The 576716-nt window shown below is 47.1% G+C and overlaps 1 protein-coding gene across 1 annotated transcript; it reads right to left on the reverse strand.

Moving 5' to 3' along the window:
• Window positions 1-69430: 69430 nt before the first annotated feature.
• EPHB1 (EPH receptor B1) lies at window positions 69431-486889 on the reverse strand. The gene is made up of 16 exons (XM_082715150.1): window positions 486438-486889; window positions 354299-354363; window positions 329856-330537; window positions 204586-204741; window positions 183395-183730; window positions 161566-161690; window positions 154739-154901; window positions 150785-150893; window positions 149894-149958; window positions 137455-137577; window positions 125051-125298; window positions 117106-117321; window positions 82655-82804; window positions 76205-76398; window positions 74191-74346; window positions 69431-70893 (listed from the first exon to the last, which is right to left on the reverse strand). Exons 1-16 carry the CDS (start codon window positions 486493-486495, stop codon window positions 70785-70787), a joined length of 2955 nt encoding a protein of 984 aa, XP_082571276.1. The 5' UTR covers window positions 486496-486889; the 3' UTR covers window positions 69431-70784.
• Window positions 486890-576716: the final 89827 nt, after the last annotated feature.

Here is a 576716-nt window from a genome sequence, read left to right on the forward strand (position 1 = left end):
GGCTGACTTTTCACATTCATGAGTGGAAGACAAGCCCTTTTGGTATGGAGGGCACACAAAGGCCCTTTTGCACTGTGCAAGACCTCGTGGGGAGTGCTGATGTTGAACTTGGGCAGACACACAGGTTCACAATTCCCACCACTGCCTAGATACACTAGCCTTGACCCTGGTCACAGCACTGTTTTACTCTTGAGTGGCGTAGCCCCCATCTCTGTTTCCTGGTCTGCTGAGGAGGATGGGAGATGCACAGTCTCTCCTGACCATTGTCTCCGACACCCACACTGGGCTCAGGGCCAGCCAGGCACAGAAGCTGCAGCCCACCCCTCTGTGACCCAGGGAGGCACTGGGCCACCCACCCCAGAGGCTAACAACAACCCAGTGAGTGCCAGGCGTGCTCTCCTGGAGAGTTATGTGACATCAATCCGTTAGGTGGGCAGAGAAAAGCTTAGCACTTTTACTGACATGAATTTATCTAAAGTATGAAAGGCAGTAAGGCTTCCTAACTTTAGCATATGGATTGTCATTCTTGAAGTGAGAATAGGAATTCCTAATCCACTTGTTTGCTTGTTTGATTGTCTTGTGCTGAATTGCAGTTTGTATCTTCTTGGCTAAGGAGATTTATGGATAAAACATTCCATTTAAAAAAATGTAATCCTTGCAAAATGGTTAAGTGATTAAAAATTCCGGCATAAAAAATGTGAATCAAAGAGAATTTAAAAATGCCAACACTAGTAAACAACCGGAGAATCGCAAAGCCGATACTTCTAACTTTCATTCACTGTATTATGTGATGAAAATAATGATGACTTCATGAGCTCTGATGGGGATAGGCTCCCTAAAATTCAGAACTATCATGAAGACTATTTGGAAGATAATGTCTCACTCATGATATTTAACAATTAATCTCACTTAAATATACATTATGCAGAAGTATTTGCTAATGAGCATATTGTAGATATATAATTTATAGATAAATTTATATTAATTGTGGATGTGTGCTTATTATTTTCTTTTTAATGACAAGAGCATGTGACTCAAAACAATTTGGAAACCACAGCTGTAGGTAGTCCTAGTAGTCCTCCAACTAGTGATTCTGATTATCATTCCACAGCCAAACTCATGCTGGGAGACCCTCTGGGGCTCCCCTGGGAAGCAGCTCTAGCGGGGCTGCTAGAGCCTTCTCCCTCATGGTTCTGAGGGCAATGATTCAGTCACATCTGTGTTCTATTGTCCATGAATTTTTTATCGTTTCTGATCCATTGATGACACTCTTCCTTACATTTAAGGGGCTGCCATGGATTTATGCTTTTTGCCAAGTGTCACTGACACTTTTGTGTGATCCTGCAGGGGGACACGATAATGCATATGCATAGGCCACCATCCCAAATCGAAAGCCAAAAGGTTGCTATTGAACTTGGAGAACAAGCAATACCCCATTGAAATGTCTTCTCTGCAAACCATATTTTCCTTTTATTTGCTGTTGGTCTTTATTAAACCAGAAGTGAAAACAAACAAAAACAGCCTGACTCAGGAATCGGAGGATAGAGCAGGCAAGCTGGGAGTTTGTAATGCAGTGGCGGACTTCTGGGGCCTGACGTGGCTTGTTCAAGGGGAAGGCAGGATTGGTGGAGGGAAGGGCAAGTTGTTATTGTCACTGCGTGGTGTTATTTGGGGGAAAATTCAGGAAGGACTATTTATTTCCACCTAGAAAAATCTCCCCACCAGCATGGAGCTAGCATCAGAATTAGAATCAAGCATCCTCTACCCAACCCTGCAGCCACCACCCTGAGGCCCCTCCTGGAGCCCTTCCCTGTTCTGGTCCTTGGAGAGTCCTGGGTTCGCTTTTAATGAGGGAGGCTGTTTCTTTACAGCAAGGCCCTCCCACTGCCTCACTTTATGATGCACACACTCCCTCCTAAATATGTTATGTAGCACATTCAACACAAAAATGAATTTAAATTAATTGGGTTTGAGATTCCTTTTTGGAGAATTTCATGAGGCCCTTTGAAATAACAAAAATGTCACAAACAAGGGTTGGGAAGCAGACACCGGGTACAAAGAGTGTGCTGGAGGAAGATACAGTTGTCAAAAAGGTATTTTTCCCCCTGCCGTGACAGGTAGTTCTGACAGCTCTGGTTTGTCAGCAGGCAGACACATGAGGATGAGGGGATCAGAAATGAAAGATGCCAGTGAAAATAATTCCTTCCATGGCTGTGAAGTGATCATGACATTGCTGTATCATAACACAGCACTGAAGACAGGATCAAAATGAAATCTCTCAACCTGCAGAAGAAGTTTTTGCCTGGTAATGACCTCTCTCCAGCCCTTTCTATATTTTTATATTCCCTTGAGGGTGAACGGGAAGCGACAAGACGGAGGGGGTGGCCCGTCCATGCCCATGGCTTTCTGGAGGCTGGCGGCTGCTTCAGACCCTGTGGTTTTCTGGCTTGTGTTCCTGAAAGAATGGTCCCTGGGAGGCTGGGTGCCCAAAGCCCCTAGGAGGGTGAGGTAGGCTGTAGTGCTCAGGGTCTGGCCACCAGGGGGAGACCTACCTTCTGAACCAGGAGGCTCAGACACCTCTGTGTGATGTTGGTCCATTTGTACCAAGGCCCTTCTCCATCTTCTGGGCTTTGCAGATCATGGGAAGGGTGTTGGCTTTCTTATTAAAGGAGGTCTTAGAGAAAGACTTTCTCAAAGATTTGGGAAACAGCTGATAACTATTTCAGTTACTTTCCTGAGTGAACTATTTATTTAGCTATAGTACTTAATTACTTAGCTATAGCTGAGGGCTATAGCTAAGAACATAGCTAGCCAGAGTTCTTTACCTAGACACTGGGATGCTCCTTCTATCAGCCAGCCAAAACAATGGAAAAGCAACTTTCTGCTGGGTGGGTCTGAGTTGAGTGGCTGTGGCCAGGAGCCAGAGATGGGCTCTTGGGATATTAAGCTCAGAATGTGGATGAGGGCAGAAGTCAAGAGCTAGAGTGGAGAAAGATGGTCACCTAATGGGTCTGAAATACCTGCTCCTTATGTCATCTACTACAGCTCCATTTTCTTGTGCGTGTGTGTGTTTTCTGAACATTTGAAAAAACAACTGCGTGTAAATAAATAGCCTGTACCAATTCTTGTAACAATAAGTTTCCTAAGCTTACCATCTGTCGTGGGGAGAGGTTCTTCTTTTTACACCTTCAAATTTAAGGCCTACCCTCCTAGCCTACTGCTTTGGAGATGGGGAAAAGGTTTATATTCATCCTAGCCCTGCATATTTTGGAAAACCTGGCAACTCTGCATGTTTGCTGTCCATTGGTAACAGTGAGCTACCAGTTCTAGCCTTCGGTATCAAGCCATCATTTTATCTGTCTATTGAAAAAATATAAGGGTCTTCTCCAAAACGCTACTAAAATGATATTTAAAAAAATAAAAGGCATAAATCTTCAAGGACAAAGAAACTATGAGAAGAGCAGCAAAAACAATAATTTTGAAAGCCGGATTGTTGATGTGCAAGTCATATGTAATGTAGCATAAAGCAAGTGAATCTAAAGACTACAGTCAGGACAGCTGAAAAGTGAACCGGTTTCTAACCACAAGCTCTCAAAAGGCTCAGGACATGCTTTTTTCGGTATCCTTCGAGTGGAAATGAAAACAGACTTAAAATCAGGATAAAATGTGATTCTCTAGCTCCCACCCACTGCAAGAAGGTGGACAACTGCTCTTTCTTTACCCTTCCAGAATACTGGAGGCTTCTGTTCTGGAGAGAAGAGAAGAGGTCTCTGTCTGGACGCCTCGGGCCCATGTGAGGCAAGGTCTCTATAAGAGAAAGAGAGGGATTACATGCAAGCTCATGTACTGGATTTGAGGCTGCCAGTCCCCTCTTCCCTAGTAGCCCTCGGGACTCTGGTAGCCGGACTTGACCTTCTAGGAAGGAGATCAGAAAAACCTTCTTTGAGGAGCCTGACAAGTCAAGGATAATAGACTGCAAGTTAATGAAATTGAAGTTTTCCAAAGAAAAGTTCAGCCAGCACTTCACAATGTGACATTCATGATAGGGACATTCTAACCACTTGCACAGAGCTCCTCCTGATCAGACTTTCAGTTTCCTCATCTTAAACATAAGGGGACAATCAAACATAACCAGAAAACAGAAAAAGTCCTCAAATTTAAAACATAGGATCGAACCAAATGGGAGAAAAAACAACTTGGGGGAAATGCAAGAAGAAAACAGTAACAACAGCAGCAACAACAAAACTCTATCAATAATGTTTTCTGATACTAGTAGGAAAGATCTCCATGAAACAAAAGAAGAGGAGGCTATCAACGTTAACATTTAGGGAGCAAAGACACAATCTTGAAAATTAAAAATCTTATTATAAAAATGTGATTGATGAAAGGCTCAATGGAAAGATGGGAAGATAAAATTAAAGATACCTCCTAGAATGTAGAAATAAGAAGAAAAAAAAATAAAAGGGATATAGTCTAGGAGAAATCACAGAACACTTTGAGAAAGTCCCAGACATCCAGAATCTAAATAATAGGAATTCCTAAAAGAAAGAAAAGAGAAAATGGAAGGGAGGCATTCATCCATGAAGAAATTAAGGAAACCTCTGAATTGAAGGTCATGTCTTTCCAGGCTAAAAAGACCAACTGAGTTTCCAGTAAAAAATAGAGCTTCTTCCCCGTTCTCCTCCTCATCCATGTAAGTGAACACATACTTATGATTGTTTACAGCACTGGACAATAGGTAGAGCAGAACTATAATCCTTGGGAGAAGGGAAACTCAACATAAGCCGACCCCAGGTTCACCTCCATTTCTGTCTGGGGACACTTCTCCTACCCTAGAGCAGAGAGGAAGAGCATCATCTCATTGAACTGAGGAGGTAGGTACTGGGGTTTGAAACTGCTGTATCAGCTTAGAGGGATGGCTTGAACACCCAGAGGAAGGACCTATAAAGTCCTCAGGGAGCAGATTCTGCAGGATCAAGGCTGAACAGAAGTACCCAATGGCTTACAGTGTTGGGAGATATTAAAATTTGGACCAAGTCAGTAAGAAGAGTTCTTATGAACTTCTGAAATATTCTAGGGATCCCCAGAGCACCACATCTTAGCTACAAAGGTCATGTGATTTATAAGAAGGAAAAAAAAATGGACATTAACACAGGCAGAACATCCTTATCAAAATACTAGTAAGTTGGATCAAGCACTATACGAGAACAGCAATACCTTTTGGTTAACTGAGATTTATCCCAGGAATGGAAGTTGGCTTAATATTTCAAAAAATAATGTAATTTACTACATTAATAAGATAAATGGAAAATGTGATTATTTTAATAGATATAGAAAAATGTTTGACAAAATTCAACAACTATTCATGATAAAAATTCTCAGATACTAGGAATAGAATGAAATTTCCTCAAAGCAATGAGAAGCACCTATCAAAAAAATCCTCTAGCTAAATATTGAACTTAATGATGAAGTATTCAACACTTTTCAGCAAAGATTGGTATCAAGGCAAAGAAAGTCACTCTCATCACTTCTGTTCAACTTTGCATTGGAGGTTCTAACTATTATAATACGGCAAGATATAGAAATAGTTACAAAGATGTGAACAAAGAAGTAAAATTGTCTTTATTCACAGATGACATTATTGTGTATGTAGAAACCTTAAGGAATCTACCACACACCAAAAAACCCTACAAAATCTAATTTGTGAAACTGGCAAAGTACAAAATATGCAGTCAATACAGAATACAAATGAATATCTGTTAAATAGCAGCAAACAATGGGAAAATGAAGTCACAGCCCAGTACACATACTTTAATTCAAAATTCATGGTATGATAGATGATGGATAGATAGATAATAGATAATATAGATAGATAAAAAGTATTCCAGGGTAAGGAAAAAAGTAGATCACAAGAATGTATATGAACATTTCCTCCATGAACAGAACAATATCTGTTCCATTCTGGTTTTTGTCATCATAATAAATGGTACTTCTGTCTACCCAGTTTGCTCAAGCCAGCAACCTAGAAGTCATTCCTGACCATACCCCCCTCTCAAACACCACAGCCAAACAATCACCAAATTCTGGTAATTCTTCCTTCAAAGACAGCTTTAATCTGCCCACTTCTCTCCGTCTGAGTTACAATCACCCTAGTCCAAGCCATTATCATTTCTCACTGGGACAGCCTCCTAAATCCTTTCCCAAATCTAACACATTTTCTCCAAAACAATTATTGTGATCTTTAGAAAAAGTAAAATTGATGGTGTCCTTGCTCTGTTTAACATGCTTCAAATGCTTCCAATTGCCCTGAAAGCTATCCAAACTACAGGAGAGTGTATGTGAGCAGAGAGAAATGTGGACCCCTCCCCAACCCCACTGCACTTCCCTTCCTCCTGCTCTCTAACACACTATCAGTGCCTCCCACTGGGTGAGCCTGATCAGATGCAGTGGCTAAGGGGCCATGGGAAACATTACCTGCAGGGGTCTGTCTCCCTCTGCCCCCACCTCCAAGATGCAAAATTTCAGAGGAAAGATATGGAATGGACCTGGAGGTACATAGGTGTAGGATCTACTTTATCTGGATAGGTCAGGGAGTCCTCTCAGGAGGTGACTTTAAGCTCAGCCTTGAAGGAGAGAAAGAGAGACTATTTGAAGAATGGGGAACCACAGGCTCTAGGCACAGGTAAACACTCACAAGTGGAATGGAGAAATTGTGCTGTGATTGAGGAACTGAGAGAAAGACAGCATGGTGAGTGAGAGGCAGAGAGACTTGAGAAGAGCTAAAGGGAAGGATATGGGGCTGAGGATGCAGGGCCCTAAAGACTGCGGTGAAGCACCTGAACTGGATTGTAGGTGGCATGGTCTGGGGAACACCCATTATCGAGAAGATTCTTTCTGGCTGCTATGTGGAGAATGGGTTGGCCCAGGTCATGTGAGGAGACAGGGAGCTCAGGAGAGGATGTTGCAGCCATGCAGATCAGGAGTCAGTAGAGGGGGTGAAGAGTACTGGGCAGAGTGTGGGGGTATTTCCTTTACCAGTTGGCTTAGTGAGAGCAGGAGGGGGCCCAACGCTCCTAGGGCTTCCTCTCAGTCTAAAGACAACTTCTCATGGGGTCCTGTTCCTTAATCACTGAGCTTCCTTTGTACTCACCCAGAGACCTGCTGGACTAGAGCTGGGGTAGCTTCCGACCCCAAAACCTTGCTGATTCAGTCTTTCTTCCTTGGAGCTTCCTGATTGTCTGGACCTTTTCCTCCAGACACTGGGGCAGAATTCTCCTGGGCCACAGGCCACTCACACTGACTGTGTATAAAATCAGTGGATTTAGGTGAGGGAAAGAGAATGTATCTGACAAGGGCTGGGACTCTCCCACCCTAGGCCTTGATTTACTCCTTTCCTTAAATTCCTTTCTAAACTGCCTGTTTTCCAGCCCATTTCTTCTTCTCTCTGAAGAACTGCTTAGACGTAATGGTCCCCTTCCAGCTCATCTCCCTGTGAGTGTAACTCACAGTCCAGTATCTGTGATGACAGTCCTTCCTGCGTGGAGCATCACCTCCGTGCAGGAAGATTTCATCCACTTAGCATTTGTAGCCCCCAAATGACCACAAACAATCTACTTACCAGCCCACTAGCCCATTTCTTGGGCTCAGTCATGTCTGCTCTGTTTCTAGCCTACAGCTCCTTCTCTGGGTTTGAAGAGCTTTCACTGGGTTTTAAGAGAAGTAATTTCCATAGTCAGGAGGATGCTCCAAGCGCATCAGGGGGACTTGGGACAGAGCTGGGCTACATCTGAGGCATCAGGCCAGGTTGGAGCTCACAACTGGCTTTTGACCAATTACCTTTTCAACTCATTTGCATATTATGCACATTTATTGGGCACTATCTTTTGTGCCTATCCCTGTTCTAAGTACTATAGTGAATAAAAATTAATCTCACCTTTACACATTAACCAGTGGAATAAACCCCTTATTCATTCAGGCAATAGTAGTCTTTCCTGCCTAGAAATGGACCCTGTCCCCTCTCTACCCCAGTGAAATCTTAATTTTTGGTGGCTCTATAACAGTAGGGATTCAAGGAGCCCCAGGGGGTTGCCAGGTAAGGTTGTCTTGGACTGGTGAGTGAAGAGGCAAATCTTTGTCAGCCCCAAATTTGAATCCTGTCCTAATCAGATAGAATTTTTTCATAAGACTTTCCTTACAACCTTCCCAAGAAATGGCTGGCCAAGCACCCCCAGCTCTCCCACCTGCAACTTCAGGTTTGCTGTATACTAGCCTTACTCACTCTGAGCCTGGGCAGCTGCATTATGAAGTTCTGTCCTATGTTGAGCATCAACCTGCCTTCTTGTACTGTGATTGTTCTGTCTTTCCAATGACTCGGAAAAAGGCATCCTGACTTCTACATGAAGTCCTGAAGTGAAGGTTGCTCTCATGTGCCTTCTGAATGTTTTCTGGGCTCAACCACCCACTTTCCCCATCCTTTCTCCTAAGGCTTAGTGTTTCTTCCCCTTACGATCTTGGGGGCTACCTATGGACATACTCCCTATGATGAGGTCTGAGCCCAGAACCAAAACTAGCACTCCAGGTTGGAGAAAGGTTCTTACCTGAGTTTGTTGGAGTTATCAACCCATCCATCCATAGGGCACTTGGCTTCTCTTATTTCACCTATCTGTATCTCACTTTCCTTATCCATCAAAGGAGGATAAAAATAGTACTTGCCTCACAAGGTTGCCTCAGGGTCAAAGCAATAATGTATGTAAAGCACTTAACAAATGACTAAACATGGTTAATCGACTTAGCATGGGTCATGTCTGGAATGTGAGACAAAGAATTTTGATGTAGACAAGAAATTTATTTTGATAAGAGAGGGCAAGGAATGGAAATGGGGGGCTGGGAGGTCCATATACCAGTCCTAGGAAGAGGGAAACAGGAAGGAGAGAAGACCAATACATGTTATGTTCTTGAGTTGGTTAACACTGATGTCAGCTGGGGCTCAGTCCTTCTGGGATCCTCTGCAAAACAGTGTATCTTAGAATTGTCCACCTGAGAATGGAAGAGGAGCCCATTTATTGTTACCCATTGGCCAAAGATGGCCTTACTTGGTGTAAACTCCCTCACACTTTCTGGTTCCCCAAATGTCTCGTAACTGAGGAATCTGAGTCTCAAAATTAAGAGTGACAAGGTACAGCTGAAGCAAGGTACCATCAAGCTATACTTGCATAAAACTGGTTGTTCCAGCAAAAGCTGCAGTAAAACATGGACTAAAAAGATGTGAAAGATGACCTAAGAGGTGCCCAATACATAGTGCTTGACCAATTTTTGTTATTTCTCTTCTTATCATCATCAAAATTAATGTAAGCCCAAGGTCACATTCACTCTTTGTCAAGTACATACTGGTCCTGGTTGGTTGGCATAGAACCAGGTTCCCCCATAACTTCAGAGCCACACATAGTGACCTTTACTGTCTATCAGCACCAACTTCAAACAAACTGTACACTAAGAAAAACATTCTGGTCCCCCTCTGCCATAGACTCTCTTTGTGACATTAAGGTGTCCTAGGCTTACTGAATCGGAATTTCCCAGTCTACAAATGGATGGCGAGGGGTAGGAGGAGGGTGGCATCACAAAGCCCTTCTTCAAGTTGGAGGGAAGAGCTTTTCAAAGTCACCTATAAGCAGGAACTGTGGAATGGTCTGCTCAAAAAGAAGATGGGGCACCCTACATTTGCCAGGGGTCCCCAGAAGATGCAGAAGTGACCTCAGACAGTCTCTGTGGAGCACGGAGAAAATGATTAAGTAGCATCAGCTCTATTGCTGTACAGGAGGGCACCAAGGGAGAGGGTAACAGTCTCAGGAAGGGTGACATGACACTAACTGCTGGCTGACATACCCCATAGGCAGGTCACGCTGTCCTCAATGCAGGAGAAGTATGGGGGTAATAAGACAGAAGAGACCCTCTCCTCCCTATTTCACATCCCCTTGGCCAAAGCCTGGTCTATGATGAGAGAGGACAAGTTGTAATCTAGACTGGAATTGGCTGGAAACGCCTGGAATTTTCCAAGCTTTACTTGAAAGATGGGAAGAGATTTAATAAAGCACAATTGAAGGCAGAGATTGGAGGGAAACGTCTTCATATGTGTGCCCTGCAGAGTTCAGACAGTTCAATTAACCAGTTACATCTGTAGAGCTGAGTGCCAGAGTGGACCACTGCAGGGCGGGATCACAGCATACCTCCATCTCTGACTTACTGTCCTGCAAAGCAGTTCATGGAGTAGAAAGGTTCAGGGACAGCCTTCCTGCCCAAATCAGGACGTCATGCTTGATTGTCTTCATTCCTTCCCTGGGAATGATGCTGAATAAGAATCAGATGGAGCTGCTGTCTCCTACTTTTCTGTAATTTCACCCGGGAAGGCGAGTGGCCAGGGCGGGGTAATTACCCCTGGCCTTCCCATCTGTGCTGGAGATGAAGCCTGGCACTCAGCCACGGGTGCTCTGATCTGTGCTCCAGGCAGAGGAGCTCCTGACAAGCAAACTGACACTTCCATTGCTCTCACGCCAGCGCAAGGCACAACTTTAATTAAATGGAGTTGCTTAAAACTGCGGCAGAAGAGCTGGGGCTCAGACAGCCTCTTCTCCTATGACATCACCCTGCTTGCGGGTGTTCTTTCTCCTTTCCTCTGGACTAATCTTCCCTTGGCAGCTGCCGTTCTCTGACTTCAGACCACTGAGATTTCTTTAACTTCTGCCTTCAAAGCTCTTTGCAAAAATAAACTGGGAGGCAGATCTGGTGGGGAGTGGCGGCAGAAAGAGCTTCCTCTCTATGGGTTGTCCCTTTGGAAAGAGTGAATTCTTTTCTGTACTTTCTCCTGCTCACCCTCTAGTCTTGCCTAGTTGTATATGTTTAATAAAAGTAGAAAATGTGACCGTCCGGTTGAGCATTGCATATTGTCTCAGAAGTACCTAATTTGATTATATTCTACAGGTAGGGGTACACGCCCTGTCTCTCAGTAACCACATTGCTGTGATGTGCACACGGGCCCAGAGAGTCCCTCCAGGGCAGAATTGAGGGGAATGGTTGATTCCTCAGGACCTTGAGGACCTCAGTCCCAGGCCTCTTCCTCAGCACAACACTGGAAGTAGAAGGGGGTGGGGGACTGGGAGGAGGGCACGGTCACATTTCCATATGGGTCTGGCTACATTCCAGTTGGCTGACCTCCCGGCCATCATGGCCAGGCACTCCTTTTGCTCGCGGGGACCAAGACCAAGACCAGGGACTTCGTTTATTTTTGTGTGGAGTCGTTTGAAAAGGGGGTTCTCTCTTTGCGTGGAGGTGGGGATATCTTTTCCCTTTAAGTGGGATATTAAGTGGGATAAGAAGTTCTGGCTTCTTGAAATCGATCTTTCATAGGCTGCCATATTTAAAGGAAGGAGAAAGAAAAACCGAATAAATAATCTCACTGTGCTTGATAGCTAGGTGTCAGAGATGGATAGGGGAAGAGAAGGGCCTATTCCTGGTGACTTATTCTTGGTATGAAATTTATCAGGACAGAGAGGAAAGCCTTGGAGAGAATGCTTAATCAGAGGAGACGATGGACGATGGACAGACCCATTACATCCCCACCTTCTACAGTGTGATCCTAAGGAACGGGGAAAACAGTGCCTTTGTCTGCCTCCTCTTAACGGTTTTTAATTTTTAAAGGCATTAAAATTCTTTTTGAATAAGTGAGGAGTTCTGAAGGATTTTTAATAACTCTGACTTGACTAAAAGTTGGATTGAGGACGTCATTTTTTTTTTTCTGGAAATTTTCCCCAGCCTTTGAAGTACTCCCAACTATATTCTCCCTTCAGAGAGAAAATGGTTGTTTTGAAAGTTGCCTTTTAAGCAGCAACGCTGTTTTTTCTCTGCTGAGAGCTGCTCTTGTGCACTTCAAAAGCAGAGCGTGTCAGCCTTCTCCACCCTGTTTCTCCCCTTTGAAGTAAGTGTGGGAGCATCGCTGTCTCTTATTCACACTCTCTGGCATTTCCACGGCACTTTACAGTTTTCAAAGCTCTCCTGCAGCCATTATCTTATTTGATCCTCATGACAACCTCTGAGGTAGGAAGGGCAGGTATCTTCATCCCCATTTTCCAGATGAGAAATCTGGGTCGCAGAGTGATAGAGCTTTGTCCTGGCACAGGCCCCCCAAACCAAAGGAGACTGGAGTGCTGTCGAGCCTCTGATGGCGGTCTCAGGGCTCTTCCTACCAAAGTGCATCGCTTTGCCCAACTGGCATTTGGGGGACCAGGACTGTGAAGCTCGTGCGACCAAAAGACTCACTGTTGGCTCGGTCCAGTGTCTGTGACCTGTGTGCCCTCTGAGGCTTTCTGTGGGCACTTCTGGGAACTTCTAGGGATAGATCCACATGGACAATGCCCCTGCGACAACAAGCAAAATAAAATCAGGAATACAGCTCAGCATTGATAGGTGTTACTCCCTGCTTCCATGTTCCATACGTTCCCACAGCTGGGATGACTTCTCCCACCTCTGGACTCTCCCAGACCTGCCCGTCCCCCCCCCACCCCGCCCAGAGCAGGAACATCCGATGCTCTGTTCCTTAGGCCCTTAGATCAGAGTCGCTCATGGGGATATTGCCTTCCAGTGCCTCAACTCCAGCTCATTTGGAACTCACACCAGTACATCATTAATTTCCATCCACAGCTTCATCCCCATGCCTCAGGCAGAATTTTTTTTTTAAGATTTTATTTATTTATTTGACAGACAGAGACCACAAGTAGGCAGAAAGGCAGGCAGAGAGAGGTAGGGAAGCAGGCTCCCTGCTGAGCAGAGAGCCCGATGTGGGGCTCGATCCCAGGAATCTGGGATCATGACCTGAGCTGAAGGCAGAGGCTTTAACCCACTGAGCCACCCAGGTGCCCCCCTCAGGCAGAATTTAACTCAGAATCCAAGCATCCACAACCAGCATCATCTCTTTTACCTGGAACGTCCAAATATTTCATGCTCGAGACATTTCATTTATGCACGGCGTTGCCTGCCAGCACCTTATACATCCAGCAAGCACCTCCACAGAGTGACTGCCCTGGGAGGTTGGCCGAGAAATGACGGAGTCCAGTGTAAAATCTGGTTAACAACGCTTTGGTGTGGGAGTGCCAGGGCGGGGATGCGCGCCAGTACTGTGGCCATCTCAGTCCAGAAGTGGGAGTCAGAGGAGGCGTCCCAGGGAAGGCAAGACCCGATATGGCTCCTGAAATGTGAGTGGCTGCAAGCCAAGCAAAGATGGCTTGAGAAGGGTCCAGGGAGGGAGAAGTGAGAGAGAGGGCATTCTTGGAGGAAGAAGCGGCACAGAGAAATGTCAGGAGGTGAGGGGAGGGTGCAACGGTCCTAAAAGTAGCTCAGTGTGACTAGAGCACAGAATTTGGGGATGAGAGGGGTGATACATGAGTCCGGAGTGTGAGGGCTTAGTCATAAAGGAACACATTAAGAGTCTTGGACTTTATCCAGGCCATGTGCAGCTTTAATAAGGGTTTTTTAAAGCAGGATAATGTCATGCTCGGATTTGCATTTTAGAAAGATCATTCTAGTTGCAGTCTAGAGAAGCCAGCAGCAGTATGCAGAAACCCATCCCATCCCACAGGCCTGCCCAAGACACAGGCAATTTGAAAGAGATTCAGAACACCAGGCTGGTTCCTCACTTCCCCAGATCCTCCAAGCTCTGTACCCTTATTTAATAAAGTCGTCAGAAACCAAAAGCCTGGCCTGCGCTGTTTTAGGTCCCCTACAGACAGGCCATTGTGGAATTAGAATTTAATGATATTTCATTACATAGAAGAACCAACCCTCTGAAAAGATGCTCTTTGTTTTTGTCAAACTAAAGGGTGATGTCCATCAAATAGCCAATATCCCTGGCTTGAGGACTACCATTTTTTAGCACCAAGAAACACAGCCAACATGGCTTTCCCACGTGTTATGTCGGGTCATGTGATGACCTCTCTGAGCTGTTGGGAAGGTCCACTGTGACCACATATGTGAGGATTCTTGCATTCTCTTGTACTAAGTGAGCATCTACTAACTTCTTGTGGTTCGTATGCAGCTTTAATGCTAGGAGGTGATGGATGGATCCGGGCATGACTCTACCATGTGCCGTAACTGACTTTGTTGGCTAGGTATTTCATTTCTATAAATCTCTGCCTTCTTATTTGTAAGTCTCAGAGAGTAACACTTCACCTTCTTACTCAGAGGAGTGAATGAAATACATGGAAGGTGCTTGCCACATAGTAGGTGCTGATGAATATTGATGGCTTCTTCTTTCCACAAACAAACCCGGGGGCTTCATCTCATCAGAATGCTAGGGTTAGAGAAATCAGCTTGTTTCATTTCCTCCTTGCTGTCAGGAAACTCAGAGCTAATGTAGGGCTGAACTACAGGTCCTCCAGCATCTCTTCTGTGTTCATTTTTCTGAGCTCTGTTTGGTTTCATTTGGCCTCATTCTACATTGCCTACGTTAATGTTTTATAAACCACCGCAAATATGCTTTTGAAGCTGGTAGATTTAAGTTCATGATAGATTTATTGTAAATTTATTTGGTTAGCAGCATCACATTAGTAAGATCTGGTAGCTCTCAGTATTCAGTTCTCTATAGATATATATATATCTATAGAGAACTGAATATACATGTAAAGGTAGGAGAAATGGTGGATGGTCTCTTATAGAAAAGGCCATTCATCTTGTAACAGATCCTACTATTCAGTGCTATTCTCCAGAGAAATGTGTTGAGTAGATACCAAAAGCAATGGGGCACACTGGCCCAGCAAAAAGGGAGCATAGTCTATACATGGAAATGTTCTGGGATAATGATGCTGTTTTTAAGCAAAGGTTGATTGGAACTCATACAATGTCATTAGGACCTGGATTGTCTCTGCCTCAATTCTCCTATCTCTCATATATTGACTTTATGCTTAGATTCAAGTTCCGGCAAGAGTGGTAGTAGCTCAGATCTACAAATTTCAGGATCCACCTTAAGCTTCTTCTGCCCTTATCCCAGAATTCTTAGGAAAGTCTTGTTGCATCTCATTCATTTTGATTGGTCTGTGTTACACTGTCTCTTCATTCTTTCTGACCAGTGTGATGTGATGCTCTGGTTGATTTAAACCCGTCTAAGACTCACCTCTGGAGCAGCAGGTCTGACATTTTACCTAATTTTCATGGGCTGGGAATGAGAAAATGGTGGTTTCCAAAAAAGTTCAATAGTATTGCTTTTTCCCAGAGAAGGTGAATGGATGCTGTGCAGCAAAATAAATAAATAAATGAAACAATGCTAGGGCCATACCAGGACCAGTAACTCACGCACTACCTCTCACCTTCCAGACTGCTCTTTAATACTTTGTTCTGTGATGCTGGTGCTGAGACTCTCCAGATGTGACTTCCCAGACTCTCTTGTCAGCTGGCTTCCTATTAAGCTATGCCAATGACTAGAGGAAGATGAGAGAAATGAAGAGGGGAAAGGAGCAATTTCTTTTGGTTTTCCAGTTTCCTTCATTTTCCCTCCAATAATAGCAGAAAGTTGGCTCCAGCCCCAGCTTCTTTTGGTCCTCCCAGCATCATCCCTGCCTGAGCCATCACCTCTAATTCTTCATCCTTATGGTTTCTGCACATATATCTAGCTTTAGTTTACATGTTCCAGAAGACAGTTGCAAAGTCTATCCCAGAGGGAAATAACTGATATATAAACAAAACAAAAGAAAACAACAAAAACAAACAAACAAACAAAAAACCTGCAAGATTTTCTAATTTACATAAGCAGAGACCTGGGAAATAGTTTGGGGATGATTTATAAGGTAATAGAGCAAGAAGGGTCCTCCATAGCAGTGAATCAGTCTGAATTTATCCATATGATTCCGGGTTAGTTGAATGAATCCTGAGCTCAGTAATGCTGAGATATTCAAACTTCCCTCACATAATACAGAGGAAAAAATCAAAATGCTTAAAAACATAAGGATTTATAGGGGTGCCTGGGTGGCTCAGTGGGTTAAGCCTCTGCCTTCAGCTCAGGTCATGATCTCAGGGTCCTGGGATCGAGCCCCACATCAAGCTCTCTGTTCAGTGGGGATCCTGCTTCCCCTGCTCTCTCTGCCTGCCTCTCTGCCTACTTGTGATCTCTCTATCTGTCAAATAAATAAAATCTTAAAAAAAAAAAAAAAGAACATAGCATTTATCTCATGCAGCCTTCACACTCACTAACAGCCCCACTAAATCCATGGAAATGGTCCAGTTTGTACTTTCCTGATTAAGATATTGAGAAGAGCACCAGTGAGAGAACCCCCAAAAATCTAGAATAGTTCGGTTGTGGTCATCTATAGGCTGGAAGGTGATACCGCTAAGATGGCTTCCTGATTTTGCTGAGATTGATAGAATTCTGAAGTAGCAGAAACCAAGTGGTAACACCAAAATGCCAGAGACTAGGTGAACAAAATTACCATAACGAGCATCAAGGATGAACTCATAATCATCATATGCACAGTTTTAACCTGCAGAGATTTTTGGCAGCGCCTCGTTGATCACGATGTCCCTAGGAATGAAATGTATGGGCAGCCTACTAAAATGCTACTTAATTTCTTAGCAGGAAAATCTACAAAGTATTGATCAGAAACCTATAGAGAGATGCCACAATGGAGAATCCTGGAGGTCCCAACCAGTTTCAAAGCCTAAGTCACTTCACAGACCCACAGCTTCTGGGTTGCAGAGAAGACTGAGTTCTCTTGAGATAAACCCCTTCATGTATGCCTCCACAAATTCTCCAAAGGGATATGAAGCCATTTATGTAAATGATTGTACACAGACTAATGGGTAATATTGAGATCTTTCAGGACTTACCTAGACATTGGCTTGGATTTAATGTTAATCCTCAAGGATCCAAATGCCACCATTGTCCACTTGCAGAGTGGAGTTTATGGAGGGCTTATGATAAATCAGGTCCAATTCTGTCTCATAGTAAGTAAGGTAATGGTCTATAGATTTTCCTTATGTTTGTTTTCCTGTTTTAAACATATAATTAGAATAGACATACTCAACCACTAGTAGAACACCCACATTTGCTCTCTGATCCAAGAAACTAGGACTCTTATGGTCAGAAAGGCCAAACAGAAGCCTCTGGAACTTGCCCACCCATGACTCAGATAATAAAGCCAAAAGTCAAACCACATCTCAGGGTAAACTTACCATTAAAGATTTAAAAAATGCAGAGGTGGTAATTCTGCTCAGATCCCACTGAATTTGGTCCACTGGTTTGTGCAGAAGGTACACGGATCTTGGAGAATGATTAGAATGGTGAAAATTGGATCATGTGCTAATTAATAGCAGTTATAGTTGTTCCAGGTATGGAATCTCTCCTGGAACAGGTCGAAACAACTCCTGGACCCCATTGCATAGCTGTTTATATAGAATATGCTTTTAGCACTGTATCAGTTTACAAGGTGTACAAGAAGGTTCTCTTTCACCTGGCAAGGCACTCAGTACACCTTCATTGTTTCCTGCAGGCTATGCCAACTCTCCTATTCTTTGCTATAATCTAACCCAGAGATATTAATCATTTTGACAGTCCACAAAATATCACACTGGTCACTGCTGGTCTTGGAAATTGGAAAGTATTAAGTAACTTAGAAGTTTTACTGAGATATATTAGTGCCAGAGGATTGGAGACAGATCCCATAAGATTTCAAGGACCTACAACTTCAGAGACATGTCTGGAATTCCTATGATCTAGATCATATGGGATGTGCCCTTCAAGGTGAAAGATAAGTGCCTGTACCCTGTATCATTTACCACTAAAGATAATGGAACAACATTTTTGAGGGGGGAGTGAAGGAGAGGGAGGTGGACTTCTTCACATTTTAGAGGCAACATATGATGTTTAGACCCATTTATCAAGCTAACCGAAATTTCTGAGTGGGTCTCAGAGAAGAAGAACCTGCAGAAGGTCCAGGCTTTAGAGCAAGCTCCTCTACTGCTTGATCCCTATGACCTATAAGATCTCACACCACACAAAAGTTTTGAAGTTTTATGTGTCTTCTGGCAAGAATCACTGTGGAGAGCCTTCAGATTTTGGAGAAAACTCATCTCTCTTCTATAGAAAATATTGCTTGGACAAATAGCTTCTTGGTTGCTATGTGCCCCTGGTACCTCCTGAATGTCTGACCAAGGTCCTCCATGTGATCTGAGCTACTCATCATGAATTGAGTGTCACTGGACCCTTCAGGTCGTAAGGTTAGATATGCAGAGACACAATTCATTATCAAGTGGAAATATACATGACACAAATCTAATGATGAAGCTCACACAGGTGCTACAGGAGGCTCAAGTAAGTTAAATTTGCAGGTAACTCAGACTCCTATGGCACCAAGTCCAGCTGCATTCACCCATCTCCCTCCAGATACATCTATGGCATCATGAAAAATTTCTTATGGACAATTGACCCCCTCAGCCCAACAAAAATGAGGGTCTAGTTTACAGATAGTTCTCATAATAAGCTGCATCCACAGGAAGTAGACTACTACAATTTTAATGTCTGGATAGTTTATATTCCTGTTCTACTAAATATGCTGGCTCATATCTCCACCATGTCCCTCACGTGAGGGGTCAGGCAGTGTGTGCCCTTTCTGTTTTCCCTCCTCCCCATCCTTAGCAGGCTGACTTACAGCATAGAGAGGTGCTCTTCCAGACATCATTCATAGTCAACGCAGGAAGACACAAAAAGGAGATGCCAGCTAGTTCTCCCACTAATCAACAAAACAACCTTCTAGAAAACTTCTGCTAAAATCCCCTTGACCATAACTGGTCCAACTAGGACCACCTCTAGCTGTGGTGGAGAATGGGAATGTATTTAACTCTTCATATTCTCATAGTCAAAAGTGGCAGGGGAGAAGGGCATTGGGAAAGGCTGCTGGGTCGGCCACAGGCATAATTAGTCATTAGCTGTTCTTAGTGACAGAAACTACTTCATGATGAAGCTCACACAGGTGCTACAGGAAGCTCAAGTAAGTTAAATTTGCAGGTAACTCAGACTCCTGGGAATGCTACCTCATCTTTAGACAACAAATGATGACCATCTTTCTTTGCTTCAGCAGATGAAAAATAAACTTGAATCATCTAAAAACCATCAAAATTGGAATAGGGCACAGGTATTTTTCATGTCATTGGTAATTTTGTAAAATATAAGAGCATGTTTTGTAGTCTGAGTCTTTCACTAAAGTCTTTGAAAGAGAGTTAAATAAGCTTGGGTCAATAATGAGACTCTATGGCTTGGGTCAGGTTTGATTTCTGTCCATGGTATAACTGGTTGATGACAAGATCAATACATGTTTCCAGGCCTTAGGTTATCTTTACTTGCATTTCCAATTAGGGGAAATGAACCTCACACAGTATTTCAGATTAAGGGGCCCAGGCTTATAGTTTGTCTAAAACCAAGCCAACAGCAGCTCTCAATGGGCTGATGTACCTAAAATCTGGGGGAGCAGGGGGTTATTCTCCTTAAATTCATTAAGTAGACTTGAGACCAAACCTGCCCAATCACGTGGAGTAAAGTGTTTTGCCAGAATCAGAGTCTACAACCCAGAGCAGGTGTAAGAGAATCCTGGAATTAGAATTCATCCCAAAGCCGCCTTCCTTGGCTCCAGGCAGCTAATTAGATATTTCATCATCACTGGGAAAATGCTGTATTCATCTAGCACGACATGGGTATTGTACTGTCACAGATCTAGGAACTGTGTTTCACCTGGGTACCCTACATGATCTCTCTTTCAGAGGTCTTGCCAGAAGCCATCTGTGTGTGTGTGTGTGTGTGTGTGTGTGTGTGGTAACAGTTTAGTAATTTTTAAAATTTTGAGTATAGGGGCGCCTGGGTGGCTCAGTGGGTTAAAGCCTCTGCCTTCAGCTCAGGTCATGATCCCAGGGTCCTGGGATCGAGCCCCACATCAGGCTCTCTGCTCTGCAGGGAGCCTGCTTCCTCCTCTCTCTCTCTGCCTGCCTCTCTGCCTACTTGTGATCTCTGTCTGTCAAATAAATAAATAAAATCTTTAAAAAATAAATAAATAAAAATTTAAGTATAACATACATATAGAAAAAAATCACAAAAAATAATGTCTGGTTTGCTGAGGTTTCATTACCTGGACCCATGCGTGTAACCTGTACCCAGCTCAAGAAGCAGAACATTACTCAAACCCCGTTAAGAGACCCTCTTACTGTCAATATTTCCCCTTTGGAACATGACTGTTCTCTTGACCTTTTTTCCAGTTTTATTGAGATAAAATTGGTGTATATAGCATTATCTAAGTTTAAAGTATAGACATAATGATTTGATATATGTATATATTGTGAAATGATCACCATAATAAGTCCAGGTAACACCCATCACCTCCCATAGTCACAAGTATCTTTTCCTTATGAAGAGAACTGTTAACATCTGCTCTCAGCAATGTTCCAGCAGTCCATAGGGTATTGTTAACTATAGTCCCCATGCTGCACGTTACATCCCAGGACTTACTTATCTTATACCTGGAGTTTGTACCTTTCAGCTATGCTCCCCACATTCCTCCACAGACCCTATCCCCTGCCTCCGGCAACCAGAAATCTGATCTGTTTACATGAACTTGGTTTTTGTTTTTGTTTTTTTAGATTTCATTTGTGAGACCACATGGTATTTGTCTTTCTCTGTCTGACTTACTTCACTTAGCATCATCCCCTTTAGGTCCACCCATGTTGTCACAAATGGTAGAACTTCCTTCTTTTTAATGGCCGAATCCTATTCCTGCGTGTGTGTGTGTGTGTGTGTGTGTGTGTGTGTGTATGTTACTTTTTCTTGATCCATATACTCTCATGACTTTTAACAGCATCTATGTGGTTCACCTGCTTTTGAAATTTATGTAAATAGAGGCATAGAACACATAGTCTTTTGTGCCTGGTTTCTTTCACTCAGTGTTATGATAGTGGGATCCATCCCACAACCACACATGTGGTTGTAGTTCATTCATTCTCACTGATGTGCAGTTTTCCATTGGGTGAATACACTGCTGTTAGTTTCCCATCCTTCTGTTAATGGTCATTTGGATACTTTCAAGTGCTGGACTCTCATGTACAGTGTTGCTATGAATAACCTCATACATGATTTTTGACAAATTTATGAATGTGTTGGATGAAATTGCTGTCTCATGAAGTATGCATGTATGTTCAGCTTTATGTGACACAAGACATTTCCTCCCCAGAATCAACAGTACCTGTTGCCCTCGGGCCGTCGGACTAGGCCTTCCTCGGAAAGCTGTATAAGGTCTCTGGCTTTTGCTGGGGAGAAAGAGCTTCCGATAGCAAAGTGTAATGAGCTCATGGTATCTTCTCATAAGTTCCTCCTAAGATTCCATGTTGCTGACTTTCCTAGGTTTTGTGGATGTTCTCATTTAGCCAGTCTCGTGACTGCTTACATTTGGGACAGTCACCTGCTTATTATGTGTCAGGCACTACTGGGTACTTAACCTATTTTACTCCATTCAACTTCCCAGCAAGCTTTGAGGAAGGATTGTTTCTTGTACAGTTGGAAAAACCCGCGATTAAGAAGGGAAGTAGCGGAGCCAGCAAGGAGACACGGGCCAGGCTGCTCCTCTCTCTCTGTCATCCCACACTGCTTCCCAGCTCACTCTGCTACCTGGCTTTCCCAAACCTGGAATTTACTACAAACGGAAAGATGCATTTCAGAACCCTCCTCCCAACTCACTGTTCTGTCACCAAGATGGTGTGAGGCAATGACTGGTAAAAAGCCAAAGCTTCTAAATGATCTGAAAACCCACAAAGTGGCAGCAAGGGAAGGGAGCCGGGAATGTGGGTCCAGTTGTACAGAGCATGGGGCCCCTGCCCTGGGTCCTGCCTCACAGTGTTGTCCAGGGGACACAGGGTATGGGCTGTTCCACCCATTCACTAAATGTACCCATTCACTAAATAAATAAATAAATGCTTGAGTGACTTTTATGTCAAGCACTGGGCTGGACTTTCAGATCAGCATTTACCCTGGAGGGGCTCTCAGTATATTGGAGAAGGCAGACACTTAAGTGAATCATTGCCAAAAATGCTAACTTGCTCTTAGAAATAGGGGATAGGCTGGGGCACAGAAAAGTAGCCACTTCTCCTGAGGAGAGGAGCTGGTGATGTTGTTAGGAGGGATAGGAAGGGGATGACCTGGAAAGATAAATAGTGGAGGGCATGGGAGTGAAGTGGGAAGGGGAGAAGGAAGTTCAGGTGTAGACAGGGAACAGGCAAGGAGGCAGTGGGAGACAGTATGGGCTTTGGCAAGGAGGGGCAGCTCAGATATTTAGTTAGCTCGTGCCATGAAGGAGATGCCTTGCTGCAGATTCCTGGAGAGCCCGTTTCCTGTCAGCATTCCTTCTGGAAGGTAACGATAACACTGGCATGGGGCTGGGTTGGTGTGAGGACCAGGCACTGGGCTGTGGGGAGATAGGCATTTGGTCACGATGGGGCAGACCCTCTGGTTACACAAACAGATCTCCGGAAACACACAAGACTGTTGGCCATGGATTGTTGCCAGTTCTCTGTCAGGCTGGGATATGGAGCCTTATGGGTGTTTCTCCTCCAAAGTGTAGTGTTCCCTGGAGCCCAGTCCTCCTATGTTGTGTCTGAGGGGATGCATATTGTCAGTGAAGTGAGCTTTCACACTTCCAGAGAGGAAATTTGATGCTGTCGGTAGACTCAAATGGGTTCAGTCCTCCCAAGAGAGGCTGTTGCTGGTTAAGTGTTGAGTTTCCTGAGTAAAGCCCGCCTTCTTGCCAAGTGTGTTAAGGGGGTTCATTCACCTGTTAATCAGTGGAAATAGAGAATGTTATTTTTCCTGACTATGATCCCCTAGCAGGGCTGGAAGTGAGAGAGCCCAGATATCAGGCTATCATCTAGGAGAAGAATTCCCTCTGGTCTGTTACCCTTCTCCAGGCTCCTGCAATGCTTGGGAAACCTGTTCTGTAAGTGAAGGCAGGAGAATCTGGGAGCCGGTGGAGAGAGGCTCAGAGGAATTCCTTGTGGGCAGGGCCAGAAAGAGTGATCCATGGGCCCCCTTGTCTAGCGTCTCAGGGATGCAAACCTCTTCTCCAGACAAAGGGCCCACTTACTGCCAGGCATCCTCGTTCCCCTACTCCCAGATCCCCAGCTGGGTGGGAAGAAGAATGTTCAGGAGAGGGAGGCTATGCAGCCTGGGGCCAGGTGAAGTTGTTGAGGTTTTCCTCCCTTGGTCACCCATTTTTTCCCCTTCTACTGGTAACAGATTATGACTCTTCCCATGACACAGAACACATCCAGGTTAGACCAATATCATATCCCATCCTGGGAAGTGTAACTGTAGGACAAAGGAAGAAGGGTTGGTGTGTGTCTAAGAAGGCCTCCTGGTTCCCGCTGCTGTTGAGATGCATAGAACAGCCCTATCCCTAAGACCCGAGATCCAAGGCCGGCTTTTCATTCCTCAGTTCTGTGAGCTGCCTCAGAATCCTTCTAATTAATCATTCACACACACACACACACACACACACACACATACACTCCTCTCTTTCCTTATGATTGTTGTTGTTTGTTTTTATTTTTTACCTCTGCTTCAGTCAGTCAGAATTGGTTTCTGTTGTTGCAGAAGAATCTTGGCTGACAGAGAAATTGGTTCCAGAAATTAGTTGTAGGGAGTGGGCCCTTGGGATGTGTGGAATTGGTCCTAGGCCCAAATGGAATGTGTAAGTATAGAGAGAGGGAGCAACTTCTCAGTTACCTGTTGTGCTCACCTGAGATGACCACAAACCCAGTGATGGCCCAGCCCTAGAGACCAGTAACCCCTGCCACAGAGCAAGGAAGGGAGTGAAACATGAGGATAATGGGTCCTCAGGAGAGCATCTGATAGCCAAGGCAAGAGTCCTAATCTGAGCTCAAACATCAAAAATCTCTCCTTATAGTAAATAGTCTCTCCTTCCTTGTGGCTGTTGGGTGATAAGCTCTTAAAAACTTCAAGGAGTGAATCTTCTGGCTTCTGAATGACAACACTAGTTAATTCACAACCTCACAAACCAGGGGTGCTGGTGGGTGGACTCATGATCCTGGGATGGGGACATCTGTGAGCTGGAGGACTTGGGAACCCCTCTGTAGAAGTACTCCTATGCCTCTCTTGCCTATGGAAACGTCTGACACTCTGCCTCACCTCATGATGGCTTCCTGAATAAGCAAGAGTTGGACTCAACATGGCCTGGAAGGGGAAACGAATGAGCAGGATACAAAAGAGAAAGTTGTGCCTAGAAGTAATTGTAAGTCCATCATCTGGAGTAACTGGGGTAACACATTTTGAAAATGCTTAACTAATGAGACTGAAACATCATTTTAAATGAGGCAGACTCTATTGTCATAGGTGAGCCCATAAGACATTTTACCTGCTGTGTGCCTGCTTGGACAGTCAGCTGGATTCCAACAATTGGATGCTCTTATTAATAAAAATTTCTACTGGAGACTGGTCCATACTAGGTGAAACCAAAAGGTCAGAAAGCTCTGCAGTGACACAGAGAAGGGAATTCATAGACCCACCCTTTTGCTTCTATCCATTGACAGGGCTCACACGTCTCTTCTCTCTCCCTTGCCTTGAGGAAAAGATGGTAAGAGAAATGCCAGAAATCTTTTTTACATGCTCTATTGATACTACCTACTGGGCCAAGAATTCTGTAGAAGGGGCTCACTCAAAATGAGCACTGGGATCCTTGGGGATGGAAGAATCTTAGAGTGATATTGCCCAGGGCATAACAGTTTTGGTTTTCATCATGGGTGGTTTTGTAAGGTGTTGTTTGGGACTCAGTGAATGGTCTTACATGCAGCTATTGTAATGAGCCATGATCAGTCAGTCGATCAGATGATCCCAGAGACTGTGACCGTCTCAGCATCTGTATCTGTCAGGTCCTGCTAGGTTATGCTGCAGTAACAAACAAGTCCTGAGATTTCAGTGACTTAAACCAACAAAGATCTAAATCTCAATTACTCTCTGCCATCTTCCACTGAAGGTTAGTCAGGGGAGGGTTCCAGAAGGGGCTTTGTTCTTCATAGTTATGCAGGGGCCCAAGCTGATGAAGCCTTAACCATGTCAAATGATGCCAGTTACACCCAGAAGGAAAGGGTAACCTGGAGGTTCTTGCACCAGCAATTAAATCCTCAGCCTCCAAGGAGGGATGCATGATTTCCCACTGGGTAGGAGACACAGAGTCCTACCCAACCCACAGGAGGCCAGAAAATATAGGCTACTGTGTCTTTAAAAGTGGAGAACTGAAAATACTTGGGAAACAAAACTCATTCCTGGGTACCACATTGCCCTGTGTATCACACAATACCTCTGACCCTGTGGGGAAGTCCTCTGTGGCCTTTTAAATGACATTGGGAAAACTTAGGAGTTTGGCTTTCAGATAGTTCCAGCAACACCTTCCAGTACCACCAACAAGAAATGCTTGGGAGTTACACCTCTCCACTCAGAAGTAACCTGAAGCATTCCTGGGCAGGGGAAGCCCTCCTAGTTGGCCTATTCTGCCTGGAAGGAGAGAGGAGCTGAGGTTAGAATCCATATAGTCCCAATACCAATGGATTGGATGGGTGGTTAAAATCTTAGAAGGAGCAGGACCAGAAGGTTGTGGGATAAACTTCAGATAGGTCCAGAGCCTGAAAATATCCAGGCCCTTACTATCACACACCATAAGGTCCTGGATTATGTCCTCCAGCCATAAACCAGAAGTACGAAAGAAGCAGGAAGACTCCTTTGCAGGCACCAGCTGGGACATGACACCCTGTAAGAAGTGGGCACTATCCGGCAAGATGTGGTCCATATGCTAGTTCTCTTAGATTCAGATACACAGGCCCAGGAAGCAAGAGGATGGCACAGCTTAAAATCCCCCTAGATTTGCTTCTCATCTTTGTGATTCAAGGCTGTTATATTTTTAATTTTTTGCATACCATAAAACTCAACTCTTTGAGATTTAGCATTCTACAAGTTTTGACAAATGCATAGGGTCATTTATCAACTTCCATGGTCGTTGTACAGAATAGCCTCATCCCTTTCTCAAATTTCCCTCCTGCAGCCCTTTTGTTCTGCTCCATGTTTTATTGTTCAAAGGCCGGGCATTTCCACTGGAGCTGGGAGTTGGGCGTGGGATGGGATTCTCCCAGTGGCTCATCCACAATTATCCTCTCTCAGGGGCTGGTGTGAAGGGCCTTGACAATGGAAAGTAATATAGGAGTGGGATCCAGGTATCTGGGGTGGGAATGGAGGAAAGACAAAGGGACTGGCCATGTCTCCTGTCAAGGGCAGGACAGGCCTGGAACTCAAAACTGAACTTGATCTTCCTTTGAGAGGCCAGCAGAGCTTCAGGCCAGGATACAAGTCTGCAGGCTGCTGAACACAGACTCATTCTGCTCAAACCTAGTCAGGACTGGGCTGTGGGAAAGGACTTGTCCTCCTTTCCAGACTGCCAAGTGCTGGTCCACCCTGGCTGGTGTATGGGATCTGTGACCACCAGGATCTCAATGGTACTGCCTTCCCTGAGCTATACACAGAGCTAGAGAGGCCAGGCTGTGTAGATTGCTCCCCTGCCCCCGTACCACCCATAGGAAGCCCCATCACTTTAGCGCCCCGTAGGCTGTCATGTTATTGTGTGGTCTGCAGTGTTGGGGAACAACAAATAGCAAAATGAATGGGTTTCAGGATGAACAATTAACCTTGTCTGCCATCCACAAGCCACCACCAATCCTGGCCCAAATGATAATGAAGAGCCTCATTCTAGTGGCATCTGAAGACACAGAAATGACAGAGGAGAGAAGAGGGAGGCCTAATGTTGGGGTGAGTGGAATTAAGGATGATGCGAGTGGCTCTGTGTGTGTGTGTGTGTGTGTGTGTGTAGTGCATTGAGGTGGTTGGAAAGAAGGAGGAGGAGGAGGAGGAACCAAGATGAAGGTACAGGAGCAAAAGCCTCACATTGACCTCTGGAAGGAGAGAAGAGGCTTCAAGTCCTGACAGAGTTCTCTTGTTGGGTGATCAAAGAGTGGGACATAAATCCCTGATTGATTCATGATTTGGTAATCGTGTCTTATAGACACCTGCCTTTCTCTCATCAGGACACAGTCATAGTCTAGGAAGGTCTGGGTCCTGGCAGAAAAAACAGCAACAACAACAAAACAACTCTCTTCCCCTGGACACATCTTCTCAGCAACACCTTTCATGGAAAAGGATAACTTCCATTCATGTGTTTCTTCATTCCTTCACTCAGTCATTACTTCATTTCTCGGCCTACCCAATGCTAGACCCACACTCTACTTAGATGACTATGGAAGACCTTGCCTTCCAGAATCTCACATTCTTCTGGGTTGTAGTGGCAAGGCCCAGCTCCTGGGGAAGGGACAAATAGAAATAAGGCCCATATCCAGGCCAGGGTAGGGGGCTTCTCTGTCTCTAGGATGGTGAGGTTGGGATTAGCCCAGAGCCAAATAGGGCAGAAGAGAGCAGCCTCAGGACCAGTGCTGGGGGTTCAGCCTTCAGTTTCCTGACCAGAGGATGCGGAGCCATTAGAGACCCTTAAGGAAGGAGCAGAAGTTTCTAGATTGGTGGCTTGACCTCTAATGGCCAAGTGCTGGCTTGCTTCCTCTTGGTGGTGAAGTAACTGTCCTATGAGCCTGCTGAGGACACTGGCATGACATGGCATGGCTTCCGACCTAAAGGTTTCCTTGGTAAATCTCAGATGGCTATCAGACAACACACACTACTAAAACCACTCTGGCTCCAGAGAGAAGAGCCTGGCACAGTAAAAGTGGAGCCCAGGCATCTGTGGGAAGGTCATGACATTGCGATGTGTGTTGTCAACCAGGTCCTGAGTGGCACCTGCTTAGGATGAGAAGCAGAAACGGCTGGTCTGGGTCAATTGGAGATTGATTTACTTGACATTTCCATGTTATATGCCTATTGGATTTCCACAGCTGGCTGATCGTCAGTTGATATTGCACCGGACAGAAGAAGAGTGATAAGATGGGCTTTCTGCTCAGCTCCTGGCTTCTGCAGCCCTCCCCCATAGCTGGACTATTTAACCCCTACCAGTAAGCTCAGCCCACCCAAGATCAGGGCTCATATCCCACTCTAGGCAGGGACTCTGGAAGGAGTCACATATCTGTGTGGCTTGTTGACTTGGGATTCTATCAGTCTTGTGGTCCCATCTCAAGGGTCCTGGATTTTGAACTATTCACCCCCTTTCTTAAATCAGTATCTCACATTATTTTCACTTGACCTTGTAGACACCTGCTTCGTCTTCTATGGTGAAATCCCATCTCTGGTCTTCAGCTCCTCCTGACTTGTGGCAGACCCTGGTAGATGTCAAGCCTTCCAGAGATTTCTTTTAACCATGAGTCTGTGTCTGGGATCATGACATCTCTGAGATTTTGTCTCCAACCTGTGTGTTCTGTCTCATCACTAAACCTATACATTTGTATACCTGAATGCTGTGTACACCTAACAGGGGCTTTTTGCTCCCAACTTGAGCACCTGTCCCCATCCTCATGTTAAATATCTTCTCAGGCTACATCTTGGAATGCCGTGCTCACTGGTCATGCACTTACCTCCCTGACCTCATGGTCTAAGCTCCCAACTCCTAGCTGGTGGGTTTAGTGCTACCTCCTGTCTTCCTCCCACTGTCCTGTGTGCTGGGAAATACTGGAAAGACTTCCTCCCACTCACTGCTGCCTGCACTAATTACCCCACCACCTACTGGGCTTGTGTGGTGCCCTCTGTCTGTGGGCTGGTCCTAAAGGGTGAGACCATCCCTCTGGACAGTCCCATAGATGCCAGCTGGAGACATAACATCACTGGCTTCTCTAGAAATATCAGAGGGATCATATTTTATGCTAAGAGAGCTACACATATGCTCCTGGGTTGTAAGGGGTGCTCTGATGCTGCCCACCAAAAGGGTGCAGACTAGTCAGTAGGAAGAGCTAGAGCAATGAAGTCTCAAAATTGTTTTGTTATTGATTACTACTTAATGCCATGCTAGAAACATTTGTAGAGCACCCACTACAATAAAGACCACCCTCACTGCAGGGAGGGTGTGGTGGGTACCTGAATAGCCGGTAAAGTCTTATCCCAATCTTATGGTCTGGTTTTAGCTATAAGAGGTTGGATTCAGGGTTTCTACTTGGGCTGAAATGTGAAAGGAAGTCAGAGCACCTGAAACCACCAGGCAAAGGTGGATTGGGCCCTCAGTGAGCTCCCAAGGGGAAGCAGAGCCTGGCGGGGCAAGAGGCTGAGAAGACTGTTTCTACCTCCCCTCTGGCTTGGAGGCTTATGGTGCTGGAGTGGCTTCAAGCATGGGCTTTGAACGCAGATGGACTCGGGTCACAGACTCGCCTCTGTCACATACTAGGTTTAAGATCTCAGACAGTTTACCTAATCTCTCTATTCCTCAGTTTTTTCACTTATAAAGTAAAAACCCTAATATTTATATCACAGAAGTATTATAGTACTTAATTGAGATAATGTATAATAAACAGCACAGTGCCTGGAACATAGTGAATTCTCAATAAGTAGTATCTGTTAAATTTAATCTATTTCCCCACTTGGGTGACTGGGGTTTCTTTTTATTCAGGAAAGAGGCACTCTTCTTTTACTGTTCTGTTTGGTCAATTTTCTGTTACCTGATGCTTGGACCTGGTCCGATCTCTGGGTCCTGCCAATGCATTGTTTGGCCCTCCCCTGCCCCGCTGGACCCCAGCTCTAGAAGATAGAGAGAAGATACAGAGAACATTGCAAAATTCCCATTCAAGACAATGAAAACATAACATGAATGTGCAGGCGGACCAAAGAGCAAAGTCCCTGGAAAACAGTGGGAAAGTCCGGCTACCACCCATCACCCTCCCCGTTTCAACAAAGAGTGTGATTCTCCAGCTGCAGCTTTCCTCTCTTTGTGCATCTGAGCTGGGCCTCTGCAATCTGTCCCACTTGATACTAATCAGATGTGCGTGTGAACTATCACTTTCACACCCTCTCTTCTTTTACCCAAATTAAGCATTTAATTGTCTAATAAGTATGTTTGTAAGAGACTCAAGGGGAGGGAGATCTGTGTAAGGGCTGGAGGAGGGCCGGAACCTACAATAAGTGGGGACATGCGATGGGGTGCTGGCAAGCCCTTCCACCCCGTCAGTGTGTATCCACCACCAGGAGTCAAGCCAGAGTTCTGCCTGGCCAGAAGCCCAACACGTGAGGTCAGCACTAAATTGCTTGAGGCTGAATTAGGTATTAACTGGGGATCCCTCCTTTCTTATCTCTCTTCTTCTCATGGTCTAAGCTCTTTTTTTTTTACCCCTGTTGGAAATATACTGAATACAAGGCTTTATGCTAAGTCCCATTATTATTCGTGCTTCCCACTCATTCATTAAATGAAGATTCTTCAGAAGCCATCTCAAGGCTATTGGTCATGTCAAGCTGAGTCATTCTGAGATGAGGGTTGTGTATAGTTTGGCCAAATTGAGCACGTGGAGGAATACAGTATGTGCTCAAGGAGTACCTTCAGTGGATTTACTCACTGTTCCTGTGCTTTGGCCTTGAGAGAAATGGCACCCATTTCTCAGATGGTAATGAAAAAGAAGGGTCACCTAATGATGTGGTCCACTATTACGGGGGGTGGACACTTACCCTGTGCCAGAGCCTGTGCTAGATTTTTCCACACTGCTATTTTCCTATCTCCATCTTGGCCCTTCCCTTTGATTCAGATTTAGTCATTCAACAAGGTTTTACTGAGAACCAGCTCTGCATGGGGCTCAGATCCATGCACTGGGGATACAAGACAAATAGAGCACAACTCTCGGAGTCTGAGTCTGCTCTCAGAGACTCACCACCAGAAGATACACATATGAAAGACCACCCACCTGACTAGTATCAAGTGGGACAAGACAGAATGGTGTGTGAGTGCTTCCTGCTCTCCCGATGTCTCTCACGGCCATGTCTGTGAACCACCAGTAGGGTGGCCTTCTGCTTTCCTGATACTCTTCTCATTTTAGTGCCTCAGACAGCACAAAGAAGGACAGGAGTCCTGAGTTTTAATTCTGCAGTGTCTCTCTAACCTTGTACCCAGTTTGTCTCGTTGCAAAAATGACCAGCAGGAAAAAAAAAGGTTCCGCTTGGTAGGTTTTGGGCTGGGTTGAGAAGGAGAGAGATTGTTCTGGAACTGGAGAGAGAGCTGTCTCTCAGGACAAAAGTGGTCCTGCTGTATGGGATTACTGAGAGGGTCTCTCCTGTGACAACCCCCCTCTGCCCAGGCCAGACTCTATGAGACTAGAACAGATATTCTCCCACTGGCTTTGTGGGCTCTGCTCCATTCAGACAGTATGCTGTCCTTGAAGGCCCCCAACTCACTCCTGGCACGCTTCCCCTCTTTCCCTGGTTCTTCAAAAGCTGCCTTAGGACCGTAATGGTACTCAGCTTCCAAGCAGACAGGGGACAGGAAGCTGTGCTCTTCTTTCCGCTCAAATGCACAGGTGCTCCTGCCCGGTGTGGGGAGAACCAGACCTGCCACTTCAGGACAGAAGTCAGGTGCCACTGGCTCCTGCCAGCAGGAGGATGAGATGTCTACATCCCACTGAAGGACATGCCCAGATCCTTCCTGGCCACGTGGTGAGCAAAAATCTGTCACTGAAGTCTGCTGCCTTGGCAGTCTGCAGGCTGCAAGTTCACTGGGACCAAGAGCCAGGAAATGAATTAGAAAGCAGCATGGCTGTAGGCAGACCAGAGGAGTCTGGCCCCGGAAGAACTCAGGGACAGAAGGATCCAGCCACAAGACAAGGTCTCAGACACTTGCTCAGGGCAATAGAAGGCCCAGTGAGACCGCAGAGGGGCGTGATGTGTAGGGTGGGGACTCCAGGGCTCCTCCTTGATGACACCCAGAAGGGTTGTTCCGATGTGCTCTCTTGGAAGGTGCCCTTCAGGCTGCCACTGCTCTGGGGACGTACATCCCTGCACCCCGCCTTGCTTTGCTGAATGGTGTCAGCTTTGTTGCTGTGGTAACTGGCTGAGCCAATGATGTTAGTGCACAGACCCCTGAGCTGTGGCAGTAAAGGGGACTGTGAGAAAGTCCTTCCTTGTATTGATGGAAACATTTCCTCCCTGCACTTCCTACCTGTTAGTGGGAATTCTGCAGCTCCAAAAATCAGGCCTCTCTTTGTGTGACAGTCTTCCAAGTCTTTGAAGGCACTCACGAGTCACAGTATCCATCTTATCTGGGCAAATCACCCTTTGTTTCTCCAATAACTGTTTCTAAACTCTTTTTCTTCCTATTCTCGCTAGATATTTATAGCAGTGGGGCACAGAGGCTCTGGAATTAAACTGCTTGGACTCTGGCGGTGTGATCACAGGCAAGTTACTCACCCTCTCTGGGGCTTTTAAATCAATTTTAAAATGGGAATAACAGTGTTAGCTACCTTTAAGGTGATGCTGATGATTCTAGGAGGTAATCACTAATGCTTTGAATACAGCCCAAGGTGTTGTCAGCACTCTCTTTCAACGGTGAGTGTTAGCACTAGCAAGCAAACCCTCAGGTTTCTTTGATGCTCAAAGTGCAGCCTGAAGACCAACAATATTAGCATCCCCTGAGAGCTTGCTAGAAAGGCAGAATCTCAGGTCCCATCACAGAGTTTGGAACTGCATTTTTGCAGGCTTCTTATATGACTTATACACACATTAAGTTTGAGAATTACTGGTCAATGGCATCTTCATAGCAACATGAGCCCCTGCTTATATGTAACCTCTATACCAAACAATGGATGATTTATTAATTGCAACATATTAAGCCTATGAGATATTATGCATCATGCATAGAAACTACTAGAAACATGAACTAACACTGAAAGAGAGTACTGACTGTACCCCAGGCTCTATTTAAAGCATATTAGTAATTATCTCCTTGAATCATCACAATCACCCCAGTTATTCCCATTTTTAAAGTGGCAAAAGGCCCAGAGAGGGTGAGTAACTTGCCCATGGTCACACAGCCAGAGCCCAGGCCGTTTCAGAGCTTCTGTGCCTGCCCCCTGCTAAAGTCAAATGATAAAGCCACAGTAACAGAACTGTGTGTAAGCCATGACTGCAGCTATAAGGAGATGTAGCGAGTACTCTCTAATGCTGCCACATTGTGTTATTGTGATAAAAATAATAGGAAAGAACTCCTCTGAAACTGAACCCAGCTTTGACCAGCCCCAATAGTATTTCTATCACCTCTCTTAGATTTTCTTTCAATTTAAATGATGTTTACAATGCGGAAATAATATAGTCATGGTTAAAAACAACAACAAAAAAAATCCATCCACACAAACAGCTGTAAAATGAAAAGTAAAGTATTCCCTCCCCCGTAGCCTTCCTCCACCTTGTGATAACCGCTGTTAGCAGTCTTACATAGGTTTCCAAAAGTGCGTTCTGCATTTAGAATCATGCATACGCACACACACAGATATAATGCACGCACGATCCACTCTTAGCCTGGATACATCTTTTAAGGTGGCTTTGTGATTGGCTGCTGTTGTATTTATGACAAACTGGAACACCCAGATCTTTCGCACAGGAAATCTTATCAAGTTTTCATCTCTCCATCTTGTACAGTTTCTTTTTTTTTTTTCCTCACCTAAATGTAGGATATTTTATGTCTTCTTACTGAGTTTCATGTCGCTGGTTCTGGCATTCCAGGGAGTTAAAGTTTTTTCACTCCTGACTCTAAAGCATGGGAGCACTCCCCTCCATGAGTCTAGTGAGTGCACCCTGGCTTCCAGGCCTAAGCAGAGGACTGCAGGGCTGGAGGACCGGGAGCACAGATGGTTTAGGAGGGCCACTATTAACAAAGAGTGGAACTAAAAATGTGCCAAAATGCGAGCAGCCGTGGTTTTATTTTTACTTCTTACTTTTCTGTATTTTCAAAAGGTTGACCCATGAGCCTGGGTTCATTGTGTCATTAATAAAAAAGAAATAAAAGCCGAAGTGTTATAGGTTGGATATTGTTTTTGCCTCTTCACTGTCTTTCTGAAAGAGACAACACACCCACTCCCTTTGCTGGAAGACTGCAGTGGCCCGCAGTGGACCTAGTGCTGTATACTTGCCTGACCCATTGATACGGGCTTTGACAATGGGACTTGCTATGACAACATGATGTTAACTGATGCGATCTGAGCAGGGGTTTGAACCTGCCTGTGTGGTGTGGTCTGGTCACTCATGTTCCTGCAGTGCACCCCAACCATGAGGAAAGCATGGCCTGGGTAACAGTTGGTCCCAGAACTGAGAGCCCTTGGAGCAGGTGTGAACCAGATCCGTAGCCTGAGGCAGGGATCCCCATTCCCCTAGCAACCCCCAGAATCCTGAGTGAGAAAAATTCATGTAATTTAGGAAGTTTTGTTTTATTTTGCTTTGACAGCGCAATTACAGTAATGAGCCTGGAAGGGAGAGCCGGCCCCGCCCGTGCTGACTGATGTGTTCTGACAGCACAGTAGTCCCTCTTCTCCACATCCTGCTTGCCTTGTTTCCGTGACCTGCCGTCAATCGCTGTCAAAAACGAGACAATCCTCCTTCTGATGTACCATCCGGAGGTTGGTGGTAGCCAAACACCGTGTCACGGTGCGTATGACCTTCCCCTCCCCCCATCTCATCCCGTAGACATTCTATCATCTTGCATCATCCCAAGAAGGGTGAGTGCCACACAATAAGATACTGTGAGGGTGAAAAACCACATTATCATAACTTTTATTAAAATATATTGCTGTAATTGTTCTATTTTACTCTTAGTTATTGTTGCTAATCTCTTACGGTGCTTAATTTGTAAGTTAAACTTTATCATAGGTCTGTATATATGGGGAAAAACAGTATGTGTAGGATTCGGTACTGTCAGTTTTGGGACGCAGCCCCCGTGGATAAGGGGGAGAGGTATACATTCTCCTCCAGCTGTTACAGTGCCCTCCCCTGGCTTTGTGCTTCACCCACCAGCCCCTCAAGCTATGCTGTGCTGCCATTCCTGCCCTTAAGTGACCTGCCTCTTACCATCGCCTACGTCACAGGTAATGAAGAGGAAAAGCCATGCTTTCTGGCTGGTCCCAATGCTCTTTTTTGAAAAGTTCCTGTGTTGGAGGATAGGCAGTGCTTTGGCCTCCGCCTTAGTTGTGAGTTGTTCTGACCTGAATTATGTCCTTTCAAAAATCATATGTTGACATCCTAACTGCCAGGACCTCAGAAGATGTCGTTATGCAGAACAAGGGTGACGGCAGATGTAATTAGTTAAGACGAGGTCATAGGACAGTTGGGTGGGCCCTGGTCCAATGACTGGTGTCCTTCTAGAAAGGAGAAATTTAGACACAGACAGATTTGTGCACAGGGAGGACGCCACAAGAACATGAAGGCAGAGATTGGGGCGTTGTTTCTAGGAGCTAAGGAATGACAGCCATGGCCAGCAAAACACCAGAAGCCCGGAGAGAAGCCTGGAATAGACTTGCTCTCAACTTCAGAGGCAGCAGCCCTGCTGACCAGAGTCTTGATCTCCAACTTCCAGCCTCCAGAAGTCAGAGACAATCCATTTCCATTGTTAAAGCCCCCCAGTTTGAGGTACCTTCTTGTGGCAGTTCCAGCACACAGATCTGAGCCCACCTCAGATCCTGCACCCGATTACCATAGGTGGATACTTCCCCCCACATCAAGCCCTTCCCTGATGCCAGCTGGGTAGCCTACAGTTGCACTCATCTCAGATAGGACCTGCCTGAAGATGGTGCCAGATTTCATGGGTAAGAGCTCACTTCTGCAAGGCTGTCCCTGCCCCACCTCCCCGAACTTTAGACTTTACTCATAAATCCAGGTTGTCACCAGTGCTTCTGAACAACAGAGGTTCTAAGGACCCCCTCCTTGGTTAGGACTAACTTGCTAGAGCAGCTCACAGGACTCAGAGAAACATTTTACTTACTACATTGCCAGTTTATGACGGAAGGACATGTCTCTAGGAACAGAGGGATGGGACTGTGGGGTATGGGGAAAGAGCAGGGAGCTTCTGTGCTTCCACGCTCCCCCAGATCCCTATGTGCTCCCCAACCCAGAAGCTCTCCAAACCCCACCCTTTCAGGTTTCTCTGGAGACTTCACTACTTAGATGTGATTGACTAAAACATTGGCCAGTGGTGAATGAGTCAACCTTCAGGCCCTCTCTGCTCTCCAGGAGGCACGGAGGATGGGACTGAAAGTTCTAACTCTCTAATCAGAGGCTGGTGACCTCCTAGGGGTTTTCAAAAGTCACCTCATTAGCATGACAAAAGTTACCTTTATCAACCTCATCACAGGAGATTCCAAGAGTTTTAGGAGCTCTGTGCCAGGAATGGGGATGAAGACCAAATATACATTTCTTACTATAAATCCCAGTATCACGGCATGGCCACGCCTCAGTTCTTCTCAGTGCTCCTAGAGATGACAGCTCTGTCACTACTACCCCCTGCCCCCAGCAGCTGGGTCCAGTTGACCTTGAGGGTGAGTGAGCAGGTGAGATTTGCTCTCTCCTTACCTTCTCCTCCTTTAGAATCAGTTCTTTCCCTATACAGGATGCTGTTGAAAAGTCGCCCTCCCACCCCACTCCTCCCCTTCTGGAACTCCTTTCTGGATTCTGGGGTCTACTCCCTGAAAACTCCTTCATACTTCTAGCAACTTCAGAGAAAAAAATGAAACCTAAGTACTTTTCTGCAGGTCCCATGCAGATGCACTGAAAACCCTGTCCATAAAGATGGAGCTCAGGACCTCCCATGGGAGCTCTCTCCTTTCCATGTTGCCCGAAGCCCGTGACCCTAGCCACTGGAAGTGCCTGCCTTCCAGCCCGGGGTTCCGCCTTGCCCCGTGTGGAACCGTGAAAGACCAGCCAAAGACAAATGCCCTCTTAGCACAAAAATGCAAGTATCTTTGGGAGAACCTTACCTGCCAACATAGTGATTTTATAAAATGTGAGATATATGAATTTCAAATTAGAATATTAGAAAGTGAGAGCTGAAAAGAACCTAGAGATTGTCAGGTTCAAGCTGCCTTTGTACCAATAAGGAACCTGAGGTCCCAGAGAGGAAAGGGCTAGGCCCAAGTGGGTTCATGGCAAAGCCAGGACTGCGATACAGACTTTCCTTTCCACTTCAGTTCTCCTCAGACCACATTAGGAGATTTTTTTTTTTTTAAGATTTTATTTATTTACTTGAGAGAGAGACAGTGAGAGAGAGCATTAATGAGGAGAAGGTCAGGGAGAGAAGCAGACTCCCCATGGAGCTGGGAGACTGATGCAGGACTCGATCCCCGGACTCCAGGATCATGACCCGAGCCGAAGGCAGTCGTCCAACCAACTGAGCCACCCAGGCGTCCCAGGAGATTTTTTTTTTTTTTAGCTGAGATGGCTGTAATTGATCACTTATTTATTTTCATTCCCTGATCATTGGTTTAATAATCTATGTGGCCTTATTTTTTCTTATTATAAAAGCAAACATGCACAGTTAAATAATTTAAAATTGTACAGTAGAGCCTCCTATAGAAAGTAATAACCCCAGGGCGCCTGGGTGACTCAGTCAGTTAAGCATCTGACTCTTGATTTCAGTTCAGGTCATGTTCTCAGGGTTGTGAGATCCAGCCCTGCTTCAGGTTCCACACTCAGCATGGAGTCTACTTGAGAGTCTCTCTCCCTCTCCCTCTGCCCCATCCCCATTCATGCATGCGTATGTACTCTCTCTCTCTCAAATAAAAAAGTAAATCTTTAAAAAGAAAAAGTGATAACCCTAGTTGTCTCCCTTCACCCCAAACATACAATCCCCTCCCTGGGTTGGACACATGTAACCTTTCTTGCCTTTAGCATTTCTGATGGTTATCACGGCATCACTAAATAACATGCTTATCGCCTTTAAATTGTTCGAACTTAACATATTGAGAATCAGTTTCTAAAATTGCTACCTTTATTAACAACATAATAAACCATCTATTTTTAATTTCTTAACTTTATACCTTATCTACTGCCCACACGTATGAAGAAGAAATGAACGTTCATGTCTCTCCCGTGGGCCTTTGACATGGTCAAAGTCTGTAATGGTTGTTTTCATTCTCAAATATTATTTAGTTCTCTTGGCACTTATCCTATTCCCAAAATAAATATATATCATTCAAAATATTATGAACATGGAAATAGTGTTCATGGCCAACCAGTACTGCACTTCCCTCCACCAAAGATGATAGATAGATAGATAGATATCCCTCATCATTAAGAAAGAGGGCTCAGAAAGTAAAAGCCAAATGCTTTATCTTTACTAGCCTCTCTTTCAGCTCATAACCTTGCCTCATTCTAATTTGCTTTTGAAGACAAGACCATGTTTTTGTTTCATTTGTTTCTTTCATTTTTCCTCTTTTCATTTTTTGTTTCGTTTCATTCATTTTCCCTAGTATCCTAATAGATTCTTTTCACATTTGATGAATCTTTAAAGTATCCTCCTAGTCATGCTGTCGATTGAATGGAATCCCCCTTTTATTTCCCTCCAAAACATTCTTCGTGGAAGTCCTCGTGCTTCTGTTTTTGGGTGGCTGGTTAGGTTCTGAGATGGCTAGACAGCAGTTACTTCATGAGGGGGTCCATGTGTCCCTCTTTCCTGTGCTGCCTTTTGGGTATTCTGGAATATATCCCCAAGCATTTTTTAAAAATTGATTTTAATTAATTAATTAATTAATTAAATTAGAAAGATTGAGAGAGCACAAGTACAGGGAGCAGCAGAGGCAGAGGGAGAAGCAAGCTCCTCTCTGAGCAAGGAGCCCAATGTGGGACTTGATCCCAGGAATCTGGGATCATGACCTGAGCTAAAGGCAGAGGCTTAACTAAGCCACCCAGGTGCCCCCATTCCTGAGCATTTTTGTTTCAGAAAATATATGTGAATGGAATTTAAACTTTATGAATTCTTGAATGCCTGAAATGTCTTTATTTCACTCTCACATTTGGCTGATCATTTAGATTGGCAAGGAATTCTGGATTCAAACCATTTCCCTCAGAACTTTGAAGGCATTTCTCCTTTGTCTTCTAGAATCCGCTGTTGCATATGAGAAGTCTGGACCAGATTAATTTTTCTTCTTCTAAGTAATCTCTTTTTTGCTTTCAAGGAAGTTTCAGGATTTTCTGTTACTATTTGGAATTCAGTAATGTCACTACGATTTCTCTCAATGTGAGCTTTTTGCATTAATCCCTACGGGGATTTGGTTGGTATCTTTCAAAATTAGAAGAATGCCTTCTTTCTTTAGCTCCAGAACATTTTCTTCCTATATTTCCTTGATAATTTGCTATTATCTCTCCTCACCCCCTGCCAGTTTTCTCTTTTAAACCTCTTTTGTATAAATGTTAGAGCTGCTACACCTGTCCTATAGTACCTTACCTTGCAATTAAATTCTTCATTTTACTCTATGTTTTGAGACATTACCATAAGTTTATTTGCCAGAGGACCAATTTTGTCTTTAGCTGTGTGCTTATTATTCAGAATGCAATTTAATTTTCTATTTTTGCAATCATTTGATTACTGAGAACACTTTTTGTTTTCTGATTGCACTTTTTAAATAATCTAATTTTTCTTTTGGGGGTATAATTTCTCTTAAACTGTTGTTATATATACTAATAAGACTTATTTTTAGGCATACAATATTCTGAATTTTGTTTTTCTTCACCTGACATTTTATCTTGGCATTTGTTGGATGTCAGCACCTATAGGGTTAATTAAATTCTTTTTAATAGCTACATTGTATTTCATTTTCTTTTTTACATCTGTGTAACTCTTTAACAAGTTCCTTATTGGTGACCTGGCTTTTAAAAAAAATTGATATCATACAAACAACTTTACAATTATTCTCCTTGTATGAATATCTTGTGTATATAGGTTATTACTTCAAGAGAATAAATTCCTGATTGTAAAAAGTGATGATGTTTAGCATGTCCACATGGTGACTATAGTTAAGAGTACATGTTACATATTCAAAAGTAGCTAGGAGAGCGTATCTCAAAAGTTCTTATCACAAGAAAAAAATTTGTAATGATGTATGGTAATGGATATTAACTGGACTTATTGTGGTCACCATTTTGGAATATGTACAAATAGTAAATTGTTACATTGTACACCTGAAACTAATATAATGTTATGTCAGTTACATCTCATTTGAAAAAAATAGCCCCTCGACAATTAAAGATAAAAAGAATGAGCACCTGGGCACCTGGGTGGCTCAGTGGGGTAAGCCTCTGCTTCGGCTCAGGTCATGATTTCAGGGTCCTGGGATCGAGTCCCACATCAGGCTCTCTGCTTGGCAGGGAGCCTGCTTCCTCCTCTCTCTCTCTACCTGCCTCTCTGCCTACTTGTGATCTCACTCTAGCAAATAAATAAATAAAATCTTAAAAAAAAAAAAAAAGAATGAGTACCTAAACAGTATAGTAAGCAGTTGCCAAATCTCTACCCATTGAGTTTCTATTAACAATTCCCACAAATAGTGAAGAGAGTTCTGTGAACTCCCTCTTCCCCAACAAAACGTACTATTGGGCTTGACGAGTCTCATCAGTGAAAAATGGTGTCTCACTGTCATTTAATTACATTTTCCTATTATGAGTGATCCTTAAATTCAAAAGTCTTTTGTGATTCTATTTTTGTTAACTACTTTGCTGAACTGGGGCCACATTTCTATTAAGTTACTGATATTTTAAAAGTTTTATAGGAATTCTTTATGTATTAAAAAATTAATCTTTTGCTGATGCATGGGTGACTCAGTTGGTTAAGCATCTGCCTTCCGCCCAGAGTCCTGGGATCGAGTCCCACAACAGGTTCCTTACTCAGTGGGGAGCCTGCTTGTCCCTCTGCTTGCCACTTCCTCTGCTTGTGAGCTCTCTCTCTTTCTGACAAATAAATAAATAAAATCTTAAAAAAAAAGAAATTAATATAGTCTTTTGCTATCATGTGAGTTGAAAGCATTTCTTTAGATACTATTAATGGAGTTTTTGCCATCCTAAATTTCCAAGGTACTTTTCAAATTTAGAATAGTTTTGGATTTTTTAAAAAATCGTGAAGACAGTAGAGTTTCTGTCCACCCTACCCTAGCCAACCCTATTATTAACATCTTAGATGAATATGACTCAATTGTAATAATTAATGAATCAATATTAACACATCATTATTAACTAAAGTCCATACTTTATTATTCAGATTTCCTCAGCTTTTGTCTTTTTGTCCTTTCTCTGTGCCAGGATCCTATCACATTGTATTCAACTACCATGTGTCTTCAGATTCCTCTTGGCTGTCACATTTCCTCAGACTTTCTTAGTTTCTGATAACCTTGACAGTTTTTTTTTATTATTATTTTGTATTTATTTTCAGCATAACAGTATTCATTGTTTTGTACCACACCCAGTGCTCCATGCAATCCGTGCCCTTTATAATACCTACTACCTGGTACCCCGACCTCCCACCCCCAGCCCCTTCAAAACCCTTAGATTGTTTTTCAGAGTGAGGAATACCAGTCAGGTATTTTGTCAAATGTCCCTCAGTTAGGATTGGTGTGATGTTGTTCTCCTGGTTAGACTGGGAGGAAGCCACAGAGATAAAGTACCATTCTCATCACTTCCTGTAAAGTGAACCTACCATAACCACGACTCACCACCATTCATGTTAATCTTGATCACCTGGCTGAGGTGGTTAGGTTCCCCCACTGTGAAGTCACTCTTTCCATATGAGACTCTGGCAGGAAGTCTCTATGTGCAGTTCACACCTAGGGAGTGGGGACTTAGACTTCATCTTCTTGAAACAGAGTATCTTCATAAATTATTGGGAATTCTACCTGGCATATATGTTCTCCCCTCATTTATGATTTATGTAGCTATGTACATATTTGTTTGTTTATTTATTTATTCAGTGGTTTATTTATGTCAGTATGGATTCATGAATATTTATTATATTCTTCGGTTTATAATTGAATACTACTTTATTTGGTGGCTCACATTGTTCTGCTTTGGCCACTGGAGGAGTTCTTTCAGTCTGCTCCTATCCCTTTAACATACTCCTGTCTTTGTTGCTGTGGTTTTTAGCACTTCCTTACTGCAAGATGCCCCAGGCTCTCAGCTTGTACATATCCTGACCCAGTGCTAGAATCAATCATTTCTCAAAGGAGTCCTTTTCCTTTCAATGAATAAGAGTATCAAAACTAAGGTTCTAGGTGTGCTCATTTTTATTGGAGTGTCCTTGCTTGTAGGCCCTCTCAGCTGACAGAGCAAGGAAATGTATGTGTGTACGCTAACTCATATATATGCACATATCTATAAATATTTCTCTGTGTAACATCTGAATCTATATTAAGCCAAACATGAGTTCATATTGATGCCTTCAAACTCTAAGCCAGTACCACATGGCTCTTTCTAGCTTCCTCCCTTGCCTAGCTGTAAAATCCACTCTAACAGTGAGAAACCTCGCCCCTACGCTGTTATCCATTTACTTAGTTGTCTATACGTGTATCTGTGTATAGTGTTTTCAGCATTGTTAACCTGTACCCCCATGGGAGAAACCTTAACATCCAGAGTATAATGTTTAAGTACAGGTCCTTTTGCTTTTAGTCTTACAGATTCTACTCATTTCCAAATTGGCTTAGATCAGCACCTTTCCCCTCACCCTCTTTAGTGAGATTGTTTCATGCATTTCTAATACAGTTAGATTGTTCTGTCACACTCTGCTTCCCAACTTAGCACCCCCAATATCTTAGGTAAGTTTTTAAAATTTGCACATATTAAGGTTTACTCTTTGTGCTGAAAAGTCTGTGGGTTAAGGTTTACTTTTTGTGCCATAAAGCTCTGTGTGTTTTGTCAATTTAATGTAATCCAGCCACCATTACAGTAGCATGCAGAACAATTTCACCAACCTACAAATTTCTGTGCTTCCCCAATTCAGCCCTCTTTCCCTGAACTGAATCATTAATTAGCAGCCACTGATCCATTTAGCATCTCTATAGTTTTTCTCTTTTCAGAATCTCATGTAAATGCAAATGCAGTATGTAGTCTTTTCCCACTGGCTTCTTTCACTCAGCATTATGCATTTAAGATTCATCCATGTTTTTGCATGGCATGGGAGCCCATTCTTTTTAATCACTGAATAGTAGGCCTTTGTATGGATGTACCACAACTGGTTTATCCATTCACCTATCAGAGAACATCTTGGTCACTCCTAGTGTTGGAAAATTATGAATAAAATTGTTATAGATAAGCATGCACTGGTGTGTGTGTGTGTGTGTGTGTGTGTGTGTGTGTGTGTGTGTGTATAACTTTTCAGATCAGGTGGGGAAATACCTAGGAGTGGGACAGCTGGATCAAATAATAAGCACATTTAGCTTTGTGAGAAACAGCTGATGTCCTCCATTTTAAATCTCCATCAGTGATCAATGAGAGTTCCTGTTCCTCTATACCCTTGTCAAAAATTAGTATTGTCATGTCTTTGGAATTTCAGTCATTCTAATAGGTATGTAGTATATCTAAGTCACACTTCCCTAATGATCCATAATGGTAAGCATCTTTTCACTTGTGTATTTGTTGTCTCTATGTCTTCTTTGATGAGATGTCTCTTCAGATATTTGGCCCATTTTAAATTGGGTTGGGCATTTTCTTATTTTTGGATTTTAAGAGTTCTTTTAATATCTTGGACTCTATATTTTATGAGATATTGTTTGGAAATACTTTCTCCCAGTTTATGACTTTTCATTTTTATTCTCTTAATAGGACCTTTAACAGAGCAGACATTTTTAATTTTAATAAAATCCAATATGTCAACTTTTCTTTCACAGAATGTGGTTTTGGTGTTGTATCTAAAAACTCATCACAAAGCCCAAGGTCATATAGATTTTACCCTATATTTTCTTTTTCTTTTTCTTTTTAGATTTTATTTATTTATTTGAGAAAGAGAGAAAGCACAAGCAAAGAAAGCAGCAAAGGGAGAGGGAGAAGCAAGGCTCCCCACTGAGCAGCAAGTCAGACTAGGGGCTCAACCCCAGGACCCTGGGATTGTGACCTGAGCCAAAGGCAGACATTTAACCAATTGAGCCACCCATGTGCCCCAATTTTATCCTGTATTTTCTTATAGAACTTTTATAATTTTGTATTTTACATTAGGTCTAGGATCCACTTTGCATTATTTTTTGTGAAAGACATAAGGTTTGTGTCTATTTTTTTCTTTTTCTTTGCTTTTTTGCACATGGAAGTCTATTTCCTCCTGCCCTGTTTGTTGCAGAGAATATATTCCCTCCATTGAATTGCTTGTGTGCTTTGTCAAAGATCAGTGGACTATATTTTTGTCCTAATTTCTTTAATGTTTTCAGAATTATCAATTTTCTTAAACCTTCTGGTTTTATGTTGTGCATATAAAGGCCTTAACTTTCCAAGATTATTTAAAAAATTCTCTCATATCTTTGCTCAGTACTCTTATGTCTTTGGTTGTATTTTGTGTTTTAAATTTTTGATTCAAATGTAATTTACATAAATGTAAAGTGTGAAGAAGAGATTCACATTTATTTTCTTCTGAGTGCTTCTGAGTTGTCTGAACACCATGTATTGAAGAATCCATCTTTTCCACACTGATACACTTTTCTCATATACAAAATTTTTGCATGAATATTCAATGAATATCTATTTCTCCATTCCCTCTTCTGCTCCTTTCAGAGATTTTTTCCAGTCATTTCAATAGCACAATATTTAATTACTATACATTTATAAAATATTTTGATACTTGTAAGACCAATTTTTCCACATTATTTTTACTTTTCAGAATTTTCTTAAAGATTCTTACATGTTTATTTTTCCTTATCAACATATGATTCAACTTATGCACTTCAAAAATAATCTGCTGCTTTTATGGGGATCAAATTAAATTTAGATATTAAGTTAGGAATTACTAAAGTCTTATAATACTGATATTTTGGTATCCAATAATTCAGTGGCCTTTCAATTATTAAAAACTTATTTTGTGTCTCTCAATAATATTTTAGAGTTACTTTCATAACAATGTTATTCAATAAGCACTTTATATACAAATAGTCTAATTTTAGTATATGTGCTGCCGAAGCAAGCACTATATACAAATAGTCTAATCACTTTAATTATTAAACAGAATTATCAGTTGGACAAAAAATAAAGCCCAACTATTGCTACCTATAAAAAATGCACTTTAAGTATAAAGTCATATTTACAAGTGAAAGGATGGAGAACAATACAGCATGCTAACATTAATCAAAATAAAGAATATTACCAGAGATAAAGAAGGTCGTTTCATGATAATAAAGCCATCAGTGTATCAAGAGAACATAACAACTCTAAATGTTTATATGCCATGTAACAGAACTTCAAAGTATACAGGCAAAAACTGACAAACTGAAAAAAGAAATAGATTAATGAAACAATAATTGTTGGAAATTCCAGCACTTCTCTCTTAATAGTTCGTAGAACAAGTAAATAGAACATTAGTGAAGAAGTGGAACACTTACACATTATCAGCCAACTTGACCTAATTGACATTTTTAGAACACTCCCCATCAGCAGTGTAATACATTTTTTTCCAAGTATACATGGAATATTTGAGACAGACCATATTATGGACCATAAAATAAGTTATCAATACATTTAAATAGATTGTGATGATAAAACTTTTGTTCTTTGACCTAAATGGAATTATACTAGAAATCAATAGAAGAACAATATCTTAAAAATTCCCAAATATTTGTACATGAATAATACACTTTCAACAAAAACTCATGGGTCAAGGAAAAAAATCAGAAGGCAAATTAGAAGATATTTGGAACTAAAATATCTAAAACACCACATATCAAAATTTGAGATTATAGGTAAAGCAGTAATTAGGAGAAAATTTATAGCACTAAACACCTAGAAAAGAAAAGAAAAAAGGAAAGATCTCAAATCAATGAGCTCAGCTTCAAGAAAAGAAAAGGAAACTAAATTCAGGTAAGTAGAAGAAAGAAAACAATAAAGACCAAGGAGGAAATCAATGAAAGAGAAAACAGAGAAACAGATAAAATCAATGAAAACAAAAGCTGTGTTTTTGAAAGGATCAAAAGAATGCATGGACCTTTAACCAGATTATGGAAAAGAGAGGGAAGACACTAATGATCAATATTGGGTAGGAGATATGCAGCAATACAGATACTAGAGCTATCAAAAGATTTTAAGAAAACATTATAGACAATTTCACTCCAACAAATTTTTAAAAGCTTAGATGAAATAGTAAATTTTCTTGAAATACACGAACTAGCAAATTTTATAAGTAGATAACATGAGTAGCCCTATATTATTTAAGAAATTGAATCTGTAGTTAAAATGCTTCCTACAAAGAAATCCGGCCTGGTTCACATCAGTGGGGTTTTCCACCAAACATTTAAGGAAGAAAATACCAACTCTGCATAGACTTTTTTTGAAATTTTAAGAAGAAATATTTTCTAATGTTGACCATAACTCTATGTGGGTAAGATTACACTAATAACCAAAATCAGTTGAAGAGAATACAAGAAAAGCAAACAACAGGCTAATATCCCTCATGGACATGGATGCAAAGATTCTTAACAAAACTTTAGCCACCTGAATATATTATAAAGGGTAATGCATCATAACCAAACTGGATTTATGTCAGGAATGTGAGGCTGGTTTAACATTAGAATATCAATTGACAAAATTTGCTATATTATAACCTGAAAAAGAGAAAAATGTGATCATCTCAACAGATGCAGAAAAAACATTTGACAAAATTCAATATCCATTCAAGATAAAAAAAAGTCTCATCAAAACTAGGAAAAGAAGTGAACTCCCTCAATCTAATAAAAGGCATAGGAAAAAAAAACCCTACAGCTAACACCATACTTAGTGTGAAAGACTGAATGCTTCTCCCCTAAGATCAGGAACAAGGCAAGGATGTCTATTCTCATCTCATCACATTTTGTGGAAGGTCTGAGTGTTGCCAGGGCAGTGAGGAAAAAGAAAGAAGAAAAAAAAAAATAGAAAAAAAACAAAAAAAAAAGGAAAGGAAGAAAAGAAGAAAGGGAAGGGAGGAAAAAAGGCATCCAGACTGAAAAGGAAGGAATAAAACTATGCGCAGATAATGTGAGTCTCTAAGTGGAAGTCCTAGAGGGTTTTAGCTTTTTTTTTTTTTTTTTAAACAAAAAAGCTCCTAGGATTAATAAGTGAATTTAGCAATGTCAATATAGAAAAATTAATTGTATTTCTGTGTACTAGAGATGACCACTAAGAAATATAAATTTAAAAGATCCACTTACAATAACATCATAAATGCAAAATATTAACAAACTATGTCTCAATATTTGTATTCTGAAACTATAAAACATTAATGAAAGCTATCAAAGATGAACTAAATAAATAGAGAGTTATACCTACAAATCTAGAAATTTTGAGCTAAATAAATAGAGAGTTATACCTATAAATCTAGAAATTTAAAACAATCCCATTAAAACAGCAGCAGGCCACTTTGTAGAAATTAGAAAGCTGACTCTAAAATCTATATGGCAAAGTAAACGAAATGTAATAGCCAAAACAATTTTAAGAAGGACAAAAGGACACCTACTCCCTCATTTCAACACTTACTGTACAGCTACAATAATTAAAACAGTGTACCAGTGATGAGAGGTAAGATACAGAGATAAATGGAACAGAAGAAAGAAAGCAGAGCTAGATTCAAGCATATATGTTCAATTGATTTTAAATGAAAGTCCCAGTGTAATTTACTAGATCAAAGAGCTATTCTTCTCAGCAAATATTGATAGAATGTTTGAATACCCACATGCAAAAAACCAAAAAAATCAAATAGCAACCAAAAAATTCTCTCAAACAGTTTCAACCTGTACATTTTATCATATATAGAAACAAGTCCAAAAGGAGTATAAGCCTAAATATAGAACGTGAAACTGTAAAACATAACAAAGAAAACATAAAAGAAAATTTTTATGAAGATTTTATTTATATATTTTTAGAGAGAGAGAGAGAGCAGGGGAAAAGGCAGAGGAAGAGAAACTCAGACTCCCCACTAAACATGGAGTCCAATGTGCGGTCCTATCTAATGACCCTGAGATCATGACCTGAGCCAAAATCAAGAGTTCAGCGCCTACCTGACTGAGCCACCCAAAAGACACAAAAGAAAATATTTTTTACTTCTGGTTAGGCAAAAATTTATTAGATAGGACACAAAAGCGCAAGCAATAAATTTTTTAAAAAAGATAAGTTAAATTTAATTAAAATTTAAAACTTAAGCTCTTTGAATGTTAATAAAACAAAAAGCCATAAACTGGAAGAAAATTTATCAGGGTGGGGAAAGAAAGTCTGATAAAAGAAATTTACCTAGAATATGTAAAGAATTCTCAAAACTCAATAAGAAAAAGACAACCCATTAAAAAGCAGTGACTTGCACAGATGCTTCATCAAATGAGACATTTGAAATGATAAATAAGCACATGAAAAGAGGCTTGACATTATTAACCATCAGGGAAATGCAATGAGAAACATGATGGGATTTCACCAAACACCTAGTAGAATGACCAGAATTAAAAACAAAAACAAGGGGCGCCTGGGTGGCTCAGTGGGTTAAGCCGCTGCCTTCGGCTCAGGTCATGATCTCAGGGTCCTGGGATCGAGTCCCACGTCGGGCTCTCTGCTTGGCAGGGAGCCTGCTTCTCTCTCTCTCTCTCTCTGCCTGCCTCTCTGCCTACTTGTGGTCTCTGTCTGTCAAATAAACAAATAAAATCTTTAAAAAAAAAAAACAAAAACAACTCCAAAACACATCATATCAAGTGTGAGGATAGGAAGTCACATTCTTTCATCCATTGCTACTAGGAATGAAAAATGTATAATCACTTCGGAAAACAATAGTCAGGTTTTTTGTAAGGTTAAACATGAACTTACAATATGGCCCAAGAATCTACTCCAAACTACTCAGGAGACGTGAAAACATATGTTCCCACAAACACCTGTACATGGGTGTTTATAGCATGTTTATTTCTAAGCGTAAAAACCCATAAGCTTTCTAAATGTCCATCAACTCACAAATGGATAAAGAAATCATATATACATACCATGAAATACTACACAGCAATAAAAATAAGTGAACTACTGATGCATGTAACTAACCCCAAGGATTCATTTCAAAATTATTGTGCTTAATGAAAGAAGCCAAACACAAATAGGTATGTTTCTGATTATTTCATTTATATAACACTTTGGAAGGGGCAAATCTCTAGAGACCAAAGTTTGATCAGTGGCTTAAAAATCATATCGAACTTCTGGGGTTGATGAACAAATTTATATATTGCTTGTGGTGGTGATTATATGACTGATTTTCAAAACTAGGAATGTACCACTTAAAAAAAAAAGTGTAACACTTATGTAAATTATACTCATTGAGAGGCAGTTCTCTATGGAGTTCTTGCATGTCTTATGAGGAGACAACGATGGTCCTTTTATCTGGCCTATCTTTTCAGGAATGTTTGCATAGTGAATAGCCTTGGTAGACACTGATAGTGTCACTCTCTAGAGTAAAATGCAGGCGTGCTTACTGTCCAGTATAATAAAGCTAATGTCTTCCTCTGGAACGAAAGGCAAACTTACTGCTGAGTAGGTTTGGGTTCCTCTTCTGCCATGCAACACACTGTATGAGCTGTTCCCTCTGGCCCATGTCATGTCATCATATGGGAACTGGGGCTCAGGAACTGGTCCAAAAGTTCTGGTACTCTGTTTACCTCTTCTTGTAGAACAGTACCCATGAAACAGTGCTGGGGTGACTTGTTAGTTTGCAAGTAGAATAAAATATTTGACCCTCCACAGTTTGGACACTTTTAGCAAGCATGACCAAATGTATGTTCAACCAGGCAATAAATTGTTCTCTGCTATGTTGCCTGTTAATGAGAAGGAGCTGGGGAGACATTGCAGGGCAAGTACTAGGAAGCAGGTTTCAAAACAGCTGCATGGACTGGGCCTTGTATGATGCAGCTCCACTCTGGTGAGGGGACTTCTTTGCCCATCTGGTGGTCAGTTCAGCTTCAAGTTCACTATATCATAAAGACTAATACTTAGATGTCTCCTGGGGGCAGGAGGTTGAAAGGAGGAGGTTTATGATCACTGTGTACAGAAACTGCGAGTCTAAGATCCTTCGCTGGTTCACTTGAGAGATGAATGAGGTGGGATATATAATGCCTTTTTTTTTTAAGGTATTATTTATTTATTTAAGAGAGAAAGAGAGAGAGTATGGGGAGGGGCAAGGGTAAAGAGAGGGAGGGACAGAGGGGGAGAGAGAGAGAGGGAGAAGGAGACTCCACAGTGAGTGTGGAGCCCCACTTGTGGCTCTATCCCGCCATCCCGAGATCACGCCCCTGACATCACAACCCAAGAAGAAACCAAGAGTCAGACACTTAACTGACTGAGCCACCTGGGCACACTGCATAGTGCTTTGTTAAGAAAGAATGGGAATAGCTGGATCATCTTATGGCTCAGCCGTATCTGCAGTCTATCATGTCAACTGTGGAGCTGTTTGGATACAGCAGTAAAAGGTTCAGATTTTTTTTTTTTTTTTTTTTTTGCAGTGCATTCTGGCTGCTTTAAGAGAGTCTTGCCTAAAATGGACCTACTCCCCTGGGAAACCATAAATGAGTCATTAACTAGTATTCAGGTTCTCACTGCCCCGAATTGGGTTTATAATAATGATGGAAGTGACCCACTGTGGAATGAGAAACTGACCCAAAGAAATTTAGATAAATGCTCACTGTCAGTCCTGCCACCCTGGAAAATTTCCCTAGCCCTTGCATGGAAATCAAATGAGTACTTAGGAGATGTTATTTTAGTAATGGGAAATGATGCCTCAGATTAATGTGGACTCCTCGAAGAAGTTGCCACTGCCGTGTGAGCTAAGCCCAAGCCAGCCAGGGGACACGAGCCCCACAGCCCCAGTTGGAATTCCCTGAGGCTGTGGCTGTCGAGTCTAGAGTTCCTGAGGATGAAACACAGGACCTCACCATTCCCTATAGAACTGGGTAGGCTGAAAACAGTGAGAACTCCTTCGGTTGAGCTGAGAGTAGCTGCTGCACTGCTCATAATAGAAAGTGGATATGCATTGCTTCCTGGTGTGGAGCCCCTCTCTGTCCAGTCCCCTTGATTCATCTGTGCCCTTCTACCTCAGCTGCATTAGTGAAAAAGACGATTAGTCATGTGGCCAAGATCGCCTCTTGCCCCCAGGATAACTGAAGGTAATATGCACCTCTCTGAGCACACTAGGGATCTGCTCGGATCTTTTTGGCTCTGTTGAACACAGATGCCCAGTTCACCATCATACCCATTGCCAGGATTTAGCTAATGAGGTGTGGGCAAGTTTCAGAGTGGGGAAGGGAAGTTAAAATGATTTTGTGGGTGGGACCCTTTGGGCCAATTAAATATACTATTGTGGCTTTTGCTGCTGGATGTATAGTTGATACTGATATTTTACATGCATGTATTTTGAATGTTCATAAAGTCCAGAGGAGAGTCTTCTGATCAGAAGAGAAATGTTCAAGAAACCTTTAGTATTTTCCCCACAGATGCCCAAACTGTGCTGTAATTTACCACCAGTGAATGAGTTAGGTTTCAACATGACTATCTCTACTCCCTGATGTCCAAAGCCTTCACTGTATAAATGATACCCTGTTGGTTGGTAACTCAGAAGTCTGAGTCTCAATGGTTCTGTGGTATAATCACACCTCTGACAGCAGGGGTGCTCACAACCTTGACAAAATTTAAGCTCTGCTCTCTGTGAAAGTTTCTTGGGACTATGTGAGTCTATTCACTCTGCTCAAGTACCCCCCTTTTGAAAAGCATCTATTAGCTTGTTTTGTGGAAAGTAAGCAACTGATTCATAAAGTCCTTGGGATTCAGACAATGATTAACAAATTTGGAAGTCCCTTACAGTAAGCTGACTTGTCAAATGGAAATAGCATATTCCCAGTACTCAACCAGGTTGGCCCAGCCGCATCTTGGGTTTATATGAAAAAGTGACAGCTATGGAGACACTTTGGAAAACTGTTTGAAGGCACCTGTTAAAACAGTACACACAGATACCCTTTGGCCCAGCAATTTCACTTCTATGTATATATTAACAGAAATGCATAAATATGTATACTGAAGGTCATGTACACCAAAAGACATGTGAGAATATTCTTAATACAATTATAATAATAAAAAACTGGAGATGGCTCAAATGTGTAACAATAGAGTAAATTGTGGTTATATTCATACAAAGAAATATTGTACAGCTATTAAAATGAATGAATTAAACTTATAAGAACACGAATGAATTTCACAGATATGATCTGAGCAAAGCAAATCAGATAGTAAGTAAGAACATTTTATATTATTCTAAACCAATTTATGGTTTAGAACATGTTTACTTTTACAAACTGGGGCATAGTCACTGAGAAGAACCTTGATGCTAGTAGTCTTCTTATTTCCTGATCTGGGTGGTGGTTATATGGATGAATTTGCTTTTTGAAAGTTTATCAAGCTGTTGAGCAATAATTTGGATAATTTTTCCTCTTTATTGTACTTTAATAAATGTGATTATTAAATAATCAGGGCCATTGATAATAAAATGTTGAAAAAGCTAGCACAAATACACAAACAAGAAAACTACACACTAATCACATTTCTTAATACAGAAGTAAAATTGTAATTTGTCAGATTCACCAGTAAATTAGAAGCAAACGTGCCATGATGAAGTAAAGTTTATTTCAAGAATTTATGTCTGGTTCAATATATCATCTCTTCTAGAGATGCTCAAATGCATTTGAAAAAATAAAATACTCATTTAAAATAATAATTCTTAGTACAACAAAGATAGAAACTCCTTTATCTGCATATCTATACAGAGCAGCAACCAATATCACACTTGATTATGAAACAACAATAAAGACCTTTCCAGTAAATAAGCAAAAGATAACTATGTGTGTCACTACTATTATTGAATATTTCTCTAGAAGTCCCAGACAATGCAATAAGGCAGGAAAACAAATTAAATTTAAAGTACTGCCAACTTGGAATTAATACTATTTTTTATTATAAACTATATTACATGCCTGAATAAAAATAACAACCAAGTGAAATAATAAATTCCATTGAATAAATATTTAATGATATTAATGCTTAACATGTTGGATAATGATAAAAAATACATCAAAATCAAGAAGATTCTTGATTCTCTTAACTATAGCAAAATGAAAAAGAAGATTCTCTTAACTATAACAAAATATAAATTATAGGAATTTTTAGGAAGAAATATATAACATCTATAAGAAAAGTATAAAATTTTGCCAAGGGTTATAAAAGATTAATTGCTGAAATACAGAGAAATGCCATATTTGTAAATAGGAAATATATCTAGTAAAGGTTGCTACTCTCCCATATTAATTTAATACTTAGAGCTATACTAATAAAAATACCACTATTTTGGAAATGTACAAAATCATCTCAAAATTCAATTAGAAAACATGCAGGTGAAAATAGTTATGAGAATTATGAGAGTGAATAAGGATGGATGACTCATGTTACACAACATTAAAGTGTGCAATGAGGCTGCAATAATTAAGATAGTGCTATCCTGGAATAAGAGTTGGCAGGCTAATGAAGCATCTCAGATATCCAGAAATAGGTATATATAGACATGTATGACTCTAGATGCAAAGCTGCAAGTGAAATAAATGGGAAATGGGTAGATTATCCCTACTATTTCCAACCACAGGCATCCATTCTATCATGCTCAATGCAGATACTCTGGTGATACATGTTCTTGTAAAATAGATGTTGTCATATTATCCATCCTTCCTAGTTCTTGCTTTGCCCACTCAGCCCTCTGATCTTAAAACCCATATGGGCTGCTGTGTGAAAATCTAGTCGTCTCTTAATGAAACACAAGCACTCAGTGGTTTGTGTCTAGGACATTTTGGCTATTGGTTTTTTTGGACAATGGGCACCCAAATTGCCTCAACTTTTCACCATCAGACAACTTTTAATACAGTCCTGTAATATTGGTGATCTGGGCTGAAATATTGGAAATCACTTAGAATGTCTGGCCTTCTCCTTGACTATTTTATTGCCATTTAAGACTTGCATTTTCTCTTGGCCATGAGTTTTACCCTTTCTAGTATGAGACCCTTCCCCTTGGCAGAGAGGCATCCACCCTTTCTGAAAATTGGGTCAGAGTTGTTGGGAATGACCTTGCCATAAAGCATGTGCCTCCTGGCTGTGGTGTCTCCCTTTGTCTGCAAGGCTGGGCTCTGTGTCCCACTCATTGTCAACACCCTAAGATCCACCTTGACTCATCTGGAGGTAAGGCAGATTTTAGAAAACAATGTGTGTTTTAGGATCAGTCCAGTAAGGATTGGAATCCCAGTTATGCAAACCACTATCTAAACAGCCTTAACCAAATCATGAAGACTTCCAAAGCCTCAGGTTTTAAATCAGTAAAATGCTACTAATAATACCGGATACATTAGAAGATAGTGAGGCTTAAATTAGGTAGCATATGGAAAATCTACCTGCTGTTATTTGAATATACCACCCTGTTTTTAGAACATACCTGGCTGCAGTTACCGTTTGCTTGTAGACTCTTCTATTCTGGCTCACTTCCTTATCTCCTTTAAATATTTGCTCAAATGCCACCTTCTCCCGGAGTTCTGTCCTGATTGCCCTATTGAAAATTGCAAACTACTCTTCTATTGCTCTCCAGTTTTCTTTTGGCCATAGCACTTTCACATTCAAAGGTTTTGGATAATTGATTTATGTTTATTGTTAGTTGTCTTTCTCCCTTTGCTGGCTCCTGTTGGAAGACCCAGATCTGTGCTTTGTTTACTGATGTATTCCAAGCACTTGGAAGTAATGCTTGTTTCCAGGTGGCTTAGAGTTCTTACTAAATAAACATTTCTTAAATGAATAGTTATATTTATCATTGCTAAAATCAGAAGGTCCTGGGAGCCCAAGGTGTTTTGAGGGTGCCAGGGTGGGTGCTTGAGGAAGTCAGTCTTTGCAGAAGGCAAAATCATGATGAGGTCTGGGTTGGGGTGGAGGACTCTAGAAGGAGTCCTTATTTTTAGTTACCATCTATGAGATCAGAGGCCCCTGGGGGGATAGGGGTGGTGGGGTGGATCAGTTAGGCTGAGTTATCTCTGCATGGGGTAGACACTTAATCAAAGTCTATTGGCTGGATTGGAGACAAATTGGCATGTGTTCGTCAACTTTAAATGAAGAAGCAACTATGCCTAGACACCAAGAAATCCAAGATCAAATGGGAAATATCCTTGTTTTTTGTCCATCAGCCTGACAATTTGGAAAAGAGCTCAACTTTTTTTTTTTTAAGATTTTATTAATTTATTCAACAGAGAGAGAGACAGCAACAGAGGGAACACAAGCAGGGGGAGTGGGAGAGGGAGAAGCAGTTTTCCCAGTGAGCAGGGAGCAGGCAAGGGGGTTCCATCTCAGGACCCTGGAATCATGACCTGAGTTGAAGGCAGACACCCAATGACTGGGCCATCCAGGTACCCCAAGAGCTCAATTTTTTTTTTTAAAGATTTTATTTGTTTATTTATTTAATTGTCAGAGAGAGAGAGAGCGAGAGCGCACAGGCAGGCAGAGAGGCAGGCAGAGAGGCAGGCAGAGGCACAGAGAGAAGCGGGCTCCCCACCAAGCAAGGAGCCCAATGTGGGACTTGATCCCTGGATGCCGGGATCATGACCTGAGCCAAAAGCAGCCACTCAACCAACTGAGCCACCCAGGTGTTCCCAAGAGCTCAACTTTTATCTAAAATCGAGCATGGAGACTGATCCTTCTAGTAGTTCAAGTAAAAATGAAGTGTCCATCGGAAAGGGTGGCTCGGGCGACCGTATGAGCAAAGGAGGAAACCCATCCTCAGTTTTCAGGTCAGCAAAATGACACGGCATCTTCTCCCAAGGTCAGGGGAAGCCTGATACAGCTGTGAGTCACTGGTGACTTGGAGGTCAGCTCCATGCAGGAAGTCACTGGCAAAGACTGGGAGCTCAGGTCTGTGGGGCTGGTGGAGTGGAAGCCTGTTAGCTGGCTGATTGAGCATGTCATGGAGCATGGGAGTGGAGCAGGAGGTCCGGGGTCCTGCAGACTCCTTCCACATTTCTTGTCTCTTGTGCTTCCCCTCCTCCACCCCCTTTGACACTGTCTCTTCCACCTTCTCACTTTCTTCACCGAGCTCCCCTTTTTTTTCCTCTGATCTAAATCAGAGCTCCTCATGCCTGGTTAAGTCTCAGAATCCCTTGGTAGGGGGGGACTTATAAAAACACAGACTGTGAGGACCATCCCTTAGATTCTCTGATCCCTCACTTCTGGGCAAAGGCCTGAGAAGTTACATTTCTAGCAAGTTCGCAGGGGATGCTGCTGTTGCTGGTCTGGGGTTCACACTTTGAGAAACACTGCTCTATTGCCAGCTTGCCACCCACTGCTCGACTTCTCCCTGTGTTTCCCCATCCACCTCTGCCTGTCTGTCTCCTCTCATTGTCTTGTGTCTCTATTTCCTCACTAATCTCCCCATCTCTCCATCTGCTGCCCTAACATCTCCAATTTCTCTTTTTTTTGCGACTTGAAATCAGAAGCAGGATGGACAAGGAAATCCCAAGTCCTGTTACCCAGCATCTTGCGTCTTGGAATGGCATTCTCTTCTCTCTGAGGTTCTTGGATGATCTTTGCCAGCCCTGGTGCTGAAGCCTCCCCGCGTGTGACAGTGACACCCTGAGAGCCAAGGTGGGGACTAAAACCCAGGTCTACCATATGGCAGGCCTTGTGTCTCTGCTCCTCTCTCCCACAGAGAATGCCTGGGAAACTTCAAAGACCACAGAAGTGGGGGGAGAGATGAGAGAAAAGTGAATCCATTAAAAGGCGTAAAAGCTGACAGTTTCAAAAATAATGATCTGGGTTTCCTCTTATTTAAAACTACCCAGCTGCCCCGCTGCTTTCATTGCCGCTGCAACTGACACTCAGCTACGTTTGGAATTAAAAATACATAAGCGCTTTCGGAAAGAGCTGCTAATTTGAAGGTCATTAGCAGCCAAAAACATATTTCTTTTATTTATAAAAAAGGCATGTAATAAAGCTATTAATATTTACTCTCCTCCCTGAGCTCTGGCACGCTTCCTTGCTGCCATATAAGCTGCTGTCTTGCCTTGGCCCCCACCAGCGTGCCCTCCTGGTGGCCTTCACTTGCTTGCACCTGCCTTATCCCTGACACCTGTCCAAGCCCTCCAGCCCACACAGGAACCTGTGACTCGAAGTGGACCGGGATGGATGGAAGTTTGCTATTAGAGTCGGTGAAATGACCCCGTCTTCCAGAGAGAGGGCATTTCCGCAGTTCAGCGCTACCGGGTTCAGAGGCACTTGCCTCAGTAATGAGGGCATTTGGGATAATTTCCCCTGTGGGCTACAGCTGGTGCCGTTGCTCCCTCTGGTCTGCCACAGCAGCCAGGCCAGCATGCCTCCCTGGGGCCACGGTGACGGCCCACAGTCATGCTAGCACTTAGCCCACCGTCCCTGCACATCTGGAGGGAGCCTTCCACACCTTGCCTGGTGCCCCAGGCTAGGACCGCCTGGACTTCACACTTCACTGCGTCAACGCCGTGCCCCAGGACTCTGCATGTGCACCACTCTCGGTTTCCCTGTCCCCTTGTGGAGCCGGCCCTACTACACAACCCCACCTCTCTACTCCCTCTCCTCAGCTGTTTGTTTTATGAGGAAAATTACTAGAAGACCAGTCTGTCAGCAGCTTCCCTGCAAATCCTACTTGCAAAAGGCAGGCGGGGGGAGGTGGAGAGGAGGAAGGAAAAAGCAATGAGGCTGGGGGTTGCGGTTGCCATAGAAATATAGAAATGGAGCTGACAACTGAGAAGCATTCCACGAGCACAGGGGATGGAGAGTGAGAGGTGCATGAGGGGTGATAAACGCCATGAGAGGGGCTGCTGATCACCAGGCAGTTACACCAAATATGCCCGGAGGAGACCATGCTGAGATGCGGTCCTGTCCTTGGAGCGCAGAGCCTGCCACAAGGCAGGGCTGAGATCATGCAATCACGGGGCAGGAACCGCCCATCCAAGTAGCAGAGGCACTCCAGAAAGGCAGCAAAGCACATGGAGACCAGGTCCCGTCCACCCTCACCCTGAGCAATGGAGTCCCCAACTTTCCGGTCTGGGTCAGGCAAGGCCCTTGGTTGGCTTTGTGACTGTGTGATTCCTCCTGAAAACCTGACTGATGTGTGGCAGAAGAAAACATATTGATGCACTCCAGCTTAATGTAGTTTCTTTCCCCTGAGATTTATTCCTTTATTATTAAAGAAAAAAAAAAAGTCATCTTTGGCTTTCTTAACCAATTTTCCCTCACTACTCTTATTTCTTCTAATTACATGTGTGAGGCAGTCCATCCCGCTTGCTGCTCCTCTCGCGCTGGAGAAGGGACGGACTCCTCGTGGAAGGTGAAGGGCGGTAAATCTTACCAAGCTCTCAAGACACCTCTGGGGGCTCGGAGGTCACAGAGGTAGGCTGATGGCTCTGAGGGCCTGGGCAAGGGGGGCAGACAGCACGTGGATCCACGGGGTCATTTCATCGAGGCCGGTGACAGAGGTCCCCTGTGAGGGAGGGTGCTGGCAGCCGTGGGTCCTGCTTCTCTAGCCAACCTCTCCCTGGGCGGATTGTGCACAGTGAGGGGCTGTCTGGAAATGGCCATCGGATTCCACCAGATCCCTCACCCCGGATGCCGACCCTTCACACACCTTCATGGCAGCCCTTCTCACCTCATTCTGTCTCTCCTCCCTTGTGAGACTGTGGTGCCATTAGAGCAAGGACTGGGCCTGGCATTTACAGGAGTTGGTATTGATCTGTGAATGAATAACGCATGGGCAAATAGATATTTGGTACCTCTTAGAGACTCTCTTTGAGTCTTTCACTGCCACTACCTTCTCCCAAGTCACCTGCTTGCATGTATCTCCTTTCCCGTGATCCCATCGGAGAAGGTCCTCAAGTACCCTTATCAGCCAAGGAGACAGAGTCCATGGTGGCAGACTGTTCCCTTTCCAGATGCTTTAGTCCAGGACCATGATCATTTTCACACTGGTAGTGAGCCATCACCTACTTTTCACTTCATAGGTACATCCTGAGGAACTTCCTTTGTTTCTAGTTTTCCATATTAAGGGTGGTTACAATCCAGTTACAGTACAATGCGATTCTCATGAAACCGCTTTCACAAATGACTGTGAGAGTCCACTGGTAAGGACTGTCTGACAAGGCTGATCGGCCAGTCCCAGGATTGACATTCAGTTGGTAAGTCTTCTGCAAATATTTTGGGTTCCTGAACTTTGTCACAGTCTCCCTGACTCAAGCCACTGTCTCTCTAGTCTCCCTTAGGCAAGGTGTGTCCAGGTTGATCTGACTCAAGAGCAGGGGCTTCTAACCACCATTTGGACCAGGCTTGGCACACGAAGACCCATGTACCATATGCAGCCTGCCACCTGTCTTTGTAAATAAAGTTTTATTGGAACACAGCCACATCCATTCATCTACATATCATCTACAACTGCTTTCACACTACAATGGTGGAGTTGAATAGTTGTGACAGACACCAGATGGCCCACAAGTCTAAAATATTTACTCACTGGCCCTTTACAGAAGTTCTACCATCCCCTGGATTAGATCTGTTGCATGAGGGTCTAGAAGAGATGCTCTGGATTTTTTTTTTTTTTTTTTTTTTTTTTTTGCTCTCTGGCTAGTCACATGACTCAGAACCACAAATGGTTAACTGAGCCCTATCACCACGTGACAGTTTGCAAATAAGACCAAAGGAATGATGATCATGCTGATGAAATCAGCTGTACAGTTATGCCCCCCTGGGCCAGACAAGTTAATGCTTGGCAAACTGCCCTCTCTGTGAAACATCCTAGCAGGAGAAGAACCCCGTGGTGGGAAAAAACAATAAAAAAATTGTTAATTGTCAAAGTGGATGTCAGAGAGAATATCTTTCAAAGTTGCAGTGGACCCTTTGTGGTTGGAAAATATCAGATTGTGAGTAAGACAAGAGGTCACCACTGAGCCAAGCAACCCCCCCCCCCCCGAGTGGGGTGGACGCAAGGCTTGGTGCCATCTGCTCTGTTCTGCAGGGAGACCTGTCACCAGGTGCCCTGCTCAGTTGCTGCATTTTCCTTGAGTGAAAGCACAAATAAAACCAAGTGAGCAGGTGGTGTAAACATGATTCCAAAGACTTGTAGGAGAAGTGGCCCAACCTTGAGCCTGGGGTGAGGTAAAATTCAAGAAGAATCATTGTAATCCATATGTATTTTGGGGCCTTTGCTTTCCCTGTTGGAGGCGACTGATGGCAAAGGGGCATGGATTCAGTTATTAGTTCATTTATTGAACAGATCGACTGTGTGAGGGCTGAGCACCAGGCCTGCAGATTCAGCCATAAGGAAGGTATGCTCCCCGGCTTGGAGAAGTTCCCAGTCTGGGATGGTGGGATTACAGATGCGTCAACAGAGCATCATAATACAGACAGCTGACACCATGATGGTGAGAAGCACAGGGCACTCAGGGCCTTGAGGACAAGCAGCAGACCCACGTGGGGGACCTCAGGATGCCCTTGAATGGAGCTGGGGCTTGAAGAGTGTCCAGGAGGCCACCAGATGAGAGAAGAGACAGGTCAGGGGTTGCTCCGGCCAAAATTCTAGGACAATTGGCAGGGCAATGGGTGTTGTGGGAGGTGTATGTGTGTGTGGGGGTGTGAGAAATGCAAAGAGAAGTGAGAAGGATTCAGAGGTCTCTTAGCCTCTGCTTTTCAATCCTCTCCTTCATGATTAGTTTTTTTGCCATATCCACTATTAATTGTACTATCATTTAATTGCTACTTTTTTCTTAAAACCAAGATACTGTTTTACTTGAATAAATTTATTTTGAAAGGAAACATCATAATACATGAATACATGTGAAAAATGCATGTATTTTATGTGATATATTTTTTCCGTTGTGCACATTAAAACATATGTATAACTATTATTTGAAGAATTTGGACATGTATGTCCTAAAGCCCACTTGCCTGCCATTGGTACATTCAGCACTCTTTTGGAAACCCAGCAGGTTGGCCTCTGGGTTTCTGGTTATCAAAAAAAAAAAAAAGATCTCTGAAAAGTTATGAGTGGAAGAAACCTCCCCTATTGACTGATAGGCCCCAATACTGGACTTTAATACAAAGAAGAGATTTGGTTTAGTGTCAGGAAGACAGGCCCCTGGCCCATGAGAATAAGAAAGTAAGTGCCTATGCAACATATTGGAGAAGCTTCCAGAACCCAACCATTGGTCCAATATGACAGGCAGCCTGGAAATCCACCCAGGAGCAAGGCAAAGCTCGATTCCAATCTCTGTAAACATGCAAGGTGAAGGGCAGAAATGATTAAGATGACAGATACATGCAACTTTGAAGCTTTAAAAAAAAAAAAAAACACCAAATCCACAGAGGTTAAAGATTGACCTTTATCAGAAAGCAAGAAGACTTTTTACAACAAACCTCAGGCACTAATTCATTTTCTATTTTTAGGTCATGGTCCCAAATCCCCAAAAGTAAAATAAACTAACTGAAAGCTACTATTTATTGAGTACTTCTAAAGAACCGAGAACTAGAGCAAGTGATTTATATGTGGCCCCTCATCTCACCCTTGCAAAAACCTTGTGGAGTAGATAATATTACCCCCATTTTACAGACGCAGAGCCTCAGAGTATAAACAAGTCACCTCTGCTATGTGCCAGGACGGGGGGTGACCAGGAGAAATTCCCAGATGTCTCGGCAGCAGAATGATGAATGATTCAGAGAACACACTCCAGGTAAATAAAGTAGGTTCAAATCCTGGATCTTCAGTGTGATCTAGAACAAGCAGCTGGAACTTCTCTGAGCCTTTTTAGTTAACTACTTTTTCAAATGGGCATAATAATACCAGCTGTATAAATACCGAGTGTTCCTGTTTCATAGCAAACACTCAAAAAAAAAAAAAAAAGCAGAAATTTCTATTACCAATTACATAATTAAATTTATGATTATTATTTTTGAGAACTTCTCAAGTGGCCATCATTCCAGCCCCTACCCCAGGAGCACCTCCTTTAATTAGCTGATGAAAAGATTCACTATAGATTCTAAATGTAGAACACTCCCAGCTCTTACTGCCAGACTGAAATCTGGTATGGGAGCCCTAATCAGCTTATCTGCTTCTGAAAATCTCCTTATTGTGGTCAAAGATCCCAGAGATGTCTGTGATCAAACAGTGGAAGCCCAGCTGACATGCCAAAGCCCACAGGCCTTGAACACCAGGCACCTGCATGCTCTGTGTCCTGGGTCCGGACCTTTCATGGTGCATGCTGGGGGAGCAGAGCTGGGCTCTCACCAAGCCTATTGTTTCAACATGGGGCCAGGGCTGGGGTGGGGGTGGGGGGTCTCAGAAGGTTAATAAGGAACCACAACAATCCAGCAAGAGGTGGGCTGACTGCTCAGATTTGGAAGCAGTGTGTTTGGTTTGTACAGCTTAGATGTGGGATACCTTCTGAAGTCTTTATTTCTCGCCCGTGCTCCTGATGAGAGCAGTTAGGGTCCCCAGCTCATGTGTAGCTGCCCATCCGCTCATTCAACACTTGCCCCAGCAGCTGAACAAGTCAAAATTGCTGTGTACACTCAGGACCACTCAGGACTGTGACCTGCAGCAGCGAGATCCTTCAAGAACAAACCACATCTCCACCTGGTTTAGTTGGGTCTGTCCCACGTGAGTGCTGAGGAAGCAGCGGCTGAAGAGGCTGGTGAACTGCCCAAGCATACACCAAGCTTGAGCAGAAAAGCTGAGGGTCCTCCCTGAACCATCGGACCTGCCTTCCTGGCCCTGTAGCAGTCTCACACATGTTGGGTGAACGAAAGTGTGGAGTTCTGCTTTGCTATTAACAGTCTCTGCTCCCCATCCCACTACTGTATTTCCTGGGAATCTGGGATCCTGACCCTGGGCTCTGCCCTATGGCTAAGACCTAACCTTGAAGCACAGATATCCCAATCCCACTGTCCGCCTGGTTGGTCCTGTCATCAGGCCCTTCCATGTATTAGGATGTCCATGAACTTGTCCTGGTTCCCATCCCATGGTGACCAGCTGTGGCCTCTCACTACCATCCTAGCCCAGCCTCTTTCTCTGGGTACACCTTCACCAGACCCATGACACCTGAGCTGGGGCCTGATGGGCTTAAAGGCTTGGGTAGGGGGAGGGGAGAGTCAGGGGTGTCCCCAGAACAGGAATAGCTGTGAGTACAGTTGGAAAGACCCTGGACAGACAGCAGGTGTCTGCTGGTGGGCAGTCTGGTTGGAGAGGGGATGGGCCTCCCTTTCGTGGTCAGGACTTTGAACTTTGTCCTGTTGGTGAGGGGTCAAAGTCCCATTGGTGGGGGATAGCCCCAGAGGGATTCTGAGCAAGAAAGGGGACTGGGATGCTGCCTATTCATTTCTTAGTCAACCCTGACACTGTCTGTGCATCCCCTTCATCAGAAACAGGAATGCCTGTTGTCATGCTAGGTTGTGATGGCAAGGCCCATGGGTCCAACCTTGGCTCTTCCACGGTCTGCACAAGAGGCTGTGGGAACTAAGTAATGAGGAGACTGTGAGGAAGCTGGACAGTGAGCCGGAGTTCTGCTAGGAGCTCATGCCATCCTCCTTTTCGTTCATTCTCCAATTCCAACTGGACGGGCTGTGCCATCTAAGCTACTCCTCCCCCTGTGGCTCTCCCTGCCTTCCCGGCCCACTCTCCCGGTGACCCTCCTCTCTCTCTCTTCATGGATTCTGTTTCAGTAGCTTTCAAACATACTCAAGTTTTTCCCACTAAAAAAACCCACAAAATAACAATCACCAAAAGGGGAGGAAGTCCAGCTACCTCCTGATTTTCTTCTCCCCTTTGAAGTCAAGCTTCTTGAAAGGTTGTGATGTCCCGTCTTTCCTCAATCCAGCTACTGTCTTCTGCTGCAGCTGCCCTACGAAGGGCACCCATGACTTCTGGCAGCTAAATCCGTGGACGCTTTTCAACCTCTACCTTGTATTGGCTCTCCTTGGCAGGGCTGGGCCCTGGGGCTACTGTCTCCCCTGAAAGGTTTTCCTTTGTCTCCACGGACCTTGCCCACTCCTGGCCTTCCCTCCTTCTCTGCAGTGGCTCCATTCTGATGCCTCTGTGAGCCTCCCTTTGCCCAGATATCTTTTAAATCTGGCTGTTTCTCAGGGTTCCATGGGGGCCCACTTCTCTCCTCACTCTTACATTCTCATGCAGTAAAAACTTCCACTCCCACAGCTTTAATGGCCATCTGGATAAAGGATGACTCCCAAATCTGCGTCATCAGCCCAGATCGCTCTGCTGAATTATAGACCCCTGTATCCAATGGCCCATGGGCAATTCAAATTCATATTGTTCTCCCCCACCCTCAAATTCTTCCTCCTGCGTATCCCTTATCTTAGTGAATGGTATACAAAGGCACTCAGTGGCCCAAACCAGAAACTTGTGATGTCATCTTTGACTCTGCCCTTCCTCTCCACTGACAGCCAATCCTCTTTCATCTTCTATTGATCTTACCTTCTTCATGTTTCTTAAATCAGCCCATCCCCACTGCTACTTCACTCATTCACCCGGGCTACCATCACCCTTTGCCTACGTTATCACATCACTCTCCTATTTAGCCTCCCAGAACTGAGTCTAGTACCCCACCCCCACTCCATTTTCCATTTTGTAACCCGAGTGATTTATATAAAATACACTTCCCTTGCTCTAACCCACTTTCCACCAACGGCATTCAGAAAAATATCCAGATTCCTTATGCCATATAAAATCCTTCATGATCTAGCCCCTGCCTCCCCCTCCAGGCACACACGTTCAGCACTCTAATCTCCAGCCTTGTTCAACAGCCTATCATCCCACAAACACGCCACCTTCTTTGTGGCTTTGGAACTTTTGTCCATTCTGTTCCCTCCACCTACAAGACCAGTTCTACCACTCCCATCTCCTTTCTCCAGTTGGTAAGTGCTTCACTCTGCTTGCAGTTTAGCAGACCCGCCTTCAGGGATGCTAGGACAATGGCAGCAGAGTTCTTTGTGCTCCCAAAGCTCTGTCTATTTCTCTGTTGAAGTCATGTACAAAGTTGAGTCCTGCTAAAATGACTGTAACTGGAATTTGTCACCTATTCTGGGTCAGAAAGCCATTTCCAGAGCTCTCGTTTATCTTAATGTACATGCAAATCTGAATTTAAATAGCAGAAAAGAAAACTAGAGAGAAGAGAATCTTTATATTTTAAAAGAACAAAATAGCATGGGCTTAGTATCTCAGTACCTTGGAAGTGGTTTGTCTGTCCGTAATTTTAGTTCCTTAATTCAATTGTTCCCCCCTCTGGGGAAAAGGTGACTACAGGAATCTTGGAGGAAGAGTAGATATTGAAAGGCAAAACAACTCTTGGAAGAAAGTCCCGCCATCCTTTCTGCCCAGCCAGATATCAGCCTTGCAAGACAGGAACCCTGGTTCTACTTTCAGAAGGATGGGCTGCCCTCCATTGATCCTCTTATTTGCCTCTGTTGTACCGAGGACAGGGCTGTGTGCATTGCTGTACCCAGTGACTGACACTCGGTGGACTGCTGCTTTCCCCGGCCAGTCCTCTGGGGAAGACTGTGACATCGTGTGAAAGATGCGGACAGTGTTGAAGAGGAGTGTGTTAAACTTTGCAAAACTAAAATTAGAATAGCTTACAATTGACAGCTGCTAAGAATAAGTGAGAAAGATTGCAACTAAATACCTAGGGATTAATTTTTTTAAAAGGATGCTGCTTGAGGTCATGGACTTCTGTAGGTAAAATAATGATATGTAAAACTTTCTCAACTCAAATTTACTTAAGCCACCAAATACATATTGAGCACCCGCCATGTGTTAGGCAATGTGTTGCGTGCCGGGTATAGAGGTGACTAGGACATGACCTGAGTCTATAGTCTACTCTCACTCTGGGGATTGCCAGAAGTTTCTGGAAGAGAATGAATGCTGTGTGCCAAGTCATGACTCCTAGCAATAGCAAGGGCCTGCAATAGCAAGGTTAGCCCAGGAGAGATGCAGGGGTGAGGGGAAAGAAACAGAGAGCTCTCCTTTTCTCCCAGTTGTGTCATGGAGGTCCATCCACCTCTGCTTAAAGTGGTCCCACCCTTCAGCGGGATCTGTAGAACACATCAAGCCCCACCTGCCCCCCACTAGGCTGGCACTCTCTCAGAGGGACTGAGAGTTGGTTCTCAGAGCCCGGTGAGCAGTTCTCATTTGGGAGATCTCTAGTCTTAAGGGATTCCCTGGTGGTGAACAAAGTTGCCATCTGACCTTGATCAACTTGAATAACCTTTTGGTGTGATCCAGCCACCCTGTCCCCCCTTTGGATGACCCTTCTGTGGCTTCAGTGAGCCCCCTCTCCCATGACCAACCCCCAGCCATACTGATGTCTTAGACCGTACAAAAACCTCTGGCTACTCTTGAAAATGACCCAGAAACTTCTATATGGACAACAAGGCATCTCAATGAGTGCAGAACTCCCTGTGACGTGGAACTTAAGCATGCTTTGAACCTTCTTGCTGGCAGAGAAACCTGGCTTCTTCCCGTTTGCTGCTAGTTCTCCATCATGCCCATGCTTCTTCTTGCTTCACTTGCCAGGGACCTAATCATACTCTTACTCAGTTGGGGTCAAGGTCATTATTATTTCTGAAATGGTAATGAGGTTCCCAGGCTAGCTCACAAAGGTCTTCTTAGAACAAAATCTAGCTGTTAGAATCCTGTGTTTTTAATTGCACATTGTAGATTCTCACCCTCTTGCCTGATGTCTCACTCCTCCTGCCCTGACTATTCCTGGCGTTCTAGTTCTCAAACCTCACTGGTTTCTGTTCTATTCACAAAAGCATGGCCAAGGGTAACTTCTGTCCTTACTCGATTTGCATTCTAGTTGGGAACCTCAGCAATTTCAATGATCCTAGGGGACCTACCTCACTGGCCCAGCTCCACACATAACTTTGTGGGGGGTGGGGGCATGGAGAGGTGGTAGGTGAGAGCGGACATGTGATTTCGGTGGTATAGGTACCTGTTTGACATCTCTGAGCTTCAGTGATCTCCAGAGGATAAAATAAACACCTGCTCTGTAGATTTATCTACTTGCTACAACCCTGCCTTCCGTTATTTGAGGAGGCCAGGGAGATAGCGCAGAGAGCTGGGTCATAGTCTCTAAGGATTTCCCGTAAATCACCTCCCTTCCCATAACCCCTGGGCCAGGAGCACGAGGGAAACATTGGCCACTGTTTTTTGTGCAGTCTTCACCCACATGACCCTTGGGGGCTGTGGATGTCCCTGGCAGAGAAGCCCCCTCTGTCAGCCATATCCTGGGCTACCAGCATGGCCATAGTTTCTGTCTTTTTAGCTTGGCTCAGAGGGCCACAGGCCACCACCACTGGGCAAAGTGCTTTTTAAAGAAACCATCTGAATTGGAGTTCATCTTCTGCCAGACGCAAAAGTAGCAGATCTAACCGAAATTCAGAAGCCTGGGATCTCACTACCAGTGAGCACTCTCCCCAAGGAGCTCTTCTGAGGGTGTGAGTAAAGTTTCCTGGCTCCAAATTGTCAACAGGCCAGATACCTCTGTGCAGGAGACCAGCCTCTCCCTTCGCTTTGTGCCCAAGAGGAGGGCGAGGGTTCATTCCTCTCTTTCTGGGTAGCTCGAGAGCTTTAACAGCTATCACTGCCAGGGTCAAGAACTTTACATTGATTACTAATTCCAGTGAGTAGAATGCCAAGATTCCCAAAGTGTGGTCTCTGGACCAGCAGCAGCAGCACCACCAGGCAATTTCTGCTGAGTCATAAACTCACTGGTTGGGCCCAGTGGTACGTGTTTTGACACATCCTCCAGGCGATGCCAATGCATGTTCAAGCTCGAGACCCAGTAGGATCGTGATGAGAACAAGAGCCCAGTTGCCTGAGTCAAAATCCCTACTCCACCATTGTGTAATGCCGGAAGGTTCTTATCTCTGTTCCTTCATCTGAAAATTGGGGGTGGACAGTTACCAGCTACCACTTTACAAGATGCTTGTGGGGAAGAGAGTTAGTAGATGTGAAGTACTTTCACCGCACTTGGCAGACAGAACCTGCTTAGGAGTGTTAGGCCCCATCAAAGGCTGATACTACTATCGGATTAGAAACAAGAGGCAACAGAGGCTCAGAGAGGTTAAGGACGGACCCCGTGCTACAGAACTCCCCCCTGCCCCTCACTCTCTGTCTCCTTGGTGGGATCTTACAATGAAACTAAACCCACGGGTGTGGCACGACCTTCACCTTGACCTTGCTTTGTGGACGGTCAGAAGGTGGGCTGGCATTGGTGGAGGCACAGTGAGAATTTTTGGGTTAAAGATGCTGCGTGAGGAATTGGGTGGTAAGTTAAAATTCACTCCTGTGGAAAATTAAGAGTAGATTAGCCAAACTGCCTAGTCTTGTAAGACACTTCATGGATTGAGGTCTTTGGGGTAATTAGCAAATTGTGCATGGAATTGGCAAGCTATTAATAAGAGGAAGTTTTCTCTTCTACTTGTTACATGGCTGGGTTGGGGCCCTTTGCAACCATAGACAAATCCTCTAAGACAGTTCTGTCCATCTCCTCTTGGCCTCCAGGGGATAAGCACAAGAGTTATGCATTGAGATGGGGCCCCCTGGCATCAGAGCTGTACTCCTAGGTCCAGGAACCTCTCTGAAGGGTCTTCAGAAGGTATGACCTCCCCCTGTACAATGTTTCCTAAGACTGGGGGAAAAGGCTCATCTCACCTTAAATTTGCATTCAGTAAGCTGCAGGGGAAATGTGGCTCCTTTTACTGGCTCAAGCCCCTCCCCCCAGACCCAACTGCGTGTTCACAGACATAGCACAAGCAAGCCGTCTAAAATAGGCTTCAGTGGTTTTTACAGAATCGGCCTGGATATGAACTTTCCAAATGCAGTATGCAAACTGAAATCAGGGCTGATGGTCTATTACTGGTGATTGTTTATATCTATCTGCCAGTGGCTTCGTAAGCTGCATATCTGAGGCTTCAAAACTTCATATTTTATTCAGCTCTCCCTTTGGGTTCCATCAGTGAGAGAGAGTCTAATATATTCTGCTTCTTGGGAATCACAAGGTACAGAAGGTATTCCTTCGCTCCCCTTTGTGGGGAAGAAGGACACCTGTTAAGGATTCTCCTAGAACTTGGGGATGGACCCACTGGGGTCTGAGAACACACACTCTGACACCATTCTATGTAAACCCAGACATGCTTCTGCTCATTTTAATTAGACAGATAAAATTAGCAAGGAGATTAAGAGAAAAGGAGAAATTAAAAATATTTAAATGTTAGGTGGAATTTACAAAAGCGAATTGAACAATGAGGTACAAGAAGGAATGCAGAGAAACACAGACACATTTGAAACATTCCTCGGATGCCACACGGCTTACGCCAGTCCACAGATCAGGTAAGAAGAATTCTCCCTTGCCATCTCTTGAATTGCAGATTTCAGGGATGTGGAAGAACATTCTCCAGAAACACTTTCCTTCTCCTTCTCTTCAGATGTTACCAAGAACAACTAATCAGTCAGTATCATTCTAGAATGGCCCACACTGCCTCCAATTCAAACCACTCACCTGTTTCTTGTCTGAATTTGCAAGCTCCTGAGAGTTTTTTTTTCCCCTTTCATTTTATTTTTCTCCCTGCCCTCTCTCCCCATTGAGCCCATGGGCCAACTGGGCCAGTCAGAACACCAAACCAACAACACTTTCCAGCCCCTTGGGATTTTCCGGGGGCAAAGACTTCCCGGTTCTTCTTTCTTGTTTGCATCTGTTACGAACAAGCACAGTCATTTTAGAAGACAGACATACATGTGTGTGCTCCTGCACACAGAAACAGGTTTTTCTTTTTTTTTTCCCCAATTTGTGGTTTCTTTTTCCTTTTTGCAGAAAATGCAAACAAAAGAGAAACAAGGTTTTCAATTGAAGGTACATCTCTTCTTCAATATGAAGACATTAATTGAATTGGTTGGATCCCCCATGCAGTGGTCAGCAAGGTCCTTTGGCAACTGACAGAACGACATCTGGAGACTCAGGAGCTGGGGTTTGCTTGAAGGAACTTCCCTACATGAGTCATGAGCAAAGGGAAATGGATGTGGGAGAAGGGAGAGGGCTCGTGGGGAGGAGTACAAAAGGAGAAAAGAAAAGAATGTCATTGGTGAGGAAGAAAATGGAAAACTGCCTGTTTCTTCCCTCTACCTCCTTCCCTTTCTTCCTGTGGATGGGTGACTCCAGACCCCCGAGGGGGGAGCGAGTTTACTCTTGGTTCCCCTGATGCATATTGTTTTGTCTTCACTTTCGTTGAACGTCACCTTTTCGTGCTTTTATGATCACAGATTGGGTTTCCCACGGCATCTGAAACATGCTCTGTCACTGAGAAGTGAAGGTTGCCCATTAAGAACAGGTCCAATTTCTTCTTCACTGATGTAATGCATTTCTCAGTCAAGAAGCCCATCTTTCCAGAACATTCCACAGTGGTAAACCTCTGGTGTCCTCTTGAGCCTGGTCCTTTTCCTTCCTCTCCTCCCCCCAGAAAATGAGAGTTCTCATGCCATTGCCGTTGGTGACTGACTCATCTGGACCCTCATAGAATGAATGCTGTTCAGGATTTTCTTCTGATGACCTGCCAAGGTGACCCCTATTCTCAGGAGGTCTCTGGGAGGGAGAAAGCCACACACAAAAAAGGCACTTTAGTGTTAGGGCAACATTTCACAGATCAAAGCTCGTCACAGAAGGCAAGTTCTTGAAATAGTTGAACAGACTAAATAAAAGTGTTTAAAATCCAACACTCAAGTTTACCCAAGTCTTTGGCAAGCGCCTACCTAGATATTTTCTTGCTTAATCTCACTTGCTTTATGCAGTGGCCCTCATCCCCAATGGCCTCTCCCACTTGGACAATCCTCGAAGTGTTGTGCCCTGTTCTTCACCTCTGGGTTCTGAAGCAGCCCCTTCCTTGTGTCCCTGACCCTACGTGGACTGGAACTTTCCTCTGTTGCTTTTATGAATACACCAAGCATACACTATATGGGGCTTTAGTTATGCTGTGGAGCTTTCTGCCTAAATTAGTGATCACCCACTGAGATCGGAAAGATGTGGGGTTTGCTGGGTTTTCTGATGTTTTTCCCCTGAGTTTCCATTTTCTGCCTCTGTTTGAATTTTAATGTCATGAATTTTTAAGAAGGGTGATCTCAAAATAACTTTCAAATATCTGCCCAAGCAGGAATCCAAGTAATGTGTTTAGAATAGGGGTTTGGATTGGCTTCATCTTTAAGCTGTGAGTCTTAATAGGATCAAGTTCATGGCTTATATTTAATTTTGGGGAGATCCATGCACCTTTCCCTAGTAAATAAATATTTAGTTAGTAAATAAAATAATAATAATATAGCATTGTTCGAGCACTTCTCATGTGCTGTATACTATCTCATTTATACCTAATGAAGCATTTCATGAATATTGACAAACCACTCAAAGTCCATAATAGTTTAAGCAGTAATTGTTTCTCATGTGCATCCTGTAGGCAGGCAATAGGCCAAATGCTTTGCTTGCACTAGTCCATTAACCTCTCACCACAAACCAATGAGATGGGTACTATTACTGTTTGCTCATTTGTGAACAAGGCAAGTAGGGCTCAGAGAAGTTAAGTAACAAGCTCAAGATCACACAACAGACAATTGGCAGTCACGCTGGGTTAGAACTCAGGACTACCTGGTTCTTAGCCACGCTTATAGAGCTGCTCTTAAAACTCTTCTTAGCTCCTACCTCTAGGTGCCTATGCTTCCCTCAACCCCTCCTTTCAGCTGGTGGTCAAGCACCTCCGGGCAGCAGCTGGCTCAGCTTGTCGAACTGTCCATGTCTTTTCAGCAAACACTTCTGAGAGGCATGCTTGAATTTGGAATTCACAAATTGTCCTGTAATCTATTTTATTTAGTTGCTCATGTACTTTTTCCATTTTTATCTCTCAAGAAACCAACTACATTGCTCCAATAGTGTGCCGGCATTTTTTACTTTGAACTAAATCCCTTAATTTTTCCTTTTCTGGACCAAAGGAAAGTACTACATTTGATTCCTTTAGTTGAGGAGGATTAGGGGGTGATGGCCTCACACTCAGCCATATCACAGTGAGGAAGCATGAGCAGCCCACCAGCATGGGCACCAACTTCTGCCCCTGATTCCAGGCTTTCCAATCCTCTAGGACATCCACTTTATCTCTGCAAGATGGGGAACCTGGTTTGCCACTGGTAAGTTCTTCTTCTCTTTTTGTGTGTTATTTGTTTGTTTGTTTGTTTGTTTGTTTTTGGTGGTGCCTGACAATAATTTATGGTGACAGGGAGTGCCTTGTTTAGGCATCAACAGAAAAATGAACCTACATTTAAAAAATGAATTCTGCTGTTTTGTGGATCGTGGGCTAGATGCATGCTCAAGCCATCTTGTTGGAGAAAGTGGAGGTTCCATCATTTCTGGCAAGAATCGACCTCAGAGAGGTAGAGCAGGACTCAGGGAAGACTGACTGCAAAGCTGTTCCCCAGGACAGAAGCTGCTCCTCTGGGGTTCAGCTCCTGGGGCTGGATGGGACCACCCCTCTCCCCTGGGACCCAGTAGCTGGCCCACCACAGGAGGAAATCTCAGCACTTAGCATGGTGTCTGGGATATAACAGGGGACCCGTAAGTGTTTGCCAATTGCCTGGAGGATTTACCGATCCTCTAACCTGGGAAATGTGTGTCACAGGCCACCAAGCCTCATATTGTCCATACACATTATGGACCAGGTGGCCAGTGAGGCCCCCTCTAGCCGGGTGCGTGTATTCAAAATTTAAACCTTGCCAACTTCAGTCCAGTGCTTCCCAGCCTTGGCTGCACAAGAGTCACGTGGGGAGTTTTAAACATCCCGATGCCCAGAGCTCAGCTTATACCAATTAAACCAGAAAATCTAGCAGTGGAAGTCAGGCATCCATATATATATTTTTTAAAGATTCCCAGGTCATTTCAGGATGCCACAAAGTTTGGGCATGATGTGCCGCCAGGGCAAACTGGTAGGAGGAGAAGGAAGTGGCCTTCAGGAGAGAAGGCTGTAGCTCCTGCTTTGCCACTCGTGAGCACTGAAGCTTCGGGTGCTAACTCACCTCCTTTCTGAATCTGCTGAGTGCAAGGGGGGAGCTAAGTAATTATTTCCCAAACTACCACACCACGAAACCCTGCCCATCCAAAAGATGGTTCAACAGTATTTAATAATTTTAAATAGGTTTCTTTTTTTCAGGATTTCTCATGGCCTTTACAATGCTAATATGTGTAGCGAATCTCCAAAAGAGTGATAAAGTGTTCAGTATTTCCCAAATTTATTTGACCGGGGGACCTTTTTTTCCAAGGAGAACCTATTAACATTTCCCAGAACAGGTGCTGCTCAGAACATTCTTGGGGAAGTGATAGACTAATGGATGTTAAAGACCCTTTCTGGTTCTCATCGTATTTGAATAATTTTAGTTTCCGTATTCCTCCACCCTCCTGTGGGAGCTGCAGACTGGTAAATAATTGGTGGGGGATGGAAACATCTGCTCATTCACGAGCGCTATCTAAGTACGGATCTGAGCTCCCCACACGTCTGGAATTGTTGCTGAATCAGTGCAGTACCCCTTCCTGCAATGTTGCTGAAGGTGCTGGCTGGCTGTGTTCTCTCCATCTGGATGTTCTTTTTGTTGGAGGAGAGACCCTTGATGATGAGACAAATGACCTATGGCTGTGACTTAGAAGAACTCCCCTTTGGGACCAGGATCGATCTCAGCCTCGCCACTCGAGCCCTCCATCTTTCCAGGGCCTTTCCCCACCAGGCCTGGTTCTAAACAGAAGTGGAGCTCTGGGGGTGAGGCCAGAGAGCAGAACTGGTCCCCTGAGCCACAGCACGGAAGGAGACTTGGTCCCCGCCCACAGGTGGCACAGAGGTGAACGCCCATCACTTACTCTGATGTCATCTGGGTGACCAGCTGGAGGGAGGTGAAGCCAGCGGTGAGGAAGCTGTCCCTATACTGGACCATTTTGATGGCACTGAGCCAGTCATCCACGGTGGTGAAGGCCGTGAAGTCTGGAATGGAGCGGTCTAGCAGGGGCTGGGAAGGCCTGTGACAGAGAGACAGAAAGAGACAGACAGACAAGGAAGAAGTGAGCCCACAACTTCAAAGGTGTGTGGACAGAGCCACACTCTGGGCAGACAGCAGACTTCATGCAGGTTGAGAGTACCTTGCTGACAGGATGCGGATTACTGGGGAGACCTGCACTGACCCTTCTTTCCTTCAGAATTCTGGTGGTGAGGTGGCCCCTCCCCTGCCTGTGGGCCCTGCTACACTTCAGCTGGGCCAGACAGATAGATTGAGGCAGCATGCAGTCTGGAGGAAGAGAAGGCCTGTTCCTCCTTTGCAAACTGGGATTGAGGAGCTTCACCATCCAAGAATATGGTTCTTTTAAAAATATATGAAGTTTACTATAACCTTCCCAAATCTATAGGTAACATTTAGGTATAGGTAACATTTTTTTTTTTTTTCCTGGTTCTGTCCTCAGCTAATTAAAATCAATGGAACAGAACAGCCCTCTCTGGCACATTCTCAAAGCAAACACCCCACAAATCAACCCACAAGGCAGGGTTCCACCTTGACATATCCGTCAACCCCCAAGACCCATGCCCAGTCCTTCACCAAGAATTAAAGATGTGACCTCCAAAATCTCTTGAACACATCCATCTCTTTCTGCACCATTACTCCAACTTAGGACCCTATCTTCTCCATCATTATTGCTGCAATATTCTCCTGCCCATCTTCTTCACACATGTTCCTTCTTCTCGACATAAGGTCTACACTGTAGGTGGGCGTTCTTTGAAAAATGCAGGTGCATCATGTGCATAACCCTCACCCTGATCCCGAGCCATGTCAAACCTTTCAATGGGTGCTCGCTGCTCTGAAAATCCAGCCCAGAAGCCTTCACAGGGCCTACAAACTCTGAGTGTCTGGCCCTTGCCCACCTCGCCAGCCTTAGCCCTGACCCAGTCCCCTCATAGACTGGACTCTGAACACACTGACCCTGTCCTTCCCATCCTTGAGGCTCTGCATATGCTGTTCCTTGGCTGGGAACACCTGTTCCTCTCCTCAAATCTTCCTTTCATTTGGTTCATGCATTCCCTCCCTTCAGCACTCAACTGGAAGAACGCTCATCAGGGATGTGTCCCTGATACCAGGTAAGGTATGTGTCTATGCTATCCAACACCATGCACCTCCCTGTCATAGTGGCTATCAAGGCCTCAAGTCTGCATTCCTTTAAGTGATCCTCTGGGTTTGGCACTCCTAAATGATTCTAAGCTCCAATAGGGCAGGAATCAGGTCTATCTTGTTCATTCGATACTGCTGGCAATGGGCACAGAGCTTAGCATGTAAGTGCCCAGTAAACTATGGTTGAAAAGATCAGCTAATCAGCCAGCTAACACTGCAGTGTTAGAGAGTAATGTAGAGCTGACTGTTGCTGACAGGAGCCCAAAGTCATTCTGTGCATTCTCTCCTAACAATCCAAAGGCTTTGTCTATGCCCCACAGCAATCAGAGCTTTTACTTGCCAATAAGTTGGCCAAGGTTCCAAGTCTGCAGCTCTACCTGGTGTGGTTAACAGAAAGGATGCCTTCTGGAAATAGGATCTCCCAGAAGTGGGGCCTCATTACCACTCCTCAATCATTACAGAGCCAGCAGAAGGTGGAAACCCAGATGGGTATCTTGATATCTGCCCATAGCCCATGCTGGGAGTGGGAAATACTTTAGAGAGGTGAGGAAAAAAAAAAAAAAAGGAAAAATGTCTTGGAGTTTCTTCCATTGGTGGATAAACTTAAGCACCTCACCCTTACTGTTAACATATCTAAAGGCTAGCAGCCTTGCTATTGGGCCTGCCCCCAACAGTGCGACCACCCACACCCAGGAACCATGCCATTCTGTGAAACTCACACGGCGGTGATGGTTGCCACAGTCTTGAGACTTGCCGGGTTCCGGATCATCTTGTCCAGGGTGTTGACAATCTCCGCGAAGCGGGGCCGACTGTTGCGGTCCTTCTGCCAACAGTCCAGCATGAGCTGGTGCAGAGCAGCTGGACAGTCCATGGGTGGAGGCAGCCGGTAGTCCTGCTCAATGGCATTGATGACCTGCAGTGACGCACATGGGGACAGGTATGATGGGGTGAAGAGACACCAGCAGACATAAATTCATAAATTAGCCCTTAAGGATGGAGCTTCCCTGAATCAGGGGCTCTCCTTCCATGCTCAGGTACCTCTCACCATAATGGGCTGTATATGTACTTAGCCTTTTGCCCTAGACTGTGGGCTCCTGGAAAGTAGGGACCATGTCTCACTGTTCCTTCGTGTCCTCAGCATGTGCAGCAAGGCCTGACATACTGAATCTCTGTCAATGCTTCCTGAAGGATGAGCTGGTGAATGGCTTGAACTTCTCTCTGTATCGGGACATCAGGCACCATTCTGCCTTGTTGGCAGCTGGTGGCACGGGGCAGTGGTGGAGCAATGGCACTTGGGAAACCTAGTGAGTCTGTTAGTTCTAAAGGATACCCTGCGAAGCCTGCAGTGGCCTGGTCCTCACACTGCTAAGGGAGGGAAGGGATCAGCATTTGATAGAGAGCCTACTTTGTGTCAGGGCCCTTCTCGAAGCTTCCCGTGCTCTGTTTGCCTTCTTCTCCACGATGCAGCACCATGCATTGGGTTGAAGATAATTTGGCTACGTAAACTGGTTAAGTACAGTGACAGCGGTCAAAATAACACGGCGAGTGAGCTAAAATGAACCTTCCCGATCAGGTTTAGGTAATTTGCGCAGTCTCTGGGGGACAATTTTGTTCAGATTTCCAGATCTTTAAGTACTTCTTCCTACTTTTCATATGTTGTAAGAGTTTTTTATTTTTTAACACCTTACTTCTTAATTTCCAATTCATTTAAATCAATTATGCTTCTTCTATTTTTTTTTTTTCCATCATCGTGAAGATAATTGTAAACGACCCAGTGCTAAACATGTGAATTTATTATGGTTCCCTCCTACCACAATGGAAGGCCTGGAATACAATGAGCGCCTTGGAGTGATGTTGCAAAAATGTACCTATTGAAATGGAAATGTACTCACATTGTAATATTAGGTAAAAGAGCAGGCGGCATAACTGCAGGTTTAGTATAATCTTGCTTTTGGAAAAAAAAAACCCCAAAATCAAAACAAAACAAGAAACAGTAATTACACCCATGCATACAAAAGACCTTGGAAAGATACATACCATGGTGTTAATGACGGTTGCCTCTGGGCAGGTAGACCCAGGAGTGCTCTTTATGTTTCTCTTTTTGCTTGTGTTTTTATTTTCTATAATAATTATACATTGATTTTATATTAAAATAAACAGCTCAAGCACCTTAAACAACAAAGGAAATAATTTGGAGTTCAGGGATTTTCAGGTGTTTTTGCCTCTACTTTAAAAAAATGTCACATTCATTTCATTCTTCTTCTTTTTTTTTTTTAACCTTGTAGATCTGTCAGAAATTAAGCATTTTCAATCAGTTTATATTTTTACAAATTCTATGCCCAGTATATAGGACATAAAGTGGGGCATGAAATAATACGACCTGAAGTCATTAGAGATAATCAAGGTGTATTATTCCTTCTCTTCTAGGTGGTGGGAAAGCCAACAAGCATACAAACCATACCGATATTAGCACTATCCAGAAACTGGGGACTGGAAACATTCACTTTATGTTATGCCGCTGACAGACTTTTAGCCAAACTCCTGCCAATCAAATCACCTTCTCTCCTTTTAGGAGGGCATTACAGCCCCACTTCTCCAGGAGGAAACAGAGGCACACAGTGCAAATAACCTGCCTGGGGAACCACAGTTAGGAAACGGTAGGACTGAGAAGACATTGCAGGAGGGTCTGATTTTAAGTCTGGAGTATCCTGAAGCCCTCGTTCCCTAGGCCTCTGTTGGGCTGCCACTGTAATCAGCCTGGAGAACAGTCCAGAAATTGATGTCTTCAGGGCAGCAAGCAGGGGTATGGAGCTCAACCAAGTCATCCATGAGGAAGGGTGGCCGGGGAGCCTTTCCATCAGCCTGGCTCATAAATTGGCACCTTTTTCCAGTTCCTTCTAGGCAGCCAGACTGAGGGGCCCTGTCACAAAGTCCCTAGTCACTGTGGAGACAAGTGGGATTATCCATTGAATGGCTCTTCTTGGATTCCCTAAGGACAAGCTATGTAGGGCTAGCGGGAGGGTCTAGTGTCTATTCTCAAACCCTCATCAGGCTAGGGGCCCCCAAAGTCTTCCAGTGTAGGGCAGCTCACGTTCCTCTAAACTGCTGGCATCTCTGCTCAAATTATTTGATGCTAGAGCCCCAAATAGTATGTATTCCCACTGGCAAGCTTCTCTCCCATCTGCCCGTAACCAGAGGGAGCACCAGAGTCAGGGCCCTTCAGCAGGAGGCCCAGCTCTATGGTATGACCCACTGACCCAAGCTTTCCTGGGCAGAGTGCCACGAACGAACCTGGGGGACCCGTGCACACAGTGGATCATCTCTCTGTAATCTATGGATCAAATGCAACCGAGCTATGCTTCCCATGTCTCCTCTGCACGCCCCCTCATTGGACATGTTGAAGACTGTCCTGCCATTTGCTTTTGTGTTTCCTCTGTTAGCTTGGTAGACCCTCTTTCTTTTCAAGAGGACATCAGAACCACTGATCCCTCCTCCCCACAGGTCAGCCAGGAGGCAGACCCACACACAGTGCTGGGGACGGTATAGCATCATAGCTAAGGACAAAGACATTGGTGGCCTGGGTTCGAATCCAAGTTTCACTTCTTATTTGCTTGAGAACCTTGGGAGAGTCACTTGACTTCTGGAAATTTCACAGATGAGGTTAGTAAAAAGATTAGATGACATGACGAGGCGATGTCCAGCACCATACACGTGAACAGCAGAAGGCATCATTTCATCAGATGGGGGCTGTCATTCCTACCACGTGTAACACAGTAGCTGTCTTGGCAAAGGGGGTTACTGTTGCACTTCTGGTCACTTGAAGGCCTAGAAGGTAGTGTTTGAGAAGCACCAAGCACATGGTGGGGGAGCTAATGAATACCAGAACCTTATTTCTCACCTTCCAAGATAGAGGATACTCACACTTGTGTTTACAAAATGGAACTTCATGCCATTTGCTATTTCTGTTAGATCATTTTGTTGTTACTACTTGAATTGATATTCTGGAAGCCATGGATGTCTCTTGTACATTGAAAAAAAAAAAAAGCCTTTATTCTTCACCCCAAAGAAAAAATTATTTTGGTCATTAATTGATTTATCTGCTGCTTAAGTCTTTCATTGAAATGCTGTGACTTTGGAGAATTTGACTCTTTTTAAGGATCTGGGTATTTTCCAAATTTTCTGAGTATATAACTTAAAATCAAATTAAAACATCATCATTTGAAAAAAAGAACTGTGGTCCTCTAGTGGGGTTTGGGGACCATTCTTGGTCACGCCTGCCTTGCTAACAGATGTGGAAAACAGGGAGGAGACAGGGAGAAGCCCCTTCCATCTGGCCAGCCAAGGGCTGTAAACACCTGCTACCATGTTTGAACTGTGTGAAAAGATACAGACCAAGCTTGGGGGCATAGAGTGGTCATCTGAGCAGACTCTTGGAATTCATCAGAGTGAGTCCTGGGTCCCTTTCCTTGGTCTGTAGCAGGTTGGGATAAATGGCTGTTGAAAACACTGGAGATTAGAACGAGATCAGATGGCATCTCCAGAGAGAAGGGAGAGCGAGGGTGTGGGAGTAAGAGAACCACATGAGGCAACTGTCACTCGGGCAGAATAGGTGGCTGGCTCCCTTGGAATGGTCTGCAGCAACCTTTGGGCCTGAAGGCCAGCACAAGCCAGCACCCTAGGAGGCTGGGGCAGGGAGGGGGGAGGGGCCGCCTTTGTTCCCCTAGACCTGGAGAAGGCAGGGGCTGGGAGGGGACAGGGGCTGTTGGTGTGACCCCAGTGCCTCAGAGAAAGTGACTGGAGCTTCTTGGGAGAGGAGCGGGGCCCCTCCCCGGGTCCTCCCATCCTCTGTGGGCTACCAGTAGCGCCCAGACAGGTCTTTCTCATTAGCGAGTCCGGCGGCACCTGCTCCACCTTCCGCAGGGGAGACCGAAGTGGAGAAGCTCAGTGTCGTGGAGGAACCAGGGCAGAGGGGGTTAAGTCGAGCTCTGATGTTTCAGTAAAACCGCAGCTCCTCTCCACAGACACTGCCACTCTCATTATCTCTGTCAATCAGATCCAAGCAGCAGAACTTCCAAGTTCTCTCTCTGGCTGACAAACTCTCTGTACATGTTCAAAGACCTTCCTGGGCTCCGGAAGCCCAATTACCAGCACTCCGACTTGCCTCTGCAATTCCCTTTCTTAAAGCCTTTCAATTGTCATCTGTAGAATCCTCTACTGCCACCACCTCCTGGTTTCTGACGAGTGGGGCTGCAGCCCGGGGCAGCCGCGGCCCCTCCTGGCTGTCTCTCAGGCCAGGCCTTTTCCGAGGGGGCGAAAGGCACCTCCTTCCATCCAGAGAAGAACTGCCCTCAGGGCCATGTTGAGGGGACTTGTCTGGGAGAAATACCACAAAACTGGAATAAACTGCTACTTTGCATATATTCCTCTTCCCTTTGAGACGCAGCTCGAGAGTCAAATATCTGGAAAGCCCTCCTGACCTCCTCCTTCTAAGTGTTCCCACCACCCAGTGTACGTGCCCCCGGACTGTGGACACCCAGGGACAGAAGCGGCAAGCACCATGCCCAGCAGTGATGAGTGTTTGCTGAATGACTGATCTGGGAATTCTGGAAGTCTGCTATCGGAAATTCCATTTGTTTTCATTCTAGGTGAATTTATCTGCTGAGAATATCTTGAATGTCAAATCTCGCCTGGCAGAAGGTTTCAGAATCCATTCTTTGTGTGCTGAATTGTTCTTAATGGGATTAAAGTCTCAGGGAAGGGCCTCCATGGTTCTGGATCCCATCTATTACTCTAACAGTCTGTATGGGACCGGGAGGCCACTGATTTCGTGAACGCAGCCTCGGCATCAATTCTGACACTTTCTGTTTTGACATGTTCCAGGGGCAGAGGTGAGGCATGGATAATCAGAGATGAGAGGGGACCCAGAGGCCTCACATGGTCCTGAGACCTAGTTAACCTGCAACCCTTTTACCAGCACCCCTGGAGGCTGGGAGGAGCCCGTCCCGTCCCCACACTCCCCCTGGGAAAGCTTTCCCGAGCTCCTACACAGCCACCTCTCTTGATCCTCTGAGCACCTGCTGTGGCTCTATACCTCAGGTGGGACAGAGGGCTTGCCGAGGCCAGATTTCTCAAGTCGGCCATACCTCAGAGCCACGGAAGCAGGGAGGTGTGGATAGTCACGCTGGTTGGAGAAGAAGTGTGCTGGGGATGGCCCTGCCCCTCCAGCTGCTAGGTTGGGAAATGCAATAACCGGCCCCAAGGGGATGGGCGGAGTAAGCGGAATGGAGGAATGCAGGTTTAGCAATCTGCTCCGCTCCCAAGGAAGGGCAGGTATTGAAAATACAGAAGCGGAATGGTCTGGAGGAACAGCCCAGGACCAAACGCAGTGTGGAAATCCAGATATGACTTTAAATTGGGGCTTTAGCAAAGCAAATCATCCTCAGAAGTCTTCCTCACCTTGCAGTGGTTATGAAGCAAAGGATCCCATCTGGAACACCTCTGCTTAAAGCATTCCAGATGACTCTTCCCCTTCCTTGCCCACCTCTGTCCTTGGAGGGAAACCTGGAGCGGTGCTCAGATAACACTGCTCCTGTGGGCCATCTGAATGTGACCAGCTTTGGGAAGCCCCATCAGCTCCTCCTTCACTGAGAGGTGACAGAGCAACCCCCCCCCCCCACCAAAGAGTAGATTTTCAGCAAAGAAGGGTCCTTTAGGATTCCTGTCTTTAAAGCAGAGAGGTGTGAATGACGGAGAAACTGCAACCTGCTCAAGGCATCACATCTGTTAGAACAGACAGCTCCGCTTCCCCTCTGTCACCCATGGCAGGACAGCACACAGCCTGGGCGCTTTGAAGAAGGGCCAGAACTCCTGCCATTGGGCCTGTCCTAGATCATGGTCCACAGTCATTCAGAACCAGCTCCTGGGGCTTCTGGGTTGGCCCAGGCACCTTTACGGGTGCCTGTGGGGCTATTGGCGTTACCACATCTCCATGCCGGACTCTTGGATTAGCCCAAACACTGGTGTCAAGGGGTTCCTTGTACCCCTGCCCGGACACCTCAGGTTCAGATTGTAAGGCCCTGAGCTGACACCAGATAGGAGGGCTGGCTTGCCACTGCCAATGAGAACCCTTGGCTGGGGATTCATGGCAATCGGTTACCGCCGATACTCACATCTTGGTTGGACATATCCCAGTAGGGTCTCTCTCCAAATGACATGACTTCCCACATGACAATGCCATAGCTCCAGACATCGCTGGCAGACGTGAACTTGCGGTAGGCGATGGCCTCTGGAGCTGTCCATCTCACGGGGATCTTCCCTCCCTGGAAGACAGAGAAGTTGGTCAGCCCAACGGTCAGGTTTCTAGTTGAAGGCAGGAGAAAATGAACTCGGTCTGTATGTACTTTGCACTCCCCTCGGGCCTCCTACACCTTGTGAATTACGGTAGCCAGAAGAGCCCACCCCGTATGGCTAGCTTTCATTCTGCACCCACGTACAGGGGTTGGGTAGTGGTGGGGGATTTGTGTGGCCCGTGCTAGTCTGACACCGTATCTGGGCACACCTGTGGGGTGGTTGCTGTGCTGGGGTTTTGTTGGTCCCCAATTCCCTGCACGCTGATCCTAATGTTGAGTCAGGGGGAAGCAAAACAAACACAAAAAGGAAGAACATGGCAGGCAGTCCTTCCTGGGGGCCTTCTACTACAAGGTCGCACCCTGCTGCCCCCTACCCCATTTTATTTGTGTTCCACCTGTCGGGGTTGGTGGGGGGGTTCCTCACCCTGCAGCTTGAGGACAGCCCTGGGCTGCACTGGGTTGAGCGGCCCAGTGCCAGGTCTCTGTAGGCGCTGGCCACCTTCCCTGCCTTTCGGTGGAGGTTGATATTTGGAGGCTGGAGATAGACTTTTCACTCCTATGTCTGCTTCTCCTTCTTGCCCTCCGAACCCACACTGGATGTTTCCAGCTTGGCTCTCTGCTTGGCCCTTAGCTTGTCTGCCAGACCTTGGCCTGTTTTGAGTACCTAAAGGATGGCTATCCTCCATTTTTTCCGTCAATGTTAGGCAGTGAGCTCTACTTCGTGCCAGGTCCTTTTTGAGGAGCTGGTGTTCCAGACATGAGCCAGGCATGGTCCCTGCCCTCAGGCTGCACAGGGAGTGGGGAAGGAAGACAAGAAAACAGACACAGAAAATGTGTCGTTCGCAAGACAGAAAGTGAGGAGGGTGAGGCCGAGGCAGAGACAGGGTGTCTGAGGGCCAGAGTAGACGCCCTAAAGTAATAGACAGTGGGTGGCGAAGGTGGCCACGAAGCCACAGGACCAGTGTCCTGAGGGTTTAAGAGCAAGCACCTGGAGCCTTTGCATGGGTCTGGAAACCAGTACAGCCCCATTCAAACTATGTGACCTTGGGCAAGTTACCTAACCTCTGTGTGCAACTCCTTCTCATCAGCAAAATGGGGGGGGACAGTCTCACCTATGTCATCTGATTGCTGGGGGGATTATGTGAGTTCCTATCCACACAGTGCTTGGGACAGGGCCTGGCATGCCCCATGCATGAGAACTGTTACTCCACTCTATCTTCAGTCCCAGGGGACAAGCAGCAGAAGTTCACCAAAGACGGGGGAGGAGGGAAGCCCACGCAGGGAGGAGTGTGTGCAGGTGCCAGGATGAGAACGGGGATGCTAACCAGCTGCAAGGGGGAGCTGGACATGGCTGGAGCTTGGCCACCCCTAGGGGGAGGGAGGGGCAGGGGCAGAGAACAGGGGATGCCCTCGGCTCCTCGAGGTGAAGTGGGGGCACTTGCCAGCACTGCTCTCCGCAGCTCATCCCTCTCTAGAACAAATACGATCCTCATTCTCATGTCTTCCTGCCAAGGGGCAGGCTTTCCCTCCCCAGCCTTTCCCCCTGCCTGGACTCTGCCTGCACAATACACAGACTCCCTCCCTCCCCTCCACAGCGGACTCAAGCCTCCACCCGAAAGAGGCTATATTTATACTGACCGCTCCGGATCTGTTCCAGTCACCAAAGATGCATGTTGGACTTGGGCACAAATACCTCTAAAATGTGTAAGTGGTTAATCTGAGGGCGAGCAACAGAGAAAGGAGCAAGAGGCAGAGTGTATTTATATCTGGTTTCCTGACCGGGTCTGGGAGGAGTAGGGACCCCTACCCGGCCAGGACCTCCCCAGGTACACATCCAGCTTCCTGCAAAGGAGCCAGCCCTGATTTCCCCTGAGGACGACAGCAGGCCTTTGCTGTGGGAGATAGCCTCTGCTCAAATGCCAGCGTGACAAATGCCTAGAGGGAAGGCCTGGGCCTCTGCTGCACTCAGCTGCTTTGTTCTCGCTGGCCCCAGAATAGCAGTGGGTTCACCGGCTTTATCTACCAGGCACCCAAGTCTGGGAAGAGAGGGGCGAAAATTCAGCCAGTGAACCAGGAGTCATCGAATGCCTGGAGGCCAGGGTCCGCCAAGGGAGTGGACTCCGCACCCGGAGAAGGCTTGGGCCCAGGGGAGGGGTTTCTGTTCTCTCAGAATACCTGGGTTAAGTGAGGCAGGAGAGAGCAGGAGTTTAATTAATGTGACTGTGTGTGTGTGTGTGAGAGAGAGAGAGAATGTGACTGTGTGCGCGCGCGTGCACGAGAGAGAGAGAGAGAGAGAGAGAGAGAGAGAGAACAGGGCTCTGTGACTGAGTACTTATCAGTATGTGTGAGAGCAGAGTGGGCGATGGAGAGAAAGCTTGGCTGTGTAGGTCTGTGGGTAAGAGTTCGGGCTTATCTTCTGTGTGTCTGTGTGTGTCAGAGAGGGGGAGGGGCGTGAAGTGGCTCTTCTGAATTTCAAAGAGGTGGTTTGGGAGTCTGAAGGTGTCCTCTCTGCCAAGTCTGGAGCGGACCCCAGGGGCTGCCGGTGACAGCTGTTGAGTTGCTCCCTCTCGCATGTAAAGTGGCGGAGCGGGGCCCGCTGGGCCTGCTGGCAAAGCGCCTCGGCCCTCCCGCCACCTTGCGCTGCCGGGCCTCACTGAGCACTGAGTTTGGCCTGTCACGGCCACCGCCCCCCACCAATCCCAGTAGGGAGCAGAGCCTTCCAGAAGAGCTGCCCTGGACAGACAGGTGACAGCTTGTCATACCAGCTCTCTCACTTAGCCGAGAGAGCAGGTCCATGCTGACCTCCAAGGCAAACAAGAGGAAGGGAAAGCGGGTGGGCGGCGAGGTGCAGCACAGGGATGGCTGCTTTCCTTCCTGGGAATTTTAAACTTCTCTCAGCCTTTCAAACATCACATCATCAGTGTTGCCTTCTGATGCTCAGAGGTAATTATGGTGAGGATTATCTAACTTGTCTTTGGTTATGTGAAAGGAAAACTATTAATTTAGGTGTAGTGACCAGCCCCACGGAGGGAGACTGGAAGAAAAGTTAATGGAATGGTGTTACAGCAGGCAGGGGTCTGCTAGAGAGGACAGTCCTCCTGCTGGGAGAGAAGTCTGAGCCAGAAGGCCCAGGGCCAATGTACTCATATGATTGCAAAGTGCTCTAGGAGTCACTGGCTCTCACCAAAGCAGGCATGAGAGCACAGAGAATGTGTGATTTGGGAAGGAGCAGGAGGGAAGAATTCTCAGGGGTTGAGGAACAGCTGAGGCTCATTGGGAAGGAAACTGTGTCCACATGGGCAAAGAAAGGGTGACAGTGGTCTTCAAGGGTGTGCTGTCCCCAGCACAGGGTTTCTTTCTCCAAGACACCAGATGACTGCTATTGCCAGGGACGCGAAGACAGTCTGCATTCTGCAGGGACCCAGTTTCCCCAGAGCTGCCACGGGGCCACTGCTGGGATGTGTGGGAGGAAGAAGAGAAGAAAAGGAGGAGCATCTCACCCCTATCTCCCCAACAAGACTTCAGACCCTGACCTTCCACATGAAGCTTTACACTGAGTGGTTGTGCTGCTGAGAAATTCTTCAAAAGTTTGAAATCCACTGCTTTAGAATAATCATGCTTTCATCCTGGTATAAGGCAAACTCTAAAGTGTGTGTGCGTGTGTGTAATTCGATGAACTAAGAGAAGATACTCAGCAGGGGATTAATTCGGCAGTGGGTTATACGCAGCTAACCCACACCTGCATGGGACCACCAGGTCGAAGGTCTCCGCATAGAGATCCATCAGTCCCTCAGCCGCAGCCAGCCTTGCAAAAGCATTGAGGTGGGACCCACGCTGCCCAGCACCCTGGCGGAGAGGAGGCAGTCCGTGGTGAGACTCAGCTCCACTCTCAATGATCAGTGGATAGCCCCAGTGCTCCCCAGCCAGCTCACTCTCTTGTCACAGTGAGATTAAACATAACAGCTCATAGCTTTGGTTCTAAAACTCAGTCAATTGTGGAGCTTTGGAAGCCAAAGTCTGAGCATAACACCCATTCCCCTTGCTGACAACTTATCCCAGTGATGCCCATAAAAGTAACACTTGCGTGGGCGAGAGGCATTGCTACAGTGCTTTTCTCTGCCATCTTGTGTGAGATGAAGTCTCAGTGGGCATGTAGCAGGAATCAAGACACTCATGAATACTGAGTGTGGTGATAAAAGACTTGTCCGTCAAATACTGGGACCATGCTGCATGAGGAATCCCCGGGAAGTCTGGAAGCGATAGGTTTATGACCAAGAGCATCATGCAATATCTCTGAATTCCACAATAAACAACTCTCCAAAAGGTTTACAGCATATAAAACATATTGGGGTTGTTGGGAAGATCCAGCATGATATATGTGTGAACCACTCAGTGTATTATTGTTACCATTAAACAAGATTTATTGGGTTGTGTTTGTTGGATTGTATCCCACTCAGCCCCCATTCCCCAAAGGAATATGTTCAAGTTCTAACCTCCTGTACCAGTGAATGTGACCTTATCTGGAAACTGGGTATTTCAAAATGTAACTAAGTAAAATGAGATCATACTGGATAAAGAGGTGGACCCAGCAGCCAAAGACTGGTATCCGAAGAGGGTCCTGTGAATACACAGAGACAGATAGGAGGGAACAATGCAGGAAGATGGAGGCAGAGATTGGAATGATGTACCTGTGAGCCAAGGAAGGCCGAGGATTGACAGCAACAGCCAGAAACTAAGAGAAGGGCATGGAACAAATTGTTCCCTAAAGCCTTGGGAGGGAGCGCTATCCAGCCAGCACCTTGGTTTTAGACTTCTAGCTTCCAGAACAGCAAGAGAAAAAATTGGGGTGGTTGAAAGCACTCAGTTTGTGCTACTTTGTAACAGCAGTCACAGGAAACTAACACATTGAGTATATAAATGTTTCTCAGGCCCTAGCTTAGAAGCACTGTAGCTGAATTCCCAGGTAGCTCTGCCACCTCCTGCCGCCCTTAGGAGGCAGTGGGATTTGGGAGTGAGAGGCACTTCTACCATTTAGACTGAAGGCCAGCAGAGAAGCCCCGGGGCCCTCCGCGACATTGCCTCCGTGCTGGTGATTGGACCCAGCCTGGTATACACGTTCCCTTTGTTCAGCCACGTGAGCATTGCGTGGTGAGTATGTCAAGAGGCAGCTCCATGGCACTTCCCCCACTGTGGTAATGAGGACAAGTGTCAGAAGGCAGCCTTGACCATGACTTTCCTCCTACTCACTGGGGAGTCATGGCACTCCCGTGGGAGAGTCCACCCGCACTTTACCAGAGGGTCCGAAGACCCAGCTGGCTGCTCCAGGCCTAGGGAGCCACACCTGAGCTGTAGAGCTAGAGTTCAAGGCAGCATCGATACCCTTATTCCTGTCAGACTCAGAAAACCCAAACTGGTGGTTCTCCAACTTGGCTGACCATTGGAATCACCCTGGAGAAGGCTGGTTTTTTCGCTTTTTTTTGTTTGTTTTTTGTATTTCCTTTCTTTCTTTTTTTTTAAATGCCAGTGGGTATTCTAATTTATTTAGAATCTCTGGTTGTGGTGAAGCCTAAGCACTGGTAGGTTTTAACATTTTAACATGCTTCAGGTGGCTCTAATGTGCAGTCATTAGTCACAGCCACTGGCCTGGAACAGTGGTTCTTAAATCTCAGTGTACATAAGAATCTGGAAGTCTTGTTAAAACACACATCACAGAACTCTAATCCAGACTTTCGAATTTACCAGTTCTGGGGTGGGGAGAGGGGAGCAGGGTTGAGAATTTACATTTCTAACAAATTCCCAGTGTGGTGCCCACACTTTGAGAACCACTGTCATAGACCAGCCCAGCATAAATCAGGGACTGAGTGAGGTTTCTTGATTACGGGCTCTGGGCATTGTTAGTGTCTCAGTTGAGAAGGATTCTGAGACTTCATCTGAGCTCAGCAAGGAAGAGGGCCATGGCTGATGAGCGATATCTGCCACGGGAGAGGGAATGAATGGTTATATATATGGTGAGTGTTTGGCAACACTGCACTAAGCCTTGAAAGATCTCAAAATGATGGGGGAGAAAAAGTTAGCAAGCTGGTTTCACCAAAGTTTCCATCAAGTATAGTTGTGACCTAAGGGAAATGCAGGGCTTATTGAAGTGAAGTTTCCATTGCACAGAAAGTGTCCCTCCGGAGTGGCCTTTGGACACTCACTGTGCAGCAGTGACCATCCTGACCTGTGCAGCTGGTCAGCCTGGGTAAGACATCTACCATGAACTGTCAAACAGTCCAGACACTGATGGTCCTGTCCTCAGGGTGCATCCGTGGGTTACGCCTTCCTCTGGTTCCCCAGTCACTGGCCACTGCCCGGGACCAAGGGGGTCCAACCATTAAATTAAGAAATTATATTAGAATGAATGTCTCTATTTAACAGCGCTTGGAAAGTACACTGACCCGTTTCCCCCAACCTAATCAGCAAAGTGATTTTTCCAGATAAGACCGGTATCAGCCAGGAAGGAAAAGCAGGTTCTGCCTAAAAGGTTATCTTTCTTGAGTGTTACCAGCTCTTACAGCCAGTGGAAATGGCTTCTGGCTGCAGAAATGCAATTGAGTCTATATAATAAAGAGGCTGTTCCTGGTTCCCCAGGAAGCCAGGAATTTGCATGAAAACAGTCTCTCCATCTTCTGAGAGAGTTCATCTGGCCCTGCTGCTTATTTCTTTCCAGAAGCCACAATCTTGATGGTGACACTGTAATTTATTACCGTGCTAAGGATTATGATGCAACATACAGAGAATTAGAACTTGAGGTGGGAAACAGGCTGCAGGAACAGGTGAGCTTTTGGAGAGGATGGTCTTATTTGTCATGCAAATGACACAAATAACAGAGAAAAGACAACCCAAAAAGACACACTGCATTGGCTTCAGACAAAATTGTTTCTAAATAGAATGTTTTTCAAAGCTTTTCTTGAAGCATTAGTTGCTCCTCCAAAATGAATGACACAATGTATTTCATACTAGTAATAAAATATGTGATTTGAATAACTACAAATGGAGAGATTTACAGTCGGTGGGGTCCTTGCTACCTCTCCCCTGAGCTTTGTGAGTGCTGAAACCCTTCTGTGAGCTGCTGCAAAAGGTAATTGCAGCCCAAACATCATTTTCCAGCAGCTAGAGAAAGGCCTATTTGGACATAAATTAACTAAAAATATGCGGATGATAGTGTGTGTTTCATGTGTGAAGAACAGAAAGGCCACTCGGTGACGTTTCCCAGCTGGAAAAAAAAATTCTGTTCAACCAACCAGAAGCTGTCTCTCTGTACTATAGCAGCCGGGCAAACAGCTGTCTTTTACTACTCGCCCTCAAAATAGTCCCTGATGGCTGAGATGTGGGCAGACATTCTTCTTCTTATTATTTTTGTCATATAGCACTTCTTGAGTTTATAATTAAAAAAAAAAAAAAGTGTGGAGGGCCCCAGATAAATAATTCACGGGCTGCCTTCATTCACTTGACCATGGGTACCTTCTCTGGTCCAAGCCAGGGAACAATACCACTTCTGCCCTGAAGAGGGCACTCTCCAGAGAATCTGGAAATGGTCATAGGCTCTGACCGGGCTCTGATCGGCTCTGACATGGCGCCTGACTGGGTCTCTCCTGGTGCAATCCCAGAAACCTGGGCCTTGCTCTCAATGATCCTGAAAAGCCGGCCTCTCGAGTGAGTAGTTGGATTAAGTGGCCCAGAGGGCTGTGGCTTCTCTGCTCTTGACCTTCCCAGAGGCTGGACTGATGGTAACTAGGGAGGGAGCCAGTGCTCAGCAAGAAGGAATCTGCCATGCCACTGAGAGGAAAACAGCCCAGCTCCCAAGGTGGGGTGGGGACGGCAGGCCTCTGGGACCTTTGGCTGACAAGGTTGTTGGGGAGGATCAGGGAACAGGAGAGGGGCAGGACTGAGGAAGGGGCTAGGCAACCACGCTGCTATCTCTCTACCTTCCCTTTCCTGTGCCATGTCCAGTACATACCCAAGGCTTCTCTGAAAAATACAAGAACGGTGCTTTTTCTTGGAGCCCCACTCCCACCCCCACTGCTTCACTGCTGCCTACTCCCAGCCCCAAGACCACCCTAACCAGTTACAGTTCTCTGCACTGACGACCCCTGGGCTTTCCCACTTGTCCCCACGTCTCTGTGGCTCCTGTCTCTGTCAATTACTTGTGAGGGCCATCCCACCTTTGCCCCTGTGTCTCCCCCATGAGCTCAGGCACCACACTCTTCTTGCATTGCACTCCTGCCCTACGCATGAGGGCACTCGGGCTTCCTGGACTGGGCCTGCCCCTCCCATGACAATGTGGCCTCTGCTGGCACAGCTCAGGGACCTCTGTCCAGTCATGTGGGAAGCCTATGGGGTTTATTCCATCATCCTCACTGAGTTGACTATCACCCTTTAATTTTTTCCTCCTCTTCACCTGATGTAAGCATCTGACAGATTATCCATGGCAACCGTTTTAATAGATATGCTGGGTATGTTCCTTATTCACAGTATAATTTTTGGTGCCTGACCAATGCCCACTAGCTACACTTGTAGTCTCTCTTCCTGTCCCCACCCTCCAATAGCTATTTGAAAATAATCAGTCACATTAAATAGCTTATGTTCTTCTGGCCTTCTGAACCACACTCCCTTCTTGGCATGGCTTTGCTCTCAAACAATCCCAGCAGTTATAACCAAGTCACTTAACCACTCTGTCTTACTGTCTCCACCTGCCAATAGGGATAATAATGCTTAATTATCTCAGAGGGGTGTATGAGGAGCTGCTAGCTGACGCTGGCAGAGTGTGAGATGTGCGGCAAGGCTGCTCTGCCTGCCTCCAGCCGTGAGCCCTATTCTCTGGGCCACATGTCCTCCTCTGGTGGGCACGAGGGGTGGCCAAGGAGGGCAGAACCAGCCCCAAAGACCCTTCAGGGAGGCCCGCTCCTTTCCATGTACCTTGCACATTGCTCATGTGAGTCAGTTTTCTAAAGTTCCTTATACAAGCACTGGGAGCTGGTGAGGAGAGAAGTGCAGCCTGTATCCTTGCCCCATCAAGGGTGGGGAGGGCACTTGAACCTGGGTCTTCCCATTCCAAATCCTGCACTGCCTTCTCCTCAGAGCGGTAATGGTATAAATGGGGGAATGTGTCCCTTATGTGGAGGGCAGGTGGCAACTTTTCTCTGACAAATGGGGGAAAAAAGGATTGGCTTCTGTTTAACTTTCACAGAACATGGAGCCCTGGACTCTCAGCCAGGTGTCCTGTCCCACCTGTGCTGTTCCAACCCAGACTGCCCAAGACCAAGTAAGCTTTGGGACACAAAAAGCCAGAGTGTACTGCACTTTCGGTATTTGGGAAACATTTGCTGAGATACAAGAATATTAAAGTGTATCTCCAACTGAAATGCGAAAAAAAAAAACATTCAATTGCTTTCTTTTTAAAATAAAGCATTCACAAGAGGGTAAGTTGTACAGGTCAGGAATAAGAAGCCTGATGGGACTCAGTGTGAGCGAGGGAACAGGGACATGGGCAAACTCTCACCAGCTGTGGCGGGAGTTAAATCGGCAAAATATTTTGGGAAATAAACTATTCTCTACCCAAATTTAAAATATGCAATTCTTAACATCACCACGAGGGGCAGATGAGCAACAAGGACACACCACTAGTTAAATAATATAGGATGCGTAACCTGGGTCTAATCTGACAAACATAGAAAAAGGGAGGTTTTATTTTATTTTTTTTTAAAGATTATTATTTAAAAATGCCAATCTCATAAAAAACAAAGGAAGGCTGTGAAAATACCCCAGGTTAAAAAACTCTAAATGAACATGACACAAAATACAATATCTGATCTGAGAGTAGAAGCTGCACTAGGAAGAAAAGGTGCTACAAATGACATTTTGGGGTCAGTTAACAAAACTACAATACAGACAGTAAAGTATTCTTTATTGTAAAATAAATACTTTGATCCACATCAAATGACTGAAGTTGATAGCTGTACTGTAGTTATATAAGAAAATGTCCCTATTCTCAGGAAACGCAGAAGGTTGCACTCAAATATATGAAGATGCAGAACCATGAGGTAGCCAACATTTCTTCCAAGAATTTAGAAAAAAAAAAAAAACAACTTCTATTTTTTGGGAGGCAGTGGGGAAGCAGACAAATGATAAAGAAATGGAGGTGAAGTGTTAATAATAGTGTTAATAATAGGTAAAGAATCTGGAAAAAAAGTTATGAGTGTATCATTCTTATTCTTGGCATTTTTATTTAAGCTTGAAAGTGTTTAAAATATGTAAAATGTGCAAATTCTTCAGCCCAGGGATTTCTGTCCTTGGAATTTATTGTACAGAGATATCTATACGGGTGTGCAGAGACATCCATGTAAGAACATTCACTGAAACTCTGTTTGAAATGATACAAGCTACCAGGATGGCCATCCAGAGACAGCTAGTTAGTTTCCAAAGTTTCTTCATACAAAGGATGCCTGAGACATTGACAAGGACAGCAGAGAAAAGTCTCCAAAGGCATGAACTAAGGTACTAAGAGAGTAAAAGTTCACAGTCATGACATGTTCTTAAGTAACACAGCAAGAGGTGGTTTGTATAAGATGGGACCATTTTGAGGACCCTCGAGAGATATACACACCCACACCAAACTATTGCTGACAGTGACTTCCAGGAATTGAGAAGGGAAAGTCTGTTTCCCTTTATGCTTTAAACACACTTTGATTTTTTAATGTTTTTAAGCATAGCTTTTATACATAAAACCATAACATTAAAAAAAAATAAGGCATTCGAGAAACTTCTCTCTTCAGATGGGCTGACCTTCCAAGTTGGACTATAAGCTCCTTTTTCTCTGGCTGCTCTGAGATCAGTCCTCTCCAGGTGTGGGTGGAAGGAGAGGGGTTATGAGAGCCAAAAATCTGATGAGGGGGCTGGTGATAATGGCCACTAAGAAAAGGCTCAAGTCCAGGGTTGGTGGAGCAGAGACCAAAAGGTCTCTTTCCATTGTGAAGAGCTCAGCAGCCTGTACAGCCATATTGCTCCCTGGGTACACCATTTTCCTACTTGGTATCTCAGATTACCAGAGACATACTGTCACTCATTAATTAATTTCTTAATTCAGTTCCCAAACAGTAACTGAGCAGTACATGCAAGCCTGGGGATACTGTGATAAAAGAGGAAGGCAGGCCAGTAGACGGGAGAGAAGAATGCAGAGCTGGCTCGAATATGAAGAGTGTGGCAGAGGCTTAGGAGGGTAACTGAGCAGTTGTGAGTAGGGTGAGTAGTGACATGCAGCCAGGTGCAGGTTGGTAGAACAGCGCAGAGAGCACAGAAGAGGCTGGACCTTGGGCCTGAGAGTGCATGGTTGTTCTCAATCTCTCTCACCCTTTGGCCTCAGATGCAGCTGTCATGTGTAGGTCTGCTCGACAGAACCTTTGGTTGGGGTGCACTCAGGTCTCCAGCTTGATTTAGACTTTGGCCAATGTTGCCAGGATCTCATGTGTCCTTTCACTGATGACTGATCTATTTTTGATATGCTTTAGGATTTATACTACATTTCCCCATTCCTTAGAAAACCAACAATGGAGTTGTTTCTACAGTCCCAGACCTAATTTCCCCAATCTGGTGGGTCTAGACCCCTGGTCTTCACCTCCCCGCCCATGAACAAATTTACCATATGGCTGTCCTAAAGGCAGATGGGTTCTTCACAGTGGGAAGAGAGACCCCTCACTTGAGCCTTTCCTGTGGCTCTTGGTGGCTGTCACCACCAGCTCCATTCACTGGACTTGGGGCCTTCCTAATCTTGCCTCAGACTTGAAGCTCTGCCTAGGACTGCGGGGTCTCAGTTCCAGAATTTTCTGTAATTATGAGAGTCATGGCAGCACCTCCTGCTCAAGTCCAAAACACCCAATTTTTAGAGGGTTAAGATTCCATTTTATCTGGAGGCTGGTAAACTGTGAACCACCACCACCCCAAAAAACCCCAGTTACTATTTCCACTAGATTCATGGTCTCTCAAGGCCTTGAACCCATACTCACAATTTTGTGGGAGCCTAAAAGGTTCAGGAGATAATCTTCAACCACAAGTCACGAGAAGTCCTGGAAAGTACCCAAGATCTATGGCTTGTGCATGTGATTAAGATGATTAAGAAAAGCCTTCTCATCTGGTCTTGTTGAAGAACCTCCTAGAGGTTCTACAACCTGTAGGAATATTTCAATATTTCCCAAGGCCTTTAAGACTTTCACATTTTTTGCGGCCTTTCAGGGCTGTGTTTTTTTCCTGTGGCAAAGGATGGGTGGGATTATGACAGGTGAAGGACAGGACATTCCAGGTCTGAAGCAGAGCAGGTATGAAGGCGGAGAAGTAGGAATTAATAAGCCAGCTTAACTGTGGGCAGAGAAGAGCTTGTCTGTTTCCCCCTTCTTCTGCCCCCCAACCCTGCAAGTAAATCAGACTGTTTACATCAAAAGTGTGAGCAGAGTGGATAGCGATGGAATAAGACCAGGTCTGCAAAGCAACAGTCTAAAACAAGAATTGGGAACAGATGAGAATCTTAATGTTTTTAGCCAAAGGTCATTCCAAAACTTTCCCAGACAAAAATCAAAGAGAATATGATCTTCAGAATGTTATTGGGCTGACTTTCCAAGTAGAATGAAGGAACATTGAATCAGATTATAGAACTACCATCCAAAATATCAGTGACAAGTGTGACATGGCGGCTGGTATTGGAAAATATTCATTCTGCAGCCATAATAAAAAAAATTAGTTCAGATCAGAATCATCAATGGATGCTAAAAGGGGGGGGGCAGAATTTCCACGAAGAGCAGGATGTTTGCACAGCCTGTCTTCCCATGGATTGCTTATCAGTTACCAGAGGAAAACAATGTAATGTCTACTGAGTGCAAATATATAGTGGAGAAGTTGGACAAAACTTTGACCAGGTGATTAAAATGATGAAGGGCACATGGATCTCACATGTCTTGAGGTATAATAACCTAGGAAGTACACAATATCACTCATGCAGGATTATAGCCAAGAATGTAGAACCCGAAGCTAATTATGAGGAATACCAGAAAAGCCCCAAGGAAGATTGTTCTATTAATGAAAAAAAAAGTGACCGTGTTCCTTAACAACAACAACAAAAAAGTCAGTGTCACGAAAGACAAAGAAAGACGGTGGAATTGTTCCAGAATGAAGGAGATTGATTGAACAGACACAATAACTAAATCTGAGACCTGACCCTGGGCTGCAGGAGCTGGAGGGAATTCCCTTCCAGGAGAGAATGGTTTTGATAAACTGAAATCATATCTATTTTTTGGAAATCTTATTCAAATAAAGTTTGAAAAAAATCTCCTCTCAGTTGATTGGGTATCTAAAGGAGTTCTCTGACCAATGCGTGGCATTTCCTTTGAAGCTTTTCTTACAGGGAAGCCATAGAAGAGAACCTCAAGACATTTATATCATGGTTTCAATGCAGACAGTAGAAGAAAAAAAAAAATGGAATATGGACAGCATCCTAGCTTGGAAGCTCCCAAAAATGTAATACAATTTCTCTGGGATCTTCTTTAAAGACCAATATTTGGCTTGGTTTGTAGACTCTTGTGCAGGTCTGGAACAAGTATGATTAGGGACAGAAATAGTGACCACAAAAAATAACCTATTCTCATCACAACGATTGCCTATGGTTTCCAAATACTACTTGTAGAGGCAGAATCCATTTGAAAGGAAAGCTTGGTAAAAGCTCAATATCTAAATTTGATGAAACAGAGACTGCTGTGGTTAAAGCAGAGCAGTGGTCTGGAGCCCGGCTCTGTCTCCCTATCACCCAGCAGAGCTCCTGACCACCCTTGAAAAATCACCTCCTGTGAAGTCCTACGCACTGAACTGTCAATGGAAATTTTAGACTGAGTAATGCTACATCATTTGAAATGTGATGAGAATATAGAAAAATTCCTATTAATCTGGGACTTGGAGAGAAGATCATGGGCCACATAGGCAGAGAGGCATTCTGGAGACTCATATGCAAGAGGTGACACCACATTTTTTTCTTTCCTTTAATGCACAGATACGAACATAACTGTTTTCATTTTGGTCTTATTAATGACCTAAACATTTTCCCTGCCTCAAGTGGCTAGGCCTGTTGATGGTTCAAGTATTGATTATGCCTAAATGGAGTGCATGTTTCCTGAAAGTGACTAAACGGACTCTAATCTCCTAATCCAGGCTTTTCTGTATAATGTCATATAGACATTTTGAAAAAACCTCATATTCTGCCAAATGGCACAATAAAATAACAGCCTATGAGAAAAAATTACATCTGGAGAAGACCATTTAAAATGTAACAAAAACAGGACACTCCTAATAAAAATGCCATATGTACTCCAGTGTTTATAGCAGCAATGGCCACAATCGCCAAACTGTGGAAAGAGCCAAGATGCCCTTCAACGGACGAATGGATAAGGAAGATGTGGTCCATAAATATAATGGAGTATTATGCCTCCATCAAAAAGGATGAATACCCAACTTTTGTATCAACATGGACAGGACTGGAAGAGATTATACTGGGTGAAATAAGTAAAGCAGAGAAAGTCAATTATCATATGGTTTGACTTACTTGCGGAGCATAAGGAATAACATGGAGGACTTTGGGAGATGGAAAGGAGAAGTGAGTTGGGGGAAATCCGAGGGGGAGACGATCCATGAGGGACTGTGGACTCTGAGAAACAAACAGGGTTTTGGACAGGATTGGGGTGGGGTGTCGGGTGAGCCTGGTGGTGGGTATTAAGGAGGGGACTTATTGCATGGAGCACTGGGTGTGGTGCATAAACAGTGGATCTTGAAAACTGAAAAAATAAAATAAAATAAAATAAAACCCCCCAAAACCTATCTGCTTTTGTAAAAACAAACAAACAAATGGCAACATGGGTAAATTACAACCTGCATTTGCACCAGCCTGTCTGTCCTTGCTTCTGTAGCCTAAGCCCTGGATTTTGTTTTTCCATTTAAGAGACACAGGTCTGGGGGAGTGGGGGAGGGGCAGCCACAGCTTATAGAGATCAGTTTCATCAAAATTACGAATCCGATCTGGTGGGTGGACTTCTTTGCTCCCAAATTAAAATTTAACACGAAAGAAAATGCTTCCACAGTTTCCACACCTCCAGATGCACCAGGTCACAGAGTGGAAAATACAACCGTTCTAGAAATGCCTAAACTAACTCCTATTTGTGTAAAAGAAAGGTCTTTCAGCCAATGTTCAACTTTTTTCTTAAGGTGTTCTCCTTATAAAAAGGTTTTCTCTTTCATTGTAAGAAACATTGTCCCTGATTGCTTCAAGACGTAAATAGTCTGGGATACCTGTTTGGCTTAGGTCAAGATCTCAGGGTCCTGAGATCAAGCTCCATGCAGGGCTCTGCCCTAGGGTGGAGTCTGCTGAAGATTTTCTCTCTCTTTCCCTGTACCCCTCCCCCTGCTTGCTCACTAGCTCACGCTCTCTCTCTCAAATAAATAAAATCTTAAAAAGAAAAAAAAAAGATGTAAGTATCTGGAGAAAAAGCATATGAAACCATAGGGCTCCCACATGATGCTGACATCGTGCCCCCCATTTACCAATTACTGACTGAATGAGTTTGCATCGAGGGAACAGAACAGGCTCTCTCCACTCCCGTTTTTTAAAAAAAAATTTTTATTTACTTATTTAAGAGAGAGAGCACAAGCAGGGGGAAGGGAAGAGGGAGAAGCAGGATCCCCTCAGAATTTTGAGCCATGGTAGGGAGCCTGATGTGGGGCTCAATCCCAAAACCTGGGGATCATGACCTGAGCCGCCCATGTGCCCCTCTCCACTCCCATTTCTCTGAGGCAGCTCAGAGTTGGTGAGAGCACATGGACCTTTGTCAAGTATCCACTGGGCACCAGCTGCCCTGCTGGGCACTTAACGTATTTAATATCATCCAACTGTCACAGTCATACTGAGAGGTAGGTTTTTATCCCCATTTTACAGGTTAGAAAGTTGAGGCTCCTGAAGTAAATACTTCACACAGGTTACACAGTGTATTAGCAGCCTAGCCAGAGGGTTTCAGTCCCATTGCTCTCCAAGTTTCTCTTCTTTATATCACATTGGTTAGACTTTAGATTAATATCCTACCACTTGAGTTATTAACTAGTTTAATGGAACTAGTTCATGCACTGCTAATTATATTTGTCATGTGTTGTTGGAACAGATTCCTCTTCTCCACCCCACCACCCTAGCCCCAAATTTGGAAAAAATGAGTTTTACTGAGATCGAGAATAATATATTCTATTTCATCAGCTTTTATTTTGTTACATTTTTATAGGACTTTAGAAATGTATTAAGTCGCATTCAACATAATATTTTTCCTTCGATCTTTACCATAATGTGATATAGACCAAGTATAATATACTCTTCTCATTTGACAAATAATGGAATGGAGCCTTGGAGAGGCTTACCCCAAGTTAACAACTGGCGGAGCCAGGACCCAAACCATGTTTTCTGGCTCAAAATTCATCCTTGTCTTTATAAGGGGACATTCTGAGGGGACCACCCTTCAGAATTACCTACCGTGAAGTCCTGTGCATTGAAATTGTCATTAGAGCTACTGGACTGAGTTATGCTATGTGACTTGAAATTCAATGAAAACATTGAAAAATAAAACAAGGAAAGAATGACTTTAGTGTGTTGGTATTGAAGATAATGATTACTGGTAGGATAATGGGTATCAAAAGCCAATACAAACAAACAACCAAAATCCCCTGAATAATGGATTTTATTTTATTTTTTAAATAGGTATTTTTTAAAGATTTTATTTATTTACTTGACAGACAGAGATCACAAGTAGGCTGAGAGGCAGGCAGAGAGAGAGGAGGAAGCAGGCTCCTCATGGAGCAGAGAGCGATGTGGGGCTCAATCCCAGGACCCTGAGATCATGACCTGAGCTGAAGGCAGAGGCTTTAATCCAGTGAGCCACCCAGGAACCCCGAATAATGGATTTTAAATGATAGTGTTTTATTTACTTACTAAAATAATTTTTAATACTGAGAATTACTTAGAATACTAATCATCATTTAAAGAAAATAGAATCATATTGTTTAATAGGAAAAAGTAATTTAGGGGGCATACTGGGGCTTCCCCCCACCCCCTACTTCTACCCCCACTTACCCCTTTTACCCCAGCATTTCCTGACCAAACCTTTGCCCTTTTAATTGCTCTAGGTCAAATATCTAACTACAAAGCCACTTAATACCATTTTATTGGTGACATTGGTTTAAAAGCACATGAACTCGCACTGCTTGGCAATTTGGGGTAGAGTCTCCCTAGATTTCCTGCCATCTGCTAGGATCCCTGGGACAGGCCAAATTTCTTCCCAAAGGAGAAGTTTCAAAAAATTCTGGAGCCTAAAGTCAGGGCCCCATGGCCACTCCCGGCTAAGTCACAGGTCAGAGCCCTGGACTGTGTGCCCAAAATATGCAACTGTGATAGACATGAAGTATGAAAATGTGCGTGAATGAGGCAGGCCCTCTTGACCCATCAGGCGTGGAGCAGCAAGATGGGAGGCTGTGGGTCCAGCCCCAGGCAAAACCAGGCTGAGGCTTTGCATTTTCGTGGAGAATTCTCACATGATCAATGACTAGAAGGTCAGGCCTCTCTGGTCCCCCGTGTCCCCTCGCCTCCCCTCTCCCCACTGCTCAGCTCCTCCACCACAAGAGAATAAAGGAATGAAGCCCTGAGAGGTCACTCTGAAAAGGAAGCCAATGCTGACCCAGAAAAGAACTCTCCACCTCCAACAAAGCCAAGAGCTGGCCACGGAGGAGAGGAGAACAGCTTGCAACTCACCAGCCGCATCCACGGCTTTGGACTCGTCTTTCTTTTTCATTTTCTCGAACACCCAGATGGCATGTCTTCTCTAACTGAGCAATATTAGTGGAGGTCCACGTGCATCTTTTCAAAGAGAATCTTCTTTTCCTCTTTCTTATTCTCTCACTTTCTCCCAGGGAAAGGGTTTACTTGAACGCTTTTGTGGGAGGATTAAAATAAATTCTTCACCTCTACAATCCTCCTGGCCCGCTCCCCTGCAGCTAGACTGTATTTGGAGTGAGTTAGCGAGTGGCCTTTGATCAGGAGTCCTCCTACTCTTCCCTCTTCACTCTGCTCTCTCTTCTCTCTCCCTTAGACTCCCACTCTGACTCTATCTTTTACCTCTGGTCCTGTAAACTGCACTGGATGAGAGTGTCTTGGCTGCCTTTAGATTTCAAATTTGGGTTTCTCAGAGGAAGTGTAATATGCTCGCCTTTGAGAGTGCTAGTTTCGAGCTACTGGGGTCTTTTGAAAATCATTCTTGTTTCTGTGTGCTCTCGAAGGGCTGGGTTGAAGGGCCTGGTTTCCCTTTCCAGGATAAACACCTTGCTGTGGAAAGATTTGCTAGACCCACAGGCCTCTTTTAGTGAGGCGGCTCTGTTCCGCAAAGGGCTCATAGGCCAAGCCCTATTAGAAGGCCCTATGAGGCTGAGGGGCACAGGATAGGCATCTCCATCCTTCAAATCAACTTTTCTAACAATGATAGGACTCCTGAAGAACTAGAGGGAGGTTTGCAAAGACTCTTCGAATCTCATGGTTGGTCAGGGGTTTTGAAATTTGAGCAGTTCCTGTTAAGAGTACTTAACCCTTAGGACCACAGGTCTTTGAAGGCAGTGCTCCTGCAAAAAAACCCTACTACCCAGTGAACTCAACAAACAAGGATTCTAATGTGCTTATTTATTTATTATTTACTTATTTTTTACCTTTTGCTTAATTGTCATACTCCTGAATCTGGGTAAATTCCAGATGTATATCCAAGACCCTTCATGTCATGTCCTACATTCCATCCTTTCTAGTCCAATTGTGCACCTGTCCAGTGATAAGGGTAGAGTTGGTCTCTTAGGACTTGAAGAAGCTTACTAGAGCTGCCGTAGCGCAGTACCATAAACTGGGTGGCTTAAAACAATAGAAATGTATTCTCTCCCAGTTTTGTGGGCTGGAAGTCTGAAATCAAGGCGTTGATGTTGATGGGGCCAGTCTCCCTCTGAAATCCGTATGGGGGAATCCTTCCCTGCCTTTTCTAGCTCGCGGTGTCTGCTGGCAATCCTTGCCCTACACTCTCCTTCTCAGTCATTACATGGCCATCTCTTCCTTGTGTGCTTCTGTTTAAATCTCCCCCATCTTATAAGAATACTGGTGATTGGTTATAAGGTCCACCTTTATCTGGTATGATCTTGTCTTAACTGGGTTACATCTGCAAAGACCTTATTTCCAAAAAAGGGTCACAGTCACCAGTATGGGGGGAGGTTAGGGCTCCAGTGTATCTTTTTTGGGAGAATACAGTTCATCTGATGACAGGGCCCTTCTAAGACTAATATAGCATGATTTTACTGGCCAGCACACCCTCTTCCCAACACCAGACAAATCAGCCTGTTCAGTGAGCACACCAGCTACTTTCTTACCTCTTCAGTTCTGATCAGGCTATTATTTCTTTCTAGAAAACCCTCAACATCTAAGCCCTCATAATAATCTTATTCATTTATCCATCCATCCATCCATCCATCCATCCTATAAACAATCACTCAGTATCTTTTATGTGCCCAGTTTTACTGCTTAGCTCCTATCTAACCCATCTGGAAGTCTACTCCATCCCCCTCTCATCTCAGCTGAAAGCCAGCTCTTTCCTCTAAGCCTGTGGCTCAACACTCTTATTTACTAAGCATTGAATCAGGAAAATAAGCCTACATCTTAGTGAATGATTTACAGACACTACTGCCAATCAACATATTAAAAATAAGTAAAGTTTATTTCCTTCTCTAGCAGAGGTCCTTGCCTCTTGCCAGAAATCAATGATCCCTGATTGATTGGCTCATTGACTTCTTAACTGACTCTCCTTGGAACCTCTGTTGAGAAGGTGAAACCTGGCTCACTACCCTCTGCTGGGAGCACATCATGTCAGGCACTCTTCAATGACGCATTTCTTCACAGGGTTCCCCAGACCAGTCCATGAAGACTGGTGTGTGGGTCTTATTTCTGGTTCTTCTTCTCTTTCTAGAACCCCAGAGTTCTGGGCCCAAAACTACTGTGGGCCCACCTGGGCAGCTCACGCAGTCCCAGCTCCTCGGTGCTGACTCACCCTGGCTTGCCATTTCCCCCAACAACCCACGACTGTTCCTACAGTTGCCCTGGGCTTGAACACAATCTTGGCCAACAGCCTCCTCTCCTCCCACTCTGTCTTTGCTGTGACCCATTTGGGGACAGTCCCTATGAGGCACTGGCCATACTGTCCCCCAAATTCTCTCCTCGCTATCCTTGGGTTTCAGCCCAGGGGTTATTTCCTTGGGGTCCAGTAATACATACTTTATACATACTTCCCCACAATACGTGATTATAATTACATAGCTAATTGCTTAATTAGTTGTTTCATGTCCTTTTTTTTTTTTTTGGCCAGGAAAGAACAGCAAGGAGCTCACGAGCCATCTGTGTGTTAACTGCTGTACTTTGCACATACTAAGTGCTTCATAAAAATATGGTGGCTGGGAGAACAGCTAGTGGAGGCTTTCATGGGCCTACACCAGGCGACCGGCCCCTCCTCTGTGATGACAGGCATAATGACAGGCACAGAGGGAAGAGGGCTGGGCCTGCCTGGCCCTGCACACCAAGCTCCAAGCAGAGAGATGCGCTCCTGAGAAACCTAACTCGTACCTCACTCTAGCCCCCAAGGGCTCTGAAATCCCATCCTGATCTCACTTGTGCTAATAATATACTGGCCTTACTAATAATAATTATGCTGAGTCTTTTTTAAAAGGGCATTTCAGTCAGGGCCGGATATCCCTAACCGAGCATCTGGTGACAAAGTGACCCGGGAGAGATATCAGAATGAGGAGGAGGCAGGACTGCCGGAAGAAGAATGATCTGAGCTGTGGAGCACGGGGTAGAGTGGCATTTGAATGATTCCTCCTTCAGCTTAATTAATGCTACAGTGAATTTCCAGGGGACCAGGACTCGGTTTTATTCTGCCTGCAATTAAAGGGTCTTCCCTCCTCTTCTTGCTTGTCTTCATTCCTCTCCACTTTCCATCCACCCAAGAGATAGCCTGCTACCCAAGCTCGATGATTGAAAGAAGAGTGAAGAATCATAATTTGAAAACGGCCTCGTGAGGGAAGCTGTGAATCAGACAGGGAGGAAAATCGTGATTTAAATGTAAAAACCGCCAGGAACTATGCGGGGGCGGAGAGGGGGGGAGGCGGTGGTGAGCAGAGCAGGACGTGGGGTCACTGGTCTGAAAGCCAGCAAACCTTTTCAGAAGGTTGAAGGTCCCAGCCTGCGCTGAAACCTGTCAGACAGACGGACACCTGCTTAGGAGCAGCTTCTTCTTCAAGTTGGAGCTGCTAAGTGCAGACAGAGGTGCTTTCTGCTGAAGCCCCAAAGGAAGGATTATCGTCGAGATAATTTTCTGCTTTCTTTGCACCTTTTAAGCATTAGCTACACTGTAAAAAAAACAATCTAGAACAGCACTATAGCATTGAGCCCACTCTTCAGCAGTAAGGAAAGGAACACGCCCAACTACCTATCGCCCTGCACCAGCTTAGGTTTGTGTCTGTGTATGTCTGCCTCTGGGTAGTCGAGGGTTTGTACGCACATTGCTCACTGTGTCTCTGTGCTTTTATGCTTCTCTGTGCGTATACTATACTACCTGTGGGTGGATGGGTGTGTGCGCATGCGTGCCTACGTGTGCGTGGATGCGTGTCTATGCGCATGCGTGCCTCCCTGTGCGTGGACACATGTTTGAGCATGCGCTCGCCCTGAGCGCCTTCCCTGGGTGTGTTGTTGGTGGGAGCCACTTACTCCAGGCTTTAGAAAAACACAGAGAGACTTCTGGCCCTCACCACAGAATTACCTAGCTAGTCTGTCCCCCGGGAGGGCTGTGAATGACACTGGTGGCACCTGGTGGAGCAGGGGGTCTTGGCAGCCTGGGCAAGGAAAGGCCTGTGCTCCCAGCTCTGCCCTGGGTCCCCTGCTGTTTCAGGGAACTGTGAGGCAGGTCCGCCACTCCTCTGGCCTGTGTTAAAGAGAAGGGGGCTCAGACTATTTACAGCACCACTTCTGAGCATGTCAGCCTGGAGGAGGCTGAGGCTTCGATTCCCTCCATCTTTTCTCTGTGGATCCCTCCTTTAAAAGATTCCCAAGCCTGTGCCCTAGAGAGGTCAGAACTCTCCATCCCAGACTTGGGTGATCCCCCAGGCGCCCAGAACTATTTTCCTTCCTTAAGCACTTACTTATAACAGGCGGGGGCCAAACAAACACAATGCAAGAAAACCCTCTCTGGATTCAGCCCCACTCGTTGGGCAGCCTTATCACTGATGACCGGAACAACGAGTATGACTGAGCTGTTCATTTATATGATTTTTATTCTATGGAACGGAAGACTCTCCATACTGAGGGTAATCATAGAGATTCGCTCCCAAGAAACCGAACATGTACCTCACTCCAGCCCCCAGGGATCTCTAGGCCTGATTTAATTAAATCTTTTGTTTTGTTTTGTGTTCCTTCCAAAGCAGCTGATGAATGGGAGGGGGGTTCAGGCTCTGGAAACTGAGTTATTAGGGGAGCCAAGTGGCAGGATCAGAGAGGGTCTTGATCCCTGGAAGCAGGTGCTGGCGTGGGGTTTTGTGGTGGGGACCTCTGCCAGGACCGTGCCTTCCCCGCCTCCTCAGACAAAGGTGAAACTGGGCCAGAGGAACACAGGCTCCAGACTAGGCAGAGAGGAGGCGTCTACTTGTGGCCTCAGGGCCTTCACACTCTGCTGGGATTGCGGAGGGAGGAAGACTTCCAAGATGATGGAAAATACATTTCCTTTTCCAGTCTGACAAAATGAGGACTCTGTCAGACTTGCTTTGCTTTTTGAAAAATAATTGACATTTCCTGCAATGCAAGTATATGAAGTAAAATGTATGCTCCCTAAAATATCCTCAATGCAGTGGTCCTCCAAGCACGGTTCCAGAGTACTGGTATCAGCATCGCCTGGGTGCTCCACAGTTCCCAGGCCCCACCTCAGACCTGCAGATCTGAGACCCTGAGGTGGGGCCCAGAAATCTGTGCTTTCCCAAGCTCTCCAGGGATTCTGGTGCATAGTGAGGTGTGGACACCGCTGTGGGAAGGCATGCAGTAACTCGGCTGCCTTTCTTCCCCCTCTGTCCTGAGAAGTTTTCTTCAAAATCCTTCCATGGTGATCCTATCTCAAGGGCCCTTAATTGTTTTGGTGAGTATCATTTTTTCCCTGGGATCTGGAGGCCCTCCGCTTTATTGTTTTCTCTTTTGGAGTGACTGAGAATAGGGAAAGTTAGAGGATTTTTTTTTTTTTTAACCAGTTATCGTGTATGTCCATCTGTGTATGTCTTACATGAGGTACGGGTCCTGAGAGCATGAAAAGCACTCATGGCAGCATCTACAAGGGTCACATAAACTATGAACAGAGCAGTACCTGGACTGGGGGTTGTTTCCGGTTTAACATATGGGGTCTTACGATTATCACAAATTCTCACACCTCCCATCTGATGAATGAGGAGACCTAAGGCCAGATTTCCAGAGCACAGAGCCAGTTTCCAGAGCACACACAAGTCCTATCATGCCCAAGAACTATCCTGCCATGCCAGAGAGCAAGAAAGTTCTAGAGAGGATCTTTTTTCCCCTTTTGCAGTTGACATTGCTGAAGGTAAGTCTCAGAGGGCAGCACAATATCGTAGAATAAAGGTAAAATTTTCTGTGAAAGCAAAGGCCCTACAGATTTCAGCACAGAATGGATCATGATTGGAACAGGTCCTATCCCCCAGAAACACAGTGAGGATGGAGGCTGCAGCCTACATGTGATTCCTGGGAATAATGGGGGAGGAGGGACAAGGTCCTGCCTCCATCATGATCTGGGATTACTGAAATTCATCACGGGAACAAGGGCCTCTGCAGAGCACAGGAGAGATGGGACTGGTCTTCCCCAACAGGTTCAGGATGAGCCATGGGGCTAGCTGCTCACAGGGATCACCTTCCAGGAGAGGCTGTCCCTTGTCCCATGGTGAGGATGAGCCATCCAAGCCCAGGGCCCAGAGCAGTGCCAGAGATGAATCTGACACAGATGGGGCAGATTCGAGAGGAAGTGCAACAGCTGAGCCGTCCCCAAGTCAGTCAAGGCAGTCAATGCGGGGAATGAGGGGCATGACAAACAGCACGGCAGGTATGAAAGATCCGGCAAGGGGACAACCATCATGGAAGGACAAAGGTGCAGGTGACAAATCATCTGAGATGCTTCTGCCTCCTGCCAGGAGGGGCAGACGCCCAAGGAACAGCTCTGTTTGAGGTTCACAGAGGAGGCCGAGGGGGCTGAGAATGCCAGCAGACATTATAAGAGAGAAAACAAGGAGAAGGAGGGACTGGCAGGCATGGACAGCAGAAAGCATCAGAAGCTGCAGAAACACAGGGTGTGGGAGGAGCCTGGGCCCGAGACAAGAGGATGGAGCAGCAGGAGGAGCAAAGGGGAAGGGGCTGAGAGAGATCAGAGGCGCCTTGAAGATGGAGCGCAGTTCATGATGAAACAGGGAGGCCTGCCGGGAGCAGGGCCAAGGGAAGGCACAGCGCAAGGCTGGAGACTTCTCAGACAGACAGCCTGGGGCTCTGAAGGATGGGAGAGTTGACACTACTTTGGCAGAAGGAACCTGGCTGAATACTAAGAAGGGAAGATTTTTCTCACAAAGGGACTGGATGGGGCCTTCTCCTCCTGAGGAGAAGAGAAGCAAGCCCTCATGGAGGATAACTTTTGACTTAATCAACAGAAAGTCAGCACACAGAGAAGATCTGTGGGATCCTGTTGGGGCTCTGTCCACCAGTGTGAACTGAGAATGGGTGAAGATTGGGTTTGTGAGTGCACAGGAGCCCCCAATACAAAGAGTTAATCAAAGATGTGGCACCTGGGGCACCTGGGTGGCTCAGTGGGTTAAAACCTCTGCCTTCGGCTCAGGTCATGATCTCAGGGTCCTGGGATCAAGTCCCACATCGGGCTCTCTGCTCAGCAGGGAGCCTGCTTCCCCCTCTCTCTCTGCCTGCCTCTCTGCCTACTTGTGATCTCTGTCTGTCAAATAAATAAATAAAATCTTAAAAAAAAAAAAAAAAGATGTGGCACCTTCCCAGGTACGTGTGTGTGTGCCTTTTTTCCCTCTTGATAACGGAAGATAGGACCAGTAATAACCAGAATGAGGCCTCTGAAGTCAAACCTTAAGAACTGGTCTATAACACAAGCATGGTGTTCTGGACTGTGGGCTCGTTTCCTCCCCAAATGTATGTGCTAAAGCCCTAACTGCTGATGTGATGCTATTTGGAGGTAGAGCCTTGGGGAGGTGATTAGGTTTAGATGAGGTCACAAGGACAGGATCCCTATGATGGACTCAGTGTCCTCAGATGCAGAAGAAGGGAGATCAGACTTCTGGCTTTTTCTGCCATGTGAGGATTTAGGGAGAAGGTGACTTCTGCAAGCCAGTAAGAGGACACTCCTACCAGGAACCAAATCTTCCAGAACCTTGATCTTGGACTGTCCCAGGCTCCAGAAGAACTGTGAGAATACGGGTCAGTGGTTCAAGCCCTCTAGTCCATGGTATGTGGTTAGGACTGCCTGAGCAAACCAAGACATGTGGGGCTATAAATCTGAACACCCTTCACAGGGTTCAGAAATGTTCTATAAGTCATACTAGTATTAGAAAGTATTAGAGTCCAGACCAGCTCACGTATCTGTTCCTCTTAAAGGGCAGGAATGTTACCTGCAGTAACTCAGAACCCCTCCTTAGTTTAGCGGGTTTATTCCAACTATAAGAAAGCACAAAGGAACAAATTCTATCTGTTCATTATTCCAGGAGCCTGGTGGGAAAGAAATGATCCTGGGGCTAGAAATAGCAATTTAGAGAAGGAAGACCTGGGGAAAAGTATGGTGGAGAATTAAGACAGAATGAGAGATGAAAGCTGAGGGCCAAGTAGGGAAAACTAGAAAACTTTAATAGCTATTAATGAGGTCTTCACTTATAAAGTAAAGCAAGATGTATTAGAAGATGATGATGTTAAAAAGGTCTTGAAAGAACTGCATGAAATAGGGGAATTAAGATGGAATACAGAGGTCTTAAGAACTGTTTTACAGTATTGCTGATTCAAGGTAACAAATGGAAGGTTTCACTTTTGGTGTGTTTGGGGGGGCGACGGCTACACTTCCAACAACCAGACTCTCCAGCAAGTAACAACAAAACAGAAGAGAAAAGAAAGGGAAATAAGAGGACAAATGTAAAGGAAAACTGTCTGAGCTTTCCAGCAACTGAACAGCACAAGGTGTGTTTCAACTTTTGCAATTTTAGTCTGAGGATGGTCTGCCCTGTGGCTAAAACTCCATTTGAAAATCCCACACCCTTTTTGGGTGGAAGAATGAAGGGAAGGAGTCCAGGATAATCAGGGTAGCTGGAGTTGGCGGCTGGGCAGGGGACTCCCTGGAAATAAAGCCAGGAAGAGGGAATCTCAAATTCTGCATATGAACTTTTCTTGTCTCCTTGGCTGACCCCTGAATCTTGCATGTATGAGACAGACTGAAAACCACAGGAACTGAGATCTGAGCTGTTGCCTGCTGCAGACATGACAGTTTGCAGGTGGAATCTCACCGAGTTAATTTCCTGTTAAATCAGAGGCAGCAATACCCTTTGGATCAATGTAACAGCACCTAGAGTCTCTACATCATAACATTCATAATGTATGTAATCCAAAACTACTAGACATACAAAGAGCCAAGGAAATGCAACCCATTTTCATGGGAAAGAAAGATGCCAACCTCAGGATGATCTCAGCTTTAAAACAGCTGTTTTAGCTATGCTCAGTGAGGTAAGGAAAATAGGCTTATGATGCATCAAAAGATAAAACACCCCAGTTGAAAACTGGAAACTATGAAAGAGAGATTAGTAAGAAATCGTAAGGCTAAAAAAGAGGGTATCAGAAAAAAAAATCACTAGTGGAACTTTCTTTTACCAAATGTAGATGGCAAAGGAAAGAATCAATGAACTTAAAGAGAGTTATAAGGAATAGAGAGGAAAAATTGGGGAAAATAATGAGCAGAGCCTCAGGAACCTGTGGAAGAGTTTCACAAGTGCTATATACAGGTGCTTGTATTGTACATGGTGTCATTGCTTTGAGGCACTCTACACCTTCATTTTTTCCCTCTGCCTCTTTATATATTAAAAATCGGAAGTTCACACCAATGCCTTCAATTCCAGTTCAACACCACATAATTCATTCTAGTTTTGATGTTTTCCAGATTTGTACCTCCTTTTCCAGCAGCCATTATCTCCAACATCTTTCTCAGTTTCCTTGTAAATAGTTATTTTCCCAACCTTGCTGAGCTGCCAGCTCCCTCATGGGTGGGTCTAGGTACCTGCTAGGGATGCCTCCCTTATTCAAGACATCTATCTTCCCTGGACCTGCCAAGTGGCTTTTGGTTAAATATTAAAGGAAGGAAGTCAATAAAGAATTTCATTTTGTTTTGAAAGAAAGGAAAAGAAGAGATTGGAAGGAAAAGGCAAGAGAAATACCAGGTTATTATTTTTTTTAATACAAATTCATCATCTTTGTGTCATGTGTATCTCTCTATGTATGCACACACATACAAACATACACAGCCCTGCAATGACTTCCCGTTGCCCTAAGGCCCTCAATTCCATTACAAGGAACCAAGAGGCTGCCACTGATCTTCTTGGCCAGTTTCTTCCTCTTTTTCCAAATTCCAGGCATAGGGGTCCTAAAGCTCCTCTAATGTTCCATTTTCTCTCTTGCCATAGGGCTTTTGTATGTGCTATTTATATCCCTCAGGGTTCTAACCTACTCCTTTCATTTGGGCGAAAGCCCTCCTTAACTCTGCTAGGTATGGTCAGATTATATTGTTATTTATTGTTTTATTCAGGTTCTCACAGAATGTAATAGCTCTTATCTGAACTCATAATTATGCACTTATTTGCATATGTGTCTGACTAAAATCTCCTTTCCTCAGTAACCTATGAGTGATGTGAGAGTGGTAACGATGTCTCTTTTTGATCATGATTCTGTCCCTAGCTTGTGAGCAATACTGGCACATAGTAGATGCTGAATAAATATTTTCCACATAAATAAATTCTTTGTATTTCTAGAAACACAAATTGTTTGAATAGCAAACATGTTATTTGTTTCTATTTTGGATAAAAAGCAAAGCCTGGAGAAATAATATGATAAATATAGTGAGGCAGGTGAACATAATGGCTGAGAAGAATCCTGAGAGCTCTTACGTCTTAGAGTTGGTAAGCTTCATCATTTAGAAGAAAAATGAAAACCACAACAAATGATCTAACTAATGTATACAAGAAAATCAGGTGGGGAAACCTTTACCTAAAACACTTTTTTAAATATAAGGCATGTACAGATGTTTGGTTCACATCATTATTTAGATGATTCACAGTTATTAAAATGTCAATCTTTTCAAAAGTAGAATGAAGGTCCATTCAAACTCCAAATGTCAGTGTATGTGTGTGTGTGTGCATGTTTTAGAATTGGAAAAAGTGATTTTAAATTATATATGAAAGAAAAGTATTTGAGAACAGCCAACAAAGATTTTTTTAAGGAATAATGAAGGATAACTTACTTTATCTGAACAGTAAAACTTTTGCTAAAGTTATTATAATCAAAATAATACAGATAGTAAAACTTGCACCAAAGTTATCACAATCAGAACGATATGGTTCGGCATAGAATAAAGAAATAGATTGATGGAATAGAATTGAGAATCAAAACATAGTTCACCCAGTGCTCATGCAACTGATGAATCACTGAACTCTACATCTGAAACAAATGATGTCCTACATGTTGGCGAATTGAATTTAAATTAAAAAAAAAACATAGTTCATATATTTCACACATGGTATTGACATAATTATCTATTTACCTGTATGAAAACAGGGTAAAAATATATATCTTAATACATTTTCAAAAACAAGTTTGAGAATAGCCCACGTGCCTGTCAACAAAAGAATAGATACATACACAATGAATCACTACAATAAATAGGAACAAACTACTGCTGGACACAACAATATGTATGAATCTCACAGACTGCAGCCAGACAAGAGCTTATGCTCTCTGATTCTACTTATGTGAAGTTCTAGAACAGGCAACACAAACCTATGGTTGAGAAAAGAATCAGAATAGTGGTTGCCTGTGGGCATGGGTAGGGTTGAAATGGAATGGGAAGGCTTACAAGGGAACTTTCTAGTGGCATGGCCATGTTCTGTATCTTGACAGGAGTTTGGGTCATACTGTCATATGCATTCGTTAAAACTCTATAGACGTACACTTAAGATTTCTTCATTTCTTACCAAAAATCTCTGGGATGCAGCACAAGTGGTTCTAAGAGGGAATTTCGCAGCAATACAGGCCTAAATTCAGAAATAAGAGAAATCTCAAAAAACAATTTAACATTACACCTAAAGGAAATAGGAAAGAGCCAATGAAACCCATTGCTAGTAGAAGGAAGGAAATAATAAAGATCAGAGCATAAAGAAATGAAATAGAGATTGAAAATACAACAGAAAATATCAATGAAACTAAAACCAGATTCTTTGAAAAGCATAACTGACAAATCTTTCGCTAGACTTACCAAGAAAAAAAGGGAGAGATCTCAAATAAGTTAAATCAGAAACTAAAGAGAAGAAGTTATAACTCATAACTCAGAAAACAAAAAGTCGTAAGAAAGTGCTATGAATAATTAGCAAAAATTGGACAAACCTAGTAAAAATAATAAATAGACTTTACCATCTTCTGAGACTGAATCATGAAGAAACAGCAAATCTGAATAGACTGATTACTAGTAAGGAGATTGTATCAGTAATCAAAACTTCCCAACAAAGATAAATGCTGGACTAGATGGTTGCACTGGTGAATTCTACCAATCATTCAAAGAAGATGTAATACCCATCCTTCTAAAACTCTCAATAAATTTCAAGGAACACTTCTAAGCTCAATTTATGACACTGGCATTACACTTGTACAAAACCCAGACAAAGACACCACTAAAAAAAAAAAAAAGAAAGAAAGAAAACATTACAAACCAATATTCCCAATTATTTTTAATTAAATATTTTATTTATTTATTTGACACAGAGAGAGATAGACAGAACAAGCAGATAGAGTGTCAGGCAGAGAGAGAGAGAGGTCCCATTGAGCAGAAAGCCTGATGTGGGGCTTGATCCTAGGACACTGGGATCATGACCTGAGTTGAAGGCAGATGCTTAACCAGTTTAGTCACCCAGGTGCCCCTTCCCTGATGAATGCAAAAATCTTCAACAAGATATTAGCAAACTAAATTCAATAATACATTGAAAGAATCATATACTATGATCAAGTAAGATTTATTCCAGAGATGCAAGGATGGTTCAACATCTACAGGTCAATCAACATCATACACAGCATTAACAAAATGAAGGGTAAAATCATTTCATCATCTCAGTAGATACAGGGAAAGCATTTGACAAAAGTCAACAACTATAACCATTTATGATGAAAACTCTCAACAAATTGGGTATAGAGGGAATGTACTTCACCATAATAAAGGCCATATGTGGACAAGCCCATGGCTAATATCATATCCAGTAGTGAAAAGCTGAAAACTTTTTGTAGAAGAAAATTAGACAAGGATGCCCACTCTTCTCATTTTTATTCAACATAGTTTTGGAAGTCCTAGCTGATGGAATTAGGCAAAAAAAAAAAAAAAAAAAAAAAAAGGAATAAGAGGCATCCAAATTGGAAAGGAAGAAGTAAAACTGTATTTGCCGATGACATGATACTTTATATAGAAAACCCTAAATGTTCCACCAAAAAGCTGTTAAAACTAATAAATGAATTCAGTAAAGTTGTAAGATTCAAAATTAATGTACAAAAATATGTTGTATTTTTATACACTAATAACAAACTGTCAGAAAGAAAAATCATGAAAACAATCCCATTTACAATCACATCAAAAAGAGTAAAATACTTAGGAATAAATTTAACCAAAGAAGTGAAGGACCTGTACAATGAAAATTATAAGAGATTGACGAAGAAACCAAAGATGTGACAAATACGTGGAAAACTATTCCATGCTCATAGGTCAGAAGATTTAATATTGTTAAAATGCCCATACTACCCAAAGCAGTCTACAGATTCAGTGCAATCCCTATAAAAATTCCAATGGCATTTTTTACAGAGCTAGACCAAATTATTCTAAAATTTATATAGAACCACACAGACACACACAAAGCCTCAGAGAGCTAAAACAATCTTGAGGAAGAAAATAGTCTTTGATTACCAACTACACTGCAAACCTAAAGCAATCAAACTGTGCTGTACTTGCATTAAAAAACATAAAAACAGAAACAGAATAGGGAGCCCCGAAAAAAACCCATGCCTACCTGGTAAGTAATTTATAACAAAGGAGCAAAGACTATACAATGAAAAAAGGACAGTCTCTTCAATAAAGGGTGTTGGGAAAACTATATGTAAAAGAATGAAATTGAACCATTATCTTATACCATATATAAAAAAATCCACTCCAAATGGATTAAAGAGTTCAATGTAATACCTAGAACTATAGAACTCCTAGAAGAAAACTAATGGTAAACTCCTTAACATTAATCTTACCAATGTTATGTATTGCACCTGGTGTCAAAAGCAGGGGACACAAAAACACAAATAAACAAATGGGACCACATCAAACTTTTGCACAGCAAAAGACACTATCAACAAAATGAAAAAACAGGCTATAGAATGGGAGAAGATATTTGCAAATCATATATCCAATAAGGGGTTAATATCCAAAATATATAAAGAACTAATGTAATTCAATAACAACAACAAACAACCTGATTTTAAAAAATGGCTAAAGGATCTGAATAGACATTTTTCCAAAAAAGACAGACATAATGATGGCCAACAGTAGCATGAAATCTGGAAATGCATCAACAAGACAGGATGGAATGAAGAATGGACAGAGGGACAGATCAGATTGATAGTTATATAATAAATCAGACCCAGCAAGATACTAATTCTAAAACCCAGGTGGTGGGTCAATGACTACCCTCTGTAAATTCTATCAAACTCTTCAAAATAAGACCTTGAGAAAAAAAAATTTCAGGTGTATTTAATATTTAAATAATAGAGCAAAACCTCCAGTAAGAGAATACAGAAAACTTTAAGAAGCGCTTTATAACCCTGCAGTAGAGAGAAATTTTTAAATAAACCAGAAAACCCAAGAAGACATAGAAAAGATGCATTTTATTGACTATATGAATATTAACTACTTTTGGAAACCAAAGGATATCATCAACAATAGCAAAAGAACAACAGATGGGGGGGAACTAATTGTATCATATGTGGAGACAAAGGGTTAACATCCCTAATATAAAAAGACAACCTGGTGATTCACAGACCTGTACCCTGGGGATAAAAATATATGTTTATAAAAAATAAAAAATTAAAAGTAAAAAGACTTCCTATAAATTTCTAAGAAACTGACAAACAACCCAATAGAAAAATAGGTAAAAACGTGTACAGGTAATTAACAGAAGAGGAAACATGTATCCTAGCAACTGTGTGAAAAGATAGTAAAGTAGTATCCCTAGCACCAGTTGAAAATGCAAACCTGATCCTGGTGGTTGGTATTAAGGAGGGCACGTATTGCATGGAACCCTGGGTATGGTGCATAAACAATGAATTTTGGAACACTGAAAAGAAATTTTAAAAGTAAGTAAATAATTTAAAAAAGAAAATGCAAACTTACACATGATGAAGTATAATTTTTCATCTTTGGGAAGTTTTTAAAGATTGATCACCTTTGCTGCTGGTAAGGATGGGCACCATACATTCCTGGCAGAGTGTAAACGTTCACAGACTTTTAGAAAAGCAGCTGGGCAGGAAGGATGCCCATCAGACATGCAGGACAGAATAATGAGCTTAGTATGATCCCATTTTCACAAAATAAAAATTTTCACATTTTGAACAATGAGAGAAGTGTGAGAGGAGATGCACCTAGTTATTAAAATTGATGCTTTGGGACATGGGTTGGTAAACTCTGGTCTGGTCACCTGAATTTTTGTAGCCCATGAGCTAAGAATGGTATTTATACCTTATACCTTTTTAAAGGGTTACATTTTAAATGGTTATATATTTATCTATGTAATACCCTCTGTGTTGCCTCTTGGCCAACAAACCCTAAAATTCTTACTATCTGGCCTTGAAGGAAAAGTTTACTGACCCTGCTTCAGGGCAATTGTGATTTCTTGGTTACTTTTCCCCCCTTTACTTCTCTGCATTGTTTTTATTTTTATAATATATTGGGAGTGGACATAAAGAGAAGAGAGGAAACCGGGGAGACCAGTTAGGAAGCTACTAGAAGGGACCAGGTGAAAGGGACCAGGTGAAAGAGACCAGTGCTTTGGAATAGGGTGGGGACTGTAGCAAAGGAAAAAAAGGAGCAGATTTTATTTAAGCCTATGGGAGTTGTGGCGGGATTGGATGTGGATGGCAAGGCAGAGAGCAATTGAGGCTGTTTCCCAAATTTCAGTCAAGAGATGAGTTGGTGCAACCACAGAGATGCAGAGACTGGGGAGGGAAAATGGAATAAACCAGGAGCTTGGCTTTGGACCTGTTACAGTTTCTGACTGGAACTGTGTGAACTAGGTGCTGGCCGTAAGTGACTAGAGCTGCTTGGGCTATGGAGGGGGAAGCTGGGCAGGAAGCACAAATGTGAAAGGAACCATCATGTAGATGTCTTTCTTCAAACTGTCTGGAAGCAGTAGGGTTGGAGAAGAGGAGGGCACCAAAGATCTGCCTGGTAACACAGAACCCAACCCCACCAGCAACCACTTCTGCTGATGGATGTCTCTGATGCCACCATCCAATGCCTGGATCCCCCCACATCACCTGTTCCAGAATGTTCTTTTCCCATTGGCCAAGGAACACTCTGACCCCTCCTTATAGCCTATGCCCAGATGCTTGCCTCACAACCAGCTGCAGCTGTTTTCTCCATCTGGCACCCACCTCCCTCAGTGGAGAGAAAAGTTCAGGTCCCAGCCCCTCCTAGTGTGCCCTGCCACAGGTCACTAGCCCAGCCATGGGCAGCCACTTTTTATTCATGCCACGTTTTTACCAGAGAATACCAGGAAGGACTCACCAAGGAGCTGGTGTAGGTGGGGTCTGAGGTGTCATCCTGGAGGTAGCGGGAAAGGCCAAAGTCGGATACCTTGCACACCAGGTTACTGTTGACCAGGATGTTCCTAGCAGCCAGGTCCCGATGCACATAGTTCATCTCGGCCAGGTATTTCATGCCTGCGGCAATACCCCTGAGCATCCCCACCAGTTGAATCACCGTGAACTGTCCATCGTTTTGCTGTAACAAGACGCAAAGGGCACTGGCATCAAGATGGGCCAGTGGTTAAGCAGAAGCTGAAGTACCATAGCCCTGCTGTTTGTTAGCCTCTGTCTGAGACCAGCCATGCTGCTCACTGTGCCCTTCTCCCTCCCCCACTCCCTCCCACTCCCACCCGCATTCCTCTCCTTGAACTCTCTGCTTTCTCCTCCTTGCCAAGCCCTGTCGATTCCATCTCCAAATTACATCTCAAAGCCATCCATGCCTCTCCATCTCCACTGCCTCCCTTCTAACCAAGTCACCGTCATCCATCACCTGTAACAGCCTCCCCGCACCTGCCCCCCTCCCAATCCATTCTCTACACAGTGGCTAGAGCCATCTTTGCAAGACATAAATCAGACCATGCCACTCCCTGGCTTCGAGCTCTCTAATAGCTTCCCATTGCATTAAGGAAAAGCTCCAAATTCCCTCGCAGGGCCCATGGGACCCCGAGGGATCAGCCACTGTCTCACCTGCCAGCCACAGTGACTAGTGACCTCTCAGTCTTTTTCTAAGCCAAGCTCTTCCGGCCTTAGGTCCCCTACACATGCCATCCCTGCTGCTCTTCCCCACAATCAACACTTACCTGCCTTCATGTCTCCCTTTAAGTGTCCCTTTTTCAGAGACAATGTCTCCTTAACTATTCCCTTGCTCCAAATATAACTAGCACTTTCTATTTCACTGTCTGTAGTGCATTTTATTTCTTTTCTTTTTTTTTTTTTTTTTTAAGATTTATCTATTTGAGGGAGGAGTGGCAGAGGGAGAAAGGGAGAGAGAAAAAATCTCAAGCAGACTCCCTGCTGAGCACAGAGCCCGACACAGAGCTGGAGCTCATGACCCTGAGATCATGACCTGAGCTGAAATCAAGAGTTGGATGTTTATCTGACTGAGACACCCAGGCACCCCAGGGCATGCTTTTATTTTTCTTCTTAGCATACGTCACAAGTTTTGGGGTGTGTGTGTGTGCACACCTGCCTGTGTCTGTCGCTTGACTCTAAGCTCTTTGAAGACAAGACCCTCTCTATTGTGGGCACCAGAGTGCTCCCAGGGCTAAGAACTTTAATGTAAATAGAAAAAGTTCAATAAATATATGCTCAATTTATGACTGCTCTATCTCACCGTTTCCAGAATTAAATGCTTAAGGCCTCTTCCTTGGGTCCTACCAGAGCTGTCAACCTTGACATTGGGATAACCACAGCCACCGCAAAGGGGTCAGTGGCAAGAGAAGCACAGACACAGTGTCTGGCATGTGGACCCTCTTAGTGAATGGGAGCTAGGGCTTCTCCTCAGGCCAACCAGCAGTGCTGCTCTCTCTCCCATCATTGGTGGGCTCACAGTCTCCTTCATGGTTCGATGACACACCTCAGTGAATGAATCATCCTTCCTCCTGCCTCCCCAAAGTCCCTGAGTCTTGGTTTCTGCACCCACTGGTAATATCACTGGTCCCCATGCTGTCAACAACACATTTTCTCCTCTTGTCCAGGCCCAGCTGTTCTTCCGAAGGGCTCTAAGTTGTATTCTGTAAGCAAAGCATGGCCCAGGCACTGAGATGCTTTGACTGGGGGAGGGGTGGGAGCAGATGGAACGCCCTGGGTCTGCTCTAGGTATGGCTGGACACAGGGCAAGGCAGCCACTCTCCAGTGCTCTCAAGTGAAACACAGAAAGCAGAGATGGTGGGCACAGCTCCCATTTAGGGAGCACCTGCTTCCTGTGAGTTGGTACACAAGGCACTCGCACACACTACATCACTTAAATATGCATGCGCTTCTACAAAAGCATTTTCTATGCAACAATCAATAAGGGAAAAGGGAAGATTGCAAAGATACCCTGGTTATTAGAGAAAACCCCAGCCATCAAAAAGTCTAGCCACCATAGTACAAATGTTGAAGACTTCCTCCTGCAAGATTGTAAGCCTGGGTTTGTGTCCCAGGGTCCCGCCACCGGATCTGCTGGAGCGAGCCACCTGACCCCCCTTCCACTTCTTCCCAAAACACCCACAAGAGGAGAAGCCTCCAGCACACCAGGATCAACACATCCCAGGTTCTAGGCTGCTTTTAACTCAAACCTTAACCCCCTCCCAGCCTGCCTGGAAAGCTCTCTCTGCAATATTTTCTTCTAACCAACTCCAAAAGGAAGTGCAGATCTGCTTTTTTGGAAAGTCTGCCTGGTGTTCGGCACATGGTGCCCATCTGCGAGAGCTGGATGGGCCGTGAGCGGTGCGAATCCTCCTTCTCACTAATGAACTTCAATCAACACCTCCTCGAGAACTTAGCCAGGCTCTTGCTAGCACCATTCATTTTCTCTAAGTAGATCTCTGGGGACCCGCTCCCCAGAAAGTTGTCATGCAACTTCCATATATTAGAAAATGTATCTCAGCTGAGAGTCACAAGGGTCATATTTTTCCAATTCAGTTTGTTACTTCCTCTCTGTAAGTGTAGACAACAATGTGGTTAAAAATGAATGTCTCCCAAAAGAAGCCAACTTGTAGATAGATTTTGGGGAGGGGACTGGTGGTGATTGTAAACAACGCTGGGAAAAGAAATGTTGAAAGGATGTGCGGCAATATGTCTGTTTCTACTTTAAATCATTTAAGCGACATGGAACAGCTTTACTATCTGATTTGTTTTAATATTTAGATCAGTCACCCTTAGAGTTTCTGAGGTTGACAAAGGCGGAGAAGTGGTGAAAAGTCCAGGCTTTGGAGACAGACAGACCCAGCCTATGGTCCAGGCTCTGCTGCTCATTGGCTGGATGCCCTTGGGCAAGTCACTTAACTTCCAGAGCCGTCATTCCTACACCTGTAAAACAAGTACACGGTGTCCATTCTTCATAGGATTTTGGTGAAGTTAAGTGGGACAATACATGTAAAAGGGCTTGGCTCGGTGCCAGTAAATCCTAAGCCAGCAGCAAGGATTGCTGGTATTATCAGCCAGGCCAGAATATCTCACAAACCAGCTGGCCCAGGTGCTCAGACAGCTGGTGAGAGGAATGGAGGACACCTGGGGCCAATACTCCAGGTTCCCACAGCTCCCTGGTGTGTTTTGGAGACATACTAGGACATCACCATAGGAGAACCTTGCCTGCAGTGCATTCTGAGCTCAATGGGTTGGCATCTGTAGTAGACCTCCCCCCAATAGTCCACACCCTAACTGTAATAGTGGACGACTGGGGCCTCATGATGCAGGCTGGACATTTGGGTCAGTTAATGAACAAACACGATGTCTTCCATTTCTTGACATTTGAAAGGCAAGTCACACTTAATGGAATACATTTTGATCCTCCTTTGTGCGAGGCAGGGGATAGTCTATTGCTTTTCAGAGGAGATAAAGGAAGTCCAGAAAGTGTAACTGATCAGACTTAAATCACTCTATGTAGCTTTGACTTAAAACAAGTCCAGAATAGAAAATTACTTCTCCACTGGCTTTCCATCTCTGATGGTAACGGCTTCCTCAAATGTGTGGAGAAGAAAGCTGCATATAAGCTTTGTAGCAAAAAGTGACATGATTGATTATTGATGTCTGCCATGGTCACAGAAATAGAAAGTAGAGGCATGTATGCCTCAAATATGCTACTCTGATTGGAATCTTTTAACTCCCATCTGGGGTCTTTTCCATGGAATATGCTGACTTTGCAAGAGCTACACATTTCCTTTAGAAACTGCAGAGGAATCACATATCACGATAAGACAGGATGGTGCCTGTTGAGTTCATGATTTCGGCAAAACTTAAAAATATAAACACATGAAGATCGCCTGCCGTGTTCAACTGTTTTATGTTCAGTTCATGGGTGTAACTCCCCAAGAAGAATTTTGAAAGTTAGGAACACCAGCGTCCAAAGAGATACAAGACCATGTTTTCTTGATGACTTTGGAAGGGGATCAGCCTCCACGCTGATCACATGGTAAAAACACCATATAGAGAGAAAAAAAAAATACAGGCCTGGGTGAAGTCATTTAAACTTTCTTTCCTTCGTGAAGTGCTTTCTGCTGAAATTGCTTTCCAGCAAATTCACTGAAGCCACTTGCTGGTCCTTTTATTAGGCTGGAAGGATTTAGGTATTTCAACTTTCATTGACAAATCCACTTCAGGAAATGAAACCCTTATTTGATTTGTTTGAAGAGAATGAGTCATAGATTTTTTTTTTTTTTCTTCTTCAACTGTAAGAGACCTACCTCTCAAGATCAGCCAGCTCAAAGCATTTGGTTTATAGACTGGGAAATTGAGTTAACAGATTTGCTCAAGGCCACCAGGTGACTCACAATGGATCCCTAAGCAGAACTGAGGTCTTGGGGCATCCAATCTGGTATTCTCTTCCTGACCTCTGGCTTATAGTCATCTAGCTCCAGCCTATGAATGAGCCTCCGTGATAAGAAATGTCCACATTTGACATTGCGCAGTAGCTTCCAAGAGTTTCCTAGTTATGACCATCTGTGGATGAACCAGCAGTGACCACAATGCCAAGCAAGGCTATGACATGGGAAGGACACTGATGAGGGCCACAGGGGGTGCTCCTATGACCATATAGGAGCCACCACATTGAATCCTCTAAGTTTGGGGGCCAAGAAGGAAATGTTTAATTGTGGACTTGCATGTTACATAATCCATGGTGCAGATACTTTCAAAAATGGACAATAAAGAACCTACTGAACATGCAGTTAAAAAATAATAATGCTTCTAATCCTTCCAGAAAGTAAGGATTCTATGTCTTGCAATGAGAGAGGGGCAGTGCGTGGTTGGTGAGAAGCCATGTCCAATGTGCTCACTGGATCCCCCATACTTACAGCCTCTCAGACACTGACCTGGAGCCAGAGCTGCAGCCACTCTCCAAACCTGCCATGTCCAGTGTAAAGCACCACGACCAGTTTGGTTGGCCGGGGGGCGGGGGGCAGTCAGTTGCACAAACTCTTCTCCTTTCTTCTCTGAATGGTGATCCTAAAATTATACTGCTTCCCAGAAGATGGGCCCTGCAGAACTGCACTGATGACCTACTTTTCAATTTTACCAAGCAGCAGATACATCAATTAATGTTGCTATGCTCCAGGGTTTGGTAGTAAGGCTGAAATTAGATTTATAGATTACCTGCCTCCATGCCGTGCGAGGAGTCAGAAACGCTTCATTTCCCCTCTCCTCCTGGCACTGCCTGCTCTGGCCGTTCCTTCCTCGTCATCCCTTACCCTCCATTTCCCGCATTCCTCACTTGCCCCTGGCTCTTCTCCACCACCTGGGCTTCATCATCATGAAAAATCCTGGTGTCCCACATGCCCGCATGTCCTGGGCCCCACCCGGAAGGAGTCCTGTGCAGAGCGTCTGTGCGGGGTTTTGATTTTCTGCAGCCTTCTAGGATCGAATCTCCTCATTCCCCTGTACATTCCAGGGAGAGAGTCTGATCACAGTCCTCAAGTCATGTTGTGACTCGGTGAAGTACAGTCAGGTGACTCGTAGGAAATAAATGGCTCCTAAAAAGGTCTGGAGGCTGGTTCTAGAAAATACTTTTTCTCCCAACATTGTCTGCTATTCACTTTTATTTGGCTGTCTTCATGAGATCTCTGATTACGAATTAATGCCCCCAGGAAAGTATGGTCTATACCCCACTCTGACATGAGGGGTCTGGCTATAAGAACGAGAGACCACGTACACTCAGGAAGATTCCATTTTTCCTGCCATTCCCAAACGCTCTGGTGCCAGAAATGGCTTTTCATGTTTTTCACTCAACCAGCATTTACCAGGTGCTTCCTGGGTTAGGTACTCAGAGGGAAAGGGGGGTGTTCAGAATAAAGGGCGTTAAGCCGTACCCTCAAGGAGGCCATACTAGGCAATGTACATAGGCGCCACCTGTTGTCATCCCATGTCCCCCACCAGAAATAAGCCACTACTGCCTAAGCACCCAGAGGAGGCAAAAGTGCGTGCTTGCCCTGCTCAAGTAGCTTCAGTCTGGGCAAATGCAGCTTCCAGACAAGCTCCTCCATGCTGCAGACCCGCGGCCCTGAGTCACTACAGAGCTAGGCCGTGCTGGCTCTGGCCTTTGAACATACTGCTCAGTTGTTCCATTGTACCTGCTTGCTTCCTCTCCCCTCAGTCTTCAGTATCAGTTAATTCTCCGTCCTCTTTAATGCTTTTCCTGCCTCCTGCAGGAAGATTTCCATTCTTCTTGGCTCATGATACCTCTTCACACCACACACAGAAAGATAAAGAATCCGGGCAGATGACTGCTGGACGCCTGGGGCACTAGGGTCCTCAGAGAAAGGACCGCTGGGGCATGCTGTAGTCTCTAAGATGGGGACAACAGGACCTCCCATCTCTTATGTGTAAGATGACATCATGTTATTGTCCTCATCAAAATGTGGGGCCCGTTTCCGCCCACCCCGAATCTGGGCATCCTGTCACAGTGGTGGAAGGGTACCGTGGGATTTGAAGCTAAGTTACAAAAGTGGTAACTGCCTTCTTCTCATGGAACATTCGTTCTTGGGGCGCAGCTCACTGTAAGGAAGCGCAAGCCGCCCACCTGGAGAGACGTCAGCAGACAGCCAGCATCAGCTGCCAGACAGATGAGTGAGCGAGACTTTGGATGATTCCAGGTCCCGGATCTTGAACTGCCCCAGCTGATACCCCATGGAACAGAGGTGTCCTCAACGAGCCCAGATTGCAGATTCATGAACAAAATAAATTGTGGTGAGCCACTGAAATCTTGGGTGACTTGTTAGTTAGCATCAGAGCAATGTCCCTTTCATTCTATAGGCCCAGAACCCAGGAGAGGGCGTGACCGTAGTCACCCCATGAATATTTCAAGACCAAGTGTCTGAATGATCCTTTGATCTACAGCCACAGCCACTGTTCAGTAGCTTTGGTGACAAACATAGCCTGCCGCTTGGTATTATCCTCACAAGTCCTTGCTCAGTAGACCCTGCTCTATTGAGATGCTGCCCATGCACCCTCTGCTCGCAGTCTCCCCCTAGTCCCCAGCTGAGGCTTTGGTCCAAGGCAGGACTTGCTGGCTGACCTCTGTTCCACCAGCTGCCACTCCCCAGACACCGGCATTGTGGCTGTCCTTACCACCCCCGCTGAGTCACTCTGCTGTCCCACAGAAAGGCAAGCGGTTCCAGCGTGGTTCCATGTGAGCATGACTGACAATGACCATTTACACATCTCCCAGCCATAAGCCTTGAGGACCCCCACACCTCTGCTGCAGGCTGATTTGGAGTCAAGCCCAGAGAAGACCTGTGAAAGCTTGCGACAGTCTCTTCCTCTCCCACCCAGGAACGCCACCTTTGAGGGTGGGTGGCCCAGCCATCGGAAAGGGCAGCCTGTTTTATCTCTGAGCTGCAAATGAAGGGAACAGGCTGATAGGACAGTGCTGGGGAAAGGCAGTGATGGCCACTGGTGTCTGCCGGAGTCACACAGTTGCATCACAGGTGCTGAGAGTCTCCTCAATCTCTGTGATTCATGCAGGTGCCCATGGCCATCCTTCACCCGCCTCTATTCACTCATACTCATCCAACAAGCATTTATCAAGGCCCTACTCCATGCTATCCTCCTACTGAGGGTTCCACAGGCTCCTCTTGTTCTATGCTTTTAGGAACAAATCCGTCAACCCCGCTACTATTTCCAACGCCCACCCACATTTCATCGGGCGATTCCTAAGCGGCAGGCTGTCCTCATGCAGACACCCCCTCCCTGCATCCAACATGCCGTCCATGCCCCCGAGCTGCTCTTACCCTGAGGAAAGAATCCAAAGCACCGTTCTCCATGAACTCGGTGATGATCATGACCGGCCGACTCTTGGTGACCACGCCTTCTAGGCGGATGATGTTGGGATGGTCAAACTGACCCATGATGCTGGCCTCACTCAGAAAGTCCCGACGCTGCTTCTCTGAGTACCCAGCCTTCAGTGTCTTGATGGCCACGTAGATTTCCCTCTTGCCCGGGAGTTTCAGACGCCCCTTGTATACCTCTCCAAACTCCCCTGCAACAAGAATGCAATCATTATCCATCTCCTTCTCAGTCTGCGAAACCACAAGGGCACAACAGTGGTGGGCACAGTGGCGCTCAGAGTGGAATTGTGATGGAAGCGATAGGGATGGAAACAGAGTTCTCCCATTTTAACTACGGTATCCTGGCCCTCATCAGTTCACGGCAAACACAGAGGTTACACTAATATAAGTTCCTTGCCTCAGTTCTTCAAAATAGTTCGGGTAACTAAAATGAAATTTCAGAGTCTATGTGAGTTTGTTTTTTCCTCGCATTTGGTTTTTCATTTGTGTCCCAGCTGAATAATTGAAATGAAATGGTCAGTTTCACTTTGGCAGACCATAATTCATTTTTAGCAGAGCCCGGCGCAAGAACATCCAGGGGCCAGGGGATATGTTCAGGTTCTTTAGTGCTCTGAATGAGATGGATAGCATTTATGTTCCTACACTGCCCTGAAAGCTTCTGCGTCTACTGGGTCGCCCAGAAAGCAGACCCTGAGAAGTCAGGAAGGGAAGTTAGCAGACACCGTGCAGGATCGAAGAGGAGGGAACAGGACTGGTCAGACTCCCAAACTATGAGGCAAACCTGACCTTATGAAAAGAAAGGAGGAAGCGGGCATGGATAAGGAGATCTCCAGATCGCCATGCCACCCTGGCTGCTGTGGGACTGTCCGTTTCCTCCACCCGTGGGCCACTCCAGAGTACAGAGCACCCATGTCAGGAAGGCCCAGGCTCTGGCCTCCCACCAAGCTCAGTCACTGCCCGAGGCTGCCAGGAAGAGCTGGCCTCTGCAGGGAAACCTGAGGCAGGTCCTGAAGCCAGGGAAGCTGGAAGCCAATGGCTCTCTACACCCCCGGCAGCTGGACAGGTCATGGTTTCTCTGAGCGAACGTGAGCGGCACACCTCCACGCGTGCCACACCATTTCAACATTTGTGTGGGACCATGACCCAGAGTAAAAACAATTCCGGTGGCTGGTGTTTCATAGCTGCTTTACAAAATCTGTTGAATCTTCTTCTTTTTTTTTTTTTTTTTAAGATTTTATTTATTTATCAGAGAGAGAGGGGGGAGAGAGCAAGCACAGGCAGACAGAATGGCAGGCAGAGGCAGAGGGAGAAGCAGGCTCCCTGCCGAGCAAGGAGCCCGATATGGGACTCGATCCCAGGACGCCGGGATCATGACCTGAGCCGAAGGCAGCTGCTTAACCAACTGAGCCAACCAGGCGTCCCTGTTGAATCTTCTTAAATGGGCTTTCAAGAGCCGTTCTGTGATCTCCCCAGCACTGACATGTGTGGCAAAGGCCTGGCGGGAGATGGGGCACGACAGCTTTCTGCTGGGGGGACCTTCTTCTCTTTCACCTTCAGCTTCCGGAGGAAAATGATGGCACAAACCGGGGGCAGATCAATGACAGGCCAAATTAGAAAAGCAAGGTAACACCCCCTCTGTGATTTGGTTGGGAGTTCCCTTTGTTTTCTGCTGTGGAAGTCACTGGAAGGGAGCTGCAGGAAAGGGTTTCTTGCGTGAAACTGCTCCAGAGTCTGTGAGATGGATCAGAAGCTAGGGCCGGAGCAGAGGTTGACACAAGCACCATGAGGATGAGTTCAACGTGGACCTGAGGACACAGACCATGTGTGACACTGGTTTCGACAGGAATCAAATGCTGCTTTGCCAAACTGCTTGAAGTCAGATGGAGTCTCGTTCATGTTCCTAGCTTGTAGTGCCCACTGTGGTCCCTGGCATGGGGAGGTGTGTCTATCAAAGTGGGGAGAGCATATTTACTGTTCCCTGTTTGCTTCTGCTTTGTCTGCTCTAGGGTTATGACCTGCTGGAGACTCCTCTAACCAAAAAAGTAGAAGTACCAGTATTTAAAAGACTATTCACTTCAGCATCTCTTTCTACAGCGAAATATTTTAGCCCCACAGCCAGGGAATGGCTGGAAAATGACACATCTGTCCTGTGGAATACCAGGAGCTACGGAAAACTAGTAGATGAGTCACACGCACTGACTTCAAAAGATGTCCACACTGTCTTGCTCAATGAAGAAAAAAAGGGAAAAAAGCTATAGAATGTGAGCGCAGTATGTACCCAAATGCAGTGTGTGTGTGTGTGTGTGTGTGTGTGTGTGTGTGTGTGTAGAAGAAAAACAACGGGGAGGGCACACCTGGGTGGCTCAGTCATTAAGCTTCTGCCTTCGGCTCAGGTCATGATCCCAGGGTCCTGGGATGAAGTCCAAAGCGGGGAGCCTGATCCTCCCTCTGCCTCTGTGCTCTCTTGCTCTTTCTCAAATAACTAATTAAAATCTTAAAAAAAAAAAAAAAAAGGAACACAACGGGAAAAACCCACATAAAATTTATTTTTAACTTCAGATTCTTTGTAAAAATGGTTGCGCTACAAGGTTGGGAATAAGAGTGGGGAAATAAAGCCAATCAACTTAATCTAATTCCGTTTATGTTATTTGAATGGTTACAATGAGCATTATTTTTTGTTGTTCAACTGAGTAAAAATTTCTTTAAAGGTACTTCACAGCAGGAAACCTGTCAGACATGTGTGTGTATGTGCTTGTGTATAGTATGTGTGTATACACATGTGTATATATTTGCATGCACATGTCTACATGTATGCATATGTATGTGTATACACGCGATCTATAATATGAGTGTGCATCTATAAAATCCATCCTTCTGACACCTTGACCTAGCGAGTATTCAGTAACCACGAGCTGAATGAATACAGATACAGACTGCACATTTGATAAATGTACCAACTGAAGACTATCGGTTAGTATTTCCTCCTTGTTGCTATAATAACAAGTTACATTTTCTTTTAGTAAGAAGACAGTGGTTGAAGGGAAAGATACGGTAATATTTCTTCTTGGAGGAGACCGGACAATGAGATCTATTGACCTACCATGTGCCAGGAAATGTGCTAGGCTCTCTGCATATCTTATCTCATTTAATCCTCAGGGCACCCTCGTGAGTTGGGTGTCATTATGCTCACTTTACTGGTAAGGAAACTGGGCCACAAAGAAAACATACCCCGGACCCTTCAGCTGTGATCAGAGCCAGGATTGCTGTCGATGCCCAGCCCTTTTCCCACCAGTGCCCCTCAGCAGGCATGCTCAGCAGTTGCCTATAGTCACCATCCAGGGACCACCATGCCCCAGCTGTGCTGTCACTGTCACAGCAACGCTTATGTGGGGAACCGCAAACGCAGTGGGCCTAGCTCATAGACAGATCTCACATTCATGGAGACTTCCTGTCTGGGAGTCAGATGGGGTCAGAATTTTTAGGAATTAGGATCTTCGTCAACATCTACATCAATGTGTGGAGTTGGGGACAATGCCCCAGGTGATTCTGATGTTCCCTGCGACACACACAGGAATGCCCTGGTTTACAACTTCTCTTCTAAATCAGTGGTTCCTGAAGTTGGCCACCCACCACAGAACCCTGGAGAGCAGGTATACTCTGAGCAAAGTTAAGAGACCTGGATCCCACCTCTAGGAATTCTGATTCACTTGTCTGGGTGCTCCCTGAGCCTAGACATACTTCAAAGCTACGCACAGGATCAGTTACGTAATTTGTGGGTCAGAACCAGGTGCAAAATGAAACTGCAGGGCTTGTTCAAAAATTATGAAGGCTTTATATACCTGAGTAGAAAGAAAGAACAAGAGGCAAGAGACCGGTGAAAGTGTGGCTTTGGCAAGTCCTATCTGCCTAGACTGGTGTGGCTCACGCTCCTTTCTGAAGTGACAACTGCTATTTCACTATTTAACCCTGTGGTTGGCTGGTTTCCAAGTGCGGCACTCCTACTCCCGAGCTTGAAGTTGTATGCTCTGCTGGCGTTGTATCATATAGGTTTTTAAAATGATTAAGTGGAAATGGACTCTCCAGAGAGGATTTTCAGGGCGGTGAATCCTCTCTGCCTGCAACTGTCACAGTGCCACGTGTCATTAGACCATTGTCCCAGTCCATACAGTATGCGACCCCGAGAGTGTACACTCCTGTAAAGCATGGACTTGGGATAATAATGATGCATCACGGTAGGTTTATCCCCCAAGGTACCACTCCGGTGAGGCCTGCAGAGTGGAGGACACCGTGCGTGTGCAGAGCAAGGGGTATGTGGGCGATCTCTGTACCTTCCCCTTGATTTTGCTGCAAACCTAAAACTGCTCTAAAAAAAAAAAATACAGATGTTCAAAGCATGTGGTCTCCTTGAGTAGGGAGAGCCAGGCTTAGTCGTCAGTCACTACGGTGGGAGCAGTGTTACTGCCAGCATGGGAAGCAGAGGCTTCATACTGATTCTGTAGAGATAGCTCCTTTCTCTACAGAAATCAAAGAAATCACTTCATATTCTCCAAGCCCAGAGGTTTTCGAAGGACCTACCGCAAAGCAAAGAAAGCTACTTAGCCCACCGTCCTCACTAGGAGGCTGTGCTCCATCCTGTCATTACGTGGCCCCAATACTGGAAGAGGGACTAGGGCAGGGAGGGATTGGAGGGAGCAGCTCGTGTGGGCGCCAGCCTGGCCACCCGACTCGGGGCACATCAACTCCCCAGGCTCGGCTTTCTCAGCCCGACACAATAAAAAGAAAGGAAGGACCACCGGGGCTTCCTAAGGGCGTGATGAGTGTTGGAGAAGGTGTTTTGTAGACTACACATTGTGGAGAGCACATGTGGGTGGCGATTTAAGACACCCACATGTGTGGGGGTGTGGGGGCTGGTACGTAGGGGGTGGACTCTGGAAGGAGGAGCAGGTTTCTGCAAACTAGTGGGACCAATGACAAAGCAGGGCTTTATGCTGGAGGTGATGGGGAAGTCCGGCTGCCAGGTATCAGGGTTTGGAAGGTGTCCCTAGCTCTGCCTCAGGAGCTAAAGTGTGGGGACTCTGGTCCTCCAGCACTGCCAAGGCTCCTAGGGAGTGGGGGTCGGTGGGCATACTGCCATCATTAGTAACAGAAAACCAAGGCCTTATGTGGCTTACAACCTAAGAGGCTCTGTCCCCTTGCTCTTCGACATCGGGTTCAAACACCATTCTCAAGAAATTATTTTTGCTTCCTGACACCTTGCCTGTCTTTGTTGTTGCTGTTATTGTTCATACAGTCTTTTATTTATTTTTTATTTTTTTATTTTTTATTTATATATATATATATATATATTTTTTTAAAGATTTTATTTATTTATTCGACAGTCAGAGATCACAAGTAGGCAGAGAGGCAGGCAGAGAGAGAGGAGGAAGCAGGCTCCCTGCTGAGCAGAGAGCCCGATGTGGGGCTCGATCCCAGGACCCTGAGATCATGACCTGAGCTGAAGGCAGAGGCTTCACCCAGGCGCCCCATATTTTTTTATATTTTATTTTTTCCCTTTGCCTGTCATTAAGGCCAGAGCTTGCTGTCCAGGATGCTTTGATTTTCCAGGATCTGAACTCTTAAGAGCTTCCTTTTCCATGAGCTCCAAAGCACAGCCATACACTTTGCAGTTTTCGATAAAAGTTCATAATACCTAAAAATATTCTCCACAAATCACGCATTAACATTATATTTAAAGTAGATACTTATAGGAGATGACTGGGTAGTGGTTAGGGTTGATCATTTCTACCCTGATCCTTCACTGACTGATTGCAGCCAGCCTAATTTTGGTCTGGCTGGACTTCAGTTGGCATGCATCTTTGCAGCTGACCTTGGAGCCTCTCCTACCACCAGACCTCCCTTTGGCTAGGTCCTCCCTCTGGCTTCAGGCCAGTCTGGGGGCCAGGGGATCTCAGCAGTGGTTCTCCGGGTGTGGTTTCCACCCAACAGCAGCAGCATTGCCAGGGAACTTGCTAGAAAATGCAGATTCTCCGACTCAATCTGGATCTTCTGGTTCAAAAGCTCAATAGGTGGGGTCCTGTGACATGAGTTTTAATAGGTCTCGAAGAGGATTCTGACATTGGGCTCCAGTTTGAGAACCACAGCCCTCCAGGTTGTTCTCTGAGGGTAAGTTAGCCAGTTCCTACTTCTGTCCTCCGGACGGCTCCTGAAATTATCCCCTACAAGTTTTCAGCTCCTTGCCAGTTCCTCTTTCCTCCTTCCCTTGACAAAACGAGGAAGAAAGAAGTGGTTCAGCAGCATTAAGTGCCTCAACTATTATACATAAAATCAAAAGAGAAGAATTTTCAATTTTTGAAAATGAAACATATAACCTGCTAGCAGGTACTTAGACCGGTGGCTGTTGGCTATGTGCAGTGCAAATCTACACACATTTGCACTTTTTTTTCTTTTTCTTTCTTTCTTTTTTTTTTAGCAGCAGCATTTTGAAGTCACAAACTGCCTTGGGGGAAGAAAGAAAAGCAGAGCTTCTAGTTACTAATTCAAGCTTCCACCAGAAAAGGAACTTCTAAAGAATAAATTTAAACTAGGTTTTAAAGTAGGATTTCCAGCCAGTTTTATCACACTAGCCTGGGCAAGGTAAGTAGGTTATGGCTAAACCAAGGAGAGTAAAACCATGGCAGGCAATCTGCCACCTCCGAGCCCCGCACCTGGGACAGACATTCCTTATTGATCACAGCGCTATTCCTCCTTTTGGCGGGGCTCCCCAGGCCCCATTACTGGGCGGACAAGATGGAATGTGCTTGATGGCCATGGTGTGCATGATACTTAATACCTACACGGTGACAGTGAACTGATTATCTCTCTTCTTAGGGTTGGCAATGGTCAGGCGACAACTGCCCACCTATAGATGACATTATTTCATAACGTAAGCAAGCACATATGACTGAAAATGCTGCCTATCTTGGTTCTCATTGCTATCCTTAGGTAGGTAGCTGATTATACTGGAAGAAGATGACTGGAGGACGGAAGAATGTGTTCTCTCCAGGAAATGAGGGGCACCTACCCCACAGGCATACTGAATTCTAGGACGAATTGTCACTACCAGTAAGGAAGCTCACATATCCCAAACCCCCAGGCAGAAGTAACATCCCTGTATACTTCACTGCTCTTTCCCAGAACAGTGCCCAAAGTGGCAGCTATGTAGGGGGTTACATTCACCAGATTTGGTTGACTGTGTCTGGGTTTCAATTCTTGCTCTATTATTCACTCAGTTGGCGACATAATCTTTGGCAAGCTATCCTCTGAATGTCAATTTCCTCATCAGTTTAAACACACACACACACACACACACACACACACACACACACACACCCTATCTCACATTAAGGGAGTGAAGTAAGGCAATGTTTGAAAAGTATGTCCACAGTGAGTGTTCAATACATTCTAGTTATTTTAATTATAAGTATTCAAGACATCTACTTGGTATTCTCTTCTTGAAGCCTTTCCTATTGTGACTCTTATCTAGTATTGAGGCCACCCTCACTTTGATTAAGCCTGGGAAAATCAGACTGGAAGGTGGATTTTCTACCAAAACACCCCCAAGAACCCATCTTCTTCTTCAAAGGAGAGAACCAGGGAGCCTTGTTGGTCCATTCCCAATCAGTGCATATCACAGATCCCCAACATCCAACCCTCTCCCCATAAGCCTGCCTCTCTCTCAAAAAAGTTTTCTGTAAAAATGCTGAATTGGCAGCTACTGGAGTCAGGAGAGAAGATTTGTTACTAAAATACAATTGCCATATCTTCCTTTGGAAGCCTCCCTCTAGTGTCACTTCTACCTACATTTCCATGCACTTGACAGTCATGATCGGGGCTGCTGTGTACAGCTACATAGGTTGCACACTGCACAACCCAGACTGCCATTCATGCTGGAGGGCCCAATTATAGATAGCAGCCTGTTTGATGCTCTGGGTGAATCTGTGGATTGAACTGATCAGAATTAACCAATGCATTGGAGTTGATCTATGGGAGGGCTCCAATGAGTCAGATTCATGGTCATGAAGAGCTGATATTTGCCAGACGCCAGAAGGCCTGTGGCCCTCATTGAAGAGACCAGTGATATCCATTATCTGCTGTGGGGGATGAAGGCCAGCCTTCATCTCACTGAGCCACTTCTGGAGCGCCAAGTGAATCAGGACTCTTCACCTTCTTCTAGGTTTTCTCCATTCTCCTAAGCTCTGCCTAGTCGCCCCCAATTTTCCTCCCTGCTCTACTCGCCCCACCAAGGATCTACTTTCCTTCAACCATATGCAACAAACAGTTGATGGAGCTCCTGAGTGCCACACCAGGCCTGGCGTGGGACGAACAAAAACTCTGAGAATGCATCCCCTTCATGGAACTTGGAGGGCGATGTTGAGAAACAGGGTCAGATGTTGAGAAAACCCACAGTTGCCACAACTCTTCAGCTTCAATACCTAGACTTGACTCTACTGCCTTTACTCACATGCATGACCACCAACGCCTACCCCTGGGGCCTGGCAGGGTTCCCTCCCTCTAACGGGTTTAATCCTGCGCCCCACATTTCTGGCCACAACCTTCATGTTGCCCCCCCCCCCCAATCAGTTCCATTCACCATGTTTGGATCCACTCCAGTTGAAGGCTACTTGAGCTACCCTACCACCCAACCATCCTCTCCACATTTCCAAGCAAAGTCCCGTAACTTGTCTTCATGCCTCCGAGGCCTCACCCACTCTTCCCCATCATCTCCTTCTGGTCCAATCCAGACACAGCCTCTATCCAGTTTGTGTCCCTAGAGCCTCATTCCTGTCACCCAGCCTGTTTAGATGCCTACCTAAAACTCACCATCCTCCATGGGATAAAATCCATACCCATGCCTCTGGAATGCCGAATCTCAGCCTGACTCCCCAGACTCAGTACTTGATGCTTACTGTCAGGAAACACCTACCTGTCAGCCTTCTCTCTTCCTTGTTCTCAGGATGTGTCATGTGGAGAGTCAGCCCATCCAAAGCCTTCACATCCTCAAGGGCCCTTAACGTCTCTCTTCCCTGGACTCTCTCCTGCCCTCAAGTCTCTCTTCCCATCTCCAGGCCCATGTGTTCCCTGGGGCCCTCTTTTCAGCTGTCAGTGGCCCACTGTTCTCTCGTGGACCAGCATGGTGTATGAGTTAGACTATCGCCCCACAGGGCAGGGGTTGACAGGCATTGTGCATTTCCCAGAATCTACCACAGTTCAGGCACAGGGTCAGTGTTTAATGAACGAGGATCTTCTTGAACTCTAAACAGAACCCCTTCAGCCACAATCGCAACCCATTTCTCGGGCCCCACACTCAACAGGTATGGGTGGGGTCCTCTGCATCCTTTGAAATAACCTTGCATGGTCTGCGAAGCTGGAGTGTGCTAGTAAGTGTTCACTGGGGAGCTCTCCAGAAAGCAAAGAAACGAAGATCTCCCATTTGTAGCATTTGCCAATTCCCACCATGTAAACACCCCTACTGGGGCTGATGTGGTCCCAGCCACAGGTGTCACTGAACACGGGGCTAGAAAGAGACATACACTATTAGCTCTTGGGAACTGGTGCCAGCTGTCTCTGGCAGCCTGCTGCTGGAAGGTCATGTTCATTTCTCTCCTTAAGTCATGCAATTTTCCTCTTCTGTCATTGTCTCATTCTCTAATGAGTTTCACAAAAATCTTGTTCTTTCTACCAGTTTTCATCTTTGAAAGCTTAGGGCAAAGGTCATCTCCTTGTGAAGCCTTCCTGATGCCCCTGCTCATTCCCAGAGCAAGGGACTGAATGCTGCTCTGGCTTGGCCCCACAGTGAACATATGACTGGCCGATATCCCACTAAGATTGTCAGAGCTCTGGGGAGGGGAGAGGATTTCTGTTTGTCTATCTCGGGAGCCCCACGTCCAACATGCAAGAAGTATTCAATAAGAGTTTGTTGGGGGGGGGTACCCAAGCAGAGAAAGGACGAATGACTTCCGAGCCTTCTTTTCCTGTGTTGTTAGGATCTGCAGCCCCCTTTTTGCACCCTGCTCCCAGTCAGTCGGGAGGTTGAGAGCGGCAATGCCAACAACACTGTCTAAACATTACCTTACAAAATGCTTTTCTTTTTAACTTGACCTTCACACCAGCTCTTTTAGCACAAAGTAAAGTCAGTCTCGGTGAGGCGGGGTGTGCAGAAGCAAGAGTGGGGAGACAGGAGAAAAAGAACTGGAGAGTGGGGACTGATTCCAGCTAGAAGCGTCTTCTGGTAAAACTGCATCGAGTTATACATAGTGAATTAATATCCACAGGGATTAGCCCTGGAATTTCTGGATCGTGAGGAGGTGAGCGTCTGGTAGAGGGCGGTCGGCAGCGACCAGGCACAGGTCTTTACCTCGCACTGCTGGGTGTCTCCTGAAATGCTGGACGTATGCATCCCTCCCCACTCCCCCGTGAGCCTCAGAGAGGGCTGACCATCTCTGAGGAAGATGTACCAGCAGTGGCGGCCCAGGCTACACGAAAAGGGAAAATAAAGGATGGAGCTGGGCCGTCGATTATCCCTTTATAGGCGGCCAGCAGTGGGTGAGCTCACCCCCAATCGTCACTCCATGGCAGGGTCATAAAGTGAAAAGCCTCTTTACTCTTCCCCTGACACAGGCGGAAGGGGGCCGATGTGTGCTCTCTGGGGTGACATGCAGTCCAGAACATATCGCTTGAAGCACATGACATAAAAAACAACATTAAAATCACTAGCACCATTACCACATGACATAACAACAATTAATAACGTGAGGAAACAGGGCACAGGACTGAAAGCACGCCTCCCCGACACTCTTTCAAGTTCACTGCAGAAATCTGAGCCCCTAGGAGTAATCCAATTTATCTGGTATCCAGCCTTCCAAGGCATGATCCTTAAATATGTCAGCATCTAAGGAGGAAGAGAAAATTATCTGCACAGAAGTGGAAGTCGTGGTTCGGTAACATATTTAATGAAAGTCCATGCGAAACACGGATAGACTCATGTGGATCAGATTACGGCCAGCGGGCTGGGACTCAGAGGGGCTGGTGGGAGGGGAGAGGTATGTCCCAACAGGGACAGTCCCAGCAGCCCCCAGAGATGCCATGAGGGCGGAGCTCTTTAAGAGAGAAGCCAGAGCATGAAAATGGTGGCCTAATGGGGCAAGCTTTCAAATGTGACTTCCAATTTCACAGATGGCTTTGTGACCCCTCAGTGCATTAAGAGAAGCAGTGAATGGAAGGATAGTGACTTTCCTCCTAAAGATAATACATGAAGTGGCTGTCTGTAAGACTTTGACTGAGTGTATTTTATCAAGTTAAAATGTTACAGGAAGAGGCAACACCATGGCTCTCCAAATATTCGTATGAATAAAGCACTTCTAAACGTAGGAACTAAAAAGACGACAACAGCATTATGCACGAAGAGAGCTTGAATAACGGCTAACAAGAACTGGAGAAGAAGAAAAGACAAACAATGTTGTAGAAGAAAATAAAAGTAGGAAAGAGGACACAAAGCAGACACCGTTTTAAGAAGATTCAAAACAGGCAGCAGAGAAGACATAAAGAGGTTACTTATAAAGTGATGATATTTGGGGTTATTTTACTTGTTCACTTTTTAATGTGAGTCCATTGCCAAATTGACTCAACTACTGATCCATTAAGGAAAGATGAAAAATCTAGGTCAGTTTTTAGGTAGGATCTCCTGAGAACAGCTTGGGCAGCTAGTCCTCTGCTGGGCTGAGTTTCTCTTCCAACATAGTAAGATGGTTGCATGCACACGCGTTTCTTGGAAGTGAAATCTGTCTTGGGTTACCATCCTTATCATAGATCTTTTGTAGAAAATACACTTAGGGGGAGGTTTTTCTCCTAGAAACCGCGGTCCCTCTTCATTTTATCATGATCTCTCTCCAAATGCATTTGGGAAGGAATCTTGATCCAGAGCCCTGGAGATATTATCAGTGAGTGAGACACTATGTCCAGCTTCTAAAAATTACTGTTTCTTTCAGTCTTTTCCACTGTGTACCCTAGATCTCTCTCTCTGTCTGTCCACATTCAGTAGTCCATTTCCAGAGCTATGTCTGAGTCTTTTGAAACTGCAGCTGACTTCTCCGCAACACCAGTCAAGCTTGACCACCGTGATCAAGACCCCCCCCCCCCAAAGATCCCTAGACACATGTTGCAGATGAGTCAGACTCATCTTCTAGGAGAAAGATGTTAGAAGCTCCTTCTCAGTGGGATGACTTTTTATGCTGAAAGAGAACACCTAGGACATTGGGAAGAAGATGCTTGGATACCAAGAGAACAGAAATGAGGGGAGGGGAGAGCCATACCTGCTCCGATGACCTCTTCGATTTTCACAAAAGATACATCAATCTCCTTGGCAAACTCCCGGACAGCTTCGTTGGGGTCCTCGTAAGTGAAGGGGTCAATGTAGATCTTCATCCCTGGGGAGCCTTATTAGAGGAGATAAGCAGGGTTAACATCCCAAAGAGGATATGGTGGTAAGTCCTGGCTGCTGTCCCCAGCAGCAAGGGTATGGCTGGGCAGGTTCCCCCCTAGACAGACTGCCTCTCTGTGCCTGGCCAGGCCTTCCCATCTCCCTTCCCTATGGGCCACACTAGCTTGGTTCTCTGTCCTCTACTTCTCCTCCATATTTTCTTCTCTTTTTGAGCTCTTGATGAAATGTGGAGCAGATTACTTATAAGTGACAGATCGGGACCAGTTCCCACACTGAGCACTCACAGAAGGCAAAGAAACTGATTGATGCCAACCAAACGCATTAGCAGAAAAGTGGTGGTAAAATGGTAGGGTAGATATCAATATTTATCAACTTGACAACTTCTCTGAGTGGAGGCCACCGTTAAGGTTATAACTGACGGCTGTGGCCGAGGCTGCAAGAGGGAGAAGGAGGGATTAAAAAAAAGAGAGAGAAGGAGAAATTGCTATTAGAAAAATCTCAAGTTAGAAGTGTCAAGACAGAACACCAGAAGAGAAAACATGAAGAGAAAAGCTTAGAAAATGCTGATAGAGAAAAGAGCAAAGTCTACAGAGGGAAAAAAAAAAAAATGAGGTGGAATTAAAGAAAAATGGTAATGAACGTCCATGCCCTCAGACACCCTGAAGTATGAAAAATGAATAAAATGGTGAATGAGAAATACAAAAAGGAATATACACTTTGTCACTAATGTTTACAGTGGCAAGATAAATAGGTGTGCATGGGGACAAAAGAGAGAATTGTCACTGCAGAAAAAACACATTCAGAAAGCGGAGAAGAGGGGACAAAAAAGGAAATGGAAGCCAAGAAACAAATGGATTCACTCACAATGTAATTTTCAACATGTCTGATGTGTCATTAGGCAAAAACTAGACACTGTTCACTTGGTGGTGGTGTGGTGGGCAGGAGAGGACTTTGAAAGCGGAACTACATGGTCTAGCCTGGCATCCTTGTGAAGGGGAGGCAGTTTGCCTGTCCTCTGTAGCTGTCTGGTAGGTGGAAGAGTCAGGTCAGCAGAGTAGGCAGAAAGGCACAGGTGCCGACCGCCCCTGGTCGGGACCCAAGTCTGAGGCAGTCCCCCAGGTTCCCTGAGCACCATCTGCCCATCCCCACTGCACCTCATCTAGCTGACTCCCAGCCTTATATGCAGAGGCTAGTTCTGACATTTTTCATCCAAAAAACTCTGAGGACTCTATAGCTCCCCCAAGTTTGTGTTGCTTTGGTCATCCTTCAGGTAAGGATTCGAAGTGCTAGAGCACAGTCCAGAGGGAGAAGAAAGATACAGCAAAGAAGTGAAGGGGGATTTTTTTTTTTTTTTTTAAGTCAGAGAGAGCCAGGTTCCCTGCCCAGAAGACCGACTCTTTCTGAAAGATGGTTCATTCCAAGTCATTAAATAAAATCACTCCTAGCATGCTAGGCTGCTTGCTTCAAGTTGGTCAAGACCATGGTAGAACGCTCCTTGGGAACCTGGGAATGACAACATTGACTATGGCATCTGTCAACTGAGATTTGGATAAAGAGTCAGAGAGATCCTCACCTTTATGTGGAATGTTCTAATCTGTGGGGAATGTGGTGGGAGGGGAAAGAGTGAGAGAGAGAGAGGCAGGTGTTCTCCTTTGCTAACAGTGGACTAGGAGGAAAGTAGGGATGGGGTTCATCTCATTCTCATTTGGAATGAAGAACAACTGAAGAGCACGAACCATTGAAACCAGACTGAAGTGCCTAATGAAAGCAGATAAGCACCAGGCAGCCAAACTTGGGGTTCCACCAGAAGCAACCCCTGGGACAAGTTTCTGAGAGCCCAGTGGCTTATGTGAAAGATGCTCCAACAGCAGTCGGGGCAGGTGGTAGGGAAGTAAGATCAGGCAAGGCAGTCAGCCTAGAAAAAGTGTGTTTTCAAGCCACTTCCTCCCAAAGCAGGCTGAAGCCCCCAGAGAAGTTGGAGGAGCTGGTGTGGGTGACTACATGCTCCAGGGCTGGCCCACCCTGGACGGAGGGAGCTGTGCTGTTACCGCCCAGGTTCCCATCAGCCTTCGGGGATGGCCGATCAGCCGCCATGCAGGTAAGCAGGGAGAGAGCTTTTTGGGGAAGAAACAGATGCAGCAGGTGGAAGGTGGCCAGCATGAGCTGAAGGGGTGAGGGCAGGAGGTAAGGCAACCACATACCCACTCAAAATGCCAAGCAGACAGCAGGTCAGTGTCACAACCTGTGACTTTGCCCAAGTTCTGTGCTGTGCAGAGATGAGAGGAGGGTGAGAGCCAGATGCTGGGGCTGTTAGGCAAGGACAGGATCCCAAAGCCTCTTATTAGCCTGGCATAATGCAGCAAAGCCCCACCCTTCTCTCAGAACAGGTCTCTCTTCCGCTGGTGGCAAAGCTGGCACCTCTATCCCATGGTGACTCTGATATTACAGAACATATTGCCAGTGACATACCCAGCCAAGCGCCTGATGTACACAGGGAGGGCTTGCACATGGACGTACTCATGGTGATTATCAGTAAACGGTTCTAGGAAGTGTTTGGGGAGGTAGGAAGAGGAAGCAAGGTGAGGTGGTCAGTGGAGGATGTCAGACACTTAGAGTTTATTAGTTACCTTAAAAATAACTACCTTGTTATTTTAGATCAAGGGCTTTTAAACGATGTATGCTAAGCTGTCCTACAGGAACTCTTCCGCAAAGTCTAATTAAACAATCTAGAATGTGCGGTAATGAATGGTTTGCAAGCACAGACACATATAAGGATGAAGGAGAAAGGATTCTGAGTTAATGAGCTTTATGGATATTAGCCCCCATCCATTCTGGGAAGGACCTGTTCCCAGAGGACAACAGCTCATCTGATGGGGCTGGCATTCTTCCAGGCCAGGAACAGGCCACCAAGTGCACCAAGATGTTAGCAAGTCCACACTTCAATGATGGGTGCAGTTTACTAACACGGAGAGGTTTGCTACTTTGCTGGCTTACAGAAATGGGGGTGGGGGAGCAATGTCATAGCTTATTTAGGTTGGGGCTCCTGACTGTCAGTAAAGCCCTTCCCAAGCAGCTGAGGGGGCCACACGGAGGAGCCTAGGAAGAGAGATGCAAAGTGCCTGTGAAATTCCACATCTGGGCGACGGTAAAAATCAGGACTTGTTTTCCCGGAAACTGAAGACCCCATTGTCACACTGAGGAAGGTAAGCTGAAATCAGAGGTCTACCAAATGGCTGAGATGTGGGCACTTTTCCCCTGATGAAGATCTGAGAGGGCTGCCCTAGCGGAGGGTCCTGGCCTGACTCCGGCTGGGGACAGAGATCCAGCTCTCGAAATCGGGAGAGTGATGTGACCAAGCAAGTGCCCATCACGGCTTCCCGGCATCTACCTCATCCTGGAATAACACAGCTCTCCAGACCTCTCTCCTGCATTACCGCTAGGCTTTCTCAAGTCCCTGAAGATGATGAGAAAAAAAAAAAAAAGGCACAAAAAAAAAAAAAAGAAAAAAAAGCCTTTAGCTAGGCAGAACAGGTCATTTGTCTTTTGGCTCATTTTGTGTTTCTGCATAAATCCTGCATCAGCCTGTTCCTGCTCCCACTTGCCAGTGAGCAGTTTTTAATTATCAGGAAAATGGTATTTAGTGCAATGAATCACCAGACAGTGAACAAGGAATTCAAGTCAGCTGCGGAGTCAGGCACAGCCAAACATTTGGAGACCAGGCTCAGAAATTGTTCTCAGATTATGAGTGTTGGGGAAATATTATCAGTGGTAGTAATAACAATATCAGATGCAATACAGCTCATAAGATAAGGCATTTTATAATGCTCCGGACGGTGTTTCACATTATTATTGTTGTTAATATTGTATATTTATACTATTTTACAGTTATCGACTTTTTTTCCTTATGTCTAACATAGGTTACATACCTTTGGCACAAAGGCAGTGTGTATGGATCTAAACTTCTGATTGCTAGTGCCTTGAGAGACAGAAAAATTCTTCATTTTTATGCTCTTCTAATTCACTAATTTCTATGAAAAAAGGTGATTTGTAGGTATGTTTGTTCTTTGACCTCAAAACCCACCTATGCTATGGCTAGGGGTGCAGCCTGGACTGCCTCCAGCTTTAAAAGATCATAGTCTGAGGAAATTGGCCAAATCTTACCCATCAACCCCTGCTTTTGGGATAGAAGTCTGGGGACAAATGATTTAGCCACTATCCAGAGCCTTCTTGTGTGGTACAGAGCACTCCTGGAAGGAGAAGAAACTCCTGGCCGTTGTTAGTGACCCTACATCACTCCATAAGAGGGCATTCAAAAATGAAGCAGTGGGGACAAATGCTGGGGATGCTGGCAGATATGTGGGGTGTATCTAAAATGTCAGTTAGAGCCACTTGCAAGTGTCAGGGTCTCAGGGCTGAGCAGAAGCAGGCTGGGAAAGGGCCATAGGAGTGGCCATAGTGGGTGACATAGGAGTACTGAGAGCTGAAGAAGAAGATGGAGTGCTCCTCTTCAGCCCTCTTGTGCACTCAGAAAGGACAAAATCAGTGCCACAGATATCTTGGAGGTTCCATGGAGAGCAGACAGCCTGGGAGGCTTCAAGAGTGCCAGGAACAACCTGATGCCCCTCTGTAGGCTGAGGATTCCTAGAACCCTACAGTATGGCTCCAGAGAGGTAGTGACTTGGCTTATCCTCAGTCACTGATAACTTGTGTCCCAGCAGGTTTGATGGAGCCATGGGAAAGAGCAAAGGGTGCTTCCTCAGATGCCATTCTGGATCCAAGGCAGACTTTGTCACCTTTGCGACTCACCTAAACATAGTCCAGATATCTAAGCACAAGAGGGAAGCAGTTTAGGGATCAACACATAAAATCTGGTCCCTGGGAGGGACTTCATCCAATGCTCGGCCGCGGTACATTGATTACCCCCTCATTAGCCTCAACGTTGACAGGATGCTGTTCTAGGGATTATGGGAGCTATAGAAAAAGCAGAGCTCATGAGGTTCTTCTGATGATGAAGTCCGGCAGTACTGGGGAGTAGTGCCGGAGAGTCTAGAATCAGGAGCCCACACCAGGCCATGAGCTATAAATGCAGCAGAAACCAGAGAAGACAGAGGGCCGTGGATGCCAGTGTTCCAGGTCACTATTCTAGAAGGACATGTCCCACGGTCATGCACTGAGGAGGAAGAAGCCTGGAGCATCTCGGGCAAAGCCAGAGAGAAGCCCACCATGGCATGAATGAGGAGAACGTGGCCAGCTTCAGTGTGGCAGAAGGGGGGACCGAGCAGGCAAAGCACTTACGGACCAGCACAGGAGGGCCTTGACCGTGAAACCAAAGGCATAGAAGTCTGGGGACAAATGATTTAGCCACTATCCAGAGCCTTCTTGTGTGGTACAAAGCACTCCTGGAAGGAGAAGAAACTCCTGGCCGTTGTTAGTGACCCTACATCACTCCATAAGGGGGCATTCAAAAATGAAGCAGCGGGGACAAATGCTGGGGATGCTAGAATCAATGCCATCGGACACACAGAGCTGACAACTCTTCCATCTGCAAGGAAGGGATGCACTGAGCACAAGGCATTGGGGAATGCCTTTGACCGGCAGGCTGCTGCGTTCACCTGGATGCTGGGGGAAGGGGCTGGAGGCAGACAAAACAGCTGTGGGGTTGTTGTAGTCGTTAAAGCACAAGATACAGGGTTTTCCACCAGAGTGCTGCAGTAAGGACAAATGAAGAGGCAAGAGAAATTTCAAAGGGAGGATTGGTAGCACTTGCTAAGCATTTAAAGATGGGGGATTAAAGAGGGACAAGAAGCAGCCAAATCAATGCCAAGACGTGTGGAATAAAGTGGCACTGTTCACCACGTAAGGGACTTTGGGCCAGAAACCCCATTGTCAGGGAAGTCTGCACGCGTGCTTTTGCTCTTTGAACATGCAGATGAAATACGCGAGTGCCCGGAAGTCTGTCATAACGCTCAGAAAGGAAACAGAGCCAGAAGTCTAAATCTGAAGTTACGGATTGAGGAGGAACACGGGTGGTGGTTGAAGCTGTTGATGTGATGGGCAGTTTCTTGGAATAAACCTACCAGGAAAGCTTGGTGGGAACTAGACACAGTCTGTTCCGCCTGCTTCTGAGGGCCAAGAAGAGTGCAATAGGTAGTTGGGGTTTTTTGTTTGTTTTTTTTTTGTTTGTTTGTTTGTTTGTTTTTGTTTCCAGGAAGGAGCAGAGTTCTTGGGTGCCCAGCCAGGATTTGGGGAAGAATCCAAGAGGGGAGCCCCAAGGGAGGCAAAGGGCCTCAGTGGAAAAGCAGGGATCCGAGGAGGATCTTCCTCCCTCCTTGTATTTGGAAGTTTCACCCATTTTAGTTTGTTCTTAAAACCACAGTAATTGCCTCAGACGAGTCTCCAGGAGAAGGAAAGCAGGCCACAGGCTACTTGCTATTGCACAAAGTACTTCAGGAAACAGAGTGTAACCTCTCCCTGCTTCTTGGCATCAATGACCAGCATAGACAGGTCTTTCCAGGCAAGGCCCGCTGGTTCTAAGCCATCGAAGTCTTGGGAACCCAAAGGCAATAACCAACCAAGGCATTGCTCATAAATTTCCTTGACATTTAATAAGCACCCACTGAAAATCCTGCCACTTTTTGCCCCTGGGGGCCTTTCCTCTACTCCTCGTAGGCCCTCATTTACTCACAACCAGTTACCAACGTTCCTGTTACCCCCAGAAGAGGTAGCCAAAGTATCCTCTTTATCCAAAGTAGTCTGCCTCCTCCTCCAACAGGCTCCCCCTGACCTTTACCCCGGTGCCCAAGGTGATTTCCAGCGGGCTGGCTGCTGGTCCTCTACAGTTTTGAAATACATCTACCACCCAGAGTCAGGAAGGATGGGCATGGAATCTTGGCGAAGATGTGTTTCTGGGTCTAATCTAGGCCAGTCTCCCACCTAGAGCAGCAGTCGGCAATCTAGCCTGTCCTTGAATGCTTCCAGGAACAGAGAGCTTACCTCCCCACAAAGCAGCCTGTCTCTGAGTTGGATAGCTCCAGTTGTGGTGGGGGTGCTCCCTACTGAATCAAACCTCTGCCTACTCTGATCTTTCCCTCGATGGTTCTATATAACTTCATGAAGGATGACAACATTTTCTCCTTTCCTTTGCCATAAAGGTATCATGCTTGATCCCTGCCCATGTTTCTCCAGCACCGAATGGGTGTTTCCAAGTCTCTAAGGTAAGAGATCAGAACTTGCCACCTTCCACGGGCAGGATGCTTGGACAAAAATACTCTTCTCGTAATGGAGATCACTGTAGATGTACTCTTACTAGCACAGAGGATAGTGTGTCTGTGTATCGCCTCCTCTGACCTGGGGGACCACAGAGTCAGACAGACCTGAGTTTAAAACCTTGTTTTGCAATGAATTCCAAGATTCTGGACAGGATACCTGTCCTCTCTGAGGTTGTTTTTTCACATGCAAAATCTACTTCATGGGACAGTTATGAGGCTTAAATGAGTTAACAGAAGTAAAGTGTTTAACACAGTAAGTACTCAAAACTGGATATTATTTTTACTATTATTTTACATCAATAACAGTGCTTGGCTCTTCACTTGGCTCTATATCACTCATATTAAACATGTGGTAAATTAAATACCTACACATTTTCACACAAACGAATAGCAAGTCAGGTCTCCTCATTTCTGTGTTGCTTTATTTTTGTTTTAACCTAAACATTAGATTCTACATTTATCCCTCTAACATATCATCTTGCAGATTTCAAATTAGCATTCAAAGCTGTTGGATAGTTCTGAATTCTGATTGTTTTATACAGTGTTAGTTATGCTCTCCAACTGTTACCTACAAGCTTGATAAGCATCCCTCGGCTTGCTTGCACCTGACTCATGAATTTAAAAAACAATCAAATGAACAAGAGTTTGAATTGGACAAGGACTAGAATAAAGCTAGTGACTTCCTACCTGGCTGACAGAATCACTAACCCACTTTCTTTGGGTCTGAACACAAGCTCCGTACTCATTTTACACTGCTTTCCCGTAGGAGATCATCATATATTCTTGCCAAAATAAAAACTCACTACATCTGCAATTCCTCTTGAAATCACTAAATGTATAACTCTAGTAAATGAGACGAGGTCCCCATTCTTTTTTCTTACTGATCATCTGTGTTTCCTCAGGATCACCAAATTCAGGTTGTAAATGCCCAGGACCCACATGCTTTGGTCTCTACAAGCATTTTGCAGGGATCAAGCTCACACTCCTGTTCTGTCATCTCAGTACTCTGTCCTCTTGCCCGAGGTGGAAATTAGAGCTTTCACTAGTCCCTGGTCACATACCCTGTTTGGTTTTGCTTTTCTCGAGGCTTGACAACAGCTCCGTGATTATTAGCTACAATTGCCTGCAACCCGGAGATGGTTGTATTAGAGTTCCTTCCTGAAAGGCAAGGGCTTTCCAAACTCTTTCCTTCCCAAACTCTTTCTTTTCTCTCCCCCTGCCCCTCCCCAGTTCAGCCAACTCAGAAATCAGGGAGGCACCAGCTGCTATTGGGTGTGTAGTTGTACAACCTCCATAAATACCAGTAGTATTTCCCAAATGCAGAATCCACTGGAAATTTTCTAAGACAGATTCCCTGGCATACTATTCACTGGTCATCCTGTTCAGGCAGTTTTTAGGCTGCCGGCAAGCACCTTCTGATATCTGGTTCCCCGAAATCATGAGAATACACAACCATCCGTCTGCCTCTCCTTGGACACTGGAAAAGCACGAACCCACCCACCCTTGAACATGAACCACAGGCTTCCAGGCTCTTCAGCCAAGCATCCAACACCGCATCCAATAGATTCTCTTCCCAACTTGCCTTCCCTCTAATCTCTCTCTCACCCAAATCCAGCCTCCCATTGACACGCTTATTCACGTGCTGCAGGCTCAGAGGAGGGCCATGAACCGGTGTCCGAGACAGCACACTGCTCTCAAAGTGAACAGCTCTACCATGTCTGGACGGGCTAGAAAAGGTATTCCATCTTCAAAGGTTCCTTCAGCCTTTGCATCAGCTTGAAAGGAGGGCCTGGGAGGGCAGGGACCACTGGCCTCTAAGGCACCCTGTGCCCTGCCTAAGGGAAAGAGGGGCGGGACTCTGATGAATGCAGTCGGGAAGCTGTTGTATGTTTCCTGTCATTCCCTGGGCAGGAGGTCCTCAGAACTGCAGCTGCTAGCCACACCTCACCATGAGGGGCATGTATGTGGGCGGTCCAGGTAGAGTCTGTAATCCACAGGCTCACATGTAGATTAGACATAATTGACCTTTCCGCCTCCTACAGTGGGACCAGAGGAGGGGGAACCAACAAACTACTAGCCAGGTAGTTAGTCCTCCTAGGACTAGGGTTAGTCCCCACTCGGTTCTCACCTGCTGCTGATTGCCGGGCAGATTGAGCTTCTGCCACATGGAAAGAGCATGGACTCCATAGCCAGACTTAGTGTGCCATCAACCTCTGCCGCCTAGGAGCTGTGTGACCAGGGTAAGTCACTTAACCTTCCTGCATTAGTGCTTGCCTCCCAAGGTGTTGTCAGGGTGGGATGAGTCGAAGGGAGCTTCCAGAACAAAGATCCCACCTTGAGGCACAAAATAGGCTTTTCTGTGGCTAAATATTCCTACTCCTTCCCCATCCTGGGCCAGACATGTCCTCCGTCTGAGTTGGGAGTTTTCTCCTCTGTTCCAAGTGTGTTGAGCTTGACCCCAGCTCAACAGCCTTTCAGCTGTGATTCTCCAACAGTAAGAGCCTGGATCAGAGCGAGGGATGTGCACAGCAGAAAAAGCACGAATGCAGTTCAAGGCACGCAACTGTGAGTTTAGGGAAGCAGGTGGCAAGGAGGAGCCAGGGTTAGGGGACAAGATAAAAAGAACAGTCATGAACAGGGGCAAGGACGCTTACAAAAGGTGAGCGGAATGGAAAAGAAGACAGCCTTCTAAGGCAGCCACGGGAGCAAACTCTGGCTCTGCCAGGGTCAGCAACCACGCAGCTCATCACAGGGGGTGCCATGGGCTCAGCCCCGCTTGCTGGCCGCAGCAGGCACCATTACTGCAGACAGAGGACTGGTTTCTCTGTGCATCCTAACGACTAGGGAGGCCTCCTTCTGTTGGCCTCAGAGGTCACAGAGTCCCCCCAAAGGGGCTCCGGCTGTTGTGGAAGCATACCTCTGTGCATATGGCAGGCCTAGCCCACCCCTCCAGAGCAGGAGAATGGCCAGATTTCAGGTTGAAGTGGCCCAATGGGCACCAAGCTACACTTGGACTCCATGCCTGGGGACTCTCTGTATACCCTGCCCAAAGAGTGACAAGGCTTAGCTTGCTTGTCTATTTCAAAGGGGAGCTCCTTCTTAGGGTACCCCATTCTCACCCTAGGTCACCTCTAGGCTCCAAAATGGCATTCCTCCTCTTGAACCCGATGTGGCATCCTCCGCAATCAGGTGGACACGGCCATCTCTAAATGTGACATCAAAAGAGCTCAGAGGATGCCAAATTGGAACTGGACTTCACAGTGGCTCTTAGTATGGCCAGAAGTTAGCCCAGAGCAGGGGGTGGTTGGGAGTGATGTCAGAATCCCGAGGCAGAGGTGGGGAAGCAGGGGGGTAGAGAAAGGCCTTCAGGTAATTCTGATGCTCAGTAGGGGGAGGGGTGTGGAACCCTTCCTTGAGAATCAGAGATGGTCCAAGTCTGTGTTATTCAGCTGAGGAAGCTAAGGCCTTGGCTGGAAGGGCAAATGCACATGTTAAAATAGGTAAACGCATCTGTAGATTTTGCAGTGAGGCTCAGAGTCAGGATGTAGGAAAAGATTGAGAACACAGCCCTGGAAAACCAGTTACAACTGGTTAAAATGAAGGACAGAGTGGCCAGGACAGGGAAAGAAGGAAGGTAGATGGGATTCTGAGTGTTGCAGGAACTTTGCTGGTAATCTTAGACGGGGGCCCCTTCTCCTAGTCCCGCACCATTTGTGCTGCTGCTTGGTCCCCTGTGGGAGAGTCTCAACGCCCCAGAGCCTCCAGGGAGCCCCCACCTCCCTCCCAGTAACAAGTGCCTGGGAACAGCAGCCAGCCCCCGGGGCTCCGTCCTCTACAGACCCGTGGCCGTTTCTTGGTCTTGGATTGAAAGCCTCCCAGAGAGCAAAGCCGATTTTCCAGAATAGCCTTTGTACCGCCCCAGCCGGCACTGGCTCCTCTGAGGTGGGGCTGCTGGGTGATGGTCCCAGCCTCACCTTCCTGCCTTGTTGAACCCTTGGAGAAGGGAAGAGTGTGGTCTGGGAGAAATTTTACCATTGAGCCCGTATTTGCTCCAGGAGCTGCCCACGAAAGGCAGGCTGAGGGTGCATGTGTGTGTGTGTGTGTGTGTGTGTCCACGAGGTCTGTCTTCCATGCTCACTGCTGAGCGAACAGGAAGAAAGGGCGGGGGGTGGGGCATTGCACTGAGCAGGGAGGAGTTTAGGTGAAACGCAGCTTCCAGAAGGAGCCTGTGACAGAGCACAGTGCAAAGGGCTAGCATGGATTTCTGGGGGCATCAATGATCCCCATCATCGGGGAATTCAAAGGGAGTTATTTAGAATGAGAACATGGCCTGGGGAGCTAAGTTTTCTGGAAGTGGGGAGGTGGCCCAGCTGACCTAGGGGGACCTTGTTCAGATCCTGCAATGTTGTAATGACACAGATAAAAGAATCATTTTGACATAGGACTTTATACTGTACATTGGTGACAAGGAATTTTAGTTAGAAAAATATTACACATAGTTTTAAAAAGAGAGAGAGATGGGTAGGATAATGAGTGAGAAAAACTTTTAAAGGTACTGCTTAAAAGAAAACACTTGGGAGATACGCCAACACGCTGGCCTCTTGGGCTCTGCTATCTTTTTAATTCCCTGCATTCATGTTCTCTGGCTTATCTGTGAATTTGGCTAACACATTCCCCAGCCGCTCAATTGGATAAGATAAGGCAGAAGATGTTAATGGAGAACCCTCCATCCTTTGCCACTGAGTCTGATTTCAGGATTCATTGACTTGCTAAACCCAATCTTCTCCCTGCATTCTGTGTCCTATATGGGCTTATCAAGGTGGAAGATAATCTACCCAATGGGCACCCAATGAGTGCCCACCACGGGCAGACAGCAGAAGGGGCGGGCAGTTTGTGGCTCTGGGGAACCTGCAGAGAGAGGCGTCTGCTGGGGCTCTGGGGGCTGGAAGGGGTTCTGCGGTCCGGACCAGCAAGTCTGGCTATAGGGAGCAGTCCAAGCGCTCACCTCCTGTACCCTGCGGTGGGTATGTTCTTTCTACTCACCTCGGCCGGTGCTATAATGCTGGAGCTTATCGCTGTACACAGCCTCTTTGCTGTAAGCCCGTTTCCTGCGGAGGCAAGCAAGAGGAGCTCTTTCAGCTGGTGCCCAGGCTCGCTGCCCTGCTCCGGTGTCCGCCCAGCTCCCCTGCCCCCGTGGGAGGCTCACTCAGGCATCTCCCGGGGTTGGGAGCGGGAGCTCTCTCACTTGAACATTTAGCTCCCATCCTGTTTCCTGGCCTGACCACCACCGTGAGCACTCGGATCAGCTTTCCAGTCAAGGTCTTTCAGAGGCCAGGCGGGGCCGTGGGTCCCCCATCAGTCGGGGGCAGACATGCTGAGGACAGCCATCAGCTCGCCGGAACAGCTCCGGGGAAGCCAGCTCCACCGCTTTCCGCAGCAGCTGAATCTGGGCTAAGCCCTGAAGGCAGGAGCAACTGTATGAAAAATTCACAAGGCATCAGGGCCCGCCCTTCCGCAGAGCTCAGAGTTCCCATTTTCCTCCATGGCTCCCCTCTTGCCCGCCTGCCTTGTGCCCTCTGCCGGGGGCCTCCGCTCTCTAACCAGAGGATGGGCTGCCGTGTGGGGTGCGATGCTCAGGTGGGTCAAATGTAATTTGGGAACTGTCACTCTGACACGCAGGGGGAGTGAAAGGACCTTGGAAGACAGATGCTGTTGACTCACAGCCTCGCCCAGCTCTTCGGCACAGAGCAAACACATAATCTGGCGGATTCTAGACTGCCCACGGAGTGAGACGGAGGGATGACCATGAGATGGACGGCATGTCTGCAGACCGTTAGGCCCCATCTGGTCTGTGTGGCCCAGGAGGGGCCTGCATGTGGCAAGGGGCCTCCTGGATCCGAGGCGAGCTGGCGGGCATGGAAGCGGAAGGCCTACCTGCTGCAGACGATGGAGATGGCCACCAGTGACACTACGAACACCACCCCGGCGGCCGCTGAGCCAGCAATCAAGGGCAGCTGCTCCCTCAGCTCGGACTTGTAGTCATCTAGGGGAGAAAGAGGCATTTAAGTCCTTCCCACATGCCCTTCCCATACCACTGGGACTCAGCACAGGACACCAAAGACTTGATAAATAGACAGCTGCATGTACATGTAGAGTACAGCTTCTCTGCTTCAGAGCCAGAAGCCCAATGGAAGCAAAGAGTGATCTCCAATCACAAACAGGTAATAACAACTAAAACCAAATGACAGCCACCAAAAAAATGAAACAGCAGCGACAGAGAGAAGCTGAGAACTAAATGCTGATGACATTTGTCCCCACAGCAGAGGTGACACCAGTCCACATCCCCTCATCTGGAAGGTCTCTCCAAGACTGGTCAGTCACACTAAGAGGAAGACTGAAAAACCCCTGCGGGAGTATCTCTAAAACAGAAAGGTGTTGAAACGCAGCAGAGCGCACAGACTCATGGAGCAGATTATTTCCAGAATATCTGCGGCCAGGCAGCCCTGCACCAGGTGCAAAGGAACGGCCAGAAATGACCCAGCGCTCCACAGTTCCCATTCAAGAACAGAATCAAGGCCTCTGCCAAGGTCAGAACCATGCTGTATGACGCAGGGGGAAGGGAAGTCCCTGAGTCACAGAGGTCGACAGAGCTCGCCCAATGCCTGGCTTTCCTGCATGAAAGCCCTATGCTCTTGCACAAAATCTTTAGTCCCTCTGACCACAGACTCTTTTCTGCTAACAAACAAACAAACAAACAAAAATTAAAATGATCAAATTATGTGAGGCATATTTCACATCTACATTATCACAGGTGCCCCCAATACTAATACTTTTTGCCCTAATCTGTACAGGCTGGTACAATAATAATTGTGGTCATTCTTTCACCTGGTGCTCAGGACGGAGGCACATGGAGATCAATATTATATGTTCTATTACAATGAGGGTTGCCAGATACACTAAACAAAAACACGGACCCACCATTTAAATTTGAATTTCAGATACACGATGAATAATGTTGTAGTCTAAGTATGCCCCAAACATTGTGCGGGAGATACTCGGACCTAAATATTGCTGACTCTTTGTCTGAAATTCTAATTTATTTGGCCATCCTATATTTTACCCGGCAACCCTAACGGCAGCAGTTCTCTTGAAGCAAAGCTCCCTGTGCCCTGCATCAGAATCACCTGAGCCCGATGATTAAATATGATTATTTCTGGGCCTCTCCTCAGATCTGCTGAATCAGAACCTCTGAGTGGAGAACAGAACATCTCCATATGTACCAAATACTCCAGGCGCTTCTCAGAGTTTAAGAACCACTCTTCAACACCGTGGGTGGAGAAAGCCTTCCAAAGACAAGGATGTGGTTCTTGAGGCCAACCACTCCATAGACAACAATTTTAAAGACTGAGGGTAGAGTCAATTTTCCTCAGCTGAGAGCGTTCTGGAACATATATGTTTAACAAAAAATAATTTGGCACCAAAAAAAAAAAAAAAAAAAGGAAATTCAAGGAATCACAGTGAAGAGTCCATAAAAAACATCTTTATAACTTAAAAACTTCATAAAGCAATGTGACCTTCAGTCTTTAAAACTGATTTCTAAAGAATGAGAAGCTTCAAGAACCGACATCCTTATCTGTAGAAGGGTCTTTTTCCGCTCAAGGAATTGAAGAATGACTCTCAAACACCAGGGAGCCTAAGAATCTCCTGGACTGTTTGATAAACATGCAAATACCATACTTTATGAGTGGGTTAAAAAAAAAAAAAAAAAAGACAGCTAAGCCAAAAGTAGGCACACTGTTGCTAACAGCAGCCCAGGGCCATGATGTCTTCGCCGGCATGTGGTGGTCCCCTGCCCCCCAAAGTGTGGTCTTTGACCCTGGGCAGAATCCCATGGGTCCTCCCTGCTCCAACGACCCTACCATTGATCACCCTTCAGACTCACCTTCGTGCTGAAGACAGGGCCTGAAGCCTCCGTGAACTTAATTACTACCGATGTGTGAACCTCAGTCATTAAGATAAATACTCCTGAATTTGGCCACTTACCAAAACTCTCTTACATCTAGCCCCTCTTGGGTTTATAAAACTTAACTGCCAAATGTAAAAGGAATAGTCTTCTTGGGAGAAATTTGTTACTTCTTGATTTGTCTAGCAGAACTGCCAAGGGCTCAGAGCATTCTGAGTTTTGGGTTTTTAACCCTGTGTACTTCCTGATGCCAAAGTACCCATAAATCGAGATGGTAAGTGAGGTGCAAAGAGAGGACAGAGTCCTTCGGGAACAGGAGACGACGGCCTGCGCTCTTTTCACACCGGCAGCGTCACTCATCTGAGCAAACTGACTGGCCTTTCCACCCCATCTCACCATCCTCAAATTATGAGTGAAGAGTCCCCTAAAAAATAAAAAACACCCTCAAAATGGGTTGCAAAGACCAAACCTATAGGAGCCAGCTCACGTGAAAGCTCATGTGAAAGCAGCCGGGTACAAATCACTGGGAAGGCGCAGGACCGCCACAGGGGCAGCCCCCGCCCAGCTGGGGTGCAGAGCCCTCATGCTACAAGGCCCACCAGATATTGGCTTCTTTGTAATTTTTCCCAAGAATAAGCACACTATGGTTCTCATGTGAAATAATCTGATCTTTAAAATATTTCTGTTGGGGGCACCTGGGTGGCTCAGTGGGTTAAGCCTCTGCCTTCGGCTCAGGTCATGGTCCCGGGGTCCTGGGATCTAGCCCCACATCGGGCTCTCTGCTGAGCAGGGAGCCTGCTTCCCCCCCTCTCTCTCTGCCTGCCTCCCAGCCTACTTGTGATCTCTGTCTGTTAAATTGAAAAAAAAAATAAAAAATTAAAAAATATTTCTGTTGGATTTTTAAATTATTAAAAATTATAATGGGAGTAAATTAAAAAAAAAAAAAAAAACCTTAAGTCCTATCACGTGCCTAGTCTGAGAATTGCTGGCCTAAAGTAAAATGTTCTGGAAGGGCAGACTATTTTGTACACAGTGTAAGTAATACATAAAAAATGAAAGGCTTTCAGTTGAAGAGGGTGAGGATAGACTGATATTTGGAAAACTATCAGGCAACAGCTCATAAACGAATAAATAAAATAGATAGATAGTAAGTAGATAAATAAAAGCACGCACCATGGTAAATGGCTGGTGAAGGGAGTGAGTGAGCCCAAGAAGGTAGCCAGCCCATGCTCAGAGCTCAGGCTTCAGGGAAATCAGATTTCCATGACCTTTCAAAAGGGTGATCTCAGAAGACTGGGACAGATAGTTATAATAGGGAACTAACAAAGCCCAAAGGTGGAAGTATTTTGGGGGACAGACTTTCTGGCCTTGGGGATGGTTGGGAAGACAGTGTCTGTTATCTCTGGTGACACAGAACCTACTGGAGTCCCATCTGAAGCTGCTTCAGATAAGCTGAGCTGCTGGGTACAAGGGACTGCTGGGTCCCCATTCTTGCCCCTTCCTGGGCACCTTAGCAATTAGGCTCGGGTGCTCGCTTCGGCAGCACATATACTAAAAATAGCAATTAGGCTTGGCTCCCAGTGCCCCAGAAGAGGAGATGAAGTGGGAGTGAGGATAAAATAGAGGAGGCACCAGGCCCTGAGCACATGGCCCCCAAGATTCGTGTGGGGGCCTATGACCTTCTGCTCATGGAGCAAAGACCCTTCGAAGGCCAACTCCTGAGATGCCAGCAGAGAAACAAGCCAGACTTCAGGCAGATGCCCTGCCTTGTGAATCACGAAAGTGTGCACAGCCCCTCCAGAGGCAAGGGAGCGGTACCAGAATGCAGTTGGTACTGGGGCTGCAAGGCAGCCTCTCAGTGCTCCCCCTGTCTCCCCCTGCCCCCAAGTGCTGGCCCTGTACTAGTTCACTGGCCCGCCTCTTACCATCCGTCAGCGTCTGGAAGCACATCTTGCCGCTGAACTTGCCGTAGCCGGCCACTGTGCGGGCTCGCACTTGGACCACGTATACCATGCCGGGCCGTAGGCCGTCAATCCGTGCCGTATTGGTCTGACTCCTGGCCATTGAGGAGTTAAACTCATTGTGCTCCTGAAATAATGAGCAAGAACAGTTTGTAGCCGGCTCCTGAGAGCCCCATCCCCCGCTGCTCTGCCCTGGAACCCCCAGGCCCCATGAGTGGGATGCTGCCAGCAGCCACAGGCCCTCCCTCTGAATGGGGGACAGTCTGGCCTGGACCAAGGGCATGAAGAATCAGCTGTGTTTCGTGTCGGGGGGGGGGGGTTGCTCTCCAAAGGAAATCTCTGAGCAAACAGCTGGGCTCTCCAGGCCTGGCTGGGGGACTCACTGTCATTCTCTGCTCCTTTCCCTGCCAGGGTTCATGGACAGAATAACAGAACACATGCAGCTTTGCAAAACCCTGTGGTGTCTCAGGTCAGTAGAAGCAAACTGGACAACATCTGCCCTTTTTCTTGCTCCTACTGAGGCCTCGTCTTTTCTCTCCTCACTCAAGATCTCCCGGTTGGTCACTCCTCACCGTGGCTGTTCTAGACCACCCTTTAAGCCCCCACAAGTCCTAGTCCTTAGCTGAGTGACTTGGCGTCCACTCTGCAACAGAGCCTGAGGCCATTCTGGATAGTCCCTGCTACCCGCAGAGACTTTGCTTCTGCTTCTCACCCTTCCGACTCCTCTACCTATCAGGGTCCCCTTCTAGGGTGCTTCCTCTTTGCTGCGGATCTTATGGAATCTTTCATTTCTGCCTACACGTTTGTAGCCTCCCATTTCTTCTGCTACTCTTGCCCCACCAAATCCCAACTTCTTTTCTAAAAAAAGATCTCTGACCTTCCCTAAAACTATGACCTAATAAAAACAAAATTCCTAAATCTACGTTGACAGGCCTGTCACGAGGAAGCAATTCTAATCTCACATCCCCCAAATTGCTACTTTGCTGTCCCTCCAGGAACCACACCCCCAGACCCACGGCCTTTGCTTAGGCTGTTTTCCCTGTCTGAAATGCCTCTCTCCAGTGCTCCGTGGCATGCTGCCGGTTCCCAGTGCCCACACTTCTAGGGCCTCCTCTTCCAGGAAGGCTTCCCATGGGCTGTTTTCATTGCTTCTCTTTATCGTTATATCCTACTCTCAGCTCCCTCGTAGATACCAGCCTGGCCTCTGGTCGTTTCCATGTGCACATCCTAGGGATTGCGGGTTATCTCCAAGTGTGCAGGAACAAAGGTTTCGAATCTGGGCCTGCCCCTGTTTGCACCATCAATCTTGGAGCAGAATGGGGAGCATTGGTGAAACTGAAGAGCTTGGGTCACGGAGAGGAAAGCTCCCAAGCCCTGTGTGCACATCTGGGGCTCCCTGATGAGTTCTCGGCACAACGGTTTGAGAGGCATGGCGACAAATGCAGGGAAAGCTGATGGTAAGAGGTACGTAAGCTATATGCTCAGACAAGCCACAGACGTTTGGGAAATTGACCCAGGACAAAAGAATATAGTGTGATGATTTTTTTTAAATGCCATTGTTTTAAAAATATAAAGACGAGGGTGACCTCATGTGTATTCACTCAATCTTCGGGCCAGGTAGCTGCATTCATGATATACTACCATGTGCGGGGAACTACACACAGGCTGCGGAGACTGAGGCACAGCCCCTTTCCTTGGGGCAAATGAGCAGATGCCGACAGTAGTAGTGACAGAGTGACTTGGCAGAAGGCGGCTTGGGGAACTTTGGGGGAACAGCAGAGGGTCACCCATCAGGCTGATAAGGAGGCTGACAGCGATCTGGCAGAAAGAAGGCCGTCCTCTACAGAAGGAATAGCATCCAGAGCTCTGGTCATTACTATCTCAACACACTGGAGATCTGTGACCCGAAGTTACAAAAAGCACCTTACCACCTTGCAAATTAGGATAAAATACCATCGTTACAAAATCCGGGTAGCAGGCAGCTGTCTGGATTCTCTGGTTTTGCTGGAATCTGTGGAATTAGACGCCGCTTGAAAGAATCAAAACACTGACCAGTCCACTCTTTTCCTGAAAACTGCTTCTTGGTGTATTTGTCTTAGGATTGTGAGGACAAAAACATTACCCCATAATCACTTTATAGCCCACACATTCTTCAAGAAGTTCAGTGATTAAAATGAGTTGTTGTCCTTGTTCCCTCCAACACCATTAATCAACCTTAGACAAATGAGTGAGAGTGAAGAGCACGGTTGCTTGCCTTTTTATTTTTATTTTTTAATATGGTGTCATGATTGATTTTGTAAGCATGTACGAGGAGGAGACTAGCTGTTGAGGGCACAGACCATGGCGCCCGTCCCCGACACGCAGGACAGGGCTGACGCCAAACTGCCAGAGTGCTCAAGGATTCTGTGCTAAATGAATGAATAAACACCATACTTCACACCGGTTATTGGGACCCATCGATCGAGCACAAGATATTGCCAAGATCTGAAAGGGCTTCTAGGAGAAAATGATCCAAAAATATGAAGGGCAGAAAGTCCCAAGGCCTCACCCAACCCATTCCAGCCCAGACAGTTATTATGAAGAGCAAGTAAACATCTGAGCGCTTAATCACGGAGACAGCTGAGAGCAGGTGTGGCTGCCCCTCCCATGGTTTGCCTACAAGCGCTGACACCAGGAGTGAAAAGTGCTACAAGACAGTAAACAAGAGAGAATGATGAATGGGAGCATATTAAAATGGTAAGGAGATGAGCATGGAGAGGCTCTGGGAGTGTCATCAGCTCGACGGCATCTGAGCTCTCTATTAATGAGCTGTTGGAGGAGGCCAAAGCCTCATTGATTCTATTCATAGAGTTGAAATGGAGAGGTGTGCCAAGCACAGATCGAGAGGGTGGCGTGAGGTAGGAGACCCAGGGAGGGTTTTCAGGGCTTGGAACACTATGGTCCATGGCCAGCTCCTGGTTTTTGTAAATAAAGTTTTATTGGAACCCAGCCGTGTCTGCCTTCTGATCTATTGTGTACGGCTATTTTTCTTCTATGAAGGCAAGTTGAGTAGTCGGGACAGAGACTGTGTGGCCACCAACTTAAATATTTCTTCTCTGGTCCTTTACGCAAAAACTCTGCTGACTCCTGGCTTAGTAGAAGCTGCACAGAATGGAGGCATAGTGGTTTTGTTTCTTTGGATTGAACCCAGGATGTCTACCAGACTGAGTTCTCCTGTGTTTGCATCTTCTAAGACAGAATTCGCTGGCCTCATGGGGCATGGAGGCAGATCATTCTGCTTAGAAGTATCTGCATTTAAAATGAAGATGCGCTCTCATATTTCAGAGGCCACGTTCATTTTGAGATCCTCGGCATCAGCAGAATTATTATCCAGTTCAACACTGAGCTCAGAAGTTTGCGCCACCGGAATATAATAAGAATGTCCGTAGTTCTGGTTCTTTGTGGTGGTGGGCAAGTCATTGGACCTTCCTGGGACTTAGTGCCATCATCTATAAATTGGTTATACCTGGCTTGCAAGCATCTTTCTTTTATTTCTTTTAGGGCTCAGAGTTCATGGATCTGTGTATATCTGGCACATAATAGGTACTCAAAGTATGGTGAATTGTGATCACTGTGGTTATTTCAAAATACCCTCGTAGGACAGTGTCTTTTTCTTTCTTTGCATTAGAAATGGTCTAGGCAATGGAACAGATCTTACAGTCCAGCACTTTGTAAGTGAAGTCTAGAGTTCCATAGAAACATACTGAACAGTAACCAATGCTTGGCCAAAGAATCTTCCGCATTCCCAAGGAAAGCATTGCATCCTCTGGAGTGAGGACTATAATACGCTTCACTGAGGTGTGGAAGGTGCCTCAGGCATGGAGCTGCTGTGCCCGTGTGTCTGTTAATGATTAGTATAAATTACTGAGAAGTAGGGACGTGGTCTGAAATGGGAGACTAAGCTTCCTTCATAGCATCAGAAGTTGAAGTTAATTACAGTGTTTCAAAAGAGGAAGTGTGCATGTAAAGGGAAAAGTAGCTGAGGAGCTGGGGTGTGGGCTGGGGAGCGAGGAGCCCCAGGACCCAAGCAGGCACCTGTTGCAAAGTCCACCTCCATCCTGGGGTGGATGCCCTTGGCCGGTGGACAAGGTGGAGGGCAGGTGGCTCCCATGTATTCAGCCCCTCTCCAGCCCCGCCACTTGCCACACCTGGCTCTAGGCTCACTTCCTACCTGTGTCTTTGACAGCAAGTTTTGTTTTGCTTTGAACTTCTTTGTGCAGTGGTTCCTTTCCCCATAACAATGATACAAATATTTACCACACTGGGTAGTGAGGAGAAAAGTAGGTAATGTTTACAAAGCTTCTGGTACCAGATAGGGGCAGACTAGGGAGAAATTCCTGTGATTTTTCTGAGATGATCTTCTAAGGCTCCAGTTCAAGTGTGTGTGGGAAGTCGGCCGTTGGCATCTTGTTGGTGATTCTGACATTGCATCATATATTGGTCACACGAGATCCCCTACTGAACTCTTAGGTCGACTTTGATGATGAAATGAGACTGTGTGGACAATTGGTCCAAACAGATTGGTCCAAAATCTTGTGGAAACCCAACATGTACTTTAGTAAATGATAGAAGATACCTAGCAAACGAGGGCCCCAAGTTCAAAGCTGCTTACGAATCCAGATGGTTTAGATTACCCCCGATTCACTGAATTATCTGAATCTACTGTCTAGAAACCCCGATGTTCTCTAAATGGAACAGAATGCTCCCTAATTCTCACCTTGCTCATAGGTTCTGCTGAAAGGGCCAAAGGGCGTATCTCCTTACAGACTAGATTAGAGATCCATCTGGCCCTCCACTTTTGGGGACGTAAACTGCTCCCATTTTATGGATGTGAAAACTGTGACCTAGTGTGTCTTAGTAATTGAAGCATGGCTGCATGGCTGGTTAGCTACGGAGGGCACCGGAAACTAGGGTCCTGTTTCCCAAGGCAGTCATGTTCCATTGTTCAACACAACCTCCATGCCAGAGGGCTGCCGGTCTCCATCCCTGATTGTCTTCCGATTTCCACTGTCCCCTGGGTGATTCTGCCAGCCTTGGGGCTTTCATACCGTTTATGTGCTGACACATAAATTCCAGATGGATTTGCCCAAGCTGGTCCTCTCTCCTGGACTGAAAACATGGACCTCTAGCTTCCTGTTCCCCTCTCAGAGGTGTTTTAGACATCGAGTTAAGTTTCTGTCCCTTCCTTTACCTCAATCATGCTCTACCACAGCAAGTCCCCTTTTAGGTAAATGATCAAGGACATCTTCCTATCAGGCCGGGCACAAACCTTCCCAAGTCTGAACTCCAACCTGCTAGAAATCCAGCTGCTCTGTCTTTGGTTTCTGTATCTGAAATTTACTGTTTCCCTGGTCCTCTCTTCCCATCCCAGTGGATCCTCGTTCCACCCCATCATCCTTGTTCTAGCTGATTGTAATCTAGCAGGTTGGTTTTTAATGGGATGGCTGAATGATCCTCTTAAAATATAAGTCAGATTTTGTCTGTCCTCAGCCCCTAACCCTGCTACAGAGTCCATCTCAGCGGGAGAGCTGAAGTTCTAAGGTCCCACATGGTCACCTCCTTTGGTTATCTCTCTCACCTGTCTGCTACTTTCCCATCGCTTGTACCACTCCAGTCATGCTGGTCTTCTTCCTGCTCCTAGAGTCACTAGTCATGACCTTGCCTCAGGGCCTTTGCATAGGCATCTGCCCCTCTCTCCCCCATTTCACAATAACCTCACCTCTTTCAAGTCTTTACTTGAAACCTACCTGCTCTAAAAGGCCTCCCTTTACCATTCTATTTAATTCTACAACCTGCTCCTCCCCCAATCCTGACCCTCTTGATCACATTTGCGGTTCTCTGCTTTTTCTATTTTCCTTTGCATGGCTCATTTTCTAACATACCCTATGATATCCTTATTTATTGTGTTCATTTTCTGTCTCCTTCCATCAGAAAGTAAGCCCCAAGAGGGCAGGAATCTTTGTTTAGATCATTAATATATCACAAATGGTACATGCCAAATAGCAGGCACTCGATAAATGCTTGCAGAACAAGGAAATAAATCTGGTGTTTTCAGAAACAGTGTGTTGGGTCAGTGTTTTCCTGGGATTTTGCAAATGGTACAGTTTAACATGGTGCCTCCCCCACAGAGACCAAGGGGGCCTGCTCCACAGGGCACCATTTTCCTCCTCTTGGCAGTGTGTACCCTGCTGTGGGTCCCAGGGACAGCTGCTAAAGAACAGTCAGTAGATAACACAGAAATTTCTATTTCTAATAATTTCTAGCTCATCCTTTTACATTTCTGTTTACATGTTTTAATCTCTATAAATATACTAGTACGGCGTTACAAGCATTTATAAATAAACAAACTTATATCGGAAGAACACGGTCCAACACTTTGGAAAACACTGGTCTGCAAAATTACAAAATCTTGGGAAGTTTCGGGGACACGTGGCAGTGTTGTGGCATCTGTGTCAGTACAGCAAACACACGCCTGGGAAAATGGAGTTAGTTCTGGCCCTACCAGCCCACTGAGCCATTTAGATAGTAGGGTAGACTGCAGCCATTTAGACAGCAGAAGATTCTCTCCTGAGAGAATGGCACAGACAGTGTCTAGACTTTGGGGAGTTTTGCCAAGGAAGACCCAACAAACCCTCCCAAGGAGCTTCTGGCCTGCATCAGCAGAATCCTCCTTCCCTCAGGACTTGCTCTATCTAGCCTGCCCACCTGTGCCCTACGCGGACCACCCTCCACTGAATGGCAGCAGGCCTCACCTTCTCATAGTACCGGATCTCATAGTCCAGGATGATGCCGTTGGGCTGCTCTGGCTGTGGCCATGACAAGGTGATGCTCCTCATGGTGGCACTGACTTGGTGCATGATGGGAACAGTGGAAGGGGCTGTGGAGAGAGGAGAAGACAGGGCAGGTGAACAGACCCTCAGTTAGATGACAAGTGTGGTCTTTCAGAGATAAATGAGGAAAGAAGTACCTCCCCTTTCTTTCTCACCAGCTGAGCTCCCTGTGGGTTTTGCCTAACAGAGTACGGATAACAAAGGAGAGAAAAGGTGATACTTTAGGACTGGGAGCATACATGGGGGCGGGGCTGGAACGGACACAGTATTTTTTGTGCAGGGAGGAGAAAGGCTTGACCCAAAGGAGATGGCTAGAGGAATCCCATGAAAACAGTGTGGCCTGGGGAAGCTGGAGCCATTTAGGGAGGGGCTGAAAACCAGGGCAATTCTAGGCTTCCGACAGTGGGACAAGAGGGACAAGGGAAAGTTTCTGAACAGAAGGTGGAGAAGGAATCTTAATTTCCTGTTAACGGGAAGAGCTATTGTAGAGAGGAGAACCTGGAGACAGGGATGTTAATGAGAGAAGAACTGGTCACTGCAGAACTACTGCAATGGAAAGGAATGTTCTAGCAAATACCTCTTTCCCAAACTGCATGCAAGATTTTGCTGCACTTCAAAATACAGGGAGGAGGCATCTCTCAATGAGACATGAACACAGACAAACAGCCGAATTCATTCAGACTTCTGTCAGAGTTTTCCAAATGAGGGCATTTGCAACAGAGAGCTCACAAATATAAATGAAGAAATAATACACAAACCAAACATTTGGAAACAGGATAATAATTCCAAAATCTGTGAAGTGATTCCAAAACCTCTGTTCGGAAAAAAATATTATTTATTTCCCAATTCGACACTTTTCACACGCTGTAAGTAAAATGAAAACAGTCTGGAAATAACAAATGAGGGTTGTCTTTCTAGGGGAAGAGGCGGGTAATGGATGAGGCTTCCAACTGCGCTCTGCTCAGGGGCTGTTCCGTTTAGTCCTGGCACTTCTGCAGCGATAGGAAGGTCGTATCCTCACGCAAACCCCACTTCACACGGGTTTCTCAGGGGACTGTGGCGGAGCGACACTTACTAGCCTCACTTTAAGTGAAGGGATCCCCATCTAGAGCATGGCTACGGGTCTGGGCGTGGGAGTCACTTTGCTCTCTGCTCTCGGCTTGCTGGGCTCTCAGGAAGTACCGAGGACATGCTGGCCCCCAGGCCAGGGGTGGGGATGCTGAGTTCTTGTCACGAAGATGCTCACAGTCCTGGAAGCCCCAGGAGAGCACAGGGTGATACGTGGTGTTAGGAGGGCTTAGAATAATGGAGTCCACCCAGGACCCTGCACAGTTCCCATTAAGGGCCCCCAAAACACACTTGCAAGAGCTCCCACCCTTGGGAGCATAGCCGACTCATGGCCCCGGCTGCTGCCCTCGGAAGCCACTTAGAGCCCCACCCTCCATAGGCTGCTTCCAGCCATTGACTGAGAGCAGTGAGGATGCTTCCAAAGACCAATTCCTAACCCTTCTGTTGGGCAGCTTTCCCCCAAAGACTCCCCATCGGACTCACCGATACTTCTTTATACAGCGTGGTGGTCAAAGTCTTCCCATCCAGTCCTCTTTCCTGCCCTCTCTCCTTCATTGTGATCTGATGGCTCTCCTGGCTTCCTCTGGCCTCCCCTCCCATTTCCCCAATCTCTGGCACCTCAAATCCCATCTTGATGTCTGCTTCATGGAGGACCTGATTTTATGCAGTCCTGAATCCCCCTATTAAGGATTCTCTGCTGGGCCCTGCTGTGTCTCCAGAGACGGGTTGCTCACTGCCTCTGGGAGCTGTGGCTTCATACTTGGGTAGCTCTCACCAATTTGTGTGTCTTCCTATCCTTATCTCAAATTCGTCTTCTTCTCAACGGTCTCAGTTCCACTGACTAAAGTAATAGTGAATGCTCCTTCTTCCACGGAATGGCTTGTCAAATAGCTAAAGAAACTAGTTAGGTCTCCCCTGAGTTTTTCCTGCTGAAAAGAATGGCCAGATACTGTGAACATTTCTCCCATGACGTGTAGTTACCCGAGGTGGCTCTTGTCCAAATGGGGCTCATATTGTCTTTTTAGGCATGTGGCCCAGAGGTAAATTCAATTCTCCCACTGCTGTTTAAGCAGCAAAGATTATTAGGGCAAACCTACCATCTCCCATAATCTGTGTATTATACATCTGTTAATGGGACCATCAAGTTGTTTTGTTTTGTTTTGTTTTTTTGTTGTTGTTTTTTGCATCAAAAACATGTTACTCAAACCATAAAAGACTCAATCTCAAAAAACAGACTGAGGGTTGCTGGGGGGAGGGGGGACGGGAGAGGGTGGTGGGGATATGGACACTGGGGAAAGTTTGTGCTATGGTGAGTGCTGTGAAATGTGTAAACCTGACGATTCACGGACCTGTACCCCTGGGGATAAAAATACATTATATATTTATTTAAAAATTTAAAAGTTAAATAAAAAAATTTTTTAAAATGCCCCTGCCATTTGATTCTGAAATTACTGTCAAATCTAAGCTTTAGGTTTCCTCATGGTGCATTCCTCTTCTTTTGTTTGTAGAGTAAGCTTCTGGCTCTGACTACAGGGATCTACATGTATGTTTTTACCTTTATGGGGCTATATTTGGCCTATGAATCTGGTAAACTGAAACAATTTTTGATCCTGATTCAACCATCAAAGGCACCTTCTCTTCCTCCTAACTTAGCATCATGATCCAGATCCATTAATGAACTCATTAAACAAATGTTCACGGAGCATCTGCCATGCGCCAGGCGCCGTTCTGGGTTCTAGAGATTCCACAGTGAATGAAAAAAAAATTCCCTGCCCTCATGGAGTTTATTTTCTAGTGGAGAGATTCAGAGGCCAGATGGAATTGACCAATCACAAGGGATTTTAAAATAGTAACAAGGGAACCAGTGGAGCAGGGGAGAAGGTTACAGAGAATGCCAGAGTATAGGAGGCCAGCTGGGAGAAGGCTGTAGTTCCAAACCACTGGGTCAGCAAGGCCTTGCCTGAGAAGTCGATGTGGAAGCATGGGGTGGGAGGAGGGGGGCAGACACGCACACACCTGGGAGAAGAGCCTGTGAGAGGGAAAGGCCAGGGTCACAGTTCTAACCTGGGAGTAGCCCAGTGTTCCAGATGAGCAGCCAAGAGCCAGTGGGACTAGAGCAGAGATGAGGCTGCAGACAATGGCTCCTACCCCGAGTGAGATGGAGGGCCACGGGAGGGTGGTGGGCCAAGGAGTGACACCATCTGACCTGTGCGTTAACAGCCTCACCCTGGGCTGCACTGCAAATAGAATGCAGGGGCCGTGCCAAGGCTGAAAGCTCTAGCTTCACACAATTGCAATGATCCAGCTGCAAGCCTGTGGCTACTCAGACCAGGTTCGGAGCGGTGGAGGGGGTGAGAATGGGGGTGGTCAGATTCTGAATAGATTTAGCACCTCTCACTGGATGTGGGGTGGGGAAGAAATGGAAGAGCCCAGATGACTCCAAGGTGTTCAGCCTGAGTAACTGGAAGAGTGGGGCTGCCGTGAACTGAGATGTGGCAAGACAGAGTAGAAGCTTCTGGGCAAGGGCGCCTGGGTGGCTCAGTGGGTTGGGCCTCTGCCTTCGGCTCAGGTCATGATCTCAGGTTCTTGGGATCAAGCCCTGCATCAGGCTTTCTGCTCAGCAGGGAGCCTGCTTCCTCCTCTCTCTCTGCCTGCCTCTCTGCCTATTTGTGATCTCTCTCTCTCTCTGTCAAATAAATAAATAAAAATCTAAAAAAAAAAAAAAAAGAAGCTTCTGCGTAGGCAGATGCACAGATAGGAGGTCCAGACTGGAGACAGTGGTGTTAAGCCATCAGTATTTCAGAGATGCCGAAAGCTGCAGGATAGACAGAGGCCCTCGCGGGAATGAGAAGAGAATATATGATCTACGATTCAGGAGAGGAGGAGAAATAGCCGAGGACCCGGAGTAGGCAAAGCCAATGAGATGGCAGGAAGCAGGGGAGTGTGATTACCTAGAAGTCAAGTGGCAAGGAGTGTCCTCAGGAGGAGGGAACGTGTGAAATGCTACCGCGAAGTTATGTAAAAGGAAACCAGGAACTGAGCTTGGAGTTAACAACAGGCTGGATGCTTAAGTGGGGATGGCTCATGACTGGCATTCCTGACCTCAAGGGCACTGGGCAGAGCTAGGGAGAGGAGGAGTTGCCACAGTGTCTGGAGTCAGGCCAGATCACAAGGGGATCCTGGTGGGGCATCAACACAGGCGGTTTGGGGACACCCGCTTCCTCCACCCCTGCCACACTTGCTGCCCAGCTCCATGCTGCCCACAGCCCACGTGGACACACGATTTAATGTGTTGCCAATCACATCAATGCCATATAGGTATCCTCCTCTGCCTTGAGAGCTAAAGCACCATAGATTAGAAATTGGAAAGATTAACCTAATGGCCTGAGGATTTGATGGACTTGGTTCTTTCCTTGGCCTCTAATCCCTGGAAAACCACCATTCAAGACTCAACATATTTGCCAACCACTGTGCCAGGCCCCACTCTAGTCACTGGGGACAGAAGGATGAGTTAAAAAAAAAAAAAAAAGTCACAGCCCTGTCCTGAAGATCCCTGGCATCTAGCTGTGGTTAGGTGGTAAAGAGGTAATCATGGGGCAGGTGATCCAGAAGCAATCCAGAGCCAAATCCGAGAAGAAAGTCCCCGTTCCACGGATGGCAAAGACCTCCGCAGCCAGTCGGTATGTGGACCAGGAAGAAGCTACCAGAGGGTAAGGGTCACCACTGCCCACACTGCTCAGATTTATGGTGATGACAATGTTCCCAGACCCCCTTGCGGGCTGTTTATCCTCACACAGGTCACTCTAAATGTCTTATGTTTTCATTGAGATGGGATTTAACACGTGGGAGGGTAACGGGAGAGTATTCCTCTTCCTCCCTGAAAACCAAGGGCAGCCTACATTTGGGTCATCACCAATCTGGTTTTTTGAGGTGACAAATATGGATTTATTTTCCTTCTCCAAGTGCAAATGCCATCTCTAAATCTGGTGTTTTACATGTTATGAAACATTCTTACAAAACAAAAAATAAAAAATGAGTTCAGATATCCATACAAACACCACCTTCTTCTGGCAAAATTAGGCAGACGAAAGAGGATTGGGAAGATAAACTCAAAGCAGCAGCCCCACGAACCCTGAATATGCTGGTTTCAACAGGAAGTCTTGGCCTGTTGTCTTTTCTCCATAAACTTGCCTCCTCAGATGAAGAAATGGTTTTACTGAATGCTTGAAAGAGTCTCTCCCTCACAAGAGCACTTTTGACTAAATTGAACATTCTACGGAGAGAAGAAAATGAAAATAAAGAGCTCATGAAGCTATTAAAATTTAGCAAAGAAATAAATATGGAACTTCTTTTAGAATTAATAAGAATTAGCTTAGGGGTTATTTGGGGGAAAAGGGCACTGAAGGCTCGAGAAGGTTCCTAAAGAGGAGATGCTCCAAAGCCCCAAATATGATCAAAATTGCCCTGTACTCCTTCTTAGCACAATACAGAGGCTGGACCTGATAAGAAATCAGGATGCAAAAAGAAGAGGGGAAGGCAATGCACAGTGTCGTGTCAAGCACCCAGACAAAATTAGCTGGGTTCAAAAAAGAACCGGCACCAGGAGTGCCTGATAAGGGAAGCTACTGCCAGTAATAAGAGGCCCTTTAGATGTGTCAGAAGCAGCAAGAGACTTAACCTCCACTGGTCAAGGGGCTCAGGGAAGGAGAAAATGCAAAGACAGGCTGAGTCAGTGAGTCACTGTCTCTTTTTCGCCAAGGAAGACTTTGGGGAGATCATACTCCCAAATTGCTTTTGAAGCAGGCAGATCCAAGATAGCATATCACATACAGCAGAGAAAGTGTGCAGAATGTTCTCGCCTGAGCTGACAAATGAGATGTGGATAAATTGCCGAGACAGGACGGCCTCGACTGCAAGTTATGAAAGAACTCACAGGTGACACAGGGCAAACAGGGGCCCACACTGGTCACAGGTCATCGCTGCCCGTGGCCTTGGCCAGCCCTCCATTTGTAAGGAAGGCTTCAAAGGAGATCGTAGTGTTTGTGGTCTGGGAGGGGGGGCGTGTATCTATCCCAGAGTCAACCCAGAATCCAAACCTTGAGTCTTTGTGTGTGGAACCATTGCTGTCCTTCCTCTGGTTCACCTGGACCATGTATTTTATGTTTGTGACCTTCCAAGACCCTTTCATTTAGTTACTGACTCAGTCATATCCAAAGTCTTCCTCTCATTCATTTTGTTTTCCTTATTTAATAAAGGCATTTCCACCCCTCCCCCCAAAATTAAGCACCTCAAATCCCAAAATATGAGAATGAGTTGATGCTTTTTTTCTAGGACAATTACTGACTTCTAATGCATTATCTTTGCTTATTAAAAATTGCTTCCTAATGTCTTAATTGATCTTTGTGTCAAAATAATTCTTTCAAACAACTTTAACCATAATCCATTTGGGGATATAATAAATGATGTAACAGTTTACTGTATTAAATTATTTTATTTAAGATATCAAAGGTACTTAAAGCAGTTTTAAAAAAACAATAGCAACACACACATACATTCAAAATTAAGTGGATCTATCGGAGAAAAATGCCTGAAGAGTTTATAGAAAATATGAAACTTGGGGTGCCTGGGTGGCTCAGTGGGTTAAAGCCTCTGCCTTCGGCTCAGGTCATGATCCCAGGGTCCTGGGATCGAGCCCCACATCTGGGTCTCTGCTCGGTGGGGAGCCTGCTTCCCTTCTTCTCTCTCTGCCTGCCTCTCTGCCTACTTGTGATCTCTGTCTGTCAAATAAACAAAATCTTTAAAAAAAAATATGAAACTTGGGTTTCAAGTTTTGGCAGATTTCATCTTAAGGGAAAACAGTGATGCTTCTGCAGGTATAAAGCAGACCAGGAACAGTCTTGCTCTGAGGCCACTTCTCACCTGCCTTAGGAGCTGGGGTGAGGGTCACGGCTGAGTCGCCTTCCCCTTGGCTCAGGTGACAGCCCTTGTAAGTCTCCTGGAAGATAAATGACCTCTCTATTTAGGGGGACCTTCATAAGTGAATTTTCCAAGGAGGCCCATAGAAAGAGCCCATCTGCATTGCTCACGATAATCCATGCTGGGCAGGTGGGGGAAGTATTTCCTGGCCCTTCTGCGTGGTACGTGGCAGAGGGAAGGTCGTCACAGCGACCTCTCAGAGAGATGCTGCTATCCCACACCAAACAGTGTGCTCTGAGGCTTAGGAATCTCTTCTACCTTCCTGGGCATATGCTTTTGCTGGGAGGAATATCCCTCAGCTGACGGACATTTGGCTTGTTTACACATTTTGGCTGTTGGGAATAAGGCTGCTAAGGAACATTCATGTACAAGTTTCTGTGCTGACCTAGGTTTGCATTTCTCTTGGGTTTATATCTCATTGTAAAATGGCTGGATCACATGGTAATGCTAACTTCTTCTATTCTTTCTAGAATAGCATTTTCCAGCCAAATTATTCTTGGACTAACCACCCACAATCTGTATACCACAGACCCCAGCTATGAGGAAAACTAGGCAGGGTGAGGAATAGTCAGGATCCTAGAGCGCAGCCCAGGGCAGTAGGAATTGGCAGAAAGAGAGAAGAACTTTGGCCCCTACAGATGCCATAGAGACACGTGTGTTCCTATTCTGCCGTCTGCTTCCTGTGCGATCTTGGACTAAGTTCACTTAACATCTCTGGGCCTCAACTTCATCAACTATAAAACAGGAGTATTGATCCTTGTGTTACAGATTTTTTGAATGTTCTGTGGATATGCCCTGTACTGCCTCTTGCTCTTTCTACCTAAATCTAGTCTGCTAGGCTATGGGATCTCAGCAACCACCTCACAGTCTCCTTCTGGGTCCACTCCTCTTTACATATGCAAAGCAATGCCTGGGCATAGCTCCTGATGTAAATGTGAAAGCACAACCCAGCGACAGTCCTGGGCATTTATCTGATAAATATCTTTGTGGGGATAAATGAACATGTCTACCCAGTCAAGATGGACATGAAGGAGAAGAATGAGCTTGGAGAAGGGGAAGGTTCACAGCAGCGTTCCCTAGAGGTTGGAATGATGGATGCTCCAGAAGACAGATTGTTTCCTGTGACATCTCACGATGACCTAAAGTTTTTCTGGGAAGTAATCTAGGATGTAAACAATAGGTTCCTGTCCTTGAGGACAGGGGGACCTTGTGACTCTGTGAGGGGATGAGCCACGGCCTACCCATCTGATAGTGTGACTCAAACCCAGGTGTCATGGATGCTTTCTTTGCTCTGTCCCTGCCTTTCTCATGGTCTTGTCACCTGTATCTCCTTACTCCTAACATCCTGTCCCACCTCCCTTGTACACTCCTGGGCCTCTTCATGTCACATTATACAGCAGCCAGATTACTCTTTCCAAAGCTTGATTCACGTATGTTATTCTGATGCTCAAAAACCTTCAGTGGGGGGTGCCTGGGTGACTCAGTCATTTAAGGGTCTGACCCATGATTTTGGCTCAGGTTATGATCTCAGCATTCTGAGATAAAGTCCCTAGTCAGGCTCTGTGCTCAGCAGGGAGTCTGCTTAAGATTCTCTCTCTCCTCTGCCTAACCCTATAAGGTGCTTGTGCTCATTCTCCCTCTAAAATAAATAGATCTTTAAAAAAATATTCAATGGCTTCCCATTGGAAAAAGTCCCAATGTCCCTTCTAACATTTAACAGCATGGCAGCCCCTGACCAGTCCAGGCTGCCCCCCCATTTCCCCCAGAGGAGCCCATTGCTTTCTTTTAACTGCTCCACACACCCTGTCCCAGTAGAACCCAGCTTTGGAGGATCTCTGAAACATCTCTTCATGACCCAGTAGCCTTCAGAGTCACAGATCAGGCCACATGCTGCCCTGCCTTAGTCCCGCTTGACCACGCCCACCAGGGCACCTTGTCCCCCCCCCCCCCCAATTCAAAGCCCTTATTTTAGTGACTCTCATCGGTTGTAATTTCCACCTTGGGACAGTGCACTGTGATCTAACTTTCCAGGTGCTCATCTCTGCTCTCCATCACTGGAATGAACTCTTTAGGGCATAAGTCATGTCTTTAGCCTCTTCCCACCGTGTTAGCACATAATAGATGTTCATAAAAGTGTGCCCTTACTGTAATGATTGCAGGCTCTTCTCTAACGACACTGAAAGTAAAAGGGTCAGAAAATCATGTACCAATACCTAACATGGATAGTGGCCCTTCGGGGAGGAAGGTGGGGTGGGGTGGGGAGGGGAGGCAAGGGTGTGAACTGCCTTCTACAGAGCACGCGGAGGACAGCATTGAGGAGGCTGCTCCCAGGGAGGAATACAGAGGGGGGCTGAATATAGCAGTTCTGGGAGCCCGGGGACAGGGGTGCCTTTACACGGCATAGAGCCAGAAGCTGAGAGGCTAGGGCTATCCTCACTTCACTGAAAGCTTTCAGCTGAAATGCTACCCTAACGTTAGTAGCCTTCTAATTTTTCTTCTCTTTTAGGTGCTGTGGAATCCTTTCTCCCAACCAAATTTTCCTTGAAGCCTTAAAGGAGAAACAGAGCAATTCAGAGCTGCTCTGGGTGAATCAGAAGCAGGAGTCCCAGAGCCCTGAAGCCAGTCCTATTTCCTACGTCCCCAGCCCAGACTCCGAACAGCTCACCGAGAGATCCAAAAATTCTGGAAAGCCTCCAAAAGCCCCCTTGAGGCCTCAGATTAAATTATGGGTGCTCCTAAAAGGCATGGGTGACAAGAGTGGGAGTGAGGGGTTGGAGCTGGTGGGTCACCTTTTCCTTACATGAAACACATTCTTCAGAAAAAACTAAAATCTCAATTTATTTTTTTTAAAGAGTATTTGGTTTGGTTTTGTTTTAAAGATTTTATTTATTTATTTGACAGAGAGAGATCACAAGTAGGCAGAGAGGCAGGCAGAAAGAGAGAGGGGGGAAGCAGGCTCCCTGCTGAGCAGAGAGCCCGATGCGGGGCTCGATCCCAGAACCCTGGGATCACGACCCGAGCCGAAGGCAGAGGCTTTAACCCACTGAGCCACCCAGGCGCCCCTAAAATCTCAATTTAAATGTCAGCTAAAGACTTCAGGCCCACCAGTACGGAAGACAAAGAAAAAGAGTTTGCACATCGATGAATTGTGCAAACGACGAATTGTGTTTCCTCTGACATTTCTATTCTGGGAGATAACTTCAGGAAGGTGCTGCTCACATAACGGGTTCTCCCTCTGATGATGAAAACTCATTTCATTGCACAAATATGCTTGAATTTTACATTAGGAAGCCTGACTCATTAAATATTTTTGGTGCAGTAACACTTCTGGCCAAAGTAGATTAAACAAACAAGCAATTAGTTTGCAGACTGGATATGAATACAAAAGCAGAATTAATTATTTTTCTAATTATTTTCCTCTATTGTGGACATTGGCTTCTTGACTTCTGCTCCGGGCTTGCCTTGAGATGACCCTGACACGCCCTTCCAATCTTCCTCTTTACCTTGGAGTCAGCTAAGGACAGAGGACTGCTTTGAGGGGATGGCATCATTTTGATTCTGTTGTAGAATATTGGCTGAATCTCCCCCTGGGCTCAAAAAAGCAGGAGTGGGAGAGAAAGTGGGGGTCTTAGGCCCAGGTGGCTGAGTCAGCCCTATATCCCTGACTGGGGCTTCCTTCCTGGGTCCATCCACAAAGGTCCTGATTCCAAGCCAAAGGCAGGGGTAAGACAGCTGAGGGTAGGAGCTGGAGGCTGCTCTGGAGATGCAGGTATATAGCAGAGGGTGATATTAACTCTGATGTGGAGGCGTTTCTGTGGTGGGAACATCCAATTGATCCTGCTAGTTCTCAAAACGGGATCCTTGATCAGCATCACCTGGGAACTGGTGAGACATCCAGAATCTCGAGCCCCACTCCAGGCTACTGGATCAGAAACTCGGGGGTGGGGGAAGGGCTCAGCAATCTGTGTTTTAACAAGCCCTTCAAGGGATTCTGATGTACATTTCAATTTGAGAACTATTTGTCTAGAAATCTAGAAATTGGAATATAAAATTTTGAAAGGACATCTGAGGTTATTCAGTTTTCTACTAATTCTTCCAATTTATGGGTTTAGAGCACTGACGGTGAGAGAGGAAGTGACTTCCCTAAGCCCTTAGCAGGTGAGAGCAGTGACAGAAATGATGGTGCTGGCCATCTCTGCTCTCCTCCTACACTCAGGCTTCTAGCCCGGGGGATGCCCGGCACGGGGGAGGGCAGTGCCTCAGGGAGATTAGGGGAATCCAGACAGGTGGAAATGGGTGGAGCCCTGGGCCAGAGGAAGGAAGCATCCAGCTCATGGGGTCCTGGGTGGCCTCCTATCCCCACAACTGTATGGGTCTCCCTTCTCTTGACTCTGATGCCTGGGGACACCTGTGCCCTGCAGCCCTCTGAAATGTGGCAGTGGACAGTTTCATGCCTAGCACAACTCAAGGTCAGGAAGTGGGCTATGCCCTCCTTATTCCCAGTCACCATCTCCACACTGTGGCTCACCCTCTCTGGCACCCTCTGTTAAAATGTCACTGGGCAGAGCTGCCGCTCTTCACGTTGGGAGCACTGTGTACTCACTCTTACCACCATTCCTGACTCACTGAAGACCTGGGTTTCTGTCTGCTCCATCCCAGGACTTGCCCTTTGGTGGATGACTTCCATGTCCAACCACTTCCTGTTCCCCGACCCCCACCACTCTTCCACATCTACCCATTCTCATGGCACACCTGGATTCAGTTTCACCTGAAGTGGCTCCATTTTCAAAGCCACAAACTCAGGTCTTCTCCTTCCCCCCAGCAACCTCTGACAAGCCCCTGCAACTCTGGCTGGCTCAACCAGCCCTCTCGGCCTTGACTTCCACCCCACACGTCAGCCCTCTTCCTTAGGTGCGTCCCTCATTATCCAGCCCAGTTCCATCTTTGTAATAACCTAACTGGCAATAATCCCTTAACCCTCAGGCATGAGTCGCCTTTATCTTTTCCGAGGACACAGCCAGCAAAACTCATCTCAAGAGAGATCCATGATTAACTTCCTGCAGGGTCAGCCATGCACTGCTGAGAAGGTCACGTAACAGGGCAGGTGGATGGCTTCGTAAACACGTGATCCCCAGCTTCCAAGGAGCCCTCAGCGCTTCCTGGAAATGAGGGATTTCTCTCCTCAATCCCATCCCCCACTCTCTGCAACGGCCCTGCCAAACTTGCCATGCTCTTTGAACCGTCGACCCCAGTACTTCGTGCACCCTCCGCAACCAAGCTCATCTCCCACGTTGTGGAGAAAATACCCAAATGCAGAAGTCATACCTGGACTCCGGAACTCCAAATGTCCACAAATCACACATGCACAGAACTGAATCCCCCCCTCCCCTTGCCACTGTCCCCGAACACTTACGGGGCCCCTGGCATGTCTCCAATGTATTTGCAAACCAACCGCTCATCCTCCTGCTTTGTTTTCTCTCTTCTCCATGTCAGCTGTCTGTGAGACGCCCCCTAGAAAAGCTGTTCCCTAAGCCGCCTTTCCAGTCCCCTCTCTGAGGACCTGTGGCCACGTTCAGCCCAACACCCACAACCCCCGACAGCCTTTCCTCCCTTCCAAATTGTGGCACCTCATCACCATGCCTCAAGGCTGCTTGTTGTGCTCAAACTTCACCCTGTTCCTGTGGCACAGCTGTCTCCCTTGTCCTTACAGTCCTTGTCCTGGGCCCTCACTCTCTCCCAGGTTATCACATAAGCCAACAGACACCGGGAGGTCCTGTCCCCAGCCAGTGCCCTGCACACCCACCCCCTTCCAAGCTTCCTCCACCACAAGCAAACATGCACCTACAAACAAGAGACAGCCGGCTGGTTTATGAGGCACCACAAGACCATGAATGTTAAGTAAGGCCAGAACAGAGGACACTGTGCTGACGTACAGGGGTTAGTGGAGGAGTGAGACCTGGTCTTTTCCCCTGGGAGCCATAAAGTCTATCAGGACAAGTACAGCCTATGTGCATGAAAAACTAATGCACGTGCAAGAACTCATTGTATCATCCTTGTAACTAGTACAGTTCAGAGACCAATAAGGATTTTGTATGGGGCAGATAGGCTCCCAGGGGGTCTTGTGCCCTTGAGCTCTTCTGGACAGACAAAGCATTTGCTCTGTTCTGAAAGGAAAGGAAAGAAGAGAAGAGAGGAGAAGAGAAGGGAAGAGAGGAGGGGACAGGAGGGAGGGGTGAGGATGGGAGAGAGGGGCGGAGAGGAGAGGGGAGGAAAGAGGGAAAGAAAGGCACACACATTTTAAGATCCTAGGGCTCCATTCTTTCGCCGATGTCCTGCAGCTGGGGCCTCAGAAGGAAACTGATCCCAAGGCCTGAGGGTTGGCCAAGAGTCTCCTTTGAACTGGAATACATTTGTGGTCTGGTGTTGCCTTTATTTACCCAGAACATTTAATGCGCCTCTTTTTCTCCCTCTTTCACATCCGCTCAGAGAAGATGTTAATTTTCTGAAATTAAACACTTAGCTTGATTACTGTTTTGTTAATTGCGGCATTCAAAAACCCCTGGTGCTCCCGCCTGTTTAACATGGCTGGCGCTGTGAAAATGACAGGCACGGAGCTGGCACGCCGGTGGACAGACAGCACGTCAGTACGCCGTCCCAACCGCCCCCAGCTATGCATTCACTCCAGTAGCTGGGGCTTGCCCACAGGGGAGCCGCAGCCCGGCTCATAGCACAGGGTCTCTCTGAGGGCCATGTTTTGGGAGGACAGTGCCACCAGGAAGTTCCAGGTCTCAGCCACATCTGGAAGAATGTTGGGGCTTAACTCCAAACCCAGCACCCGCCCAGAGATGTGTGATGAAGGGAAGACCATAGAGAGGGCTCAAGCTGTTCCACATGCAGACGCCTGAGCTGAGTCTAAGAAAGACGGAGGCTCTCATTCATACATTTGCTTGATAATTTATTAATCCCTCAGTAAACATTTATTGACTTCTGTTATTTCCGGCATCTAGCTAGACACTGGGGAACAAGAGCCAATAAGACGGGTACAGGCACACTGTCCTGAAGATTACGGTTGTGGCTCACGGAGCTGACATTTGCGGGAGGAGCGCGGGGCAGACACATCACCAGAACCCCTCCTCCCTCCCACCTCCTTTGCCAAGGCCATGGGGCGAACAGCAACTAGCTCATGATCCAACTAGAAGTTCTCTCCGTGAGGTTCCCTCTAGGAGGAGGGTTATTGCAATGTCATTTGGACTTGGGACAGGGTAAGAAACATACTACAATCTCACTACCAGCAGCCTGTCCCATTTGCACTCAACAAAGCACGGACTTGCAGTGCCTGGCCCAAGCTGGAGTACAGTGAGCAAATGAGCCCCAGGCCGCATGGGGCCTTGCAGTCATCCTGGCCGGGAGGCAGGGCAAGGCATTCTCAGCTGTTCCCCAGCTGTCAGCAGCATCACCAGGCATTGCCCAGGACCGGAAACATGGAGAATACCCACACACGAGCATTGCATGGTCCTGCAGGTGATATCTGTCCATAAGAAGCCCAAACTGGTCAGTTACTGAGTCGTAAAATAGACCACCCAACACTGTCAGTGTTCAGCCTAGTCGCTATAGACTGAGATGTTCTCTCTCAATGTGGCCACCTTCTAACTTTTGGAAAGTGAAGGTTGGCACCACAGCAGGCTGTGGGACCAAGAGCCCAGCTGACGGGCCCCTAGTGTTGCTTCCCAGCTAGTTGTCTGCTCCCTTGTGACTTGTCTGGGCCTGTGACCCCAGTCCCAGTGAGTGCTGTGGACCAGAATGTGAGCTCCGCAAGGCACAGATTTGTGTCTGTGTTGTTTGCTCCTGTGTTCCTGGTGCTTCGAGCAGCGCATGACGCACAGAAAGCCTCAATAAATATTTGTAGAGAAAGAGAACAGACGGGAGCCCCTAGAAGCAGGAACCCATGAGTCAGGCTGTGGAAAGCAGTCACAAAGACTGTGTTAGATGAATGAATACATTCCCAAAGTTAGAGTGCTTAACTAAATAAATAAACCCCTTTGAGTACGGCTGAATCTCACTGTGCTCCTCTGAGTGGATTGGGGCTGCTGGCATTGTCCAAAGATTGTTCCCTTCAGTTTTCCTTTCAGTTTTTGTTTTGTTCTGTTTTTTTCTTTTCAGTTTTTCCTTTTAGGGGAGGGAGATACCTGGTCGGCCAGCTATCACCACCCCAGAGAAACATCTCTGTACTAACTCCGATGTAGGGACTGAAGGATCCTGGCAAGTACTTCTCAAGGTTCCCTGTGCCTAGCATGGTGTGGTCCCTCCCTCCTGAAGCTGGGGTAAGTGAGAAAGGCTGATTTCCCCTAGAGCTCACCATCTCGTGGAGAGCCCCAAGGTTGAGGAGGGTGGAAGCCAGGACTTTGATTAAGTACAGTGTCACCTGCTGACCTACTCAGCTCAACACACAACACACCGCGGTTGGCAAATATGGTCCGGACCTTTCTGAGACCACTTAAAATTTCCTTTTCAGTGTCAGGGCTTAAGAAACAATAAAAACAACCTTTTTAGAATTAACAATGGGAAGAAAGCAATGAAATTAACTATGAAATTGAATTAAGGACAGTGAAAATTTCATTTACTTAAGGTTTTTAAACTCTTTTTTATTAATTTGAATGAAAGTTTTCTTAAAGTCATTCCAGTCTTTTTAAAGTTCTGACTCAATCTTTTCTCTACTTCGGAGCAAATTTCGCCTGCTAATTTCCAATGAGACCAGCCCCTAAAAATGAACTGGTTTCAGCATATGGATCTTAACACTCCAAATTTCTACAGGCAGCACTGTAATATTGTTTTAATATTTAATTTTGAGATTTACATAATATCTTTCCTCCAAAGAGCTCGATATATTGCAATATCATAAAATTCCTTTTCATATTCAAAGATTATTCTTTATGCATGCAAATACTATATTTAACCAAGGAATAATGCAAATTAGGTGATGTGTTCAAAAGAATTGGTGGTCTAGGTAATTCTTTTGTAGGAAAAGTAGCATCTCTGAGTGACTTTAATTGTCTAGGAGCTTCAATAACACCTTAAAAATGGACAAACTATAGGGGCTTATGACCATTAATGGAAGTAATGCAGTATCTTTGAAACAAAATTAAGTTATGGATTGTGTCTGTGGGCACAGTAAATATGTTAACATCCCACATGCAGTAGGCACAGCGGGTCACACGTGGACCGGGGGTAATATACATGTCAGATATAAGTAAGGCTGATGTGTTCATAAAAGTAAGAGGGCAAGTGCTGCTTCTCTAGACACACGAGGAGGAAAGACGGACGGGCTCCTCTGAGCGGCAAGGTCAGCCTGGCACAGGTCCATAGCTCTGGTTCCAGTGCCCTCATCAACTCCCTGGGACTTTGCCGCTAGCCCTTCTGGTACCCACTCCTCCCTTGGAGAATGGACAAACCAATCCCTGTCATTTATCTGATGGGGATGACATCAGTCCCAAACAAAGTGATGGAGGGGCCTTGGAAGGAAACAGCTTTGGAAGAGAGTACAGCAAACTGCTGTCTGGCTCAGAAATGAGGCTCATCCCTTTGTCCGTAGCCTGGTTCACAAAGGGACTTTTTGTCCCATCTCATTTGCTTGTCACAACAGCTCTAGGAAGAAGGGTTCATTACTCCCATGTGACAGTTGAGATAGAAGGGATCATGGCAGTTCAGTGAACTTGCACGAGTCCTGTGAAGAGCAGAGAGGGGGTCCAACAGCAGGGTCCCTCACTCTACCTCTGCTGCACTGGACCCAAGTGGTGAGCAAGGTGGGGCGCCTGAGTGGCTCAGTCAGAGAAGCATCTGTCTTCAGCTCAGGTCATGATCCCAGGGTCCTGGGATAGAGTCCGGCACGGGGCTCCCTGCTCAGCAGGGAGCCTGCTTCTCCCTCTGCCCCTCCCCCCTGCTCATGCTCTCCCTTGCTTTCTCTCTCTCAAATAAATAAATAATTTTTAAAACAGAAAAAAAGAAAAAAGAGGTGAGAAACGTGACTGCCCCACAGTGGAATAAGGCTAGACCAACACAGCACTCTTGCCATTCAGGCTTGGGTAAATCAGATTAGCCTTCTGAATCGGAGGTTACAAACCACAGCTCATAGGGCAAATCCAGTCTTGGGTGTATTTGGCTTTCAAGTGCTTTAAAATTTCCTAATTAGTTGTCAACATTTTATTATGTATTCATTTATTCCTTAAAGATTTTATTTATTTATTTGTCAGAAAGAGAGAAGGAACAAGCAAGGGGAGCGGGAGGCAGAGGGAGAAGCAGACTCCCCATTGAGCAGGGAGCCTGACACAGGACTCTCTCCCAGGACCCCGAGATCATGACCTGAGCTGAGGGCAGAGGCTTCACTGACCGAGCCACCCAGGCATCCCTAGTCGTCAACATTTTAAATCTAGGTTTTCAGCTTATAGGTTCTGGCAGTGCGGAGCATAACACCACTTGCCAGAGCAGAGCAGAGGCTGGCCTGTCCACGGTTCTCTGCGGCCCTCACCACTCTACTGCCTGACGCTTGGCCCTGCTTTGCTCCTCTCCACTGCCTGCCTGGCCTCTTGGGCCTTTGACTGTGTTCTCTCTGGCTCAGATGGTCCCAAATTCACTGACTCTATTTTATTTTGTGGCAAGTTGATTTTTTAGATGTTCTGGTCTGATTTGTCTTATTTATTTTCCCCAAGATTTCCTCTGAGGTCCCCTTCCCCAACTCTGACATTCTGAATCTAGTTGGCAGGAAAAAGAAGTAAAGTTTGTCATTCACTTTAATTCTCTCTGACAGCCAGATGATCTGGCCATCAGTCTGAATCTGGGGCCAGGTGCCAGAGAGTGGCTGGAGGAGTCAGTGGTGATAACAGCTCTGTGCAGATCGCTTGGCCACTGGAACAGAGCGTGTTCCACCTGATCTGGTCTATTTTAAACTCCAAGCAGCTGTATGCAGTGCAAGGCTGCATCCCCGAAGACCTCACGTAAATCTGAGCTTGCATAATTCATGACCAGCCCCAACCAAAGATGATGGACATTTTTTTTGACAGCTGAAGTAGCCCAGCTATGTGGCAATAGCTTAGAGAGAGCTTATAACTTCCCTGGCTCACCATAATGCGATTTTTGATCAGTCGGAGAATAAAATGGCCACGAATCTGAGTTTGAAACCTAGAAACATCAGTGCCGGTGGTGAGATGTTGAGCAGATTCTGAAAGCACTCTGGCCCGTTTCTTCCTCTGATCCACCTCAATTAGCCATGGGCTTGGCACACTGGAGGTGCTTAAAATGGTAATAAGGAACTCAGCATGGACTAGGCACAGTAGAGGTGCTCAAAATGGCAGTTTTCTGCCACTGCCTATGGGCTGGGTGAGGATTTGATCCTGTTACTCTCCAAGTGACACAATATCTTTGCGTAGTCAAGACTATAGACATGACTGGGGCAGTCACAGGAGACGGAAGCCCTCTGCCCCTCTCAGGACCCAAGAGATCCCTCAGTGTCCCCCCAGGGATGCTTGTCTCCGTGTGCCCTATGGATCAAAAGATGATTACAAAATCTCCCACACTCTCGTGTTAGATCAGCCCTTAGGGCCAAGAAAAGCCTCTTGGTAACTCCCTCTGGTGGACTGATGCCAACCATAACCTTTTTACTGGATACCTCAGTCAGCTCAATGAGCTGCCTGCTTCCACTGGGCGGGCCTCACGAGAACGGTGGGAGGCAGCATCAGTGTGGTGTGTCTGGGCAGCCCTGAGAAAGAAGGAGCATGACAATCTCGGATCTGCTGGACAGTTAGAGCTGCATAACCAGCTGCAGACATGGTCTGTAGCTTCTGGCCAAAGGAAGAGCCAGCCCAGAGTAGCAAGCCAGCCTGCCAGGATCGAGTCTGCTATTCATGAACATCAGGCTTCTGATCAAGTCCAAGACCACTTAGCAACCAACTTTGCCAAGCCCTTCTTTCATGTGACCCTCACTGACAACCATGGTCAAGCTCCAAATCACCTCCGGGATCACTTAACAGACACACAGTCATCTCTGTCTCGATTCAGGGGCAGAGAAGTCTTCTAGGGTTCCGTGTCACAGAGACGTGGCATGACTTATGGACTTACATGGGTCCATCTACCTTGGCCCTTCATGTAGCAGAGTGATATGGCTTTCACGATGCCTGCTACTTAGTCTCTCTTTCACCTCTTATAAAACTTGTCACTTAGGGGCGTCTGGGGGGCTCAGTCAGTTAAGCATTTGACTCTTGATTTCGGCTCAGATCATGATCTCAGGATCATGGCATCGAGCCTGGCATCAGGCTCTGCGATGGGCATGGAGCCAGCTTAAGATTTCCCCCTCTCCCTCTTCTCCTCTCCCTGCCTGCCCCCCAAAAGTGTCATTTCCCTTTGTGTTTCTCAACTTTTCTTGGACAGTACAGGCCCAAGTGTTTATTTTGGGGGATCTCCTCCTTTAAAGGAATGATCTGATGGTTAAAAAGTTTGCATTCCCACACAGCTCTGCCCCCAAGCATTGTGAAAGCACCACACTCCTCAGAGCCCCACAGCCCACCAATCAGGACCCGTGTGTCACCTTGTCATTTGTCTTGTTAGAACCACATGCCACCAAGAAGCACCCTTCTCTCATTGATTGTAAACTTTCTGACACCGGAATTCCAGATTCCCAAAAAGAAATCCCACACTAGAAGATTTCGATGGGGCTGGGACTCCAAAATCAGGGAAAGTTAAGAGAAAAGGGACTGTCAGAAGAGGAACAAAGGGCACGAGAAATCCACTCCTGGAGAAGCAAGTGAGTGAGGATGACGACAGCTATCTTGAATGCTGGCGATGCCGGGCCCCTTGCAGGAGACCCGATCCCTCGGCGTCTCTGCAGCCTGGGAAGGTGCAGATGGCAAGATAAGCAGATGGGCAGGTTCGGGAATAGCAGGGTAAGGAAAGGGAGGGGCAGGAATCAAAGCAAACCGCTATAAGTGGCAGGTTTGTTCGCACATTCTTAGAGAGAGAGAGCAGACAGCCAAGCCCAGCATGACATGACAGGCTGGCAGGATTATTAGTCCCAGAAGCTGGGACACTAAAATATTTCAGCCAGTTTTCCGCCTTAAACTCTCCAAGGGGAACACTGCTAACAAAAGCTGCCCGTGTTCCATGCTCCACGTGATCCAGAAATTACCATCGCCTTTTCTTGGGGTAAGACAGAGACTGTCACAACCTTTGTCTCCATGGTGCTGGGGCTGTGGTCACCAGCTGGAGGCTTCCACACTTCCACGCCTGTTTTCTCACTGCACACGCATGCATGCAAACACGTGACCAAACGCATGCATACAAACACGCACTCACGAACACACACTTGCTCACGGCAACAACGCAGCCATCTGGACAGCCACGCTCTCCTGCAACACCTTTTTTTCTCCTGAGTTCTGACAGCTTAAACCCAAGAATCATCTGCCATCAGAGCCGCCTGGTAATGAAAGAGGCAGAAGGAACCCGAGAATGGGGAGGTGAGGAGCAGACGAGGACAGAGTAGGGAAGAGGAGGTTAAGAAGGGGGAGCTACAGGGAGGGAGAGAGAGAGAGAAAAGGGATGTGCTTGGCTCCAGCTATTCCACTAACAAGCTGTCCTTCTAGCATCTGTTGATTGAGAAAAATCCATAATTCCAAATAAGATCACAGTCCACTGCCCACGACCCCCACTGCCTATAGACTTTCCCTCTGCATTCTTGCGCCGTCACCCCAGGAGGGGAGATTGCTCATTTCTGTCTAACTCCCTTGGTATTTACCGCACATGCACGGTACACACGCCTCAAACGCACCCTGCTGCAGATCTGGATTGCGTGTCTACATCCTGCAAATTGTGCAGTTAATGAGTTTTCTGGGAGGAACCGTGGTCTCCAGGTCTCACTGTATCCCTCACGGTGTCTAACCCACAGTTTGGCACACACATCAGAGGCTAACAAACTCTCCCTTAATAAGGAGGGAGTAATAAGGAAGGGAGTGAGTGCATGAATGGACTGGTTAGATGGATATAAAAAGAAATGGGTTGTTGCAAGAGGTGTAAAAAGTAATAAAGAGAAAAGGTCAGAAGAGTAAGAGATACAGAAATAAAGAGGAGAGAAGCAAATGTGTTTTGAGCTCTGCGTGCAACAGGGATGTATGGGCTCTCGGCAGTGATCTATTGCCAATGATGTGAGGTCTCTATCGCAGTGTAGCATTCATCTCGGCAAGCTACACAGGAGGACACACTCTTGGATTACATGGTTTAATTGAAAAGTAACTCTATCACATGATTTCTGAGATGTTTCTTTCATTGGGTTTTCTGATACAGTAGCACTGGGGTTCTTAATACTGTGCAGGGCTTCTGCCCATTCACCTACCCAACCCCCCACCCCTCTGTCTGTCCATCTATCTTTCCAACGGCATTTGTTGAGCCCCAGCTGAATGCAGACTACTGGGTTCTACTCAGACTTGGATAGACGCCTCTGCTTTTGTCCTGAGCTGGAGAAGATCCCTCAGAATCCAGCTCACCCTCAGGGATGAAATGCTACACCTGTTTCCTCCATGGCCATCAATGCCCGTGGCCTGACCCTTTCTCTCCTGTGAGGAGACCAGAAGGCAGAATGGGTGTGGCCACAGCTTTGTTCCTTCAGAGAGAGGGACAGGGAGCCAGTCACACAGACAGACAGAAGGAGCACAGATGTCTTCAGACTTACCAGCTTGGTTTGTGGTGATGTTGACGGAGACATGCTGTGGGGGGAAGGGGCTCTTGCTGGACACTCCGTTGACGGCCTGGATGTCGAAGGTGTAAGGGGTGTGGGCCCACAGGCTGCTGATGGACACTCGGCACTCGGTCAGGCCCAGCTGCCGGGGCACAAACTCCACGTTGTCGTCGCAGCGGGAGCAGCTCCGACGGTCCGCGCGGCACTTCCTACAGATGATGTTGTAGGTCACATCATCACGCCCACCTGTCTCCCTGGGCGGGTGCCACTCCAGAATGATGGACGTCTCATTGACGATGGAGATGACATTGCGGGGGCCTGACGGGACACCTGTAGGAGACAAAGAGAGGCCCAGTGAGGTTGGACAGAAGCCTCCTCCTCCAGCCTCTCTCTGTCTTTGGTGTGTTCCCACCACACCATCGTCTTGCACGCATCGTCTCCTGCCCCTCAGTCCCAAATTTCCACACGCCAATCCATCCCGAGAAAATTGGTGGACAGAGATGAGAACCTGCCCCAAACTCCCCTGGGACAACTTCTTTCAGTCATGTGTGCCAAAGGAGAGGAGATGCAAGGACCTGGCTTCAGGCGCTTTTGTTCTCAAGACTATGCCACTTCTCCTAGCCAACCTGAGTGTATAGTATGTATAGTATATTATAGTATACTATAGAATATATTATGTATGTGTATTAGACACTTACTGGATTCCTGTAGAATTCAAGAGTTGAGGGACACAAGTGGCCCATCAAAAGCCCAAACAGATCCTGCACAGATCCAACAGGCATCCTGCACAAAACCCCACACAACTTGGGGTCTGTGTGGTGTATACATCTTGGGCTGTTTCTCTGGAGGACAGGCTGCTGGACCACCTGCACAGATGAATATTCACAGCGCCCAGCTTTGGTGCTTGAGGACAAGACGCAAAGTTGGGTGGGAGCTTCATACAAGCCACCGTTTTTGATCCCACAACATAAGAAGAGCATAGGGGTTTGTTCCAGATACTCTACTGGCTGCTTTATACACATTTACATGGGAAGATACAATAATTAATTCAATTGTATAGAAAGGGAAACTAAAGCTGGCTATAGATCACGTGGTCTATAAGAACTGAAGCCAGTATGCAGACCCATGTCCCCCTGACTCCATAGCTCAGACGCTCCATGACAGCCCTATGCTGCCTGCTAATGAAACCAGCTATCTTTCCCTACTAAGAAAAAAGCCGTCTTCCAGTCTGGCCTTCCACCGGTATGGTACTCTAAAGGTTGATGGTCAGAACTGTTCTTAAATAACAGGAGATTTGAACAGACTCTCTCTCCTACAAACCAGCCAGGCTCACTGGGAGTCAAGGAGAGCAGCCCTTTCCCTGTGGACAGCTCTGTCTAAGGCTCCCCTTCATCCGGTGGCAAAGGTGGAAAAGCCTTGTTAAATATGAAATTCTGGAAAGCCTGGTCCTTGGTGGAAAGGCAACCTATTTCTGAATTACTGGCCACATTGCTGGACATTTGATGAAGTCAGAGAATCTGCCCCAAAACAGAACAGATCACAGCCCCTACGCAGCTGAGCGCTGCCTATCCTCGATGCACCGCGATGCATATCACGGTGAAAACGAATCTTACCCAGAAGCCCCCCTTCTGAATGGTGGGTCTGCTGGAGCAGCCGCCCTGGATAGTAATGCATTCAGAATTCACGCACGTGACTGTCGCCAGCTGAACGAAGACATGTGTAAAATGGTTCATGCTGAAGACAGGAATCAAATGCCAACAAACAAAATGAGGGAATAACAACAAGGTCGGGGGGCACCAGGGAAGGATTCTGTGTTGAATCAGTCAGCAGCAAGCAGCTAGAGCAGAAAGCAAATATTAAATCGGATTCTATTAAAATGTGAAAGAAAATCAGTATGGTACTATATAAAGCCCATTAGACCTGAGCTAAAGCCCAACATTCCTGCACGCTTGTGACAGGGCAGGATTCATGAAGCATTTCTACTGGAGTCTTGCAAATAGCGTTCGAGAATACCCCACCCATCTGCCCAGGGATAAACATCCATCACCTCTCTGGAATCAGCGCGCAGCCCGGCTGGGAGGGTGGTGGGCGCGGCGGTGGGCGGAGTCTTACTGGGTTGGCCGGCTCCACCCCACGCTGCGCTATTCATTCACGTGCATACTGGCCAGTGCCTGGCTTGGACACGTCTATTTGCTCAGACAGATGAGATTCGGACCTCAAGTTCCCAGTGGTCCGCGCCACCGCTCCCGGGCTCCGCAGAGAGCCCAGCCTCTGCCACAGGCCACCATCTCTCATACTCATGATAGGTATGTTCCTCGAGGGCTCGCTTTCTGCAGGGCGCGGGGCGAATCCCCTAACACCGTTGTCTTAAAGCGTCCTTGGGACATGGTAAGGCTCTCACTGGAGGGCAGCCTTGGGCGGTGGCGCAGGGACCTGTACTGCCTGGGAGATCACCTGTGTGCCTTCTACTCCAGTCTGAGAGGCCCTGCTGTGCGGCAGGGGGAGGATACAGATGTGGTAGCAGTGAGGACCCCTGCTTGTGGTCCTGAGTGGTGGAAGCTTTAGTGAGATAAAGGCAGCAAGGGAGGAGCTGCTGGGAGAGGCTTTCCCTGTCCCTTATCCAGTGGAGTCCCTAGCAGCTGGGAAAACCCCAGTCAGTGCTGTCCCATGTCTGCTCCCCACTTAGGAAGAAAAGCGGTGCATTTCCAGGAAGGTTATTTTCATATTTATTTAGAAATAGCCTTCATATAAAGCAACTATGGTCCCATTCTCATTCACGGCTGCATTCCAGAGAAGGACATCTGCGGGGGTGTGAATGGGGACCTATAAGTCCCACAGTTACTGAGTCCAGAACGGCATAGAGTGAATCTTTTCCTTTCGAAGAGCTCTGGGAGAACCCAATATGTTTTGCTGTGTGTCTGCAACCGTAGAGGTGTGTCTTGTTATCTCTGAGCCCAGCACAGTGCCTAGACTCACAGTGCAGGTGGCCCAACACTGGCTGTGATCCTATTCCTCACTCATTCATTCCTTTAACAAATATGCCAGTGTGGTTCTGGGCTCTCAGGGGTTAGGAAAAAGCTGAACAGAAACCTTGAGATAAGTGAGATAACTCAGGTAAGAATAAGGGTTCTGAGATAAAATAGGTTAAGATTGCCTCCCAACAATGCTTAGCTCCTGCTCCCTTTCTCAGAAGATCGGCTCCAGGCAGAGCAAGCTAGGGTCCAGTGTCTGGGTGCCTAAAACACCAATGGTCCCTGGTCTCTGCTCCATTGGCCTAATGCTAAGAGCCATGTATCTCCTGTGCTTGGAGAGTCTAACCAGAGCAGGTTCAGCTCTTAAATAAACCTCCTTAGGGGGAGGTGCTGGGCCATCCTTCCCCATCCAAACTGCACTCCCTGGGCTTGAGGCCTTACCCCTGCAGGGAGCATTTGTCCTGCACCAGAGCTCCCAGCAACATCCCCAGGAATGAGGCCAAATGAGACAACCACACAAAAATGCTAAAAAAGGGGGAGTAAAGAGGGAAGTCAGAGGGAGAAGAAAATCTGTCATCTCCGTCAGCAAAAGCCCTCAGTGCGTGCAGTGGCAAGGCTGGGAGCCACAGTCTCCTTGTCTAAACTCCCTGCTCTTGCGTCCATGTCCTCGTTTTTCTTAATTACATACAGACAGGCTTTTTGAAGCTTCTCTGATCTGTTGCCACGGTTACTACTGATGAAAGCTTCCTGTGAAAAGGGCTAAAGAGACTCAGTCCTTTTAAAAGATGGGAAAACCACTGAGCTGGTTGAAGTGGGAGGGGCATAGTAGGTCCTGGGTTATGAGGTTGGGGCTCTGTATCTTCCAGAATGTGCCTGAGAGGTTGGCTCAGCCTGCATGAGTACAGTTGGTATTGGGACCCCAAAGAGTTAAACAGAAAACATCCTTCCGGAGACACAGGATTGGCTCAAGTGTTGCCATATTGAGAGAGAATCTCCTGCTTCTTAATGTGATTTAGGCCAGATGATTTTTTTTTTTTTTAGAAGAATGGAAAGACAGGGTGGGTGGGAGAGAGTGGGTGAGTGTATTTGTAGGCATTAAGCTGGAAATAAGAGCCCTCCTGAGTAATCAAAGGGAAAATCTGCTGAAGATAGGTAAGCCCTGAAAGCCAATTCCTTTTTCAGGAATCTTAATAAGGGCTGTTTCCTGGTCTCGGAATTTAGATGTGAACTTTAGCCTGGTTCAAGGTGCCAACTAGGCAGGGTGCAGGCAGCTGTATATTGCCACAGCCAGGGTCTACAGCCTTGCATCCCTTCCCCTGGGGACCTGGTAGATGACAATGGTGATGTGGTAAAGCTTTCCTGGGCGCCCCCATGTGCAGGCTGGGATCATGTTGCTCTGTGTCTAGCCAGAGACGGTCTTTTCCACATTGTGTGCACAACCCCTTGAAGAATCTAATGAAAGCAATGAAGATTTTCCCAGAAAAATGGACAAATTCTTGAACACATGTGATTTTTTAGAGGCTCCCAGGGATTCATAGCTCCTTGTAACTAACCAGTGAATGCCCTTGATGTTCACAGCAACCAGATTCACAAATATTCTCTTGCTGGTGAACCTTGAGAAGACAATCTTCTAAGTCTTAATAGTTTCATCTGAAAAAAGTGGTAGTTTTGAGGATGTAATGAGATATTATACCCAAAGAGTTTAGCTGCGTGACAGGTACACAGAAGACCTCCATAAATATCATCTTCTATTATTAAAAGTATTGTCATTATTAGGTGATTTGGAGCCCCAAACTGCTCATCCAGTTAAGACTGATCTTATGCAGGCCCTCATTCCTTGAACAGAGACCGCATGTCCAGAACTGTGCTGGGCCCTGTGAAAGCCATGAAGATATGGCAGTTACAGCCCATGATGCTGGGAAACCCAGATGCTTTCTAGGGAGGTGAACCCCCTTACCCATGGTGTACTGGGACCTGTGGACACATACAGGTAAGGATCAATGTAAGCAATGCAAACACAAAGAGTTACAGATGTCTGAGAAAAGGTTAGATCAACGTGGAACAAATACTCAGGGATGGTATCTGGGCGTCTTGTCTACAGGTTGGAGCTATAGGAGGAGAACACCTTGGAGGCTATGTGCTCCAGTGTATATACTTTAGGTCCCCTAACACCTGTAAGCACATCCAGGAAGGGGGAGAACCCCAATCGTGGACATGGGGCTATATCTCCAGAATGGGTCCTGCTCTTTTTAACCTCTTTGTGCATCTTTATATCTGTTCCCTGACCGCCCAAGAAGTAGTCTGGCTTTGACATGGTATCTGGGCTTCCTTGTTCTCCTTTACCCTGTGGGCAGGGAAGGCCCTCTTTTACTCCCACAGCAAACTATGTCCTCTACTCAATCTTCCTTTAGGAGAAAGGGTTGAGATAGGGTCTGGGAAGGAACCAAGAAGGAGAGTTGATACTCAAGACTCTTAAATTTTGTAAGTCAAAAGAATGTAGAGAAATGTTCTTGTGACTGAGAAGAGTCAAGATGATAGTTTGGGAAACTGATTGGATACTTTATGTGGGCTAAGGGTTAAGAAGCAAAAAGAAGGAGATTGGAAAATGACACTGGGAAAAGGATGGTGTAAAAGGTATGGTGTGAGGGCCTAGGTAGTCCCAGACTGGTTATCAAAAATGGCAGTACTATTGGGACAACTCTTTACTTACTGCTCACCATGACATAGTTACATAAGGAACCATGTCTGAATAATTGGGAGGCCTCCTGGAGAAAGGGTGAAATCCTTTGAGATTTTATGGAAAGATAGACAGGAGTCAAGGACAGAGACGGAGCTGGAAATGGGGCTGTAGATGTATGATGAGGTCCTGTATGGAGGCAAAATGTGCAGAAAACTAGGTCAGGCTGGTTGTTATACCTTTGCCCTTAATATAGCACACAGGGCTGAATGCAGGATGAGTTGGAAGGTAACGTAAGCCAAACGAGAGAAATTTTGCAGAAAAATGGTAGAATTATTGAATAAACATGAAGTCAGTTTCATGATCAGTTGTGGTTCTTTCTTTGGTAACTTGTTGTTGGAAAACAATACCAAACAAACACACACAAAAAAACCCCTCTATTCTTTAAGCGCCATGTGTGACTATGATACTTCCCAGGCAAAGTTCAGCTCTCTCTCTCTCTTTCCCTCCTGAGACACCAATTTCTCTTCCATTGTTCTTGCACGAGGTGTAGAATTCCTGGGAGAGAATGAGCACTGTCCTAGAGGAAAAGGTTGTAATGGGGTGCTTCATGCTGATTCAGAACCTTGGAGAGGGGCATATGCCTGCAGGCTCCCAGTCCCCTTCACAGAGGCGCCCTGGATGGCGGTGGGGCAGTTCCTAAGACTCTATGTCAGGCACCACAGTAACAGGAGTCAGTGGCAGCAGGAGTTGTCAGCTCTTCTCACTGGGGGATGTGGGGCAGCTGTTCGAGGCCATATCAGAAAACCACAAATAATTTATCAGAGACCTGGTGCAAAGTGGGGGCATCGAAATGGATTAGTGATGTATCCTCTATTCAATAGTAACAGCTAAGAGAGGCTTGGGATCCTTACAGAAAGGCAGACCAAGGACTGTCTATAGTTTGTGAGTGAGAGTTCCAGCCATTTGGAACACCATTTGCTTACTATGAAGATAGTAGTGTGTAAAGTTCTGAGGTGTTCCTTCCAAAGAGTCATGCTGGAGGCCTGAGGCAGCAGGGCTAGAAAGCTGAGGGGTGGGGCAGGCACCCTGGTTGTTCCCTCAAAATGTAGGCTGTCCTGCTGGGGTAAGGAGGGGAGGTTGATGAAACCTGGGGAAATCATTGCTTCTCTTTTCCAAACACCTCTGGATCCTGATATTCTCAGAGACAATTTTATGCCACCTTTGGAAACAGTTTCAAATGAACCCAGGGACATAGGCTTCCTGTGGACAGACACCTGTGCCATCTGCATAGACATCAGAACAAGACACTGATTGGTGGAAGTCACTCGCAGCGTACCCCTAAGTGAGTGATTAATGGCGGCTGGTTTCCTAGAGCAGATTTCTGCAAGGGCCTCTGAAAGAGCAGAGATTTGGTTTCCATTTGGTGGTGCTCTGTATGGAATTCTGAGTTTTGTTTTAATAACAGACCCTGTAGGCAAAGTATGATCTTAGGTATTTGGGTATGTTCTTTGATAAAATCCCATCTTCCCAACATTTGATGTGGTAGAAACTATTACCCCCATTTTACACCTGAGGAAACTGCTGCTTGGAGACATTAAGGAGCTTGCCCAAGTCATGTGGCTGGTGAGTGGTGGAACCAAGACTTGAAGACAGGCCCGGCCAGTCCAAAGCTCATCCTTAGCAACTCTTTTACCCCGGGCAAGGGCACCTGAGGGCATAAGGTGTAGGACGGATGCCCATGAAGGCGGGTGCTGGGATGGGGGATGGGTCTCTCAGGGTGCCAGGAAGCTCTTGTTCCCGAAGCATTTCAGGGGCTTCCCTGGAGACACAGAGCCACGGCAGTTCCAGCATTGCGCTGAGCAAGTCTGCACGTGTTGCTCATTAGGGTCTTGGAAACACTGGGCCTGTACTCAGGCAATTCTCCTAATCATAACAGTTACTAATAAGAAGAAATGATTAGTCAAAACAAGGAGGGACCCTGCTGAGAGGGATTTCGGGAGCATCAGAGAACCCAGTGTTATACATTTCACCAAACACCAATGTTGGTAGAAAGTACTCCTTGTTTCTCCTGCTTCAACAGAGCTAATTGTCTGAGAGAGAGGGGGTGGATTTCACTTTCTGGGAAACAAGACAGGGCCTCTAGCTGGTCTAAGCTGGAGCCCAAGTATCTAGTTGCTACAAGGCTGTAGAAGCCCTCAGGGAAGATAGCTGAGCTCCCTGGACCTAGAGAGACAGCTCATTTGAGTAGGATTGTCCCCCACCACTGCCTATGTGGGGGGAGGGACACAAGACTAAACTTCTATTCATGGTCAGAGGTGAGGCCAGAGAGAGGGAAGCTTTGACATGACTCCCTTGGGAACGCTTCAAGGCAATGAAAGCTACAGGTTATGTCATCCTAAAGACACGGACTTCCAGACCTCTTTCCTAGCCCTGAAATGAGGCTCAGAGGCCTTGTGGAGTCGTGAAAGTAGCACATAGAGAAGATCAGGGCTGAGGGCCAGCTTTGCCACAGTGTGACCTTAGGCAGGTCACTTACATTCTCTGAGCCTAATCTTTCATTGACGTGTGACTGGTCAATCTGACACATTTAAGGAGACCACAATGTGCTATGCCCTGTATATAAGATTATGCTGTTCATAAATTCACAGATACCTGCCCTGAGGAGTTCAAAGTCTCCAGGGGAGGTGGGCACCTCTACAACAGCCCCACTAACTGACAAGGCTGGTCGAGATGCACCCCTAGAAGCATGGATTATTCATTCAATTTTCCTTGGGAATATACTGAAGGGCCTTCCAGCCATTGTCCCTTTCAGTTCCTAAAGAAACTTGTGCTGTTCCTCTCCACATATACAGGAAAGATCCGGGTTCTAAAGACAACAATCCAAGGTTAAGGGAACAAGAAAGGAAACTGAGAAAGTAGATATTCCTCCCAGAAAATTATAGGTCATCCAAAATCAAGTCCTCATTCTGAGAATTCATAGACCTAGTTATTCTCAGAACAGGGAGAAACCTGGTAGATCACTGTGTGTCCCTAGTGGTGAATGCCCTCTACAGTCCCTATGTGCTTGGCCAGCCTCTGTTTGATCCCTCCAGTGATGGGGAACTCACTACTCCCACCACTAAGGAGCCATCTCTTAATGATAACCATAACCTATTTAAAAATATATAATGAAGGGAAAGTACCTACTTGCAATAGCCACAAAACCCATAAAATACCTAAGATTAAATCTCACAAGGCCTGTGTAATAATACCCGCATGAGGACAACTATAAGACTTTACTCAAGGGCACAAAAATAGACCTGGATACCATGCTCCTAGATGGAGAGGCATATCATAAAAATCATAAAAATGACAGACCTTCCCAGGGCAGTCCATACATTCAGTGCAATCCCAGTCTCAATTTAATAAGATTGTTAATGAAAGGCGCCAAGCTGATTTCAAAGTTCATCTTGAAGAAAAAAATGCTTGAGAATGGGCAAGACACTTTTGGCAAATGGATAATATGTAGGGGTTTGATTTATAAGTTATCGACATGTTTATAAAGCTATCATCTTTACAACAGTTTAGAAATGATGCCAGAACAGAACATTCTTTCAATGGGAAAAAAATAAAGATAAGTATATACAGGCATTTAGTAGATAATAAAAAAGGCATCTCACTAACATGTGGACAATTCAGGTGGAGCTGATGGGATGTTATTTTAATAAGATATAAGAGCACTAGTATCCCATCTTAGACAAAAATAAATGCCAGATGGAGGAAGGTGCTAAACATAAACACTATATAAAGAATTGAAAGAAAATATAAGAGATTGTTTTTATACCTTAGAGTGGAAGGACAAACACAAAACCCAAGCAAAAAGTCAATACACAAATCCCCCAAATCAGAAAGAAAAAGATGGTCAGATCTGAGTTTAAACATTAAAAAGATCAATATGACAAAACAAAACAAAACAAAAAATACCCATAAATAGAGTTAAACATCAGCGGAGGCCTGGGGTGGGGGTGTGGGGGCGGACAGATATCACATATAATTAATGGGCACCTAGAAATCACATTTTTTTTTAGTAGAAAAGGGACAAGGGTAATAAACAGTTAATTCTCAGAAGACAAAATAAACTGGTCAAGAAATGTATGAAAAATACACGCTGATTTACAATTAGGGCAATGGTAGTCAACATTACTAGGAGATCAGTCAAATTGGCAAAAAGTAAAAGCTGGCCTGTGTGTGGAGAAGCAAGATGGAAACACTCGCGAGAGGTGTAGATGGGTTGAGTGTATGCGCCCACCAACACAGCCACTCTATTTCTAGGTGAATTTCTTCCACGAACACCAGCGTGTCTGAGCATTTGTGCAGTAGGGTTGTTTCTATTAGGGAACCGATGGAGTCAGCACAAATACTCACCCAGGGGGCCCTTCTAACACAGCAGAGGGCACTGGTGCCTGCACCACCCGATTCTCTCTGCCCCACCCTCACAGAGGACGGACACCAGCATGCAGATCACGTGATGAGTCTTAGCCAAGGAAATGCCATCCTGTGCTGTTTCAAGCGGGGTGTCATTAGCTTAGGGCCATGCCACCTCAGAGACAGAGATCCTCCTTCCTGAGGGAAGCAGCCTCACCCTGAGGGGAGAAAGCCCTGAAGCCAGGCGGTGAGGCCTGGGCAAAAATTGGGCCCAGCCACTCACTCACTTACTTACGTGCAAACTCTTTTGGGCTCCGGTTCTTTCCCCTGTTAATGGGGGATAACAGTAGCACCTAGCTTACATTCTGTGAGACTAATTGAGGAGATCTCCCATGTCAGGGACTCAGCATGGCCTCCCATGTGGAGAGACCTCAGTCCGCACTGGCTATTATGTCCCTCTTGTTAGGCACGTACATTCCCGATCTCATCAGTCATCGTGGAGCGCTGGAGCACATAGCACCTGGCGTCCACTCAGAAGAGGTCTTAGTCCCGGAGCAGGGGCTACAGGTAGGCGCACAGCTACCCTCATCGGAGCTCAGCACAGATCTTTCCACTGGGCACGGGCATGGACACTGCCCTTTGCTCACAAGGAGAGTAAATTCTCACCTCACACACGGTTCCCCCTTTGCTGGCCAGCAGACAGTGTGCTCTTTGTGGAAACTGAGCAGCCCCTCTATCTGTGCTCACTGAGCACTGTCAGGGCTTGGCAGTGACCACAGCATCCCACTGCCCACGGCCCACTTGCCCCTGTCAAATCACCCACCTTCTGCATACGTCTGGCCCAGCACAGCCGGCCTGTACCAAGCTTCATCTCACTACACAGATGCCATGAAGGCCTCATTCCAGATGGCACAATTGAACATCCTTTGTCCCCATTTCCAAGGTGACCAGAGCTCAGAGGTGACCCAGAGGAACTGTTCAAAAGGCTGTCTTGGGTGTCTCTTGCAAGTCTCAGAGGGCAGAAGTCCACTACCACCCTGATTCTGACCTTCCCTCTACAGAATAGGGTGGGAAGACAGAGGGACCTTTGTGTCCAGTTAGCCTTTGGCTCTCTGCCCCTTATCCTCAAAGACAAACCATTCTTCTTGATGTGACTTCAGAGTCAGAGCACCCTTGATCGAGTGGCATGGCTTCTGGCACAGGCTGCAGGGGAATCCTGGTCCTTCCACGGGCTGACTTCAGACTGTAGCCTTCTCATTCTCTGCAGAGTCATCTGTGATCGTTTCTGGGGAGTCCAGCCTTTAAGCCCATAGCCAATCCCATTTCATAATAGTTCTCAGGTGTCTGGCTCTGATGGGGCACTTCCTAGCCAACTGTGTGGTAAGTTTCTCAGAAGATGAGACACACAGTTTCAAAATAAATCACTACAAAATGCCTGCAATCCCCATCCTATGCCACACATAATTCAGAGAGCCTGGGCATACCCAAACTGAATATGAGACCCATTTTGTTCACTTGGCCCACCTTCCCACAGAATTCAGAAGCCCTCGGAGCAGGCATCACAAGCCTCTCGTTTGTAACTTGCAGTTAGGGGGTGATCTCTAATTACTCAGGGGGCTTTTGTTCTCTGGACAATATTTGTATGCCTTCACACTAAGTTGAAATTGGCTTCCTTCTAAATCTTTGATGACAGGCCAAGACAACTGGTGTCCTGGTCTTTGTCACACACAACTGAAGCTACGGTGATATATGTGGGTCTCTGGTTCAGGCTTCTTTGCCATATTCACTTTGCCAAATTTAGAAGGTCACAGTTCCGGTTTGGGAAAGGACTGGCTGATAGCAGGTTTCTAACAGAGCAACTGGAGGGCCAAGGAATGAAAGATGGGGTAGAGCAAGGGACCACACCCCCCGTTGCCCATTATGGAGTTGAGGATTGATTCCGAACCTGACTCTCAGACAGGGTCAGTGGTCAGTAGCAAGGGGGTTGGGTGGGGCGATATGGGATTCAGAGCTGACAGTGGTGACCTTGAAAGGTGACCATAAAGACAACAATGGCCAGAAGTCTAATAAGGAGATACATCCAGAACCCACTATGAAACTTGTGCTTGGCTCTGACTTGGGTGTCAGAAGTGGATCAGGGTCTGATACTGATCTACATGGATGGAAGGGAGGAAACTGGAGGAAATCAGGAGGCCATCCGGAAAGCACCCGTGAGGATCTGGGGACCAAGGTGGTCTGCACAAATGATACAAAGATTTGTGATCACATTAAGATGGGGGTGGAGATGGGGAGGGATGCTGTCACAATACAGCCAACCAAGAATGGCTCTCCAGCAGTATTGCTCTAAAATGCCCACCCCCCCCCCACTTCTAGTCTCTTCTTATTTTGGTCTATTCAATTTCAACGTGACCCAGGCTCCCCTCTTGCCCTTATTCACAGCAACCAAAACAAGGACAGTCCTTTACTGAGCACTTACCACATGTTTGACACTGAGTTAGGTATTTTCCATACATTATCACAGTGGGGACAATAACATACAATATCTTCATTTGATGGAAAAGAAATGGAGGTTCAGAGAGTTTCGGTAATCTCCCCAAGAGCACACTGCCAGGGAAGGGTGGCACCGAGAGTCAACCCCGGTCGATCTGCTTCCACCAGCCGGGCTCTTACCACTTGACCATGTGGGGCACCTACTGTGTTGGAGAGGATCCAAACAATCAGACCAGCATGTCCAGTAGATGGAGAGAGAGCCCTATACCCGAATAGGACTAACCAGTGTAGAATATTCAAGAATATGCAAAAGCAAGGCATCTTCCTTCCTTCTTGGGGATGAGTTAAGATGGGGGCAGAGGACCAAGGATTCAGAGATCCTTATTTCTGATTGTCTGCAGGGAAGATTTAGGAACCAGGAGCTGCAGCTCCCATCAAATTCCAGCATGCCTCCCGGACCAGCCCCATCTGGAGCCAGAACTGGCAAATTTGGCATCGGAGCCATCGCCCCAAGACCGCCAAGGAGTGTCCATGCCACCACAGGGACCTAGAAACCCAATGCAGGCAGTTTCCTTCCACATTTTCAAACAAGAGAAGAGAGCAGATTAAATGAATATATTTTACCACAATCCCCTCCTCTTTCTGAAACTGCACAGTAAAAGCAGTGCTTTATGGGCCTCCTGCCAAGAGGGACAAGAACCGGCATGTGTCTCTAAGTGTAAGTCAGGCCAAATGACATTGTTTCTTTTTCCAAATGTTTATGAGTCTGCAGAGAACAAGGGTATATAGAGAGTAAGACTAGGTTTCAGCAACAATAACTGAAAAAGGTAAACAAATCCTCATGTACCAAAGGAGGAAATGTTCGCTAAATGGGAATGCTACTGCTTGGGTTTTAGCTCAAAGTAGGGTAAGTGACTCTAGTAATAGTCATAAAATAAAATAGTTTCTTTCCACTGGGTGCTTCCTGTATGCCGGACCATGTCCTAAATAGTATTATGATATGTAATAGAGCCTTGACAACACAGGAAGGCAGACACCCATACCCACTGTATGAATGAGAAAAGGAAGACACAGAGATGCCGTGTCACTTGCCCCACATCATGCAGCTGGCAAATAGCAAAGCAGGATTTGAACCCAGGCACAGACTCTAGAGCCCACACTCCTAACCATCATGCTAACACTTCTCATTTGAAAGATGACAAAAATCGGTATTCAAAATAAGCTAGACTTGAAAGAGCCCTATGCATAGGTCCACAAGACAAAATTTCTGAAGTCACATTCATCAGGGCAGAAAAAAAAAAAAAAGACCCAAATGGGGAGTATTTCCTGAAGGAACAAATGGGATCATTGGATATGTGGTGGCCCAGTGTCTGGTGGGAACTAGGGCATGAGGATTGCACCCCAGTAAACAGTCAACAATATCCCAGGCACAGGAGAAGACCCATCACATTTCCACCAAACCACGCTCTCGGATGAGGGTCGCATGGTTCTTTCTGGCTACCACACCACATCTCAAGAATGTTCTTGATCAATGTGAGAGACTCAGGAAAGGCCAGCTAGGCCGGTACAGTTCGGGACCTCATGTGTCATGGGGAACAAAGGACCTAACAGGCGTTTAGTCTAGAGAAGGTGATTCAGGAAGGATGAGGAAGTTGTCCTTAAACACTGCATCTGCTGGCCCAGGGAACATCGGTCCTCAGTGGTGGACCCACGCTGAGGAGGGGAGGAAGGCAGGCCCCAACCCAGGGGCCAGAAGGCTCCCCAGTGAGGGATGACAGCTGCCTGGTCATGGAGCTGAGCTGTCTTGCAAAATCTACCAGCTGTCTGTCATCGCAACATTCAGGTTGTTGGAGAGAGAGGTCGACACTGAGGACGGATTTGGGTGGCAGGACCTCGAAGGCGGCTCCGAATGTTAACAATTTGGGACTCCAAACGTCCTCGTGATGAAAAGCCCACAACAGAAACGGAGCGTGTCCCTGGCTGTCAGCTTAAAACTTTGAGCTCGCCAATGTCTCCTGAGGGTTAGACCCACTCGGGTCAACAACTGTGAAAGGAAACTGGAGATGATAGAAGTGTAGAAGTGTGTTTACGCAGGCAGCGCTGACCCTTCTGGAGATGGCAGCGACAGTTATAAATAGCTTTCAGCTGGCTGTCACCGTCCCTCAAGCTGCACCCAGGTGGACGAACCAGCCAAATCCAGGCAGCTGGCAGGGCGGGGCGCCCTCCAACTCTTGTTCAGCTATGACCCTTGTTGGAATTTTTCTTCAAGGAAAACATAGTCTGCCTCCCCTATGAAAACATAAATGATGTATTTTCTTCGTGGGCAGCATGCATCATGCATCAGAGTAAAATCAAGCAGCTCTTTACCTCCAGAATGGGAAACATGGGGTATGGCTTCCTAAAGCCCTGGTCAGCAAGAAGTAAAGCAACCCTCCCTCAATACATGGCAGTCCTGGTCAGCAAGAAGTAAAGCAACCCTCCCTCAATACATGGCAGTTCCAAGATTTACAGGGGTAGACACTTTTGAAGATCGGCCCTGAAGTACGTAGGCAGACGAACCAGCAGTCCCCAGCTGACAAAACTGGACCCCTGTCTCAGGAGGTCTGTCTGTGATCCTGGGGGAGGGGGTGTCTCCCTGACCTGTTGGTTTTCAGTTTGGCACCCCCAAAGGTTTCCTCTTGGCTGAGCTCTTGCTGGCTGGGGTGGAAGCCCAGCTGAGTAATGAGCCCATCAGCCCTTTATATCATTTCCCTGCGCAACCCTCTGAGCTCAAGTGAATGATCCCCACCATTCACTTTCCTTTTGCCTCAGTTTCTCTCTCAGCCCTCTCTGAGCCTGCTCTAATCAGGCCATGCTCCCTCTTCTGTTTCCCATCATTGCCCACAGCCCCAGCTAATGCTGTGTCCTGGAGTCTCTATACCACCCAAAGTGAAAAGGAGGCAGACACCGAGCTGGGACGGCCGGGGGTGTTCTGAGAATGAGTGGGACCCTCCCCGGAAGCACACAACCACGGATGCACACTCACACTCACACCCATCTCCCAGCCCACCCCCGCTCTTCCACATGCAAGTGTTGCAGTCTCTGTCTCTCTCCAGCCTGATACACGGGCGCTAAGGGGAGGGGCAGGCACTGTGGTTCCTGTCTGCAGAAATTCACCTGATGGCCCTTCTCCCCCAGGAGCCATAAAGCAGAGGGCAGAGGAACTCAACCTAATTCTAAAGCAATGTTCTCAAAATTCAGCATGTTTCAGAATCACCTAGAAGGCTTGTTAAAACTAAGATCACCACCTCCCCTCCCCCACTTGCTGAGTTTCTCATTTGGCAGGTCTAGGGATGGGCTGAGAATGCATATCCCCAACCAGTTCCCAGGTGAGGTTGAGGCTGCTTGCCCAAGGACTGTATTTAAACACCGCTGCAGGAAAAAAAAAACAGAAACAAAAACCATCACAGGCGATCTTGGGGAGCATGGCCCAGGAGGACTCAAGACTGGTGGGAGAAGGTTTATAAGCCTCTGTCCTTAGAGACTTTTCACAATGCCCCGAAGGCCATGAGGCCTGGCTGCAGAGGACTTCCTTGTTTTCCTGCCATCCCAAAGCCCTTCCCACCCTCCGGGGCCTGGTGTCCTCCTCCAATCCACCCAGCCTGCTGGGGAAGATCAGGGTCTGGGCAGCACCACACCCCTGACGCAGTCCATTCAGAAGGCATAACCCCTGCATTGTCGCAGGGACCAACCTTCTGCCCGGGACAGTTGGGATGAAAGAGGGGAGTATGTGAAAAAATGAAGCAGGAGCGGTAGGAGAGGGAAAGTGGAGTGTGCAGAGATTGGGGAAGGAAGAATGGATTCCTGTCCTTCTCTGGGGGTGGTCAATTCTAGAGTGAAAGCAAATCACCACCATTGCCATGGCTATTGGCAACAACCTCCTAAGAGCTACCAAATTTTAGCTCTCACATGTGAGTTCATGGCCTCAGAGGCAGACAGACCTGAGCCTTCACCCCTGGGCTTCACTGACATCTGTCATGTAATTCTCACAAGCTCCTGATGGAAGTTCCGTCCTGCTCACACCGGCTGTGCTGGCAGGGCACAATGCCAGGATTCATACCCAGAGCCCCTGCTTTACCACTCAGCCTCCCAGCTTCTCTGTGTGAGTCAGCAGGGGGGTCAGGGGGTCCCCGGGGTACCCCAGAGGGCTCACATGAGGGGATGGCAGAAAGTTCCAGAGGACAAGACAATAATCTCTGAAGCCCCTTCCTCATCACATTTCTATGATCAAAACTGCAGTGGGAGATCCACTGCATTTGAAGAAGAAATAAAGAAACAAGACAAGCACTAGCTTGTCTCTGTGATCCATCAAAGTTTCTTCCATGTGGGTGACAGAAAAAGGGTTTTGTGGTCAGAAATGTAACAAAGAAATTATTTTTACACCACTCCTTCTGCATAGTTTTTCACAGACAGCAATTTTATAAGGGATAATTATCTATTTTCACCTGCCTCATAAATTCCTCCTTTCCATTTCGTCCCCCAGTAAACTAGAAATTATTTAAAACTGAAGATGTGCATTTTGGTGCTTGGCTTCACACGGCTATGCCCTTCTCCACCACTGCCCCCCTCACCGCCCGTGCTACTGGCAGTTCCCTTTCTCCACTGACCCTGTCACATATGCCCCATGCTGTCATACCCTCCTGTGAAAAGAAGGATCCTGAGGAGGGGAACAAGCTCCTGCTCTCCAAGGACTGAAAGCCAGTCTTGCTGGCCACCGCTCCTGCCTGGCTTCCTGGCCCCTGGGGAGCAGCTGGAGTCTGGAATGCTCAGGCTGTACCTCCTTCCTCGTTCCACCGTGCATCTGGTCCCAGTGACTACCCCCTCTTTGTTTCCATCAGTCCAAGGTGACTGTGTGGTCTAGGGCCACACTATGGGTTCTGCTGGAATGCCCAGAGCAGGGGTCCACCTGGACTGGGAGAATGTCACTTTTTTATTTTTAGAGCTCCAACATCCTCGCATGCTGGAAGCTTCTGTATCTGCTGTAATCTTCACACTTTCCAGGGATGTAACTAAAGCAAGTGCTAACATACATTGAGAGTTTACTATGAACTAGGCATCGGGCCAAAGACTCTATAAAACTATTTTGCTTAATCCTAGCAGAGGTGTGAGGACAATGGAGAAGGAAGAAGGGAGGTGTGTGTCCCTAGAGCGGGATCAGGACTGCTACCATACTGAAGCACAGGGCCCATCAGGCTCCCTCCTCTGACTTTACTCAGAGCTCATACTGGTCCCTGGGACACTACTCTGGGGTACAACCGAATCCCTGCTGAATCCATGAAGCTCGTCAAAGGCAACGCTGGACCCACAGGCCTGCTGCCAGGGACTCTCAGAGGTCAAGGGTGTCCTAGGTTCTCCCAGGACAATAAGAAGAAAATGAAGAAATGCCCACTCAGGGGTACACAAGCCATCAGGCACTCTCGATGTTTAGATTAATTGAGAATAAATGAACACTATAGAACTACTATGAATGTATATGGGCTGATCCCAGGAGACTAACAGGATTCATTAAAAAATACTAATTTTATTGCACTATAGGTATTTTAGCTTTGTAAAAGAACACATTTTAAATCATGAGATTCCTTATAAAATCTTCAATATTGTCAGGGAATGAGTATGACTGATGATATAATCCCTGTTAAAGATGATGGCAATGGGCCAAGCCTGAAGCCTTCCAGACTTCAAGGCCTGAGCTCTGGGACTTCTCCACCACCCACCTAGACATTACACAAGCCCACTGAAGGACGAAGCTCCCCCTTACCTGGGTCTTCCCTGTGCCCTGCTAGGCCACAGTGGCTTTCTGGCTGGATGGATGGGAAGCCTCACTTGCAACGTTAACAATCACCTGTGTCCTCCCCTCCCCAACCACAGCCTCCCAGGGCGGGGCGGGCCCATGCCTGGCTGCCTTGCTCTACCTGAGAAACCTGTTGGTGCCCCCAAGGCTATAGTGCAAGGTCATGCCTGGCCTCAAGAGCTCCAGATATGCTTCCTGTATCTGAAAAATTATTTACTGTGGTGATGTGCGATGCCTTTTTAAGAGAACAGATGGCACCTCCAATTAGAATGCTTTAAAAGGAAACCCTAATGAGATTATAAAAGCCAACAAATTGACTTTTTCATACAGTACTTCCCTGGCACACAATAAATCAAATATATAATGAGCCTCAATAAAATAATAGGTTTATTTACACTTGTTTTGCCTACTGTTGTGTTATAGCCCAGCCTGGCCTCTGGGTCCTTCATTAAGGGCTTGCTCCTGCAGGCCAGGACCAGGGGCTAGAAAATGCATCCGTGAGTTTCTCTGGGGACTGACCACACAGACAAGTGTGGCTTGAACTTGGCAATTTCTGGTCTGGCCCTAGCGTCCCACATCTGGGCGCATAAGAATAGAGAAGCATGGGAAGGGTGTAGGGATGCATACAGGCAAGTCTAGCGCTCATCCCCACTCTGGACGAGGTAGAGAGATTTTAGTGGGGCCATGGGGGATGAGGAAGAGGTGCTTACCCCACAGCTAGCTGGACCAGAGATGGGAGAGGAAAAGCCTGTAAAGTGTGATCTTCATGAAATGAACTCAGGATACAGGTAGGCAAAGCAGAATGAGGGTCTGCAATGTGCAGACTGAAAGCTTTGGGACATTGCTATTTATTCCAGGAATTGGTCCTTTGGTTCAAGTGCTTCAGGTCAGCAAGCTGGAAGACAAGACTTGAGAGGTAGATGGGAGAGGAGCTGTATATCTACGAAGACAGCTCACATCAGCATTCTGAGCATTTGGTCATCAGCCTACCATCCATGTAGGTGACCTTAGGCGGGAGCTGGATGGATTTACTGGGTGTGTCTACCAAAGTGGGAAGCTGGGGGCCCAGACTTTTATTTGCCTGAGTTAATCTACAGAGACAACTCGGACAGCAAGGCAGAGTTCATGTCAGAAGCAAATGGGAATGGTTTTAGGAAGGGAGATTTGAGACCCTGGGAGTACACTTTGGAACTCATGGAGACCAGTCTCCAGTATGAACATCCAGCCAGCAGTGATTCAATTTCGAAGGAAGAGCATTAAACCATGCTTCACATGCTCGCCGAGACCCACAGAGGAACCCCAGAAATCAGTGGGGATGATACCACCACAGAAAGACAGGGACTCCAGTCAGCAGAAATGGAATAATTTCTGCTCATATCAAGCACCAGAGAGGGAGGTCTGGGGAAAATCCATTTACAAGAGGATGAGCTTTTCTTCAGTTCAAATCTATAAGCATTGATCGATCTCAGAACCTTGATCTAGAAGATACTTTCATTCCTCTTCTTTCCCCAGCAAAAGTTACATACTCTACAAGGCCAGAATTAAGTTCTTCTTTTCAGAGCTGAGTCATTTTTTTCTGTCCATCAAACTACAAGTGTTTTTGAAACATTCCCTTTGTGCCCTTCTATCCTGGGGGTGGGAGGAAAGAATTTGGTTCAAAGACGTAAAGGGAAGTCTAGGGAGTCAGGCAACAGCATCTAATGCAGAAGGAAGTTGTAGCAAAACTAGAGGCTGACCTGGAACACTGACTTCTAAATATGATGAGAATACTTAAAAAAATAAAATCCCTGTTTTAGGACTACAACACTTAAGAGAGTGGGAACAAGTTCTCTAAAGCACTGTGAAGTCAGAGTCAGTTTTTTTTATCCCTCCATGATTGTGAGAGAGAAGATGAGACAAAATTCTCCCCTCTCCCCTCCCTGAATCCCACCCAGGAAATGGAGTTGCCCCCATTCACCTTTGGTAAAATGACTGCCTTCCCTTCACGACAGAGAATGGGAGAGAGGTGAAGCTGAAGCATGAGCTCCAGATTCTAGAATCTGCCTCAGAGATGACTGCTGTGGCCAGAACTCTGGTCTTATCATTTGGCAGGGGCAAAGGTGCTGCACTCTACTGGGCACAGGAAGGGCACTGGAATTATTACAAAATACCTGGGCAATTAACAAAATTATTAGACTCTGAGAAGAGCCTGGACACTGAGATACAGGAAGTTCAGTGAAGATAGAGAATATTATCAGCTGTCAAGACCAAGCGGGCTTCTTGGAGGAGGTGGCTAGGAATTGTTGCAACAGCCTAGTGGATCTTGATTTTGCACTCAAGAACTCTTGAGGCTGTCATTTTTAACATCTGGTGGACAGAAGGTGTCTTGCTTCAGTGGGAGGAACACTCTCCCATTTTTTTAAAAGATTTTATTTATTTATTTATTTGACAGAGTGAGCTAGAGAGTACAAGCAGGGAGAGCAGCAGCAGAGGCAGAGCAGGAAGCAGGTTCTGCCCAATGCGGGGCTCGATCCCAGCACTCTGGGATCACGACCTGAGCCAAAGGTAGACACCCAACCAACTGAGCCACCTAGGTGCCCCGTGAACACTCTCCCATTTGAGAGGAAGAGGTAAGAAAGAACATAATAATCTTGACTTTGTGCTATTAAGCATAGGGGCTCTGTATGCCCCGTCTTGGAGCTGTCCGCTTCAGCACCACAATCAGCATTTCTGCTTTGTGCTGCAATCTGGTGTTTTAGTCCCCCCTGCCTACCACTTGCACTGTCAGGGAACCAAACTTCACAGCCCAGAGTCCTTTCTAGACACTTACTAGTGCATGCCACTTCTGGGGGGTCAAAATCCGCACGGTAATAGCCGGTCCGACAGGTACAGATGGGAGACGCTTCTGAAGGGGATCTGCTGTTGGAGGGGCAGTGGGAGCACCCCTCAGCTTCCTGGCTGGCCTTGAACATCCCGGCGGGGCAGGCTGGAACACAAAGAGACCATCTGAGAATTAATGGAAGAGTGGCAATCAGAATCAATTCCTTCGATAGGGAAATTGAAAGATTCTGTCCCCTTTGAAAAAGATATTGAGATATACCTCCTTACACAAAGTGAGCATTTCTGATTGAGGAAACCCATATTTAATACTTCCAATTCTTTAAACATCCTTAGTGGAATACCTTCCATGGTACCAATGTTCTCTCTCACTTGAACAATATGAATAATGATTCTTCCCTTTCAGGTGTGTCGAGAGATTTAATTGAGAAAATGAATCTAATGTGTAGCTCAGTGTCTGGGACATAAGTGCTTTATAAATGGTTATTCCTTCCTTCTTCCACCTGGTTAACTGCCAGGGCCTTACCCTGAACCACTCATTGGAAAAAAAAAAAAATCTTTCCTAATATCCTCGAATGGGAAGGGTTCCTGGTTTATAAATGAATGATATGCATGGTTCTTAAATATCATGTTGCAACACACGTGAGGGTCACTGTAAACTGTGTTAACAAGCCACTTGTTATGAATGATGGTAAAGAACTGAAATTCATGAGTGATTCTTTAAAAAGAAATTAAAGTGATTTCAAGGTCACTGGCTTAACAACATCATTTTCCCTTAATTGCATTTTTAAATGCTTTGTGGGGTGTGGCAAAAAAAAAAAAAGGAAAAAAAAAAGGCTTTGCAGGCAGTGCTCCAGTGAATGTGTCATGCACTTGGTGTCGTCTACCATGTATATGGCAGTGGAGAAGGTTGGGAATGCCTTGGACAGCCCAAATCCCACTAGAGGTACCCTTGGACATGAAGCATGTTTTCTTAGTCCTCTGTGTGGTCAGTCTATGAGGAGCTATGCCCCAAAATGTTTGGCTCCAGGCCATCGTTTGGGCTTTCACCATGCTTCATCTACAGAGACCTTCTACTCCAGACATCTGGGCTCCTCACTGCAGACTCCTCAAAAGACTGTTCCTGTCTGTTCTACTTCCCTGGGGCCCTTCCTCATCCTCACAGATCTGGGCTCTTCTTGTCCCTGGGAAACCTGCTCACACTCATCCTCCTTGGAGACAGAGTAAAACTGACTGCATGGTTAATTTATTTGGCTTTCTCATTAATTCATTCAATAAACATTTATTGTGAGTCTTCTGAGAATCTGACCCAGGGAATTTAGAGAAGAGAGCCTGCCTTCAAGGAGCTCTTGATCTAGCGTAGTCATACAATTATAACAGTGTGACTGTTGCTATAACAGAAGTACTACTATAATGGCTTCTACTTACACAAAGCTCATCTTATCAAATATATTGTTCCCTCTGGAAAGTACCGAATATTCTTTAATAATACCAGTGGCCACCATCTGTTAAACATTCTTGTTAAGTGCCTTGCATGTATTACTCTATGGGGTAGCTATTATTATATCTATTTTGTTAATGAGGAAATCGGGATACCGAGAGGTTAAAAGAGTTGCCCAGAATCACACAGTGGGGGAAATGATAGTGATGATATATGTACCAACTATTTGAAAAATACCCACAGCTTTTCTACTGAGACAAAGAAGGACTATTTCCTATGCTAGAAAAGTTTTCTCAGCCCTTTGCTCACTAGAAGTAAAGTACAGGGTATCAGTTACTCTGGAAATGCCCTGGGGCAGGAGCTCATCTCTGATGTAAGGTAATTTCTGGAATAGAATGCTCTGGGATGGCATAGCCCAGGAGTGTTCTGAGTCTGTGTTCTTTCGGTTGTTAACACCTGTCACTTAAAAAAGTGTTCTGTGGCCAAATATTTTGAAAATATGTATTGAAAAAGTTAATCTCATTTTTTATTACAGAATTTCTCTGAACTTCCAAAAAATGGAATATAGAATGCTGTTTTCTCACCAAGACGACCTATTTTGTAGAGCGTCCCCTGAGATTCAAGTTCCATAGAAGACACTAGCATAAATGTTGTCTAGATAATCCAAGAAGGTTCTTAAAAATTTCTGCTTGCAACCTACATAAAAATGGACGACTTGCTGACCCACCTCAGCACATTCACAAGGAACTTCTCAGCAGAAATAAAAAGTTACATTTTTGCTAAAGACTCAACAAATAAAATGTCAGCAGTGTCCCTGAATGGCAAAACCAAAGTAGCCTAGAACATGGCTTACTGATCTGTCTTTCCAAGCCCACTGAGGAAAGACTCTCCCTCTTTCTTTCTCTTCTTCCCTTTCTTCTTCCCACATCTCTTCCTTGTCTCCCGTAAGAAGCATTTGACCCTTTCCCTTATAAATCACCCAGCGTTTCTGGGCCATTCAGTTCTGGAGCTAAAAAATACAGAGAAAACCCAGGCCCGTGCTGCCCAAACACTGCAGAAGCCTTTTCCCTGGAGAGTGGGGGAGGAGAGAGTGGTGAATCACATGCATTCACTGGGTCCTCTGTTACACTGTAATTTCCTTAATGTACCAGCCCGAGAGGAACAAGGTGTTTTCACTTTCTTTTCAAGCATTTAAAAGCCTACTTGGTTTACATTTAATAAGTTAACAGCATAAACAATCATCCTGATATTCACAAGTAGCAGCGGATTTAGGAAGTGACTTCCTCTGAGATTTCTGATGGGGGAAGGTCAGAACTGGGTGCCCTGAAGTCTCCAGATGCTGCAGAGTCCACAAGGAGAAGAAATGAAGGAGAGCAGGTCCAAGCTGAACTTTAGGGCAAGAAGGTTAAAGATTAGGGAGAGAGGTCCCAGGAAGGATTGTGATTCCAGGAGAGTAAACACTGGGCAGTGATCAGTCCTGGGTCCCATTCCTGGCTCTGCTGGTTCCTAGTTGGGTGACCATGAGAAAGTATGTAATACCTCAGAACTTCAACCTGCTGACCTGTAAAATGGATCTATAAAAAAGAAATACACACTTCTCGCAACTCCCACAGGTCATGAGAATTTAATAAAGTCAAAAGTCAAAGTGTACCTAGCATTAAATGATAAATAATGCTAATTTCTCTCTATATCTGCTTACCCACTCCCTACTGAAAAATACATTTTCTTGGCTGGAACTGTCAGAATGCAGGATCAGAATATAAGCTTAGAGTCCCAAAGCAGGCAAATCAATCTTGGAACCAGGTGAGGAATGTATTTCTGAACAGATTATTTCTGTTTTGTATAATGGAGAATAATTATATCCGTAAAATATATTTTACATGTAATTGTAGAATGAATGAATCTCCTTAATAATCAGATGCCGTAAGTTAACATTTTAATAAAAACCTATGTCTAGGCATCCCCTAATTTATAAAGAAGCAACATTTCTAGGTTCAGTTATTAAACTTTCAGATTATCACTTGTAAGCACACTTGAGCTATATGTTCTCATAGAATTAATGCTTTAAATAATGGTTAGAGTGCCAGGCTAGCCCACAAAGCCTTTTTAACTCATCTTGTATCAGACACCACTAATAAGAAATAGAAGTTAACAACATTGTTATTTTACTAGAAATTTAACACAGAAAAATAAATAAGAAAATTATGCTGCCCCTTGAGAAAATGCAGCTTTAATTAGAAGTGATACATGGAGCTCCCGGGGAGATTCTAACAAAGAGTGTTTAGGTCAAGAGAAGCAGAAGCAAATGGTCCTAGCCCGGATAAGTCACAGGAGTACGGAACGCCGCTAGGAGTGATACAGTGAAGAATGGCAGGCACTCCGACAGCCTCCAGCAACATAGCTGCCTAAAGGCTCTACAGTTTCACAAAAATAAGAATACTGTGATGGAGTAACAAAGCACATCCTCACACTTGCAAGTCACTGCAAGGTAAATGAGACCGTTTTTAGTTTTAATATCATTAAAGCAAAACTCAGGGTTTTTAGATCTCTTGATAAAAAAAAAAAGTGTGGTCAGCACTCTCACTGTAGATATGAATGAGCCCCTCATTCAACAGATGTTTTCAGAAGACCTGCCCACAGCTGGGCACCTTGCTGGGAGGCCAGAGGGTAGGAGGTGGTGGGGGGGTGGGCAGGCGTTGGGAAGCACCCTTCCAGGTGGGGGAGGCAGACAATGGAAATGAAGGCTGACTCCGGCATGGCACGATCTGTGTGATACTTGTGTGTACACAGGCTGGGGAGGGTGGGGCCGGTCAGGCGGGATGTGCCTCATGACAAGGACCCGTCATTACGAGATGAGGACCATAAGCAGCACTTTCTTGTGGCAACGAGGAGGCCAGTCTCAGGAGAGGCAAAGACAAAGCAAAAAGGGAAGAGGTGGCAGAACAGGAGAGGCAGGAAGGGAAATGAGGTCAGAGAGTGCCCAGCCCAGCCCGGATGTCAGGATCTCAGCCGGAAGGGTCTCATTACTATTCCAGGAGGCGGGTGGGAAGAGAAGAGCCGCACGCGCTGTGAATTGGCACAAGCCCTTGGTCAGCGAGACACCTGTGAGCGGAGGGTGGTGGTGGTGGGGTTTGGGATCTGTCCTCAGTGCAGCCCACATCGCTTTGCTTCCTTAAGAAAAGGGGGTTTGCTTCCCTCCATTGCAAGTGATCGCAGTTCAGACAAGCGACAAATGGAGCTTTTAGGTGGCACCTCCTCACACAGGCTTCTTTCCCCTCCCCCGACTCTGGCAGAGAGGAAGAGACAGGACCCGAGTTCCGGGTCCCTAAACCTGTGCTTATTTGCCATTCCCCAGGCAAAACACACAGCCTTTCTCTCCCCTTTCAAGTGACAGGGGACAGGTACAGGAGACCTATAGCTGATACCCGAAGGTCACCTTGAAATGCCCACCCAACTTCTCAGAGCCTCAACCATGTAACAAATGGCCTGGTGCTTACAATGCTCCGGAGGAGCCCCTCCCCCCTGTCCCTGCGCGGAGGCTTCCAGTGACACTAAATCCATCACTACGGTACTATTACTTTATAAAGAAACAGATTAAGTGTCTCATAAACAGTGCAGTGATTGGGATAATGGAAAGCGCCTCTCGTCCCCATCTGCAGCATCGGGTTATGAAGCATTTCCAAGCAGCCAGGAAAAGGAAATTAATAGAAGCAAGAGGGAATAACCACTTTTATGCAATTTCCTCAGGAGATAGTGGACCATCTAATCTTTATTGGGGCCCTTTAACCTGTCACTCAGCACTCACCGGAGCCTCTTTAGCTCTCATGATTTTTCCCCGATATCTGAGGAAGATAAAATGAAAACCTCCAAACATTATTTTATAATTTTTGTATGTGGAGGGCACGTGTTGCCTCTGACCCTCCCCCATCCAGTGAAGCCTCAAAATACAACATTTTTATGCAGCAGAAATGCAGGAGAGCTTAACTATTCCCGGTGCATGGCGCAGAGGGTCATAGCTACTCTGCAGGAAGGAAATCTCTCCTTGCATTTTAAATGTGATTCTTCTCTCCACCACTGCCTTCTGTCCTTGCTTTCTTTTTAATAATCTGATTACTTCTCCTGATCTAATTTTTTTCCCCAAATGAGTTTGCAAAGGTTCATGCCAATGAATATTCATCCCCTGCTTAAGAACCCGGTGCCTTTTTTCTTGAAGGCAGGTGCAGCTCAGCAGCTGGCTCAGGAGGCCTGTCTGCCTGGAGGGGCGACCATGAGCTGGGCCAGGCACTCACTCCCGGTCAGGAAGAGGGGCTCAGAGCCCTTAGCAAGGCTCTCTGCTCCCCCAAACCTCCCCTTCCTCTCCACAGTCTGCTCCCGCTCTGTGAGAAAGGCAGAAGAGCTCCCCACCCTGTCCCTGTGGGCAGCTGCTGAGCACTATGGGACGGGTGAGGTGGTGGCAGGTGGGGAGGGACACAGCGGTTCCTGTAGTGCACGGGCACAGCTCTGCACAGCTCTTCCCACCGGCCTTGCAGCCTTGCGTGGAGCCTGGTATTTGGAGTTATCCCTGTGACTGACTCTCCAACACCTTCCCATGATTCGTGGTGGGCACCATGGGTGACTGACTTTGGAACTCCAGGCACAAAGCTCCATGGAAGGGAGGTGGCCCTGGCCCCCTGTGCTGAGATTCCCCTCTCCACTCTTAGCGGGCAGTCTGCTTCTCCCGGAAGTGGATCTTCCTGAACAACCCCAGGACATCGCCATGGGAACTCAGCTGAGCAGGGCAGATCAGAGTGGGCTGTTTACAGAGAAAAACCCTACACCAATGGTGGAGGTTTTGAGGAGAGTGAAGGGGAGCTGGGAAGGCTGCCTGGAGAAGGTAGACATGCACAGGCCTTGAAGGACAGGTAACAGCAGATGCAGAAATGGGAAGGTGGGGCAATAGGTAAAGAATGTGCCCAGACAGAGAGAGCAGGGCTCTGGCTTGCCTAAGGAAACCCTGGAGGGTCCTTCTGATGGTTTTAGGAACCCAAAGCCTTTAAAGGAGCCATGCAGGAGGCGGGCTGGAGGCATTTTCACTTCTCTGTCGACCTGCACAAATGAAGCCAACTGGGCCTGCAGTTTCTGCCTCCCTGGGCTGGGTGCCAGCTGTAATGGCCTGTGCAGAGGGGATACTTAGCTGTGTCACACACTTGTATCACTCGTGGTGACACTTGCTGAAATTGATGAATGCTGCAGGCACCACGACGCAGACAAGACTGTAACTTCCCGTGCTATTAAGCTGCTCAGATGGCAGCAGCAGCTGCGAGCCTAGAATGCATCAGTCAATGTGGAAGTTGGTAAAAAGGTGGGGTGGGGACGGAGGCCTTTGCCTTGGTGGAATGGGAGTGGGGAGATCACCGAACAGGACTGAAGGATGACTAATAGAAGAGCAGTATCCCAAGGGGGAGGGGCAGCCACTTAGGTTCTTATCAGCAACGGCAGCCAGGCACAGCACAGCCAAGGTCAGGTTCAGACGTGGGAGGCTATTTGGGCCTCAGAGCCTCTCAGAAGGGAGCTCAGAGCTCCATCCTAAAGTCTCAGCCTAAGGTCAGTGTGGTTAGAGAGGTGGGTTGCCACAAGGCCAACTCAGGTGTTTCCTAATGATCTAGGCTGGGGATCCTCCAACGGTGGTCTCCTGACCCACCGCAGGAGCAGCCCCTGGGAACTTGCAGAAATGCAGAGTCTCAGTCCAAAACTACTGAATCAGAGACTCTAGGACGGGGCCCAGGAATCTGAGTAGCAGCGAGCCCTCCAGGAGACCTTGAAGCAGCTCCATGTTGAGATCCACTGCTCTAGATCTCCTGGTAGAGTAAAAACCATGGCCTTGAGCTCTGAGGAAAACTAACTCCTAACAGGTTGTATAATCTTAAGTAAGTTACTTAACCCCCCAAATCTCAGCCCCGTCCTCTGTAAAACAGGGTGCTAGGGTAACTGCCTTCTCACAGCTCTGTGGAGATCCCTGTCATGTACATAAACTTTCTGGAATGTGGCAGCTCCCCAGTAAATAGCAGCTGTGATTCAGGCTGAGGAGCAGGCTGAATTCAAAGTATTTAAGCCGACCACTTACCATGGAACTGTGCTAGACACCAGGCTACCTGGATGAGCACACCGAGGTCCTTCCCCGACAGAGCTACATCCTAGTGGAGGAAGGCAGACTCTAAACTAGCAATTCCAGTGGTGGGCATCCATGTGGGGAGGCCAGAGCAAGGACCCAACCCAGTCTGGGAGGGTCTCAGACAAGCAGCATCCAAGACATGAAGAAGAAATAAGAGCCTTATAGATTGGCAGAGGTAAGACGGGTTGGTGAGGGGAGACGTAGAACCCTCCACATGGACAGAGCAGCATGTCCAAAGGCCCAGAAGCAAGAATGGGGATCCAAGAGCAGCCTTTCTGTGGCCAGGCAGGGGACAGACATGAGGTGGTCAATGCGCAGGTGGCAAGGAAGAGCCTGTCTAGAGAGGGAACCTGAGTTTGTATCATCAAGTCTCTGGGCCTTATTATCATTAGGTCCATGGAAGCTACTGGAAAGCTTAAAACTGGGGAGAAAGGCAATCAGGTTTTTGTTTCTGAAAGATCACACCGGCTGCTGGGTAGAGAAAGGACAGGAGGGGTGCGGACAGTTAGGGGTAGACACAGGAGCCCAGAAAGAGTGATAATTACCAGGGTAGTGGGAACAGAGAGAAGCAGAGGGATTTGAGAATCATTAGGAAAACTTGGTGACTCACTGAGACCACTCATTCATTCAGCAGATACGCACGGAGTCCCTTCTGGTGCCAGAAAGGCCACCCTCCATATTTCATTCACTTGCACTGGACATTTTCTTCCTTCTCGAGCTCCCTTTTAAACCTCTAGGGCCCTGGCCATGTGTGCCCTGTCTCTATGACTTTGAGGTGGTTGGGAGTGACATTAGGAAAGAGCCCAGGCAGGGAAGGCAGGGTGATGGCTCACTCAAAAACCAGGATTGGTTTGGCTCCTCCAGGAGCTGGCTGTGACTGCTCCCCAAGTCTGTGACTGCTCTCCAAGTCTGTCTGTCCTCTAACTGCAAGCCTGCAAACAGGGCTCAAGCAGACCCTCCACCAAGGAGGGGAGTCATCAGTCTTCAGATTCAGGAATCCTCAGCCAGAAGAGCCTCCTAGACTTGGTATTGGGACAAGGAGGAGATCCAGGCCTGCCCCTACTTCCTTCCCCTGGACCCTGAGGGTGCAGCACTACCTGAGCCCCTCCCCTACAGGCCACCTGGACAGCCAGTAGCTGCTGAAAGCCCCTGGTTGCTTCCTAAAGCTTTAGCCCAACCCAGATTTTCCCTTTGATATGTGAGTCTCCTTCAGTTTCACACAATGCATCTGAGGGCACATTCTAGGTGCCCTGAGTTAGAGATGGGAGTCACTTTCCTTACATCAGGGAGAGAACAGAGCTATTGTTGAGGAGTGGGAACAGATAAGCAGGGGATCAGAGGTGGGAGGGAGCCTGGGGGAACCCCCAGTCCAGAGGCAGCAAAAGTCCAGATGGGGATGGAATTCTCAAAGTGTTGGGCTCCAAGGACAGGAGGACAGTCAGTGTCATAGCCAGGTGGTGAAAGAGGTGGGAGGGCCTGTGCAGGGGGCTGAGGCGGGGGCAGGTAATGGGGGGGTCTGCCCTTTAGAAAAGGGCAGAAGCACCTTGCCAGCAGCGAGGACAGGCCTCTTTAAGGTAGTATGGTCTACTCATTTCCCTCTCTATCCCCGGGGGATGCTTCACAGAGCCCCTGGGACCCAGTGAAAGGAAGGTGAGGGTCAGATCACTTCGGCCACTCCAAGGGGCCCCAAGGTCGTCTCTTCTGATTGGACCCACTGGGCCACCAGGGATGCCACTCCTAGGTTTCCATTTTTACACCAGGGGGGTGGGCAGGGAATCCCCAGATGTCCCCTCCCCAGGCCCTGTCTCCATCAGCATCAGAGCTTGGCTGCCAAAGTTCTAAAAACACCATCAATCTGGTAGCTCTGGGCAGCAGGCTAGGGGGACATATGCTGGTAGTCAGGCGGCTTCCCACATTTTGAGACTGAAGTGTTTACCCTTTGAGAAAAACCTATTTTTAAGTGCTTCCCTTGACACAGACCTTGATGGATTCCCTAAAGAAATAATTTATAACCAACCAAGTTCTTCAGATAAATGAAGATGACTTCTCACTGTGTTTCTTCAGGCTGGACAATGATGAGAAGCCACCCAGGGCTCCTCACTCTTTCTGGGGGCCAGAGGCATGGGCTGGCCACCTGCACACGCACAGATGGCTGGGTCTGGTGAGTCATCACACCCAGAAAAATAGCACTGCTTTCCTCTGTTCTCTCTGCTTTTCAGAGTGAATATGGGGAAAAAAAGAAGAAAAAGATGAAAGAAAGGAAGAAGAAAGGAACAAAGAAAGAAAGAAAGACACCAAAACCCAACCATATTTGGGGGCATCACACAAATATCACTTCCCCTCCAAAACCTGACAAAGCAAATCATACACTCTCCTCTTGGGAGAGCTTGTTATTGTTTGTCCCTTTCCAAGCTTCCTCACCCTGGGGCTGCGGCTGGTCCACAGAAACACAAGTAGCCAGAGTGGGGAAAAGACTTTAGAAATACCTTAGAACAAGGGTGCCTGGGTGGCTCAGTGGGTTAAGCCTCTGTCTTCGGCTCAGGTCATGATCTCAGGGTCCTGGGATCAAGCCCCACATCGGGCTCTCTGCTCAGCAGGGGGCCTGCCCCCCCTTTCTCTCTGCCTGCTTCTGATCTTTCTCTCTCTGTCAAATAAATAAATAAAATCTTTAAAAACAAAAACAAAAACAAAAACACACAGCTTAAAAAAAAAAAAAGAAAAGAAATACCTTAGAACAAGGTTAGCCAGCAGAACTACCATCACTACCTTACAGCGGGCCATGGCAGACATTGCTAATCAATCACAGCTCTCACTCCTACTCCACCCAGACCAGAGCTCTGAATCCTTAATACAATGCCCCAGGCACGGGCTCCCATGGACCAAAGATGGCGCATCCTGTACCGATGATGGGGAAACTGAGGCTCAGAGAAGGCAATGAATGACTTGGCCAAAGGCACACAGTCAGCAGGGGAGAAAACGAAGACACAACGCCTGCTCCACCCACCCACATGGCCCCTTATCAGGACGAGTCTGCTGCCTCTCTGCAGGGATCACCCCCATCTCTGCCCCCACCACCCTCACCTCCTCCTTCTTATCTGTGGGGTCATCCCCACAGCACAGCCACCTCTCCGGTTGGGATGCCGGGCACCTAATTATGCTCTCTGTGCGCATCCGAGGAAGAGCTGCATTATGTTTAAGTAAGTGTAGCTAAGAGGTGCCACATCTCAGGAGAAGGTCAAGGGCTGCATATGTATAATATAAGATTAAGATTTTCCCTTTCTGTGGCGTACTTGATAAAATAATTTTACTGTGACCTTTACAGAAACCCAGGAGTAGAAATGGGCACAGTGGAATTTCCAGCTTCTCCCCAGGTCACAAAGTCATAAACACATAAATCTGAAACGATATTACCCACCATTCAAGTGGGACAAGTGAGCCAAAGAAACAATTTTTATTTTACGGTAATGATGGAGCAAATGCTTTGAGTCTGAAATGCTCAAGCTGTATTACCAGGGCTGTTTGACAGATAAAAGACAGGAGCCTTCCTCCACCCTGCCTTAGCCTTGCTGTCAGCAAACAGTGTGGCCTGGGCCTCTGGCAGAAGGTCAGAGAAAGGGGGGCTGTCCAAGGTCACAGAGGAATCACAGTTTGGTCTAGTTGGCTCTGCCACACCCTTGCCAGGTAGGCTTGTTCCGCCCCATCTCAGAGCCTCATTTGCAGGGACAGGGGAAGGAGCCCTTTGCAAGTCCCAGAGTCGACTTTGGAAAAGTGAAACGACCATATGTAATATAATCAATACTGAAATAATAAGGTTATACTCATCCCTGAAGATTCTCCAAGCAGGAGTGAAGGTGACAAGGCAGGACAGTTGCCTGACATTTATCCAAAGGGCCGAAGGCAGACAAATTTGGCAGAAGTCGTTTTTTCTGCCCCATGGCTCTTGCTCCAGAACCTCACAGAAACTGCAGTAGCCTCTGATCAGAGAAATGGGGGTTCATGGGCTCTAGAACAGGGAGGGTGCCCTCCTCCTGAGCCCCTGAGCAGGGCCCACATGAGGAGGCTGTGATCAGCCCCGTGGCTGCTGCACTCACAGCAGCTGGGAGAAGGCTCCTGCCGCAGGGGGAAGGCAGGAGAGCAGGGGATAGCTGTGTTCTCCAGAGTGACCATTTATTCCCAGGTGCTGAGAGGTAATTTCCAGAACGCTCAGTGTCCTCCCTATTTGCAGTTCCTGGGTGAGCGTTAGCATTACGAATTGCCTTTAGGTCTGTCAGTTAAACATGATTAAGGGAGAAGCTTGCAGCAAAGATCAGAGGTGTTAAGGGTGCACTTAGCACTTAGATCTCAATGTGCACTTATGGGAAGAGCCATTCCACTGAAGGCCACGTCAGGGAGGGCCTAGGGAAGGAGCAGCAGGTGTGGACCCAAGGGAATGTCAAGGGGAGGAGTGGGGCCAAGTGGGGGCAGGTCCTGCTGAGCAACTTGGGAAAGGCCTTGCCCACAGGCAGCAAGCTGGACAGGAGCCCATTACACTGGTTGCTTCCTCTGCGGCGGAAGGGGCCTGTACTTCCTTGCCCACCCTTCACCCCTACGCCTCTGGGCCAGGCCCTTATGCTAAATGAGAGACTAGGCGTGTACTACAGAGCACAGGGTCGGGTGGGATGCAGGCCAGCTCGCCCCCCACCCTCTGCACCTTTCTAAGGTGAGGTCTATGGGCTGGCACACTGACTACCACCTTGCTGAAACTGGTTATAAAGTTGTGTTGAGGGGTGCCTAAGTGGCTCAGTCAGTTAAGCGTCTGCCTTCAGCTCAGGTCATGATCTCAGGGTCCTGGGATCGAGCCCTGCATTGGGCTCCCTGCTTTGCAGGAAGCCTGTTTCTCCCTCTTCTCCGCACTCATGATCTCTCTCACTATCTCTGTCTGTCTCTATCGAATAAATAAATAAAACAAAATAAAATAAAGTTGTGTTGATTTTAACAGCAATAGTGTTGTCAATAGTAATAATAACCAGTATTTATTTATTTATTTAGAGAGAGCGAGCGAGCGTGTGTATACGTGAGTGGTGGGGGGCAGAGGGAGAGGGACAGAGAGAATCTCAAGCAGATCCCACAGTGAGTGTGGGAGCCTGACCTGGGGCTAGATTCCTTGATCCTGAGATCAAGATCTGAGCCAAAATCAAGAGTCGGACGCTCAACCGACTTAGCCATCCAGATGCCCCAATAACCATTATTTAAATAACCATTTTTCATGGGCCAGGTGCTCAGCATGGCTTCATTTTATACTCATAACAGCCCTAAGAGACACGTGCTACAATTGTTCCCATTTTGCACATTTGGAAACTGAGGCTCAAAATAAGGTCTGCAGCTTGTCCAAGGTCCCTCTGTCAGTGGTGAAGCCGGGAATTGAACCCAGTCTGCCCAGCTGACTCCAGAGACTTGAGAGCTCATTGGTGGGAGTGTTTTACAATCAAGTAAATTTCCTTTGAACCAACAAAAGCTAGTGTGGATCGCGTTGAATATAGACTATGGCAACATCACCGGTGGAGACCGGGGTATGAGCTTCGGAGTTATAGGCGGCTCTACTCATAGCCACAGGGACTGAGTTTTGTCAGCTTTTTGAGTTCTGGCTTCCTCATCCATAAAATGGAGTAACAATGGTCCTGGTCTCCCGTTTCACCAGCAATGACATTATGGCTCAGAGAGGTTAAACAGCTAGTGATTTTCATGGCTAGTCCATGGCAGAGGCAGAATTCAAAACCAGGTCTGTCCGGCATCAAAGCTGATGCTCTTTGTAGTTATTTACTGAGGCAGGTTATTCGTGGGCATGGGGGCACTCTGTATACGGGCATGTGCACTAAGATCCAAGAACACAGTCAAGTGCATGCAAGTCCAGATGAGAAGCTTGGGGAAGGGACAGTATATTTCATCTCTGCTTACTGAAGGCACCTTGCCCTCCTTTTCCTACTTCCAAAGGGGTGTCAGGGGGGTTCTCAAAAAAACTACAGCTATGTCATGTGCTGACTCCGACACCCCTGAGTCTTTGCCTGCCTGCATTCCCGACCAGATGTAAAAGGGTGATGTATGGATGTGGTCACTGCATACTCTGCAGAGGCCAGCTCTGAAAGGCAAATTCATCTTCCCAGTGGCTTCTAGTGACCAGAGGGAAATGAAAAGGGTGCAAATGGTGGGCTGGCTGCTTTTTCTAGAGAATCCTCGAGCAGCTGAGCAGTGTGCCTGTGGGTAAGTGGTTACTGACACTAACTGCTCCTACTTCGAATGTGTGCCAGTTTCTGAGTATGGAAGGTATTGACCTGACATATGGGCCCCTATAATTATTATGGTTTACTGACAGCCAGTGCAAATATGCATAAGGAGCCTATCAACCTTTATGCCCACTTCCCAGATAACTTCAGGGTGGAGAATAGGGACAGAAGAAGCCCGCCTGCTGTCCGTCAACATTAGGGGCCATGGAACAGTGAGTGCCAAGGAAACCTCATACAATATAATCTGGATTTCACCATCATCAGGCTAATAATCATTATAATCCTATGAAACTTCATTACTGAATTCCCCCTTTACCATTTCCACACGTAACGCTCATTTGTTAATAACCAAGATAAAGGTCCATAAAACAATATTGCTCCCATGTAACACGTCTTCCTCCTCGCTTTCAGTAAGAATCCAGAATTTCATCAGAGGAATGTAAGCGCTTCACCAAGATGTGTCAATTATTTCAAGATGACAGGTATTCGATTCCCAAATTCATCAGTGGGGGCTGAAAATGTATTGGTTCATCAGGCAAAGCTCATTTCTGGAAGCGCTCTCACCATTTGGGAATCAAATAATAATTGCAATACCAACACCTTGACTTTCTAATGGAATTTTTCAAGGAGCTAAAGCATTTTGACACATTTCCCCCACCAACCCACTGTCAGATTCATCTTCTTTGTAGGCTTCTGAAATAGTCAAAGTACTAATTTTATTTCTCCCATTTTACAGACGAAGAAACTCAGAATCTCAAATTTGAAGCTGAGTGACTGCCATAAACCAAACATCTTGGGGGCAAAGAAAAGATATGCGGTGCCCCTTTCACTCCGGGGCCCCAACTGCTTCACCACACGGCTTTGGTAACATTGCTGCCTGATCCAGGCCCTGGCCTGGCCACTCCAGATACAGAGTAGAGTATGCTGGAGTCCCTGTTCTCAAGGAATGCAAAGCCTGATGGAAGAACCAAATGCTAACTGTAATTAGCTTGAATAATGTGAAAAGAGAAGCAAGTATCATAGTTGGGAGAAAAGAGGAAGTCCCCTCTCTATGATAGTTGGATGAGAGGGAAGACCCCTTGAAGGAGAGGGTGGCTGATCTGGGTTTTGAAGCATGAATAGGAGTTTACTAGGTAGTAAAATGAAGGGAGACATTCCAGTTAAAGGAAATGGCTTGTGCAAAGGCATGGTGGTAGGAAAGAGTCAAGGATGTTAAGAAGTTTGACAGAATCCTTATTGCATGCCCATTACCCACCTAGTGAAACGGAAGACTTTGTTTTCATGGGGAGAGATAGCAGAGGTTCCAAATGGGCTGGAGTTAGTCGTAGAGGGGGCCATAATGTTAAACTGAGTCTCAAAATAAGTAGAGATCATAGGCATGTTTTAGGAACACCACACTCAATCCCCACTAGTGTGTCTCTCTTGATGAGCACCCCCCAGGTAATCCTTCTTGCCCTCTTCCTTCTGGTCTCTCAGAGGTAAGCAGAGAATATCTTGGGCCTGGATGATTCTGGATGGGGGCCTATGGATAGCTCAGCCTGGAGTGGGGCTGCCCAGACCTCTTATCCCTGAGACGGATGGGTACCCTCCTCATGCCCAAAGCGGACCTGTCTGCATTCTCTGGGACCTCTTCTGTGAGATCAAGACAACAGAATTGCCAAGGGACCCTTCTATGAAATAGTCTTATTAATAAGTGTTTGTGTTCCCTTCTCCAAATTCATGTTGAAGCCCTAATCCCCAACATGACGGTATTTGGAGATGGCACCTTTGCGTCCTAAGGGTAGACCTCCCCCTATGATGGGATTAATGCCTTACAAAAAAAGAAAGAGACAGGAGAGACCACCCCCCACCACCACCGCTGCCCTCCAAGTACAAGCACCAAAGAAAGGGCACGTGAGGATTTCAGAAGACACCTATTCACAAACCAGGACTCGGGCTCTCGCCAGACACTGAATCAGACTACAGCACCTTGACCTTGGACCTGCCAGCCTTGAGAACTGTGAGAAATCCATGTCTGCTGTTTAAGCCCCCATTCTGTGACACTTGGTTATAGCAGCCCAAGCTCTGACAGCACGGGCACATCTTCCTTCTCTCCAAGGCCCTGGCCTCTCCTCCAGGTGCGCGCTGCTTTCCTCCCCGCCCCCATGGAGGCCTCCTCTCTGCTCCGAATCAGAGCTGTACTTCAGTCCTTCCTGGGCAGGGCCCAGTGTGGATTTATGATTTAATTTGTGTGTATGGCACTAAGAAATGATTTCTGGGCTGGTCACTTAAGAAATGATTAAAGACCATCATTTCCAACCCACAGCACTCCCTGGGGGAAGGCAAGCAGTTCGAGACAGAAGGAGGTGTTGGTAATGCACTGAGACGGACACGTGGTGGAGGATGCTGGTCATAGTGGGGGAGGGGCGGCAGGGGGTTGGGGAGGACAGGCAGGGAGGGCGCGGCCCGGATGGCTCGCCGCTGCAGCTGCTGGAATGAGCGTGTATGCTTGGGGCACTGGACGACACCCCAGGACCAGGTGAGCCACCCCCATCAGACGTGTGTGATGCTTTTCTCTGTCCAGACAAGCAGATGCCATCCAAGGCAGCCACAGTGTCCCTCCTTCAGCATCTTTACAATCTCGGAGCCATAAACCTGGGCCGAAAGGTGGCTGGGGATGAAGGGAGAAAACAACTCATAAAGGCCTCCATCCTCCACAAGCTTCCCGTGTGCTGACACAGACCGGAAACCCTCATGCAGGAGCTCTAAATCACCCCCGACATCTCTTCCAAGCAAACAGCCGAATGTCACACGGGTCCAGTTTACGAGGTATGGCTATAAAGTGCTGGGACCAGGTAATGAGCTTGGGAAGACACTTGGCTCCCCTCCAGGAATGCCTCAAAGTCCGAGATCTTCTCGGTACCTTGTGCATTAATCCCCCAACTCAGGCACCGGAAGACAGAGCTCTGAGCCCCGGACCCTCTGGCTCACGGCTGCATATTCCACCTGTGGCCCCAGAACATCACAGGAGGAGGCAACCAGGTAGCAAAAAGCACCCCAAGAGTTGATTGCACACTCCTGGCTTCCAAAACCAGCTCTAAGCCCTTGCTACCTGAGAAGTCCTAAGCAAGTCCCGCTGTAGCTTTTTGAGCCACAGTGGGATCGTCGTGGGGGCACTCCCTGCCTTTGCTGTTGATTGGTGAACACACACGAGGCTTGATTTTACTATGAATTACAGCTTCCAAGGCTGCTAACCTGAGCCTCTCGAACATCCATCATGATAAATGATACTTTGATTTTTATAAGCTCCTTTTATTCTGAATAGCAAAAATAACTGCAAGAGCACATTCTCATTTATGTTTTACAACATCTCTCAGCAGAAGGGACAGGGACAGCGAGGCCCCTGGGAAGGGAAAGCTGAACCTTAGGCCAACTCAGCCACTAATGGGTGTGAGCCTCTTCTCTGGACCACACTGAGTCTCTGAAGAAATGATGGTTTGACCAGATTCATGGATCCACCTAACCCTTTCACCCACGCCTGCTCTCACGCCGTCTGCCCATCACCCAGCCACACTGCACACGCCTGTATTAAGCAAGGGCCTGTATGATCCAAAGACAAGCAAGGAGTGGTCTGTGCTGCAAGCAGCTCCCGCCCTGATCTGGAAGACCTCCCCTGGCTCTGAGGGGTTGATCCAGCCCTGAGGACCTTTCTTTCCAGGCTGTACCCACGGGTCAGCGAGGGCACCTAGAAATTAAAGGTCGTGCTCACCCAGCATGTTGAAGGCAAGGTGGAGACTGAGCTCATCTGGATTCAGACCTCCTAGAGAGATTTTCCCATTAGTCTGCGGGGCTTCTCCATCAATAATGATACCAACCGTAATGAAGATAAATATTTTGCAATGAACTGTCGCTTTTTCACATGGGGAAAAGCTATTCAAATTAAAGGCACTTTGTCCGCTCTCTCTCTCTCTCTGTCTCTCCCTCTCTCTTTCCCCTTTGCTTTTATTTCATTTTCTTGGCATATCTCTGAGCTAAGAAAAAATCTATTCCTGAAAAGGAAGAAGGAGGAACCATATCCAGCTAAGATTTTACTCTCTGCCTAGATGAATTATTTCACAGTTTTGCCACCACAAACACAACCCTGTGTGAGTGCCACTGTCACCTGCTCCTGGGAAGTGAGGGGGCCCTAGGATGGGACTAGAGACCTGGGGAGACCAGGGCCTCTGGGACTGCCTCAGGCTTCCTGGAAAGCCAGGGAATGGGGCAAGAGGCACCAATAATGTGAGGGACTCATTTGGCCTTTAGTATCATTATTTTTAACGTGTAGGCTTTTAACTTGACCCATGTAGCCCTCACTTCCACCTACAAGGCACAATTAAAAGCTCCAGTTAGAGAAACGGGAGGCTCACCACCTCCCATCTGCCACCCACTCCCCCATAGCTGCAATGAACTCAGGAGAATCTTCTCCTTGTGACAGAGAGGAACCTCACCTCACCCCACCCCCTCTCACTCCCAGCCCCATTTCATGCCTTTTCTGTTGGGATCCAAGGCTTGCCCTAATTGCTTCATCCCCTCTTCTGTGTTTTCAATCTCAGTGGATAGGATATGTCCTGTGGACGGCCCACATACAAACATCCCATGACCTGTTGCTTCCCCAACCCTCCCTCCCCTCCCCCGCAACCCAAAGTCACCACATCCTGCTGTCTCTACATCCCGAGCTAGCTGTCTACCTGCCTGCCGGCCCCTCCACGCTGCTCCCCGTTCCCTGCGTACCTCTTCCCGCCGGTACCTAACAGGGCCCACATACTTGTGTTAAATGAGCAAAAAAGCGGCTATAGGCAAGACAAACTTTTAAGACTCAGACTTTTTTTTTAAAACTTTTCCCTACTATGTGACCGTCAGTGACCTTCCAAGATGTTGCTAATACAGATCCCACTCTCTGGATGCTTTTCTCACCCATCTCTGCCCCTGAAATGTGCCCATCCCCTACTCCTTACCTCACATTTCCCCTTAGCCAGAACTGTGTCCCTCGCTTCCCGGTTGGCATGAATATCTCCTACCAGAATGCCCCGGGCACCAGCAGTGCACTTGTATGCTGTCTTCCCCACCAACGCTGTCTGTCTCGCATTATAGCAACAGGATATGGAGTCAAGGAGGCCACAGAGAGATCCTGGCTGCCCCTCTACCAGCTGGGACCACAGGCGAGTCACCAACCTCTCCAAGCCTCAGGCTCCCCATCTGTATATTAGGAATAATCACAGCTCCTGTTATCATAATAACAGCATATAATGCTAGTACATAATAATACGAGTACTAACTGGTACTGTTGGAGATTAAGCATGATACTTTATGTAACATTATTTATAGACTAAGCAGTCAAAAGATTTAACTCCTCACTATCCTCCCCTTCCTCCTCCTCACCACCAGGGGCCACTACTGTCATTATCGTTTCCCACTAAACCCTAAGTTTCTGAGGGCACAGGCTGTCTCCAGGACATGTGTCCAAGATCCTGCCCAACCCAGGTGGTGGCTTTGGGTACTTGTTGAATCAAATTCATTATAAGATTGTCCATATATCCCCATTGGCTCTGTGGCTCTCGTGTCAGTCCCTGGTGAGCCTCTAGTCCTCCCACTGAGCCCCTGGCTTCCCCAGCCTCTTCCCTTGGCCCTGACCCAGTTTCAGGGGTTCTCTGGGGGCAGCACAGAATTTCCTATAATGCCGAATCTCACTTCCCTGCCCATCACCCCTGCTGGGGAGGGCCTGCATTTAATGCCTTCCAGCCTGGATCTCCTGCTGAGACCTTCCCATTCCTGCCACTGCTCCATCTGCCTCACAGAGAGGTACCCAGGCCTCTGATTCTCCTTCCACCTCCTCCCCAAGGAGCCGTATAGCTTGGAGCTCTCTGCCCACAAAAAACGATGGTGTTGTCCTGCTGTCCATGGATTATCTGCTGGGAAATCGGCCCCTACCACATTTTATGCTTCATTCAGGCTCACAGGGGCATGGCATTTCCCAGAATGCTGGCCTGTGGATCTGGATTAGAGCTCACCAGTGAGAGGGGAAAGAGACAGCGGCTTGGCTGTGGCTCTCGGGCAAGGGTGGGGAGCAGCCCATGGGTTTGGCCACATGGGATGTTTTGCAGTGACCTCCAGCTCTTTCGTCTGGTTCTGCCTCAGTGTTAGAGGCAGCTATGACCATGGTCAACAGGGTGTTGCGATTACAGATTCTCTGAATTTGGTGGCCAACTTGAGAGGACTTGATGACCTAGTCTGACCTCTATCTCCCCCACTCTTTCAGGAGGTTTGCATTCCTCTAGCAAATTTGATTCTACTGGAAATCACCTGCCATATTTTGATGTCAATTCTCTTCCTCCTCCCAGCGCACAGCTTTTTACTAAAATAGGTTAAAATTAATTCTTCCCAAAGACCTCCTTTTATGCCACACATTCTAAGAACCTGTAAGGAACATACCCAAAGGTCCCAAGAATTTGGAAGTCCTCAAAGACCTTGTGAGCTTGGCGGATGGCAGACAAAGGGTAAGGTGAAACCCTAGGCTGGGCTGCCCCTTCTCCCCACATGATTCTCCTCACTTCCCTAGGAGATGGGATGGAGATTTGGAATGGAAGATTTCTATCTGAACCAGAAGAGGTTGGGTGTGAAAGCAATCGACACAGAATACACAGGGGTTACACACCAGGGGCTTCACGAGAGCTCCACAAATCCTATAACTATATCACTGAATTCTTAAAACAGGCCAATAACCACGCACGGTGATAACGCCAAAGGGCCACTGTGGACAAGGGCTTGCGCCGCTAAGGGCTTAGCTATGTTGTCAAGTTTGATTCTCCCCCCAGCCTACAAAGGCAGTGCTGTCACTACACCTTTAAATAAATGTGGAAACCAAGGTACAGTGGGGTTAAGTGGCTCATTCTAGGCCCTACAGCGAGCTGTAAGTGAAAGAATCAACATTCAAGCCGGGCCTGTGTGGCTCTGAAGCCCGATGGAAGCTTAGAGCACGTGAGGGCTGAAGCCTCCAATCATGACCTCCAGCCATCTCCCTTGCAAGTGATGCCAAGTTGTCCCACCTGCTGGCACCTGCTTCTGTGTCCTCCTTTTTTTTTTTTTTTAATTTTATTTATTTATTTGACAGAGAGAGAGATCACAAGTAGGCAGAGAGGCAGGCAGAGAGAGAGGGGAAAGCTGGCTGCCTGCTGAGCAGAGAGCCTGATGTGGGACTCGATCAGGGACCCTGAGATCATGACCAGAGCCTAAGGCAGAGGTTTAACCCACTGAGCCACCCAGGTGCCCCTTCTGTGTCCTTCTAATGCATGCTGTCCCCACCCCCCACCCCCAGACCACACTCTCCTTGTGTTGTCCCAACGTGGCCCTGTGAAGGTTCTGCCTTTGTCCCATCCTGAGTGTCCCCAAGGATAATTCCATTAAAGTAATTGACCCCTTCTTGAAAAGAAAATTTAGCTTTCACCCCAAACCATTTCTTTTAGAAAAATCTGTCTAATCTGGGTTGGGGGCAGGTGGTTCCTGTTCGGATCTCCCCTGCCCTGTCCACCTTCTGCCCCTTCTTAACTCTATCTGGCTCAGAGCCCCTCCACCTACTCTGGGAACCTCCCCCTAAAGCCAAGATGTCTCCCCACTCAGAGCATCCCACCTGGACCAGGATTCGTGGTAATAATACCCCTCCCCCCAGCCACCTCTTCTCCCACCCTCCCTTTCCCAACCATGCAAGTAACCCCCCACCCCCTCCCAGGAGGATGGGGCAAGCCAGGGAGGAAGAGTGGCCACAGTGACCGTGTCCAGGGAGCAGTGCGCCTCTTCATTTCCACCAGCCCCCCAAAGCCACCCCAGATAGACACACTTTCTGCTAAAACAGTAGGTGTGTTTCACATCTCCTCTTCTAGCCAAGGAACATCTTGGAGGCCGGGGCCCCTCTGGACATGCATAGATGGGCTTGGGGTGGTCATTTCTGGTCCAATACTCCATGCCATCCCTATGCCCTGGGGAAGGGAGATGGCTGTGGTGACGGGTGACAGAAGGCAGGAGGGGAGGGAGGCAGAAAGAGAGCCGCGTCTGGAACCTTCTGCAGCCCCTCCGAGAGAGGGTACACGGATGACAATTAGCGAGCACACAACCACACACGCACAAATTGCAGAACCATTATTCTGTAATTTCCATAACGAGGACTTTGGAATAATAATCAAGCTGAAGGGAAAGGGAAGAAGAACAGGCCCGAGGGAGCTCAGGACCGCTCTTCAAGGGCCGCCCTGCCCAGCTCTCCGCCCACACAATCTTAAATAAAAGGCTGGTCTCCAGGAGGCAGGAAGCGGATTGAGGCCTCCTCTTACACAGGGTTTGGAGGCAGAGCCTTTCAGAGCATTTGTGTTAATGGGGTCAGAGACTCAGTGGTGGCAGGAGCAGGCAGAAGTGTCCTCACAAGGCATACCTAGATGGGAGATGCTGGTGCCCCTGTGAACAGAGGCATGGGCCTGTAGACGGAAGTATGGATCTAAACTGGATGGAAGAATGGGACCCATTTAGATGCACACACACCCTGTAAGCAGGTGACCATCGTTCTGCAGACACAGAGCTCTATGATAGACTCATTCTAGCCCTCTGGGTCATCACTGCCAAGCCCAAGAGACGCACAATTATCTAAGTATACGTCACAGTGGGTAACCTGTTAGTGGGAGGTTGGGTTTTTAAACTCATGCCCACAACTCCCCAGGACACTGTTTTGGGCTCAGCATTGTGCTGTTAGACACTCGGTGCTGGAGGCAACCATTCACAAGTACTCTTATCCTGAGGTCCTTCTTTGGAGGATACTGCAGTTGCAGAAATCAAAGAAAAAAAAGGATCAGAGAGGGAGTCTGGCAAGATCCATGAGACAGCTTCTGCCCAGGAAGCCAAGCATACAGAAGGTGCTCAGAAAGTACAGGTTGAATCTGAAGCCACACTAGGAAAAGGTAAAATGTCTCCTGAATTTCAAGACTCTCTTGTCACTGGATTCTTGTAGGCCGAGCCCCCTGCTGCTGTGAGCCCCAATCTCCCTAAGAAAAATGCATGATCAGGTTTTTCTGGGCAAAGCACAAAGCAGCTCCAACCTCCCTCTGCTTCAGTCCACCTCCCTCTTACACAGGTGGTGCCTTCTCTTTGGTTCTTGGCCATCAGCACCCTGACCTCATAGACTGCTTTTTTATAAGACACTCCCTGCCCCCAAGCTGGCTGTGGGCAAAGAAAGTACTGGCTTTGCAGTGCCCACACAAGAGTGTGCAAAAGGATGGACAGAGCTGCTGGCCCAGGCATCCATCTATGTGTGCACTACAGATGCAGCATCTGGGGCCAGGGAGCTAGGCTCAGTTGCCTTGCCCATCCAGCTCCCCTCCCTCCAGCAGACAGGTTCCCAGGACATGACCCTGGAAGGTCCCATGCTTTTCCTGTGCCCAGAGCATGTCAGCTTCTTCTCCTACCCCTTTCCCTCCTCTTCCCCTTGCTGGGTCCAGTGGATGAGTTTGTCTTGAAGACCTCCAGCCTTCTCATAGTGGGCCTTTAAGAGTCTGTCTTCTTACCAATCAAACCCACACTAGGCCAAGTATGCAAGAACCAGACTGATTTCTTGGGCTCCAAGCCCGGCTCTGCTGCTGATGGCTTTCCAAACCTTGGATAACTCGCTTTCCCCTCTAGACTTCAATTCCATCATTTACAAAATGCAGTGATAACACAGCACCTACTTCAAAGGATTTTGTAAGGATTAAGTGAACTGATGTCTATTACATGCTTTCTATAGGGTCTACTACATAATAAGGGCTCCAAAATTGGCCTCTGAGTTCTGAGGCCCTGGTTCATACTCAGAAGTAAAGGACAATAAGCCAACAGCAAGGGTCAACCTTCCTGGGGAGCTCAATTCTTAAACTCCAGCAAATTCAATCCAAAAGGCCTTAGCTGCTCCTGAGTGTCCTACTTCCAGTTGCTGGCTTATGGTCCCTAGACGTACTCCAGGGACTTCTCTAGTTCTTCCTGTGCATTCTGTGCCCCACATGCTGCTCCTTCAGCTCTCCTGACCCCACACTCCCCCCATCCTGTCTGCTCCTTCTACCACATCTTCTTCCCTTTATTTGAAACCCTTCCCCAACAAGGTCAAGCCCAGCCGGCTCATTGCCAGGGACATACACCAGAAAAACAGGGTAAGCCCATCAGAGGCCAGAACCCCAGGTTCTAGGACAACGGAGAGGGTGGGAGGAATGACTGACATCAGAGCTGGGGATGGGAGCTGTGACAACAGTCAGGGAGGCATGGTGGCCAAGGGGGTGCAGAGAACAGGACACCCATGCCACGTGGGACAGGGAGAGAGAAGGAGCTACAATGGGAGGAGGCTGGAAGGAGCTGAGGCCTAAGGGTTGAACTGCCTGCCGCTGAGGCTGCCACTCCCGCAGGTGGACGCGGAAGGTGCTCTGGACTCAGTTCAGTGGGCTGGACCAGGCGGGCTCTGCACCCTCGCCGGAGGCTGAGACATGCCTGTTGCATGTTCCGAGGGGTCCTGAGCCCAGTCTCCCCCTTTCTCCCTCTCCTCCTTGGTACCTTTAACAAAGCACATGCTGGAGTCTACTTCTCTCCCTTCTTTTTTTCTTCTCAAATAGTTTTATGGAGGTACAATGCGTATACTACAAAATTAATTGTAAGTATATAGCTCGAAGGTATTTTCATAAAACCTTGTAGAGTTGTGCAGCCATCACCACCATCCAATTTTAGAACACTTCGATCACTCCCCAACGTTCCCTCATGCCCCTTTGTTCCCAAGATCTGCTCCCAGCCGCAACTCCAGGCAACTACCCATCTATTTACTATTCCTACCAATTAGCTTTTTCAGGATATCTCATGGATTCAAGCTCTATTTTCTTTGCATCTGGAATCTTTCATTTAACTTAATATTTCTGAGGTTTGTCCATACTGTAGCACAGATCAGCATTTCACTTCTTTTCGCTGATGCATAATGTTCCATTGTATGGGCATACCACATTTTATTTATCGATCTGCCCATTACTGACATTTGTGTTATTTCTACTTTTTGGCTCATACGAATAATGCTGCTGTGAACGTCTGCATGTAAGTTGTGTGGACCCATGTTTTCATTCTCTTGGGTGGAAATCCAGGAGTGGAATTACTGGGTCGTATGGTAAATTTAGGTTTACTTTAGAAACCACCACTGGTTTCCAAAGTAGGTGTGCAATTGTATGTTCCCACTGGTGTACAGGGGTTCCACTCTTTTTTTTTAATTTAAATTTATAGCCATCCTAGTGGGTGTGAAGTGATACCTCACTGTGGGTTTTTGATTTGCATTTACTTGCTGACGGATGATGATAAGCATCTTTTTATGTGCGTATCAATGACTTGCCTATCTTCTTTGCCAAAATGCCTATTCAAAACTCTCGTTCATTTATTTTTTTTTAAGATTTTATTTATTTATTTGACAGAGAGAGATCACAAGTAGGCAGAGAGACAGGCAGAGAGAGAGAGAGAGAGGAGGAAGCAGGCTCCCCGCCGAGCAGAGAGCCGGATGCGGGACTCAATCCCAGGACCCTGAGATCATGATCCGAGCCGAAGGCAGTGGCCCAACCCACTGAGCCACCCAGGCACCCAACTCTCATTCATTTAAAAAATTGAGTTGTTTGACTTTTTTTTTTTTTTTCAGATTTTATTTATTTACTTGAAAGAGAGAAAGAGGGAAGAGCATAAGCAGGAGGGACAGAGGGAGAGGAAGAGAGAATCTGAAATGGACTTTGCTCAGCTCAGAGCCTGATGTGGGGCTTGATCTCAGGACCCTGAGATCATGACCTGAGCCTAAACCAAGAGTCAGACACTCAACTGAATGTGCCACCCCGGTACTCCTGTGTGACTTCTTATTAATTGAGTTTTAAGGATTCTACATATTCTGAATATAAGTCCCTTATCAGATTTATGAAGTACAAATATTTTTTTTTCTCTCATGTCCACGCCACATCTCCTAATTTCTTAATGGTATCTTCTGAAGAACAAGAGTTTTAATTTTGATGAAGTCCAATCTATTGATTTTCTCTCTTATTTTTTTTAAGATTTTATTTATTTATTTGACAGACAGAGATCACAAGCAGACAGAGAGGCAGGCAGAGAGAGAGGAAGGGAAGCAGGCTCCCCGAAGAGGAGAGAGGCTGATGCGGGGCTTGATCCCAGGACCCTGGGATCATGTCCTGAGCTGCAGGCAGAGGCTTTAACCCACTGAGCCACCCAGGCACCCCGATTTTCTCTCTTATTGATTGTGCTTTTGGAGTCCTGTCTAAGAAATCTTTGCCCTAAGGTCACAATTTTTTTTTTCCAACAAGTTTTATAGTTCTAGTTTTTGCATTTAGGTCTATGATCCATTTTGATGGAATAGTTGCAGGTAGTATGAGGAAAGGGTCTGCATTTGCTTGCCTTCCATACGGATCTTCAATGGTCTCACCACTCTCTCTTCTTTCTAAATGGATGCCTGGAACCATCTTGTGGGATGGCTTCCCACCACCGATGGGACTCTGACCATCCGTTCATCCCCAGGTGCCTCAAGTGGGAGAACAGTCTGACAGTACTCACAAGGTACTGAGGAGAAAGGTGTGGCGCTCTTAGCATGCCAGCCCCTTGCAGGGACCAGAATATACCTTCACCCTCTTAGAACCTTCTGCCCACCATTGCACACCCGGGAAGACACAGTGGTAGAGAACTAGAGAACTGTGAGGGTAGTGGATGGAGGCAGGATAGCACCCTCCCTTCCTCCCAGAAAGGGGGTGAGAAGAACTGAAGGTGATGACACATACATTACCACACCCTCTTATAAGCTGAGGTCTCATCCTTGGTTAATAGAAAGCCCCTCATCCTCCAGCTATTGGCAGCTAGTGTTGGGAAGCAGGGAAAAGAGACATTCCATCACCTCTGGATACCTCATCAGATGCATGTGAACATCAGATAAGCTGATTTCCTCTGGGGAACTTGGGTCACATGCTGACGGAGATGGGAAAGTGGGGGCCCTGTGATCAGAGGACGGGATGCAGACAACAACTCAGCAGCAGGTCTGCTCATCAGAAAGCTCCCGTAATGCAGGCTATCGATTCTCATGCAATCTAACCCTTTGCAGACTAAAAGGAAAATGCCAGAGGACTCTCTGGCACTCTGAATGTCTGAATTCCCAGACGGGCAATGCTGCCAGGGGCTGGCAAGGCTGCTTCTGCCTCCAGGGAGGGCTGCAGAGACAGGTGGGGGGGTGCACTGTAGGTGAGGGAGCAGCCCTGTTAGGAAGTGTGGGGTCAGGATGGCTCAGGCATTAAAGCTCCAGGCTCCTACACACAGCACTCACTGTTACTTCCTTCAGAGACCACCAAACACTCCCAGAAATATTTCTTAACCTGGTGAGCACCCACCCACTGCTCCCACCAAACTCTAGAAAGCTTTCAGAGAAAACAGCACACAGAATGACAAATGTATTCCAGTCATGGTTCCTTGAGAGCTGCTGGCTGAAGTATGTCCTGGTGGGCTCTCCCTCCTGGCCTCTCCATCCTAATTCCCCTCAACATACACCTTGCACTCCTGCCTCGCTTGCCCCTTCTGACGTGTTCATGTGGCCTTTACCTAGAGGTCACATGTAGTGGGGAGAAGGGAGAGGATCCCATCATATAAGAATTATTTATTTTTTTGAAGATTTTATTTATTTATGTATTTATTTATTTATTTGAGAGAGGGAGAGCACATGACTGGGAAGGAGCAGGGGGAAGGGAGAGTGAGGGGGAAAGAATCTCAAGCAGATTCTATGCTGAGCATGGAGCCCACAGGGGGCTTGATCTCATGACCTGAGTCAAAACCCAGAGTCAGGCACTCAACAGGCTGAGCCACCCAGGTGCCCCGCATCATAGAAGAATTAGAAAGAGCCCTGGTAATGACCTGGTGTCATCCCTACATGTGCAAGTGGGAAAACTGAGGCAGAGAGGGATGGTAACTGGCCCAATCCCATAGCATAAGAGCCTGAACCAGACTCAGGTCAGTGCTGCTGTTTCTGGGCGAGTGACCAGCACCTTCTCAGGTGGGAAACACATCAGTAGGTTTCAATAATGAAGTGATTCAAGATCTAATTAAAACTGTTTTGTTCAGTAGCAGATGGATAGAAATATTCCTAAAAGCAGGGCTTGCTTTTTACTTATTCAATTAAACCCCAGAGTACTAAGTAAAAATTCAAGGAATAGAATTAACTCAAGAAAAAAATCATGCGATGGTTTTGCATATGTAATCTGGGACTATAAAGTCTGGAAAGAAAAAACTGAAAGCCTATAGAAAGTTCTAAATTTGCATTTGTTCAATTATTCACTCATTAATTCAACATATTTCTATCGATTGAAATGCATCAAGTCTATTTAAATCTACAAGCTCCTGATGATACTTAAAACACAAATCCTCACTGGTCAACTTGGGAGGATGTAGGAACCAAATTGTTATGTTGAAATCTGATAAAAGAAAGAATCAAACCTTTCTCTGCCTTTTCTATAGAAACTATATCTTAGGGTAACCAAGTAAGTAATGACAGTAAACTTCTTCTAAAAGTATACCAGCTAGTATATGCAAAAGGAATGACAGAATTAGAATGTTAACATTTTGTAAACTCGAATGAAATACTGGATCTGGACAATAAGAATCAATACCTCTAATATCACAAAAGGATGACCAGATACACTGTGCCTCTTGATGGGGGAATATGAGCCTGCAGTAGTATTATTTTCAAAGGGACCACACTGAATCTAGTCAAATCTCTTCCTTCCAATTTGCAGGAAATGCAGGGGATAGGGGCATACATCAAGCAACACCTCTGGAATGAAATTAGCAAACCTAGACTAGGGGGTACCCTGCTGGACCTAGTTTTTTTCAACAAATACCTTTCAAGAAAAAAACAGAGGGTTGCAGAGAGAGCTACAGATTAACAGAGACTGAAAAGGAACCATAAATCAATTGTAATTTAAAGACCTTCTTTAGCATCTGCTTCAAACAAACTTAAAAACAAAGCAAGACATTCAGGGAATTCTGAAAACTCACTGGATATTTGATATTAAGGTTTTTTTGTGAATTATGTGATAATGGTATTGTAGTTATTTTTTTTTCCCTAAAAACCCCTTATCTTTGCGAGATATACACTGAAATAGTTACAGATGAAGTGATATGATAACCGGGATTTGCTTCAACACGGGGGATAGATGAAAACAGACTGGCCTCAGGTTGATAAATTGTTAAGCTGAGTGATAAGCAGAAGTGGGTTCATTATACTCTTCTCTCTACTTCTGTATGTGTTTGAGATTTTGCATTATAAATATGTTAGAAGATATATCTTTGAGCTCCAACGAGGTGGCAGGTGCAAAAGATGCAACAACAAGCTAGACAAAGAATAAAATTACTCTCACAAGGCTCACGCGAGGAAGAAAAGGGGAGGGGGAGATGGACAATAAGTTAATGCACAAACGTATTTCATACATTGATAAATGCTTTGAAGACAATAGGGGAAGTGAGGGGTCCGGAACAAGGAGTGGAGGGTGCTTTAGACTTTAAGGTTAAAGTCAGTCACACAAAGGATCAGGGAAAATAATTTTCTAGACCAAGGGGGTAGTAAGTGCAAAGGCTTCAGGCAGGAATGGACTCAGGTGATAGGAACAGCAAGAAAGTTAGTGTGGCTGTACCCCCATGGGCCTGGACAGAGAGCAAGGAGACACATCAGAGAGCAGAGTGGGGTCCGGTCAAGGAGGGTTGGTAAGGAACTTATTTTATGAAGAAGAGGAGAGGCCATGGCCCTAGGGTGGAGATGGAACAAAGCGGAGACAGAAACACATTCTCAAGTTAGGGTCGACAGAATTTGGTGGAGTGGAATGCAGGGCCGGGGAACCAAGAATGACCTAACTTTTTTGATTCAACACCTGGATCTGTGATGATGCCATTTATTGAGATGCTAAAGGGTGGGGTGCAATCGATGTGAAGGAGACAAGAGTTCTGAGTGGGATGCATTGAGTTTGAAAAGCTTATTAGCTGTCCTAGGGGAGATGTCAAGTCATCAGGTGAATATATGATTCTTGAGCCCAGGTCTTGGCTGGAGATGTAAATTCTGCAGTCATTAGCATATAGATGGTATTTAGAGCCATGAGCTTTTCACTCATTACCAAAATAAAGCAATAAGAGGAACAACCCCCTCCTTTCTGAAGCCACCCCTGAACCTCAAATGAAATGGTGTTGGAACAGAAAGAGGTGTCACACTGCTTTAAATGGTCAACCCCCGGAGCCCAGTGTATAAGGCTGAGCCCATTCTGGTCCAGTGCTCCCCTTTGTGGATTTTTGGAAGAAAGGGGTCCACATGAGTCCACATGAACCCTTCCCCCATCTCAGTGTATTTAAGTCCTACTGTCTTTAAAGACAGAGAGAGAGAGAGAGACAGCCAGAGAGGGAACACAAGCAGGGGGAGTAGGAGAAGGGGAAGCAGGCTTCCTGCTTAGCAGAGAGCCCTGGGTGGAGCTGATCCCAGGATTCCAGGATCACCACCTGAGCCAAAAGCAGACACTTGAGGATTGACCCACCCAAAAGACTCTCTTAAAAAGTCATTCTATTCTGGGGCGCCTGGGTGGCTCAGTGGGTTAAGCCTCTGCCTTCAGCTCGGGTCATGATCCCAGGGTCCTGGGATCGAGCCCCACATCAGGCTCTCTGCTCAGCGGGGAGCCTGCTTCCTCCTCTCTCTCTGCCTGCCTCTCTGTCTGCTTGTGATCTCTCTCTCTCTCTCTCTCTGTCAAATAAATAAATAAAATTAAAAAAAAAAAAGTCATTCTATTCTCATGAACGTTTCCTGTCCTTCAGATTAGTGGGAAACAATCTCCCACTCCTCTCTAAATCTGCCTGACTTGAGATCTTACTGCTGTCAGCCTTGTGCAGTGGTTATGTGGGTACAGTCTCCTGGGAGCAGAGCTTGCGGAAGTCTCACGTTTGTCCCAGCACAAACGGAATGGACGTTTGGAACCTGGATCTCCTTAGCAGTTCTACCAGCGGAACGTATTCTGTTGGTGAAGAAGGTTTACAAGCCTTGTGCCAACGCAGAGACAGATAAGGTCAGCAAAGGGAGGTGGACAGAGGTCAGGTCACCTTACTGTTTGAGGAAGATCCTATGCAAGGAAGTGATTTTGTTGATCTCAAAAAGTCTCCAGGTTTGCAGAGAGAAGAGAAAGCACAGACCAGATAGGCCAACTGGCCCAACGGGCCACACTTACACTATAATATAATGATCACTTGTCCATATGCACCATTTTTGACTATGTGCAAAATAAAGCCTACAGTCTAATGTTCCTTTTCACCTACCTGTCTCAGGCGCAGAACCTCGTCTTCCGTGCCCTATGCCCACCTCCAACCCATCAAGCAAATCTCAACCTGTATTTTAGGAATGTAAAGTAATGCAAACATTTGTCTAACATCCCAAAATCAGGGAATTAAATTAAATATAAAAAGAATATATCACAAAATTATTATTGAATAAACTGTTAAATTATTTTTGTGTATAAGTTCTTCCATCATCTCTACCTCTACCCATCCCAACCCCAAATCCTCACAATAATAAGCAAATAATCTGGGCTGATAAAATGAGAAAGGTCACCTTGCAGTGGTCTTGCCAGTCCCTGCCTTACCTCCCTGTGGCTGGGACTCTTTCCAAAACCCTAGAGCTCAGTCTCCCAGTGGCCTGGCCCATTCTACTGCCAGTAATACTGATGGGTGAGCCCAGAGACACTTGGCTTTCTACCTTGGACATGATCAAAGATCAAAGCCCCACTGATCTGGGACAGGTCAGGTGGATTCTGGGGTTCGTGGCATAGTGGCCCTTCAGCGCTACCCGAAAGACAAATGTGGGCAGCCCTGAATGACAGATTAGCCAGGAGTGAAAATCAGAAAACCCCAGAAGTTGACCAAAGTCTCCGTTCACAATGTAGGCCAGACTGACGGACGCCAGTAGGCATACCAATGTGCAAGGTTTCCTCTGGGAGGCGTATTTCCCTATACCAGGTTGGACACTGTGGTTTCTGACCCACACAGTATCACACACAAGTCCCATTCCATGACTGTGGTTTCATTCATGCTGTTTGAAATTGGTAGCATTCACATTTGACAATATTTCTTTCCTAGTTAAACTAATTTAGGAAATGCTGCATAGCACATCTCCCTGCAACAGACTCAGGCTACGTGTTCTCAGAAAGGCTCTGGAAATTCCCAAAACAAAGAAACCTGTCCGTGTTTGATTTAGTATTTCTCAGTCATTTGACCACACAACACTGTGTCTCACTTGGGGATACACTAGTCAGCACTTCCATGATCCAATCAGCTGAACTTCTGGATGCACCTCATGTCAGTGGGACTCCAATTATCAAAGCTTTTAATACAAGGTCACCTATGTCCTGTTTCGGAGCAAGAGCTGGAGGATCAAAGTGATTCCATGAGTGACCCAGGGTCACACAGCTGACAACAGTAGAAATAACAACAGGACTCGGGTCTCCAGAAACCAGGTCAGCATTCGGGCTCTGGGAAGACATGTGTGAGCAAGCACACCAAGCCTGAGCCCACAGAACCTACAGTCAGCTTCATTCTGACTTACCAGTCTAAACTGGTAAGCCCTTACCCAGTTCTGAGGCCTGCTTGCAAGCATATTCACGGCCATGTGGCTTTCCTCTTTGGAAGATCTAGTATGCTTCCCTGCCCCACAACAGCCCCCATCCGCTTGTCCTGCTGCTGGAGGTCCTGTTCCAAATTCTCTTCCCTTAGGTTCTGGGTGATTCTCCACAAACTCACGAAAAGCAGGCAGCCTGACAGAGAAGAAGCAGAGAGCCCTTAGAGAACACCTGATCAAAACTGGCACCTGGCGACCCACAGGAAAGTTTGGCTTGGCTTGGCTCTACTCAGAGGTTCTGTTTTGTTTTTACTTGAGGTAAGTGTCTTAAGAGAGTGCACTATAAAAATTAACTCAAATGCATGAAATGTCTAAATTTAAGAGCTAAAACTATTAAATACTTAGGAGAAAACACAGATATAAATCTTCACAGTCTTGAATTTAAGTAATAGTTTCTTAGATATGACACCAAAAGCACAAGCAACAAAAAGAAATAACACACAAATTGGATTTTATCAAAATTAAAAGCTTTTGAGCTTTAAACAATGCTAGCAACAAAGTGAAAAGACAACCCATAGAGTTAGATAAAATAGTTGCAAATTATATATCTGATAGGGGCTAGTATCTAGTGTCTACTAGTATCTAATATACTAGTGTATGCATATATGTGTGTGTGTGTGTGTGTGTGATATATATATATATATATATATATATATATATATATATATTTTTTTTTTTTTTTTTTTTTTTTTTTTTAAGAGTTCTTAGGAGAGCTTGGGTGACTCAGGCAGTTAACTGTCCAGATCATGATTTCAGCTCAGATCATGATTTCAGCTCAGATCATAATCTCAGGGTCATGAGATGGAGCCTTGCATTGGCGGGGGAGAAGGGTGTCCATGCTCAGCAGGGAGTCTGCCTGAGTCTCTCTCTTCCTCTCTCTGCCCCTCCCCCTGCCTACATGCACACACACACACACTCTCTCTCTCAGCTAAATAAATAAGTAAATAAATGAAGTATTTTTTTTCGAAAGAGCTCTTACAACTCAACAATAAAAAGACAAATAACCTAATTAAAAATGGGCAAAAAATGAAATAATTTCTCTGAAAATGTATCAATAGCCCCACTAAGCACATGAAAAGATGCTCAATCACATTCATCATTAGGGAAATGCAATTTCAAGCTACAGTGTGAGACCACTTCACATCCCTAGGACAGCTATAATCGAAAAGATGGACGGTAACAAGTGTTAGAGATGATGTGGGGACATGGAACCCTCATACATTGCTGGTGGGAATAAAAAATAGTTCTCCACTTTGGAAAACAGTTCTGCAATTCTTCAAAAAGTTAAGCATGGAGTTGGCATATGACTCAGAAACACCAATTCCGAACCTCAGAGAACTGAAAATGTATGTCCACGTGAAAACATACACACAAATAAATGTTTGTCGTTATTGATAAGGGCTAAAATGCAGAAACAGCTCAACTTCTACTTCATGAACAGATAAACAACGTGCGGCATATCCATTCAATGGAAAAGCATTCAGTTATAAAAAGTAATACAGTACCAATACATGCTGTAGTGTGGATGGACCTTAAGAACATGATGCAAAGTGAAAGCAGCTAGGTACACATATTATACACAATATGTGTATATGTATACACAATATGTGAATACATATATGTATATATATGTATACACGATATGTGTATATGTATATATGTATACACAATATGTGTATACACAAGACACATATTATACACAAGGTACACAAGACCACATATTATATGATTCGATGCGAAATGTCCACAGTGGGTAAATCCATAGAGACAGAAAGCAGATTAGTGGTTCCAGGAGTTGGGGTCGGGGAGAGGAAATGGTGAGAGCCTCCTAATGGGTATGAATTGCTTCTTGGGAGGATGAAATATTCTGGATCAAGACAGTGCTGATGATCGCACAAACTTGTGAATGTACTAGAAGCGCTTGCGTCTATCCGCATCGCCGTGCTCCTGGCTCAGGCCTCACAAGCATCTGAGAACTGTGCGCGGGACTGAGTTTCACCTTATGCGTGAGCGCCTTGGAGCCCAAACAGGCCAAGACACTTGACCAAGGTCACACATTAGCAGCGGCTCAGCTGGAACCAGAGCCCGTATCCTCACACCTCAGGGCCTTAAGAGCCTGCACCACTTCCCTAGGAATTTAAAGCCTTGGAATGCTATTCGGAATAAAACACGTATTGGCTTCTTTCTCTACACTATCACCACCCTCATCTACTCCCATGAGGAAGCAAAATAGTGTCGTACCTAAAGCAGGTAAAAAAACCTGCTGGGAGGCTCGGCAGCTTTTGCTCCGCAAAACCCCCGCGGGGTGCAAGGCAATGCCTGTGCCTCACCTTGCCTTCCCTGGTTACCCTCGTCCTTTCCTCCTCACTCTGTTCCCCTCCTTTCTCTGCTCCCCCCACCCCGCTTTTGAGTTGTTTCAAGCAGGTGGGAGGGAATTCACTCCTCAAGTAATGGCAAATCAGGAGACCTCCCTGTAATGGGGTGAGCTGCCAGGGATCACCCTACGGGAGGAAAGTGACCCATGTCATAATATCACAGATAACGTGGTACTTCAGGCACTCTTGGTGACACCGAATTCTAAATGTCAGCTTAGTTGCTGTGAAGCAGTAAATGACTGTGTTCACTCAGAGCGGACTCCTGTAATAAAATTGTTCCCACCTCAGAAGCCAACCTTATAGAGAGGCGGAACGTAAGTTGCCTGCTTTGATCACAGAACAGAATTTGCACCGAAGAATCTGCTGCACCACAGGGACCGGGCTGAGACACTGTAGGCGGTTCATGAAAAATATTTGCTAATGTGATTTGTTTGGTAGGATCCACAAGGATCATTTTTAGGAGTGTGAGGGAGGAGTCGAGTTTAAAAACCAAGAAGAGGTTCTCCCACACTGCTTCTCCAAACTGTATTCTGTGAGGTGTCATTGGGTGTTCTGAGGAGAAAGGCTTCCTGTGGCCAAAAAAGTTTAGGAAAGGGTTAATACTAAGTGCCCCTACGGGAGCCTCAAGGAACACCCTGGAAGACAAAAAAGATTTGTGGGGTCCTGCGGAAGAGCCTCACCCACAGGCACTACACTGTTGCGACCACAGACCCTTTTCCACAGAACCCCTGTGTCAACTGAAGGAGCAAGAGCTCTGTGGCGGTCAGTGGGAGATGGCATGGCTGAGCCAAGGTGCCCAGTGGGGGAGGCTGGGGGACCGTGCTGAAGGAGCTTCTGATGCTGGGGATGGTTGAACGGCAGTGGCAAGGAGGCTGTTCTGTAGACTCAGGGCTGACACACAAAGGTGGGATGAGGAGGGTGGTGGGAGCGCCCTCAGGGTTGTGACTGCCACGTGCCCCCCAGGGGGCTTATGTGGGAAGAGGGCTGGAGAGGCTGCTCAGACTGTTTTTACAACAGCAGGAGAGCCCTGCCTAGGAGATCCACTGCAGTGGGAAAAGCAAGTCAGCAAGGGAACTTTTACCGTGGCCAGGCCCTCCCTCTGCCCAGGGCCTGCAGTGTCCCATGGGCAGCAGAGGAAAGGGCAAGGAGGAAAGCAGGGCCGAGCTCAGTGCCCGGCCAGGCAGACCAGGCCTATTCACAGCCTGGCCCCAGCCAGCAGAGGGGCTGGACATTGGTGCTGAGACAGGGCACTCACTCACCTATGCCACAGTCATCGGGAGAGCCGAGGAATGAGGGAGACAGTGAGGCAGACAGAGCCCCGGGCCAACGGGTGCCCCGGAAGCCTAGGGTGCCAGCACTCAGCTGGGGTTGGCTTCCTCCAGCCCAGGAAGTGGCTGCTTCACTCCCCTCTCGCCCCATCTGTGCCATCCACCATCTACCTGACCCATGGCTCTGGGAGCCTGGGTGTGCCTCTGCAGGAGTCCCATCTCGCCCCGGAGAACCAGTACGGGCTTTTCAGGGAGCTGCCTCTCCGGGAGAAATCCCAATGTTTCGGTATTTGATTGCTCTCTACAGCTGATCAAATGTGATTTTCCAGTTGAGAGAGAAAAATAAACTCACTAAAAAGAAGGCGGCTCAAATGAAGCTCATGTCAAAGACAAAGCCAGAGCACAATGCCCTAGTGGGTGGGGCGTCAGCCCTACAGCCTAAATTGTCCAGAGCTTTCAGGAAAGTCAACAAAGGACAGGATTTTGTTTATCCCTACAGACATATGCATGCTTACACATACAGCCCTCGTGTATGTGCAGACACACGCATACATATGACATATGTTCACGCATATCAGGGAATTGGATATTGAGATTGGAAAATGCGGTCGCCATGCTCAGGAAACCTGCAAGGAAGAAACAGTGACTAAAGCCTTGGGAGCCGGGAGGACAGAACCCTTCTGAAAAGCTGGATGGGGGAGCCAGTCCCGTGGAGAGAAGGAGGGGCAGGAGGGCACTTCCAAGCGTCACAGATGGAAGGCAAGGCAGAGACAGGTCCCTCCACAGACCCAGGAGGGTTGTTTAAGAACTGTATGGGGCTGGGGATTCAGGGATGTGGGGTCTGGGGGACATGATAGCCCCACTGGTAGGGTGCACCAGAAACTTCTCAGAGGAGAAAGGAATAGCAGAGAGGGAAGAAAGAGAGATAGGAGAAAGCAGAGGGGAGAGACTAGGGGTGCCGTCCCCCAAGCAGGGGGCAGACTGAACCCGCTGGCCTCAGCACTGGATGCAGAGAGCTCGAGAGCAACTCCCATAGAGACCACTCTCCATCCCCTTCACCTGCCACCGACCCCTCTGGCCTCTGATCTCTTCCTCATCATCCCCTCTCCTGTACGCCTTCCTCGTCCAGGGACTTCTCGTGAAAAGGACTGATTCCAAAGATACCCTGGGCAGCACGTGGCCCCTGGGGCCCATGTGTGAAACCAGGATGCCTCCCAGCTTGCATTGGTTCCTTCCCAGGTCCCTGCCTCACCGGCTCCCAGGATCCGAGGCAGCAGGAAGGATGTGGCCATGCTGTGTGTGGGGTCTAATGATGCCCAGTAATCACTTCGTCAGGAGTCACTGAGCAGGCTGGGAAGGCATTCTCCATGTCACCCTCTGCATATGTGGATGTCCTCCTCCCAGCCTACCTGGGTGGCTGTTGAGCAGAGCTGAGGAGGGACAGGTTGCTCTGAGTCTGCATTTGGGTGGGAATCTTCTCTCAGCTGAGCAGGCCCGGGGCTCGCGTCGCCTCTTCCCTCCTCTCCTCCTCAGGCTCCCTGCTTCCAAATAGCCCCGCTGCCAGAGCCGAGCCCCCGACCACACAGCCTCCACCCCCTCCCCACCATCTGTCTGCGAGGGCTCCAAGAGACCCCAAGCAGCTCTGTGTGGCCAATGCATTTGGAAGCATGAAATCTGTGGGAAATCTAATGAGAGCAGAGTAGAACAGAAAGGCGGAATTCAACTTCTTGCTCCCAGCCCTGAATTTAATGTTGCCATCTCACGTCTGCCTTGTTGTAGGCCTGCCTATCCTTGGGAGAGCCCCGGGGCACAGTCAGCAACCCTGGGCTGGTCTCCACGCTAGCTCCAACCCTCCAGGGTCAAACACACAGCACCGCCTCAGCTCTGCCCACCACAGGCCCTTCCAGGGGCTCTAGGGAGCTTGCATGCCTGCCAGGGTGGATGCATTCTGGGATGAGCCCAGCCAGGCTGCTCTGTCTAAAGCAATGAGGGGTGTGTTAAGACTCTGCAGATCTCCTTCAGCCTGGGAGGCAGAGGAGGCCCAGGGCTGCAAGCAGGCCCACAAGGCACACCGCAATGCAGGAGGGAGCCCCACCCCTCCTGCCGGCAGTGGTAGGCACCCACCCAGTGGGGGCTTCAGGGGCCAAAGGATCCAGCTGTGCTGGGAGCAGCCCAATGCTTTAAGTGATATATCATATTCTCTGGTTCTCTGGTTACTTGGTATCCGTGACCCGGGCTCAGAAGTGGATGCCACTCCTTCTCTGGGGCAGTTAGTGTCTGATCAGTGTGCTACTGGGGCTAAGATGGGGGGGATGGAAGAGATGGGCTGGGCCACAGGGGTGTGAGGGAGAACCCCAAGTGGGTGAGCACCTGGGGAAGCGGCACTGTGTGTCTTCTGCTTCCTGATCCTCTGGGCCACAAGACAGGGGCACAGATGGGGATACAGAGGGACTCCTTCTAGGCAGGGGGAAATGAGGCCCATTTTCACACCTGTGCAGTGGAGGCCTCACGGTAGAAATGACAGCAGCCATCCCCAAGAGCAGTCCCAAGGGTCAGGCTTGTGCCAGCCTTGACTGCATGGGCCCATTCATCTTCAGAGGTGGGCTCTGCCACTTGCTAACTGGATGGTCATCGTGGACGAGCCCCAGCCACCTCAACTCCTCATACGTTCTCATCTTGAAAAAATGGGAGGCATGGTATCGACTCCATATGGCTGCCTCCGAAACAAGCAGGCCGCGCTTAGCACAGGGCTGGCCCACGGGACAGCTCACTAGACATGAGCCAGCATTCTGAGTGAGTCTTTCTGAAATATGTACCCCAAAAGGCAGACGAGATGTAGGTGCAATATGTTCTTTGAAGTGTTATGCATAGTCATTTTATGAAAAGCAGATTCAAACCAAATGTCCAACATTACGGAAATTGTTTTGTATAGGATATTATACCCAAAGGTAGACAGCCAAATGGATGGCCATTAAAAATAAGGTTCATGATTTTTTATATCAAAAGGCTTAGACTAGATTGTTAGGCACAAAAGGGTAATAAACAAGAAAGAGAGGCGACAAGTTAAAGTAAACACACCAAAATATTAACAGAACCCTGGATACTATTTTGCCTACTCCTTTATTGTGTTTCACTTCTTAAATTTTTGACAGTAGGCATCTGTTAATTACATATTCAAAAAGCTTAATTTACTTGAGTAAAAATGAAAATTGGGAGCCAGAGAAGTATTACGTAGGATGGAAGGCACAAGGAGCTAGAAGGCAAGGGGAGCGTAAGGACAAACAGACGTCTTTGGAAGAAAGCGTCTCCACAATCAGGAAAACACCCAGAGAGGAAAAGATAAACCCATGCAGAGAAAAAGAAAATTGAATCTATAATAAATTTGGGTTTATAAGGAATAAATATGCAGTGTTTGTAGAAATTGTGTTGCATCTGGAAAAAAGGACGATAAATATGTATACGATGTAAATCTTTTATGATAAATCTGTGAAGATCCGACGAGCTAACAAGCATGCTAGTGGGTGCTGTGTGAAGGCCAGGGATCCCTGCAGACGATCAGGGTGCTAGCTGCAACGGTGGCAAGTTCAGCTGGCCATGTGCAGAGGTGCCTGCTCTCCTTCACTATGTGTAAGGCCATGAAGCCCTCCGGCCATGAGCCCTGCTCAGCTCATAGCACTCCCACCAGGAGCCCTCCCAGTATCGGCCCAAAGCTCTCTGAATTTTCCTCTCCAGCCCTGGCTTTCCAGGTTTTCCAGAAAGACCATCCTGCTCCAGCCCCAAGTCAAGCCCCACCCCATCCTCTAGAACAGACCCAGGATGTAAGAGTTGAAGACGGAAAAAACGTGATCATTTCCTCGAAACAATGTGCTAAGTGCTGTGCAGAGAACTGGAGGCCCAGTGAGGAATGGGACAGATGTGGTCTCCCTGAGGTTAGATTAACACCAAGGTACCTGGTGCCAAGTCAGACCTAGAGCAGGTGCCTAGGCCTTGAATGAATGAGGAGGATAACTTAACAATTATTTTATCCACAGTATTAGGGTTCTCAGAGAAACAGAACCAAAGTTCTATAGGGTGTGGGTGTGTGTCTAGTGACAGAGACAAAGAGAGAGATTTTAAGGAATTGACTCATGCAATTATAGAGTCTGGAAAATCTGAAATCTGGAAGACAGGTCACAGGCTGAGGACCAAGGAAAGAGTTGTAGCTCAAGTACAGAAACTGTCTACTGGTGTAACTGCCTCTTCCTTGGGGGAAGTCAGCCTTTTTTCATTTTAGCTTTTTTTAAAATTAAGCTCTTCAGCTGATTGCAGGAGGTCCACCCACACTATGGAGGGTAATCTGCATTACTCAAAGTCTACCGACTTAAATGATAATTTCATCTAAAAAAATACTTTCACAGAAACATTGAAAATAGTGTTTGACCAAACACCCAGATCCTTTGGCCTAATCAAGTTGATGTAATAAATTAACCATCACACCTATCTGATTCTTTCACCGATGAGGAATAACAGAGAGAAAAGAAAAGAAGAAAAGAAACAGGTCCTTGGAGACAAAAGGACTTGCCTATACAGAGCTGACAGAGCCTAAACTTGAATTCCTCTTTATGTCTAAGCAATTTCTCTCTTTCACTCTTCTCAAGTAAAAGCAGTTTTTCTGTCTTTCTCTTTCTCTAACCAGGCTTTCCCTCCAAACTAGAAGTCTGATTTCCAGAATTTATTCAAACTCAGAGACCATCTATCACGCTGATACATTTTCCAGAATCTCCAAAAATATTCAATCAACACACAGCAGAGATGCGTGCACGGTCTCATCAGCCCCATCCCGTGAGTCTGTTTCAGCCTCTGACCCACAGCCTTTTTCCATCACCCCAGTCTGATGTCTGCTGTGACTGGGGCTGAATGTTGACCGGCTCTCTCTGCAAGGGTCTGGAATTTTTTTTTTTTTTCTTTCCCAAAGGCTCCAACAGGACTGACTCCTGCCTGCCTCGGACAGATTAGCTCTGTTCTGGCAAGGGGTTGTGCTAAACTATTAGGTTGATCTGTACAAAACTGCTGATGTTTGACCTACAGAAATAGCATTTTCATACAGTCCAAGAAAAAAATGAGCTCATCTTTTCCTGGTCAGACCTCACTTTTCTCAGTGTCCTGTTTTCTGCAGAAAGAGAATCTCTGCTCCCTCGGTGGACAAGAATGAAAGATGCTGTTATTAAAAACAATCCAAAGTGATCTGAGAAGTGACAGCATCTCTTAGAGCAATGAGGTAATGCCTCCAGCCTGCCTTCTATGCCGTTTAACTTCCTGACAGGAGCCCAGAACGTGAACAAATTGATTGTCCTGTACAAAGTCAAGTAAATAAATAGCAATGCTTAATGCAATCATTTTCCATATTGCCTCATCAAAACCCACAGAGCCAAAACCATTTATGAATTACGTAGGCCCCTACCGTTGTCATCTTTTAGCACGTTGCTCTCAAAGATGCCTGCGGGTGGGGAAAATAGGAGAGCAGGTGCTAATCAATCTTGTGGCTATGATCAGAAGTGATTTAGAAAGATGACAGCTTGCTTGAGCCATTCCTAAATTTCCAAGAGGAAACCTCCAAGGGACTAAGTCATTAATACAGAGATTAATACAGAGATAAGAAGGAGGCTGGGGGGGGGGTGGTTATTATTAGGAAATAACTACCCTGGTGTCTTTGTCCTGCTTTAGGTTTGCAAAGAAAAAATAAACTCTGGGATGAAGTGAGGATGATTAAGGACCCAGGCCCTGAGGAAGGGTAGGCCAGAATGAAATGATCCTTGTAAGCTAGCATCTACCTTGTTGCATTTCTCACTTCCCTTCCTTCTGGCCATTCTCAAAGTGAGGATAATAGAGCCCAGAAAATCAGGGATAGAGGGATTATTACATACAGTGGTAGACACTTGGCTTATTCCATCAGCAGCTAGGATGGATCAGCAGCTCTGAGGACATACTCCTGAAGGAGGTGAGGCCCATAGCTGTGAGGGGCAGAGACCGTGACCTAGTAATTAAAGGGAAAGGATGTGCCCCCGGAAGATCGTGGCTACAACATTATTAGGCTGTGGTATGATGACATAATATGAAAATGCCAGTATATTTTAATAAAGATAAATTCGTTTTCATCGGAAGGACTGTCCTTTATTATTCCATCCTTGCCACTTTTGAAGGTGTGTGTGTGAAGATTAAGGTGTCTTCTCTTTTACAGAATCAACAATGGCTGTAGACAGCCATTTTATTTTAGTGGCTTCCTAAGGGAGTCATAGCTAAGTCCAAGTTTAGGCTATAAAGTCAACACCTAAGGCAAAAGCCCCCTGCAGCAGCCAATATCACAACCATGCACACACGATAGCTTGTCTGCATCCCTGTATCATTCCTTCTAATTTGTTCTTAGGTCAGTTTGAAGGCAGAACACCCACTGCACTTGAGCTTACACTCATATTGGTCTGTGAATATTAAAAGGTTGGGGGGAGAGGCAGGCTTCACTCCCAGGGTCAGGCCCTGCAGACTGCTTGTCCTAGGGTACCATCAGAAGCTCACAGCAGAACAACACTGTAGACTCAAGGCTCATTCAACTTTTGTCCCATTTCAGGTTTCCAACCAGGAAGAACACTCAGAACACAAAGTTCAAAGGTCTAGATGAGAGTCCACGAGCCCTGAATGCCTCCCAGGCAGGAGGGTGGCTTAGTCTGCTCTGTCCCTACAGAGAGCCTTGCCCAAAGTGGGTGTTCAGGACTGTCTGATGAATGAATGAATGAATGAATGAATGAATAGCCATGTGCTTACTCCTCTGTGATCACATGCGTGGGCTTAACAACCAAGCCCACCGGGGAGGGAGGTAGGAGTGACCTGACTTTGTGCCTCCTTACAAAGCCAGAAGAAGCAGAAGCCACAGAAGTCCCGTAATCAAGGAGCCCTCAGCCCAGCTGTGGAGGCCATGGGCCACAGAAAATGGGGCTAGCTCCTAGCATGAGAGTGCCCATGGTGGAGTTGTTGGCGTGAAGACTTGGCTACCATTCCCCTATTTTCCCCACAGCACCTGCTTCAAACCCAAGGTCATGGGCCCTTAGTGAGAAGAAGAGACTTGACATTGGACAGACTAAGGAAGGTATCCCTCCCCTCTTCCCCTCAGACTTCAGTCTGCAGTCACACCTGTCCTCTCTAGCACCCTTGCCCTTGCCCTCCACTGACCTCTAGAGAGAACAATCTCCTTCTTAGAGTCATCACTCCTCTGAGTATCTCTTGCCTTTGCTGATGCAGTCTGGTATCTGCCATCTCCATGTATTAACTCCCTCCATAACCTTCAAATAACCATCTCCCATCTATGTTTGGGACCAAATAATTCTTTGTTGTTGGGGGCTGTCCTGTGCCTGCAGAATGTTTGACAGCATCATCTCTACCACTATCTGCCTGTACACCCTCCCATTTTGATAACCAAAAGCCAAACAACTCCCCTCCCCAGGGGAAAAGGGGAAAATATTCTCAAACAGGGAAGCCCCTGTTTGAGAATTGCTAGTCTAGAGTGAAAAGAGGCAGTTACGAGGTGTGAATAAATGTTTGTTAAGGGAAGGAACAAGTGAACAGAGGAATGAATAAATGAATGAATCCATCGATCGATCAAGGCACAGGAAAGGAAGCATACCGCCCCCGGGGGAGCTCTGGGTGCATAAATGGAGAGCTACAGACCGAGAAGCAGTTAATAGGTCAGCTGGTCCAACCGAGACCCTGAATCCTCAATGGGCTTTTGCTGACTGTGCAGTTTGACGCATTTCCAATTAATAAGAAGACTTGCAGATGTCAATGGACCTTCAATAGGGTCACAGGAATGGGGCCTCTGATAAGCCCGGCTGCGGAGTATGACACAGGGAAGCTCAGGCACCTGTCGGTGAAGGCGCCGATTCATTTTCTTTGTCAAGTTTGCAATTTGGAATGACAGTTTCTCACCTTCTGTTTCCCCAGCTGCCATTTGCAAAGGTTACTTGCTCTAATTTGCTCCGCACTTCTCCTCCTCTGACCTCTCTCTAAGCTTTCATTCCTCTTCCTCTCTCTCCCTCCATCAGGGCCTTTTTTGGAGTGGACTAGTCTGCTGGGGGCTCCCTCTGAAGGAGGAGCGGTGAACCTGTGCTGTTAAAGGTCAGCAGACTTCCAGCAGGAAGGGAGAAGGAAACAGAAGGCTCGGGGGCCTAGCCACGCACCACCCCTTGGCTCTCTGGACATCTCTGTTCTCTCTCCACCCTAGGCTCAGGGCCGCAGAATGTGAGCCAGGGCTGGGGATGCGGACAAGGAAATAGTTCGGGAAGAGGTAAAATAGTCTGGGCTTTCTTGTCCTCTAAGCTAAGAATAAGTCCTGCCTAGTGAGTGTCTGGACAATGCCAAGAATTTTATGATTATGATTTCATGTAATCTGTCAGCAACCTTATGGAGCCAGAGTTCTATCCTTCACTTTATAGGAGAACAAAAGGGATTTAGAAGTTCTCAAATTTAAGGATGCATCAGTATCACCAGGAGTGCTTGTTAAAACACGGATCGCTGGGCCCCACCTCCAGGGCTTTTGATCCTGTAAGTCTGGGTTAAGGCCTAAGAATTTGTATTTCTCAGTTGGAGGATTCATGCCTTAGACTAGAAATCTAATAACTTACTTATCACACATTTGCCAAGGGCCAGATATGAATGGGAATCAGGTCTCCTGGATGGTAGAGTCAGAGGTAATAACCTGGCATAATTTCAGGTAACCCTATGAGGCAATAAACCCCATTTTTATAGATGGAGAGATAACCTAACACTCATTATCCCATTCATTAAATATTTACCAAACATCTATCACATGCACTGCCATGTGTGACCTGCTGGAATGCCCACAAAAATAGGAAGCTGTCCTCCGTGAGCATATGCGTCCAGAGAGAGAGAGAGGCACAACCCCCCAAAATTATAATAAAGATAGAGATTTGTTCAGAAAGACCAAAATATTTGTTAGAGTAGCCATTCCCAATTTTGGGAGGTTCCAGGGCCCCTTTATATTCTTAAAAATTATTGAGAACCCCAATAATGAATTCCTTGTATGTTCACACAAATAACCAAATTTTATTAAAAAGATAACTACATTTTCAAAAAAGGTAAAAAGGCTGGCATTGTTTTATGGTTTTTGCAAATCTCTTTAAATTTGTTTCAACAGAAGATAGCTGGATCCTCACTTCTGCTTCTGCATTCAATACAATGTAATATGTCACTTTGATTGACATATATGAAGAAAATTGATAAAAGAGAAAAAGAAAAAAAAAGGAAAAAAGGTAAAGAGAAAGTCATTGCTGTAGCCTTTTCAGATAATTGGGACTCTTCTGTGATACTACACCAAAACTCAGTAAGTTTAGCTGTAATGTATATTCTTAAACCTGATCAATGGAAATTTTGCGTTCACATTGCATTAAAATAAGTTCATTTATTTTGAGTTTTCAAAGGAACTTCTACCTATGCTTCATTTAGTCACATCCTATATTGGTCCTTTGGCAAATATCAGTATAATGAGTTATGAAGATTTTCCAAATGCTGACACTTTATATCACACAGTATCAAAAAACTCTTTTCATTAATATCTCCCTTTAAAAATGGGAATCCATCAGAATCATAGAGGAGAACATAGGCAGTAATCTCTTCAACATCGGCCACAGCAACTTCTTTCAAGATATGTCTCCAAAGGCAAAGGAAACAAAAGGGAAAATGAATTTTTGGGACTTCATCAAGATCAGAAGCTTCTGCACAGCAAAGGAAACAGTCAACAAAACAAAGAGGCAACCCACGGAATGGGAGAAGATATTCGCAAATGCCAATACAAAGGGCTGATATCCAGGATCTATACAGAACTCCCCAAACTCAACACACACAAAACAGACAATCATGTCAAAAAAAAAAAAAAAATGGGCAGAAGAGATGAACAGACACTTCTCCAAAGAAGACATACAAATGGCTAACAGACACATGAAAAAATGTTGATCATCACTAGCCATCAGGGAGATTCAAATCAAAACCACATTGAGATACCACCTTACACCAGTTAGAATGGCCAAAATTAACAAGACAGTAAACAATGTGTGTTAGAGAGGATGTGGAGAAAGGGCAACCCTCTTACACTGTTGGTGGGAATGCAAGTTAGTGCAGCCAATTTGGAAAACAGTTTGGAGATTCCTTAAGATCCTTTAGAAATTAAAAATAGAGCTTCCCTATGACCCTGCAATTGCACTACTGGGTATTTACCCCAAAGATACAGATGTAGTGAAAAGAAGGGCTATCTGTACCCCAATGTTCATAGCAGCAATGGCCACAGTCACCAAACTGTGGAAAGAACCGAGATGTCCTTTAACAGATGAATGGGTAAAGGAGATGTGGTCCATATACACTATGGAATATTATGCCTCCACCACAAAGGATGAATACCCAACTTTTGTATCTACATGGTTGGGACTGGAAGAGATTATGCTGAGTGAAATAAGTCAAGCAGAGAAAGTCAATTATCATATGGTTTCACTTATTTGTGAAGCATAAGAAATAGCATAGAGGACAAGGGGAGATGGAGAGGATAAGGGAGTTGAAGGAAATTGGAGGGGAGATGAACCATGAGAGACTATGGACTCTGAAAAATAATCTGAGGGTTTTGGAGTGGCAGGGGGTGGGAGGTTGGGTGAGCCTGGTGGTGGGTACTATGGAGGGCACATATTGCATGGAGCACTGGGTGTGGTACATAAAAAATGAATTCTGGAACACTGAAAAAAAATTTTTAAAAATAAATATTTTTAAAAATATATACAACTTAAAGAAAAAAAGGAAGCCCTCAAATTCCCTAAAACTCTAATTTTACTTGAAAGCTCAAATTTTATCATTAGCAACCAATACCTTCAGTGCTTTTTCATTAGAATGGTAAGCTCATTCCTTAATTTTCAATGCAATCTCTGCCAAATATCCAAGTCTGAATAACTATAATTTTTGTGACCAGTATTCTTGCAACTGAAAATGATGTTCCTTGAAAAAAGTGGCTAGTTCCAGGGTGTCTGAGTGGCTCAGTCAGTCAGTCAAGCATCTGACTCTTGGTTTTAGCTCAGATCGTGGTCCCAGGGTAGTGGGATCAAGCCCTGCATGGAGCCCTGCATCAGGCTCTGTGGTCAGCAGGAAGTCTGCTGAAAATTCTCTCCCTCTGTCCCTCCCCTCACTCACTAGCTCCCATGTGTGCATGCACTCTCTCTCTCTCATAAATAAATTGTAAAAAAAAAAAAAAAAAAGGCAGAAGAAGAAGAAAAGAAAGAAAAAAGTGGCTAGTTCGGCTTGCAACTCAAATAACCACGTGAATGCTTTTCCTTGAGGCAACCATGATACTTCAGTTCGCTGGAGAAGTGTGTTACTTGGACTTAACCACTTCGTGACACAAAATATTGAAAGGACATGTACTCAAGAGTCAAGAGGTAAATGAATTACTAACTTCCACTGCTTCATCAAGGACATTCTTAAATGAAACTGGCTTCGGTTTTTTGGTAGGAGGGGGCTCGTTTTGTTTGTTTTTGAGTGATTGCTGGTAAAGAACAGAATGACTACTAGTGTACTCTGGTGCCACTGCTTTAACTCTTGCTTGGGCAAGAACTAAGAATGCCAGACTCAGTCAGGCAGATCCCATTTTTACCCACCATCTATGCAAATATCAACACAGGGAAATAGGCAAGTGGCCTGTAAGTTTCATTAAGAAGATAGCTCTGGCCTTGAAAGACCTCTTAAAAGGACCCCATGAGGGGCCCATGGAGCACACTTTGAGAACCTCTGTACCATAGCATCATTAAATTCCTCAGCATTTCTCAAATAACTCCTAAACACTTACCTATCTTGGTCATACCCAGCCTTGCCTCTGAGATGCATCAAGAGATTAAGCCCATCAAGAAAAGAAAACACAAAGGTAGACATGTAGGGGAAAACATTTCAGGCAAGATACAGTCTATACTACAATGCAGCCTGTAAGCATATAGTTGAATTAAGCAGGCAGCTTAATTTAGTGCCAAAAACATCACTTTAAAAACAACCAAATGTGTTAAGATATTACAGACCCAATTAATATGTTTTCAAATAATAATCAGTAGCATTTGTTAAACACTTACTAAGGGAAGACACTGTGTTAAACCTTTGCCTATGTTATCCTTCCTGATCTTTCCAACAACCCTATGAAACAAATATAATCACCTCCATTTACAGGCCAGGAAACTGAGACTTGGGGAGGTAAAGTGATGCGCCCCATATTGAACCACAGTAAATAAGAAAGCCAAACTGTGATTATGAGCTTGCTTCTGTCTGACCAGGAAGCCGGTGTACTTAGCCCCTCAGCGCTGCAGTCTCTTGGGCACAGCTGACCACAGGGCTGAGCTGAAGTTACTCTGCTGCTTGCCGGGGGCAAGATGCTGGCCTCCATCCATGGGGACTGTCCCTCAGGGCAGATGCAGGCACAGCTGCTCTCCTCAAGGACAGCCCAGCTCTGCCACTACGATGACTCCCGTTCCCTTTACTTAGTACAGCGGTAATGACAGCAGCTAACTTGCCACCAACCACAAGTCTCCCCACCATACTTGTATCCAATGTATGCATACCCAGAAAAGTCTGCCCCTCGGCATCCTGGGGAACTGCAGCGAATCAGGCAACAAATATGAGCAGACCCCTTTTTTTTTAAATTAAGGGTTTGAAAGTAAGACGATTTCAGTTTTAATTTCCAGATAAATTCACTAATCAGGACATATATTACACAAAATTTACCTTGCCAATCTGTGACTGTCTTACTCACTCTCAGATGAGTCTGCACCCTCCACCCCCAGCCAAAGTCAGCCTGGAAAGAGTAGAGTCCTGGGGAGACCCCATGGGCAAGCTGGGGTGAGCTCATTGGGAAGCTGACATGTCCCATTCTCAGTGCTCCCCACTTCACTGTCCTCCTCCTGCCCTAGGCTTTGGGCCACAGGCAGGTCAACCTCTCTCCTGCTTCTTCCTCCATAGGCACTAACTCAGGAAAGGACCTGCAGAACATGGTCTGAGGTACAGGGAACAAACCACGTACACTGGAGGCAGGATTTCCACACATGCAAAAGGCTTCCACCAAAGGAATGCATCTTGGGAATTTCTGGTGTGGAGATGGAGCAGGAATGGATGGAGCATGGCAGAGACAGGGAGTCCTCAGGGCGTCCCAAACCAGGCAGATGGCTTGGGGACAGATGCTTCCTCAGACAGGGAGGTCAAGGCAGAAGATGTGGAGGGCCAGAAGGAACAAACGAGGAGAGCTGATGCCAGAAGATTCTCCATCCCACATCTTGGCCCTGGGGAGACCCAGGTACATAAGCGTGCCTCAAGGCTTTCACATTCTGAGAGAGATATTTGTGCACAATACAGAGCCCTATTCTAGCCTTGATGAAGCTCGAGACTGGTTAACTAACAGTTAACACATTAGAGAGAAAAGAACCTAACTGTATTTAGGGGCTTAGATATTCCATATTCCTTTTGAATTGAAAGTAGCATATAAACAAGAAAATAAAATCTGAGACGTCAGCTTCTTTATCTCCAACTCAATAGTCTAAAGTTTGCTGTTTGGCATGGAGAGCTATTAATATGCTTAAAGACAGGGCATGAGGGGATGAGTCATGAAGCTTTTCCAGATCAGCTTAAGAACGCACTTGCGTTCTTGGACAGGCCAGATAATAAGGCGCACCTTGCCTACCTGCGACCTTGGTGCAAGTGAATTTCTTGAGAAGAAACAACCAGCCCAGGAAAGGCTGCCTTGCAGACTCAGCAAACCTCAGGTCAGTGAGCAAGACCAGACCACCACTACGGGAGGGGCAGTCTTCTGGAAGGGTTCTAGATTTACCAATAGAATATAGGAGGCCTACCCAATTGAATCTGAATTTCAGTAATTTTTATTTTAAGTGCAAGTATATCGCAAATATTGCATAGGACATGTACTGAAAAATCATTCTTTGTGAGAAGTCCACGTGGGACATACTTATACAAAAAAACTATTCATTGCTTATCTGAAATTTGAGTTTAGGCAGGTGTTCTGTATTTTGTCTAGCCACCCTATTCTCATGGTCTCAAACCTTAGCCTTCACATTTTCACCTTCTTGCTTATGATACCTGGTGGTCTGGAGCTTCCTTTCTGTTTTCAGAGGGGTTTCTTTGTTCAAGGCTGCGAGGGGAGGCTAGGACGGTGGGGTTCTTCATGCAACACTAGTTGGAAGACTTGGATTTGAAAAACTGTCTTTGGAGAAGTGACTTAGACAAAGGCAAAGAACCCAGCATCACAGTACATGTCCATGGACCACAGAAGGCTCCCTCCATCCCAGCAGTTCCGGGCCACATGAGTAAACTCCAGGGCTACCCAGGGGAGGCATGGGAATGAGAGGGCCAGGAGCTTTTCTTTTCAGGGCAGAGACAAGAAGGGAGGGAACTGTAGTTGTAGCTCCAGAGTTTTAAGTAATTCAACCAACACAAGCACCATGAGCTGTTGAGGGGTAGAAGGATCCTTCCCCTCCTGGTTGACAGAAACCCAGGGAATGGGCCCTAGGCAGTGGAACACACATCCTTTCCCAGCAGGGAACATCTGGCCACAAAAGAAAATCCCCTCTGAGGGGATTCATTAAATAAAGTCCAGGCTGAGCCTTTCCTAAGGGGCTCCGGGCCTTCTGCAGTTGGATGCTCACTAATCCCCATAAAATTCCAATGCGGTAAGAAGGGGAAGGAATTATAGATGTAACAGTGTTATCAGGAGGATTCAGGCGGATTTCTCCTCGTTGACTTCCTCTATCTCCTCCTCCTCCTTGTCAAGCTGTTAAGAATAATGCCTGGTGCACGCAGAGTGCTTTACACTTTAGAAAGAGCTTTCAGGGCACGACCTTTGAGGCTGGACAGAGCAGTGACCTGTGTGGGCTTTTCATGGCTCCTTCTTCAGTGCTTACAGTCACATTCACTGGCCTGAACACCCTCAGCCTCTGTCCTCTGCCATGTGTGGGTGCAAGCATGCGTGCACACCCCCGGGGACCTGGACATGCCCATAGACACAGATGTGTCTCACCCATACACCACGTGTGGTTCCTGTTCTCCTTGCAGGTGGGCACATGGGCCTGCAGCTCCCCAAAGAGTCCCAGGCTCCCAGGACTCAGTGTCTTTGGGTGGCCCTTCCCCACGAACACCGCCGGTCCTCAAAAGGGCAAGCCAGGTGGCTCTCGGGACATCACATGTGGGGGTGCCATGCCTCGGGCAACCCTGCCTGAGAGAATTCTGGTTTACTGAAAAAAGTTGAAAGGATGGCTTGGATTTAAGGCACAGCTACTACACACCATGCCAGGCCCTTTATGCCTTACTATGGAGAATGCTTCACAATTCTGCAAGGAAAGGAGTGCTGCCCCAGTTTTAGAGGTGTTGGAACTAAGTAAGATTCAGAGAGAATCAGCCTTTGCCTGAGGTCACACAACCAGAAAGTGGCAGGGCTGGGATTTGAACCCAGAAAGTCAGACTCCAAACTCAGACTTCCATTATGTACAAAGTTTTTGTGGGTCAGGAATTCAGACAGAGAGCTGTGGGGTGATTCTTGAGCTCCACATGGCCCTGAGCAGTGTCCCTCAGTGGTACTGAGCTGGTGGCAGGACCAAGCTGGAGGCTCTAAGATGGCTTCACCCTCCTGCTGGCAGCTTGGTAGGGCCAGCTGGTGAGCTGCTCTCAGCCAGGCCCATCTTCCCTGGCATCAGCATCAGGATGTCTCAGTACTCTCGCTAGCGAGAGAGCTAGAGTGTTATATGGCGGCCCACGGCACCAAGAGACCAAGAAGGAAGCAGCACACACTCTTAAAAGCAAGGTCTAGAAGTGAAGAAGTGTTGCTCTTGCCACACTCTGTTGGTCAAAGCTGCTATGGGGCAGCCCAGATTCAAGGGGAGGGTAAATGGGCCCCATCTCTCCCTGGGACAAGTGAAGATTTGCTACCATCTCTTTACCACCCCAAGAGACAAGTAAACCCACAGGTGTTCCATAAGCTAGGGCCTGGCCAGGCTACCCCACTGGAGCTCCCAATGGCCAACATGCCCCTCACATCTATCCTGGCAAGGGGGATGGGGAGAGCCTGCTTGCATAAAGGGGGGGGTCAGACTGGAGGTCTGTGACAGGGCCAGATATTCCTGGGGCTCTTGGTTGGAGAATCTGGAGAGTGTAGACACTGAAGACGACAATAAAGGGATGGGGCCTGATAAGGGACACGAGAGAAGTATTCTAACACTAACACCGAATTCCTGTCACTCTTCTGCAGAAGTCATCCAACCATTCACAGGCTAAGGAAGCTGAGCAAATGTGGCCCGATGAAATCCACTATTCCACCCAACACAGATCAACAAGTACCCATTCCGTGCAGACATGAAAATCCACATTTCAACCTTGTATCTCTTGGCTTACTCGGTAATGAGACTGTTGTCCCAAGTGATGATGAGATACAATGGCAAACTGTAGCTGGTTCGTTCCTCCTTTTTCAAGCAAGGAGTGCAAAATACCTGCTCTACACAAGTCAGCACCGGTGAGGGTTGAGGAATGGCTGAGGTGCAGACGCTCGTCCCCGCCATATGCAATGCCCCAAATGCTCTGAACTTCGGTCTCTCCTTGGTCTATGTGATTTCTAAATCCTTTCCAACATTTTGACATTGGTAACTAGTGCCAATGACCTTTAAAAGCCAAACTCATGCCAAACCAGTCATTTTCTCCCTTACATACTAATGAGCGCTTCTCTGCATATTCATCTTCAAAGGACATCACCTCGAGGGGCTGAACCCTCTCCAGTTTTCAAGGCCAAGACAATGAAGAATTCCACCAAATACCCCAGAGGGCCACAGTCTCGTCTCACTATTCATCCCGTCTCATGGAGATTTGAAACAAAAAGTGAACTTCTCATCTTCAGTGTACAACTGGGGTAAAGAGATTTGAGTTTCAAGATGATTCGTGGCACTGAAAATCCTCTCTTTTTGCTTCTAGGCTTGAGCAGATACATCAGCTCCTTGGAACTGTGCTAATTCTCCCATTCAGGGGCCTGGTGTGAGGTTGGCGGCATCCCAGGTCAGGACAGAGCCCCATGCCTTGAGAAGTCTGATTACAGAATAACCACCCACCCATCTTCTGGGAGTCCAGTTACCATCCCAGAGCTCCAGTCCTGCCCACTTGGCCTGGCTTTCCACTACCTGAATCAATCAAGGGAGGAGAAGCCGACATTTATGGCTATATCGTGATTGCTCATCAAGCCTGGTGCCCACTTTTGCAAACCTCTGCAGCTTCGGATCCCAGCCACTTCCATCCATTGCTATATCCTCCTCCAGATCCCAACCGGAGAGTCCACTTTTGGGTTTCCTGAACTGGCTGCCTGTCATCAGCAAAACCTATGATTCTAGAAGTTTCCTAAATAGACACAAGGTCCCCAGTGACTAGAGAGGTTAAGGGCTTATCCCAAGTTTTGGCATATCTTCAGGGGAAGGCAAGGGCCATGACACCTAACAATGACACTGTCATGGCGGCTGAGTTAGGAGGATGCCCTCTGTCTAAGGGCAGGGGCTAATATTAAGCAAAGATAGCTCCATCTAAGATGTTCAGTCTTAGATGAACATCTAAGGGGACACATCTCTCTCAATCTCAGGGCACAATAATCTGTACACAGTAGGGTACCCACATGGTAGACATGGCACAGAATAGGAAAGTAGCGAGGAGCTCCTGACCTCACAGGCCATCAAGTTTGTCCCCCAGCTCCATCTTAGCCAGTCTGGACAGGTGTGTGCCAGTTCCCACTTCCTTGATTAATTCCCTCCCTATCCAAATCAAGCAAGCCCTAGCAGCTTGGACTGGCCTCAGCCTTCCCACCCTTGAAGTGTAATATGTGCCCGAGGCTCTGATCAACCAGAGGCAGCACTCCACCAACCTCCCCATACTATTCACATCAGTGGCTTGGTCTGCCTTCTCCACCCAACAGTGGGCTCCTGGGGGTCAGGAATAGTTTCTCGCTTGCAGCCTCAGCATTTAGCCCAGTGTCTGGCATCCATTGGAGAGTACTCAGTGGATATATGTGAAATTCGTGAGAAGAGGGAGATGGGTGGCTGGAGAGAAGGTGGACAGAGAAGTAAACTAATGTTAGTTCCTAATGGGATTTCCATGCACTCATGTCCCTCCTTTCCTCAAACCTGTGGACCCTGCCAGACCAGATACTTTGACAAGTCCCATGCACCAACCTCCCTAGGGACCACTTTTCTCTTCTTTGTGTCACAGCAGAGTTCTGGCATGTTACCAACAGGCCTTCATGTGGGCCAGTCACCTGCCCTTGCACAAGTAAATAGGTTTTAGAATGATGTATGACTCAGGAATCATGAAAGGATGTCTGTGGCCACAGGAGATGCCAAGATGGGGTTTCAGGGCTGATGGACACCAGGTCTCCAGCTGATCCATCTTCTCTCAGCAACAGGAGCCAGGCCCATGGGATACATATGAGAGCAGATGTGGGGTTGGCTGGACAGTCCTGAGGGGGAGACCATGCTCAATCGCAGAACCTACTAGATTCCAACCACCTTCTTGAATTACCCAAGGATGTGCTCCCTAGAATCTACTTTAAGAATAAAAGACCCCCTAATTGGAAGTAATTCGCTTTCCCGGGCCCATTTACCATTGCACGTCATTATTGTAAATACTGGCTTGGAATAAGAGACTTCTTTTCTCCTCAAGCAGTTCTAGCATTCCCTTCCATGGCATTAGGCAGCAAAAATCCCAACTTCATAGGTAATAAACCAGTCCCTCTCAGTAGGAAGGGGCAGCAGACAAAGCTTTAAGCATAAAAAAAATCACCCCTAACAAGGGTGACTATAGGCTTCTCTGCAGCCTCTCCAAGGAGAGAGAAGTGTGGAGGGAAGCACAGGGAAAAGGGTTGTTTGGCACAACTCGTGTCCACTCTGTGAGCAGCAAACCCTAGGGCACAGGCCGTGTTGGTCCAAATCCCAGCGGGGTTAAAAGAATGAGCTCAGAGTGTGGGCACGGAGGAAACAAATCCAGAGCTAGCCTAGAAATGCTGGTGAGCTCTCAGCAGGAAGGGGGTATGCCCATGGGAAGATCGCTCCAGCCTAGATAGCCTGTGAAAACTGGGCTTCCATCTCGGCCTCCATCTCAGCCTCCAATATACAGACTCCTTCCTTCTTCAGCTGCATTGGCAAATCCCTCTCAGTTGTCCTCCTCCTTTCTGGCCGTAAGTCCTATTCAAGTCCTACAAGCAGGGTCCATTTCAAAAGTTGTGGTTTCAAAAGGCACCATGTGATAAAACATGGCAGCTATAATGGCTGAGGGCCCCCATCTAGCAACCTTAGGAAACACTGCTGTCCAAAGCCATGACAGCCACCTTGACAGTCACCTGAGCTCACATGCATGACCTCCCTGGGCAAAGCCACCTGGTAGGACCTGGCAGGACCTGGCCCAAGTCCCTGTGGCTGTGGCTCAGAGCTGAGCCTGGTCAAGGACCTAAATCTACCAGCGTGGTTTCCCCTTTGGGGTTCTTGTCTCCAGTCCTTTCCCAAGCAGACAGCAGTTGTCTCCCACAGCCTTGGAACCTGGTTACAGGCGCCCAGGATTCCCAGACTTCCAGGTTCAGGATTATCCCCATGAGATCCTTCGCAGCAGACAAGGCCATACCTTCCAGCTTGCCTGCCCTCTGCCCTCCCCAAAAGGGGGTGCATATATTATCTCCAATAGACCATGAAGGTCTGAAGGAGGCAGGCTGATTTACCAGAGACATAACCCTACAGTTGAGATTGTGTCAATATATCTTTGCATAGTGGATTCTGAAGGATGCCCCCTATTTCTCTGCTAAATCATATACATTTAAAGTCCCCAAATGCTTAAATAGATATTTATCCAGTAAATCAGCTCCGCTTTGAACTGGCTCATTTCTTTCCTGCAGAAATGCAGGAGACAGTTGCTAACCTTGTTTTTCTTTCTTTCTCCGAGGGGGAAAAAAAAAAAAAAAGAAGAAGAGGAGCAGAGAAATGAAATTCTGAATAATGAATGTTTAAATATTGACGAAGGTTTGACACTAATGGTGTGAGGGAGAGTGTGTGGCACGATGTCTCCGCTGTAGCAGGAGCTACAAAGGGAAGCGTTTTGCTAGAACCTTTCAGGCCCCTTCTGGCAACTAAATTCTCGGGATCTGTGACACATTATTTAGAGCTCCAGGGCCAGGGCTGGAGCAGGCAGGAATCAGACGGAACCTTCCTGATGCAACAGGAGAGATCGAGTGATTTATTAGTCTTCATTTCCGGATTCTCACTCTCAACCTATTTGCAAACATTTTATTCAGAAACAGCAGTTGCTTCTTTTTAAGGGATATTACTCTGGTTTGAGCTATTTCCCATCTTCCTGGGAAGATATTAAAATCCACTGTGAATGAGGAATTGGGTCCTCAATACCAGGCCCGGCTCAGAGTTCTCAGTCAATGGGCTCTTCTGGAGCCTCCAAACCCTTGTGCAGGTTGTGTTTTTCCCAGGCATATTCCTCAGAAGGCTGAAAACCATCTCCCCACTTTGTAGCCAGAAGGGTCAAGGCCTAGAGAATCAGCACAGCAGACAGAGCAGCTATGCTGAATGTTTCCTGCAGGGTTGGGGTGATAGCTGATTCTGGGGACTCAAACAGCTCTAACAGTGGAAGGTCCCAGGGGGAGATGACCTTTCCCAGGAGAGGCCGATGCCCTGTCTTCAAGGTGAGCTTTGGTGTTGAGTTCTTTGAGTCTCTCCTCTGCCTTCCAGTCAAACCTTCAGCAAAGGATTCCAGATTCTACCCTGATTGTCAGGAAAGGGAGTTTCTGCGATTAAAAAAAAAAAAAAAAAAAGAATCTCCTGCGATACCCTATCCCAACATAAAATGAAGCCTGGAGACTCAGTCCTTCTCTGGCAATGGCCTCAGATTCCACTTCCTCTCCCCAGGGTGTTAGCCATGGTCTTCAGACACATGGATTTTTGCCACCAAAGCCATCTGCATTCAAATCTCTGACTCAAACCCAATAAATGACAATACACAACAGAAAAGGTGTGAGTTCTCACAGACAAGGAGAATGGGGAAAGGGGACTCAGCACACAAAGGCTTGTATACATTTTTGTATACAAGTGAAGACTGACTTTGAGAAAAGGGCCACGATGTCCACGCCTCTAAAGGGGCTGTGTAAGTGGCTGGGTCGCTGGGTCCCCCAGAGGCACAACTCTCGGAATGGGGGGGTGAGGGGTGCAGGTACAGATGCCTCTGCTCCAGCAAACAAGCAGATAAATAAAACCCCAGGTGGACACAGGTCACATCAGCAACGCGTGAAAATAGCAAAGGCAAGACCTAAACCACTAAGTGGGCAGCAGGATGAGAGAGCAAGTGGGTGGTAATGCCGAACACACTTTCGGGACGGAGGTGGGAGACACTCTGGACCTTCGGAGCATTTGGGAAATGACCTTGGTTATAATTGGGCAGATTCGGTTGAGTCCGTGGATAAAAACATAGGCAGTACACAAAAATACAGATAAAATGGAAAACACGGGGAAACCATTATTCCCAAATTTTATAAAAAGTGTGTGAAAAGGAAAGTCACCGTATACTACTCCACTCAGCTCAGCATTGAAAAATAGTTGTATTAATATAATCATGTGAGCAGGACATGGATCTCACCAAAAAGTTATGAATAGAGACGGACAAACTAGATAATCATATATTCTCTGCTGCACATATATCACTTCCCAAAGTCACATACATAAAGCCAACACGTTACAGACAAGTAACAGAACAATAGAGAGATGCGTGCAAAAGAAGAGGAAAAATGCGGAGAAAGGCAAAATACAGAGCCAAATCCTCGGTCATCAAAACAGAGGGTCCAAATTGGTATGAATAAATAGCATGCTGAGCATATAATTCAAAAAATGGAAGGAGGTATGCAAAGCAGAACGAAGTGTCAGGGAGCAGGATGGGGTTGGGAGAGGTGGGCAGGAGAAGGATGCTCTTTCTTTTTGGTACAAATTGAAGTTTTAAATCCACTACTTTGGTAAAAATAAAATCAATTCAAACAATGAAAGGCTGCCACTCCCCCAAGGGGTCCCGTGGGGTGGGACAACGGGAGGCCAAACACAAAAGGACCCCCACTCTCAAAACACATATTCTGTTCTGGCTAGGAACGGATATACATTCTAAATGCCGGCGACATCAATTCCTTGTTTCAACCATGCTGTTGAAAGGTTTCAAAGAAGGTGGCTTTAGCAGATAATTTGGAATTTTCCCTCTCCGGGATTAAAATAGAAGAAGTAAAAATCACATTTCACAACCAGAGCCACACTAGGGCCCTGTTTTCATTCCACCGCACAGTTTGTGACATGAAAATAAACAATACTGGAAAGGAGGTGTTTCTGTGTTTTTCCCGAGTCTCTTGAGATGAAGTTGGGCAAAGGGTACGCAGCCAAACTGTTTTTCACACCATGCCTCGACTGAGTCTCACACTTCTTTGCATTTAGAGGGGATTTTCATCACTGCCTGGTTTCAGAATTGACTAGGTGTAGACTGCAAGCTGCGAGCGCAGCTCAGTCATCATTAGCGCGTGTGGCCTGAGAAAAGTGTCTTTGGGTCGGGAGCAGCTGACCGTGTATTTAAGGTGGCAGAGGGGTCATTTTTCAGTGTGGCCCAGAGCAAACTACTTCACTGGCCATCCCAAATTACCATCTGAACCAGTGATACATTCACCCCAAACACCAGCATTTATATTAAAAACAATTCCCCTAAGAAACAACAAAATTTTTTTTAAAGAGTTTGAGTATCAAAATGCACAGAGTAAGACAGTCCACGGCACAGGGGAGTGGTGTAAAACAGTGTCCAGCTGGCCACGCCTCCCAAAGGTTCTCCCCGGTTCCCATCAAAGACCAGTAAAAACCAGGCAAGTAAAAACTCAAATGTTACTACGTTAACTACAATTTGATATGGTGCTAAACCTTGGGGGAGGTCCACCAATCACAAAGCCGCAGAGTGGAAATGAAAACACAAACCAACGCTCACAGAGACATTTTTGCTTAATCTGGAGCCCAACTGAAATAAGATAAAGAGAGATGTTCAGTTCCCGCATCTGAGTTCAGAACAGAAGTTCATGTCTCCCTCTGTTGGGGAGATTCTCCACAGGAGTCCATTTTGCTCCCTAGGACATAATGTCTTAGGGATTCTGGGACTATCATGACTTCAAGGGAAAGGACGCTCCTGGGATCTCATGGGTAGAGAACCACAGAGGCTGCGAACCGTCCTGGGAGGCACTGATGGCTCTCCAAAGAAGAGTCTAGACCAGCATGTCAGCAGTGCCAAGGATGAGGAAAACTGCTGTAGTGCAAGGGAGATGTATTTGAAGGCAATGAGAATGCCTATTTCCCCAGCATACTGCCTCTCTCTTTCTCTGTCTCCCCCTGTCCCTCTGTCTCAACACACACACACACACACACACACACACACTCACACACAGCTCATATACATCAATACATTAGGTTTGAAGGCCCTATTAATGCTATCTACAAGAACTGTTAAAAATCTACAGCCATTCAGGCAGGAAAAAAACAAAGTAAAAACAAAGCAAAACAAAAAGTGATCTAACCAGTGGAGAACTAGCTTCAGACCACCTCTGCAATAACACAAAGGCAAGAACAGGAGACACGAGCCAACACCACCTGCCGAGTTCTGCAGGAATTGGTTGTGGCGAGATATGTTCAATTCAACCAATACGGGGCATGGTCTAAATGCAGAGCCACAGAGGCATTTCGAGATATGCATGAACTCTAACATTCTAACAGGTATCTTTTGGAAGAGAAAATGTTACTTGAAAGCATACTCCACTGACTGAGTGATGAATCAAAATGAAGCATTCCGGAATGGGAAGCTGGAGGTGAGCGATAAAACCCATTTCCATGTAAAGTTCTCTATAGGATTAATGTAAATAATGAGAATGAGAGAAAACAAATAACATAAGTAATAAGGGGACACAGTCACAGACAGTGTTTTCTTCTTATCCAAAAAAAAAATCCCTCTGTATAGCACTGGCTGAAGAATTCAAAAATCTCAACGAATTGGATAGTTTTTTTGGAAAATGTAAATTATCAGAGCAGAGAATAAAACAAAAACCTTAAAAAATTGTGTGAGGGGCGCCTGAGTGGCTCAGTGGGTTAAGCCTCTGCCTTTGGCTCAGGTCATGATCTCAGGGTCCTGGGATGGAGCCCGGCATCGGGCTCTCTGCTCAACGAGGAGGCCTGCCTACCTACCTCTTTCTCTCTCTGTCAAATAAATAAATAAAATGTTTAAAAAAAAAAAATCGTTGGGAGGGTAGAATTAAAAAAAATAAAAACTACCAAAGTTTATATCTGAAAAAGATTCTAAGACGAAATACTTTGACAGGGAGAGTCTTTTGAACTTCTAAAAAACAGGTAGCTCTGTGCTTTATTAACATTACATTTTTAAATACATTATAATTAATATAGCATACTATTTAATATTAGATATTAATATATAATATCGATATTAAAGTATATGTAAAACTCTGGTCTGCTTTATGAAGTTAGTAAAGCCTTATACCAAAATGTGCCGATACAACTAAAAAAACTAAAATAAAAATGTGCATACAAATACAGCTGTAGGCATCTCAGTAAAAGCAGCAGGTACCAAATACATCATTCGCTATGACCAACTAAGGTTTATTCTCAACATTAAAAACAGATTTTATTATTTTATTAACATTAATCAAAACAACATGTCAATTGAGCAGCAAGGAAAACAATACACTTTTAACAAAACATACTAAATATATCCTTCTTTACTATTCTTTCAGGTAAATAAACATTATTTTTCTTCTTAGTTTTTTATTTTTTAAACTTACACTGTCCTTAATAATGAAACAATTAAAGTCAGTTTCATTAAAAATAGAAAGAAAATGAGATTGTTCCCTCTCACTAATGCTTTATTCTTTTCTGGAAGATCAGACTAAGGCTATAAGAAATGAGACAGAAATTAGAGATCTAACTATTAGAAAGGAAGAAAAAATCATGGTTTCAGACTGTATGATCAGACACAGAAATTACAAAGGAAACAACTGGAAAATATCTTATAATTAGAAAGAGGGTTCAGGGATGTAGACTATTACAAAGGGAGGGTGGGAAAGAGCCTTCTTTCATACTAGAAATAGCCACTTCAAAAATCGGCTCACAACAGCAATAAAAAATAGGAAAAGCAATCAAAGACATAAGAATAGCCTTAAATTGTGGCACCAAAATGAAGAAAATTAAAAACATCACTAAAAAATATAGAGTAAGTTTTGACAAAATGGGAAGTTGTGCGCCTGGATGGAACACTGAATGTGGTTAATTCCTAAAATGATATATGACTTTAAAATAGAAGCAATGAAATTACAAGTGGCTGTTTGGTTTGGGGAAGGGAAAGGCACTATTAAAAAGAAGACAAGGAATTGTGGGGAAAAAAGTTCCAAGCTCTTCTGCTGGGACGAGTAAGGTGAAGGAATTAAAGCCTGTAGAAAAAATAAAGAGAGGTAACTTGTCTCATAACCAGACGGTCCACTGTTTTACAACTGTTGGAATTAAAATGCACAGCACTGGCGCAATCATCGATAAACAGAGCCCTGCAACAGAAGAGTCTTGAAATAGACCTAGTACATTTAAGAACTTAATAAATTACCAAGAAAGCCGTACAAGTAAATGGGGTAGAAATGCACCGGGACAATTGGCTATTGGAAAAAAAATTAAATTAGACTCTCGCCCTATTACTATTTACTAAAATACATGCCAGGTGGATTGAAGAGTTGGTATAAAAACTAAAGCCATTTAAAATGGGACTATATCCATATATTACTTTGAGATTTAATTATTCTAATGTTTTAATGAAGCATTTAAAAAAACTAGCAGAAAATATAGTTGTAAATTTAACTGAAGGACATTCTAAGCATAAAAGCCCTGAGGAGTGAGGGGGTAGATCACGGAAGGCAAGCTCAGAATGCTTAGTACATAAAAATTTTAAACTTCTACTAGTAAAAATCATAAGCAAAATTGAATGGTGAATTGAGGTGCTAAGACCTGCTACAACCTTGAAAACATTCTGCCAAGTGAACGAAGCCAGATACAAAAGACCACATATTGTATGATTCCATTTGTATGAAATGTCCGGAATAAGCAAATTTAGAGAGACAGAAAGAACATTAGTGGTTGCCAAGGGCTGGGGGGAGGGGGGAGCTGAGGTGAAATGGGGAGTGACTGCTGATGGGTATGAGGTCTCTGTTTAGGATGATGAAAATATTCTAAAATTGATAGTGGTGCTGGCTGCACAACTCCATGAATATTCCAAAAACCACTGAATTGTACACTTTAATGGGGTGAATTGTATGGTATATGAATTATATCTCAATAAGGCTGTTACCAAAAAATTGAATGGCAAATAACCCAGCTGGGAGAAATATTTGGGAAAATATTAATAACCTTGCCATAGAACAAGAATCAAGAATAAATAATCTTGATTAAGAATAGTGAGTAACATTGGGCAAAATCGATGAACAAACAATAAATGACAAAGAAGTTCACAAACGGTGTGTATTCTATCATGTTAGCAGTGATTTAAGAAAGAGTTAATGCTCAAGGCAGAAGATGTGAAGATGCCCGAGCAAGGACATTCTTCTCTTCTCTGGGGCAAAGCCTTTGTCTGGAGACCATGCTGGGAAGCAGCTTGGGAATAAGCATTCAGGTCTACTCCCAAATACGCATCCCCTTTCTTCATATCTAGGAATCTGTCTGCAAGAAATAAGCACCAAGTGCCCAAAGATTTATGTGCGAGGGTGTTCACGACATCATTATTTGTGGATATTTATAATATCTACAAATGAGGATGAACATCAGTGCGCAAAAGGGGAGAAATGGTTAAATAAATTATGGATCAGCCACAAGGCTGAATATTATGCAGCCATTAAAAATGATGTTTTCAAATAAATTTAATGACAGGGAAAATGATCACAATGTAATGTTCAATGGATGAAGGATATAAAATTGCTTACAATATGATCCCGTGCACACACAATGCTAAAATGAAATACACCAAAGGGCTGGCAGAAAAGATCTCTAGGCAGTGGCATTCTGGGTGATTTTCAGTTTTTCTTTATATTTCCCGTATCATCCTTGTTTTCTACAACAAGCACACTTTATTTCTGTAATTTGAAAACAAGAAATGTTATTTTCCGGAAAAGTCATCTGCAGATATGTCTTTGGCCGGAAGGGATGGATAATGGCAATGCAAGTCCTTTAACAGCTGGTATCTGCTTGGTTCTTACCTCTCCTCCTCTTCCCTTGCCCCGGAGAATGGCAGGGAGGCAGGTTCAAAGGGCCACCCACCCTCCCGGTGGCTGCTCCACCCTTGCTGACCAGGCTGACTGTGTTAGTCCATGCAACCCACTACAACCAAACCCACAGCCTGTGTGGCTTGCCAACAACAGAAATTATATTTCTCATAGTTTTGGAGGCTGGCAGTGTGAGATCATGGTGTCAGCATGGTCAGGGGAGGGCCCTCTTCCTGCCTGCAGACTTCCTACCACGTCCTCGTGTGGCAGAAGGGATGAGAAAGCTCTCTGGGGCCTCTTTTATAAGGACACTAATCCCATTTGTGAGGGTTCCACATTCACAACTAATCAATTCCCAAAGGCACTATGTACTAATACCATCACCTTAAGGTTAGGGTTTCAACATATGAATTTGGGGGAAAAGCACGAATATTCAGACCCTAGCACTAAGGGTCCCTCATTCATATGCTCCAGCTCATCTAGGCTATCAGGAATAATAATGCTGATATCACTGAGAAGCCTGAAGGTCTTTTAGGCCAAAGTGGTGTTTATTCTAACAGAGCTCACATTAAAAGCTCTGAAAAAACTTTAGAACCCAGTGTGAAGAATGTTGCATGATTAGAGAAAATGTGAGAGAGATATGTATGTATCATAAAGGAATATATATATTCCATTGTGTATACTGTGATATAATGGAATATTATTCAGCCTTAAAAAGGGCTGGAAATTGTGCCACCGGTGATAACATGGATGAATGAACCTGGAGAACATTATGGTCAGTGAAGTAAACCAGAAACCAGACACAGAGATCCATATAGTGCCCAATTTCACTTATCTGTAGAATGAATATCTATTCATTCTATTTAAGTTCTATGTACACATTCTATATTTATTCTACACACACACACACACACACACACACAGAGAGAGGCACACACACCCAACTCACAGTGACAGACAGTACAATGTTAATCACTAGAGGCTAGAAGATGGGGGGAAATGGGGAGAGAAAAGTAGAATGGTGGTTGGTAGGTGCCAAAGGCTGGGGCGAGGGGGTCACAGGGAGTCCGTGTGTAATGGGGACAGAGTTTCAATTAGGCAAGATGGAAAGAGTTCTAGACATGGAGGGCGGGGATGGTGGGACAACCATGAGAATTTACTTATTACTGAAGTACTTGGTACTGAACTGTACACTTAGAAAATGGTTAGGAAAGTGAGTTTTATGTTGTGTGTATTTTACCACAATAAAATAATAATAATATCTCATGGTGGAATTTTAGGTATCTGGAAGAGGTGGGGAGGACTCTCCTCCCTGTCCCCAAGCCTGCTGCTGGGAGTTAGCTGCCCCCTAGCCCCAGGCTAGGGCCACAGACTAGGCAGGAGAATGCCATACGCAGCCTCCACGTCGGGGGTTCGAAGCACTGCGGGTAGAGTTCGGCTGGGGCGTCTGTGAGGGCTAAGCCTTGGTAGAAGGGCAGGATCACTCTGAATACACAGGTTCTCAGAGGCCTCAGCCTCTCTAAGGCACAGCCTCAGGCCAGAATTTTCTATCCTTCAGTCCCTCAGCTGGCAAGACTCACTCCTGTCTAGCATTGAGGAATAAATGAGGTCATCACGCAAAGCCCATGTACCACCCCTGTCACACAGTGCCATTCAAAAAGCATCTGGAAATGGGTCTATAAAGGATATCAGTCCTGTTTCTTCAGCAGCCACTAGACTCACCAAATGAGAGGCTCTTCAGGTCCCATGCAGCTCATGGATGGGTGTGTCATAGGAAAAGGTAGATCGGGAGCAACCATGATACAGGGTGGAGAGTGGCCATGGCAAATATGGAAGCTTCAAGAATCTGCTAAGGGAAGGGGGGGATATCTGAGCTGGGCATTGAAGAAAGAGCGGGAGGCTACTGCAGAAGGAACTCACAGCATCAGAGTGTTCCAGAGGCTGGAAGACAGGAGGACGGGCTGGGTAGACCATGGCCCCAGAAAGCTTCCCGAGGAGGTCGGTCCTTGCTCAGCAAGCCCATCACAGCAGCTTTTGAAAGACTTGCTGGCCAGTCACCAGCACTGTCTCTCAGAGGACCAACGCCTTCGCAGGTCTAAGTCGGGCAGCGTGTACGGAAGACGGGGGAGACTGCCGCTCACTTGAAGTGCAAGCGCCCCACGTGATGGAGCTTCACAAAAACTGCCAATCTGTGAAAGCCTAGAGTAAGTACCACCTCTACTTCTCTGCTTCTCCTCCCCTCCTAGTCCTTCCTGGAGCTCCCGTCATGCCCCACCTCAAAGTGCAGGCACAGAAGACGCACCTGCCCAACACAGCAGTGAGATGAACTTAACGTGCCTAACCTTATTGAAGGAGGGTCCCTCCTGGGCCCCTTTGTTCATTCATTCACTTATTAATCCCACAAGCACATTTAGAGTGACCACAGTAGGCCAGGTCCTGTGGTAGACACTTGGGAATGCCACAGTAAAAGATATAGTCCTTGGAGTGCCTTGGTGGCTCAGTCAGTTAAGTGTCTGCCTTCAGTTCAGGTCATGATCTCAGGGTCCCAGGATCGAGCCCCACATCTCACTCCCTGCTCAGTGAGGAGTCTACTTCTCCCTCTGCCCCTTCTGCCTGCTCATGTGCACTCTATCTCTCTCAAATAAATAAATACAATCTTAAAAAAAAAAAAAATTACAGCCCTTGACTCCAGTGTAGTCAAACTCTAGAGGATAAGAAAGACTAAAGAGAAGTCCAGTGTGGAGGGCCCTAAGCACAGACACTTCCACAGGGACGTGGGAGCAGAAGGCTGCACATAAAGGGTTCTCCCACCATGGCTGGGGTGTCCCGCAGTGCTCCCCCACCCACCCCGGACTGGCTGGGGCACTGTGGGGAGCCACGGGAAGCTGATAGTCTGTGCAGCTGTCGGGACACCTGAGCATTCCGCTTCCGCCACACAAAGCCCACGTTTGGCTTCTCCTGCCAATTCCACCTCATAGGCACCTGAATTTAAGATTCATCAGAGGGCTCCAGCTGCCTGGGAAATAATGATTTATTTTCTCTCTCTCTCTCTCTCTCTCACACACACACACACACACACACACTATTTGCAATCCTTTGTTCTCCGTTTCCTACACATTTAATTACCTCAGGATAAATCTGATTTCCCCTCTTGGAAAATCTCTCTTTTGTTTTCCTTTAATTTCCCTTTCTTCCACATTGCCTTTGACAAAGTTGGGAGAGACAACCGAGACAGATGAGCGCAGAGGGTGGGAGAAGCTGAGAAGCCAGTGCGGCCTGTGGAGGAGGGCGCCCGGATGACGCAGGCCGCCTCAGCTCCTGGACCGGAGCTATAAATTAGGAGAAGTGCCCTGTACTTATATTTAATTCAATAACTAACACTTACTCACATAAAAATAACTTATTTTCATTCTGGGAGGGTAAGGCCTAAATTTAAACAATCTTTCCCAGCCTGCCTGAGGAAAGCGTCTGCCAATTCTGCCTCCTCCTCCCCCTCAAGCTCAAGGCCTTCATCCGCTGCTTAGAGAGAAGGGAAGGGAGTCATTGCCTAGCGAAAGCCCCAGGCCTGAGGGGAGAACTGCCTGGGAATCTCTGAAGGAAGAAAATACTCCTGGCCAGGGTCCTGAGAAATAAGCCTAACAGACATTTTTAAAGGAAAGACATCATCAAATAAATGGGATGGAGGCCATGCATGTCTCATGAAGTTCCTGTTCTGATCTTGAAAGAAGGGGGGGGGAAAGGCTACTGATTTCCTGGCAAGTGGGAGGAGCCTGAGCCCTTGGAAGAAGGACTCTGTCACCCAGGATTCAGGGCCTGGGCCAGAGCAGGGATGGCAGTGCCCCACCCCCCACCCCCACCCCAGGTTGCCAGGCCAGATTCCATCTGTCCTTCTCATTCTTGGGTGGCCCTGGAAGGGCAATGCCCTTCTCATCCTCTGAACCCTCGCCTTCCATTCTGACTTCCACTGAAAGTGGCTCTCCCCACACACTGGCCAGAGTGGTGGTGCTTGGGGTGATTAGTATCATTATTTCACCTGAGTCAGATCATTGTTTCCCTCCTCCAAACTCTGGAGGGGCTTCCTTCACATTCACAGGGGAAATAAGCTTCAGCCCAAGCTTGTGTTTCTGGAAAGCCTGTTTTGTTGGCAAATGGTGAATGAGAAAAAAGACTGAAGCTACCAAATCCTACTGACCCAGCTCGTTGGGTGAAAACCACAGGCGCCCAGCATTTCACATGTAATTCACATCTGTGCTTTATTGGAAAACAGGGAATGTTGGCTGGAAGTACTTCAAGGTGGGCCAAACCTCCCTGCTTTGTATAGTTTCAAGCCATGGAGGCATCATTGATGCGGCACCTGACCACTCCAGAGTGAATGAAGGCTCTCCGATTTCCAAATCTCCACCTTTACCTATATAGGATGGGGCATAGCAGGGCTGAAGAGCAACAGGGTTACTTCTGCTTGTCAGAAAGGTAGGTTGAGGATAACTTATCCGCCCCACACCACCTGACCCATACTTACTTCTCAGATCTCATTTCAACCTTGCCAAGCCCACCTCAGGGCCTTTGCATTTGCTGGGTTTGCCTGGAATGTTCTTCCCCAGTATTAGTTCCTGTTTGGTTTCAAATATTCCTGCTTTCGGCTCAGACAGGACTTCCTCGAAAGCAGCCCCAGCCCCAGAACACTCTCTCCATTTTCCTTCCCAGCCCTTGTGTTAAGCTGAAATCCTTGTTACTCTGTTGCTCAGCCCCTTTCCCTCCCACCAGAGAAGGAGTGGGCTATACACAGGATGGGGTTGAGACTAAGAGGGTCTGCTTCCCTCTTCTTTTCTCCAGGGTCATGGCCAAAGAGAAGATCCATTAAACACAAACAAGAAACAATTACACGCCTCTTGCTAGAGAGATGTATCAAGCTTGTGGCTATATCTGGGCAGAGCCTGACAGTCCAGTGTGTACTCCTAGTCTCTCTACTCAGCCCTACTAGCCATGCCCACCACTTTTTCCTCAGGCTCTACCTCTGACCTGATCCTTCTTTCTCCTAACCTCCTCCTGGTTCTTCTTTGAAGGGTTAACTTAGGAAAACAAAACAAAACAAAAGAAAACAAAATTCAAACATTGCTTCTTAACCTTGGCAGCTCATGGGAACAATCTGGAAAGATTTTTAAAATGCCCTGCCCACACCCAGGACCAGTTCAGTCAGAATGACAGGGGAGTGGCGGGGGCTGGAATTAGTATGTGTTTATAATCTCCCCCAGTCTTCTCAAGTTTAGCCAGGTTAGAAACCCCTAGATCAGCACTTTAGGGATGTTTACTAGCTTTCTTTTGGGGGATGACCCCTGCCTGCTCTTTGGGACATGCCGAAGGCCACTGTGCCAGTGCTAACCAGCCAGGGAGTCTGACGCTCCGGCTGATGGGCACTGAGAAGCCCAGTACCTTTAGGGATGGAGAAGCGAGCCGGAACAGCACAGAAACTGGAAGTTGGGAACTATGGCCCAGCCTGCAGGAGACCACAGTCAAGCTCCAGGCCCAGATGGGACTGCCTTGCAAAGGAGTCAGGATTGGAGCCTATGTACTATGCGGGAGCCTGGGGTGCTGCCTGGGGGATCCTAACACCCCCAAACGTGTACACACCTGCCAACCCAGCATCCCTTCACTCCTAAAGACAGAGAGTCAATCTACGATTGGCCATGCCCAGCAATACTCTCCCGCTTGAGGTCTACTAAATAAGAAGAAAGGAAAATAAAATGAGAAAGCAAAAACTAGACAAAATAGCTGTAATAACCCATAAAAGAATGGGTGATTTGTGCCCACAGGAAAGCTGGGCTCTAGGTGAGCTGCCGCTATTGAAATGCCAGAACCTTGCTTGACACTCTCCAGAGGCCTGCTGGGCACCTGCTTCATGGACATATGGTACATGCTCCCACCAGCCAGGCAGCCTTCCAGATGCGACTCATGTGGAACAGTGATCTGGAAGCAGGACGAGCTGGTCTCCTCCATCAGGGCCTAAGCTCCAGGAGGGCACATGTTTCCTAGTGCTTAGTGGAGTGCCTGCTTCCAGCATACACTTGATAACCACTGACTGAATTACAAATGGGTATTTCTTAATCCACTCAGTAGGTATGGTCTTTCTGCTAGAAGCAGCCTTCCCTGAAGAGGCAGACTCAAACTCAGAACCACTCTCATATCAGTGAAAATTCCTAGCCATAGTAATAGAAGATGACTGTGGTTAAACGAAGGAAACAGAAAAGGAAGGCAGTCTTTTCGAAGGCCATGGAACAGTGCTCTGAGTCCTCAAAAAGGCTGGGTGGGAGACTAGGCAGGCTGGGCCCCAGAGCCTAGATGGTACCCCATGGTCTGGGCGGGGCTACACGTTCCTACAACCACTCTGCCCTGCCCATCCTCCAAATGATGCAAGCGCATCTGCCAGGACTTAATGTTGTGACAAATGTCCCAGCTTTCCTGAATCTTCCAGCCCATCCCTCCAAAGTCAAAGCCTTAGTCAGGAGCATCCAGGTGGCCGAGTTAGCCGGTCAGGTACCCAGACTCTAGCTCCCCAGAGGTGGAGAGGAATAGCTCTCCAGGATTTCCTCACACTCTCCAGGACGACAACCCTCCCCACCTCCAAGCAGGAAGGGGTGTTCCAACTCCGGGGGGCTGCCCCTACCCACCCAGACATATGTCCACTACAACACAGAATCCCATCTTCAACTTCCACAGCGGCTTTATTCCATCAGACTTTTTTGAAGTAGCAGAGTTGAAGCAGGAATAAGCTGTCTCACTAGGTGTGTAACTGAGTCAGTGTTAGTCTAGTGTTTACAATGTGCTAAATCCACAGCCAAGAGGAAACAGCTGCCGTTGTAACTTCAGCCTGTGGTTATCGAGGAAGGCTGGGGACACGCTGGGGACACCGTCTAGGGGAGGTGTTTGGACAGAAGGTAAGCACCTTTGGGAGCAAGCTTGTTTCTAGCCTGTGGCCTGGGTGTGGGGGGAGCAGCAGCTGCAATTTTGGCTGAAGGCAGGGGTCGGGACAAAACTTTTCTTTCTTAGCGGAGTTTAGCCCCAGGGATTCTCAGCCCAGTGGCTGACACCTCCTTCCATTCCCCTCCCTGCTCTCACACAAAGAGTGTCTGTCTACATCTGCAGCCAGCTCCCCCAGATGTGTCCTCTGACATCTGGGAGCCACGTCAGCACGCGGAGGTGATGCACGAGGCAGGTTGCTGTCTCCCAGGGCTCGCAATCTGCTCACCTCCCGTCCTCCCCAACAGGCAGGCACCGATTCCATAGCCATCCAGTGAGAAAGGTGAGCAGAGTGTGGCTAGGGAGGCACCACGGGGAGAGAGCACACTCTGCACCTTCCTGGACCCCCAGTAGCTGCTACAAGGGTCCTGAGATAATGGGGTTACCATCATCCATTTTAATGTTTTTTTTTTTTTTTCATACAAACAAAGCAGGTCAATGACTCCCACTTCCCCACTCTCAACTTTCCTATCTCACAAGTGGAGAGGATACCCCTCCTGGTTGGCATGATCCTACTAAATGGGTTAAAGGTAGGGGGGATTCTGGAGACAGAAAGGCCTTCACTCTGGTGTGGTCGGTTGCCACACTTTTTTATGATGTCATGGCACGAAATTAAAAGAAGGGAGGTCTGGCCCACCTCGAGGTACTTCCAGCCAACATCCTGTTTTCTAAGAAAGCACAGATCTGCAAAGAACTGCATGTGAAATGATGGGTGTCTCTGGCTTTCACCCAAGGAGCTGGGTCAGTGGGTTTGGTAGTTTGTGCCTTTTTTCTCATTCACCATTTGCCAATAAAACAACCTTCCCAGAGACACAAGATGAGAAGCCTGGGGTGAAGGTGATTCCCCCTGTGAAGGAGGAGTTGGCTTGGGGAATCCTCAGGACTGAGCTGCTACAGCTGCAGAAATGGGGGCTGTGGGGACACAGTGCCAGGCATTTGTGGGCCATGGGTCCCCCTTGCTCCCCAATAACCTTGTTGATCTGGGAAAATAGGCCAATTCAATGTGGACCAAGTTAAACCACATCCCGGACTTGGCTAAGATAGAAGAGTAGAGGAAAATAAAACGGCCTTCTACCTCGCCCCTCTCCACATCTCTGACTAAATGCACAAAGGAAACGGGATTTTTCTTCTAGGAAGAGAAGAAATATCAGCCCTTATTAAAATAAAGAGACAGCCATCATTATAAACCACATACAGAAAATGCATGTGGGAATTTGGGAGAATACTGAAAGCTGGCAAACCCCTCAGACTTTGGGCAAGAATTGGATTTCTTGGGGTGCCTGGGTGGTTCAGTGGGTTAAACCTCTGCCTTCAGCTCAGGTCATGGTCTCAAGGTCCTGGGATCAAGCCCCGCATCGGGCTCTCTGCTCAGCAGGGAGCCTGCTTCCCTTCCTCTCTCTCTCTGTCTGCCTCTCTGCCTACTTGTGATCTCTGTCTGTCAAATAAATAAATAAAATTAAAAAAAAAAAAAGAATTAGATTTCTTCAAAGACAAATGTCACATTGAGAAAGGCCCCCCAGCACATGAGAGTTGCAAAGTGCAGAGGAAAGGGTGGGAACCTCTGGTCCAGCCGAGAGGGTGCTCTTCTGTTTCTGTATCGGCCTCCTGCTGCCCCCATCTCCAGTGCTCCTGGGCAGAGAGTCCCTGGGCCAGAGAAACTTCCAGAAAAGAGTGTGGACGATGCAGAGAAAGAGCTTCAGTGGGCCACAGCCCACAGCACCCGTGACAAAAACATGCACCCCTGGCTCTCCACCCACATAAGCATCTTTGTTGTTCTGCAGAAGAGACACCAAAAGTAGAACAAAAACCATTCAAAGGCCTATGGGAGAAAGGTTTCCTGAATTAAGAGTTTGAAGCTGCCATTTGAAAAAGCCAGAATACATCCCCAAATCAAATCAAGACACATCCTGGTGGGGTACTAAACCTCAGGGCTAAAGAGGGACTCCTCTGGACATCCCGGTGGAGAAAGGCAAACAGCCTGAAAGAAAGAAAGAAAGAAAGAAAGGAAGGAAGAAAGAAAGAAAGAAAATTAATTAATTAACACTTAATCTCAACTGACCACAGCAATGTTCAATGCCAGAAGACTCTGAAGCAAGGTCCACAATTCTGAGCAAAACAACATTAGGTCACCTCTGTATTTTAAACCCAGGCAGTTGCTCACCCCACCCCTCCATGCACACCAATAGGCATGTAGATGCAGGTACTGTCAAGAATGCGGCCATTCAGCGAACACAGCACCAGAGAGATCTGAGGGCAAGGTGGGGGTGGGGGCGGATGGAATCTGGCTGACACTGAAGTGAACAAAACATGTTAGAACCTGTCTGTCAAAGTGTGGTTCTTGGGGCAGCAACATTGACCTCGTAAGGGAGCTTGTTAGAAATAAAGACCCTCGGCCCCACCTCAGACTACCGCACCAGAATCTGCCATTTAACCAAACCCTCAAGCGCTTCCTATGCATTGGAAGGCCTGGGACTCCCTCGGCTTGAATAAAGAATCTGTAGCAAAAGGCAGGGAATGGCACTGAAGGGGGAGAGGGGGTCATGGCAAAGCCCCTGGGCAGGGCACAGAGCACAGATGCCCACAAACCTCGTCGTGGTAAAAATAGTGGCGGAAGACATCCAGGGCCTGGGGTGCAGGGAGCAGCAGCAGACACTGTGAAATTTTAGAACTGGGCTGGGGTCGGGGGAAGAATCACATCCTTCCCTCAAATAAACAACTTCACAGAAATTCTTTCAGAAATTAAAAACTTGCAATGAAGAAAAATATTTCTGAACTTCAGCACTTTCTGAAGTTCCATTTGAATTTTGTTATCTATTAAATTCAAATCAAATTAAACATATTGCTTTTAATTTAAAAATGTGTACAGTAACATCCTATTTTTGTAAAAGTGGTTCAATTTACCTAATTAGCTATCATTCTATCAGAGAAAGAGTGCGGTGATGATGTTCACCAAATGTTAATTTCTTCTTCGCGGTGGAATTTGAAGTAATTTTTTCTTTCTCTTTCTCTTTTTCTTTTTTTGGGCACGTTTGTATACTACCTAATTGGAAAAAAAAAAAAAAAATAACAGGCTTGTATTTGCTTCACCAAAAAAAGAAAAAAAAAAGTTCTTAAAAAGCATAATCAGAAAGGTCTTTGTTTAGGATAACAGATTTCAATGATGTTCTAATTAGTACTTAAATTAATCTTAAGGAAAAAATAATTAAAATGAGGTTAAAAGAAGTCAGATTGGGAGATAAGCCAGCTAAAAACTGAACTATTCTAGGTCCAATAAATAGCATTTTCCAGTACCAAGATGTTAGGACAACTTTGCAATGCTTTGCAGTAAGAAGTTTCTCTGGCTGCCTGGGCATGTGTCTATAGCCTTGGCAGCAGCCCATCCTTAAAGTGGCCCATCCCAGATGAGCTAACCAAGGCCTGTCTTTGCTTCCCTCTCCCCTCTGCACCCCCACACCTAGATATAGGAGAGCCTGCAGATTGTACTACCTTAGCCTTACAGGAAAACACTTGGAGCTCTAAGAAATGACTCTGAGACCACCGGTACTCAAACTCTGAGAGTTATCAGAATCACACCTGGAAGCAGCTCCTAGATGGTCCTGATGCCTACCCACCCCCTTCTAAATGTGAGGACTGAATCAGACTCTGCAGATGGGGCTGAGCCTTGGTAGACTTCCGGTCTTCCTGGAAGGCTCTCATGGCTGCTGGGCTGAGAACCCCTGCCCTAGATCACATCTGCTCCTGGATCTAAGAAGGATGTGGGTTTATGCTGCTTCCTGCTCCCCAGGCAAGCCAGCACCCTGCGTCTCTGTAGCACAGTATGATGGCTACACAAGTCCATCCCCCAGCTGACCATGCCTGTCCAGTAAGGGGTCTGCTGGCACTGAATGCACTGTCTTGCTGACACCCAGATATGTGACTTATGTTCCCCCTTTGAAGACCCACTAAACTGCTGCTGAAGATAATGACTTACACTGAAGTTGTCCTTTAGATCAGTCTCATCTTTTCACAGCTGAAGCCACTGAAGATGAAGGTGTCAGGTGGTGGCAAAGCCCTCCCTCCAGCCAGACCTTTTCCTGCTAGCCTTGTGCTAGGGAATGCCACCACGCATTCAGAACAGAGGGGGATACCTTTGGAGAGAGATTATCAACAGCTATTACTATTAACAACTCCTAGCAGTTGCTTTCCCTCTCCCCACTTTGCACAGAGAAAATTCCATAGGCACTGCTGGCCCTGGAGAGATTACCCTGAGATCTGGAATCCCTAGGATTTGCCAAGTCCTCTTTCTAGAAGCTGAACATGCTAGTGCACGCTTTGAAATTCCCTTAGTAGTTCGATGGAAGCTGAGCTTCCCAAGGTCACAGAAGTGAAGCACTTAGGAGTACACACACTGGAGCCAGTCTGCTTGGGGTTAAGCCCGAGAGGTGTGACTCCGGGTAAATGCTTTCACCATTCTCTGTGCTTCAGTGTCCTCACCTGTCAAGTGGGGTAATAATTATTCCTGACTCTCAGGATGTGTGAGAATTACATGAGTTCATGTACGCAAGTGTGCTTAGGACCATGCCTGGCATCTGGCATGTGGTAAGCCCCACACATATGTTCATTATTTCTGCTCTCATATTGTACCTACATGTCTGAAGGCAACCATCCTTCTCTCCTCTCTCAGTTTCACACACCAAGCCAATGTTTGTCCTGAGTCCCCTCATTTTCACTGCAGAATCTACTTCTTCCATGGCAGTCAGAACTCAGGCTCTAATAGTAGCTGTCCCCTTTTGTCCCCCGCACCCCAATCCCTTCCCACAGTCCCGGTCACCCTGATTTCAGCAGAGTCTGAGCCCCGCATGATATCACCATGAACATGAGAGTTGGCCGAGACTTCAGCCATTAGTAATAATTCTGTTAAGTAACTGTATCCTGTCAGCCTTGAGAAATGGGATGTTATCACCTGACACTGCCCTTGGTCCTGACCTAATCAACATTTTAATCCATGAAGTGGAGGAAAAAATATTTAACAGAATGTATATCAAATCAGGAAGTGACAGAAAGCTGGAAGAAATGACTAAAGTGCCAGTGAGTGAGCTAAGATTCACTCAGATTGATCGCGGGGGTTTGGAATTCTGGACTGAAGCCAAGAAAAGGTGCTCTCTAGACAGGACGAATGCACATAAATCAAGGAGCCGTGGCTCCGCGGCACACTACATGAAGGAGACCGAAGCATGACGGGTGACTATGTGCTCTCTACACTGACCCAGGACAGAGCCACATCCCGGAAAGGGCCAGCCACTATTTTCTCAACTGAAAAGTTTCCTTCTAAAGAATTCTGTGCTGTTGGGGAGGCCACAGGATAATAAGAACCCAGTGACCAGAGTGTGCTGAGAATTCATTTATCCGTGGATCCATCCACCACCATCCTGTTTCAGGCTTTATCTTTGCAAGTCACTGGCCCAAGAGCAGCTAAGAGAAGGACCACACTTGTCCTGGTTCCTCAGAAGGTCTAGGATTATGGGTTGGAAACCAGGAGGTGCATTTAATAGGAGCTTAGCCTTCATAAGGATCAGGAAGGAGTGAGCCTCCTGTCACCAGAGTGTACAGAGTGTACAGAGGCCTTCAAGGCTGGGAAGGGAGCATATCAAGGACTCTTGTTGTGTTAGGTCGCTGGGCACCTCAGCCTCTCTTCCAAGGTGCTATTCCATGGGTCCATGAATCACATGATAAGGTTGATAAGGTTGATCAACGCAGCAGGCTGACCTTACCAGAGGGAGGTTGGGGAAGGAGGAAACTGAGTGAGAAATCCTTCTCTCACACCCTAGCCAGCCAGCCCTCCCTTATGCCTCCAGGCTGCTCCTGACCTGTCTCTGTCTTGACCTGGGACCAGGGTGACCCCTGATCTGTGAAGTCTCGGACATTCTCCACACATATGGTATGAGACCCTAAGACAAAGACATACTAAATTTACAAGGGGCACCATGTTTCCGCTGTCAGGGTAGCCAAGATCAAAACGCTGACTATCACACTGTGCTTGGCATCAAACCAACCTCATATCTCATGGGTCAGAGCATTACTTATCACAATCTTTTAGAAGAAAATTTGGCATTATCCACCAAATGTAAAATTTTAAATGTATACATTTTAAATACACTCACCCTCCCATTCTGTAACCTCATTTCTGGAACTGTATCATACAGATACACTTGCATCCCTACAGAGTGCTCTGTTGTATGAAGAGTTCACTGCAGTATCCTCTTTTTCTTAAGGCTTCAGTAGCATATTCCTGTCTTTCTTTATCATTTCTTTGTATTGTGGCGAATCCTATATTATAGGATAATTATCAATTTGACTATTTGCCAGTATCTCATTCAGTGCCATTAAATATATTTACAATAGCCATCACCACTATCTACATCCAAAGTATTTTCATCATCCCTAACATAAAACTCTGTGCCCATAAGATAATAACCCCCATTCCCTTTTCCCCCATCCCCCATAACCTTTATTCTTCTGTCCCTACGAATTTGCTTACTCTAGGTACCTCGTACAAGTAGAAGCATATATATTTGTCCTTCTGTGTCCGGCTTCTTCCATTTGGCATACTATTTTCGAGGTCCATCTATGTTGTATCTATCAATACTTCCTTCTTTTTTACAGCTGAATAACATTCCGTTGTAGATATACCACGTCTTGTTTCTCCATTCATGTCCTGATGGACACTTGGGATATTTCTGCCTTTCGGCTACTGTGAATAAAGCTGCTATAAACATTTTTGTACAAATAGCTCTTTGAGACCCTGCTCTCAATTCTTTTGTGCAGTATTCTTTTTAACAGCAAAAAAATTGGAAACAAACCAAATAGCGATTAATAGGAGATTTGTTAAGTAAGTTATTGTATATCCATACACGAGAATACCATACAGCCCCTTAGAAGGAGGTAGACTTACGAGTTCTGGTATGGAATCATTTCTAAGATCTTACATACAAAGAGAAGAGGAGCAGGGGAGGAGAGGGAGGGAGAAGAGGAGGAGGAGGGGAGGAGAGGGAGCAGCGTGGACAGTGGCGGTAGCAGGAGGAACTGAGTGCGTGCTTGATTTATAGACTGTCTCTGGAAGGCTCCACAGGAGCCTGTGAGAGCAGTGCTCAGGAGGCCACGGGGCTCAGGGTCAAATGTGAGAAAAGACTTACTCTTCACTGTATGCCCTTTGTACTGCTGGAAATATTTTAATGAACTAAACGTATTGCCTTCAGAAAATTAATCAATATGATTTTTAATTGGCATGTGATCGCTTCAGATCTTGAATTTAGTTCCAGCAGAAGGAGAGGTGTGTGACAGCCAGGGAGGCCGCCTGGAAAGTGAAAGCCAATGCCCATCTGACACTGATCGCTTCAAGTCCTAGAAACATCACTGGTTCCCTATCTTCAAACACTGAGCTCACCGTCAAAAGCCTCCCCAGTGCCTTGTAGTTTCTCAATTCCAACCCCCGTGTTTCTTCTTTTCTTCCACCTCTCCCTAGAAAAGTCATTCTGAGAGCAGCAAGGTGAAGGGTGTGGGCCCACCCTGCTGGAAAGGGAAGCCGCAGAGTGAGGCTTCAAAGTCGGCAGGCTACCCTACCCCGGGGAGGGTCACGCTTCATCGGGAGAGACCCCTGGAGACGTCCAAAAGGTTTCTGCACAGAGCCAGGGGGACGGACCTCACAGGATAATAATCAAATCATATTTGAAAATGAGATGAGGAGAGGGGAGTCAGAACAAAAGCCAGTGAAAAGAAAAAGAAGTTGGAAGTCGCAGAAATTGGTGCTCTGTATTCTAAGGACTTCCTGGCTCCTAGCGGGGTTTGAGATTAGTGTTGATAATAGCTTCACCATAGGACCACAAAAAAATCAATGGAATTGGGACCGAGGCAGGATCCATTTATCTTCTTGGGGTGAAATAGAAGGTGTGATTTTAAAAAGACAAATTATACCGAATGCATGTAATTGATGTGCATACACAGAATCATGCAAGGAAGGCCAACTGCACACAATCGCACAGTATCAAGCATTATTCTCATCAAGAGTTTCTTGTAACAATGCCAACGCCAGGGCACAGTTCAAGTACTCTGGAGAGCAGTACTAGGAATTGAGTTCTAGAATATGCTGCATGATTTTTGCATGGTTAATTATTTGTTTGAAAGGACAATGAAGAATACTGAAAGGAAAAGCCAATTTGCAGGTCCTGCTTTATAATGAAACTGCTTGGTTGGGACAGGACTCCAGGGATTACTTAATCCATCCCTCTGCCTCTCATTTAAATGGACTGTCTACACCTCACATGAATTGTCTCCTTGCTTAAGGGCCTTTATTTAAGTGAGTTTTCCTCATTGAACTAGATATACACTCTCGAGGGCAGGGATGATGGCCTCATCACCTTTATGGTATCGGTTCCTGACACACAGAAAGTTCTCAAAGATGTTTTATCTATTAATTGATTAATTAGGTAATTAAGTAAGAGCTTGTTTCTCAACCCAAGAAGGCTCTTGTAAGTCACTGTGTAGAGCTGGCACTTTCATGACCAGCTTTCTTGTCCAGCTGACCGTGCCAAGCCAGTGTAGTCGGGTTCAAGTCGGTCCTCAGAGAGGCTGATGACCCGAGAGGGAGTGGGTGGGGACACGGAGGGGAAGAAGGACAACCACTGCCTGGTGTCTGGGGGGCTGGGGGCCTGGGACGAGGACCATCTCCACAGAGGTTTGCTCTGCGTCCACAGCCCATACACTTCACATCTCTGGAGACAGAATGTAAAGCAATACCCCACAATACCCGAAGGATGAGGAAAAGTGGGTTTAGGTCCAGAAAATTCCCTCTCCTGGCTAAATCAAAGCTACTTCCTAAAAGCCTTCCTCAAGCCTTCCAGAAAGGAAATCAATGTTAGCACATGGCAGAAACTCCCCTCCCTCCCCGCTAGCAGGAGGCTTTCAAGGCTCCCTTGCTGGCCACCCAGCATCCAGAGGAGAGGCTTCTTCTGCCCCTCGGTTGGGCCTCAGGGCTGCCCAGAAGCCTTTTCATTCTTCTCCTTTGTTCTACCCTAGGCCTGGCTGTGCCCTGCCCCCTCCTTCACAAGGAGGCAGAAAGGGGGCAACCTCCCCTTCTCTCCTGCCACCTTCAGATGACCCACCACAGCCCATGGCCCTCCTGTCTCCCCTGACAGGTGCCATGTGCATGTCCTGCTGGGCACCTGCCTGACCCAGTTGGAGGCAGCCCTTGCCCTCAGGAGCTCTCGGACCAAGCTTCCTCTCCACAAGGCTGACTTCACCCTCTGCGGAGCAGAGTCAGAATGGCTTTTTCAAATACTCCTTCTCAGTCTACAAATTGCTCTTTCTAGTCACGACCTCCTTCCCTTAGGATATAAAGCTGATCAAATCTTCCCCATTCCAACAACAGCAACATCAGTAACCAAAACAAAAACCTTCTGGCATGCTGATTTCCCCTCAAGCCCTCTTTTTTCTCTTCTTTTTCTTTTTAAATCTGCACAGCACTGCTTCCTCTTCCTCAGCCCACTCAGCCTTCCGACTTGTGAAAGGACTGTCTCCATCTTCTGAAAAGACACATCGCCAGTGATGGCCCAGGAGGGCCAGCACCTCCCTCAACACTCTTCTCAGCCAGCTGGCCAAGCCCACCAGGGCTGACCTGTCCTTGCTCAGCCTCCTCCCGGCCCCCTGGGCTTCCTCAGACCTGCTCTGCTCTCCCGACTTCTCCACCTGTGTCTTCCCCTCCTGTGACTTCTGTAGTCTCCCTCGCTGGCTTTATGCTCTTCCTCTTGCTGCCGCCATGTCCCTCAAAGTCCCTCTGTCCACTCTCCTTTTCTCCTTTCCTCTGTATGTCCCCTTTCTTGGCAATCATATCCTAGTTTAATTAAAAAAAAAAATCTTTGAAACACTATGCACGAGGCCCTGTTTTAAGCACTATTGATGTCGTGGTGAGTTATAATTCTCTCAAAAAGCTGACAGACAAATGTGTATGGGGGGGCAATAAATGAATGATTTAACACACTACAGAAGAAGAGTTTGGGGCTCAAACTGGGGCTAGCAGCCCCCGAGACAGTTACAATCTTTGAGTACAAGTATTATGATGTCAGACAAACAGGGAAAGCTCATGACAACGTTCTTCAAACTAATACTGAAAGATAGTCTTGTGTCAGAATTGGGGAGAGGTAGAGCTGCGCCAGGGATGGATTCCAGGTTTAGGGCCCTGACTCGACTACCTGAAACAGAATGCCCAAGAGAAAAGGCAGTAAGTGCCACCCACTGGCCCTGTCTCAAAGGCCCAGGGCGGCCACCAGTGAGGAGCTGGGCTACGCTGAAGGTCAAGGAAGTTCCCATTCACTCCTAATGCCCTCTTCCCTTTCCGGAACATGCTGCACAGATCACAGCTGCCCAAGGTCTGCAAGGGCCATCCAGCATCTGAAAGCTGCTGCCCAAAAGGGAAGCAGTAGCGGGAACGGGTGAGGATAGAAACACCCAGAAGTGGTGCCTACAGGGAACTCTCCTTTTCACATACTGCACCAGATGAGGAGAACCAAAGAACCAGATGCCGCTGGCCAAAGGAATATGCCCCCCGCCAGCAGAGAAGAGACACATCAAGGGAGACATTTTAGATATGAGCAAGTGGCAGGGGGACTTGCACGCGTCAGTGTTCACGGCTGGCACTGAAATGAGAAGGGAATGAAATCACCCTGAAAGGGGGCAGAAAGAGAGCCCCAGGGGCAAGTCACCCCCCCCCCCCCGCTCTGTGCAACCTCGGCAAGTCCCACCAAAGTCTGTCATGCTCCAAGTCAAAGGGAAAAAGTCCACAGACACCAGAATAGGGACATCATTCAGTTGACTCAGAGGAAGAGCACACCTCTAAAAGGAGATAGCCCAGCATGCAGCAGAAAAGTCCAGGAAGCTGCACAGCTCCTCAGTAGTATACAAGAAAGCCTGGCTTCTAAGCCAGAGGAACACAGAGCCACAAGAAGGACCCGTCTGCAGGAGGAGATGGAAAGGAAGCTGCATTCCAAACGGAGACACAGCAAGGGAACGAAAACTGCAATCACAGAAGCAAAGCCACTTTGCAGGCAGGGAAGACTAGCAGCGGAACTTCTGAATATCAAGTCAGTAACACAGAAAACAAATGGGAAAGAAATTACAACAATATGGCAGAAGGTGAAAGAGCTGGAAAAGAGAGAATGAAAAGCCACATGTAGATAATGCGGGTTCCTAAAATAGAATCCACAAATGAAGCAGAAAAGAAATGAAAGATATAATGTAATAAAATGTTGCCAAGGTAAAGATAAAGGCCTGTGTGTACAGACAGATGGGCTCACCAGGCAAAGTCAGCGAAAAGAGACCCTAGGCACATCACAGAAAATAATAAAGATAATGTTGGAGAGAGAGGGCAGGCTGCTCCCACGTAGAGGTAGGAGGCTTCAGACACCTGATATGGAACAGACCCGAGGGTAGAGAAGAACATGGCAGTGACGCAGGGGGCCTTTCCGGTCCCGGCAAATTGTGAATGACTCAGAGACAGGTCAGCTGCTGGAAAACAAGTTAAACCCCTACTTTCTATCAAATCCCCCAAATGAATCCCTACTGGATTAAATACTTAAATGAAAAATGGAGCCATTAATGTAAATAGGGTAAAATAGAGATGAATATTTGTGTAAGTTTAGGGTGAGAAAGAACTCCTCAAGAAGGAACCAGAGGGAATAACACACGAGGAGAAAGACTGATTAACAACATAAGAATGTTAAGATCCGCAACAAATATACAGTTCTAGGTCAAATTACAAAACTAAGAAAAATTGAAATATATACGATGAAGTCTGTATCATTCCAATCAGTAGTAAAATGGGTAAAGAATAGAAACAGGTGAGGAAGTGGTGATGCAACATGAGAGCTTAAGGGGGTAGGAGAAGAATCAATGAAACAAGATGGGATTGGGAGGGAGACAAACCAGAAGTGACTCTTAATCTCACAAAACAAACTGAGGGTTGCTGGGGGGAGGGGGGTTGGGAGAGGGGGTGGGATTATGGACATTGGGGAGGGTATGTGCTATGGTGAGTGCTGTGAAGTGTGTAAACCTGGCGATTCACATACCTGTACCCCTCGGGATAAAAATATATTATATGTTTATAAAAAATTAAAAAAATTAAAAATTTAAAAAAAAGAATAGAAATAGGCAATTAACAACAGATGAAGATATAAATATGTATTTAGTCCAACTGGTAATCAAATTTAAAAATTTAAATTCAAAAAGCTAAAATTTAGCATTTTTCAGCCATCAGACTGACATAGAATCAAAAGAATTATAACCACCATTGTTGGAAACAGGCGGGGGTCGCTCGTGGGCATCCAGAATATGAGGGATACATCATTAATACAGTATCTCTGAATGGTAACTGGAAATTTTTATCAAAAGCCTTAAAAATAGGAAAAACTTTAAGAATTCTACTTGGAATTAATTTTTAGAATAACATCCACTGAAGTTATCAAAAATATGTGAATGAGGGACTTCATCTGTTATTGTTACAGCAGCAGGAAGAAAAAGTAAAATGATCTCGATGTCTCAGTTTAGTGAAATAAGTCACTGAATTTAACATTAACAAGATAAGAGAGACACCCACTGACATAGAGGGGGAAACAATATATTGCAAAAATAGAAAAGAAAAGAAAGTCATGAAAATATATGACACCATTTTTTATAAAAGAAACACACATACAATATACCAAAACATTACTAATAGTTTTGTCTAGAAGGCAAAGTGACAGATTTTTTTTCTTTATGTTTACTTGTATTACTTTTTTTTTACCATGAATATGAATTATGTATGAATTATTTGAAACTTATTTTAAAATACAATTAAAATGGCCTAGAGTGCAATTGCTGGGTCATGTAATAAGCACGCACTTGATTTTGTGAGAAAGCATGGCATTGTTTTCCAGAATGGCACTGGCACTGTATGAGGGATAGTGTTTCTCCACATCCCTGCCAGCATTTGGTATTATCACTATCTTTAATTTTAGTGATTCTGATAGGTATGCAGTGATATCTCAGTGTGGTTTTACCTGATATGTCCCTAGGAGTTAAGGATGTTGAACACCATTTCGTGTGCTCATTGTCCATCTGTACAAAAATGAAAACTTATGTTCACACAACATCCTGTATGTGAATGTCCATAGCAGCTTTATGCATAACTGCCAAAAACTGGAAACAATGCAAATGCCTCTCAACAGGTGAACAGTGGAAACAACTACAACTACAGTACGTCCAGACTGTAGAATACTACTCGGCAATAAAAAGGACCACACTATTAATACACACACAACTTCGGTGATCTCAGTTAAATTACACTGAGCAAAAAAAAAAAAAAAAAAAAAAGTCAATCCCTAAAGGTTACAAACTATAATTTCATTTACACAGCATTCTTAAAAAGACAAAATTATAAAGATGGAGAGTGGTTTGGTTGGCAGAGATGAGGGGGAAGTAGGAGGGAGAGAGTCAATTGTGGCTGTAAAAGGGTATCTCTCGGGATGCTTGTGATAGCTTGCTCTGTATCTTGACTGTGGTGATGGTCCTCTGATTCTACGCATGTGATAAAACGGAACAGATCTAAGTACATACACATACACACGAGTGCATAGAAAACTGGTGAAATCTGCATAAGTGCAAGGGAGGGTTTCAATGTTAATTTCCTCATTGTGATACTATACTACACTTCTACAAGATGTTATCACTGGGGAGAACTGGATAAAGGGCCCATAGTTCTATCCATATTATTTCTTACAACTGCATAAGAATCTGTAATTACCTCAAAGTAAAAAGTTAAAGAAACAATGGGACATAAAAATGTACAAAGAAAGTGCAACAAAATATGTGTCAAGCCAGAGTTATGGGAGAAGCCCCCGTGAAAACTGGAAGCTGGAGAGGCACAGTAGGGATCTTGCCCCACAAGCGATTCGAGGAGGTCTTCCTAGGTTGCAGTCTGCAGGGACTGCCATCAGCCAGAGCATTCCCAGGCACAGAGCAACAGAGGATGGGGACGCAGCCTGGGACCCTGTGATGACTGTATCTCCAGGGGGGATGAGAAGGAGGACAGACAGGGAGAGAGGATGCCCTAGGAGTGCCCAACTCCCCCCCCCCAACTTTGTTGTGTTATTTTATTTATCATATCATATTATTCATTTATTTATTCATTCATTCACTTCTTCAACAAATATCCTCCATGTGACAGATACTGCACCATGCCCTAGGGATAAAATGATAAGTAAAAGACTAACCTTGCCCACCCCACTCCGGCCAAGATCTTGATGCAGGGCTAAGCAAACAGAAATAGCAAAGACATGATTGTGTGATAAATGCTGTGACAGGGGATGCGCATGAAAGAGGCATCCAAACCTGGAAGGCTTACTGGAAGAGGTGACATCTGAGCTAAAGCCAGAGCGTGAGTGGCAGAAAGCCAAATGAGTAGAAAGTGGGGGAGGATGGCCTTCAAGGTAAAAGGAATCAACAATTTGTACAGAGGCCCCGAGGTAAGAACACAAGTCACAACTCGGGAAATACAAGCATTAAATGTAGCCGAAGAGTTCATCAAACCCCAGATCCCACAGCACCCTGAATGCCACGCTAAGGAGTCTGGCCTGATTCTTAGGGAGATTGGGGAGCCACTGACACCTTTTCCACAGAAGAGGCTCATGATCAGACCTGGGTTATAGGAAGAGCATTCCGAGGGCTGTAAGGGAAATAAACTAGGGTGGTGCAGGGAATCCCAGCTCCAACCCCCACCTGTGCTTCAGGACTATACTGCATGGCCCTCCAGAGCTCCCACACAGTTCCCTGGGCATCCCGTGCTGCGGTCAGCACATGGCCCCCAGGAAGCACGGAGTTCCGATGGTTTATGGAGTCCTGAGCTCCTGGGCCAAGCTCTCTCCCATCCCCGATCAATTGCTCCCTGTCACAAGCTGATCTTGCTCCAGTTCTTTACTTTCTGGATCATAAAGTTGTCCTCTGTGTGACTTAGGAGGCTCTCTGGTGCTGGGCATTTATAACCCAGAGATACCTGTGCAGTCAGCAGCCCCCATTAGTGTGCTGCTTGACAATTTAGCTGTCCCCTCCGAGGCCAGGAGCAGATCTATCTGTTTCTCCAGGTCTTGCTCGCCTGGTACAGGGATGAGACTGGCTAGCTTCCCGGCCTGTGCTATGGCAGCAAGGGCGGCCGGCAGCCTGTGCGGCTGTGCTTCAAAAGAGACAGGGCAAGAGCTGTGGACAGGCCACCTGGCAGCGTGGACATGCGGGGGGCGGGGAGGACGGTCCCCTTCTGGCCAGGCAGGCTTCGTTCCGGGCCTCAAGATGTCTGCCAGGCACACGTGCAATCTGGGCAAAGGCTTCCAGAAAAGGAAGTGGGGGCAGGGGCTGCTGGGATGGCGGAGTGGGGAGAACACCGGGCAGCCCCAAATCCTGGTGAGAAACAAGAGGCAGAAACCCACAGACAGGCTCTTCTCATTAGTGGTCTCTAGGGGCTGCAGGAGCAGAGCTGGTGTGGTTGGGGAAAGAAGAGGGCCTGCACGATTCTGTGCCATTTGCCATCTCACTGCAGGTGGACAGATGAATGAGACAGGTTTTGCCCTCAGGGAGCTCCCAGCATGGAGGCGGGGTGTGACCAGTCCTGACCCTGCCACCATCTGACTCTAGACACTGTTTTCTGCAGGAAGCAATTCCTGAGGCTGTGGGTCCAAGAGATTTTGAGGGCATTACTTTGGCAGCCCAAGCACTGGTAAAGATGCCTTTCATTAGGGCTGGATCATGTTTTGCTGGTATTCAAAGGCTTCTGGCAGTGCCTGGCACATAGTAGCTGTTCAGTCAATCCTGGTGGGATGTCTGTCTCAGGAAAGCTTAGTCATACCGCTTTTACCACATTGACCAGAAACTTGGCATCGTCATCCTGGGACCAGAGGGAAGTTGGGAGCATGCATCTTTGGCCACTCGCTTGGGGAGGCTGGTCTCAGAGGCATAACTAAGTTCTCATAGGCTTGCAGCCTGAAGTGAGAGATTCCTTCAGCGCCAGGTGAGAGCAGATCTCAGACCTTCAGTTTCCTCCCAGGGCTGCCCACTCGCCCACGGACCACCCCCTTACGTGCTGGACTGGTGTCTTGGCACCATAAATCATGGGCTTCTACAGCCACGTGTCTCATTCTAGGTTCCAACACTGAGCTCATTTAAAATACAACCTTTAAAAAAAAAAATTAAAAGAAAAAGAAAAAGTCAGTTTTTCCTCACAGGGCACCTGGGATTAAACTTTCTACAATGCAGCTGGAAAAAGTGGAGGCTTAGTGAGTCACGAGGAGAAACGGGGAACTGGAATCAACAGCCGTGGAAACGGGCCTGCTTCCAGACTCAGCCATCCAGGGGAAGTCCCAAGAAAGTAACTGCACACTGTGACTTGGAGAAGAGAATTTCACTGCAGAGAGCAGAGCTCGGCAAATAACAGAGGCTCGGCCTCCTGTAACGGGTCTGTGAGGGTTCCTTGAGGCCTCGACATTTGAGCTGAGATGTGACTCGGGAATGGCGGGAAGACAGGGAGGTGTGAGCCAGGCAGAGGGATCAACACTGGAAAGGCCTCAAGTTAGAAGGGAATGTGCGGCAGACAACAGACTGGAAGCAGGCCCGCAGGAGAGACAGCCAGCAAGGGGGGGGCAGTGGTGCACACGGGCGTTAGGTGTGAGGAAGGCAGTCTACACAGGTCTGCAGGGTCACTCCGGCACAACCGAAGAGTTAAGGTTCTGAGAAACCCTCCGGAACCCCTTATTTTGAGTGTTGGAAAGGAGCAAGCTGAAAGGGTCTTTTAAAAAATCATTTTCTTTGGGGGGTAATGGCCTTACAGAAAGATAAGTGGCAGGGCTCCCCTCGGAAGCAGTCAAACAATTCAAACACCAAGGCTTTACCCCCACTCCCACCCCAAACTAGAGGAAGACGAGCCCTGGCTAGAAGCATTTAACAAAGTCCCAGACAGAGAGGAGACTGTCATGTCTCCTTCCAAGACTGTGAACAGATCCAGAAGAGGTTCCCTCTTCCTCTGGGGTCCGGAAAGGGGAGGGGAGGGCTGACCCAGCCCTTTAACAGTGGCTCAGGCAGGATGGGCAGAGAAATCAGAGAGCGGCAAGGTGCTGCCTTTGTTAAGAGCATCCACAATGGATTGAAACAAGATGGGATCGGGAGGGAGACAAACCATAAGAGACTCTTAATCTCAGGAAACAAACTGAGGGTTGCTGGGGGGTGGAGGGTAGAGATAGGGTGGAGGGGTGGTGGACACTGGGGAGGGTATGTGCTATGGTGAGTGCTGTGAAGTGTGTAAGACTGATAATTCACAGACCTGTGCCCCGGGGCGAAGAATACACTATACATTAATTTAAAACAACAACAACATGATTTTTTTTTTTTTAAATAAAGAAAGAAAGGAGCTGCGGGGTAAATATGCAAACTCACGACTGACTGTATGAAAAACAAGAAGGAAATCCAGAAACAAAGCGTGAAAAGAAACAGAAAAAGAATTCAGTAGGGAAGAAAATTCAGCCCAAGAAAGAGGAGAAGAGACTCCATAAGGACTCACTCTTGGGAGAATTCCATAATACAAAAGCCTAAGACCAGATGATAAAAACACCAGAATAAAATTAGAAGTGGAGATTGCGGAGTTAAAGAAACGAGGTATGGATCAAGAGAACAATATCACAAAACGAATCTAGTAGAAATGGCTCCAGAATTGATAGAGTTTAAGATCGCACGGAGTTCAATACATAAAAAAATAGGTGATAGCAAAGAAAAGGCTCCGAAGAATCTATGGAGGACAACTGTTATTCCTAAACCAGAGGCCCCAGCGGGTACAGATGGGGGGAGGGGCAGGCGGGGGGGAGGTATTCAAAGAGCTAATAGGAAAAAATATTTTTGAAAAAACGAAGGAATAATCAGCAGCGTCAAAGGCACAGGCTGGTGGAGTTGCTGAATTCAGAGATAAAGAAGTGATCAGCTGGGAGAGGAGCGCGCAAGTCACTCAAAGGGGAAGCGTAGGCGAGCGGCAGACGCGTCTATAGTGACATTTCGCAGGCAGGTGTTCCCATCGATGTAGCACCTCAGGTAACGAAGAGTCCTGCCACGGGGAACAATTACTTGATAATGAAATTCACTCAACCAAGAGATAAATTCAAATCATGAATTCGGCATAGAGAAGTCCTGAGCGAGCAACTGGGAGCCATTCCGGTCTTTTAAATATGGAAATACGATGCAAACATTCGGACGTTGCTATAAGCCTCATCATGAAAAAATAATTAAAAAAAAAAAAGTTAACAGAAACCAGGCCCCAGGGCCAGGGAGCAGAAAAAAGAGAAGTATATGGATTTCCTCGTCGTGCAGAGAAAAGGGTTAACAGGCGGCTACTTAAAGTTGAAATATGAAGTTTAGAACAATGATTCACATCTCAACATCTTTATAATATTCTTTCTTAATCTTAAGAGAATCTTTCAGGAAATAATATATTTTGTGGTGAAGAAACAGTTATCAAATGGAGCGATTTCCTCCATTTTGTATTCGTTTCTTTTTCTTCAGATATATTTAAGCAAAATTAAATTAATGTTTTCAAGATTGCCATTATCACGGCTTCCCAAAATTAGTCCTGACTCACCATCTATCTTTCCAGTCATAGCGAAGATGGATGATAGAGGCATATATAAAGTGGTGTTGACCGCAATTTAATGATGGTAGTTTCTGGATTTTCTAAGCCATTTTTTTACTTTTCCTCACTATACTTTTTTTTTTCTCTTTCTTCTCTTCTCTGAAATGTTAATAAAAATGTGCTCCTTTAGTAAAAACAACGTCACTTTCCTAAACATATAAATGCCACATGAAAAGGAGATCATAACATGATGCGTAAGTTGAAAGTAGTAATCCTGATCTCCATGTTAGTCATTCTTATTTACTAGCCTCTATTTGCTAAAGCATTTTCAGAATCTCCCTTTGTCACAGTTTCAAAAAGGCATCTGTAATTCTGCCCTGGTGCAGTAATGCACATACTAATTTACTTTTTTTTTTTTGCCTCCTCTTGTCCCCCAATCAAATATTCAGATTCTTTCTGATTTATGTCACCTACCACTCAGGCCCTGACTCTCTGCTTCCACTGGGATGCCAGAGACACACAGTGACTGTGAAGTTTGAAGCATTTTCAGGAATCTTTATGTAACCTCCTCAGAGGAGCTCCCTGGGTATCTAATCCCTCAGCCTGCTTAGGCTGAGACTAATTCCTCTCTCCTGCTTAATATGGAGGGAGAGACAGCTCCTGGCCTAGAACTCTGATCCCAGGTCACGCACATCCCAGTCCCCTTCCCAGGGCACCCTCAGAACGGGAAGGCATCCCAGGTCCTCCTCCAAGACCGTGTTGTAAAGCGTCTGGTGCCGCTTCGCCTTCCACTCACTCTCTTTTCTCCTACCGCCCACCAGTTCCTCTATTTCTAAATTATCTCCAGCAGCAGTGACTCAAAACCTAAGGATCCTGGAACAGAAATTCTCAGAGTATACAGAAATAAATCCAAGGATACCAGAATTTCATAAAAAGAGAATCTGTGTTTGGGGAGGGATTACCGTACACACAAATCCCTGTAAGTAATACAAGTAAAAAGCACATGGAGATGGCCACCTGAATGCTTGTGCCGCGTATCTGTCATGGCCCGTCCGGCTAGCACCCATTAGCAATCAGCAGGAGGGTGAGGGGGCAGGCATCTTCTGGTATCGATGGTCCTGTTTTCAGTGTAATGGTGCATTCATTTACTCCGGTTGCTCTTATTAGGGCAGTTAGCACTTCAAGACACAATTTATAGAACCTGACAGTGATTCGTTCTGCTCATGTTTACCCATTTCATTAGGCTAACGGCTCCTCTTCAAAAAAAATGTCGTTAGGCTGTTCTAAGACTACGGTCGCACACATTAAGCTGAAGACATAGGGATGTCAGCGTTCCATTCATTTATTTGTTCCTCATTAGCATCTCCTGAGCTCTCGCCCACTTTGTGCCCAGCTCGGCGCCCGGGACTTTGTGTTCATTCTCTTCCTGACAGGCATTTCAAAACACAGAGCCTTGTGCAGCAGCACCAGGAGACGGGGGTACTGGCTTTGACAGAAGAGCGAGGACCGCCCCCCTGCTCCCGTCTCAGCAGAAGGCAGCTCCTTCCTGGCTAGCAGCTCAGACTCTGGAACAAGGCCAACCTCCGTAATTCCTGTCCAACCTTGGACCCGCTAGTCACAATTCCGGGATTCAAGGTCCTCCTCAGCAAAACGGAGCTGACAGAAGTACCTCTTCCAAAGGGTTGCTGTCTTCGTCTGCTCGGGCTGCCCTAACAAAACACCACAAACTGATAGCCTAAACAACAGACGTTTATTTTTCACAGCTCTTGGGGCTGGAAGTCTCAGATCAAGGTGCCGGCAGGTGAGAGCTCTCTCCCGAGCTCGCAGATGGCACCTTCTCACTGTGTCCTCACACGGCCTTTTCTCTGGGTGTGTACAGAGAAAAAGCTCCCGTTTCCCTTCCTCTTCTTATAAGGCATCAATTCTATCAGATGAGGGCCCTGTTCTTATAACAGCATTGAACCTTACTCACCTTCTTGAAGGCGCTCTCTCCAAACACAGTCTCGTGGAAGGTTAGGGCTGCAACATGTGAATTTTGTGGGGACACAATTCAGTGACTTCTGGGATGATTAAATGAGCTAATGTACGTAATGTACTTAGGAAGGACAGCATTTCTACACACCACATGCATCATGAATGTTAGCAATTACTATGAGTGAGATTGCTGTTTTCAGAATATTGGGTCATGATAAGCTAAGGTTTAAAGAACAGCAATTGCCCAATATTTCATGGTTCCCTCCAGGTGAGTATTCGGATAAGGTGTATAAGGAAAGAAAGAAAATATCATTCATCTTAAGATCGGTTAGAACAGCTATTCCCACACTTAGAGCTGCCAGAAGTGACAAAGCTGTGTAAACACAAGGGATAAATGTAATGTAGTGAGATTTTCACAAAGGTGACATTTTCATGAAGTTTTTCATAAAGATTAAGTTCTCAAGTGTTTAAGTTTTAGGATGATATTTTCCCCCCCTTTTTATTTTGGAAACATGTAATTAGGCTTTCTAGAACTCCAATTACATGCATTAAGTTGAAGACAAAGGGATCTCCTGCCTTGTCCTTGTTTAAGTGTGAAACTAACCTCCCTTTAAGAAATGATGCACTGACAAGAGATAACAGCTCTCGTGTTATTATTTGGGCTATGTGTGTGTGTGTGTGTGTGTATGTGTGTATGTATATATGTTTTAATATCCCTAATGGAAAGCTTTTATTGGTAAACTGTTATTCTTTACCTCATTTTTGGTTTAAAACTCTGGAGCCCCCTAGGCTGGACTCTGGTCTAATGTGAACTAAAAAAGCAGAGGTCTCTGTCCCCAGCCTCCATTTTCCAGATAAGTAAGTAGGACCACGACCTTGCTTGGATGTTTCCAAGCAATCCAGCTGATGCTGAAGCCCAGCTGGTCCCTCAGGCTAACATCCGGGGTCAGCTGCGTGTTGGCTGGGATGCCTGATGTTGTACACACAGACACATATCGATGCATACACTTATTTGTGAGGGTTGGCAATTAAGAAAGCCTCTTTTAAAGCTGCATTGCGTTTGACGGGAATGACTTTAAAAGAACCAGCTAAAAGATAAATTACCCTGAGCAGCCTGAACTCCGGCTATATTCTCTGAACATTCTGTCACCGCTTCTCCCAAATGAGAAAGATGGTTTCATGGCATAATCATGAGGGATTCTCCCAGAACTCACATTCTTTAATTTTCTTGAACACAGTCACTCCCTGTGATGGTGGAATGAAGCTGAGGATTTGGCCTCTGAATGACCACATGTGGACCTGTTATGCTAATTCTGAATTTATCATCTAAAGCAACGGCCAAAAGGCAGACATTCTAATATATTTGTGTCTCATTCCTGAGTTGTCACGTGTGAAGTCTCGGTCTGATGGCCACTATCTGGGGCAAGCACATTTTCTGCTTGGCTGGAACTGTGTGTGACTCCTGACCAGAGACTTCCCAGCAGTCCCCAAAGCCATCTGCTGTCATGAGGAAGCCAAGGATTTGGGTTCAAACCACACTGGTCTCAGAATTATGAGGTGCTGGGATCGAAAGCCAACAGACAACACTGACCCTAAGCCATCCTGGGGAGGGAGGGGCAGGCATTCTTGGGAGGAAGGAGCCTCAGTACAATAAAATTAAGAACGACAACAATAACACAAGTAACCTGAGTACTAATACTTCACAAGGGTTTGCTCCATGCTACCTAACATGATGAGCATTTTGCTCACATCATTTAATCCTCCCTACAACCCTATCGGGTAAGCTCTACTATTATCCCATTTTATAGATGAGAACTCTGAGGCATAACTAGCAAGTGGTGAAGTAGATATAGAAAAGTTCTCATTCCTGTTTTCAACAAGTTTTCGAATCTCTGGAGAAATAAGGTATAAAGGGTCAGCTCAAATCAATCCTATCAGAAAGCCATCTTTAGTTGCACTCCAATGAACCCCACTGAGAGACAGGCCAAGGATCCCGGGGTCAAAATAAGTTTTACTTAATTTACTTAACTACTGAAAGTTGCCCAGAGTAGGCACCCAAGTGTCAGGACTGGGAAGCCAAGTTCAGCCATACAATACGAAGGACTTAACTCAAAATGTGACGCCAGAGTGATGGTTCCCCCTGGACCAGCGCCCCCTTGGAGTAAAGTCTGGGAGCCACAAACTCCCTGAAGTCCTGACTAGGCTTCACACCCTTCCCCCAGTGCCCGGGAGGCCACGCGACCTCCCCAATCCTGGCCACAAGGGGGCGTATGACATGACTATTACCCCTGCCGCTTTACCTCTCCCTTGGCCTCAGGCTTCACCCTCACTCCCTCCTCACTGGGCCTCTTATAACACACCCCACGGGGCAGTACACCAAGCTGTTGCCTCCAGAAGCTTTCTCCCCATGACTCCCCTGCCCCCCTCATCCCAGGAAATGCATGTCTACAGCTGCAGTGAGAACCAGTCTAATGTGGCAAGAATGGCCCTAGGCCGGCCCTTGGCTGGGAGCTCTGAACCCTCTGGAGCTCTGGGACAGGGCCCTTCCGGGCTGGGGCCTGGCAGTAGCTTCTCCCGCTGGACTTCTCAGAGAAGCTCCTTGGAGAGCTTGATATTCCATTTGGTTGCCTGCTCACCAGCTGACATTGTCCCAACTACTTCCTGGTCTTCTCGCTTCCACTGGGCCTTGCTTTTTCCCATTCTCCTTTCCCAGGCCTTCTATCCAGGCCTCAAGCTGTGGAGAGTGGCTCTCTGCAGACTGCCAACGGGCCCACTGTCCACAAGGAGGGTGTGCCTCAATTCGAGGGGTAGAAAGCCAGGCAGCAGGGAGTTCTCAGCTGGGGGCTGCTGGGAAGATGAGTCCTTGCCCCGAAGAGGGCCTGTTCTCAGGCCTGCCCTTGCAACTAGTGGTGAGAGGGGCCCAGGGAGTGAAGCTCAGGGTCAGGAGTTCTGTCCTTGCTCCTACTTCTTCATCCCCTGGACACCCCATGGAGATTTTTACCATGAACACATTACAGGTAAGAAACTCCCCGGGCCACCCAAGAGTCACCTGTCCCCCCACCCCCACCTCCCTGAATATACTCTTTACCAGACAAGTCCAAAACAAGTCACATCTACCTCACCCTCAGGTCACCCCGGGGGCCGACCTGGAACGTAGGGCAGAGGGTCACCCCCATTTTGCAGATCAACAGCTGAGAGCACAGGTGCAGCCATCACACAGGGTAGCGGCAATACTGCAGAGAGATCCAAGCTTCCTGAATTCTATTTTTTTTTTTTAAGATTTTATGTATTTGACAGAGAGAGAGAGATCACAAGTAGGCAGAGAGGCAGACAGAGAGAGGGGAGAAGCAGGCTCCCTGCTGAGCAGAGAGCCCGATGCGGGACTCGATCCCAGGACCCTGAGATCATGACCTGAGCCGAAGGCAGAGGCTTAACTCACTGAGCCACCCAGGCATGCCCTTCCCGAATTCCTATCCAAACTTCCACAAACCAGCTCTACAATGATATGTATCACTGCCTGGGCAAATGGTCTGAGGGTAGGGAAATCCCTCAGAAAACCAACACCCTCCCCTGAGGGCTTCCCTTGAGAAGATGCCAGGCTCCTGATGGGGAGGTTTTGGGGCCCAAGGACCCAGCTAGCCCCCCTTGTTCTGCATGGGCAGCATGGTGAGGAGGAAACTCACCAGCTAAGTTTCTGAATCTCTGCCATGACCCCCAACTCCACCCTGCTCCCCTTCGACTCCAGGTCCCTTCTTGCTCGGAAGGAGCTTTCCTACTTCTCCCATGGGCCCCTCTTCTGCAGAGATGATCTGGCCAGAGGATGAAGCGGAACCCAGATGGTGAGGGAGAATTAGCATTGAGCCCCACTGAGCCATGAAGGGAACTGAAGAGGTGAATATTTTACACCTGCAATTAGTCACACATGCAGAACTGTGCTTACAACTAGTTGCACCTGCAAGTGGTTAATTGCTAAATAGCAAATGCAATTAGGCACTTACACATTATCTCCAGGGTGAAAGTTGCCAACACAGTAGTCACTAGCATATGCATGGTCACACGCACACACACACACATACAGGGGCACGCATGCATATTATTTAGAGAACCACACACATACACAAGCAGACACATACACCTGCCGCATACACACACACACACACACACATACCCATGAGCATGATCACATATTCTGGGACACACACATACATACAAGAACAAACACACCCAGGTCACACGCACCTGCTCTCCGATGTAGGAGTAAACACAGAAAAAGCAATTTGGCTCTCAAGGCTGGAGTCTAAAAGACACTATGGAGGGAGGACCCTTTGATTAGAACATCAAGAAGCTGCCTTAGAAGAATCTAGGTTAAGCCAAACCTTCCACCAATGTGGGAGACCCAGTCTAAGAAGGCTCCAGCCCCAGAGAAGAGCAGCACGGGATTGCAGACTGTTCTTTTGGTAAAGACTGAGCAGTCGCAGAAAACAAATTGGGCCTGGCACACAGGGCCGGGCTGCAGCAAAGGTGGACGCTCTCAGGCCTCACCATTGTGGATGCCCCGTGGAAACCATTATCTGACTGCACAGGGCGGAGGCTAGCTGTCATTCTGGGTGGTTGTTGTTTCTGTTTTGTTTTGTTTGTTTAAATCTCAAAATACTGCTTTGAAAAGTAATACCCAAAATCAGAGAGTGACCTTTAAAAATTCTGTTTAATGCTTCCTTCGTAGCCCTTTCTTCCTTTTCCTCCAGTTTCTCTGAGCTGTGATACTGAGTTGTCATAGTTTTCAAAAATATTTCCTTTCCAGCAGCCGAGTGAGGAGGAATACATCTGTGTATTTAATTGTAGTCGGCTCAGACGTGGTAGACTGGAGAAGCTCTTCAGCGGTAATGAGCCACGTGGAGGCTGCGAGCCCAGCTACTCGAGACTTGGGGAACTTCGCTGCCGGTGGGGTTAGAAGCGCAGCGCCGCCTCGGAGACTTTGCTGATAGCTGGGTTAAAGCGCAGCACCCCGATTTATGGGTCACCTCTCCGCGATCAGAGCAGGAGCTGCCTCCAGGAGCGGCCATGCCGCCATGTGCCTCGCTGGCCAAGACTCTCAATCCGGGTTCAGAACGTCAGCTCCTCCCCTCCCCTCCTTTGCTCTTTTCTTCCTCTTTCCTGCCTCCCTTCCTTTCTTCTCTCCCTCCCTTCGTCTCTCCCTCCTTCATTCCTTCATCAAAAAGGAAATCAAAGAATTCAAAATCACTGGAAACGATCTCTGCCTTCTAAGTGCTCATAGCACGACTGCAGGGAATAATCCTGGTTTGTGTTATAACAGGTCTCAGACACAGAGGGAAAAACTGCATGAGCATTCAAGTGAAGTGCAGGGGTGCCTGGGTGGCTCAGTCAGTTAACTGTCCGACTTAAGCTCAGGCCATGATCCCGGGGTCCTGGGAGTGAGCCCTGAGATTCAGGCTCCCTGCTTCCCAGGGAGCCTGATTCTGCCTCTCCCTCTGCCTGCTGCTCCCCAAGTTTGTGCTCGTGCTCTCTCAAATAAATGAATAAAATCTTCTTTAAAAAAAGATAACTGTAGCGCAGCCATGGAAGAGTAAGGGCATGGACTCAGGACAAATTTAAACCTCAACACTGCCACTTAGTAGCTGTGAGATCTTGAAAGTGACTTAACCCCCCTCTGTTGTAAATGGGCATAATACAGCCAACGACTCAAAACTGTAGTGAGGGTTAAGGTGAACTTTTAGCAAAATGTGTGGCTTAATGTAAGGGCTCAATAATTCAGTAATAATTGTTGTTATGCCTAACTAACCACCAATGACATAACATCAAGGAAGGACCCATTGATATGGGCTGTCTTCATGGGGAGTCTAGCTATGGCCTGGAAAAGGTGGATAGATTTGAACAACTCCAGTAAGATTACAAATTTCTCTAGAGAAGAGCACCCAGGATGGATGCTCACCAAGTATTAGGTGGGTGGCTGAGGAGATGGATAGTTGCGTGTAGACATGCATGCATGAATGAAAATGTGGAAAGGAGGAGGAGGACATTCTAAAAAGAGGGCAAAGTTGTGATTTAAGGAGAACATTGTGGTAATCATGTAGCATCAATGCAATTTGTCATTTCTTCCAGTTGTGCTCCAGGGACGTGGTGGGATTGTGCTTCCTGAACCATCTGAAGTAGGAGTGACACCATGAGTCTAGTATGCCAATGAGTTGTAAATAGAAATGATGTATGTCACTTCTAAGCCAGGACATTTAATTATCAATGTTGGACCCGCCAGAGTTCCCTCACTTCTGACAGAAGATTTTTAATGGCATGGAACATAACCTCTGCCAACCCATGATAAACAACACTATGAGGGGGAAATAAGCATGTGTTGTTGGGGGACTATTTGTTATTGCAGCATAACTTAGCCTATGCTGACCTGTACAAGTACAATGGCTCATGAAAATCTAATGACAAAATCTGGTGTGGCTGGAGGGCAGGTGAGAAGAACAGGTGTGGGAAACAAGGTAAGAAAGGTCATTTGGGGCCACCATTGACTACCAAGAATGGAGAAATTGGTCAACACGTGTCCCAGGGAGACCCTGATGTGTCAGCACTGGCTTGGCACAACAGGGAGGACCCTGTAGGGTCTGATCCCCTGTTTGTCCCTGCTCATCTCCCCGACCCAACCTTGAAGAAGGAGCTCACACATAAAGCATTTTGAATTTCTAGGAAGTTGTCTCTGCAGCCTCTCTCTTTCAGAGAGGTTGTCGATCCCTTTATTCCTAAGGATTCTGCCAGAGGAGGTATCCTCCCTCTAAGATGATGCAGCATTCTAGCTCAGGAGTAATGGGCAGAGAATCCCCAAACCATATATTACTCAAGCCCTGGGCCCAGCAAGGCACCCAAGAAGACACCTGTATGCACTGAGTATTTATTCCCAGCAGAGGGTGGCAAGGGCCCCTTTCTCTCTGACCTGGTAGTGCCAGGGAGAACTAAATGGGACAATCCAGAAGGCCTGTCTTCCCATGTGGATGGAGAAAGCTAAGGTATCCCCAGAGCCCACTGCTAGTAAATCTCTCCAGATGTTCTCTAGTCCATTCACTTTCTTCCAGATAGCACTGAAGCCAGAACAATCTAGGCACAAGAGAAGAGCTCTGCTGTGGTTCTAAAAATAGGGCTGCAAATTCAGGACACCCCTCCCATTGTGGGGTGGTGGTCTGTGTTCCCTTTTCTTGAATTTGAGTGGGCTTGTGATTTCTTTAACCTGGAGGGTAGGGCACAAATGATGAGGTGTGGCTCCTAAAACAATGTCACAAAAGCTACATAACTTCTTCCTTCTACACCCAAACATTCTCTTCTGGAGCCCTGAACTGCCATGAAAAAAAAAAAAAAGAAAAGAAAAAAAAGGATAATTGTGCTCTAATGCCACTATGAGGAAGTTCAAGCCACATGGAGAAGGCACCTATAAGGATTCCAGGCCAGTTCTAGAACCCTTAGCTGACTTCTGCCTTCTAGTTATCCCAGGTCAGGGGCCACACAGGTAAGTGAAGAAGCCTTCAGATGATTCTATCTCCCAGCTGAGGCCCCCACCATCTTGGAGCAGAGGCACCCCATCCCTGTTGTGCCCTGTCCAAATTCCCGATCCAGACAACCTGTGAGCATAATAAAAATGGTTGCTATTGAAAGAAGGAGTTCACTCAGAGGAGTGAAATGGTGATAACAGAAGGGACTCTGCCAGTTAAGATCCCAGTGATGTTCTGTGGGGACAGCCCTAATACCTTTCACATTCAGGTCTCAGAGAAATAGCGAATAACAGATGATTTAGGGCAGGAGGATTTGGACTCAAACACCATCTATAACCATGCCCTGACTGGGATGGTCTCGGGCTGGTCATTCGGCCACTCTTGTTTCCATTTCTTTTCCTCCCACAAAACGGGAATAATCATGATCACAGTAGTAACTTCCTCACAGGAGCGTTAAAAAAGTAAATGACAACATACAGACTGCCAAGCCCTGTAAAATGTTTGTTGTTGCTGTCAGTACAGTGAAAGAGGCCCTTTGTAAAATTTTTTTTTTTTTTAATGCGGAGAATGTAATCTTAAGCTATTTATGGAGAAGGGAGTGAATTACACACACGCACACACACACATGTGTGTGCATGCACATACACACCCTTGGCTGCCCCTTTCTGAAGACAATGGATTCCTTCAGAACAAAAGTCTAAAGTTACAGAGAGAACTGAAACACGTCAATCTGGTTGGGTTTTTTTTTTTCTTTCTTTCTTTCTTTCTTTCTTTCAACACGCTCCTTTACCAAAGTTTTAAAATTACACAATAGCTTCCAAATATCTAATCACTAGATTTCTTCCTCTTAAGATTCCAGGTTAAAAATAGCTTAAATACACTTCTTCCATCAGTCAAATCATCAGGTAGAAGATACTGCACGATTCTAAATATATAAGTTGAGAATAGTTCTTTTCCCCAAAGAAAAGTCCTCCAACATCTCTTGACTTTGTTTCCCCCAGGGGCTTTGACGAGCTGTACTGTGGGGCCAGAGATCCTGAGTGTCTGTCTCGCTTCCAGATGCCAAGACGGAGTTCCCTTGCCCGGCTCCACCCTTGGCTGAGACAGCATGTTGCGGGTGGAGAGTCAAGGAGGCCACTTCTATTTTATGCACCTTAAGCCAGATGGCAGCTCGAGTTCTGCGGAGCTCCCACACCCCCGTCGTACTCATTCACTCATCCCACAGATCATGCGTGCTTGTAACACCTGCACGGGGCCAGGTGAGGGAGTGTGGAAGTGACCTGGAGGCTGTCTGTCCTCAGGGAGCACACAGCACTGTGAGGGACCCAGAGAGAGGACGCTCTGCCACACAGAGCAGGGACTGCCACTGGAGCTCATAGTCACAAAGCCCTGGGGACACAGAAGCAAGGCCTGCTCACGTGCCTCTGTGGGGGTAAGGCTGGAAGGGCTTTGGAGGGATGGAGCCACAGGAGCAGACCTGGAGCTGTTTCAGTCAAAGAGAAAGAGAAGGGAGATCCAGGAAGAGGAGAGAGTGGATCAACAGCACGGCTGACAGGACTCACTTCTGGGAACCCCTGAGCCCTGTCTCACTGGAAGCGTGAAGTAGGGGTTCAGGAGAGGGTCTGGAGACGTAGCCAGGGACCAGGTTACTAAATGCCCTGGCGCTACGGGGTGTGTGTGTGGGGGGGGGGGGAGAGCATGTCAGACTTTATCCAGAAGCTGTGGAGAGACCTGAAGGGTTCGGCACAGGCAGCCAGGGCCAGCTTTACTTTTGAGGGAAATTCCTGGGGCAGCCCTGGGGCAGATGCGCTACGGTCAGGACAGGGGCCAGGGAGACTAGAGAGGTCCACCTGCAGTGGGATAGGGGCAACAGAGAGAAAGGAAAGGCTCCAGAGAGCTTCCGCAGTGAAATGGACAGAGTCTGGTAGCTCAATGGCTTGGGTGGGGGGTGGGGGGTGATCCCCTGCGGAGAGAAGGGAAAGGTTTGGACCTCCACCAGCAGCCCCAGCCCCCTCAGAAGGGGCTAATTCAGCCACAGGCTGATGTGTGGGTGAGGTGGAGATGCCAGGCTCCTTCAGCCTGACTTGCACTCTGAGGACCCTCCAGATAGGCCTGCACACCACAGGAAAGAAAACAGAGGTCAGAGAGGATGCTGGGCTAGTCCCCGTCATTCCTCCTTTTGCGGGTAGAGCTATCCTACCAGCCTGGCCTGGAGAGGCTCAAGGCTCTCTTCCCAGCCCTGAAGGTTTCCTACATTCACTGGGGGAGCAAGCCTCTACCCTCATGCCTCCCGTGGGTAACCCAAGGGATGCCAGAGGCATCTTGGGAAAAATAGAATACTCATTCCTTCAGTGGTGGGGGTGGGAGGGAAAAGCAACTGAGAAGGCAGAGGAGACAGCAGGAAGAGTCACGGAGAATGAACCTGGTATGGAGCATCTCACCCCAGGAGCAAATTAGGGACCCTGGGTAGGGGCACCGTAACTCTGGTGAACTGGGGAAGACTGACTGTGCTTGGGAAGACCGGTGAAAAACCGGCTGGGGGACATGGGAGAGGAAGGAACAGGAGGGTGTCCTGGTCACTGAAAAAGAGTCTGCCAGAAACATTCCTTGCCTAGCTATCATTCCTGAGAAGAAAGTTTGAAAAAGAGAAAAGATTTGGGACGAGTCACCGTGGTGTGGGCCCCAGAGGTTTTATTAAAGAAATGCGGCGGGGGTGGAGGGGGTGCTGGGGCACCTGGGTGGCTCAGTTGATTAAGCATTTACCTTCAGCTCAGGTCATGATTTCAGAATCCCAGGATCAAGACCCACTTCAGGCTCCCTGCTCAGCAGGGAGTCTGGTTCTCCCTCTGCCCCTCACCTTGCTCATGCTTTCTCTCTCTCTCTCTCTCTCAAGTAAATAAACTCTAAAAAATCTTAAAAAAAAAAAAGAGAGAGAGAGAGAGAGAGAGAGAAATGTAAGATGTCCATTCTGCCCAGGACGGCTCCTGTAGGCCATCCTGCTCCACCCCAGAGCACCTCTTTGCTGAAAGAAAACAGGTCAGGAGCTGGGCAGGGCACAGGTGGGTTTTGATGCATCTCAGGCCACGCCCTGTGACAGGGCCTGTGACAATGCAGAGCTCAAGCTGAAAGTCCACCCGGTGCCTGCTTCAGCGTAAGTTGTGGGTCAGCAGCTTCAAGTGCCTCTAGTCCTCCACTCTATTAAGGCATGGAGATGGGAATGCAGATGGAGAAACTACAAAGACACATCTGCCTGTGTTAAAACATCCACAAAGAAGTCTTGGATGTGTAATTTTGGTACAATGGTCTCAACTAGAAGTGAATGCCCTCTAGGGCTGACATTGCGAAGAAAAAGGATGTGGCCCAGGGTTCAAAGCTACAAAGCCTCCACCTACGGTGAGGTTGGGGACAAATACCAGAAGAGAGGTATTTGGGCTACTGGTTTTATTAGGATTGTTGTTTCTCTTATGGCTTCGGCTATAAAGTTCTGCAGGTGTTAAATGACAAGCCCTAACCTTTCTTTTCCCAGAAGCACTGTTATCCTGGACTGCAATTTTACAGAAAATGTTGTTTAGGGACGTTGTATGTGGTGTCACTGAAGAAATGCCTTGGCCATTTGGAGTATCATAGGCACGTGGAGAAACTGACCCCCAGAAATCTGATAATGAGGAACAGTTTGCCTGGTGAAAAAGGAAGCAAAATTGTTCTGCAACAAAATTGAGACAATATGAGAATCTGCAAGCAGGTCCCATGGCATCTCAGGATGGTTTGATCACCTTTCAAGCTGCCTGTGAATTGGCCCTGCGCAGTGCTGCCTTTACTGAGCCAGAGGAGGAAGCTATTCTGTGTTTGCCAGAGGGCTCCCAGGCTTCAGTGCCCAGGGGGGCTGCATCAACCCAGAAATGCCCTCAACATCTCCCCCTTGCCCCTGCCCAGAAGCCCGGGTCAGATGAGCTGTGGCAAGTCTCCTATTCTCCCGGTTGCTTCCATGGAGCTTTGAACTTATGTGGGTAAGGGGTGGTCATGATGCACAGCTGTGGCACCCAAGGAGGGGGAGCAGGTCAAGCCTGGTGACAACCAACCAGTCCATCCAGAAGATCCACCCCAAGCATGGGAGTCAGGACCTTTGGCCACAGATCATCTTGCTTCCCTGCCTTTATTTTCTGTTCATCCAATATCCTCATCTATTCCATTTATTCTGTGGGTTTATTTATATACGCCCAGCCTCATTCCCAAAAAATATTTAATGCATCCTACATGTGTGAACACATGTGCACACACAAACATCCCTGTAGGCAAGAGGCTGCCTTTCCTCCTCCTCATTCTGCTCCCTTAGATCTTTCCATTACTCTATACTTCAGATCGTTTTTTAGCCCACTTCCCTTCACTAACTTTTTAAAAAATATTTTATTGATTTATTTGAGAAGGAGAGAAAGAGAGCATGAATGGGGCAGAGGCAGAGGGAGAAGCATGGTCCCCGCTGAGCAGGGATCCCGATGTGGGGCTCGATCACAGGACTCCAAGATCATGACCTGAGCCAAAGGTGGAAGCTTAACTGACTGAGTCACCCAGGTGCCCCAAATTTCATTCATTTTTATGGGTGAGTAATATTTCATTATACACACACACACACACACACACACATACATATCTGCAGCCAAAGGCCAGGCACACAGCACGGGTGTCCAATCAGTACATGCTACACACATAGGAAGAGATGAAACAGCCCCTGGAACCCATCTCTGATGGCAGAGCAGCAGAAACCGTGTTCCCAGCAGTAGATTCCCCCCACTGCTCTCCTGCAGCCTGCCCCCTACTCCATAAGTACGTCTGCTTTGTCTGTGCTCACTCTCTGGACATGCTCTTTAACCTCATCCTCCAACCCAGGCCGGTGTGCAAGGCCCCCCCCTTGCCAGGTCTTCTGCCTCCAGACTTGGGCTTGAGGAAGTGAGGGCAGCCCTGACCCCACCGTGACTCATTAGATGTGGCATCGGAGGTCCCTGAGCTCACTGAGTCTCCGGAAAAGAGTTTCCACCATCGACTCCTAACTCAATAGAACAAAGTCAACAGCTCTGGAAACAGCTTTCTTCCTACATTTAAAAATAAGATCATGAAGAGTCCCCCCCCAGAAAAATCAATTCTGGCTTTTTAAAACTCCCAATCAATATGATGTGTGAAAGTTCTCATTAAGAGAAAGGTGGGGGAGGTCAGAAAAGCAAGGAGAATCAAAAAGGAAGAGATGGAGACACAGGGAAGACAAGAGAAAGAGGGAGGCTGGGTGGTGGCTAGGAGAAGAGTGCCAACAGGAAGAAGGACAGGGGCGTGCGAGAGGGAAACAGAGCAGCTCTGCCAGCAAGGAACTGGCTGCACAGAGAAATGGGGCTGCTGACCCTCCAGGGCCCACAGGCGGCCTCCGGTTCTTGGTGTGTGTTGTGGGCGGGGGGGGGGGGGGGGGGGCGGCACGGACAGAATGGGGAAGAGATAGGCAAAGTGCTGTGAGCAGGTGAGAACTAAAAGCCTGTCCCATTGTCAACTGAAGAGGAAATCCAAAACTCTTAAGAGAAGAGGCAGGAGTTCAGGTAGGTCTGGAAGGGCTGCTGAGACTTGAAGTTGAAGGTGGGCGGGGCTCTCCATTCCCCATGACAGGGCTGGGAAACAGCCCTGGTTAATACATGTTCACGGCTCCCTGAGACGCAGCAGTGGCCTAGGCACTTGGCGAATGTCTGTTCACTCAGTTCTCATAACCACTTTAGGAAATGGGTTATTATAATGCCCATTCCACAGCTGAAGAAACTGAGGGGCAGAGAGGTAAGATAACCCACCAAAGGTCAGACAGCTATAGGAGGGAGCAACAGCATTCAAACCCAGAGCCCACACTCTCAACCGTGCTGGGCTTGGGGCCTGTGATACTTGTGTATATGTGCGCACTCTTGACTTCTTGCCTGAGAAGGAGTTCATAATTATAACAATGGGGAGCTGTAAGAGTTTGCAAGCACGGGGGAGGACTGGGCCAGTCTGGGGTTTAGGAAGACGTGTCTGGAGACAGGAGGTGAAGGCAAAGCACCAGGGCAGGATTTGGGTGGTGACCTTTGCTACTGGTGGGGTCTCTAATGAGCAAGATTAAGGCAGAGACAGGACAGGCCCTCCAGCCCAGGTGCAGCTCTAATCATTCTCTAGCACTTTCTGAAGACCATTCCCCAACCAAAGCACCAACTTTCCACCGGCCTTTGGATCATCCCTTCTACAGATATGCTTCTCTGTGTTTTTCCAGGTCAGACAATGCTTCCTAGGGTTTCCCTGAAGGGATAAGGCCTTAGAGCCTGGAGCTGCAGGATTTTCCTCTAGGAGTCAGTATTGAAGTATTCCAAATTGGGTTCTTCGGCAACCCCCACACCAACCCAGCCCTAGCACTCTTGAGCATTCTATATCTGCCCAGATGATTCCTTTTGAAGAGCAGAACACAGACAAGGAAAGCTCTGCTCAGCACAGAAGAAGTAGCTAAGCAGAGCCTGGCCTGGTGCTTTGAACCCTGGTCAACCCTGCCCACACCCATCTATTCCCACCCTGCCCTGCACCCTGGGGAAGGCAAGGGAGCCAGCCAGCACAGCCAGATAAAGAAGTCCCTTTGTCGTACTTGGCTCTACGACAGGCTGCAGACCCAGGTGTCACGGCACCCAGAGGCCCACGAGCATCTGAGCCCACAGAGGGTGCCATGGGGTGGGATGTCCCCATACCCGAGGAAGGAGAGGGACTGCATCAGCAGCCCCCAGTCCAATCCGGCATCAGATTTGTTTGTCCTCTGAATCTGCCTCCAAATGTCTCAGTTGATGGAGTACCCACCCTAGCTCTAGAAGGTGTGAGAAGAGGAGTCAGACCAGGCTCCCCTGAGATGGGAGCACGTGGCTGAGCCGGGATGAGCAAACGCACACCTCCCAGAGTCAGAGCCCCTGCAGGGCTGTCACAGACAAGGTAAGGAGACCATCTGGCCTCATTCCCATTCGGGAAAGGCCTCAAATTCCTACTCAGTGAGATCTACTCACAGGACTGAAAGGAAAAGTCCATACAACTTAAAACTGTATCCCATTACCCAACCAGCCTGCCTCTAGGGTTCTGGACATGAGTACGTATCATGAATCCCATGAGTATCTTTTTGTAGCATTACACAGAGTGTTGCAATTTTTGTGTTAAACGCATTTATTTGTTGAAAACAAACATTTAAATCATGCCACAATTTTTCGTAACCTTGTTTTGACTTTACCTCTTTAAATACACACGCGCACACACACATACACCACTGAGAAAGACTCAAAGACCTAGACCCTCTCTGTCTAGCCAGGAAGCCCTGTACACAGCATTGGCTCATAGCAAGGATGCTCTCAAGTGGGAGGAAGGGAGTGCAAAGGGGAGAGGAAGCCTCTCCTGGAGCAGGTCTTCTGGGAGGAGCCAGAGGAGGAAGGTGTGGCCAAGGACTGGCGCCCTCAGGGGAAAGGAAATTCCCAGACCCTGCTAGCTTCTGCTTCTGTTCTGTAATTAAGATCTCTGTTTAAGCTGGTAACACTTAAGAAAAAAAAAAAAAAAAAAAAGACAAAGGAAGACACTTCAACCAGCTCTGCTTGGGCTTCTTTTCTGTGAATTATTACAAGTGTTAATGGGTGTCTTCATTAAAGTATAATTGAAGAAATATTACAAGTTGGGTTCCTCCACCCTCATAGGTCTGATGACTCAAAATCACCAGCTCCTCCCACTGAACTGAAGTAAATTTATCAAAAGGGAAAAGTAGCCGCCTCGGTCCATCCAGTGGTAGAAATGAGACAGAAATTGGAGACAACATGGGTTTGCTTTTCTGGGAACAAACATGGTATGTGACCAGATTCCAAACAGACCAGGAGCCTTAGCTGTTCTGAGATCACCAAAGAGCAGGACTAGCTGAACAGAGGGCTGTCTGCCAGGACCCACTGGACCTGCAGGGGACCAGTTTAGGGCAGGAGACTGGGGGTGGGGGGTATCTAGAGGGCCGGCTCCTCTGCAGCAAGGAAGGAAAAGGACTAGCTCCTTCTGTAAATGCTTCCCACCAGCTCTCACCAGCCCCTCTTGACAGACACAGTGGCAGCCCTCTCATCCCCTCCCCCCAACTCCAAATTAACATTCACTTTCAGAACCGTGTGCTTGCTGTGGAAATGCAGGCTTCAAGTGCCCAGCAGTCCTCTCCCCACCCAGCTAACCACACTGTTGCCCCCAAACTACCCGATAAAGAATTTCTAGAGCAGACCCCAGGGAGACACGAGGGTATGCACCCACTCCCCCTGCTACTGGAGAAGCCTGGGGCAGAGTGATGTTGGAACTCAGGGTAGGGACAGAATAAATATGAGGGCTCCTCTCTGGGGGACAGGAAGCCACTCAACTCTACACCCCAGTTTCTTTGATCCGCTCTCCTTTCTTTGGGTCTCTCCACATCTTTGCACTATTTGCTTCTCGGATTCCCTGGGCCTCCCACTTGATAAGCTAAGCCTCCTTGCTGGAACTGAAGCACTATTAGCCAGTTGAAAGCCTCCGTTCTAGCCAACTTTGCCGCCCAAACAGCTTTCCTGCGTTCCCCCTGCCCTGACAACCACCTCATCTCTGAGCTGCTCCCAACACCCAGAATTGAGGGCTGATTAGAATTTAAGATAATTTTCCCAGGGCATTAGAGCACTTTCTTTCTTTCAAGGAGTATCAGGGTGAAAAAGGGATAAAGCTTAAGTTTCAAGGGACAAATACTTTAAGACTGAGAGGGAAAGCGGTTTAATTGCTTAAGTTCTTATTTGTCTCAGACAATATGGTGGGCGGGTGGGTGAGCGAAGAGCTCAGAGCTGAGTGTTAACTTTGACAAACCTGTTTGGCCTGACGAACGTGTGAGACAGGAAGGCCTGCGCCCTCTCTCTCTGCAGCCATGTGCCCTAGGCCGCCCTATCGAACAAAATCAGTAAGTAAGCTGTATACTACGTCAGACGTGGTCAGTGCTATGGGGAAAAACAACGCAAGGGAGAGGCGGTGGGAAGGCTGTGAGTGGGGTGGTCCACACCGTGAGTGGGGTGTCAGGTCAGGGATCACTGAGACAGTAATACCCAAGTAAGCCTTGGAGGAGGTGAAAGACCCATCCCCACAACTGGCTGATGTTGGGACAACTGGACTCAGAGGCAAATAATAAAAACGAACCTCAATCCAAACCTTCTACCTTAAACAAAAGAAGACTCAAAATGGATCACAGACGTGCATGCAAAACCCAGAAGTGTAAAACTCTTAGAAGATTAACATTAGGAGAAAACCTTTGTGACCTGAGTTTAGGCAAGGAATTACTTCACTGGACATGACACCAGAAGTATGATCCATAAACCTGGATCAATGGAAAAAATAATTGGTTGGAGACACTGAGGGAAAAAAATGAATAAATTCTCCAGACAATGGAGTATTATTCAGCTTTTAAAAGAAATGAGCTGTCAAGCCATGAAGAGACATGAGGGAAGCTTAAATGCATATTACTATGAAAGAAGCCAACCTGAAAAGGCCGCATACTGTATATATCCGTATAACATTCTGGAAAAGATGCAAGCATGGAGACAGTGAAAAGATGAGCAGTTGTCAGGGTTAAGGGAGGGAGGGATGCATGGGTGGAGCACGGAGGATTTCTAGGGCAGTGAAATTACTCTGTATGACATCGTAATGGTGGGTACATGTCATTAGACACTTGTCCAAATTCACACTGGTACTACACTGAGAGAGAACCTTAATGTGAACTATGGACTCTGGGGGACTGTGAAGCACCACTGTAGGTTCACTGATGGTGCTCAGTGTCCCAGGCAGGTGGGGATGTTGAAATGGGAGAGGCCATGTACGTGTGTGGGCAGCGACACATGGGAGATCTTGGTACCTCCCCCTCCATCTTGCTATGAATCTAAAACTGCTCTAGGAAAAACAAAGCCTTCAGTAAAAACAAAACAAAACATTTAATGGATAAATTTCATCAAAATTGAAAATGTCTGTTTTGTGAAAGGCACTATTAAGAGAAAGAATAGACAAGTTACAGAGGAAAATATTTGCAAGCCACACATTCGCATATTCAACAAAAAGACATATCCAAAATATATAAAGAAACCACAACACCCAATAGTAAGAAAACAAACAACCTAATTAAAACCTGGGCCAACATCTTGAATAGACACTTCGCCAAGGAGGATAAACAAATGGCAAATAAGCACATGGAAGATACTCAACCGCATTATTCACTAGAGAAACACAAAGAAAAGCCACCCTGAGATACCTAGACACACCTAAAATAACAAATACCGATCACACAGAGGGCTGCAAAAGAGGCAGAAAACTTGGTGCGGTAATGCCAAAGGGAACAGCCACTCTGAAGATCCATCTGGCGATTAAGCCCACAATTTCTGGATGACCCAGCAATCCCTCTCTCGGATATCTGATGTAGAGAAGTGAAAACGGATGTCTACACGAACTCTGTCCGTGAATGCCTACAGCAACTCTATTCATGATCACCGAAAACTTGGGAGACAATCCAAATGATTTTCGACAGGTGATTGGATAAACAAATTACTGAGCATCTGTGCCATGGAATACTACTCAGCAATAAAAAGCAACAAACCAGTGTTAGAAAACGGCCCTTCCATGAACATCATGGGCAATACACTAAGTGAAAGAAGCTAGTCTCAAAGATTCGCCGTATCGCTCCACATAGAAAGACGATGCAGGGGATGGAGACTAGATCACTGGCTGCAGGGCTGGGGGTGGGAGGAGTCAGTGACTAGAAAGCAGGATCATAAGGCAGGTCTTCTATTTTTTGTGGTGGTTGCACAAATCTGTGCATGCATTAAGATTCATAAAACTTTCTCCTAAAAAAAGTCAAATTTTCTATATGACAGGTTTTTTTTTTCAAGATCTGTTCATTATTATTTATTTAAGAGAGAGGGGGAGAGAGTGGGGGTAGGGTGGTGCAGAGGGAGAGAATCTTCAAGCAGACTCCCCGCTGAGCCCAGAGCCCAATGTGGGATTTGATCTCATGACCCCAAGATCAGAACCTGAGCCAAAACCAGGAGTCGGGTGCTAACCGATGGGGCCACCCAGGTAGGTGTCCCTCCATAAGACAATTTTTTAAATGAAATTTAAAGTCACAAAAAATTTAAAATAAAAAGAATTTCAATAAAGAATTTAACCTTGCCATGACCAACTGAGCAAACTCATATCCATTTATGACTAGATGGGTGGCTTCCACTCTCTCCAGTGACTCTGTGTTAAAATACTTTATGGACCCATGACCCAGATCATGTTATCTAAGCCTTCTTAATATTCATTGGATCTCTGTGCATTTACCACATTCTTCCCACAGTTCTGTGTCTCAAGGGAACCAGCACCAAAGAGAAAATCATCCTCTGGCTTATTTAATAACAAAAACGCTGGTAACATCAACATCCATTTTTGAATGCTTGCCATGTGTCAAGGTCTTTGCAGAGCTCCACACAAGCAGACTCTCATGGCGTCTTCACTTCACAGCCAGCTAGAGCCCAGAGTTAAACCACCCATTAATGCAGAGCAATACTGAGGCCCAGGGGAGAAACCCTGCTAAGAAACGCAAAGCCAGGATGGAACAACCCAAGCTTTCCCGCCGCAGGCTCTGAATAGCGCCCCATCCATGGCTATCTTCTCAACAGCTTTGCTGATCTGTCTTCATTGAGCGGTGTGTGGACTCGTGTACTTGTTTCCCCAGGGGGGTCCTCCGACAGGGCTGAGGAGGGCTGCACTGAGCTTCCTGGGAAGCATCCTTGTGTGTCAGAGACAGGTGTTCTGAGTATGGAATCCTGAAAACTTCGTTTGGGGCCTCATCCCAGGGTCAGGGGATAAGGAAACTCTGGAAATGCTATAAAGTTCCAGAGAGGTCACTCTGTGTTCCTATGGGTAGCCATCACCTTAAACAGCCCGTGGAGGAGAACGAACTAATGATAATCCTTCTTTCCACGTTCTATGTCCTTTTCCTTTCCTCCTCCCTGGTGAGTTAGTACCAATGTGTGTCATGACGAGGCTTTCCTGTTCTCGTCCACATTTGTTCACCTTCACAGGAAACTCGAAAAATCACCTCATTCTTTGAATGCACAGGGTACTGACATCAAAATCCTTCCTTATCTGCGTCATCCATCCTTTGAGCTTCTGCCTGGAAAAAACTGCACCTCTGTAGAGGCCTAGCCACTTGGTCACCTGGCTCTCCAGAGGCAGTCCTCCAGGGACCTCCTGACCTTCAGAGCGAGCCTGGCTGGAAGGTGGGAAGGGTCCGTTCTAAGCCATGGCAGAACTGCCGGACAGATGGCCCTGCCCTGGCCCTGTGCTGTGGTGTCCAGAACCTTCTATGGGTGGGGTGGGGGTGGGGGGCGGATTTGCAGAGCTCAGGGCTGGGGCAATGTCCAGTCCTAACACAGGCTGCTGTTCCCCTAGCCACGCACCTCAGCACACACACACATCAGGGCTGCTCCTGGCCAATTCAACAACACAGGCTGGGCAAAGAAATCACCTGGTGAACCAAGAATAGGAAAGAGTGGGGAGAGTGGGGAAGCCCTGAAAGAAAGTCTTGATTTGTCGGGGGCTATTTCCCAGCTCAGGCTTCCTGATGACTCAGCTGTTCCCGCCTGGGGAAGGTTCTCCTCAGCCAGCAAATCCCCCATGGAAAGCCAAGCCAGTGATTTCCCACTAGCTATCAGCCAGAACAAAAATTACCCATAAAAGGACACATTTAAATGCACCCCCCCCATAGAGACTATTGTTTATGGGGCTATTGAGAAAGTGAAAATAGGAAAGCAAAGGTCGGTGGGCACCAGCAGTGGGAGTTACAAGAAATTCTGTCATTTCTTATTTCCTCCCCTTCTATCATGAGAAGTTAAGACAAAGCCCCTCTACCATTCTGAAACAGCAGCTTTGTTGCTTATTTTGTCAAAATATCCCTCCGAAGCCCCTTCAGCGCCCCCTCCCCCTTCCTCAGCGGGCTCTAACCAGCGGGCTGATTTGCACAGGGGCTGCCTCTCCCCAGCACCCCCTTCCAGGCTCACTCTCATTCTCTTGCTCTAATTAGCAACTGCTTTTTTTATTTTTGTATGCACGTTCAAAGACAGAGAGCGAGGGGAGTGAAAGGGAGAAAGCAAAGGTCTGTGTGAAAGGAGAGAGCAGATGGCTTCTCCCTCGCCCCCTCTGTGTCCCTGGGCCCCCGTGTTGGCAAACAGCGCACAATGTCTGTCTACAGAGCTCTTTGTGGCCTAGAAGGAGGGGCCAGGACACAGTTATGGGCAGGGAAGGAGCCTGTGGGGAGAGGCCTGAAAAGGCCCTGCCCCTGGGGGAAGGCACGGTAGGGAGGGGATGGGGGCCCTCAACCCACTGGATGTCCAGGGGCAGTCTCCTCTGCCTACTTCTCCTGGGTCCTTAGGAAGTGGGTATATGGCCTGTGTACTAATGGGCTACCTTCTCTGGGGAGCCAAGCCATTGCCCCAGGGCTGTGGAAAGTCCTGGAGAGAAGTGTGATCTACTGCTCACTTTGGTGCTGTCAGGCCCAAATACTTGAGTTTCCATTAAAGGAAATTCTTAGGTGAGTGGGCAGAGGTGCCCACAAAGGAGGGGGGACATCATCAACCCCAAAGACAGAATCAGTCACTCTGACTGGGAAAGTTAAATTCAACAATCAACAGCTTTGGTTGCTGCTTTTAACCAGTAGCTGAACTAAAAGATTTAAAGGTCATTAGGGAAAAAAAAGAGCCTCGAAAGAATTCTCCAAAGGGGAAAATAATCAAGAATGGGGTTGAAAGAGCTGAAAAAAGGCAGAATATGCTCCAGAAAAGCAAAGAAATGAGCACAGAGAAGCAGGGCATTCTATAAAGACACCTTAAAAAAACAACAAAAAAAAGAAGTTTCTGTTCTTTTTAATAAAATGATCTCATTATCAATATGTGTGATTATATATTAATAATTCTGATAATAAAAATCACTCTTGTAATATCTGCAATTGATTTTCAATGATAAACATTGATTTCCTATATTTTCTAAATGAAAGAACTCGTTTTTATTGCAATTTGCACCTAAACAGTTTCCTACGGGAAAAAATAAAAACAGTGAATGGAAAAAACCATCCATTCATTCAACTCCTACCAATGAAATGTGTTTCTCTTTTCTTCCTTTTTGAATCAAGTCCAGAGAGAAGACACACAAGAGAATAGAATAAATGGAGGAAAAGAAAGCAGGGAGACCAGCTTGGCCCAAGATACGAAAGGGAAGACAAACAGAACCAGCAGGGAAAGAAAAGCCCCAGGTCCCAAGGACCTCCGTGTCCGGATCAATGCAGGCATGTATGGGGCAGACCCAAAAACCAAACAGAAACCCTCAAATCGCCTAATTCCCAGAACAGACAAATTTTTGCCAAGTTCATGATTTGGCAGGGCTGTTGCATATTCCCTACAATTTCAGTGAGAAGCTCTATCCATCTTGTGCAAAGAGCAGATTGTCACTTTTCACTTGCAACACACACGTTGCACTGACCTTATGTCCTCTGTCAAACTGAGGCATTATCACCGGCTTCTAGTGAAAGGATTTCACAACGTATGGGCTTGAGGCCATTCTGTTGATTTTGTTCTGGGCGTGTGTGTGCACAGCGTGTCACTATATTGGACAACAGACAGACAAGGCCTCTGCCATCACTGGTTACTTCCTCCATCTGGCTCTACCATCATCACCTCCACAAACACAGGCCTCGTCAGCGACTCCCGCCTGGTCCCTGCCTGGTTTCCTCGGAGCTTGTGTTACTCAGTGCTCCTGGATGTTTCCTTACACATCCTCCTGCAAAGGTTTTCTCCCTCCTCAGCGCTCACCCTGCTCTCACAAATTTTGTTTTCAATGCATTTTGTTTGGTCCTCATTTAACAGATGGCACAGAATGGCCATTTGGGATGCAGGGAAACAGCAGGCATGGACCTGCCCATGAGGAGTGTGGGGAGGAGGAGACTGAGGCTGGCTAGAAGATGGAGGCGGAGGGGTTCCCACTTCCAGCACAGTCCCTCCATGGACCTCCTGGATCATCCCTAGTCAATGGGAAATGCACATCTAACTGAGGACTTTTCCTTGGGTCCCTTAGTGAAGGATTGTATCTCAGCCCAGATGGGATACTGAAGCCCCAAACCCCACCACAAATCACAGATGTGCCCCTAAGGAATCTTGTTTTTCTCCAGCTTGGAGGGCGGGTGGTGGGGGGGGAGAGTACAGAACGGTGGTTACCAGCCGGCCCCAGAGTCCTTACACTGTGTGACCCTGACAGAGTTACTTAGCTTCTTTGTGCCTCGGTATCTTCCACTGAAAAATGAGGCTGATAACCATATGTACTCATAGGGCTGTTGTAAGGATTTAAGAGATAATGCAGGGAAAGATGGAGGCAGAGCTTCTGGTGCATAGTCTTTGCAAAAGAAAGTCAAGCTGTGTTAGTGGTTCAGTGCAAGCTGGAAGCCAATCCAGAAAGGTTGGTTCTGTACCCACATTACAGCCCTCACCATGGTCTGACAATGAACCGAGGCACTGGCCTGAAGAGTGTGTGAACTGTTTCCTTAGCCTAAGTTCCTGGGGCAAGTCAGCATTCTTTTCAAACATCAGCCATTTGCATATCATCTTTACTGGTTTTGGCCATATCTATGAGCTAGGTTTTTTCATGTATCTTTTACTATTTTTCTTTAAGTTGACTTATTTTTTTTTAACCTGAGTATATTTAACAGAAAACTCATGAGGAAGGAAGCGGGTAGAGAAAAGGAAGGGGCAGGGAGGGGAGAGAGCACAGAGGAGGAGAGGGGAGCAAGGAAAGGACAGAGACGGAGTGAAACAAGGAAGGGAGGAAGGAAGTCTTCGGCCTCAGAGAGAAAGAAAACCCGCAGAGCTGGAAGACAAAAGCCACAGAGAGAAGGAGGCAGTGAGCAGCTTCCCAGGGCTCAAGGCAAGCCTGCTGGCAGAAACAAAGCTGTGGGAGGGCTGAGCTGGGGCCTGGAGTGCAGCATGTGCCTGCTCAGGGGCCGGGCTGAGGCTGCTGGGCAGGTCTGCTGAGGGTGGGTTTGTGCAGAAGAAATGAAGAGAAGGCTGAGGCAGGTGAGGGCTACGCGCTGGTGATTTATGAAGGGGCGGTTTAGAAGGATCCACCAGGGAGTGCTGAAGCCCCAGGCCCCAGAAGTAAGCTGAAAGAACTGAAGAAAAGAATGTGGGGTAGGGTGAGAGGTGGGGCGCCTGGCTGACTCAGTCGTTAAACATCTGCCTTCGGCTCAGGTCGTGGTCCCAGGGTCCTGGGATAGAGCCCCACATTGGGCTCCCTGCTTGGTGGGAAGCCTGCTTCTCCCTCTCCTACACCCCCTGCTTGTGTTCCCTCTCTCACTATCTCTCTCTGTCAAATAAATAAAATCTAAAAAGAGAGAGAGAGAGGTGAAAGATGTGTGGGGCACAGCAGGGCTGCACAGGGCAAGCAGCAAGCCCAGAATTGGCTCAGGCAGGAGAGGAAGGATGGGAGAAGTTAGGTGTATTTCCCATCAACTCTGGCTGGCTGGCTTTCCTGGGACTGGACTCGGGGAAGGGGCTGGCCCTTGAGCACCAGCATCTGCACCTGCCCTGTCCATCTGCAGACCGGTCACCTGCCACCGACTGAGACATGCCATCATGAATGAGCATCATGCACCAAGATGGCCTGATGCTATGGATGGACAAAGCAGATAAAAGCAGGATGCCCTGCGGGAGCGAATGACACAGTGGAACGTGAAGGGTAGACCATGTCACACATGGAGGGAGCGAACCCCAAACGTCTGCAATGAGCAGACTCACCCGATTTAATGATGTGTCAAACAGGCACTCTTGTCAAGTCCTGAACAACTCCTGAACGGGGCAACACGTGGGACTCTGCCATGGTCAATGCCCCTCATAGCAAGACAAATGTAAACTGAAACCACAGTGGGAGACCGGTTTTCATCTATCAGATTGGAGAAGATAAAAATGATGGACATTTCATTCTCTTGGCCAAAGTGTAGGGAGCAGGAGCTCTCTTACACCCTTGGAGGGAGAAAAAATTAGTAGAAAACACCTTTTTTGGGAGGACTGTTTGGGGATAGCTATCAAAATTAAAAATTTTTATACTCTGATCAGCAAATTTTCTAAGAATTTCCTATGATCTTAGTTCTTAGAAGAGTGCCTGGCACGTAGAAAGTCCTCAATAAATATTCATTGAATAAATTAATTAGTGAATTTGACTCACAGATAAGCTTGCACACAAGTACAAAGATAAATGCAAGGGTATTTGTTGAAACATTGTTTAGAAATAAATAACAACAACAAAAAACACCAGGAAGCAATCTAAATGTGTGTATGTGAAGGACCAAAAAGGCACACCAGTTCAATAAAATACTACAGAATCTTTTTTTTTTTTTTCAGAATCATTTTTAAAAATGAGGCAAATGTCTTTATGATACAGCCAAGCTACTGTTAACCTTCATCGTTAAATAAGAAAGGGGGGGGGGGACTAGATGGAAAGCTCATGTAATATGGCCCTGTGCAAGTGGGGAAAAGACAGGTCTACATTCGGGGATGCAAATGCATACCCATTCTCCACAAGAGAATTTCAAAAACTGGAACAGCAAAGGACCCTGTTGAGGACCAGAGTGGGAGGGAAACTATTTTTTCATATGTACTACCTGTTCAAGATATTTTTTTCTTTTTTGAGAGACAGAGAGAGGTACAGATGGAGAGGAAAATCTTAAGCAAACTCTCCACTGAGTGGGGAGTCCCACAGAGGGCTCGATTCCAGGACCCTAAAATTATGACCTGAGCCGAAATCGAGAGTCAGACACTTAAACAACTGGGCCACCCAGGTACCCCCCAAAACATTTTAAAATAACAGCAAAGGTTAACCTGGGGGAAGAGAGATTTGCACAGAAGTTCCCCCCAGGGACGGGATCAGTGAGCCCCTGATTCAGTGCTAGGACGAAGGGATCTGATGAACCAGGCTGCCTCAGGAAGTCCAAGTGTCCCATCTCTGGAGGTGCTGGGAAGCAGGCTGGGGACCACTGTGGAGAAGCAAAGTGTTATCTGGTGGGTTGAACTTAATGTCCTCAGAGTTCTTACCTAGCTGGGAGGGGCTACCCTCCATTGGGTCCCACCAGGGCCACAGAACCCCTTGTGGCTCCCTTGTCCTCTGGATATTGCAAGCACTTTCTGAGAACTAAGAATGTAGCAAATTCTTAGAAGCAAAACCACTCCATCTGAGTATAGAAGCATAAAGGGCATCAGGAGCAGCCCAGTAAGTGCCTAAAGAAACAATGAGCCTAAGCACCGCTCAAGCCACATGAACTCATGAGTGGAATCCAACTTGACTAAGGAATGGAAGGCCAAAACTGCCCAGGCTTGCAAGGATGTGAGCAGAGCAGGTCCCCAAGGGTCATATCCAAAGACCAAGTAAGTCCAGCCCACCACAGAGGCCAAGGACGGGCCAAAACCAAAGGACCTATTTCCCTGTCCAGCTCTTTCCTTGAACTAGGCCCTACCCTCAAGGAAAACTTATTAGGGCTAGGATTGGCCCTCCCTGGCCCTAAATTTCTGTCCTATGATTCCAAGAAGCCTCTTGAGACTCCCCATAGTGCCTCCTTACCCTCATGAACCTCTCCAGGGCCTGATGTGGCTGAGTTGATTTCCTCCTGATTCCCTCCTGACCATGAACCATGAGCACACATGCACACACACACACACACACACACACACACCATGAGTCCCACACATCTTCAGCTGCACATACTCATTCTGCAGCAGGCTGAGAGGGCACACAAGAAGGCGGGATGCTCCCTGTCATAGGGGAGAGTTCCTGGGGACTAGAGCCAACCTAGACATAGTCCTCTATAAAAAGCCACATCTCCCCAGTATTTGGTGACTTGCCCTCATTAGCTGGCCCTGGAAACAAAAGGCTCGGTTGCCCCATCAGGTAACTGATACTCATACTCTTAGTTCAGCCAGCAAGGAGAGGGCAAACAGGACCTCTGCAGGTAGAGACCCCTCCCCTAGAAAAGGCCAAGAGTGCCCCCAACTCACTGCTCCTGTCAAAGTGCTCTTGGCAAACTAAGGTTTGCTTCTGGTGGTTTCCTGTGTCTGGGAGGCATCCCTTCTCTGTTGGCAACTTCCCTGGGCTGACTCTTCTCAGTCTTTCTTCCCCAGTGAATTCAGGGAGAAATGAGACCCAGGAGCATTAGGGCACTGTCAACACAGCTTGCTGGTGGCCAAAGGTGGTGGGAAAAGAATTCAGATCATCAGAGCTCCCTAGAGCTCAGAACTGGAAGACTCCACACCAAGCAGGCTCTAATTAAGTATGATTTTCATCTTCATGCTTCAAAATCAAATGTAGCGATTCTTCATCCAGGCTAGGGACTTTGTGTCAGTGTCTGTGCTCAGGTAGGGACTTCCCAGCTCCAGAGAGAGATGGGAACAGGAGGCAAAGGGTTAAGTCTAACTACTACCCTGCCTAAGCTGGGATTCAGCCCGAGGGGGCCCAGTAGAGGGCTACAACCAGGTCTCCAGCCCCCAGTCCCATCACCAGTCCTCTGTACTTTTCTGTTGGCATAAAGCCTTAGCCCTCAACTTTCCCCAGGAGCTTGGGGTTGCCCTCCACCCTGAGAACTCGTGCGCCTTCTGGATGGCCTCCCAAGCAGATCAACATATCAGAGCATCTGGAGGGACAGTCTTGCACCCAGGGAGTGATGGTCAATGTGGAGGTCTGTGCTATAAACAGTGTGGAAATGTAAGCCACACACCATGGCGCCAGGGAGCCCGACTCAAGAAAAAACAAGGACAACACAGATGCAAGGGAGGGAATCCATGAGAGAACAGCTGAGAAGTCTGACAGTCCTGAAGATACATGTTGTGTGTTGAAGGATGATTAATTTCAACAAAATCCAGTCTCAGATGCAGGGGCCAATGGTGGTCTCCCCAGACCAGGGGTTCTGATCCCTGCTCTGATGTTAACTAGCCAGGGATCTCCAGACTGGTACCCACAAACGCTCTCTTTATGGATGATATGGTGGTCAGAAGCTATGGTCTCTCAGCATCCCATACACCCACCCAGCCCGGGGAGTTTCAGACTCTCTGGGTCTTCATGGGTCAGTGAAGTTGCCGTGCGTGGCCCCAACTGAACCGCTAACCCAGTGACATTTCCACTGCTTACAGCCTTTGAGTAATGACTGCGTGGTTTGTCTGTCGGCATCTCTGATGGCACACATTTATGAAGTCATGGGCTCCCACCCAGGGCAGCTCTCAGGCACTGAGCAATCAATCCCAGTTACTCCAGCACTGACCTGGGAGAATCACAATTGTTTGTTCAACACTAGTGGAATTGGGGTGCTTCTAGCCTTGTTTTTCAAAGGCAGAGGGGCAGTGCAGAAACACAATGGGACTTGGAACCCAACGCTCCCCTTCTCTCCCCACCCTTGCCATGCCCTACCACCCCCAGGGTCCGGGATGAGTGCTCACGCCCCATACGCCGGAGTCCACGAGGCAGTGGGGCCTCCTTCCAGCTCGGTTTGCTGTTGCTCATGCCGGTGTCACAGCCCATTAAATCCAGCCAATTACACTGGATTCCTCTCTGGAGGGCACTGGGCAGGGCCACCGTAGGGAGTAGAGGAAGCCCGAGAGACTTCTAAATGAAGTAGCCTGTTGGGAAATCCTATTATGAAGCTCATCTTACAATACTGTGGTGTTAATAACCTTGGCCTCCCCAAGCCCTGAGCAGAGTTGGTCTCCCTGGGGCTTGAGAGGACGCTGTCTAGTGCAGGCTTCCCCTCACTCCCAGCCAACAGCTGATGGGCAGGAGCCAGCGGCCAGGGTTCCCCAGTACCCTGGATGCAGCTGTCAGCTCGGTGCACGCATGCATGTGCACACACACACGCACACACCTTCCCTGCGAGACCCCAACTTCTCTTTCAGCACCAGGATGAGGATGCTGTGGTGACCCAAAGCTGGGACCAGCAACCCCAAGGGAGATGGAATTGGCCCCAGCAACTTTTTTCAAGGGGAGCAAAATTAGACACATTTTTCCTCCACCTTCAAATCCTGCAGATTTTTCGTCTCAACTCCCCCAGGCTTATAAATTGGCTCATCGCCGCCGCTCAAGTTGACAAAGGCGCCGAAACTGTTGAAAGGTTCAAAATGTCCCTTGGGTTTCCAGGCATGAAGGAATTTACATGTAGGTGGAAAATTACCGAGGAAAAAAGTCCCTATTTGGAGAGAGAAGAGTGCAGAAGCAGTGAAGAAAGAGAGGAGGCCTCTGGGGCAATGGCAGCGAAGAGCCTGGCCTGCAGAGCACCTGGGAGGGCTGCGTGAGACAGCCCCGGAGAGGGTTCAGACCCTGCCTCAGGGCTTTGACACACATGGGGGGTGGGATGTCTCTCTCTCTAGTGAGAGAGACAGGGATGCAGGAAGAACTGCTCTGGTCTTCTCTAGAAGTTGTCAAGGCCCTGCCAACATCCGGAGTTGGAATAGTCTCAGGCGACCTGAGGGCCCCCTGGAGAAGCCATGTGGATTCCTGGTTCTGGAACATGAATCCTCAGCCCCAAGCCTGACTGGCAGGCCCTGAGCAGAGCACAGGAGTCCTCCAGGTTTGACCGTGCCCTTGAGGACAGCAGTGGCACCCCCGATGAGTGTTCTCAGGATGGTCCCAAGTGACCCAGCTGGTGTCAGCCAGCTGCAAGGAGGGCCGTTCCTTTCAGTAACCCCAGACAGTCCTCCCTCAGCTTTCTGCCCCTCTTTCCTCTGCAGGCTTCCTAGTAGCTCAGCATGTCAGGGCCCTACACAGTCTTCCCAACCCCTACTCCAGGGGCAGGTATGCTCTGAGCCTGTCCTCCCTGCTGGCCCGCTGGCCTTGTGCTCAGTTCACCCCACCTCTAGCACACTCCTTCAGTCCCTTTTCCAAGGCACCTTTACATCCCTTTAGGGGTACCCTTTCTGCAAATCCCACAGGCCCCAGATGGCTTCAGGGACCTCCCCCAACCCCCCTTCTCCTATACTCCAGCAACATGGATGGTTCTGGGGTTCTTGGCCTGGGCTCCACTTGGCCTAACAGTATATCTCAGAAGGGGTCACCTGGGGATGTCATTTTATAAAACCTTTCCTGTGGGTTCCCACACTCACCCTAGGATCAAGAATCATTGCTTCAGATGACCATCATCTTCTAGTCTTCTTAGACCTTCAGCTCACACAGACCACCTACTGCCCCACCTGCCTCAAGGCAGGCTGCATGAGCCACACCTTTCAAATGTGTGTTAACTGACCCACTGACTTGTTGAGAGACAGTGACTCACATATGTGCAGATCCCTGGTCACTGCCGGACAGTCATGGAGCTGGGCTTGCACAGGCGCAGGCAGTAATTACGGAATGTTCACATGACCTGCTGACCTGTGTCCCTGGGTGGGGATTCCACACACCACCTTCCTTCTAGAATCTTATTGCCTTAGAGGCCAGAGTCAGATGGTGTGTTTTCAGGCTTAAGGGCAATGACATGGCATCACGTGGCTTCCAGAGCATTCTCACATCCATTATCTACTTGATTTACACACCTTGAGAGGCAGGCAGAGAAGATGAGGCTATCTTGGGGAAGAACTTATCTAAAAACCACCAGAAGCTCACAGCAGAGTCAGGTCTAAAACCAGCTCCTGTCTCTGGGGTAGGCTTCTTCTGCTTAGATGCACCCTCTTCCCCTTTCATGTCCCTGAACCCCCCTTGAGTGACAGCACCAACAACGAAGGCCTGAGCCCCATGGGTCAGTGTGTGCCCTCAACAGTTGTGAGCCTGGGCTGGCCTATTCCTCCTGGAGCAGGAATAAGAGAGGATGAGAGGGAAGGTCATGGATAGAAAGGTCACTGTCATTCCCTGAGTCTTGGATGGGGCTGGAAAGGCAGGCTGATGAGGAAGCTCCTTTTGGAAGCTCCAGGGAATATACCTGGGAGGGAAAGCCAGGCCCTCAAGGAGCACTCAAAATCAAGAAACAAAATCAAGAAACAAAATCAAGCCCCATGGGTACATTGCTCCAGTTAGGATCTGTCTGCCAGAGGCTTTCCTAGCACCTGAGACCCATCCCTGGGCCCCTAAATGGGATCCTATAGCCCAGCAAAGAGGCCTGCCCATGCCAGGTTCCCCCTAGCATCAGTCTCCACCCAGCCATTTGCCCTGACACCAACTTCAGATGTTGCAACATTTCAGGGTCCACAGAAAGAGCTTGCCAAACACCAGCTCTCAGGGTTCCAGCCCCAGGAACTGACCGACTGCAGGGACCCACACAGAAAACTGACATAGTCATCAACCTAAGTAGGGAAGGTATGGGGCGGGTAAAGACAAAGCTATGATTGCTCATTAATCCACTAGAATATGAGCATAAGGCTTGAAGATGGGGCAGATGGATCATTTTCCTAGTAATTAACAATTTCATAGATGGGGTCACAGTCACTGGAGGGCTAAGCAGGTTACTATGATTCTGCCTGATCGGCTAAACCTGTGTACACAGAAAGGATGAGTTTGGCAGAGACCTCAGGTCATGGAACCCTCTAGAAAGTGCATCTGCCACTTGCCACATATCCTAATGTATAAGAGCCCCCCCACAGCTGCCTCTGCCTGTCTTCCCTCTCACCACTACTCTCTTCAGAACAGGAGCAGCTCTAGGCCAGGACCATTCTTCACTGGCAGGGCTGCCTCATTGATCACCAGGTGTTTCTGCACAACTGAGTGTCTGGTCCCCATGACTCTGACAGGAGAAGGTTCAGCAGATGCAAAGGGAAGGTCAGAATCAAGTTCCTGCCCATGTTGAAAATCTGTCTTGCCAACAAAATAATGTAAAGTGTATTCTACAGATCTGACACAGGCAAAGGCCCAGACTCAAATATCCAGAAAAGAAAATATATCAGGTCAATATAAATATGTGAAGCCCAGAACCATCCATGACAGAGACTCACCGACAGCTCTCTGACATCCCCCATTCTCTGCACTGCTGGCCTCATGAAAACAGGCTACACTGGGCAGGCTGCCCCACAATGCCTGTGAAGGGCTACATGGTGCCCATCTGACAACACAGCATGGAGCTGCCTAAATGGGTGGGGTACTCGCACTTGGAGACACACTTCAGGCACCAGTCACAAATCCTCCCACCTGCACTGCCCATCCCCCTCCAAAGGGTACAGAGTCCTCCCAAAATCACCGTCCATGGCCAAGGCCTCTTCACCTCCCTGGGGCAGCCTGCTAAGGCCTGGGAAGGGAGCTCTGGCTCAGCCATCAGAGCCAGATGGCCAGCAGAGCCAATGGCTAAGATCTGAAGGAAGCATCTTGAAGTTCTTGAGACAGAAAAACAAAGGTGCTTCTCTGCCCTTCTAGGACACTAAGCTCAGCCAGGCTGCTGGGCTGCAAGACCCATGATGCCACCGGGCTTGCAACTCTCCACTCTTAGAAATGCCCCCAAAACATGGCTGACTGTGTCCCTAAAACAGAAAAGTGACTGTGCATGTCCTCTGCATTTCCTCCAGTCTCCAGTGCATTTGCAATAAGCAACCCGTGAAATCAAGTCAGGTTCATAACAACTCTAGATGAGGCATGTCCACCAACAGTCATAAGGGGGTTGGAGCTGGGTGAGGAGAATGGAAAGAAACCACTTGGATTTACACATTTGTCTCCACAGGCCCCCCCACAGCAAACCACAGGAGGTGACTGACATGCCACACGGATGGCAGAACCCCCCACAAAAGAAAAGTTCCAATTAGCCCAAAGAAATGAAAACCTGTTCCTGGAGGTGCAATTAAACCAGAACCAATCAATGCTTGCTCTGGTTCCTGTCATTCCACTCGAGAAATAATGAGAGAAAGGAGAAGGCCCCAGCCAGCAACTGCAACATAGCAGCCCACTGAAGCTGGAGAAACCACCAGAACCCTTGCAAGCGTGTCTGGCAGCTGCTGCACCTGTACCTTTAAGAATCCAGCCCAGTGCCTGGGTCCCAACTCAGGCCCTGACAAATGTCCAAGAGGACACATCCCCGCACCCCCAACCAAGAGGACAAAGAGGAGCACGGTGGGGCCGGACAAGTCTGGTGTTAAAACTGTCTGTCTTGATTCATCACTTGATCTGGCACTCTCTCTCCTCTGTTTCCACACCATCCATCAGGGTACCATAACCAAGAAATCCAATAAAGACACAAAGGCCTAACATTCTGCTCTCAGCAGGCCTCAGAAAGGCTGCATGAGTGCCCCAGCCCAGGCAATTAGCTGAGTCCAAAGGACTGCAGGGCTGATGGGCCTTAGTGAGCCTGTGCCTGGTGCCTGGCTGCATGCATTTGGGGAGCAGAGAAGTGGGAAAGGAGACAGTCAAGGACAGCCTTGTGCTCAGGCCAGAAGGGGGGTGACATCAGGGAGGACAACTGACAGGATGCTCACGATGGAGCTAATGCAGCTGCAACTCCAGTTTGTCCCCCAAAGGTCTGAAGCAGCCTAAATGATGCACTAGGGTCAAGGCTGTCATTTCTGAGGTCTATGTGAATCTGAAACTTTGACAGCTATAGGCAAAACTTCATAAAAGAAAGCAGTCTTCTCTTCCCCCAACTCTGGATACCCTCTACCCATGTTCAGCTTCTATGAACTTCCTAAAGAAATGAGCCAAGGGCTCTCTAGACCCTCCTACTGACTCTCAGAGAAGAATCTCCAGCCAGCTCAGCTCATTTATTACCATGTACTGGACATGATTTCTCCTGGAGTGAGGGGAACCCATGTGAGCACACAGCTCCCCAACACGCCCCAAGCATCATTCAAGAAAAGGTAATACAATAGCTAGTACCACGTTCCCCCATTTCTGGAAATGGATCTCCTGCCAGGACACATGAAAGCAAGTCCCCGTCCCTGCCCCAGGACTTGGCATTGAGCTGCTGGAGCAAGACCACTAAGCATAGGACTTTGAGTTCACGAACTGCATGGCTCCAGGAACAATTGTGTAAAATGGAGAAGCTGACCCGAAATGACCTAAAATAGTTTCCAAATTCAGTCACTTCTCAACTACACTTGAGTGAACTGTCCACGACAACCCCAATCCTCCATGTCTTAAAGCACAGACTTAACGCTATGCAGGGGTGTGTGTGTCTAGGGAGGATGGGAAGGAAGGGGAAGAGAGCACACGTATGCATGTGAGAGAGAATATGAAAGTTCATATCCCCAAACTAAATATAACTGAGTGGTTATTAAGTTCTTATCTTATCTACTGTTTGGAACCCTCTCTATCTCCTCCCTCACTGTGAACACTTGACATTCTGGTTGGACACAACTGAAACATCATGCCTCATGCTGTGGACACAGGTTCCCCAGAGCTTTATAATTAGCCATTAGGCACTTCTGTTCCTTTGTGACCCAGAGCTGGAGGAGGGGAAAATTCGAAGATTGGTCCCTGCCCCAGGTGGACAGGAAGCAGAGGCCTTACAAGGCCTTTGGACTTACCCTTGCAGGCCACACTGTTCTCAGCCTCGTAGCCAGGCTTGCAGGTGCAGCGCCCAATGGGCACCATCCACTCTCCGTCCCCGTTGCAGTAGAGTTTGATGGGCACGTCTACTTCCTCTGCGTTGGGGATGCATGTCCCCCGAGCAATCACCAGAGATGTACTCTCTGCCCCCGTCATGGTCTCTGGAAACACGGCAAAATTCTGCACAATGCTGGGACACTTCTTGAAGAAGACACGAACAGAAAGGAGAGACATACAGGCTCCATAATCCTGGAACGCGAGGTAAAAACCATTCCGAGTCAGAGGCCCAAAGCTCCTGACTTCTGTGTTGACCTTCATCAACCTTCCCCCAAAGTCCACCTGGGAGAAGCTCTCATCTGCAGCGATAGTGTCTACTTTGAGGTAGGGGGCCTCAGACCAGAAGGCCGACTTCTTGGTGGCAATGACCGAGTCAGTCTCATAGTAGTACAAGTTGAAAGTTTCCTTACAGGAGCCTGGGACGTTGGGGAGGCTGCTGCAGTCTCTCACAGTGAAGCGCATCTCCGTGTAGATGCGGTGGGCCCCCCGCCGGTTGATGAAGGTGGTGAGGAGCCAGTTGTTCTGGTTGGGCTCGAAGACGTTACACACTTGGTAGGTGCGGATGGTGTTCAGGTTTTCATCGTAGCCACTGACTTCCTCCCACTGAACCAGGAGGGCCACGGGTGCACACATGCGAAAACACAAAAGAGAGAGTAAGAAGTAAGAAGACCAAGAGAGCAAAGCAGAGAAGCCTGGTGCAAGAGGGGGCCTTACGAGCTCACCAGCCCAGCTGCTTGACCTAAGACAGGAACGCTACTAACCCTAAGTTGCTTTTAAACACTTCCTCATGAGCCAACTTCAAAGATCTCTCTGCTGGCCACCCTGAAATAACATCAGACTTCCCTCTAGAAAGCCTACCTTCATTTAACTAACAGCGCCCCTATTGGGACTACGGCTCATTACAGTCACAGGGACAACTTGCAGCTTCCGGCTCTGGGCAACAGCAGGGACTTGAGACCTCAGTGCCATGGCCTCTCTTCCCCACAGCCACTCTGTGGATTAGGGGACTGACAACAGAACACCCCTCACCTCGGAAATCAGCTCTGAACCTCATTCCTTTATTGTGGTGAAGCTCCGTTAGGGTCCTGAAAAGCATATGAATATAAGGCTCTTCAGAATTTCTCAACAAATGTAGAGTTTCAGAAATTTTTGTTTTATAACATCAATCCCTTTGAAAGAGTTAGACCAGAAAACTTGTAGGAGTAGGGCCTGCTGAGATTCTTGAGGAAGCAAATCAAGCTTCATTGTGTGCAAACTTCTAGCAGGGACCGGATGGCAGGAAATGCTGGGGGGTATCATGCAGGAGAAAGGAGGGCTTCTTAGCAGGGGAGAGACAGCATGCTTCACACTGGAAAACAAAACTCATTTTTAGCAGTCCTATAGGTAGGAAGAAGAAGAGAAACATTGCGTTTATTAAGTTCTGTCTCTCGATCTTCCCTATAGCATTGAAAACTAGATACTGTCACCCCCAATTTACTAATGAAAAGATATGCAATTTGCCCATGGTCACACTATAAGAGGAGACAGAATAGAGAGGAGATAGGAAAGTGCTTTGAACGGCCAGATGCACCTACTAACTTATTTCTGTAACGGGCAATATGGGGCAGGAGGTCCACAAAGGCACAGCTTCCTTAACCACGCCATTCTGTGGCAGGAAACAGAGAAGACCTACCAGGTCCTTCTTTCTTGCTTGGGCTGGAAGAAGAAATAGCTGTCCCTACTGGGGAGCTCTCAGGACCCTGACCTCAAGAACTGGGAGTATTCCAGGGAGTTTCAATGCATCTGTTAAATTCTGCTCAGTTGGCCAGAAACAAACAAGGGACAGAAGAAATTAAGCTTCCTAAAGTGAAAAGAAAAAATAAATTAAGATCTTTGATCTTAATATTTAGCAGTGGCAAAAAGAACAACAACAACAAAAAAAAAAAACGGTAGAAAATAGTAGCCATTTCTCTAAATACTGTGCTAATTGTTTATTGTTCACAGTGTGGAGCTGAAATGGACAAATTAGAATTCTTCACTTAAAAAGTTGAAGTCAATCTGGGGTGCATGGGAAAGAGATGCACTTGCTTCCTGCACAGAATTAAGTCCCCTGAAGGAGCCAGAGGGCCAGGCTGTCCTTCAAGCATAATGCCAGAGCATCTAAAGACCAGGCATGGCATGGGGGAAAAATGGGCAAAGGGAGAGCTGACCCAACCCACCCAGGCCTGCAGAGTAACATCCCAGCTGCTCCTGCTGCCCAGGGCCCCACCCCCGAAAAACCTGAGTAATGGTCCATCCAAGGCCCTTCTCCCCCCACCCCTGCCAGCGCCCCAGGGGAAAGTCCCTTCCCCAGCCCGATGTCCCAGGTGAGCTCCTTCCAGATCCTTGCACACTGCACACCTCAGCTGAACTCTACTTAATTTCTTATTGATTCTCTAGAAGTCAACGAACCCCTTTTTATTCCTTCTTAAAGACTGTGTTATGTTCTATTTCAATGTGTTTGTTAAAGTTACTTTCTGCTTGCCTGGGTTTTTGGAACCAGAAGCAAATATATTAGGGAGAAGTTGCTGACAGTGGTTTTAGTTCCTATTTTCAGACCTCTCTCCCTTTCATGGCTGTTTCGAAATAACATTTTCCCCGTGGACCCTATGTGAATTCGGAGGGAAGGACAGGTTTGTTCTGCAAGGGTTTAAACAGCAAAGTCCCCATCTTCTACTTCTACTTCAACCGGGCTGTGTAAAGTCTCAGCACCAACACGGGGCACCTTTGTCAATGCACAGGTGAAGCCTGTGGCCCCACTTAGGAGAGGAAGCTTCCCAGGCAGAGTCCCTGACTCTATAGTAGTCAAGACTCCCTCAGCTTCACTGTGTGGGAACAGGACTGGAAGCCCACCTTTTGAGGCTCACCTTCACACTGAGGCTGTCACCAGTAGTGAGTCTTAAGTAGACAGAATGAGGCATTTCTACTCTTGTGGAGCTGGGATATTGAGAACATTTATCTTAGGAAATGACACGGATTGGTATTATAAGACCCAACAGAGGTAATCGCTTCCAACATTAACTTCTCTGGGCCTCAGTTTTCTCATCTGTAAAATGAGGAATCATACTGGGTGACCCTGAGTTATAAAATTCTACACAGATTTAATTGATTCCATGGCAGCTCCTAAGGGAGGGATCGAAGCAAATTAGGAGGAATGCTGTATATTCAAAGGGAAAGAGGGCAGAGAGAAATTGAGAGAAAGGAAAAATAACTTCCTGATGTTTGGGGAAAGGAGAAGACAGAGTCTCACATTCATTTCTTCCTTTCATTCCCCTGCCAGTGGGTATGACAGGGTTTGGAAAAATAAATGTGCTCAGAGCGGGCTAGAGGAGGAATGAACGCCTTCCAGGCAAGTGGCCATTAGGGTTGGGGGCCTTGAAGAAAGGGAGTATTTCAGCAGACAGAGAGAGAGTGGAATGGCATTCCCAGCGGGGAGGGACAAACACTGTTATTTGTTTGTGATATGTGGAATCAGCCTCCTTGCTTTTGAGTTATACCTCATTCATTCATCAATGAAAAAATAATATTTACTGAACATGAACTTTATGCCAGGCATTCTATTAGCCACTGGGGATACAACAATATGAAGCTTATAATCTAGGAAGAGAAATAAAAATTAGACAAATGGTTATTAAAGTAACTAAATAATGACAATTGGGGGGTGCCTGGGTGGCTCAGTGGGTTAAGCCACTGCCTTCGGCTCAGGTCATGATCTCAGGGTCCTGGGTTCGAGCCCCGCATTGGGCTCTCTGTTCAGCAGGGAGCCTGTTTCCCCTTCTCTCTCTGCCTGCTGCTCTGCCTGCCTGTGATATCTCTCTCTCTCTCTCTCTCTCTCTCTCTGTCAAACAAATAAATAAAAATCTTTAAAAAAAAATAATGACACTTGGCTAATTGCTATGAGAGAAAATGACAAGGTGCCAAGAGAAGGGATATACCTGATACACAGAGGAGTGTCAAGGAAGACCCTCCAAACTGAGAGGTGGTGGTCAGAGAGGAGTTAGAAGTGTGTATCTGGAGGTGGCTGAGAGGAACAGAGAAGGAATGCAGCATCGAGGTCCAGGAGCAGCAAGTGTAAAGACCCTGCAGTGGGAAAATGTGGCCTGGTGCCATTGAGTAGTGTCACCGGTGTAACAGAAAGTCATAAAGAGCTACAGGTGCAGGAATAAGCAAGAGGAGAGGATGAGTCTGGTCTAGAACTCTGAATTTCATCCTGGGTAACTGGAAGTCACTGATGAGTTTTAGTGAGGAGAAGCACAGGTGATCAGAGCTGAGTTTTTAGATTTCTGTGATATAGAAACTGGACTGGAGGGCCACCCCAATAGGTGGACAGGACAACTGGATGTGCATGTAGCAGTACCAACAACACAGGATAGTAGGTTGAACTAGACCTATAGAAACTGAAAAGGTATCCTGGGGTAGAATCTCTAGTTTCTCATGGGGCAAGTGTTGGGGAGGGGCCAGAGAGGGCCTTGATAAGACTACAGGTCATGCATTCCCTCAGCACTCTTCCACTCATCAGTCCTACCTCCCCAACCACACTTTGAGCTACGCTGTGTTCCCAGGCACACTGCTTTCCAACTCTCTAAAAAAGAGGAGCCTTACCAGCTCTGGATATCATACCCCACAGATGTGTAGAACCCAGATTCTTTCAGCCAAGGTCTAGGCTAGCCCCGGTCCCCGGGAGGCACTCTCACTGCCTGTCCCAAAGCTGATTTCCTAAAGGTCTCTGTTCAGTGACAGCTTCTCGGCCTCACCTTCCAGGCATCTGACCTATGTTTCTTGTGTTCCTTTCTATAATTGTCTTTTTCCATTAAAACAACAACAAAGCACCATGACTTTTTTATCAGCTTGGCCAAAAATTAGATAAAGTATCAAGTCTTGGTAAGAATCTGGAGCAAAGGGTACTCACAAGCCCACCGGTCACAGTGTGGCTAGGGAAATCTTTGAGAAGTCATATCAATAATTTCTCTCAACATTTAAAATGTTGGCCACCACTCAAATCAGTAGGGAAGAGGTACATCATTTTAAGAAATCATTGTGATAACTGAGTAGCCATCTGGGAAAAAACAACTTTGCCTCCATATCTCATTCCTTACTTCAGGATAAATGCTTAGTGAATCAAAGCTTGAACATTAGAAACAAAACCATAAAAATACTAAAAGAAACTATGGAGACAATTTATGTGCAGTAATTATGACATGAAACTCAGAAGCCACAAATAAACAGATTGATCGATTCAACTCCATACAATTTTTTTTTATGGAAGAAAAAAAATGGCCAGAAGTAAAATAAAAAGAAAAAAAAAAAAAAAGGAAACATGCTGGGAAGGAACTATTTAGGAAAAGGTATTAGTTTCCCTTAATATATAAAGATAATCTATATATCAATAATAAAATACAAAAATAAGCAAAGGACGTTAACAAACTGCTCACTAAAAGAGAACTCATAAACATATGATAAGATACTGAACATTATTCAATATAACCAAAATGGTAATTAACCACATTGTGATACTTTTTATTTTTTTTAAATCTGTCAGATAGAAGTTTGATAACACTGTGTTGGAGAAGGTGTGGAAACTAAGCACTTGATCTATTAACTAGATGAAGGGCAAATTGGTAGAGGCTCTGTAAAAATTCTGGTTTTCTTTATCAAAATTTTATTTGCATATACTCTTTGACCGAGCCATTCACTTCTAGGATCAAGGCTCAGATATTCTTTTATATAGACAAGGATGGGTATGAATAGTTATTACCCCAGCTACCATCACCTCTAGAAGTTTATGCTTGCTCAGAACACCTGGAGGTGGCTGGGCCTCAGAGGATCATGGGCCTTTGTAGCAGCCTTCTCCAATTTGCTCTGAGTGGGACGTCTGGGAGCTTTGCACAAGCATTGTAGGAAGAACCATTAATCAAGACTGAAATTCTCATCAACCAGTGGGACAGGGACTACTGAGAGTCTGCAATAATTTGACTAAAAGAAAACAAGGTCCAGGATTGTTCTTGTGCATCTTTATTTGTGGGCTAAGATTTATAAAGCACACCATTCTGACTTTGGTCCTCCGTTCTTAGAGCTCTCAACCAGATTCCAATATGCCCCCTAAGACCCTTATTAATGTCCATCAACTAGTAAACACCTAAATAAAATGTAACGTGGCCAGAAAATGGAATACTATCCAGTTATAAAAAAAGAATGAGGTGTTGATAGATGTAACAAGGATAAACTCTAAATCGTTGTGCTATATGAAAGAAACTTGACTCAAGAGACCACATATTGCACAATTCCATGTATATGAACTGGTCTTGACAAGGCAAATCTATAGATAGAAAAGCATTAGTATTTCCCTGGCACTGGAGATGGGAATGGGCAGTAGCTTCAAAAGGGCATGAACAATCTTCTGTGGAGGTGATGAAAATGTTCTAAAATGGGACTGTGGTGATAACTATATCACTTCCATAAACTTACTAAAAATTATTGAACTGTCCAATTCAAATGAGTAAATTTTATGACATGTAACTAATACTTCAATGTAGCTTTTTTTAAAAAAGTCCTCTTTGGGGCGCCTGGGTGTCTCCATCAGTGAAGTGTCTGACTCCTGATTTCAGCTCAAGTCCTGATCTCAGAGGCAGGCTCTGCACTCAGCAAAGAGTCTGCTGGAGATTCTCTCTCTCTCTCCCTCTCTCTCTTTGCCCCTCCCCCTGCTCACACTCTCTCATGTGCACTTTCTCTCTAAGATGAATAAATAAACCTTAAAATAAAACTCTTTGTTTTCTGGTCCAGCTTACACCTTGACACCCACAAAAGGCATGCCCATTGTAACTTTAGGCCCCTGTGTGACCTAGCCGCTGAGCCAGGGATGCCCTTCTCACTCCTTCATCCCTATATCCCAAGTGACCAGTATGTGCTTAATCAAGTTTTACTTGTGAATGAACAAGTGATGCCCGAGGTGAGGCAAAGATGGCAACCAGAGAGGGGACAGGTGGCCAGGGAAGTGGAATCCCCATCACTGATGCTGGGAGTCTAAGGAGAATCACCAGCGTGGTCCAAAGATGAGATCAGAACCTTGGGCCCAGGAGCCCACTCAAGGACCCCTCGATTTTCCAGCCTGGCGTCAGGCAGGTATCGGGCCAAAACACCCTCCGTGTCTAACACACCCCCTTTGTCACTGTAATTTGCCATTTCTCCCAGAACAATACTCTCCTTATTTGGCTTCTCCCTCACATCCCCATGACCACAAACTAGGGATGGCATTACTTAATGCCTGGACTTGTGCCCTGACTTGCTGTTTGTCAGAAAGTAATGACAACAGACCAGGCGAGAGATGGCAAGGGTTCAAACCAGGGCCACATCCTCTCACATCTGCGCCCAGAGACAGTGCCCATCCCTGCCTCTTGTTGCTGTTGTTGAGGTTCTGATGGGCCCGACACCTTTCTTCTACCCCACTCTTATGCCATCTCCATTCCTCCAAGACACAGAACCAGAGAGGAACAGATCTGGCTGGAAACCACTGTAGGTCATGCTGATGAAAACCTTTTGTTGACAGATGGGCAGACTGAAGCCCAGGGACATCCCATAGCTGCCCTGAAGTCAGGCAGCTGGTAGGTGGTAGTTTCGAGCCCTCGGTGTGGCTCCCTCCCGTGAAGGGGCTCAAGTACTCTGCCCTCTATGACGCCTTCCTGGCTTATACGCAGCTACCATGTTTCTGAATGCTCACAGCATGACTGAGCTTTTCCACACAATTTAGCATTTCATAAGACACTGTTTTGAACTATTTGTTAATTGCTCCGTGTACGACTGTGGATTCCCCTACCAGGCTGTGAGCTCCTTGAGGACAGGGAATTATGTTTTGACTAATTTATTAGTTGATTTCGACAAGCAAAATAACTCCATGCATTTAGCTTTGCAGCACTGGTATCACACAACTGCGTTTTTATTCAGTAATGTCAGGGATCCCTGAAATCCACTGGTTTCTCAGGAATCCCTTCTCCTTTCCCTTTATGCCCAGAGAGCTGCTGACCACACCCAAGGCTGCAACCATCTCAGGTCTCACCCATCACCGACCTCCAGGTCTGCTGGGTACCCCAGGCTCTCTACCCCAGCTGGCTGCTGGATGCCTCCTGATGAATATTCCGCATTCCCCCATGCTCTCTGCAGTGCTCCTGCACACAGTTGGCCCCTCCACCAGCCAGGCCCTATGCCAGCTATCCAGGAAGCACTCTAGACTCCGCCTTCTCCACTTCCATTCCCCATCTTTGGGTGGAGGTGCCAAACCCAAGTCTCCTGTCTCCTCCAGAGCTCATTCACAGGGTTGGCCCTTTCCCCCTCCCTCGCCCCCTGCTTAAGTCCCTCCCCCTCCTAGTCACTCTGCCAGTCCTTCTCTTTAACTCCCCTGCCCCAGTGAGTTTTCTAAAACACAAATCCACCTTCCCTACAGCTGGCCCTTAGCAGGCTGCACTGTGTTGGGGACCTCTCTGTAATCCCAGCACCTAGCCTTCAATAATTACTCTAAGATTGAAGGAATGAGCAAGGCCCTGGTCTGTTTCTTAAGTTCTCTGTCTCCTTAGCCCCAATCCTTTCTGGGGACTTAGTGCAGGTGACACCTGGCTAACTTGCGCCTGGGAAAAGAAACAAAGCAGCTTTGCACAACCAGCAGAATATTAATAGCCTTTGAAAGGGCACTATTATTGATGCAAATGGACCACCCGTCCTTGAATCCTTGAGATAAGCGTAGTAAAGAAAACAATGACATCCGTCAGAAAGTACTTGTTCAGGCTTTGAGACTGTGACTTTGATGTACGAGAAAGACAGCTTTAGGTTCCTCCAAGATCAGCAGTTGTTAAACCTGCTTTCTGGAAGTCAGGTGTCGTAGGTCTGTCGCTCAGGAGTGGCCGGTGAATCCCCTATATGCAGGCTAGCTCTGTGTGTGTGTGTGTGTGTGTGTGTGTGTGTAAAACATGCTGTTCCCCTTCAAAACCATTGCCGTGAATTCTACCTGACCATCTACCCTGACTTCTAGAACAACCTTCAGAAACTCGAACGCATTCTTTAACCTCCAAGAGCGAATCTGGATTTTAAAAAAGAGGCAAAAGTCATATGCAGCCAAATCTGATGAGTCAGATGGATGAACAAGCTAAGAAAGAATATTCCTTGCTCAAAAATGAAGACCTGCTACAGAATGAAGTTAAGAGAATCTAGCTGATTCCCCTGTATGTCTCTGAAGACAGTTCCAAGCACGGAGCTGAAAGATTTGTGATAGTTACCAGCAACCTGGACTGCTGCCCCAACACCCTGTGTAGACCCTGTCCCTCCCGAATACCCAGAGGCTACCACGTCTGCAACCTATTAACTGCCCTGAATAAGCCATTTCCCATTTCCGTGGCACCTGGCCAGGAAGGCCACTTCCTCTGGACACTGCGGCGAAGGAAGAGATCATTGAAATTGGCTTTGTGGCTTCTATTAGCCTAACAAGAACCTAGCTATTGTGATTTGTATGAAGCCCAGTGCATTTAAACCCACTTTTTAAATAAAAGGTTTCATAATTACTACATCCCCAAGCAGTGTCCTGGGTGTCAGGGAGACCCAGCAGTGAGCAAGAGGCAAAGTCCCCACCCTGGGGGCCTCATACTCTAACAGAGCAACCACAAAGATGAACAGCCAACAAAGGAACAGTATCAGACTGTCCCATACTCTTAAGGAACAGGTAAGGGAACAGAGGGATGGCTGGCAGTGGGGTCCTCAAGGAGGGGGTCCTCTTTGAAGCAGAGATCTAAATGACACACTAGAGCCCTCAGCCTGGAGGGCACACGAGGGAGGGACATTCCAGGCTAGAACAAGAACGGACTCTCTGGAGCAGAAGTGTGCCTAGCACAGGGCCAAAAGACCCTGGAAGCAGGGTGACTGCCAGATGGCACAGGACACGGGGCAGGGAGGAGGAGAGGCAGGACAGGTTGCCAAAGGCCGGTGGCCGGATGCCTGTCAGTTACAGCTCTGTAACCATGAATGACTTCCTGAGTTTTAGTTTCCTCATCTGCAGAAGACTGTTTACCTCCATGGGTGCCTAGAGGACCGAGATCATGGGAGTAACCCATCCTGCTCCAGGCCTGAATGGAGCTTCCATTCAGTAAGGACCCATTATCATTCCCACTAGTGTCAGCAGCAGCCCCATTGCTATGTCACCCGCAGGATACACCTCTGGCTGACGCATCGGGATGTGGAAATCATCTCCTCCATCTTGAATAAATAATCCCGTCTCTGGTCAGCAGAAGGGCCGGCCGAGAGGGCTGAGTTCCACCTCCACACAGACGCAGAGGGCCAACCAGGGCCCCCTTTCCTGCCCCTCCTGGAATCTCCAGGGCGTCCTCTGGGCAGGGCTCAGCACAGGTTCCCTCCTCTCAGCTAGGCAATCCCCGGAGGCATCGTCAACCACCAGCTCAAACCACAGGGAGAGGAAGTTGGACACGGTGCCCAGGCTTTGGTCCCATCTGGCAGTCTGTATTTGGGCACAAACTGCTGTTTGAAGGAACCTGTTATTCTGCAGACTGTCACTGCCAACACGCCCCATGGAACCATATGGAACGTCCCCGGCACTGCCCAATCAGAGGAAACCCAAAGACCCACTTTCAGACCCCAGTTAGAGATGGCTGCCTCTCTGAACAAGAAGCCCACTGAGGCTGGGACAGCACACAACTTCACAGAGCCCACAGGAGGCCCCCGATTCTCATGGAGAAGCAGATTTCCTGGGCTGGGCCAGAGCCACCACCCCCTCCCCCAATCAGCCTGGACTCCAAGGCTCCGGTAGAGACAGGACACTAGGCTTCAAAGAGCTGGGATATTAGACAAGCTAGAGGGCTAATTAAAATGTAAAATGTGGTCCATGGGGCATAAATTCCTACAAGCCCTGAGGGATCTACCATTTAGTACACCAACCAACCAAAGCAGCGATTTACTCAATGGCCCCCCTGAGGGCTGCAAGAGAGCTCACCTCCCAATAGCCTTCATTTCCCTCCCAGATGTGCTGGGCTGGGAGGACAGGAAGGGCCCCCCACTCGTTACCACGGCTCCCTGTGGCGTGCCCCAGAACTGGACCTGCTATCAGGGACTGCTTTAAAGGGCTTTCCTCCTACAGGGGTACAAGGCTAGGCGTTCCCTCAACTACATACTCTGTGATGCAGAAAAGCACAGGGAGGGGGAGAAGGGACACAGATATGGAAACAATGAGAATATGAAAAACATACTCATTGTTTCCAGTGCAGTCTCTAAAAGTCTCTACAAAATCCTTTTAAGAAAGACTAGAAGGTGGGTGGTGCCTGGGTGGCTCAGTGGGTTAAGGGCTCTGCCTTCAGCTTGGGTCAGGATCCCAGCGTCCTGGGATCTGCCTGCCAGAGTCCAGGAGGGCTCTCTGCTCAGTGGGGAGCCTGCTTCCCTTTCTCTCTCTCTCTGCCTGCCTCTCTGCCTATTTGTGGTCTCTGTCTGTCAAGTAAATAAATAAAATCTTAAAAAAAAAAAGACTAGAGGGAAAAATGCAAGAAATACTGTCTTGAGGTGGAAGCCGGAGAGATGCTCCCGAGTGGAACACAACCTGATAGCTGGGAAGGAGATTTTGGTTGGGATTAAGTGGCACTGCTGTCACCATGACTAACTCTTGCACTCCAGAAGTTATGTGACCCCTGGCTTAACCCAAGAGTCCAGATTCTGAAGTCGGACCAGATGCAGCTGTGTGAACATGGGCAAGTCCTTAAACCTCTCTTAGCCTCCGCTGCTCTAACAGGACCTACCTCAGGAGATGGGCATGAGGATTAAATATGACAGTTCATGGCATACTGGACCCCTGCAAGTCAGTTATTATGGGTACCCCAGCCCTCCAGAGAAACATGCTTAGCCTCTCTCTGAGCACAGGTCTGTTATTTTTCCTTCAAAGTCTTGGTTCTCGGGGTGGCTCAGATGGCTGGACATCTGCCTTCAGCTCAGGTCATGATCTCCAGGTCCTGGGATCGAGCCCCATGTCCAGCTCCCAGCTCAGCGGGGCATCTGTTTCTCCCTCTCCCTCTGCCTCTTCCCCTGCTTGTGCTCTCTCTGTCTCTCTCTCAAATGAATAAATAAAACCTGGGGAAAAAAAAAAGTCTCAGCTCTCCTTCATGGTATGTATGATCTATGACTCTTCCTTGTCTGTCTGGTTGTTTGCCCCCCTGTATCATCTTTGGTGTGTGTGTGTGCGTGTGTGTGTGTGTGTCCATGTATGGTTGGGTGTGCTGGCTGTGGCCCAGGTGGGACCTGTTTGCCCTCCCTTGGGTATGCCCACCTACCAACTGTCTTACGGGCACTGGTGGGCTCTGCCCATTCCCAGCCAGGGTGCACAGCTCTCGCTGCTCAGAGATCCCAGGGCTCTGGGAGCCCCACTCAGGGAGGGTGAGGCTGGCTGGGCCCAAGGTCCAGATGGCATGCATCTCTTTGCATCCTGGCACATTTCACACCCCGGTCTCTGCCAGCACGCCAGGAGAAACACTGCAGGCTTGTGCCTCGGGAGGGGGGTTCTGGTCCACAGCCCCCGGGGCCACTGTAACTTCCACCAGGCAGCAGCATCTCGTACCAGGCCCTGCCTGGAGTGGGGTCCTCAGCCATTATGACAGCTGCTGCTGCTGTTGACACTGCAACAGTGACAAATTCATCCTTCTGACAAGATCCCTTTAAATAATTCACAGGGAGCTAGGGATTAAGACACTGTTTCTCTCTGTCTCTGTTGGGATTTAAAACACCTCCAGCTGGGGTATTTAAAAAGAGGATAATGGGCTGCCCCTCTTGGGTCTCCCCTCCCCCTTTCCTCCTCTTTCCCATTTCCCAAACTCAGCCCCCACCCCACCAGCCAGCCCCATAACAAGGAGGCCCAGAAAACAAGAAAGAAAAAAAAGGAGGGAACCAGTGCTTGGCTGGTCACTATGGCAACCATGGCAGGGTATTCAGCTGTCATTATCCCAGTGCCTCACACATGTGATTATCTTAAGCTGTCGATTGAATGTGGTCCTCACTGGTGTCCAACAAGGCCTTGTCGAACAAGGCAGGGGCGGGAGCTGCAGGGCCCCAGGCCCCAGCTGCCTAATCCCACCCTGCCCAGATCTGGGTTCCACTGAGAGGAGCACAGTTACCACTGGGAGAAGCTGAGCACTTGTCACTGCAGCTCCGAGGGATTTCGGCTCAGTAGCGGAGGCCGGCCCGAAGCCGGGCCACCACACTGGGAGAGGGGCTGGGGACACGGGCTCCTCACTGCATGGGGGTGGAGAGTTTTGACTGCATGAGGACCAGGCTGTCTATGGCCAGCTGGAGCCATCCTGGAGACAAGAGAGGAGGCCAGAGCAGGAGGAAGAGGTTGGCTTCCCTAACGTTCTTGGCTTCCAGCCATTCTCAGAGTGGAGAATTCCCATTCTCCAAGTGCACTAAAATCAAATCTAGCCCAGGGAGAGGACACAACGCCCTCCATTCTGTCTACTCCCTCCTGACGGTGAGCTTGTGGCCACTGTGTGTGACCCACATCAGGGCATCTTTTCCTGGGACTGTGGCTGCTCAAGTGTGGTCAGTCTGGGAAGCCTGGGGAGGACTCCGATCTCACTCCTTTACCTCCTCGACTTTGCTACAGATTGTCTTTGGGCTGAGGTTCCCAGGTCCACAAACATTCTTTGAAGAACATGATTAAGGGTCACCCTCTTCGAGGCATGCTCTAGAGTTTCCAATATTTCTTTTAAACTCAGCTCCCAGAATGAGCCCATCATGGCAGGGGCGCTCAGGCCGGTGCCACACACCGTGGGCCTGCCATCCTCTATGACTTGTATTAGATGACTGCAAATCCCACCCGCTCAGTCTGGCCTCTCCTGCTTCTGCATCCTGTGGTCATTTCCAATGGAAAGGAGACCAGCCACATGCAAGGCCCCACCCGCTAAGGCCCCCGCCTACCTGGGTCACCCCTGGCTTGTCGCTGCCTAATGAGCTATTGACACCTACTTGTAAATGTAGCCCATTGCCAAGGACCATCCTGGCTTAAAGGCAGAGCTCCCCGGTCCAACATCTTTCATGTTGGCTGTCCTTTGTGACACTGGGAAATGTGTCAGGCAGGCCTGTCACCACCAGAGTGGTGAGTGGGACAGGGTCCAAAGAAATGGGGATGTGGCATGACCAGAACCCTCTCTATTCTATCAGCAGAAGAGCACCTCCAATGGAGCAGGGGCTGGTCCTACAGACTGCTGCTGAGGCCACTGGAGAGGACAGAGCAACTCAATGAGACCCATCCTGTCACATATCTCCCTTTTCAGGAGTCTTCACTTCCTGAACATTCGCAGAGGCCCAGGGGTGGAAACTGACCCACAGGCCCCTCCATCACGGCCTGGAGCCAGCCATCCCCAGGGGCTACCTGTGTGCTCCTCTGGATACCTGCCAGCCCTTCCTGGTCCCCCTCCAGATCCTCCTGGACCTGCTGCTCCCTTCCTCCTAATCCACACATCACCAACTATCTGTGCTTATAAAAAAAATCATGGGTTGCTTAAAGAGCACCCTACTCACTAACACCCAGCTCTCCCAAACCTACCCTTTCCCTTTGTAGAAAACAGGGAAACTTTGGCCTCTCCTTACCCCTGTTCTTCAGTTGCTCAATGACCTAGGACTCTGAGATCCCTTCCTTAATGGCTTCCTGGAAAGATGTACAAGAGTGAGCTTTGTGACCAGACAAGCCTGCGATCGATCGGTCTTAACGACACCCCTAAACATTCCTGTGACTCTGGAAAATTGCCCTGAGTCCCAGGGTCGCTCTGTAAAATGGGGAGAAACACCATCTGGCTTGCATGGCCCTGGTGAAAGTTCAGTGAGGTCATACTGGCTGTTTTCAGTGCCTGGTATACAGCTGGTGCTTAATTAAGGGTGAGGAGTAGTAGCAGTGGTTCCCACTATTACGAACAACAGCAACCCGGTTATTAATAACAAGGTGCACCCTGGGACGGTATCCGCCCAAAAGCAGTCTCTCTACAGCGGTGCAGGAATGCTGATCTCGAGCCTCCAGGGCCTCCCTCTGCCAGCTCACCCCACACCCCAGGCCAGTTAAGCCCTTCCAACGAGAGCCACTGCAACCACTAGTACTAGCCAGGGCAAATGGTCCTGTCTGAGCCTCAGAGTTTATAAAGAAGGTAAACACTCTCTAATCCTGCCAAGCACTGCATAAATAAGATCTTACACTCTGCAACAGGGCAGAAAAGGGGCTCAGAGAAGTTAAAGAACTTAAAGGAAAATGGAAATAAACCCAGGACGTTAGATTCCAAATGCTGGGCTTGCTCCTTTATGATACTACCAGAAGTACAGGAGTCCTCCCCTTATCTGTAGGGACCTTTTCCAACACCCCCAGGACGAGGCCTGAAACTGCGAGCAGTCCCCAGCCCTATGTATGTTTCTCCTGTGCATCTGTACCTAGGATAAAGTTGAATTTCTCAAATCAGGCACAGTAGGAAATTAACAACAAGAACTCATAATAAAAGAGAACTATTACAACAATCTACTGTAACGAAAGTTATGGGAATGTGGTGTCTCTCTCTTAAAATGCCTTTCTGCACGGCACTAAATGCTTAAATGGCTACGGGATGAGATGGAGGCAGGGAAACGATGCAGGTACTGTGACCTAGCGTTAGGCTGCAACTGACCTTCTGACGGTACATCAGAAGGAGGATCTCTGATGTACCTCTGCTTCGGGACCGCAGTTGGCTGTGAGTAACTAAAACCACAGAAGTAAAACTGTGGGAAGGAGCAATTCCCATACGGGGGGATTTGGGCCTAAGTATTCTAGTACTTCCGGCCATAAGGGGAAGGAAAGCCAAAGGCCTCAGGGGAGGGCTGCTCTGTTCCCACTGAGGCCAGAACCCTGCCTCCTGAGCCACACTCAGTGTCCCCACCTGTTTCTGCCCACTCTTACCCTCCCTTCTTCTTCCATTTTCTTCCTACCCATCTTGGCTACACCTCTCAACTCTGCCTCACCTTCCCTCTAAAGCTTTGTCTTACCCCATTTCTTTCCATTGCCAAGGCAGGCTGTGTGAGGGAGCTGTGAGTTGGGCTCTCAGGGCACTGAGCCCCTTCTGCCCCACCTCTGCTCTGTCCTGGCACCTGAGTCAGGAGCCCCGTTTCCTTCCACAGCCTTGAGAGCCACTCCTGCCTTCAACCTGAGGGGATCTGTCATCAGGCCTTTGGTCCTTGGGCTCACCTATCAGTGGCAGGAGGCTTTCAGCGCTGGAACGAGGGATGTGGTGGGGTGACTGCCTTTCTGGGGAAGGTTTTAGAGATGAGGAAAGACATGGGTCTGTCTGGGCAAATGAAGGTTAAGCCTACCTCCACAATGGGGAAGGTTCTGGTGACCCACCACAACTCCCAAAGTTCTTTAACAACAAGCTCTAAGAAGCACGTCTCCCTTCATTTCTCTCCCTCCTGCCCTCCTACCTGATCTCCACACACGTACACAGTCATACCCCACGTATTTCAGCAACCACTATCGTAATTAGTCTGTAACATTCTATTCACCTCTGTTAGAGGCCCACACATGCCCACGAAGAAGATCTCACACAGGAGCCCCAGGAGAGAGCGATCACACTTGATGAAGCTGGGCAGAAGGGTCCGCTTGCTGTTCATCGGACCCACCTCTCCTCCCCTGGGGACCCACCCAGCCCCAGCGACCACACTCTGCCCAGGGCAGCATGGGGCGCCTCAGCTCCTCTCGGACTCTTCCTCTTCCCAGGGCCCCACCTCCCTGGCTCCCATGCCTTTGTCTATCAATGTCTCTGTCAGGCAGGTGATTTTAAACTTCCACTCCTAAAAGATGCATATTATATAAAAAAATGTTTTAAGTGCCTCGGGGTGTTTTGTTCCTCATTGCTTCATAAAAGTGACATTAATAGCCAGGGAAGAGCACTGCTGAGTGCAATTACACAGGATGTTTGAGGTATGAAAGCTGTTTGGAGCCTGCTAATGTTTCCTAATTACAGGCCTTTTGGTAGGGAGAGAAAAAGATAAAGAGTGGGTGGGAGGCCCAGGGTGGGGAGCTCTGACTTATCTCTGAGGTCACCTGAGAAGGCCAGGGGAGGGGAGGAGCGGAGGGAGGGAGCCGGGAGGTCAGAGGCCTGCTCCCTGGGAGGCCAGGCCTCTCTCGGTAAAGAAAGCAATATCCATTCCTGGTTAACAGCTACAGAAAAGGATATCATCCATCTCTGGCACTGTGAGAGAAAACCATTTATATACGAGCCTGGATTCGAGGAGCCCATAGCAACGCAACCTGGGAGTTCCTTCTGAAGCCGGCTTCTGGAGCCGCCACAGTGGGCAGCGTTTCATTGGGAAAGATAGTACTGTGTGGTTGTCAGCAGGAAAGCAGCCTGAAGGAGGTTAGACGTCTGCTCTGGCACTTTCTATCCATGTGCCTGGAAGCAATTTCATAGCTGATTCTGTGCCTTAGTTTCCTCATCTGTAAAATGGGGCTGTTGCGAGGATTAACATGTGTGGGGCCCACACAAGAAGCCACACCAGCCTTCATACCAGCCAGTTTCACGAGCCAGGGCACTTCCTTTAAGACTCGGTCGGGCTTTTCTGTCACTGGCCACCGGAGAACCCTGACCAATACAAGAGTGTGGCTTCCAGCAATCAGCGACCAGGCCAAAGGCCCCCAGGTCCCAGGCAGTGGTACCAGTCTGAGAAAGGATGACCAACCCCAACCACCTTTGCCCGCCTGTCCCCCAGCAAGGCCTGAAATTCAAACACCATAAAGCGCCATTCACAAAATCATTTTGCCCGGGGCTAAATTTCTCTTGGACTTGCCTAATTTAGCTCAGGCTTTTCTGTCTTCATTAACATGATTGAGTCATCAAATAAAGAAAAGAGAAAATCCAGCCCTCCACAGGCTTAGTACTACACTAACACTTCATGAATGTTTACGAAGAGAAAATGTTCTACTGACTTGTTCCATCTTCGGAGAAAGGTGCCGCGCTTGCCGGACCAAGGAGAGGGCAACCTGCAGCGGCGAAGTCCAAACGCCCAGCCCAAGATCCCACAGCTGGAATGGGAGCCAGTTTATCTCATGCCAAGGCCTGGGGGCTTCAGGGCTCCTCCAGAGCTTCTCATCCATCAGACAGACAAATTTCAATTGATTTTGAGTGGCCTTGGAACGAACGGGGTGTTATTAGAGCAGATTCCTCTCCTGAGCATGCTTTCCTTATTCCCATGATAAGGGGCAGCCAGCGGACGTGCCTGGAGGACTGACAGATGTGGAGTGAGAGGCAGCCGGGGACAGCCAAGAGTCCATGGGGGTCCACAGGTGGCCAGCAAGGAATGGCCATGCAGTAAAGCCCGCGTGTTCCTGCGCTCGTAAACGTGTCTCTAATGTCAGGACTTAACTGAATTAGCGTGCTCAAATGCGTGCTGTTCCCTACAGTGGCCCCCTCTGGAAGCTCTGCCACTAAGTCAATAACCCTCCAGTCATTTAAGATATTTTCAGAACTCTAGGACCTGCCTACTGCCTACAACAGGGGCATGAAATGAAATCAACTCATTTAACTTCACACACACACACACACACACACAAATATACAACACAGACACACACACATATATATACACATGCAGATGACCGTATATACACGCATATACATATACATGCACACAAGCATATACACATATGAATACACACACAAACACATATATGTAAGTGCACATATATACACACGCACACATATAGACAGACACACATACACAGGCACATACAGATGCATATATGCAGGGACACACACAGTCAGCGAGCTCATCCTGAAGGTTCACCGGGCATGGGTGTGGACTCCTCTTTCCCTCCTTTTTCCATCAAATTCCACTTACCATGATAAAGATTTGCCGAAATTAAAGGAGTGAACAGTATATGTCACGGGCCACAAAGGTGGTTCCCCAAGGCAGTGCAGATGGAGTTGGAGTCTAGACACCCATGGAATGGCCTTTGAAGATAACTCTGATAGGTGTTTACACTCCCTCTGCATGTCCCACAGACAGAGGCCACCCGCCGACTGGGTACACAGGGCCGGCAAGCCCTGGTGAAACTTGGAAAGTAAAAGAACTCTGGGGCTGGACTCCCAATAAGCAACAGAATAAGTCCCCCTGTCAGAACAACCAGGGCTTGCTTTTCTAATCTATCCCCCACCCCAGCATCTGAGAGCAACTGGCCCTTTCTGGTAAATGTCCTGGTCTCCTTTAGCTGGCACCATTTCCATCATCAAGTAAGCTCTCTAAAAAGATACTGACCAGGGCACCTGGGTGTCTCAGTGGCTTAAGCAACTGCCTTTGGCTCAGGTCATGATCCCAGGGTCTTGGGATCAAGCCCCACGTCCAGCTCCCTGATCAGCAGAAGTCTGCTTCTCCCTCTTCCTCTGCCTGCCTTTCCCCCTGCCCGTGCTCTCTCTTTCTCTAACAAATAAGTAAATAAAATCCTTAAAAATAAGTAAGCGGATACTGACAACTAATTGGGTGTGGAGAGGTCTACAACAAACATTTTCTTAGGCTACAATAAACCTAAATTGAACATCTTCTAAGTTCAGGACCCTGGGTTGGCGATGCAAAAAGCATCCAGAATGCTCCTCATTATTGGGCCAACGAACATTTATTGGAGCCTGTCCCCTGGAGCCTACTCCCTGCTGAGCCGATGCTGGGCGCCAGAGGTGCAGAGATAAAGCTGCTATACCCTCCAGCCCATGGGGAAGACCATATGTCAGCATCTGGTTAGCTCACAGAGTGATGGACAGTATGTCAGAAGTCAGCACCAAGCCCCCTGGGCTTTAAGAAGAGGACACCTTACTGGGCCCTGGTGGACAGGAGCATCCAGGAGGGCTCCCCGAGGGGACGAGAACAGAGCTGACACCCAAGAGTGTGGGAGTGGGGAAGAAAAAGAGTAGGGAGGGTCCGGCAGCATCCAGAAATGGCGCAGACAGCTGGGAGAGGACCGTGAAGCCATAAAGACCACTACTCACTAAGTGTTCACTGGGGGGCCTCCCTGAACTCTCCCATTGCCCAGAGGCCCTGAACAGCGAAGGTCATGGAACGTTCTGGAAGCAAGGGTATGGGAGAAATAAATGAAGCCAGCCTGAGGGAGGGGTCGCCGGGATACGCTTTGCTGGAAGCTGAGCTCCTCCCTGGCATTTGTGACTTTATAAACGTTACTTTCTCCTTCTGCTCACCAGGAGGCCTCCAATTCAGGTTAAACCTAAAGGCCATGAATTAAAGGTGCAATTAGATCAGAGAGCAACATTTTGCATTTGGGCACGAATACTTTCCGTTTCTGACATGGAATATTATGATCCACTCTCCAGCAATATAAACGAGAACAATTTGTGGGCTCTGTGTGGGTGGGCAGTCCAATTCCTTCCCACAGCTGGCGGTTCTCAAACACAGCAGGGAAGACACCCAGCAAGCCCCATAAAAGGAAGGGTCCCATGGGGAGCCCACCTCCCAGGCCATGCACTGTGCATAGGGTTCACTGTAATGCCAGTCGGGCCTCCTGGCAGAATGATGCTTCTTCAGGTCAGAGTCAATTCAGTTCCCTGGGGATGCCCCAGCTACCGGAACAGTAACAGCCTACCCTTCTCCATCTTAAGCCTGCAGGCACAGTCTCCTGGCTGCACACAGGCTCTGAGACCTCTGCCCCCTTTGGGGATGTCACCACCCCAGTGGGTCCTGGAAGATGTGGGTCACCCATCCAGCCTCCTGACTTCTCATATGCCTGAACTTGGCCCCTCTCCCTGGATCTCTTGACCACCCAGAAGTACTCTTGATCTCTTCAATCCAAGCCTTGACTCAAATCCACAGTCTGGGGTCCTCCTCCAGGCTCATGAGACTGCCATCTGGGTCCCTGCACTTTGTCACAGCGGTCAGTCCTCTCCCGGCTTCACTCTTCTTCTTGCTGAGTAGATGCCATGATGTAAGACACTATCCACCTCCGACCGATGTCCTCAGCTCCTTACTCCTCCAGGCCCCCTGTTCTTGCATCTCCATACCTCAGGATGATCCCACCAGCACACTTCCTCCTGTACAGTCAGCAGCTGACGGGGGCCTGCCGATCGGGCGTCACAAACACATGGCCTGCAGCCACAGCCTGGCCACACTCTTAAACACACCTGCCTCTCTCCAGCCCTCCGACGGCGGCAGTTCCTTCAAACCTGCCCCTCTCTCCTAAACGCTGCTGCCCAAGACCCCTCGCCCCACCCTCACTGTCTGAACCCGTCCTCCAACATCAGTGAGAAGATAGATCATTGGAAGAGTTTTCTGTTTTATGGCTTCAGTCACCAAACCTGAGCAGTTGCATCTCTGTGCAGGCCCCTTATCTCTGTCCTGCCACAGAAAAGGAGTCCCTTTCCCTGAAAGGTCAACATGTCCACAGCCCCATTCCTTCCATTCCCGTGTTTGGTCTTCCTTCCCCTTCACAAAGTGCTGTGTCACCTCTCCCTGCTCCAGACACTCCCTGGGAGAGAGCAGGCATGCCCCGGGCTCCCCTCCCTATGGACGTGTGCTGCCCGCCTTCTGATTCCACTGCCCATGAGTCAAGAGCTGGCAGAGCTGGGTTGTGGGGGCCCTGCAGACTCCACGGGTCCCATGCTGAGCACAGCCTCTTTCTTGCACAAGCTTTCTGCCCCTCTTGTGTCCTCCAACTCTGAGACTGGCACCATGACCTACCCACTTGTCCAGGTCAGAAGCTATCAACAAGTAGCCAAGTCAGGTCATGAACCAGGTGTCCATCTCCAATGGTAAACAGAAAGGCAGAATCCCAACTAACCTCAGAGGTTACGGGATAACCAAGAGGTAATAGAAATGTGGGGTAGACATTAGTCCACACTAACATAGAAAGATGCAAAATTTGCAACTGTGCACAGTGCTACTGGGGAAAGCTCCCTGGCCCTCAGAGGAGCTGGGATTGGGACACAGCGTGGTTGGGGATGCTGCGAAGGTGTTCCTCCAGATGGGCCTGGAGATGACAAAGAATCACTCCAGTGTTTGGCCTTTACAACCTGGTGAAATGGAGCCCACATGTTTCATGGGAGATGAAGAGGGGGCTGAATTCTGCTGGGGCCAAGCTTCAACTGACCTGCCTGTGGGCATCCAGTGCAAGATGGGCTAGGGACACATGCTTGGGAGCCATGCAGTGTTCAGGGAATTGGGGGCAACCATCTAGGATGAGGACAGAGATTGGTGGAGAGAAGGTTTGAGATGGAAGTATAGTTCTTGGTCCTCCCTCTTGACCCAGCTAAGGGCCAGCCTGACACTCCCGGCACTCTCTAGAAACCAACCAGGCTCTGAAGCTGCTCAGGGCACAAAGAGAAGAACTACCTGGCTGTATGTTCTCGAGAGAAAAGCCTGGAGAACGGTGGCTGAACTGGGCTGCTAACCAGTGGGAGAGCAAAAACAGAGCAGCCCAGCCAGCTGCTGTCTCTAAAGGGCACCACTTGACTTTGAGTGTTTTCCTAAAGGACAATCTTCCTTGGGAAAGGAGAGCCGACATTTAAAGAAGACAGGTGGTGTGTACAAAAATCAAGGGGAAAATTAACCATAAATCATGTCAATGCCTTGTGAAAACACAGGCCTTCAAATAATAATGTAATTTGTAAAAGAGTGGCAAGTTCTTAACATCCAGCAGCCTGAAAAGTGGCTGCCTCATTGGCTTTGCATAGTCCCTCCCAGAAGTGGGAAAGATTCTCGAGTAGCCCACAGTGCTCCCAACAGAACTGGGACTTTGGCACTGTGGGCAGGATTGACCCCTGCGCTGGGCCCAGCTTGGAAACCACCAACCCATCCTAATCCTTGTCTTCCTGCCCTAAGACGGGATGCTTGCTCCTAATGGTTGGGGGGATTCCGTACGCGTTGGGGCTGTTGGGGGGAGAATGAGAGCCAGGGAGTGTGCACAGCCTGCTGGGCCCCTAGTAGTCATTGAGAACTGTCCCTACAGCACAGGTTTATGACAGGCCTGTTTGTGCCTTGTTGTGATGTGTGCCACAGGATATAGACAGGCTCTGGGCTGGAGGTCACCAAAGGCATGGGCCTTTTGGGAGGAGGTAGGGGCTTCACCACCCCGGCTGACTTGGCTACCTCTTTGGGATGAAGAGTCCACTCACTGCCCTGCCCTCTCCCTTGGTGATTAAACCCTGCAGTGAGCCAGTTACTCAGGCCAGGCTTCTGAACATTATCTCCCTTCCTCTGTCTCCTGCTCTGTCCCCCTGCTGTCTATCCATGGCCAAATGCTGCCAGTGTTTCCGCCTTTGCTTTGCTCTAATGGTCCTCTAAGTACCCTGTTTTCATCCCACTCTTTTGACCCACGCAGGACAGCTGGAAGAGGCTCTTAAATGCTTTCTCTCAACTGTTCCCTGAAATCCTATCAGCAGGTGTGGCCGTGTTATTCTCCCGACCGGGATCTGTCCATTACCTGCAGGACAGAATGGACACAGAAGCCTCAGCATGGCAGGCACAGTCCTCTACCACCATGCCCCAATCCAACCCATACCCCACCTTGGCACTGTCCATACCCTGCCACATTCCAGAAACACAGATTCCCCTCTCTCATGTCTTTTCATGACCCTATTCAACTATGGCTCCTACTTGGAATATCTTTGCAGATTTCCCATTCATCACCCATCAACCCCCTAAACATTCTGTAAACCCCAATGGGCATGTAACTTTTATGCAAAGCCTCATGGGTCCCTCCTAAGTTCCTCACTCCCAGCTCTGGGCCATACTTGCCTGCTGATCTCTCTACTGCCACAGAGAAAAGATATACTTTAGCCTATCCATGAACATGGTGGCCACACACCCATGGGAGGCCATGAGGTCCTCAGAGCTCGTCCATTCTTATAGCTAGCAAGGCCTGGCCAGGCACATGAACACCGAACAAGTGAATCAAGAGCAACTCTCTAAAGCAAGCTCCAGGTGAAAGGAAGCCTCAGCCCTTCTGACCTCCAGCTCTTCCTTATGCCCTTATGTCTTGGCAACCCTGTGGACATCACAAATTTCTGATCTGTGCCAACACCACCAGCTTGAGTGCCTAGCTCTCAGCAGCTACTACCCCTGTCCCCTCACAGGTACAGTCCTAGTTGCCTGGGGGTCAACTCCTTGAGGGACTGTGTCAGGAGATGGCCTGTATCACCACACTGGGGAGCAGCTCAGATCTGAGACCCCTGAAGCAGATGGGCAGGGGACACAGCTATTCACACCTCTATCCCAATCCCCCTCCAAAGGTCCAGCTCTAGCCAGACTCTGCTCCCCCAGCCATCCTACAGGCCCGGGACTACACAGCAGGATTAAAGGATGGATGGATGACACTCACCCCTGATGCAGGATTGGCCGTCCAGCCCAGCTCTGCAGTAGCTGTCCTGGTGTCCATTAAAGTTTCTGTGGGTCAAAAGAGAAAATCTGGTGAGTCAGGAGGATTGCTAGATGGTCACCCTTATGGTGATAACAAGGTTACTTATGACTACAAATGTCAGTGTTAGGAGCCTTGAGCCCCTTTGTGAAGTCTGAGGCTCAGAGAGGGGAAGAGCTTCGTCAGGAAGCCACAGCTCAGATCTCAGGGGTCCTGGCACTGCATCCATTGTTCTCTCCCTAGAAGCCTGGAAGTCTGAAAGCTGCCTGCACAGGATGAAGCCACCTGTTCGGAAACTTCACCCCCAGCCATGGCTTCTCCCCAGGGTCCTCTTCAAGAGGCTCTTCCATGGCCATGTCAATCCAGTAACCAAATTTAATTCATTCCTTGACCTCCCTGGGCCACGTCTTTCTGCCCTCTTCCGCCCCGCTGGGCTCACTCTCCAGCCTCACCTGTCTGCCTGCACGTCTCCCCCACTTTGTCCCCTGCCTCCCTTTTAGGCATCCATGTTGACACCCATGGGTGGTGTCCCATGAACTCCCCTGTCCCCAGCCACTCTCCCAAGACTCAGCCTCCCTGCGAGTCCCTTTGCTCCTGGGTCCAAATCCACGCCACCCCTTCCACCAAGACTCAGCCGGGGCTCACACAAATGTACCTCCCAAGTCCCTGTGACCTGCTTCCTGGTTATTGATCCCTTTCGCCATTCATGGAAAGAGCACCTTGACTCAGCTGTGATGTGAACTCCAGGGAGCTTGAGCTCCAGGGAGCTGTGACAGTAGCTACAACTCATACACCAAGATCTCCAGGCACATGGTGACCACAGACTTGTTCTTCAGGAGAACAGCTTTCTGGGAGAGAGCAGTAAAGCATCCTGAGCACAAGGCACCTCCCTCTTTTTTCTTTTTTCTCGTCAGTCTCTTACTGACTACTGTCAGCCCCCACCTCTCAATGGAAACTCTTCCCCAAAAGCTACCCATGAGCTCGTGATCAGCAAAGCCAAAAGCCTCTTTGGGTTTTGGTTTTTTTTTCCCTCAGCAGTTTTATTGAGGTGGAAATGATGCATAGTAAACTGCACATGGTTAAGTCATACAACTGAATACGTTCTGACATATATTTATACATGAAGCTGTCACCGGCCTCAAGATAATAAATATATCCATCATTCTCAGAGATGTCCTTGTCCCTTTGTAAACCCTCCTTTCCTCCTGCCCCTGCCCCACCCTATCACTGTCCCTAGGCAATAGTTGGCCTTCTGTCACCATAGATTGATTAACTGGGATTTTTTGAAATTTTATATAAATAGAGCATATACTATATTTTATCTGGCTTTTCTCACTTAGCATAATTTTAAGATTGATCACATTGTGGGCACCTGGGTGGCTCATTTGGATAAGCATCAGACTCTTGCCTTCGTTCGGCTCAGGTCATGGTCTCAGGGTCCTGGGACTGAGCCCCGCATCAGGTTCTCTGCTCAGTGGGAGGTCTGCTGGAGATTCCCTCTCCCTCTTCCTCTCCCCCACTCTCCCCCTGTGCTCACGCACACTCTCTCTAAGTCACTAAGTCTTCTTTTAACAAAAGACCAATGAGGGATGACAGGGTGGCTCAGCTGGTTAAGCCTCTTCCTTCGGCTCAGGTCATGATCCCAGGATCCTGGGATCGAGCCCCGCGTTGGGCTCGCTGCTCCCCCTGCCTATGCTCATGTTCTCTCTCTCTGACAAATAAATAAAATCTTTAAAATAACTGATCATGCTGTGTGCATCAGCAGTTCATTCTGATTTATTGCTGAGTAGCACTCCCCCGCGAGGACACACTACAGCTTGTCTCCCCATGCACCTGCTGCCCCCAGTCTGGGGGCATTCACCAGAGTGCGTGAACGTTCCAGTTCCTCCACGTCCTCACCAACTTGGGGGGCTCAGTCACTTCTCACCTGGGCCATCTTCACAGGTGCGTGCTTGTAGCTCATTGTGGCTTTTCCTTCCCTTACTGATGAGTGATGTTACACATCTTTTCACATGCTTCCTTGCCATCTGCATGTCCTATTAGGTGCAGTATGTTCAAGATTTTGCAAGTTTCAAATTTCTTATTAAAGAGTTTGGAGAGCTCTTTGTGCATTCTGGATGCCAGTCCTTTATCAGATATGTGCTTTGCAAATATTTTCTCCTGCTCTGCAGCTTGTCTTTTCTTTCCTTTTTTAACAGTGTGTTTCAAAAAGCAGAAGTTTTAAATGCTTAGGAGGTCCACTTTATCAACTTTTTCTTTCACTTGTCTGGTGTCATACTGAGAAATCTTTGCCTAATCCAAGGGTCCAAAGGTCCTACCTAGGTCCATGATCTAGTTTGAGTTTCTTCTTGCATAAGGTGGGAGGTGCAAATCAAGTGTACAATTGTTTTTGTCACATGGATATCCAGTTGTTCCAGACAGGCACCTTTTTAAATTCACCCAGTGGTGCTGTTTAGGCTGGGACCCCCCCCCCCCCCCAGGGCGTGTATCGAAGGAACTGCCCAGCTGCACAGGTGCTCAGCAAACAGAGGAGGGGGAAACAGCCATACATATGTCATTTTGGCCTTTCCCTCCTCTATTTCTGTTTTCTCCTGAACCCCCCTATTCTGTGTTCACTGCTTCAGGCAGGAGAAGGGAGACATGAATGCAGAATGCTGTCACAAAATTATGGGCCGCTTGGGAAACAGAAGGACTCCTGGCACAAACCAGAGAAGAAAGCCACCCTATGGGCAGGGCAGATGGAATGAAAATTGAATGAAAATTGCAGTGATGAATGAGGATCTGTGTTGAGGAAACGGGTTCGCTATCTCTCATGTCCTAGTGCCCCACCCCAGAGAAGGGATCGTGGGAGCCTGTCGAGGTGACAGGGCCTTGCACACTGAGTGTGCCAGCATGGGAGGTCGCAGCGAGCAACCCCCCCAGGTTGACATGGCTTGGACGGAGCAGAGGGAGCCTTGGGTCCCATCAGGGCTAACAAAAGGGACCCAGAACCACTAAGAGATGATGTGCATGAACTATAAGCAAGGGTCAGATGGGGTGTGGGGTGTCTTAATGGGTGCCAGTGTGGATAGGAGTTAAGAGGACCAATGAGGCAGCTTCCTCCACAAGTTGGTACTACACAGCCCGCCTATACCCTTGGTCACACTTCTGTCACCCCAGGGGGAATAGGGTAGGCTCTAAAAAGCAAACTGAAGGGAGTAAAGGAAATACAGCAAGCTGTATTTTTTTGCCCATTTGAGTCTGGGTTTGGGTTAAGAGTCCTACCCCACGCATATCTGAAGGAAGGCGAGCACTGGAACAGACTCCACCAGTTTGTTTTCTCCTCTGATTCTTCTGACAGCTGGGGAGGCTGGGCCCTTCCTGGAGCAACCCTCCCTCTCCCCCTCATCTCCACTCCACAGCACTAATAATGATCATAATGACACACCGAATTTACATAACACGCTTCTCAGAAGACACTCCATGAGGCTCTGCAGAAAATCATCTCCATGATTAAAATGCCTCCACCAGGTGGCCTGGGAGCAGGAGCCAGTGAACCCCTCTGACAGAGCTGGGGACCTGGGCACAGAAAGGTGCGGGGCTTTCCGCGAGGTCACACAGCCTCCCACACCGATGCCATAGCTCCCGAGATTGCCGCCCATCAGGCACATATGAACTTTCAGGGGCTCTACCGGGGCTCTGGAGTCCGGATGGTGGGCTTTGCTCATAAAACTGAGAAACCACAAAAACACCCAGAATAATGTATCACAACTCACTTTCACCTCAGGACCAAAGTTGAAGCAGTGGTAAAGAGACAGAGGCAGCAAGGGAAATGGAGCCCAGAGACAAAAATAAGAAGTAGCCTTCATTTCTAAGCCTTCCAAGGACTAGTGCGTCCGGTTAACCCCATTAATATAATCTAAGACTTCATTATATTCACAGTCACCTACTCCAGGGCCATAATTGAAACTGTTTCTAAATAATGGTTTCCATCCACCCTACTGGACGGAAGTTGCAGCAAGAGGGATCCATTTCTCCGCATCCTGCCGGTTGTGGAGACAGAAGACCACAAAACCGTAAACCATCCACTCGATATGATTAAGGACAGTTTCTTTGCTGGCACAGAGAGCTCCTGATTATGGCATTACATTCTGGTGGGGGCTGAATAAAAGTGATTTGAGGAGGTTTACATCTCCCTGGAGAGGAAAAGAGCGCTCATTTGCATTTATAAAGCATATTGAGAGCTCTGGCAGAAAGTTATGGTGGAAGCACAATTAAATATTTACCATCACTTCTGCTCTCGAACAGTGGCGTGGGGACCGGCCAGCTGGAGGTGCATGTGTTGCTGTCAGATCTGATGCCTACGGGGGATGCAGCTCTGGAACTTCCGCCCACAGCCTGGCCTCTGCCCTCTGGGAGCGAGTCCTCACTGCCCACGGGAGGGAGGAATGCTGGGAAGGGCACGCACATCAGGGGAAAGAGGGCGCTTCTGGGGGCAGCCTGGGTCCAGGTCCCACTTCCACCACGCTCTTTCTCTGTGCCCCATTCTCTCCCTCCTCTCTCTCTCCCTCCATCTCCCTGCACCGCCCCCCCCTTTCTTCCTCAACTGTGAATGGTGTAGAGCCAGCTAATACACAGGCCTTGGGGGGCAGGGGAAGGGGGGATGAAGCAGGCAAATATGTTGTTGTTGTTGTTACTATGATTAAGGACAGTGGTTAAGGATACTTAACCACTCCAAGCTTCAGTTTCCTTAGCTATGCAAAAACCCTAATGGTGCTATCTGTAAGACACCCAGAAGACATCTGTAAGACTCAACAGTATTAAATATCTAATAATATCTCATCTACCTTCTTCCTTGCCATACCAAAGAGTAACATGCTGAGGATACAGTAGCCAGTCAGAGGGGTGGGTGCCCTGGAAACATTCGGTCTAGTTTGGGGAGGGACAAGAAGCAAAGTCACACGGGGCATCCTATTCTGGGCGAGCCCATGTGAAGGAGACAGAAATCCAAGGGAAGGGATGGGGTTCTTCCATGTGAGGAATGAGTGGGCCCATCCCAACAGGAAGGATGGAAGATGCAGGCCATGTGGAGGCAAAGGGAGACGTTGTGCCCTCTGGGATGGTGGTGAGCAGTGGGGAGGGGAGAAGGATGGAGAACACCACCTGGCTCTTGGGACAGAGATCTCAGAGCGACTCCCCAGGGCAGCAAGGGCAGTGGCAGAAACAGGCTGATGGGAATGACGTGGGAGACATCTACCCCCAAACATATGAGAGGGCGAGGAAAACCCGAGCAAGAGCGGAGGGGAGGTCATGAGGGGAGACAGAAGGGGCCCTCTGGGGAGCGCTGGCTAGGCTGGCAAGAACCTGAGGACTCAGGCACAAGAAAAGCCTGGCGGAGAGACCCCATGCTCCCAGGGAACAACTTCCTTGCAGTGGCTTTGATATGGAAACCCTCTGGGTGCCCCCTTTTACTCTGGGTCCTGGTGCCTGGAGGTCCGGGTGGGCAGCTGGGTCAGAGACCTCTGAGTGGAGGAAGAGGCAGCCACCGCCTGGTGGCCCTCTCTGGATGGGCACCTTGGGATGTACTGACATTTGGGAAGAATTAGATACCCATCATGGTGAGAGAGAGATAAATAAACCCTCTCCTTACAGCTCTGCCATTCTTTCTGGAGAGACATTAATCAGACATTTGGCTGAATATATTTACAACATCCTTCCGTGGTGGTAACAATGTAAGACAGCATATACAGATGGAATCAGGGCTTCCGGGCCTTCTCAGAGCAGGGCCTCATGTGTGTTGGATAAGGCGAGACCGTGGACCTGCGGAGCACGGAAGAACCAGCAACAGCCACACAGTCATTGCCGTATGCCGCTCTTTGGGGCCCCCCGGAACTCGGGCAGGCCAGAAACCACACCGGGTGCCCCCACAAGAAGCAAGCTGTGGTTACATACATGCAAGTTACTGAGGGGATCCTCGCTGCCCAGGTCCCTCCCAGAGCCTTCACAAGGGCTTAGGATGGGTGGGAGAGGCCTGAGATGGGATGGTATCAAGTAGCTCTGGGGTCCATTCAGTGAGCAATTCCTGAAAGCAGAGTGAGCCCCGCGCAGGCATCAGAGACGGAACAGAGGGTAGACACACATCCCACCCCTCAGGGAGCTTGCAGGCAAGCAGGGGAACAGAAATTAACCAAACCCCCGTGCAGATAAATCTGCATTTATAGCCTCAGTGAATGCAGAAGGGGGGAATCCCAGAGACAGTTGTGAGCACAGACTAAAATGACAGGGGTACTGGAGGCTGGCGCTCAGTGGGCACTCCCTCCTTCCTTCCCATCCCCCCGATCACCACCCCTACACACACACACACTCACACACATACACGAACACACGCACCTGTCCTAAGACAGAGTTCTCCCCCACTCCCACATTTAGTGTGTGCTGGGGACCAGAATGTGCTGGGCACATCTGACCACAGCGAGGCCCTCTGCCTTTCCAGAGATGCCCATGCTGCCCTTGAGACCTGGACTCAGCAGGGCAGCCTAAGCCTCACCTGGAGCCCACACTCACCAGCCATGACCCAGCTCCCCTGCGGCCTTCCACTCCTGGCCCTGCCCCATGCAACACAGCAGCCTGCCTGCAGAGACCTCAGCCCAGCCTCCCTGCCTGACCTTCTTTAAGGCTGTGTCCTGTCTTCATGGATCACACTGAATGATGCCCTCATGGCTTCCCTCTGGACTCTCAGCCCTTGACACAGGCTCCCAGAACCAATAGCTTCTAACCTCAACTTCTCACCCCATGCATACTTCCTGCTGCCAGTGCAGGACAGCCACTCTGCGATCTTGTCCCTACTCCTCTGGAATCGGCCTCAAGCTGCCTTCTTGGACCAGAGGAGAGAGAGGCTTTGCCAGCTCTGGGTTTGGGATGAACTGGTTGAATGTGAATTGTTGAGGGCATCCACCAGTCTCACGGCCCCAGTTCTGGTAGAACCAGTCTGTGCCCAGCATAGCTACAAAAGGCTAAAGCAAGAAAGTCTTCCAAGGAAGCCTTGCACATCGCATCCCATGTGCCCAGTCTTTCTGCGGCCCTTCCCTGGAGCCCAGGACAGAAGCCTCAGAGGCATTGAGCTGTGATTCCCTGTTCCCCCTTAGTCTCTTCACAGCACCTGCCATGCCCCAGGGACTCCCTCTCTGCAGGGCCTTTTGCAGCTGAGAATTCCTTTCCATTCTCAGGAACCTACCTGTGGTCCGCACACGGGGACCACACAGATGTCTCCGCAGAAGCCCCCATCTCAACCGTCGGCAGCCAATGCAAATGCTTCAAAAGCGATACAGCCCCACCAAGCAAAACGTTCAGCCAACTCTGGAGTCCTGGGTTCCAGTCCCGTGCCACAGCAGACACGCCAAGCAAGTCACATGTGAGCCCCAGAGCCTGATCTCCACGGGCAGAGGCATCCATGAGCCACCCAGAACCATGCCCGGAGAGATGCTCCGCCTGGTCTTAGCTACACGCATCGGGCTAACACTCATTTACCATCTTGGCCAAGCGTGAACTGTTAGGTAAGAGAAGCTAGTATTAGAGAAGTCTCCACTGATGGATGCGTCGAAGTGGCCGGCGAGGAAGAGAAGCAAGCCCGAGTAAACAGATGAACCACTCCAGCCCATCTGCTGACTGACGGACTGACTGAGTCAGAACAGGCATCTGAATGATAAATACAAACTGTGAAATCTGCTCTTTTAAGAAATGCACAGATCAGTGCAGTAGCCGCCCCCCCTTCTCTTTCTGTTTCTTTTATTTTCCAAAGTGCAATTAATTACTGTAAACAGAAGGAAGCCACAGCATGGATGGGTCACCGCACAACAATGTGCCTCAAGGAGTTGGGACAGCTCCCCATCTGCACTCGGCCGACACGGGGTACAGCCTGAGAATATGCACAAGGCTCAGGGCTCTGGTTCTGGTTTGCATCCCTCCGAGGGCTCTACCAGGGGTCACAGGGCAGCTGACCGGAGCATGGGGACAGAACATGGGCTGTTCGGCTAGGCAGCTGGAACGGGCTGGAGGTAAGTATCAGAAGGGCTGCCGTCTCTGCCCAGTCTGGCCTCAGACTTGGTACACCACTCAAAACCACCTCTGTCCTCTCAGGCCTCAGAGGGTCACTCCTGGCTCCTGGTTCTTAAAGTGGTCTCTAAGAAACACAGCAAGACAGCAAAGAGCAATTCTCTCAGGAGATGTGCTATCTTCCCAAGGCTGCCACAAAGCACCACAACCCGGGAGGCTTGAAACAACAGACACGTATTATCTCCGTTCTGGAAGCTAAAAGTCCAAAACAGCCATGCTCCCTCTGTGATCCAGAGGGGAGAATCCTTCCTGGCGTCTGGTGGTTTGGCGGCGACCTTCGGCACTCCCGGGCCTACAGGTGCAACATTGGAATCTCTGCTTTCATAGCACCTGTCATTGTCCCGGTGTGTCCGTCTTCACGCAGCTATCTTGCAAAGTCACCCGTCAAGTTCGATTAGGGGCCCATCCCACTTCAGTATGACTTCATCTTAAGTATCTATACCCACAGTGACCCTATTTCCAAATAAGTTCACATTGTGAGATGCTGGGAGTTAGGACTTCAACACAACTTTTTTTTTTTTTTTTTTGCAGGGGTGAGGTGGGGGGATGAGTCAGTCCATAGCACAAGGGTAAGATACCAGGGAATCAAGCTGTAAGGTTTTCTCCAACAAATAAATACTCAGGCCCCTGCTGGGAGCTTGGCAAATAGAGATGCAGATAAGGCTGGGGCCTCCTTCAAACATACCTTTCTAGGATGCAAGGCACAGTGTTCCTCTGCTCCTCCAGATCCCCTGGCCACCCTTCTCCTCCCTGTTCTTCCCAGAAGGCAGACCTTCATAGACGGTACCCACTGGGTCCTTCACCATGGGAGCTCAGAGAGCTGGGGACACAGAGGTCAGGGTACAACCCTGGCCCCTCCCTGTGGAGCTGGCTGGCAGCGACTGGTGGCCCTCTCTGCCAGCAGGGCCCCTCACCTTGCCCTCAGACCACAGGTGGGAGGGTGCCCCACCCCTGCTGCTCCCTAAGTATCTCCGGCCATGCTTGCTGCCTTGCTCGACCCGCCAAACCCTCATGACCAGCCGCTTCATTCGTCTCCCCTCAGCCACCTCTCGGGGCTGCCAGGTGCTCCCACCAGGCCCCTGATGAGCCTCAGGGCTTATATCCATAGCCCAAGGTAGGCAGTCCTGCACCTCCTATACCTCTTGGCCATGTCCTGTGGCACAGCACATTGGAGCTGGCTGCCTGCAGAGGCCTGGTCACACTGGACTTGGATCACACATGCCCAGAGGTACGTCCTGGCCCCACAGGTCTCTGGCTGCCTGACCTTGAGCGAGTCACTCAGAGCCCTGCATCTCCCACCCAGCCAGCCCCCGAATGAGGATACCAGCGCCCACGTCTTGTACGAAGCATTCGTGGGGAGCCAGCGAGATACTATTCACCAAGCCCTTGTTGCAGCCTCCGATGAACTGGAGTAGGTCCTCAAACCGCAGCTGTGGTTTGGTCCTGGTGTGGGGTGTGGCGTCCTTAGCTACACCCAGTGGGATGGTGCCCGTCGCCAGACTCCCACCATAAGACCACTCTGAAGGACAGGCTTTGGCTCCACCCAGCCCTGGCAGCCTCAGCTGGTGGAGAAGCCACACTTCAACCCCCAGCTACCCTCTGGTCCCACCACAGAGAGGCCACTGGCTGCAGCCTCCTTCTCCCCACACACACTGTACATGGAGGGGCCTGGAGCACGGCCACAGCCTCTGTAAGAGCTCACTAAATGCTGCTCCCACGGACTCCTGCTGAGGACCAGCCGGATTCTGTGTGGCCCTGTCCCGTCTGAAGCAAGGGGCAAGGCCAAGGAGAAGGAGCCCAAACAGCCGAGTGGCTCCCCCTCACCTCACCCCCAGACCCAAGCTGAAGCCCAGAAAGCAGGGCTGGGCTTTTCTGGGTGCCCTGGAGCTCAAGCAGAACAAGCTGGCAGTGAAGGCATTCGTCACCGGCTCATGGGCCACACCGCAAACCCAGTGCTCCCAGTACCACCCTCGTCTACACCCTGCTCCTCTCCCCATGATGGCGCTAGGCAGTGGATTCCTCTCCCATCTACTGTCTCATGTCCTCTGTGGGGAGGCCCCCAAGAACTTAGGATGAGAGTCTCTCCTTACATCCACACCCTTGGGAGGGGGTCAGCAAGCAGACCCTCCACTACCCATGGAGTATTCCCAAGGGGGCGAGGTTGGGGGTAGTTCCTCAGAACCTAGGCAGGATGACAGTAGGGTCTGTCCCGCGACCCTCCCAGACAAGATGCTGCCAGTCTTCCCAATGTCTGAGGCTGCTGGGCTCATTCTTGACATTAGAAGGGTTTCAGCAGTATCCTTGTCTACCTGGAGGGGGAAGCTCTGTGCTGGGCCCTGCCCATGGGAGACTGTTCTCATGAGGCGCTGGGCACACAGGACCCTGCATGTACCCTCCCACCACCCCTGCACAGCCAACACCCATTCTGTGTGCTCCCCACCTTGGCCTCCCCACCCAGGGCACAACTTCCCGTCTCCACGTGGCTCAATGACAGGCGGGGGACTTGGGCCTGCAAGGACTGAGCCATTCTCCAACAAGGGAGAAGCCGCACACAGGTGAGACTAACACAGGAACAAGGAAAGGGGGAGACTAAAAGCCTTCATCTGAGGTACAAAAATCCCACAAACACTCACAATCTTTATTTTGCCAAATTCCTTCTTCCACCTTCTTTGCCTTTTGATCTCCATCTGATCTCCATTCCCCATTCTGATAACTGTATTCTCTCCTCCTTTAAGATGGCCCAACACCCTCTAAGATCCACGTGCGCCCTCCGCTCCCTGAGAATATGCCATAGGCAGGGAACCAAGAGGAAAACTGGGAGTCACCAGCCCTGGCCAGGGATCTCCAGATCTCTTTGGTATCAAACATCTGTAGGCACCAGCCACACTGACCAGATCACGTGAGCAGGCAGAGGCAAAGCAGGCTTCTGAGGCTGCCTCTGGCTGAGGCCTGACTGCGGGCTGCTCCACCTGCTCCTGGACCAACAGGCGTCCTGTGGGCAGCCGGGGGAGGGGGATGGTATTTAACCAGACCTACTGCTGAGCTGGTTCTCGGGCCCTCCCCTCCTTCTGACTCCGATTCCTCCCTGACGACAACATGGGACACACTCTTCTGCCTAGTCCAGCAGCAAAGAGACACACACACACACACACACACACACACACACACAGCAGGCACAGGGAGAAAAAGGGGAACAAGATGGGGATGCAGTGGTCCAAGGACATCACTGAAATCAGCACCCACCACTGACAGTACAGGCCCGGACGGGAGCCCAAGGCCAATCAGTGTTTTACCTATTTGCACTTGTGTGAGGAGAGTCAAAGAATGGTGAAAACTGAGGAGCCTGGCATTTCCCAGCCCTCTGGCACCACGAGTTCTGATGGATATGAACTCTGTTGGCCCCAGCCACTCGGACATGCCCATGAGTTGGTGTCCGTGGGACATGGGAAAGAACTGCACATGACAAGCCCACCGCCCCCGCTTCTCATGGGCACAAAGCAAGACGGCCTCTTCCTTCTGAGGGGTGCAGGCCCCAAGGGGCATCAATCACCCGGGAGAAGCGCCGGGAGGAGAGCCCACATGCCCACGCAGGACTGTCTGCAGTCCCCACAAAGGCCAGCGATGGACGGTGGCCCAAGCTCGTTCACCAGAGGAACACGCTGCCATCTGCCTCCCCTTCCAGGCCTTCCTGGGCCCTCATCCCGGATCGATAGGTGGCACGGTACCTCTCTGAAGTCACTGGCACCGCGGACTGCCGCCGGGGCCTCTGCATGCACTGGTAGCAGTAGAGAACCCAGTGCCCCCAGCTGGGGGGATGGCTACAGCCAGGGTTCAGGGGATGTGTTGCATGAGGGGCCTCCCCCGTCAGACAGGAGAGAGACAGGGCTAGCCAGGCAGGCTCCCACATTCTCCTGGACACATCCTGGACCAGGCTGGGGTACTCATGAGCACGGGTAGAGTTCTGTGGAAAGCTGGCTTAGACAATGGGCCAGTAGTTTCCCTTAGACCTCACAAAAGCCCCATTTCCCTCCACACAACGCAGAGTAACAGGCACAGGGAACAAATCCCCTTCCTTTCACATTGCCCCAATGGGATACAGTCATGGGGTCCCTGTGTAAGCAAGGCTAGAGCCCTAGGTCCTGGACCCCGGGAAAGCTGACAACAAGGGCCGGCCCCTCTCTAGTCAGACCTCCCAGAGGCTGGGAGAGACCCCCATTCCATGCATTTATTGGGAATATTAGCACTTCCGTGTCTGACACATGGAAGTCTCTAGATGCATTCACTGAAGGCCCCATATCTTGTGTTTAGAATATAAGCAGTGAGGGCTTGCAAAAAGGAAGTTAGGATACACAGTGCTAGGCACTGTGGGTTCTCTGAGGAACGCGTCCAGAAGAGAAGAGCTCCCACAGCCCATTTACATTTCGGTGAATTAGCCAGTGACTGAATCAGCGTGGGACCAAGATGCTGGTGAGGCCACCAGCCTACAGGGGAGAAAGCTTATCTGCAATGTATTGGTCCCAAACTCTGTGCCAGGAGACCCCAAATTTCAGGGCAGCCATGTGTTAGAGACTCAGAGAGGGAAGGCCAAGTTGAGGTGTGTGGGAGGGGGATAATGCAAATGAAGTAACCAGGGGCCTGGATGGTTATTCCTCATTTCCCAAGGACATTCAGTTGGTAATATCTACATGCGGTCATGTTCTAGGACTTTTATTAATTTTTAAATTGTGTAATACAATCACATGTATGCTCATTCTTGTAAAATGTCAATTCTTCTTAACCTCCTCCTGATTTCCATCACCAGCACTACTGGCTGGCTTTCTCGGGAAGGAAGGGCTCATCATTCTCCACATCATAAGTTTCTCTAATGTATGTAACGAATGGAATGATGATAAATGGCAAACAGCAAACTGTGTCCCTCCTGGAAGGCTCCTCAGTGTCTCATATCTTGGATTTACCTCTTAGCAAAATGATATGGAAATTCACTCTATAACAGCCAAAAGTCAGGGTTAAATCTAGGAAAGTTCAGAGACAACTGTTTTCTTCATGTTTCACTGTGTTCCTTAGGCCCACCTGTCCTTCCTTTTAAAAAGATGATGCAAAGCTTCACTTATCAACTGAGAGAATCCATACTTGCCTCCTTTAGAGGACCCCTACCTAGCCAGCTATGGTGCAGCTTAAGAGAGCAATGGAGTTGAAGTCAGAAGACATGGGTTCTAATTCACATAGATAATGCCAGTGTGACCCTGGGCAACCCACACAACCTCTCTGAGCCCCAGATTTCTCACTGATAACATGGGTACAATATCCTGTTTCTCAAGGCATATGGAGATCTAAGGATGCTGTTCTGTTCCACTGATTTATTTGCATATTCTATTGCCAACACTGCACTCTCTTGATTGTTGGAACTTTATGGTAAGTCTTGAAGTACTCCAACTTTGCTCTTCAAAATTGTTTTGGCTGTTCAAGGTCTTTTGTCTCTCCATATAGACTTTAGAATCATTTTGTCTCTGTCCATAAAATAACTTGCTGGGACTTTCCTTAGGATTGTGTTAAATCCATAGCTCAAGTTGGGAAGAAGAACTGACATCTTGACAATATTGAGTCTTCCTATCCATGAACATGGAATATCTCTCTATTTAGTTCTTCTTTAACTTTGGTCATCAGAGTTTTGCTGTTTTCCTCATAATATCCCATCCACATCTTGTTAGATTTATATGCAAATATTTCATTTTAAGGGGATGCAAATATATACTTTTAATAAGTAGCTCTTAGAGTTTATAAATAATGGGTTTTTAAAAAATATTTTATTTATTTATTTGACAGACAGAGATCACAAGTAGGCAGAGAGCAGGCAGAGCGAGAGGAGGAAGCAGGCTCCCCACAGAGTAGAGAGCCCGATGTGGGCCTCGATCCCAGGATCCTGGGATCATGACCTGAGCCGAAGGCAGAGGCTTTAACCCACTGAGCCACCCAGGTGCCCCATAAATAATGTTTTCACAGACATTATCACATCTTCAGAAGACTACTGAGAGGTAGGCAAGTGCCCCACTACTTGAGATCTTATTACACACACTAGCCATAGTACCATCAATTGAATGGTTCCTGGCTTGCATTCCCTAGACCTCTGCAGGTGATACACCATCTTGTCTGGGAAAGAAAACACACTAAGGGATGTTCTCCAAGCTGCTCAAGAGCACATCCTCCTAGGCGGCCTTAGTTTACCACCCAGGAACTGGGCTGAATGATGTTCACTACAATGGTCTATGCTGGCAGTTGGCAAACTTTCTGTCAAGGAACAAAGAGTAAATATTTTAGGCTTTGTGAGCCATAAGATTTCTGTTGCACCTATGTAAATCTACTGACACCATTACAGCATGAAAGCAGGCTACAGGCTCCACTGGGCCCATGGCCTACTGCTTGCCCTACTCATCGTCTAGATAGGCAAGGGCTCTGGCCTGGACAAATGTGCTGACAGAATTTCATCAGTGAGATTTAATTTTTTTCTTGTAATTTTTGATCAACTCATTCATTATTTTAGCATATAATGATAAAATAGTCTTCGAGCTATCAGCACACTTACAAACTTCTACAGAAATCTGTGTGACCCTTTAGAACACCAGAAAGATACCAGCTGCAACCCTGGGGATATTTAGTGAACAAAAACAAAATTAAATACGGTTTATATTTATAGGTATTCTAAGCAAAGTATACCTATGGAAGATGACGGACCTAACTCTGGTCTATGATGCTGTCCTCATGGGCTAACTGGTTTGCACCAGATTCAGGAGGGAGTTTAAGTCCTTCCTAGAAGGTCTGAAGGGAAACAGGAGAAACGCGGGGAGCCCAAGTCTCACTCACCACAACTGAATTTTCAGAGAAACATGGGTAACTATTTGTTTGTCAGCTGGAGGTCTATAGATTTGGCACCTCAATGGAGACATGTTGCCATAGGAACACTCAGGAGGCCTCAGGCCCTGGGCCTAGAGAAGAGTCCCCTTTGATCTGACGGAGCCATCATCAAAGGCACAAAGTCGGTGATCAGTTGAGAGAGAAAATGCAACATAGCAAAACCAGGTGGCAGAAGGAGAGAAGCCAGCAGATGGGCAAAGAGGGCTTTGAAAGAGAAGCCAAGAGTAAGATGCTCAAACAATACAGGACAAGGCCTGCCCAGGAATCATGGAGAAATGGCAAGGCTCTGCACACCCTCCACAGCCTAGAGGGCAGCCGGGAGGTAATGGACACAGCAAGGCCCCCATCACCACAAAGACTGAATTTATGCAGGTATAACCAAAGAGTACCAGGAATGCCAGCAACCCCCAAAAGCTAGGAGAGACTCATGGAATAGATTATCCCTCAGAGCTTCCAGAAGAAACTAACGTGGCCCTACCTTGATTTCAGATATCTGGTCTCCAAGAGGGTGAGAGACTAAACCTCTATTGTTCTAAGCCTCCAGCTCACAGTGATTGTGTACGGCCACTTTAGGAAGCTAATCCAGCCAAGCATGGAATGCTCCCCCCATGATCCCAGGGCCATCATCTGTCTTGTCCATACCAAGATCCTCAGTCCCAGGCACACTGTAAATACTCACTACCTGCTCAGTACATGGACAGCCAGGGTGGCTGCAGACCTTGAGCTGGCTGATAGGCGGTGCCTGGGCCTAAGGGTGGGACTAGGGGTGGAGGTGAGCTGGTCGAGGCACTGGCCTGAAGGCTGTGGAATTCTCTTACTTAGGTGGGAGGTCCCAAATTCAGGAGCGCTGGGGCAGTGGAGTAAGGAAATGTGGCAAGGGACAGCAGAGGTTGGAAGGCCTGTTGGAAGTAGTGACTGGGTCCTAGAAAGCCACGACCCTTGGGCTTTTGACTGTTTCGAAAAATGCCCTTATCATCTCAGCCTCCAAAAGAATCCTTGGAGTTTACTAGTACAGACTACTACGGCCCTGGGGAAGAGAGAGGAACGGGCAAGCCTGGAGTGGTTAGGGAAGATTTCCTGGGGGGAAAAAAAAAGATCCAGACACAGGTTGGATTATGCAAAGGATTTGGATGGAAGAAGAAATAAGAGAATGGAGGGTTTGTAGCAACGTTTCCCAAAGGGCAATCTGTGGAACTGGGAAATGAGAAGATATATTCCAAGGAAGTGGTCAAATTAGAAAAGTGAGCTAAACCAGTGTCTTTACTGCAAGACTCTTTAGAGTAAGGATCAACGGGCGGGTTGCGCAGTGGGGCTCCGGGAACAGACCCTCCTCAGCAGCTGCCACAGGACGAGTATTCTGGCTGCCAAGGAGAGGGAAGGTTAAGTGGGCAGCAGAGAGTGGCCGTGGCTGGGCCAGTTCAGGGTGGGTCGGCAGAACAGGGGCCCCATCCTCACCATTCTCAGCCTTCCAGCCACATGGCTCAGGAGCTGGGTGTGAAGCGAGAAGCAAGGAGGGTCCAGGGTGTGGCAGAGACACACCTGGTAAGAAGCAGGAGCTTGAGTGTCATTATCTCTTCTCTGGGGAAGAAGAAAATTCCCTAATGAACAGAAGAAGGCAAGATGACAAGGCATGCACTATGTTAATCTTCATTTTATATACTTTAAAGATGAGCTTAATGACAACGCTGCTTTAAAAATATTTTTTTATTTATTTGAGAGAGGGAGAGAGAGAGATCGAGAGAGCTCACACATGTGAGCGGTGGGGAAGAGCAGAGGGAGAGGAACAAGCACGCTCTACATGGAGTGCAGAGCCCCTACGTGGAGTTTGAGCTCATGACCTGAGATCATGATTTGAGCTGAAACCAAGAGTCAAACCCTTAACTGACCGAGCCACCCAGATGTCTCGACAATGCTCCACTTTGGCCCAACTATCATGCCCCAAACGGCACACTGATCCTGATTTGGTCCATTCTCAGCTTAATCTGTGGTGGGAATCTCTGCCCCAGCTCCCCAGACTGTGCTCATTTCAAGAGGTAGCAATGGGAAGGAAGCCCATGCCTGGGGTGGGGTGCTTGACCACTCCCTGAGCACAAGCCAGCCCAGCTCACCCCCTACCTCATCCTCAGAGCCACATATGCTCCAAAGATCCCTGCCTCCTAGCATCTTGGGACCCTGCAATTCCCTCCCCACTCCTAGCCAGGCAGTACAGTACGCTGTACAGTGTGGGAAGCCCTGACAGTCCATATTGGCTGGTCCCCTATAAATCTACTCACCACGGGCTGCCTTTGCTCTCCTTTCCTTTGCACTCACCTGAGTCTCTTTACCTGGTGGGTGGTTCTACAGATGTCCTGATAGACAAAGCCTGTGGGTTTCCCAAGGCAGAACTCTGCCTCCTACCTGGGTTGGCAGTAGCTGGGAATCAAGAATGCCCAAGTCACCACACAAAAGCTCAACAGCCTCTGGGAAGCTCCTGGGCTCCCTCTACCAGCAGTTTTGGTAGCCCCAGGGAGGAAAGTTGAGGGCAGCTGATCCCTGGTGGTTTATCAACCTCTTCCATGTTATAAAAGCAACTTACAAAATGTAACTTACAAAAGCATTCAAAAGGATGCCCTTCCCAAGGGAGGGGGTCTTTCTGTGGTTACCGGAGGATGAGACAAGCCCTTACGATGGCTCAGCCTCACCACCTACCACTCAGCTATCTCTGCCTCCACATGGCCTGAGGGACTGCCCAGTGACAACCAGCAAAGCTGTGCTCTCCCCATCACTTTTGCCTGGCAGATCAGACATCTGTGTAGATCATTCGTTCTCAGAATGCAGCCCCACTAATAGGAGTTGGATACATGCCCCAGGTACAAAGAAGAGCTAGACACGATTGACTGAAACAAGCAACTTCTGTCAAAAATAGATCTCTTGGGGCGCTTGGGTGGCTCAGTTGGTTAAGTGGCTGCCTTCGTCTCAGGTCATAGAACCCAGGATCCTGGGATCCAGCCCTGAGTCAGGCTCCCTGCTCAGCAGGAAGTCAGTTTCTCCCTCTCCCTCTGCCTGCCACCCCCCTGCTTGTGCCCTCTTGTTCTCTGTCAATAAATAAACTCTTAAAAAAAAATAGATCTCTTTCAAACTAGCTAAGCTTGAACACATGCTATCAACACTATACTCAGATGTTTTAAAGCAATTTTTAAAGTTCATCTCTGTAAATTCCATCAGATGTCTTCCCTGACCACCTCGCAGCTGTGATCAGCTCAGCATTCATTTCCTCATGCCCACGTGTGAGAGCCACAGAAGCCAGCTTGGCCCTGCACCCTCGAATCCCTCCACCATAGCCCCTCCGCTGGGAGTTGCTTCTCCCAACCATGACCTCATCCCCACCACAAACTGACCCCGAGCTCCACAGCATCCCTCTCCCCACACAGGCTGTGAGGGATGTCCCTCTCCATGGCACTCACCTGCTCCCCAAAGAACTGTGCCTCCTTCCCACACCTCCCCGCCCTCACCACCCTCCTGCCCCTCCCCAACAGGTGCCTTCTTTCCAGAACCACCACAGAAAGATGAAAAGGACCCAGTCCCTTCAACACAAGAGAATATTTTGAACAGAGAATTAACAGCAAATTAAACTGGTTTCATTGTACTCATTCATGCACAAAATGAGTGTGGGAGTTAAGTGGAGAAAAACCAAACAGGCAACGCGTTGTGATAATCAGAGGGTAGAACCCAGCCTCAGAAGGAAATGATCACTGGGGGGAGGAAAACCCCACGCTGCATGGGCTCCTAATTGGTCTGGAGCTTGCCTCTCCGCACAGCCGACCTCCTTTCCAGGGCCAGGAACTCCACAGGAGCTGGACTTGCGGTGAGTGCCTCTGGTCAGGGCAGCAGCTGGAAGGCGGACACGCCCTCCTGCCCATGCCCAGGTATGTGCCTCTGTCCGGGGAGGGGGGATCCGCAGCAGAGGCTTGCACTGCCCCTGCACCGGCTCAAGCTGCACTGTTACAGCCACAACCAGTTAAGACCCCTATTCCTCCAGTCTGTCTCCATCTCAGGCACACTGGGCTGTGGTGGGGTCATGGCCAAACTGCTCTGGCCTGCGAAAGACATGCAAGCCCAGCAGTTTCCTGCGGTTTCGTCAGCATCCGGGATGAGCAGAGAGCATCACAGCCAGCCTCTAGAACCCCGAACGATTTTAAATAGCCTCACAAATCTCTTTGCTGCCAGCCCTGCCTGGTTCATCCGTTATCTGATTCCCCTTTCTGGCAGGTACCGGGCCCCTCTCTTTGCAGAGGCCTCACCACGGCCATCCCTAGAAATGCACACAGCACTCTGGCTGGCAGGGAGGGAGGAGAGCGAGAGCACCCTGCACCTCTAGCCCCCAGGACCTGCAGAGAAGGGGATTCTCAGAAAGGGCAGCAATGAGCCTAGGCAAATCCATTTTGAATGGCAAGTCACGCGGCTAAATGTGCTCGTCTCACTGCACATGCCCACACAGCAGGCCTTGGGGCAAGCTGGTGCTTCTCTCTGGGCAGACAGCCAAAGAGGCCGGAGAAGGGAGCCGTGAAGCCCCCCGCTGCTCCCTGCCCCTCCCCTCCTCTCACAACCACCCCGCTTTCCCTGCCAAATAGGACCGACCGCCACAGCCAGATGCCAGGAGCTGCAGGGGTGCCTGGAATGCAAGAGCCCCAACTGGAGCCACGAGCAGGCTCCTCAGGGTCTCACCTGCCTTAACCACCTTGCACAAGACCTTCTGCCGTCCTTGGTTTGTCAGAGAGCAACCCAGAACTCAAAGTGGGGTGCTTGCATGTTCATTTCTATTTCTTCTCAATACATAAACGAAAAGGAAAGGAAGAAGTTGAGGTGAGTCACGCTGAGCATACCGATGGCCCCTGATGCCCTCCCTTGGGCTATGGTGGGGTCACTCGTCAAGTGCAGCTTCGGAGCGGGTCCTGGAAGAAGCCCGGAGGTCAGCATGCAGAAGAGTGGCCAGAGGGCCCGAGCTGTGTGCTCATTTGCAGGGTGACATTAGCGGCCAGTGAAAAGCACTGACAGGTCCCATAACCGGGCTCAGACTGCACTAACCCTTACCAAAATGGACCTCTAGGACCTTTAAAAGCTTCCTGCAAAGAACTGGCAAGTTGTACCATCCCCATACTACAAGTGTAAATAAAGCCCATGAGTGTGAGGTTGCCGACACTTGCCCTACACCCAGTAATCGCTCTTCATCAGCCACACAAGGAGCCAACAGCCATGCCATCTAATCAGATATGAAAAGAAATGGGTTGAAAACATCAAATAATCAGAAAGGCTATTTGAAATATGGATATATACCGGCTCTTGCTAATGATGAACCTTTCCCTGAATGTATATTTTGCCTGGCTGTACCAGCTAATGAGATTAAGAAGGCATGTTAATCATGGCAAGATACTTCAAAATATTATTTATTTCATCTTTATCTGATTTCTACATAATTTCTATTTTAGTGCATATATTAAAATGCACAGTATATGTTAGTATACCCGCATGCACACATGTACACACAATACATAAATGTACAAGCACAGGAGGGCGTGCCCGACCCTGGATCCCTGAGGCTTCCCGCCATCCTTCTGCCGGAGATTCAGGCCGACGCCCTCTACTCTCTTCCAGATTCCCAGCTCCCTCTTCTTGCCTGTTTTGTCTATCACCTCTTCTCTGTGTTTACTCTCAGGATACCCTCCAGAAAGCCCATTTGCCTCCACCCCCACTGCCGTCACCCACCCATGCCAGACCCCTCTTTCTTCTGGACAACAGCTTCAACTTAACTTCGGTCTTACCCACTCTCTTGTCCCTCCCAAACCCACCCTCCGTCTTACAGAAAGACAGACAGATCAGGCTCCCCAAAATACAAATGGGATCATAACTCTCTGACCCTAAAGCTTTCAACAGCTTCTATGGACCTGGGGGGAAGAGTCCCAGCTCCTTTCCCCTCCTCCTCCACATCGTCATTACCAATAACACCCACTGATCCTTTTCTCTCGCCAGGCACTGCTGCTACATTTCCTGCGTCTGCTACCTCTCTGAATGTCCACCACCCTTTCCGAGCTGATACAGGTACTCTGTCCACTCTGCAGACGAGCCCGAAAGAATTGAAAAGACCTCACAAGTTCCCGCAGCTTGGCGCTGTCTCCATGCCCCGCCCCAGCCCTCTTTCACTCCAGCCTCAGCCTTCCCACTGCTCAGAGCTGTTCTCAGTGCTTCCAGGTCCTCTCTTACGCCCAAGCCTTGGTTCACGGCCCCCTCCTTCGCCTTCCCTTTCCCATGGTGACTCCTCTTGGCACCTGGCTTTAGCCTGGATGCTGCCACCAATGACATGTCTCCCCATCTAGGTCATAGCCACCAATGGCTGCTGAGCCAGCAGGTGAAAAGCCTGGGGGGAAACCAAGTCAACCCAAACCCAATCGGGCCTCCGACCCTAACTTTCAGTGTACAGGGCGTCCAGGAGCCCCAGCAGCACACTGACACCATGGGGGCATTACCCGCAAAAGCCAGACCCCGCGGAACTCTCTGGGATCCACAACTGGCTCATTCAACAACTGAATTATGGGGAAAATAGGGGAACCTATGGATTAGAAGAGACAAGCCAACCACAGGTAGATCAAAAGCAGGTAGATCTTATATGAATCTTGATTTAAATAAACCAACTATAAAAGCTTTTATGAGACCAAGTGAAATTTCAACACTGACTGACTGGATATTTGATAACACTAAGAAATTAGTGTTAACTTTTTTAGATATGATAATGGCATCGTGGTTATGTGATAGAAAATGTGAACATATTTATCCATGTAACAATTATTAAATTCTGCTTGGTATGATAAGACCAAAGGATAAACATTTTTTGAACACAAGTTGCCTTCCCCAAGCTTCTAAGTATGGATGAGGTATTTGTATGAAATCTCAAAGAAGCCCTGAATTTTCCCCTCAGACCCCTCACCACACTTTCCAGTAATGATTTCATTAATGCCATTGTTCCCCCAGGCAACCGTAAGCTGTATGAGGGCAGAATGTGTCTTTTGGTCAGCATGGGGTCTTCTGGAAACATGTATGCAACACACACTCACGCACAACCCCTACACAGACCCATAAGCACCTCCACCCACACACGTGCCCCTCCCACCTCTCTGCCCAAGGCCACCTCCCCACTAGACCCCATGAGCCCAAGCAGGAGAAGTCTCCATGACATTCCACAGGCCCCTCCAGGTCACTTTGGAGTGTGCTTCATACACCCTTACCCATCTTCCTCTCCCTTCCATCACCCTCAGTTATCTCTAATCCACCCTACATAAACATCATTGCCAGAGTCTTCTTCCTTAACCATCACTTTCACATGGCCTCCTCTTGACTCAAAATTCTTCTTAGGATATAATCTCTACTCAATTAATCAGAAAAAATGGGCAGCCAATAGACACAGGCATCATGCTAGGCCTACTGGCTGATTGAAAGTTGTATATGCTAAGATCCCTGCTCCCAAAGGCCTCGGTTTCTCACAGTCAAAGCAAGCCCATCTACTGTGAGCTTACCCGAGTCACCCATCGTGCTTTCCCCAGCAGCCTAAGGGACGGGCTGTATTATCACATTCCTATAGATAGAGAAACTGGGCTCAGAGATGAGGCCTCAGAACATACTGCCACAAGAGCCTGATTCCAAGGAAGGTCTTGTCCAACCCTGAAGGCCAGTCTCTTAGGATGGATTCATCAGTTTAAATACCAGTGACATCCACGACCCAGCTGGCCTATGTCCTGCCACTCCCAGCCTGGAAAGAAGCTCTGGGTCCATCAGTTTCCCCATCACCTCCAAGGCCAAACTCACCAGGTATCATTATGACTCCCCACCACTGCTTCTGCTCTGCTCCTACCTAAAAAGCCCCTCCTCTCAATAAACCCAAAGGGATGTGTGTGTGTGTGTGTGTGTGTGTGTGTGTGTGTGTGTTGGGTACCTGAAAATAAGGAAGAGATCAACTTTAGAATGTGATCAACACCCCCTTTGGAAGTATATCTATTCTATTAGATGCAAAGAGGTACTTGCGCTGGTCTGAGCCCCTGAGTAGAAGTATGCGGGTCAAAGAAGCACAGAAAGGAATTCTAGGCAGAGGGAACAGCAAGGACAAAGACAGTGAGGCATGCAAGAACTGTGTGTCCGGGGGACCCACATGCTGCTTGGTGTAGGATCTCAGATGCACTGACAAGAGCAAATGACCGCTCAAGCCAACCTGAGTTAGCAACTGTTTCATTCTCTGTCTAGAACATCCAGCAAAAATGTCCCATAATCGCCAGGATCCCATGGCTGAGGATGATGATAAACATGGTGATGAGGTTGGGGCGCCTGGGTGGCTCAGTGGATTAAGCCTCTGCCTTCGGCTCAGGTAATGATCTCAAGGTCCTGGGATCAAGCCCCGCATTGGGCTTTTGCTCAGCAGGGAGCCTGCTTTCCCTTCTCTCTCTGCCTGCCTCTCTGCCTACTTGTGATCTCTCTTTCTATGTCAAGTAAATAAATAAAATATTTTTTAAAAAATGGTGATGAGGAGGACAATGAGGAACTTCACACAACAGGAGTCCACCATGTCTTTTCTACTCCTAACCCCTGAGAAGTGCCTATGTATGAAGAGCCCAAGGGCCTCCTCTCACCCTCTGCCCCATGGATCAGTGCACTGGAAAATTAAGAAAATCAGAACTGTTAAATAGGGGTGCTTACCTCATCTGCTGGGAGCCCAGTAAGACCCAGCACAGGACATCCTCCAGATCATGCTGCCCCACACACAGAGCCCTCCACCTGCACTCACTCAGGGGACTGGCCAGAATCAGAATTAGGGGCGCACTAGACCTGAGCTCCCAGTCAGCATGCCAAGGACCCGGAATTGCAGATCTGGTTTTGACAAGGAAGGGAGATATCGGGGCTCTCCCATGCCCTGGGGGCTGAGCCCCTGGAGGCTGGATCCACCTCCTAAAAAGCTCTGGAGCTTCTCAGCTTGGACATGAAATGACACACACAAGAGGGCAGACATTTCCAGTCCTGAGCATCAGCTGTCTCCGTGAGCAGACAGACCCTGCTCTCCTCCACAGATGGGCGCCTAGAAAACACAGCATCGATTCCAAACCACAGACTGTGCCGAAGGCCCGTATCACCTGCTAGCATGCTGACTGCCGATGCTTGCCTGGGATCTCCTGGGAGTTTGCAGCTTCGGGGCTGGCCTGCCACCAGCAACAGAGAGAAGCCAGATCTGTGCCACCAAGCAAGACCATGGGGTCCACAGGAAGGAGGAACCCGTAGAGACCGGGCTGGAAATCCCACAGACCTGGCTTCTCCTCCCAGTCCTGCCTTCGGCACTCAGTGCCGCTATGATGAAGTCATTTTTTCCCATCTGAAAATGGCGCTGCTCATGTAGTCCCTTTATAGGATGAACCTTGGAGGCGACAACTATAAAAGTGTAATTTATAGGAGGCTGGGCATGAAGTGGCTAGGTGGGATGACGAAACACTTAGCCTTGTGCAGCCACACCTCTCCCTTCAGCCATGACAGACACTGCAGCAGACCTGGGCACACCAACCCACCAACCACAATCCTCACGGCAGCCCGCCCAGCGGATATACCAACCGCTGCTACTGGCACAGGAGAGAGCATCCGTGTGCCCTCTCAGGATTCACTGGGGCCAAGCCATGAATCCTTGAGGGATGCTGAATGGTGAAACCCAGAGAGTATCACGGTCCTGGGCCAGGGTCCACATGCAGTATGGGCTCCAAGAGAAGAGAAGGGAGGCTGCCTACAGAAGGGGCTCTAGAACCCTCCCTTCATCATAGCACTGAGACCCAGCTGCCCACCAGAAAGACATGTCCCCCTGCAGAGGGAGGGCACTTAGGCTGGTGCCCCAGAGCAGCCCCCATCTTCCCCAGCTAGTCTGGGGATTTCTAAGCCAAGATGGAGGCACCTTTGGGGTAGGTAATAAAGGTCCCGAAGAGAGAAGTGACCAACCATCCATCATCCATTCCGTGCGTCAGTCAACAGTGTAAAGAAGGGACGGGGGTTGGCTACTTCAGAGCCAGGGGGAGTCGGGAGAGGTAGGGCAGAGGAAATGCCCCTCTGAGTTCTAGATGAGTCATGAAGAGACTGGCGGGGAAGACATTCTGGACAGAGGAACAATGGTGCCTGAGGATTGGACACACCTATGGGGGCAGGGTGACCTTCAGGTCTTATATGTGACCCCACCACTCTGCTTTGCTGGCTTATAGTCTCATTCTCCTGAAGAGCTGCTGCTGCCTGGGCATCACCCCACGACCCTGGCCTCCCTCCGCCATGGCTCTTGGCCTGAATTGGGGGATGGGGAATTTCAGGGGACACCTGAATTGTGGCATCCCTCCCTTAAAGATGCTGTAGCCCCTCACGGTTCCCCAGGCCAAAAGGAGATGGAATCCCGACTCCAAAGAGTGACGAACAGACCAAGAAGAAAACTGCTCTCTAAGAATGAATATGGTGAAGGGGACGGGGTGTGCCCTAGACCCACCAACTAGAACCCTGGTTGTGAGAAAGAATCAGGGAACAACTCTGCCTTTTCAGGAAAGCTCTCCAAGGCACAGTCATTTTACCAAAACGCCAGAGCTCCCCCCTATATACACAGCCTGTGTAGGTCCATGCCCCAACTCTCACCCAGTCCTGCTGGTGACAAGACAGATACCATGTGACGAGAGTGACATTTGCCAGGAGGGATCTCTCCACTGAGCTTCTCCCACATGCCATCACAAAGCTGAACCACCAGGGCTGACCCTTCACCACTCTCAGCCCCTTTGAATCAGAGGGCTCCTGTGGGGCCCCAGGACTGGGGCCTGCAGACGCCAGCCCTGCACCCAGATTGCCACCTCAATCAACACCAAACCCATGGTGCCTTCTAGCAAGTCTGCCCAAGAATGGCTTCCCTCAGAGCCTGATGCTACAGGGAACTCCTGAGGAGTAAAGCATCCAAGAGTCTTCAGGGCAGAAGACATGGGCTGGAGTGGGGTCGACTATGGGAAAGTCTACAGCGGAGACCAGCCCGCTTGGGAGGAAACCATCAAGTCACTCAGCAAGGAGAAAGGGGAGCTGCAGCATGCCAACAGGGGCGGAGAGGATGACTTGTAGGGTAATAATAGTAGTGTCCACTGCCACGATGTCAGCTATCATGTTATCATGATGCTCCTAGTGTGGTCTCTGTGCCTCTATGGACAGTCCTCAATGACCCCAGGCGGCAGGGTCTGTGATCGCCCCCCCCCCCGCTTTACTGATGGGACAATCTGCACCCAGTGTGCCAGGTTATAAGAAGGAGGGCGCCAAGACAGAAGGAAACTGGTCAAAGAAGCAAGCAGTTCAACAACACCCCGCAGATGCACATGAAGCACAGACTGGGAGTCCTTGAGGTCACTTCAGCAGGGAGGACTCAGAGGACCTTCTAGGACTGTGGGCAGCCTGGAGGTCTGGACAGTCTGGCTGGGATCTCAGAACCTCTTCCCCTGCCCTTGAAATGCCGTACACTGGACGCGGTGAGCCATTCAAACTCTTCTATTCCCACATCTCCCTCTTGCTACAACTCCCTGCAGCTGGCTTCATGGAACTAAGTTGGAGGAATCCAAGAGAAGATTCCAGTGCTTGCTTCTCCCCAACCCCTACCTCACCCTCAAGCCTCATTTGCCCATTCCAATGAAGACTGGCAAAGGCTGCAGAAATTGGAAAGGCAGAGGGTGACTTCATGGAAGGACCCGTGCACCCTTCATTTTGGATTTGAATTGTACCCACTTCCCCTCTCCCTGCCCATCCATTTCAAAATGCAGAGAAAAACCTGGCATGCTTTTCCCTACGATTAGCCCACTTTCTCCAGCAGTATAAACCTGAATAGAAACTTAAACTGCCCTTCTTAACATTCGGGTGGTTTTTCCTCTTAGAGCTTATACACGGCAAATTCACTTCTGCTTACATGAGTACTAGAAAGATATTTGAGCATGTTTAATGGGAAAAGTACATGTTTTCAGATTCCGTATCTGCACACAAAATGTCCCTAGCACCATATTTTACTTTCCAGCCTCTTCCAAGCCTAGAAAATTTCCACTTCAAAGCTGTGGCTTTCTTATTCTCTTTGAGGGGGAAAATGCATGGATGACAGTTAAAGATGATTCTCTCGGAACTCACCCACCCCTGCACGCGATGATGGAAGGAAAGGAGGTCACTCTCCAACACCCCCCCCCCCATGCACTGGCCACCGAGACCATTCCTGTATCCATCTGGACCTTGGCTCTCTGTCATTGGGCAAAATGTTTAATTCACTGGGCATCCAGTGAGCCAGCAAATGCAGAGTGAGAAGACAAGATAGAGGCGGCTTTGATCTCTGTGGGGGTCAACTCCTGGGGGCCAGGCTTGGCCAGAAAAAGCAAGACAGCCCACGGGGCCACGAAAGCAGGGGCAAGCGGAGGCCATAGGGCTCGCCTGATCCAGACTCCTGTTTTGCATTAATTTCTTTTAAAGGACACCTTTTAAACTGCAAATCTCCACAAGAGAGGGGGCTGATTATTAAAGCAGAAGGTTTGGCTCTGCTTTAGGCAGCCTGTTTCCACGCAGAAGCCCAAGGCTGGAGGCTGTCACTCCTCTCAGATGCTGGAGATTTGCTGAACTCAAACAAGAAAGGGAGAGGGCCTAGCAGAACAGCCACAGCTCCTCGTTCCCCGAGACAAAGAGAAAATGAGAAACTACAGAGAAAAATACCAGTTAGGGGAATCAAACCATCAGAAGGGGATGTTTTCCAGGAACAAAGCGTTTGGCTCTTCAACATAGCTCTGCGGATCAGAGATGACCACAGGAGAAGGCAGGGGAAATGTACTTTCTCTGACTGATGTATTCATAAAATGCGGAACTAAGGAGTGCATCTCGAAAAGCCCACGGCAGAGAGTCTGGGGAGAGAGGATGGTGGGTGTGCTGCGGTGGAGCCGTTGGTCCAAACAAAACTCCCCATCCTTCCTCTAGAACCTTATTTCATTTGCTAGAACCCAAGAAAACAACCAAACCAACAACTCTGGGCTTCATGAACACCACTGCACAGGAAGAAGGGTAAGAGAGAGTACAGACGTCAGAGAAGAGACAGACGTACTAGGTGCCACGTTTCCTGGAAGGGAGGGGCAGCTGAGATGACCTCTTGGAAGGCTTGTAGGCTAAGCAGATTCAGCCCTTGTATTTCTGCTTCAGAGAGTTCAAATCGTATCCTTGGAAGGGCCTCAGACGCAGAAGGTGCTCCTAGGAGTGGGGGGTATTGAGGTAGCGCAGTGAGTTGGGTCTGCCCACAGCCGTGGCTGGGCCACCACTCTAAGCTGCTTCCACAAGCCACACCATAACAAGCTCAGATGTGGTGACAAGGGGAGACCCCCATCTGGATGAAGTCACCAGCCCAGCTCTGTGACTGCGAAGTGAGCCCATGCACGCCGGGCTGCGGGATCCCAAGTTGGAAGAGGCTCAGTCCCTATTCTTCAGGCTCTAACTCTGCTGGGGAGAAACCAACAAGGGCTCACCTCAGAAAGAATGGGCCATGCACAGTAATAAAGTGGGTAAGTGAGGAGGGAAACCAGAGGGAGCTCTTTGACACAAACCTCTTCCAAAAACTTAGTGAAGGAAGACAAAAGCCTCAGTTGCTTTTGGCATTGCTTCCTTCTTTCACTCGGTCCTGCTCGCAGGTACTTAGGAAACCGCAGCTCTGCAGATAGAGTCCAGAATGAAACAGACAGGAGCCCAAATCCCAGGCAGTGTGTGGTCTGGAGGGACAGATAGATCACCCTCAAGGAGTAGCCCAAATACTCATGTCATGACCACTGTGCTAAGTGACACGGATGGCAGTGGGTGGTAAAGATAACAGGACTTACCTCACATAGATGATGACAGGCTTCCTGGAGGAAGCAGCTTTCTAAGCCTAGGGGGATGAGCAGAAAAGCCTGATGAAAGAGGGGAGCTGGTACCTAGCAGGACTGTCAGGCAGAGGCAAGGTTGAGGCCAAAGTCTTCATGGGGTCTGGCATGTGTGTGGGGGTATGGGGTGTGTGTGTGTGTGTGTGTGTGTGTGTGTGTGTGTGTGTGTAAGCGCGCGTGCAGAACTGGGAGTACACACTTGCACTGGACAAAATGGTAGGGCGGACACAGGCAGGCTGGGTCTCACAGGCCACATCAAGATGTTCTTTGTTTGGATTTATGGCTTGTTTGCTTGTTTTTCTACTTTATTCTCAGCACAAAGGAAAACCATTGAGAGTGTGAAGCAGAATGGCCCAGGAATGGATTTGTTTATTCCTCATTTCAGTTATCAGAGTTCAGGCTTACTCTCTTTATGTGTATTTTGGATGCAAACAAGAAAGGTTTTATAAGTCTACCTTTGCTAATTGTACAACTAATTAAGTCTGTAATCAGGATAATCTCTAGGCCCAAGAACATCAGCACCTAGGACAGCACTACAGGGAGGTAGACTGTCCTGAGGCCATCTCTTCCCACATTATTGTAAATTAATTGGTTCTCAGACGGATGACTTGTGATTTTTCATTATATTTGGCTAGAAAACAATGCAGAGGGCAGATACCGTGTGTGTGTGTGTGTGTGTGTGTGTGTGTGTGTGTGTGTGTGTGTGTGTGAGAGAGAGAGAGAGAGAGAGAGAGAGAGAAAGCATGTGTCTCTGGGCAGTCTGGACACACCCTCTGTTTGCAAGAGGCTTGACCCAGGCTGAGCAAATGGTGTTGAACTTGCTGGGGCTCAGCAAAGCAATCCATTTATTATAATTCTGCTGAGAAGAGGTCCAGTAAATCAAAGAGACAACCTGACTGCAAACAAATTACACACCAAAAGATAGGATGGAGGGAGGGAGGGGGGAGCAGAGTTGGTACCCAATTGGGTAAAGCAAGAATAAAGAGGAAGAGTATGGGGAAAGCCAGAGAATAGAGACCTACAGAGATGCCTGGAGTCAGAAAGAAATACAAATGGAGCCTAATTTGTCTGTCAAGAAGAAAAAGAAAAAGAAAAGCATCCTACCAAGAGAAAAGCCATTTGCTGGTAACCTCTAACTTACAAACCCTTGACTTAAAAAACCAACTGCCCTTTGTTCTCCTGAGGGGTCACCTAGGGATTGATTGATGGGTGGTTGCTTTCCCCTTGCAAATGCACAGAGTTCTCTTTTCTCATGCAAATAGAGAAGGGGACCTCTTCTTAAATGCAGAGTTAACCTGTTCCTGGTGTAAGTAGGCAGTCCAGTCTAAAGAATCCCCCAGAAGCATTGCCCTTTTGAAAGTAAAGATGCTCTGGCTGGCCAAGGTCAGAAAAGAATGCACTTCTGGGGAGGGTTCAAGCATGGAAATCAGCTCAGGTTCTTGTCACAAGACCATGACAATGGGTGACAAGCTGTGGTAGGGACTGCCACACCCACACCCCTTAGTAGGAACATTAAGCAGTAACTGGGCTTCAAGGCCAGGATAAGGAAGTAATTCCACTACTACTTAAAACATCCTTTCTCTGGGAAAATACACTTCTGAATCCAAACAGCTCCCTTATAAATTCAACTCCAAAAAATGAACCTGCTTAGAAAACTGGGAATATCTTCTAGTGAAGCAGTAAACAGAGCAGGAAGGGGGTTGGGAGAGGGTCCACTTGGACAATGAGTCATGCCACAGTTCTCCAAAACTCACTTATATGGAAGAGGGTCCACTTGGACAATGAGTCATGCCACAGTTCTCCAAAACTCACTTATATGGAAGAAAGCCTGACTAGAGAGAGAATAACATGAGCTATATAACAGAAAGCCATGGTTCAAGGCCATTCTCAAAGAATCTGAATGACCCCCTCCTCTCTGACATGCTATCCTACTCTGTGACAAGCTGATAGAGAAAATCATCTAGAAGGATGAAGGTCTATGGAACATTTGGGGACCCAAATAATCATAAGAACTGTCTCTCAGTGTAAGTTTAGGACTCTAGCAACCCAGATCCAAACAGGGTACCTCACACATAGCTCCCCAACACCAACACAGGCCTTTGAAATCAAGCTTGCTTATGAGTTTCAGTGCAAAAAGTCCTAAATAAATTACTGACAGAGAATTCAACAACACACTGAAGGACCAAATGGGGTTGATTATAAAGCAAGGATGGTTCAATATTAGAGGATCTATAATACAATTTAACCATATTACTGGATACAAAAATTTATCTAAATATCTCAATGGACACCAAAGAAGCAGTAAGTAATACTCAGTACTCACTCTTGATTTTTAAAATCTCATAACAACACATGAATAGATGGAAAAGCTATAGACCTTCCTCAACACAAAATACTTAACGGAACAGCACCAGAATTTTTCCCATAGAAATTAGGAACAAGGCAAAATGTCCACATTTACCACCATTATTTAGCAGTGTTGTAGGACAGTAGGCAAAACAACGAGTCTAGGAAATTAGATGTATAAATTTGAAAGGACACAAACGTGGTCAAGTAATATGAATGTACCTGAGGTAAGCCTCAGACAATCCACTTACAATCTGCTCTGAAGAGTAAAGCGGTAAGTTACAAAAGTAATATATAGAAAGCAATGGTTTTTATCATTACAAACAACAACCAATCATAAGATAGAACAGAAATTTCATATATAATTTTCATATATAAATTTCATATAAAACCTCATTTATAAAAGTAACAAAAAGACCACATACCTGGAGATACACTCAATAAGAAAAAAGAGAAGTTCCATATTCTCAGATAAGAATTCTAAACATCATAAAATGTTAATTATTCCTAAATAAACCTATAAATTTCATCCAATAAAACCATTATTTATTTATATGATCACTTAGAAATGGTAATGCTAATTATAAAGTTAAAACAGAAAAACAAACAGCTGCATCCACTGTATAAAGCAGTTTGACTTCAGCTAGGAGGGCTGAATAGCTGTAAACAGGCTATTCCATTCCTAGGTCTAGACCTGAAAGATCCAAGGGAAATTCTTAGACATGTACAAGCATGTCAGAGGAAGTACAGTTTATAATGGCAGAAGATCGTATACAAGCTGATTGCCCATCAACAGTAAAATGAACAAACTGTGGTATTTTCATGCAATAAAATGCCACACAGCTGTGGCAATAATGGACTACAGCAAGTTGTCTGAACACAGATGACTGTCTCAAACATACTGTCGAGTACAGAGTAAAAAGGGCAGAGATTCAGAAGAATCCATAAAGGACAACACCATTTACATAACATTTAGATATATCTAGATTACTGTTTTATTTAGGCCCACATACACAGGCACTGTAAGTGAAGAAAATGCACAGAAATAAAAAGCATGGAATTCAGTGACCACCTGATGAGAGGGGGGCAGGGGCTGAGGTGAGGTGAAGGGTGCTTCTGCATTTGCAGACGAAATTGGAGACATTCCAGAAGCTGCATGGTAGGTAGTCAGTGTCTCTAACACATTTTCTCTCTCTCTTTTTTAAAGGTAGCATTATTCTCCACACTCTTTATAGGTCTGAAACATTCTAGAGTAAAATAAATTAGAAAGAATAGCCAGAAAAGCTTTCATAAAAGAACAATAAAAGGCCACTCGTCCTACCAGATATTCAAACAGATACTCATGCCATAACCAGTGTAGTATTGGCATTGAAAGATGTCTGTTAATGGGATAAAATAGAACATTTAGAAATTTTCTCACCTTTCTTTTTCCAGAGGGCTGCCTACTTCTCCTAACACAACACTTTCTGTATGGGAGTCCTCCTCACAGTTTTTCACCCAAATATCCCTCCTGACAAAGGGTGGTGAACAGAGATCTGCAGGTCTGGGACTGCAGCCCAATGTGGTCCACTATGGGGACAAAACTTCTTTTAAGACTCAAGCTTTATTGCTGTCATGAATGCAGAATGCGCAATCTACTCAAAAATAGTTCTTGTTTGTAATTACTCCAGCCCAGGCCATTATCTCATCAGGCCTGGCCTCTTGCACCTGCTGCTTGCGGGTCCCCTCCCCCAATTTCCTCTCTCACTCCCCTACTCAATGGATAGAGGGATCTTTTAAACACGTAGACCATATCCATTCACCCTCCTGCTTAACACTGTTCGACAGCATCCCATGGCACTCAGTGGAAAATCTAAATTTTGCACCAGACCTATGACTGGATCTTAAGGGGTCTACCTCAACTCCCCCCGCTGAACCCTCAGGCCCTTAAATTCAGTCCCTAGCACTAAACTTCTGTCTGCTACTGGAATCTGTCAAACCCCAACCCCTTCAGAACTTTCGCACTATCCTCCTTCCCCTTCTAGAACATTCTTCGAAGCTCAGGAGAGCAGATGTTCTGTCTGCCTTGTTCCTTCCTGTGTCTCTGTTCCTAGTATGGTGCCCAGTATGCATCACTAAATATATCTAATGAATAAGCAAAGCCCATGTGGCTCAGACTGACGTTCCAGGAAGATATGGTTTATTTCCACAGAAGAGGAGGTATCTTTTACTAGAGGGACTAGAGATAGAGGCCACAACAGACCACAAAATGTTTTAACCGCAGATCCTCAGGTGCCTTAAAGAATCCCTCCCTGATGACACTGAGCTCACCATGGAGACCTTCCAGGTTGGTGTGGAACCAAGGCCATTCTAGTGCACCTGAACTGTGCATGAGGCCAGACGAGGCCAGGTACAGGAAGACCCTGTGCTCCGGCGGGTTGTCCCTGTGTGAAACCACAGATGCTGCCTGTCCAGGGCTATTTCTCCCCTACCCCTAGAAAGGATTCCCTCCACCCAGCGTGCCTCAGCTACCTCTAATGGCTGCCTCAAGGGAAGGGGGCAATACCCCAGAAATGGAACCTTCCACGCAGCTTCCCATGCAGCACTCCCAGCAAGAGGAGCACAGGTTTTTCACTACAACCTTTGCCAAGAGGAACCGGGGAAGACCGTCAACACAAATCCAGCCTGTCCCCCTGAAATCAGAAGCAAATCCTTCCAGGTAAAAAATATGACCTGTCCTCTTTAGAATGGCATTTTGATAGCTGTGTGATGACAATTCTGATAATATAGTTCTCTCTGCTTACAAGGAGCTCTAAATACTTCGTGGATATAGTCTCATTAATCTTCAACTTTTATTAACTTATAAAATGGATCATTCTGCTGAGTTAAAGCAAACAAAAACTTGATTTCTTCTATCCTCACTCTCTCCACAACTTCTTTGCATTATTCAGATTTATAAGTAGTTGTCTTGGTGGCCTTTGCTCTAACATCAAATGGCATAAAAGAAAATAAATATTTGCTCTTCTTTCCTATGCAAGTGTCATTCCCTTTCTGCATACCCTGTGTCCCCAGTCCAGTGTGGTAGATGGTTACAGCAATGGCCCGCAGGGAATCTTGCCACTAATGTCTATGCCTCTTGTAATGTGACTTGCCACTCCTTCGCTCAATAGATGGGATCTGTCTCCCTCCATTCTCGAAGCCAGGCTATCTCTGTGGCTTGCCTTGGCCAGTAGTATGTGTGGGAACTCAGAAGGCCTGACAGCTTCCACCCTTGTCCTCCAACACTGTGCCCACCATGCCATGAAGACGCCCAGTGGACCCACCAGAGACGAGAGGTCACATGGAGGAGAACAAGGCCCCCAGCCAATACCCAGCACCAACTGCCAGACACAAGAGCAAGACCACCTTAGGGACCCCGACCCTTCAGCTAAAGGCAGCTGCACAGGTGAACCCAAGCAAAGCCAGAGGAGAAAGTGTTTTATACCATTACATTTTGGGGTGGTTTGCTAGACAACAATGGAAAACTGTTGCCCTATGTCTGTTATGCCATGATTCTGCATCTCTAATTTCTATTTTCTGATATCCCAGTTTTCTTCCAGGTGAACACACTTTTTGGAAAGGAGCACCACTCTGACATACCTCACTTCATAACAGCCTCTGGTCTTGGCCAGAAGTCATGACGCCTCCTCAGACCCCACCAACCTCTAGCTGCGTGACTCACAGTAAGCCACTGAACTGCGCTCTGCTTCAACTCCCTCACCTATAAGATAGGGATAACCATAGTACTAACCCAGGGTTGCTGGGGGCATAAGAGAAAACATGTGATTAGTTTGCCCAGTTCCTAGCACATTCTGAGTGCTCAAAAAATATCAGCTGCTATTAAAACCACAAAACATTTGTTCAGGAATCACATTTATTGAACATTCTACCACATGGTTAATTGCAGGAAGAAAATAATCCAACATTTTACGGAGCACTTTCTCTGTACACGGATCCTTATTTCTTCTTGTCTTTACACTGACTCGCCACATGGGCATAGCCAGAAAACAGTGCTTGAGTTCGACTGTCCTCTCTGTCACTCACATGCTGTGTGACCTGGGATAAAAGACTCAATTTCTCTCTGCCTCAGTTCTCCCTCACCTGTGAAGCCTGGAGATTAAAAAGTGCACTTCCCTTCTGGGGCTGTTGTAAGAAGTAAAGCCATTCTTTCCTATCAAGCAACCAGAGAGGAGCGGGACCCAAGAAGTGTTCAAGAAGGAAGAGCCACACGTCATAATCCCCCGGTTCGTATGACGGTGCTGGGGCTCAGCACGCATGAGTAAGGTGAGTGGGGCCATCAGGTCGGAAGCCGAAGAGCTATCGGGCTCCATGCGGGCTGCTCCTGCCATGGTCACACTTGTGAAAATGGGCCCCCAGACCCTGCTGCTTTTGCTGGACTCCAGCAGCAGAGCCAACTTCTTCACACCTCCTATGTTTTATCTGCAGCTAAATTCACCTGCTGAATCACGTGCTTCTCCCAGAAAAGTTATTTTGTTTTGTTTTTTTAATCAACTCTTTCACCAACCCGCAGCTCCCTGCGGCACCTCTTCTGCAGATGGGGTCAGTGTCCAATCCCACCCAATCTGGGTTCTTGCTGTCCAGGCTACGAGCTCTCTCACACTGCCCCTCTTCAGGCTCACACACCACGGCCCCCATCACTCCAGCTCAGTTTCCAGCCTAGCCACCCTCTCTCCCATGTTGGCAGAGTCGCAGCCCCCAAAGAACTCACTGACCTCAGGAGCGACAGGACACACCTTTCCTCAAAGGAGTCCCTTAATCAGAGAAGCCTGGGGGACACTCCTCACTCTCTCCTCCACCAAGAGTTGGATGCTCAGCCAAGACAGCAACAATTAAGCCCACTCCCTGACGTGGCTGTCTCCAAGGTTTCCCAAACTTTTGAGGCTGTGGAACCCTTCTTCCTCGCAGTATCTGTCCTGCTCTGTGAAATACTCCTTGGGGGCCAGGTAAGGCAATTCAGTGAAGGAGTGGGGAAGAGAGTCTGTTGCCTTCTGTTCACTGGGATCACCCTTCAAATATGTAAATACAAGCAGGTGGATGTGGGCATATATATTTTTCAGAAAAGAAGCCTGAGACACTGTTCCCTGTGGTGATTGCTGGGGTAAGAAACGGGGAAGCTGACTGGGAAAAAAGGCTGCCGCTTTTCATGCCACACTTTTGTCTGCTGCTTGAATTGCGAAACATTATGCTTATACTATTCCGTTGTCATTTTTCTAAGGTCCACAATTCACAGATGCTCTGGGCATTATTCTTCCATCTTCTGTCCTCCTGTATTTCCTTTCGGATGGTTCCTATGAGCATGTCTTTGAATGCACCGATCTTTTCTGCAGTGCCCCATGCTCCGTCAGTCCTACCTGGTGCACTTCTCATCTCAGGTGTTCATCTCCAGATGTTCCATGCGGATGCTTTTCTATCTTCTATGTCTCTCCTTCCTGTGTTCATGCATTCCTCCATCTTCTCTTAGAACCTAAGACTTCTTACTTCAGTTACTTGGGAAATTCAAGCCAAAGGCAGGATGAACATCCTTGTATCTACTGCTTGTGTTTCCTCCAAGAATGGACGTCAGTTTCCAGCAGGGTTTTCTTTCTGTAAGTGTTCAATAAATGTTTGCTGATTGACTGACTGTAGAGCAGCTCTCAAGAGCAGCTCTCAAGAGGTGGATGGTTCAGTTTCCATGCATTGGTCCAGCACCCGCCTTGGGCTCTCACGTGCCAGATGTGGGCACAGCTCAGCGCACCCCACGCAACAGAGGAAACTGAGAGGCTGGCTGGCCAATATTCTTTTTTTTTTTTTTTTAATGTGAGCATTCTTTATATTGACAAATTAATCAATATTTTTCATAATTTCTAGATTTTTTCATACTACAATCTTTCTTTTTTTTTAATACAATTTTTTATTTTTTATAAACATATATTTTTATCCCCAGGGTATTCTAATGCCCCGGTCCCTCAGCCTCATAAAATGAAAGAGTCAAATTGGCCAAAGGAAATACGGTCCGGGTCATCTGAGTCTTTTGAAAGGAAATGGTATTATTAACTCATATCCTGTTGCTTGTTTATGTTGATTTTTGATATTTTGTTTAACAGAACTGTGTGCGGAGCTTGCACGGACTTTGAACCCCAACTAATTAGAGCCCACCATATTCTCTAGCAAGAACAGACCACCTTCTGATCAAATGAACTTCTGAATCCCCAGGAAGGGCATCTGAGAAGCTGTGGCTACAAGCATATATTTTCAAAGAGTTTAAAGAAAGCTCACACTCATTGATTTATAATAAGCATATGCATATAAAAAGGCTTCTTTGAGGCTTCATGAAGTGATGGAATTGTGCTTGCTCATGGATTCAGAATTCTTCCAGCTGTGCACTGTCCAACAGGGAACATTCGATTCCCCACTTCCACACACTGTCACCACACTTCAACATGTGGCAGTGGGGCCCACAGCCTCTGACATGTGGGACTCAGCCACTGGTGCTTCATGCTGGGACACTGTGCGGACACTTGGACATCTTTGTCCCAGCAGTCTGGTCACAGCCACAGGGCCTAAGACCTAGAAACCAGAATAGGAGGCAACATGGGGCAGTCCACTCAGCTCCAGAATGGCGGACGGGGGTTCAAATCCTGTCCCTTCACCACCTACCTTGTATGTGGCCTTGCCTAGACCACTTAAATTAGGTGGCTACATTTCTTCACCCCTTAAACTCAGGAAAATGGTTTGTGGCTCAGAGAGTTACTGTGAGATGGTGTATGAAATACATTTAGTCCCCCAGGTACCCAAGAAGGTACCCAAGGGTTACTCTTCCTGACCATTCTCCCCCCTAACCAAGGCAGGGCACCTCCTGCCTTAGGAGCACCTTGGCCCTACTGGGAGCTGCCACAGAGGGTCAAGGATAACCAGAGGTTACTTAGGAAGGTCTAGTCTCAGAAGAGGGAGCCATCCCCGTGTCCAGACCCCCTCCTGGATTCCTCTTCATGAATGAAGCAATGTCCTTAATTCTCAGGGCCAGTTGTTAACAGCCAGCCATGTTCCCCTGTCCTCCTCCAGAAATCTTAAATATATCACTTGACCCTTCTAAGAGGGTTTCAGGATGGACCAGCTTGCAATTCCAAAATTATGAAATACAAGGATTAAGCAGGATGTTTTCAAATTCAGTACTGGAATCCCCCTCGATATTTCTGCCAGGAGGTTGCACAACCTCTGTTGGGACGGAAGGCTCATGATCCCCATGCCAGGGATGGGGACAGCCAGGACCCAGACCAGAGAGCTGGTGTACCCTCTGCGGTTGGGAGCCCTCCTTGCAGGGACTCTCACATCTGCCTCTGAGGTTTCTCCTCTCCAGCCTGCCCTCATTTCCTCCACGGGTCTTCTGGGGACAGACTTCCAGTGCTGCTCCTTGGAGCAGAGTATGGTTTGCTTCTCCTCCTTCAAAGTAGAGTGCTAACACATCAGGATGAGCAAATTAGGAATATGGGTGAGCAAATCAGGAATATGTGAGCTTGTATATTCCTTACCATTCCTAAGACATGCTCATTCCAGGCAGAAAGAACTGTTCTCACTGGAAATCCTTCTGCAGGTCTCCGGCTCCATTGGTTTAGAGGAGATGTTCTCACCGCCCAACACACAAACACACACACACGCACACACACGCACGCATGTGTGTGCAAGTTGATTCTTCACGGTGAATCCATGGTATAGCCATCTGGACACTGATGCTTCATAATTGGGAATTTTTTTTATAGCTTTAATTATTTCCTCTGTTCTCTTTTCTTTTTTATATACAATGAATCATTCTGTTCCTGAGAGAGGAAAAATAAAAAGATTTTCAAAAGTTATGGCTGTAATTTCAATAGAAGGAGATTGGCTTTGAGGAATATGAGCATTTGTCGTATTTCCTGAGTCCATTTTTCATCCCCACTGGTTAATGAAGCTGTTATTTCTCTCTCACTTTTCAGTTAATTTCTGACAAGTGTCTCTTTCTTTCTTTCTTCTTTCTTTTTCCTTCTTTCTTTTTTAGTTACAGCTGGTTATATGCCCCTCAGTTCATCCTTCTTTTGTATGCTTTATGAAATATTCAGTTCTTCTTGATAGGATGAGGTTTGATTCACCCCTGGCTGTGATTAATTGTGTTAGTATTTTGGGACCTAATTTATGTTTATATGATTCCTCTAGTGTTTCCATTTTCTTTTCTAATTACCCATTTTTCCCCCATCTTTTTTCCTGAAATTAGTACTGAATTAGCTTGCCTCTGATTACAGTCTTGGATGCATCCCAAAGAATATTGTTGGACAGCTCCCCATTATCATTTCGTTCCATGAATTCTTTGTTGGGTTTTTGCAATAAAGCTTTATTAACCCTCCGTGAACCCTTATTTTCGCTTGCTCAGTCCTCTTTGATTGGAAGCTGTGCCAGCCCATGGTCAGACGTAGCAGTCGCTCCCACGTTTTCTTCTCCCGCCTGCCAAGTCAAGCTCTTTTTAAAAAGTCAGAATTCCGGGGATTAAAAATAAGATCTATGCCTGTGTTAGGGGGCTGACTTCTCTAAGAGGCTCTTCTTCATTCTCAATTATTCATGTATTTACCATTCTGGCGCGGACGTCCATTGAGGCAGCTCTGCTGATGGACATAAGCCAATTAGCACTGCTTGGCAGGCCTCCTTCCCCTGTGGATCTTGCCTGGTTTATAAGAGGCACCTTCGGGAGAGCATTTCTTCTGGACTGGCTTTGCAGATGGCCAGCGCTCCATCTCAGCCAGTGGTCTCTCCAATGGCCCCATCAGCCTGAGGCAGGCGAGGCCCCAGAGGAAGCCACTCTGGAATGGGAATTTATCTCATCCATTATCAACCAAGGCACCTTGATTTCAAGTCAGCCTGGGGTCCGCGTTTTGCTTCTTGGTGGGCCTTCCTTTCAGAGAATCCTCTGCTCCTATCTGCTGGCACTCACCTCCGTGTCCTGCCCTGCTACACACACATCTACATACAACATGCTACCAGGTACATGCCACACACCTGCTATCCATTTCCATGGGAAACACACCCACAAACCTCTTCCCAAGGAGCCTTTGGACCCTCTGCCTCTCTAGGAGGTGCCATTTCCTACACTAAAGATATTAGTAGGAAAGCTCTAGGCCATGGCTAACAAAGGGTTCTCCCACAACCAGCAAAGGCTCAGCTACCCAGAATCCCCCAAAAGGGCAGAGTGCTCAAACTGTTTGGACCAAGGCCTGTGTGATACCCTACCCTTGATCTGCTGAGGCAGGGTGAAACCAGTGTTAATCCAGTGATGACCAGCATTATTCCTCCTAACTGCTTCCCAATTTCAGAACCCTTGGCCATGTAATTCTCACACCACCCCTTCCTCTCAAGATAAAGCAATAACAGCTCTTCCCTCTTGAAGGAAGGACCCAGAAGCCCAATTCCAAGCTGCTAACCTTCCTGTGAGGACACACCTGGGATTCTCTTTATGCCCGGAAGGCCCACAGGCCGCCAGCCTCACGGCGAGGTTCTACACCACAGAGGCACATCTGCTGTGGCCTTACTCTGCCAGGCACTGGCTAGGGGCTCTCACAGTGGCCCTGGAAGAGGAGTGTAGACTGAGCAGTGGGATGGGCCTAGCTGTCTGGCCCTGTGGTTCCTGCCTATGGGCCCTCAATGCCATACCCTCTGAAGTGCCTGGGGCCACGTCTTGGTGGTGGGGAGGGCTACTGCAGTCTCCAAGAAGAACTCCTGATTGTGTTGACACGTGGCCCCCACTAGCAAACCTGCACCAAGAACCTTGTAGGCCACTGACAAGAGGGATAGACAAAGGAGAAAAAATGGAACCAGCCTTCACCTCCAATGGGGAGCACACAGGAGGTGCCTAACAAACCAGCCCTTGAAGGCATCCACACCAAAGCATCTTTGTTGGCTGAGGAGACTGGTATAAACCCAGAGTGTTAGCCACTGCTAACACTGAAGAAACTCACTTCCACAGGATTCTGGGAGCAAAGCAGCCCAGTCTGCGAGCATGGCACCCTCTCATTCTCCAGTCAGGCCTTCAGCACTTAGAGAACAGCAACATCCTCTTCACCTTTGGTTCTGTGTTCATCGTTTGGCCAAGTGGTCCAGTTCAGTCCAGAGCAGAGCATTTCCCCCTCGCCAATAAAGCCGCTTCTGACCCCGGAGCAAGAGACACAGTTGTAACAGCTGGGACAAAGGAGTGATGTGTGGTGTCAGGGAAGGTCTACCAACTCCAGCATTTGGGGTACATATAAAGGAACAGGAATCCAAGATTCTCAGAGAAGTCCCTTATTAGTTGTGCTTCAAATCTAAGATCCTCTGGGCCATGCTGATTTTTCAAGCCTCATTTCTATTATTCTCTGACCTTCTTCATGTTGGAAATTTCTTCAAGGATGGACCCTACCAATGTCCTTTTGGGATTTGATTTTGCCTGTTATCTTGGCATCAGGCTAGGTTTCAATAAAAATCATTCTTAACAACTTGGTGGACTTGTCTTATCTCTTCCAAACCTTTGTCCAAACCAGATTCCCTTCCTCCGAAGTTCAGAAAATGGGACCAATCTCCCCCCTTGAATCCCTACCCTTTGCATTTCTTGTTGGACTCTCTGCTTAGTAAATGTTTTTGGCTTGGAACTGGGATCAGATGGTTTTTCAGGCTGAGCAGTGACCCAATGATTCCAGTTTTTTAGATAGTCTTCAGACCTGGGGTTCACTCTGTGCTGGCCAGCTGGGTACCTTGGATATAGTGCTCTATAGATAAGTCTCAGGCACACCTTCTGTAAAATGGGCATGGAGAGTTGGGGGAAGTAGGGTTTCCTGGGTGAGCATTACTGGTGACACACAAAGCAATTTTAGGGTGAGATGCCAAATACCACACTAAACCATACTGAGTGGGTGAGGGAGAAACACACGTGGACGTCCCTCTCAACTCTCTTTCAATTCTTCTGATTGCCTTCAGGGAGACAGTCTTAGTTTGGGGGTGGTATTTCTTTAATACCTCTTGAACATGTGATATTCAAATGTAAGAAAACAGGCTTTACCTAAGCTTCATATTATATTTCTCATTCGATATATCATGACATTTGTCCTTTGTTTATTGCGTATGTCCAATTTCCACAGACTAGACTGATTTAAACTTGATTTTTACAAATGAACACACTTAAATTTTTTTAAAAAGTGAATCAATAGTGGTACAGGTAGAAGGCCCTTTGTCCAAAATTCAACAAGGCGGTTGCTGTATGAATGACAGAAGTTTAGGACATGCTGGGGTCGTTGGCACTGAAGGTCCCTTGCACCCTCAGCATGGGTCTCCTGACTGAAAAAACCCACTACCCCTGTATATAGTCACAGTTGTCACCAAGCCTGCCTTCCCACCAGCTGTCTGGAGCCCAGAGGAAGTCACAGCCTAGAGGACCCTGTCCCCATGGGCTCGGCCCTCCAGCCTAGCGGGTTTGCCAGGTGCTCAGCAAGAAGCTCTCCCCTCCAGCAGTGGACCTGTGATGCCAACCCCTGTTGTCACTTCTCTCCATGGCAGTTACAGGTTTCAAGCCTCCCTATGACCTTTAATTACTTTGATATAAGCCACCAATTACCCCTACCTCACATCTGGCTGGTTATCCACTAAGAGAAGAGCAAGTTTGAGTTTGGAAGAAGGAAAATCAATTATTCAGAAGAGCTCATTTTACCTGAGCCACCTTCTTAAGAAACTACTTTAAGAACAGTCTAGAATTCTGCTGCTCTCAAAAAAAAAAAAAAAACAACAAAAAAAAACACAGTCTGAACTTGTTCTTAAGTCACAAATGTCCCTCAGAAAGATCCACAGAGATGGGACCAGAACATTGCCCAGAAGTCCCAGCCTTCCCACAGCCATCCTCAGCTGGGCAGTGAAGAACGGACTCCCTCAGGCTCACCAGCACCATCATTGGGAGTATTGGGGCCCAGAGACAGGAGGAGCTGGCCTTCTCTCAGCCACTCTCCTGGGATGCATGTGATTCACCCCAACTTCACCTGGCAGCCCCAGGTGCTCAGGGACAAGCACTCCTACTGCTAAAGGAAAGGAGGAAGGTCTAGGACAGTGACTTCTGCCTGACTGCCTGACACCCTGCCTTGGCGGTGACACTATGAGGCCTAGCACAGCCTTCCTAGAAACCCCAGATAATGTGGTTGCCCCACAGGTAAGAGAGGCTGAGGTAACACACAGTTCCCAGTGCCCTACAGTGGAGCCACCCAGCACATGTGAGGGAGGGGGAAGTTATAGGGAATAACCCTGAACCCCTATATTTCACAAACTTGGGTTCTTTCTTATGAGGAACAATTCTTTCTTATGAGAAACAGTTTCTTGTGGCATATCTCCCACTGGAAGGGATCGTGTTTCCATAGTTAGTGCCTTTGGAAAGGTTGGTGTTACGTACGTTCAGCTAAGGGCCCAGGGGAACTGGCTGAAGGCAGAGGTCTGAGGGTCAGAGAGGATAAGGAGAGGTGCTCAGAAAGGAAGAACACAGCTTCAGGGCTGGCCCTGACCCTGGGAGTTCATGGTGCTGGGCTGATTTCTCTCCCACAGGAAAAGAGCCAGCTCCTGTGGCAAAGTGCTATGCACCACTATCCTCGCTGGGCAGCACTGTCATCCTGTCCGTGACACAACATTGTCAGCTCACAAAGGAGTGGATCTAAATGGAGGCTCTGAGCAGAGCACAGGACCCGCAGGATCTGGGCCAAGGTGCCCAGCAAGGGTCCATGCCTGTTGCCAGGATCACAACCCCCAGTTCTGCCAGCCGACTCCAGACTCTTGTCAGCGCAGATCCACTGGCGCAGGAGCCGGAGGCTGGACCTCATTCAGTGGGTTCACAGGCACTGAGCCCCATGGGGTGCAGGCCCAGGGTCAGATGATGAGTCAGAGTTAAGTGGGACACACGCTCCGGTCTCAGGGAGCCGAATCAATACATTCACTTTTCCTTTAAGTTATTTTGAGTTAAATTTCTATCACTCGCAAGCCTACAAAGGCTGAGTCGTGAAGGCTGGGCAGGAGCCTGGCAAATGAAGAGGGATGAAGGAAGAAGAAAGGGCACATGGGAGATGAGCGGGCAAAGCCTGGGAGCCATGCACGGCCCCCGGCGTGGTCTGAGGCCGGCACTGGCCAGTTAGCTCCGGGAGCTTAACAAGGAGGCTCTTGAGGAGGACAGGGGCGGGGGGCAAGGGACGGCCCCAGAGAACTTGGGAACCATGACTCTGGTCCTGAGGGGATTGAGGAGCCCCAGCCGGCAAGCCGGGGGCACAGCTGGGCCCCCTCCATCTCATCCCCACCCCCGCCCAGCGCACGGCTTATGTGCCTCTCTCATGCGAAAGCAGAATTGACAAGCTAGGGGTTGTGAAGTGGGAAAGTGATCAGGGTGATTTTCCAAAGCTCCCTCTGGAGGCCGTGTGGACCCAGGAGCAGAAGAGGCCAGGATGGGTGCCAGAGGCCAGAGAGGGGCGGTGGCAACAGTCCCGGTGCCAGCAGGCCACAGTGAAGGCTCAGAAGAGGCCCTGTGGCCAGTCCCCTGATCCGCTCCATTTCAGAGGTCCTTAAAATGTCTGCTCAAAAGACCTGGGGAAAATAAGTGTTTGAGAACTGGAATAGAAATAGGTAAATGTCACCTCGTCACTTAGGCGCAGCGAGCCCTGTCATCTCTGGCCTGCTAGCAAGCGTTAGCTCATCACCACGGTGAGAGGTGGTTACCATGGGCATCCTCTCCAGGCGGAAGGAGGCTCGATGGTGCCTATGACTGTGGCACGGGCGTCCAGGCAGTTCCCTGAAGGCCACCGCCTCCACTCCCTGCAGTTCCACAAGAGCCCCGCCTTCCACAGGCGTCCTCTCCCCGCTGCCCACAGCGCCTGTCTCCACTGCCGGCGGTGCCTCCATCTGCCCCGCTCTGCCTCCCAGCTGGCCTTCTCCTCCCCTCCGCCCGCCGGCACACAGTCCTGCGGAGAGAGCAGGCGGGCGGGTCAGCTGTTCCTCGCTGATTCACCTGGAAAGGGATCATAGACAACGCTCGGCTTCTCCCAGGGAGCCAGCAGGGCCGCAGGCGGGATTCTGAGCGGAGTGGCCCTGCTTCCTCGCCTCGCATAACCCAGATTCCACCCAGGTGCCAGCAAGCGCCAGGGGAGCCCGATCCCTTGGGAAGATGAGTTCCTAAGAATCCTGGGAGCCAAGCTCTGGACGACATCCCGGAAGTGATGCACAAATCCTGCCCACTGGCCCTGGGAGCCAGACAACCATGAGAAAGCAGGAGGGAGCAGACTGCGTCCCGCAGATGGGCCCCTGGACCCAGCTGTACTGGCTCAGTCCGCTCCACAGGCGGGCAGAGGAAGGGCCCCTAGGTGACCGCAGAGCGACAGTCCGTGCTGTGCAAACTGCCCATCGGATGACTACAGTAACGATCACAGCCCACGGGTTGGGGTTCCTCGTCCTGAAAATTCTTCAGCAAGAAAAGAGGGATCTGTCTCCACATCAGGTCTGATTTCTATACTCTCAGACAAGAACAAAGGGAATTACTGTGTGCCCACAAGGAAATCAACCTCCAAGTCTCCCCAGGTCCTCCAGGCCTCCCTGCTGCCTCTGGAGCCAAAGGAGCCACGATTCCAGTGTTATCCACAGACTTTTATAGCGGGAGGCAAGGGAGCAGCCCATGATGCTTTAGAAATCTGTTGCTAATGTTAAAAAAGCAAAGATTTCACATTTTTAAAAAAATCCCAATTTCCAGGCTGTGTTAAAGGACATTTGAAGATGTGGTCCAGCTTGCTCCTGCTGGAGGTGAGTGGCAGGCCACGGCAGTCACCCTGTGGCCACCAGCTAGCTCAGCCCCCCTGTGGGCACCACCATGGCAGCCTGCTTCTCCAGGAGCACAGCAGGCAGGAGGAGCCACTGAATTAAGGGGCAGGACATCCCCAGTTGCATGACTGGTAGCCCCTTGCAAATTGGCAAGAGCATGTGATGTGTCCCCACGACCATATGTCTTCCATGAATATAAACACTATTATTGCTGAGATGCAGACTAGATTAAAAAAACAATTACTGGGATTGGCTATTAGGATACAGATAAATTCAGTATATATCCCCAAACCATCTGGGTAACTTAGATGTGGCAAATATACCCCCAGAAAAGTTTTCCCTTACTTGAGGTGAGGGTGGGGTAAATCAGGTATTAAGGCCAGTCTAAATTACAAATCCTTTATCATACTCAGAGCATCAAGATGTTCTGGTCAAGGAACACAAGAGAACCAGAACAGAAGTGAAAGCCCTACCATGCCCCTCATATTCTTTCTTTCTCTCTCTCTCTCCTTCTCCCCCGCCCCACTCCTCCACCCCCATTCCTCCCTCCTTTTTTTCTCTCTTGGGCATGAGTTTTCTCATGTTCTCTCAATCCCTGTTATAGCACAAGCAGTTAAGTTGGCATCATTCTAATTGAACAATTCAAGTGTAAGGGTCTACGCTGAGACAGAGAACTCCAACGGATGTGTCAAATATCTAGAAATGTCACTTCATGAATTTTGGCTAGAATGTCAGCCATGTTGGGTCTGTGAAGTGTTTCCCAGTCCATCCCCACTCCTGCCCACAGTCCTCAAGTTAATCATTCAGTCGTTTATCCACACAGCAAACTGTGCAAGCCACTCACAACCCCGAGAGGGTTCTCTTGGGACACCAGGCCTGTGTTAGTCAACGGATACTAAGAAAAATGGTGTGTCCCGCCTCATGGGACACCCCGCCTGGGGGGGTGGGAAGGAGACATGAGGGAAGATCCTCCTCCAGTGCTCTGTGATAAATGCCAAGATGGAGAGAACCACTGGGGTATTCACCTGTCATTCTAATTTATGGCAACACATTGAAGGAGCTTAAGCAGGGAGTGACATGATTACTCATGTAATTGAGTAAATTAGATGTCAAGAAAACACTGTTCTGTCCACAATATTGTTAGTTGGATTGTTAGACAATTGGCAGCCCCCACTCCAGCTCTCCTTTATTTATTGGGAATCTGTGGTGTGTAATGGGATAGGTTGGTCATAAAAATGTCTAATTGCTGCATGTGTTTCAGCTTTGCATGAAAACAGCAGATTCTGCTTACTGTTTCTGGACTCTCTTGCAATCCGATTAATTGCACTAGGTCCAAATTATAAGGAAGAGAAGAGGCAACAGGAGAGAGAACTAAGACACTATTAGGAAAAAGGCCTCTCCCTTGAACGGGAGCCATATTTCAGACGTGCCTATAAGGGCCCACGTAAACCACGTCAAGGTTACTTTGTGAGGTATTCTGGAGTCCCCTGAGAGGGCGGGACCATCAGTTCTTTCCTAGAGAGGCAAAGCCTTTACCCTGAATTCAGCAAGCCTTTGTCAATTTGTTGTGAGAGGTCACTTTTATTCTCAGGTGTCAGGTGAGGCTCAGAGCAAACAGAATGTACCCAAGGCAAAATGAAGAGGTGAGATCCAACCAGAAAGTCAAGGATTTTACAGAAGGAGGGATCCCCTCCACACAGGGGAAAAGAGTAGGTGCAGGTGGCTAGAAGGGCAATTTGGCAGCACCTGTGCTACCACCTGGAAACACAGCATCCAATGATTGCTATCAAACAGTAACCCAAGTGGCTCCATTCTAGTGCCTCTGGACTTTTCTCAGAGCCTGCCCCTGCTTGCACTGGTAGCTTAGTGAAATTAGCTGTATGAACTCCCCCAAGTAGGCTGGCAGCGGGCCACCAAAGGGCCACGCTGATGTGGTCCCTGTGAGGATAACCCACAGCTGCAGACCAGCCACTAATCACTCTACCTGCGTTCCACACACTCACACATGTTCCCTCATCTGCAGCTAGTAGGATGGTGATGATGGTAACTGCAAAGACCCAGGGTCCAGGAAGAGTAACCCTCTACAACATTAGCCATAAGCCAGTTAAGTAGTATCTTCCCAGGGGAGCCTCTCCAAACTCACTGTTTTGAGAGGAGCACCCAAGTGGGTTTGTCCTGGTGACATGGCATGGCCTTAGAGAAGACCATTGGAGCAAAATGAAACTGGTTTTGAAATGCATCTCTGCCACCTCCAAGTCTGGATGACCTTAGGCAAGATACCCGGCATCTTTGAACTCGAACTTACTGTAACATTGAGCAAATGAAACCTACTTTCGTAGATTATTGTTGAAATTAGAAAAACACTTGTTCATGAATTCACTCAAGACACACTTACTGAGAGCCCACTACATCCCAGGCACCGTACTAGGCCTTGTTCAGGGCAGAATCCACCTCCACCCCAACAGTTCCTGCTCCAGTGGGGTCTAGACCTCAGTGCGTGTAAACATGTAAGATAATTTTGGATCATTATAAATGCTATATGTATGACACAGCAGGAGGATAGGATAAAGAGTGGTGGAGAGTGTTTCTTATTAACTAAGGTGAACAGGAGAGACCTCTCTGAGAAGATGGTGTTTAGTAGACCCTGAGTCCAGAAGAGTCAGTCCTAGGGAGCCCATTCCAGGCAGAGGGCCTCAGATGGGAAAAAAGCATGGTCTGGTAATTGGCCGGAAAGGTCTGTGTAGCCTGGAGGTCCTGAGGCATGGGAGACAATATTGCAGAAACTGGCAAGAGCCAGAGTCCAAGGGGACCTGAGGACCATAGCCCAAAGTTGAGGTTTTACATCAAGTGTAACAGAAGATACTGGGAGGTTCTGCACTGGAGAGAGAGTTCCTGACTTAGAATGGGTGAGAAGGAACTGGAAGCCACGATGCTTATTGGTAGGGAGGCCAAACACTGTCGCAGCTAGCACCGAGTGGTACAGGTGGAGGGAAGTGGACAGATCCAGGAGTCACTCTGGAAGGAAAGCCAGCAAGGTCCCTGGGTAGACCACATGAAAGCCATGAGGGCACGGGAGGAACTAAAAGTGACCCATGCTCTGGGGCTTTGATGACCAAGTAGATCATAACATCATCGACTGTGGTGTAAAGAATGGCGGAAGAAAAGCTCCACTGTGGACCTGCTATGGCAGAGGGGCGTGTCAGACATCCCCGGGAGGGACCTGGAGACAAAGTGGAAGGACATGTTTGCAGTGAATGGATAATCTGCACTGGAAAGAAGTTTGGGAGTCATCTCTGTTTCGCAAGTATTTCAAAGTCCAGACAGTGGTTGAGATGCCCTAGGGAGCCCTGTAATATATAGTACAGCACACTCAGTAAAGGCTATAATAATAACGACCGTACACAAGGGCGAGGTGGCCCCCCAACCGCCCCATTACCTCTTGATTTGTTCCCAGCAACTGAATCCACGTTGAACAAAGAACTCTGAGAACTCCAGAGCTTCCCACCCCATCCCCTCCCCCTGGGGCCAGTGTCTGGGGACCCGTGTCTGCTGAACATTTCCCTCCTTCAGCGCAGCCAGTCCTCTAGCCCAGAGAATTGGCTGAATGGACTCAGGTGTGGCTCTGACTGTGAACGGAGACCACCTGCCTCGCCCGGGGGCACACAGGAAGTAACAGGGAGAGGTGGGGTCGTAAACAAGAGATGGCCTCCTCGTCAGGCCCGGAGCTGTAGACACTACCCAGCTCCACTCCATCCCCTGAGCTGTAGCTGGTTGAGAAGGTTGTTACCTGATCTTGTTTTAGTGACCAGGTATTTCTATGGCCTCCCTCCGGCCTCTACTTTTCTAATCTCTGCTACCTTAGTAAGCAGAGGCCTAACTCCCCATGCAGTAACTCACCATGAAGGACCATGGTCGACACGGGCTGGAACAGAGGGCTGAGCTCTTCGAGAAGCAGCAGCCTGCCCCATGTGTGGACCAAACTTGGGCTGGGAAGAAAAGAGGGAGCTCTGGGATCCTGCTCTACCACTCCTGAGCCATGTAAATGAGGCAAGTTGCTTAACTTCAGCGAGCCTCTGTTTCCACACTGAAGACCAGGGAGACATGGCTGGGAGGAAGCTGACACTTCCTACATGCATACTCTATACTGGGAACAGGGTGGTTCTCATTTCATTTAATCCTCAGGTAGGTATCCCTGTCCCCATTCTACTGATGAGGATTCTGAAACATGACCCACCGACGTCTTGGGTTTTCTGAGGCTGGAATGTTCTAGCACACTGAGGCTGGGGTCAAGCCATCCCAGGCAGCGTTAGGCGATGCCAGCCTCTGCCTGAGATTTTGAACTCTGTGGGATCTGAAAATATTGTGCCTGCCTGGGTCCCTGTACAAAGGGGTCAACAGCATTTTGGCCTTTCTGGGCTTCTGAAAACTTCTCAGGTGACCCAAGAGGTGCACTCCCTTTTGTGAGCTAGAATTACACCGTGCTTTGCTCTGCCAAGGGATGGCCTCCTCCTCTCCACCCCATGCTCTAATGGAATATGCTTTGAGTGGGCAGACTGGGGCTATGTTTTCCTAACCTCCCCAGCTACACCCCCGTGAATGCCCTGGGCACCTTCCTAGTTCACATGGGATATCCACAGACCCTGGATGTCAGGTCTGGAGATAGACTTACAAATCATTATGTCTCCCTCTAGACTGTTGGCTCTCCTCGGGGAAGCCAGAGCTCACCCTCTCAATATCCACTGCAACTGGGCCATCCTTGCCAGTCATTGGAGAACAAACTCAGGCAGTGGTAACTCTCTTCAATGACCTTATCTGATTTGCCCATTCTACCTGTTTTTTCTATTTGCTCTGTCAAATGCACTGATCCAATGCCCACAGCCTTGTGGCAGCTCAAGGAGACTGTTATACTCAGGGCCCATGAGCAAAGTAGACTAATTACCCTCAGTATGCTGTGTGTGTCCCCACTCTGTTTGTCAGTTGTATACTTAATTTAATTAGGTATGAATAAACCTATGAAGTATAAATGTGCAAAAGAGCTGTTGCTTCCATGACATGGAGTTGAATGCTTTGGAAAGATAACAGATGCAAGTTACTAAGAAATTATCCCCGTTTTGGACAGGGAAAGTCAAAGCTAAAAGATCAGAAACAGCAGCATGAAAAATCTAGTGGATTTTTTACTCAAAATTCTTGAGGGTCTTCAAGTTCTTGCTCCATTAAAAGAAACCAGAAGTGACCATTGTCAAGGGAGTGCTTTAGGCGGCCAAAGCCAAGTGACCCCTGAGCACTTGGCTGACCTCGAGGAGTGATTCAAGGTAGGGTACAGGTTTAACCTGACCAGGTCCATCCAAGGACTCTTCTCAGAGGTTCCAGAACAACAACTCTTGCCATCATTCCCTACTGACTCTATCCTGGAAGACCATGGTCCCGCAGCTGCCTGCAGCCATCTTGGAAGGCCACGTGGACGGTCTGGGAGAATGGTATCACCCCAGAGGGAGCAACCAACAAGGTGGAGAAAGTAGATCCACAGCATTGTCTGATCTTTCTGGTCCACTGGGAGACTCATAAATTTCCTATTGGTTTCAACCAGGTTGGGTTGGGCTTTCTCTTCTCTATGATTGTTCCTTCCAGTCCAGCTTTCTGGACAACTTCTCCTTCGCCTTCTTTTCCATCATCCAAGCTAACAGTGGAACAAATCTCCTCCTTCCAACAGTCCTGTGAAGAATCACTGTGAGGAAACTAAGACATGGAGACATTCAGCGACTTTCTCAAGGCTACACAACTTGTAAGAGGCAGAGGCAAGATAGGAACCCACAAACTCATCCCTCTGGTTGGAGTTCATCAAGCCCTAAACGTCCCTGGCCTCAAATGCACCATGGAGCCCATGACAGCTAGGGGCATAGCATGACAGAAAGCCTGCTCTGTGGATTCATTATTTTCCCATGAGGAGACTTGATTCTGTGCCTTATACAAATGTCCATTATTCAAAAGACCACAGGTATGTATCCCACTGTTCAGTAGCCCATGTTCCATGCTATATGATAAATGACTTGAAGCCAAGAATGGGTCTTATTCCTATTTGTACCCCCAGAACCTGACACACAGTAGGTGCTTTATAAGCATCTAACACACTGAGCTATGCAAGTCGGGCCCCTACTCTGTATATTCCACTTCCCCAAACCTCCACCATACCTGCTCCCTTCAAAGACCAGCTTCTCCAAGGATTCTCCCTGATTTGTCTAGACATTAAGACTACCCCCTGCCCTGGCATCAGCACTGTACTACTCTCCCCATTCCCACCCTCTACATCTGTTTCCCTTCCCTGTGGAGCACAGAACCTTTGCATTCTCTGTAATCTTCACCACACATTACAGCTGCAGCCCCCACGAGGCTGTTTCTTTCCTCCAAAGTATCCTACTTGGAAGGAGCGTAAATTACCACCCAGGGGGCAGTGGTGCCTTCGCATGTGGTCTTGGGGTCCAAACAGCTGAGCTTCACGCATGGTGATTAATTGATGAAAAACGATAAGAGGCTCCTCTCAGTTATACTCCTTAAGTTAAAATATAACTCTTTTGTTAAAATAGCCCAGGCAGAGATCCTAAGTAGCATTAATCATGTCCACATTTTAAAATCTGGTACATAATTTAAGAACAAGAGGCAAAGAAAGATAAGCACTTAAGTATGATTTGGTATCTTTTTGTTAAACCTTGACTCATCGATCAACTCCTCATCTAACCCTCATCATCTTCCCTGGTTGTGGCAGAACCCCTCCTTCAAATCTCCCTAATTTTACATTTAGAGATGAGGTCTTGCTCATGGTCCTCAGGGTACACTCAGGGTACATGGTACAGGGTTCCAATTCCCCCCACCATCAGTGCCCCAAGCTCCATTTCCACTACAGGCAGAAGGGACTGTTGGTACCAGAGCCCCTGGAAAGAGGACTCCAGCATGCGGTGCCCATAGCATTTCCCTCAGATGCCCCAGGAGACCAGCCTACTGTCCCCTCAACCTTCTCTCCTCACTGTCAGCACAGGACCCAATAAAATGTGTCATGACACAGCACTCCCCAATCAGGCATTCCCCAAGATTTGATCCTTGGCCACCTACTTCCTCTGTGCTCCCTCTTAGAAGAGTTCACCCATTCCTTCAGCTGAATGAGTCACCATCTTTTGCTTCTGTGAACTTTTGACCAAAATCTTGAACCCAGTTCCAAACTTGAGATTAACTACCAGCATTAGGAAATTGAGGCCAAGGGAGGTGGAGAGTGGAATTCTCCATTCCCAACACTAAGTCAAATCTGAATGCCCAACTCTGAACTAATTAAGCACATTTTCCCCAAGGCTCTTCTCCGTGACACTTCCCAACACCAGGCGAGGAGCCGGAGTCATGTGGTGTCTGTCCTCTTACCTCTGAAACTGAGTCAGCTTCTGAAGCTTGTTGCCTCCTCCTTCTCAAGGCCACCAGCACCTCTCACTCCCTTTTGTCTACCTGCTCCTCCCGGCCTGGGACCTTGGGATGCTCCTGGAGCTTCTGCAGTGGCTTCTTACCTGGTCTCACTCTGTCTGCCCAGCACTTCCTGATTAATTTCACAGAGCCCCACTGTGGTTAAACCAACCTCTTTACTAGTCACTGTCTGATGGTGCTTCTGTGATCTGAGCCATGGGATACTGGCAGAAAATACAGGCAGAAAATGAGAAGGAGTGTAATATCTTCCCCTGACAAAATATATACATGCATACACATACATACATGCATATACATATAAAGTAGAAAGATGTCGATATTTCAACATGGTATTTTCAGAGGGAAACTAAAGATCTCTGTCCAGCTAGAATCAACTGTAATTAAATTAGGGGGATTCACAAGGTGAATGAATGGATGTGCCCCATCAGCGAGAATGGTCACACCCAGAGAATAAAAAGAAGCTTCTCAGAACTAAGACATGGCCTTTCGAGGCTGCCCCCCCCCATGCACACATGCATTTCCCATTCTCAGGGGTAAGGATAAGTCCCGAGGTATTCAGGGATACATTAAAACTGGTGTTCCATAGCCCCAGACTGGCCTGCATAGCTCAGAATCCAGCCTGCCAAAGGGAGGTTTTCTGCCCCTTTGCAGTTGCCTGATACAGGGTATCCTTTCCAGAGAGCTTGGGTATCTGCTGTCCTTGGGAGTTCTGCTCCCAGGGGAACAAATACATAGGGCTGGGTCCACCTATAAGACCCTGGGAGGCTGAAGTGTGTGATTCTCCCCTGAAGAGATGACTTTGTCCTCCACATGCTGATGAAAACAAATTTCCAGGTCTGCAGGGCTAAGATCCAGCTCTCCACAGTGGTGAAGGGCCCTATGAAGACCTAGGAAAATATACGCCAGCTGCCTGCGGATCCTCCTTGGTCCTGGAAACTTGACAAAAATCAGCATGAGCTTTGGAATAACAGACCAGGCTCCCCTTCTACCCACTCTCACCTGAGCAAGGGCTAACTCTCCTCATGACACCTGTTCAGATGACCCTAGGGCCCTGGGAATCTCTCAAGAGCTTGACCACCAGGCTGGGCAGAAGGCAGTGAGTACCAGGCATAAGAGAAATGATCCCTCCCTGTGGGCAGCTCTCCTGAATCCTGGACCCTCTTCACCCCAGTTCTGAGAAAAAGTCCACTTGGTCCCGACTTCCATGACTGACACTATTTGGGTGATGCTTTTGTTAAAATCAAACACAAATGGAGACATGCCTTGAAAATCCCCTGAGCAGACAAAACCAGGTTAGTCATATGAGCAAAGCCTGATTTAGCTTATGTTGCAAGACAAGTGAGGCTGAGTCAACCTAGGTCACTTCCTGCAAATGTGTCTGAAAATATAAGTGAAATTTAATGTGTTCCCCCAAGTTGACTTGAGGTAGCCACTAAACAATTCACTTTCATTTAAGAAAATTCTAATATTCTAGCCAATCACTGTGAAGAACAGCCATTGCCTTCATGCTACTTTATAACAATATTATATCTGAGCCTCATTCCATGTTTTGGTTTGAATGCTCCCAGTTTGCAAATTGTCTTTTTCATGTGTGCACAATAAACTTTTACTAATTAGTACTTCAGTGATTCATGGGTTTGACTTCTGGTTTTTTCTGAACCAGATACTTCCTTTGCCACATACAACTGCATTCAAAATTTACAATTTTGAAAAAGCTAAATTTCTAACTCATTCTCACCATGCCATCCACATACAATATCTAGAAGGGGGAGGAATGAGGAGAGAGACAGAGGCATTTTTCTGTAACTGGTCCAGCCTGTCTCAGCCTTTTACCCACTGTCTGGAGATGGTGTTGCCTGGGACTCAGGTGTGAGGCCAGAGGCAGGAGGACTCTGCTCACCCTCCACCTGGACATGGTGTTGTCCCTGGTTGCATGCTAGCTCAGAGTGACCCCCATTCCTTTCCCATTAACCACCTCAAAGATTCCTTATTTTAACAAGCCTCAGTGAGAAAGTCCCAACCTTCCCCAGATAACTCCATTTCTTAGCTTATCCTTCTTGTATGCATAGGTTACAGTGAACCATGTGAAATTGCCAGAATTCAATCATTTCGACCTTTAAAAATGGATTTAGTATGGTTTAATCCAACATAAGCAGGTGTGAATATAGAGTCTAATTACCCCTTTTTTATTCAAAAGGTAACAAATTAAATACTCTTGTTTTGCATCTTGCTTGTTTGACTTAATAAATCTTGGCAATCTTTCCAACCCAGGCCATTGAGAGCATCCTTTTTTTTTTTTTTAAACAGCTGCAGAGTATTATTCCATTGTGTCGATGTTCCATTAGTTATTCAACCAGTCCCCCATGATGGACATTTGGGTTGTTTCCAATCTTTTGCTATTATAAACAACAGAGCAAAGAATTATCTTGAACATCATTTTGCACAAGTATATCTGTGAGATAAATTCCTAGAAATGGAACATCAGGGTCAATGGGTGTATGTATTTGTAAATTTGATAGATTTTGCCAAAAGGCCCTCATTAAGAATGTGCTAATTTACATTCCCACTAGTGATGTTTGAGAGTTCCCAGATCAGTGATTCTTAACATTTTTCCTTTACATCAGTGTTTTCTGAAGTGCAGGTTGTGACTCATTACTGAGTCACGAAATCAATTCTGTGGGTTACAATCAGTATTTCTTAATGGAATAAAATAGGATAGCATATAACAGAATCAAGAAGAATAAAATAAAAAATACTACATTGCAGGGACCAAGTGCAAAAGCACCCAGTCTGTATGTGAAAGAGATTCGTATGCTAATCTGGAGGGACTGGCTGGAGGGGCAGGGGACATCTGGGACTCTCTATGGAGACAGAGGTGCTGGTGGATGCCACTGTTGTACTCTTCACCAACCTTGTTAACAATGGTGAGCACCCATGGACGTGGCAACCTACTGCTGCCTTGCTAAGGCTGGTGGGAACAAAGAGTTGTGGTGGTCCTCCAACTCCTGGCTGAGGCCAGTGAGCATGGGTCATAGAGCGTTCTCCTGCTCCCTTATGAAAGCCCATAGACCTATGCAGACAAGGCATTCTTCTCTCTTGCTAAAGCCAGTGGGTGCAGAGACATGGCATTTTCCCAACTTCTTTGCTGAAGCTGGCAAGTGTGTTCCACCCCACACATTCTCTGGCTGCCTCATTAAGGGCAGTAGGCACATGCAATCCACACAGGGAATGTTCCTTGATAACTTGGCCCTGTGGCCAAGGGGGCTTGCATTCCTGGGCTCCACAGGACTGTAACAATTGGAAAGACAGTTTTTGGCAAGCCACCACCCTCAGGACACTGTACAGAGAGCAGATGGAAACACACCACCAGTCTTCCTGTGGCAAAGGCCCATTTAATGTGTCCTGGAGCTTCAATCTGAGGGACAGGTTTAGGGTTTTCCATACATTTATGGGATACAGAAGGACCCTCAGGGAATGTAAGCAAGGAGATACTGTCCTTGCACACTCCTGTGGTCTTGCAACAGTTCAAGAGTACCTCCCAGAAAGAAGATTATACTCTTGTTTGGAGCCCCAATTTTTTTAACTATCACCTGGGGCCACCTCCAGATCTCTTGGTCTAGTGGCTGACAGGGATTTTGGTGAAAGCTCTACAGGACTGTATGTATTTGCATAATTTAAAAGCTGCTACTTGAGGGTCTCACTGTCAATCAACCTGAATGAGATCCCTCCCTTCGGAACACTGACATGTCTTGGCACACCCTCAAGAATGGGGGTATATCAAGAAAAAAATCAGACTGTTTAAACAATCACAAAGGTTCAGGAAGTAACAAAGATCTAAGAGAAAGCTAAGCAATAAGGTTCATCACCTACACAAGGCCACTCCTTCAAGACTGGGAGAGTACCTGTTTTGCTTAATACATAGAAAGAAACACAGAGAGCCAAGAAAAATGAAGAAACAGAGGAATATGTTCCAAACAGAAGAACAAGACAGAACCTCACAAATGGACCTTAATGATAAAGGGATAATAATCTATCCCAAAAGAATTCAATGTAATGATCATGAAGATGCTTGTTGAACTTGGGATAAGAATGAATGAATACAATAAGAACTTCAACAAACAGATAGAAAATATATGAAAACACCAAACAGAAGTCACAGAGCTGAAGAATAGAACAACTGAAGTAAAAAATACACTAGAGGAATTCAACAGCAGACTGGATGAAACAGAAGAATGGATCAGCAAGCTGGAAGAAAGGGCAAGGGAGCTCACCAAAACAAGGTAGAATCCTTCTCCTAACCTCGGGTAGAAAACATACATCCAGGTCCAGGAAAGTTCCAAATAAGATAAACCCAAAGAGATCCATAGCAAGGCCCATTATAATTAAAATGTCAAAAGTTAAGGATAATAAGAGAATTTTTAAAGTAATCATAAAAAATCAACCTATTATGTACAAGGGAAACTCCATTAAGTCTATCAGATTTTTCAGCAGATTTTTTTTGCAAGCCAGAAGAGAGTGGCATGAAATATGCAAAGTACTGAAAGTAAAAAACGTCCAACCAAGAATACTGTACTTGGTGAGGTTATTAATAATTAAAGAACAAATAAAGTTTTCCAGATAGGCAAAATTTGAAGGAGTTCATCATCATTAAACTGGCTTTAAAAGAAATTCTAAAGTGATTTCTTTAAGCTAAAAAGTAATGGCACTAATTAATAACAAAAACACATGCAAGGGGCGCCTGGGTGGCTCAGTGGGTTAAGCCTCTGCCTTCAGCTCGGGTCATGATCTCAGGGTCCTGGGATCGAGCCCCGCATTGGGCTCTCTGTTCGGTGTGGAGCCTGCTTCCCTCCTCTCTCTGTCTCTGCCTCTCTGCCTACTTGTGATCTCTCTGTCAGATAAATAAATAAAATCCTTAAAAAAAAAAAACACATACAAGTAAAAATGTCACTGGAAAAGGTAAATATATAATAAAAGTAGTTGGTTAATCACTTCTAAAGCTAGTATGAAGGTTAAAAGACAAAATAATTAAATTAAAACTGAAATAACTAGTTAAGGAATACATAAAATAAAAAGATGTAAAATGTGACATCGAAAACATAAAATGTGGAAAGAGGGAATAAAAATGTAGAATTTTGGAATGAGTTCAAATTTCAGTTGTTATCAACTAAAAATACACTGTTACATACACATAGGATGCTGTATCTAAACCTCACAGTAACCACAGAACAAAAACCTGTAGTAAACACACAAAGAAAATAAAAAAGAAATCTAAATATAACACTAAAGAAAGTCATCAAACTACAAGAGAAGAAAAAAGGAACAGAGAAACTACAAAACATCTAGGAAACAATAAATAAAATGGCAATGGCAATAAGCACATACCTATCAATAATTACTTAAAATGTAAATGGACTAAATTCTCCAGTCAAAACACACAGAATGGCCGAATGTATAAAAAAACAAAACCTATCCATATGCTGCCTATAAGAGACTCACTTCAGATGTAAAGACACACAGACGTAAAGTGAAGGGGTAGAATAATAAATTTTATGCAAATAGAAGTGAAGAGGTAGAAAGGTAAATCTTATGCAAATGGAAACTAAAAGAAAACTGTTGTAGCTGTATTTACATCAGACAAATAGACTTTAAAACAAAGACTGTAATAAAAGACACATATGGGCATTACATAACAATAAAGGGATCAATTCAACAAGAAGATAAAACATTTATAAATATTTATGCACCCCACATAAGAATACCCAAATATACACAGTTAATATTAACAGACCTAAAGGGAAAAATTGAAAGCACTACAATAATAGTAGGGGACTTTAACACCCCATTTTTACCAATGGATAGATCATCCAGACAGAAAATCAATAAGGAAACACGGGCTTTAAATGACACATTAGACCAAATGGACCTTAAAGACATGTACAGAACAACCCTTCTAAAAGCAGCAGAATACACAATTTTCTCAAGTGCACATGGGACATTCTCCAGGATAGATCACATGTTAGGCCACAAAACAAGTCTCAATAAATTTAAGAAGATTGAGATCATATCGAGAACCTTTTCCACCTGCTGAAAATCAATTACAAGAAGACAACTGGAAAAATCACAGACATGCGGAAATTAGACCACATACTACTGAGCAACCACTGGGTCAAAGAGAAATTAAAAAATCCCCACAGACATATGAAAATGGCAATACAACATACCAAAATCTATGGGACCCAGCAAAAGCAGTTCTAAGAGGGAAGTTTATAACAATACAGGCCTACCACAAGAAACAAGAAAAATCTCAAAAATCAATCTGCCTTTATACCTAAAGGAAATAGAAAAAGAACAAATGAAGCATACAATTAGTAGGAGAAAAGGAATAATAAAGATCAGAGCAAAAATAAATGAAACAAAGAGATGACAGAAAAGATTAATGCATCTAAGAGCTGGTTCTTTGAAAAGATAAATAAACAAAATTGACAAACCTTTACCTAGACTCACCAAGAAAAAAAGAGAAAAGCCTTAGGTAAACAGAATTAAAAATGAAAGAGAAACTAATACTATAGAAAAACAAAGGATCATAAGAGACTATTGTGAAAAATTACATGCCAACAAATTGGACAACCTAGAAGAAACTGATAAATTCTTAGAATCATACAGTCTCCCAAGACTGAATCATGAATAGAACATCTGAATAGAGCATTAACCACCAAGGAGAGTGACTCTTTTAGTCAAAAACCTCCCAAAAAACAAAAGTCCAGAATCAGATGTCTTTGGTGAATTTTACCAAACATTCAAATATGTAATAGCTATCCTTCTCTAACTCTTCCAAAACATTAAAGAGGAGAGATTGCTTCCAAACTCATTTTATAGGCCACATCACCCTAATATCAAGACAAGGACATCAAAAAAGAGAAAATTAGTGGCCAATATCCATGATGAACATAGATGAAAAAATTGTCAACAAAATACAAAGCAAACCAAATCTAACAGTACATTAAAAGAATCATACACCATGATCAAGTGTGATTTACTTGTGGATGCAAGGATGGTTCAACAACTGCAAATTTGTCAATGTGATACATCATATTAACAAAACAAAGGATAAAAATCATATGATCATCTCAACTGATGCAGAAAAAGCATTCCATGAAATGCAACATCCGTTTATAATCAAAACTCATGATAATGTGGATATAGAGGGAACATGCCTCAACATAATGGTCATATATATAAGCCGACAGCTTATCACACCATATTAAATGGTGAAAAGCTGGAAGCTTTTCCTCTGAGTTCAGGAAGAAGACAACGATGTTCACTCTTACCCCTTTCACTCAATGGTATATCATATTGTAAGTCCTTACTGGTGCAATTAGGCAAGGAAATTTAAAAAAAGGCATCCAACTGGAAATGAAGAAGCAAGACTGTCACTATTTGCAGGTGATATGATTATATACTGAAAACCCTAAAGACTCCCCCCAGAAACTATTAGAATTAATAATTAAATTTAGTAAAGTGGCAGGGTACAAAATCAATATACAAAAATTGGTTGTGTTTCTATATACTAGCAATGCACTATCAGAAAGAGAAATTAAGAAAATATCACATTTACAATTGTACCAAAAATAATAAAATACTTACAAATAACTTTAAGGAGGTGAAAGACCTGTACACTAAGAACTGAGAAATGACCTGTATACTAAAAAAAGAGAAATTGAAGAAGACACAAATAAATGGAAAGATATCCCATGTTCATGGATTAGAATTGATTTGTTAAAATGTTCACATTACATAAAACAATCTACAGATTCAGTGTAACCCCCATCAAAATTCCAATAATATTTTTCACAGAAAAAGAATACACATCCCCTAAAATGTTCATGGTACCACAAAAGCCAAAACAATTTTGAAATAGAAGAACAAGTCTGGAAGCATCACGCCTCCTGATTTCAAATTATATCACAAAGCAATAGTAATCAAAACAGTACAGTATTGGTATAAAAAAAGTCACTGATCAATAGAACAGAATAGAGAATCCAGAAATAAACCCATGCATATATGATCAATTAATTTACAAAAAAAAGGAAGCAAAAATATACAGTGGGGAAAGGACAGTCTTTTTAGTAAACGATGTTGAGAAAACTGGACAGCCACATGCAAGAGAATGAAACCAGACCACAGCTAAGCAAACCATCAACAAATGAAAATACAACTGACTTAAAGGGAGAAGATATTTTTAAATCTTATATCCGATGAGAGGTTAATGTCCAAAATATATTTTAAAAACCTCATAAAACAATAGCACAAAAATAATCCAATTAAAAATGGGCAGAAGACATGACAGACATTTCTCTAAAGAAAACATCCAGATGGCCAACAGACACAAGAAGAGATGTTCAATATCTCTAGTCATTAGGAAATGGGAATCAAAACCACAATGGGATAACACCTGTCACAATGGCTAAAATCAACAACACAAGGTTGGCAAGGATATGAAGAAAAAGAAACCTTCGGGCGCCTGGGTGGCTCAGTGGGTTAAAGCCTCTGCCTTCAGCTCAGGTCATGGTCTCAGGGTCCTGGGATCAAGCCCCGCATCAGGCTTTCTGCTCAGTGGGGAGCCTGCTTCCTCCTCTCTCCCTGCCTGCCTCTCTGACTACTTGCAATCTCTGTCTACCAAATAAATAAATAAAATCTTAAAAAGAAAGAAAGAAAGAAAGAAAAAGAAACCTTCACGTATTATTGGTAGGAATGTAAGCTGGTGCAGCCACTCTGGAAAACAATACCAAAGTTCCTCAAAAAGTTAAAAATAGAGCTACCATATGATCCAGCAATTTCACTTCTGTGTATTTATCTGAAGAAAATGAAAATAGTAAGTTGAAAAGGTATATGCACCCTTATGTTCATCACAGAATGATTTACAATAGCCAAAATGTGAAAACAATTTGTGTCCATTGAATGAATAAAGAAGATAAGGTGCACACACACACACACACACACACACACACACACACACAAATACTACTCTGCCATAAAAATGAATAAAATCTTGCCATATGCAGCAACATGGACTGACTTTGATGGAATTAGGCTAAGCAAAATAAATCTGAGGAAGACAAATACCATATGATTTCACTTATATGGAATTCAAGAGACAAAACAAATTAACAAACAAAACAAAACAAAAATCATAGATACAGAGAACAGAATGGTGGTTGCCAGAGGGGAAGGGGATGGGGGAGTGGGGGAAAGGGATGCAGGGGATCCAGAGGCACAAATTTCCATTCATAACAGAAATAAGTCATGGGGATATAATATACAGCATGGTGACGAGAGTCAGTACTATTGTAGAGAATACTTGAATGGTACCATGAGAATAAATCCTAAAGATAACTTTGAATAATGACAGATAGTTCTTGTGGTGACCACTGATGACAGCAAGACTTACTGTGGTGACCATTTCACAATGTGTACACATATCGAATTTTTATGTTGCATACCTGAAACCAATGTGATATTATGTCAATTATACCTCAATAAAATATTTTTTTAAATGCCATATTGACTCGCATATAGAAAAGGTAAGCATGTTTTGGAGAACTTTTGTTTTAGAGATGAGATACAGATGTAGATAGAGATACACCCAGAAAACTCACACACGCACCCACACATGTTCGTGCACACGCGCAGGCACACACACACAGACATACATACACAGAGGTGTGAGACAGTCAAGATAGGAATTTTTTTACCATACACCATGGTCAAAAAAATTCAAAATCTTCGATCTTGAACCTCTTTAAGAATCAGAGGAAAACTGCAGAAATACTTCTGAGAAAAAGTGTCAAAAGTCTCTGACCTTTGGGAGGCCCCTGCAGGAACCCACCCCACCCCCTCCATTGCCTGAGGCAATGACTGGGAGCCAAGCAAGGACAGGCTGGTGGGTTTTTTGTCTTCACGTCCACCACAGTCAGCCCAACTGGCAGTGAATGGGCATTCCGAAGACATCTGCTACACTGAAGAAATGAACAACTGTTTCCTCCTGACACATCACCTCCGTATGCCTTCTACTGCTCCCTCAATTTCCTGGCCATCGTGAGACGGCCCCCCACCTGCTGCTTTGGTTCTTATGAAAAGTAAGGAGAAAGAGCAGGTTTCAGGGAGACAGAAGAATTAATATCTCTCCTTCAAGTCCACTGATGGCTTTTTTCCTCTGAGCCTATGACTCCATAGAGAAACAGAGCCATCAGAGAACGAGCGGATGGGGAGGCAGAAGAAGGGAGGGGAGCAAACTAGAATGAGAGGAACTGGCAGTGTGTGTGCAAAGGTATCCCAACAAATGGAGGAAAGGCCAGCCAGCCAGCCAGCTCAGGGAAGAACCACAGCCAGCCGGTTTCTAAAGTCAAGGAAGCCCTTCCTGACAGCTGGGAACAGAGGCCCAGGTCTTCCAGAGCCTTCTCCTAACACTGAGATTGCCAAGCACAGTCCAGAAGCCACAGAATAGGGGATTAAAGGAAAGGAGGTGAACAGAACCTCATACAAAAGCAACTAAAGGCAGCGGGGCTCTGAGGAGGCGAATAAACATAAAAAGGCCCAGTGCTGGGGCGGGGGCTTGCCCTGAGCTACCATCTCTGCTGTTGTTAGCAGAATAGAGGACAGAAGGCACCATGGTCCCTAAAGTGTTTTCCCAGTGAGATAGCCTTCATCCTGATAGGAGCAGAGGCGCTCTCATCTCCCATAGCGCTGCTCCCGGGCCCCACCTGCCCGCCGCCCGCCTCCCGAATGAACGCTAACTCCAGGCTTCGAAAAGGGACCCAACCGTGTTGCCCACTGTTATTCCCCGTTTCATGCAGGAGGTGGGTGGGACAAGGACACGGTCTGGGCAGAGGACAACTGACACGCAGCAGGTCTGCTCTTCCTGGTCTCTGCATTAAATACAAAGCTGTGTAAGAAGATACAACGTTAGAAAGAAGGAACAATGCTTCGCAGGGCATGCCACACCTGTTCCATTTCCAGGCTCCGAGGTAAAAGAGGAAATTTATAATGCTGAGTTTCTTTCCCAAAGCTCGTTCCGGGAGCTCTGGAATAATAGCCACTATTCCCCGGAACCACGTACAGTGAAAGACTGTTAAGTCTTTAAAAACCCAACACAAATATTGATTCTCCTTTTACCTAATTTCTTCCTTCTTTTGTTCCTGGTGGAGCTAGCTGCCACTTAAGAGCCCTGGATTTAAAAGACTAGCGCACATGAGGTCATATTGATTTTCACCTAAGAACTCCCCTGCCCTTGAAGTGAGCTCACATCAGGTAAGCAGGGGTCCAGGTTATGGCCCAGTGGTCCCAGCCCCCGCAGGCAGGGAGTGCTGGACAGAGACAGAAGCGGCTCTTTCACACACTGACACTTTGTTCCTGGCAAAACAGAACTCATCCTTAGAAGACTGAAATATAAAATTCTTCAAGTTTAAAAGTTGATGGGTAATTATAAAAAATCGTGGATAAAAAGATAAGCAAAGGTCAACTGCTACCCTTTAAAAAAAATGGTCAACTACACAAGAAAGATACAACTTCAGGCTATTTTTAACTGATACTCTGACTTCTACAAAGGAATTGAGACGGCTGTGTATATCAGTAATTGCAATGGGATGGCAAACAGACCCATCGAGGCCAACAGACTTCGAGGAAGTGCAAGAAGACTCGTCTAAGTGGGCCTTGGGGACTGGGTGGTCAGGGACGGCTTCAGAGAAACATCTTATTACTTCCAGCAATTCACCGGTTAGCTGGGAGACTGGAATGGCGGAATAGAGAAACTTTTACACACAGGCATGTTGAGAGATGAGGAAAGTAGGGGGGCCCGGGTGACATGAAGCCATGAATGCCAGGTCTGCAAGGTCAGGGGAGCCTCAGACCCGCTCCAACAGATGTCCAGGGTTCCTTGGAGCTAAGCCAAACACACACACACACATATAGTGGTTCTCACAGTCATAGCTCCAAGGACAGCCCCAAGTTCCATCCTAAGTGGAAGGAACACAGCATCCACAAATGTCCCTATGATTCTGAGTCCAAGTGACTGCCAGCATGGTGCATGCAAAGTCTTAGAGTGTGTCTTGCAACCCATCCTGCTCTGGGCCCCAGGAGGACAGTCTCTGCCAGCTAGTACCTGCTGGGAACCCTTTTGCCTCCAAGAGGAAGAACAAAAGTGTCACCGACTATGCCAGAGAAATGAAAAACTCAGTAAGGGAGATGTCCTGCTCCCAGGGTCCAAAACCAGCCTTCAGTTTCTTGATCTCCAAACCCCAAGATCTGCAACAGCTTGTCCAGCTGGCCCTCCAGCCACTCTGTGACCAAGGCTGGTGCTGCCAGTTCACCAGACCATATCGGCTGCTGTGGTTGGGAGCACTTAGTGTTCTATTTTAATTGATGATATGTGTTAAGCAGTGTTTCGATTTAATTAAAGTTTTATTCTAATTGGGGATCTATGTTTTTTTTCAACTTACAAGATTTAAACCAAAGGGAGAATAACAGCCTGTCCAGAAAAATAAATCTATGACCAAACAAGCCAGCATCCCTTGGGAAAACTGTGGTTAAGACAGGAGTAAATCTATTACAGGGCTCCAGGGAGAAAGACTAGGAAAATCCATAGGATACCCCGCTCTGACCTCTTTGGGCCCAACTCAAACTGCGCCCTCTCCCTCTCTCTCTGTTGACCCCAACTCCAAGCCTGCCCAACCACTCCTTCCCCAGAGAAGCAGAGACCCCACCCTTGGTCTGGCTAGGAGGCTGCTTCTCCTGGACACCCACCCCTGTGCTACACACCCAACTGGTGTTGCCAAGAAGTTCTACCACCCCTCACACTGGACCCCACATTCCGGGAAGGCCCTGGGCAAGCCCTATGCTTTCTTGCTTCCCAGAGCATTCCTCCTTCACCCAGGTCAGTCAGCAGTAGCTGAGACTCAGAACTGATCATGTGAGGAATAGCAGTGAGACCGAAATGGATGTCCTAAGGAATCCCTATAGAGCAGAGACCCCACCCTTGGTCTGGCTAGGAGGCTGCTAAGTATTTCTGAGGGCTCCTCTTCACCTCTCCAAAATGAATACCCTAGGTAGATCCTGGGCAGAAGGCCAGGGACCGCCACCACGATCATGGATGAGCCTTTCTTTTAACCCAACAGTGCTGAAACACATCTTTGCCACCTCTGGGGTGTATTCTCTTCCTGTGTCTCCCCGTCCCCAACCCCTCATCCATGCCCTAACTCTTCCACATCCCTTCTTTCCAGGATAGCTTCCTTTTCTGGAACCAGCATGGCTCTCCGTACCCTGTGATATGTTCGCCTCCCCTAGCCCGCACTGCGGATCCTATTATTTAGATCACGGAAACTCCGTGAATGTTCCCTACAGAGAGGGGCACAGCCTCGTTGTCCCTGCTGTGGAGCCACCCCACCATGCCAGGAAGCAAGCTTGCCATACTCACTCTTTCCACCCGCTTCGCTGCTGCTCACAGTCACGTCCCACGGACTTGACTACTTTTTTCTTAAGCACCCTGGCCCTCACCAACTCTAGAATGACACAATCATCTTCCTATTTCATCACCTTCTTTTTCCTGGTCCAGGGTCACCCCCTGATCCTCTGGACCCCAAGGTGGCTCTGTATGTATATGATCCCCCCCGAGCCCCACTCCCCACTCCACTCACGCCTGATTCCCACACGTGCAAACCCAGTCCTGCTCTCCTCCTGGCACTCCAGTCCCCTGATCTCCTCCCAGGTACCCCATGCTTCATGCTCTCCCTCCTCACCACCTCTGGTACACCCAGGCGAGCACCAAGTGCCTCTTGGGGAAACACAAAAAGTAAAACAAAACAGGCAGCAAACTCATGCAGATTAAGCAGTGAGCCCTGAGGTACTACTTTTCATCCTATTAAATCCAGGGTGAGCCGGGGTGCACGGTGGGTGTGATGACTGGTGACAGGCTCTAGTGTCACTCACAGTGACAGCACCAAGGAACCTTTTTGGAATGCATTAAGTGGAGCTGTTTATTATGCTAGCATTAGGTTTGAAGGTCCCTGTGGTCAAAACTGTGCTTGAGGGTCCCCATGGCACCATGCTGGAGACCACCATGTCATCTTTCCACATCTCCAAGCAGCCCAGAAAACAGATGGTTCCTTTCTTTGGCTGGGTGCCCAATGAAGCAGTTGGTACACACTTAGGTGCCAGAGAACACAAAAACCTCAAATCTTTAACATCAGGAACTTTAATGAGGGTGTGGGGAGAGATTTCCAGAATGGGAGGCTTACAGAAGGGAGGTGGGCTGAGGAGTCGGCAGAGCCTGTGCTCCTTACCCTGTGTGCATGTGTGTTTGTGTGTGTGTGTGTGTGTGTGTGTGTGTGTGTGTGTGTCTGTGTCTGTGTATTTCTGCCCTTCTCTTTCGTTAGAGCTGAATTATGGTCAATTAAATGTGCATGTGATGTGACTCTGTACTTTGAACAGCTATAAAGATATTCAGAAATTATCCACTCAGAGTTCACCAGAAGAAAGAAAAAGCCCTATGAAGGAAAGCTAAATACAGATATTCTTATCCTAATTTCATGAAATGGGGGTGGGGGGAGGTTAAATATTATAGAGCCATTTGATGGACAAAGACAAAGTGATCAAAAATGAAAATTACAGAGATTATGTAGAGCAAGGAAAATATGAACATTAAATTTGTATGCATCTGGACAGACTGGAAGAGGAGTCACCAAAAAATGAACTTGGGGATTTTATGACATCAATCATTATCATAAAAAAAGGAGAAAATTTGCAAATAAATGCCTGTTAATTGAATGAGGGATTGCCCTTGCATAGGGAAATTCGAAGTCCTAATAGTGCAGCTGGCGGGCTCCACGGGTCCATAAGACAGGGTCTGGAGGCTGGGAAGAAAAATGCTATGAATCCTATTACTGGCTGTTGCAGGCTCCAGCAGAAGGGGACAGCGGGATCTCCGCCAGGGGGTTGGGGGCATCAGGCTTCACAAAGCAGCAGCCTGGGAAAAGGCCTCTAGAGATCTCAAGTCTGGGACCAGTAGACCCACATCAGGGTTCAGACCCTGCCACACATCTTGATCCAAATGAGCTAGAACAGTCTGGAAGCTTCTGCCACTCCCCAAGTTAACGTTGAGCAGGATGATTGGGGTGGAAGGTGCTGCCCAAATGAGTTTCGTTTACGCCTTCTGATAACCACCCCCCCAAGGCTGGGTTCGAGAAGAATTTTCTCTATTTGGCAACCACCACTTGATGGCCACCCAATGAGACCTAAGGAGCAATACCTGGAGAGGGAGGGAGGAGAGAAGATGCTACACCACATGACCCTAGGTCGGCCCCTAAAACAGTCAGAACTAAGAGAGGCTAACGAGAAGTTGGGCACAAGAAATCAGGAGACATTCAGGGTGTTTTCCAGCCCCAAGGAAGTGAATGGGAGGAAGAAAAACCCCTCTAAGTTAGAGGTGGAACCTCCCTGAATTCCCCCTCCCTTCTCCCAAGCATCTCAGCTCCTGTGACCGTGCAGGTGGGGAGGACCTGGATTTCCATGCTCGGGTGGAAATGGCCCAGTGCTTCAGAGAGGTCTGCAAGCTGGTCTTTGGGGAACAGCTGTGCGGGAGGGAGGTCCTAGCTGGCGAGGGGCTGACTGATCCTGGCTCCAGCGCCATGGCTGACTCTACGGTCACTCACCCTCCCCGTGCCATGTTGTTGCCTCGACCATCAGATGAGTGGACTGGACCAGCTCTCAAGGGTCCTTCCTTGTGCCTGTGTCTGTCATTTCCTGCTGTTATTTCTAGCAGCCTTTCCAAAGTAGAGAAGCTTTCCCATGCCCTTTCCTGGAAGTGGTTTTTGAGTCAAGTTACATAAGTGCCAGGCTCCTTATGTTGGGGCTACTGATGGGAACAGATTTTAAGTCATCCTTTGCCATGTTGAGTGCAAACACACCATCACTTCCGTGCCTAACAACACCAGCCATCAATGAAACTTCATAGTTAGCAGATGTTAGCAGTAATTACCTAGACATCACATACATCCTCCCTGCTTAATTACTCAGCTGTGGTAGCCCCAAATGCCCTCCCATGTGCCGCTTTGAGTGCTCACATAAACACACTTGAAGCATTGCCCTTGATTCTGACCACTCAGAGAACCAAATGAGCACTTGGGATGACAGCAGCATGGGCATCTGGGCCCCAAGCAAGGAGTGCATATCACCCCACCTATGGTGATATCTTTGAGTTGACAATAATGGTGACAATAACGTTGATGGGGCCCTACAATGCTTGCAAGAAAAGTTGTCAGCCTGAAGCAGTCCTGGCAGAATTAGGTGGGGGATGGAACAAGCTAACGCCCCCTGGATGGCTTCCAGAAAGCCTGCCAAATTGGTATCATCTTTCACGAAATCATCCCAGACCAGGTCAGACCCACAACTGCAGTCATGTTTGCTAATAATATTCACATTCACAAAGAGTGATGTATAACCAGGATGCCAATGTGTTGCTTTCAGATGAAATGAGTACCCATCCAGGTAACCAGAAATCCTCTATGAGCTCACCAACACACTCTCTCCCTACAGACAAGCTGCACTGAGAGTCACATCACCCAACAGGCACAGGGCAATTGATGAAAGAATTAAGTATTTAGGGCACCTGCCTGTCTCAGTCAGCTGGGCAGACAACTCTTGATTTCAGCTCGGGTCATGATCTTGGGGTCCTGGGACCTAGCTGGGCCACCTCCCTGCAATGCCATGCCAACCCTTGCATCAGGCTCTGCGCTTAGTGGGGAGCCTGCTGGAGGATTCTCTCTCTTTCCCTTTCCCCGGCCCCTCCACCCGCTTGCATATACATGCGTATGTGCACACGCTCTCTCTCTCTCAAATAAATAAATAAATCTTTAAAAAAGAATGAAATACTTAGCAGCATCAGACTCCATAAGGCTCTGCCTTCACCTCCACCCTAGGCATCACTTCTGAACAGGTGCTTGGGACAAGCACTGCCCACCAGCATGGTGCTGGGATGGACACTGCCCGTTTTCTTTCTGTTCACATGATGAATCATCCCACCTCTCCTTACCTAGTGCCATCAGGCCCAACTTATTTGCCCTCTGCTCAGGGGTACATGCCAAGCTGACATCTATTTTTTTTACAACATTAGTTTTTGACGTCGTGTTCCAAGATTCATTATTTACGGATAACACCTAGTGCTCCATGCAATCCATGCCCCCTTTAATACCCACCACCAGGCTCACCCCTCCCCCTCTAAAACCTTCAGTTTGTTTCTCAGAGTCCACAGTCTCTCGTGGTTCATCTCCTCCTCCGATTTTCACCCCCTTCGCTTTTCCTTTCCTTCTCCTAACGTCAGAGGAAACCACTAAGTGGATCAGAGGCCAGCACCAATCCCAGGGCCAACATTCTCAGCCAGTCATCAGCCATGATATGGCCAGCTGGGAAAGGTGACTCACCCACCAGATCGCCTCTATCAGCATTAAGAAGTAAGACTTGCCAGGCTGAGGCAGCTAGAGGGAACCTAGGCCACGTGGAAGCCAAGCTGGAAAGAAGAAGGAACTTAGAAGGAGGGAGAACACACTGAGAGAAGAGGGACAGCACACACCTGGTGGGGAGCAGACACAGGGGGGACAAACACGAGGAAACTCTGAGCCTCAGGCTGGGCAAGGAGAGCCCGGGCTCTCCCAGGAGCCTGCCCCAGTAGAGTTCACGGGACACTGCCGTCCCAGGGCTGGCTCACCCAGCTCTCCCTGCCTTTACCACAATGCCCTGGCCAGCCGCTTGGGAGGGTCTCAATTCCCACACTTCCTTCTCGAGATTCACTTTACACAACAGAAATACACGTCCTTCAGTGAGAGGTGCAAAAAGTAAAGTCTTCCCCTTTTTTAACCCTCCTTCTTATCTAAACCAGTGCTGTCCAGTAGAAATAGAATACAAGTCATGTATATGATTTCAAGTTTTTCAGGAATCATTATGGACACTAAAAGAGCAGAATTAATGTTAATGATTTATTTATCCGAATATGACCAAGTTATTACCAGCTAAGCATGTACTCAATATAAAAATTACCAAGATATTTTATTCCTTTTTTTCATACCAGGTCTTCAAAACCTACAGTATATTTAACTTACAGCACCTCTCGGTTAGGCCTGAGATGGAGTGGCGTGCAGGGAAGCTGAGCTATTCCCATGGGGTGTGGCCGTCGGCTCCTATCCCCACCCACACTGAGTGCCAGGGCTGGCCTGCAAGGGGAGCCTGAAGAACCTGGCCCATCAGGCTCGTGGGTGCCTGTCCAGGGCCTCCCTCTCCTGATGCAGCCCCACTGCAGACATGGTCCCAGCTGCTGGCTAGGACCACACATCCACTCCCCTAAACCTGTCTATGGATATCCAAGCCCATGGTAACCCCTCTTTTTCCCCCATCCCAAAGTGGGGCTCCGGGGTACTGGCACTCAGTTCCACCCTTGCTTTCCTCTCTTTTTGTCTTCCTCCAGGAACCAGAGCATTTTTCTTATTTGTATTCCCAAGTGGGTCCTAGACCCTCATAATTTAAGGCTGCTGTCTGTAGTCAGGCCACTTGACTTTGGATCTTGGCTCCCCCCATTAGTAGCTATATGACTCAGAATAAGCTACTGGACTCCTCTCTTCCTCTCTTTCCTCTTCTACAAAATGGGCATAAGCTCAATACTACCACCTCTAGAGCTGCTTTGCAGACTGAATGGCAAATACCCATAAAACACTCAGAAGAATGCCTGCTACTGGGTCAGGGCTTAACAACATGAGTTACGACTGTGGAGCAGAAACTTCTCTAGCTCCCATCTTCCTTTCCCCCTACTGTGCCATATGTTCCTCCCTCCTTCTGCCACCATAATTGGAGGAAGGACTGTATGGAAATAAAGAAGCCTATAAATATAGAAAAATGTATCAGGGGATATTCCCTTTTTAAAGATTTATTTATTTGAGAGAGAGAGAGCAAAAGGAAGAGGGGCAGAGGGAGAGGGAAAGAGAATCCCAAGCAGGCTCCACGCCCAGCATGGAGCCCAACTAGGGGCTCGATCTCATGACCATGAGATTATGACCTGAGCCAAAATGAAGAATCAGACGCTTAACTGACTACACCACCCAGGAGCCCATATCAGGAGATATTTCTATAATATCATTCCCATTGTAGTCAATATATATCAATCAGGTCACAGCCCATTCGGTAAGCAAGAGCCAGCTTGTTTCTTTAAGGTAACTTCTCATATCTTTGCTCAGATGAGTGGCAGGCTGTCATTCAGAGGATACACATTCCCCTCATTTCTAACACCTTCTAGTTGCCCCCATATTCTGCCTACAGGTTCAACAGGTAAGTTTCTTCTCATCTGTGGGATCCAATGGGCACCTGTGAACTTCCAATGTGTTCAAAATCCCCTCAAGGATCTGAGGTAAGTCTTCCAAGGCAACTCCAACCCAGGCCCACATGTCTTTCACAGAAGTCCAGAGCCTCTAGTTCCTGCGGAGCCCCTCTGGACCCTTCTTTAGGTTTTGGCTGCAGGCCTGGCCTCACTGTGGGTTCCAAAGCACACTGGAAGTCTCTGCCTGTAATCTTACATTTTATTTTATTTTATTTATAAACCACTCTGTTCTAGAAGATCTTACAAGGTCTTACAAGAATTATGTAAAGTACTATAAGATATCTAAGCAACCACATAAAAAATACATATTGTTATCTTGTAAGTTACCATACTCTATATATAATGTGGTGAAATCATCTGAAAATTGTGCATATGTGTTGTATGCACATGCATGTCTAGAAGAGTCACAGGTAAGCTAAACACAACATTTAAGAGATTGCCATAAGGAGGGGTAAGGATTATAAATGACTCGTTTTTTCCCCTTACACTTTTCTATATTTTCTTAACTTTTGTCGAGCATCTATATTTGTTTTATAAGAAGAAAAGCAATAGGGGTGCCTGGGTGGCTCAGTGGGTCAAGCTTCCACCTTTGGTTCAGGTCATGGTCTCAGGTCCTGGGATCGAACCCCGCATCAGGCTCTCTGCATGGGAAAGCAGGGAGCCTGCTTCCCCCCCGCCCTGCCTGCCTCTCTGCCTACTTGTGATCTATGTCTGTCAAATAAATAAATAAAATCTTAAAAAGAAAAAGAAGAAAAGTAATAAGAAGCCTTTAAAGAAACACAGGTAGGAAAGAAAAAAAAAAAAACCAAACCAAAAATAAAGGCATAATCTGGAGCCCACAGTGAGGCTAAAATAACTCATTTTCTATAGCGAAGCCACACATTTGGAGCTGGATTTTCTGACAGTCAATGGATGTGGAAACCCTGATCAGCTACCCGGGTCACGGGGTCCACAGGACATAAACTGAATGATCGCTCAGAAAAGCCCAGCCGTTCCTGATATGGAAGCCTAAAGCAAATGCCTCCCACGGGTCCTCACAGAGGATGCCATGAAATGCGATGAACACTGCCAACGACACACTCACAGTAAGCACCACCAAGACTTTCCCGGGGCTGTTCGTCTAAAATCCCTCGCTGCTGGCTGACGGCGCCCTGCCGAAGGGCAGAGCAGTCAAAGCAATTCCTTGCAGGGGTCACAGTGGATTGGACTGAATCAAAAGGGCGACATTAGAGGGTCAAGATGAGAACCCAGATCACCTCTCAAGGAGCCTCCTCCTTAGCTTGGCTCTCTCGGCTCACCTCACATAGTCCCCTAGGTCAGCAGGCACGATCCTACCTCTCTGCCCCAAAGAGGCTGCAGACGCCGACTCCTCTAGACATTTGTTCATTCCACACACATTTGCTGAGCCCCTCCTGGGCACTCCTGTCACACAGTTACTCCCAGTAATCCCAGATCCGCCACACACCCAGGGCTCCAGTCAGGCCCTCTGCCCCTGACATCATCTTGGAGCTTGCAACCAGATAAACACCTTTTTTTTTTTTTTCTTCACACAAAGCCTTGGGTTAATCTCCAGGAAAGGAACATGTGCGCCTGCTTGCACACCAACAGTAGGGGCTCATGGGAAGGACTGCATGATGGCTGGGCACTGGTCCTGGTCGAGGAGAACACACTTCACAGAGGTGTGAGATTGCTCACGCGTGGAACCACTGTATTTCCCAGTTTGGCTTTAGTTCTGGGTGGTGGGACCCAGAGCCTTTTCTTCCTCCCCAGGGCCTTCTCATTTCCCTACTCCTATGAGAAGAGGCCAGGAATACCGCTGGACCACAGTGCTTCTGCTGGGGGTCCCCCATCAGTCTGCCATAGCTACCAACTTTCCAGCTCCACCCAAACCACAGACCTCTCCTCTGAGACCCAGATCTACACACCCATCCCAAGTGCCCCAAACATAGCAGTCCTCCACCCTTTCCCATTTTAGCAAGTGGCACCACCATCCACTGGCTCTAAAAGCCAAAAACCTGGGCGCCATCTTTGACAACTCCCTCTCCCCCCGCTTCCACAGCCTTCACTAAAAATTGTTGATTTTGTCCCCAAAATGTGTCTGCCATTTCTTTTCCTTTCCAGGGGCACTGTGAGAGGCGGCCCACAGGCACCACACGAACGGGGGTGTCCTCGGGGGTACCCGCAGCCTCCACTGACTCTGCTGACCCAAGCGGGGCAGGGGGCCACACAGCATAGAGGAGCCCAAGCGCACAGCGGCTCCTCAAGCCAGCCACTTGCCACCCTCCTTTCTCTCCCTCTGACACCACCCGCTCCAGGGGCAGGCTCACCTTGCTCTCTCTCCGCTTTTCCTTCATGTCTGCCCCCACTTCTGTTATTACCTTTGTATTCTGCTTCTTTCTCTCCCACTCCTTGGCCTTGTCTCCTCTCTCTCTCCCACCCCTCTCTCTCTCTCCCCGACTCTACTCTCTTCCTGGTCTTCAGATGTGACAGTCACAGAAATTCAGAATTGCTGGTGACATCATCTGCCCATCTGACTTTATGGGTGGGAACGTGAGTCTCAGGGTGGGAAAGCGGCTCCCCATTCTCATCGCGGTTGTCAATCATCAAGGTCGACGGTAGGAATATCCTGACCCCGCCCAATGCTGATTTTCCTTGTCCCTGTCCCTTACTCCATGTCTGTGAGCCACTGCTGAAGACAGAGCCAGTCATTCTTCCTACAACACAGGTCAATAATCAGGATGCTTGGGGATTCCGTGTGTCTGTCTGTCTGTCTTTCTCTCCCCCTCCACATTTACTGCACACATGCGCACCTGCACCCAACATTTCAGAGGAGAGCGTTTTCACCCTCTCCAAATGTTCCTTCTGTGGCTTTTCAGGTCTTCAGTTCTCCTCCAGTGAGGCTGACGTATTCTGCTATAGTTGGCTGTGCCCACAAAAATCCTTTCAAAATCCCATCACTTGGCCACAAAGGATTTAATAAAATACCACCAAAAGGGTGCCCAGAGGAAATACGGGGGTGGGGGTGGGGTGGGGAGTAAGTGCCTGACCCTCTGCCCTTCTCTCCTTGTAGCCCCATATGGTCTTGGCACAAAAGGGCTACAGAAATCCAATAACATCTTCGGAACCCATCCAGATTTACCACAGCCATCTGTGAGAATGCTGCTCGCCAGGGTGGGAGTGTCAGGGGGTGTTGTGGCTGCAGATTTAGGGCCCGGGCAGACTGCCAGAGGGGTGGGCGGCCGAAAGGAGGGGACCACTGAGGACAGCGGTGAGAGGTGGGGACAGGGGTATGACGGCAGATGGCCGTGCACGGTCCTGCGGAGACCGCTTAAAACAGGTAAGAAAACACCCCCGAGGTGGGTTAAGTGCCCAGCCCGCCTGCACAGGATGAGGGAATCTGAACCTCAGTTCAGAATCTGAACTTGGACAGACCCCGAAAGTCCTGGGGTTCTCCTGCACATCCATCTTGGGCCAGAGTTTCAAAACAGACAGCGAGCAAAGAAGGATGTGTTAAGAACCTGGGCTGGTCCTCAGGTCCACAGATGCACGTCAGGTCTCCGGAGCCTGGCAAAGGACGATAGCTTGGCTGTGAGCATGGACATAGCTACAAGATGCTAAACAAGGTTATAGGTTGTTGGGGTTTGTTTTTTTTTTTTTTTTTCAAGATTTGGCACCATTATGGGGTTTTCAGCCAACATAATTCATGAAACGTGTAACAAGCGGGATTGCATACTTATACCTTCTTTTATAAGACAACATGTGAACCAGCCTCTGAAACAAACTATCCCTCGTCACACCCTGAAAAGTGACCACAGGGCCCATGGGGCAGAGCACCGAGGACAATGAGCACGAACCTACAATGAACTGGCAGTGGCCCAAGGAACAAGGGTGCGGAAGCAAAGACAGCCCACATGACCTTGCCATACATGCATGCATCGAGTTCGAGGCGGACATCCACCAGGAAGGGGGACCTGCTGTCCAAAGAGGGGCTCCAAAAGAGAAGTTACAGGAGGAGGGTGTGGGGGGATGGAGAGAGTGGAGGGTGAGCAGGCAGAATGAAATGGAGGAAAAAGAGGTGGGAGGGAGGAGCAGGGGGAGCACCAGGAGGAGCTGGAATGCACAGGACTGGGGCCCTGCGGGGAAAAGGCCGTGAAGATTGGACAGGGGAAGAGACCCCAAGGAGAGCCCTGAAAGGAGTCTCTCCAGAGATCTAACTGCTCTCGGAAACCGATCACTGAGAAGGTGGATTTGCATGAAGGAGACCTTGGGAGCAACTCCTCCGTGGGCTTCCAGCAGCCAAGATTCTTCCCTCCACACAAGGCCTGTCCAGCCCTGGGGGCCCCGGTCTCACTTTCCTTCTTGGCCAGACCCAGCCAGAGCCTGGAGGGACACAGAACCAGCACCTTCCCTCCCACATACACTCAGACCTGCAGCCCAGGAGGAAACAGGGCAATGATCCAACAGGGAAGAGAGTGGAGAAAGGCAGTTCCTGATGGGGTGGAGGTCACGGCCCATCCTTCCATTGTGATGCAATTTCCCTTCCAGCTGCTTCTGCAGGGCTGTCCACAAGGGGAAGGGGGCAATCACCCTCCTGACCCCGGACACCCCAGCCCAGGGCATCTGATGTGGCTGAGCCTGCTCCGTGGGGAGACTGTCTGGTCTGCCCTATGCCCACACAGCAGCCACAGGGCTCCCCAGTGAAGGGGGAGAGGGGTGGGTTATGACACCCCCAGCCCCATTAGACAGCAAGTCAGGAATCCCTGCAGCTTATGTGGGCCTAACCTGCCTCTCCTTGCTCAGGCATGATCCCCAAAGCCCTCTAGGGCCAGCAAAAGTGGCTGGCACCAAGATGCCTACATCAGCCCCCAGGTCCTGTGACCTCTTCTCACCTCCATGCCTGGGACATGCTCCCCTTCCTGCCCCATGACCCCCCATCCCGTTTCCCAGCCCTGGCTGAGAGCAGTCTGTGAGGGCAAGCCCAGAGGATACTCAAGAAGATTGAGGGGTCCCCATCCCTCTAGGCCCCCAACCTCCTTTCTCTCAAGTCCCAGACCTGGGCAGTCTCCCCAGGGGCCAATGTGGAGGACACCCTTTTTACTCAGAGAAGGTCTCAGCCCGCAGGCTGGCTCGCCCCCCTGCACTGGGGAGGACAGAGGCCGGGCCCTCCTCTCTCTCCTCTCCAGGGAGCTCTGTGCTGCTTTGATGTGGAACAGCGGTGACAGGGCAGTAACCAGTGGGAAGGAGTTTTAATGCTGCTGTTTTAAATGACAGCCATTGTTCCTTGGCAATTTTATGATCAAGGAAAAGAAAGAGGCCTTTTAAGAAGCAATGTAGCACATTTAAGAAGCCCTAGAGGATTGGTGGAAGGTGAGAGAATGTAGTGGCTCCAAAGAGAAGGCAGAGCCATGCACGAGTCAGTGACCTCGTCCCCTCCCCAGTGACTCCCGACACAGCCGAGGGACCCCTGCTGCTGGGTGACCCCCCAAAGCTGGGCCTAGCAGACCTAGCCCAAGTCAGGGGTGATCCTCTTCCCAAGGCAGTCCTTCTCCCCCCAGCAGGGGCTTGTAGAGCAGAGCTCTGGGACACACACCCATGTCCATGCCCTTCCCCTCCCCTGCCCAGCAAAGACAGCAATGTAGGGAAACACAGTTACCCCAAAGAGCAGGCATGGGGTGATGGGCCCTGCAGCACAGGGGTCTGTAGTGAGGGCTCGGCTGCATCTCCAGACACAGCTGTCCAGCTGGTCTGAATGGCTTCCAAACCCTGATCTCCTCACTCTGCCATCAGCGTCCCTCTGCCTTCTCATGGCAGCAGCAACAGCTCCCACTGTGCACTCTCCCCTCTCCAGAGCCAGAGACGGGGCTCCCCTGTCCAACTCCCAGGTCCACCTGCTGGCCCCCCTTTGTGCCAGCCACAGGGGCCCCGAAGCCAGACATCTCCCCTGGGCCAGCTGCCCTCCAAACCTCCCCCTTCTGACCCTGGCCACCTCACCTTCCAGGGACGTCTCATCTCTACGTAGGGACGCTCTACTTCTACAAAAGCTTAAAGACCCTTCTCCATCAAGTCTTCCTGGTTGTCTTCTTAGCAGTCTCTCCTGAGTCTAAATCAGTGGTTCTCAAAGTGTGGTCATCCGTATCACCTGGTTCAAGAAGCAATTATTTTGGATTCCACCCAAAAGCCATGCCATTCAGAGGTTCAAGGTAGGGGAGCAGCAATAGGTTTGGACAAGCACCCCCCCCATCCTCCAGATGATTCTTTTTATGTGAAAGACCCACTGGTCAGGAGCGTGGACCTCTGCTACCGGTGTGCACATTGACACTGGTGGCCTGGGCACCACACTTGAAGACCCCCCACTTAAATCTCTGGGATGCACCTGTCCAAGCAGTTCATCTGGAACTCAGAGCTCCTACCTTAGGCTCAGGTGTGGTCTCTGCAGGGCAGGGCAGTCCGGTCTCTGTGGGCACTCCACAGTACTTGGCCAGGGCTCAGCAAGTATCTCTTGCCCTGGTCACGATTCCCCCACACCCCCTTCCCTGGGGAGCTCCTGTGGCTGCTCTGTGGGCACAGGGAAACAGAGGCTGTGACTTCTGGCAGCACACTCACACCATGAAGAGACAACCTCAAGCCACCAGAGGTCTTCTCTCTCAGGGAAGAACAGGGGAGTGTTAGTGGGCTGCAGGTCCTGGAGGAGCTTCATTGCAGGAGAAGCCCTCCCTGCTGGGCGGCTGGTGCCCTGAGGCTTGGCTTAGAGAGTGGCAGCCAACTGCAGCAGGGGAGGGAAGCGACAGCTGGTGATGGCTCCCTCGAAGTCTCCGGCACCATTATCACATCAGCACCATAATGGCAAGAAAAAGTTATTTCTATTTTAAATTGTCAATATTAATCTAATGCTCACGATGAATGGAGTGGTGATGATAAATGGGGTGTTTAATAAAGATGAAAGCTCCAGCAGCCTAGGAGAAAACCCCCTTTGACTTCAAGTTATCGTCTTGATTAAAATTTCCATTTTATTATCCTAATCAGCAATCTTTGTTCAATGTGCTACAATTCCTATTTTCTCCACTTAGAGAGATAATTAACAACACTATAAACATATTAAAAGTAAAATGTTTATTAAGACTGCTCTGTTATCCATATTTAACGTACTTTTAGTAATGCTTCATGGAGATAACCCCCGCCTCCAGGAAGACTTCCCTAAAACCCACCTCAATGGAGAGGGCCCGAGGGCCCCCAGAGAACAGTCCTTGTCTCGGTCACACAGTCCTGGGTCCAACAGCTCTGTCAGTTTAAATCAGTTTCTTTTCACAATATTCAATCTGACATCTCTTCATGCAAAGCATAAGAAACTCATTAATCTCTGTTAGGAATGTGTGGCTGGGACAGAGTGGAGACACAAATGGGAAACTGAGGCCTACAGAAATACAAATATTTCCCCAAATAAATCACGTTCCGTCTCCTTGGAATTGAAGGTATGATTAGCAAATAGCCATTAAGCACCAATCATGAGCAGGCTCAGTCGGAGGAAGCCACAGAGCCTCACAAGCCAGGGTCTGACTCCAGGCAGGGGATTGGGGCACACCACGTCTAAAGGCTACAGTGGGAAAATTGCTTAAGCCTGATTTTTTTTTTTTTTAACACAACACTGATCCTTATCCAGACACAGAATGTGAGTCCCCATATAGGACATCTGCCCCACGTACTACAGAACACTGGAGCGAGCTGGACATGGTCACCTTAGCTCAGCCGATGACACTGCTGGGAGAGGCACCCTCTGCCAAGGGCCTTCTGGTTTCCTCCTGCTGCCTTCTTCTTGAGCTTCTCATCCAAGGAAGACCAACAGGCTCAATCCACCCACCTTCTCCCACCCACCTTCTCATGTCCTTTAAACAAGGCTGATTCAACACCAGACATGTCCTCCTGCAGCCTCCAGGAGTCAGGAGGGGCCATGAGAGGCCACTGTTCCTGGACAGGACCTGGGTTTGAAAGCACTCTGGCACAGATCTCATTTAATCCTCTCCAAGGCCTGGGAAAGTAGGTGTCATCTGCGCATTGACGGACAAGGGGACTGAGGTTCAGTGAGGTGAGGTTCCCTGCTCCAAGTCACACAGCAAATGGGCAATGGCAGTGCCATCTGAGGGCAACTGGTCCCCTGGGGAGTCGGTGCTCTGGCATAGTTCTCCAGCCGCCGGATGAATAGCGACCTCTGTAGTAGGAGGGGAACCAAGCCTTGTCCTGCTTGTGCTGAAAACTCTTAGGGGCTCCCGTGAACAGTCTCTCTGTCTCAGATGTGTTTTTCCATGATGTGTGTGCTTGAACCTGGGTCACCTCCGGGTATCCTGGAGCCTTCCACAGGGAAGGCCACGTTGTATTAATCAGTGTGAACCGGTACATGCCCTCTGACCCTACGGGAAGGCAGGCATACCAGAGTTGACAACACTTAGGGAAATGAAGGAAATGGCAGTCCACACAGGCCCAGGGGTAAGGGCCATTAATCTCCCTTCACTGAAGGAAATGAAATCATTATGTCTGCAGCTCCAGAATCCAAGAGAACAAATTTCCTGCCAGGATAATAAATGGATTCTTTTGTGTTCGCCTTGACTCCTGTCACATGACCCTCCTGAACCATTGCTCCTCCAGGTGACTTGGCTGGGTAAATATCCAGAAGTTTCAGTTTCAACTTCTAAAATGGACCAGCGAGTGGCCCTGGCTGCCCTCAGCCTTCCCTTCCCACACCATGGCCTGCAATGTTGAGCAAGGCCTCCATGTCTTTCCATCCTCCACAAAGGTGTTCCTAAAGAGGACTGTCCCCTGCCCTCCTCCAAGAGCAGTTCTCTGTGAATTAACTCCACGGAGAAGAGGCGGGTCATTTTACCGTAGCTCAACAGGCATCACACAAGAGGTACTTTGGCAACAATAAAGAGCAGTAAATATGGGCTATAGAGTTCCCAAGACCAGCAGAGGAGCACCCGGGCAACACTCCTGGTGATGTGCGTGAAGGGAACAATGGAGGGCTTGGGAGGGCTCGTGGAGGCAGCGTTACAGACAACCTGGTCTGCACCGGGCTGCACTAACATCCCTCCAAATGAAACCCCGGAGCCCTGCCCTGGCGGGTCACAGTGTGCAAGCAGTGATCCACTTCGTAACGGGCTTCTGTTCATGCACAGCACTGGGTACTTGTCTTCTAAAATGGGTCTGTGCTTGCAGAGAGAAAGTATTACTGGCTTGATAGACCTAGGGAAAACCTGTGTGCTGATCATTGCCCTCCTGTCCCCTGGGCCCCTGAGAAGAGGCAACAGAAGCAGAGAAGGAAATGCAACTCTGGGGTGCAGGTTGGCCGCCCCACTTCCCCAGGGGTGTGGCCCACTGCAGCAGACCTTCTGCAGATGTGGAGAGAAATGACCACAGGTCTTCTCTCCAATCTGGGCGAGGAAACCGCCAAGTCCAAAGTGTGTGTGTGCATGTTGGGGGGTGGGGAGGAAATAGTCCTAGTGACCTTACCTCAAATGTGAGGATGCTTCCTCCATGGGGGGTGTGAGGGGGAAGCCAGAGATTCCTGCAAGAGCCCTCCTGGACTCTACAGAAACACTATGATGTGAGGGCTTTGGGGTAAAAAAAAAAAAAAAAAAAAAAAAAAAAAAGGATAAAAGTGATCAGTGGACAAGAAAAATACAATGTCAGTGTGGGCACACAGATGACCACCACCATGTGACAGCAGATGGGTCACCTCCCCAGAAGAGATAAGACCCTGAGATTCTAGGGGATGAAGGAAGTGGCTAGGCTGTCTTGTCTCTACTTAACCTTGGCTCCCTGCCCCTGACCAGACAGCCTCAAAGCCACAGTAAAGTGTCACGAACACCACATCCTCCACCCAATGTCACTCCTCTGGCTTCTACACCTGCAGCTCTTCACTGATGCCTGCCATAGCTCTCGTCTACAGGATTACAAATTGTCTATTTATATAGCTGTCTACTCTACTAGATGTGTTTCTCCAGAGCATGCATCATGTTTCATTTATTTCTGCATCTGTATATAGATGGATGGATGGATGAATGGATGGATGGATGGATGGATAAACCAGATTACTCAAGGTGTATTATCATCATCAATTCCACGTCTTATGGAAAGAAATGAAATCAATAGTTGCAAACTACTACTCCAGGCTGGGTATTGTTGTAGATGACTTCTATACCTTATCTTATTCACACAAATATCCCAAGAAGTGATTTTTATTTTATACATTTTTTTTCAGATGAGAAACCAAGGATCAATAAAAGAAAGCACTATACGTGAGCCCCAACGCTAGATCTGCATGAGTCCACATCCAGTGTTTAAATGGATCATGCCATCTGTCAGCCATCTTTCAGATCATAAGTGCAACAAACATTTGTTGGGCACCTGCTGTGCACCAGGCGTGATGCCACACATGGAGGACTCAAAGACAAATCCAAAGTGGATTTGGATGGAGCTCTTGGGTTGGTAGGGGAGGAAACGCAAGCTCTCCACAGACTCCCCAGCCAAGAAAAAGCTGATCACATCAAAAAATTCACAACCAGGTAGAGATGCATGGCCAGAGCAGAGGGAAAAGATTGCTAACTCTCTTTTTCAAAAAGCAACTACAAAGGTGGGCAAAAGTAACAAAACAACACTTTCAGCACTCTGGAAATTTATCAGAGACCATCTGAGAAGTGTTTATGTTTCAAAGGTGGAACTTTGGATAAAAACAGTGGGAATCTGTGTTATTCTTGGTAGGGCTGCTTTCTCCTCCTCACCCATCCCCCAGCTCAGCTGACATGGAGATTCTTCCAGGAAAGGAAATGACATGAGAATAGCAGAGGTGTGGGGTCAAAGAGGACTCACTTGATTTGGAGTAGCTGATGATGCCCACATCCAGGAACACTTTTAGTAGAAGTAAAGATCTCAGCAGGAATGGCTGTGGTCATGGATGGGACAAGCACATTCCTGGCTGACAGAGGCTATGCATATATTCAATGAAACCAGAGGAAGACCCAAGATAGCCACATACTACTGGTCAGCACTAGTGCTGTACTTGCTCCTAGGAGAAGCAAAGTCATAACCAGACTATGTTTCAGGATTGTATGAATTTTGAATGTGCTTTTCTACCCACACACAGATCCACAAGCAGAGAATGGAAGACTTACTGACACCAAATACTGGAACACAAACTCTTTTTGACTGCTAGAAGATCCCTCAGCTACCCAGGTTGGGGGGCCATTCCCAGAAAGTAAGCTTAAACATAAAAACACAAATTAAGAAACAAAAACCCAACCAACACATCAGTGGCCACACACTTCAGGGGAGATAAATTTCACAGATTCAGCCCAGGCAGGTTACTAAACAAATAAATAAACAAAACAATAACAGTCTTCAAGGGGAAAAACAGAACCCAGAGTTGCTGAATGTATTATCTAAAATGTCCAGTTTCAAGTTTAAAAATTATGATAGACCTAAAGAAATAGGAAAGTGTGACCAATAATCAAGGGGAAAAAAAGTCAACAGACACTGCCTCTGCGTCCTCAGATATTGGATTCAGCAAAGACTTCAGACACTACTATAAATATGTTCAAAAACCAAAGGAAACCATGTCTACTGAATTAGAAAAATGTGACAATGATTCAACATGGATTTTTGCTAAGGAGACAGAAATTATAAAGAAAGAACCAAATGACACTGGAGTTAAAGAGTATAAGAACTGCAGTGAAAACTTACTAGAGAAACTCAGCCAAAAACCCAAGATTGAAAAAGGAAGAATCAGTGAACTTGAAGACAGATCAATGGAAATTACCATATCTGAAGAACACAGAAATAAGATTAAAGTGAAAAGAACCAGAACCTTGGAAGCCTGTCAGATAACATTTAGCACACCAATATATGTGTGATGAGAGTTACAGAAGGTGAAGAGGGGAAAAGAGACACAAAAATTTCTGAAAAACAGTGCCTTAAAACTTTTCAAATTTAATGAAAAACATTGATCTATACACATTCTGGAAACTCAATGAACCCAAAGTTAAGGAGACTCCCACATAGATTTACCATAGTCAAACTTTTAGAAGACAAAAGAGGAAATGTGAATGCAGCAAGGCAAAAATGATTTATCACACACAGAGTAAATCAATCCAATTAATACTGACTCCTTTCCTGAAATGGAGTCCCAAAGATAGTAGAATGATATTCAAAGTGCTCAAAGAAAAAAGCCTGCCAACCAAAAATTCTATATCCAGTAAAAGTATCCTACAAAAAAGGCAAAATAATAAAGACATTACCAAATAAACAAAGACAGAATACATTGCTAGCAAACCTGCCTTACCAAAAAAATAGTAAAAGATGTCACTCAGGATGAAAAGAAATGAACCAGAAGGTAATGTGAAAACATAGGAAGACTGGTAATGGAAACAACTAGTAATGGAAAGCAAGTAAGTTAATATATGTAAGTATGTCAGTCTTCTCTTAATGTCTTTTAAAAGCACAAGATTATAAAGTAATAATTATGACACTGTATTGTTGAGTTTATAGCATCTGTAAATGCAACAGATACAATAGGAATGTCACAAAGAACAGGAGGGCACTACTTCAACCAGATGATTAAGGATGTCGGAGGTATTACGAGGTGGTGACAGTGGGGAAAGGATTCCAGGCAGAGAGAACCAAACAGCCGAAAGTGTGGAGATAGGAAAGTCATGTTTGAGGCAGAGCTAGTTGTCTGATTTGAGGGCCAGGTTGGATAAGGTTAGAAGAGTTGCCTGCAGGTAACTTAAGGAGACCTGTGGAAAGTCAGACTAAGGAAACAAGACTGATTTTCCCCCATTCAAAAGGAAACTGGAGGGCTTTTTGGTTTTTTGTTTTTGTTTTTTTTTTTTTTTTGCTTTGTTTTGTTTTTAAATTAGAGAAATAAATCTTTCTAATCAGTGCCTCAGGAAGTGTCTTCTGGCTATAGGCACTGCAGGTTCAGGTCCCAGATGGAATGAGTGCTGTGATGGTACAAGCTCCAGATGGCATGGGCATGCAAGAGTGAGACTCGTTATAAGGAGGTTTGCAGGATCCCACCGGAATTATACGTCTAAGATGTCCTCTTACTTTTATTCTCCCTCTAGCTCTCAAAGTTGCTGCTGATAAGCCCATCAAAGCATAAAGCAATGAGGGAGACCCTGAAGAGTAGACCCTCAAATAAGTAAGGGAGTAAGAGAATTTTTTTAAAAAATTTTTAAGTAGGCTCCATGCCCAGCATGGAGCTCAACATGGGGTTTGAACTCACGGCCCCAAGATCAAGACCTGAGCTGAGATCAAAAGTTCAACACCTAACCAGCAAAGGCATGCAAGTGTCCCATGAAAAAATTTAAATAAATCTATACACAACACTAGACATTCTGATAACCACCTCAAATTCCCTCATTTAAGTCTGAAAGGGAAATTTTATTAAATGCATTTATAAAGGAGGAGCCTGAGGAAATATTGATCTAAGGTTCACACACGTGCAAAGCAAAACAAGATTGTGTGTGCCTGATTCACTGCTCACTCTTCCCACCATTTCAGCCAGCTCTTCAGGTGAGAAGGTCCCCACTCCCAGAATCAGCTCTTGCAGTCAAATCAATGGTGAAATGAGTAGAAAACTATTTAAGCTAGACTCACTCCTGCCTCCTTTCAGGAATCATTCATCTCTGTCTGTGTTCCCTAGAAAGCAAAACACCCAGGCTCAGCATTGCTCAGTGGTGAGCAGCCTAGTACCTCCCACCTACCTACCTACCTGCCCCCTACACACACCCACGCGCAGGGACATATAATTTTTCAGGTAAGAGAGCGCCACCAAAAGGCCATCGCATGCCAAAAGCGCAAATACCAAGAAGAACATGGCTGTTGGGACGGGAAGCCTCGCCTCCTCCAAGGCTTCCAGCCTGGGTCTGAACAAGAAGCAGGCAGAGCACCCAGTGGTTCTGGAGACATCCTAGCCACTGTTTGCTGTTCCCATCAGAGCTCCTCACAGAAATCACGAAAATGCCCCAGGAGGAACAGGCGCTTCCAGCCATACTGCAAAGCCAGTGTGTTCTGCCTCTTCTCAGCACACACATCCTCATCTGGTGGGGGTACAGAGAGATGAATACAGACTGGCGGGCTGCTGAAAGTGTGGGAGTCCAGGGAGAGAGTCCATTTCCTAGAAGGAGCCCTTAGATGAGGCAGCACATCACATGCAGTTTAAAACCCATCCTTCCATGGGACGCCTGGATGGCTCAGTCAGTTAAGTGTCTGCCTTCGGCTCAGGTCATGATCTCAGGGTCCTGGGATCGAGTCCCGCATAGGGCTCCCTGCTCAGCAGGGAGCCTGCTTCTCCCTCTACCTGCTGCTCCCCATGCTTGTGCGCTCGCTCGCTCTCTGTATCTCTGTGGAAAATTAAAAAAAAAAAAAAAAAAATCTTAAAAAACAAAAAAACCCTTCCTAATAATACCTGCCAATGACAGCTCAGAATGAGCCAGTCTGGAAATGAGCTGGAGAGCCATGAGTGGCCAGACCCACTAATGTCCACCACAGTTCTGGAAGCTTCTCCAGGGACTCTTGAAGGGAGGGGGCCTCATATCTGCCACCAAAGGAGAAGCCGAGTCAGAGAGTCAGGGAACTGGCATTTACAACATGTACCAGTTTTGCATGCTATAAAATGGTATCCACATTACAACTTTCTCACCAACTTCATAAAACACATTTTATTGGTATTGTTATGGTCCTGATTCCGACAACTTCATAAAATTTTTCCTTCTCAGGAAGAGGATGCTGTTACACACTCACTCATTTGGAAGACAGAAGTTCAATTGCCAAGGCCCATTTAATTACAGCACGCTAAGACAGCATACACAGACTATTTGTAGTGCTTTAGTTTAGAAGTGTTTAAGGCATCCAAGAACCAGACTGATTTTATTTGGCCTGCACAGAGATGTAAAAAGAGGAAGGAAGGAAGGAAGGGAGGAAGGGAGGAAGGAAGGAAGGAAGGAAGGAAGGAAGGAAACATACATACATGTTTTTGTCAACATTCACAAATTGGGTATCACCCCCTTGAAAATCCAGAAGACGAGGCAATGTCCATATAACTAGATGGGGCCTGGGCTCATCTGTCTCCATGGTCCCCACTGGCCCACCAGTTACAAAACCTGTAGTGTCTGACAGGCATGAGGCCCTGTTCCAGATGAACCACATACACTAACACAGTAGTCTCCTACAGGCCAAGCCCTGTGCCAGGCACCATGGGGAAATAATCAAATCAGACCTGGTTCTTGTGCCCTAGTGATTCATTCTGCTTGAGGAGACAGACACACAGAAATAACAGACCAAATGAGGAATGAGAACAAGACAATAATGGAGGAGCCAAGTGGAGATAAGGAGATTTCATAGGGAGAAACAGAGGAGCAACCCCTGCCCCAGCCCCAAGACCTCCTAGGGGGAAGTCCCAGGGTCCCTAATGAGGTGTCAGTCCCAGCCCATACTAAGCTAATCCTCAACAAAGCAGAAGCACATTCTACCTTTCACTTGTTTATTCCCAAAAGTGCCCTAGGCACACAGTAGAATCACCTGGAAGCCTTTTCATCCCTCACAGAGACAGGTCCCACCATCTAAGGAGTTGGGCTCCCTTTTTGTGGGGGTGAGAGGAGTCTGCTCATGGGGACATAGAAAAGTCTCGACATCTGTGAGATGTCCACAGTACTGCTCATTCTATTCAGGGACCTCCTGGCCTGAGGCTATGACCCAACCAACAGGCCAGGACTAGGCATCCTTGGTCTTGTGCCTGAGGTGTGGTACAGCAGGGCTTCCAAGGGGTCCAAGGGCAGAGAAATTTTAAAGATATGCCAGAACCCTCTCCTTGAAACCTAAAACCTTTGCCTTAACTCCTGTCACATTCCCTTCCCCAGGACTCACTCTCTTCCACTCCTGTCTCATGATAGGCAGTGGCTGGTGACACACCCAGAACAGCCAACAACAAAGGAACAGACTCTAGAGTCCAAGAGGAGGTCAGATCACTCATTCTAGCAGTGCAAGAAACAGTCACTAGCTAACAACAATGACGGTCAGGGCAGGGCTGAGCCTGCCACACACTGATGCTAGGAGAGCACAGGACCTGCAGAAGCAGCAGCAGGGGGGCAAGAAAAGCAATTACTTGGCCCCGCACAGTGATGTTCACATTCTAACCCTGAGAGTTCCAGGTATGTCTTGGCCTGTTAACCTCTGCATTTGCAGAGGACGGATCATACTTGGGGTTTGTACAGTTAGAATCAAACGAGGTGACATATGCAAAACACTTAATACAGTGCCTGGCACATAGGAGGCATCATGTAAATATTAGTTCTCTTCCACCTGAACATGATTTGATCAATCAATGGATGAATATATAGTGGAAAAAAGAATTTACTTGAACATGTGCTAGACCACTTCTAATTATTCCATTCTTGTTTTTGTTAGGATCTCCCTGGGCGTGGAGTGCTCACCTTTATTTTCTAGCATCAAAGTTACATGCCAAAAACCTGCCACCTTTTTATGTACTTCTCTTGTAATTAGGGTACACTGCCACCAGGTGGTGGTGGTGGTTGCTTTGGGCTCAACATCAAGGGGGTCGCTGGTGCTCAAAACTCCTCTTAGATTCAGCTACAACGAAGAGTTTTCCAGATATGAATTTTCAAAAAGCAAGAAAGGCTATATATGATTGATTTGAAGATTCTATTGAGTGAAAGATTTGTTTTTAAAGGAAAGTGTTAAGCAATTATTCTTCCATGACTTTCAAGCATAGTATGAGAGAAAAGGCTTTACATTTGGGCAGAATAGATGATGTAATAGGAAGACCAACAGGATAATAACATTTTAGCATAAACTGCTAGGAGACTCTGTAGAGAAGACACCCAGGAGATGTCCCCAAGAGCCAAAAATAAGCTCAGGAAAGCTGTGAGGAGACAAAAGTCCAGGACAGAAAATCAGGAAACCAGGATTTCCTTTGGACTCTGCTTCTGACACACTGTGAGGCTCAGGCCAGATCAGCAAACTTTTCTGTGCTCAGTTTCCTCGCTATAAAAGGAAACGATGGTATAAATGATCTTTTATGGCTCCCGTGACCTCAGCTGACATGAATCTTCTACTTTTCTGTGCTGCATTTCCCTGACCCTTGGCTCTGTCTTCCCAGGTAATGACAAATCTCACCTACAGGCAGATCCCAGGCAGTTGCATGAAATGTGATTTGGGGGCCTAAGGATATTAAGGGGCAAGAGTGGGATACCAGCACAGTCCAGGACGAAGGAGTCCCTAAAACCTCCCCAACAGCCCCGAAGCTCAATCCCACTCAAAGCACACCCCTGTTCTTTGCTCCCCCTAACTCCCGCCCCCACCACTTGCCTGTTCTTGGGGTTGACCCAGGTGCCATATCCTCTTCGTACATGGCCATGTCCATGGCTGGGTAACGTCCAGTACCTGTTCTGTGGGGCAGTTATCACTGCTTTCTCATCTAGAAAGCATGCATGCCCAAAGGAGAAACAGCATGAATGAGACTATTTGTGTTCCCTGCTTTCCTTTTAAATTTTCCTTGTATGGACAGGGTAAAACAAACAAACAAACAAAAACATCAAATAGCCCCTAACACCTAGCTTTTTCATATGGACTGATTCTCAATCTTTGGCAGCCAGGGGAGAACTTTCTGTAAGATTCTGTTCCTTTGAAAAAAAACATGCTTGTATAAATATGAGCAAGCAATCTTAAGGAAGCCCCAGACCAAGAAGGACTCTCCTTTCCCCACTAAGGTTTAGCCCTGCAGGCATCCTTTTCACACAGCTGCACACCTCCCCTGCTCCAGCAAAGTCTCCAGGGCAAGAATGGTGGCCCCCTCCCCTGCCAGCACCTGAGCAGCTGAGGCACAGTACCCCGAACCCTACAGGAACCAGCTGGTGGTCATTTTTGAGTTTATACCTATAACATCTACACCCACATGAACCAAGAGAAATGATAACCAGGGATTCTTTAGGAGCAAATCAGGCTTTAAAACATCTATTTTTTCTTAATTAACCTCAATTTTAAATACATCAATTTGCCTTTTTATAGCCAAAAAGATACACTACAGTTCAAAGACAGAATCATGAAGTAGGAAATATCCTCTTCAGTTAGGAGGTACTTGAGAGACAGGGTTATTTTAATCTTCTAATGGAAAGTCCAACAAATAGTTCCCAATATGCTCCTGACACATTGATTGCTGCTGGTCTCTATGCAGAATGGGCTACAGCGACATGAAGGACTAGGGATCATCCTTTCTCTGTATCAACTCTGTGAGTCAAACCCCAGGGTGAACGTGTCAAGAGGTAAGTATTTGCTGATGACTGATTTCAACAAGTTAAAGTCATTTATCTAAACTCATCAGAATATTTTAATGATAAACCAAGCTTTCATTAACAGTAGCCACCTCTATAAACAGAGAAACAATGTCTTCTTTCTTTCGACAAATTTATTCGACATTTGTCACTTGGGAATTGGAAAGGCAGGAGAGCTCCTATTTCTTTTCCGGTCAATGAATTAGCAGGAAGAAGAAGGTAAATGCTGAAGTCGCTATGTAATAAAAGACATTAAGTTTCTTATCTTGATTAAACTTAAGCTGATTCATATTTACTGTGATTTTTTAAGCCCGCATTTCATATTCATAACTGAAATACTAACAATGTGTGTGCATGTTTTTGTTAAAATGTGCTTTTGCTGAATGTAGATATTCATAATGTATAAATATGTGGTTTTAACCAAAGAAAATAATTTGAATGCCTGTTATTTCTGTTATACTTTATTTGCCTAATAAAGCATCGTTTTAAAAAATTCACCCAATATATATCACTTCCCTGCTAGATTGGAGATGGTATCCCTCTTAATTTACAAATATCTGCTTCAATTTGTGTGAATAGAGAAAATTCCTAAAAGATTACTGCATTTTCAGATGCAAAATTAAAAACAGACAAATGAAGTTAATTCTTTAAATGCACCTTTAAAAAAAAAAAAAAACCTGCATCTGATTAATGAAAAGCTAAAATCTATTATTAAAAATTTACTTTTTAATTGAAAAAGCTGAGTATAATAGGTGTTGAAATCATGCCTTGCCTTGTCTCTCACTATCAAATCAACCCGGGAACAGTTATGGACTGATGGTGCCTAAGGGGAGCTTGGTGTGGCCTGCGGGAGCTAGATGGCTGTGCCCACCAGGTGGACAGCTCTTCCAGAGCAAAGGCCCATCCTTTCGCCATCTCCAGACACCCTCTGCATCAACTCCCATCTTCAAATGAAATGTGCAGAAAAGACACGAACTGCTGACTATGACAAAACCTTCCTCTAAAACCTTATTTATGAAAAAGTTTGCTGACTCTTTGTAGGGTGCCAGTCATTTCTGTATTTGGACCAAAACAGCTCCCATACCTGAAGCCTCCAACCTATGACCAAAGGAGGCTGCCTGCAGGGAGACAGGAACCCCCAGGTTCTGACGAAGGGGAGGCTGATGTGGGGCTGAGAATGCAGGGCTGACGTGGGGAAACCTGGGCAGCCTCGACACACCTTCCTCACCCTTCGTCCTTCCCGGAGCCACCACTGAGCTTTCGTGGCCTGTCCTCTCACCCCCACACAAGTCTGTCCCCCTTGGCCAGAGGTATCACGTGCTGGGATTGGAAGAACTCGGGCTTTGGAGCCAGACTTCTCTGGACTGGACTTTGGCTGCCACTTCTACTTATGTTGGGCATGTCACCTCGCTTCTGTGTGCCTCCAGGTCCTCAAGTATAAAGCGGTGTGGTCAAGATTCAAGACAATACAGGGAAAAGACACTGGCCCAGTGCCAGCTACAGGGTCAACATCAATAAATGTCATACGCACACATACGTGAATGTGTTCCCGTTATCGACTCCTATGCAGGGCTGGCCAGAGCAATCATATGAGCTGGCCTCTGCAATCTACCACCATTAAATGCTGTCCAGCTCAGGAAAGAGGAGGGATCTCTGGGGTTTAGACCCCAGACCTACTGGGACAGACCTGGTTTCTCCAGAGTCCCTACCGCCTCCAATCTGACGTGCCAGCATCTCTCCCTGCAAGCAAGAGTATGGCTAAGGCATCAGGAGTAACAGACCTGCTCACCTGCTCAGATGTTAGCGCAGCTTCCCCCTTGGTCACCTGACCTCTGACAGAATCAAGAACCTGAATCCCAGACACCTTGTGGAAGCCAAGACAGGCTGCTGAACCATTATGCACATGTCCAGCCAACCGTGAGGGAGCGCCTCTAAATTACCCCCTGTTCACTTGACTGGGGAAGAAGCATTTGTTTTTATTTTCCAGGACAGACAGTCAATCACTCGTATGTGGCAGAAATAAAGATAAATACCACCCATTGAACTTTAAATCAAAATGCTAATCCCAGGCTGACTTCTCTGTCAAGGTCTGACACTGAAGTAATTCAGCAGGCTTTGATTATACCCAAAATTAATGCTCTGGTGGAGATTATGGCTATTAATCACAGATTTTGATGGTGTGGCTGCTCGTGTTCCTCCACTGGGTAACATCCAAAACTGCCCGAATGGCCAGGAGACCTTTGGCTGGGTGTCCTCAACTCACAGATTATAAGGCAACCTCCAGTTGGGAATATTTGAAAAGACCACTTGATGTTAACAGGGAAAAAAGGCCCAAAGGGTAGGGCCATCCCTAAGAAGCAGCTAGAAGGTGACATGTTCTGAGCATTTAAAAAAAAAAAAAAAAAAAGACAAGCCCTGCTCTGTCTTTACGAAGCACCAAGCAAGAGAGACTGGGACTAGCCAATCTGAATGCAGCAGAAAAGAGCCAAGAGTGGACCCCGGAGATGACCACAGCCAAGACAGTCCCAGGCAACCTGCCCTTACATCCCAAAAGATCACCCACAAGTCAGTTTGGTTTGTGTAGGAAAAGAGAAGAGGAGAGGAGGGAAAGGAAGGGTAGGGAAGGGTAAGGAAGGGTAAGGAATGGAAAGGAAAAAGACCTTGACCCTTGACCCTTTAGACCCTAGAGGTCTAAAGGGGACAGTTAGGAATCCAGATTGGAACACCAAATGCCTATTTCATCTCCATAGAACTGGAGCCCCTAAATCTCCCCTCAGTTTGAGCCTCTCACTCAATACACACTGATTTTTCGTTTACCATTTATCAGGCTCTATTCTAGGCTCTGAAGATATGCTTGAACAAAACGGAGTTAAGATTCCTGTCATCATGGCATTGGCATTCTACGAAGCCTAGAAATTTGTCTGGTCCAGACTTCCATACTCTGCCCAGAAAGTCACAGAAGCTGGTCTGTTTCCTCTGCATGAGCAGACTTCCGGCCATCAGCCACACAATTGCCTGGGGAACTTTCTTAAAGGTAAATGGTTCCCTGCCCAAAATGGCAAGTCCGTGCTTCCTAGCAGGTTCTGGTGGGCCTCCATAGTCCCTTCTACTTAGCCGTCCAGACTCTGTCACTTGAGAGATACACACAGTGTTGGTCTGCCTGGCTGTTGGCCATTGGCTCCACGTGCGTGCCCCACATCCCTGCTCTTCGTGGGTCAAATGCCTCCTCACCCTTCGAGACTCGGCTTCAGAACAGCTCAGCCAGGTCCCCTCCGCTCGACTCCACAGCACCCTCGGCTTCTTTCAGTACCCGTATCCACCACACTGAGTTGCCACTGCTGCTCATTTGCTCTTTCTCTCTCGAGACTGAACTCTATTTAGCCTGAAACAGTGCTTTAAATGCTCTATAGTCCCAGCACAGTGTTTGGAACATATTAGGTGCTCAATGAAAGTTTACTATCCTGAACCAACCATATCATAAAACCTAACCACCCTTTAGTACATTGTTTCCATGGGAAAATTGTGCTCCAAGTTCTGCCTGGCCTGTCAGGGACACAGCTTGCCCATTCACAGTCCCAATGCAAAAAACATTGGTCCATGTAGCATATTCTTTCCTGTGCTGGGCCTCCCATCAAACCAGAGGCCCTGGCAGGATCACAGTGTGGGGCCACCAGCAGATCAAAGCTGCAGAGTCAAATTGGGTTTGCCCCTGCAGCCTCACTCATGGGGGAGCGAGAGTCCCAAAGGACCCCAAGATGGTTTTTGCTGTATGTTGGCTCATGGCCCTGGGACATTATCCCAGAAGCTGAGCATGAAGGATTTGGGTTAAACCACAGCTTCTGAAGAAACTCAGACTCCTGACTGTAAACATTCAGATCTCTCCTTCTCTACAGAGAAATTAAATTCATGTATAAAGGATTTTTAAAGTAATTAACTAACTACGAATTAATAAATAAAGAACAAACCAGAATTACTGACCACTGCTGAACCATACCCAATACCAGCACTCCCTAGAAGTGCAAGCCACATCGACCACAAATGCATGGCCATAGCAGTAAGTACGCAGAGTCATTGGGTTAGACAAAGGCATCCTCTGCAACTCTTCTCTGGTTCTTGTGATTATGTCAAGAAGAGAGCTTCAGCTGGGGACCCGGGTGTCATTAGCACCTCTCTACCACTTACTCATTTCAATTTTTTAAGCAACTGAGAGCAGGTTTCAGACTCAGAGTCAAAAATTAGATTTCAATACCATCAATCTCCATGTCCTTATGTTTACAGTCACCCACAATTTGTGAAAAGTGAGATTGTTTTTCCCTGACAGTGGTGAAATCAAGTTTTCTTTTTGAAATAGATTTATTCAAGATTTCAGTGGACTGACTTAAAGACAGCTATCATGTGTACGCTAGCCCAGATGGTAATAGGGTTTAGGGGGAATCATGGAAGTGATGCTCAGATGGCAGGATCTAGGGGACAGAAGAGTGTCCCCAGTTAATACGGCAAATTTTGGAGGAGGTATGATGACTCAGACACTTCATCTGAGGATCTGGAAGTTCAGCTGTCTCGTGACTTGACCCAGATTTCTTTTCAGCCCTGTTCTGGACATGGAATCTGGACATGGACATGGAATGTCCACGGACTGGACATGGAATCTCCACGTTGTTAAATAAGGGAAGCTCAGAAGCACATGTCTCCTTTGTAACAGGGGCTGGGGGAGCCAATAAATCATATAAAACTGGGGGGAGGAACACTGGGCCGAGCCACAATGGCCTGAAGTCAGAGAAGGTAGAAGGTAATTCTCCATTTGTATAGAGGCAACCTTTAGGAAAGCAAGGCGATAAAGAGTCAAACTGACCCCAGCCCATAGGAAAACATGTCCTCAAGGAAGTGGAGGCAGCTTGTGGTAACTTCATTGAAGATGCTGGGAAAGGGGGCACCTGGGTGGCTCAGTGGGTTAAGGCCTCTGCCTTCAGCTCGGGTCATGATCCTGGGATCCTGAAATCGAGCCCCGCATCAGGCTTTCTGCTTGGCGGGGAGCCTGCTTCCCCCCATCTCTCTGTCTGCCTCTCTGTCCACTTGTGATCTCTTTCTGTCAAATAAATAAACAAAATCTTTAATAAAAAAAAAAAAAAAAAGATGCTGGGCAAGAAGGGAGAAACATCAAGGGGAAGGACAGACCAGAAGCAGACATGTGTTGCTTGCTTAGGAGGGCCATGAGCCAGTCTGTAAACCTGGAAAAAGTGAGGTCAGGAAGGGATGGGAAGGCACATAAACCTGCCTAGCTATGGGCTCAGTAAGCCAGTCCAGGATTGTGGGATCAGGGCTCCAGCTCAATAAGCCATAGCTCCCTTGTTAGATTTTGGAACCCTGTGAGACCACCCCTGGTCTTCCAGCTGCTCTCCCAAGCTCTGGAGAAGATTGGAGGCCATGCCTATAAGTGTTTTCAGAGCCCTGGGAAGCAATTTGCCTGGAAAGGGCACTGGATCTCAATTATGCCTATGAGGTGCCCTCTGAATGAGTCATCTCTTCCCTAGAGAACACTCTGAAATTTCTTTATTCTAGAAGGGTTTAAGAGCAATTCTCTAGTTGGGCTAAGGATGCCATAGCAGTTTGTCTGAGAGTAGGAAATCACTGTCCACTTCAGAAAAGGATGGAGTGACATGTGAGCCAATGCAAAGTATCTAAACCCCAAGTCCTGAGGCCTCAGGATGGGAAGGGCCTTCTGTGAAGAAGGCACCTTCTCTACCATTCTCCACCTTCTCTACCTTCTGCACCCTTTCCCAGCCCATCTGCACAAATACCCATTGTGCAAAAGGGATCCCTTTACACTGAGGAATAGGACCAATGGTAGCTAGTGAGTCTGCATGTTTAACAGACCACAGTCTTAAGAAACCACAGCCTTCAGAAAACAGTAGGCTGAACACACAGGATCTTCTTCTCCTCCTTTAAGTGTGTGGGGGTGGGGGGTGGGGAGCAGAAACCCAGAGCCATAGAGAGAATGAATAGGGAGAAGACTTCATTAAATTCCTCTATGAAAGCCCAAAGACAAGTGGTTCCTTCGAAGCAGGATGGAAAAAGTCATCGGCAAGAACACAGAGAGAGTTACAGTTAAGAAACAATCTAGAGAAGGGCTGTGTTCTTCTCTCCTTGATTCTTAAATGTTCACTAGATCTCTGAGGAGCCCCACAAGACAAAAGACAGACAAACAGGAAAAATGGTCAATTCAAGAAATAGTTTCTCTCGGCACTTCTCCACCCCCCACCCCCCCACCCCCATTTAAAAATTCTCTAATTGGTACCTTCAGATAAAAACAAGGCATTGGATGCAAGCAGCAAGAACAGAACACCAGACACACACACACACACACACACACACACACACACACACAGGAAATACAGACAGTGATCTTATAAAGCTTAGAAAATTATTGTCAAAATATACATAACTTTCAAATGATGGTTGCTGGATGAAGCAAAGGAGCTCTCCCCACACAGAACAGGAAAGCAAAAGCAGAGTCATGGGGCCCATCCTGGCGTCCAGCTCCCATGTTCATGCTGCCAATGCCAAGTCTACCTTCTATGCACCCTCTCTTAGAGGCTACTTGAGGTTGTGCTGCACTTGAACAAGGGTGTCAATCATGAAAGAGAAAGACAAGGGCCCAGGACGAAGAGAGTGGATCAACCCACGCATAAGATCAGAGCTGAGAAGTCCTGCAGGGAGAGGGGGTGCTGTGCAGCAGCCCTACAGAAAACCAGCCCAGACTGGAACAGGGGGTAAAGAACTCCAGGAGATAAGTCTCTGAAAAATGAGGGGGTGCAGTCTCAGTTCCATACTGTGATAGAGTGTTTGGAAACACTTTGGGGGAAACTTATTATAGGGTGAACCTGGGGATATGATATTGGCATATATTACAAAAAGGAAAGAAGGAGGGAAGGGGCAATCCAAAACTCCCGGAGGGAAAAAGGACATGAAAGGCATCATCCACACGTGGAACAAACCAAATGAAGGCATAAATCTGAGCAACTGACAGCATTTGAAAAAAAAAAAAAAATGAAGGGGTGCCCAGGTGGCTCAGTCGGTTAAGCCTCTGCCTTCGGCTCAGGTCATGATCCCAGGGTCCTGGGATGAAGCCCAACATCAGGCTCCCTGATCCACAGGAGGCTTGCTTCTCCCCCTCCTTGTGTTCCTTCTCTCACTATCTCTCTCTCTCTGCCAAATAGATGAATTAAATCTTTAAAAAAAAAAAAAGACAAAATGAATTTTTTTTCCTTTAGCATTTATAGAAAAATTAGCAAAGTATGAGGTCTACACCTTTGAAATAGTACTGCCATAATATTGTATCAGGGCTAAATCCCTGTTTTTGATCCTTGTAACTATGATTATGTAAGAGAATTTCCTTGCTTTTAGGAAACAAACACTGAAGTATTTAGGAGTGAACAAGCATTGTACAGGCAACTTTCAAACAGTTCAAAAAACAACTATGTGTGTGTATGTGCCTGTGTGTGTGCAGGGGAGGAAGTGTTAAAACATTTGCGGCTGAGGAATCTGAGCGAAGGGCTGTATGAGTTCGCTGGGGCTGCTATAACAAAGTCCTGCATGCCGGTTTTGGGGGGACTTTCACAATGGAGTTGTATCTTTCAATAGTTCTGGAGACTAGGAGTCTAAGGTCAAGGCATCTGTAGGGCTGGTTCCTTCTGAGACTAGGAAGAATCTGTTCCAGGGCTCTCCTCTAGCTTCCGCTAGTTTTCTGGCAGTCCTTGACATCCCTGGGCTTGCTGGTGCATCACCCCGACCTCCGCCTTCGTGTTCTCATGGTATTCTCCCTGTGTGTGCAAATGGTCCAAATCTGTCCTTTTTGTATGGATACCCGTCATACTGAATTAGGGGATCTACTCTACTCCAGTATGACCTCATCTTAATTTAATAAATCTGCAATGACACTACTTCCAAATAACGTCCCTTTTCGAGGTATGGGGTGGGGGAAGGACTTCAACATATCTTTTATGGTGGGAGGAAGGGGGATAGAGATACAACTCAACCTATAATAAGGGTATAATGGAGTTCTTTATACTACTCTTAAAACTTTACTGTAGTTCTGAAATTATTTCAAAATTAGAAGTTTTTTTTAAAAAGGTAAATGGAGGGGCACCTGGTTGGCTCAGTGGGTAAAAGCCTCTGCCTTCGGCTCGGGTCATGATCTCAGGGTCCTGGGATCCGGTCCCGCATCGGGCTCTCTGCTCAGCAGGGAGCCTGCTTCCCTTCCTCTCTCTCTGCCTGCCTCTCTGCCTACTTATGATCTCTTTCTGTCAAATAAATAAAATCTTAAAAAAAAAAAAAAAGGTAAATGGAAAGGAGTTCTATCTAAGAAGCACTGAAGGGGAAGTTGTGCAGGGGAGGACAGCAATATTGAGGGAACCATCTCAGATCCATGAGGTTCTAAAAGCCCACCAGAGAGGCAGCTGCTGAGAGGCACCTAGGGGAGATGAAAAAGTCCCCATGCCCCAGGACAAAGAAAGACACCCACCCCAAAGAAAGACTCAGAGGAGGCTCACTCGGGATTTGGGTTAAGAGCACGAACTAATTTTTTTCCCCCTTTGAAACAAGCATAGAGCCTGGTGTACTTGCCCAGCGTCTCAATAGATGCTGGTGGTGGTTAATTAGAAGAGTGTTGCTAAACAAAGACGCTAAATAATTGTGTGTTTCACAGAATTTTATTCCTTAACTAGTATCTCTTATAAATAGCACACTCCATATGAGAGTTTTCCATTTATTCAAATCATGTCTGAAAAATAGCAAATTTGTACAGCAATATTTCATCGACGGAGAGGAGGATGGGGACAGTAGGTACGTCCCAGAGTATGAGCCAGGGGAGGGAGAGCCCCAACCTGCCAGCCTCAGGCAGCTCCTCTCTGAGCCACCCAGACATCCTCCTCTAATGCCTCCAGAGACGGGATCCAGCAGTCACCCTGCGTGGCCCACCCCAGCCTCTGTCACCCTCACAGTTCTATTCTCCTGCAGTACAGAAAGCAGTGGCATGGCATCTTCCTCTCTAGAAACTTCCAAACTTGAGAGGTATCATCAGGCCCATCCAGGTGTCCAGGCACTGGCTCACTATCCACATGGGCCAAGACTATGCTGACCAGTCTCCTAGAAAGCACCATCAGACCCTTTCTGTCACCTTCAGCATCCTGGCTGGGGACAGCCCGGAGTCCCCAAGCCAGCCTGAAAGAGGCATTCTCTGGCCTTAAGCATCTTGCTGGGCTCCCTGGACAACCACAGAGATTGGGAAGGGCACCAAATAGGATTTCCACTTCTGGCTGTGCCATTAATCCACTGCCCGATTCCTGGGGAATTAATTCAATCTCAGATTCCTAATCTGTAAAATAATTAGGTTGAGTCAAACACTGGGAATTAATACACATTTTCATGGATAGTAGCCCAACTGAGGACTCGTCTCTAAGAAGATTCTAACTGACCAGGAACAGAGCATAAGGACAACTTTCCAGCCCGAAAGGCCCTGTTTGTTTTAATCCCACTTGGGGAGCTAGGAAGTACATGCTGACTTCTCGGGATATCACTATGTTCAGTCATATTCATCACTGGTCTATTAAGATCCCATGATCATTTTTGTTCCCACTCCTACATAGTCTTTGCCTCCATCCTTTGCTGCAGTGATTTTCACCAACTATTCACCAAAAGCCCAAATAGCACTGAGATATGAATTCTGCACATTTATTCCAACTTGAACATTATCACTTTTCTTGAAAACTGTCCAAGGTACCAAACAGATTTCTTTCCTCAATGGGGTACCAAATAAGGAAAAATGGAGAAACAGATCACAGGACCTCAAGGAAGGAAGCCTCTGGGGCCTGGTAGCCAGGAAGCCTTCCTGAGTCCAAGGAGGTGTGAAATAGGCCAAAGCAGTATGAGGGATTCATGTGGGAAAGGCAAACAGCAGGAGCAGGGAAAAAGCATCAGCAAAGAGATGCTGGTGGGGCAGGGGAACACCCATCTGAGCAGCACCCCAGCCAGAACTTGAGGACTCAGGGTGGGGAGCCAAGAGAAGACTACTGTCCTACCTTCATAACTGCCCCCTGTACTCGATGTAATTTCATCCCTACCCCCATCCACGGCCCCCAGCTCCCTAGAGGAAGGAGTCTTCTGGTCCCATCAATGAACTTCAGCACTATGGCATGGTGACTGGTTCAGGGATAAGCATGTGACCTAGGCTGGGATCCAGAATGACCCTCAGGACAGTGCAGAAACCAAGAAGAGAATCTCCCTGTTGCTGTTGTAATGAGAACAACAAACCTGCTGCCCATGATGGGAGAGCATGAGGTCAGCCCCGAGGAAATGGGGCAGAGGCTGAATCCAGCAAGCATGCTGACTCCAGCCATGCCTGAAACCAGCACCACCCTGGGCTTGTAATTACACGAGCCCCTAAGGGGTACGTCTATGTGTGAAGATGCATTGCTGACTTACTATCACTCAGAACTGAAAGAATTATCCTGGACGCAGCCATGAGCTCAGGTTAGAGAGAAGAGAAAGTACTAGACTAGGATGTTAGATAGACCTGGCCTCCAATCCTGGCACCACCACAGGGCAGCTGTGTGAGTCTGAATAAGCCACTGAGGTTCCACAAGCCCCAGCTTCCTCATCTACAAAACGGGCATAATTCACCAGCTGATGTATGCGGGAATGGAGCCTCCGTGAATAGTGGTAGAATCTGTGGTGCTCATACTTGATGCTGTGGGAGCTGCAGCACTCTGGGGAGAGAACTCACTCGAAGGAAATGTGCATCACATTTGTCAGTGTGGGCACAGTATGGGCTTGGAAGAGGGAGTGAAGCCAACCCAGGCAGCCCATCGCATGCTGCTCTCCAGGTGGAGAAGAGACAACACATCCCCTGGGTGCCCTATTGGATGTTGAGTAGAGAGCTGGAGGCCTCTTTCACACCATGGACAGCACCTGCTGGGGAATAGGGATGGTGCTGAAAAGGAAGTCACTGCACCTCAGCCACCTTTTCCCCAGTAAAACAGATAAACGACCCCTACCCTCTTTCTCTGGGATTGGGTGGTGAATTAACTCAGCTCTACAAACTATCTTATACTCCCCGTGGAAAAGCTGTGAGGTAGCTACAAGGGGTGATTAATTTTATGTCTCTAAATGTCTCCGTATCATTTGCCAAAATGATGATTTATTATTTAGACAACCTTTATATTTCCAAGGGGCTTTAAAATCATTTATAGTGGAGAATGAAATAAAACTGATTAGGGCCCTGAAAAACAGGAGTGTTGCAGAAATGCACAAGAAGCTGGGGGTTATTTATCCAGAACGAGCGAAGGCAGATGAAGGACACAGCAAGCATCGTCAATTACATGCAAAGCAGCACTGCTGAACAGAGGCCCAAGCCCTGGCCCCTATGTGACGTGGATTAAAGAAATGCAGAAAAAAGATGGCCATGCATCCAGACTGATATTTAGGCTAGACATCAAAATAATAACAGGAAGAACTTCCTAAACATACACTACTTCCAAGCTAGGCATCCGAAAACGTTTTCCAGCACATTTTATGGCAATAATCCTATCAGGGAGAAAATACAATATAGAAAGCCAATGCAGATACCATCAAAGAATGACCACATTCCTCAAGGAAGGGCAGAGGATGAACAACGTAGTAGAAAACTGGGAGATAAACGTATTATTTAAGGAAGAAAAACCACCACCATGTGCTATGAGCCAAGCCATGTAGAAGGTGGAGACTGGGGTATATATAAACATGGAGGAAACATGGAGATGACTTGGAGGCACCATGAGTTGAGTCAGAACCAACGACTCTATCTCCTTTCCTTCTTGAAAGTCTTTCTAGGCCACTAGATGGTGGTATATGTGGGTCTCAGCGAAGCACTTCACAAAATGGCGGATCAGCTGGAGAGCTTCGGGCAGAGACAAGTACAAATTGGTGGATTCACAGCTGGCAGAACGGTAGCCAAAGAGGGCCCAGTAGAAGCAGCATCTCCTGCGAGATTTCTCAGGCTCTGCTCTCTTTGGCATTTTCATCAGCCACTTGGATGAAACCCTGCAAGGGACACTCATCCAATCTCAGTTGCTGGGATGCTCAGCCAAAACCAACCAGATGAAATGAACAGTCCTGCACGCTTAGGTTCAAAACGATCCCATCAGAGCTGGAATAGATCTGGCTTGATGGGCACTGATGTTGCCAAACTACAGACCAACCTCCAAGCTTGTGGAGTTGATTGACAGATGATCCCCCATCTCCAGGATGCCCTTAGAGCAGGATTCCCCAACAGACATGCCACTGGCCATGTCCTTGGGATTTGAAGGTGTAAAGCCTTGAACCCTAGGGCTCACTATGGGAATGATCACATGCCCCTTTGGTCACTGGGCTAGGGCCTGCCTGTCATGAGACAGGGTTCTGTCTCATGACAATATCAAGGGATTGCTTGTGTTCCTATTATCTACTCTGTGTAACAAATCACACCGGACATTGAGTGGCTTGAGATAATAATGTGTTATTTTTGTTCTGTTGGTTGATGGGGCTCTGCTGGGTAGTCCCCACCCAGGATTGCTCAGAACCCTGCAGCCAGTGTTGGTAGAAGCTACAGTCATGAAAGCTCTTGCCAGCTTGATGCCCAAGTGGCCCACTCACATGGCCAGCACCTGGTGCTGGCTGGCACATGGGAGCTCACCTGGGGCTGTCAACTGGTGTCCCTCCACAGGGCCTCTCCATGTGGCTTGGGCATCTCACAACACAGAAAATGGGTCCCTGGAGTGGGCTTTCTAAGATCACAGTTCCCAGAGCCCCAGGTGGAAGCTGTGAGGCTGTGTATGATCTAGTTTCAGAAGTCCCAGAACATCACTGCTACCACATTGTATGGGTTGAGTGAGTCACCAAGACCAGTCCAGATTCAAGGGGAGGGGCATAAGAGTCTAGGGTGGCAGAGGCCCAGTGCTGAAGAGCAGGTGGGTTGGCAGATACAGCTGAAGCCATCTCTGCACAATATAATGGGCCACAGATTTGAAACCATGAGGCACCATGAAACAATGGCAGGTGGCAAGGGTAGGCAGTGCTGGTGTGTGTCACACCCTGCTAACCCCAGACCTAGACCCTTCAAGTGCAACATGCACCAGCTGGCACTCTGTCCCAGCATGCTCGGCATCTGCTCTCCACCTTCCTGTCTCCTTCCAGAAACCCACTCACCTCCCGGCACTTGACCAGCTCCCCAGCCAGTCCTGTCTCACTGCCATCTCCACCCTGGCACACCACATCAATGGGAATTAATCACCTCACCATGCTGGACACACAGAGAACCAACCAGCACTCCATCGGCTGCAAGAGCCCAGTATTACAACAACAACAAAGTATGGTTCTTTTTGCAAATATTCAAAGAAAACATTCAGGGAAGTCATATTTGTTTTGGATTACTGAGTGAGTTTGCAAGCTGAAGAATTCAATGATGCATAAAGCTCATGTACTTGTTCCAAGTGTCAGTGCGTCTCCCTTTTAAAAAGCAGCAGCAGATGCTGGGGGAAGGGTGGATGGAAGGCCTTCAGCATCTGTGCTAACAGACCACGTTTGACCTCCTCTCCTCCACAGCACCCCACCGCCCTGCCGGCTGTCCCTCTGCCATTGAAGGCACCTGTCTGTGACATCACAGTCTGTTGCCATGGAAGCTGATGCTGTCATTGACTCTGACTTCAGATAATAGAATTTCTTTGTATTCACACTCTCCTGAGAGGACATCACTGTGGATCATCACATGGCCAATGTTCAGTATGACACGTAGCAGCTAACAGAGTAATCATTAAGTTCCATGCCACTGATTGCCTCATGGAAATAGAAGAAAGAACCTGCCTTTATTTTGGCCAAGCTGGGTCTTAGTTTCCACAACTGTAAAAGGGAAATGAGAAGGCTTAGCCTCTCCAGTTGCTATGAGATGTATGTATGGGCCTGGGGTTGCAGAGTTTGGGGCAAGGTGGGGGCTTGGTAGAGAAGGTAGGCCTTCTCTTCTCCCAGCCCCCCAGAGCTGACTTAAAGAGCATGTGTGGCCCGTTTCAGTAGGAGCCCTGGCAGGTACTGGGGAGCTGGGATAGCAGGTGGAAATTCTGAGCTCCTGAGAGCACCATGATGATACAAACTCTGCTGTGCCTGGCCCCCTCCCTCTCCTTCTCTCTTTTTTCTCCAATTCGTTCTAAGTGCTTCAGTCCAGAAAGGGCCGCATGAAGCAGACAAAAGACATCCTTAGCTCCACTCTACCTCCCCATGTTCCTCTCTGCTTTCCTCCCTCCTTTTCTTCCTTCCCTCTTTCCCTCCATGCCTCCTCCTCTCTCTCCTTCTTCACTTCCAACACCCCCCAGTTTAGAGCCTGACCCTCCTTCAGTCCAGAAAGATCTTTCTTCCACCATCTTGGGCACTCCCCTTCTGGCCCCACTGGCCCCATCCGAGAAGACCCCAGCAGCCCCGGATGCTCTAGGCAGACTCTGGGGATTGCCCGGGGGCTTCCCTCCAGCCTCCTGGATGGGCTCCCACCCTAGACTGCTAGAGAAATATGCTGGTTTTCTCTGGAAACATCTTGCTCCTTCCAGTTCTCAAGTCCAGAGTGACCTCCTCCACCCTCTCCCTTCTGTGCAAGCTCGGCCACTCCACTCACCACACTCATTACTCACAGACGACACTTCCCTTCTGGGAGACCCTAGCCTGTCCTTGTTTTCTGGACACTTCTCTCTGAATTCGCTTCCTCCATTAAGGAGGCAGGTGAGTCCGCTACACCAGTTCACACCTTCTCCTCAGAGATTTAATGGCTTCCAAGCAAAAGCAATCATCTGAGAGGCCACAGCCTCAGGGACAAGTTACTTGAGGTTTCAACCCAGTACGTGGAAGCTTGCAGAGTGAAGGGAACTAGGAAACCAGGTGTCGCAGAGGCGTGAGAGGTGGACAAGTCCACCCACGGAGGGCACTTCTGCTTCCTTCTTGGCCGGATCTGAGGCAAAGTTGCAAGTCCTGCTGAGAAATCAGCCCAGTGTGATCCTTGGGTAGACCATCTGGGCTCATTTATGCCAAGTCAAAGCTACAATCTGCTCCCCCAATTCCCACGAACCATCCCAGCACTTCTGAGAAGGACACAAATCTCTTCCAAGGTGACTGGGGGGGGGGATTTTAACAGCAAAAAGTATGCTATTTAAAAACAGGAGGGTCCCTGATGTAATTTAGATCTGTCGTCTTTGCAAAATGAGGCAAAATAAAAAAGGGATGTGCTTTGGTGCTGAAGGGCTCATCAGAACAAGGAGGGGGAGGCTGGAGTGGTCTTGCTCACAAACAATACGGAAAAATATCCTACACATTAATATAAGAATCACGGGCATTCTGGACGGGTCAGGGCGAGGTCCCGACTTTAGGGAGTAAATCCTTTCACAGTGGGAATGAGAAAGGAATCCTACCTACCGGCCATTGTCCCCACCCTCCTGCACAGGCCATCTGCCTGTCACAGCTCAGCTCACCTGGAGCCAAGGTCTGAGTGTCAGGTGGTCCATATCAGAGTGGACAGATGCCAGGGGCCTGGGATCCTAGGCTACGGGGTGTCTCTGGAGCATGCCCACACCTGGGGGACAGCCCTCCAGCCTACAGTGTGGTGACATGGCCGGTGGGGACCAGGAGACCCGGTTCCAGGCAGGAGGTCAGTGGGAGGGAAACGGGGTGTCTCTGCCAGCCAACGCACCCCTTTAGATGTGGCACACACTCCCCAATTCCAGAAGTGCAGCAAGGAGACCTCCCAGCTTCTGCACTCGCTCCAGACAGCACAAGACCTTTGGTGACCCCTCTTCCCCCCGCCTGCCCCACTTTAACACTGTGTCACCTGCCGTGTGACCCATGTTCTCCTGGATACGCTGTCTGCTCTCAGTAGCCCCAAATGCTGACCCCCCCATCCTCTGTGCCCCATACAACTGTCCCCAAAAGCAGGCAGAAAGGGGGTGACCCAGAGGGCTGGACCCCAGGGACAGGACAAATAGCGCAAGATGTCCAGCCTCCCAGTTCCCCCAGTTTCATGGAGCCCACCTAGAGCCCCTTCCTCCTACAGAGGACAAGGTTTCCATTGCATTCAAACTTTTCACACCCAGAAAGTCCTCAGAGAAAGAGACATAAGCGCCCCCCGCCCCGAACAATCACAGAACGATGCCACTCCCCCTCCTCACCTATGGCTTGGAAAGGGTTGTTTGCTTCTGAATTTTGTCTTCTTGTGTTATTACAGTGCAGCCTTATGGTACTTTCGGTTTCCAGATTTCACCTTTTTTCTCATCCATTTGGGTTTACCCTTTTATTCCACCATGATTTTCATCCTTGTCTTTTTTCTTTACTTGAGCCATTTTCACTTTTCACACATTCTTTGAAGCAGTTCAATTCCCTGGTTGTTACCACTTCATGATCATTTTTTAAATGTCTCTAGATTCTTAATTCTAATGCGTTTCCTTAATTTTTAAAATCCGTTCTGCCTTTCAAAGCTTATCGATTCTTGTTGCTTTTATCCAGCCGCGGAACGGCAGGTGCCAATGCTGGGAGGCAGGAGGAAGCGCACGGGGAGTGCCAGGAAGAGAGGAGGCAGCCAGGGCAGGGGTGCACCACGGGGGGCCCAGGCAAACAGAAGTAAATAAAAAACAGCACCAAGAACTTGCTGTTGAAGGCCCTTCAGCCCTAATTATCCTAGACGCTTGTCTCTGTGTAGAATACCATGAGAAGTAACTCTCCCATATTCTGCCTCTACTTCAGAAAGGCAGCCAGTTTCTGGTCCAAGGAGCTGCTCTCTAAATACTGGAAGGAAGGAGGAAGGACAGGAAAGTAGTGAAGAAGGAGGGATTCTCTGAGCCCTCTCAGGTGGACAGGCCTCCCCTGGGGGCTGGGAGATTTCACCTCTGTCCCTGGCTGATACCACCACCTGCTCTCCAAACCAGCACCCTCTTCCTCACGCCGCTTCTCAGCAGGTGTCTGGGTGGGACCGCTGGAGAGAGGAAGGGACGCATCACCCCCCGGCCGAGGGAGAAAGGAACGGGGGTGCCATCTCCTTTACTGGCATAGTTCCCCAAGTGATGGGAGAGGACAGAGTGCCCACTGGCCCTCATTGGCTTGTGATATGAGGAAGAAATAAACTAACTTGTTGGACAACACATTTGGGATCAGTTGTCACAGCAATTAGCTGACACTGGCCAGATCGGAAATTGGCACCAGGGGTGTGTCCATCTGTCCTCTGAGCTGGGCCCATCCGAGCAAGGCACAGAGCAGGAGGTAGGGGTGGCAAAAGCAGGGTAGGGAAGGAAGCCACCATCTTCCAGCCTGCCTGTCCCAGGGAAGCACCCCACAAGGGCAGAGATGAGAGGCACAGGGCTGCAGGAGAACTCATTCTAGGACAATCACCTCATCCACAACAAGAAGCTGTGAGGGCAGTGTCTCTCCAGTCTCCAATGGGTCCAAGAGGGAGACCTGGCTTCTCCAAGCAGAGCCCACACACTATAGCCTTGAAGGAGAAGGGAAAGAAAAGAAGCATTGATTGCGTGCCTACTACATACGTGGCACTGTAGTGGGCACCAGACATAGGCTATACTGAAATCCCCATAAGGAGGTATTACTCATTCCATTTTGCAGAGGTCAAACTGACTGCCCAAGGCCCACACCTCAAGAATGGCCCAGTGAAGACGGGCACCTGCTCTCTGAGACACCCAAGGAGCACCACTCTATGTCCCTTGTGGAGTTGCGGGAGGTCAGTAAGAGGACAGGACCGCTGGCTGACCCATGAGCTGGACCTGGGGCAGTGGCAGCCACACACTCCTCCCCATTCTTAAAATGTACACTCTGCCCATGTCCCCACGGTGGGAGCCATTATCAAGGACACAGCATTGGGAGAGCAATGCAGTGTTGAGGCTATCTGGATGGTATACATGTTAAGGCCTTTATATAAGATATTTAAGATTCTGGGGGACATCTGTGTGTCTCGTGACACCTGAGAACAGCCTCATACAGAAGTTCCTTTAGTAAACCTGCCACTACCGATCTAGAGCAGTCTCCCTCTTTCTTTGGTCTCTCTGGCCTCCAAATAGGACCCAGTTTGCAAAGCAACACATGGGAAATGGGGGGTCACCCGTGGAGGCACACATCCTGCCTACGCCTGCCAGCCTGTACAAGGCACTCATGCACAAACAGGAGGCTCCAGCCCTCGAAGCACAGAGAGGAGAGAGACACATCAAATGGAAAACCCCATGTATTACAGAAATGCAAGGTGTGTTGGTGCCTACCCTATTCCCATTTCTCTGCATTCAGTGATGAGTTCATCTCTGCATTTGGCAAAACTTCCACCTGACAAAGCACTCTCCTATCTGGTATCCCACATGTATAGATCATTTCTATACTGCTCAGATGACCACTTCTACTCGTACACTGACCACTAGGCCTCTCATGGTAATCTGAAGATTGAAGCTGCCCCCACTTCAGACCTCCACCCTATTTCCAGTCAGGCTGCCTGCTCCCCTCTACTCCTTCATCCCTGATCCACTCCCTGCTCACCCTAGAACACAGTCCTGCCAGAGGGGAGGCCAGGGGTCTGGTGGGCTCCCAGGGAACCATAGCACCATGCTCAGTAGCATGGTCAAAGCATGCTCAGGTGACCTACTGCAAGCCAAGTAAACCCACCCCACCTGGCTGTCTGCCCGTCAGGCTCTTAAAACACAGCAGCGGGGACTTCCAACCTCATTACCCAGGAGCCAGCCACAGGTGTCCCTTCCCGCGGAGTGACAAGTCAAAGGAAGGTGAAAGCAAAAATCTGTAGTCATGGGCCTGTAATCACCCAGGCGCGTGAGATAACCCCCCGCAGGCATATCCTGGTACCTGGTTACGTCTTCCCTTTCTATGTCCTTCCTCTCCACATGGCTCTTAGTGGAGTCAGGGGGATGGATAACCTCACAACTCTTACCTGAACCAGGAATGGGGCAGGGAGTGGAGCGGCACTGGAGGGCCATCTGTTTGAGAAGTAGGTGGCTAGGAGCTCGGGCAGAAGATCTTGAGAAGGGGCGCCTGGGTGGCTCAGTGGGTTAAAGCCTCTGCCTTCGGCTCAGGTAATGGTCCCAGGGTCCTGGGATCGAGCCCCGCATCGGGCTCTCTGCTCAGCGGGGAGCCTGCTTCCTCCTCTCTCTCTGCCTGCCTCTCTGCCTGCTTGTGATCTCTGTCTGTCAAATAAATAAATAAAATGTTTTAAATTAAACAAAAAAAAAAAAGAGAGAGAGAAGAAGATCTCGAGAGGAGCTAGACAAGGAGGAGCCCCTCTGCCTGTTACTGCAACTTCCTCCTCTGGGCCAGCTGGGCTTCCCGGTTTTCCCAGCTTTTGAAGTAGCAAATCCATTACGTCACATTTAAGGGACAAGGCAAAATATAAAATAGCTAGATTTATTAATACACACACACACACACTCTTGATCCTTGAACCCAGAGGCAAGGAGGTCGAAGCCTGTCAGCCCCACTGGACTAAGGATGAAGAAGAGTCTCAGAGACATGATGCGACTTTCCACGTTCACCAGAAGGGAAATGTGAGCCAGTTCTCAGACCCCTAGCACCACGTCTCTCTCATGGAGGCATCCTTTCAGTCTAAGGCCAGAGAGCGACTCTGCGCTTCCCCTCCACCATGACAGAGACATAAGCACCACCCAGCACCAATGGAAGCCACCACACCACGTGCCTCCTTCCCAGCCACACCGCCCCCAGGCCTGAGAGCATTGGGGGTGGCTGGCCCTTTAAGGGATGAAGGAGCCGCACTAACTCTAGAGTTGGAGACTTACTGATATGGCTGTACTGAGAACAAGTACCAAGAGTGTACTCTCCAGTCGCCCCCAATTTCTAGGGCCATAAACTTGGCATGTCAGCAGACTGAGTGAGGCCTTCAAACATTTCTAAACTTTACTTTCTTATTCACAAAAACAGGCAGCCAGGAACAGGCCAGAGTTGAAAGATTTTATTTTGGGGATGCCTGGGTGGCTCAGTCAGCTAAGCATCTACCTTCAGCTCAGGTCATGATCCCAGAGTCCTGGGATGGAGCCCTGAGTCAGGCCCTCTGCTCAGTAAGGAGTCTGCTTCCCCCTCTCCCTCTGTGAACTCTCTCTCTCTCTCTTTTTTGCTCTTGCTCAAATAAAATCTTTCAAAAAAATAAAAGATTTTTTTCAAAAAATATTTATCCTGGTTACTGAGGGTTTGGATGTTCCCTTAAACTGTGCACACAAGATGAACGCCTCACTCTCCCCACCCTAGTCCTATCCCTGTGCCTTTCCTTCCCCACAAACTAGAACTCTGGTCCGTGAGAAGTCTTAGAGACACGGGAGGAAGGGAACAATGGGCCCCGGGCTCTTTCCTTGCTAATCCAGGGCTGTTGGGACTTAGTCCAGACCTGCTCACCGAGGGTGACCTGGGAGATCCTGCTGCCCTGGCGTGGGTTTCGGGGTCAGTGATGGCAGGCTGCTGAACATCACCCCAGCCCTCATGTCTGTGTACCAGCTTATGGAGACTTGGAGCCCTGGCCCTCTGTTTAATGGACTAGAGGAGACAGAGCCACACACCAGTAACCCACGGGCCAGACAAGGCCTGGCAGGCAGGGTAAAGGCGGGGACCTGGAGGAGGTGGCCTGGAGACGTGTTTAGATGAAAAGAAGGACACGGGAGAAATGAGGATGATAATGATTATTGCACGCTTCCAGAGGGCTGTCTCATTAATAATGCTCAGTGATCTTAACAGGTATGTGGTATCATCCCCACTGACCAGATGAATAAACTGAGGCAAGAAGAGGCGAAGAGTTTGCCCCAGGCCAGAGATGGAGCTTAAATTCAGATCCATCTACCTCAGATGCTCTGCCAGACTGCTTCAGGAAAAAAAGATCAGCTCTGTCTGACCTGGAAACAATTCTGGAAAATCTGGGTGGCAGGAGATGAAGAAACCGGGTACAGAGGATACGGTGTCCAACTCCTTCACTTAACTTTGGCAAGTTCTGAACTTTGCCCAGTCTCCATTCCCAACCTCCCCCAAAACTGCACACTGACCAGTAAATACGGTAAATTATTAACGACTGTGGAATCTGGGTGCTGGACAAGAGACACTCACTGCACTATGACTTTGCGGTACTTTTAGAAATATTCATAATAAATTGGGGGAAAAAAAAATGTCCCCAGGTCAAAACTGATATATGACCGCATCAGAAAAAGTCCCTGGCATCAAAACAGCAGACTAAAAATAGCTCCGTCAAACAGCTGCACCAACCCTCTCATGGCATTGTGAGAATATAAATTGGTTCAGCCTTTTTGGAGGGTATCCTGAAACATCCATCAAACATTTAAACAAGCCATGTATTTTTAAAAAACTTTTTTTCACACAGAAAAGTTGCTTGAATAGAACAAAGAACCCCCATGTACCTTTTATCCTGATTCACCAATTTTTAACATTTGGCCAATTTTTTTTTCATTCTCTCTTTCTACACATATTTATGGTATAGTAGGATATTACATATTTCATGTATGCTACTGTGTTAGACATTACCTTCCTTATAGTACATACACACACGTTGATTATTTTGCTTGTTTATTTTCCTCCATGAGCCCTCGGAGAGGAGGGTGCATACATCAAGACAGCAAGGGTATTCTCTTCCTTGGCCGCAAAATGGTTCTCACATTTGGAACATTTAACATTGCTATGACACTTCCATATAAGAACCTCTCCCCTGATGTTGGGAGCCCATGGTCAACTGTCAATTGTCCAAATACTGTCCTTTAGAACTTTTTAAAATTTTTTTTCAATACGGGATCTAGTAAAGGATCATGCATTATATTTACTTCTTAGGTCTCCTTTGTTCTTTTAAAATCTGGAATGGCTCCTTTAAATAAATGCTCAAAGGAAGGTTTATTGGGGCACCTGGGTGGCTCAGGGGGATAAGCATCTGCCTTCAGCTCAGGTCATGAGCTTAGGGTCCTGAGATCAAGTCCCACTACTGGCTGCCTGCTCAGTGGGAAGTCTGCTTCTCCCTCCACCCCATCCCCTGCTCCCTCCACCCTCATCCTCCACCCCCCACCCCTGCTCATGTACACTTAGCACTTGCACATGCTCGCGCTCTCGCTCTTTCTCTCAAATAAATAAAATCCTTAAAAAAAAAAAAAAAAAAAAAGAGGCTGCTTCCTTGACTCAGAAATTGAGAGCCTGGGACTCGACCTAGGTGGATTTGAATTTGGTCACTAGGAGGCAGTTCCAAGGGGCTCTCAGGTGAAGTGCACAGACCACCCACAGAGCATGAGAGCAAAGAAAACAGCTAATGGAAAGCTGGTCCAGAGCACTGCAGGAAGCCTCTTGCTTTCCTCTAGGTGAGTCATCTAAGCAGTGTGACCCCAGCCCCAAGACTCAGGATGGAAGAGTGATGCCGAGCCCTCCCTATAGGAACAGATCCTGGGTTCTCTGGAGCCAGGAGGTCCAAGACAGAAAGGCATACACCATAGAGACAGAGCTCTCTGCCAGGTCCCCACACCAGATGATGTCAGCTTTGGGCAGGACAAGTCTTGTTGGAAGGAAAATCTATGCCCTGCCTCCCCTACTACCGCAAACTCTCCTTTCATTAACATTTGGCAAGGTTCTCCTCTTCTTTCAAAGTTATCCCCTCCTCCAGGAAGCCACCCTGGTTCCCCTAACCTACTCCAAACTCTCTGTCCTCTGACTCCCCACAGCACTGACTGCCTCGTTGTACCTCTGAGCACTCACCTGACCATAACTGCTACTCCAGGCACCTGCCTTTCCCTGCTAAGTACCTTCCTTTCCTCTCCCGTTGCCATGCCTCCACTTCTGCTACTTCTTGCATGATGTACTCGCCACCACTCTCCATCTCCATTATGAGAAGCCCAGTTTGCCCCTAAGATTCCTCTAGTAACAGGCCTTACAACAACATCTCCTCATCTGAACTATCCTCGGGTCTCTCCACCCAGCACCAGGTGTCCCAGTCATGCCTCCACAACCAGATTTTCAGGGCCTCCTCTGTTGTTATTGCTTTGGTTTGAGCTGAGTCCCTGGCTTTATGCTGTGGGGACACCAGCATCAGCCTCTCCCTGAGTGTCCTATGAAGTGTAACAGAGACCCAGTCCCTCCATTCGTCCATCCATCCCTCCATAGTCACCAAGTGTCTTCTGTATGCCCGGCCCTGGGCTGGATCCTGGGGAACCCTCAGGTAGCCCATACCGCCCACAGCTAGAAGGGTAACAGCACCAACTGCAGCTTCGCTCTTGGGGACAAGAGGGGCTTGTGAGAAGCGATGTGAGGCCGAGCTGAGCACACCAATCCCTGGTGACACCATGGCAGGCCTCAGCATCCTTGCCACGCGGTGCCTCCCCCGCGATTACTGTGATCACCAATCATCACGCAAATCATGACAAGCCTATTGAAGCCCACACATCATCACCAGGGTTGCAAAGCCTGTGGCATCCTGAGTCTGTCACTGAAAGTTCAGAAAGGAGTAGAAAGAACCTTCCTCAGCTTGAATGCAGCCCAAACCAGGACAGCTGTGACACCACCCAGGGCTGGAGCAGCAGGAGCGAGGTGAGGAGAAGTCTGGGGTGCCAAGCCCTGAGAGTCTGGCCTAAGCCTGCATATGCTTCCCTGTGTAGGATCAGACCACCTTTCCTAGGAGAATCACATTTTTCTTCATTAAAAAATAAGAAGAAGAAGAGAGAGGAGGAGGAGGAGGAGGAGGAGGAAAAAATAATAAGAAAACCCTGGGGAAGCAGGGAATGAGGATTTCTGCTGATTTCTGCTGCCACCATGGACACACAGCTCCCCCCTGCCATGCTGGGCAGGGGTGGTGGCACAAGTCCTTCCTTCATACATCCCCAGGAATATGGCAGAGACCCAGAGGTTAGAACTTGGGGATGACATATGGGAAATAAACATGGGGAACACAATCCTGGATCACTCAATGGTTTTCTACGGAGGCTCACCCAGGCCCATAGCAACAGTCCACTCTCCAAAGTCCTGACCCCTGTCTAGGGATGTACTTCATCCCCGATAACTGATAACCATCCTTGTGGAGAAGATCATGGCCCGTCCCGAGCCCCACTCCAGGAATAAGACCCAGCACATAACAACCTATGGTCTTCTCAGCACAACACAGCAACCCAGTCAGGCAGAGGTGGGGTGGCATTTCTCTGTTACCTCCAAACAACCATTCAAGTCAAAAACAGACCTGGAACAGACAACCCAACCACAAAAATGGATAAAAAATCTGAACGTCCCTTTCACCAAAGAGTATATATGACTGGCTTAGAGGCACGTAAGAAGCACATCATTTGTCAATAGAGAAATGTACATGGAAACCACAATGAGATGCCATTATGTCCCCACCAGAACAGTTAAAATTTAAAAGACTGACCACATCAGCTGTCGGTAAGGATGTGGAGCACCTGGGACTCCCACACATGGCTGGTAGGAGTGCAAGGGGCTGCAGCCACTCTGGAAAACAAATTGGTCGTCTCATAAAGTCAGACCTACACTTACCATCTTCTCCAGCAATTCCACTCCTAGGTACTTGCCCAAGAGAAATGCAAACCTATGTTTCATTCTGTGTCCACATGAAGACATGTACTCAACAGTAGCTTTATTCATAAAAGCCCAAAAATAAAAACTAGAAAAAAAATGCCCATCAACTGTTGGATGGCTGAACCAAGCATAATGCATTTGTGATGGGATGGTACTTAGCAATAAAAAGGAAGGAACCAGGGCACCTGGATGGCTCAGTGGGTTAAGCCTCTGCCTTTGGCTTCAGGTCATGATCTCAGGTGCTGGGATCGAGCCCCATCTCAGGCTCTCTGCTTGGTGGGGAGCCTGCTTCCCCCCCTCTCTCTGCCTGCCTCTCTGCCTACTTGTGATCTCTGTCTGTCAAATAAATAAAATAAAAAATCTTTAAAAATTTTTTTAAAAAGGAAGGAACCAGTGATACACACCAACAATCTCAAACGCATGACGCTAACTGAAACAAGGCAAACATATGCTGTGATTCCATTTACATGAACTTCTAGAGAGCCAGAAATCAGCTCAGTGGTTGCTAGAGGCCAGAGGCAGAGGGAGGGGAAGGACAGTGAAGGGATGGGAGAGCACTGAGAATGGTCTGTATCACGCTGTACAGAGGCCACAGAACCATATTCCTTTGCCAAGTCTCAAGGGATTTATACAATTAAAGCGGGTGAATTTTATTATACATAAATTACAGCTCAAGAAAATTTATTTCTTTAAAAAGAATGGACCCAGGTGGGGATCAAGGTGTGTCTTTGTTGTGATGCACCCTGGGTGATGCACGGAAGTGCTGAATCACTATATCGTCCACCTGAAGCTAATATCACACTGTATGTTAACTAACCAGAACTTAAATAAAAATCTTAAAAAAATTAAGATGAAAATTAAAAAATGGACCGACAGACTCAAGAAATGATTTTCAAATCTGGGAAACTCAGGGCTGACATTCAGAAAGTACAAGCTGACACAGCCATGCTTGTTCAGGTTCTGAAATACTTCCACCCCTACTGGTAAATCCCCACTGCCTGGGGCTTCTGGTTATACCCTTGTCTCCCAGGACCCAACAGCTAAAGGTTAATCCCAGCCAGTGGGGGTCCTCCTGGATCAGCCAAGGCAGACACCCGTTCCCAGGTCAGTGACACCCAGGGTAAAAGTTAGACGGAAAAACAGATGGTGCGAAGCAGGGCTGTAACTCAGTTGAGAGCTGGCTACTTTGCTGCCGGGCTTACATCTTTTCGGTCCTGCATTCTGAACAGGGGTGAAAACAGATTCTTGGGGGATAGAGGGGAACAAAAACACTTAGATATTACAATGGTGTAAGGTCCTTCCCAAAGCCCCAGTATATAAACACATGTACAGTGTGTCTGTAGTATTAACATTTCACAGTGTCTGGAGTGCTTAAGAAAATGTCTGCAAAGACTCCTTAGAGCAGCAACAAGAAGAATGGGGCTGAGAAACAGTGGTCTAGATGCAGATCTCCATGGAGAAAGTGATGCTGCAAGGCAGAGCCCCAGCCCACGTGTGGAACTGCCACCTGCTAAGAGGACCTCTGCAGTGCCCCCTGCCCCAGGTCATCGGTAGCCAGGTGACATCCTCAATTGGATATGGGGGTATATGCGCACACTTAGAATGTGCAGGAGGGAGTGGCCACAGGAGCTCCCCTTGATCCTTCTCTCTGCAGGACACATCTTCATGGGAAAGCCAGTCGGTCACTCACTGGCCTCCTCTGAAAGCCAGGAAGCCAGCTCAACTAGCTCAGCAAACTCTCCCCGGGACCCCCCGGGGCCAACATCCAGCTAAGCCCAGGCCATCGAGGTGGCTGCAACGGAGACCACACCACGGTCTGCAGAGACCTGAGTAGAAATCCAAGCACCGCACCCCTTTCCTCCCTGATGTCCTAGCTTTCTGGAACCCGAAATGGCAGAACTGCGTGCGGCACGTTCAGGGTTTTCTGCCGTGTTAAATAATGAAGACAACTTCCAGAGGAGAAGAAAATCAGCCCTGTGGCTGAGTGGCCCGCTATTGTCAAGCTCAGCCGAGCCCAAGACTCCTCGGGAATGGCTGGCTTTGTAGACTTATACATTATGACAATACCATAATTGTTCTTTCAGTCTCTTCCCGATATTTAATAACAACGTGAAGTGGGAGTCGCAAAGGTCAGCCCTAGCACAGAATGAGCTCTGTTCTCATTGTCCTTTTCTGAATAGTGTCTTCCATTTGCCAGGCTGTTCCAGGCCCGTGAGCCCTGGCGGCGGAGGCCTGGAGCTGTTACAGAAACAGCACCACCTCCTCAGGGTGGGATATTCTAATTTGCTAAATGGTACAGGGTCACTGTCTGTCTGTATCTTCTGCATAAACACACACACACACATGCAGAAAGACACACACACTTGAGATATTCACGTGGGCACTTACTCTCCATCTCCAGTTAAGTGAGTACTGAAATGTACTAGGACTGCAGACGAATAGAGCCGTGTAAGTGCACTAAAAAGAATTTCTTTAAACTGATCCTGAAATATCACCACCTAGGTAGCAAGGGGAAGGCGGTGGTCACTCTGCAGGAGGCAGCACATGATGGTGGGCCTAGAAGCCACAGTGCCCTGAGCTCAGGTCTGCCCCTGGCACATTCCAGGTGTCTGCTCCTCTTTGGGGAGGTCATTTGACTTTTCTGAGCCTCAGCTATCAGATCTGTAAAATGGACCTAACTCATGGCCCATCTGAAGAAGACAAGACTCACTCCATTGTTGAGATCTGGGATTCTCTCTCCTCCAAAGGCAGGTATTAGAGGAGAGTCTTCAGGAGCCAACAGGTTCCTGGGGGCACTTGGGCACCAGGGTCGCCTGCAAGCCCACGTGCTCAGTTAAGGTGAGGAGGAACCGCGTTGTAATTCCAAACCCGTGAGCTGTTGTGAGTAAGCACGTTTTGTGTCTGAGCAGGGCTCGGTTTCATAATTCAGACACCGTAAAAGAGGGCAACGTAGCCCTGGTGGGTCCGTGTCAGAGAGCAGCTTTGTACCTCATCCTGAGGGTATGATAGTTGCTAAGGAACCATTGAGATGCAAATGAATTGGCAAATACTTAGCAGCAAGATATCAGAAAAGGGTGGGGAGGGGACGCTCTGAACAAGTTAGTCAGGTGAGTGAAAGGAAAATTACTTTCTTCTGATTGGAAAAAGAAAACCATGGGTTTTCATGCAGAGCAGAAGCATTGTGCTACTGTGTTAAAAAAAAAAAAAAATGAACTGTTCTTTTTCTGCTTGGCTAGGAGTAGAAGAAAGTTGGAGCCAAGAGCAGGGAACTTGGAAGGGCAAATGGAGTCCTCCTCTGATGTATTCTAAGCAGATTCCTCAAGAGAGGAAGAGACAGCTAACGTATGAGGGGAGAAGTCTACAAAGGACTCTGAAGACCCGCCATCTTTATGCGCGTCTCAGAGCCTTGACAAAAAGTACCCAGAACAAAATATTCTACTGATGTAAAATGGAAATTCCAGGTGAGACTAAGCGTGGATGGATAACGCAGGGAAATGAAGGGAAATGAGCCATCCCATTGTTCCTAAGAGTTGGCATTTCTTTCATTCTTGCTCTCCACTGGGTATCCAATTCAAATGTAATGGTCACCTTAAGATGTTCTGATAGCTAGGTCAGAAGCCAGAGAGCTACAGTGAGAGAGAGGGTCCCTCGCACCGTATTTTTTCAACTTGCCCCCAAGAGGAGCCCTTCTTCTTCAGAGCCTGGTTGAGATACCCTTGCCTTAAAATCACTTTGCCTTTAGCCAAACACGCTACTATTTGTCCCCTATTAGATGCTCAGGGATAGAGGGAACATCCTCATCAAGAAAGAAGCCACTTGCCCAGCCATCCTGGGTTGTTACTTTTCTCCATGACCTTCAGTTTCCCCAGCTTTTCCCAGATCTTCCACCGGGACCACCACAGACGGAGCACCACCCCCCCATCAGCCCCTCCTCTACCCATAGTCCCCATCCTTTTCTTTACTGCTCTCCATTACATCCCATGATTCAGTTCTGCAAGAAGGTTGAATGGGTGTGGCATACCAGCACCCACCCCTGCCTCTTGTCATAGCACCCATGACTTTTTGTGGGGAGCCGGTCCTCATTTCGGGCCATGTGCTTGGGAGGCTATCTGGACCAACCCTCTCCCCCCAACTCTAGAGATGGGTAGTGCATGCCTCAAGCCTGGCCATTGCATTATCCCAGTGACAGCCTGATTCCTGAGAGGGGCTTAGGGCCCAAGGAAGGCCAAGGAGACAGAAGTTCCAGGGCTTTTGCTAGGAGGAGTATTTCTGGAAGTGAGCATTTCTTGTTCTGTGGAAGTTTCCAGAGAATGTGCGTTGGAGCTGCCAGTGGCCATAGGACTATCTTGCAGAAGGCCTGTCTGAGGATGAAGTCTACATAAATCATTCTGTCCATTGTCCCTTCAGATCCATTCTCTACCTTTCTCTGTCCTCTCCTGAGCCTCAGGAGACTGACCTTTCTGAACCAGGCTTCCACGCCCCCTGCCTTCTTGCTGAGTTCATCCCATGGTAAGTGCTGGCAGGAAGAGAAAATGCAGAGGTGAAGGAGTTCAGGGACTACAGCGTCCCTTTTCCAACCACGCATGATCTGGGCAGCGGCTGAATTCCTCTATCTATACCCACAGCTCCTGTCAGGGAGCCCTTGCCCATGCTACAGCTCTTGCCAGGCCCCAACAGCCTCACTCCCTTCCCTAGCCCTCCCAGCCATGGGGAGTCCTGGCTTCCCACTGTCGCTTGCCCCTAGCTGCATCTCTCCCTTCAGGGAGTCCCTTAACCCTATTCATAATTCTGCAAAGAGTCTCTTCGCTAACCTCACCTCAATCAACCCTTTGAGAGTGCAGTCTGTTTTCTGCCAAGACCCTGGCTGACACAGACACAGAGCTAAGGAATGAGAAAAGGGAGACAGCTTGACACAGCCCTGGGGGCCCTAGACATCCTCATAACCAAAGTCCACTATCCAGTAATAACAAGCACCAGTCATCACCCCCTACCCTTTGCTTTCCTCCATCTTGAGTTGAACATCTCTCTCTACAACCAAAGACATGGCCAATAAAATAGGCAAAACCCTTGATGGAGAGCTGCAGATGTCCACCTTCAGGAGACAGAGAGTAAGAATAATTCAGTCTCGCTTTCTCATTCCTACCCACTCCCATCTCTATCTGACACATTTCTATCCATCCTCCAGGAGCTTCACCCTGGATCAAGAGATCTAGACTCTCTCTCTCACACATACACACAAGCACACACACGCACATACACATGCTCCTTCCCCAAACCCTTCCCACTAGAAGTATGACCTCTCATCTGGTCTCTCCTAGCAGTTGACATATAATTGTTATACCGCATCTGTCACAATCCGTCCTACGTCCTATTATCTGCAGTCCGCATGGCTCTGTCTCCCCCACCAGTCTGTTAATAAGCGGCTCCTTGAAGGAATGGCTATGTCTTCTTTACCTTCAGGTTTTCAGCATCAAGTACAATGCTTCTCATGTAGATGGTCTAGGTGGTCCATAAATGTGTTCCGCATGAGTATTCATGGAACTCATGGCTCCTACGTGAAGCTGTCAGTTCTGTCTCTTTGCTCCCACTTCTCATGTCCCTCTTATAGAATCTAGGCTCTCAGGTCTGGCAGCGGCTCAGCCCTCACTTGGAGACCTGGGATGGGGCTGATCGTCCCTCAAGGGAGCCCATTCTACCTTGGTCCAGCCTGGCTGTAAAGAACACCGTAATCAAGCCAAAAATCTATCTCACATGCCAAGTAAAGCTAAGCCTGTTTGGCAAGACCAGCCTTCACGTGCTCACAGAGAGAGGCCTTCCCTTCCCCACCTTCTTCCTCATGCCAAGCCATCCAAGCCCGCACACATCACTTTCTATCCCAACACCTTGCTTATCCCTTCATAGCACTTTCCTAAAATTCTATTCTATGTCATTTGTCATCTTCATGACTGTCCCCCCAAGAGCTGGGACACTTCCTGTTCTGGGCATGGAGCCTAGCGCATAGCAGGAAGCTAAGAAGTATGTGTTAGATGTTGAATGAATGACATGCCATCTCTCCTTCCCCTCCCCAGCTTCTCCCTAAGTCCTCTCTTGTCTTCTTCAAACCATTCTTCTTCTGCAACTTCTGCCAGGGTATTTTGGTTATCAATTGTTGCGTAACAGACCAACCCAAAACTTGATAGTTTTACGTGATGACAACATCTATTTTATTCACAAATCTGTGATCTGGACAGGACTCAGGGAGGACAGCCTGCCTCTTCCCACTGGGAGTCAGCAGATAGCTGGAAGGATGGGAGTTGCAACCGCCTGAAACCCCCTCGCTCTGACGTCTGGCGTTTGGTGCTGGCAGTGGGCTGGGATTTAAGCTGGGGCTGGGGCACTAGAACATCTACACTTGGCCTCTCCGTGGTACCTTGGCTTCCTCACAGTATGGTGGCTGGGTCACAAAGGCAAGCATGCCAGGAGAGAGAGAGAGCCAGGCAGAGGCTGGGATCTTCTATGACCTCAGCTCCAACGTTACGGTACACAGGATCACTTCTGCCCTATTCCGTTCATTACAGTGAATAAGAAGGCCAACCCATATTTCAGGGGAGAGGAGCTGGTCTTATATTTGATAAGAAGGGCATCAAAAATTTACAGAGATGTTTTAAACTGCTGCACGAGACATGATCTCAGGTTTTTACACACTAGACACTTACTGCTGCTACCTCTGTGCCACACGCAGAGGATACCGTGCCCATTAACATAGAGCCCCACCCTTGAGAGGCTCACAGCTCTGTGGAGTACCCTGTGAAAGCAACACGCAATGGCAGACCAGTGGGGAATGCGCTCCCACAGAGGCAGGTAGAGGCAGCTGTGCAGGGACATCGAGCTACCTAATCCAGCCTGGGGCTGAAAAGAAGTCTTCCAGGAGAAGGTGACCACAGCAGGGAATTCTAAAGAATAAGTGAGGGTTTGCCAAGGAAAGCTCAGCGAGAAATCGCAACTAAGGTGGAACAGGCAGGCGCAGACCCAGAGGCACAGAGCACCAGAAGCTCCTTTTGGCCTCTGCACAGATGGACAAAAAGAAAAAGGGACAATGCCCAGGTGTGTGTACCTGTGTAGTGAGTGTGCACGTGTGCCCAGGTGGAGCAGGGGAAAAGAAAGCAGCTGAAGATGCTGCCGCTCAGAAGGACAGGAGGAAAGAATGACCTGGACTGGGCAGGGTCTTGGATTGGTCAGGAAGATGCTGGAAGAGATCCACACACGCAGTGGCCAGGATAAACTGAAATACCAAGCTGTGATCTGACACCCCAGTTTGGTCTGATCAATGCCCAACACAGGTCCCTGGGCATCTGCCAAAACTCACTGGATTTTCTGATGAGGCTGAGGCCCTCTTCCTTGCCCCAAAAGTTATAGTCTATGCTCCTCCATCCAGACCCTTTGGATGCATTGCCAAAGGGGCTGAAAGCATCCCCGGATGTCTCCTCCTCCTCCCTTTCCCAGTGAGGCTCCTCCTCTCTCTCCCCCCTCCTCCAAGCTCACCACCCAGTTCCAGCCTCAGCATCAATGAGAAAGCCAAGGGCAAAGGTCTTACCTTGATGTGTTAGAAAAACAGCAAGAGGAAAACAACAGAATAATTAACTGCAGGGCCGGCTGCTTCTCACAGATAAGGCATTTTCTCTGCTGCCACTGTCCGGTGGAGCTGCCTGCAATTATTCCCAGTCCTACTGCTCAGCCCTTTCTGCAGTCACAGCCCCAAGGGGGACCGGCCACAGGCCAATGAGACTAGCACACTGAGGGGCTGCTCTTCTTCCCATCCTCCCATATACCTCCTTCCATGCTCAAAGCTGATGCTAAATCCCAGGGTCTTCCTACAATGTCATGCTGTCTGCACCTGGCCAGGTGGGTGGGAGCAGCCAGGATTCAAGAAGAAACATAACCCCAAGCAGGACAGGACCCACAGGACAAAAGCCAGGGAGGTCCCCAAAGGTGAGCACTCTCAGCTCCCCCTTCCCCTGGAAGCTGAGCCTGTGAAGGCGGCTCCAGGAGACCCACAGTGGCCTTGCCCCCACACCCCGCTAACACCCACCACTAAAAGCCAGGCACAGGTGCGGAACTACAACCACCTAAGCAAAAGAGCTCATCAGAGCCAAGAGCTAGATGGACATACAGCAAACAAAATCCAATAATGACCACAGTGGGGGTCTGATTGTTGGGGAGCACACAGGAAAGACAAAGTGCTTGCAGGAAAAGGCAAACTGGAAGGAAAAGAGGTTTTCTTCCGGCTGGGGGCACAGGGTCGGGGGTGGGGGGACCATTTCCAGAGAGATAAGGAAAGCCTGGCCACAGAAGCCTGAAAGTGGAGACCCTAGCACTGTCTGGGACCTTTGACAGCACTTGGCAGGACAGTGAAGAGCTGGCGCATAATAGATGCTCCCTGAATTAATTCCTGAATAAGCAACATTAATGGAAAAGGTGCCGACCCGGGAGGCAGAGGCCTGAAGCGTTGTCCCACTTGTCGAAACATCAGTTTGAGTCTTAGCTCTTGAGTCAGTTAACTTAACCTCTCAGAGCTCTGGCTTCCTCATCTATAAAATGGGAGAATGGATGCCTGGATATTAAGGGCATACGCAGGGACCAGCATGTGGTAAATGTACCATGGGCAGGTGGAGTTTAGTTCAGTCCTGGTCCTAGTACCACCAAGATACAGGATTTCTGGAAAAGTTCCTTCCCTTCAGGTCCGACCCCTAGTCTCAGCTCCCCAGAGCTTCTGAGAGCCCCCAGAGGCTAGTGCTAGGCTACAGCCTGGGGCCCCTGCTCCCCTCACGTGTCCCCTCCCCCTCCTGGCCACCTGCCTTGCCCATTTCTCTGCTTATTATCACCTCCACTGGGGGATGGAGAAGCAGAGCAAGGAGGTTAAATTCAAATCAGTTACTTTGTCACTTGCTGTCAGGAAGCGGGAGGGGAGAGAGGAGAGCCTCTGGGCCTCAGGTGCAATCTGCAGGCAGAAATGAGTGCTGGTAATTCTCAAGAAATTTCCTACGCGTGTCCACATTGGCCCAGTTCTGCTACAGAGAACTCCAGGGGAACCTTCCATGAGGGGACAGTGCAGCCTCCCTAAGCAGTTGCTAATGGTGTGTCTGGGCTGCTGGGGTTTCACCTGACCTGGAGGAACAGTTTTACAGGTGATGTAAGGGGAAACGGGTCCTTCTTCCTTGCACCCTTCTTCCCCTTTAGCAAATGGCTTGTGCTGAAGCCCTAGTCATCAGCAGGCTCTTAGAGCATGGTGAAGGGCTCCCAGACCTTCAGCTCTGGGCACTCTCTCACAGAGCTGAGGGACACTCCTTGCTGGCTGGGGAGTGACTGAGCGAGATGCCTTCTCGTGGCTGTGGAAGTGAAGCCTTCTCGCTCACTAAGCTGGAGGCAAACTGACAAGCCAGTTGCACTGAGAGACAGCTGACAGATGCTACTACGTGGGACCAGTGGGGATTGTGGTTCCAACGCTGTCTGCACCGCCCACATGGGCCTGGGCCTGCTGCTGGCCTGTGGGAGGGCCCTGGAACAGGGCCTGCTTGTGGAGGGCACCAGGTTGAGCCCCTTCTTGATGCTAGTCAAGCTCAACCTCACTCATCTCTGATGCTCCAAAACGGGGTCATGAGCCACCTCTGCAGTAACTCCACCAGCCTATGAGGAGTCCCACCCCAGCCACAATTACCCAGGGGGTCACCATGGCCCAGACAGTTCTACAGTTGTCTACTCCCCTGCTTCTAACACAGCTTCTACCCCAGGGTTTGCCCCCCACCCCCAACTCCCGCTATCTTCTCTCCCATAATGACCCCTCCTCTAGTCTGAGTCAACAACGAGAAGACTGAGGCACAAGGAGAGAAGAGAGCTAACCCTGTGTCTGGCCGATCCCTGTGGCTTAGGTCAGGAGGAAAGCAGTTTTCCATTAGCAAAGAACCAATGCCAACCCCCCAACCCCTGTGCCCCATCCTCCAGACCTCCCTGGCAAGTGTGTTCCCGTTTCTCTAATCCTCAGAGGAGCGATCAACAAAATCAGCCAGGCAGCTCAGGCATCAGGTGTCAGAGGTCTTTGATGGAGCAGGTGGCCCTGATCAGGCCAGTCAATGCCCCCTCTCCAAGCACAAACACACTCTGACCGAGAGCCCCAACTGTTGCTGAAATTGAAGTGGAAGCCACAGAAGGAGCTGAGGAATTTCTCATGTACTATTTTGCTTTTAAATATGAAATCTCTCCCAGGGTGTTACTTTATTACTATAGTAATTTCCTCAGAAGGGCAGGCATCCAATGCTCTGCTTCCCCACCACCTTTGGAGACATGGAAATCTGATAGAAATATTCAGGTTGCTTAAGTGGCTAGTGCAGAAGAGGGAGACATAAAGGGAGCTCTTCCAAGGAATGCAGACTCCTGAAATCCAGGTGGAGGGATGTGCTCTAGACTGTCAGGTGGAGACAGGTAAGGGTACCGTGTGCCCCATCCACCACCCCGGGATGCATGGGGTGCCCAGGCCCATCTCCTCTGGGGCAACGGGCCTGTAGTCATTTCTTCCTTGGGAGAGCTGGCCAGGGCAGGGAGAGGAGGAAAGACACTCTAGTCCTTCTAGATTCTTCTAGATTCTTCTAGTTCTTCTAGATTCCTAATCGGAAGGCATGAGGTGGTTCAGGTCTCCAACAGTGGTGTGTGCGTGTGTGTGTGTGTGTGTGTGTGTTTAGGGCGGGAGTAAGGGTAGGAGGTGGGAAAAAGGGGCAAGAAGGGAGTTACATGGAGACTGGTGTTTGAGTTGAAGCACTAAGATGATCTCAACACTCATTCTTCTCCCATGATCACCCAAACATGAAGTGCCCAGTAATCAATGAAGTACCCAATGGCCAATGGCTGATGAGCAGCTGGAATTCTTCCTGTCCCTGGCAGGATATAAACTTTTCTTCATGCAAAACACACAGACGTGGTATAAGAAGGTGGATGGTTATGAACATAGACTCCAGAACCTGACCACCTGGGTTCAAATGCACAGCCACTTAACTAGCAGCACGACCCTAGCAAATGACTTAGCTACCCTGTACCTCAGTCTTCTCATCTGAAAAATGGGAGTATGGTTGAGAACAACACCTACCTGATACAGTTGTTGTACCAATTAAGTGAATTAGCTTATGTCAAGCACCTAGAACAACACCTAGTATAAAATGTTGGCTATCATTGGCAATTCCCAAATATACTGGTGCCAGGCTGCCTGCCTCTGAATCACTGGAGCCCTTGGTTAAAAATGCAGATGTCCAGGCCATTCTGATGTAGCCAGTGTAAAAGGGAGCCAGACTACCCAGGATTTCTGACCGTAGGCTAGCTGAGAACCACCCTCTGAGCAGCGGGGGTTTGCAAGAAGCACCTACATCAGGATCTTCAAGGAGACCAGAAGCCGATTTTCAGAGTCTCTTCAGACCTGAACTTTGAGGGTGAGCACCCAGGAGTCTATAACAAATTGCCTAGTTGCCATGAGGCTTCCTGAAGCCTGAGAACCACTGCTCAAGATGATCCTCCCCTCTTCTGGCTTTTAAAATTGCTTCCACCCTTTGCTCACGCGGGCACACACTTTGCTCCTGAATCTGAGTGTTAGTAGAACCTCTTAGAGACTAGCTATACATGATACAGTTGATGGTTTTGATTCAATAATAAAAAAGTGTCTTTGACTTTAATAGCACCTTAATTTTAAACAAGTATGGGTATGTTCTCACAACATATATGACCTGTCCAACTTCTAAGGTTGGAACAGGTAAGCACCACAAAACACTGTACCGAGAAAGACACTCAGCCAGGGGACTAGGAGATTTCCCCAAACCATAGAGTGGGGAGATGAAGATTCCAGGTGGAGGCCCCTGCTTCACAATCCAGCCATCTGTCTTCACCTCATGCAGACCTCAGCCCCATCCTCATAGCCAGACCTCATTCCCGGCCCTGCACCTCCTTCCACTACCCCAAGTCCACAAAATTCAGTCAACCAGAGAATAGGTAGTGTCTGGTAAAGGGGACCCAGAGGAAAGGGTCATAGCACTGTCCTGAGCTTCCTGGCACCACCCTTCCTCTTTGGTCCAATCTGTTTTATCGAAGATTCCTTCTAGATGGGTAAAATTGTAAAGGATGCCATCTCACGTCTCTGCCTCATGGGCTTTTCCCAAAGCTCAGCTTGGTAAATAGGATCCGTACTGGTGAGGGGCCAGGGCAGGGGCTCTGAGAGTTAGGTCTAGGTTTGCACAAGTCAACAGAAGGCTGCAGAGACTGGGGCAGGGTACTCTGGGGCCCAGTAGGCCTTCCTCACGCTCCTGGGTACCACAGGTGGCGACTCTGCTCTGTCGACCCAGAAGGTTCGAGCTGGGGCTGGGCCCCACCTCCACAGCTATGTGCCCTGCCAAGAATTTTCTCAAGCAATTACCCAGAGCTGTAATGCCCTATCTCACCAGCATTCCCTTCACCGGCTTGAGGGGTCCCTCAGCAAACACTGAGTAATAGCCACCTTTCCATGATGCACAGAAAATAAAATCACCTAATAGGATTTCCTCAAATTTACTTTTCTCTCCCAGACATTTTTTTAAATCTTTGGCGCCTGCTACCGCTGGTAGGCTCAGGCACACTTACGGATGCCTACAACAGATGCACACACAGCAAAGAAATAGTCGCATAAAATGCAGAAACGGCCAATCAGTGCCTACCGGCAGCCTGTGGCAGACACACAGGTTGAGGCTGGGGGGTTTTCACCGCGAACTTGTAATGGAGATTTAAGCCTGTATGGTGTAACTCAGTGCCCTTGCATTTTAAGGTGGCAGATGCCACAAAGGGGCACAGTAACTGAGGCTTGTATCTATGCATCAGCAACCTCTCCCGTGAACCCAGTGTTTGTCAAACCCCAAGAAATCTACCACCACATCAAATGTACCAGAGTGTTCAAGGATGGCAAGCCCAGGGCTTCACTCCCAGCCACACCTAAGCGCAGGTCTCCCGGGGGTGCTCTGGCCAGCCAGTGTCCGGACACTGAGGCCACCTGCAGGTACATGGTCATTCGTGGATGCCAGGGGGCTGGGAGAATGCTATAAGCTTTCAGTGATGCCGGAAGGCTGCCACCCAGAAGGCCAACACGCTTAGTCCACTAAGAGGGCGGGGTGTCTACTGCCAGCCCCACGTGTCCCACGGCTGCAGAAACACCTTGAAAGAAGCCCAGGCCTCCAGACCCTGTTTGGAAGAGCACAGGCCAGACGGAAGCTCAGAGAATGCAGATGGTGGCCTTCCCTCATAGACCTCACCAGCCCATTCTGAGCAAGCTCCCAGACCCAGTGTGAAAAGACACCGGCTCGTCTGGAGACTTACAGGCCTGGCTCTGTGTCCAGAAGGCCAGAGGATATCAGCATCCTTGCCTCCCAAACTGCCCCATTCACCCCCTGAAAACAGACCTTAAAAGCCCCAGAAAGCCTTCTCCCTGCAATGGCACCTCTCTCCCTACAAGCCCGAGCCACTGGCTGGAAATGGGGAAGGGGAGGAAAGGGGTGCTCGTTTTCAGTGCGGGTTTCTCACACCCCGTGTCAACTAGACCCTTCCTTCCTTCCGCCCAGGCAGAGGGTCTCATAGGGGCCTGCCTGTCTGGCCAAGGGTCCCCAGCTGGCCCACGGCTTCCACTGTCCCTTTGTTCCTGCCCTGGCCAAGGCTGAGGACATGCCTGGTCTTAGAGCTGCTGTCCCTGGGCCACAAGGCCCTAGAGCAATTCCACCAGATCCCCCACCACCCAAGGGAAAGAAGACAGACTCGTTAAGGGGCCAAAGGAGCAAAGAGAGGCGACGCTAGCCACAGCAGAGTTTGGGAGGGATCCGCTGTCTGTGTAGGCAGTTCATTGATCCACTTTTCTGATAATTATTCCTCACTCATCACAAACCAAATGACGCTGGCCCCAGCCCAGCCAGGCAGGCGGGAAGGCGGCTCTGTGTGTGAAGAGGAGAAAATGAACCTGCCTGTGTTCCTTGGAGGAGAGATGGGAGTGAATGGTGTGTACTATCCCTGCGCACTGAGCAGGGACGATGGGGCTGCTTTAATATTCTGCTGAATGTGGCGTTTCTTTTAACCCTTGCTGGAGAGATTTCCAGCCTAGAGACTCGGTTACTGGCAAAGTTTCTGGGGCTGTGCGGAGAGAAGGACACAACTCCCACAACGTGAGCCACTCCAGGCGGCCCAGTGACAGGGCCCACATACAGGGTTGGGTGTGCCAGCACAAGGGCACCCTCCCTCGGGCAGCTCCAGCCCAGCACACACAGAGAGCTAACGAAGAAGAGGTCTCAGAAGGAAACTACCCGCATCCAGACACCTGGTGTGTTGCCACACACTTGCTCTCCCAACAGTTTTGCTCGCATGCACGTGCCCTCCTTCATCGATGGAGACCCAGTGCCAAGAGCAGGTTCCCAAAGTGAGCACCCCTCTGCTTTCAGTCCCACCCCGCTGGCGGGCGCGAACAGCGGCCGGTAGGACCTGCCGCCCCAGCGCGACAAAGTCCAGCCTTGCCTGGCCCGTTGCTCATGCTCGCTCACCAAGGTTCTCTTGTCTGCTTTGGAAGTGTACAGCGCTGTGCTCGTCCCATCTCACCTGCTCCCGCCCTTGCCCCTACGGAAGTCAAACCCGACCGGCCAGCTCTGCTCTGGGGTGTCTGTCTCCCGCGCTCCACCCCGCTCTTGTCCCCGCACATCCCCAAATGCAACCCCTCCGCACAAAGACCAGCAGCCAGAAGGGCAGCGGGAGGCAGACCAAAAAAAAAAAAAAAAAAAATGCTCAGAAAAGCAAGTGAGAGCTTTCTAGGCGTTCATCGTCGCACCCCGGGGCCGTCACCAGAACGAACACTGGACGGAGCGGTCTTCCCTAAACCGGGAAGGAATCAGCCCCGCCCCGGGATCCCGAATGCCCCAGTTTGGCTGGAGAAGGGCAGCGCTTTCCGGAGGGGTCAGTGGCGCTGGACCACGGTATCCGCGGTGGGGGCGTTTCCCCCGGACAACCGGTAAACAGCTAGGCGAGGGACGGGCACCCTGGCCGAAGGACCCTCTAGTTGGCAACGCGGCGCGGGCGCCGGGTCCCTCGGTGGAGTTTCAGCCCGCCAGCTCCCGAGAAGCCCTGCCGCCAGCCGGGCCGCGGCGGCTCACCGCCCCCGACAGTTGCTTTCACCTCGACAACTCCGCTCGGCTCCCGGACCGAGAGCAGCGTTCGCAGGAGGGGTTGCAGCCCGCGCTCTGCAGCGGGGAGCGGGGGCGGGGGAGGCGCGGGGAGCGGGGCAGGGATTTCCCACAGGGATTCGCGGGCGCAGCCGAGCGCGGGTGCTCCCCGCTGCGCCCCGCGCGGTGCCCGCGGGGCGCGCTGGCCCGGCCGCTGCCCGAGGCTCAGCCAAGGCTAAGTAGCAGGGGGAGTGTCACTGCCCGTCGTCTCCCAACCCGCGAGTCTCCGTTCCCGGGCGAAGGCGATGCTGGGCGAGTTTCGGCCACACACATCACCCACCCACCGCATCCCCGTTCCCAGGCTTAAGAGGCGACAAAGGTGTCCGCCTCGCCCCGACTTGACCCAGGAAAGCTGCAGCTCCACAGTCTCCGGGACCACCGAGGGTACGGCAGTGAACTCAGCCCCTCTCGGCAGCCACTTTCGGGGCATCGGGGCAGAGTTCCTCTGGTCTCAGCGCTCGGCGCTAGCCCGCGGAGCCCAGAGTATCGGAGCCCGTGGAGCCGGAGCTGAGGAAAAGAGGAAAAGGAGAGGTGGCACATGGCCACCTACGCGCATCCGTGTCCAGGACAGGAGGGGACCCGATAGGCGTCCGCACTCCAGGGGCTGGAGAGCCCGAGAAGCCCCTTGGTCCCCAAAGCCCGGCGCCCCTGGAGCTTAGGAGCCTGCACCGCAATGCAGCGGGCTCCGCGCTCCCGGAGCCAAGCCGAGGCTGCGGGAGACTCGAGCTGCCCGGGAGCGCCGGGTCGCGGGAGGGCCGGGGGCTCCGCGAACCGGCTGCGGGCGCTGGGAGCCAGCCGGGGGGCGCGCCAGGGGTGCCGCCCCAGCCTCACGCTCCGCTGCGGCCGGGGCTCCCCAACAGCCGTGCCCCCGGGTCGCGGGAGGCGGACGCCTTGAAGCCGCCAGAGCAGCCCGGGGATGCAGGCTCCAGCCGCCAACTTGCTCCGCGGAGGCTACGTTACCTTCCATCGCGGCCACTGCGGATGCCAGGAGGAGCAGCAGCAGGCAATCCGGGGCCATCGCCGGCCGGCGGCCCCCAGGCCGAGCCCAAGCAGAGGCGGCCGCGCGGGGAGGGCGCCGCGTCCCGGGGCGCCGCTGCACTCCCCGCCGGTGGCTTCTCCGTATCCTTTCGCGCTCTCGCTGGGACCGGACTCCCCGGAGCGCGGCGTGGGCGTGGGCGGGAGTGTGCGCGCGTGGGGCGGTGCGGGCGCGCGTGGGTGTGGGTGTGCATGTGTGTGTGTGTGTTTATGGGAGAGGTGGGTGTGTGCGTGCGCGTGTATGTGAGAGAGAGGGAGAAGGAGTGTGAGCTGGGGAGAGCGCGCGAGTGTGTGTGCGTCCTGGTGTCACATTGCGAGCTACAGCGGAGTCTACGAAAGGACAGAGCCGGCCAGACTGACGGGGGAGGGAGCGGGATCCCCCACCATCAGCTCTCTCTCCACCCCTAACACCTCCTGTCCAATCAAGGAATCAAACCTGCAAAATTCCCCCGTCCAATCAGGCGCGAGCACCTCCTTACACAGGCATTGTTAGTTTAAGAAAAACTTTTGCTTGCTAGGCTGTGCGGGAGGGCTTGGAAGGCGCTAGGAGGGGTCCGGGCTCCCCCTCGTGGTGCTCTCGGAGAAGCGCACGGGCCTGCCCCGCTCCCCTTGCGGGGGCCTATGGATACAAGTGAAGCAGTCAGTTCAGGCTCATACCCTTCCTTACAGCCCACCGGGACTCGGTGAGCTTTAAGTGATCATTTCTCTTATTTCATCTTAACGACACATACCCTGGCTACCCATAATAGCGCAACTGGAAGGGACACCCTACCGCTCCTATTCATAGCTCTTCACCTTCTAATAGGGTATGTCTTTTATTAATTCTGTTTAATGTGGGTCTCTCCTTATTAGAACAGAGAGGGTCTCCTTTCTTGGGATTCGTGTGTGTTTTGTTCACTACAGAAAGTCCAGTGCTTAGAACAGTGCCAGGCCCGTAGAAGGTGATAGCATGTATCTGTTGAATGAATGAATGAATGAATGAGGTTCAGAGAAGGTGTGAGCAGGGCCCTGGATATGCTTTCCGCCCAACTCCTTGCTGCCCTAACCCTTCACAAGTTTCTGGCTGTGCTTAGTTTTCACTTCTGAATACATTCTGTGAACGTCCACGGAGAGCTTGGCCCCAAGAGTCAACTCAGGTGGGAGACACTGGTGGCCACATGGGGCTGGGAGGAGGGACAGCAAAGGGCTTTACAAGGTGAGGCACAGAGAAAAGGCCCCTGATTGTGGGTGAAGCCTTGAGAATGGGTTGGAAGAACTTGAACAGACAGCAGCAAGGGGACAGGACCTTGGAGGTAAGAGTGACTCTCCCAAGCCCAGCTCCCACGGCTCTGCTTTCTCTTCCTGTCTCTGGAGGTAGCCAGTGTTCTAGATCAAGAACCAACCTTGAGAATGTCATGTTGTGCTGGAGACATGTCCTCACCACATCACCCCCACCCCAGACTTGATGATGGCCTGGTCCTACAGGGTCAGGGAGGATTTGTTAGGTGGCCTCCTCTAACAGCAACAAAAGCCTCCCCCACCAACCCCACCAAGCCCTCCCCAGAGCTGTCAGTGAGTGAGTTAACCATGGGCAGATGTGGTGACCACTTGAGCACTCTCTGTCCTCCCCAAGCTCTGCTAAATCCATTTCCCACCTGTGAGTGTAGTCTTTCCTTTGCTGGGGCTGCACCCCCTCAGTCACAGCCAGACTCATCTCCCTGTCCTGACACTGCTTTACTTCCCTCCCCACCCCCACAGCCCTCATGCTCTCATTCATGCTGCTTTCCCCTCCCCCCACCCTTCATCCCACCCTGCCTCCACACCTGCAAGGGGGGATTCCATCTGTCTCCATTCCCTCATCATCCACTTCAACGCCATGCTGGCTGCCCTCTGCCCTGCTCTGCAACACCAACATGTCCCAACATCTCTGGAGCTGTCCCCATGGGAACGACCCAGCCTTGGTCACCCATCACCACCATGGATCCCCAGAACCCTCCCACATGGGTGACCAGCAGCTCTCCTGCAGCCCTTGCCTCCCTTCCCAGGGTTCCCTTGTTCCTCCTGTCTTACCACTTCTTCCTGATCCCTCTTTAGCTCTCAGAAGCCCCCTCACCAGCTCTGTCCCTGGACCATCTGCTCTCTATGTCTGTGGACAGCTCCTTGCTCTATGGCCAGCCATCCCCTCACTCCTAGACAGAAGGAGGAGTCTGACTCTTCTCTTCTTCACCAGGTCACAGACTTCTGAGAGGCATGTCCTGCAGAGCCCACCTCTGCCACATCTCCCTCCAGTGCCCTTGTCCCAAAGCCGTGAGCCTGTCCCAGTTCCCGCCATGCTCCTTACCCTGGACAACCGGATAGTCTGAACAGCGGCCCAGCTTCTATCCTCTCCCCCACTAATCTTTCTGCACTCTGCTGCCAACCTAATCTTTCTCAAGCCAAACTTGATCTTATCTCTTCCCAGCACAGAAAACTAGTGGCTCCTCACTGTCTGCTAAAGACAGACCAACCACTCTGGCATAGCATCCAGACTTCTCTGCAGGCTCCCTGAAACCTGCTTTTGGGCCTGAGTGGCTCAGCCTGCCTGATCCCCTCACCATCCCTACCCCCCACCCCCAGGCTCCCCTTTCCCTGCACCTGGCTAGTCACACACTCACCCACTTACTCAACAAATATTTATCCAGTACCTGTGATGAGCCAGACAGGCCCTTGCCACGTGGGGACATGGCAGACACGGGCTCTGCTCTGAGGGATCTTACAGTACAGCGGGAAGGGTGACAAAGAGGCCGTAGCATGTCAGGTGGAGACTAAAGCAACCGGCAGTTAAAGGGTGTTAGTGCCATTAGACATGAGGAGAATGGCTTCTGTTTATACACCGTCTGCATACACGCCTTGCCCTGGAAGTTTCCATGCAACCCTTAAATGGAGTGAGTTGAGCTTCCTGCCCTCTGCTTCTTGCCAAACCCCTCCTCTGCCTGGAAGTCTTGATGTCCCTCAGCTGGTCACTCCCACCCACGATCTCATGCTACATCTCTTTGGATGGTACTGAGTGGCTCTTCCAGACCTGCCTGAAGAAGAACTGACCAGTGTCCAACAGCAAAACGTTGCTCCTGGGAGGACCCCAGCAGATCATAAGCACAGGGACCCCAAGGACACCTCTGCCAGGGTCTTTCACCTGTACCAAGCAAATAACACAAGAGTCTCTGACTTAAGGTCTACTAAACCCCCAAGCTTCACCCCTGAGGCTTTTAAGTCAATAGGGACACCCACAAATATGATTCTATGGCCCCCATGCCAATTGATTCTGCTGCACACGGAGGCTTGAGAGTCGCTGTTCTTGTCCAGGTATTTAAAACTGTGTTCTCAGTTCATCTCAGGGGACAGTCAGGGCGGGGAAGGGGGAGGTGCAGACCTCACCTCTGTTCTGGCAGCTTTTTGATTTAAGGGCATCAAAACCAGGTTTTGTTGGAAGAATAGGTTCTGTGGCAAGAACAGGAGGAGGTAAGGGGGAAGGAAGAGGGGTTAAAGGAAAGGGTTGGTTGGATTGGGGTGGGATTGGGACACATCAAATCAGAAGGGGAGGGACGCCTGGGTGGCTCAGTTGGTTGGACGACTGCCTTCAGCTCAGATCATGATCCTGGAGTCCCAGGATCGAATCCCGCATCGGGCTCCCAGCTCCATGGGGAGTCTGCTTCTCTCTCTGACCTTCTCCTCGTTCATGCTCTCTCTCACTCTCTCTCAAGTAAATAAATAAAATCTTTAAAAAAAAAAAAGTCAGAAGGGGCAAGGAAAACAGCATTGATGACTTTGAGAGTGTGCTGGTGGTTCAGGTAAGAATAGCATCAGTTTAGGGCTTTTGTTAATTTCTCTAATAACCCGAGGGATTGACTTTTCTTGAGCAAGTTAAATATTAATTTAGCTGTGCAGCAAATTGATCTTTCGCTTGCAATGGGTTGTGATTTGCAAATATCCCTGAAAGCACCATTGGTTGGGCAATCCAAGCCTGGTGCCTTTTTTCCCCAAAGCATCTTCTTGGCTACTTTGTTTTTCTCTGTGATGTCAAACGCTCACTTGTTTTCCTGATTAATCACCCAGCTATTTGATATCACTAAGTCAGTCCTTCAAAGCCACAGATGCTCGCCTCCAAGCCAGCAGCTAAGGGGTCCCAGGAACCCAAGGGTAATTTGACCCTTCTTCTGGAGCTCACAAGCCCTTTTGCTTAGAAGGTTGGGGCAACCACCCAATTCACCCCCACCGCTAAACAGTCTGTCTAAAAGGTTGACAAACACTTCAAGGGAATGTAATTGTACAACTTCCCCTGATAATTCTATATGTTATAAAGCCACCCTATAGGAAGCACCTGCTCACCACTAACCCACATCCCCTCTGTTGTAGTTTAAGCCTGTTTTCCTCTTTCTACCCAGTTGTAAAGCACGTAGACAAACCGTAGCCATCCTGAGGATGATGATATGGCTATCTTGTACACGAGAAGATATTAAGTTGCTCCCTTGTCCCATCTTTTTCTTTTTAAATATTACTTAACTGCATAAATGAAAGGTTTAGTTATACGCTCCATGACCCAAGCTACCTTTAATTTGATTCTTAATCTGCAATATATATTGTCCTTGATTCTTTTTGGAGAAGCAGGTGAACCATTTATGAGTCATTTAAAACATTTTAACAATGGGTAATAGACAAATAACAAGAAGCTTCCTTTCTCTTTCGTTCTTTCAACATGTATTGTACAGCAGTGCTGTGTTGGAAGCCTGCAAGGTGCTGGGGACTCAGTGATGTTTGTGACTCAGTCACTCCCCTTAAGGATCATCATGGTCTCCCTGGGAAGAGAGACATTGAAATGCATTGTGGGACTTTCTGTATAAAATGGCCTCTGGCTAGAGGTTTCCAGCAAGCATTTCCTTGCTTCTCAGGAACACATCCCAGCAAACAGACAAATATGAAGACTCCCACTAACGAAGTGAATGAACACTGACAGACAACCTAATTGTCAGGATGTGGAAGGCACTGACAATACTTACAAGGCAGATGAAGCCGGATGGAGAACAACCTATCAGGCACATGTATGACATATGCCAAGTTCTCCTCTATAAAGAGAACCTGCTTTAAAGAAATAGATAAGAAGATATGTTGTAATTCCCGCTCTGTCAATACCTGACTCAGACACCCAAGATCTCTACTAACCAGGGAATGGAGTAAATGTTCTTTATTTTGTTGCTCCAGCTTCACACCAAATGAAGAACAGTTTTCTCTGGCCAACTTCCTCCCTTCTCCCAAGGTCTTCTTATACCCAGGAATGAGAAAGGCGACTGGGCAGACAGACGGACTGGTGAAAACACAGTGTACCGGATGTGAAGAATGGCCAAGAAACTGGAGAAGACACAGTAATAACTATGGAAGTTGGGCAGTCTTCTGAGTTTTGTTTTCCTATGACACATAGGATCAGAACACCAGAGAGTCAGGATGGTGGTGAGGGAAAGACGCCACCTAGTAGAATGGATAGACACTCGATAAAACCCGCTGGCAACTGGCAGTTGGACATTGGCTGGTTGTAGACCAGTGTAGATCTAAACAGATGATTCAACCATCAAGTAAGAGAGAGATGGAGGGCCCAAGGCCAATCTACTCATCCTGCCTCTCAAAAAACAGCAAGAACTAGTTAGTCTCAAAGAAGAGTCAAGACATCCATGGTCTGTTAGAATACTTCAGAATAAAGAGCAGGAGCAGCACCTCCAAGACCCAGAGGAGAGCATCCCTTTGAAAATGAGGCTCTGTACAGTCAAGAGATATTTTCAGGAAGCTTCTTGGCATGCATGAAAACTCCATGTAAAAGGAACAAGCTTACAAGAAAGAGTTTAAGCAGAAAAGACAATGGAATGAGAAAAGGGAAGGGAATAGAGAAGCGTTTTCAGGAAACGAAACCATGCAGTGTTGGGATCTATCATCACATTGGTGTAGGAGTGAAGACCAGATGTGAGCTGTCGAGCAATGAATGAATGATAGAGAAGACAGACTGCAGAATCTTTCCAAGAGTGAATACAAAATAGACAGAAAAAGGAAAAAACATTGGGAGAGAATACAGAACACATGGAAGAGAGAAAATTGAGAACCAACACATATAAAATTATGTCCATACTTGCAAAGTATGGGGGACTTGAAAGAGTCCCTAGGAGCATTCTTTTTTTTTTTTAAGATTTTATTTCTTTATTTGAGAGAGAGAGAGATCATGAGAGTAGAGAGGTCAGCAGAAGAAGCAGACTTCCCGCCGAGCATGGAGCCTGATGTGGGACTTGATCCCAGGACTCCAGGATCATGACCTGAGCAGAAGGCAGTTGCTCAACCAACTGAGCCACCCACGTGCCCCCAAGGAGCATTTTTAAAAAGGATATCAGTACAAATGCCATGGAAGTCTTGGCAGAGCTATGAAGGAATCAAACCCATCTTAGCTGAATAAAAGCCTGATAGTCACATCTAGGTAATGTCTTTGAACCATAAGGATGTTTTTAAATGAAATCTTACATCTGTATATGGACACACATGAACAAATAGATTGCCTACAGTAGAATAAAGATTGTTAACTTCATGACATTAAGTTCCTAAAGGAAATGGCATCAGAGATATAGAGTTTTATGAGGGAAAACTATACTTTTTGACACACAAAAAATGTATTTCCAGAAGATGAAAGCAATAAATGTTTTAATTTACATTTTCAGGTACTAGAAAACTTGTAAACATTCAGAAAAAATTTACTTGAAAATATATCCAAAGGACAAAGAGATGAAGTTTGGTGACAAGTAATAAAATCAAAGTCTAAATGTTTGCAAACCACTTATAAATTGAGTTGAAATGTCAAAAATAGTCTCAATAAAGAATATAAATGTTGTTAAAAATTCTAATTACAAAACCCTAAATCTAGTAACTCGAACTATATTAATTAAGATCAAAGAGAAGAGCCGTTTTAGGAGGGATAGCACAGCTATGTTGAAATTCCTATGGGTGGGATTCAGAAGAGGGTTTTTTTTTTTAAAATGCTCAAATCTTACAAATACTGAAATTGCTTTAAAATAATTAAAGTTGGGGGTGTGTGGGTGACTCAGTCAGTTAAGCATCTGCCTTAGGTTCAGGTCATGATCCAAGGATCCTGGGATCAAGCCCTACATAGAGTCTCCACTGAATGGAAACTCTGCTTCTCCATCTCCCTCTGCTGCTTGTGCTCTCTCTCTATCTCTCTCCAATGAATGAATAAAATCTTTTTAAAAGCTAAAGTTGTTTTAAAACCAATTTAAATAGTCAAAAGTTTTCACAAATACACTTTAAAGAAATATGTGTGCTTTGAAAATACTAGAAAAGAGAAAAACAAAATATACCCCTATGTTTTTTAAAAAATGAATAGAAAAATGTTAAATAAATAGAATGGAATTTATTGTTTAAACAATAAGAATTTACAAGAAAGTACATAATCACTTTCAGTAACAAATACAAATGAACTGACTCTTGATTTAAAAGACTCATATTGGCAAATAATAATAATAACAACACCTAAAACAAAGAGAAAAATAAAGAGTAAAAGAATAATTTTCATTCATGGTAATATTATAAGTTAACCAGTAAAACGTTTTGCTAAACACAGCTAGGAGAACTCAATAATATGTAAAATAGCTGCTTCTCAATATATTGCCAAGCTTAGAAGAAGTATTCCCAAGGGCCTAGAAACAAAGAAGCACTAAAATCCTGAATGATAAATGTGGGAGCTTACCCCGCAGTGTGGGTGGGGGTTAGACCCTGTTCTGGGAAATCTAATAGCTTGAATTTTAATGTACGTCAATTGGAAACAAGGCTTGGAATGAATGCAAGGCCGAAAGTTGGAATGGCAATCACCACAGAAAGCTGAGGCTTCAAGTTGCAACAGCTCCACTGAAAGAACGGACTGAGAGAAACATTTACCACTCTCACAGAGGAGAGGAAGGAAACTTGCCCCTCAGCCTGGACAGTTCCCCTCAGAATTCCTATCACGGCTCTCACTTACCTCGGTTTGAGTTCAGATACATACTACTTAGTTTTACATCTCCAAAGGCAAGAACTCTGCTGAAAAAAATCAGTTGTAAATGGACTGGCCAGGGGAAAAGCAAAAAGCACACCTCTTCCACAAGATTTCCACAGATAAAGCCCTGCCAGACGTGAACTCACAATCCAAAATCACAGGACACAAGAATCAATCTACCTACCTTGAGCAAAACTCAGCAGGCAAAACAAACAGGATTAGACTCCTATGAGTTAAGAACTAGCAAAGAAAGTCTTTTAAATATCAATATTTTAAAGAATAAGACACTATTTAAAAAAAAACCTATAGATTTGAAAGAGAAGCATATAGAAAAGGAAACTAAAAACTAGCTGGGTAGGTTGAAGAGGTTCTGTATCCCCAATAGGTTCACTGAACTTCAAGGTAAATCTGAGAAAATTATAATGCAAAGGAGAAAAGTAAAGAGATGTAAAACATTAAAAAGAGGTTGAAAATATGACTGCAGCATAGAGAAGGCTATCATTTTTTAAATACTTGGGAGAGAATCATAGAAGGAATATTGGGAGGGGGCAAGATAAACAATATTAAGGGAAAATAGCAGATAACTTTCTAGAACTGATGAAGGAAATGAATTATTCAGATCGGGGAAACACAGATTTTAGAAGTCCTGAGTAGAAGAAACAAAACCTATTTATGACCAGGCAAACTATAATGTACTGCAGGACACCAAAGACAGAAAAACATCTTAAAAGCCATCAGAGCAGAAAGACAAGTTACTTGTCTTCCAAGCAGCAAAATGTTTGGTACAGAAAGAAAAGAACTATACACTTAAAATGTTATATAACCTAAAATCCCATACCCAGCTAAAAATTTTTTAAGACTGAAAGCAAGACTAAGGGAATTTACCAGCCAGGTGCTATCTTTGAGACCTACTTAAGGAAATAGCTCAGGAATAAGGGAAATGAACTCAGAAAAGCAAAGTAAGATGAAGGACACAATAATGAGTAAAGGAACAGGTCAATGTGGGTCAATCCTTGGAGTTTATAAAAGCAAGGTAATACTAAAATACTGAGCAAGAGCAGCATCTAAGTTAGGAGTTTAAGAACTAAAAGTGTTCTAAAACCCAGATACCATTCAGAAAGCAGGCAGAGATGCTGGATAATTTTAGATGTTGTCAAGTCAACCATGCTTTAAAATTGTTAAGGGTAAGGATACCTGGGTGGTTCAATCTGGTAAGTAAGTGTCCAACTTAAGATTTTGCCTCAGGTCATTATCTAAAGGTCAGGAGATGGAGCCCAGTGTCAGGCTCTGTGATCAGTACAGAGTCTGTTCGAGATTCTCTCCTTCTCCCTCTGCCACTCCCCCTGCTCGCTCTCTCTCTTTCTCTTTCTCAAACAAATAAGTAAATAAATAAAATTTTTAAAGACCATGTAAGTCATGGGGGAGATACACTATGTTTGTAAGGAAACTGACGGTAATTCTCTTTAACTTTAAATATAAACTTAGTGCAAATACAAGAAAAGTACCCACAATATTTTTGAAGAATTTGACAATTTGACCCAAAATTCAAAGGCAAAAGGCAAGAACAAATTTTGAGGACAAACAGAACGGACAGCACAACTTTAAAAATATGGAAAAAATGTGGAGGAAAAATCCATGTCAAGGAAAGCATTACAAAGTACTGGGGGAAAAAATCAACCGATCGATCAATGTTGCTGAGACAACCTGAAAAAATAAAATTAAGCTCCTCTCACACCCAACACAATCAATTCCAGTCAATCAAAAACAATTATGAAGAGCAAAAGTTTCAAAATATTTTTAAAGAAAATATAGGATAATATTTTAATGATGCGGAGTGGATGGTGGAGAATTTCATAAACAGGACGCAAAAGGCACAAATTACAAAGGAAAATATAGGCATATTTGGCTGCATAAAATGAAAAACTTTGGTACTAAAAGACACCATAAACATAGTTAAGCCACACACTGGAAAAATATTTGCTGCCCATTTAATTTGAAAAGAATTAACATAAAAAAAAGAATTAACATCCAGATTGTATCAAGAACTTGTACAAACCAGAAAGAAATAAACTCTTTGAAAAGTGCTCAATTCCTTGCATTGGCAGAAAATACACTAAAGTTGAAAGGATTGATTTCAAGGCAAAAAATGCATTATTCTCTATATGGGGATTGGCGTGACACCCACACAAAGATGACACACAGACTCCTGACATGTTCCTGATTTTTAAACCAGGCAAAAGGACAAATATTGTATGAGTCTACTCATATGAGATACCTCAGGTAGGCAAATTCAGAAAGACAGCAAGTAGATTAGAGGTTATAGGGAAGTAGGTATGGGGAGAAATTGCTCAATGGGTAGAGTCTCTATTTGGGGTGATGAATGGGTTTTGGAAATAGATAGCAGTGATGGTTGCATACTATTGTGAATGTAATTAATGCCACCAAATTGTACACTTCAAATGGTTATAATATAAATTTTATATTCTATGTATTTAACCATAATTTTAAAAGCAACCCAGTATTAAAGAGGGGGAAAGATCGAATAGACTTTTCAGACAACAACTAGAGTTCATAGGAGACAGAGCAATGGGAGCTTTCATACATTGCTAATGGGAGTATCAGTGGGTTCAAACATTCTGAATAGGAGTATGACATCACTCGGGGGAGTCGAGCAAGTGCTTTCTTACCTATCAGAGTAAATACAGTCTGCCATAATGCAGATACTAACAATAAAATGGCTCGAAGGTAAAAAAATGTGTTACTGTCTCACATATTAGCCCCAAAGTTTACCATCCTGCTCAGTGGGACTACTTTGACCCTCATGATCATTCAGGTAGCTGGTTCTTTCTAAGCCATTGCTCTGCCAGCATCTAGGACTCTGTTGTTTTCTGCAAAGCTGAAGTCGGATCACCACCACGTTTGGGTTTTAGGCTGTAGGAAGAAAGAAGAGAGCACGGAGGAGGTACAATCATAGCCTTCGAGCTCTGATCCCAGAGTAGCAGAATGGGAACCGCTGAGATTCCATTGGTGAGAACTCGGTTGCATAGCCACATGCAACTAAAAGGGTGGCTGGGAGAGATGTCTGGCTGGACAGCATGGGGGCAGATGGAAAGAACGGACGTGGTGCACAGCTAACGATCTGCACTACACCCCGGGACTGAGCAGTTTCACAGCGGGGTATATCTCGGCAGCACTTACACATATGCACACCAGAAGATATGCACAAGGAAGTTCACGGTTGAGCAATTCATAATAGGAAAAAACAAGCAAACAGCTCAAATGTCCATCATTGTGAAACAAAAAAATAAATAAATTTAGGTCTATTCTTATACAGGAGCAAAAATGAACGAATTACAGTCACACTATCGGGAAGATGTTCCTAAGGCAACATCAATATTCAACAGAGTGGTAGGTATTAATAATTAAATTGTGTGTTATACATGCATATATACATATATATGTACTTCTATTCATTATTTTGTATATACCTGCCATAGTAAAGTTACCTCCTCACGATGAACTATATATCATTTTTCACCCGACAGGCTGGTAAAAACAAATGTTTGTTAATAATAAATGCAGGCAAGGATGTGGGCAGATGGGCAGTAAAAGTATAAATTGCAGTTTTATTCTGTAGGGCATTTTGGCAGTATCTAAGAAAACCTAAATTGGGCGTCTCTGTGAATTGCTGTTCGCTGCTCAGCACTAATCTAGAGAAAAAACTATGGAGGCACACAAGGAGGCCTTGAGCCAAGATGTTTGGTGCAGCAAATTTTAAAATAGCACAACACTGAGAATAACCTAGAAGCCATTAATTAAGGAGAAGACTAAACTCTGATCCAGCCATACAACGAAAGATAATACAAGGGTAGAAAGAGTGATGTGCATGTATCAGGGCTTAATGTGAGTAGGTCTTCAAGACCCCGTGTCCCGTGGAAGGGCAAGTTGCAGAAGAAATGAGAGAAAACAGTATTAGATTTCCCATAGGCTGTATGTGTATCTCACCTCATCCAGTTGTGTGTGTGTGTGTATACCTGTTTTGTATGTTTTGAATTGTTTCCAAAAAGGATTTGCCATTTAGAAAAGCCTACGTGAGCAACTATTGCTTTCAAATATTAACCTTAGAAATATTTTTAAACCAATAAGAGGCTTCACCAGCTAAGACTAAATGAAGAGATGATACAAGTCATCCATTTACTACAAAGTATTTCTTGAGGGCACACAATATGTCAGAATCTGGGGTACAGCAGAGAATTACAAAGTCCTTTCTTTACAAAATTCAGTTGTTTGAAGGACTGAATTTTGCCGGAAGTGAGAGTTGGAAATCACAGTTACTAATCGCTTCCACGTCTTTTTATGAAGGAAACTCTTTGGGTTTTACTTTTTTTAAAAAAAGTGAGTTAATGGGACAAGTCCAGTAATTGTCCAAAGCCTCGGCTTACCCATCTGAAAAACAAAGTGAGTATATACTCTGCTCAAAAGTCAGTTAGCAGGAGCTTGAGAGTTCACAATCCTTCTGTTTATGGAATGCTCTGAGTGGTTAATCAAGGAGAAGAAATGAAGGCAATTTATCTTGTTCTGCACAGAGAGTCCAAAGTATGAAATGCTAACATTATAACAAGAAACACAGTCCCGATCAAAATACAGTTAGATGATCACACAACTAATTGGAGGGAGCACCAAAGGGGACTTATTAATGGTAAAATCCACAAGTGCTTTATGAGAGGGTCAATACAAAACGTGGGCCGTTTTCAACAACTACACCATCGACTTGATAATGCAATGAGAAGCACGCTACTTAAACTTTTTGCCTTTTGAAATCTTAGAAAAAAACAGAACTGAGGATGTTTGGTTTTTCTAACGATTAATTGACAAGCCACAGACCGGCAAGTTTGGCTCTGATCTCACCTCATCTAAACGCAGTCCTGTTCCCCAAATAGCATGGGCACGTGTGCTCTGGCTTGTCTGTCTGCTCCTCTTCCTGCCAGCATCAGGGATGGTTTCACGGGCCTTTAAAACACTGGCCCAGGGGTGCCTGGGGGCTCAGTTGGTTAAGCGACTGCCTTCGGCTCAGGTCGTGATCTCAGGGTCCTGGGATCGAGCCCCCATCAGGCTCTCTGCTCAGTGAGGAGCCTGCTTCTCTCTCTCCCTCTGATGCTCTGCCTGCTTGTGCTCGCTCTGTCAAATAAATAAATAAAATCTTTAAAAAAACAAAACAAAGCAAAACAAAACACTGGCCTAAAACCTCCTTCACCACCCGAGGCACCTGGGCCCTATCTCCACCCAGTCTGGAGAGCCACCAGCACCAGACATGGCCCCACTTCTACTATTCCCAGCTCTGCTAACTCCCCTCTTGGCCCAGGACCAGCCAGGCTTGCAGCACCCCCTCCTTCACCTACTCCTAACCACCACCCTCCGACTTCAACCAACCCAGCTACCCCACACCATCAAGAACATCAGGTACTCTCAGCTTTGCTTGTCTCCTGGTCCAGCCTGGACCCCTGTAGTCAGGCCAGGTTACTACCAGAGCCTCTAGAATTCAGCTTCCCAATGTGGTTCTCATTAGTCACACGTGGTTACCAAGCACTCGATATGGGGCCAGTCCAAATTGAAATGTACTTTCAGTATCAAATATACTGAAATTGACACCAGCTTTCAAGGATTTAGTATGAAAAAAATGTAGTATCTCATTGGTAGTTTTTCTATTGATTTCATGTTAACTTTATAATATAACACAATATATTAAACTATTAAAATGAACTTTTCCTGTTTTCTTAATCTTTTTTTAGTGTGTTTACTAGAAAACATGTAGCCTACATTATATTTCTTCTTATATTTCTTCCCCAACCAGCTGCTGACTGGAATTGTGGAAAACAGAATCTGGCTCTCCAGGGCCAGGAGTTCAAAAGGATTCAGGGGTATCCAGGCCCCACAGAGGGGCCTGTGGTGTAGGGCATCCCAGAGCGGTAGGCTACTTCTAGGGAGGTGGGTGAGAGACCCAGTCCTACTACACCACAGATATCTCTGCCCACAGAAGACTGCATGGGCAAGTGCTTGCTGAAGAAGCAGCTGCCATGTTGGTAACACCTGGCATTCATGCCGTCTTCAGCCTTTAGTGCTCTCTACATAGACCTGATGTGGGAAAGAGGGGGGTTAGGGCAGATGCAGAGCCGCACATCCAAAGCAGAATGAGGAGAATAGAAAAGAGAGGTTGGATCACTCCAGGAGGGGACGTGCCATTCCACACAGAAAGAATGATGGAGAGAGAAGGGCTCACTGTCTGAATAACTCCACCAATTATCCAGAATGACCTCCAGGACCAAATAAACAAATGAAAACTTGAACACACTATGAAAGAATCTGAGGTTTCCCTTCCCCTGGAGATCTAGATAAATTTCTCTTATTCCGTACCCCAGAGTCAGATCCAGAGACAAAGATTAGAATAAGAGCCCATCCAGAGGAACACTTTACTGACCGGTGCACCCAACCCCCAGCTGGGAATGCTGGCTGCCAGCAGCTCAGTTGAGCCCTTTTCTGGAGCATTGCCTTTAGCCAAATGGGCGCTGACTCACTTGGAAGGATCTGCCTGCTCTCTCCCACCCTTCAGGACAATCTTCGGGAAATGTCTAACTGAAATGGGGGGTTAAAGGCCAGCTCTTGACTCCAGGATAGACCAACTCGTACTATTAGTACTCCAGAGCTTTCCAAGGGATTTGGCTGAAGCCAGTCTCCAACCAAGACCACAGCTTTGCTCAGCCCCCTTCCCCTGCCCTTTCCTACAGGCCTCTCTCTTCTCCCCACTAAGTCACTTGAGTAAGATACCCTTTCAGACTCTGCTCAGACTCTAGGGACCTCACTAAGGCCAGACAGAAAGGAAACGTGGATCAGTGAGTGGGGGGAGCCAAACAACAAAGGCGAGGCAGCCAATCCCAATGTACGATCAAGACAGTCACCACCGTGGGTGACTAGAGATTTATCCTGCACAGTGCAGAACACGTACTTAAGAGTTATCCGACCCAAAGGAAGCAAGGAAGCTGGGGTATTTATCTACCAATTCTCCCCAGACATCAGGTCAGACCACCAGGGTGGGGAACACCAACTCCACGGCACTTCCAGCTGCCTGAGGATCGGGGGAGGGCCCTCCGGTGTCCCAGAGAAAGCCCCTGGGCACCAAAGCTGGCAGTTGGGGTCAAGCCACTGATGGAGGTGCTAGAACTAAGGAAGCATGGGCAAGGCTTAAGAGATTTCAATGCTAAGTCATTAACTTCTGCTTCATGAGATCAAGGCATGGACGTCCACAATATCCAAAGGTACCAAACTGAGGTACCAAACTGACTCACACAGACTTGGCCTTCCCTCTGTACACACACACACACACACACACTCCCATACTCACCATTCTCACACAGCATTTGTGTGTGACAGAGACTTCCCCAAGGGTTCAGCAGTGATGAAGGAGGTGATTACTTGGCAGAAATAGAAACGGCCTCTGAGATAACATTCTGTGTTCTTGTTCCAAGCTACCCATGTGGACCAGAGCCTATCAGGGATTCGGGAGGGCACAAGGGCCTTTCAGTTTACGGGATTCGCTCTCCTTAGAAGGGGTTTACAGATTAATAAAGCAATTTTCCTCTCTATTGCATTAGTATCATGGTATGTCATTATTCTGCCTTGAGTTAAGAATTTAGTTTTAAGTTTGTATGCTAAATTGGAGAGTAAATTCTTTGCATCATTTCTTTGCTTCATGACTTAGCACAAGGGAGGGAGCAAGAATGCAGATGCCGGCAGCACCCAGAGAGCCTGTGGAAGAGACCGAGAAGGGGAGGAAGTCGACATCTGCCTGTTGCAGGAGGTGACTGAGGATATGACAGCTGGTTGAGGCAGACCCTGGGCGACAAAGGTCCATCATCCCCTCCCCTATCCTTGGAATACAAGTCCAACCACTATTCCCACAGCGGGAGCTGTTTTCAAGGATTGTTGAGACCCTGTGGACAGTATGTGTGACTGAACCTCATTAAGTTCTCTACCACAGTTTTCGAATTCTGGCAGGAAGATGCAGATATCTCGCTTTGGGGCCAAGACAAGCCTCACTTGTAAGTTCTCTTGCTTATGAAACCTGCCGCCTACCAATCTGGAGCAGCCCGCCTCTTTCTCCAGCCTCTCCTTGGCCTCCGTGTATGGGGGCCAACTTGTGAACCAACACAGCCACATGGGAGATAAGTGTCTGATAGGAAATGATGCCCTAGGGCATGCCAGTGGGGGCTGTCTCCTTGCTTCTGGCCCCCAGAGGATGTTACTTATCACCGCTTCCCACCCCTGCCCCGTCTCTACAGCAGTGAGGCAAGGCAAGGTGTTAGTCAATGATTTCTTCAGCATGTATTTTTTGAGCCCCTCTAGAATGTTGGGCACCAAGGCTGAGCACTAGAGAAACAAGGAGAAGACAAAGCCCCTGTTCTTATAGATGTTAAATTGTAGAAGAGACAGACCGTCCCCTCGAGAAACTAAACAATACAAGTAAGATTATCCCAGAGATGCTAACTGAGACCCACGTGGAAAGTGAAGCACTGCCTGAGAAAGCGGTGCCTTTGCTGGGATGAGGAGGGCGACTGCACCCAGGGCCGTGTGGGAGGGCATCAGTGAGGACAGAACACTAACCAGTAAGCAGAACTATCAGAGGCCAGGGGGCGGCGGTGGGAGCAGAGCCTAGTGAAGAGCAAAGAGCTGAAAGAGTCTGACGTAAGGTTGGAAAGACGGCCAGCACTCAGCTGTGTGCAGCCGTCTTTGTTCTGGGTTAGGCTCTAAAATGGTATTTATGGAGATGTTGGCTGGGGGAATCACTTGGGACTGGGGGTAACATGGCAGGTACACTTGACTTTTCCCCCACCCTTACCCATGATAACAGCAATGCCCAGAACTTAATGCTCAAAATAGCCTTGGCTCTATGGGTGCTGTTTTTTTCTGGACTGAGGGAGTGGCCTGAATGGCCTCCAAAAGTCCCTCCCAGCCAGACCACGTAGAGAAGGCTCTACTTGCTCCAAAAGAGACTGACCCCGGTGGGAAGCGAGGATTACCACGTTGCCCACCTGGTAGTGATGGCTGGGTTTCCTGACTTTTCTGAGGCCTGGCCCCATTTCGGAATGCTGGTGGCAGCAAACGGGAGCAGGATTCTGCTGCCTGGGGGTGGGGACGCATGTGGGGAAGCAGCTACACGTCTCGCCTCCTCGGATGTCTTCATGCTTGTGGGCACTATTGGGAGGCTGGGGCTGGCAAGCATGTTCCAGAGGGTCTGGGCATCTCTGGGCACAACCTGGGGTATAAGAAAGAAGAGGCCAAAGCTGCCATCCATGCTTTGGAATAGATAGCCCTTCCTGGGAGATGTTCACTGACCACAGTGCCTTGGTAGCACAGGCCCAGTTAGCTATCTCCACCTATCGAAAGCCAAATTCTCTTCTCCTCATCGCAAAAGATTGCCAGGGGCATAAACTGGGCGACAGTCAAGCCTAGTTGCTGGGAACAACCCTTTAGCTTCTGAGACGACCAAGCTCTCTGCTCCCTCTTGGGAATAAACTCCATAAGGAAATGCTTGCCCTTTGCAGATGAGCCCGAGAGCCATCTTGGAATGTCGAGTGAAATGGTGTGAGCCCCTCACGGCAAAGCTGCAGAAACCCAGCCGCCAGGGGTGCCCTCGGCAGGGGCGCGCAGAGAGAGCACCCCACATCCAAAGCTAAAAGTAGCTCTGAGTCCTTTCTTCATGGAACATTTCCAAACCACATGGGGAGATAATGGGAAATGGAAAGGGAGAAGCAAATGGAGAACAGGAGAGAAGTGGGAAAGAGAAGGGAAAAAAGAAGAAAAAATAAAAAAACAGAAAAGTGAGAAGTTAAAGAGAAGCCTCGCCTGGCTCTCTGTCAGCTGGTCTCCCCGAAGCGACTGGCACCCGTACAAGGTGTCCACAAGCCAAGTGTCTCCCTCACAGACATTACAGTCCCCCATTATGGCTGGCTAACAGAAATCAATCTTCTTAATGCTGCCTCGAACAGAGAGGGAGGCCAGCCAAGTCTGGCAAGAGGATCCAGCCGTGTATCAGCTGCACCGGGTGTCTGGCAGGAAAGGGTCAGGTTTCTCCCATCCACCTCCTCTCCTGGCACTGAGACAACACAATGCCCACAGTGCCCGCAGGGGACAAGGCAATGGGGTGGCCAAGACTGATGTTTCAGACAGGCCTGGCCCAGATGCCTCTGCTCAGCGTGCCTACGTCCGCTTCTACCCCGCCCACCTTGGATGTCTGGATCCACTTTCCAGCACAAAGATGTCTGCAACTTGATCTCACCAACGTGCCTGCAAACAACCCTCAACACCATAACTCCCCCGCCCAAGTCAGGGAGCCAGAATGCATATGGACTTAAGAATATCCTTTAAGAATATTCTGGATATTTCTCAAGGGTCAGTGGCAAGCCATTAGAAGATAAAGTCTTCTGGATCTGATGCCTTGCGAGGGTGGAGACGGACCCAGAAGCTTCTCTTGGATGGAGTCAGAAATCCAGCAGAGTTAACGGTGTGGAAGCAGGAAGCTGGATTTTCCTACCTTGAGAACCTCAGCCAGCTGTGAGTCTCAGCGTGGAAGTGAGGAAGTTGATTCCCGTTGTTAGCATCTGTCCAAAAACATTCTTAGTTGCTTTCTGGCCAACGTGGATTGATAATTTTGTTTCAGATTTGGGGATGGTTACTAAGGGAATGGAGAGAAAAGTGTTTGCTATGTAAATCTTATCATTGTTTTCCAAATTAGCATCAACACAAGCTGTAACTTTGAAAGACTTTGAAGCTAATTATCCCATGTACGAGTAAGACAAAACAGACACAAGAGGAGAATTCCCAAGTGGGTGACAATACTGTTATTTAACTATTTATAGTTTTCTTTTGCCACTTGATAAGAAGAAGATGGATGCTAAGTGAGAGAATGGCAAAGACCCTGTGGGTAGGGAGGTCAATTCCAAGGCCTCCCATCCGCCATGCTATACCTGAGCAGTGATTGCATTTGCAAGGGGAAAAAGTAGAAGCATCTCGAATGGTGCTTGATGACAAACCAGTGTATATAGCCCCCAAATCACAAGGGGACAAGAAGTAAATCCTAAAATCAGAGATGAGGATGAGAAGGACCACCAAGTCCCAAGAATAGAATCCGGTTAGTGGAAAAGAAATGGAAGGTGAGTAGAAAGGATTGCAACTCTTCTGAATGTTTGCCATCTTTAATTTCCACTCTAAATAACGCAGCTTTGATGATGCGATCTTTTTGCCAGAGGCAGTCTACATTTAACGACTTTAAGACCAGTTTTCATTTTCTAGAAAAAGAACGTAACTTTGGGAAAAGAGTACGTTAGGAGGCGGTGATCCTCAAACTCCCATGTGCCAGGGACACCAGTCTCTGGGGGGTTCTATTAGAAAATCAAGAGCGTCACTCGTGGACATCAGTCAGGGACTGAATGGGTCTTGAGGGGAACTAGTAGTATGAGTTTTCACTCATCTTTCCAGGAGGTTTCTTTTCAATGGGCAGCCAGGTTTTAGAACTGTGGCTTGGGTCTCTCTGTTACCCACCCATCAGAGAAGCCTGGCTATTGGACTACAAAGACAAGGACCCACTCACACTTGGTAACAGCTTACCTTACAGGAGAAAGCCTCCCCAGGAGAAGAAGGGTAGCCAGCCTAGGAAGCTACATTCCCTGCTGGGGCCTTTGGGGGACAATCTCTCCCAAGTGCAGTCAGGTTGTTATCAGAATCTAGTTCCTTAAACTTAGAGAACTGAGGTCCCCATCACTTTGCTGGCTGGCTGCCAGGGCTCCTCCAAATTAGTACCCAGCAACCAGTCTGGTCCTGGCAGGTGGCCCTCTTAGAGTCAACAATAGCATATTTGATCCTTCTCGTGCCTGGAATCTTCCTGCACCCTCCTCTGCTTTTAAGGGCTTGTGGGATTGCATGGGGACTCACCGGGACAGCTGAGGATAATCACCTGGCCTTAGAGCCAGCTGACTGGCAACCGTAATGCATCTTCAAAGTCCCTACACAGCAGTACCCGAGATGAGTATTTGACTGAATAACCATGGGGCAGGAGTTTGGAGACACATCTTCAGACTGGTGCCTTCCCCTTGCTCCTACCAGCTTGTCCTGCTTCCGCCTGAGTGAGGACTCAGTGAAACTATTCTTTCCCAGTGTCACACACAAGCAATCAGTAACTGGATACAGAGCGCTTCCAGCACCCAGGCCTGCCCAGAAATAGGGAGGGATGCCAATCCCAACCGAGAAGAGAGAAGGGTTCTCAGAGCCTTCTGGCACCATGAAGATGAAGAGAGGGGAAAATGCCTCTGGTCCCCATTCAAGCCTTTCATTGCCTTAATTAGAGCTCCAGTAACAGTGAAGCAAGGCTTGCAAAATTAAGATCTGTAGGCAAAGTCTGCAGCAAGACAAACGCGGTCCTTGTTCCTGGGAAATTTGGGTCTGACTAGCTAGAGATAATCCTCAATAATGGCGTAGCATGTTACAGACACCCTTCTGACTCATGGCTTCTAGCCCACTGGCCACACCCCAGCCACTGAAGGATTATCCGCCATGCAAATCTGATCACGTTCCTGCCTGTTACTCATCCTCCTGTGGCTCTCCACTCGATGCCAAAGATTCCAAGTTCCTTGAGTATGTCAAAGGCCCCCCAATCTGGCCCCTGTTGGTCCCTGAAACCTCATTATTCCTGGCCTCACACTGTGTCCTGCTTGAGTGTTCCAAACTCCTAAGGCACATTGTGACACTCCCCATCTCCATGTCTTTGCTCTGGCTGACTGCCTAGATCTTTCCCCCCAGTCTTTGGAGAATCTTTAATCACCCAACACTCAACTCAAATGTCTACTCCTTCAAGAAGGATCTTCTGTCTCCATGGCTAGGCCGGATTAGGCACCCCTGAAGGTTGATTTCCAGTTATGCATCTATTGCCTCCCCTAGACAAAGAGGACCCTGGACTAGCCAGCTACCTGGTACAGCATAGGCACTCAAAGATGTTTGCTTACAAGAACATGAATAACGCCTGTGACAAGAACGTGGAGAACTCAGACCCAGATCTGTGCACTGGAATGATCTGTGTGGGTGTCAGGGAAAAGCGAGAGCAGGGTTCAGTTTGCAGACCTTGTTTCTTCACACACAAGGCCCATTGCAAAATGAAAAGGCAGGGCCTGTTGTTAAGATGTATCAGACGTTTCAAGACAGCAGTACGTTAAAGCAAGCAGGCTGTTTGCAAAGGTGGAGCCCCACGTGACTCTGCAGGTCCTGTGCCCGTGAAAGTCGGCCTGCCAGCCTGCAGTCTTGACGTGGGCTGAAGGGTGGCCCCACACGGGCCGCAGTCCTCATCTTCCATCTCCCCAAAACCCTCCAACCTGACTTGAAATGCCTAACAATTTAACCTTTCCATACGGTCTTTTAGTTGAAGGGGGACTGTAATTCAGCTTCCCCTTTAGTGAAGAGGTAAAGACCCCAGCCACGTGGTGTTGCACGTCTATGCCAATAGCCAGGGACCCAGACAGCTGAGACACAGTGGTGGAGAAGGACGGGTCACACCAATGTGCCTGCGTGCACAGCCAGCCTCTCTGTGCAGCTGGGCCCACAGGTGCCGGGCAGCAAGATGGAGCCAGCCAGCAGGGCTGTGGTGCCAACCAGTTGGGGCCCCCGAGCACAGCAGAGTCTTCTTGGGGAGGGGGACATCCTGGTGGCAGCAGGGTGGGCTCTGGAAAGAAGCAGTCTGTCCCAGGCACACACAACCAATGATGGGACTTTCCCCTAAGGGGCCAAGAGCTACAAAAAACAGAGATCTCTAAGCCAGTTTTTTTAAAAATACTGTTGGGTGGGGGTGGAGAAGCTCTCACGGGCCGCCACAGAGTGTGGGGTTGCGGGGGTGGGGGGTGGCTCCAGATCACGGGAAACCTGGACCTGACCTGACGGCAGCCAGAAAGGAAAGAACCTGTGAGCATAAGTTTCTCCCTCAGTGTCTCTATGTCATCTTCCCACATGTTCCCTCTGTCCAGCACCTTCGGCTGCAATTGGTTTCTGTTCGGACACAGTGGGACCATGCGACAGCCCCCCAACCCACCTACCCACCCTGTGCTGGGCTCTCTGTCCCTGCACTGTGGCTCTGCTCCCTCAGCCACTATGCTCTGGCCCATTCTCTGTGTGTCCCGCATTCCCAAGGGAGGAGTCTGATTTGCCTGACATGAGCCCAGGCACGGAGGCCTTCGTGGCTGGCCAGAAAGCGATAGAAGACCATCACTGGTCTAACTAGCCATGCACAGGTGATAGGTTATAAGGTTAGAGTCCCCAGCCGGGCCCATGCAGCCTCCCCTGAGGGTGTGGGCAGGGCAGGTAGGCAGGAAGGACCCTTTCTAGCACCAGACAAAGCAGTCCCTGCAGGGTTGCCCTGGTGGTTAATGGTGCAGACGGACAGGAAGGCAGTGGCACTGGAACAATCTTCATGCTGGAAAGGACAGGCTCTCAAGAATCAGAGAAAGGGCTTCCGGTCTGGAAGAAGACACCAGAATTGGGTACAGGAAAAGGCAGAGTAAGACCTGACTCCTGGTCACAGAGACTCTGCTGCATCTCTGACCCTCTCCCATTAGAGCTGTCAGCAGAGGAAAACTATAGGAGAGGTAGATCCTAATACCAAGAAAAGACAGAGAAAGAGGGAGCCCAGCACCCTGATCCCAAGTCCTTCTATGGTATGAGCATGTTCAAGCCCGAACATCCTTACTTTCCACACAAGTTGATCCACACAAGCTGTATATTTTAATAAACATATTTGAAAGTCATGGGGAGCCAGGCTCAGCCAATATCTTCACCTTCTGACCTTACTGCGACGATGACCTTACTGCGACGAAACGACAACTAACCCTGAGAATAAAGGTACTCATAGAAGTGTTGTTAAAGGCATTCTTCAAGGAGGCCAAAGCGGTTTCTTGGAAAGGCAAGTATGTCCCATTACCATTTTGTTTAAATTCTTTCACTTGTTTACTTACTCAATAAATATGTGCTTACCGAGAAATGATTCTGTGATGTGCGTTCTGTGGGATCAAATCCAGATGCCCCAGGACAACTTACAGTGTCTATCCAGCCTCTGCCTGCTTCTCCAGTCAAGCAATCCTCAAAACTGAGTGGCATCAGATCACCTGGAGGCTTGTTAAAATAGAGATGGCTGGACCTCATCCCCAAAGCTTCTGACCCAAAAGGTCCATGATGGGGCCTGAGAAGTTGGGTTTCCAATAAGTTCCCCAGTGATGGTGATGCTGCTGGTCAAAGGACTACCAGGGGAGCTACTGCCCTTACTTCACCTTGTTACCATGGCCAGCTCCAGCCTCTCTCCCTACTCCATGGCCTCCTCTCACACACAGACGCCTTCCCACTACTACTGAACTTCTTCTAGTTTCCATGTCACACCATGCCCTAACTCTCACAGATCTTTACACATGCTCTCTCCTTTACCTAGAACACAATCCCTCCCCACATTCCCCTGTCTCGCTCTGCTGGATGATCCAACATAGATGTCACTTCCACCAGGAAGGCCTACGTGACTACTCTCCTCTCTCTTATTTGCTTCTCACATGTCACACTGGGCTGGGCCTCCTGCTCTGAGCTTTGGGAGCAGCCTGCACGTCCCCTCCTATAATCCTGAGTGCACTGAATCATCAGAGCTGGTCTGACTGATCCTCTGTGAGGGCAGAACTCAGATCACCCTTGTCACCATTTCATCCTCAAGGCCTGGCCAGGAAGCAACAGGTGCTCAGCAAGTATTTGTAGAATGAATGAACAACATAAACCTGATCATTGTCATATGGAGATATTAGCTTACACTCATATTAGACGGGATTTTAATACCTTATACCTACACTACCACAGTGGTTCTCCAGATTTGATTCCCCCCAGTAACATCATGTCACCTGGGAACCTCTTAGAAATGCAAATTCTTGGCCCCATCCCAGACCCTCTGAGTTGGAAGCTCTGGGGTGGAGCCCAGCAATCTGGTTTTACTAAGGCTCTGGTGGTTCCAGGGCACTCTCAAGTTTGAGAACCACTGCACTGCCATATAATAAGTTCTTAAAATCAGTGGAAATACTTAAGTATTCTAAAGGTCAAAGTGCTCTCAGGCTTTGGTGAAGGGCACTGACCTGAGAACGCTCCTACACAGAGGTCTTGGGTTTGGTCTACACTCGTGAGGAGATGTAACCCCAAGTAGTCCAGGTAGAACCCATAATTATCTAAATTATTAATATTTATAAAAGAGTTACTCCAAGGATGGAGGAGTCACTGCGGATGAAGAGAGCTTGGAGGGGAGACAATCACTTTTCAAACAGAAAAGCAGTGACCAGGAAACCCAGGTGAGATGAAAGTTAGTTTCATGGCAGGAATCAGAAGCACGGGCGGGGGAGGTATTCAGTTCACTGGCAAGCTTGGGGGAGCAAGTATTTCCAAATTCTGTGAGCCGCCCCATCATGAGACGTCAACACAGTCGGCATGAGGGGTGAGAGCTGCAGAAATGACTGACATTTGGCCACCGGCGCCTCAGGGCTCATGAGGAGGCTCCAGGCCCAGAGTGGGGCCACAGGAGGGGTTAGGAATGACAAAACCTCGGATGGGGACAAATGGAGGAGGTTGGCACTGCCCAAGGCAAAGACTATCCCATACTCTCTCCAAAGTCGGGGTCAACGAGGCCAGGTCCTGTGATCTAGGGGAGATCAGAACACAGGTGGCCTCAGAAGGCTTTGGAAAGAAGAACTCCAGCCTGAATGTGGGGGGCTTGTCCCCGAAGTCCTACCAGAAAGTGCGCACTTCCCTTTAAAGACTCAGAACCTGCCAACTCGTGCCACTGGACATTGAAGCAAAATGGAAAGAAGAGTCTAGCCTTGCTTGTTGAAACCTGACCAGCGGCACCCTATAGATCTACCATACGCTTCTCAGCTATTTACCTCTGCACGGTTTGCTCTCAGATAGTCTTCATAAGCCAACAGAGCATACTCTACACAGTGAACAAAGCTAGCCTTGGGCCGTCTTTAGGATCCCAGAAGTGGGTAGAGGAGTCATGGATCTGTGGTCTTTGCCTCCCTACCTGTGTGGTGTTACCCCCAAGAAAGGAGCAGGGAGGGGTGGGATTCCCCCCACTAAAACCAGATTTGCCACATGGAGCCAGAAAAATCATTCAGTGGGTCACTGAGAAAGGGACCTTATTTAAACTGATCACTTATCCTAAGTTAGGCCAAAGGTCAGGACAGAGAATCCCAAGATCCCCTCAGATATCTGGTGGAAACAATTTGATTCATGGGAAACCAACTGTTGGGAAAAGAATATGTGTTATTGAGGTAGATATTCCTCCGATACCCAGCTCATAGTGTGAGTTCAAGCAAGTGACAGATCCTCTGATTCTCAGGGTTGTCTCAACCCTGAAATAAAAATCTCCTAAGCAGGGTTGTTTTAGAATTAAACAAGGTGTCCCGGTATCTCTCATAGACACCCAATAACTCTTATAGGTACTGACCTCATGCCTCTCGATTATGGAGACCCGCTTGTCTGAATCCTGTTTCATAAAAGGAAGGCAGCATGTAATGCCACAACATCGTCCTGAACTATGGGAACGCCACAGTTTATAATGATCCTTGTAAATGACTTTTAAAAAATTAATGATGAAAGCATTCTTGCCTTTCAGTTGGGTTTGACAAAGTGCCTTTGCCTTTTTCTTGACTATTAGAAATGTGATAAGTACACTGCCAAAAGTCACCTGATGAGCTTTCTGAGACCTGCCCCCAACCGCACCACCCCAGGAGGAACTTCTCATCCCCACTTATTCACTAAGTCCTAAAATTTTCACTAGAGATTTTTTTTTGTTTAATTTTGTTCTGTTTTGTTTGTGCTGAGGACATCCCCTGTATTACTTTGCCCATAACAAAGTACCATAAAGTAGGCGGCTGATTCAACAGAAACGTAGTGTCTCGCCATTCGGGAAGTTCCACTTCCAAAACCAAGGTGTTGGCAAGGTCTCACACACTGCTGGGGGCTGTGAGGGAAGGATCCCTCCATGGCTGTGAGGGAAGGATCGCTCCATGGCTGGTGGATGGCTCTCTTCTCACGCCATCTCCCTTCTGAGCAAATTGCCCCTTCTTACAAGGACACCAGTCATATAGAACTGAAACCACCCTTCATTTTAGCTTGGTTGTTTCTATAATCACCTTATCTCCAAATAAGGTGACATTCTGAGCTCCTGAGGGCCATAACTTCAATATGAATTTTGACCCAACTCAACACCTAACATCCAGCAACCTCACTCATGGACATTTGTGCCAAGTGGGGGGTGAGAGGGCCACATTAGCTGGCCCAACTCCTTCAGAGAACAGCACATTTCCACAGTGGAGGGGAGAAACTTGCACTCCCGATACAAAACTCGTCCTCAGGAACACCTGCCCTGGGAAAGCTAAGTAGGAGGACATGCACTTGGCCTCAGACGGATTCCCTTTCGGGAATCCCACCGATAAATTTAGAGACTGGACCTGTAGGCTAGGCCTATGGCTGATAGGCCTATGTTCACAGCTGTATTAACCATCCTGGAAGCAAGGACCTTCCCCACAGTGGCATCGACGGCTCTGCTGGTCCCACACATCATAACTATATAACCAAGGAGTTGGTAGCAAGGTTTCTCACTTCTCATTCTTCCCTGCCAGCAACTCTGTTAAATCTTAGGATAAGAACTGCTAGAAGGCTTTGCTCTTGCAGGAATAATCAGGAGTAGGCACACAGTTAAAGGAAGTGAGTGTTGTAGGTAAAATATGGAGAGAAAATCCCACAGGGTTCCCCTTACTTTCCAGAATTTAGAGGAACTCCCCAAAGGATCTCTACATCAGGGATAAAGGAGGGGGACAGAGGAAGGGCTAGGGCACCTACCAGGATTTACACAGAGAGCAAAAAATACGGTAAAGACAAAGAGGCACATCTTGGGAGATTGTGTTCTGCATCTCTCAGACCCATCTGAAGCTTTCACATCGGGCCAGGTGGACAGTGCCCAGCGGCTGTCAGACCCCGGCCCTGAGCGTCTCACCCCCTCGCCGCCCAGAGCGGCGGTGCCTTTGCTGACAGCCTTCTCAGCCAAAGCATGGACTCCCCTTGCCTTTTCAAACAAAATGAATGTTTCTTGGTTCCGCTTTAAGGTGAATCCCGGAGACACCTCCTCTGAGCCATCCTCTCTGAAGGCTGCACCATGCCACGGGAGCCTCCTGGAAGGAGTCCAAGTCCTGACCTTGCCCTTCCAGCTGCGGCAAGCCTCTCCACGCCGGGTCCTCTCCCAGCCTCATGCATGTTCCATATTCATGTCTATGAAAATTAAAAGCCCTGAGATTTAATTAGGGGGATGCACTGGGAGAACGAATGGGCAGAGCTTGGTGGTCAGCCAGAGGGAGACTGCAGGCTCAGGGCTGGGGCTGTCTGAACATTTAAATGGAAGAAGTCAGTGCCTATGCATACCCATCACCCCAGTGACCATGGCAGCCCGTTCTGGTCCTCCCTCAGACAGAAAGCTGAAGCCCTTTTGCCCGAGAGGGTTATCATTTAGGAGCAAAAAAGACTCTTCTGCCCCATTTTAGCAACAGTCTTTTGAGCAACGAGTTCAGTCATTCCAAAGAACTAAAACTCCAAATCCGGGGAAGGGTCCTGGCAGGAGAATCCAGTAGAGAGTGCTGGGAAAGCGGGCCATGGGCTCTGAGGCACGAAGCAAGCATGAGCCTCTGTCACCTTGCAGCCATGGAGAGAGGCCCCAGGACAGCAGCGCCCCTTCTAGGTCTGCAGGAATCAATGAGGAAGCTATTTGCACTGGATGCTGAACTCCTCTCAACCCAAGGGCCCAAGAGCGTTTCTGGCTCTGGTGTGGCCACGGACTGTGTGATCTCAGACAAATTCCTTAGCCTCTCTGGTCTCCACCTCAGGGCATTGTTATGAAAATGGCATGAGCCCATGATAATGCATGAACATCATCCCTAGCAGGCACGTAAATGCTAACTAGCCCTTTCAATGATTGTATTCCTTCCCCGTAACACTGGCTTGGGGTCATGCTCTGCAGAGAGACACCAGACTTTGAAGAGGGACTGGAGTGGTGACTTTTCCTTGGGCCAGTCTCTCGACCCATTTTCTCATCTGAAGAATGCAGGCAGGATTACCGTCTCCTGCTTGAGGTCTCAAAATGACACCAGGAAAAGGAAAGCGCTCTGGGATCCCTGATGAGGCAGGTGTGTATTTTTACACTTGATTCAAGAGCGCGTTCCCTAGAGTCAGACTCATCATGCATTCTGACTGTCTTTTAAGCAATTGCTCAACCTCTCTGTGTGCCCGTTTTTCACCTGCAACAGAGGAACAATAAAAGCAAACGTTGTGTTGGTGACCACAAAGATGAAAAGGCAGATGCCTGCAAGTTTGTTTCTTGGGGCGAGAACTTTTAAGCTCTACTCTCTTAGCAGCTTTCAAAGACACAGTGCGGTGTTACTAACTGTAGTCGCCGTGCTGTGCGTTACATGCCCAGAACTTATTTCTTCTGTCCCTGGAAGTTTGTAGCTTGTGACCACCTTCAGTTTTTTCAAAGAGAAATCAGTAATTATGTGTGGTCATCGAGTATTGTGGGGATCACTTTACAATAGGTACAAATATGGAATGATTTGGCTCTGTACCTGAAACTAATAAAATGTTGTGTGTGAATGATATCTCAATAGGAAAAAAATCATAGGCGGACTGCACAAAGGACAAAAAAAAAAAGTTGAGCTAAATGCTTAGAAGAGTGCCTGGCCCATCGTAAACCCTTGTTAGTCTTATTATATTGCGGGTTTTGTCCTTATTGTTATCAATAGTCGCACACACAACAATTGGGGTCCTATTTCTTCCTTTAGGGTTCGTGCTTACCCGGCAAGGCCAGAGACCCAGCCCCCTATATAAAAACCAGAACACTGGGAAAGTGACTTGGTCTCCCCTCCTCCCGTGGTAGCCACCCCCTTGAACCAGGGCTTCTCTCCACACCACAGTCCTATGAGGCTGGCTTTCCTGGTTTCATGTTTTAAAATCCAGGTGCTACAAGTCAGCATCGGGCCTGCCTGCTTTCTGCTCACTTGGATGCATTTTCCTGTTGTTGGGAGCCGAACAGGCTCATGTAACAGCCCGAGAGAGGAATGAGGTTTCCCTTGCCAGGAAAACCCAGTGGGTGATGAGGCCGGAGGCAAAAGCACGTCCTCTCTTCCGGGCCAGATTGTGCACAAAACACCGATGAGCCAACAAGGGGAGGCTCTGATGCCTTAGAAGTTGTGGGTCCCAGGCAAGGAGGGCTGCTCTTTTAACCCGGAAGCCAAACTCTTTCGGTCAGAGACTGTGTCTGTTTCCTGATGCCACTCTAGAAAATCACTGCAAACTCAGTGGCTTAAAATAACGCACATTTTCTATCCTGTGGTCTGGAGATCAGAAGTCTCAAATCAAGGTGTCTGCAGGGCACATGTCTTCTGTAAGTCCTCATCCCATGGAGAGGTCCACGTAGGGATGGTCTGTGGTCCGGAAGAACCCCAAACCATCCCCAGCTTGGCCCTAAAGCTCAAGCTGAGTCCCCAGAGAAGTGGGTTTGAGTGGTTGAAACATCAGGGGAACAAGGTTGCTGTGGACTGGAGCAGCCAGAGGTTTGGCTGACAAAAAGCAAGAAAGGAAAGACTGTCCCAGGCTGGCTCAAGATGCTGCCATAACGGCCAGCAGGGCCACATCTAGGGGTCTACAGGAGTGGCTGCATTGGAACAAGCAGGGCCAGAGCCAGGCTGAGATGGGCCCAGCAAGTGGGGGCTGCAGACGGCCAGGCAGCTGGAAACCTGCAGCCAGACTCTTCCAGCTGAAATAGCCCATCAGGGAGACCGGTGCAGCCTCATCTTAGAGATGAGGGAATGGAGTCCAGGGAGAGACAACACCCACTCCCTTCCTTGAGCTGTGATGGTTCGGGAGGCAGCTGCAGCGAAAGCCCTTTCTTTGTTCCTGGTCCAGGCCCTTCCCTCTGCATAGATGGTGTCACTGTCTCCTGTGTTCTGAGGAGTCACAATCATGTGACCACATGACTCAGAGAATCATCTGGCCTTATGGTAGAGGACAAGACGGACATAATCAGAGTTGAGCGCTGAGCTCAAGGGCCCCCGAAAACAAAGCTAACCAGAAATGTGAATAAGAAGTGGGTGGGGGAAAACTGACTGAATGCAGTCTTTTTCTGATGGAACCTGATGTTCATTTTGACAAGAACCTCTTGATACATGTCTGTGGGAGCCAAGGCTTCAGGGTAAGGGCTACCTTCCCCCGGGGAAGGCAGAGGAGAGAAAAGAGGAAGAAGGGGCGAGCTAGGGAGGGGACCGAGATGTGGCAGGGCTGGAGTCTCTGCAGAGCTCCAAGGAGAGACTTTGTGTGGTTGTCGGACAACACAAGAGGGGACATAAGCAAGGTCGGGGGCAGGGAAGGCCATGAAAAGCCTGTGTCCAGACCGCTGCAGTCACAGAACAGAGTCTGGGAACTCCCAGACTGTAGAGTGGGGGTGAGCCAGGGCACATCCCACCCAGCTCTCTGAGGGCCAAGCAGGTCTCCCAGGTGACACTCGGATCACATCTTTTCGCCAACAGGAGCCATAAATGGTCGATAATCAATAATAGCTGCAATCAAGGGTGACTTCGTCAAACAAGTTGGGACTCTAAAGCTTTCTGCTGTGCCATCTCTACACAAAGCATTTGCCTGGGCCCCATCCTAGCTCAGGCCCAGGCGCCCAGTGGCACATGGGGGCACATGTGTGCTCACGTACAGGTTCATCCTCCCCAGGCTCTCACCACCTCCCTGCTCTCCTCACCCCTCATCTGGCTCCAGGGCTCAAGCCCCCACATCAACCCCTCCTCTCACCCAGCGCCAGGGCCCCTTCTGCCCCCTTCCTTCCCTCCCCTATCCATCCACTCACTTCTACACCCCCAAATCCCTCCTCCAAATCCTCCACCTCTATCATGGTACCCCCAGTCTTACAAGTCTATCCTTCCCTGATCCTCTACCCCCAGGTGACCATCCCCTGCCCCCTTCCCTTCATGGCTAGGGGTCCTTCTTCACATCCTCAGCACCCAGACTGCCTTCAGCTCCTCTCCAGCAGGACCCTGCATTCTTCCTCTTTTGAGGACTCAAAATTTTGGAATAATTCTTAATTCCTCTTTTCCTACACCTGCCCTTGATATTCTGCCAGGCACCAAATTCTGTGCCTATTTCATAAATATCGTTGAATTGAAGTGTTGATAAAATCACCTTGTGGTGGGAGCACAGAGTTCTGAGTTCTAGAACAAGGTCTGACACTGACTATGGAACTCTTTATAAATCTCAGTGAGCTTATCTGTGAATGGGGGGGGTTGAAATAGGAGAGCTTTATGGACTCTGGCAAACACTGTCCCTCACCCGCTCATTATCCAGTCTCTTTGTGCTCCTTGGCAAAACAATGATTCTGTCTTGGGTAGTGATATGCTTCCTGGGCAGCCAGTCCTAGCCTAAGGGTGACGTGTGCTGTATCCTGCGGGTCCTCCTGGTCCAAGAGTCATCACCAGCCATGGGTAAAAGCTGCATGCAAAAGTTGCCATGCAAAAGTCGCAAAAAGGAAAGGCATCTGCTTGTTTGATGTTTCCATGGGAAGAGAGTGGCCTACATTTAGAGGCTCAGAACCCTGGGAGTTGGACAGACCCTGAGGTCCACAGGGTCCCCAATTCTGGTTCCACTCAGACACCCAAATAGTGTTATGACAATCTCTCTGCTATTGGGTTATCATCTGGGCCCATATAGAAGTTTCTCCTACCTGTCCCTCTGAACTGGAAGGACAGGTGCCAGACAAGTCTTCAGATGTGTCAGATGTTCCCTGTCCCCTGTGGCTCCTTTTTTTCCAGATTTAGCTGGAACTTCAGCTGTCAGGACAGGACTGGTTTCCAGATCCCGCATCATACCAGTCCTTGAGATGTACCAAACACTGCAGCCCTCCATCCCTGCACATAGTAGGACTTGACTTCCCACACCAGGTTCTTGATAACAATACTCTTCTTAACGACTTAGCGCCCAACCCCCAGCACTTTGCATAGTGTTCAGTGCTAAGAGGAGAATTCCCCAGCTGTTCATGGACAATCTCTTTGGGAATGGTCACTACACAGAGGCATGGGCCCTCTTCCCCTCTGATCTTAAACTGATTTCAGGTAGGCTGGAATACAGAAAGCCATCTAGACCAGGAACACTCAAAATAGTCTTTGGGGTGTTGAGCGGAGACTTTCCCCTCTGCTGGGCAAATGTCCCAGCCCAAAGGACTCAGTGACCCACAGGAGCTCCTCTGTCCATTCCTGCCTCCAGTCTGATGACTCTAGGTTCGCAGCAGGACCACAAGCGCCTCCTGCCCTGTGCATGGGACTTGGCCTAACCATAGACATCTGCAGGCCTTTCTCCAAACCAGAGGCATTCTTCCCCCCACCACCTCCCAGAAGCAAAGTGTGAATACCTCTTTGTGCTGTTTCATTAGCGACTGTTTATGGGAACTATGTGTTTGGGGGCATGCGAAGCCCTGGTGCGGTTCTTGCAATCATTCCGGCTTCAGACACTCAGAGAGCCAAGTGGACATTCAACTTCCAACTACTTAGCAGCAGTATCCCAGCAGTGCAGGGATGTGACCAAAGCTGGGGTTCCTCTCAGGGATCTTCTCCCCAAAGGGAGCCAGGCTGAAAATGGGAAGGGAAGGAAGCCGAGATTCGGTCACAGGCACAGAAGAAACACCTTGGGCATGGCTGGGGCAAGCTCTGCCATGTGGAGAGACCCCAGCCCCAAGCAGCTGGTACGGGACACTGAAGAAGGAAGAAATTACCTCTCCCCATCTTAGAGGCCAATCAGCCTTGGAGTAGCTCTGGCACACCCCTTAAGCCACATTGCTCTGTGCATATAATATGGTGGACCCCATTCCTTGTCTCCAGCAGAGCCCCTTCACCCCCACAGATGCCCCCTAGTAGTTGAGAGGTGAGGGCTCAGTCGCCATTTGCAGACTCTCCACTAGAGGGCAGCTCTGAGCGGGGCTCTGCTACTCTTCCTGGGAGCTCTGAGGGCCTTCAGGACTCAGGGCTCTGGAAGGACTTCCCAGGTGGTGGAGGGTGAGGCATCCCCTCCACTGTTGGACATTCTGGGTCCTCCATAAATCAGGTCTCTGAAGCCACATGGCCCAGCACCCTCCGTCTGAGGTCAGAACAAGCTGACCTCACACTCTGCTGTCTTAGAGGGCCCAGATGTCCTGGCCTCTTCTGTGGTGAAGAGGGAGCCCAGGGTGCAGCTGAGATCTGAGAAACACGTCAAAACAGCCCATGCGGCCCCTGAATGTCCCTTTCAGAATTCTCCAGAGGTTTGCTTCTCTCAGAACCACAGGGGAAGGATGAAGGGTTTTACGGGGCTGACATCTTGCTTATCCCAAGCTAAGAGTCACGAGGTAGGACCTGGAGCCTTTGTAACAAGACAAATGAAAATGTGGCACGAGTCTAGGTGTTGGCTTAGTGAAGCTCTTAGAAGAAAGCCCAGGTTGTAGAAAACACAAAATCAGGGCTGCTCTGGTCAGAGGTGGATAAATGAATCCCACCTCTGAGTAGCCCGACACTACCCAACCTCTCCACCTCTGGCTTTGAGTGCCTCTTGGAGAGGCTGAAAGTCTCAAGGATTCAATTTGAAAATCATGAGACAAGGCATCCTGAGGCCTTGGGCATGGTCATAAGACCAGGCATCCGCAGGCCAACGCACATGGGCAAGTAAAGGGAAGGAGGTTAGGAAGCAGGAGACCCTCCTCACATTGGGACAGTCCATCTGTTGACAAGATGAGCTGTGACATCTGCAAAAACCCTGGGAAAACTCTGGCCATCTAAGTAGGTTCCTGATAGGCAGGAACCTACTAGGCCAGGGTCTCTGATCATGAGCTCAGCTGCCACTCTGGCTGTCACAGGCTCAGCCAGAGTAGCCTCAGACACAAGGACTCCTTGAGGCCAAGATATGGCCTCACCTGTGTCCAGGTCCAGGCCCTGTGCCAGGATGCAGGATGCTAGGGTGGGCAGCAGTGTGCTTCATTCAGCCCAGGAGGCAGGGGCCCTGAGCCTGGCAAGACCTTTGGGCTCAGAGACACTGTTTTGTCAAATTTTCAGAAAACACTCGAAGGAGCATTTTACGTTGTCCTAAGGGGCTCCCTAAAAAGGAAGTGGATCTTAAAATATGCATAGCAACAAATAAACAAACGGTCCCACACTCATGTGCACATATAAAGCTCACAGGTACAATATGAGCACCCACCCCAGTGTGTGGCTTGCATACTTTTGTGATCCAGATTACAGTGCCCCGAGGCAGTATTGCAAAGATGGGTGGACCTGGGCCAAGTGCACTCTGTTGCTATCTAGCTCTAGGTCCTCGGGGAAGTCACCCCACCTCTCTGAGCCTTTGCTTTCTCATTTGTTAAAGTGCATATGGCAGAGCCATCCGCCTCCAAGGCTAATTACGGGAGCTAAATGGGAAGCTGGTCTACAGAGCCCCCGTCTGAGATCTGTGACTGACCATGTGTGTGGACACCCAGGATGACAGTGCTCAGTTGCGGGGGGGGGGGGGGGCTCTGGAAACAAGAAGGAGTTCACCCACTCTCTCAGTTATGGACCATGGCCTGGGCAGCCATCACCGCTTTTTAGGTCAATTTTCTAATCCAGCAGCCCCTGTGGAATGAGGGTCCTCAACCAGCGTCAGAGTGCCTGCAAGCATGGGGACTGTCAGAGGGGATGTAGGAAAGAATGTTAAAGTTCAAAGCCAACAGCCAAGAAAGAATTCTTGAGATGGCTTTGGTGTAAAGGTGATTTTATTAAAGCACAGGGACAGGACCCATGGGCAGAAAGAGCCGCTCTGGGGTCCTAAGGAATGGCCCATTATATAACTTTCAAGTTGGAAGAGGGTTAGGGATAGCATAAGTCTCTAAGGAATTTGGAAGCAAGGTTTCCAGGACCTTGAGGGGGCTAGCCATTGTTAGCAAAGGATCATTTATTACTGTCTAATAAAACCTGAGTCATGAGACCCTTCAGATATATATGGGTAGGTCATATGCTTGGGGATGATTGCCAACATGTGTCTTGGGGGCTTTAGAGTTAAAGGAAGTTTCCAAAAGTGTTTTTATATGTTAAAGTAGACTTAAACAATCCCTTGGAGGGAGTGAGGGTTGGCTAGGATTGTCTTCTGTCCTTAGCAAAGTGTCAACATCAAGGTAGCTGAGTCCCCAGAAGAATGTCACTCCGCCTGTTTCAAGGACTTGTCAGTGGGTTCTAGGCAGTAAGGCAATTTAATAATCTTTCTTCTGCCTTTGCTTCCCATGTCAAGAGGGATGGAACTGAGCACCTCTGCCTGCCTGCAGCTTGTGGGGAAGACCCAGCACTGAACCACGAGGCCCCGTGGAGGGAGGTACTGCCTGCAGGGAGACAATGCGGGGGAAAGAGCTGGGATAAATATAGAGAAAGAGAAACTGTAAATAGAGTAGTGACAGATGCAAAAGGGAATGAGCAGAAATGGCCTGGGTAGAAAGAGCAGCTTAGGAAGGCCACACAGAGACAGACAGCCCCTGACAGACAGACAGACAGAGAGAAGGACAGCCGTCCAGGACCATGGGCTTGAGTTCCCACACAGGCACAGGCGCCCACGTGAGCACAGGGAGGAAGGATGGAAACACAGAGTCCCGGCCGCCCATGACCTCTGGGCCCATTTCCTGCCTGGACACCCCAAGGACCTTTCTCTCCCGGCAGGCACTAAGTTTCTGCCAGGCCGCTGGCCACCAGTCCCGCTCCGTGCCCGGGCAGCGGCAGAGCCCGGCGGGGGCGGGCAGGAGGGGGCAGCGCAGGTCACCGGCAAGCCCAGGCAGGAGGTGCAGGAAGACACGGGCTTCAAAGAGCTCTGTCCCCCGGGGGCCGCGGGCAATCACAGAGGGCCTGCACTTGTCAGCCTTGCGTGTTAATGGCTTTAATGAGACTTGGTACAATTTTCTCCCTCGAGAAGGTGTTTTTCTTCTGTGATTCCTGGCCCTGGGAGCCTGTACCTCTTCCCTGTCCTGCCTTCACCAACTCTGTGGGGGAGTGCGGTGGAAATTCTTTGTCTTCTTTTTATGATTGTAATTAACTCCTTCCAAGGGGGATAAATGAACATGCTGTCCGTGTACCTAATCATCTGCCATCCCTCTGGTAATTCACCCAGAAGTGGAGTCGGCAGCTGTCCACAGCTAGGGAATGGCGGGGAGCGACAAGGGGGAGGGAGGGAGGGGTGGGGAGGAGGGGCTTCCCGCTCCTTGAGGGGAGAACGGTGGTCATGCTGCGTGCTCACACACGTGTTGTGTATTTACCTCCAGTGCTGGGCTCGTGGCAGTCATGGTCACACTGAGTGAGGGACATGCGGGGCTAGGCAGGGACAAATAGCTAGGCAGCTGCATGACCAGGCTCACAGCCATCCCAGATGTGGAGAAATGCTGAGGTGGACAAAACCAGAGAGAAGGGAACATAACCAGACCACCTTGTTTCTCTTGTTGCAGACAAGATATTTTCATGATAGTGACAAATTGACCACTGAAAGTGAGCAAACCTCAAAGGAGAGGTAAACATGGTGCTACCAGTGGTGACCCCCAAGAAGATTTAAGTTCCCTGGTCAGTTTTCTGTAAATTACAGACCATAAAAGCCCCAGGTAAGCAACTGTATAGGGGCCCCTCTCACTCTAGAGAGCTTTTTTCCCTTCCATTCTGTTCTCACCTTCACCTCATAAACTCTCACTTCATCGTTTTGTGTCTGCAAGATTCATTCCTCGACTCAGTGGGACAAGAACCCCATAAGCCTGTGACATCAGATACAGCCTCTGCCCAGGGGACTGGTATTTGGTGACCACACGCAAGGTGTGACGGGGACAAGTTGTCTTACCTTCAACTATGTCCTTTCAAAGTTCTCCTATTCCCTCCTATCTTTCTGAGCATGTTTCTTAGTCTGTCTTACTGATAACTGTTTTTCCACTTGCCCTTAAATGTCAGTCTTCCCCAGGTGCCACTCGGCTATCTTCTCTTGTCACTCTGAAACCCTAACTCAGGAAATCCATTCACCCACAGGACCCACTTCCCAAGAACACCAGCCCCTAAGCCAGGCCCAGGGGAGCAGAGACCTTCAAGGAGCTCAGTCTTCCAGAAGAACATCCAGAAACAAAACAATAATAAAATCGATGAGCTCAGTGCTCATTGGGATATAAGAAGGGTAGAGGGAGCCCAGCATATTTACCCTTATGTGGAAAAATGAAGGTTTTCATAGAACCTCAGACAGGTGTCGGGATGGTTAAGTAGCAGAAAGTGCTCACAAAGGAGTCCAGGAAAATGGTCAGTGAGTGAAGACACATATGACAGCCTAAGCCAACATAGAGACCCACACCAGTGTCCAGCTTACACCTTTCTCTCTGGCTGCACACCTATCCCTCCCCACAGGCCAGTCCATGTGGGCATCATGGGCACTGAAAATCTAACAGATCCCAGTGGAACGCATCACCGATCCCCAGCTGTGCTCCCCTTAGTGACGACACCACCCTTCACCCATTGGTCCAGTTGGCTGAGCTACAACTTGGGTGCCATCTACACTAGTCACAGTGTCCTGAAAGCTCCGGCAGGGTCAGGCTGGGCATGAAAACTCCTGAACTAAAAGTTAAAGATAAAAGGATAAACATTGAATTCTCATATAACCCATTACCATACACGCCATTCCAACTCATAGATAAATACACAAAGTAATTGAAAATGGACACTCAAACAATTCTTAGTACACAGATATTTGTAGTAGCACTATTCATGACAGCCAGAAGGTGGTAACAGCCCAAATGTTCCTCAGAAGACGACTGGATAAAGGGAATGGGGTGTGTCTATGAAAGGCCATCCTCTTTAGCCACAAGAAGGACTGAAGTTTCAATGCACGCTATGATGTGGATGGGCCTGGAAATCCTGCTAACAGAAGGTCACGTATTATGTGATGCCACTTACATGAAATGTCCAGAGCAGGCAAATCCACAGAGATAGAAAGCACACTGGTGGTTGCCAGGGGCTGGAAAGAAGGGGAAATGAGAAGTAACTTCTTGATGCTTGCTGGGTTTTCTTTTGGAGTGATGGAAACATTCTGGAACCAGATAGAGGCTATGGTGGCACAACATTGTGAGTGTACTAAATGCCCCTGAATTGTTCACTTTTATGTGGTTAATTTTATACTATGTGAATTTCACTTCAATATTTTTAAAGGAGCCTGCAAGGTTTTCCCATTGATTTTGGAAATAAACCCTTTTCTGTTACCAGATTAGGAATGCCAGCACTTCCAGGCAAGAAAGGCTGGCAGTGTGGACACTCAGGAGGGAAGATGGAGCCAAAGGATTGAGAAATGCCTTACAGAAACCTTCCTTCTCCTCTAGACCCTTCCTCAGAGGAGTTGGCCTCCCCCCAGCTGCCCCCATGGGGAGGCTGCATCCTCCAGAAGTTGCCTCCAGGGTCAGGACATTTATTAGCAGGGAGGGAGGGGCTCTGGCCAAGCAGCAGGCTGGAGACCAGCGGGAGGCCCCTCCCCACCAAGGCTTCCAGCCTTGGTCAATGACTGGCCTGGTCTTGGTTAGAAATGCTCATGCTGGAAGGAGCCCCGAAGGGCTTGCCCTGGGACTGTTAGCCAGGTGATGCTAATGCTGATCTAGGGTATTGCAGGCTGCAGGATTCAGGAAAAGCAGCAAGCCAGGTAAAGCAGATGAGATGGGAAGTGATGTTTGACCGAGTGGGGGACTTGCTTCCAAGTGCCCCTCTCTCCAAAGCCAAACTACAATCCAGCAGTGGCTGGTAGCAAGAGCTGAGCTGACCCTTTAATGAGCCCTCCACCAGCAAAAGGTCCAGGGCTGGAAGTTCAGGTCTGTCCATTCTCTTGACTCTGTCCATGTCTGCCTAGCTTCCTGGCCTCCGGATTCCAGCTGGAGATCAATTTTCTGCTTGTCTCTCATTTTGTTTTATCATCCCACTTTATCTTCCCTGTGCATTTTTCCTTTCCCTGAACAATTCCCGTCACTCTTCTAACTAGGAGGAGAAAGAGATAGAAGGAACAAAGGGAAGGGGGTGGGGAGGTTCTGTCAGCCTCTCCATATAATCTGGAGATTTTGAGATGGGGATAGGATCCACCTGGATGTTTATATTGTTTTTTCCCCCAAATAACTGAAGTCCTGTTGATTCTCCATTTCTCCTCCCCACTCCCCTCTCCCCATCTCCACACAACTGCTTCAGGACCTTCCAGCTTTCCCTGGAATCACTGCACCAGACACAGCCTTCTGGCCCACCTACCTCTCTCTCCCAGCTCCTCCTTCTCCATCCCATCCCAGAGGACATCTGAGCACTTCCCTTCCCTACATCAAAGTGTGGTTTTGGACCACCAGCCTCAGCATCCCCCAGGAACTGGTTTAAAAAAAAAAAAAAAAGCAAATTTGCAGGACATGCTGCAGACCTACCGATTCAGCAACTCTGGGCAGGGCCCAGTAATTTGTGTTTTAATAAGCTCTCCAAGTGTTTGTGATACCTGCTGAAGTTGAAAACCACCGACCTACTTGGGGCGCCTGGGTGGCTCAGTTGGTTAAGCGACTCCCTGCAGATCAGGTCATGATCTCGGTCCTGGGATCGAGCCTCACATCGGGCTCCCTGCTCAGTGGGGAGTCTCCTTCTCCCTCTCCCTCTGCTGTTCTGCCTGCTTGTGCTCTCTTGCTCTCTGTCAAATAAATTTTTTAAAAAGTCTTTAAAAAATAATAAAATTTTTTAAAAAGAAAGAAAGAGAAAGAAAACCACTGACCTACTTAAAAGCTTCAGTGGTTCCCACTGCCAGGCCCAGACTCCTTGGCACGGCTCCCAGAACCTCTGGGACTCCCTGTTGATCTTCTGAATCCTTCCTCCTCCTCCCCACCCTTCATTACTGTCCCCGCCCCCAGCTTACCTTGTGTCAACTCCTCCCACCTGGCAAAGACACCCTCAACAGGGGCTGTTGTGGGCCTCAGTGCCCTGTCCCCTCATGCTGGGGTGCCCTTCTCCCCTCTCCTCAGAGCACACTGGCCACTCCTTCTCTGGGTGTCCCCTCCAGCCTAGTCTCCACACCTACTACTCAATATCAGCCTATCCCTCTCTGTCTTCCTAGACTATGAGCTCTTGGAGGGCACGGCCACGAGTTTGCACTTTTGGGCCCAGCACCCTGTGAATATATGGCCCCCAAGTCAAAGCCATGACTCAAGCCCTATTCCCTGGCCTGTCACAATTTCCCTAGACACACACTGCCACATAGGTATGACTGTCTCCCTTTAATACTGGGTTTGCTGTCACTACAGAGATGTTGCTGGGCTCCTGGAGGACACACAACAAGCTCCTTGCAGTTCTTCCAGACCCGTGCCCTTATTAACATGGCTTCTGGGGGCATCCAGACTGTGTGAAAAGAAGGAGGGAGTTGGAGTCCAACTACCTGTGTTGGTACCTTGTCTCTGCCACTTTCTATCCCTGGGACCTCAGGAAAAGCTCCATGACTCCATTTTCTCTCCTATAAAATAGAACTATAGATCTAAGTTTAGATAAGTATATGTCTTTTTTTTTTTTTTTTAAGATTTTACTTATTTATTTGAAAGAGATCATGAGAGCAGGAAGGGTCTGAGGGAGAAGCAGATTCCCTGCTGAGTGGGGAGCCCAATGCCGGACTCAAACCTGGGACTCCAGGATCACGACCTGAACCGAAGGCTGTCCCTTAACCAGCTGAGCCACCCAGATGCCCCAGGATAAGCATACATCTTAATTTGAATCCACCCTGAAAGCAGAGCCTGAGACAAGGACTAGGATATGGGTAATTTACTTAGAATGTTAACACAGAGAGTGGGAGAAAAGTTTTGGGGAAGGCAAGGCAGGTGAAATGGAGCACCAATACAATTATTGCTGTAGGTAGTCAGACCTCCATCCTGCTGGAAGCCCTGAGAAGTGTATGGGAAGCATACAGAATGCCCCCCCAAGACTGTCCGTCCAAAGGACAAGAAGTAGACCTCCCGTCTCCCATTGGTTAAGGACTGACATGCCCACGAACGCCACCCTCCCTCCTCCAGACTGTACTTCTGAGGTGTCCTGTTTGCATATGTGTAGGTTTCAAAGCTTCAGGCAACGCTGGACACAGACAAGCAGAGACATGCGAGGGGTGTTTATGGCGGGACTTGAGCTCATGTGGAACTTTCCACTGTGGCTTCAGCTGAAATCAGAGGTGGGCTGGGAAGATGTGAAATGGGGCAGAAAAGCATCTGCTCCAGTCTGTGAACACACGCTCCCACAGAAAGCCACAACCACTTCTCGTGTGACCCTTTCCTCTGAACTGAGATTGCATAGCCCTCTGTGTCTCCACCAGACGGGGCCGGAGCCAAGTCTGTCTTGCCCATCCCCGTATCCCCAGTGGAGAGAGAGCTCTGCCCACGAACATTCTTGAAACCACTTCTTTGTTGAATGCCTGTATTTGCTGAGAAAGTACCTCTCCCACAGTGGATACCCAGGACATCAACCGCAGCACTACTCAAACTTTCTGAATCAAAGGACAGAATGCACTGGTTTCTTATCAAGTTGTAGAGAGTCACTCAAGATGAGTGGTTGGAATTCCTTTTCCATCCAAGCTGGAGTAACAGAGACCACGTTTGTTCTCTGTCCTGGAACAACTACAAGCCCACACAAAATATACAAAACAATGGTTCTCGAGACACGGGGCATTGGGCAGTAGAGAAAGGTTATCTCTGAGAAGCAGGAAACTAACTGAGATGAGCTCTGTGATGGCCCTGGTTTAATGCTCATGGAAAGTCTCTAGGCAGCGGCAGGAAGCAGGGGTGGGGGGTACGGGATTGGGGGACACATCACAAAGAGACATGAGGAAACACTTACGGGTGATGGATTTGATCACTACTTGGACTACGGAGATGATTTCACAGGTCTATCCATATGTTATAACTTATCAAATTGTTTCCTTTAAACTAGTCATTTTATTGTACATAATTGTACTTCAATAAAGCTTTTTTTTTTTTTTTAACATTTGAGGGGACTGGTATTTCTGCCCAGGTAATGAAGAATAATCTACATTAGAAAAAGGCATGCAGAAACTCATTAAAGAATGTATAAGCCACCCATTGCTTTCCAGCAAGATGCTCAACTCTCTGCTTTTTGACAAATAATCTTCGTCCAAAATTTGTATCCAGTTTCCAGGGAGGGTTCAGGATTTGGCCAGCAGGCCCAGAGAAACTGAAACACATTTGTTAAGTCCTACATGAGTCTTTCTCCCATCCAGATCCAAGCCAGTTGCCATAAAAGGGGCTTATCCAGCTCACGAGGCCACCTGCCAGACTATCTTCCTCTGGAGTTTTAACCTTATTCCCGACGTTCCACTACCTCCGACAACGAAGCCCCAGGTGGCTCCTTCCCACAGCTGCCCTGCCACACCTGCATCCTTTCCATCATCTTTCTGAGATCTCTTTCGTTGGATGCTCTCTGCACCCACCCATCACCATGCATAAGGACCGCTCAGGCTCCCGCTCAAAGGCCAGAGCCCCCGGTTCCTCCACGGGTCACACAGCCCCTTCCTTCCCACTGCTCCGCTCTGGGCAAGGAGAAGGAGGAGGGCCCCTGCCGAGCTGCTTGGTTCCCGGTCAAATGACTCCTCCCAATTTACCACCAATTTCCCTAGAAGAGTAGTTGAAGTTCTTAAAGAAACAATTATTTTCATTTGATTTTTTTTTAAGATTTTTTTAAAATGTACTTATCCGTGAGAGATAGAAAGACAGAGGCAGAGGGAGAAGCAGGGAGCCCAATGTGGAACTCCATCCCAGGACTCTGGGATCATGACCTGAGCCAAAGGCAGACACTTAACCGACTGAGCCATCCAGGTGCCTTCCATTTGATCTTATAACCACCTCCTTCTAAGAATCCAAAAGTGTCGCTAAAGGGCTATGCTGCCGTGTATTCAAGCTTAGCCTAGTGTCCCCTCCTCTGCAGGACCTGAGGCTAAGTCTGGCCATAGCACCAAATCCCTTCTGTATTAATCTGATCTTTCTTTTTCCCCTCAGGGCCCTGATACCCTTCTTGACAATCTGACATCAGTCTGCAGGATACATTCCCTCCTCACCCCCAAGCCCCCAATACTGAGTCTACCCTCAAGCTATAGATAAGTAAATCTCAATTGTGTCCAGGGCTCTGTTCTTTCCCAGCGGAATTCTCAAATGAAAGTGGCACAGGGTGTGTTTGGGGTGACCACAGGCTCAGATTAATAGTTCAGGGTGGCCCACACAAAGCACGGCAAAGCCAACCATGGCTTCCTAGGCTCTGTCTCCTACCCCAACACTTCTGGGAGTGAGGGCAGGAGGAGAGGGGGTGCTATGGGAGACAAGGTCGTAAATTATAGGGGATTACATTAGGAAGTCCTGGGCCCTGGATAAGGAGAACTTGTGCTCCGCTGGAATGTGGATGGAAGTGTGTCAGGAGGGAGAGTCTGGGAGAGGAACGGGGGGAGGCAGCCTTCACCTGGTTCCTACTGAGGCAGATAGGCTCAGCTTTCGAGCTGGGTGTCAGGCCGGAGTAAAGAAAGACAGCTGGTCTGATGACATTCATGCTGTTGCAAACGGCCCCATCCTGTGACATTCCAGGTGGGACGAGAAGACTCAGGTCCAGTCCAGTGACTCCATGACATAAGCCCAGTAGTACCAGGTGCTCAGAATGTGGAAGAATCCTAACCCAAACAGTTCGAGAAGTTCTAACACTCCCTTATCTCTCTTCCCACAGCCTGGCCCGAATTCCTACCCCTCACGTGCGTTCCCACAGCAACATCTCTGCCTCCAGCCCTGGGCCCTACTGGCCAGCCTTGCCCATTCCTGCTAGCAGGGAGAGTTTCCTAAAACAACTGCGCCCACGATTCGTGCTGCCCACTGAGGAAACATGTGGTGCTGGCCCCCAGCCACCCTTAGTCACACACCTCCTGGCGTCTCCCATCCACCCAGTCCCACGTTTCTGCCACTCGGGACTTGTCACCATCCACCCCACGCCAGAACCTCTCATCCTCTGTGTTGTGCGGGTACAGAGCCAGAGGAGAGGGAGTGGTGAAGATGCAGGAGAGAGGGAGAATGACAGAGGGAAGGAGGCCCAGGGGTCAAGGACAGTGGAAGCAGGGAGGACAGAGTGGCCCCTGACTGACCATGGGCTGGAAGACAGAGAACGAAAGTTGAAGGACATTATGTCCTCAGCCCCCACTATCTAAATTAAGTAGGAAACAAGATTAACTAAAAACTGCAACCCAACGGGCCCCATCCCTCAGAAGACGCATGCACACTCACACACACTCCCACAAGTGCATGGACACTCACACGCTCCCGTGGCCTGCTCCCAGTCCCCACCCGTCCTCAGAGTATTGTTTGTCTCCCTGTGGTGCAGAGTGAGCCTCCGGAGGCAGAAACGCAGATTTCCTGAGAATCCCTTCAGGAGGCAAGTCTGAGGACCCCCTCGGGGCCTCGGAAGAGCAGCAGAAGGGAGCAAACAATCCCAGAAAACACACGAACATCCTTACATTTTTAGTTTATGATAACGTTTTCGTTCCAGGACTGTCAAGGAAATAATGGGCTATTTAATAATTTGCCCTGAGACAGTTAGAAGAAACTCCTGTCACACACCAAAACAGACTGAGATGGGTTTAACCATGATACAACCAGAAAAAAAAAAAAAAAAATAGGTAGATGTCTTTTCTAAAAATCATTTGACGGTGAAGGCTTTCTAAGCGTGGAGCAAAGGTAGAAACCATCAAGAAAATGATGATCAGATCTGACTAAGTGAGAAATTATTATAACCCTCATTTTGCAGAAAAAGAAGCTAAGGCCAAAAAGGTTCAGAGAGCCAGCCAGTGTGGGTGCTGACAGCCAGCCTGCCCCTGGGACATATTTCCCTGAGAGATGAAAGTCTTCCAAGGCCATTGGATCAGCATCTCAGCTCCAGTGTCCCCTGGGGCCCAGCAGTGGGGGGGCGGGGGGCGGGGGGGGGGAGAAAGGGCTGGGGTAGTCGTGTGAGGGAGACAGACCCTACAGAGATGCATCAGGAGGGCGAGCATACATCCCAGCTGAAGGACACAGTGTCCCCCTGCCCTGGAAGAACTGCGAACCCATGCCAGCAGGTTTGAGGGACTTCCTGTCAGATCTCCAGAGGCTCAACAACGGAGTATTAAGCCTCCTGTTATATGTTGACATCGGGGAGAAAACAAAGTGAAGGCCACAAACCCCAGTCTCCAGGCAGAGTGTGGAGGCAGGCAGGGAGAGGCAGAGGTAGAGGGCGGGAGGAGAGGGGGTGCTATGGGAGACAAGGTACTGAGGGAGCCTGAGGGAGACTGAGGGAGACTGAGGGAGACCCTTGGGTACCCCACTCTGTTGAGAGGGGTTTCATGTTACAGGGCGAAACTGGGAGCTGCCCTCAGCTTACACCCACCAGCCTGCCCACTACCATTCTTCCTCAGACACCTGATGAGTAACATCCAGATATAACCAGCTCAGGACCTCTCCCTCTGTGCTCCAGAAAACAAGCTGAAAGGAACAAAATGTCCTGGAAGATTTGTCAAATAGTCACTTACAGGTGCAGCCCTCCCCGCTGCGGGCTACTATCTGAGTCTCTTCCTTAATGTCAGCCCTCGTTGCTTGAGGGGAGTTAGCGTGGAGGGACCAGAGGGCAATGGCGTCAGTCTTAGTTTTGAGTTCCAAATCAGTGTTCCTCAGCTTTCACATGTAAAGGAATCACCTAGGGACCTTGTTAAAGGGAAGATTCTAGTTTCAGAGCTCTGGGGTAGGGCTGAGCTCCTGCAGTTCTCACAAGCTCCCAGGCTGCTAGCCGCCAGACCACATTTTGAGTACTAAGGATCTGAGGTCTAGATGTTCAGACAGGAAAAAAGGGGGAAATTTGTGGGGTCCACACTGACCTCGAGACAATTGGTAAAAGGGAGAGGGGAAAGCTAGATAAACGTTTCTGGGATAAAACTAACATGACCATGGTATGTTTTTCTTACTTGCTGTGGGATTCAGATTTGTAGTATTTTGTTTAAATTTTTAATCTGTTTCCTTGTGTGCAATTGTTTCATCGATCCCCTGTTGAAGGACATTTTGGTGGTGTCTAGTTTGGGTCTCTTCCAGATAAAGGTGCTATAAACATCCTTCTGCAGGTTTGAGTGTGAACGTAAGTTTTCATTTCTCTGGGATCATTATCCACGAGAGAGATTTCTGGGTCTCAGAACAAGTATATATAGAGAGACAGCTTCTTTTCCGATTCTCATACCTGAATGTTCACTCTTATCCAATTCCATTGGCTAATACTTCAAAGACAATGCTAAATCATACTGAAGATAGTGGCCGTCTTTGTCTTAGTGGGAATACCTCCAGCGTTTCCCCATTGAGTAGCACTCTGACTTTAGGATTTGAGGTTTATATTATTTTTTCATGCTAAGGAAATAATTGGTTTCCTAGGGCTGCCATAACAAAGTGTCACAGACTGGGGGTGGGGGGCGGTTTCAAGCAACAGAATTGCTCTGGAGGCTAGAAGCCTGAAATCAGGGTTGGCTTGGCCACACTCCCTCTGAAACCTGTAGGGGGGATTCCTCTCTTGCCTCTTCACAGATTCTGATGCTTTGCCAACAGTCCTTGATGTTCCTTGGTTTACTACACCGGCAGCACCTCAGTCTCTGCCTCCGTCGTCTTGTGATGTTCTTCCCTCCTGAGTCTCTGTCTCTATGTCTCTTCCCATAAAGACAATGATCATACAGGTTTAAGCCTCCCCCCCCCCCGCCCGCCACACTCCTGTATGACTTCATCTTAACCAATTACACTGGCAAGGACCCCCTGCCTTCCTTTGTACGTTTTTCTTGAGAAGACAGACAGAAACTTAATTTTCTTATGCACTTACGTTTCATAGTTTTCCTGGAAGCCCTAAGGATTTTTCTTTGTCTATACCATCTAATATCTTATGTCTCAGATTTAAGATTTGATCATTTTGGGACAATCTTCCATTTATACAAGTAAATGTGTTGGGAGACAGTTGTCAATGAGTCCTTCACGTATCTGTATATATTTCAAGTGAGGTGTTGACTGCCCTCTGTTCTAGAGGGTCTTTTCAAGGAGGTTTGTGGAGCAAACAGCTTCAGAAGATAGAAACACTGCTGCCCTCTGGGACAAAGAGAAGACATGCTTATGGGCAGTATAATGAAGCAAAGGGAAGGGATGTTTCTCACCCGTTATAAAAATGCGGGTTCCCTAAGCTCAGAACTTCTCTCTTGCAACGTTGTATGTACAGATAGCACCCAGCCCTCTGTATCCCACCCTTGAACACCAGGGCTTAGGGAACCAGTGTAGAAATGACTACACAGTGGGTGTTGCTGTGAAAAATCTCTTACCTTTAGTCTCTGGTCTAGGAGGCTCATATTTTCTACTGACATCCATAAAACTGGCAAGCTAACTTATTAGCTTACAGGTAAGATAAAATATAAGACTTTACACCGTACTTAACAACATAATGGGCCATTTCAATATAGTTATTTAATTTTCTCTTATTTCTGGAAAGTTTTCTTGAATACAGTTTTAAATGTTTGCTTTGTTCCTGGGCTTTGGTCTTTTCTTCTAGGGACTCCAAATATAGGTAGACTGAACTTCTTTGCCCATCTTCCATTTCAGTCACTTTCTCCCAGAAGCATTTTCTTCTTTCATTATTTTATTTTTGTTTTTTTCATTGTTTTTCCTGCCTTTCTTCAATGTTCTTTAAAATTTTTCACTTCAACATATTCCTTCTCACATGCCTTCTCATTTATTCTTTATTTCTGAGATTGTGTTGCCTTTTTCTTCAATTTCCTTCCTAAGTTTGGTCAATTCTTATTGCATTTCTTTATATGTTCTGTTCATTTCTGTTTTTAGGTTTTTAATTGTGGTTCTAATTTTTTAAATCTCCAAGTGATTTTTTAAGTGTATTTAATTCAGATTGAAACATGTGTTATCAGTTTCTTCCATTTTGTGAGTGTTTGTTAGGGAAGAATTTTAATCAGCTAGTAGTCTTATATGGACTTAGTTTGACTTGTTTTTTATCTTTTTTTTTTTTTAAATTCCTGAGCATAGTGTGGACTGAGTTCATAGTTTAAGAGTATCTCTTTCGTCGGTTTGATAAAGTGCAATTTCCTTCTAGATGATGATGAAGGGAATGAGAAAGGTTGGCATTTCTTGTTCCTTTTTCATTTCTGCAAGATCAGTATTTCTCCTCTCTTACTATATCACTGTAACGTAGTCTAGTACACTTGGATATGATTACTATGTCAGTCTATAAAGGGCATAATTCATCCCCATTTATTTGATTATCTCCTAGGAGCTATGCTTCTCTGTAGCTGCCATTTCCAGCCCAGCTCACTTCCAAGCCATCTTCCCTTCAGCTGATGCTGTGAACTACTGTATCCCGGACCTGCTTTCAGTATTTTGACACTTAGTGTTGCCTTTATTTTTCTGGGAGTGATTTTGTATGTGCTTTGTCTATGCCTTCTCCTTATTTCCTTTTCACACATTCTTCTAAGCCTCTTCTCCTCTACTCTCCTCCCCTCAGCTCTGCGGCGACAGCAGAAGCTCTGCTGGAACACAGCGTTTATTCCTCAGCTTACAGTTAGTTGGAAGTTTATGGTAGTCTCCATGTCCAGTGATGTAAAGGTATGGGTCAGCGATGATTTTATTTGTCCTTTCTCTGGACTTAGTTGATCTTGCATGTGATGTATAGAGCTAAAGAGATCAGGAAGCTGCCACGATTTTTCAGACCTGGAAGCTCTCCCTTATTCTAAGTATTTTAAATGTCCATTTTGAGTACTTTTTTGATACATAGTAATTTAGAAATGTGTGGGGCTTTTAAATTATTTTTACCAATTTTTTCCTCCCTTAATTGCATTGAGGTAAGATATGCGGTCTCTCTGCTATTGATTCTTTGAAATATACAGAGACCTAATTAATGCTGGTATTCTGATTCATTTTTATACATGATCCTTGTGAGTTTGAGAAGAATGTAAAAGCTCCAGTTTCTTGTTGCATGGCTCTCCCTATATATCCACTGGATGAAGTTTGTTAATTATATTGTTCAAATATTACAAAAGATGTGTTGTCTAGCTGATCTATTAATTATTCAGAGGTATAACAACCTAGTATTATATATATTTGTTAATTTATCATTGTTGGTCTGTCAAGTTTTGCTTTATATATTTCTTTGAGACTATGTTATTAAGTATATTTGAGTTTACTGGTTATCTCTTCCTAATGGACTGAAGATTTCATCATTTTATGTTGCTCCTTTTCATCTTTAAAAAAAAAAACTGATATTACAACCCATGAGCATGGAAGGTCTTTCCATTTCTTTGCATCATCTTGAATTTTTGTCATCAATGTTTTATGGCTTTCAGAATACAGGTCTTTCACCTCTTTGGTTAAGTTTATTCCTAGAAATTTTATTGGATTTGGTGCAATTATGAATGGGATTGTTTTCTTAATTTCACTTTCTGCTGTTTAATTATTTACATATAGAAATGCAACAGATTTCTGTACATTGATTTTGTATCCTGTGACTTCACTGAAATTTGTTTATCAGTTCCAGCAGTTTTTTGGTGGAGGTTTTAGGGATTTCTAAATATGCTCTCATGACATCTGCAAATAGTGAAAGTTTTACTTCTTCCTTACCAATTCAAATGTCTTCTATTTCTTTTTGTGGTCTAATTGCTGAAGCTAGGACTTCTGGTACTATGTTGAATAAAAGTGGTGAGGGTAGATGTCCTTGTCTTGTTCCTGACCTTAAGGGGAAAGTTCTCGGTTTTTCACCATTGAGTATGATGTTTGCTGTGAGCTTTTCATATAAGGTCTTTAATATGTTGATATATGTTCCCTCTAGATTTAATTTGTTGAGGGTTTTTATCATAAATGGATGTTGTACTTTGTCAAATGTTTTTCCTGAAACTTTTGAAATTTTCATGTGGATTTTATCCTTTCTCATATTGATGTGATGTATCACATTGATTGTTTTATGACTATTGAACCTCCCTTGCATCCCTGGAATAACTCCCTCTTGACTGTGGTAGATGATTTTTTTTAATGTATTGTTGAATTTGGTCTGTTAGTATTTTGTTAAGGATTTTTGCACCTCTGTTCATCAGAGATATTAACCTATAATTCTTTTTTTGTGTGTGTGGTGTCTTTATCTGGTTTTGGTATCAGGGTGATACTGGCTTCATAGAATGAAGTTTTCCTTTCCTTTTCTAGTTTTTGGAATAGTTTGAGAAGAAAAGGTGTCAATTCTTCTTTAAATGTTTGGTATAATTCACCTGTGAAGGCATCTGGTCCTGAACTTTTGTCAGTTGGGAGTTTTTGATTACTGATTCAATTCATTGCTGCTGATCAATTTGTTCCAATTTTCTAGATCTGCTTCAGTTCTGCTTCAGGTAGGTTAGATGTTTCTAAGAATTTGTCCATTTCTTCTAGGTTGACATTCCATGCTCATGAGTTGGAAGAACAGTACTTGTTAAAATATCTATACTACCCAAAGTGATCTATAGACTCAGTGCAATCCCTATCAAAATACTGGCAGCCTTTTTCACTGAACTAGAACAAACAACCCAAAAACTTGTATGGAGCCACAAAAAACCCGGAATAGCCGAAGCAATTTTGAAAAAGAAAAACACAACTGGGGTAACACAATCCCAGACTTCAAGTAATATTACAAAGTGGTAGTAATCAGAACAGTATGGTACTGGCACAAACACAGATACCTAGATCAATAGAACAGGATAGAAACCGCAGTAGAAAAAAGCCCCCACAATTTATAATATAGTCAATTAATCTTTGATAAAAAAGAATGAATATATAATGGGAAAAAGTCTCTTCAACACATGGTACTGGTAAAACAGGTCAGCTACATACAGAAGAATGAAACTAGATGACTTTCTTTCAACCACACACAAAAATAAACTCCAAATGGATCAAGGACCTAAATATGAGGCCTGAAAAAAAGAGGGCACAGGCAGTAATTTTTCTGCAATTAGCTGTAGCAGCATTTTTCTAGTTATGTCCCCTAAGGCAAAGAGAAATGAAAGCAAAAATAAACTATTGGGAATACATCAAAATAAAAAGCTCCTGCAGGGTGAAGGAAACAATCAACAAAACTAAAAGGCAACTTACGGAATGAGAGAAGACATTTGCAAATGGCATATTTGATAAAGGGTTAGTATCCAAAATACATAAAGACCTTATATAATTCAGTACCCCCAAAATAAATAATCCAATTAAAAATGGGCAGAAGATGTGAACAGACATTTCTCCAAAGAAGACATATAGATCACCAACAGACACCTGAAAAGATGCTCAACATCACTTATCATCAAGGAAATGCAAATCAAAACTACAATGAGATACCACCTCACACCTGTCAGAATGGCTAAAATCAAAAACAAAAACCAGTAAGTGCTGACAAGGATCTGGAGAAAAAAAGAATCTCTGTGCACTGATGGTGGGAATGCAAACTGGTACAACCAAACAGAATGGAGGTTCCTCAAAAAAGTTAAAAATAGAACTGCCCTATGATCCAGTAATCATTCTGTAGGGTATTTACCCCTAAAATACAAAAACATTAATTCAAAGAGATACATGCATCCCTATGTTTATTGTAGCTTTATTTATAATAGCTAAATTATGGAAGCAGCCCAAGTGTCTATCGATAGATGAATGGATAAAAAGATGTGCCATACATATAAAATGGGATATCATTTAACCATAGGAAAGAATGAAATCTTGCCATTTGCCACAACATGGGTGGAGCTGAAGAGTATAATACCAAGCAAAATAAGTCAGTCATAGAAAGAAATACCATCTGATCTCACTCATATGTGGAATTTATGAGACAAAAATAAACAAAAGATAAAAAGAGAGAAAGAGATAAACCAAGAAACAGATTCTTGACTATAGAGAACAAACTGATGGTTACCAGAGGGGAGGTGGGTGGGGGGATGGGTGAATTAGGTGAAGGAGGTTAAAAGGTCACTTCTCATGATGAGCACTGAGTAATGTAAAGAATGGTTGAATAACTATATTGTACACCTGAAACTAATACAACACTTTATGATAATTATATTGGAATTAAAATTTGAAACTTACTAAAAAATATGATATTAATATAGGTATACCAGCTTTGTTTTGGTTATTTTACCTGGCAAATATATATTTTCCAACCTTTGATTTTCAGCCTTTTCGTGCCCTTTTCTTTAGTGTGGCTTCTGCAAACAGAATATGTATAGATTTTTTTAATTGACTCTAATAATTCTATATTTTAGCTACAGAGTTTGGTATATTTCTATTGTGATTATAGATATATTTATATAGATTAATTTTTTCTGTATAAAATTTTTATAGAATCATTTATATGAAATAATTATACAGAATATTTTTTTATATAGAATAACTTACTCTTTATTAATTTGAAGACTTTTTTTAGCAACTCATTTCTCTTGCTGTGAAAAAAAACTGTTACCTGGAGTTTTTCTATTAGTTACACTTTAATTTTTCTTCTGTCAAATCCAAGTACAATGAAATATATTGTTACATACTTTTGGGTGTGTGTGTCTATATATATACACACACACGTATCTACTTATATCTATTTTTCCTATAGTGAGCATATATGAACTCTGTAATATAAAAATTATTTAGAGATAGTTTAATCTATAAATGGATAAATAAACAAATAAATAAAAGTTATACGGAATTGATGTGGTTACCACCAGGTAGACTTACCAACAGCCATAAAATGGAAGTGGTCTGAAGGAGGAAACTGCTCAATCCCTCCTCCCCTAAATGTTTCATAGTAAACATGTGCAGAAAGGAATGGGTGCTAACAGGAGTGTCTGACCTGAGCTTCTGTGATAGAGGTTCAGACTTAGCAAATAAAAATATGACATAGGATATCCTAATACTAAAAATTTACATGGATTATGCTGGGGCATAGAGGGGAGCAAGAGGGCTCTTCCTTGTACTCTTCCGGCCTCCTCCCTGCTGAACTGAGCTGAAATGTACGTCCTCTATTTAGACTCATTGTCTCCTATTTGCTAACACTCGCTCGGGGGCTCTTTTAGCATTTAATCTAGGGACACTGCTGCCAATGTGCTTCAGCGTAAGGAAGTCAGCCCTAAGGGACTCCAATCTGGCCCCTTGCTAACAACTCTCCCACCACCTCCCCCGCACCAAACACACACATATGCCTAGACCTTCTGCCCCCGTCGGACCTCAGAAGCTGGCACTGACCAAGAACACTCCACACTCAGTGATCGTGGCCAGGCACCGCCTCCTCCCTGAGCTTGAGAAGACAGCTAACCAGTTGCATAGCAGGATATCCTTTACTCAAAAAAACGACAAATGGATTAATTCCAGTGGGTCTAGGTCCCCCCAAATCACTGCGAAGTCCTCCTGGATCTTTTGGTCACCCCTCCCCCCTCCAAATCGTTACTAATGAACTTTCCTGCTCACAATTATTCAGAGGTCCCACTGTTTCCTCTCCTTCGTAAAATAATTATAATAAGCTAATAATTAACTATTTTGCATAACACTCTAAGTTCCTGGTATATTCTTCCATTATATCTGTGATTATGTCTCAGTCCAGCTCAGAGAAAACACGGGCTCCGACTCTAACAGGCTTAAGTCATTTACTAGCTTGTGATGTGGGCCAATTAGCTGACCTCTGAGATGTCTTTCCCTCATCTATAAAATGGACAAGTACAAATGACTCCTTTGGGCCACACCTTACCTTTTTAGAAACCATTCAGACTACTGAGGGGAAATTTTGTGAACTCCACATTTGAATGAGATCTTAACCTTTTAGAAACCCTAATGATTAACAGAAAAAAACTGGAAGCTTCATTTGCAGCAGAACTAGGAACCGATTAGCTGATTATAAGATATCCACAATGGAATATTATGTACGCATTACAAATCAGAAAGTTCTTTAATCTTCACAAAAATAAGAGGTAGATTTTATTTTAATGAGAAAAACAAGGTGGGAACTGGTATGTATAGCGTGGAACATTTTGTATAAGAAAAGAAAAATATAAAAATGTATTTCATTTTCTTATTTTATATAAACAGTACACAGAACTTCATAAAAGTAGTTAAATCTGGTGTGAAGATGGGGGATGGAAAATGTAGTGGTTCAGGGAAGGGGTGAGAATGAGATTTTACGTGACATATCATTTTACACTACTTTGATTTTGGAACGACTTACATAACTTCTTCAAAAGATAGATAGATACCTTATTCAAAAATAAAAATTGAAAGTTGAACAGAGGGGAGGTAGGTGGGGATGGGTTAAATGGGTGATGGTTATTAAGGAGGGCTCTTTAAGGAGGAGCACCAGGTATTATAAGCAAGTGTTGAATCACTAAATTCTACATCTGAAACTAATATTACATGATATGTTAAGTAACTGGAATTTAAACAAAAACTTGAATAAATAAGTAAATAAATAAATATTTGACACAAAGCCTACCTCTAAAAATTGTGAGTTAAGTAAGAGTATATACATGGTATGCCTGTCTGTGTAGTGTGTGTGTGTGTGTGTGTGTGTGTGTGGTGTCCAGAAACCTACATGGCATATAATGGTCATTCATTAAATGTAGCACCCTTCCCTTTTTTATGGTTATTTTTCTAATTATTAAATTATACAGCTGATTCGAGAAAACTCTGCAAGTCAGAAGAAAGTCTAAGGAAAAAGAATCATGCATTATCCCACCACTCAGAAGTAAATCTGTTAACATTTTGCGTATTGCTTATCAATCTTAAAATTCTATCTAAGCATTTTTACGTAGGGCAGTATACCTAAAAGCAAAGATATCCTTTGCAACTTCTGTTTTAATATGTGTAGTATACTCCATTGTAGCAATGGCCTTTCTCTTCTGTTCACTTGTCTATGTTCCCATGGCCCTATCAAGTCCCTGAAGATAGGGGCTGTGTCTTCTCCATCTTTGTGTCTCCTGTGTGTGGCTTGCTGAGGGATCTTGATAAATATGTGTTGGAGACATGCCCAAATTAATTACCCCAAAATCTTCTAAGTAGTTGCTTACTGTTGGGTGTTGGGTCATTTCCAGTTGTTTCTATTCTCCTGAATAATGCTAGCACAGTCATCTGTGTACATAGATCACAAATCATGACACGTGTCTTCACTTGTTTCCTTAGGCAAAATTCCTAGAAGTGGAATTACTGGCTGAATGGATAGGAAAAAATTGAAGGTTGTTGAAATCACATTGCTAATTTGCCTTCCAAAAAGTTGTCCCGGTATGCACTCTTAGCAGCTGCTCAGAGGAGGCCTGGTACTGACGCTCCTTAAATCTTTGCTCATTGCATGGGAAGAGCAAAGGCATCCTACTGCTTTCATTTAAATGTCCTTAATTGTTTCAATGAGGTTAAACAGGCTCTCCAATCTGATGAAACAGGGTATTTTTAACCAGTTGTCTGCTCACACACTGTGTTCGTCTATCCACTTTGGACCTTCATGATTTTCATGTTTTTCTTCTTTATTTTCTCTTTTTAAATTTTGAATCTCCCTGCATATCTCTCCCCTCACAGTTTACCTAATTGTCTCCAGGGAATTTTTTGGAGGCTAGGGAAGATTTATACTGTGGAAGATTTCCAGCCGACACAAAAGTAGAGAAAATAGTACAATGTACCCCCACGTTCCCATCACCCAACTTCAACGATTCCAAGCACTTTGACAATTTCAACTGTTTATCTGTTTCTTCCCCAACACACACATAGAGACATTTAAAAAAATTTTTTTTTCTGAGGTATTTTAGGCAAATCCTAGACATCATAGCATTTTACCCATAAATATCTTAAGAATTTTTAAGCTGCCATATGAGTATTTCTATATAAGTGCACGGATTGACTCCACAATTAGGAATTTATTTATAACTTTTAGAATGCTGCCCTCTATCATTCCTCCACGTTTAGTTGATACTTTATATCAAACGTGGCCTTTGTCCTTCTTCAGCCCCCCTGTGTGTTTTCCATGGGGCATTGGTGAAATATCATTGCCATGCACTTAGGACGAATGCATGGCCAAGGCCTTGCCAAAGTCATGCAGATAGGCAGGACAGGAGAATCACCAATTTTGCATTTGCTGAGCATGTAAACCACTCACCTCCAGGCCTGTGTTTAACTAACTCCTTGCCCACCATAATTCAACAACATTAACACCATTAAATCTTAGTTCGTCTTCATTAAACAGTGGCTTGTGTCAAGAGGAGCAAATGGGTTTCTTCCCTTTCCCTCTCTGTTAAATGGAGCTTTCTCTGCCACGTTGGAAGCCACAAATCCCACTGCCTTCCCCTTTGCAGACGGGGCTTCAGGTAGTGAGCAGAACTCCAAGATGGTGACAGTATTTTGATCTCCTCTGCTGAAACCATTTTTATCCAATTTCAAGTCTCTGTAGAAATCAGAATCCAAGCAAGCGGCCCCACGTGTGAGGACTAGAGGAGTGCAGGGTGGAAAAGCACAGAATGAGAGAGAGAGAGAGAGAGACTGTGAGGAAGACATGTCGGCAAGACAACAAACGTCGTTTTTTAAAAATAAGTGCTTGCAAAGACATAACTGAAGCCAGGCTGGAAGAGGAGAAGCCCGCGCCACCCCCCTGAGCTCCAGCCAGCCATACCCTGTGCTAATCCTGGTGAGAGGAACAGGAGCCCTTGGAATCTGAGCCTCCGGCCTGACTTCAGCATCTGGCGCGGCAGGCTGGGGCTGGAGATCCGGGGAAGTCATGTTGTGGGAGTGAAGAAATGGCAGCTTGTCAAGGCCCATGACCAGCCGTGGCCTGGGTCCCGGGCGCCCTCCAGAAAAGTCAAAATCTCCTTCATTGACCAGCATTGGCATTCAGGTCAAGCTTTCCCCCTAGGCCCACCCTTTAGCATCTCCTGGCCGGGTGTGCTGCAGGGAGAGCCTGTGGCCTCTCAGCCTGCCCCTAATTGTGGTGGGGGCAGGGGGGGGGGGTTGCGGCACGCACACAACACCCAGTACCACTTTGGAACCTGGAAGCTGCAAAGCCCCTTGTTTAAAATGAAGCCTGCTGTCTAGTGGTAAACAAGGTGGATTCTGGGAATTAAAATGTCAAACCCGACCCAAAGCCAGGCCTTTGCGAACAGGCATGGTGGCCAGGTGGCACCCAAAAAGGTTTTTAAAGACTCTAGGTCGGCACGAGGTGTGTGAAACCAGAGCTTTGCCTTGCTGTGGAAAAAGCTAGGGGAGGACAGGAGAAGACAGGCTCTCTCACCATGAAACGTGTTTATAGGAGAATCTTTGGAATTAAAATAGATGCACTCCCGAAATAATCTTGTTTTGAAACATCAGAAATCTTAGGAAGAGGAAAAGGCTATCAATACACTTACCCTTTGAATCTGTTATGGCCCTTGCTATTTATAATGTTATTTTTCCTCCAGGTGGCTTAAAATAATCAACAGACATTATCACATTAACTCTTGCAATCCCCCATGCCCTTCCACGGACACCTCACCTTCAGGGCTTCAGAGGACACAGTCCCAGCTCTGCGAATGTGGCCTCTTCTGCCCTCGCTCCTCCGAGCCCCCAGGCCCGCCCGGGCCCAGGAGAACATCCTGGCTGCCACCGTTCTCAGCCTTTCCTCATTGGCACCGCTGCCAGGTGGCAGGCAGCCTGCTGGAGAGAAAGCTTGGAGCGTCAGAGCCGCAGGACCCTAGAGACTCCTGAGGCCCCAGTGCCTGCTGCAGTGTCCTGACCTACCAGTGTCATCATGAGGCCCAGGGCAAGTCCCTATTCTCAGCAGTAAAGCTCAGGCCCTTACAAATTGTGTACCTTTTAAAAAGGAAATTAGAACAGGGGAAAGTTCTTCCCAAGAAAGGCGGGAAATGGCAGCCCACGCAGTATGTGCCTGCTAACTTTTAAGACTCGGGATTATTCATATAACGATTTATATTTTCAGCTTCTCTTGGAAAACCTGGGGTTGGTGCTCCCCAATTTGGCTCCCAAACCTCAGGCCTCGGAGGTTGCTGAGGGGCTCTGCCCTTGCAGCAGGAAGCAGGGCTCTCTCCGAGGGACACTGGGAGTCCCTGAGTGGCCATACCACTTCCCGGCCTCTGATAGGCATTTGGAATAGGACCTCTGGCAGGCGGGGGAAGGAGCAGACTTCCTGGGGGGTGCATCTTAAGAAAAAAAACTACATATACAGACTTAAATGCAAAATAAATATTTAGAATGAGAAAAGGAATGACAGCAAGTTACAGTTTTTATGACAAATACCAATGGCGACAATTAAAAAGTGAAGACAATACACACACACTACACACAAAATCTAGAAAGATAATATAATTTAGAAAAATAACACTTCATGGCATGACACGGATCTATACTACCTTTTTCCTATAGTTTTTGGCTGTGTACTCTGATTTTATCTCCATACAAAATTTTATAATATTTTCTCTAGAGAGGGCAGATAGACATTCACTCTTTCCTCTAGATCAGCTGGTTGAAATTTGGTTTAAATTATTGATAGTTTAGTGAAGTTTCTTCTAGCTTGGCCCCTCATTATCGGTAATGTTATGTGCATTTTTATGATTGTTGTCAAATTTAGAAAAACTTCTGTCAAGTTCCTTTCATCAATGAGCTGCTCCAGTTGTACTTGAAGTTTGATGTACTTCCCTGAGCCTGTGCCGGTGGCATAGGAATTCTAATCGATTCTATTTTACATAATTCTTACCAGAAAAAAAAGGGGGGGGGGATGGATAGTACAATTATAATTGTATATTCTGCCTTATTGAGTATATGCTTATATCAGTGAACTTCTGTGTTGGCAAGGCATTGAAAAGAATTGAATCCACTGCTTACAATTTTATGGGCCTGATCATCCGAAGAGGATCCTGCCAGAGTCTCTGTACATCTCAAGCCTTGTTCTTCCTGCATTCCCCAAATGCTCATGACCTGCATGTGTATCATGGCGCTGGGAGAGGTGACAGAATGGGTAGGAAGAACATTCTTGGAGGCCATTCCTAGACCAGCAGGGCCAGCAATGACTTATCCTTGAGAGTGGCACAAACCCCAGAAATATATCCCTCTAAACCCAAACTAAATGCATCCCAACTTCAACCCGCTTTACAGATGCTAGCAAAGCCCTTGGCCACTCCAACGCCACCTGATGCAAAGAGGTCTGGCCAAACAGAAGAGAGAATGAACAGGGACAGTGGTTGTACTGTTATAACTCAAACCCCTGACCTTTGTAAATTTAATAAAAATGCAGAACCATTTGCACACATGGTGAAGGTCCGTCCCAGGGCTCTTGAAAGCGACCTGGCAAGGGAGGGTCGTAAGGTTGAAGCTTCACCTGCTTCCAGGTGAACTGGCCTCCAGTGGGTAATAACAATCTCACTCCCCTGCTTTCTTAAATGGAAAAGAAAGAGGCAAAATTACCTATAGACCTGCATTTGGGATCTAAGCCATAACACTGTGTGAGCATCCTGTACAGCAGCCCCCCTAGTTGGGGGCTTTGTCAATTACTGTCAGTTACTGAATTTCCCCAAAATGATCTTTCTGGGTTTTGTCAAAATCCGAATCTTGTGGAGGAAATGCATCTGACATATGGCCATAGTCCACCAGCTATGGCCCTCCTGCGAAAAATGGCAGAGGCCTGCTGCACTGGTGGGAGGCCCTGATGCTACAGATAGAGAGAAGGGAGAACTGTCCACAGTTGTTGGGGCCACAATTAGACTCCCCCTAAGCCATCCTCAGCAGAGAGCTACTTCCACTAGCTCAGAGAAGAGTCCCAGCTTGAAGGTGACTCTCCCATCTCTTCTCAAATACACAAGCACAGCCTTCTCATGGGTCTTGCCTCGTGTATTGATCAGGGGTTGCTTAGTGTTGTGTAAACACCCACCCCAAACCCTTTGGCTTGAAACTACCATCATTTACTCTCAGGAGTCAGATCGGCTAGAGAGGCTCTGCTTCCCGCTACAGGACTGTGGGTCTAGGTTTGTTCCACACATCTCTCATCCTCCTTGGACCAGAGGACTAGCTTAGGCATGTTCTTCTTGAGGTCATGGCCAAGGTACAAGATGATGAGCACAAACATGTGAGACCTCTTAAGACTTCAGCTTGGAATTGACGAACTATGGCTTCCATCCACATGTCATTGGCCAAAGCAAATCATACAGCCAAAATCAGCATGAAGGATGTACAGGGTACTCCACTCATAAGTCTGTGGCAAGGGTGTGAATGCAGAGAGGCGTGAAAAACTGGAAACAGTTATTTAATCTACCGCACCTAGGAAGGAACACAGATGACAGATGGACAAGGCCAGCAGCCCACTGTAAAGATGAGGGAATTGGGGAGTGCCACAGATAACACAGCTTTAGCAGGGCATTTGGCAGGGGCAAATGTGGACAGCTGGGTAGATTTATTGCCGAACCACGGTGCCCAAAGAGCATTGACTAACGGATGACATCCATCTGGAAGAGGTTTGCAGTGGCATACCATGGGCTTCTACTCTGCTCCATGGTTTTCATCCACATTTTGGATGTAAGTATTCAAATCATGTTTTACCAGATTTTCAGATGATACACAGCTGAGAGGCATGACTAATGCCCTTTGATGATGAAATAAAAATTCAAATTGGTATCAACAGGCTGCATCTATGAACCTAAAATAACAAAGATGAACAAGTTTTAAAAAGGAAACTAACATTTGTTGAACACCTACTATGTGCCAGGCACACATTTTATTTAATCTTCCCAACACACTTTGAAGCAAATATTGTGCTCTTCTTTCAGATTAAAAAGCCATATCCCAGAAAAAAAAAAAGTACAAATTACATCCAAATCAAGCAAATGGAAGGAAATAAAAAATTAGCATGGAAATTAATAAAAGAGAGACTTGAGAAACAATAGGAGAAAATCAACAAAACCAAAGGTGGTTCTTTAAAAAGATCCACCAAACTGACAAACTTTTAGCTATGCTGATCAACAACAGCAAAGAAGGAGAAGGAATGAGAGAGAGAGAAAGAGAGAGAGAGAGAAAAAAAAACCTCAAATAATTAAAATCAGGAATGAGAAGACATCATTACTGATCTTATAGAAACTAAAAGAATTATAAGGGAATCCTATAAACAACTGTACATCAACAAATTAGAAAAGTCAGGTGAAATGGACAAATTCTTAGTCAATTCCTATTGACTCAAGAAGAAATAGCAGATCTGAATAGACCTGTAATAAGTAAAAAGATCTAACTGGTAATTTAAAATTTTCCTATAAAGATAAGTGTCCTAGGCTCTGAGGCATTCACTAATAAATTCAACCAAACATTCAATAAAGAGTTAATGCCAATTCTTCACAAAACTTTAGGAAAGTTAGAAGAAGAGGAAATACCTTTTAATCCATTCTTTGAGGCCAGTATTGCCCTGATATCAAAACTAAAGATGTCTCAAGAAAAAGAAATCCTGGGGCGCCTGGGTGGCTCAGTGGGTTAAGCCGCTGCCTTCAGCTCAGGTCATGATCTCAGGGTCCTGGGATCGAGTCCCGCATTGGGCTCTCTGCTCCACGGGGAGCCTGCTTCCCTCTCTCTCTCTCTCTGCCTGCCTCTCTGCCTACTTGTGATCTCTGTCAAATAAATAAATAAAATCTTTAAAAAAAAAAAAAGAAAAAAAAAAGAAATCCTACAGAACAATATTCTTTATTGTTTTTTATTTTATTTTTTATTGTCTTTATAACACTATAACACTATATTATTGTCTTTATAACATTAGATGCAAAAACCCTCAACAAAATAGCAGCAAATCCAAGCCTGCAACATATAAAAAGAATTATATGCCATGAGCAAATGTTATTTGTCCAGAGAATGCAAAGTTGGTTTAATCTTCAAAAATCAATTAATGTAATATAGCATGTTAATGGACTAAAGAGCAGAAAACATAAGATCATTTCAATAAATGCAGGAAAATTATTTAACAAAAATCAATACCCTTTTATGATAAAAAACTCTCAACAAACTAAGAGCAGAAGGGAACATCTCAATCTGCTAAAGGACATCTATGAAAAATCAATAGCTAGCAGTATACTAAGTGGTGAAAAACTAAACACTTTCCCAAGACTAGGAACAATATAAGAATGTTCATTCTCTCCACTTCTGTCTAATGTGTGCTGGAGGTCCAAGTCAGGGCAGTGGGGCAAGACAAAGAAATAAAAGGTATCACAATTGGAAAGGAAGAAATAAAACTCTATTTTCAGATGACATGATCTTGTTTATAGAAATGCTAAGGAATCCCCTTAAACACTATTAGATTAATAAATGTATTTTTTTACACTAGTGATTCAAATTCAGTTGTTTGCATTTACTAATTAAAATAAGTAACTAAGATTAGAATTAGGAAAACAATCTCATTTACAGTAGCATCAAAAATAATAACTAATCAGGGCACCTGGGTGGCTCAGTGGGTTAAAACCGCTGCCTTCGGCTCAGGTCATGGTTTCAGGGTCCTGGGATCGAGTCCCACATCGGGCTCTCTGCTCAGCAGGGAGCCTGCTTCCCCCCCCCCCTCTCTCTGCCTGCCTCTCCATCTACTTGTGATCTCTCTCTGTCAAATAAATAAATAAAATCTTTTAAAAAAATTAAAAAAATAATAACTAATCAGGTATAACTTTAACAAAAGAAATTCAAGACTTATTATTATTGAGAGAAATAAAGTAAGATATAAATAAATGGAAAGGCATACCATGTTTAATGTTGGGATAGTTAACACTGTTAAGATGACATTACTCCCTGAATTAATCTTCAGATTCAATATAATTCCTATCAAAATCCCAGCCTCCAGGTTTTTATTTTTTCATAAAATGGAAAGCTAATCCTAAAATTCATATAGAAATTGAAGAGATCCAGAATAGTCCAAAGGTGGAAAATTCCCATTTCCCAATTTCAAAACTTGGAACAATGCTAGAGTGATCAGTACTGCATGGTACCAGCATAAGAAAAGACATATAGATCAATGGAATCGAACTGAGATTTCAGAAATAAACTCTGACATTTATAGTCAATTGATTTTTCACAAGGAGGCCAACCCCAATCAATGACAGAAAGAACAGTCTCCTTAACAAATAGTGCTGGGACCACTGAACATGCAAAAGTGCGAAGTTGGACCCCTACCTCATTCCATAGATAGAAATTAATTCAAGATGGATCACAGACTTAAATGTGTGGCAGCAGAACTGTAAAACTCTTAAAATAATGCATAAAAGTAATTCTTCGTGATCTAAGATTTAACAATAGAGTCTTAGAGATGACACCAAAAACATGAGTAACAAAAGAGAAAACAGATAAATCGGACTTCAGCCAAATTAAAAACTTTTGTGCTTAAAAGGACATTATTAAAAAGTAAAAAGACAACCCACAGAATGAGAGAAAATATTTTCAAATCCTTTATCTGATATAAAACTTGTCTCTATAGTAAATAATTCCTATAAATCAATAGTAAAAAGACAACCCAATTTAAACAGGGGCAAAGGATTTGAAGACATTGGTCCATGCAAGCTATGGCCAATAGATACTTTAAGAGATGCCCAAAATTACTAGTCACTAGGAAAATGCAACTCAAAACTACAGTGAAATACCATGTCATACCCACTAGGATAGTATAATAAAGACAGACAACTTGTGTTTGTGAGGAATTGAAGAAACTAGAACTCTCATGTGTTGCTGATAGGAATTAAATGGTGCAGTTATTTTGGAAAACAGTTGGGCACTTCCTCAAAATGTGCAGTTACCACATGACCCAGTGATCCTACCCCTAGGTATATGGCCAAGAGGAATGAAAACACGCATCCACGCAAAGACCTGTACACAAATGTTCATAGCAGCATTTGCTATAATAGCTTGAAAGTGGGAACAATACAAATGTTTGTCTACTGATGAATGAATACCCAAAATATGGTACATCCATACAGTGGAATATTATTCAATAGTAAAAAGAAATGAAGTCCTGATACGCTAAAACATAACAAACCTTGAAAACATTATGCTAGAGGGAGGAGCAAGATGGTGGAGGAGTAGGAGACCTAAATATCATCAGGTACAGGAGTTCAGCAAGATAGTTATCAAACCATTCTGAGCACCTACAAACTCAAGAGGAGATCGAAGAGAAGAAGAGCAACAATTCTAGAAACAGAAAAGTGACAACTTTCTGGAAGGTAGGACATGCAGAGAAGTGAATCTGAAATGATATATGGGAACAGAGACATCAGGGAGAGAGGCCAGCTCCTGGGAAGCAGTAGAGAAGTGGAGCAAAAAATCCAATCTTTTAGAAGTCTGTTTCACTGAGAGACATTGTTCCAGAGGCTAAGTCGGGTTGGGGGAGAGGAACCCTCCCAGGGACAGTGTGGTCTCAGGTCCTGCAGGGTCACAGAAGGATTGGGGGTGTCTGAGTGTAGCAGAGCTCACAGGTACCAGAGTGGGGAAGCCAGCTGCAGAGACAGAGCCGAGGAATGAGCTCTCAGCTTGAGGTTACCTTAAACCATGATCCCAGGCACAGTCGGACAACTACTTTTCCGGCAGGAACCCCACAAGCAGCAGATCCACAGAGACTGCCTCTTTTCTTCTCTGAGAGGAACAGTACCAGAGTACACAGCAGGAATCTTCTGGGATTGGAGACTTCAAAGAGGGCCATGCACCAGAGATAAAAATGCTCTGTCGCAGGCTTGGGTGAGCATGGAGTGTGGCCAGAGACCAGGGAGACAGGAGGGATTGACTGCTTTTCTCAGAGGGCACACTGAGGGGTGGGGCCCCGAGCTCTCAGCAAATCTGGGCTGGAGATTGGGAGGCCACCATTTTCATTCCCATCCTCCAAAGCTGTATGGAAAGCCCAGGGAACAAAATCTCCCAAGAAAACCAGAGCAGATTACTTAACGTGGCCCCGGGCAAGGGTGGTGCAATTCTGCCTTGGAAAAGACAGTTGAGAATCACAGCAATGGGCCCCTCCCCCAGAAGATTGGCAAGAACATCCAGCCAAGACCAAGTTCACCAATCCATGAAAACTGCGGAACTCCAGAGTTAGAGGAATGCAACACATAGAATTCGTGGCTTTCCCCGCCATGATTCTTTAGTCTTTCAAAGTTGAATTTCTTAGTTTTATTTTTTTCTTAGTCTATTTAAAAAAATTTTCCCCTTTCCTATTTTAACATTTTTTACCTATTTTATCTTATCAATACCTTTTTAAAAATCTTTTTAAATTTTCATTGTCATAGTCATATTCTATCCCTTCATTGTATTTAGCCTTATTTTTTGTATACATATAGGTTTTACTTTCTTTAAAATTTTAGGATAAAGTTTCTCCTAACATATCAAAATATACCCTAAATCTAGTGCATGGTTTTGTTTTAGTCTCCAGCCTGATCACATTCTTTCCTTTTTTTTTTTTCTTTCTCAACCAACTTCTTATCTCATCAGTTCCTTTTTTAGAATCCTTTAAAATTTTCATCTTTACAATCATGTTCCATCCCTTTATCATGTTTACCCTTATTTTTGTATACATATAACCAGTAAGGAGAGTGAAGCAGTCATCAAAAATCTCCCAACAAACAAAAGCCCAGGGCCAGATGGCTTCCCAGGAGAATTCTACAAAACATTTAAAGAATAATTAATATCTATTCTCCTGAAACTGTTCCAAAAAATAGAAGCGGAAGGAAAACTTCCAAACTCATTTTATGAGGCCAGCATTACCTTGATCCCAAAACCAGACAAAGACCCCACCAAAAAGGAGAATTACAGACCAATATCCTTGATGATCACGGATGCAAAAATTCTCACCATTATTAGTCAATAGGATCCAACAGTACATTAAAAGGATTATTCACCACAACAAAGTGGAATTTATTCCTGGGCTGCAAGTTTGGTTCAACACCCTCAAATCAATCAATGTGATACAATACATTAATAAAGGAAATAACAAGAACCATATGATACTCTCAGGAGATGCTGAAAAAGCATTTGACAAAGTACAGCATCCTTTCCTGATCAAAACTCTTCAAAGTGTAGGGACAGAGGGTACATACCTCAGTATCATTAAAGCCATCAAAGAAAAACCCACAGCGAATATCATCCTCAATGGGGAAAAACTGAGAGCTTTTCCCTTAAGGTCAGGAGCACAGCAGGAATGTTCTCTATCACCACTGCTATTCAACATAGTACTAGAATTCCTAGCCTCAGCAATCAGACAACAGAAAGAAATAAAACCCACCTGAATTGGCAAAGAAGTCAAACTCTTACTCTTTGCAGATAATGTGATACTTTATGTGGAAAACCCAAAAGACTCCACTCCAAAACTGCTAGAATTCATATAGGAATTCAGTAAAGTGTCAGGACATAAAAATCAATGCACAGAAATCAGTTGCATTTCTATACACCAACAATAAGACAGAAGAAAGAGAAATTAAGGAGTCAATCTCATTTACAAATGCATCCAAAACCATAAGATACCAAAACCATAAGACACCAAAGAGGCAAAGAATCTGTACTCAGAAAACTATAGTGTACCCATGAAAGAAATTGAGGAAGACACAAAGAAATGGAAAAATGTTCCATGCTCATGGATTGGAAGAACAAATATTGTGAAAATGTTTATGCTATCTAGAACAATCTACACATTTAATGCAATCCCTATCAAATTACCATCCATTTTTTTCAAAGAAATGGAACAAATAATCCTAAAATTTATACAGAACCAGAAAAGACCCCAAATAGCCAGAGGAATGTTGAAAAAGAAAACCAAAATTGGCAGCATCACAATTCCTGACTTCAAGCTCTATCACAAAACTGTCATCATCAAGACAGTATGGTACTGGCACAAAAACAGACACATAGATCAATGGAACAGAACAGAGAAGCTAGAAATGGACCCTCAACTCTATGGTCAACTAATCTTTGACAAAGCAGAAAAGAATGTCTAATGGAAAAAAGACAGTCTCTTCACCAAATGGTGTCGGGGAAATTGGACAGACACATGCAGAAGAATGAAACTGGACCATTTCCTTACACCACACACAAAAATTAACTGAAAATAGATGAAAGACCTCAATGGGAGACAGGAATCCATCAAAATCCTTAAGAAGAACACAGACAGCAACCTCTTCAACCTCAGCTGCAGCAACTTCTTCCTAGAAACCTTGCCAAAGGCAAGGGAAGGAAGGGTAAAAATGAAATACTGGGACTTCATCAAGATCCAAAGTTTTGCATAGCAAAGGAAACCATCAACAAAACCAAAAGCCAACTGATGGAATGGGAGAAGATAGTTTCAAATGACATATCAGATAAAGGGCTAGTATTCAAAATCTATTAAGAACTATCAAACTCAACACCCAAAGAACAAATAATCCAATCAAGAAATGGGTAGAAGACATGAACAGACATTTCTGCAAAGAAGACATCCAAATGACCAACAAACACATAAAAATATGCTCAATATCACTCGGCATCAGAGAAATACAAATCAAAACCACAGTGAGATATCTCCTCACACTAGTCAGAATGGTTAAAATTAACAAACCAGGAAATGATAGATGTTGGTGAGGATGTGGAAAAAGGGGGACCCTCCTACACTGTTGGTGGGAATGCAAGCTGGTGCAGCCACTTTGGAAAACAGTATGGAGGTTCCTCAAAAAGTTGAAAATAGAGCTACCTTACAAACCAGCAATTGCACTACTGGGTATTTACCCTAAAGATACAAATGTAGTGATCCGAAGGGGCATGTGCACCTGAATGTTTACAGCAGCAATGCCCACAATAGCCAAACTACAGAAGGAACCTAGATGTCCATCAACAGATGAATGGATAAAGAAGAAGTGGTATATATATATATAGGACTACTTTGCAGCCATCAAAAAACCTGAAATCTTGCCATTTGCAATGACATGGATGTAACTAGAGGGTATTATGCTAAGCTAAATAAGTCGATCAGAGAAAGACAAGTGTCATATTATCTCTCTGATATGAGGAATTTGAGAGGCAGGGAAGGGTCTTGTGGGGGGGGGGGGCGGGGAGCAGAGAGGGAAAAAATGAAACAAGATGGGACCGGGGAGGGAGACAAATCATAAGAGACTCTTAATCTCAGGAAACAAACTGAGGGTTGCTGGGGGGTAGGAGAGGGTTGGGATGGGGTGTATGGGTGATGGACATTGGGGAGGGTATGTGCTATGGTGAGTGCTGTGAAGTGTGTAAGACTGATGATTCATAGACCTATACCCCTGAAGAAAATAACACACTATATGTTAATACAAAAAGAATTATGTTAAGTGAAAGAAGCCAGACACAAAAGATCACATGTTGTATGATTCCATTATATGGAATGTCCTAAATGAACAAATCCATAGACAGAAGGTACATTAGTAGTTATTTAAGGCTGAGGAATGGGGGTAAGAATGGTGTGGAAACTGACAGTTAATAGGCATAGGATTTTCTCCTTCAGGGGAACAAAAATTCTCTAAAATTCAAATGTGGTATTAGTTGTACAGCTCTGTGAATAAACTAAAAAACACTGAACCCAGGGCACCTGGGTGGCTCAGTCAGTTAAACATCTGTCTTCAGCTCAGGTCATGATCCCAGGGTCCTGGGATCAAATCCCGCACCGGGCTCCCTGCTCAGTGGTGGGAAGCCTGCTTCTCCCTCTCCCCCTCTCCCTGCTTGTGTTCCCTCTCTCGCTGTCTCTCTTTCTGTCAAATAAGTTAAAAAAAATTTTTTTAAAGTAAAATAAAAAACACTGAACTGTATATTTAAATAAATGAATCGTGTGGTATATAACATATCTCAATAAAGCTCTTTTTTAAAAAATTGACTGCACAGGTACAAAAAAAAAGCACTTATACTTTAACATGCAGGCAATTCACCTGGGAATCTTTTAAGAGGCAGTTTCAGATGTGTGGGTCTGGGATGGAGCAGAAGACTTGCCATTTCTGCCAAGCTGCCTGTCCCACATCTTGAAGAGCAGGGCCCTGAGGTGGTTAAACAGCTCTTTCTGGGTCAGACAGCGAGCAGATTCGGGAAGCCTGAGTTTTCCATTTGTGTGACAGCAGAGTTGCTGACTAGTGGTAAAGTAAGCAGTGGATGAGGCCTGGCTTCTCCTCAAGTGTGAGAACAACTCTCTGGAACCATGACCTCAATGGCTCAAGATTTCATCCCAGGCACTGAGACTCTGGAGGCTGAAACCGAATTACTAGAAGTGGAGAGTCCATCCCAGGGAGGAAGTCCTGTTTCCTAGTCAGACTCCAGTCTGATCTGATGGCCCCCAGAGTCCCAAGTCCAGATGTGGGAGCCACATTGAAGAGGAATCCCAGGAAGTGATAGTTGGCCTAGAAGAAGATACCCTGAGTGGTGAGAAGGTTGGAAACCTTGTCACAAGGGGAACGGGTAAAATGCCTGGTGAGGTTTATAGTCCAAAAGTAAAGATGCAGGCAAGTGATGCTGGGCTTATGAGAGGGCCAGCCTAGGAAAGAGGAAACGAAAACTATCTCTGTGACCCAGAGGGCAGAACAAAGATTTAAGAGCAAGGTTGCAGGGAAGTCACTCCAATAAATTAAAAAGTAATGTAATTTTAATAGTTAAAAGCTTACTAGGTCATTTGGGACTCAGAAACCAAACACAAATTGGCTTAAGCCAAACGAGAGATTTGTGTCTCATGTACCATGAAAGCCCAGAGATCGGTTTTAGGCTTTGCCTCTTTGCATACCGTCTTTATGTTAAGTTCATCTCCAGGCATGTCCTCCTTCGGAGGTGCCAGCGTGGTCACTAGCAGCACCAGACCTAGGTCCTATCAGTTTAACAACACAAAAGGTGACTATCTCTTGCCCAAGGGTTCCATCAAAACTCCCAGGGCTGACTTCTGCTGTCCAACCTGAGTCACATGCCCATGCCTGGTTACATAAGCCATCACTGTAGACATAGTGGGAAACATGACAATTTATCAGGCTCGGATCATATGCCTGCCACTGAGGCTGAGAGGTAGGGTCTGTCCTGCACACACCCCAAGGACGGAGACTGGAGGAGAGGTGACTCTTCAAATTAAAAAAGAAAATAGCCTGGCTCCTTTTTACTGAAGGGAGAAGAGAAGTTTGTTAACAAACAAACAGATTTCCATAAATTGCAAATTGAAAAGGCTTCTTTGGGAAAGGGAGAGGGAGAGAGAGCCCCATCTCTAGAGACATCCCAGCAGAGGCTAAATGATCACTGGCGTCCTATCCAGCAGGGAGTTGTGGATGGTAGTCAAATCCTACGCAATGATCTCTAAGCACAACGACTCCATGGTCCTCTTCTCATTCTCGGACCCTTGCTTCTACCTCAAAATACCTTGCATCATGAAAAAGCTTCCCAATTCATATTACATAGAATTTTTCAAGCCCTATGAGAAACAGACACGGTTCCTTTTGTCTTCCGTCTTACACCACTTTTCATGGCCTGGATGTATAGTCGCTCTCCGTGACTGGCCTTGGCCTTTTGTCTTTACCGTAATTAAAGATGCTATCCCCAAGGACACACGGAGTGAAGCTTCAGCGGGGCATTATCATCTCTCACGTATTGTTCTTTGGCAAGTCACCTCTTTTCAAGGTGAGGTGCTTTGTTTTACAAGAAAATAAGATCTCTCGAGCTAACTGAAGAAAGGAGTGTGTGTGTGTGTGTGTGTGTGTGCGTGCGCACACGCGTGCACACGGGTAGCTGGTGTGTGTATGGAGCAGGACAGATATTGTAAAGATATGGCACTGTTTGGGGATATCTGGGACAGGAATTGCTGCCAGCCAGCAGTCCTCAACAGAAACTAGAAACAGTCCCCACAATCAGATGGCCTTGGGACTTCAGCAACAAGATCCACATGCTCTCCCAGCACACTGCCATTATTCACCTGGTTAGCCACTGGCCACGTGTTTGACTCTTCCTACGCAGCCACCAGCTGACCTGCTTTTCAGTCTTGTTCTCATGTCTGGGAAGAGGAATACCATCGGACCACCTCCTGCTCTGCCCCCAGACAATAAGCCAACCCTGTTCTAAAGCTCTACCCTTCTCCAGATATCTGTAGCCAAGAGAGGAGACACAAATTTGACAGCCCAGGCTGGTCTTCTGTGACCAGGCTGTAAGTCTGTGGGTAACATCTCTGGAACGTGGTGGTCACCTACCCAGACCACTCATGGTGGTCACAGCCCAGATTTGTCAAGTGCGCCCCTCCTCTTGCGCCCGAGTATTGCAGAGATTTGGGCGTGCCGCCTCCTGTTCTCCCTGTAAGTTACCAACCAACCAAAACGGTGTAGACTGATCAGGCCATCAGGCAACATGGAATAAAGACCTTTCCAAATGACAAGGGCAGAGGAAGTTGGGAAGTTATCGCACATGGCTCTGAAGACAGTGCCGGGAAAGGATTTCGGCCTAAAGAAAAGGAAGAAACTCATCAAAGCTTGGGTGCTTCTGCACCTCCAGCCTATGGGAGAGGGGGGCTCATGCCTGTAAGTCCAGGCTCTATCCAGAAAACGGGGCTGCCTGTGTGGCTGACTGGACCAATCCTAGGAAATCCCAGCCATGAACAAAAGAAATTGCACTTGAGTCCCCCAGTGCCCTGCTCAGAGACTGACCCCCCTCCAAACCTCACATCTGCCCCCTGCAAGATTTTCAGGGGATTCACCAGGGAAAAGGCCAGACCAAGATGGCTAAGGTATCAGGAAGAATCAGGCCACCTGTGACTCAGCCACCTGCTCCTTGCTGCAAATAAGGCTGAAAATATCTGCTAATGTAAGAATCTGCCAGCCTACCAGCCCCAACTCGAAGACACCATTCTGGTGAAAATAAGCAGCCAGAGAGACTAGAGGGAATTCTAGGGGATTAAAGGGATGCCCTGGTTCCAGGCACTGCAAGAGAATTGGACATAGTAATTAATGGAATCTTATAAAACAAATTCAAATTGATCAGTCAGTAAATGAGAGTTTTGCCACCCAGACTGAAAGTGATTTAAAGGAACATAAATTGAGTCAATAATAAATGTGGAAGGAGACAGGAGTCGGGACAAAGCAACCAGTGTAGCATTATTGGAGTCGATGTTATTTATTATAGGGGATTAATAGCAATAAAAAAAAAGGCTCCCATGACAAAGCCTTTGAAAGAATCTGCAATGTAAAACCGAGATCTATAAGTAAGATCTGGCTTTAGGAGCTTAATTGAAAATATTAAGTGGGGAGCAGCAATTTAATTAAATATAACGATGATGGTAAATTGCTGGGTTTTATTTAGTCATGGGAAGAGAGATCTAGAACAAGGGCTCTGGTGTAATGAGAATGTTGGGAAACACAGAGATTTTTCTAAAGAGGACATTCGCGAAGCATCGATTGAGAACTGCCTGCAGGATAAGATACTCTCCCAAGACTCCTTGTTTGGTCAAGGCCCTTTGGGGTCTGTCTGTCTCCAACACCACCCCAGAGAGAAAAACCCATGCCCCGGCTGCACAGTCCTCCAGACATCAAGCCCAACCCTGAATGTGCAGAAGCACAGGCCCCACCCCACGCCCATCATGCACAGAGCAGACAATGCCAGTAACCCCCACATTCTATACGCAAGCCAGTAGAAGAGGGAACTCCGGGAACCCGGAGGAGAGCCTTTCACCACCGGATTCATTGCTCTGATGAATAAGAGAGGAGACTTATTAGAGATTAGAGGGGGAAAACTGCTTAACTCCAGAGCCGCTGCCCTCCAAGCCCTGTGCCTAAGTAGAGGGTCCAGAACATTCCCCAAGCCTTCGGCAGTGCCACCAACACGCCTCCTCCCCACCGTTTCTTTCAGCCTCCTCCTCACTGTCTCTCACAAGAGGGGCTGCAGCCAGGCGCAGGCTCCATGTGGAGGGCGAAGGACAGTGGCATCCTGGCCACTGGCAAGGAGAATGCACACAGACTCCAGGAAGGAACCATGAGCTAAGAAGAGGCGTGATGACTCTCACAGCAAGACACACATGGCACATGCACAAGGGTGACAGGCACTTCTCCTCCTCGGCGCTGAAGACTTGGGCCAGCATCAGCCAGTCAGGAAGCCTTCCCTAAATCTCCCGCCTCCCCCCAGCTGGGGTCTGGACATCCTCCGCTGGACTTCCATGATACTTTCTGCAGAAGCTTCTTACCCAGGCACTCAGCCTGCTGTTTTACCCTTCCTAGCTGGACTGCATCTTGTTCTTTGTAGTCTCCCCAGTTCCCAGCAAAACCAGGCTCGCTGTAGTGGATTGAATGGTGGAACGGCAGGGTTTGGTTTGTTTGGGGGAGATCTAGTCTTCAGAGTCCGAGACTGGTGGTGATAGCTACGGAGCCCATGACCGTCCAGGCGAGCTGTGGGCCAAGGAGAACCTGGTACTGCCTCAGATGCCTACTTATGGTGGGGGTGGATGTTTGAGGGTGGCAGAGGACTGTCAAGAGATGCCTGTCCCAGCTCTTCAAAATACAGCCTGACTCGGTCATCTCTTCATGCTGCTGGACCCTGAAGAGGTGGGTACTTTCTGAGCACCGGGAGCAAGCCAGAGACAGGGCTCGGGCCTGTGCTCTTGGCTGGGGTGGGGGAGGGATGCATTCGGAGGGCATCCAGTGACACAAGATGAGACGTGAGTTGGTACAGGCTGAAGATGAGTGATAGGAACGTGAGGGCTTCTACACCTCTCCATTTTTGTGTATCTTTGCATTTTTCCATAATAACGTCATTTTAATAAGATACAACTTAAAATTTAAAAAGACATGAACCGCAAATGATTTTCCCTAATGGTCTTGTTCTCTCCCCATCTCCCCTAACACAATGGTTCTCAGCTCTGCGACCTCGACCAGCAGTATTGGCATCACCTACGAACTTCCAAGATAGGCAAATTCACAAGCTCACAGGGACCTATCAAATCAGAGACTCCAGGGTGAGACCCAGCAAACTGTGCTTCACAGGTCACCTAAATGATCCCACTTATGTTTGAGAACAACTGCTCTAATGTATTCTCTTTAAACCCTCAAACTTGTGATTTCCATGGATTGGTGATATTCCAGGGTGTTGCCAGTCCCTGCCTTCTCACCTGGAGGAGAGTGTGTTTTCCCCACAGCTGGTGGTCCCTATCTCAGCTGCAGCCAGGCTCGCATGCTCAGGATCCCTCACACAGAGGACATGAAGAGGCCGAGACTCAGTATTCAGTGGGTTCGGCCCCGGGCAATCATGAGCATTTACTCTGCATGGGCCAAGTCCTAGGCTCTTGCAGGTTATGTCATTTGATAATCTCAATACCAGGTACTGTGATTCCTTTCATCTGACAGAAGAGGAAGCGAGGCTTAGTTAGATGCGTGGTGAAGTAGCTCACCGAGTTCACCACGTGAGCAAGTATCAGAACCAGGATACCACGAGACACCCCCATCGTATATTTGTGTCCCTTGTCCGGCTCTGATTGACATCTCACTTCTAGGACCAAAGCTGCACCTGGCTTAGACCCCTGGGCCTCACTCCATGATTTAAGTGTATATCCAGGCCCTGGAGGCTGGGACTATAATTTATTCATGGCAACATCACTCACCTTGTCAGGAAGCTTCCAGCTGCAAGGAATAATTTAATGGGCCTAGACAACAGGGAGAAGCTATCACCTCTTCTAACAAGGGGCTCCCGGGTAAGGTGGCTGTGACAGGTTAAGGCAGTAGTTCCATGGTGCTATGAAGGACACAAGTCCTCTCCCTCTTTCCTCCCCACTATCTCGGCTTGTACCTCTCTCCTGAAAGATCACCACTCCAGATCCCGGCTATGGTCACAAGATGGCAGCTGTCATCATGATCAGACAGGAAGAAAAAAGGCTATTTCTGCTAGACATCTGCTAATTCAGAGTGAGGGGCCTTTCCCAACAGACATCTCCTCATGTCACACTGGCTGGAAGTAGGCGACATGCCCATCCCTTAACCAATTGCTGCCAAGGGGAAACAAGAAGGACTGGATGAGATTAGCCTACTTGGATGGACCCCTGTGCTCCCTCCCTGGTGGAGATGTGGACAGTCCAACACAACTGGCCAAAAAGGAAGAGGAAGGGAGAACTTCTCTGGTTCCTTCCCCAGGAGCCCATACAGGACTGTGGGGGAAGAAAAACTCTTCTAGGGTACAACCCCAGAAACTGAAAAGCAAATGTTGAGTCATGTAATCATGAAGTTCCAGCATATTTGGGCCAAAGTTTCCAGAGAGAAACAAATAAAGGTGACCCACAAAGGATCTGGAATGAAAATGGCATGAGACCTCCAGCCAGAAACTTCTCACAGTGAGTCAGAAGACAGCACCACAGGCCCTTCAAAGAGATGAGAGAAAATGATGTCAAATAGTCATGTTACAACTCAGTCAAATAATTATAAATAGTTGAATTATTGATCAGTGTCAATAAAGACATTTCCAGATATTGAACAGATATTCAAGGTCTCAGAATCATGTACCTTTCTCAGGGAGTCACTGGAGATCATGACTTACCAAACAAGGGAAAATGCTAAGGGAGAGGAGGAAATCGGACCTGGACAGAGGCGAATTCCTGAGACAGCATGAAGACCATTGGGTGACAGCCACAGGTGTGCAGAAGGCCTGGAGAGGAACTGGGAGGGATGGAAAAGTCTGGAGCAAATGCCCCCAAGAAGACGTGAAGCTGGCACTTCCCAACGATGTTGGGAAAAGAAAACGCAGCGATTTAGTGATAGAGATGGGAAGTTAAAGCAAATAAAAAATGAGGCAATTATCCCCTTCCCCACCCTCCCAGAAAACAATAAGCAATACGTTGTTAAAGAATGGAAATGTAATCATGGAACAATAGGCTGCTTAATTGTCAATTACACTCATAGTCATACTATTGTGAACACTGAATATTTATTTAATCAAATCTTGTGATCAAAGCATATTGAGAGAAGGGAGGAGTAGAAGTGTGTGTGTGTGTGTGTGTGTGCGCGCGCGCGCGTGTGTGTGTGTGTGTGTGTGTGTGTGTAAAGGAGCTAAATCCAAATCTTGAAATAACAAGTCCGGAGATAATATTGAAGCTGGAAAATCAAGAAACAAAGTACAATTGTGTCTTTTCAAGAGAGGTGAACAGAAGAAACCAATGCTAGGACTCTCTTGAAAATAGCACGTTAGGATGGAAGAAGTGAAGGAGAGCCACTACCAGCCAAACGGTGCTATTTGAATTATTCAACTCTATTCCTGTTGTTTTATTTTATTTTATTTTATTTTATTTTATTTTATTTTATTTTATTTTATTTTATTTTATTTTACAGAGAGAGAGAGAGCACAAGTGGGGGGAGGGAGAAGCAGGCTCCCTGCTGAGCAGAGAGCCCAAGGCAGAGCTCCATCCCAGGACCCTGGGATCATGACCTGCGCCAAAGGCCAACACTGATGGGGGTCCCGGCATCGGCTTCCCACACAATCTTCATTTGGAACAACTGATACCACTGAAGCTTTTGAAAACTCCCAGGGAGAAACCAAACAGCCCCTTCCAGGTGGGTCTCACGCCTCCAGTGTGACCTTTCTGTTTCCCTGACACCCACAGCGGCAGGCCCATCGTGCAAGGTTCCAGGGGCTGTGAGCAGGTCCTGGGGCTCCTGACAGCCTGGGGTCTCAGGGCCAGTACTGGGCTACAGCACGTCTGCCGGGATGAGGCCCTGGCCAGGCAAAAACCAAGCACGGGTGCCCCCACCCTGTCCAGCCCCAGACCTCCTCACCCCACGCAGCACACTTGTTTCCACCTCGGGCTCCTTGTGCCAGCCAGCCTTCCCACTCACGGTCCCACTGAAGCCAGGGCCATGGGTGGAATGAAATTGAATCCAGACGTGACAAACCATAAGTGACTCAATCTCACAAAACAAACTGAGGGTTGCTGGGGGGAGGGGGTTTGGGAGAAGGGGGTGGTATTATGGACATTGGGGAGGGTATGTGTTTTGGTGAGTGCTGTGAAGTGTGTAAACCTGGTGATTCACAGACCTGTACCCCTGGGGATAAAAATATTTGTTTATAAAAAATAAAAAATTATATTAAAAAAAAAAAAAGAAATTGAATCCAGACGGAGAAGACCCCTTGTTCAAATCCGCGCCTAAGCCCAACCAGCTGTATCTATGATCTCTTTCTCTGCCGTCCAGTGGCACCAGGAATGGGCTAAAGACTTTATTTACCCTTCTTACTCAAGGAGGCTGAATGACTCGCCCCTGTCCACAATAGGTAATAACTACCAGCTCAGCTCCATTGGCTCCAAAGTCTGAATTCTTTCCTTTTTTCCAGACTGTCTCCAAAGGTGGGGAGGGATACATTTTATCCCCAGGAGGGATGCAAATTTTCCCTGGGAGAATATTTATAAACATCACTATACTACACAATGTTCCTTTGTTGATTCAAGAATGGTTTATGCAAGGTCTGAGGCTAAGTGCAGTGCCTAGACTCAAAGAGGCCACAGCCCCATATGGATGGAAGACACTAGAACAAATCAGCACAGCTCTGCGATAAGCAAATCTGGCCCCCCACTGGTTTCCAGGAGGCCTCAGCAGCCTCTCCTGTGCTGTGGACGTGTCCCATGACTGGCCACTTAGCAGCAGGCATTCTGCTCCCCACTTCATTCTCTCTTGTCCAGGGCTGTCCACTGCTGAGGCCTCAGCTATCTCCAGCCACCACAGCAAGAAAGCTCTAGAGTCCTGAAGCCCCCAGAATGGGGCTGTAGCATCTAGAACCTGACGGCTGAGGCCACATGGCCTTCTGGGCCTGAAGGGAAACTCTCTCACCTGGGGCCACAGCAAGGCTACTCCTGCGCCCAAAGTCTTTCAAGGTCTCCATTGAAAAGTCTCCTTTCATCCGAACCTGAAGTTTTAAATATGTCCATAGGACACTGAGCTGGGAACAAATGCAAGTGACAGTCCCTCTAAAGACAGAGGTTCTTCTCCTCAACCTAACTCCTGTCTGTCTCCCTCTTCCCAAGAAGCTCTTTGGTCCCTCATAAAAACAGTCCAATCCCGCCTCAGCGAATCTTCCAGACACACACTGATGTGGCTGGGGGCCAATGGTAGGCAGATGCCCCAGAACACACACATGTCACACACCCTCAGGCACATGCACGGCTGTCCCTCCTTGCCCACCCTGACCCATCCTGCCTGGTCATCCTTCCACAGTCAAGGCCCAACACTCTTGGACCTTATCATTTGGGTGGGAGGCTGCAGAAGGACACGTGTCCTCCCCACACCTCAGGTCAGTGCCCCCAAATTTCAAGAGATACAAATCTGTAGCAATTGATGGTTATGGAATAGAACTGAATCAGAGAATCAGATGTACAAAATGGGAGATATTGCCAGAACCGTGTTTGTACCGTGATAGGGTAAAAGGCACATGCTTTTCAACCAGCCAGACATTGCAGAACAAGGAAAATGTAAGGGCCATGCCAAGCCTAGAGGGGCGTCCCTGTCGGGCTTCTGAACAACCACGTCAGTCACTCTGAGTCTCTAAGTTTCCAGCCTTCCTGATCGCTCCCTGGGTGACCCATCAAGATAATGAAAATCTTCCCTATTCCCTCAGGGCCCTGGCCTCTGCTAAGCAAAGCTTTATTGTTGTGGGAAATCCCTAACCAATCGGACAAATTAATCTCTGATAAAAGATTCATGTAAGGATGGCAAATGGATTTCATTTCTGCTGCCAGCCGTGATTGATTGGGAGGGCTACCTGGAGTGCTCATTTGCGGGCTGTGGCCAGAGCTTAGCCCAGCAAAGCAAGAGTGCCGGGATCAATTCAGGATGTCTGCCCCAAGCCCTCCAGGGAAAATGCTACCGCAGGTGCTGCTTGTCTGCCATTCTAGGGTTAGCGGCTGCCCGGCTGCCCTGGGTTAACCTGCCCCTCCCTCTAGCACATGGCCATTGGGGGAAGGAAGTCTTATTCCTGACAGCAGAAGACCTTGAGCCCATGCGGAGTTATTAGAGTAAGGAAGACCCTATCAGCCCTCTTGGGATGGCCCTTTCCGTGCTCCGGGAAAACCTGACCCCAACCAGCAGTATCTTAGAGGGTCCTCAGGCCAGGGTGAGAAAAGCGTCGAGCAGCCATCGATTCCAGTCAATCTCAATGAACATCATTAACTTGTACCCTCCAGGGTAGTGACAACCATCCATGTGTGGCTAATTCGAATGGTACATTGGTGGTCCAGCCCAGGCACAGGTGAGCAACCAGCACCTGCTCTGGGGATTTGGATCCCAGGAAGGACGGTTGGAATCTGCTTCGGCACTTACCAATGTGAAAGGACCGTGGCTCAGTCGTGTCCATGAGCCCTGGGTACACCAAGGCTGCACCATGGAATTCCTGGAGGTTACTTTTGGTTCATTTTGTTGCTTTTCCAGGGCTGGTTATGCACCTGCTAAAGTAGTTAATAGAAATGGCTCTGAAAAGCTAGGAGGAGCCTGGGGACATTGTGTTGGACCCTGTCATTCCTGGAGCCTGGGTACGAGGTCTAAGAAGTTAGGGGAGAACAAAGCCCATTCTGTCTGCTTCTGTGGGCCTGGCAGACCCTGGGCTGTCTCCATCCAGAGACAGATTACAAACTCCTGCCAGGCCCCACTCTCCTGCAAGCCATGGACCTTCCATTCTGGGATCCACACACTATTTGCAGAAGCTTCCAGCCCATGGGCAAGTCCTAGCTTGCCCAGTTGGTCCAAATAAAGCCCCTAAGGACCATGATGGCAGATTGGCTCATCAGAGAGGTGCGCTGAGAAGAGTCTCCTGGAAATAGCAAGTGTGAGCTAGCCCTCCCTGGCCCCGAGGAGAGAGACCTGTGGTATAAGCATGTTCCCGTGGCAGGCTTGGGTTTGGAATGACTCTTCACCACGATGCTCTCTGGAGTCACCCGGGACGCCCTTCTAAGATGGACGTCCATCAATTTCACTCTCTTTCTGTTTGTCTTTTCTGTTCTTTATCTAATTCTGTCTTCTTTTCTCCCTTCCCTCCTTCTGCTTTCATTGTCTCTGTGTACAAACATCGATGTCTACTGGATGTCAGGTGCAGCCCTGGCTGCCGGAACACAGAGATGAGCAAGGCCCAGTCCCTCTTCTGCCAGCTCTCAGCAGGAAATGGAGATCATAAACCTACACGCACAGAAGTCCATGGCAGTCGAGAGCACAGGGAAGGGGGCACCCAAGCCTGCTACAGAGAATTTGGCATCTGAGCTGGAATTTGAAGGATTAATTGAGTTTGTTAAATGGGAAATCAGGTAAGGACATTTCCAACAGACCCTGGAATGGATAAAAGCAGCCAGGCCAGAGAGAATATGCAGTGTATGGGCAAGTGTCAGTCTGGGTGGTGAGACTGAATAGTTAAGTAACAAACATGGAGAGCCACGTGTGCTGAGACAGGATTTTCTCCTGAGGCCAATGGGGACGTTCAGTCGAAGGAGGAAGTAGCCCACTGGATTGACCGGAGAGACTTCTGGCATTCAGGCAGGGTATGGAAAGTTGCTGCAGGCCACCTTTCCTCCTGCAATGACTAGGGAAAAAAGGAAAAATTGGGGAAAAAATTAAAGATCTTTTATTATTATTATTTTTTTTAAAGATCTAAGAGTACGATGGAGGCAATGAAGTCTGGATGAACTAAAGTCCAGGGAAAGAAAAGCCTTTGCTAGGTGAACTGATGAATGTTGGCTCTCTTCTTCCTTGGGGACTCTTGCCAGTTCAGGGCACAGGCTGGTGATGGGACTTGGCCCAGCCAGAGGAACCTTACCAAAGAAAGAGGAACAAGGAAAGTCTTCAAGGTCATACAGGCTGGCTGATGGACTGGAAATAAGAGGAGCCTGTAGGCAAAGCTGATTTTGACCAAGGACAGCACTAGAGGCAGGGCACCAGGACTGGAAAAAGGAATGAAGTCTCCCTCCCACCATAATCAGAGGGAGGAGGGTTGTGATAAACATGCCATTCTCATTTAGGATACTTCCCAGAATTTGGGGGTGCCTGGGTGGCTCAATGGGTTAAGCCTCTGCCTTCAGCTCAGGTCATGGTCTCAGGGTCCTGGGCTCAATCCCTACATCAGGGTCTCTGCTTAGCAGGGAGCCTTGCTTCCCCCACCCCCTCTGTCTGCCTCTCTGCCTGCTTGTGACTTCTCTTTCTGTCAAATAAATAAATAAAGTCTTAAAAAAAAAAATAGGACACTTGCCAGACTTTGAATATACCCAAAGTGGAAAGATAAAGATCTAAGCTCAAAATATCAGTGGTGTTCACTGTGGTAGTTTAGCTAAATTGGAAATGCCTTTCCCAGAATTCTTTTCCATGTTTGGTACCAGGTTATGGGGGGAGGGTCACAAGATAAATTTGAGATTTGTAAAGTGGATTGAGGCAACGGTACTCTGCTGATCTAGAGCAACTTCTGGCCCATCACTAGACACAGATGCAGTAACCATCCATGGAATCCCCCACCAGCTTCCACAACTTCATAAGGTCTAATCCATGTAATTATTATTCCCTGTCATTCACATTGGCTCTGCTGCTCTGATCAAACTCTAACTGATACACCAGAGGTTAGCAAACTTCTTATGTAAACACTTTATTTAATAATAATAAGTATTATTATGTAGTAGACATATATTTGTTTTATTTATTTTTTAAGATTTATTTATTTATTTTAGAGAAGGGGTGAAAGGGAGAGGGAGAGAGAGAACACCAACAGACTCCCCACTGAGCACAGAGCCCAATAGGAGCTCAGTCCCACGACCTTGAGATCATGACCCAAGCCAAAATCAAGAGTCAGATACCTGAGCAACTAAGCCACCCAGATGCCCCAATATATATTTATTTTATAGTAAATATTTACTCACATGCCTTGCCGACCAAGAGGCAAAAGTGAGGATATTATAAAGGTATTTTCATAACAAAAGAGAAAACAGATTTCCACAAATTTTTGATTAAATTCAAATTGCGGTAGACATGATTTTTTTTTTTTTTTTTTTTTGTAATACAGGTCTACCAATAAGAAGAATGGACTTTTTAGGACAAGATAGAATTTCACTTGGTAGGGATTCCCCTACAAAGTTAATGCTCCCCATCACTAAACAGATTGAAAATTTTCATCTGTAAAAACCATTCTTACTTGTGGGCCATACAAAATCAGGCAGTGGGCAAGATGTGACTAGTGAGCCATTAATTTGCTGGTCCTGTGATAGGGAGGAGGAGCTTTCAGGGCTGCGTACCAGCAGATTATAAATCAAAACTTCAGAAAGATTTCACTCAAGGAACAAGGACAAACTACAGATACGCTGGGTCTTACTAAAACTGCAATTGTTTCAGTTGGATTGAGGTGGTAGTCTTTCTACCCTATCCAGCTTACAAAGAAGGAATGCTTGCTGGTTGAGAAGACCATCCAAAGCCTCCATGATTCTATTATACACGATGACCAGTATGTAATGGAAAATTACTAGATATGCAAAGAGACAAGAAGATGTGATTGATGGTAAGGAGAAAAAGCAAATAAGAGAAATAAGTTAGAACACTTTAAAACAGCTATGATTAATATGTTAAAGAAAGTGGACACAGCTGAACAGAGGCTTAGTAAACCTAGAGACAAGGTAATGGAAAATATCTAAAGTAAAGCATAGAGAGATTCATCTGAGAGAAAGATTGTTCTGGCTACAGGGTATAGGATGGATTGCTGGGGACAAAAATTGAAGTCAAAATACATTTAGGGGATGAGTAGAGATTTGCTTTCTCAGGCCATCTAAAAGCAGCCAGGATGAGGAACAAATAGCACCCAAAGCCTTCTTCTCTGCCTCCTTAAGGAAAAAGGACCTTATTCATCCCCTCCCCCCCCATAGCCTTCCTCAACTAAAAGCAAATAAAGTCAGAAGTCTCTTGGAGAACATCCCCATCTCAGGGTCAAACCAGGTCTCTTCATTTCCTTCTAATAAAGGTATTTCTAGTTTGGCTGAAAGAAGGAAGAGAGGAGGAAGAAAACTTTAAGTTTCTCCAGATTTTTGGCTCTTCCCTGGGTAGGGAGGGAGACATTCTAGGCTCCAACCCAGCTTGCTGACTATCTCTTCTTTTACTGGTTCCCAGAATGTTAGCAGAGATTCTGCACCACCAACTCCCCTCCTGAGAACCAGGATTTTATGCAGTTTCTAGCTGATCAGAAGTTGTGAAGTGCAGCCCATCCAGATCCTGGCAAAAAACAACTCCATGTTAAAACCAAAGAGTGAGCTGGTGGGTGGCGTTGGGGGTGGGGGGAATTCCCTTTAGAGGGAAAGCTCTACATGATGCTCATTCATTCAGCAATGTGAAGCCTCTACTACGTGCTAGGCATAGGTCTAGGCCTGGGCACACAGCAGGAAACAAGACAGGCAAGGCTACTTGCATTCTGACACATCTCAGGCAGGTTAATAATTTCGTATAGTAAATAAACACACAAGCAAGAAAATACCAGTTTGTGGAACATGTTATGATGAAATTAAAATGGCATGATGCAATATAAAGTAGTAAACTGGGTGGCCAGGGAAGGCTTCTCTTGGTAGGTGACATTTAGACTGAGATCTGAATAGTAAGAAGGAGCCGAACATGGGGAAACCTGGATTAGGAGCATGTCAGCCTCCCCTGCTTCGCAAAAAAAGAGCTTTTCAAGCAGAGGAGCTAGGGCAAATATCCCGAAGGCTGATGTAGCTAGAGGGCAATGGGTGCTGGGGGGAGGAATTAAAAAGGAAGGTGGGAAAAGGGGGGAGAAGCTACTTCTGTAAGTTCTCAATCATCTTGACATGGATCCTTATTTTGTGTGCAACAGGAAGCCATCAAGGATCTAAACTACACAAAAGAGCCCTCTGCATTTCTTCCCACTGCCCTCAGGCTTGATTTCATGGCCCTGAGTCTCTGGTTATTCATGAATCCCATTCACTCCCCAAATTCCTCTACCCCTTACCCTTTGTCAAAAGGCTCAGGCCAAAATTCTTGGAGTCATCCTTTGACTCTACTTCCTTGAAACCCTAAGAAAATTCTGTGGGGTTTACCTTTGAGGTATGTCCAGTATCCAACGCTTCTCATCAGCCCCTCTGTTGCCACCCCCATGTAAGCCACTGTCATCTCACACCAGGGTGAGCAAAACTACTTTAAACAGAAACAGGAGGCTGTTTCTCCTTTTGCCCCGACAGTCTTTTTGCTACACAGAGCAAATTTCTTGAATGGCCAAGCAGACCAGTTTACAACACTCCCATGCTCAGAGAGCCTCTTTGGTTTCCATCTTCTCTGGGTAAAATCTGAAGTTCCTACAAGTGTTTATAAGGTCTCTATGGTATCCCATCCTCATGACTTCTCTCCCCTCACCACCACCCACTGCCCTTTGCTCTTTCCATCCCTGGGACCCTGGTCACAATAACGCTTCTGCTCCAGGGCCTTCACGATTCCCTCTGTCCTGAACACTCTTTCTCCAGATAGCCCACAATGTATCTCCCTTCCTCCAGCACATCTAGGCTCAAAGGTCACCACTCAGCCGAGCCCTGCCTGTCTACACTGTTGCATCATGCAAACTCTCCCCATCCTGACAGTCTGTATCCTCCTTACCCAGCTTTACCGCTCATTTTTTTCTGTAGATCTCACCACCTTCTAAAACATTCTACAATCTGCCCATTTATCATACAGTAATTGATTATCATCTGGCCTGTCCTCCAATGTGGATGAATTTCCGTGAGAGTGGGTGTCATGTCTACTTTGTTCTCTTTATGTCAAACCCCTGAAGAGGTATTTAGCATGAAGTTGAAGGAGCAGGAGGCTGGCTGAGGACAAAGCAAAAGCTGGCGCCTTGCACCCCCCCCTTCACCCGCTCCCCTCCATATGTGTAGCATTCCTCAGGCACCCCTGACTGCCATAAAACGATAAATAGTTAACTTGCAGAGATCACAGTCCTGCAAGGTAGGAGTCTCCCTTGGTTTGCAAATGTCCTTGAGATTTACAACAAAGAAGTTACCTTATCAATAGCCCTAATGTCACCCTCCCCTCCATGAAAAACCGAAGGAGGCGGAGGTAGAAGGAAAAGTAAATTAAGTTAAATTTCTTCTAAACCTAAATCTCATTAACAAGGATGCTTCATAGCAGGAATGTAACATTCCACCAGGAGACTCTCAATTGTCTTTACTTGATAGTAACCAGGCCTTCAATATCCTGATAGTGCTTCCCCCCCCCCCCCCCGCATGCGTGGGCTAACCGGCCAGTTCTGCTTCTGTAAGATTGCTTTGTCTGCTTTCGCATGCGGTTCCCCTGACCCAATCCACTGACGCCAAGTATGCCTGTTCAAACTGTCAATCAATCAGCTCAGCCCCACCCAAAACTTGTTTGTATCTGTCTATGAAAATCCTGCACCCACCCAGCTCCGGACCTCTCAGCGTTATCCGCAACAAGCGGCGCAGACCCTTGCTGCTTGGCTTTGACTCACGTCTCTCGTGGTCTTTTAAGGTGGGGGTAATATTCAGTTGGCATTTCATAGTCAATGCTCCATTAGTATTTTTAAATGAACACTGTTGAATGTATTGATAATTTTTAAATTTCTATCCTATGCCCTAAATCAGCATAGGTCATGACAATCATTATGTATGACATTATTTACATCCATCATATGTCACTTGATCATTCCAGAAAGGATTTTTTGAGGTGCACCTGGGTGGCTCAGTTGGTTAAAGGTCCGACTCCTGATTTTGGCTCAGGTCATGATCTCATGGTTGTGAGTATGGAGCCTGCCTAAGATTCTTTCTCTCTCTCTCCCTCTGCTCCTCTCCTCACTCATGCTCTCTCTCTATCTCTCCCTCTCTCTCAAATAAATAAACAAATCTCTCTCTTAAAAAAAAAAAAAAAGAAAGAAAGAAAGAAAAGAGAAGACATTTTGAAAAAAAAAAAAGTTTGAACATTGTATGCTGAACACAATTGCACTACCTGGGCTTCCAAGTTGAACATGATGGATTGACTACATGTGTCCTCCCCAAATCCCAACAAAATGACAAAGATGAGGTAAAAGAAGAACAAGCCCATAAAGACAAAAAGAAAAAGAGGGAGATGACAGTGGACAAGACATATGAACAAGGTGTAACAGGGAAAGAAGATGGACAAGGGTAGCCATATTGGCACACCGACCAAGGGAGAACCATGCTTGTCTGAAAGGAAGGAAGCCAGGAAGAAGCCTGTTCCTGCCTCAGCATCTAGAACTGGAAGAAAGGAGATGGCTGTGAAGGTTGTCGTGGGTGGGGTTGAACATAAGAGAATGGGTTGAAGACCTGTGTGAGAGACAGTGGGATCCTACACCCCTCCCAACCCACCTGGACAGCAAACTCATGTGGACTGCCGACTTCATCTGACTTGGAATGTAGCTAAATTAGAAAGATGTGATTACCACATGTCTGTGTGATTGTGTGATGGGTGGGGGGAATAAGAGAGATAATTCTTATTTCATATTTGGAATTCAGTAGAAAATAGGTAAAGCATAAAAGTCAAATATTAGCAGTATAAAGATGGTGGCAGCTGCTGAAAGCTGGAAGTTCTCACCTCTGGGAAGCGTGAAATGTGACCGAGGAGGGACGGGACAGCAGCCTGCTGTTGTCTATTAGAAGCTTATAAAAGATTTGTCTCTTAACACTGTGTCCGTATATTACTTTTGTAAAAATAAAAATTGCATTTCTGGCTGCTGTGTGGAAAATAGATTGGGGGAAGGCAAGAATGGAACCAGGGGAACCCCATAAGTGGTCCAGGGGAGGGGTGATGAGCACAGGGCTGGTGTGGTAGGAATGGGAGTGGAGAGAATGGGATGCATTTGCTAAGTTCATGGCAGAGTCAAAAAGACCTCCTGGAGGACTGAATATAGGTGTTAAAAAGAAAGAGGAATCAAATGTAATTTCTAGGCATGTAGTTGGAGCCTCTTGGCGTAGTCAGGGTGGAGAAGAAGCAAGTGCCAAAGACACAATATTCAAGAAGGCCTTTGCTCTCAGGGCCATGAAGGTACAGATGGGTACCTGAAGGCGAGGGCCTCCTGAACTATTGTGCTTACCTCACTCTGGTCCCAGCCTTGACTTGGAAGGTTCTAGTGCTATTTACTGAGATGGGAAAACGAGTGGCAAAAGCATAGAAAGTCACAAGGGAGGACAGAGAGTGAAAAATTTTTAGTTTGAACAAGCTATGAGTTTTCATGCGGTACAAGTCTGCAGCTCAGGGGAACGGTCAGATCAGAGGTGGAAATTCAAAGGTCTCAGCATAGAGTGATCCTTAAAGTCATGGGCCAAGACCGGATAACGCAGATGCAGTGCATACAAAGAGAACCGGAAGGACCAGATCTGAGACACTGTAGGCTGTAACAATGAGGAGGAAAGAAGGGAAGTGTAGACGAAGAAAGGGCGGCCAGGGAGATAGGAAGAAAGTCAGGAGGGGCCAGTGTTCCAAAGCCAAGAAGAAAGCCTTTGCAGAGGAGACCATCCCGAAAACTTCACTCCCCAACCCTTTACAGAGATTGTCTCTGTGAGGAGGACAAAATGCTTGTGTCCTGTCTTGCCCAAGGCTAGCGTCCATGTGTCCAGCTGGGACTCTGGGCAACTCCAGCTTCTCTCCACCTGTGGTGTTGCCTCACCGTCAGTCCTGCTCCCTCCCAGCTTCTGGGTCACTGCCTTTCTCTGCAGGCTGTGGTCTACCCATTCCCCAGGACTTCACGCACCTCTTGTCTTCACCCTTGCTTCCTAAGGACTGGGCTGGGTCATTCATTCAATGACTGTTTATGAAGCATCTAATGTGCCAGCAATGGCACCAGGCATAGGGAATACAAAGGTGATTAGGACAAAGTAGTTACCCTGAAGGACTCGTTGCCTGCCATGACATTCTCTGCTCTGTGTGCCTTCAGATAAAACTCTGCCCAAGTCTGCATCCTGGCTCTAAGACCTCTGGCCAAACCTACAGGAAGGCCTAGTGAAACTTCTTGGAGTGATGAGGAACCCAAACATTTCCCTTCCCATGGCATGCAGGCTCATTGGAACATAGACCCATCCATTTTGCAGAAAGGCAAGCCCAGGAGGGGCCGAAGTATGGGCCCATTCAGCCCAGATCCTGTATGGTGACTGGCACATGGTGGTGCCTGGAAGGTGGATGGATGAATGAAGTACCTGCCCTGAATTAAAATAACAATGATCTTTGGCAACAACAAAAACAAAAACATGATAATACCTTTTCATGGGAGATGATGATGAAGGTTGTCTGCTGGAGGGTTGTGTGCAGGGTCAGTCTGCCCAAAGGAAGGGACAAGGGAAGCCCAGAGATCTCGCCCCTGTGGGACTCCCTGAGCCCAGGCTGAAACCATGAACCTACTCCCTATCCCATCTGCAGCCTGATGCTCAGCTGGGTCCTAGAGCTAGCTCTCCACCCCACATTCTCCAGAGCGAGCATTTGGAGCTTGGACATGCCTCTCAACAACCTCGGCCTGACCAGCAGCAGCTGCAAAGGCCCAGCAAGAGATTGCAAGATTGCATTCCTTGGGGCGGGAGGGGGATTCCAGGCCTCTGGATTTCATGCCAGGGAAATTGGCCGTGGAGGTGGAGCGTGGGGAGGGCAGCCCCAACCTTTGCAGCACCACAACCCCCTTCACATGGAAGCCAGAGAAGCTAGCAGATGGAAAGAACCCATTTCCTGACCCATGGTTCAGCTAAGGGACTGCTCAGCTCTTCAGCCAGCCTTGTAGAACTTGGCAGAGTCAACTGTCCAGGCACCTGTATAGTTACCCCAGCCTTGAGCTGCTTTGGGAATCTCTCCACATGGCCCATAGATACCCAGCCTGCTGCTTTTAAAGACAATCCTGTTGAGGGCTCCCTCCTGAAGTCAGGTTGGGAGGTGTGCCACCCAGGTCCTGCCCCTGGGAGTCTGGCTGCAGCTTTGCATCATGTCCCGGGGGCAGAACAGCCCGTGCACGTGGTCCTCCACACTGGACCTGCTGCACAGCCATGAGGTACACACAGCCTCTCTGTCTGAATGTGGAGTCGCGCCTGTGTCAGGGGACAACCCTCCCCCACACCCGCTCTACGGCCCACCTGGGAACTAGCCGCTGCTTCTCTCCCAGCCCCGCCAGCTTCATCTGTGTTGCTTTTCCTGATAGCGCAGTAGTTTATTTCAAAGTGCTAGTATCGATGAGAACAGGTCTGGGAAGCTGCATGCTGCTGACATGGAGGTGGGAAGCCGTGGGCCTTACTGAAGGAGCCAAACCTGCGGCCCCGCACGGAGGCTCATCAGACGGGCAGCAGGCTGCGTGCATGTCATCAGAAGCAAGAACACGTTAAAGAGCATTGTGGAAAATACACTGTGAAAGACTATATCTTGTAGGAATGGTATTTATGTTTAGCTCCCCTGAACTCCTTCCTCTCCCCCACCACACCCCCTTTTTAAGATTTATTTACTTATTTATGTATCTGAAGGGTGAGGAGAGGGCGGGAGAGAATCTTAGGCAGACTCCACACTGAGCAGGGAGCCCGAGGCAGGGCTTGATCTCAGGACAGGAGATCACAACCTGAGCCAAAACCAAGAGTTGGATGCTTAAGCAATTTTGTCACCCAGGCGCCCCCCACCCCACAGCCCCTTTTATATCAAAACACTCTACCATATGGCCTGTCTACACCCCCCCTCTGTGAACACTTCTGGGAAGGTGCGAGCCCACAGCCGGGCAGCCTCTGCCCTAGCAGGCAGCGTGTGCCTCGCCATCCCAAACATCCCGGGACAAGTTCTGTCCCACAGCATGAGGCAAAGCCTCCAGCCAACACACTAAGATTTTCTTTTTTGCACTTCTTCCTGTCTTAAGCCAAGACGCTACTCCATGGGGCTGGTTTTCACCCTATGGACTCGTGGTAAGAATTCACTCCCCTTCTCACAGGATGTCCTTCAAACATCCCAGGGCAGCTTCTCTGTTCGCACCGCTTCCCTTTTCAAAGCGAAGGGGTTCTCATCTTAATCGTCCCTCCAGGGAGTGGGTATCCACATCAGACCAATCACTTGGCCCTGGACGTGTCCTTTTGTGT

This window comes from Mustela nivalis, assembly GCF_964662115.1.
Source record: "Mustela nivalis genome assembly, chromosome: 1".
In the NCBI taxonomy this organism is placed as follows: domain Eukaryota; kingdom Metazoa; phylum Chordata; class Mammalia; order Carnivora; family Mustelidae; genus Mustela; species Mustela nivalis.

What these genes read in the sequence shown, in the direction of transcription:
- EPHB1 (XM_082715150.1), bottom strand. Translation starts at nt 486,495, where the DNA reads ATGGCCCCGGATTGCCTGCTGCTGCTCCTCCTGGCATCCGCAGTGGCC. An exon ending in CGGCCAATCCTGCATCAGGG is followed by an intron (nt 330,538 to 354,298) that starts GTGAGTGTCATC and finishes CTCCTGGTTCAG; the next exon opens with TGGGAGGAAGTCAGTGGCTA. An exon ending in GAACAGTGTGGCCTGCAAGG is followed by an intron (nt 204,742 to 329,855) that starts GTAAGTCCAAAG and finishes TTTGTGTTCCAG; the next exon opens with CCTGCCCCGCCGGGATGTTC.